Source organism: Hermetia illucens, chromosome 6 (assembly GCF_905115235.1).
Source record: "Hermetia illucens chromosome 6, iHerIll2.2.curated.20191125, whole genome shotgun sequence".
Lineage (NCBI taxonomy): Eukaryota > Metazoa > Arthropoda > Insecta > Diptera > Stratiomyidae > Hermetia > Hermetia illucens.
The window spans coordinates 7,052,065-7,628,780 of record NC_051854.1 but is presented as its reverse complement, the minus strand read 5'-3'; the positions used below and the strand labels follow the sequence as shown (position 1 = coordinate 7,628,780).

The 576,716-nt window shown below is 43.9% G+C and overlaps 3 protein-coding genes across 9 annotated transcripts; 2 read left to right on the top strand and 1 right to left on the bottom strand.

The window, feature by feature from the left end:
• The first annotated feature begins 3,478 nt into the window (after positions 1–3,478).
• Positions 3,479–119,251, top strand: LOC119658696 (ABC transporter G family member 23). 2 transcript variants are annotated; one of them, XM_038066284.1, is made up of 9 exons: positions 3,479–3,766; positions 45,418–45,658; positions 88,814–88,973; positions 89,450–89,712; positions 93,364–93,457; positions 107,084–107,508; positions 107,572–107,788; positions 108,160–108,337; positions 118,261–119,015. In XM_038066284.1, exons 2-9 carry the CDS (start codon positions 45,441–45,443, stop codon positions 119,013–119,015), a joined length of 2,310 nt encoding a protein of 769 aa, XP_037922212.1. In that variant the 5' UTR covers positions 3,479–3,766; positions 45,418–45,440. The 2 variants fall into 2 exon arrangements, with proteins under 2 accessions (XP_037922212.1, XP_037922213.1); XM_038066285.1 differs by lacking the exon at positions 3,479–3,766 and having other exon boundaries at positions 45,441–45,658; positions 118,261–119,251.
• Positions 119,252–136,942: 17,691 nt separating this feature from the next.
• Positions 136,943–258,984, top strand: LOC119659923. 2 transcript variants are annotated; one of them, XM_038068259.1, is made up of 4 exons: positions 137,208–137,817; positions 199,267–199,347; positions 199,422–200,076; positions 258,180–258,984. In XM_038068259.1, exons 3-4 carry the CDS (start codon positions 199,923–199,925, stop codon positions 258,512–258,514), a joined length of 489 nt encoding a protein of 162 aa, XP_037924187.1. In that variant the 5' UTR covers positions 137,208–137,817; positions 199,267–199,347; positions 199,422–199,922; the 3' UTR covers positions 258,515–258,984. The 2 variants fall into 2 exon arrangements, with proteins under 2 accessions (XP_037924188.1, XP_037924187.1); XM_038068260.1 differs by lacking the exons at positions 199,267–199,347; positions 199,422–200,076 and adding an exon at positions 136,943–137,190 and having other exon boundaries at positions 137,265–137,817.
• LOC119659922 (dipeptidase 1) lies at positions 168,691–563,439 on the bottom strand. Of its 5 annotated transcripts, none has more exons than XM_038068255.1 (15): positions 562,473–563,439; positions 520,307–520,653; positions 372,716–372,750; positions 326,553–326,578; positions 288,455–288,579; positions 236,702–236,889; positions 221,000–221,156; positions 208,450–208,582; positions 203,698–203,848; positions 191,076–191,145; positions 190,487–190,663; positions 190,011–190,095; positions 189,736–189,811; positions 183,195–183,333; positions 168,691–169,280 (listed from the first exon to the last, which is right to left on the bottom strand). In XM_038068255.1, exons 6-15 carry the CDS (start codon positions 236,854–236,856, stop codon positions 169,173–169,175), a joined length of 1,251 nt encoding a protein of 416 aa, XP_037924183.1. In that variant the 5' UTR covers positions 236,857–236,889; positions 288,455–288,579; positions 326,553–326,578; positions 372,716–372,750; positions 520,307–520,653; positions 562,473–563,439; the 3' UTR covers positions 168,691–169,172. The 5 variants fall into 5 exon arrangements, with proteins under 5 accessions (XP_037924183.1, XP_037924182.1, XP_037924184.1 ...); XM_038068254.1 differs by lacking the exon at positions 562,473–563,439 and adding an exon at positions 552,101–552,117; XM_038068256.1 differs by lacking the exons at positions 520,307–520,653; positions 562,473–563,439 and adding an exon at positions 453,119–454,078.
• Positions 563,440–576,716: the final 13,277 nt, after the last annotated feature.

Below are 576,716 nucleotides of genomic sequence, written 5' to 3'. Positions count from 1 at the left end.
TTAACTATAATCTTACTCAGTTTCTCACGGGGCATGAAGACTATCGCCATTACCTGACCTGGTTTAAAGTGGATATTTCACCCGATTGTCCAAACTCTAATGGAGTCCCAAAGGACCCAGAGCGCGTATTTTTCCACTGTCCAGTGTTTGTGGATGAAAGGAAGAATCTAGATGAGACTCTAGGGTAGATGCTGTTACCAGAAAATCTGGCACGAAGAATGCTAGCAGCTCAGGAAGACTGGGATACGATCAACTCCATGGTAGCATCTATCCAGAATAAACTGCGAACGGCAGAGGAGACGAGAACAGCGCGATTACGTACGCTGCCTAGAGAAGGAGCTAAAGTGAGCTAACTCGGGCCCGTGATATGATACCTTATGGTGGTTCCACCGAGCATGGGTGGAGTCGTCAAGGGGGGGAGGGGGTTAGTGGGTAAAAATTCTACAAACTGGCGTGTCCAGTGAAGTATCTTCTGAAGATTACCACTCCCTCAACAAAAAAAAGGATGGACACACAAACATTGAATCGATATTAATAGGGTTTTGTATGAAAGAAACAAAACAATGGAGGAACTGCGGGTATCCATTCAAGGCCTCTAGATTTTCCGGTTTTGCGCCGAGGTTCACCAATTCGATACCCCTAGAAGCTGTCAAACGTTCTGGCCTTCGCCATCACACCATCTGAGGTAGAGTCTTCCAAGTCTTCTTTTCTACCATAGATATTGCCTTTATAGACTTTCCGGGCTGGCTTATTCTCACCCCTACGGATTACGCATTGCAATTTATTAAGATGGATTTTATCCACAACCAGACCATCGTCGTATTGCTAAAAATTTCATCGTATAGGCTACGGGTGAATTTCAGGAACTGTCACAGGTAATAGTTTGTTAAGTTACGTGGTTGATATTTCCAGTACGAGTGTGGAACTTCAGGACAGATTAGTAGTACAAGCGGCTATTCCTCTCCATTGAAAAATATTTCGAGCAGATTTCAACAGAAGAATTCGCTCATCCTCCACTTCCACAATCATTTCCGACATTTGGAACAGTTCCAACTAGGAACCAGGATGGTCCTCTGAGAGCATATGCTCCAGGAGAATTCCTGGAGGGTGTGCTCGCAGTCCAGTTATTTGCGGTTGGCTTCCTTGTGGGAGTTCATGGTGGTTGTGGTTATGCTTACATCGCGGGCAGAGCTCCTTGGAGCTCAAGCTTGTACAACTCGGGTGCCGTACCCCTTAGTTGCGGCAGAGGTGTTAGATAGGCCTTGCATCCAGTGGTATGAATGCTGAGCCTGCACTCAGTATAAGCCAGTACCGTTGTGCCAGTCATGGCGGGGCTCTGATTGTGGTCTCAAAATCAATCTAAAGGGGCCCGTGGGATTATGCCTACACGGCAGGTACTCACGTTAAAACCCCAGGGTCCTCATGTCAGCGCAACGGAAGTTGAGGAAGCAATAAAACGAAAAAAATGGGGGAAAGCCACCGGACTTAACGACGTGGCATCTGAGCTCTGGAAAGCGAATAGCTGGGATCCAACGCTGTGGCTCAGTGAATTCTTTAATCGAGTTATTCAGGAAGGAAGAACATCATCTGACTGGCATGAACGTGTCACAGTTTCAATATGGAAAAATAAAGGTAGTCCAGCAGAATGTTCAAATTACCATCCGATCCGGTCACTTTCCTATACCATGAAGATTTTTGAACGCATTCTTGACAACCGTATTCTCGAAATCGTTGAAATAACCGTGAATTAAGCCGGATTTGTCTAGAATTGCAGAGCTACTGACGCAATACACGCTGCGTGGTTACACATGGAGAAACACCGTGAGAAATATCACCCTCTTTACATTGCATTTCAGGATCTGGAGAAAGCGTTTGACACTTAGCGCCAGAAGAACTCGTTCACTGGGTTCAGCGGTAGTGATTAACCCAGAATTGAGGGATTTAAATATCTTGGGTCAACGCTGTCAGTCAACAGAAAACTATATGCAATTGCTTCACGCATTAACGCAACTTGGATGAAGTAGCGTTTCACAATTGGCGTTCTTTGCGATCGACGTATCAACGAACATCTCAAATCTAAAATTTACCCCAATGTCGTCCGTCCTGTCGCTCTTTATAGTTCTGAGTGTTGACTGACTATAAAAGTCAATGAACGGCGTGTTGCGGTAATGAAGACGAAGAAGTTGTGTTGGACTAGTGGCGTGACACGTTTTGATCACATCCGAAATGAGGATATCCGCGATCGATATGGGGTTGCACTGATCGTGAAAAACTGTATGGTCATGTAGTTCGCACAAAAGGGAATTCACTTGCCGAGATTGATCTGAACATCGATGGTAAGCGACCAAAAGGCCGGCCGGAGAAACGGTGGCTCGATACACTGGATGGGGATTTAAAAGCCTTGCAATTGCATCCAGATGAGGCAGTTGATAAAATGATATATTTCGAAACCGGTCACGACAAGTTAACCCGCCTTGTAAAGGCTGAAGAAAAGTAGAGTAGATTTTTTGGATAATCTTCCATAAACGCGATAGCAGAGATAAATCCGGTTCACAAATCCAACAGTTCCTGATGTGAGTATGTCAAATGGTCTGCATCGGAAGAGAATAGGATGATGTATATGGTCTTCTTTTCTTTCATAAGTGTTAGGAAAACTTGAAAGGTAGCCCTCATTTTCTATTGACAACACCCTTGGTCTTTTTGTAAGATCTTCCTCATTTTCGTTCCTTTCAAGTTGAGAATGATCCAAAGCAACATCGCATCAGGAAAAGGTAACATTCAGATAAATAATTTATAGCAGTTGGCCGTATCTGTTAATAGAAAGGAAAAATCCTTGGCATATTCGCCGTTAGTATTTCTACAATTACCTTGAAACTGGACAAATGACAAATAGTTAGAAGGGGAACAGTAGTTGACCACCGGATTCTTCTATCGATTATTTGTTTTCTTGCAGTTTCGACATCCCTGAAAGAAGAATTTTTATTCGAAGTTAAGATGTTCCATCCGAATGAACATTTAAGGGTATCAATTTTGTATTCACCTCGATTGAATGACCAGAATCAACAAGGTACCGACAAAAAACTGCTGAGTCTGCCTCGTTTCCTCATACCTCATTTGCGAGTAGATACCATATCAGTACTAGATACCTCGCCCACTATGATAGCACCAAGCAACCCAAAGAAAAACCATCAACGCAAAATATGCTAATTATCATACTTCTATAGATCTCAAGTGTTTGAGGCATGATCTTGGCTACACAACCGGGGTTTCAAATAACAACAAAGGTATGCAGTAGACTGTTCAGCGATCCAACTTGAAACCTATACCAATCAGTCGCTCAGTTTCGCCCAAATTTAATGGCGTCATCAACAGGTGGAGAAGTCTCTGTCCCCACTGTTACTGAGAGGCTTCTCATAATTCCCATTTCGTTTGTATCTTTTCTTAGCTTTAGCGATTAGTTTAAGATGAACACCTTAGCGAAGTTAGTATGGAAGTAACCGCCGTGAATTCAACGTGGTTCTGGTTTTGAATGGTGTCGTTATCGTGGGTGTTATTGTTGTAAGAAGAGTGCGTGCCGCTAGTGATCATATAAAAAGATACAATTTTTTTTAAGATAATTTGGAAGTTTTTGCTGAACGTGGCTTTGCAGAGGATCTTTGTGGTAGTGTAGTGATACCGATTTGAAAATCCTTACAAATCAAAAGGATACTCACCTGCTGATCATAGGAATTGGAATTCGGAAGCAAAACAGGAGACTTCATTCAAGGTGGACTATCTTTTTCTAATTTTCTATTATTTTTTTGGAGAAAGGACTCTTTACTGTTTCTTGGGGATGGATTCCACTACCTTATTTTGAAGCGTCGCTCTATGGAGTATTATTTCAGAATCTGAAAATTTAAGGAGATTTTAGGGTTTAAGGAGCAAAAGATATCAACAAAGCTTATATTCAGCTTAAAAATGCTGGTAGTGTCAATTTTACAAAGAATGTAATTGTGTAGCGTTTACCGCAACCATTTGTGTCGTTATGAAATGTGCAACCATGTATGCAATCTAAGAAAACCCCAGCTTAATCCTATTGCAGAAACATCCCTTCACCAGTAGTTGCAAATGCACCAATCCATTACATACCTATTACACAAACTTCAGGTCGCAATCGCTTGAATCTCCCAAGTTGGTCATACCACTACTGCTGGAATCAATCAACAACTTGTATTATGTATGGTATCTGGTCCAAGGTCGTGTGATCTTCGATTTGCTGCTGCTTTTAGCGTTGCCTCTTTTTAAATTCAACTTTTATTTTCTCTGATCTTCCCAGCGATCGCTGATCATGCATTTTGGATCTTCCAAACGTCCCCGAACGAGGCACACGCGCACGTCGATACCAACCTGTTTACTGTCAGACCCAACGCAGGTTTCTAAACGAGAAGTGAATTATTATAAAATATTATTAACAAGTTTTTTTTTCTGTTGAGGTGTGACGAAATACCTTTGTTTATGCACACTTGAAATGCACCAAAGCGTTACACATGTTGATGTGTGTAGATATGCATTCGGAGCGAGCAAGAGCGAATTAAAATTTTTATGGAGAAGTTTGGGAAATGCATTACAAGAACTTGTTGTTGAAATGCTTGTTTAATGTCGGTTAGGAAATTGTAAAATTAGTTGGGGTCGGAAGCAGGTTTTCAGTGTTAATGGTGGTAATAGTGCATAATTGAGTGTTCATAAGCTCTGATAAAGCTAGGTTTACCAAGAAGTAATTTACATACAATTAGCAATTCGAGGCTTAGGAAACTGGTTCAGCTGACCCTGACGGGATTGACTCACAATGATTCCCTCGATAAACAAATATGACTGCTTCAGATCGTATACTATTAAAGAATCAATGAACCATAAATTATTCACTAAATCTCAATATGACAACCTCTATGACAGCACCAGAATTATCCATCATCTAAGCCTACATCACCTTCCATTTGTTTTTTATTGGGAATTTCTGTGTATAATAATGAATAGGAAAAATTCTGAAAGCAACAACACATCAATTTAGTGACTAGTAGAAAAGGGTTTTTTGTCGCACCCATCTCCACAGAGAACACGCAACTTATTCTGGGGTTGATGAAATATTAGTTGAATGGAATTATACCGCATAGTTTAGAAACTACTTTGTTTTCTTCAAGTTTATCTAGCTTAGTGAATTTTCCATGGGAATTTTGAGCTTCCTTTTGGGGTACCAAAGAAATAATTGAATGACCTCTCCTCGTAATTAACTCATATCAGCCTCCAGTGTGACAGTCTTTTTCCTTTAAAGAAGAAAAGGCGATCTAGTCAGACTCACGTTCGACTCTTTGAATTTGGGAAACTCCAGGAAACCCTTGTACCCCACCATTGGTCAAATCAGCCTTTATAACCTATTGCGCCATATATCCTTATTAGGTTTGCTGCTTTTTTATTGCCAATGAGTGATCTACTAGAATTCTAGCGCTTTGAGAATTTGGAGGTTTCTCCTAAACTTGCAGAAGACAATTTGGCGTTTATGTGTGTGTGTGTTTGAGATGAGGAAGCGGGAAAGCCCCTGAGCATTCAGACCTTAGTGGTCCATTGTACTCGATTCGCCTGTCTAACGAAATATCCCGAATCCGTTGATGTATCGCAGGATTTCCGTTAGTGGATTTCGTGCTCCCCGCTCCATTTGTTCCCAGTTTTTAATAGCATCATCGTTATCATCATCAACGGCGCAACAACCGGTATCCGGTCTAGGCCTGCCTTAATAAGGAACTCCAGACATCCCGGTTTTGCGCCGAGGTCCACCAATTCGATATCCCTAAAAGCTGTCTGGCGTCCTGGCCCACGCCATCGCTCCATCTTAGGCAGGGTCTGCCTCGTCTTCTTTTCCTACCATAGATATTGCCCTTATAGACTTTCCGGGTGGGATCATCTTCATCCATACGGATTAAGTGACCCGCCCACCGTAACCTATTGAGCCGGATTTTATCCACAACCGGACGGTCATGGTATCGCTCATAGATTTCGTCATTGTGTAGGCTACGGAATCGTCCATCCTCATGTAGGGGGCCAAAAATTCTTCGGAGGATTCTTCTCTCGAACGCGGCCAAGAGTTCGCAATTTTTCTTGCTAAGAACCCAAGTTTCCGAGGAATACATGAGGACTGGCACGATCATAGTCTTGTACAGTAAGACCTTTGACCCTATGGTGAGACGTTTCGAGCGGAACAATCTTTGTAAGCTGAAGTAGGCTCTGTTGGCTGACAACAACCGTGCGCGGATTTCATCATCGTAGTTGTTATCGGTTGTGATTTTCGACCCTAGATAGGAGAAATTGTCAACGGTCTCAAAGTTGTATTCCCCTATCCTTATTCTTGTTCGTGCTTGTGTTTGACCAGTGCGGTTTGATGTTGTTGGTTGATTCGTCTTCGGTTTTTAATAGCAGTGTCAGTCAATGCTACTGATGCCCTAATTGCTGGTTCTGGTCCGCGCATGGGGGAAGTTGAAGCCTCTTTTCCTAAGGCATCCGAGATTTCATTTTCCCCTATACCACAATGATCAGATATCCAGAGTAATTCCACCGTATTGAATCTAGAAACAGAGTTCAATCGGTTTCTGCATTCCTGAACGATTTTTGAAGTGATCAAAGTACTACTCCCCGTCCTCAATGCAGCTTGACTATCGTCACAGATTGCGATACGCTTGCCCTTCAACCGCTCGCCAATCATCCAGGTTGCCGCCGTTGTGTATTGTCCCAAAGGAAAAGCTCGCTTCTCGTTTATATTCGAGAGGTAGACTCCGGCTCCAGAGCCTTGTACTGTTTTTGAGTAATCGGTGTAGAAGACGTCAATATATCCTGACACGCATTCGTCTGGTTCGTCTCTTCGTTTCAAGATGCCATCATATCCTCTACTGAACAGATGTATGGGAATCTGAGAATCAGAAGGCATTGCGAAAACTAGATTCAGTTCTCCCAATGACGCTTCCAATGCTCTGTGCCCCCACGTCCATTGTTTTCCCCTATATTTAATCGCATTAGTCTATGAGCTGCTCTCATAGCAGTGCTGTGAATAAACAAATCCAAGGGCTGCAAAATGTGTAATGCATTCAAAACTGCGCGGGATGTGATGCTCATGGTACCGGTGGTACCCAGACACATAGTTCCTCGCAGTGTGGCTAGTTTACAGCGAAAACTCTTTTGTTTCACCTTAACCCACCACACTACGGATGCATAAGCGAACATCGGGCTAATGGTAGCAATATATATCCACATTACTACCTGAGGCCTAAGTCCCCATATCGAGGCAAAGGTCCGCCTATACAGCCCATAACCTGTGAGAGCGCGTTTCATCTGTATCTCTGCATGTTTGTTCCAAAGAAACTTCTTGTTTAGAATAACTCCCAGATATTTCACTTCTTCGGAGAGTTGAAGGGTTGTACCCCTCATCTCTGGAAGGTAAAGACCATTCAGGTTCCTCCTTTTTGCAAATAATACCATTGTGGTTCTATTTAGATTTACTGAAAGTTCATGCCTGAGACACCAACTGTCAACCAAATCAACGGCGCGCTGTGTATGTCTACGCACCATTCCGAAAACTCGACCAACAACCAGCACAGCCACCTCATCCGCATAAGCTTGAACGTGTATTGGCAGATTTTGCAGTTCGCATAGTAGTTTGCAGTTTGCAGAAGTGGCGATAGCACACCCCCTTGAGGGAGTGTGCCGCTTCCGTTGTTAGATAACTATCAACACCAACTTCAGCGCACAGCTTTCTCTGCACTATCGTTGCGTAGATCCACCTTATTAGAGTTTCGTCAACACCATTGTCTCTGGCGGCATGACAGAGCTTTTGGAATGTCCACGAACATCCCCATCGTGTACTCACCCTTCAGATTTGCACCTTCTATCTTTGAAAGCAAAGAAAGAAGAGCAGACTCACAGGACTTTCCACGTTGGTATGCATGTTGGTTTTCATTTAGCGAGTGCGACCTTAGCGCCTTCTCGCGAATATGACGCAATACCAGTCTCTCCAGACATTTGATTGAAAATGATGTTAAGCTGATTTGCCTGAAGTTCTTTGGATTTGAATAGTCATCTTTCCCAAGCTTTGGTATGAAGACTACCTTCACCTTCTGCCGAGAGGAAGGCACGTAGCCCAGAGCAAGACATCTTCGAAAAATATTTCTTAGAAGTCGCTCTAAGTGCTCTATACATTCCTTTAGCATCGCTGGGTATATGTCATCCGTGCCAAGTGCTTTTGAAGTGTTCAAATGATAATGGAACCATGTTCCCACATTGCCCTCGGGAAATAGAACAAGCCTCTTCAAAGCGCTTTAAAAGTGAGATTCAGAGTTTTCAATTGGTCTTCTATCGCCAAAAGAGTCCTTAGTCGCCTAGGGAGCTCGACTTTGTCGCCAAGAACTTCACAGTTTGTCGAATCCATTTTCTTTCTTTGTATTGCAGGCTGTTCGCCTGAAATAGCCAGACTAAATTCTAAGTAACGGTGACTTCATCTAGAACTCGCCAGTTTCTAATCAACCCAAAAACTTTGAAGTGCTAACAATCTGCGCTTTAAAGTTGTTAGAGTCTTACTTCATTTCTTCTTGGCCTCACGAACGTAAGGGCGCACCCTACGTTGCTCTATCCTATAGGATTGAATTTGCTACTGGCCCAACAAATATGCTGGGCGTTCGCATCACAACCTATTAAGAGTTCAAGGTCACTTGATTCTGCATACACTTCCAGATCCTTTAGTTCGGGCGTCGCCGAAGGGCACAAAGAATGATAGGGGAAGTAAGCAGAGGCACCTATGACGTTTATCCCCTTACCATTAACTTGGTATTGTATGTTGACCGCAACAAGGTCCTGGGAACAGAATTGTCTCAGCATGGTTGCCTTTAATAATTTTGACAATTTTGCTGTGGATCACACAGGGGTTACGAGCTTGTCCGAACCTTCCGCCGAAAGTTCCGATTTCTTGCGTCCTATTTCTCTGTATATAGTCACACTTGATGGTGTAACAACGTCCATGTCTTCATTTCTAAGAAACTTCGCCTTCCTTCGCAGCGCCTTCCGTTGACGTCAGCTAGGAGCCCTCCCAGGTTCACGGTGTCTGGGCTGCATGGATCTGTTTCCACGTACCGGCGTTAGACCAGTTGTGTTCACATTACTAGCTTCCCTTTCTTCCGTTTTTCCAGATACAGTGCGGAGGAGAAGCTTCTGACTGGCAAGCTTGTAGTCCCTTCTCCTTTGCGGCTAAAGTTTTCTTCAGCCGAGCCTTCCTCTCCCGTATTTTAGAAGAGTTGGACAACACTGTCACCGACAGGTCGGCCGTAGACAGGTTTCCAGTTCCTCTCATTAAGGGAGTTGCTGTATTATCCTTTTTGACTGGCCGCGCTGTGGACACCACTGAAGGGGGAAGTTTGTCTTCGACAGATTTCTCCATGGGGGAACATGAATTAGGTGAGGCCTCCAAAATCTACTCTGACTGACGCGGAAGATCGTGTGTACGCCAAGTGATCTCTCTATTTTTTTTTTAGATTGTCGAGATACTTCTTTTTCTTCACTTCCATTTGAGTTCGCCTATGATCTGCCTTAACTCTTCGTAGAATATCAGCGTTGAAAATGCCGTTTTTTGCTGTTATAATCACCGCTTCTTGATCATCCCGTTTCGTAATTATTCTTCCTGCTTCGCCTCGTTACTTCCTTGTTTCTATTAGAATCCAACTTGGGTTCGGATCACTTTGGCAGTTGAACGCGGTATTGACCAATGTTTTGTTGGGAAATTCTTCCTTTTTTTCTTTAGCCTGTTGATGTGAGGCTGGATTTTCAACGGTTTACCTGACATGCTTTTGTATTTCGTGTCGTGGCTCAGCAAGACGGGTTTCGGTCAGATTTCTTCTATGGAACAGGGTGGGTGGGGAAGTTTGAGTTGCTCTCTCCGCCGTCGTCTCCTTGGACAGTGTTAGGCAACCCTTGCCAAGTTTCTCGCGGGCTTTTTTATAACAAGCGGTGATGGTCCGGACCTGACTTTGGCTGACTTGGTCATATAGGACTACTTGAATTCATCCATACCCAGACAACTAGTGTAACTCGACTGTCTCGTCACCGGATATTTCTGGGTTTGTCGATGCTGTAAGCTTTGATAGTACTGCAATTATATTCAATAATTTCTTCAAACATTGAATTTATCTCTCGTCTTTTTATTGCCGGAATTTCTTAAAAGGCTGCCTTCACTTTCTCTGCGAAGAGTTGGCGTGAAAAATAGTTTACACTAAGACCTTTCCTTCCAACGCGAGTTATCCCGCATCTCGTATTCCCTTCGTGCTTCAGGATGAACTGGCACTACCATCCTACCGCGTAGGTGTCCGGGTGGTATCACCCGTACCTGTTTAACCTCGGCCGATTGAATGAAGCATTTCCCATGTTGATAGCAAACCTCTCTATCATCGAGAGGCCGACAGGTTAGCTGGCTGGTTTAGAGTTCTATTATAAATCCATTGTGAAATCGTCTATGTCAGCGGCAGGTTGTCTCACTCTTTATAAGAAAACATGTGAACCTTTGTAATGCTTGAAAAGCGTATTCCTTCATAAATTATGACGAGGAAAAGTCGGAATAGTGGGGTTTAATTAAGCAGCGTAGAAAGATGATCCAGCTCGGGAAGTCTACAAGGGTAACATAAATGGTAGAAAAAGAAGACGTGACAGACCCTGCCTGAGATGTAGTGATGGCGTAGGGCAGGACTTCGGACAACTTTTAGGGATATCGAACTGGTGCACCAATTTGCTAAGCCGGGATGTCTAGGGTTCCCTACCAAGGCAGGCCTAGGTCAGATACCGGTTATTGCGCCGTTGATGGTGATCTGGTACCTAGGACCTTGATTTTGAAGACCTGCCGATATCAGTTCTCCCACTAATAAAACAGCAAAGAAATTGAATCCTGCACACTTAGGTTAACAAGTACCGCATTAGCACCGCCTAATATAATTAAACTTTTACATGAAGATTCCCAGGTCTGCTTCCAAGAACTGGTGTAGATTCATCCAAAGCAAAGTCAATGCCAAACAGTGTTAATTTTGGACACCGAACACAGTTGAAACCGCTTCTCTGACAATGGTCCCTTCTAAATTACTCTTGGAAAACTGCTTTGATATAAAAGATAGCCCATTAGCCCATCATCCAGAAAAGATTGTTAACTCCAAGATTTATCGAATAAATGCTGAATAAATTAGTTTCGATTCTATATAAAATAACCCTTGATTTATGGACGCCATTCCATAATTACTGTCGGAAACACACTGGCTATCAAGCATGAAGCCTCAAACCTGTCCGTTTAGAACGAACAGAAAAAAAAATCTGACCATATTGAATATTTCCCTGTCGTCGTTAGCGTTAACATTGATCTCCATATCGCTAATTACTTTCATGTACTTGTCGAGTGCCGGGAGCGTAGTCTAACTTGTACTTAATTGTTATTAGATACGAAGCAATTCTAGATATTAGAACGTGAGTATCTATGGCATACGCTATGCTAATTACATCTAAGCATGACACTGGGCGGACCATGGCAGGGAATCACAACTATAATTAGTGTTGGATTGCAGCTACTATGATTATTTACTGTCAAAGGTTAGCTGTTTTTTTTTCTTCCGAAGTTGGGAAGGAGGTAATAAATATCTATCTATTGAATGGAAAATATGGCTGGGTCCTCGGTTAGATTTTTTTAAATTAATTTCTTCCCATAAAATTTGCTCAAATCAAGCTGCAATTTTAAGATTTATAGCTTCTTTTTTCTTGGAAAAAGATGGATAAGTTATACAGACCCAACTGTGCCAAGTTGAGCAGCGTATGGAGTCAACAACTCTCAAGGACCCGTCCTTATTTTTACGGAATTACTCCGAAAGATTACTTTGCGGAAAGGGCATCTGTCAAACCTTTCAGTTCACATGTCCTTTCCGTTGCCATTTCCAAACCAATCGTTGGGGATCAGTAAAGTTTTCTTTCTTCCAACTCACTTTCAATGGGATTGTGCTTCAGTTTCTTTATTTTCAACATTAAATGTCATTTTATAGCAACAAGATAAGCACAGAGACAAACACAATAGTTCATGGCGCAACTGGGATTCGAACCGCGGGCAATAACACCCAGAAATCTTGACAACGAGTCCGTAACGCTCAATCAATTTGAATTGGGGTTTAGGGCGGGAGAACTTTTATCCAAGCGTATTGTCTTCTGAATTCAAGATGTCTTCTCTGCCTTTCACTATCGGTTATGAATCTTAAACAGTGGAACATAATTTGGACTTGAGGGGCTACATTGATGGCCGTGAAGACCATCAATGCGATTAAGTCAAAATTATAGGTACTACCAGGACGTAGTTGTTCATAAACGGAGGTAGAAAATCTTATAAAGGCACGTCCACTCCAGCTCCTCCGCATAAACGTTGAAGTTACAGCGGGTGTGTTTTCACCCCATCTCCCGGGGGACCACTATTTAGGTATTACCTCGCGAAGTGCGTTTGCCTGTGGACACTCATCCACCTGCTAATTTTTGTTCTTCCCATTCTTTCTTTATTCAGCAACTTGTGCTATATTTTTAAGATTGCCGATGACGCCGTAAGACAGTTCTCCGTTTGGTTCAGATTTCTGCTTTTCATTGCGAACCTTGGGCAGTTAAACATCGCATTCTTTGGATCCTCCAGGTTGCCACCGCATCTAGGACAATTTGGTAAATCATCCAACCGAAAGTGATGCCTTTAGCTTCCACCGCGTCTCGTAGGGAGCTGGGTAATGTAGTAGTTGGTCTCCCCATGTTTCCGCTTAAGCCACCCTCTAATATTGAGTTTGTTGACCGATCCTTCGAAGACTGGTCCCATTTCCGTTGCCAGAAATCATTCGACCCTGACCTTGCCATGTGCCTGTGTTCAGTGTGCTCAAACGTTTTGCATGGTACAGTACACTTATTCCTTTCGCTAGAATGTCCCCACCACCAACGCCACCACCGATACTGCCTCATTTGATTTGGTTTTGAAAATCCGACAGACTCCAAAACCAAATTCATCCGCTTTCGTCTCTGAGAGTTTTCAAGCGCCTCTTCCCAAACAAGTGACAAGGAAAGCAGATTGGATCGCAGCATTCCGGCTAGAAGCAACCTCCGAGAGTATTACGGCCGTCAATATTCAGTATTTTTTTTCCACTGCGCGGTGGCACTGGTTGCCTTTTGGCATATTTTAGGTACTTCCTAAAGCTCAATTGGGCCACAATTATCAATTCCAAGTGATAGCCGGCTTTGAGACGACTGTATATCCACCGATTTCGTCTTTCACCGTGTTCTTTCTACTGTTTGTTATTAGGGCCACTTCCGTTTTTTTGTCCGTCAGGGTCAGCCCCACATTTTCTATCCAGGAGTTTACTGCTGTAATTTTTTCCGTTGCGTAGAGTTCCACATCTTCTGCGTGCTTTGCTGTAAAAACCACAGCTAGATCATTCGCAAAGCCAACAATCGTATACATGACATTCCACAATAGAAGACCTAGTGCCAAGCCCTGTGGTATCCCCGCGATGATAGTGAACTCTTCGGGACGAGGTAATTTTCAATCAATTCGCTGAATACATTTGTTTACCTATGTTAGCCAACCCTCCTTTAATTTTGTCCCAATTGGTCGAGTTAAGTGCGTTTTTGACATCCAATGCCAACACGGCATAGCAGTCATCAGAAACTAGTACGCCTTTTGCCAAACTCACAACCATGCTTATTGCATCCACCATAGAGTAGGCATGCTAAAACCAAAAGTGGAAATTTTTCCATTGAGCAGGGAATGTTCCACCTTTAGGCACGCCTCGAACACGTTAGCGGACCTTGCCTTCACTCTCGGCTTCAAGGCTCTATTAGGGATGCCATCCAAACCTAGGGCTTTGTTGTCGCCGAACCTACCACGTACTTCCCGCAGCTCCTCCGCAGTTACCGGGGATATAATGCCCTCGTTGAGCTGGAGAATTATTGGCCTTCTACTGTTTTGGTGGTCAGGAAACACAGCGGTACCAATATCTTTCAGGAGGTACGGGCAGATCACCCGAGGTGGCCTTCGCAGCGTTTTCATTACCACCCTGCAATTCTAACCACAAGGGTTTATATCGTCATGGTCGCCCAGCTATGATATTTGAAGCAATTCCTTTCACTCCTCTCGGCTGTCACTACCGGGCTTTCCCCTGAGTCTCTGGTAAAGACTTCTTGCCCGGAAACATACGGCTCACAAACCACCAGCAAGTTAGTTGCCTACTGGGGAGCAATTGTCTTCTTGGTATAGTAGCGTTGCACGCTTCCGTCACCCATCGAGTGATTTGGATGGCTTTTCCCCTGATCGTATCATTCACAGATATGTTGGGCTTGAGCGCCGCGGAAAACGTGTTGCTTTCAAAAACTTTCGCGTCCAGCCGGCAACCCACCTGGTATTCTGTGAGAACTCTTTTTCGAACTCTATTCGCCCTTGATTTCCATTTACATTGTCTGGTGGTCACTGTGAGTATATTCCTTACTGACTTCCCCAGGGACTTTATTGGCTAAAGCAGTGCTCACATATGTTAGCTCTACTTTAGGCTCCAGGGACCTTTCCTCGAAAGCCTATATGGTCCAAAAATTGGCGAGTACTTGTCTAGCTTCGTAAGAGCTTCGTGCAGAACACGTCCTCTCATCAGTATTAGGGTTCTGATGTCATTTGAGGACAGTGAGTTACAGATCTTCCGTGAGTGTTGTAGAACCCGTCTTTTATGATTTCGCCTTTTTCTTTGGCAGAGGTATGACTATTAATCAGCCAAATGAGAAAAATTTCATTTTCAAATGGATTCCAATGGATTATTGAATAATTTCAAGGAAGGAAACTCTACACATGTTGTTTTTTCTTGTTCGTCTTCGTCCAATGAATGCGCCTTCATATATCATCTCGCAAACAAAGTGTTAACTCGCTAAGATGTGTTGTACTTGGAAATTCTCGTGAAGAGAGTTCCACATCGTTCTCATTTCATTCAGGCTGTTCCAAGTTTCAAGAAGGAATTTTGGCGGAAGTTCCAACACGGATTATCTGAGTTCACCCTATTTTGACCCCATCTCTGCCAAGGATATTATCATCCACTATTCGATGTGGATTGACAGCATCACAGAAGCTAGAGGTGAAATGCTTAATTCCAGTAGATCTGCATCACAACCTGGAGTAACGTCTTGTTGGTCCTTAAAGAGTCATCTCGGAAGCCATTCGGCCAATATTCATGGCTTCGCCGACAGTATGAGATTTCCCATCGGTGCAGCACGTGCCATTTTACATCATAATCATAATAGCTAGCCGTATGGTGTTAATATGGTCTGTGCAGCAGGATCCATAGTGGAAACCAACCTGCTCTCTGTCGGTAAAGCTTTTGAGATGTTCTATGATGCGTTCCGGGATTATTTTAGCCATTATCTTCCAGACGGCAGGGAGCACGCGGATACCCCTCCAAATGTGATCCTCAAAACGGGCGCCTTTCTTTGGAATCTTCGATCACCCCCTATTCCGCTTTTTGGAAAAGGACTCGGATTCCCAGGATTTCAGTACGAGTGGAAACAGCGAATCTGCAGTAACTGCAGGTGCAGCTATAAATAACTTCGCGGGGAGACCGTCAAGCCCAGCGGCTTTATTTCTTTTGAATGCATTCAAGTCTGACTCACAGTAGTCGTGAGAACCCGGCGTTATGTTAGTAAAATAATCTTATCAAGTTAGCTGTTAAGTTCTGAAAACTCGATTCGTAACAGCTACATGATGTTCACCGAAAATGCTGAAAAATGGTACGCCATTTTGAGAAATGATCCTGTATTTCAAAAAGTGAACTTCTGGTTGGCCGAAGCTAGCTCTGAAAATCTTTTGAAGCTTTCTGCAGACGCTGGACTTCGGTCAGGACCTCCTTAGAAGCTTCTTCTGAACTTCAATTGTTCTATACTGTGTAGCCTGAGATCAATTTACTTGGTCATCCTTTGAGGTTGTCTGGGGCCAAAATACTTAAATAAACCAATAACGAATGCTTCCGGCTGATGAATGTCAGATTTTGATTTGCTTGCACGGTTTAACCGGGTTTTTATTGGCTTTAAGTTTTGGTTACTGGTTACTTGTGCTCAGGGAAAGGCACGCATGGACGGTTGCTCCCGTGTATCCTCTGGGGTACCAGGGGCTACTAAGTGACATTTTCAAGATAGAAGATACTTGCGTCTTCCCGGCTCGAATTTGTGGTCATAGTAGTAACCTCTTTGGTACAATCTCTGTTGACATATAGTTATGGTAGCAAGGTTCTCTGTCATTGGGAGTCTTTGATCAACCACTTCGCTGTACGATTTCTTTCCTAGGTTCCTCTACTTCTGTTTCTAGGGCGAGGGCGCGAATTTTCCTGACTAAAGGCTCCCAACCCTTCTAAGTCAAGTCTGTTTTGTTGAATGGGTTGACATTTTGGTTTTTATGGAAACCCTGCCGAATCCTGCGCGTATCCTCGAATTTACTGTGAGAGTAGCCTTCACGAAATTACTGAATCATGACCCTTACCATAGAAGTGCATGGTTACACTTAATACAATCAACTTAACACTCCCTCTTGGGAGGACGCACATTTTCAAGGCTGACCAACACCTTGTTCAATTTCATGAAACCCTCAACCCGAAAATTTCTCAACTTCTAATTAATTTGTTGCTCCTTTCTGGCTTCTCTCAAAACTGCATACTGTAAGCATACTAAGCTCGGCAATCTCATCATATCCCCATTATTCTAAGTCCTAATTGAAAAAAGGAGCTTGAATATTAAATCCCCGAATTCAATCCATTACTTGCTAATAAATTATTTGTTGTTCATTTCTATTTTAAATCCCCATTCCCATGTTCTGTATCCCAACTGGCCATGGTGACTTATCGAGTTTTAATCTTCCAATCCTCTTACAGTTTGGCCGTTTTGCTTTCGTGTCGTCGAACTACGAAAATCGAAAGTAATTTCAAACTTAATCCCGTAAATTGTCAGAGAGAGAATTCTAATTCCGTGTAGTTAGTAATTTCGCTATAGAATTAATAACAGGGAGTATAGCTTGGTGAGGATGGCCAAGAATCGTACAGTCCCTTGGAATCGAATTGAATCGTAGCCAGGTTGGCGGAAGGCTGAAGTAGCCTTTCCGGAGGAATGTCAGGATGAAAATGCTGAAGCGCCTATTGGAATAATAATTTAGAACGAATTTAAATTTCTGCCGGAGGATTCTAGTTCCAAGTTTGAAGTTTGTGTTGCCGTGTTTTGGAAGTAGCTCCAGAGTTTTCTTTAATGCTTTTGGTGAGCATTTGGAAGCCTTTTATATCTATATATGCTCTCGGGAATCCATATCTAAGCAACATATGAGCATCCTGACTATAACAGCAGAGAATATTCGTAAACACTCAACCTTTGAGATACTCCCAACTCGCAAATCCTTGGGGGCTAGAGAGTCAAAAATAACTACGTGCGGGGCTCATTTTTGAGTGATGAGAAAATTTCACGTCCAAAAATTCCTATGAGGATATGCTGATGACTATGCCAGTCTATGACTAAATAACTCTAAGGTCTGCATTTCTAACATATAATAAGGACCCCGATTCTGAAATTCAAGTGATAAATTTCGGTTACAAAACATCCTATGATAACCCTGTCTAAGATGTGATAAGAATAAGTGAACCGCTTTCACTCATGATTGCCGTCGGGTTCGAAAATGAAATAGGAAATCGACTCGAAACTCGGAGTCAGGACGAACTCAAGCAATTACAGAACTCGCAAAACCAATTAAGAATTTTAATAAGATGTGTAAATTAATGAAGTAGAATCGATCTGAAAATCAAACTGAACAGTCACTTTGGGGAGTTGAAATTTCCCATATCACATTGCATATAGAAGTTGGGAATTTTAGCGGTTGATAATTGAGAAATTTAATGAGTTAGCTCTCGTTTCTTGTCGTTCTTTATTCATACATCATTAGATGAGACTCTAGTTAGTTTAGATTTTCAAAATGGGAAGAGGGAGGGGGGTTGATAAATAGGTAGTCGCTTGGCCTAGTGATAGTTTGAATCGATCGATAGAATACCATTAAATTGTCTACTAAAAGTGTGGGCCGATTACGTGACTACACGGGCTCGAGCCATTCTACGAAGTTGGAAATATTTTCATGGCTACTACCCTGGAAAATTAAGCAGAACGGCTGAAGAAACTGTGCTGAGCGAACTTGCCAGGAATGAAATAAGCAAAGGTACGCACGGGGGATACGAACCTAAGCGCTCGAAAACCTGCTTAAACCTCGCCAACAAGAGCCTCCGGATCATAGTTCCAACACCCATTGATCACCGCAGTCTAACTTACAAGTATTACCAGGGAAAGCTAGGGATATCTACGGACATTGTCTGTAGATTCTATAAGAACGAAGGGACGAAACCTCAATACAAATCCTGGGACAGTGTCTGCCCTTTGTGCACCTTAGAGGATACATCACAATAGATGTTGGAAGGGAAAGTAACATAATATAGTTCCTGTCGGTTATAGGTTTCAATGACATATTATAGTTAATAGGTATACCATAGCCAATAAAAGGGCACAATAGATCTTGCAGGACATAGTGCGACTTCCTTCCTTTATAATGAGGTGGACTAAATACGGCGGCTTCTTTGGAGAAAAACTCCGAGATTGTATTATCATGTCTAAGGAGAGGCAATGAGCTCTTTTGGACGGACCACGTTCGTAACATGCCCCCCCCCCCCCCCTACACTCTATTTTCAGCCCAGGATATACACCTACTAAATCACAGTTCATGACACTCATTAAAATGGGTTTCCAGGTTCCAGGCAGCAGAGCCAAGTATCCTTCCACCAACTTGGCTGGTTTCTCTTATAAGTATAGAGTTTATCTGCATTCAAAAAATTATCTCATTACTAAAAATCACCCCATATAATTTGGCTCTCAAAAACCTTCACTTGGATGATACTCCAAGGAATAATGTTTCATAGTTTTCTCTTTATTACACTGTCATTAGCTTTTCCTTTCGGAACTCTAATCCTGGTCTCATAAGATCCAGTAGTGTGAACATTTACCGTTAGTGGGATGTGACAGAGAAAAGTGGCATTCCAAACTCTTCCATTTTTATAGTTCAAAAGGGTTTGACATGAATCCTTGCCTTGCAGGCATAATTCTGCGATCTTCCTAGCGCAAAAACTGAACTCCCACCAAAGATCCACAATGATACTTTATGAGTACTCAATATTTGTACTGGTGGATACCAGATCATCCAATACCCTTGCTGCAATTGGCTTCGAAAACTTGCAAACGGCAAACATCTAGATGTGGTGAAATGATTGAAAGTTTGCCAGTTCGAGATTGGAGGTGACTGATATTATTCCTGCCAGTTTTCCCACCACTACTACGATCGGTTTCTGCCAAGTTCTTGGCAAAGTAACTCTTGTTTTAGATCTTGGAGGCACGACAGTTTATCATATTTGTGAGTTTGGTGGATAACATGTTCAAGGCTATTTCTTCAGTCGCACATATTAAAAGGGGAAACCAATAATAGCCTGAGAAGAAGACTTTTGAAAGAATTCGGGAGGAAGAGTAAAGAGCAAAGCTATGTTAAGTTTATACCCGAAGTTAGTACCTTTGGGGTTTTTTCAAATGGCGCCCAACGTGGGGTCCAAAAAGATGGACCCCATCTATTCAAACTAGGGTGAAAAATAATGTATTCCACGTAAATATTGACTGATATTTCGAAGAGGTAGGGTAGGTAGGTATCAGTGGCCGCTCCGAGGAGCCCAATTAGCGCTTTGGTGCGCCATTTTGATGCCACAAACTCCTAAGACCGTGACTGTTGTTATGGGAGCAGGGAGGCAGAGTCCAGCCGGCTCGGATCTTCAGAGCCAGTCCGTAGCATTCACGAAGGAAAACAGCTCTCCCATCCTGGAGCTAGAAATCTCTTTGAGGTCTCCAATGAATGGTTTACCCAGTGTCTGCAGCCTGACTCTAGTCAGAGCTGGGCAATCGCAGAGAAAGTGTATGAGGGAAGAGGTAACTTCACAAAATGCCTTGATGAGAATGAAAAGGACCTCTGCACTCCTTTAGAAATTGATAAATGCGCGATCTGAAAGATGAAATACGATCCAATTGCAGGACTAATTGAAGCCTGGATCATGAAATAGTTTCTGCATTATTTTTGAATCTCCCTGAACAAGTACAGTATCACGGCATCTTATCATCTGTCTTAAATCGCACTCAAGTGTAACGAAGAATTTTTACACTGATGCTCCTAAGTTAGCCGCAAATCCTTTGCTCCAAAAGCGACAATCCAGTTTAACCGCTTCAATTGGGAACCCATCGTTGAAAAATCTTCTTGTCACCATCTGACGTATCGAGGCAACGTTTGTTCGGCTGGCTTTCCACTTCGACGCTCAGACCAATCCTGGTAAGTGATAAACGAGAGTGACATGTCCATTCCATCTCCTCTCTCACAAGTTCTCTACAATCGAAGCAACCCCCTTACCGATGACGGATGTCTTCTTTTCTGATGTAGTCGTAGCAGTGTGGTGTGTGCTTTCCTTAGCTGAAATTATTAGCTCCTTGTTCATTGAGGAAAAAGAAGTCACAGTGACAGTGAATTCGGATCGGTATGTAAACATGTTACAGGGATTTTTTTCTACGGCTGGATGAGCTGGACTAAGGAGATCTTTGATTCCAACAAAACAGCGCAATCGCACACTTCGATGGTTGTTTTGAGGAAACGCCTCACGTCAATTAAGGGCGATTTGGAGTGGTCGGCCAGATGTCCCGATTAGGCCCTTTGTGATTTCCTAGCGCGATTTTTGAAATCTCGTGCTTATGTTAACACATCACCCTTCAGAATTTGAAAATCAATATTGAGGAAGAGCTTGTGAACCAAACCGCGTTTGCTGCGTTTGTTGTCCCCCTCTTGAGAGCTCACGCCAGCAATCACCTTTCAATTTCATCCCTGGAAGCAACGTTACAAACTTGTCCATCAAGTTTTGATCAATCTTACATTGGGGGGTAAAGAGGACATACCCATACGTTCTGCATCGATTGGGTCTATAAATGGCTCTGGTGCACGTCTTCGTTAAGTCTCCAAACATGGGGCATATGCAGCCTCCCGGAAGTGAGGTATCTTCTTCTAAACGGACACATCTAATACGAACTTTTAAGGCGGCCAAAAACTTCTGGACTGGCGTCACTGTTGGCCTGCAGATTGTGACTTTATTCAGGTCCTTGTGCTGTATATAAACACCATGTTTTTAGGTATGTATTGCCTCATTCGCCCCAAAGGAGTTTTCTAGCTGGGTTGCGACATTACTTTTCTTCTAGGCGTGCCAGCAATCGCACTTGGAAGGCTTCTTTTATCCATTGCGAACATTAGTCCCGTCTCTTCCAACTATTGCCATGCCTCAGGGGTTAGTCTTCAGTTGAGTCATCTGTGATATTGTTAGGTTTCAACTCGTACTTTCCTTCCTCCTGAGACCTGTTATTGTTATTGTGCCATTCACCATGCTGGGGTACATTGTGCTTGTGTTGATAAACTTAGCCACCTCAACTGTTTTGCTTCAAGCTGTTTGACGCATAATTTTCCTGCATACGAGATCTATTCTTCATACGTCTTGGTAAGATTTTTTTTTTGGTAGGATTATTCTTTTTGACTGCTTCCTCACCCTTAAAGGCATTTAATGTGTCTTTATCTTCTGACGCTTTTGGCATTCCAGAATCCTCTGTCGCTTTTCCTGAATAAATGTGGTGGGTTTTGTAAACTTCTTCGTCGGCCAGCGATAGGTTTGGTAGGGTTGTAGTTGGGTTTAACCCCTGCATCTCCAAATAGATTTGAGCATTTAGGGTCGTAGGGTTGAACATACTGCGGAAAAATGTGGCCCTCAGCTAAAAATTACGCGTGTTCCCCTAAAACGCTCCTTTCCATAGAAATGTCCAAACCGAGCTCCCAAAAAAGTCTGGGCCCGGGGGAATTGCCCCTTTCCACTCCTCTCTGGACAGGCTTGTTAGCATTAAACGGTAAGGTTGGTCACCACGTCAGAAACGAGGAGCTGCGATCTTGGATCTTGAGGTTTTCTGCTCCTGTACACTAAGATTTACTCTTCTTTCGTCTTTTGTTTTAATTTTGTACTCTATACATCCCTGTGATAGCTATCAGAGGCATGGGAACACAAACCTGACTATATATACGAATACACGCTACTAGGTATGCCCCTCTCATCCAGCCGGGAACGTTTGATGTGAGTTATGGCTACCCCTCATACGGATAAGTATGGTTATGGAAAAAATGATTAAAGAGGTAGAATATAGTTTCCAACTTCTCAAAAGCAAATGTTTTTTAGGAAGGTAAGGAGTTTTTTTGTCAGATATAAAAACAAAACTTCGGCTTACATCCAAAGATGTACTTTTCAACAGACAGGTACAATGACCTAATGGAATGGGCGATGCTCAAAGATCAGGTTGACCGGACTCGGCTGAGAGGGAAGAACTATCCCAAACACTTGAAAAGTTGGTGAAATTGGCCGTGAAGGTCCACCCGCAAACACTGAAGCTCAACTGAAATGTTCTGACAACACACGATGGCACGTCATACTGGTGGGGGTGTCATTTTGGACACTTCAGTCCTTCAAGTATCATTACACGAAACTTTACGCTTTTTTAAGCCGATGTGTGGGTCAGTAGAAGAACTTAAGAAACAAACAAAAAGCAGAGTATCGCACGCGTGGAGCCGTGGAGACCCGAGTGCCGCGATCGAGAAGGAATTACCATAATGGTCTACATCCTAAATCGATGTTTTTCCTTAAAAATTTTTATAAAAATGAAGAACGCCCCTTTCAGATCGCATTTTCATGATATTTTTCAGCGAAGTAACCAACTACTCTACTCCAAGTTCTGATTTTCAAACTTAAAAACTACAAAAGATCATGTTACTCCAGCAACAGCCATGAACCAAAATCCTCTCTATCAGCTGACTTGCTGGTTCACCCTCGCTCAGCTGCCCAATGCTCCGCTAGTTTTTTGGCTCAGGCAATGAACCCATAATTCGTCATCAACTGGGACAACGACAAAGGCTACTTTGAATTTTTCTTCATTTTTCATCGAGCTGTCCTTCACTGAACTAGCCTTTTTCCACCAATAAAATCCCTGCAATTTCCCAACATTTGCACTTGCATGCATAGGATTTCGCCTGGACCTGAAATATATGGTATTATCAAGTCCATTGTGAATACAACAACAAAAAAGGTTAATGATCATTTTCGGAAAATTAGAATACTTCTATATTAAAATTGGAAAGGAGGAGTAAATAAGAAAAAGAGAAACTCCTGCATACTAGCAAATAAATCCCTTGTCAGTTCGTCAGGAGGCAAAACGAACAAAATGACGCACCGCTCCGCCCCTTTCTCTACGCCACTATTTTAACACCTAACAGGGTGACGCTTTTAAGCCCCCCTTTGATAACTACCAACAGTGAGCGGTTACGCAACAAATTTCTTTCTGCTGAATCACTCAATTTTTCAACCAAAATTTTAGCGATCAAATCAAGTTATTCCAACTAGTTTGCTATCTCAGGCATATCTGATACATCTAAAGTGACTCATTTATTCCAACTTAAGATGATTATGATCGTTTGAAATGAAAACGACTTCTGACCATTTGAAGTCGTTACTCTACTAAATTGGCAAATCTGCAACAAAGACTGGATTTATTTTATTTTCCTAAACCAGGGTCAAACCAAACTACGATGACCTCAAAACTGCAAATGAAGCGTGGAGTAATCGCAGTACACCAAAGACCATTCTAGATATTAAGATACAACCAACCGCAGTAGCATCCATCTCTCCGTAAGTGGTTGCACCGGTGAAGATAAAATGAAAGTGAAATGACCCCACAGCGGCTTGTAAGTGGGTTATTGGCGCTCCATGGTGATTTTGTAATGAAAGATTATCTGAAAGTTTGAATTCAAGGTCGATTTTTTGATTGATTCGAGTTGGGTTTTTTTTTTTTGGTGGAATCTATTGTGTTAAGATAGATACAGAGTGCATATGTGATATTGGATGGCTGAATAGCTGAATCTTATTTCGGAAGATACGAATTGGTACCAAAATTTTATGTAGTTTTTCTACAGGGAATGAGATTTGGGACCATGAAGAGCAGATCAGATCAAGTAACCTTGGGAATATGTAAGTTGGAGGTCGTTGTGGTAAGACCGGTTGGGGTACCTATCTGGGTAGGAATTGAGATGAAATGCGCTTAACTCTGTTAGGTTGTTAGGTCCTACCATAGCTGGCGTCCGTAGCAACTGCATAATTTTTCATACAAGACTGAAACCAGAAAAAGAACTTTCTATTTCTCGTTTAAAGATTTTCTACGCCAGAGATGCTCTGAAGAGTAGAAAACTGGTTAATTCAACCAGTTTTGTTTTTTAGTAAGAAAAGAAGAAAAACTGGTTCCTGAACTATATTATTTTAATTTTGTTTTTTCCTGGGAAAACGCTTTGTCACAATCTCTCTTCGACCTTAGATTGATACTTCTTCGGTCAAGATACCAAAAAATGTAAGGGACCTTGACAATCCAAGCAACACCCTTGATCACATTTACTTTATTACAAAATACCAGTTTAGTCCAAACAAAAATTTTCACAAATTTGACTGCGCAACAGTCTAGATATTTTCGTTGAAACACATACTAAAGTGATACTAGTAAATCAGCAAAAATATATTTTCGTTGTTTGTCGCTTGCTGTGAAGAAAAACAATAACAAATGGTCGTCGTCAACCACTACCTGTTTTAAACAAGTCTCTGGCGGATATTGTTTGTTGTCATTGTCCATTATACCGGTAGTAATGACCAAAAGTTCCAGAAGACCTTAAAAATTTGTCAGGGCATATAAACTCTGAGGCAAACACTATTGGACTGACCACAGTTGCAAACAATCTTATTTATGTTGTATCTGGGGATGCAAATGGAAAGCATCTTATTTTATAGTTTCAGTATCTTTTTATAGATTTTTTTGCAGTCAGAACAAGTATGCAAATTTGCAACCATTTAAGCTTAGATATGCAAATTTCCACGCACAAAGCATGGGCAGTCAACATCTAAACTTATTTTGGTATAGAAGCCTTATTTACATTTATAGACGAAAATCTTTTTTTTTTAATTAGAAGAAGAATAACAATCTATTGAGTTAGTATTTAAGCTACGTATTCAGATGGGGCCATACTATTCTCTGACATCATTTGATTGGTAATTTTAAGAGAAAATGGTGGGGTTGTCGGAACAGTTTTCGTGACAGATTTCGTGCTCTGGATGTAAATTTGAACCCCGATTATGGATCTTTGCATCTTTGCATTTGTTTCGCTCTAATAGATATATCACCCGCATAGCATACAATCTTAAATTGTAATGAAATTGAATCAAAATCAGAATGATTAGAAAAAGAGACCAGAAGAAAGGCCCTGACTCCTGAGACTCTGATAGTAAATTCTACCAATTCGATTTGTGTTTCATCTCCGGCATCAAAAGATAAGTTGAGGACATTGGGCTTTGTTTCATGCCCCCTGTTTTCTGCTCGGGAAAAAACGAACCCCTGAAAAATATCTTAATACACCATTCAACTAAATGAACAATGAATTACCAAGTTAAGCATTTCTTTTGTGTCCCCAAGCAATTGTTAGTTACTTTCGGTAACACCCAATAGGTTCAAGGTCACTATGGTAAAATTATCTTCATGAAAACTTGATTATTTCGCTATGTCTTGACCATATTTGCTTTTATAATTCAGAACTTTTTAGAAAACCAGTTTACTTTCATCAAGATCAAATCAGAATCAAAGACCTTCCATAAAACTTCAAAGATTTTGGCATGATATGTGGCTTTTAGTTAGTAACCTTCAGTGCGTGGAAGGTCGCTGCCAAAAGTTGATTTTTGAGGTATTACTTTTTATGAAATTAGCTCCGCCAATTCTGTGTCTGAAGTACATATCAAAAAACACATATGAAATTAGATAAAGAATTATCAAATCTAAATTAAATTTATGATGTTTAACCTCATCCATAACCGGACATTTGATGAAGGTTTTACTCATTTGAACGAAATTTTCAAGTATTTTACGTAAACAAGCGAAGATACTTAGTTGTAACAATGTATTTTGCTGGTCGCGAATTTGAAAATTAGAACGGAAGAGTCTACCTCAAAACTCCTGCTTGTACATTTACACTTATTCTCGGCGACTCCCTCAGTGATTTAAAAAAAAGGACCTGACCGCGGTTACCTGAACTCCTCAGTTCCTCCCACGACTTCCTGAGATCCCTGTACTTTTTCTCTACTGTTCGGCGTCAAGTGCCCTTGGGGCGACTCACTCGTAGCGTATCCAGCAATTCAATTGTCGCCCCTCTTTTATGTGCTACATATACACTGCCAATTTTGCTTTCCGATCCCATTGCCTACCGGTGCTAGGCCTGCACACTGACGAAGTCCTTCGTTTCTAATAGTACAAGGCCAATATACTCTGATGATATGACGTCGACAGGTGTTGACGAAGGGTTGGAGCCTTTGATTGACACTGAGGGTCACTTTCAATATGCTACTCACGACAGCAGCACAAAAAGGACATTAGCATAGAACTGTCTCAATTTGATTTTGGTGTTCAGATAACTGCATTTCCCGATTTTAGATAACATCCAGTTCGATTCTACCGTCGGTTGAAACCCCGCTTCCGAGGTGTACAAATTGAACATAGATGGAGAGAGTGCAATGTCCCGTCAGAATGAGAACCATGGTTGTGTTGGTATTTATCTTCATTCCAGCTCTACTTGCCACTCTTTCCAAATCCGGGGTGAGGGAGCAGATGTCGTCAGCGCAGACAAGGTGTTTAAGTAAAGATGGTATAGTCCGCTGGACAAAGAACCATGAAAAATGTCATCAATGACAAGAAATAATATCGGTGACAAGAAGCAACCCTGGCAAACACTGCTTTGGACCTCAAAATCCTTCGAGGGAAATTTTACCTCGGTGCAGGACGTGACATTTTGTGCCATCATATGCCACTTTGGTAAGCAATTAGTTTTTGCTCCTCCTGCATACAGCAAAGCAGATACACTTCCTGTTCATAATATCGAAAACTTCCTCGAAATCGATGAAGATCCGTCCCAAAATGATCCGTAGTTTGTTGAAGTGATAACTGCTTGAGGACCCGGAATCCGTCGACTAGACTTTCGAATTGTTCTTTAATGTATTCCAGGATTATTTGAGCTATTATCTTTGCAATGGCGGGGAACACAGAGATACGCCTCCAATTGTCCAACTCTAAATGGCTGTCCTCTTTTGGAATCTAAATAATCACTACTTTCTTCTCCTTTCTTCCACGTACTTGTCTCTGATAAGCGCAGTAGCAAATTCTCTTTTGCCACGACGTACACTGTGCTGAATTTCTCGCTCTGTATCAGCATTCGAGCACGACATACCCACTATCGCTCGCAGCCGTCAATAAAGCTTTCAACCCTTTCCGTTCATCGATTGGCTTCCACGATTCCACAATCAGTCAGGCCTTATGACGCCCCTCCGGGACATGGCCAACGACTTGTGTAGTATGGTTGCCTAATGCTCATCGATATTCTCAGGCAGGTTACTCAGTGTATTTGCTCTCTGATCAGCAAGGTAGCTTTCCCACTCTCGACTGACAGTTGGATCATATAAACGGCCGATGTTGAACTTAGGGGGACCCAGTTCTCCAACCCAGCGAGAAGGGCAAGCGACGCCGATCTCAGCACATCTCTTGTTGTGCACATCCAGTAGACAACTACTAAATCTACTGCTGATCGCGAAGTGGTCGATCTAATTGCTCGTATGGCGTCGGTCAGTTGAAACCCAACTGATCTTATGGAAGGCTCTTTGCTCGAACAATGTGCCACCAATGACGAAGTAGTGAAAGTTCCAGGAACCCACGAACCTCCTACCATTATTGTTACAGCCACCAAGACCGTGTTTCTCCATCGCATGTCTTAGCAAGATGTTCTCAGAGCCCACCTTGATCTTCAGATCACTCATCACAATCACAATGTCACCTTTAGGAGGGCTCCCCTCACTGGGTGTAGTTGCTTGGGAAAAGCATCCTTTTCCTCTATATCCGAATTCTTTGATGCATAGCACTTCACAATTGTGGTGCTCCTTAGCCTCGACGAAAATCTTGTTGTCAGAGGTCTGGCAGAAACCGACTCCTAAGCTAAGAGAACGCATCTTCCGGTAGCCGTCATAAACAACACAATACCGGATGTGCGTATGCTACTATTTGGCTTTCTAAAGCACAAAAGGACATTGCCCTAAGTGTAGCAAGAGGAAGATGAGTACTTTCCAAAGCCCGGATACCTTACTTCGGTTTGACCCAGAGCTGGAGAAAGTGGATATTCTCCCTCCCTCCTTCTCCCTCGCTACCGCTATTGAGGACTGTGCACTTATTCCAGAAACCAATCGTTGTCCGTTTTCGATAATCAAAGGCCGTCGCCGTGAAGTCAATCCTTATTCGAGGCGTGGCTTATGTTTCGGTAGTAATTGAGTTTGCAAGTTTGCAGGTTACGACTCCACAAACTTCTATCTCTTTTAGACGCATCTTACGACAAGCAACGAAGACTTTGAGTGTATTCTTATGCCTCAACTCACAGGGCAGGAGATAATAATAATATTCAAGGGATGTTGTACTGTGTCCTAGATGAGTTATTGTGCCCCTTTACTGGTTATAGTATAGTTATAAACTATAGTATGCCTTTTAAACCTATAACCAACATGAATTTTATTGTGTTCCTATTTCCAAGTGTTTCAACCTGGCATCTGGTGTTAAGTATTTCTATTTTACGCAATTGCCGAACACTGTCCTAGACCATGTGTGGAGATTTCATCACTCTCCTCAGAGAATTTACAGACAGTGTCCGTAGATATCACTAGCTTCCCCAGGTAAAAGTTTCGCCTGGAGTGACCCCCTATGATTAGGAGGGTCTTCTTCGTGAGGTTTACAAAATCTTTCAGCGCTTGGGTTCGTATCCCCCCATGAGCACTCTGGACTGTTTCATTCGTGATAAGTTGGCCTAGCAAAGTTCCCCTTCATTTTTCAATGCCGTAGCCATGAACCCATTTCCGACTCCACACAATGGCTCTGGGCTCTCGGAGCATCCAGACCTTAATGAACGAGCTGAGTCTGTTAAGGCGTTCCCATACCAGTTTTGAATTTACCTGGTAGGACCTAAGTGCCTTAATAGCCGCTTGGCTGCCGGTTGAATAGCAATGTAATTACCCCTATGAGTCCTTTTGAAGTTGAAGGAGGCAAATCTGTCTATGGCATATATTTCTTGCTTGGAATATGCTGGTATGCCTACCCATTGATTCAAAGTCCATTTTCTTTGGACCAATGACCTGCGCGCCTCCTCCCTCTGTCGTAAGGGATCCGCCAGTGTACTAGGTAATCAGCTACGTGCTTAAGCCCTATGTGAATGTTAGGCTCCCCGAGTTTGTCCTGTTGCTCCAAAGTGTCGCAAACTTCTTATCGAAGTGGAAACTCGTTGTCATGTTATCCCTTGGTATCAGTAATTCCAGATGCCGCCTAGAAAGAATAACAATTTTCCCTCGATTTAGGCATCACTGGTACTTTCCGACATTCTTAAGGCCACCCTTCTTGCCTGCATTTGTATGTGCAGACGGAGAGAAGTTACTCCCAGAAGGAACACTAGCGATCTCGTCGAGCAGGTTCTCAGTGCCGCACTGATACACACGCAAGTCAGGCTTTGAAGTTTGTGTAACTCCCTGTCTATTGTATTATGTTCCTTTCTTTCTGCCAATATTACCGCTTCATAGGTAACCGTTGGCATAATTATCGAAGTGTATATCCAGTGCAGCATTTCCGGGGTGCATCCTCTTTTTTTTGCTTGCTGTAGACCTTCACATCATCAGAGCCTTTGTGGCTTTCCGACATATGTTTTCAATACGTCTTTTCTAGAGTAGTCTTTGGGCTAGTGTGATTCCCAAATCCAATGTTTGATCGGATTTCATCGTCGTAGCTGTTATCGATTGTGATTTTGGACCCTAGATAGGAAAAGTTCTTTCGCCCTGGGGCCTATACTACCCTTTGACCACTTTCATATCTCATATGTATCTCATAGTTTTCCTATTTCATTTTCAATGGGACTGTGTTTTAATTTCATTATTACCACATGTAATATATTGTGGATGGTCCTATATCAGTGGGGCAAGCATAAATTTCGATAACTCAGCTTGGATTCGAACCGCATGTACGAGATCGAAGCGCTTCCGCTCAACTAACTCGACCCTGGCACAGCCATTGGCGTCATTTAAAAAGAAGATACGAATTTATTATTTATTTTCTATTGTTATTTTTTCAATTCAGTATTCCATGGAGGCTACAATTAAAATAATGGCTCAGTCATCCAATGCACAGCACATATTCTTTCTGTCAACTTTCCGCATTTGAATGATTTTATGGAGACATGTGTTCCTTTGATTTAAACCGCGGATATTCAACTTATCTTGGAAATCCCCTTCTAAATATAGTCGAATCATATAAGATTAATATCTGTCTGGCTTGTAAAGTTCAACAAACTTAAAAGACTTTCGATGAATAGTTTAATTAATGCAAAGTTTCAGGTTCTAAACTCTTAGATTTTTTGCTTTATGTAATGGGTTTGCAAAATTTATGGGTAGACTCGCAGAGGAAAGCGTAAGCATTGGATAAATTTGCCCATATTTTTTTACTTTTTAGTCATATTACTTAGAGCAGATGGTCGATAACGTATCATCAAGTAAGGAACCGGAATCGTTTTTTTGCGCCTATTAGATTCTGAATTATCCTTGATATGTTTCTCGCTAGGTAGCCTTTCTTGGGTGTTCCAGTGTTTTGGCTGAACTAAGCTTGAGTAGTTGTTAGAAGCATCCAATCTTTCGCTCGAGGCAAAATATCTCGTGCTACGTCATCCAATCGTGAAATTATTGATGACGGACTTGCACATTAAAAATATGCACGTAGGACCTCAGGAGCTATCAGGAATTACAAGGCAACGATTTTAGCCTATTAAAGGGAAGAATATAGGACAGTCGACCTTACAACAGTGCATCCATTGCACAAGAGCAAAGTCAAAGATGAATGCGCAGATGATGGCTAATTTACCACCATATCGAGTACAACCATCATGGCCATTGATCAACTGCGGGTCTATCTGAGAGGACGATTGACTGAGCTAAGCTTGAGTTGGTGTTTCACCAAATTTAGCATATTACTCATGAGTGTTTCACCAGGGGGGAGGGGGGGGGGGGGGGGACTAACATAACAGATACTATGCCGATACGCTCTCGCGTGGGTTGATGCGTGGTTAAGAGCCGTTGCCAGTTAATTCGACTCCAGGGTGGAAATTATGTGGAAGAATATCTGATACAAAAAATTAATAAAGACGAGGATATTCTTTTATTTGGTCTAAGAGCTGCTACAACGTATAGAGTAAGCCCAGATGAAGCTGAGGACTTTCCGTACAAACATATAAGTTAGAGAAGCTAGCAAGAAACAATAAATGTACTCCTGCACTTTCTTAAAGAGGTCCCAAAGAAGTGCATGGTGTCAGTACATAACAGAGGAATCCTCCTTTTCCACCCTTCTCGCGTTAGGTCTGGTCATTACAAAAAGTGGGAGTCGATAGGCAATCAGATTCAGGAAGACAGGTTAAGTTTTCTTAGATAGGCTTTAACTAGTGTAGGCAATTTTTCAGAAGAACTTAACTGACTTGTTGGATTTAACCTTCGTCGAATCTTTTCTTAATTTTGGTTTCATCTTTATTACAGAAGTTTTCCAAGCGGAAGTAACCAATATTAATGTTGAGGATCTTGTACCTACAGTTGGTTGGCAATACCATCTTGTTCGGGAGGCTTTTTAGTCTCTATGTGGTGCCTTCTGCACTAGGTTTTATCCTTCACTTTCTCGCAGTAGGGCTGGAGGCATGTAACTCCACCGGTCTCTAAAATGTGTACCAGCCATGTGATCACTAATTCTAATGTTGTTCATCTGCAAGTTGGATTTTGGGCGCAAGGGCATCTAAACTATTATTTAGAGCTCTGTAGGTTTAGTTTGTGTTGGTCTGTGGTTGCAGTTCAACTTGAAATGCAAGTAGTTCCCATTGATCTGCTCGTTTTCTTCTCTTACAAGAGCGCCTGTATTACTCTGCTTTAAGTCTGTGGATTCTGGTTGGTATTAAATTTAATTGAGTAGTTATGCGGTTTCAGGTTAAGATTAGCTTAATTGTGGGAGACATACTCCAACCATCCCAGTTCATCCATCCATCTTTAATTTCTTTTAGGACTAAGTAGTTTCGATGATTGGCTTTATGGTGTCCATCGTAGTTATTGCAGTTTTTCGACAAAGAATTCTCGTTCTTCTTTAGTCTTTGTCCGGTTCAATACAGGGACTGGTTCATCTAGACTGAAATCCAAATTTTTCTCGCTCATAGGGTTGGTCCGGGTGATGTTGAGAGACTGTCAAATCATCATTTAGCGCATTATGCCATCACTGGCTTTGTCGACATTTTAGTCGTTTGGGCGTCTAAGCCTATCTTAGCTAGTAAGTTCTAGCGAAGATGGAGTCCTTGACATTTTTTAAAAATAGTTTGCACCCTATATTATCATGACGAGTATGCCACTGATCTATTATAACATTCGATTCTGTTACCGCGAGGCGGCGTTCAATGTCATTGTTGGTCGGTCAATATGCGGAACTATAAAGGATAATAGGTCGAACAACAATGCGTTAGATTTTGGATTCGAACATTTTTAAGTGAGGAGAACTCTTGAGACAACGCTTTCTTCATTTCATGCGAGATATGTAGGGTAGGTAGATATCAGTGGCTGTTCCGAGGAGCCCAATGAGCGCTGTGGTGCGCGTTTTGATGCCAAAAACTCCTGAGACCGTGACTGCTATTATGAGAGCAGGTAGGCACCCTGCAGCTAGAAACCTCTCTAAGGCCCCCAAAGAATGGTTTACCCAGAATCGCAGAAAAAATGCATGAGGGTTTCCCTTCCTTCTCCGCAGCTCCCGCAATGCGAAATACAGGTTATGCCGAGCCTAAGCCTCTAAGACCCGCGGCTAAGTAGTGCGGGATAACTATCAGTCTTTTTATGGATTGGTGTATATGGTCGTTAAAAAGCTTTCTAACTTTCCAATTGTAATTATAATTCATACAATTACAAAATTCACAAATTATTGCCGCCTTTCTCTTCTTCATGAACAGCAGAAAAACTATTATTTCTTTCGTGCATTGGAATAAATTTCTTGTAGAGCCACTCCTTGATTCTCAATTGCGATCAACACGTTGTTCCTTGGGACTGAGATGCTTTATCATAGTTTCCAAAAAGCCATCCTAGGTGCTCCGAGTCAACCAAGAGGGAATAATTATCCTGAAAACCTTACAAGTTGGCGAAATTACCCGTAAAGATCCGTCCGCCAATACTGAAGCTCAATTGAATTGTTCCATCGGCACACGCTAGTACCTTCTTTGATAGTCAGGCTTGAGAATGTGGGTGGGTCCTTTGAATACTCAAAAACCAAAATAAACATCGGAATAACCCGCGTAACTCCCATTCATACTGGGTATCCTCCAATGTTATGACCGGAGGATGCCAAGGCAGTGTAGGAACCTTTAGGGCCGCGCTTAAGAATATCTGAGGCAGGAGAAACATAGAAGCATCGATTGAGGATTGCTCTCTCGTGGGCACTCGGGTTCAGAATATTACGGCTCCGTGATCGCTTTTGAGCCGGTACTGTTTCTCTGTTTTATTTCAGTTTTAGCTAGCGTGTTTGCCTCCGATAGGTTCGCGCGATATCCTGATGTTTGTTTTGGTTTTCCAATTTCCGATACGCACCCACGAGGATCTATGGAGCAATATTTGTGAACGGATCCACATTGTGGATTTCCCCAAATTTTTAGGTTTTTGGGATAAATCTTTCCTGTTCTCTAGGTCGGCTCTGGTCGGCCAGAATGGGTTTTTTTTAAGATCCCTAAACCCACTTAATTATCACGTATGCTCCTGCTCTTAAATATTTATTTTGCTCATTGATTGGTCTTTGATTCGGCTTTAGATTGGCTCCCTTTTTTACTGTCGGTGATTTTATAATCCTAGATGGAAGAATCGTTCATATTTATATCTATATGTCATTGGTAACCCACCAGCATGCTTGTAAGTGAATAGCCTGCAGGAAGATACGATGTCTTTCACATTGGGGACAACTATCGCTTTCGCAAGTTGTCTTTTGATAGCTTGAATCTTTTTCATTATTTGAATTTTTTTTTTAAGTCTATTTCCACCTCCGATCTTTCTCAGCCCATTTGTCAACCCCTCGGTCGATCAATAAGCTTTTTTCAAAAAGATAGAGTGAGGATCTGACAGGAAAATTCCAGGTATTACTTGTAGTGGGTGTCTCTTGGGATTTGCTGCGAAATGCATCCCATTGTTAAGTCACCATTTGGAAACCCAAGTTGGAGGATCATAGACTTTGTCTATAGACACGAGTCTGCCGGTATGCACTAGGTTATTGTTTTCGAGACTCATCTGCGGATGATGTTCCTGGGAAGAGAAGGTTTCTTTTATCTTCGCTTTTTATTACAATTGTGATTTTAAGTGCCAAATTTCTAAGTTCTGACTTATAGAGCCTCCGTTGAAGCTTTGTAGTTTGATCCGGAAAGCAAAAGTAGGCTTAAATTACATTGGTTATACTTGGTTTGACAGGTCAGACAATTAAATAAAATTTGACTCTGACTAAATGCTTTTTGATGACGCAGATTACTCCACACTTTTAATTCATTTACTTCGAACTTTATCTATTCTGAGAAGAGGCAAAAGTTATGGTAGGACAAGGTCCGAAATTGACCTGAAGGGCTTTAGAAGAATAAATTGTTTCCAGTGGTATAATGAGGAAAATTACATAAATTTGCTTTCCGGGTAGTACTTAATGAGTAGAGCTCCTCGTGCGTGTAGAGACCTCATATTTGAATTAAACATAAATTCCTCAGATTTCAAGTTCATATAAGGAGCTAGCTACCTGCATGACGAACACACGCAGAATTTAAACACCATCCGATACATATGTGGAGTGTATTATGCATGACTTCTTTATGAACCGCAGAAAGTACCAAGTTCAAACTGTACAGCAATTCATAGCGAACATGCTAAGTGCTTCACGTAGCCGCAGCACTTTAGATACTCAAACGTTAACTACCTGATATGACATCAAACAAGATACGTATCATCTCAGCGTACTTTAATATCTAATACGCGAATGGATATCCATAAACATTCTTTACGACTCATACTATTTGATTTTGCACGCAATAAGTCTGTGAATTCCACTTACAGCAGATTTTCGCCTTAAAATATTACCATATTAAGTTTCATAAAAGCAAAAAAGATTTAAAGACTCCCCTCTTGGCCACAAATATGCTTGTTTCGACCTTTAGACCATGACTTTACCGAGAAACGTTCAACAAGATACGTCAAGTGCTCTCCAGGTTGATTGCAGATTGATATGCAATTCAATAAGATTGCGGGCGGGTGTTATCCGATAGTTATGCCTGTGCCAGTGATATTGGCACTGAGCCTAGTCATGATCCAGTCGGGAAAAAACGCTACGTAATCGTTGCGTTGTAATTAATGAAATTAGATAGTGCAGAGTATCGGTTGTTGGAGAGATATTCATTGCACTTTGAATGCGGTTGAGAAATTAATTCGGAAGCTACGTGGTTTTATTTACATAATTTCTAAAGTCTCATTGATTTGGAGGGGGTGGGGGGTCAGGAAATAATTGCGGAGCTAATAAAGAAAATTTATATACACACCTAACATTAATTCCGTAAAAACTATATAATTAGCATTACTTGTAATGGATAGGGGTATTATGACAGAATTTAATTAGAACCTTTGAAGTAAACGAGGAATAATTATGCTTTTCTCACATTTGGTTACATGTGTTACATACGTGGGGCCTGAATAGAGTTTAGACTTATGTAAAAATGCTGTCTTATGTGATACGTCGCTCGTACCTCTTCTAGACTTCTTTTAATTAAAGTTTTTAGTGAGGTAATATTCTCTTGAGGGTATGTACTGCAAGGACCGACGACGGAGGCACCTGTAAGCGACAATATAGGTATTTGATATCGTAACTTACCGATCCCTTATATCTACATATGTGTATCAACGAAGTTAATGGTAATTACTATGCTAGCATGAATGTAACCTTTGAGATATCTGGCTCAGACATGGGGATACATCTAGCGAGCTCTCCAATGTGGCCTATTTTCAAACAGGAGCATAGCACTTGTCTCTTATGATAACTCAGAACCCACAATCAGGAGATCCCGCCTTCCCAATCCTGTGCAGGTAAGACTGAAAACTTCCATGCCCACTTAAAAGTTGGGTAAGGAAGTAATCAATCTCACCGTGCGTTCTGTTCAACCATGGGTCTAATTTGTCGATGAGCCGCGCATTCCACTTGCCACGTTCTTCACGGGCAACCACTTCTCTTAAGTGTTCGTCCTTACGGCGATAGATAGCTGTGCGCTCCTTGGCAAGGAGGGCAGCAGGGATTACTCCCGCAATCACCATCACAGCCGGTTCGGAGACGGTGCGATAAGCAGACGCCACTCGCAAAGCACCTTTTTACCCCCATGTCCTGACAGAAGTTGGATCAGGTGGTAGTTAATCTCCACATGTTGTCGCTGTTAGCTTCGTCTTTTTCTTTAGCCTTTGTCCCCTTCACAAGCAGGGTCGGTTAGTCGTGGTCGGTTGCGCCATTTTATTTTATCATAGGCCTGATCGACATTTTTTGCTATTAGAGGGTGCTTCCCTGACGAACACCGACAGACACAAAGCAGTTTTGATACATCGGCCACACTTTCAACTTTACTTTTCGGATCGTGGTAGAGCAATTTAACCCAGTTCCTCTGGTAGTAGATGTTGTCGTAGAGCATACACGCTCAACAATTTCTCCAGATCCAGAAATGGAATGTAAAGAGGACGATGTTTCTCACGGTGTTTCTCCATGAATAACTACGCAGCGTGTATTGCGTCTGAAGTTCCGCAGTTCTTGACACACCCGGCTTGATTATCGTTAACGACACGCTGGTATTTGCAATCTTCTCACAGGCATAGTCCAGGTATTCCTCGAAATTGATCTTGTCGTCAATCATCCCCCCAGGTATTTCATAACCAACTTTGAAGTGATGATATAACCACCAACACGAATACTAATCGTATTACTTTTTCTACGGTTGGTAATGAAGATCGCTTTCGTCTTTTCTTCCGGAAGATGAACCATATCCAGCCACGCATATATGACGCCAATAATTCCTTGAAGTGCACCAATGTCTTCAGGTTGTTTCGCGACGGCAACCATGGCTCGATCATCTTCGAAATCGATTGTCGTAGCCTGCTTTCGACGGAAAAGACAATGATCCCATTATACATGACGTTACACAGGATAGGATCCTGAACCCTATGATACTCCTGCTGTGGTGAAGGTCCTTCATCCGTATCATACCAAAGTGTCCTTTCCGAGAGGTGATTTTCGATGAGCTTAGTGAAATGAGCACGGTATAGCATTTACTAAAGGACATCGCGTCTTGAGTCAGCTTCACCTCTTCCGCGTTGATTGTTTAGTGGGCTTGATGAAATTCAAATTGTCGCTCTGACAAACCATCCAAATATCCTACGACAAGGAGAAGTCTATTGTACATAGATGACCCCTTCGAGCACTTTTCCTACTTTACCGATGTGGAAATCAGGCGGTGTGATAACGGTTGTCCCGGTTCCTTATTAGGCTTTGGTAGCAAAATTAGCTTTTGCTTCTTACACCGAGCGAGGAAAACTCTCTCTACCATGGTATGCTTCAAATACGCTGATAAATGAGTTTTAGGGTTCTATTAGGAACAGCATCCCAATTGGGAGCTTTCTTATTATCGGTTCTCCGGAAAATTTGCACGCGTTCCTTCTTAGTTACCGTAGTAACAGTACCGTAGTACTGTGAAGCGGTCCAACACCTGCTTATATTTTTGCGCTTTGTCATTTATTTGCGCCACCGCTACATCGAGTAGAAAATGCGAACGAGCTAGGTGGTGGTGTTCTCCCTCTCATCTTGTTCATAATAATCAGCGTATACGATTCCCTGCTTAAGCATACCTCGAAAATTTGAATATACTTCCTGTTTCTCGTCGTATGGTCTTCCTCTAATTCGTTATCACATTGTTCTTGCTCGAAAACATAGAACCTACAACTCCGCGATTTCTTCATTCCATCAATAGTTTGACAGCTTATTTGCGCGGTCCCGCCGCCTCGGCATAGCAACCTCGCATGCTTTCATTATGTGTCTTATCATGCGCGTTACCTTTTCTAAAGCCGCACCACCGGGATCATGGCCTTGCCATAGAATTTCATTGAATGCATCCCCTTCTTTTTCAAGTACCAGCCCAGATTGCCACCTTCGCAAGAACGCACATCGTTGCATGGCCTGGAGGCAAATTGCCCGATACTTGCTTTCTTCGAAGCAATTTTTTCGTCCCTGGCACTGTATACGAATGGCTTTGCCCATATTTTCGATGGCCTGGTGTATATTGTGTTTGTCTTCTATGAATTCGTATAACTCTATTATGATATTTTCCCTTCCAGTTGAGCGAATGATGATTCGTCCGTTTTCTGACATTGTTCCACTGCATGGTCCTTCCACTGTTCACTTCCGTATTTATTAGCCTACCGAGAGATCTCCTAATTACTACCTTTCTTCCTTGACCAACGTTGACTCTGCGAGAGATCGCAGCATTGTCGAGCTTCTTTTAAATGGATTACTAGTTTCTGCGACATCTACCGACGTACTGTAGTCAGCCCACTGTGACCGATCAAATGACTAATCTGTGAAGTAGCTTTCCGTGTTTCTGCAACAGTCGAGGGATATCGACAACCGGGAGGCTGCTCTCTTCCAAAACCCATCAGCACTAGCTGCTATGAGACCCTGCAAGGCAAATATTTCTCTCCTTTTTTCCATCATATTGGTTTTTTGTTCTGGGTGTCTTTCCCATAGCGATTTTTGCCCTCCCACCTACCCAACCTGCGCATAAACATACTCATAGACGCACACCTCAAAATAGGTACAAATGCATGTTCATACGCATCCGCCGAGCATCCCCTTATCCACACGAAGGGACGCGTCTGAAGGGAGAACTAGCAATTCCCCGCTGGTTATTTGGTCTGCTTGGATATCAGTCAGGACGAGAAAGACTCCAACCCCAATAACCATTTTATCACTGAGTCTTTTGCATACCCTGAAGGATGTTGCCTCGAAAACTGGTAAGTGATCGTTTATTAACTCTGCTAAATGAGTAGGTTTTCTAGACTGTCAGCATCAAAGATGTTGGCATTTAGGATCCAAATTACCACCTTATTGGTTTTGACCATTTCGTTGGCTCCGTCGACCCCGGGCGACACCATTTAACGGTCTGCGGTCTTGTGATTTACAAAAGCGACAATCAAATAATTGTTGGTGAGAACAGTGGAGGGTTTTCATCTCCACGTCTCGAACAGAATAACCCTTTGAACGGTCTTACTTTGTTCGATATTCAGTTTTCCTTCTGAGTGCTTTCTAGGGTCGTGGCAATCTTCAGAGGTTCTTCTGTAGACTTCACCATGCACTGCTGAGTTACCTAGTTTTACTTCCGTGATGTCCTCGTCGTTCCCTTGTCCAAGGGAATATAGGGATCTGAAAATCACTCCCGGTGTTGTCTTTGATTCCGAGAGTCCACTTTTTGCTTGAATTGGAGTTCCATTATAAAGTCTAGTTTTGGACATGGGCTGAAGTCACCTACATGATTGGATAGTTTCTCTTCTTTTTTGTGCTCGTTCTATGGCTCTTTTTCACCTTTGGGTTCCAAATAGCCTTTTCCGGATTTGCTAAGCCTCCCTCTGAAAGTGGTATAACCCATGGTTTTGTGTGTAGAGTTGTTATTTTTACTTCCCTATTTAGTTGGCGGGAGCTGGAATTGCGTCTCATCTGAAGTCGCGCCTCGGTTTGTGGGTACTTCATTTCCTTTCATCGTTTGTCGGTTGACTTGGTCTCTCCCTTAAACTATTTTTCCATGTTGGTGTACTGTGAGTGAAAAAATTCTCTTTCAATAATCCAAGGAAAAATTTAGTCTAATATGGAACAAAGCAAAGTAAGTTCCCAAAAAATGAAAATCAATAAAGATAAGCATCGAATGAGTTCCCCTTCATTCTGCAGCAGAAGATAAAATACTTCACAATACGACCTTTTTCATTTTAAAGTTCAGGAAAAAAAAATGACGTCTAACCAAAAACAGGTGATTAGGTACTGGACGGGCCAACTGTCTTCGTGTTTCCATTAAAAGCTTAAGATTGTTTGTCCCTTTTATTTGATAAGGAAGAAGTGTAGATGTTTTTCAAATAATTTAAAGAAAGGTTTCTTCTTCTATATAAAGTTCGGTAGGAGAGCTCTTTCTCCTGGAATATTGGATCGCAGCACGTTTCCACCCTTCGCCACTAGGGCCTAAAAGTCTGGAAGTCTGAAGACAAATAAAAAACGACAACTCTTCTTGGCCTTTTGTCGTAGAAAAGGATTGGTGTGTAACTAGCGAATTTTGAGGATATGTATATGGGCCTTAGTCCGAAGCAAAGTTGAGAGACTGATGCCGTCTTTATTTGGCAAACTAGAATACGGAATTTGGAGCCATAATAGGCTGTTTTTCAAATTTTAGTTTTGTGAAACGTGATGGTTTTACTTTCCTACGTTAACGCGAAAAGTCAACTCGGTTACGCCAGCTATCATTGTCATTACAGACTTCTAGACCCCTAGCCTTGTGCATAAGTAGACCTCGTTAATAGACACTTTTATTAACTTTCTGGCCGCTTCAAAGTTGTCCAATGGAGATTGTTCGAAAAAATAATGCAGTCGCGCCTACTATCTGCCGGCCTTCCGATGTTGAACCCAGTTTAGCCACCTCAATATCCTTTCTAATGTTATTCACAGCTAAAGTGTTAACAGTGCTCTTCAATCTGAGAATCCAAAATAGCATCCATGTGGAGAAACCAGTGCGTTAAAGCCCAGTAGTTTGGTTCCTAACCGTGAACCGGTTTTGAAATCTTTCTTTCCTATTTCTCATTAGTCAGAACTCGACGTTAGTATTTAACAATTCTCCATTTTTGCCCGTAGGTACTTTCTCTTTGCTCAGCGGACTATTCAAATCGGTAGAGACTGATTATGACAGTGGAAGCATTTGTGAATTTCTGGAACATGTTGATCAGCTTTGATGCTAGTGGAGATGTTCCCATATGTTGACTGTAATAATTAGATATTTTCATGTCTCGTATAAAACCCCACTATTTTATTTCAATCTATCATATTTTTCTGAAATCAGTTCTGTGGACCAGAAACTGTAGCTTATGCAGTCTATTTGCCACAAAAGCCCTCTAAAATTCCATCTGACACACATTCAACTCTCACTGATAATACCTTTCATTAATGATTGCAAAATATGTAATTTTCGCTGAAATTCGAAAACTATCTGTTGCCTAATCTTAATTAGATTATTAAAACCACACAAATCAACCCTTAGCTAAGCCTCTTTCGATTAAACCCTAATTCCTATTTTAGCCGATTGCTAATTAAACATTGTCAATTGAATGCGCTTTGTCAATTCCTAAATCAAACCCAATCCGTAATTACGCAAATATATCATCATTTGTTTTGAATGAATAGCAACCATACCCCGATTCGTGGGGACGAAGCTGGCATACTAATTGTATGTAGGACACCCACTGGCCGAGCGGTTCTATTGATTCCTGATCAAAACCGTTTTAGACCTCACACAATGGAACTGCTCCTACCCCGGCCGCGGTTTGACCGATTGGAAAATTGTCCATGGTAACAACGTATCCTGGGTGACATAATGGAACGTAATCGTATTCATTCTATCTCTCCCAACATTTCAGGATCCTTTCAGGAAATGAATCCAAATTATAATAAAATGCACGTAATCGACAATCAAATAAAAGCGAATATGCAGAATGGGGAGTTTAGTGAAATTTGGTCCTTGCAATATATTGGTACATGGGTATGTTGGTGGGTCAGAATGGAGGCTGCATCCTGGGGTTGGGATTAACAGTGAATGCGCTGCGGTGGTTAAGTGGTGCGTGGTTGAATATGGCTCCGAGCGTAGGTTGAATATGAAGTCAAAATTTCAACCCTAATTGATGCAGTAGTTACGAGTATGTTGCTGGAGCGGCGCCAATGCAGGGATCTTTTTCGGGAGATACCTACCTTCGTAGTTGCTGCGGCAGAGTACATGAAAAATAATTTCGACCCATTTTAGTATGGATTCGATTTCCACAATTCACTTCATACTAACAAGCAGAGTCTCGGCTGTTTTCCATCGTTCGTCTATTATTCTCGTTACTGCTATTGTTTTCGCATAAACCTTTCAGCCTTTATCATTTCTTTCCTTGGAAATTATGGGATTCACATATCAATTAAGCGAAATTGATCGAATGCACGCAGAAAACTGATGTAAACTCATCGTTATTGCTGCGCTTAGACCACGAATCCCGGAATATTTAGTCCGTGGCTGAACAAACAGACCCAATCAAGTTTCGCTACTAATGAAATATGGGACGAAAACCTTTTCCAGAAAATTCTCCCATTTTCGTTCACTATCCTGCATTCGGTGTATGATTTTGGAATTTGTAGATAGAAAGGTATCAGCGTTACTTTGCTAATGATGGATCAAATTTCTAACAGTTTACCTGCATTCAGGGTAAGTCTACACAATTGAATAGGGCACTCTCAAAAATTTGGATGAGAGGCAGATTATGATTTTTTGGAATGATAGCGTTCCCTTTGGGGAGATCCGGGTTCTAGTGAAATTAAAAATTGGAAAGGTTATTTCCTGGGAGTGAAGGGGTTCTTGTTTTTCGTATCGGAATGCCAGTGCCCAGGGCAGCTTAGCTTTTCCCTTTTGCTTCTGAATCTCGGCTATTCACAAGGCGAGCTCGGAACGCTTTCAAGCATGAATTCCACGCTTTGCAAGATGGACTGTTGCTACATTTGATACGATGTAAATGGCTTCTACAACCGTGCCATGCTTGGTGATTCATTGGCTGGAAGTTTAGAGAACATTTTCCAGAGACAGAGAATAAGCAGATTTTTCCTTGAAGAAAACCTTACCAAGGTATCTTCCGTCTGAGGTCTGAAGAGGGCGGGCAACTGCATACAAAGTGCGCGACCAACTCTTCCTCCTACTCACATTCACTGGCAACAGATCAACACTTCAATTTTTTCCATGGAGTAGTTTAAGGAGCACTATCATGTTAAAAGGCCTACTAGGATTTTCACGTCCCCCTCCTTATGGGACAACGAAAATGCTGCTCTAGTGGCCTTGGTTTTCTTCACGAAAATTTTCGTCTGCTGCAGTTCAGATTTCGCAATTCCCTCTTCAGAGTGGACTTTAGAAAGACTCTTCAGAGTGGACTTTAGAGAGACTCTTCAGAGTGGACTTGGTCTGGCCCCACCATTATGGATCCAGCATCTTGGCGAGGCAGTTTGTCAGCTTCCCCATTACCATCGATGTTTGAGTGCCCTGGCATCCACACCAGGAATGATTCATTCAGTCGGCCAGCACCTGAGGACAGCTCCACACCAATTGGCTTAATATGTCCTTCCTGTTTAGTGCTGATAATGTTGTTCTGCTGTTGAAACAGATTCAAATGGTACGACAACATAATTTTTGTCGCAAACATTCCTCTGCTACCAATGAAATCGCATATATCTCTGCCTGGAATATGGTCGCAATTTTTCCGAGAGGTCGGGCCAGTTCCATAATCGGAATTCCCGACAACGCTCCTGCGTCCAATCTGTTTTCCATGACTGACCTGTCGGTGAAGATTAGTAAGCCTGTAATACGAAAAAGCTTCTTTATCGACCATTATACTCTTTTGGTGATTATGACGGAGTACGTTTCTAAAGATGCATCTGGAAACCATAAGATCGGTGGGCATCACAGTCGTCTGATGTTTGCCTAGGAATTTCCTAACGAATTCCTGGCATTCCTAGTGAACATAACTAGTCCAGTCGTCCAGTAACGTTTACCGTCCATTATGGAGGCACCAAGTGCGGACTACATGCGCAATTGCTTCGGTCATGTACTGTGCCTGCAAACTCCCAGATAATTATTATGGCTAGATCGTCCGCATAAGTCTGTGCGAAGACCCTTGTGACCTCCAGGAGCCATAGCAAGGTGTCCATAACAAGGGGCCCTAACAGGGGAGAGATCCCCCCCCCCCCCTGAGAAATGAACTTCATGTAAATGTAATTGTTTTCATCGCTTTCTGAGTACCTGCCGCTCTTAAGGAAGGAGTTGGTCCCTTCGAAGAAACGTCTTCATGATGGTCGTTTACCCGACCTTATGCTCTTCTTTAGAGTTTTTGTGCCTCGTTGTACTGATTGCAGCCACCAGCTGAATCCGACTTTAGAGGTCGGTTGAGGAGCACCAAATACACAAAACCTTTCGTAACTGGAGCGTCCAGCTTCCGGTTTCCTGACTTGTTTACTACTTTTGGCGATTTTGAAGTGTGAAATCTAGTCGCACTACTTAACAGTTGTGATCTCGAAGACTCATTACCTGCCCAAGTCAAGGAGGAGGTCCTTGTATAACAAATCCAAATGTCGACCATTTTTGGACCAGACGCATGCAAATGGGTACAGGATTCCGACGGTTTTGGAGTTTGGGGAGAGCTAGAGTTGGCATACCCTGTAATTCACATCGCCGAAATAGCGAAGAGGGTGAAAAACCCTCAGGCACTTTCTATGCGATTTCCTGAGTCTACCTGCGAGAGAGAGCTGCGAACTCTAGTAGACAATTCTTTGGATACCCCAAAGGGAACTCTGGTCGGGAAGCTGCTTTCCTTCGTAAACGCCACGAGCTGGCTCTGAAGATCTGAGCTAGCTGGATTTTGGTTCCCTTGCCCTTTCTTCAGCAATCACGCTCTTAAGAGTTTGTGGTATCAAAGCGGTGGATAGCCGCGCTAATTGGGCTCCTCAGAGCGGCCACTGGTACTTACCTACCTAACTGTTGCTTGAAGTTCTGTTTGCAGCTTGTGAGTATTGGGGACTAGATTGGTTTTCCCGATTACTGCTTGTCTTTTAGGAATTGATCTTTACTCTGTGGGGGGGAGGGGGTCTGAACAAATGTTCTATCGAGTTTCCGGGGCAGATTTTCCATTAAATTAACTAAACTGTACGCGTTTCGAATGAAATAATGAAATTCTTCATTTTATTTTTCAGAAAGGACCTAACCCATTTGCAGAATGGATGCTGAGTCAGAAGGAATACCACCAGCAGAGCCAGTTGCTCAAGGACTGGACTTAGCTACACGAAGACGACTATTCACATCCCAACCCTCTACATTGGCTACAAGGAAACAACAGGCGGTTTGTGTTCGACGTGCCTACAAAAGCTATGGAAGTAAAAAGAACCCAAATATTGTTCTGGATGGGCTGAACATGACAGTCCCGAAAGGTGCCATGTGAGTTTCGCTTTTTTTCTGTAAATTAGTACGTTAGCGCTAGATACTTTGGGTTGGCTTTGGATATATACCTTAGTTCTAAGTTCCATCATATGCCAGGTAGGCGTAACCAAATAGCATTTGAATACATACTTTGCGCTGTCGGGGCATGTGTAGTTCTAGATAAAACGCAGCCACGCGTCGCAGTAAACAGGATCTAAGTTCTATTTCTAGACGCAAATGGGCGAAAAGTCTAACACCTAGCATATGACTAAGTTACCTAAACGAACACACCTCACCGCAAATAGGTTGTTAACACATCTTTCACGTTCTGCTGCGTCACTCAAACCACAGCGCCCCTCGCCACCCCCTGTCTTCCCTCGTTTCAGAATTACCCATTCTACGAGATTTTTGTTTGTTTGTCATTTACATTTCACTTAAAATTCTATTTACCTATACCCATCTTGGCGGATGTTAACGTCTTAACAAGAAGACACGCGGCGAAGTAAACCTTTCGGCACCTTTGCGACACATTTCTTTCTTCGTCTGCTAAATTTCCCGCGGGCAAATTTTATATCTTTTTATATGAAATTGCAATTTACCAACAAAGACGTAAGAGGATCACTTGAGGGAGTTTCATGCAGTTTCAATTCAATATGGAACGAGGTATTTATGTTAATTTGCATTTGTAAGTTTTATAGAATGTAGACGAATGGCATTGCATATTTTACGATGCCGTGGAGCAAGTGCAAATGATGCTAATTGAATTTCAGATTTTACAGTTTTTGTGTTGCGTCAGAATGATATGAGTAATGTCGGTATCAGCTTGTGATGAACGCTGAATTCTATGGAAATGTTTTCAGTTTTTCAGGGACAAACATTTAATTTGTTAGAAATACTGGGAATTAGCCATGGTTTGAACAAGGTTTCGCTATCTTCGATCCTATCAAGCTAGTATAGTGGCTATCTTTTTATATATCGGAGGCCACCACCAGCTAAAATAATTGAACTTTACACGAGGATTTTTTTATGTGTATAGGGCCTGGTTAAAGCACTTCTCCATCCATATCCCCGGGGGAGCACGATCAAGTATTCTGTCGTAGAGAGGTCTCTGGTCTACATATATCACCAGTTTCAAATCAGGCGTCCGTCGGGCTTTCCAGGCTCCATCCAGCTATTGGAGCTCGTCTTTCATCGCTATCCAATTTGCTTTTGAATTCAACGTCTCCTCAGCGAAATTATCCGGCCCGATATATTCATTGAGGACAACGTTCAACCTCCTCCAACCCTCCCCTAGGGCTAGGCTAGACTCGACCTACTCGGTTTTTTCGGAAGAAAAAAGAGCGGCAACTCAAGTTGAAATTATCTGAAAGACAGTCACAGCTACCCTGAATATTTGGTTATCCATGGGTAGCCTTGTGTTAACTGCCTTGACTAATGAGTTCGAATTTTAGAATTTACCAATCAAGCACATTGACGTCCTCAATTACGCATATTTTATACAAGAAGGAGCCGGACATTTTTAAAAGTCATTGAATCCCCTATGGTGATATCAGCGCAACCATTCGTTTAAAAAAAAAGCGAAATTGGAAAACATCAAGCTGACTCTATAGGTAATGGCGTAGAGCGCTCCCTTCGGCATCAAGTAGTACCCTTAAAGAGAGCGACTTCTAGAAAATCAGTGCAGGAAGTGTTAGCGAACCAAATATATGAATCCGAAATGCGACCATAATATTGTTGCATCCAATGGGTTACATAGTACGAGTTCAAGGAACCAGTAAAAATTCAAAGAACGACGATTGATAGGCAAGTAACTAGCCTACCATTTTTGGAAAAAGTTCCAACTGATCAGACAAAGTGATGAAACCTAGCACCCAGTCAAAAATTATCTATTAAGTATAAAATCCACCAGTTCACCATATGGCTGACTAAAGGAGGAATCTGATGTACAGTTTCCTCCCGTGATGTATAAAACAGGATTAGACTTTCACAATATCCTCTCTTGTCAACTAGATTCATTGAAAATATTTTTTTGAGAACTGTGGGGTCCGAAGTCCGCATCAACTTAATGCCAAACCGGACCAAATGAGGAGCAACTTACTTCCTCTTTTTTGGTCCACGGACCCTTCGTTTAGGGTTTAGCACTCAAACTTTCAAAATATTACGGTTTCTTACCAGAGCAGAGGCAAATCGTCAGACGTTGCCTTAGACGGTTAGAAGTCATCAATTAAGGTAATCCAAGGCCAACTGTGGAGGGATCTGAATGCCAAAAAGTGGTACAGGATTTGTGAGGCGATTGTTAGAACCAAACTTCTACACAATAATACTTAAGAGTGCTCTCATGGGATGAAGGTAGAAGAACGGAAGGCGAGTTTTGAATTCACCACCAAGAAGGTGGCATACCACACTAATTGGAGAGAATCTTTTTTCCACTTTTTCCGGTCCACAGACTCGGGATAGAAACTCATCCGACGCTGCTTTCTCTCTGCCCTGGGAGCAGCGTGTGCGCAAGTGGCTTCCAGGAGTTAGTCGCTAATATATACAGAACCGTCAATTCGGCATAGTTGGGAACCACATTGAAGACAACAGCTGCCTAGTTCAGACTTAAGTCGCCTGAAGCTGAATTCACTTTTTGTTTTAGGATTGCCAGAGACCTGAATGCGTCATTCACTTTACGGATCGGACTAACTGTAGAGAAACTTTTTCCTAGGGACTTTTTGAGTTAAGCATCGAATTTTAACGAAAATGTTCTCATTGCTTTTGGGATTAAAAATGGTGAAAAAAATGGGAGGACTTTCAGAAATTCAGAAACTCAGACAGAAAACATTTGACGTCACACCACGTCCTAATCGTTGGTCTTGGAATAAGCATAAAAGGTCAGTTAGTCGCCAGTATGTCGATAACGATCCCAGAAAAATCGTAACGTAAAGATTCAAATCTGCATACTCCCGCATCCTATTGAGGATATTAATGTTACAATTTTCGAGTCGTAGTCGTTCCGAACGCGGTCATTTCGCAAATTGTTCGCTCCATCACAGCACTCCACCCCCATCTGAAACAAAAGGGCTTCAACGCATGGCTCCCTCAGCTTGGCTGCCGGATCTCAAAACGAACGCGTTGCGCGTCCTTTCTTCCTGTCTGCATTTTCTTTCGGATCAGGGAGGCTCTCTTGAGTCCACTTCCGACGTCGAGGCTAAAGTGAGTCTTAGGTTCCTTCTGTACACCAGTTCCGTGGGACTTGCAGCGAATTCCTCGCTATTCGCTAACCGGAGGCTAAGCAGGACAAGCAGGGCTTGTGACCAAGAAGGGTCGTCTTGGGCCATTACAGTGGCTTTTAGGGTCCTACGCCATGTTTTCAGCATCCTATTGAACTGTGGAAGGAGGACTCGAACTGGAAAGTGGAATGCACTTTTAACAGAGTGCCTCAATACAAGATTGTGTAGTAATATCTTCCAGACATATTGTCTCAGACCACCCTGAAGAACCTATGGATGATTGTGGCACAATACCTGAAACCGTGCGAATTTCACAAAAGCCCGATTTTGTTCAGGTGAATTGTGTGGAAGTGCTTGGTAGACCGAGGGAATATGCCTACCTCTTCACCCACGTATTTCGCAGTTTTGCACATCTCGCCCAAGAATTAATGTCCTTGTTCATGGACGGCTAGAAATATTTTGTAGTAGTCTACTGATTCCGGACGACTGGATGTGCTAAATCGTGAACGTGGTGATATATTTCATTGCGGAAATTGACCGGAATATATGGCCTTGGCCCATTTCTGAGGTAGATAGAAGAAGATAGGAAACTCCCTAAATGTATTCTTGAAGTTGGTCATGAGGCTCTGAAGAACTCCGTCATCCTTCTGAGTCATCGCAATTGCCGGAAAATAGACAGTGGCGGGGATCGTGACCTTTGCAACACGTAACAAAGCGTCGGTAGCTACGTTACCTTTTCGACACGTATTAAATGTCGGAAGTGGCTAATAAATCTCAAGTGCGGAGGGGAGACTTTGTTCAAAGCAAAGATGAGTGGTTTATGGCCCATAAATACCGTACCGGCTTGCCTTCAAGGGAATATCGAAAGTATTTTATTGTGATTTAAGCAGCTAATAAATGACAATCTTGGGTACTATACCATAGTTCAGCTCAATATCTGCCATATTTGGTTAACTTTTTGGTGGTGGGCAATACCTATGGCGATGTCTGGGTCCTCGATGAATACAACTAGGGATGCATCTTGCTGAGGAAATACCAGGAATGTAGATCCGACTAGCTGTTGTTTGGTAGTCTCAAACGTCTGGACAGCCTCTAGGGACCACGCAATTTGACGGGAAATGTTGGCGAAGAAAACGTTCGTAGGCTGCCGAATACTAATATCTACTTGCCTATAGCCAAAAGTGCGGACCAACGAGGGATTTACTACCACGAGTTTCAATGCAAAGGGTGTTGGCTTGTTCTGCTCCGCTATGCTCTGGCAAGCCAACGGTGCAAAGATAAACACAGTGGTCCGGCTTACGATGCTTCCCGACGAGATTTTGCGCAATCCTCCTTTAGAGAGGTTCCGCTTGCTGGAGAAGAGCGATCGGAAGACTCAGTTTCTCTTTGTTGTTCTAATGTATATTAATGTGTGAATTTGGTGTACAATTGGTATATATAAAGGCCAGCGAAAAAGAGGAAGCAAACGAAAAGGAAAGAAGAAACACAAAGGACACGCTGATGCTGGCGGAGATCATGGCCAGCCAGCATGCTAAGAAAAGACTGTACTCCTACAAACGGAAGGAAAAGGAAAGTGGAGATCGAAACTAGAGTCTGATTCCAGCTGCTCTTATAAAACTGACCATGCCTATCCATAGAGACCAGATGCTGCCGTGAGGAGGTCTAATAAAGGCTTCTGCGTTTTAGTCCAGTTGAGAGCAGTCTTGTGCTTCGAATTGTTGTTACACTGAAAGATCATATGACAAATTAGTTTCTGTAAACTCCACAGCAATCACAGTCCGGCGAAAACCCCAATCGTGGTGACGAAAGCTTTGCTACAGGAAAAGTTGGTGCAAAATTTATTCAGAATCTTCACATCCTCCGCACTGAGGGATATTTCCTAGGAAAAAGAAGAAGAACTAACCTTTATTCAAGCAAGTTAGTTTGTCTTCCTTGTTCTATTAAGCGTGAATTATGTTGCGCATCGTACGCCATATATCTGAGAAAGCGGAGAGCGGTTGATGAGGGAGCCCAGCCACCCTGTCTCAGCCTCATTTGCCTTTTAATTACAAAAATTACCGCAATGTTCAGGACAGCAAAAGATAAAGATCTCTTTAAGCCGAGCTGGCGGCCAGGTAGATCGCGTTTTTCTGGTGAAGGCTTTAATTGCCTTGGAGGAAATCCGTGATGATGATGATTTTGTCGGTCTTTGGGCCATCTGATAACCAAAAAGGCTTATCAGAGAGTGAGCAGCTCGACCGAGAGCTTCGATTAAACTTTCCATCCGGAATTCATGAGATCGGAAGCATCTATTGCCAAAATCGTGTAACCTAAGGCTTCCCATTTGTGGGCTTCATTTTCACAGCAGGAAGCAAGGTCGATCCTGTCATATTAGACTTCCTCCCTAAAAGAATTTAAAACGGTGAAAAAGAAAAAGAGTTTCCATCCGCAACAGTGTGTTTTATGATTGTATGGAGTTTATTAAAAACTACAGCTAATACGTTACAGACGAAATAGTTGCTTCTGATGAGAGAGTAGAGAGGAGAGTTGAGGACTCTAGCATTCAGGATTTCTTTTTCCACCAACAGGGTTCTTCTGGAGGAGGAACTAGAGCCCCGGGTTGGGGGTGGGTTTGGTGTGGCGGCCCGGGAGGCGGCCGTGAGGGATTCTATCTTCTTCTCGAGGTATTTAGGCATAAAGATTGTTGGCGGGGCGTAGTTTTGGGCGGGCCTTACCACCCTTCCATATTGTTTGAGGGTCTGTCTCGAGTGGAGACCCTAGCTGGCTCCCGTTGGGAAATTACAGCTTTTGACTTTTTTGATGGTCAACATGGTCTTTGACTACTAGTGAGGTAGCGATTGTTCTCCTCAAGAAGGTGATGATGATGATCCAGGAGGCGATAGGTGTGCCTCCTATAGGCAAAGCAATTGTTGGGTAGAATGTAGTAGTCTTTCAGGTACTGATTGATCCCGGCTTTTGCTATGGAGTTCATCAGCTAAGAAAACACACTTAGAAGCGAGATCGCTCTGAGGTTGTTTGAATCGTTTTGAATACTTCTTTTCTTTAGAATCCAGACCAGTTTGACCTCAGACCAGTGTGCCCCCAAATATGTCCCAACGACCGAATAATATTCATAATCGAAGCTTAATGAAGGAAAGTCTTGCCTTGCATTATTGTAAGCTTACCATTAACACGACTTTCCTTCATTTCTATCCCCCTAGATTCCGCCTATTATTATCCAGTGAAAAATATCACTATCAAGCCACATATGTCAACGTTATTACTTGTTAAAAGTTCCTGTCATCCTCCATAAATTTGCATTAATCACGACCGCTAACTTATGTATGATATATGTTACATTATCACGACACGACTCACTCGTAATAGTAATTTGTACTCATTTGAAGGGAATGAAAGTATAACGTCTCCAGGACGAATCCAGTGGGGACTTTTTCTGTTTCAGATTAACGTCATTTATAGGCATACAATGTAGCATAGAGTAATCAAGGCAGAGAGTGCAATGATTTAATCCTGATGTATTTGCATTGTGGCGTACCCTTAGAATGCCTGATCCTACGGTGGACTATTTGTTGTGAATTGTTAGCGAGGATTCGTATGTGGTGCGTTCATAGGGGGGAGTTTTAAGCGTTAATGTATGTGGTTTGATTCACCAGTTGGAAACTGTCATACTTTGGGGTGCTATCTTATCTAGTCGTCAGATTTGTTACCTCAAGGACCTTCAGGAGTCAGCTCCTACTTCTGAATTTCTATTTTAACGACAAGTCCGCAATTATCTCAGTAAGTAAGATGGTTATGTTTAATTCCAGGTGAGAAGTTATAATACTAATCGTAAAAGTAACATCCTTGTTGGGTCTTGTCGATGAGTATGGCTACTACTTAAATACTTGGAAGTTTTGGATTTTCTTGCGGTATTGGTTTTTATCTGCAGCTTCTAAAGATAAAAACCGCTTTATGTAGTCACAAGGATTAGTTGGGCAACGACATAGTCTGAGTTTCATTTTCACAAACTATGAATCCGTTCTTCTAAAAACTCCGGTCTTCCAACTTTTATGGGAACCGGAACAATTTAGGATCACCGGGGGGCTAATTCGTCCTGAAAATTATATCCACAGAAGAACTTCTCCTTAATTTTGTTTTTCACGATATTTCCGAATTGCCATAAGCCAGGCACTACTGATTTGGTGTCATTTGAGCAGGCACTTTATGTTTCCCTTTTCCACATATTTTCCGTAGAAACTTTCCTTGATTTCCAGCTAGAATGGAAAATGAGGACAATTAATTCAACATAAAAAACAAAATGAAATAATTTTAACGGCACCGTAATTAACTGAGTCTGATGTCATGCGGTTTTGCATGAGTTCCATTTCGTTTCATTTATTCACATTCCCGGCGACAAATAATGTATTGTAGTGGCCAATATTTTTAATGGGTACATGTCATGCAAATAGCCAAGCGCAAATCCACACTAGCGAAAGGGATTTCCCTGGTCGAGATCCGTTTGTTTTTCAACATTTTCTTTGTTGGGTTTGTTGGGTTGACTCTTATTTTTATGTTAAATTGTTTACAAACGAAGTTATATTGTAAATAATGATTATTTTATGTGACCTCGTTGAATGAGCTCATGTATCCTTTCTTCGTTTTAAATGCCGTAAATTATAGTGGTGAAAGTGTGACGAAATCTGAGCGGAAGGACTTTTCCCAGAAAACTGCCTGGTTGCCTTTTGGCGACTAGTTACTCTTCAATGTTATGAATATTAATCACGAGCAGGGGAGCCAAAAATTTATATCAATTTTAGTCCCTAGGTCAGGTCTCCATTTTAGCGGTTTCAATCCTGCGATTCTGCCAGTCCTTCAGCTAAAGAATCTCAATCTAGCTTTGAAAAAAATCTTTCTTCAATCATATAATCTTTTTCGTCCCGACTTTCTATTTCTTGTGTCCTTCATACGTTAATACTTAGCTTACGATAAGGACTTTTTGGCTGGAGTTGATACTGATTAGTATTCGACCCTGCGGATCGAAAGGAAGGTCAGGGAGACATTTTAAAGAGACGGGTGAATATAGAAGAAGTTATCTCTTCACGTTCAATCTACTTAACTCCAGCAGCCAGGAACATGAGGGTACGATTGGCATTCGACAAGGAAGTTCAGTGCATGTTTAGCCAAAAATACACAGATACGCGATGTTCGATGGAAGGATTTGTGTAGAAATGTATTTGAAAGGATCTGTGTTTGCAAAGCGGTAGGTGCAGGGTGCACGCTCCTCAGAGACAACAGACAGTATTCTTAGCTTCCCCACGAGATAGTTTAGCCTGCAGTAGCTAGTGCGTATTCGCACTATGATTAGGAGGCTCTTCTGCATGAGGTTTAAACAATCTTTCGTGCGCTTCTGTTCGCATGAGCGCATGAGATCCCGCATGAGCAGCCTGGACTTTTTCTTCCTGGTAAGTTCGCCCAGTACAGTTCACTCAGTCATTCTTCGTTCTTTAACGTCTTAGCCATAAATTCATTTCCGTATGCATAGAATGACTTGGGTCGTATAGTGACAACGCTGCTTCTTTCGTGGACAGCATGACCGCTGCGTCATTGCCCTTTAACTTAATGTGACCCAGAGCATCCAGACCTTATGGAACGATTGGGGTGTGTTCAGTCTGTTAAGGTATTCGCAAACCAGTTTGGAATTCACCTGGTAGTGCCTTAGAGTCTTTGTATTCACTTGGTTCTCGGTTAGAATAGCAATATTGTTCTTTTCGAAGACACATCTATCTATGGCGTATATTTCCACCTGGAATATGCTGGTTTTGTTTACAAATTGATACAAAGTGTGTTTTCTTTGGACCAATGACCTTTGCACCTGCTCCCTCTACTGTACCGTAAAGGATCAGTGAGGGGTTGCTGATTCAATCGTATGTCAATGCCACGATCTCTCAGTTTGTTTTGTTGCTTTCACGTGTTTCAAACTTCTTATCGAAGTGAAATCTCGGCGTCATATTACCCCTTGGTTTCACTGATTCGGGATATCAATCTTTCTTCGATTCGGGCAGCTTCTCGCCTTAATGGTAAGATAAGCTATTTATTTGACAGTGTGGTTTTGGCTGTGCTTCGGATTTTCTGGGGAAAGTGGTCCTCATTCTTTATTTAGGATGATTCCGTAATAGTTACCGAGCTCCACCGCTGCAATTATTTTCATTGGTGGTGCAGAGGATAAGGTCATCTACCCACAAGAGAATTTTAATAAGCTTGCGATTGATAGGGGGAATTCTACTTGTGAGAGACTTTATCTAATCTAGAACAGTCAATGTTTTCATTTGTTATAGACGATGTTCCCGTGTTGTCTTGCCTAACAGCACCGATATATGAAGAACTTTTTAGAGAGTGGGAAGCCTAGTCGATTCTCGGAATGTAGATGTAGTGAATATATTGAGACAGGTGGGTTCATTGACCTCGACTGTTTTTTGCCAAAGTAGAAGGAGAAATCAAAGCTTTACGGGTAATGTTTTGACAGAATGCATAGCTTACCTTAAAGAGGATATTTTGTCGATGAAGCATATTTTTTTTTGTAGGCGGGTTAAAGGAAAATAAGCTTTCCTGAATTTCAGTTATATATTATGATGGATTAGCGGATACGGGAGCGGTCCGATGGGAGGACACTATTGTGAATTGATCTACCCACACTGTAGATTTTATTCCTAACTTCGTCATCATTAACGGCGCAATTACCAGTGTTCGGTCTAGGTCTGACTTAATAAGGAACTGCTAACGCCCCAGTTCTGTGCCCAGGTTCACCAATTCGAAATCCCTTAACGATTGCTTCATCTAAGGCAGGATTTGCTCCGTCTTCGTTTTCAACCACTGATATTGTCCCTTTAGTATTTCAGAGATGGATTGCCTCCATCCGTACGGATTGGGTGACCGACCCACTGCAGCCTATTGACCAGAGCGAGACATTTCAGCAGAATAGTTTTAATAACCTTATATAGGGTTTGTTGGCTACCAATACGTGTGTGCATATTTCGTCCAGGACAAATTTTCAAGTCGTTCTCACCTATCTTCATTGTTTTCCATTGACCCATGCTGTTGATGTTGTTGCTTTTATTTTTGGTGCTGACGTGCATTAATGTGCATCCCAAGAATTCGATTCCTCAATATGTCAGTGTCATCAACACAGTCCAGCAATTTTCGGACCTTAGCGTAATACTTGGGGATCACTTTTTCTGGGGGCCAGAATAAGAGGAATACATTCTAGAGAATTCTTTTGTCTTAGGCTGTAATTGACGACGCCGCCTTTATCTGGTCGCGTACTGCTCAAGGTCGGACTAGTCACTATTACTCCACTTTGTCGCGATACCAAATTCTATCATGGCCGCGTAACATTTTAGTCAGGTTATACTATCATATACGGCTTTGAAATCCTGGTCTATTTTTTCCGGTCAGGATGAACATCGTAGCCTTCATTTAGCTGACTTCATGATACCTACTCCGGTTTCTCTTGCATTTCCTAACCTAACTTGTTGACTATTGTTTCACACGCTTTTTCTGTCTGTGCAGTGGCTTCTCTGCTAGATGGCGTTCGTGGAAATTTTTGCACGTGTTCGCGTTCTTTAATATGGTTTCGTTACCCTCTATGCGGCTTTCTTCCGTTCCGTACTACTTTCTGTATTAATGCTAACGTTCGTCAGGTAGTTCATTTTTCGATTCTTCATCTTCAGGGCATCCGAGAACTTCTTGAAATTGGAGGACAATCTGGCTTTTTCTTAAGATTTGCTGCTTTGGATTGTCCATATCTCCATCGTGGAGGAGAGAGTAGGATTTGCTAGTGGAGCCGTAGGTGTTTTTTTTTCTTTTTTTTGGAGTAGGGTAGGTGAATGCATTTATGTACAGAGTGTTGGGCTCTCGCAACGGTATGTCATCGGACTACCAAGTAAACACGTCCCCATTATCAGAAAGCTAGCCGGGAACCGTGTCTTCCTTTACTTCGGGCTAGCCCTCAAGCTCTCCCGCCTTGCGGAGCCTTCAAATCAGGAAATTCCTTTCACGAACAGGAGGGGAGAGGAGGAAGGGAACTGTTAGTTCAATGAACTCCCTGCCATCTGGCCACTCGACCGGTTGAGTTCTATATTCTTTTCAGCGAGAAGAACCTGAACATAATGGACAACGCTACTCGACCTGTTAGTGCTTCTCAGCATCTTCTCGACAATGTATTATATATGCCCAACACGACTTCACCTGTAAGTGCTTCTCAGCACCTCCGCGACAATTTTGTCTGGAGCTGCCGACGAATCTAATCCTGCCTTTCTTTGGCGTCTTTCATAACTCCATTGCAAAACACACAATCAGGAGATCGTGCATTTCCGATCTTATTTAAGCAAGACTGGAAACCTCCATGCCCATTTAGGAACTAGTTGAAATAGTCAGTCTCACCATGCTCCCGATTCAGCCACGCTCCTAAGTTGCTGCTGAGTCGCACAGTCAGTCCATCTGCTTCTAGTCTCATTTTGCCAAGAGAGTTGCCACTCATCTAGTGTACATTGCCGTTCTGTACGAGCAACTACCTCCCTTGATTCTTCTCCTTTGCGCTTGTATATGGTTTTACGCTCCTTAGCAAGAAAGACAACGGGGATCATTCCCGAGATTAGGCAGATGCCACTCGCAAAGTTCCTCGTCTCTCTACTTGTGTAAGACCTTTACTATATATCTCCTTGCCAAGAGCGTAAAGCAGAATAGACGGCGATGAATTCATCAGGAGGCATTGCTGCAGAATAGACTGCGATGAACTCATCAGGAGGCTGCTAAACGTAGGACCCCCAATATTTGCCAATATTTGATAATATAGTTGGAATAGTACCGCGTAATATTACCGGGGGTTTTACTGAATAATAAAGATTTCTAGGGGTTAAGTGAAATAGCTATAAATGCCAACAGGGTTCCCATGAAGGAGAACACATCTCAAGTAGTCATCTAGGGTGATCTCCGAATGGGAATCGGACATCTTTCTAGGTGAACTGTAGCTTTACTCGCTCGGCTGTGGTTAGGTGCAACTGACACTTTAATCGACCAAAGTTTACGTCCTTCGAAACCAGGATGGATACCTAACCGGCAAAGATCACAACTCCCCTGCAGGCAAAGACTGGACGTCGTCCACGGGCAATCATCACTTTAGGTTAGTACCGGGTCTGCCATCCCATATTCGGATGAACCTCATCGGTCAGTGGGAAGAAGGTTGAGGCGAATGCTATAATTGCTCCGGGAGAATGCGTCGAACCGAAACGATAAGCTCTGGAGATCAATCGCTGAAGCAGTGACAGAGGCGGAACATAGAGGCGAGGTGTGTGGTTCCTGAATCCCGAGGCTATCCGGGAATTAGACGTGTCAATCAGAGCCACGCTGAAGTAAGGAATAAATGAACATAGAAATGTACACTTGTTTTGTTATTCGGTCTAAGAGCAAAGGTGGGCACTACTCGTATCAACGTTTAAGCTAAAGATCTTGCATCCATAGGTGTACTGCTACACTTTGGGAAATATGTAGGTAGCGAAACGCATGGTTGCAGAACATAACTGTTGGAACCCAATTAGTCATTCGCATTTTTTCCTATTCGCTTCCAGGTTTGCACGTTCAGCTCAATACGCATGACTGCAGTCTTAATTTCAGGGTTTCAGATTTGCTAGTTCAGTTTTACCATACGTATTCGGGGAATCCCACTTCAGTGTTGATTCCATTTTACTATAATTGAATGTTAAATTAGAATGTGTCGCGACCTTGCTGAGCTTTGTTATGGCTCCATGTGGTCATGTCAGTTCAGTTTGGTATTTCTTCACAATATGATTCATAGCATTTGCATTTCCATTACTCTTATGCTGAAGTCTTACAGAATGAATTTTTGACGCAATATAGAGTGATCAAGATAACTTCAACGCTACAAAGTAGCGTAGGGTTTACCACCATATCTAGAGCTAGATTTTTGGACGCTCTTCTAGGATGCGTTAACAGACAATTAACTTCCTAGACATTCTCTGGGGGGTTTTGCGAAATTCCCTCCTTTCAAGCAGTCATTGGTGAACAACAGATAGCTACCTAAATTAATCCATCTAGTATTACGTGGGTCCTTTTTGGTAACTAATGGAACGCCTTAAGATTTCTTCGCTTTTCAGGGAGTGAATTTTTAAACTTAGTTGCTATAAGGGAAATGCTCTTTTGCTGTTGAATGTTTTTCCTCTACCAAAGTATCTTCCAGACTATAGAGATTTTTCCGTTTTTACATTCCACAGTGAATTTGAAACCATTCAGAGTTTCTCCCTTCCACTATGTCAACTAGTATTGAATCCATTTTTGATTCACTTTTTACCTTTCAAATTTTCCCATTATTCTGAAAAGCAAACTGAAAATAATCCCGATCTGCATAATTATGCAACGGAAGCACATGAAACCTGGAATTTCGATTTTCAATTCTTTGTTCAACAACCAACGCCGGAAGGTATCGTCATTCATAATATTTATAAATTAAAATGACCGTTTACCGGACATGTATAACATTTACCCAAAAAAGACAATGATAATAATGAACATTTTCGAAATGAAACTTTAATCTCTTAATGAAATTGTGTAATTATCCGGTTGAGATGAGCAATCATGTAATTGCCGGACAGTTGATTATTGCACGCGATACCGTTGTAATGGTCACTTCCCAGTTGCTGGTCTGTTTAATTTATTTAAATTATATTTAGATATTATGAAAATTAAAATGAGAATGTGTTTAAAAACCTCCCGTCGAAGAGATGAACATTGTGATAGTCTCTGGAATGGTACTTTATGGACTTTATGGCATTGTCAACAACTCAGCAGGTCTGAAAGGCAAGCAGGACTTTAGGCACGCGTGCAACGGATATATATACATATGTTAGTGTTAACAGGCATTAATAGTGCGAAGCGAAATGATAGCACAAGAGATAAAAGCGTTTCTGATGGTTGCTTAGTTGAAGCTACTCTAATTAGCCCCTTGTGGAGAACAGGACATCTAAACAGGTGTTTCTGATTGTTATATAATTTTTTCCTCTGTGTTAGTTCCCATAAGGTTGTACTTTACAGCCAGAAAGACCAACGAGAACCAAAAGGCATAACAGGTTCTTCCACTTATCGGATTCACTCACAGCTCTAGGCTCCCGTGAGAACCTGTTACTCACCAGGAATAAGATTTCTGAAACTGGGACTGGGATTGTGAACTAGTTTAAATACGATGAGCACAATGACTAGAATCTTTGATCTACTGGGAATCAAATCTTCCAGAAAAGAAAGATTCGGCCTTGTTTGTTTGTACTTTCTCTAGATCATCTATTGACAGAAACTCAATCCTATTATCCTATATACATATTATGGTTTCAATGATGATGAATGGTCCGGCACATCCACTTCAGCTTGTACGAAAATAGGTCCAATGGAGGCGCTCATACAGAGTCACAATTTGGCTGACAGAGCTTGGCTTAAACTCAAATTACGTGAATTTTTAAGTCGTTGGATTCTGTGTAGCTCCTTGGTTGTTATGATAACTTCAGTTCTTTCTGACCAGATTCCCCGTCCTCCCATCGGTAATCATAGACCTTACTATTGCAGTGCGTATTCAAAGTAATATCTTTGGGATGCAACCCAATTTCTTTCCTCCTGTGGGTCTACAAGTCATCAGAGTCCTTTTAGCTTTCTGGCAAGAGCTTCCAACAAGGGTCTTCCTGTGCAATTTTTGGTTTTGTCTAATACGAAAATATTTGACCTCTGTTTTTGGTTTCACCTTCATGCCATTTAACCTTATGGCTCTTAGATGATCAAGCTTACGCTTTCTAGTGAGTGGTTCTATGGTTGTTTTGACTAGATAGATGCATAGTCTCGCCTACCAGCACCAGGCACTAGTAACTCTAACTCTAAGCCTAGTTGGGATTGTATCGCATAGGGTATCGCTGTATTTGCTCTTACGGATTAAAGCAACGTAACCCTGGACTTGCATGCAATATTTGTTAGCTCTTGCAAGAGTTCACCTACTACCATACTCCACATAAGCAATGATAGTACCTCGCCCTATGGACAACCGTTAATGGTTTGCATGAGAGTAGAATTTGTACCTACTCTCTAACATTCTGCCATCCAGACAGTGCTTTTTCTATTGTATTTATAGCATCCCTTAATAGATCCGTCATTTTATACAAGGCGGTTTCGGTTGACCGTCTGCCCAGTGAGTGTGTTGGCACCAATAATTATCATATGCGTAAATGCTGACTTTGTTGTTGTTCCAGTTCGCCCCTGATATCACCGCTCCTTTGTAGGTGAGCTATGTTATTGCTCACAAGAGTCCCAATCCGTTCTTCTGGTATTCCTTATTATTCTTTTATTTAGAAGTTGCCATCAATGTCGAATTTGATTATCGCCTCCTATTTTTTACCAGCGTGTTCATCAGAGTATTTTCTAGAGTTATGTCTACTATATCTTGTCTAGTGCTGGTCACGAACGTTGGCAACCTGATGATGGCGTTGGCATCGTAGCCAAGGAGAAGTGGTAGTGTCCTCCTCTTACAATACTTCATCAGTCTAACGGCTAGCTCCAGTTGGATCTGGATGCAGCCTCTTGGGAAGTATCCCGATGCGACGACTGCCTATCGAGTTCGCCGCCCCCCCTCCTACTCGGGATTTCCGCCCCCTTGGGGTCCGGTTTGGGAGTATTCCCCTCATGTGGGCTAATCTCTGTTGCTCTCCGGTTTCTTGGTTCAGATAATGGTGGCTTGGGTCTGTCCTGAGGCTTCTTAAGGGCCTCTTCTGGTTTTATGCTTTTCAGGTCCTTGCGCAAAATGTGGCTATCACCACTCACTACTGGTATTTGGTAGATGAAAGGTTTGACTCCTCGAAGAGAGACATATCACCCTAAGAAAAAAAAACATATTGTAGAGCCCCTCTCACAGTACTTCATCAGTCTAACGACTAGCTCCGGTGGAATCCGGATGTCGCCTCTTGGGAAGTAGCCCGATGCCACGACTGCTTTTCGAGGCCCCTCCCGGCTTCCAGTAAGTTTTGAACAGCTACAAAGTCTCCACTCAGGAAATCAGACATGTATATTTTAGATTACATTTAACAGTGCTGCAAGATCCTGGTTTTTTACAACAGGAGTCCCAAGTGACCTTCATGCACATTTTATGAGGGGACTTTACCTGGGCTATCCTAATGCTGATCATTGGCTTCGTTCGTGTTTGGAGCTGTCACCCTGCACCTCTGACTTGGCACTTTCTTGCAAGTCGCAGTTCACGCTAAGCCCTGGAAAATCTAGGTCTAAGTCGTCCAGTGTCTCTTCTTCAGTGGGCAGCAGGCCTACTTTTTCTTGTGCACCTGCATAGGCATATTGTTAAAACTATAGTTTATATTTCAATGTTAACGTTTGATTGCCTCCAAGGATTAGTTATCTACTTCGATCGTGAGTAGTTCACCTTTGCCCTCGACCTTGCTTCTCAAGACTCTCCTTAGTCGCGTATAGAGATCGTCATGCTGAGCAATAAGAAGTTCCATAAGATCCTATGTTTCAAACGCTGGAGCTTTAGGAAGAAATACTATCACCATATGATCCCCAGCACATGTCGACAATTCTGCTCCTTCCCAGCTTGAAAATTTAGGGACTATGGTCCTTAGTCATCCCGCGGTGTCCTCCGTTGCGCAGTCCACCAGCATATAACCTGGTCGAAAGCACCTCCAGGTTAATACAAACTTCGCAAACTTCTCTTGCACATCTGCCTGTCGACAAGGTCTTTGGAAGTTTCCTGCTTCTCACGAGTGAGTATTTGTTCTGGAAACGAGTGAGTATTTGTTCCGGAAGGGCCTCTTCTGCTTTCAGACCTTCTTTCTGATAAAAGAGGCACCATTAAGAACCTGCACCCCTGAGATCTGTCTCCTCCGTGACGTCTGATGTATTGTTCTCAGACGTGCAGTAGCCTTTGCTGCTTGTAGTCCTCACAGTAGGCCAATGTTGAAATTGGTTCTCAGTATTTTGGAGATGTGCCTCCGCCTGGTGGGCCAGTTTGTGTGCGGTACGGGTCCCGCTTGTTTGTTATTATTTTTCTTTTGTTTGCCTTTTCTGAATTGCTCGTTCATTTGATTCCCCAGAGTATGGGAGTTCGGAGGTTGAACTTACTCACAAAGGGGACCGGGTATCGGTGAAGTTCCGTTTGTATATGGCTGCAAACTATCCAGTGAGCACGGTTTGCATGACACCCTTGCATGGGGAGATGTTTTTCGACTCCTCAGCCTAGATTCGTAGCCTTTTGTAAATAGTATGCTCACCTCGTACAGGGTTTGATTATCACCATTGACTAACAATTTTGGCAGATGAGGAGCTTGGCTCCTGGAGAGTCACATATCACTTTTGAAAGGAGACATCACAATTTAGAATAATGCCCCAAAACTTAATCTGAACGTTCTGAATTTAAGGGCAATCCTTGAAGTTATCTGGTGTTAATTTGGCTCCAATAGCGCATGTTATGCATATAGGGAGGATGAAAATGATCCTTGCCAATACGCAAACCGCGGGTGTCATGAAGCAAAAAGGGCCTCATGTAAATTTTTTGAACGTCAAAATCGATTGAATCAAGTTGCTGCACTGCAACCAATTTATACAGGTGAACTTTCATAAAGAATTTCCTTTATGCAACAGATAGCGTAACAGTAGCACGCAGGAAAATTACTGAGGGAATTATTTGATTCAGTCAGTATTTTGTGTATCACATTTTTCTTTTTCATATCAACACTTGCCATGAAGCTATATATCACTGGAATCAACAACGTGCCCAAAGGCATGCAATTGAAATTGGCCAAGAATGCATGTTGTCTGGTAATAATTAAGTGATCGTGACGAATATGGCGGGCTCTAACTTGGTTCACTCGATGATGACGGTTTGACGTGAGTACTTGACATGTACACATAATCGCACGGTCCTCTTCCCGACTAGCACTGCGATAATGGTTTACACTGAGTGAAGGCTCTCTATTTATTCCAGGCTTATCTAACACCTCTGCCCCCACTCGTACATTCGATTTGTGCGCAACCATACCCAACGTGAAAATCCCATAGAGAGGGCAACCGCAAATAATCGGTCGGACAGCACATGCTTCAGGAATTCGTCTGGAGTTTATGCTTTCTGAAGGCTACTTAGATAACCTCCGTTGAGGCTTCATGGCAAAAGTTACTTCAGATGAGTGCCTTCCAGATTCATTTATGATTGCTCTCCTTGAGTGCATAGGGCGGCACTCCTCAATGGGTTGACATAATAGAGACTAGAGAATATGTGACAAAGACTTTATCCATCGTACTCTACAATCTGCCCATCGTCAACATCTTCAGAGCAAGCTTCATTTTGTAGCACACAATTCACTTCAGCAGGTTTCTTTGCTCCTCCTTGAATTAATAGTAGAGAGCTTTAAAGGCCAAATATTGTATCATCCTCTATTCATTAAAGGCCGCGAATGCTTCAGGCAGTAGCGCAACTTGAATGAACTCGCTCTCCACAACTGGTGTTCTTTGTAATCATATCACGAACGAGTCAAATCTCAAATTTACCGCAGGGTCGTTCCAGGGTTCTGAGTGTTCGCCGACTATTAAAAATAATGAACGCCTCCTGGCGGTAATGGAGATGAAGATGTTGCGTAGGATCAGTCGCGTAACATGCTATGATCCAATCTGAAATGAGGACCTCTGAGATGGTTTTTCGATGCTATAGAGACGTAATTCGCGCTTATCAGAACTGATTAGCGAAAATTCATCTGAGCATGGAAGATGATGGCAAACAGCGAAAAGACGGACATGCTAAATGACAGTTTGAAAGCCTCTCGACTCCATTTGGATCAAGGCTATGACCGAGAGAAATGGTGAACTCGATCCATACGAGCGGATCCTGCTACCGAACAGGGAATATGAAACATTGGATACTTACCAACAAAGGGGAATCCAAGGACTTTTGAGAAATACGAAGGGCTGGTACAGACAATTCAGTATTCCTTATGTTTCTCATGATAAGTCATTATTTCAGTTACATTGCCTCCCATGATAGATGACACCGTATTATGTAAGGAACACAATTTTTATGAATCCTAATCGTTTGCCCAACTGATTCTACTGTCCCTATAGGCATGGCAGACATGGCCAAACTTAATTTATACACTCTCCGCTGTATATTTTCTGCGATTCTCCGTTGAGTACTAATTAGAAAGCTACCCTCTCTCTCCATTTGCGCTTTCATCCCTGCTTCCTCTTCATGTTCAATGTCAGGTCAGCACCGCATTTTCGCTCCCATCTCCGTCCAAAGAAAACCCAAGGATCTGTAATGAGATAGACTCTATTTGTTATGAGGGATCTTGGCCAATGTGAAATTGTAGTGTTGAATCGATAGGTCGATCCTTATTGCTGAAACAGACTCTGTAATCTCTCGGCACTCAAATGTGCTGCAATCTTCTGGGAACTTTAAACCGTTTTAACTCCATGAGAAGATAAAGTGGTTTGTAAGACAGGTGCTACTCCAACCACGTACTTAATAGCACTTATTTCAGTCTGGGATGTAATCCAACCGTGAAGCGCTTATTGGCAAATAAAAATGATTTAATAAAAGTATCGAATTCACTAAAAACATTGAACTGAACAATTAAAAATTGAGCGAACAATGCTGCAATTTTTCTGTAATTAAAAATCATGTTTTTTTCCGATGGTGCAACAGTCGTGAAAATTATTTTACGTTTACTTTGTTCTCATAAAATTTCGTTACGCTTTCATAGTTTGAAACTGAAAGTATATCTAGATACATACGTGCATGTGACTGCATATATCGTACTCATATTACACGAGTATAATCCTATGTAGCAGCTCCCGTTCCACAGAGTATCTTTTATGGCGGCGTTTTCATTAACGCGAACGACCTTAATTTTTTTTTCTAAGTTGCTAAGTGTACTTGAATTTGAAGTGTTATTGTCGGGCTATTCGCAATTCCATCTATAATTACAGTTTTTTTGTGCTTAGATGGTGAAATGTTGAATATTATACTGAGCGCTTCAAAGTTATGTTTTTTAGGTGTAAAAATTCACGCAGTCGGATTTTTAGGTGTTTATTAAAGTAATTTGCATGAGAATCGTAGAAAAAGTTGTATCATGTTCGTTGCCAAGAGTAATAATTAAAATTATTTAATATGGATTTTATTTTAATTATGCAGAGGACTACTATCATTTGATGGATTTAATTTTAATAATGAATGAGATGGGGGTCAGAAACACGATGTATATGACAATGTTAAATGATGGTACACGGTACACAGCTCGATGATAGTGTTAAGATCATTCCGGCGTCTACTTTCAAACAACGGATGGGCATAGGCGGCCTAAAAATTGACACCGACTGTCGCCCTTTACCCTCCTCCTTCCCAGTGACAACATAATTTCAACCTTTCACTTGCGTAGTTGTATGTTTTTGGAAGGTCTGTCAAATTTGACGGTTTACTCGGTGAGCACACCATAGGCTCCATTTTCTGGGCGATTTAGTAGTATTTAAAGGGAGAATCAATTTGTTGAACAGGAAATTTATCTTTTCGTCCAGAACCAGGCGCCTGTGGTCGAACCCTGCATTTGAATTATAGGGCAACCTCCTCTCATTTCTCAAAATGTCAAATAATTTCAGGCAGGGTCTGCATCGTCTTCTTTTTCTACCATAGATATTGCCCTTATAGACTTTCCGGAGGAAGAGAAATTATCAACTGTCTCAAAGTTGTATTCTCCTATCCTTATTTTTCCTGTTTGACCAGTGCGTTTTGATGTTGTTGGTTGGTTGGTTTTCGGTGCTGACGTTGCCACCATATACTTTGTCTTGCCTTCATTGATGTGCAGCCCAAGATCTCACCCCGATTGCCGCCTGCTCGATCTGGATGAAGGCAGTTTGTACGTCTCGAGTGGTTCTTCCCATGATGTCGATATCGTCAACATAGGCCAGTAGTTGGGTGAACTTAAAGAGGATCGTACCTCCTGCATTTACCTCAGCATCACGGATCACTTTCTCGAGGGCCAGGTTAAAGAGGACGCATGATAGGGTATCCCCTTGTCGTAGACCGTTGTTGATGTTGAATGGTCTTGAGAGTGATCCTGCTGCTTTTATCTGGCCTCACACATTGGTCAGGATCAGCCTAGTCAGTCTTGTCAATTTCGTGGGGATACCGAATGTTCTTATGGCCGCGTATAGTTTTACCCTGGCTATGCTATCATAGGCGGCTTTAAAGTCGATGAAGAGATGGTGCAACTGATTTCCATATTTCAACAGTTTCTCCATCGCTTCCCGCACAGAGAAAATCTGATCTATTGCTGATATACCTGGTGTGAACCTTCTTTGGTATGGGCTAATGATGTTCTGAGCGTATGGGGCTATCCGGCCTAGCAAGATAGAGGAGAATATCGTATAGATGGTGCTCAGCAACGTGATACCTCTATGATTGTTGCGCTGTGTATGTATGAGACAGATAATGCCTCTTTGCCAGTCGTCAGGCATTGATTCGCTGTACCAAATCTTGAGCATAAGTTGATGAACCACTTGGTGTAATTGGTCGCCTCCATATTTAACCAATTTGGCTGTAATTCCATCGGTTCCTGGCGACTTATGATTTTTAAGCCGATGAATTGCACGGACTGTTTCTTCTATACTTGGTGGTTGCAGTATTTGTCCGTCGTCTTCAGTCGGCGGGACCTCCAACTCGCCGACGTTCTGGTTGTTAAGTAGTTCATCAAAGTTCTCAACCCATCGCTCCAATATGCCCATTCTGTCGGAAATCAGATTTCCCTCTTTGTCTCGGCAGGATGAACATCGACGTGTATAAGGTTTCGTCCTGCTGACTTGTTGGTAAAACTTCCGCGTCTGGTGCAGTTACCCCCTGTAATTTTCGAGTTCACGGATTTGTTGGTTCTCCCAGGCTTCCTATTTCCGTCTGTGAAGTCGCTTCTCCGCTCGATGGAGTTCATGATAAGTCTCTGCGCATGCTCGCGTTTTTTGAGAATGCAACATTACTCGGTATTTGGCATTCTTGTCATTCTTCCGTTCCGTTGCTAGCTTACATTCATCGTTAAACCAGCCGTTCCGACTTTTTTTGCGGCTGGGGCCAAGTATTTTTGTGGCCGTATCAATGATAACGTTCTTTAAGTGGTTGTGAAGATCATTTGTTGATGCTTCATCTCCAGTATATCTGTTAACTGCAGTTATTGCGGCATCAATTTCCCTCTTATAGGTGTTGCGCAGGGCTGTGTTGTGGATGGCTTCGGTATTCACTCTCACCTGATTGTCAGAGGGGATTGTAGGTGCTGTTGTTATTCGAACTCCGAGCATTATGCCAACGAGATAGTGGTCCGAGTCTGTATTGGCGCCCCTTCATCAAGGCTGAGAGGTGGCGGCGTTTAATCAGCACATGGTCAATTTGGTTGAAAGTGGTCCCGTATGTAGAGACCCACGTATGTCTGTGGATCGCTTTCTGCACAAACCAGGTACTTTCAGCAACCATTTGGTGCAATACCGCTAACTGAATAATCTGCAGTCCGTTATCATTGGCATCCCTATGTAAGCTATGGGAGCCGACGTATCGCCTGAACACGGGCTCCATTCCTACTGGTATGATTTTGATATCATATTTGGGGCAGCCTTCGAGGGTCCGCTCAACTGCCTCATAATCCTCTCTTTAGGGGCGTGAACGTTAATGAGGCTTATATTTCTAAATCTGCCTCGGAAGCGCATAGTGCATAGCCTTTCGCTTGTATTTTCAAAGCCGATAACAACAGCTTTCATTTTTTTGGCTGACTAAGAAATCTACTCCGAGCACATGATTGACTGAATGACCACTATAATATATGGTGTAGTGGTCCTTGTCCAGCGCATCTCTTGCAATGCTGTTACATCAGCCTTATATTGAGACAGGGTATCACCTAGCTGCTCAGCAGCATTCGATCTGTACAGGGAGCGCACGTTCCATGAGAAAATGCGCAAATCGTTATTCCGTTGTCGTTGCCGGGTCCGTCGTTTTAAATTCCATCTGTGGCTTTGTAACCTGGGTTTTCCTGCAGGACCAGGCGATATAATTTGTCCCGTTTTTAGGCGCAGGAGACTTGCCTTCATTCTTCCCCGTCTGCAGATTTTCATTAGGAAAGAACTCCCGGCGATCATTACGTGGAGGTGGAGATAGGGTTTGGTAGTAGAGCTGTTGGTGTTGGTTCATCATGCGTTTCCCAGGTTTTATGCTTTTGTGCTGGGGGCTATACTATCTTTTGACCGTTCTAAAAGATAGCAACTAATATCTGCTCTTTATTGCGTTGTAGATTATGTAGCCTGGGTCATTGCTCTGCCGCTTGGAAGTATTTTCGTTCGTTGCAAATGAGTTCTTCAACGTAGGCGGATAAATATGAGCCTACTATAAGAAGTTTTACTATCAGCTAGGTGAGGATACTAGTTCCTCTATTGATTGCAACAAATAGGGGTCCTTCGGGTCTTAACTTCAGTACGGTGCGGAGTTGCGACGCAGTATTCCTTACCGGATCAAGGATGATCTAAGGCATTCACAAGAGCATTCTCGGATACGTACAGTATATCCGAGTTATATATTTTTCCAGGATACATTATTGTATTCTAAGTAGACGTAGTGCGATACTAGAGGCCTGTCGATCACAGAGGTATGATTGGAGCCCCAAGCGTGGCAGTTCTTTTGACCAAAGTGAAACCGTCATTTGGGCCTTGTTTGAAGATTCACTGAACACCCAGGGCTACACGCTCTACTCTGGGTCCTCGGTCACACTAACATAGAGAAAAATGAAAAATGGCCAGGCGGGATACATCTTTGACGGTCGATGGGCGCAATCGGTGTCCCATGCAATCCACTTGTACTCTTAAAGTTGGCGAAGGCTCACCACTTGCTGTAAGTTGAGGAGAATCTGGTACTCCTACAACAAAGCTCGATTGGGAGAGCTTTTGGCCGAGATGCACGCAAATGTATATGGGGTTATCGCAATTTGGACGGGGTAATAGGAGTCCATGTCGTCAGTCTTGTCACATTGTTGAAGTTTTAGAAAAGAGGAAGAGGTTCTCAGGTGCTTCCTTCCTTTGTGATTGCTCAACTTTAGATAGAGCCACGCTACGGACACTAGGTTAACAATTCTTTGAAACCTCAAAGAGATTTTTTGCTGTAGAGTGGAATGAGCCGGATGGAGCCTTTCCTTCCTCCAGCCAGGAGTTTGTAGCATCTGAGCGGCCCACCATAGCATCAAATGATTTCCTTTTGGTAGCTGTTTATCATTGAAAGCATATTCATTATTCTAGGTATCAATCTAATGAAAATGAAGAGGCTGTACCGACTATTATTTGACAGTATGAAACGATGTTTAAAAAAGTAAGATTTCCAAAGCTCATGTTGGGCGTCCTTTGTATTGTGAGACAGCAAATTTCTTTTGGAGGATTTGCATGAAAACTGGACTGGGAAATTGGGGTTTGTTCAGGTGTTGTTACTTTGTGCGGATGTGGGCCTTGAAGCGTGTTAGAGCGCTTCATTGAAGTCCTTAATGGTACACTATAGGATTATGGAAGGCTGTAAGGAGCAGTCACCATTGCGCTCGCGCCTGATTTGAGTGAGGTGCTCATTCGTAGCAGAGTTAACTGGTTTCTGCTATTCAATCACGATACGAATCCCTCTGCCACCAGTAAGATTTGAACTACGACCTTCCGTTGCTAATAAGAAATCTGGACACGCGCTGAATGGGTTTGACAAACTTACAGGTAAGATTAGTGTTATGTTAACGAAGGAGGTCAGCAGTATATTATGGGCTATTTCTGGGTGTGTGTAACAAGAGGAGCCCCGAGATCAACACTTTATGAGTGCTGGTCTTCACTTGCGTATTGTGTTCACATTATTCGAAAGAGACAGATAGAATCGCTTCCGCGGCTGTCGTTCGGTAGTGAATGATGAGCATTAGGCCATCATCAAAAGTTCCCTCCTCTACCCTCCCTCCGAGCTGTTGGCTAAGGGCTGAAAAGGTTGCATAAGATTTTGTTCACTGTCATAACTTGGAAACGGATCAACGAACTTACGGAACTTAGGACTGAATTTGAAGTGCCTAAGATTCAGCACCGCAGAAAATATCCAAATATCGCAATGTGCAACGTATCACAAGGCTTTCGATATTCCGGTGGAGGACGTCAACGGCAGCACTCCATCTACGATGATAAGCAGCCCGAAAGATGGAAGGAGTACGGGATTCAACCTATAGTGAAATTAGCTAATGGCTAGTCATTGCAGCATGGTTTGCTTCTCTTAGTAGAAGTCAAATCATTTCTGGCATCAAGGGGAAGGAAGAAGGCAAGGAATAAATGAAAAATAAAATTATCCTGCAAGGCAGGCTGCTTTCCGCTTCGGATTCTCCTGCACTGACCATATTACCTCTGTTCGGATCATTGTGAAACTATGCTCGCGATTCAGATCTCCCTTTCATTTGATCTTCAGTGACTTCGAGAAGGTTTTCAATAGCGTAGTCAGGAAATACATTTGAAATACTTTATGCAGGAGGAACATTCCAGAGAATCAATATTTATCATACCAGGGCTTTGGCGTAGTTTGGAAGGGTGGAGCTACGATAATAAGGCAACCTGATTTCAGAAAGAGGCAGCTTTCAGGAACTGTTCACTGAAGAACAGTTGGGACGTACGCATTCGACCGGCTAGGCAATTTGTGTTATTCTTGGGGGTCTCGAAATCTTTGATTGAAAGTTCATGTATTGGGTTGAATATTTTCATAAATGGTTAGAATTGTTCAGCACTTTAGATTTATTGGAACCTAAGTGGAGAGATCTTCGCTGCAAGGGCTTTGGAGAACAATGAAAACTGCTCAGCGACTAATTATGCATTGGCCGTATGGTTGATGTATATTGTCACGGTGCTTCTATGTCTCCTGACTGTATCCATACTTCAGTACACTTACTTAACCCGTGAACGTTCTTCCATTTGTTGCGACGAAAACGGAGTGCTCAAGACCTTATAATAGACTTGATGACAGTTGTTGCACCAAAAGCGAGTAGTCACTTAAGATGTAAGAAGAAGGAAAAGAAATTCTCTTAAAAACTAGCCCAGTAAAAGTAAATAAGTGGGGATCACTGAAGGAAGAACCATCAGGAAAGGTCGAGCATACCAAACCCAGAAAAGCTCTCGGATTGTAGATATATATACTGTTCAATTGACATCATGCTAGTCTATCTTTGTAGACGGAATACGAAATACATTTTTCTTGAGCTAGCTCAAAGTCACTGAAAGTTGATAAGATGCGTGGGTTGATTGTCGAAGACGTTACGATGGCTATGGGAATTAAAGTGCCAAGAGTTAAAGGACTAATCATTTGATAAGACATTGATAATATCTGACAACTGTGATGCAGGAGATGAATAATTCAAAAGGTAATACATTGCGGTCGAAGTGTTACAAGTTAGTGTCTCCTCACAGATAATCATTTTGCAGCCACCTAAAGAACATCTATTTTTAAATTACAAGCAACCAATTACTTACCAATCCAAGAAAACTTTAAATTGGATCAATTCTTCTTAATTCCATTTTGAATGCAACTTGTACCACTTTTGTCGAAACTACTATGCATTTATCTAAATCTTTACCTTCTGATTATGCGAATATTAAACTGCAAAACTGAAATAAATTGGATAAATAAATTTGCTGAGTCAGCTGCATGGGATATTATGCAAGCACAGTTGAATCTTGAGCAACAGAAATCTTATTGTTGGCTTAGCAAAATTGCTAAGCGAAAAAGACTGAGTGCACTGTAACGAGTTGCTAATCTTGCGACGGAGTTCGCTATTGGGAAATAAGCACAGAAATCTTGTCGAGAGATGCTGTTGAATAATGGAAGCAAAGCAATTTGAACACCATCCAGTGTCTGGTCTGTTTCGGTGAAAGGAGGTGGCATTTGTATTCGATTGGCAAGGCTTGGAGAGGTGGTGTCTTTCCACAATTCCCATTGTTGCAATCGATCCTGCCTAGGGACTGTCGTAGTTTTTCCAAAGATTGCTTTTAATTTGGGACATTATTTTCCCGATTAAAATTCAACCCTCTGTTCTAAACAAATTCTTCGGCAGTGTACCCAAGTCCATGGGTGGAATTCCAACGTAAACTTCCGCCCAACCCTGGGACTATGTATATCAGTTCAGATTTGTGTTTCCCGGATTGCGTGCAATCGGCTTATTAGCTTAAAGTACTTCCATACTAATCCCAAGTTGTTCAGCTCCCAGTGCTCGCAACGACGGTATAAATTTCGTTAAATGTTGTTTACTCGTACTTTGCCAAAGTAACACTTTACAAGTCTTAAGTAATTACCTTGTACTGCAATTACTGGTGCCGTACCTTGTAATGAGGTAATGATGTAATGGTCACCTCCTTGGAAATGACCGCAATCAAGGTCTCGTAGGAAATCATACCTAATTCCATCGTCGCCCAATTTTCAGGGCGGTTACGTGGTCACTCATATGATGGTTTGCCGTTGCCGATAATGTAATTTTGTTGTTCACATTAGTGTGACGTCTATGACTCCAAAGAAATTGGACTCTAATTGGTGATAGTTTTCTTGGATAGTTGAATTGTCAATAGGCATTCGTTAGGTTTTGTAATATTTATAATGGCGTCATCGTAGGTGTCGGACATTTGTTATATAATGTCCTTTTCTGGGTTGAGTCTGATACGGTATGCAAACCAATGTGTCATAATGGAAAACAGCTGGCACTGGAATACTTCAATGGAGTAGGTATTGCTGAAATATTTATTTGGCCTAGCAGACAAGCGGATCCATTTCTGCCCATACTAGGTCATAAAAACTTTGCAGCTATGATAAAATTATAACAGTAGCCTATAATCTAGAATGGAATATGGTGACCAAAATCTCCTCATCCTTTTTTGCATTGGTTGCAAATTCGTCAGTAATCAAGTAACCCATTGAAGTCAAAAGTCTATTATAGTAAAAGGATTCCAGTAAACCTTAAAAGAGTACACATATGAGAAAGAACGATCCTCTCCAGTGGATATTGATCCCTCAGACTCCGAAAGTTCAGCTAAGATGTATGTTTTGTAAATTTCTTGCCTTGAAAGACCAAATTTCAGTCTCTTCCAATCCACGCGAAATTCGCATCCATTTCGCTTATTCCATTCGCACTTGGGTATTAGCCTCCACTTGACAGCAATTAGAATCATCTACAGACAAAACTCCGTGTAAACCTCGCCGGATACCAATATCTAGTAATCCTGGACTTCGATGGCAACTGTAGCATCCATGATCAGCCGACTTTACCTCAGGTGCCGTACACGCTTTTCGCATTTACACCTTCGAATGCTGCACAGCCAGGAGTACCACCAGTCCAGGCTATTGTGCAGCAAGCCACTGGCGCCTTTCCGAAAAAGTCCCCGATCCAATCTCGCTCCTGTGAAGCTTCAACAGGACAATATTTGCAGCGAACAAGGTATTGGAGTTTACACAATGAGCCAATTTTGTTTACTTTCACCACCTTGTACTGAGCTTACGAAAAACAGCAACCCCGACCAAGGGGTAACTTTTTTCAAAATTACTTATCCCCACGAATTTGCCTCAATGGCCAATCCTCCTGAAGGCATGTTTATCAACCCATACGAGCGCATGATTTAGCGAATTTGAGGACAACCCATTTGTATCGCGATCATTGTAATTGATTCCGTCTTCACTATCCACTTATTCTACTGGAGTCTTAGGGGTTTAACTCGTCTTCTCCTTCAGTGGCTCATGGTTCTGTTGTTTTATGTATTTTCCCGATAACCCCATCCGAGCCAATGTATCTTATGCATATTCTCCCTTCCCTTTCCCTTCATGTGTATGAAAAATTGTTATACTGTTTGTCTGAACTCCTTACTAGGTTTCGTCCCTCATTTTCTTCTCCTACAGGGATGTTAACCTCCCCATGCTCAGCTGGCATAATCATCCTAACTTGCTTCCTTCCAACATGCCCTCCCACTCTTCTCTTCTACTTTCCTCTTTTATGGATATTTATTTTGCCTAACAATTCAACACCAGCAAAAACTCTTTTGACCGTACTCTTGGCCTCTTCCTTTCTTTCCGTTCATTGAAGTTAAGAACCAATCCCATAATTACTGATTCCTACTGTGTTTTTACTTCCTCCACCACTGCGCCTTCTATGCCTCTCCTAGGTTGAGACTGTTCCCAATTTCTCGCCATTCAGCTTCTTACCCCTTCCTTGGTTGAATTTTAATCTTCACGCAGATGCCGCATCTGGTCCTGATGAGCTTACTAACCTTTTCCTTGTTAACTGTATAAAATACATTTGTTTAAAAGTCTCGAAAAATTTCCCTATCCTCAAAAGCGAACGCCCGAATCTCTCCTCACCTCTTGCTCCAAAATACATAAGAGATACATCAACAACTAGCTGACTGCGCGTTTCCCTCATCTCAGAACCTTTGATGCCGTTAACCCCAAATTCTACTCTCGAAACTCTGCGTGCAACCCTCCCTCCCTTATTTATTTTATGGCTCTACTCCTATCTATGAAACGACTCCTGGAGCCTTTTTTTGCCGCAGCGGCTCATCCTATTTCTTCTCTCCTTCCTGTAGTGTTCTCCGCGGCTCAATATATGTTTCCTACTTTTTGTGTTTTTTATTAATGGACTTCTCTCCATCCTCACCTACCTGTGTTTGCTATACGCAAACGACCTTAAATTATTAGCCTCTGTTTCACTTACGCTGGACTGTATTGTGCTGAAGTCGAACACCAGATAGCTTTTAGGGATATCGAATTGGTGGACCTCGACGCAAAACCGGGATGTCTGGAGTTCCTTATTAAGGCAGGCCTAGACCGGATACCGATTGTTGCGCCGTTGGTGATGATGATGATGAATCCCTGTACTGTTTTCAAGACCTGGGCGTATTCTTCTATGACAAACCTCGCTTAAATTCCCACTTCGTTGGCATCATCACTTGCGCTTCGAAAGGATTGATAGTCTCAATATTTTAACCCAGTTCGTCTTTGGTGCGAATGCTGCTGATACGAGTTCCGGCAAACTCAGCTGTATTCATCTAATCAAATGTCTTTCAGTTGGTTTTCCTAGGATCTTTGAATGACTTGGGAGTCCAACCTCCAGTTCTCCATCCCAAAGTCTCGTTGTTGGTAGGTAAGAACCTTCTCCAAGCCACCACAATTTCTTAAACTAGGAAAATGGAAGATTGGGGCATTGCCCCATTTATGACCCAATTGGTAACGGTTAAAAATAAAAGGCGAAAGAAGCTTACTTCGTTCGTTGATTTTGTGCTACCTCAAGGTATGTGCCTTGGGTTGGCATTGCAACGCACCAATAAAGTGGCCTTCTTCTCTGTATTAATAGACGCTAAAAGTAATAGCTCCCTCAATAATGGCGATTGATTTTGGGCCATGTTAGCCAAGGAGACATACAAGTCTTGACTCTAGTTTAACCGCTGAAACCTAAGTCAAAACACAAAAAGTATTCAACCTCTCTTATGCACGAAAAGAGGCCTCCTCCGATCGTCTTGGACTTGGCTCCTGTTTTAAACTGATATCGAAATCCTTTTCTCTGAGGAAAACCAACCGATTAGCCGAGGGACACTTTGAGTGCTTCTACCTTTAACTGATCTACATATGCTAGCCAATTTTCTATCTCTTAGTAGACCTTAGTCCTTTTGCATGATCAACCTTTTACTGTTGCATTCGCTAACCACTGGTGTTTGGCCTCATTTTTCCCTGCCGTTTATCGATGGTACCACACTTTTTTGGTATCAACTCTTGGTCCTGCTACCGTCAATTATTTAGGTGTAGGTGTGCTGGAGGTACTCGCTGCTCCTTCTTTGAGGAACTTCCTCTGACAGACACATTTCTGACGTACTCATATGTGACCCGACCTTTTCCGCATTGCCACTTAAATGGTACACTATCATCTAACACCCTTTTGACCACAAGCGGTCCTAGACCCTCTACCTGATCCACACTTACTTAGTCTGTTTGCAGCAAAGGTACGCCCCTACTGATCCTGTAGGCTTTGGCACGCCGGACTATCTCCAGATCAAGAGGAGGAACACCCAACAAGACCTACATGGCGTCGGTCGAGACCGTACGACATACAGGATGACGCACTAAAAACACCATTCGCTGACAAGCGTAGAACAGTTTTCTGCCCTGTGCCGCCATCGCAAAAGCCATACAACATACGTACGTGGAATAAGGAAGAGCCCCATATATCTTGTTTTTCTTTTTTTCTTCAGCCTTTGTCCCGTTCACAAGCGGGGTCGGCTGAAGAGCCCCATATATATGGATTCACATCTCAACATACACACCAATTTAGTCAACCGTAGCTTGAGCTCGCGCAGGTGCGGACCCAAGCACATACGTTCCGCGATGGTGACTCCCAAGTATGTCACTTTCTGTTGGTATTTCAAAGAAACTCCATTCAATTTGCGCCAGGGCGGAGGATATAGGCAGCTTTCAGCATCATCGCTGACACCGCGACACCGACTTTTAGAGACCATGCATTAACCATGTGCATGTGCTCAGTACCCCGCTGCTCGAGCTCAAGTCGACAGTTCCCCTTAACAAGAATGAGGAGAAATTTCATCGAACAGTTCGTCCGTCCTGTGATAGATCCCTGTGGGAAGCCGCGTTCTATGCTCACCCAAACACGCTTGTTGACACCTTGGACGAATGCTTTCCTACCATGGAAGTAGCTATTCCCCGGAGCTAATTGCTGGCGGTAATATTCACAAAGATTCGACAACACGAAAGACCAACTTATGTAATCAAATGCGCCTTTAAAATTTACAAAGATTCCAAGGAGGTACTTGTTATGACAACAGACAACAAAGTTGTTCACATACAATAAAGCATCGTCTGTAGACCTGGTGACTTTAAGAGCACAACTACTTGGCTGTATTCCGGAATGCAGGGAAATAACCCTCCCACAAGCAACATTCAAACAAACACTGAACATGAGCTGTGATGGACTGCCAGATGGCTTTGCACATCTCGCCAATCATCCTATCCCAGCCAGGTGACTTTCAAGACCTGAGCCTTGCCATGCTCTCTTCGATCTCACAATACTTCAGAGGAGGAATTTTTTCTCCTCCTTCAGCGCGAGCGTCAGGAAACACACTCGGATCTTGGAAGTAGTTCACCCAGTAAAGCATAAACACTATCACGCCAAGTCAGCATATGTTCACCATTCACCTCGATGCCAGTTATGTCATAACTGCGTTTCCCTCTGCAAGGGTCATCACTACGCTCACCAACGAATCTTTAGGCTGCCTCAACAGATCTTTATAAGATGAGATACCTCTCCTATAAGCGAGCCTAGGTTGTTTAACATCAACATCAAGATTGACCATACTTAGACGGCGCGCCCTTTGGAATTTTTTCCTCAGGCGACGGACTTCCCTCCCCTTAATACGAAGAGCATTCGTCCACCACGTGACGTGCTTACGAGCCCTTCGTTCGGGCTTCGTAAGCATGTCATCATTGACGCTATACATCCACTCATCCAACAGTTCACCCTTTTCGTCCATAGACAAGAGCATAAACTCTGAGAGGAGAAAACCAGTGATGTACATGGCATAACTTCTCCTGCAGGCAACGCCTTTTTGTTATGGTAGGGTTCATATCTTACCCTACGAGTATTCCGGGAAAAAAGTCCCCGCCAGCTTCTAGTCTGGTCATAATCGTACGAGTCTCAAATGAAATCGAATGTGTCTAGGGAATGCGCATACTAGGGTCTAACTTTCCCTTTGTTGCAAGGAGGAGAGTCCATGAGTTGTAGCTTAAGGTCATCCATCCGTCAGTCTCAATGATCCTAAAACATAACCAACAGCCAAGTTAACCCTCGTCAAATAGATGAGCCTACCTCCAGCCTAGTCTCGTATACTCCTGGTAATTTGTAGGTAGTTTCCAGCAGTCACATGGAGACGTTGTGAAAAATTGAGGCTCCAACAAAAAAGCTTTAAAATTTCCTAGCAATCCAGCGTTGTAGGGCTCCAAGGAGTTATAATTTTAACTAAGTATGCTCTCTTTTTTATTGAGTTCCTCCTGGTTTTCTTCAGCAAACCAGGATCCGAACTATGTTGAGCTATTATCCAGAAGGTTGCCAGGTACTTGAGCATGATCTCTTAGTAAGTTAGTGTCTGAAGTATGAAGAATGAGAAAAAATCTGCATGTGGGTCGCTACGATATGTTGCCATTAGTTCTAGGCAAATGGTCATTGGTGTCCTGGAGATTATTTTCGTGATGGAACCGTTCAGCTTTGCTTCCTCTAAAAATCATCCGCATGTGTACACAACCTTTTAATTAGCCTCTATAACTTAAGGGTCGAAAAATTAGTTCAAAACTCAACGACTCTTAAACGAGCCTCATTACCCGCCAACTACCCAGCATTTTGACCCTCATATATATCCTCCCCCATATCTCTTACATCCAACTATGTAGAACTTACACTAGATCAAATAAATGACCTGTAATTATACGCTTCTTATTGGATTTGCCTAAATATATGGTTGGCCATTAGTTGCCTCCTTTTTTCCTACAAAACTTTCCACAGAGCAGGCGAAGGGCGATGAAATTTTAGATAGTGTAGCCCCAGATAAATGAAATTTTCATAAAAAAAGTCACATTAATATATGACATAATAATTACAGCAATATTTCAACACAATTTGTTGGCGAGATGATGTAGTGATTTCTATTTGTTACTTTTTTCCTTTCATAAATGGAAATGATAATGTGGGAAGTGGACGATAACTAATTCGATCATTATTTAGATTTAATTGAACAGCAGAGTGAGTGCTGTGATAATATCGTCACTATTTGGGTGCTTGAATGAAGGAACATAGTCGACACTGTTTGGAGGCAAACAATGTAGAACAAGTGGTGAGCCGGAAGGTCCTGCAGGGTATTAACCAATGAATTAACACAATACCCATGTGACTGCCTGTCATTGCCCTTTCCTTAACCTTCGTCCTCTGGGCAGAAATTAGAACATCATCACCGGCACTGTAGGGAGCCAGTTGGTCACAATGCAATTATCGAAAACCCAACTCTATGATGTTTGGTGTAGTTCTGGTAGATACCGACTGTGGTTTCCAGTGAATCCTTACGTTGCACAGATTTCCTAGTCTTTAACATTTTTATTCAGCCCCAGACGGATCTGAGAGGCAATCGGAGGTGGGATGGGTGGAGTGGGTTTTCCTTTGAAAATAATTATTGTAAACTCTCGTGTATGTGCCAACAACCCATTTCTGCTTTGCTTGTCGTGCACCAATTTCGTCCTTTTGAACCATGTCACCGGATATCTACCGTCAGACTAGGATGCGACTCTTTAATTATTTTTAAGACTCCAAGCTTTCAAGAAAATTAAATTGTCTTTGACCAAAGATTAGAAGCAGCAGACAGCGACCTATTTAACTCCTTCCTCCAATTTCTCCTCCCCCCCCCCAAACACCTCCCGCTTGGCTAAGCTGTATCCAGGACTATACTGCAAACAGCAAGAAGCCAGCAGGCAAGTCAATTGCTAGTCGGATAATTATTGTAAAAGCACCAGCAGAGAAGAAGACACTATCAAGCAGGGATGCCTCGTGCCTGGTCCTTTTATCCGTAAAATATAGTGCAGTCATATGGCTGAAGGTAACAAGGACAGGGAATATACCAGCAACTTACAAAAATAGTTATTTCTGGAACAGCAAAGGAAAGATGCATTGAAGCAAGTGTAGGAGCTAATTATTCGAGCTGGGCAATTTAGGGGAGGGGATGCGAAAGGAACATGAAAGGATATTCTGAAAGAGACAAGTTAAAGGAACTATATAAACATCGCCATGAATTTTAGGTGCTCAGAGACAACTGCAGTCAAAGAACTTTGTAAGCAGTTTCTTTATATCCTTCCCTTTTGTGGTCCTTATTTTGTGATCGTTGAGATATAAAGGATCATGGTTGGAGGCCGGTTTGAATGGGCTAAGAATCTAGTATGAATACCGATTTGTGTGCTGAGGTAGTTAGCTTTGAATTTCGTTCATACGTAAAGGACTAACTCCTAGGACCACTTGACAATCTCAATTAAGACATAATCCGGTGTCGAATGTTTAAAACTCATGTCCAAATATGCTCCTCTGATTAATTTCTTCCTATCCATAACGTAGTCTGCCGCCTCTGACTTTCCATAATCCTTCCCCATAAAGTTGGCAACCTTCAGTAAAATTTTTTAATTCAATTATACCGAAAATCAGCAATCAGGTCAACTGCAATAAATAAATTACGTACCGTTCAGTAAGCCTGAATCCTGCTTGCATGGAAAAGTTTTTCACAGTCTTTTCTGATTTACCACCGATAAAAAAAAGGACCTCACATTCTGCTTAATTAAAGTATGAGCTCGTTAATTATTCCATCGAGAATTTATCGTATAACTCCAAAAAAAAAAGGACTCAACACATACATCCCACCGAGGTTCAAAAATACGACGGTCCATTGAACAATATTTGGTGGTACATGCACGGTTAATCGTTATACTTGGTTCGATTCCCCCCTGGAATTGTTAATTATAATAATTTTCTGCAGGACGTGGTGGCTACCGGGATTCGACGGCATTGGTCTAGTTCCGTTAAAGAGTTGAGTGGCGTCCGGCCAGACGATTGACCAGCTACGCTTTCGAAGTAAAACACACAAGAGAGCATAAACGAAGGATTGAAATATGCTAATGCGACCTAATCTGGGGGAAATTACCATGAAAACATGGTCATGAGGTAATCCTTGGCAGATATAATGGAGACGGGGGATGGCAATTAGTGTTGAACGATTTCGCATAGCAGCATGGCTCGTATATACACGTTAACTAGATTATCCTCTGTGCATAGTGGCTGCTATTGCCAGGACGAATTCTACAGGCGATGTTCAGCGTTCAATTAACAGATAGTTTGCATATATGCTAGGTTTTTATGGCTATGAAAGCAAATATTCAGGGACAGGAGTCAGGATTATATTTCAATATTAACGACGAACATATTTCAAACTTTGTGAGTAATCGAGTTATTGAATGTGAGGTAGGTCAAGCTTTTTGGGACTGTGCGTTTGTGAGTGCGATATTTGTGAGGGATAAGCTTATAGGTTATTGGGTTGATAAAATACCAAGAATCGTGAGCTGGTTGTGCCTAGACTATATCGGGATGGACACATTCCCAGGAGCCCTCTCAGCAATTCCTCTTTTTGATGGCTCAGTTCAAATTCTTCGTAGGCATCGCACTACTCTCACAAGACGATTAAACTCAGCAGTACCAACATCAAAAAACCCAGTAAAGTCCTACTGACTAAACTGGGGGAATGCTTACGGCAATACACTTTTAAGTTGTGTTCCGATCGGAAAATTTTGGAAGTCTCCTTAGCAATGCCGCTATTTTTAAATTCGGCTGCATTGGGATGATGAGAGCTGTTACTCAATTTCTTTTTAGGGATTGATGAGTACTAAGTCCGCATCCGGACCGGACCAAATGAAGAGCAACTTGCTCCCACTCTTTATGGTCCACGGACTCCTCTTTTTAGGTTAACACCCAAAGTTCAAAAATGAGAAAAGAAGACTCAAGTCCTCAGACACTGCCTCACTTCTGCCCTGGGAGCAGCGTGACCGAAGCGGCTGGCAGGTGTTATACGCATCCTTTTTCAATTCGTAAAATACAACAAGGGTACGAATTATATTCAGCGTAAATCCGTCCATAGTTTGGACCAAAACTTGGCCGGAGTTAGACAATTTCTTTTTATGGATTGAGGAGTCCTAAGTCCGCAGAATTGTTAGTTCTCCGTAAAATACTAGATTCCAATTCCGACGCACAAGTCGTGCTCACAGCAGAAACTTTCACAAAAGCAGCAGCTCCAAACAGGCATCACAAGCTCGTGCTAAACCAACTATAAGCCAAGCTAGGACAATCAAGTAGCCAATGACGCAATTGCAAGCAACACAAGCGGCGACGACTAAAAACCGGAAGATTCCCCCGAATGGTTTCAAACAAATTAAGCAAAACATTTCTTCCACTCTTCCCGATAATTATTTAACTAAAATCTGGTAATTCCATTCACCAAATCATTACCAAAACCCCCAAAGACTACTCGACCGGCAAGAAAATTCCGGTGGAGAACAATAATAAGTACTTTACCTAAATCCTTCCCTCTAAAAAGGCAACCAGTCTTATCCTCCAAGCGCTTGATTCCACTTTCTCAGCTCCTGAAATCGTTGGACAACTGAAGGCGCAGGGAGCGTCCAGTTGGACCGCTGGCTGGTCATATTTGACTCGACGTTTCCTGAAAAACATATCAAAAATATTAAAGCCATTGAGCATGCCATAATTCGCTCTGAAGAAATTAAGAACAAACACATATTGATAATGGGGCAACCAACTGCCACTTAGCCTACCGCTACGTCAAGTGTGACCAGGTCCAAAGTCCGGGTATGCGTTAGTTGTAGAAGCAACGACCCTGCAAACTACCCAAGCTGCCCAAGCTCCGTTAGGGACGTGGTGAGGAGAAATGCTCAAAACCGAGTACTACCTTCCCGTCTCCCAACCATTCAAACCACTCGAGCGTCTTGCCATCCTATTACCAACCTGGCTTTGACACGTCCGCCCATGTCCTTCGCAGACGTCGTACGAAGTGGTACCACACCACCCGCCCAGTCCTATCCAGGAGGCTCCCATTATTGCATCCAATCCAGATTTCCTTGAGTTCTCCAGGACCTCGCAACAACTCCTGCAGATGTTTAACGCGATGGTTGGGTCTTTCACTTTCATTAACCGACGTTAGGATTATTGATTTGAAGATCAACTTCATCATCAACCGAGCCTGCAGACGCAAGTTCGAGCTACTCCTCGACGAATACAAGCCGTTCCTATGGGAATTCAGGTTGCACTATAAGTACAAACCTAGCTTTCCCAATCGCACTTAGCGCCCACAATACAATTCTCGCTACATCGGCAGTGGCACAGCCATCCTTACCGCCGATAAATTCCTGTCTTCACAATACTTTCCAACCGCCAATAGCTTCAAATCACTCGAAGTTACTCGCATTTCCTTTGAAACCCAATCGTCCTCGGTCTTTGGTGCTGCCGTCCACTGCTCGGACCAGTTCGTCGATACCCATGATTTCCAACGGATTCAATCCTCTTGCGCTTCCCAAACAATAGCACAAGGTAAAGCCTGGTACCTGATAATGGGTGGGGACCTCAACGCTAGGCATCAGTTTTAGTTTGAAATCGGGCTCGTGCAAGATCGTCACTAGATACTGACTTGCATTCACTTGCTTATGGCCCACCCATTTACTGACAAGGTTTCTAACCTCAACCCGCGAAATTCTACGGGGTTCGTTTTTCGTTTGGTACTGCAAAGAACCTAGGAAAGGGAGGCGGAGCTCTCGCTTTGATAAAAGAGAATTTATTATTGCGCTGCCCAGGGAAGCAGAAGCTGTCGCAAATAACAATCATTCCGTTTCGGTGTAATGGAACACCAAAGGACTTGCAAGAAAGTAAATCGTCGGCTGCCCATCAACAATGAAGAGAAGCTTAAGACGGTTTAAGAAGCATTTCATGAGGGTCCTCATCTGCTTCACGGCTAATCGTTGTGATATGTGGATGCGGACTCCCTCGTCGAGCTGGATATCGGTCATACCAAGGATAACTCCGTATTCCTGGACAAGTGCATTACCCAACCTAACTATTCTAATGCTACCCTTCGGAATAATATTTGCATGGACATGGACACTGCAGGCTGGACTATATGTGAAGGACAAGGAAAAATCAAGAGGATTTTGTGGAAACCTTAGGGAAATGATCAAAGATCACCAAGATATTATGGCCGTGTTAGATCAGGTGATTAAAGATTGCGTCAAACACCTACTGCGATGCTCTGTTCAGACGTCTACTATTCTAATATGAAGAAATCGTCCAGGAGTACGAGAAAGCGCTCAAGGTTCTTACAACCCTCTTCAGTGTAATCAACGAGTTGTGCAATGACATCGACGAACTCCGGCGCGATCAACTCGGAAGGCTCCAGACTACGGCCCGACAGAATGTCCTACTGAACGCTTGGGTAGAGGCATATCATTCAACAATCTCTGATCGGCAGAAAAATGTGAAGGGTGACTAAACTCCGTCATCAGAACAGTCAACGAAATGAGTAGTTGCTTTAGGCGAGTCTAAGTGTCCAGCAGATGTCCACATACTTAGCAGGATTGGATTATTACGACGAGCTGAATACGAAGTACACCAGGATTCTAGCTACGATCTTTCGCCGCGCGAATCTTTTAGATCTGGTAACTAAATATGCACTTATCAAAGCAGTGAATGATGTTCGGAATGAAGTAGGACTTTCGTTTGAAATCCTAAAATGTCCACTGGAGCGCATGTTGCTCTGTAGAGAGGGCGAACAGATGAGAATCTTCAGCTTTCTCTACATAGTTGTGAGTATCGGCCAGTTTACGTTACTGCAGTTCCCCGGGCAGAAGGAAAAGGACGATATTTGGTTCCTCAAAGGAACGTTCCCACGATCGCCACTGATAACGACCCCGAAAGCAATTTCGAACGGAGTGAGGACGAGTTCGCATCGTGTAATCGGCTTAGAGAAGTCTTTTTATGTTCACCCAAAGTCATTAAGGCCATCGATAAGGTACCTAAACACGCGATTGGTACAATATTCGAATGTCTATTTGAGACGATTTGCCTCTGGTACCCTGCTTCGAGTAATTGGGTAACTTGGAAGGAATTAATGGTGACCAACAGCTGTATGTTGCCAACGGAGCTGTAAAGGTCTCCCTGGCTTGTAATGAGCTTGTTTTCGCATTATTCACACGGACGATAGTTGTAGAATCCTGACTGTTGACATCTCTTTGCGATCAACGTTTTCGGAGGTGAGAACGGTGGTTTCGGCCTTCAAGATGGCAATGTCGCCAGGGAAATTGGATTGAAAAAGGATGGTGGAATCCCGCACCATCTCATCGCCAATTGCGGAAGTAAGACTTCAGGTGCTTCGCCCGATAGAGATCGTAGTTACCCTTGATGCTCTACTCATCATGCATTGATACGTCATTGCTATTGGTTTGAGTTGTGGGTCTGTTGCTTTCGGGGGAGTAGTAACGCTCTTATTAGTTTTTTGTCGGCATCAAATACTTAGCGAGTGTGGTTCAGATGGTCCAAACAAAACGCCACAGATTGAACTTTCGTTGTTATCAATTGTGTAACTTGACCAACCGGCTGCCTTAAATGGTCGCGGTTCGCGATCGAGGCGCCTTTCCAACTGCTTAAAGCAAGCGAACGGAATTTCGTGAAGGTATAATTGCAGGGTCGTCCTTATACGGTAGCGTTACAACTTCGCGGACGACTGAACTCTGGTAGTTTCCTTCGCATTCATTCATTGAGGACGCTTCATCGATTTTATCGTCATAGTCGAAGAAACGTTGGGGGGTTTTTTCGGAATTTTGTAGTAGAGATATTAGATATGACTGCACTGATTGCAGTTTTGCAAAGTGGCACTTTGTCAGACAGGATCCCCTCTAGTTTCGTTTCTTGACCTAACGATGCGTCCTGCTCTTCCTCAAACCTCCGCCAATTATTTCGTCGAAGACCTGCTTCCCTAGGATCGTGTCATGGCATTCGCCAACTGCGGGCTAGAAGTCCACTGCGGCTAATGGATGATCGGCCCATAGTTTGGAAGTAACGTCGTGAATGAGTCCATTACGTAGGCCTTCGTAAGATTGTAATTGGACTAGAAGATTGACGAAATACTTACGAATACAACCTACCAAATGGTTACTGCCTGTACACTATCAATTCCGCCAATTGAGGCAAAGATTTGATTTTTCTCTAGCCCCTACTTGTTAGTGGCTTTTAAACGAAATTAAGGATGTTTGAGATCTTGGATCAACCAGAGCACGCAGCGCTATGGATTTTCCGTAAACGCCAGATGCTTTTACGAGAGTTCTAGCCAACGGAACCCGGAAACTATACGATCCTCAGCCACGATCGCACTCACTTCCTCTTTCTTGAAGTGTAATAGTGTATGAGGACTTTCATTGTACTCGAGGCAATGTGTTCTGCAGCTGCATTTACTGATATCGGCTTGTGCTAGGCATTATCGGCTTAATTTCTTTTGGTTAGGGACCTGACACCTTTCCTCTATTGTAAGCTGCTTGACGAATTGTTAATTCATCCGTTTTGGAGCAGTGGGCGGAATCCAGTCAACGACAGCGTCAACAGGAAGTGTATTCGGGGTGCTCTATGCAGAAGTGGTATTCCTCAGAAGCATTATTTTTGGTAGTCACAACTGACAGACATTCTGCCTTGTTCGGACGACGTGAAAATAAGGTTCTTAGTCTCAGTCTTCATATTTACGTAAGTGGGGAGAATGTCGAAGGAGAATGTCAATTTTTTTACCTTGGTAGCGTTGCTGTGTTGCTGATGTCGGCCCCGAACCTGATGTCACCCTATGTTTCAACAGAGGTAAATCCAACTATGCTGGAAGTGCAAATACCTCAACATGAACATTAAGTTGAGGTTATTCCTTTGTCGTATTCACTCTCTGGCCCGAATGCAATTGACTTGTCGTGGTAAGAAGCAATTGCTCCTCGGTTGGCGTATCATTCAATGTACAAAGAAGGACATCTCAAATTCTAAATTGACATTGTCTTCCCAAGAAAAGTCTTGAAGGTGGCAGGCAGAAAACTGCTTAGAACTTAAAATATGGCTAACAACCCCAATTTATAGTGTTCCTGAAGTAGAGTTGGTGCTATCAGAAACTATCAAAGGCCCTATAATCGACGTCATTTTCACCACTCATTATCAGGGGATTATTTAAGAGTAATTACATTTCGATAAACTCTAATAGATCCTCCGCATTCATAGCCTATGTGCTGATACTCAAATAGCGGTCATTAAAACTACCTTGGATGCAAACAGGGAAAACCCAATCTTTCCCAATTAGACCAACTCATCATTACCGACAAAACGCACACACTATACAGTGCGAGGTCACGTCCATTGCTGAGGTTGGCTTGACGGTGGATTTACTGCATATACAGATGCTGACTCCTCTCCGCTGTATGGTGTTTGGTCAATGGTAGCACCCAACCTGAAAATATGAGATAATTTATCTGCTTACCTTGTCTTTACCTTTCCGCATCCACACTAGATGCGCTCATTACCTGCAACAGCACCTACTCGTCTTGTATCTTGTTTATCTCGTGTGTGTGCATCAATGGAAAGATTTTCCGTTTCAAACTAGTTCCACAGCATTCGTGCAGTTTGATGGCCGCCCTTGATGGAGCATCATAGCGGCCAACAGCCACATTACGTCACGATGTTGGGGGTCGGCTGGTCAGAGCCTATTACTATTCAATGGCTATACAGTGCTAGCGAAATGACCGTATCTCTGGACATAAAGCTTAGACCGTCTATAAAATTTTACGGCCTGTGTTGTAAATTGAACGAAATTGGATTAAAAGTCGGTTGCACGCAACAATGAAATAAAAAAATTATATCTTTTTGGCAAACGGGGCGTGACGTGGGGCTATGCAAATTAGAGCTGATGTCTATCAGCAATTTTTCCGGTTTCACTTTCAAGGTGAGGAGTCAGCGAACTTTTGTATCTTGAACACGTTTTGCTATCTGTGGTTTCTTAGTTCATCTTTCTGAGAGAACAGATACAAGGGCAACATGTTTCACTAGTAGCCCTTAGGGCCTTCATGCATTTCCTGAGATAGAATGTTAGATTTACTGAACATGTTGGGTGGCAACTCAGTAAGAACAATTCGCTTGTTATGCCACTCAACATCCTTGCAACCTGCAGCATCATATGGACCATTTAATGGACCTACAGGTGACTTATTCGATATTTGTTCTATTCCGAATTTCAGATATGGTCTACTGGGAGCTTCCGGCTGTGGGAAAACAACCCTGCTCGCATGCATTGTGGGACGACGTCGTTTGAATTCAGGCGAATTGTGGGTACTGGGCGGTCATCCGGGTACGAGAGGTTCCGGTGTACCTGGACCACGAATTGGATATATGCCCCAAGTAAGTACAATATGAGGATAGGGCTGAGCTGTTAAGGGAAATTTCACAAAAATTCAATGCTTCAAAATCCATTCATTGACTTGAATTTCAGGTAAATGGGATTTTGTAGGTTTTTGTGAAGTTTCCAGGGTGGATGTAGTTTTAAACTGTTGATTTCGAGTGTGTTAGTTTTGAATGGAGTTCAGGTGCTTTAAAGTTCTCAATTGCTGAGATAATGGAATGAATTCCTGAATTGAAAGGAACATCTTTTGCTCGTTGGTAACTTGTTGCTGATTTTGTAATTTGAATGTTAAAACTTGAAAGCTTTATGGCATTTACCATTTATATTAAGTGGTTTATAAATAAATCACTGCAAACAAGATATTCTTGAATTTGCTGCACTATCCTGAACCATGCAACAGCACCCCCAAAATTGCATCACCCAATCAATGTCTTAACTGAATTTTCATTCTTTTCTTTTCTTCCCACCACTATAGGAGGTTGCTCTCTACGGTGAATTCACAATGCGGGAGACGCTTGCATATTTTGGAATGATTGCCGGAGTTGATTCGAAAAAGATAGAAGAACGAACTGACTTCCTATTGAAACTTCTGCAACTACCCACCGGTTCGAAATTCGTAAAAAATTTAAGTGGCGGCCAACAAAGAAGAATGAGCTTGGCAGCAGCTCTTGTTCATGAGCCGGAACTTTTAATTTTGGATGAACCGACAGTAGGTGTGGATCCAGTTCTACGTCAAAGGTAGGTGTCTAGTTTCAGATTGGAAGCTAATATATAAGTAAAGCTAGGTTTCACACGAATAAGTGGGACTTTGTTATTGATGAGGCTCAATTCTACATAGGGTGGTATATTTAGGGAAACAAAATGGGCAAGATGCAATCGACCGAAAGTCAATAATGTGAAGTCAATTATTTGGGGAGAAGCTTTCACATGGTTCGAAAATCCGACTCCCAATTTCAGTTTTGGAAAGGAAACTAACTGAAAATTGTCTTTTTCACATTTTTGGATGAGCTGGTTTTTTCTAACCATGATGGGTTCCTGAAGGTGACTTCTTCCTGTAAGCATCCTTGCAATATATTATAGATAAAGTTGATAAAGACAAATTGCTGGAATATGCCCATCTATCGCAGCATATTTTCATTGATTTCCAGACCCCTTGTGATAGTATTTTTTCTGGTAGGGTAAGTGGATGCGTTTACGGACAGAGCGTTAGACTCCCGCAATGATACTCTGTCGGACTACCAACTAAACACCTCCCATATAATTAGAAAATCAGCCCGTTTGACACACTACTTTGGCAACCCCTTCTCCATTTCCATCTTAGGGAGCGTTCAAGTCGGGGAATCTTTCACCAACGGGAGAAGGGAAGAGAAAGAGAATTCCTAGTTCCTGCCATCCAGTCCCTCCAATGATAGAGCCCCAATTTCTTCGCAACAAGGCGAATCCGCGTAACATGGCTGCATCTGTCAACGCTCCTAAGCTTCTCTGTGACAAGGTCGTCTGGAGAGAGCTACCTTGTGTCTACATAAAGTTGTTGACGAATCCCATCCCACCTTCCACAAACAAAAATGCTATTGACGTCGTCCGCGGCCATATTGCAGAAGACACAGTTAGGGGATCGTGCGTTCCCCATCTTGTGCAGGTAAGATTGAAAACCTCCACACCCACTTAAAAGCTGTGGAAGGAAACCGTCATTCTCATAATGCTTTCGATTAAGCCACGTACCTAAGTTGCCAACCCACAATGTTTGTCATTAGTCGACGTAAGGCTTTAACTCCAGCTGCAATCCTGTCCGCGACGGTTTTAATTTGCTGTTTCGAGGATTCCGTTTTTGATGCTATAAACTTCTAAGATCATGATTGCTGTCATAAGAGCGAAAAGACAGACTCTATTCCGCTCAGATCGACACAGACGGGGCACAGACTGTGTCCATCCAAGGACTGCCAAGAGCAAAACCCCGCCTAACCAGTCCCGTTTTTCTCCTCTGTCATCCTATGACCGGACACTCAGAAGAAGCTGAACTTGAGCGCGCTGCCCAGACTGTTTCACAAGTCTGGAGTATGTCGCCGGTAAGTGTATGGCTTTAATGGCCGTTTGATGGTCAGTCAATGGTTATATTACGCTTGGGGCTCAGATCATCCCATCGACAAACTTCCAGTATAGTCCGTATCATCCCTTGGAATTCACTGAGGAATCTTGGGAGATTATACGACCAATATACAATCATCTTCGCTCAGAGACCCAATTTCCTTACAAAAGTCCTCTTGCAGGCTATAAGGCTGACCCTCGGCTCCATACTCAATCTCCAATTTAGCTTTGGATCCAGGTCGAACCAATTGTTTATTTCATTTAGACGCGGTAGGTGGAATTCGAGTACCCTTTATTGGTGGTTAATAGCCATGATGTCACTCATAACGGAGGAAAACATACCTGACACCGATATTTTCAAGCTGTCGGCATTTGCCAAAACCGTCACTCCACTCCTGTCCAATAAACGTAGAATTTTCTCCATCACTATAAACCGAAGCACGGAAGAGATTCCGCCAACGGCATACCCCTATCTACAGCTGCCTCCCTGACCATACTGAATTATAGTTCTTAGTTTGGATATTATCCAATGCGTAACATACACCGTCAGTCCAATACTAGTTAAGGCTTCCTTGATACCGTTGGTATTAATGTTGTTGAATGATCTTTCTATATCCAGGAAGGCAGGTAGAGTCCGCCGCTTGCACTGAACTGAAGTGCGTTTGAACCAGCAGCTGCAGGGTTTTAGCAGAAGATTCCGTTCAGTAGCTTTCAGGCTTTTTAAGAGAGGATGGGCTCCCATGTTCCGTAGACGGAATGTTCAAGGTTCAATGTTCTGATAGCAGTCCAAACAAGACCGCGTCTTGGCAGTCTTGATGAACGATTTGTACTTCTTCAGGCTGTCAATATCTGTGACTGTACCCTGTACCTAATACGAAAGCTTTCCGCACCCAGTTTAACAGCACCCTCATTTTTGGCTTTGCGCCTGCTGTACCTAACAATGAGCTATTTGTTCATATTGCAGCTCCAACAGTTTAATCTGTGATCCTCAAAGATTCATGTAGGTTTCACTTTGGAAGTGGTCTGAAAATGCAAATCCTGATCGACTTTTCCAAAACTGGTCAAATTCTGTTTCTTGTTCTTTTCGAGTTGATGTCTATCTCAGTATTAGGTATTTGGCGCTAGCATCTGTAAACGTCTGGTTTGAACGAACCAATACGAGCAATATATGAGCAGGACCGTTGGGAGAAATTCAGTGCTAAGCCTTAATCTAATTTCATGAATGTCTCGCGCCCCGAGACCACTGCGGTACCGGCAAAATCGATGATGAACATGACCGTCCTGGTGTAAATCAAATTCGGCTCAGTAGGTGCGGAGGGCGGGTCAACCAATCCCTATGTGTGAGGACCATTGAGTCCGAAAAGTCTGTGAGGGCAACTATGACAGAAAAAGGTATTAGGGATATACCATTGGGAGATGTCGGCGCAAAACTGAGATATCTGGAGTTCCTTACTGAGGTCGCCTGAACGTGGGTTGTTTCGTCGTTGATTATTATATAATCACATTGAAAAATGGATAATCGAAAAACTAAAACTGAATTTTCTCTGAGAAAGGAGCACAACCGGGGGTTAAACACTGGTGACTTTACGGGAGTACCCGTCTTGTTGACCTAATTCTACGATCCATTTCGGATACGGATTGATTTGGAGACCACAATTATAACCCCGGTGTGATTGGCAGAACGGTACCAGTTTATGCCGAGTGCGGTCCCAGCATTCATTACCTGAAGTCTTTACCGCAAGTGACCCGCGTTGTTTACCACGGCTTCACGCTTGAGCCCACAACGGGGTCTGGCCGCGGTGTGAGTATAATCGCAGCCTCCATGAAACTCCCACAAGTGGGCCAACCGCAAATAACTGGGCCGAGAGCACATTTCTCAGGAATTCTCCTAAAATATATGGACTCGGAGGACTATCCCGGTTCCCATGATACCAGATAACCTCTGCTGAGGCTTCGCGGCCGGAGGCGCTTCAGATGAATCCCATGGATACTCTGGTCTTATCGCCCAAGGTCTTGGAACATTCGCTTACAGCATCGCAACCAGTAAGACAATGTTAATACTGCGCCGGTGCTACCACTTAGAGACTTTCCTTGGCCACTTGATTCACCCGACAGGGTTGCTGCCTCGTCTACGTCCTCACCACCTTTGAGTACCGGGACAATTAGGGGTGTCTAATATTTCTGGAAAACAAAAAGAAAAGTTGCTAAAATCAGGACTTCTTTCAGTTCATCTATCATATTTGATCCTTTTTTTTCGAAAAGCAATTTACAATTTTTAACACGAGATTTACTTCCTTTTCGCAGCATTTGGGATCATCTTGTCGACATTGTAAAAAATCGGAACCAGACTGTGATAATAACGACACATTACATTGACGAAACACGCCAAGCGAACGTGGTAAGTACTTTTTCAAAATCCTCATATACTCTCCCTTGTTCCCATAAAAACCTGCAGAATGTTGTGTGCCCCTTCACCCCCTCAACAAACAGAAAGTGTCACTCTAAAATAATGAAGCAAACTAAATCAAATCAAACCATTTTACACTTGTTTGCTGCCATGTTTTCTTTTCATTAGTTCATCTTGCGAAAGCTGGGAAAGAAAAGTTTTCATGAATTTCCAATTCATTGAGGTGAACTCAAGTGAAACATCTCCATTAAGATTCCTTACACTTTCGACACATATCGACATCATTCGCAGGATTTATGTGTGGCCCTTTTTTCAGGGTCAAAAAATAGAGTAAGTCTCGATTCCCTGTACTGTCCTTGAGGAAGAGCATTGAATATGTGTGAAGACCTTTTCATTTTGATTTTCTTCTTTTTCCTTGTTGTTTTTTTTCTCTCCAATTTCGATCCTTTAAAAAGATAAATTGGCGACCGCCGACAAAAGGACACATACAAAATACTGCACGTCAATCAGTCAGTGTCTTTCAATTGTATAGAAAAAAAGGATACGCAAGGAATCGCTCCAGTGGCCAGGCGTGAATTCAGTGGTTATTGTTGTGGGTTATAAGGAGAAATAAGTGGCCGTTGTCGATTTGCGGAGAAAGGCAAAGGACTTGTTAAAAATGAGCCCAATTTCACTTGAATTGAATCAGATAATTTTTCCAGATTGTTGTTTTTGTGAGGGCATTTCACTCTCATATGAAAGAAGGAACAATTTTGTTTCCTTATTTTTTTTAATAGGAAAATGGTGGAAATTCAGTGATTAATGAATAATGGAATCCGGTGGTCTTGTCAGATTTGGGAATTCAAGTTGTCACTCTTGTCTTCACGTGGAAGAAATCACTCACCATGCAGCCAGTATAAAGAAGAAGGCACCGCCTTCTCATGCAACTTCTCGAATCTCTTGACTTTAAAGGAAGAAAAATATTCTTTAGCAGGAAATCTGCGTGTTATCTGCATTTTGAAAATGTTTTTGGATCTGGAAAATCTGCAATTCTGCGAGGCAGAAGGCAGCAGTGTGAATACACATATCAGGGGATAATAGATAGTAGTGCTTGCTAATACTGGAAATCTGAGGAGATTACAAGAAAAGACCTTCGTCGGCGGAAATGTCTGACATTCGTACTCAGTGTGATCAGACGGCGGAAGTGGTGGTGGATAGGTCACACATTAAGGAAGGGTAACGCTTCTAAGATGGAGGACGAGTAGGTCAGCCCAAGGGAATTTGGCACAGAACAGTAGAGAATTAATGTGGACATTTCGGGAAGTCGTGAGGGAGCTGAAGCGCAGTTCAGTTAAGGGGTAAATGATAACCATATATAGGGAGAGTAGCTGTAAAGAAAATTGTCGCTTAACACTCCTGTCTAAATAGGAGCCATGTATATCATAATGGATTTCATCGCCTCTGGCCCTTTAATATCGGGTATTCTTCTCACTCGTGATTGCCAACCCGAATGTTGACAATATTGCTTTTTCTGCGATTGACAATAAGAGCTGCTTCCGTCGTTTCCTCCGATAGGTTCAGTTTGATCATTCGTAACCATGATTTGATGGCATGAATGGCCATACTTCCGTATAGTTCTTCTTCCTTGGGGTGCTTTGCAACAACAGCCACAGGTAGTTCGTCTGCAAAACTAATCTGCGTCGCCTCCTGTTTCATGCAAGGCAAAGAACTCCGTCATATATAACGTTCAACGACATGCGTCCCAACATGAAATCCTTGGCAAGATAATTTTGGAGTAGGGTAGGTGGACGTGTTTATGCACAGAGTGTTCGACTGTTGGCCCGTTGGACTGCCCATCGGGCTAGGCCCCCCTAACTCGGTTTTGGGAGCCTTCATATCAGGGAGTTTCTTTCCCCAACGAGAGGTAGGAAAAGCAAATGGAGTTGTTAGTTCAAGGAACACCCTTGTCATCCGGTCAGTCTACAGGTCGAGCTCAATCTTCTTCGCATCAAAAAGAACCTGAAAGTAATGCGCAATACAACTTCATCTGCCAGTGTTCGGCAGTATCTCTTTAACAACACTATCTGGAGGGAGCTCATCCGTGTTTGCATAAAGTTGCTGATGAAATTCATCCCAGTTTTCCCAAGAGAAAAGGTGTGTTCATCGTCGACCGCCATTCCATTTAGCGGACATACAATCAGAAGATCGTGACATTCCAATTTTGTGGAGATAAGACTGAAAACCACCTGAAAATCACCATGAAGTTTGGTAAGGAGATAGTCAAACTCACCGTGCTTTCGGCTAAACCACGAACCTATATTGCCGATGAGCTGCGCAGCCCGTATGGCTCTTGGCTCATTTCGCCTAGAGAGTTGCTTTAGGATAAGTGCGCCTCGACGCTCTCTTATATCTTCACTCAAGCGGCTGTAGATAGCTTTACGTTCCTTAGCAAGGGAGGCAACGGGAATCACTCCCGCGATCATCTTCACGGCCGGTTCTGAGATATTGCGGTAGGGAGACGCCAGTTGCAGAGCTCCACATTTCTGAACTTGGTCTAGGCGGTTATGATACACCTCCGCGCTATAGACAAGAACGAACTGCGTTGCTCCCATAAGAAGACGTTTCCTGGTAGATACAGGGACCCCAAGATTCGCCATTAGCCGACTCAAGGCCAAGGCTTTGATATGCTCGAAAAAGCTCATCTTCCAGGCGAGCATTCAACCAAGATATTTAACTCTATTTTGACTCTATAGATAACTCGCCGATCGATATGGGACGTAGGTTCGAAGTTCTCTTTCTGGTGAAGGTTACCACTTCGGTTATTTTCAACGCTTATCAGTTCCATTAATGTACCAAGTCTGCTTTGCGCCTGTTTAACAGTGCATAACATAAGGGCATAAGGGCTGCAATGTCGTCAGCATAGCTGACCATGCGTGACTCTTTTGGCATGTTCAGCCTTAGGAGGCTATAGTAGGAAGTGTTCCGCCCATAGGGTGGATCCCAGTGCTACTCATAATGCGATCCCATCCTTCTCTGGCCTTTTAGTGTCTCATAGAGGGAACGGCCTTTCAGCCCTCAATATCCGTAAGAGATAGCTCGGTAGTTGGAACGAGTTTTCTAATCTACCTCGCATATCTGTTCGCCTTACGGAATCTATCCGTCGTGATCAACCCAGTCCAGTGTGCACCGCGGATCTCCCTGGTACGAACCCAAATTGACTTGGGGCCCCGATTTTGGGAGTGATAAGTTAATAGCGAAGTCCATACGGATCCCCATATACCTCGTTGACTAGGTCCTGGCAACCACGAGCTTTGCTTTCATTTATTGCGTTTCGGAGTCTCCTTTTTGCTGATCTGTACTCTGCTTTTGTGGCGGGTAAGTAAACGTTGTGCCAAACGGCAGAGCTTATGATTTGCGCCATCAACCAGTACATCTACGGCATGATGTCCTCTGGTCGGGTCCTTGGCAATTTGTAGACGAGTGACTAGGTACCCTTAGCACTCGGTGGAGGTTATCCGTATTCGTACTCTACATACTACAAATTCAATATCGATTTTCCCGCTGTTAAGGAGTTCCATTGCGTGTTGCTCGGCGACTGCCATTACAGCAGTTTTTGCCCTCGAGCATTCATACAAATGATACTTATCTGGTCATTGGTTACCTCAGGACATATACGCTTTATGCTTTCCTCCATTTCGACCTTCTCTGTGCGGCAGAGAAGATTTCAAATTTCACAGAACAGAGGCTCCAGATTAAAAACGAGAACCTCATTCCTCAGTAGTGCCTTGACCGCTTCGTAGTATGTATTCTTGCCAGTTGCCTTCGGGCCTAATTCAACGTGGACTCCGCCACCCTTCGTTTTCCTTTTGTTCCACTAGCTTTGTGGTTTATCTTATAGCGGATTTGACTGAGAACTTCCGCGAATGTCTCAGTTTCTGTCGGCTAAATAAGCAGAGCAGACTTTATGGTCCTTTGCGTATTTTCTCTTCGTGATTTACTATTCGTAGCCTCCTTGTCATTTGCCAGACGGGTTTTTGATGGAGTAGCGTGTTGTTATCTTTTCTCCTTCTTTGCTTTTTTGGACCCTGGCGACTACTTGGATAAATTCTCTTTCAGACGCGTCTTCCTTTTTTCTCTTTTCCTCAACCAACTTTGCAGTGCAGTGTCTGCTATACGTTTGACACGGACACGGCTGCTTCTGTTTTTTTTACACCTCTTTCGCGGCTGTCCATGGTCGCCAGCAGAAAGAAATGTGGTAATCCAGTTGCATCAACCCGTAGTGCGATTGATTGCCTGCAAGCTAAATAAACGGTCTGCAACATCTTCCCTGTTATCTATAAAACTTAATAATAATGATCGTTGGCGCAACAATCCAATTGAATCAGGGCCTTGAAGTGTCTAAGAGCACTTCATTCACGACCTTAACGGTGCACTACATGCTTGCAGTATCCTATAGGAGGCAATGTGGTCAACATTATGCTCGCCCGAGATTATTAACCTGATTTGACTCAGATACTCATTCACAGCTCAATCGACTGGTATCCAACGTCAAATCACGATACAAACCTACAAAACAATATGAAAAAGGCATGCCAGGTGATCTTTGGGAGTTCGATAGCAGAACTAACTTCTGACTCTAGCACTGTTCATTACAATCCTACAGGCGAGACCCCACGGGCTGGTATTAGCATCAAAACATAGCTGTCTGTAGCAATCCCACCTTCCCCCTCAGTGTTGTCGTATAGTCTTCTCAAGGTTATTTTGTAGATCCCCCTCCTCCGGAGCCCCATGTTGCTACTTTTCTCTGCTATTTGCCAAAGTGTTATCGCTGGCCAACACGATGATTTCAATGTTTAGATTTCCTGATTACATTAATAGTTCGGTTTTCTGTTGCGATGGAAACGGAGCTCAAAACATTGTATCGTCTCAAGCCTCAGTTATACGCTGCACCTGATCGGCGATTTCCTTCCTTGTTCCTTTTGGATTATGACTTCCTTCTAAAGCCGCGAGGAGCGTCGTTGTCCACCCTAAGTCCTAGGAAACCGAGGTCTAGGTCGCCCAGCTTCTGCACTTCACTTGATAGCAGGCCTACTTCCCCGGTGGATCTAGTCCTTTCCGCCTCTATGGCTTTCGAGACTTCTTCGGAAACCTCGGTATGCTTTTCACCCGGTGTTTCCTGCGAGGTGTCTTTCTTCGGCTTTTCCCTGTGCACATGCACATGTATGTTGCCAAATCAATAGTTGATATGGCAAGGATCGGTTATCTACTCCGATCGGAAAGAGTATTGCCTCGCCCTTCAGTTTGCCTATAAAGACTCTCGATAACCGCGTATGAAGATCTTCACTCTGAGCGATTAGAAAGTCCATCAGATCTTCCGTTTCTATTGTTGCGACTTTCGCGAGAAACACTATCGCCATGAATGATCCTGGCATATCATCCCCAGCACATACTCACAGTTGTGTTCCTTATCAGCCTGGCAATTTAGGAACTATGGTTCTAAGCCACTCTGCCGTGTCTTCCGTCGCGCAGTCCACCAATATATGATAGTTTCCTGCTCCTCACGAGTGAGTATTTGCTCGGAAAACATTTTTGGCTATATGGGCAGTCGAATGCCCTTGATCGAACTAGCATAGCTTCTTCCTGTTTTCTGCCTTCGCCCCTGACATGCCCGGGCTTTCTCCCTCTCTTGGGGGTTAATTTCCGTTTCCCTCCCTTAGGTCTGTCTTGAGTCTTCTCATAGGCCTCTTCTGGTTTCAGGCCTTCCTTCAGATAACGCAGGTACTGTTTAGCACCTGCGCCTGTGAGACCAAACTCCTTCCTGCGGTCGCCCTGCTTTTGGGCAGTGTTCGTTCTTTGTTGGTTGTTGTCCTTACAGTATATCAATGTTGGATCTATTGCTTGACATCCCAACCTCTCCTATCTCTCAGTTTAGTTTCATTATCATCACATTTAATGCTGCCTTTAGTGTCAGCTCCTCCCTCCTTCAAACCAATATGCCTAATTATTTATCGATTAAATTCCAATAACCATAAATAATAAAGCAAAACTATCCGAAAGTTTTGTTTTCCAACACGAAATCTTTCCATCATGAATTATTTGTTTCCACAAAAACCAAATGCCAAATATCTCATCCAATCTGACAGATACACATTTTTAGTGCTTTTAGGTACACGTGTTGTCACTTGACAATTATTTCCCATTTATGCTCACACCATCCATCAAAATTCGACCGAAATCATTTATATCCCCAATAATTCGGAGAGCCCTCGATGCTCAATAATAATCAGAAAAAGTGAAATCAGAGATTGATAGCGCATCGAACCGAATCAAAGTCAATTGGATTTCACTATGCGGACATTCTATCATGACATTTCCGAGAATCTTCCTGGGAAAAAGATCCTTGCGACACGGCAATCTCGAAGATACCGAGTAGAGGATTTATCCCAGCCAACATTCAAATTTATTCCACCGAAGGATCCTATAAATTATTATAAGTAGACTAGCGAGGAAATTCGATAAAAAGATGAGAACGTCAGGAGACATTGCACAACAGAAGCGATAAAAAACCCAAGAAAACGGATGTGGAACTTCTTTCAGTAGTGTGAAGTAGACTCATCCCTTTTCCCTATTTTTCCTGCTTTTTTGCATCTTATGCGGTGCGTTGTGTCTCCGTTTAACGGAAAGGACCTGGAACGAAGGAGAAATATTACAACGGTTATGGGGATGATTTATAGCAACGCCCGATCTAGGTATCCTCGCAAAGTGAGTCCGTGTTGCATCCTGGGCTGCTGCTGGTGGTGATTGAACGGTGGAAGTTAATGAAAATATCAAGAGTTTGGATGACTTTGAGTGGCAGCAATATGGTAGGGATGAATGTTTAATATACCTTTGACGTGGATCACGCGAGGTGAAGCTTTGATAGTTTGACAGGTCAAGGAAAAAGACCAGCAAATTAATTTCTCTCGCCGATAGACGTGGAAGGCTAAGCCTTACCGATCGGTTAGGGATACCTGATTATGACCGACAATTACACCTGAATGCTTCCATCAGTTTGGCTGCGAGTACCTGCCATTTCCACTGACGTTGCCGAATAAAAATAACAAATTCCAAGTCATAAAGTTTATGTTATCCTAATTCATTTCGTTCAGCCTGAACGGCCTTCGGTGAACATTTCATCACCTCTAGTTGGAGATATGATAGACTGTGCCACATTTATCCACTGTTGGAGCATTTTTCCTGCTAACGAACTGCCATTCAACTTACCACACTCCTGGGACAACAGAAAAGTAATAATGCAACTGTTTCATATACATAGTCCACGGGGGAGTGCTTTCCGTGTGCCAAACCGATATACTACATTTTTATATATTTTCCTTTATCCTTATCGATTTTCCTGGCGAAAAGAAAGATTCTGGAAAAGTTTTGGTTTTATTTGGCTTTTCGCACTTCTCGTCATCTGCACGTTTTGTGATGGTATCATGGACATCACTGTGGAAAGTTTTCGTCCCTTACGAACAATTAAAGTAGAAGACAACGAGAATTGGTTTCATTATGCGTGGCTTTAATGGACATAATTGGGAGGAGATTTTCTTATTGGTTCAGCTCTAAATCTAGTTAATAGGGGAAGGGCGGCGTTATTGGGAATATTGTGATCTGTCCTAGATACTGAAAACGCCTTGGAATGGAGTCCGTGGTTGGTTATGGCTGTTGTTAAGGAGTGAATTATATTATCTTGAAATCCCACATATATTCAAATATATTTTCCAAACCGACAGAGGGACATAGAGAAAGCAGGTACAGATTTAGGAGCAGCCTTAAACTACTGTTAAGATTTCATTCGTTATCAACTTCTCTATCAAGATATTATGTGATAAAGTAGGTGCGAGTTGTGCCGAAGAGATTGATAAGTAACTGGATTTCGTGGCACCATACTGCAACCGGTTGTCTTGTAGTATGTCCTTCTAAAGCTCCTTTAGTCCAATGCTATTCACTAAACTGAGCAGATACAAATACAGCAGATACATCAAGCTCCCGTTTCGAGTTTGTTATTTCACAGGTAGTAAACTTATACCGCACAAAAGTGGGACACTCTGGTATGATATGAGAAGCCGTTTGTCCTTCTCAGTATAATCACACAGCATGGAAAATGTTTCCGTAGAGGAATCCTATCCGAATTCGACCGTTTTTCTGTAGCATAAATTTGTTGCTCCTGAGGTAATTGGGATCTTTTTGCAAGGACAACCGCCTTTTCATATTTGTCAAAACCTTTATGCTTACCTCCTCACTGCTGGGTTCGGGACGATGCTCGACTTCGTATTCTCGCCGAAGGCCGGGGAAATGGGTTTGTCTGTATCCGTTGTTTCGGGACAACGTTTTTTAGCGTTTACCTGACGCCGAACGAGACGATGCCGGACTTTCGGCACCGGCTTAATGGTCTGGAGGATTGATTTTAATGCCAGGGCTCTTGAATGGGGCATGCCTCAGCCAGACTCCAGAGGGAAACGGATTCTGGAAATGGCGGGGAGAACCGGGCTTGTGGTTTTAAACACCGGATCCACGCCAACGTTTCTGCGCCCAGGGTACCAACCAGATGGACCGCATTGTGCGGGCATTGTTCCCCAGATACCCTGTGCGGGTTCATGAAAGTAGCGCGGAAAGCGTCGAGGATTGCCTGCTTTTCACAAAGAGAGATCTCGAAGAAGCAGTTCTCACTATGACAAACAAGAAGGCGTCAGGCCCTGATGACATCCCGGCGGAAGTTTACAAACTGGTGTTCCGCCAACGGCCAGAATTGCTGCTTGAAGTGTTCAACGCACGCTTGAAGGAGAACATTTTTCCTTGTCGCTGGAAAGTGACCAGACTCGCGTGGATCAGTAAGGGTAAAGGAGACCTGGAGCTCCTGTCTGCATACCGACCGCTGTGTATGCTTGACATGGCCGGGAAAGTGCTCGAGAAGCTCATCAGGAGTAGACTCGTTGAAGCGATGCGCGCTGCCTGGGATTTATCCGCAAGGCAGTTCGGGTTCAGAACAGGGTGCTGTTATGGAGGTCGGAGATGCGGTTCATCGAGCCGAGGCACACAGCCCTGTGACCATTTAACCCTCAGCACGACAGTCACATCGTGGGTTGGTGTTTTAATTACCGCTTGGTTTTAGGTGTTACCTTTTGTTCCCTAGAGTATCGTCCGTACTGAGCTCCTTCATCACGACAAGGTAAATAGTCGTTGAGGGGGATCTATATACAATATTACATACCTCATTGCTCACACGACGATCCTTACAGAGATTTTTATCTTCGGTAATTATTCAAACTTCAATTTTAGAATTTGGACAGAATTTTGATATGGATGGATTGGATTCGCAGAGCTAGGTTTGTGGCCCTGTATCGTACTTGGCTACATGTCATTTACAATTCATTATAAAATCTAACAGCAGCGGTTTCAATAACGCAAGGGTAGACGTACTCTTAGCAGCACTCACAATTCAGTGAGTGACGAATATTCAGAGACTGGATAAGACTTCTATGACGTACCTAGACCTCTAATCGCCACACTAGAGACCCATATATCTTAACATGACTTGATATTTCCAGTGTACCATATGTGGCTTGATTCGCTATGCTTTGCGAATTCTGTCTTTCATGATTACAAGCTTAGTTATCACTATTATTTGGCAGCTGGAATCGTTCTTCAAAAAGATCTAGCTCGGATTTATCAAGTTGCCTTTTTCTGTTATGGGCGAGTAGTCTTGCTTTGTTAGGGTTTATCTTGAGGTTTTCTTGATCACCCCAGTCTCCTACCAAGTGTAGTGTCCGCTGAACCTGCTCTGAAAAAATAACAGGAATAATAATATCAATATATCGGCGGGTAGTCTCTTATATGGTTGCCATTTACCTCTTTTCGGGGTATAGCGCAATAACCCTACCCACGCGCTATCACTTGCGGTTACCTGAAATGCGCTTCAGCTATTTCCATGCCTTTCTCAGACGTTCACACTCCTTCGCCATTGTTCTGCACCAAGTGCCTTTGGAGTGACCCACTCGTCTACCATCCTGAGAGAGTGGGAGTGTCCTGTTCTGTTTAACAAGAACAGCAGTTCGGGCATCACAAAGTCCCGTAGTAGTTGCGACAGAACTCCCCAGCGGACACCCAGTCTTCCAGCAACACACTCCGACATTATGGTCTCTTTGTTGTGAAAAGCAGTTTCCATTCGTGACATCAGACAACACAAAGCTATTTCACAGGATTTGTTTAGCATGCTTGCTGGGGCACAGACGGCGTATATTAGCCTCTCTCTCATCTGTTCTTTATTCAATTTATCTAAAGTTTTAACGAGAGCGACTGCCGAGTTTGCTCCCTACCTTTCCTAGGAAAGGCATTCGAACCTGCCTCCATATCTTAGATATACAGCTGAGATAAGTTCTGGTGTTTTCACGGGAGTGGCCGCTATGTCGGCTTAACACCACGGTCCTCTTCGGACGTCAACTGATTTGCAGACCACAATCAGAGCCTCGCTAGTCATCCTAGCATGCGAATACTGACTGTTCCTCCAAGCAGAAGAGAAATTATTTCTGTCATCAATGCACTTACATGGAGTAAAGCTGCCTGGCTTGATGGTCTTCCCGCAGAGTTATTTATCGCTCCACCTATAGTTACTGCAAATCTGCTACTCCCACTTGTACGGAAATGTTGGGAATCCGAGATCTTTTCCAGAGAGGAGAGTGAAAGAAGGCGATGATCGTCAAGATCCCAAAGACGGGAACTCGTTTTGAGTGTAACAATTAGAGTGGTATCTGCGTGCTCCCTGTCGTAGCGAAAATAATAATTAAAATGGTCTCGGAACGCATTAAAGAACATCTCCAAAGGTTGATAGACACAGATCAGGCTGGTTTCCGCAGCGGATCCTCCTACACTGAACCGATCAACATCTTACGGATCATTTTGGAACAGTGCGCGGAGTTGAGACCTTCGCTGAACGTGCTCCTCGTTGATTTCGACAAAGCTTTCTATATCGTGAACAGGGAATATATCTGGAGTGCTCTACGCAAGCCCCGCATTACGGAGAAATTAATTACTATTATCAGAGTGACATGTGATGGCGCAAAAGATCACGTGCTGCATCGAGGCAAAATCTCGGAAGACTTCGAGGGCCAAATCGGTATCCGCCAGGGTTGCATCCTGTCACCGGTATTACTTTTTCTTGTCATTGGTGGCGTTCTTCAGATTGCCATGTCTGGAGGACATGAAGGAATTCAATGGGCTATGATATCTTTCCTCAAACACTTCGACTATGTTGGTTGGATCTGTTTGCTTTCTTATTGTTTTTACCAGGTCATGGACTTTGGCCAAATGACCCTGGATTTTGAAAGAAGGGCAAATAGGTTTGGACTGAAGACAGCCACCAACGAAGCTTCTCTGCGTTTGTCGAGACCTGCCTGCGTCGCGTCATCGGAGTGCACTGGCCTGACACTATCTCAAACGCGTTGTTATTGGAAGGTGAAAGTGGCACTGGATAGGTCGCGCATTAAGGAGAGATGACAATTGCTTTGCGGGCTACGCCATGCAGCGGAATCCACTCTTCCAAGATAGCCGACAAGTGGGTCGCCCCAAAGATACTTGGTCCAGGACAATAGAGGGGGAGTGCAGTCGTCTTGGGAAGTAACTGCGAATGATGAGGTGTAGATGTGGTTGACCCACTATACTCCACTAAGGGGTGATTGGTAACCATGTGTATATTTCAAGCATACATTTAATGACTCATAGTCCACTCGAATTTTTGATTTCGGAGTCTACTACTCAGTGTAGATCGGTGCCACTAGGTCACTTACAATGTCAATCTGTGTCTGAATGGAATCCTGAAATTATGAGTTTATAGGTGGGATGCTCTGGTGGTCTGATGGGAGATGGGGTTACCTCAAAGTGAGTATAAATTATTGTGTTTTTTAAACGGCTTAGGGGAGTTGCATTGTCCTTAATGATGGATAGGCTTGGGTTCAAATAATGACACTGCAGAACATACATGTTATTTTGATATCGTTTAGTTTAGCTTCTGCGGTGATTTCCCTTCCTGTAGGATAGACCAAGTGCTCAGTTGTCATTGTCAAGCTCAAGTTGGGATCGTCCTTCCTTACTAGTGCTGCTGATGGGCCACCTCGTTTCGAATGCTAAGATTAATTGGAGGCTACGTGCATAGTTGAATCATGATATGTATTTCGGATTCACTTTCGTGAAAGGGTGGGTGACAAAATACAGGCTATTTTATAGTCTACAGCTCCTGATTCGTTTAATTCCGCGCCAGTAGTTTTGAAATTGTCGAAAGGATTAAGTCCTTTCATGCCCACAGTGATTAAGGCCAAGTAGGTCTGGGAGAAAAGCAAGGCTGGGACCATTTAGCTACCCAGAACTGCATGGTCTAATTTTGATCGGCGTGTCCTGTGCATACCTTACAGCACGTAGTTGACAGCTTTCTAGATTGGATTATAAAATAAGAGAGACTTTGTGCATTCAACTTGGGAAATAGTCCTTGATATTTTTTGAAAATTTGCTTGATTTTTTCCAATCCAATGACCGTATCTTCCTTCAGGAAAAAGTTAATGTAAAACCATATCATCCTGGCGAATCCTTTCCATCTACTCCTTCATCATCACTATCACTCGCAAGGCTACAATGTTAATTTACCGTCCTGCAACATGGTCAGCTACTTTTTCCATATATTCCCGCCACAACTACCGTATCATTGTCTTGTCCTTTATCCTATGTTCCAGGACAACATTTTACACAGCGCAAAAATTTATTTCCTCAATCTAATCCTAGTGTGAAAAACATTTCCTTGCATCAAGTGCCCTTAGTCTAGTGTACATCCTAGGACAGGTCCTAGGACACTATTCAGACTAAAACAAGGAGAGTCTGCCTCCACGTTCCAGTAATTTCTCTTATCGTGTCGCATGTGGGCAAGTTGTTTCGCATTATCATGATTAATTACTTTTGCCGAAAATTCACCAACACCAATGTGACCATATCAAGCGGTCCACGGAGATATCAGCCCAGTCAGCAGCCGAGGGAGGGAATAGGAAGCACCAAGGAAGGTGCAGAGGTAAAGGAAAAGGACCAACTATTGCCACGGTGTGATATCTTTTGCTGAAATTGCCGAAACTCGGGGGCCGAGAATGAGCGGGTCCTGGTCTGCTCGTAGTTACCATATTTCCTTATGTTTTGTCGTTTATTTTAAAACTTTCAACGAGATAGGTGTCCCGGACACTTTTTAGGAAAATTTATAGAGAGAGTTGCTGCTTTCTCCGCATGGCTTTCATAATGAGATCATAGAGGAATTTTATGGTCCGGTGAACTTTTGAGGCAATGAACAGGATTATGTGCTGTGAATATTTGAAAATTTCAAAGGTGGATTTATAGTGAGGCGGTGGAGATTTAATGAGTGGCCGGAATTAGATGATACTAGGATAGAAACAGAAGAGCAAATAGAATGTTCAGCTGGAGTCAAGTGGAGCTCGTGAAATCCTCTTAGTAAATTTGGTTTTGTGTGATTTATTATGCCCAGTGGAATCAGATATGGTTTCCTCTGTGGATTTGCATATCTTAAGATTTAAACAGTTTGAATCATGTGTTGCTTCATCCTTTTTCTAGATTGGCCTGCTACGTGGTGGTCGCATGTTAGCTGAGGAATCTCCAGAATATCTTCTGAACAAATATAGTTGTGAATCCCTCGAGGAGGTATTCCTGAAGTTGGCCATCTTCCAGAACATGGGAAAGCGACGGAGATCATCGATCGCACAGGAAGTTACTGAACAAGTGAATGTGCCTGCGATATCGAATCCCGCCTTGGACCTTAGCGATGAAGATCACACCGAAATTTCTGGGGAGTTTGGAGACAATGTTTCAATGTCCTCAAAACATTTGGAAACTGTCGAAACAGATGTTGCAAATCCACCTCTTCCGCCTGACGAAGGGACTCCTCCAATGAAATTCTGGGAACGAATGAGCATCATGAAAATGCATCGAGTTAAGGCGCTGGTTTGGAAAAATATGCTTTGGATGTGGAGAAATTTTGGGTGAGTTTAGTGCGAGCAGGACTAAGTGATTCAAGCTAAAAATTTTCTTTAATTATTTTTTAGTGTCATGGCTTTCATTGTTGGCTTACCTGTTGTACAAATTATACTGTTTTGTTATGCCATTGGTCATGACCCAACAGGACTTCCCGTCGCCGTTGCCAACTACGAATTAGACAGTAGTCATGTTGCCGCACAGAAATGCCCGACCGTAATGGGATGCAACTACACATATATGAGCTGTCGGTATCTGAATATGTTACAGGAGAAAACGATAACTTTGGTAAGTGTATCAAAGGAGCAACTAACTTTGTTCCCCGATAATATTTCATACTTTAAGTCAACTCCAAAATAGTTATAGAGCCACACTAAATAAACAAAAAAATTCCCATCTAAATCCTGAAGAAAACTAGAGAAATTGTGAAGACCTGTTAACGTTTCCATCTCAAGGATTCTTCCTGCTCCTACTTAAGCCCTAAAAATACATCAAAACTGTCCAAACAACTTTCCAAGTCTGTCATATTTTAGCATATTTATTATGTACATACATAAAATCATACATCCTAGAAGCTTTCAGAAAGGATTTCATGTTGGACAACTGTAAATCCCCTCTAATACTCACACTCTCATGCCATACATTTATTCTCCTTACAGAGATACTACGAGACGGAACAGGATGCATTCGAGGAGGTACGAAAAGGAAAAGCCTGGGGAGCATTGGTATTTGCATCAAACTATTCGGAATCACTGGTGGAGCGAACGGAAGCTGGTCGATCTGCTGAGAATGCAACAATCGATGCATCTGAAGTCGAAGTTCGATTGGATATGTCCAGTAAGTACAGAAAAGGATTAAGTTAGATAATGCTTTATTTTGCCGGAATGAAGATGGGTATTTTGTGATAGACGGTGTTTGCGTGGGAAACTTCATTGGTAGTGATTCGTAAGGATTTGGTAACAAACGAAATTCATGTCATGTATGGGCTACGTAATCCTTTATGTTATTATCATGGAACATGCACGTATATATAGATTTTGAGGATTTGTCTAAAGATAAAAGTATTCCCAAATGCATATATTTTTTTTCGCAAGGTTTTACAAACAAATGATATCCTTTGAATCGATGGGGGTTGTGTTGTTGATGGTATCATGAATTTTGTAAAAAATAAATCAGAAGGCAATGTGGTGTGTTCAATGACTAGTAAAGGAATGGTAGCAAAAATATTGTAACTACCTCTTTGTCAGGTAGTTTTTGCGAAATGTTTCCAAAGGATTTCAGTTATTTTTTGAATACTGTTTTGGCGCCCAATGTGGGTAAGAGTTATGCATTTTCTCAATCAACTTTAGTAGCTTTTGTTTTGTGAATCTTTACTCATTGGAGATTCTTTTTGACCTCCAGCGAAAGATTAGAGTGAGGAAAGCCGTCTTAGAAGATACATATCGAGTGTCCTTCTGGACCACAGCACGTAACTTAGGAGCTTTTTCTCCGAATTTCGTTCCAACAATAAAAATTCCAGGGCAGGAATGAGGCAGTGTCTGATGTGTTGGTCTCTGCCCTGCTATCGAAACCGTTAGCCAGCAGAAAGATAGTTTTAGATTAGTATCATTGACTATTTTATATAGTCTGAGTGCGGCTTCATCTTTACAACAATTCAGTTTATGTTACGATAAACACAGATTTCTCTATCGGTTATGTACCTTATAGATATGCTGAGGTGGAAATGACATCTTTTTCGTGATCATATGTTGAATTACAATCCGCGTTAATTATGAATGCCTCACCATTAAACTCGCTTCGGGAGTCGGTGTCCACTTTCATGTCAAGGTTGTCATTATTTACTTAGAATGAAATTTCTTCTTGTGTGCTAGTGCAATAAGGCTCTTTATGTCTCTACTTTTATAAATTATGTAGTTGTAATGTTTCCTCTTGCAGCTATTGCTATCATATAGATCAGCTGAATGTACTGTTTCAACATTAGAAATGAAATTATTTTCATTTGCTGCCACATTTGCTATCTTTAGCCACCGATTGGTTAGCTCGCAACCAAGTAAGATTTTTCTGTGAGCATGAATTATGAGATCACAATCAGAATCCCGTCATGAGTAGCGCAGCGATAATGGTTTATACTGAGTGCAGGCTCAGCAGCGGAAGGCACTGCGAAAGAGGGCGAAGTTTCTTGGAAATGAGAACACGGGCGTTGCTACACTACCAAGTGTGGTGACATCTAGAAAAATCGGAAGTGAGTAAGTAGAACTTTCGACTTAAGGTGAGGACAAGCTGGTAACTCCGGTGAGGTCCACGCTGAATGCAGCAGGCTTTTCAGTGAATGACGGTTTTCATATTAGAATGCACTTATATCTACAAACATAAAGATTAGTCAAATTTACCTGCAGCATCCCAAGTCTCTAATGGCTGAAAGGCTGGCTAAATTGTAAGACGTCTCTTATATACATATATCTGTATATCTGGTCCAGGAGCCATGAGTTCGTTTTAACAAAATCTATGGTACTGAATCAGTAGTGGGAACTAGTAAATTCTTCGATGAAAAATCCTCGAGACCGGGGGCCTGCGTCCTGATGTTAAAATTGTTAGAGGTAATCATCCTGAGACAATTCTGTTCACAGGATCTAGTTGCGGTCAACTTACAATAGCAGGTTAATGGCAAGAGGGAAAACGTCATAGTTGCCTCTGATTACTTACCCTATGACCCATTGTGTCCACTGCCGTCGCTAGAGCTAAGGGATCTGGTAATGTATGCAGAATCAAGTGGCCTTGAACTCTTAATAGGTTGTGGTCCAACTACTCAGCATATTTACGGGGCAGTGGCAAATTCAATCCTAGAAGGGAGAAGTTGTTTGATTTTATCATTTCAGCTGGTCTGAGCACCCAAGTGCCAAGTAGAAATGAAGTAGTGGACCTAACAAACTGCATTTCAAAGTTGTTAGAGTTGATTAGAAATAGGCCAGTCTTAGATGAAGTGTCACTCTCAGATCATCGTTACTTAGAATATAGTCTGACTATTGTAGGCGAACAACCGATAATACAAAGACGAAATCCTAGGAAAACGGATTGAACAAAGTTTAATGAACTTTAAGCGAGGCTTACTGTCGTCTATTGCTAAGACGTTGGAAGCGCTGCTCTATCCGACACTTGAAAGGCAAATTCAATATACCCACTATTAATACAACGTTCAGAAGGTGTGCTGTACGCTGAATGTTTTGGATGCCATAACCTCTCGAATTCGCAACGGTCTCAACCAACCTTACTCAACTTCTCGATAAAATCTGTCATACGCTGCTCCATTAAAAACTGAACTGATCCCCAATGATCTTGTTGGTTTATACTCTTTCATAAGTTTAGATACAATAGTCCAAACTTCGTAGGATCAAATACATAGAATGGGACAATGGGAAGAGTTTTATCTGTAACCGTGCTCAATTTGCATCTATCTAAATTCCTTACACCACCTTCGACTTTTCGCTTTTGGTGAACGAAAACAGGACGTCTAAAAATATTTGAAAAAGATCAGTTGACAACACTTTGCAGGAAATTTTAAGAGAGGGAAAGGGTCCCTGCTGACATTTGACAAAGAAATTGGTCACATGTGATAGGCTGCCTCCTAGTACCACCACTGGACCACCTGCATTAGGCAGCCAAAACACTACAACATACAATCAAAAACCTGCACACTAAGTTGTATTTGGTAATGTGCCATTAAATAATCACTGCAAATAGCATTTAATTGGCAAAACACCACCTACGGCGACATCAGGGGCTTCGAAAATGGCTAAAAAGAGAATTTCCCGATGAAAAAGCCAAGAAATATCATGATCGGTTCATGAACTTTGTTTTGATGGATGGAGGTCGAAATTTTAAAAAGAATTTGCTCCGCCAGGTTGCAGCAATATGTGGAATTCTCACTCAGTAAAACCACCCCGACTTCTCCGTCCATATCTTCGCGGAACCATCGTGTAGATTTACTTCTTGGGGAGGCCTCTGCTTTCCACCAGTGAGAAAAAGTCACACGTTCGTCGCACTTTCCGGGCTCGATTCAGTCGTTGCACTTTTTCCTATATCCATTTACCGTATTCTAACTTTCTTCCGACCTCCCCAGTATCTCCCCAACGAGATTATAGGGTCCGATAATTATGTTCAGGGTGTAGTTTAACTTCCCTATTTCTTCTGCGAATATTGTGCATTGGAACATAACATACTCCAGAGTGTGGCGAAGCATACAAGAGACCCGTCCAACCCGAAACGATGCAAGTACTCCTGTATCCATTGTGTACCTTAAGGAACTGTGTTAAATGGTAATTCCATTCTCCGTGCTTTTGCTCGACCCATCTCTCAATGCACTGGGTCAGTGTATGGATTCTGGAATTTTCTGAAATTATGTCCCTGTTGCTGTCACCTCTTGTTAACCTTCGCTTTACCCGATTCGTCGATACGTTGCCTAGTGGTCCGGCCCATAACAGAACCGTGTATAGCAGGATGGATTTTTTGCCCTCCAATATTGGCATCAGCATTGCTATAAATGAATTCGTCAGGTATCTAATGATTAATTTTGCCTCTGTATTTTCGTCGGTCAGATTCAGTTTAATCATTTGCAACCACGGATAGGATAAGATAGGATAGGATGAATGGTTTCGCTTCCACAAATTTCCATCACGCCGGGGTGCTTCGCATTTACCATCACCGGCCGTCTGCAAATCCAATCAACGTTGCTCCCTTTGACATGCGAAGACCAAGCATTTCATCTTACATTATGTTCCATAGCGGCGACTTCGATACGGAACTTTGAGGAACACCTGCTATCACAGCATATTAATTCGGCCCGTCATCCATCTCGTAACAAAGAACTCCCTCCGAGGAGTAATTCTTAATTATTCGAGCTAATTAACCACGGACATCCAGTTTAGCCAGGATGCTCTTAATACAGGCCCAGCTGACCGAATCTAAAAGCATTCATGACATTCAGCTTCACCACCACTCAACACTTACCAACGGCTGACGCCTGCTGAGCCAGATCAACGACCGTTGCTATTGCATTGACCATAGAGCCAAAACCCATACTGCTATTTCGAGAGACCATCCGTTAGATCCACGAACGGAAGCAGCTTGTTGTATATCTCCCTCTGCAACATCTTCCTAGTTGTGTCTAAAGGACAGATAGGGCGATCTGAAGAGTGTGCATAAGGCGGTTTTTGGGGTTTCGGTGGCAAAACCAACCTTTGCGTCTTCAACTGGGCCAGAAACACAGAACGCTATCATTTCCAATTTGTCCGCAGATTTTTGTTTTTATCCTCACTCATCTAACGGATCAAGAAGACATCTGGTTGGACCATTGGTTGAAATCCTCTTTCTTCCTGTAGTGCGAAAAGAGTTGTGATTATTTTGAACAAGGGTCGCAGGCACGTCATTTGGGATGATATCTGTCCACGAATTCTGTTTATATTTGCCTCAAGGCACAGCTTCCTGTAGCAATCCCACTAGGTAGTTAGTTCAGTTTAGTGGGAGAGACGCAGCTCCAAACACTCACACCTTTGTTAGGCCCATTGTACTATCTCCGGAGATCGTCTGTTCATCGTCCTCTCGCCGACGACGTTCACAGACTTTCACGAATCTGACATCATTCTCCAGAGACAGAGAATGCGCATACTCTTCATTGAAGCAAATCTTACCAACCTCTCGTCTGAGATCTGAGAAGGGCGAACAGGTGTATACAAAGTTCAGGGCCATTCCTTCTTCCTCTACCATTCCGATTTTTTTCCATGTGGTAGTTTAAGGAGCAGTATCCCATTAAAAGTTCTACTAGGGTTTTCATGTCCCACTTCTTAAGGGACAACAAAAAAGCCGCTCGGCCCCGAGTTCCTTCACAATGATTTTCGCCTGTCGGAAGGAGTTCAAATTTCTCCATTCCTTTGCATGAATTTTTGCCATTTCCCCACTCAGAGTAGCCTTGACAGTATATGGCCGGATGTGAGAAGCTGGTTCTGACCCCACCATTGAGGATTCAGAACCTTGGCGTTAAATGCCCATTTCACTCGTTTCTGTGAAATTACTGCTGGCTACGTTCTTTAACAAGAATCTGCTTTAGCTTTAAGGTTGCCTCAAAAGAGTTGGTGTCTTCGCAAAAGCGTCTCTACGATTATCGTTTCGCCGATCATATACGCTTCTTTGGAGCTTTTCGAGCCATTTTGTACCGAATCCAGCATCCTCTGCTTTGCCAAATCCAAGTTCCACCGTGCTGTTTTCCCCTTCTTTGGCTTCATGAATGGAGAGCTCTCTTCGAAAGCTCTCTTATACGACAACCCACATGTTGTTTTTGCAATTCATACGTCTCCCAGGGATCGTAACTCGGGTGCTTAATTCTGTTTTATATGTCGCCCAATCTGTTTTACGTGGAGTCCGCAATAGAGTGGGTGGAGGTGAATCCATGCCCATTACGAAATCAATGCGCCTGTGATCCGAGAGCGTAGTATCGTTTGATACTCTCCGACAAGAGCCACAATGTCGGGAGATGCCACCGTGATGTTGATGACCTCTTCCCTGACCACGTTGAAGAAAGTGGGTTCATTACCCAAATTGAGGATTTGCAATTCGGTTCTTACCAGATACTCCAGTAGTCTTAATCCTCGCGCGTTGATGTTGGAACTTCCATGGCACATATGAAGGGCGTTAACATCATATCCTCCTATCATTCTCGTGACTTTAATTTTAGCAAATTGGTTAGCTCTGATGAATGTTCCACTGAGAAGTTTGTCTACGCCATAAGGAAAAAAAAGCAGCGTATCATAGGAGCTCCTTTTTTCCCTGTTTTCTTTTTATGGTCAATTTGATCGTTGTGGTATCGCCATTACAAAGATCGTTAACCAAGATTGCTTGGAGGTGTTTTGAAACCACCATGCAGCAGTGGAGTCTATTACTTCCATTGGCATACAACAAATCTGCATGTCGGAAGTTAAAGCCCCTAATTTCTCCACCAACAATCCATGGTTTTTTTATGAGGTATATAAATGTCTTGCAGCTATTGATCCGGGGACTGATAACTTCAGTCGCCGCTTTAAAATGCTGCTAATTTATCTGAGAGACATGGCACCTTATCTGTCTTTCAGATGAAGATGCCGTGGGCTGTACGTCCCCTTCGATGGTTTTAGGAGCTGACACTGGTAATGTGACTGTCTCAAAGCCGTAGTAGAGCTGGTAGCTCGTTTGATGCCGAATCTTCTTAATATCCGGTTCAGGAAAGTCGATAGTGAGGAAAGTTTCCGGCCTATCAGTTTCTGCCTTCTGTTTTGCTACCTAATAGCATTCAGGTGTGTTCAGGAGATGTTGAGGTTATTCTGGACTCCAAGTTATCCCAGGTACAGTACCATTATGCTCCTATTCTGCAAGCCAGAGAAAGCACTTTTTAAACGATGGTGGCTCGGAAACTTTCTTCAGGGTCAGTCGCGCACCCTCCCACACATCGTTGAATGAGGAGCAGTACTGTCTGAGCCACTCATTCGTGTTTTCGTCGGCAAAGTTTATCCGTGACGTTTTACGGTATACACCTAACGACTTAAAACGTAGTGTAATCCTTTGCAAGGGTGCAGTCCTTACAGCTGGGGGAGTTTCCTCTTAAGCTGTTCACACTGCTCAGACAATACCCATTCATCGAATTCGATTGCCTTGGCGGCAAATGAAGACTTATCCTTTGCTGGCCGAGCCTTCTTTGCATCCATTTGAGCCGAAGAGTTGAGATCGTCAGAAGACCGCTGTCGCTTTGGTTTCCCCTTAGCCGCAGATGCCCCAGACGATCTTAATTAAAAGAGGGACAAAGGCGGCTACGGTTTCTTACCAGGGCAGAGGCAACTCTTCAGACGCTGCCTCATCTCTGCCCTGGGAGCAGCGTTTATAATTCACAAAACACGACAAGGTTGCGAATTATCTTCTATGTAAATCTGCCTACATACCAAAAGCTTGGCCGGAGCTAAACAATTTCTTTTTTTTAGGGATCTGTGGAGTCGTAAGTCCGCATCGGCTTGATGCCGGACCGGACCAAATGGAGAGCAACTTGTTTGATGGTCCACGGACTCCTCTTTTTAGATTTAACACCCAAGTTTCTAAAATGAAAAGGGGGATGAAGACGGCTACGGTTTCTTACCAGGGCAGAGGCAACTCTTCAAACACTGCCTCACTTCTGCCCTGGGAGCAGCGTGACCGAAGCCAGACGATCCTTTCCTTTCAACATTGGCACAACCCGGGGGTTGTGTTTTGCCCCGAGGCAGTTTGCCCGGAGGCGGTTTGTCTGAAGGCGATTTGCCCGGAGGCAGCTTGCTGCCCGAAGACAGACATTTACCCGTAGGTAAGACTTTAGCCTCAGCAGGTGGTGCCGATTGGAACCCGGGGTCAGAAGTGCTGACAGACGGGGAATGCATCAGATCGCCCGTTAAGGAATAGGGTTTGGTTGGTTCCCATTTGAATAAGTGGCAAAACTGAGTCTGGATTCAGGCTCTCTATAGAAGAGCTTAGAGTTGGCTGTTAGGGCCTTTGTTTTACCGGGGAAGATAAGTCGATGTTGGTAGAGCCTTTTTTTTCTGAGATAAGGCTAGTTGAAACTGGGTACCCAGAGTTCACTGTTCATTTCCACATCTTAATCCTCGTGACCATTCAGCCTTCGGCACGGTAGTCACACCTTTGCGTGGGATTTTTATTGCCACTTAACTTTAGGGGTCACCTCTGAGGATCCTCCTTACTGATCTCCCTCACCACAATAAAGTAGGTAATCGTCGAGGAAACGCAATTTCACTAACTTTCGTGTATGACCTTCATAAGACTACATTGAAGATCGCAGTATTCTTTCTCCATCTCTCGGTGTTCTGCCATCTCTCTCGTCTTTTGGCAAATTCTCCTCGCTCGCAGACACGATTATTATTATTGTGTTAAGGGAGGGTCGCACCGCGTTCTTAAAGAACTATTGTGCCCCTTTTACTGGTTATAGTGTACCTATTGATCATCCCAAACAGGCCTATAACCGTTAGGAACTTTAGTATGTTCCCTACTTCCAGATCTTTCAGCTTTGCATCTGATATTAAGTGTTCTCCCAGATGCCTCGACCTACTTTGCACAAGTGCCGGACACTGTCCCAGGACATTTGTAGAGGTTTTGTCATACACCTTACAAAACCTGCAGGGAGTATCCGTAGACATCCCTAGCTTCCCTAGATGATGGTTTAGCCGACAATGAGCAGTGAGAATTGATTCGGAGGTTCTTTTTGGTGAGGTTTAAGCAACCCTTTGTGCACATGGGTTGGTATTTCCCAATAAGCACCCTGCACTGCTCCATACCTGGTAGGTCCGCCCAGTATAGTTCCTTCAACCTTTCTTCTTCATTTCTTAGAGTCATAGCCATGAAACCGTTTCCGATTCCACAAAAGGGTTATGGCTCGTGTAAAGGCGTCCCTGCTCCCTTCTTGGCTAGTTCGTCCGCTTCCAACCCAGCAAAGCCTGAAACCCAAAGTATCCAGACCTTGTTGGACGAACCGAGTGTATTCAGTCTCTCAAGGCTTTCGCATACCAGTTTAGAGTTCACCTGGTTGGACCTAAGTGCCTTGATCGCTGCTTGGCTATCGGTGAGAATAGCTATGTTCTGCCCCCTGTAGTTCCTTTGCAGATCAAAGGAGGCGTACTTGTCTATAGCATATATTTCCGCCTGGAATATGCTAGTATACCTGCCCATGTGCTCAAAGTACATTTTCCTTGGACCAACGACACCGGCACCCGCTCCCTCTGGTGTGAGGGAGCCGTCAGTGTACCAAGTAGTCAGTTGCTGGTTTAAGCCGTATGTCGCAGCCACGCTCTCCCAGTTTGCCTTGTTACTCCAACGTGTTTCAAACTTCTTATCGAAGTGAAGCCTCGTTGCCATGTTATCCCTTGGTATGAGTAACTCGGGACACCGCCTAGAAAGAATATCAATCTTCCTTTGATTTAGGCAACTGCCCGCCTCACTCATATTAGCGGCCATCCTGAATATTGCCCTTTTTGCCTGCATCTGTATGTGCAGATGGAGAGGGTTTAATCCCAGGAGGACCTCGAGGGATGCCGTTGCTAATCTTCTCTGTATCGTTCCAATTATAGTATATGTTCTGCCGAAGCAAGGACCGCAGACACGATGATTTTAATAGCAAGATTTTCAGGCTCCACTTGTAGTTTGGTTGCCTACTGTGGTGGAAACGCCGTCAAGTCATGTAGAATAACATGCCTCAGTTTTTCGCTAACATAGCTGGCTCACAGCTTCGCAGTACAGCTTCGATCAGGGTGGTGTTCCCGATTAAGTTTATATTTACCATCCCATTGAGAAGGGCTACTTTTCTTGGTCTTGATGTAGATCTATGCATGTGGGAACAGACAGTTGCCAAGTTGATTTACATTGGTCCAGGGAAGCCCTTTGGAAGTGAAATGCCCTTCTGTCTCAGTTATTGTGGGCGGTCGAATTATAGGTGTTGTGTTAGGGTGACGGTTGGCACCAAAAATCTTTTAGCTCTTCTGGAAGTGTTCTTCCTTCTAAATAGATTGGTGGAAACCATTCTGTGGCCAGCGGGATTTTGGTAGGACCTCTTTCGCTCGAGATTCAACCTTGGCCTGACGAAGATTCATATTCTCCTGTCTATCTGTTCCCAACTTAAAGTTAATAGATATAACGTTTTCGCAGATACTTTTGATATTAAGGATAATAAGGAAACTTCTTTTCATAATGAATTCCCATCTTTTTTATAGATCAACAAATCAGCACCATGCTCTACCGCGACATCCAGCTTACATATTTCGAATTTATCGAAAACATCCTGGACGATTGTGATATTGATCCGAAAGCTGGACGCATCCCGATAAATTGGCACAAGCCAGTCTACGGTGACCGGATACCAAACTTCACGGACTTTGCTGCACCAGGCGTAATCCTCACGGTGATATTCTTCTTATCTGTCGCTATGACAACAGGTGCATTGCTCATCGAACGCAACGAGGGGATGCTGGAGCGTTGCTTGGTATCGGGAATAACAGGCTCGGAAATCCTCTTCTCTCAGGTTACAACGCAATTCGCTTTGATGTTCTGCCAAACGCTTTCAGTGCTCGTGTTCAGCTTTTACATGTTCGGCTTGACCAACCACGGCAACATGGGATTAATAATCCTTTTGTGTACCATCAACGGTCTTTGTGGAATGTGCTTTGGATTCGTTATTGCGTGCGCGGTTGATACAGAACGGACGGCCACGTATGTGGCCATGGGAAGCTTCCTGCCCATTGTTATGCTTTGCGGAATCATTTGGCCAATTGAGGGAATGTATCCGATTTTGAGAATTGTCTCGTTCTTCTTGCCACTAACGTATTCCACGGAATCGCTCCGGTCGATCCTGCAAAGGGGCTGGGGTTTGGAGGAGCCAAATGTGTATAATGGTTACATCTCGATTCTTCTGTGGACTCTGCTCTTCCTGATTGGAAGTATTTTGCTGCTCAAGTTTAAGAAGGGCTAGTGTCTTAGGGATTTCTTTAGATAGTAGTGACAGCTAGTTTAGATACTATAGGGCTAGGAAACTTTTTGTACTTAATCCGGTTTTGTTCAAGTGTTTAATTCTAATGGTATTTATACGATTTGTTGCGTAGTTGGTAGCTTTAAGTCGAACTTAAGGTGATGATGTGCAAGATTTATGTGTACTAAGTCATAGCTTTTGTGTGGAGTAAATGAGATTAATTTTTAATATCTTTCTAAGGACGAGTTTTTTTTTTCAATTTTAGATTCTCTAGGACAGTCTAACTATGAAAATGGTAGATAAATTTTTCAGTAGATATTTCAACCATCAGACAAGGGAGTTCTAGAAGGGACTGCTCAGTTTCATTAATGTCAAGGACATTGCAGGACGCTTTCCTTTGAAGCAACAGGACATCTATAGGTGGCAGATGGTAGGGAGTATTCCGTAATTAGCTAAAATTAGTTAGTCTCTTGATAGGACATTATTCCAGGACACAAATGAAAATTAAGGAAAACAACCACATCCTTTGAGTTCAAGTTAAAATAAGGACCCTATTATCCGCATCGCAAGGTTGCCTACTGCTAAGTTTGGATCTATTCTAATTGTTACCGGGGCAACACCGATTCCCCGATCGGTCCCACAAGCTCTGACTCTGATTGCTACTAACTCTGTTGCTCATTGCTAGCGTGTTTACTAAGTAAATACCGGTTTTCAGTAGCTATAGATCCGCCGTTGTGTCAAGTGTCGTGTTTAGTGCGGTGTGAAATATTAATTATTGTGCAAGTGATTTTGTGAAAAGTGTCCTGGATTTGGGATCCTCGTCGAACTGTCGAAAGGTCCTTATTTGATAAAATATTTTATAGCAATTGGATTGACTTTTATATATTTTTTCAGGTAAGTCCTGTGTTTTTCCAGTTGCATGCTGAAATGTTCGCGCGTCCGAAGAAGGCTGATCAAGCTGTTTCTTGTACGTCCTCCGCTGCAGAGATGATTAAGGTATTGTGGTTTAATTTGATTTCAAAATTTTTTGGCGAGTCTTGGTTAGGGATATTGGGGCTATCTAGATTGTCGCCAATATTTGGTAGATTTTATTCCCCTTGATTTGTCCTTTGACTAGTGGCTGATTATTACGGACGCGTTATGAGAAGTTACGACTTCTTGCTTAAGGTAAGACTTCATCTACGCTGCATGGCGGGGCCACCACATGTCAAAATATTGTCCACATGATTTGGACGGGAGTAATATTCATTTGAGCATGTGATGTGATGTGCCAGGCGAGGTTCACCTGAGCGATGCGACTCCTCTAAGTGTTTTTTTGTTGAGGATGGTGGAAGTCCGGGAGTTGGTGACGGACCGGACCACTAAGTCTAAGTTGTCTCCACTTGGCAAAACAAAGCATGCAGATTCTTGTAATTGGCTGCCGCGCCTGTGAGGCATGGACATGCTGCATCGCGACAGTTGTGCTGAATACAGTTCCGTACAGCGCAGATGCGGTCATATCTTTAGACCGAGTATTTTTGTTGGTTGGAAAGTATTCTGCTACTTTTCTTATACAAGATTTTATCAGATATAAACAGGATTTTTTTTTAATTTTCCTTTATTTAGAAAAAGTAATACATAATATCCCGCGTTGAAAATATTTTTTTTTCCCAACGAAATGGAAACTTTTCGAAGCCCTTCTCAAATATTTTTCGGATGTTTTTTCAGCCATCGACGAACAAACGTGATGAAACACCGTTCACTTAGCGCTCCCTTCAGTAGCCTAAAAACTCCCCGGTCCCCGTGGTCGGGATTCAAGCCCATACCTCATGAAAAATTGTATGATGGTTCACTTCTCTACGGAAACTTGCACATGTTACCCAGTCTTGGTTTCAGTTGATACTAATGCCATTTAACAGGATTGGGGTTGGCTTCATCCTCTTTCTCTTTGCTCACCCACGCTTAGCTTTTCCATTAGAATAAACTTTGAAGATGTTAATTGTGTTAAGGGTCCCACTGCGAAGAACATGAATAGATATTAGCTGTCAACTGCAAGGAGTTTAAGACCTATGGATATCCATGAACCGCTTCAATATTTGGTACGTAAGTGTTTAGGTTACCGAACAAGATGAAGAAGTAATTTTCGAATCTATAAGGTGAAAGTTGACGGCAAAGATATGCTGTTAATAGTTTATTTAGGAGATGTTGGAAGTTTTTGTTTTCATTAGTATATTGGTAGCACCACATGCTTTTTCATCGTGGAGCTTTATATGGTGAAATGTCCTAAACACCGAAGGATACCAATGCGGCGTAGTTTGAATTTATGGATTTGATAAAGGCGTAATAAAGCATGAACTGATGTCAACTAACGTTCTTTTGGCATATTCTTAGATTAAGGACAAGCTCGAAGTTTGGGCTAATACAGTTTTTCTTATTCCTATGTAGCACGAAAGAGGGCTACTACTCTACTCTGTGATAGACGCGGTGTACAGTGTAGATTGTTTGCCTCCCTTACCTTTGTTTGCAGTTCCAGATGGAAGTGCGATTATTCGTTTGATCGTAAAGTTTATTGAATTGTAGAAGAAAAGAGGTGGAGCAATAACTTGTTTTTGCATTAACATCTATGTAGTGTCCGGGGATTTGTAAGGTTTTTTTGCATTAACATTGGTTCATTGTCAGTATGTCATTTTTAAGATTTTGTGTCAAACAAAACCTTATTAGAATCGAGTCGATGTCTGTCTGTCCGTCTGTCTTTCTGTCTTTTTTTGCCGAAGGAAGGTGGAAAGCTTCAGAAACTATCGCAGGCTCCTGCCACACAATTATGTGGGGCTCTTACCCGCTAAAAGCACCTCTTTCTCCTTCTCCTCTTTTCGCGGGGCTGTATCAGAATTTATTCTGCGCTCGTGTTAACATTCGTGTTTCTCTCGCGTTCATTCTTTCGGGTGACTACTTCCTTCCTAAGCTGGCTGGCTGCAATCACTTTTTCGACTTCGGTCCAAAACCCCTTTTCTTTGACCATATCTTTTTCCGGGTGTAAAGTACTCCCCGGTTGTAGCTTCTAATGTAGCCCTTTGACCTGCGAATCTCGGGCAATGGGAAAAAACGTGTGCTGCGTCCTTTGCAATATTTGGCCACTTTGGGCAATATGGCGAATCATCACGCCCAAATCAATACAGAGATGCTCGATAGCCTCCGCTTCCGCTCAAGAATTGAGTTAGGTCGAAACCTATCTCGCCGTGGGGTCGCTCGATCCATTTCCGGATATCTTATATGATTCTGTAGGTCCAGCGGACTTTTCTGACTCGACCCACTTCTCCTGCCATTCCGCAACAATTTCAGTTCGTGCGAACTGTCCCCGACTGGGAGGAGATTTTCCGGTAAGATACACCTGATCGTATAGTCGTTGTCTTTCTTTCGCCAGAATCTCAATCGGGGCCATTCCTACTATCACGCAAGCTTCTTCATTGGATATTCTTCTGTAAGTGCAACATATTCAGAGTACACTTGCGCGATACGCAGCTTCAATCTTTCTCTTATTTGGTGTAATTTTCAATCATTATCAACGGCGCAACATCCGTTATCCGATCTAGGCCTGCCTTAATAAGGAATTCCAGACATCCCGATTTTGCGCCGAGGTCCACCAATTCGATATCCCTAAAAGCTGTCTGGCGTCCTGACCTACGCCAACGCTCCATTTCAGGCAGGGTCTGCCTCGCCTTCTTTTTCTACCATAGATATTACCCTTATAGACTTTCCGGGCTTTCCTCATCCACACGGATTAAGTGACCGCCCACCGTAAGCAGTTGACCCGGATTTTATCCACAACCTGATGGTCATGGTATCGCGCATCGTTATGTAGACTACAGAATCGTCCATCCTGTAGGGGGCCGAAAATTCTTCAGAGGATTCTTCTCTCGAACGCGGCCAAGAATTCGCAATTTTACTTGCTAAGAACCCAAGTCTCCGAGGAATACATGAGGACTGACAAAATCATTGTCCTGTACTTTGACAACTTTGAACAGATTTTCTAAACTGAAATAGGCTCTGTTGGCTGCCAACAACCGTGTGCGGATTTCATCATCGTAGCTGTCATCGGTTCTGATTTTCGACCCTTGATAGGAGAAATTATCAACGGTCTCAAATTCGTAGTCTCCTTTCTTTATTCTTCCCGTTTGACCAGTGCGATTTGATGTTGTTAGCTGACTGGTTTTTGGTGCTGACATTGCCGCCATATATTTTGTCTTGCCTTCATTAATGTGCAGCCCAAGATCTCGCCCTGATAGCCGCCTGCTCGATCTGGATGAAGGCAGTTTGTACGGCTCGGGTCGTTCGTCCCATGATGTCGATATCGTCAGGGGTGGGGTGTATTTAAAAAGGATTGTACCTCTTGCATTTACCTCAGCATCACGGATTACATTCTCGAGGGCCAGGTTAAAGAGGACGCATGATAGGGCATCCCCTTGTCGTAGACCGTTGTTGATGTCGAATGGTCTTGTGAGTGATCCTGCTGCTTTTGTCTGTTCTCGCACATTGGTCAGGGTTAGCCTAGACAGTCTTATTAATTTCGTCGGGATACCGAATTCTCTGATGGCCGTGTAGTTTTACCCTGGCTATGCTATCATAGGCGGCTTTAAAGTTTATGAATAGATGGTGCAACTGTTGTTCATATGAAAACAGTTTTTCCATCGCGTGCCGCAGAGAGAAAATCTGATCTGTTGCTGATTTGCCTGGAGTGAAGCCTCTTTGGTATGAGCCAATAGTGTTCTGAGCATATGGAGCTATCCGGCCTAACAAGATAGTGGAGAATATCTTATAGATGGTACTCAGCAACGTGATACCTCTATAATCGCTGCACTGTGTGATATCTCCCTTTTTATGAGGCAGATAATGCCTCGTTGGCAATCGTCAGGCATTGATTCGCTATCCCATACCTTGAGCACAAGTTGATGAACCATTTGGTGTAACTGGTCGCCTCCATATTAAACCAATTCGGCTGTAATTCCATCAGCTCCTGGCGACTTATTATTTTTTAGCCGAAGAATTGCACGCACTGTTTCTCCTATACTTGGTGGTGGCAGTATTTGTCCGTAGTCTTTAGTTGGCGGGACCTCCAATTCGCCGCTGTTCTGGTTGTTCAGTAACTCATCAAAGTTCTCAACCCATCGCTCCAATATGCCCATTCTGTCGGAAATCAGATTTCCCTCTTTGTCTCGGCAGGATGAGCATCGAGTTGTATAAGGCTTCATCCTGCTGACTTATTGGTAAAACTTGCGCGCCTGGTGCGGTTGCTCCCTGTACTTTTCTAGTTCACAGACTTGTTGGTTCTCCCAGGCTTCCTTTTTCCGTCTGTGAAGTCGCTTCTCCGCTCGACGGAGTTCGTGCTAAGTCTCTGCGCGTGTCCGCGTTCTTTGAGAATGCAACATTATTCGGTATGCGGCATTCTTGCGTTCCGTTGCTAGCTTACATTGCTGTTTTTCTTATGCAAGATTGAATTAGATACAAAAAAGATTTTTTTTTTATTTTCCTGTATTTATGAAAAAGTAATACATAATCTTTCGCTTTGGAAATATATTTTTCCTCCAACGAAATGAAAACTTGTTGATGCCCTCTTCAAACATTTTTCGGAAGTTTTTTCAGTTACTGATGAACAAATTTTATCGTCGCAACACCGATCCATTAGTGCGCCTTTCAGTGGTCTAAAAACGCTCCGGTCCTCGGGGTCGGGATTCAACCAACCATTCAAAATTGATACTAATGCCATTTGAGACGGTTGGGTGCATCCTTTTTCTATTTACTCACCAATGGTTAGCTTTTCCATTAGAATACTGGCCCCACTTCGAAGAATATGAGTAGATATTAGCTGTCAACTACAAGAAGAGAAGTTGAAGGTCTATGGATATCCATGAACTGCTTCAATATTTGGTACGTTATGAACTTACCGAATAAGATGCAGAAGTAATATGCGAATCAATGAAGGTAGAAGTTGATGCAACGATATGATGTTAATAGTTTCTTTAGAAGATGTTGGAAGTTTCGGTTTTCGTTAGCATATTGGCAGCACTGCTTTTTCACCGTGGACCTATATATGGTAAAAAGTACTGTAAATCCAAGGATACTAATGCTGCGCCTTTGCATTTATGGATTTCATAGAAACTCAATAAAGCACAAACTGATGTCAACTAGCGTTCTTCTGACAAGTTCGAATATTAAGGACAAGTTCGAAGTGTGAAATTAGCCATTTTCAAGGTTTTGTTTGCAAAACAAAACCTTTTTAAATTCTGTTTAATATCTGTCTGTCTGTCTTTTCTTTCTTTTTTTTTGAGGAGGTGGAAATCTTGAAAAGGCACTGGCCTGGACACGCCAGCGTGTGGGATTCTTACCCACTACCTCCGGCGTACGTAACCGCGCTTTTTTGGTCTCCTCTGCCTTTCGCAGTTTGCTCTGGATAGATACGACCATGGAGTTGATCGCATCCCAGTTTTCCTGACATGACAGCATTTTTCGCACCAGATTCTCTGGTACGAGCACCTCTCCCAGAGTCTCCTCTAGGTTCTTCCTTTCCTCCACAAACCTTGAACAGTGGAAGAATACATGCTCTGGCTCCTCTGGGATTCCATCGCAGTTTGGACAATCGGGTGAGGTATCTAGTTTAAACTTGAACAGGTACTGGCGATATCCTCCATGCCCCGTGAGAAACTGAGTAAGATTATAATTAGTGTCACCGTGCCGTCTCTCCAACCACTCTTTGATGGCAGGGATGAGCCTGTGTGTCCACCGACCCTTTCCCGAGCGTTCCCAACGATCTTGCCATCTATTTAGCGATCTCTCCCTTGCGGCGTTCTTCGTCTGCGATAAAGGAGAGATAGACTTTGCATTACATATATTCGTCATCTCATCTGCCAAGATGTCAATGGGCATCATTCCAGAAATAACGAATGCTGCATCATCTGAGACAGTCCTGAATGCCGAGCACACCCTTAGGGCTGTTCTTCTGTAGACTGAACTCAGTTTATTAGCGTTAAATGTAACCTGCACCTCACTACCCTAGCAACCTGGAAGCATACCGTGGCCCTCCCACGTTCGGCATCATTCTTGCCAGGGCCACACTCGCAGTGGATGCTTTGTCATAGACATACTGCACGTGTGGCTTATAGCTAAGCTTCCCATCTATCATCACTCCCAAGTATTTGATCGCAGGCTTAGAAGTGATGATATGATTCCCAATTCTGAGTGAAATCTGAAATCTGAGTGAAGCCTCTTTGGTATGGGCCAATGATGGGCGCATGGGGCTATCCGGCCTAGCAAGATAGCGGAGAATATCTTATAGATGGTACTCAGCAACGTGATACCTCTATAATTGCTGCACTGTGTGGTATCTCCCTTTTTATGTATGAGACAGATAATGCCTCGTTGCCAATCGTCAGGCATTGATTCGCTGTCCCATACCTTGATTGTGGTTGATGAACCACTTGGTGTAACTGGTAGCCTTCATATTTAACCAATTCGGCTGTAATTCCATCGGCTCCTGGCTACTTATGATTTTTTAGCCGATGAATTGCACGCACTGTTTCGCCTATACTTGGTGGTGGCAGTATTTGTCCGTCGTCTTCAGTTGGTGGGACCCCCAACTCGCCGATGTTCTGGCTGTTCAGTAGCTCATCAAAGTACTCAATCCATCGCTCCAATATGCCCATTCTGTCGGAAATCAGATTTCCCTCTTTGTCTCGGCAGGATGAGCATCGAGGTGTATAAGGCTTCATTCTGCTGACTTGTTGGTAAAACTTACGCGCCTGGTGCGATTGCTCCCTGTGCTTTTTTAGTTCACAGACTTGCTAGTTCTCCCAGGCTTTCTTTTTCCGTCTGTGAAGTATCTTCTCCGCTCGACGGAGTTCGTGATAAGTCTCTGCGCGTGCCCGCGTTCTTTGAGAATGCAACATTACGTGGTATGCAGCATTCTTGCGTTCCGTTGCTAGCTTACATTCGTTGTCAAACCAGCCGTTTCAACTTCTTTTGCGACTGGGGCCAAGTATTTTTGTGGCCGTATCAATGATAACGTTCTTGAGGTGGTTGTGTAGATCATTTGTTGATGCTTCATCTCTAGTATCTCTGTTGACTGCGGTTATTGCGGCATCCATTTCCCTCTTATAGCTGTCGCAGAGGGCTGTGTTGTGGATGGCTTTAGTGTTAACTCTCACCTGATTGTCAGAGGGAATTGTGGGTGGTGGTGTTATTCGAGCTCGGAGTACCATGCCAACGAGATATATTGACCCCCTATTTGTTCTAACATTCATCAAGGCTGAGAGGTGGCGGCGTTCGATGAACACGTGGTCAATTTGGTTGAAAGTGATCCCGTCAGGAGAGGCCCAAGTATGTCTATGGACCGCTTTCCGCGCAAATCAGGTACTTCCAACAACCATTTCGTGTGACGCTGCTAATTGAATAATCTGCAGTCCGTTATCATTTGTATTTTGGTGGAAGATAGGGGAACCAACGAATCGTCTGAATACGGACTCCTTCCCTACTTGGCTGTTAAAATCCCCAAGTCTGATTTCGATATCATACCTGGGACAGACTCCGAGGGTTCTTTCTATTCCCTTGTAGAAGGTATCCTTCTCCGACTCTGCAGTCTCTTCTGTAGGGGCGTGAACGTTAATGAGGCTTATATTTCTAAACTTGCCTCGCAAGCGCTGAGTGCATAGCCATTCGCTTATGTTTTCAAAGCCGATGACAGGAGGTTTAATTTTTTTTCTGACTAAGAAACCTACTCCGGGCACATGGTTTTCGGGATGGCCACTATAATATATGGTGTAGCGACTCTTCTACAGGAAATCGGTCCCTGTCCCACGCATCTCCTGTAACGCTGTTACATCAGCCCTATATTGGGACAGGGTATCGGCTAGCTGCTCATCAGCTTCATCTCTGTACAGGGAGCACACGTTCCATGAGAAAATGCGCAAATCATTATTGCGTTGTCGTTGCGGGGTTCGTCGTTGTGTAATCCGGCCAGTCCGAGGCTCCTGTTGTGGCTTCGTAACAAGTTGTTTTCCGTGTAGGGTTGTCAGCCCTACCCAACCCCCAACCTGGAGGACCAGTTGGTACAATTTGTCCCGTTTTTAGGCGGAGGAGACTCGTCTTGATCCTTCTCCGTCTGCAGCTTTTCGTTAAGAAAGACCTGGAGGTGGCGATAGGGTTTGGTAGTAGAGCTGTTGGTGTTGGTTCAGTAGGCATTTCCCAGGTTTTATGCTCCATCGTGGGTACCAATCCACGTTTCGCCCTGGGACTTATACTACCGTTTGACCACTTTCTATGCTATTTTGGTTAGAAGACAGTTCATGCCTGCCTCGTCATCATTTTTCTTCATTGTATATATATGGTAACATCTCTGATGGAAGTTTTTCCACAATATTTCCTTGGAATCAGACAGGATAATTTTTATGTACCCATTGATACCGGTTCGCCAGAGCTAGATAGGGACCATCATGATAAGGCAAGATAGTGGGAGCATAAGGGCGCAAGCGATTCTACCTGAAATATATACAATTAACAGGTATAAAATCAATAGCTCTTTATTGAAAGGATGATCTAGCCCTCACGCCTCTCCGTGTCTTCGGATCATTGAAATTTTAGTCATTAAAATATCTTAACAAAGGAGCTGTTCGAAAAGGGCCCTCCATCAATTGAAGGCGAAGTTATATTAAAAAGTTGCAGTTCAGAACTTTACATGTTTCTAAACCCTTCCCACATCATCCTCCATTTAAAAGAAATTTTCCTTCTAACAGGATAATCTAAAAACATTAAAAACAAACCCAAAACGACCCTTCCCGTCTCATGAAGTCACAAAACTGTCTAAACTCCTTCAAAACAAAATCTCACCTTCGCGGAAGACAATGGCAACGGCAAGATGAATGGTTTATTCATTTTCATAACCAACGTTGTCATCGTCCTCACCATCATCAACACCTACTTTGCGTGATTCATCAGGGAGCGGCCCTGGAAGAAGGACGTCGAGAAAATAATGGTTGCTTCGATGAATTAAAGAAAACTTGAACGGCGCTCAGTATCCCTCAGGACATTTTCTATTCTTGATGTCTCACCTAAGCGCAATAGTGTTGAGGTAATTAAGGATGAACAATTATTGTTGGTGAGATAATGTAATATGTATTTGTTGGAAGGGTTCATTGTTTACAGGACCGAGCCAGTCGGGGTTGTTAATTAAATTTTAGCTTGCCGTGATTATGGAGATCCTATCTTGCTCCGAACATGACGGCATGAGATGCACAAATTCAGCTGAATCATTAGTAAATAAACAATTTGGGGATGACTAATTACTCGAGGGTGTTCTAAGCTCCGTATTCCATGGAAGAATAGAACTTTTAGGACGCAATGAATTGAAGCTTAAATAAATCTGCGTGGAAGGGATCAAAGTCTGGGAATCAATATATAATGCGTTTAAGAAAGCGATCAAAGGAACAGATATTTACAGGTGCACATTCCCTTTCTTAATTGAAAGCTTGGTAACTGCTTAATGGTTCTCACCTTCCAACCCTAATATTTATCCCTTGCGAGGACAATTTTTCTTCTACCCCAAAATGGTGTCTTGATTATATCTGACTTCAACAACTCAATCAAAATCAAATGATACCACTGTTTGCAATGTTTGTTTAAACACTTCCCGGCATTCTCATTCGACCGGAAATGAAATTTCGTTTAGTCCTTTACGAGGGTACGGGGGAGGGGACGAACTTTTGTATTGTTTACAGAATCATGTCACATTCAGTAGGACTGATTTTATTTGACTTCTCTTCACTTTATTCAACTTTATATTTACTTCATCTGCAGCTTAACCATATCCTCTGAATCAAGGATACATGGTCTATTCGCTCGTACATCACGTACACACTTACATACACAGAATTCGAGGGGGAAAATGAACGAAATAAAGGAAAATGGAAGTGAAATTTTAAAGAAGAATGTGAAAGCTAACTGAAGTGTCAACAATCTAGTCCTGGCAGGGACGTGCTTAGCTGAGTGGTCTTAAAACTGCTTCATCAGTTGAACGAGACATGAAATACATACACAGGACTTTTTTCGCCTTGTTTCTAAGGACACTCGAATATTGATAAACAGTAATTACGCCAAGAAAATTTTGGGAAAAAAATTGTCCTCTCCTGATTTATCTGTGTTATTTAGTCCAGCAAATATTTGCCCCAAGTGGCACGGAATTCAATCAAGTTTATGTCCTTACCAAGTGATGGTTGTTTTTACTGTACGTTTCAGCATAGTAGCTGTCTTGGTGTAGCTAGAAAGAAGAAATGAATCTTACAAGGATCTTGCTCATGTATCTTTTGGAAATGCTTTTAAACTTTCAAGTTGGGTATTCTCCTGGAGGAAGTATATTTTTCTGCTAAATACTACCTACACGAAGTAGGCATGCCTTCATCAGAACTAGTCAGGTTCGATTCTCCTTGGGTTAAGGGTGGCTTTCGAAACTGAAGAAGGAACAAGTAGGTAGGTATCAGTGGCCGCTCCGAGGAGCCCCCACAAGCTCCTAAGACCGTGACTGTTATTACGGTAGCAAGGAGCCAGAATCCAGCCAGCTTGGATTTTCAGAGTCAGCCCATAGCATTCAGGAAAAAAAGCAGCTCTCCCACCCTGCAGCTAGAAATCTCTCTGAGGTCCCCAAAGAATGGTTTACCCAGTGTCCGCAACCTGACTCTAGCTAGAGCTGGGCACTCGCAGAGGAAGTGCATGACGGTTTCCCTTTCTTCTCCCCAGCTTCGGCAATGCGAATTGTAGGGTATGCCGAGCCTAGCGGCATGGTCCCCTATGGGCCAGTGCCCCGTGCTGACCGCCGTAATCTTGAATGTATTTGCAGGCGTCTGGCACAGGAGCTCTCGTGACCGGGCTATGTTATAAGCGAACCAAATTCTCCTTGACTTGGCACAGCTCGTAAGCCTTCGCCATCTTAGGCTCGCGGCTGCTAGGTAGTGCGAGTAGACTCGACCCCCGACAGCCGACAGCAGGTCTTGTCTCTTAAAGCTAACTTTTACCTAAACCTGACAGGTTGTCAATCTATTGGATTGTTTAACTGCGTGACGAATGCTGGTAGGAAGTTAAAGAGGGATATTGGCTGTACATAAGGAGGTTAACAACATACGAAATAAATTTCGAATGTTGTTAACCTCGCTGCGCCACACCACTCCGCCCCCAGATGAAACCTAGGGGTTTCAGCGACCGACTTCAGAACTGTGTTCCCCATCATACGGCGAAGCGGACGTGACGTTGATTTGGAGCGCAAAGGGGCTTCAGCCTGGATAAGGAGACCGCCTTTTTATGTCCCCCGATCTCGAGCTGGAAGAAATGCTCTCCCCGCTCGAGAACAGAGTACGGTCTTCGTATGTAGCGGCTTCCGGACGGCATCCGTCTTAACCAGGACGCGCTTGCACGTATCCAGCTCCACGGGGCGCGCAGGCAGGTGCGCGCGAGTGTCGTGTGGGAGGTGTGGCTTTCATGTGGCGAATGTTGTCTTTTAGCAGGCACAGCAATCCCGAATCTGTGAGACCCGATCTCTTGTCGAAGACCGGATCACTTGGGAGCCTTGGGTTCTCTCTGTATACCAGCTCCCCTCGGCGGGTTGTTCGTAGGCCGAGTAGCACGAGAGGCAAGACTTGAGTCCGAGACGGATCGTCGCGAGCCATAATGGCGGCTTTCAGCGTCCGGTGTCAACGTTCTAGCATCCCATTGGATTGCGGGTGGTATGCCGTAGTTCGCTGGCGTTTGAGTCCCAGGAGTTTGTCTAACACAGAGAAAAGGGTGGACTCAAATTGCGTTCCCTGGTCAGTGATGACCACTGCAGGGACGCCAAAGCGAGGTATCCACTCTCAACAGAGGGCTACAATTCTGGCTTGCGATGCACTCTCTGGCCCAGGAGTTGACATCCTTGTTCATGGAGGGCGAGAAGTATTTCTCGGTGACTAGCCGATTTATCGTCCTGATGCCTGGATGCGCTAAGTCGCGAACCGCGTGGAACACTTCCTTGCGATAGGTGGCCCGAATGTATGGCCGGGGTCCCTTTTCCGAGTATCCGCAGCAGAGAGAGAGGTTCGAGCCGAAGATGGGCAACTCCTGAAATTTGTATTTGGGGTTGGATTTGAGGCTCTGAAGCACTGCGTCATCTTCCTGCGCCTTGGCAATAGCCGAGAAGTCGACTGCGGCGGGGATGTTAATCTCGGAGACACGTGACAAAGTGTCAGCAACTATGCTGTCCTTGCCAGACACGTGCTGGATGTCTGACGTAAACTGGCTTATAAAGCTCAAGTGTCGAAGCTGACGCGGGGACGCTTTGTCGGCCTTCTGTTTCAAAGCATACGTTAGAGGTTTATGGTCCGTGAACACTGTGAACGACCTGCCTTCAAGGGAGAAGCGGAAGTACTTAATGCTCAAATACGCGGCGAGCAGTTCTCGATCATAAGTGCTGCAGTTCCGCTGAGCGGGGTTTAACTGTCTGGAGAAGAAGCTCAACGGCTGCCAGACTTGGTTCACCTTTTGGTGAAGAGCAGCACCTACTGCGATGTCAGAGGCATTAACAAAAACGGCTAGGGGTGCATCTTGTCCAGAAAATGCCAAGAGTGCAGCATCAGCCAGTTGCTGTCAGGATTTATCGAACGCGCGGACAGTCTCTTCAGACCACACAATCTCTCGTGTGTCCTTTGTTTTGGGGCCAGACAAGTACGCGTTCAAAATGGACTGGGGTTGGGCGGCCTTGGGCAGCAAACGACGATTGAAGTTTAACATGCTCATGAACCTCCGCAAATCCTCCACGGTTTTCGGACCCGGGAAGCTTGAGATCGCTTGTACCTTGTCTGGGTCAGGTTGTATTCCATTAGGGGAATTGAAGTGGCCTAGGAATCTCACCTGTGTCTGTAGGAGCTTGCATTTTTCAACGTTTAGAACCAAACCGGCATCAAGGAGACGTTGAAAAATGCACTCGAAATGGGCTAAGTGCTCAGACTGTATGGAAGAAGCGACCAAAGCATCATCCAAATATACGAAACAGAAGTCGAGGTTTCGCAGGACCGAGTGGATGAACCTTTGAAAGGCTTGCGCCGCATTACACAACCCGAAAGTCATCCGTGTGAACGCGAAGAGTCTAAAGGGTGTACATATTGTCGTCTTTGGAATGTCTTCTGGAGCTACAGGGATTTGGTGATATGCCTTGGTTAAATCCAAAATCGAAAAGATGCGGTAGTTTGCGAGATGATGCGCAAAGTTATGGATGAGAGGAATGGGATATCAGTCTTTAACCGTCTGTGCGGTTAGCCTTCTGTAATCCCCACAGGGGCGCCATTCGCCGTTTGGCTTAGGGACCATATGGAGTGGGGAAGACCAACAGCTGTCCGAAGGTCTGCAGATACCGTATTGCATAAGTTGTTCAAACTCTTTCCATGCAATAGCCAGCTTCTGGGGTGGTAGGGGACGCACCTTCGAGAAGATAGGGGAACCAGTAGTGTTATTGTGATGCTGCACATTGTGCTTCACTGGTTTAGAGAGACTACATTCAGTAATAATCTGGCTGTTTTGGAGGGGTGCCCGAACACGAGAGTTAGTAATGTCCTCCAAAAGTACGGAACGATTGTTACTTGGATGAGATGCCATTTTGTCCGACGAATTAACGTTGGTCGTGGGAGACTTGTTTTGCAAGTCCACCAGCAACTCATTGTGACACAAGAAGTCTGCGCCTAGTATGGGGAAGCTGACATCCACCAGAATGAGTCACCACGAAGACGTCCTACGCAAGCCTATACCCGTAGGTGTTAATTCGAGAGGAATTTGCTGCCGCCAGTTTCAATGGTTGGGGAAATAGTCGATGGTACTGGGGTACGGGAAGAACCGAAACCTCGGCATCAGTATCTACGAGATAGCTGCGCCCGCTGAGAGGGTCATAAATTGTTAGGCGCTGCGTTCGGGGTGGTCGTCGCCAAGGCCCGCACGGGGCTAGTTTTTGGAGGTAGGCGCGAATTTACACGGGATCGTACATTTGGTGGCTTTCTCGCTGAATCTGCGATGGTATTAACAAATACTTCGGTCCGTAGATTGTCCTGACGACCTGCTACCCAATCGCCCTTTTCGAGCAGAAGACCGCGACCTGGCGCCCGAACGCTGATAGTCCAGGGTCGTCCTCATTTCAGCCACACTGGCCACTAGCAGGGTTATTTCATGCTTCAGCTCGCAAACTTCGTCAGAAAGCTGCGCGCGTGCACTTCGTGCACCTTATCGGCCGCAGCCGCCAGCGCCCCCAAAGAACCGGAGACGCACGCGAAGACCGCCTGGGTGCCCTTCAGGAGTCGTCGCGATTTTAACAAGTCGTCGTCGATCTTGCTCCCACCCAATTGCTTCATTTCGCGAAGCAATTGGCTGGGAGTTCGATCGCCCAACGACAAACCTGCCAGCAAGTGCTCCAGGTTAGCTGACTCACTAGCCGACAGGCGTTTGATTAACTCGCTCTTCAACAGTGTATAGGAAGCCGATTTGACAATGTCGGCTACCAGGAGGATGGAGTCCTCATCCAGACCTACAATCGCGTGGTTAAATTTGGTTGCGTCCGCTGTTATTCCGGACATGTGAAACTGCGCCTCCACAGCTCCGGATTCCGTCGTCAAAATGGAGGGACGCGGACAGCGGGGGCATGAGGGTCTGATGGGCCTGCCGCGTCTTGATGGTCAAACCACATAACTGAAGCTTAGTTAACGACGCGAGTGGGGTAGGGTAGGTGAATGTATTTACGCACAGAGTGTTGGACTCGCGCAACGGTACGCCGTCAGACTACCAACTAATTACCTGAATGTAATGCACAGCACGACTCCACCTGCAAGCAGTCGTCAGCATATCCTCGACAATTCTGTCAGGAGAGACATCTCCTGTATTTAAATAGAGCTGTCGACGACTCCCATCCTACCTTCCACAGAAAAGATGTGATGGGCGTCGTACAAAACTCCATTGCAAAACATACAATCGGAGATTGTGCATTCCCAATCTCATACAGGTAAGACTGAAAACCTTCATGCCCATTTAAGAACTGGGTAAGGAAATAGTCAGTCTTACCAGGCTTCCGATTAAGCCACGCAACTAAGTTGTTAATGAGTCGCGCAGTCTATCTGCCTCTAGTCCCATTTTGCTAAGAGAGTTGCAATTCCTCTAGTGTACGTTGCCGTCATGAACAGCCACCTCCCTTGACTCTCCTTCCTTGTGCTTGTATATGGCTTCACGCTCCTTAGCAAGAAAGGCAACGGAAATCGCTGCCGCTCCCGACGATTACGATTACGATATACCTCATTGCCAGGAACGTCAGCCAGACTGCATTGATCTCATCTGGAAACGCCGCCTGCTAGACGTAGGACCCCCAATATTTGCCATTAGCCAACTTAAGGCCGAAACTCCAGATGCAACCTTGTTGGATGCTGCCTTGATTTGCTCAAAAAAGCTCATCTTTGAGTCAAGAGTCAGCCCGAGGTAGTTTACCGCTGGTTTTGGCTCGATTATCGACTAGCCGAATGATAAGAGACGCAGGGCTGGGATTCTCTTTTTAGTTAGGATGACTACATCGGTGCCGGTCGTGTTTAAGTAGACTATCATAGGTAGCGTTCCAAAAGTCCCCGACGTGACCTCCATCCTCCTTTGACCCTCTAGTGTTTCATAGAGCAGGGAGCGATTCCTCAGATAGTCCCTCAATATCCGTAAGAGATAGTTCGGCATGTGGAAAGTATTGTCTAGTGTGTCTAGAATGTCTTTTCTTCTTACGGAATTAAAGGCGTTTCTGACGTCAAGCGTTACGAGGAGCATCACTCGTCGAGTTCGGCGGCTACGTGCCTCCGCTCGTGGAACGGCGTCCACGACTTGCATGACAGCATCAACTGTGGATCTCCCTGCTCTAAAACCAAACTGCCGGGGAGATAAATCTCTTCAGCGAGTCTACTTCTGATGAGCTTTTCGAGCACTTTCCCAGCAGTATCGAGCATACATAGCGGGCGGTATGAAGACGACAACTCGGGGTCGCCTTTCCCTTTATGGATCAGCGGAAGCCTCGCTACCTTCCAACGAGCAGGGAAAGTGCCCTCTTTCAGGCAAGCGTTGAATGCGCCGAACAGTAAGTCTGGCCGGTGTTGGAATACCAGTCTGTATACCGCTGCTGGAATACTATCGGGTCCTGGAAAAGTGGACAGTTCTCTGCGCTCTCCGCGCCGACGTCATCATCCCATAAGGGGTGCGCAGAAAATAGTGCCCTTACAATACGGTCCATCTGCTCTCAGACTTCCGTGTTTAGTGCTTAGATCCAGCTCTGGTATAGCCTAAGGGTTATGGTGGTGAAGATGGCTTGTGCGAGGGTAGGTGCTTTCCGTAAATAAGAGATTGGCTCCATGCCTTTGAGGTTCCATTTCAAGTTTATGTCCCCTTTTACATGCTCCTTTTAGATCCTCCTGTCTTCTCAGAGTCCTGTCCATCTTTGGAACTTGGACAGGTTTTTAATCATTCGAAAATTTAACTCTGGCATTCAAAGGAGACAATGCTTCCTGTTGACTCTACTAATCAGTGGAATTCGCTTCTTCGTCAAGAAGACTCATTTGCGGTTTGTACATTGCATCCTTTCCTGGCAAAAGACCACGACAGGTTCAGTTACAGAATTCAAGTAGCCGCGGAGTTCCCTGAACGAGATGTAGTTCAACCTTAGTTAACGGCTACCACGTTTATTACAGGGGCGGCTGGGTTACAACTTCTTATTGAAAACTAATCAAGTTTTAGATTAACGAGGTTATTGATATTACTATCCTTTTTTCTTAAAATGTTGGCATATCTTTTGTAGTTTGTTGTAGTGAATTATGCTATGAAGGTTTGCAATCATTGATACCACTAATGATTCTTGGAAAGAGGGTTCTGACTCTACATGTTCTCAGTTCTATTCAGAGCCTCAGTTTTAGCCTTCATCAGATGCAGATAGGAAGTCTTTTGATCATTAGATTCCGTAGTTAGAGTCCGTAGTTTGTCATTATACAAATAGTGGATATTCGATTTCTAAATGGATGTAAATAGTGAAGGGATAACGGTGATCTACCCTCATTTTCAAAGATTGTTATTTTCCAAAAACGCAGAACAAGTTTTTTGCAGTAAACAAGTTCTACTGTCCCAGCATGTACCGGAATTGCAGGTAGGTGCATGCCCTGATCACTTAGCCAGTGAGCAAGTGCTAGATAGAACCTCTAACTGAAAGTATTCTTTCAGTGAATTCCGGAGCGTGCAGTCGAGTTAAATTTTGCTCTATCTTAAATTCCGTTTAGTTACCGTCGGTATCCTATCTGTTCCTAGTGGACAATGTGTTCGGGTTTCGTTAAGTATTTGGTGTTTGAATAAAATCCCGGAGTGCTTCTGAATAGTGTAAAATATAATATTTCGTGTCCTCTTGATAAGATTCCCTCGATTCCTAAGTAAATGTGGCATTTGAAGAACTCCGTTATGGCCGCCCGACATGATTGTACGGTTTGTTTCCCGTGCTCGATCATTCTTTTTACTACAATCATGGTTGGGCGCCTAAGCTCGCGATTGCCATTTCGTCCTTCGTCTTTAACTAAATTAGGATTTCCTTCTGAATTTGAGTGCTATAAGTGTCCTATTGACTGATGTTAATATTACTTCGGCAAGATGGTCTCCAAAGTGCGGAAAACCTCGATCGTGATAAATATGAAAACTTTCTGTTCTGTGCTTAAAATAGAGTGTGGTGTGGACTCAGTATGTTATATAGTATGCCCGTCACTAAGGAATAATGTTCGAAAAAGGGGTGAGTACCTACTTTCATAGTTTACTTTGAACATTCGTTTTTGTGTGCCCAATTTTAAGCGAGGAGTCACTCAAATGGAAGGAGGAAGCATATACAGACAAAAAAGACCTTTTTTGATGCATCGTCAAAGTCATGCAAACTTCACTGGGTAGAGGAGACAGAACATATCCATCTTGGTAGTTTAATTACTTCCAACCCCTTCATCTGAGTTCTAGTGACTTCAGGTACTTCAACCCTCTTATCGTAATGAGTAATATAATTTGAATGGCAAATGCTTGCTCAGCAGTATCTGTACCGCCAAAGAAGTCGCATGAGACAATTTTTAGTACAGTTCAATCAAACTTTTATTATTAGAACTCATGTACAGGATCAGCTTAGGACTAATAACTTAACTTCTTCAATAGGTCAACGTGTTGCTTAATAATAGATTTAATTGAAAGGAATTTTTGCTTGCCGCAAGGGTAGGTAGGTATCAGTGGCCGCTTCGAGGAGCCCAATTAGTGTTGTGGTGCGCCGTTCTGATGCCACAAACTCCTAAGATCGTGACTACTGTTATTATTATTCTGTTAAGTAAAAGTCGCATCGCGTCCTTAAAGAACTATTGTGCCCCTTTTACTGGTTATAGGGTACCTATTGATCATAGTATCTCAAGCAGGCCTATAACCATTAGGAACTTGAGTATGTTCCCTACTTCCAGATCTTTCAGCTTTGCATCTGATATTAAGTGTTCTCCCAGATGCCTCGACCTACTTTGCACAAGTACGGGACACTATCCCAGGACGTGTATAGAGGTTTCGTCCTCCTCCTCACAAAACCTGCAGGCAGTGTCCGTAGTTCAGCCGACATTGACCAGTGAGAATTTCCACTATGATTCGGAAGTTCTTTTTGGTTAGGTTTAAGCAATCCTTTGTACGCATGGGTTCCTATCCCCCAATAAGCACCCTGGACTGCTCCATCCCTGGTAGGCCCGCCCAATATAGTTCCCTCAACCGTTTCTCTTCGTTTCTTAGATTGAAACCGTTTCCGATTCCACAGAAGGGTTCTGGCCCGTGTAAAGGCATCCCTGCTCCCTTCTCGGCTAGTTCATCCGCTGCCTCATTGCCTTCCAACCCAGCATGGCCTGGAACCCAAAGTATCCAGACCTTGTTGGACGAGCCGAGTGTATTCAGTCTCTCAAGGCATTCCCATACCAGTTTAGAGTTCACTTGGTTGGACCTAAGTGCTTTGATCGCTGCTTGGCTATCGGTGGAAATAGCTATGTTCTGCCTCCTATACTTCCTTTGCAGATTAAAGGAGGCACATTTGTCTATGGCGTAAATTTCCGCCTGGAATATGCTAGTGTACCTGCCCATTGGCTCAAAGTACATTTTCCTTGTACCAATGATACCGGCACCCGCTCCCTCTGCTGTGAGGGATCCTTCAGTGTACCAAGTAGTCAGTTGCTGGTTTAAGCTGATCGTTTCCCCAAAGGTTTGGCTAACTTTTGGTGAGGTGAGGTCAGTGTCATGCATCGCTCATGAGTTTTATTATGGATACTATTCGTCCTGGAGCTAACCTTTCGAGGACGAAACAAAGCATCTCTCTGGTGAAAGTGAGGGTTTTGACTTCCATCGCCGCCTTTGTTACAAAGATGAATACCAAGTTAGAATTTAGTTGTTCTGATTAGTACCTGCAGCCAATAAAACGGACAGACTATGTCATGAATGTACTTCAGCACAATTTGGCTGAAGTTGCGCTCCGCAATTGGTGCTCTTCTCGGTCGTCCATGTTAAATTCAGAATCTATTGCAATAACATTTTTCCTGTCTCAAAACCAAAGAACCGCTCATGATTATAGAGAGATAGTGGTCGTCCTGAATTGGCGGCGACTTTCTACCATTCTGTCCGAAAGATTATCCGGGACCGACATGACTTCGCATCGATCGCCTAGGTCCTGCATAAAAAATGCCTTCGATGGTATACATCTGCCACTAGCTCAAATGGCAACTAAAATTGGTCTCAATATCCTAATCAATGGAGAGATACTATAATTTATTAAAAACGGCTTTGATGGAGCAGAATCGACAAGAGCCTCTTTACTTTTTTCGAGCTAATTGGTATAGCTAGCGGATTTCACAGAGTGTTAAACTCATGAGTGGAAGTCTCAAGCATTCATCTCTCCTTCTCTGGATCCTATAGATTTTTCCTATCGCTTGAACGATTCTAATATTTTCAATATAAAACTCCGAAAACTCCGAAGCTCCCACTATCTTTCAATCTCTGCTATCCATTACACTAAATCGGATTGGAAGAATAATTCATTGAAGATTCCTCTTTTGGTTTTCACCGATGGATATCTGGCACATGAACACAAAAGGATCCATTACAATTTCATTAAATCTCGCATTTGTTCGTCGAGCGCAAAAAACTAGCAACAGTAAATTACGTACCTCAGATAGAGCATGAGAACATGAAGGAAAACCTTCGTTTCTATCTGATCCCTGCACACTCCCCAACGGTTGTACAGACAAAGGAAAAAGGATATGAAATATGTTGTGCCGGCATATTGCAGTTTTTACGGTTCTTAGAAAAATTACATCACTCCTGGAGTTTTGAGTATCCTTTTTTCCCGACTTGCTCTTATGTTGTTACAAAGGACAGTGACAAAGAGGAGCAAAGAATCTGAAGAGGTTCCAGACAGGAGCTGGATAACAAGCGTGATGATAAATAGACACCTCATTTGGAGTGTTTTAAGTCTAAGCAACAGAGATGGTGATGAATTCATTACTAAACTGCTTCTGGCTTTTTTCCCAGCCATGAAGTAAGGGTTGATGTCGTAAAAAAATGTCCTTACATTTGTTTCCCTTAGGCATTGCATTAGCGGTGCCAGGATGTGACGAATCGAGTATAAATTTCTCATGCAAATACGACGCTATATGTACAACTGCCAAGAATAGATTCAAATATTCAATGGAATTGTGAATTTAATAAGCAGGATCAAGCGCAACACTTTCATTCAATTAACTTTGCCCGAAATACAACTCCAAAGGATAACAACTTGTTTTTAATAAATAATTGTGCACAAAGTGAAAAATTTTGCTTGACTAAATCGTACACGAATAATAAACGCAAAGTCATTCCTGCCCGACAAAGTCCAAAGTTTACTTCAAGTTTCAAGTATACAAATAACGGGCACAATGAGAAAACTTTTTCAACAATGTCACCATCGGTCCCTATTCAACCGTTACCTCCTGGTTCCTCTTACTTAACTCGGAAAAGACAACAACAGGAACAAAGCACCAACAGCATTTCGCTTATGAACTTCGCTTTGTTCCCGGCGCCTCGTCCAGATTTCGTGCTCCTTCTCCAGAATAAGCGATAATCCCTTAAACCAAAGTGGCGGTTGGTGGCGGAGGGCACGTCCTTTTTTCTTAGATTTCACTTCGTCCTTTCACTTTCACTTTTTGACACGACAGCTGGTTTCAAATGTAAATCAATTGAAACTTTATTTCACAATCGATATTGGAAAATCAGAAAGTTTTTGTAGTTTTCGTTGGAAATCGGAAGCTGGGAAGTGTTTGTGTTTCCTTTTTCTCTTTTGACATTGACGTTGGTTTTTGAAACAGTTGAGGAGGGTTTAGTTGAAGCGCCAGTGGGTTCAGCTGATTGAGTTTATCCGAGCGTCATGACAAAATTGATTTTTCTTCCTTGGAATGTTTCTTTGTTTCTTCTTTGAATTGCTCTTAAGAGGATTTCATTAAACGATGAAAGTAAGCAGGACGAAGGGCTCCAGTTAGCCATATTTGCTTTGAATTCGATAAACCTACAAAAAAATTAAAAATAGGGCCACAAATAGACTTTGCAATTTCAGCGCCCAATGTGGGCAAACGGAGGAATTTGGTCTTTGGTATCCACGTTGAAAACGCTTCCAACATGTACAAATAATTGTGAGACATTTTCTTGCCTACCCCTCGCCTATTTTCTCCGCTTATTAAAATATCTGATGTTGGTCAGTCCTATCTAGTGTTCTTTGAACGATTTGTCTAACACGGTGACTTGCCGATTGAAGACAATCTTCCATACTACTGGGAAAGTGGAGGAATTTTCAGGAGTTTGTATCCTTTCGGCATTGATGAGTCACATGCCATCGATGTGTCCACTCTTCTAGTCAAACCTCTATGAATGTTTTTCTGGTCTATTAATTGTACATAATAAGCTGACGGCTTCCTCATTTCTCGGTGCACAGACCACATTCGCTTATAGATTGAGACCAATTACCTAGTGACTGCTAGGGGTGAAGATTTCACTGACGTTCCAGGACATGTCGCGAGCTAGCGAAGGACAAACGAATGTAAAGCCACAGCTTGTCATCGTTCCTGTAGGCCCTTCACCTTCGTTACATATACCTGATTGTATGAGGGCCGTCACCAATGACTTGTGGTCTCCGTCCTCCTGCCTCGGAAATCAATCTTCAGCATGTTTTTAAATTTTGTCTATCAAAAGATTGCAGATGTGGAGAAATTGTTTTATACATTTTCATGAGTGGCTTGGCGGCTACACACTCGCAAGGTCAAGTCACTCCAGCCGTCAAATCAGCCTCAATACATTTTATTCATGACCTCTAAGTGCCTTCGTTTATTATGGTAGTTTGTACTTTTAATCCGTAGGTGGTCTGCCAGAGCTAATTCTGGATGAGTTTCTTTATTTTAAATAACCGCTCCGATGTTCCGTCCCTTCTCTTTTTTTTCTCCGCTCTTCCCGCATTTACCGGAATATGTCGCGCGAGGGGGAAATCGCGGAAGACGCGATACCACTGCTAGCGGCAGTCCTAGTGAGGGTGCCTCCCTCTTATCGGCGCAATCCGGCTGCGTGGTTCCGACATTTGGAAGTGGAACTTGTGCTGGCACGACGGACGCCACCAGGATCAACCACGCTTTCATCGGTCTCGACAAGGAGAACCCCGGGCTTGTTTCGGACGACCTTGAGGAGTGCTCATACGTCCGTCAGAAGGAGCACTTAATTCGGTGCCTTTCAGTAAGTGAGGAAGCAAAGCTTAATCACTTGCTGAATGAGCTGACGTTAGACGAACGTGCTCCCAATTGCTGCTTGAAATGAGGCAGTTGGGTGGGAATAAGTTGGGCTCAGAGCTGTTGAAGTCACTTTGGCTGCAACGACTCCTGGAGAGCACCTGCACCATCTTGGCCTGTGCGGACTCGGGATCGCTGGTGGCGTTGTTCGCCACGTCCGACAAAGTACACGAGGTATACGCGCGCACCGTGGTCGTAGAAGTGGAGGAGCTTAAGTTTATGGTGACAATACTGGCCGACGCGGTCACAAAGTTCGCCGAGACGCTTGGTACTTTGCGTTGGGAAGGGAGATCTCGATCGCAATCACGGCTGAGTTTGCTTCGCGGAAGGGGCATTCGGATATTCGCATGCCAGGGCCCTCATCAGCCTTCAACGATGTGCTGGTACCATCGGAAATATGGAGATCAAGCGACTAAATGTACCACCGGATGCACGTTTAGCGCAACAAAAAACTGGGCTCACTGGGTGCCTTCGCGACGGCTACCCGAATCGCAGTACCACGTCACACTCTAATTCTGCAAAACCTACGGCACTTATGAACTGCCGTGTTTTCACGACCATGGATCTAGCCAAGGCGTACCACTAAATCCCTGTTACTTCTGAAGACATTTCGAAAACGGCTATCTGCCAATCTTTCGGACTCTTCGAATTCACCAGGATGACTTTCAGCTTCTACAACGCTGTGCAGACTTTCCAGAAGTTGATCCATTCTGTTTTGCGAAACTTTAACTTTTGTTTCGTTTAGGTGGATGATGTTCTCGCTTGGTTGCTTCCCCTTCAGAATCTGAGCACTTGGAACATCTCGAGTGTATTTTTAAGCGTCTGCTTGAGGCCGGAATTGTCCTGAATTGAAGGCCGCTTATCATCAAGCGATCGTGAACGTCTACTCGTCTGGGACCAAAAGTAAAGACCCCCGCGAGGTTGCGTGGTTTGTTGAACTCGTCTATGCATTTGAGTCGGCCAAACAACAGTTTGTTGACGCAACACTGCTGACATTTTCTGTGTCCGTCGTTCGTAGGCGCCGCTCTTCACCAACAGAGGAACCAAATCTGGCACCAGTTGAGTATCCTTTCAAAACAGGTGAACCCAATGTAACGCAACTACAGCGCCTACGATCGCGAGCTACTCGCCGCGTACCTGTTCACGGATCACAAGCCCCTTGCTTTTGCGCTTAGACAAAAGCCCGATAAAGTGTCGCCTCGTCTACTTCGACACTTGATACTGAATACCATCCGCAGCGCAATGGTATGCTGGATGATCCGTTGTGATCGCGGTCCTTGCCTTTTGTCTTCCTTGCCCTCCGTACAGCCGAATCAGAGCAGTTTACGGCCAGCAGAGATGGTGCACGGGGAGAATCTGCGCCTCCCCGCCGACCCTGTGCTGGACATCAGAGTAGGGTTAAGCGACTCTGGCATGCTGCGTGTGCTTACAGACGCGGTTTCGAAGATGCGGCCAACTTCACTCTCCCGACACCCAAAGGGACCTCGAGAAACGCAAATTTCTTTATCTGGAGCCACAAGACAATTGAGCTTGTAATCGATGTCCTCGAGGACTGCGCTTAAAAGAGGTTAAGAAGAGCCAGCCTATTAGGTGCATGCCAATGAGTGAGACGGCCAAACTTAATCATTTGTTGACAGAGCTAATGTTTGGTGTCTGTGCGCCAAGCCAGTGTTGCAGTGGTGCTACAGAGACTTTAGGAGCAGAGCACACAGGCTATCCTCGAATGTATGAATTTGGGGCCACTGAGACGTTGGCTGCTACCGCACGCAAATTCACGTGGTTCACCCGTAAGCTGTGGTTGGCGAGGTGTCTCGTAGGATATCAAACAAGGTGGCACCAGCAGAGAGTGCTGCACTAATAGGTACTGTCTTTATAGAGAGACAGTCGGTGGTATGCATTTGGGAAATAGGACTAGATTACGCTCTAGAACCGCCTGTTAAAAAGGACTATCGGGCATTAGATCGGCGAGACCCTCGACAGGAGTGTGTTGATACTACCGAAGATTTGCGAAAAAGGCCACGAAATGTAAGGGCCCCTGGACTACTCCGACGAGTACTCGAAATGCGGCGCCACAACCTTTTCGATATAGGCACGGAAATCTCGATTTTCTCTCGCATCCCAGAATCACGAATTAACACGGCAATCGTTAAAACTCGAGGCAGAAAATTTCTCGTCGATCGGTCCGTATGCCTACAGGCAGGTGGACTTGAGTCTGGAACTTCGACGAGCATTTCCTAGGCGATTCATTATCGCGAATATTATCACTCCAATCTTAGAGGAATCTTTTCTGTACCGGAACATTACCACCAGGCATAGTTTTTCTGAGCCCATTATGATTGTTTGATGTTCAGCATCACATCAACAATGCTGGCTCTCCTGTCTTTTCTAATTCGCGTCCATTAACATCACAGAAGTTCGCAATTGCACAAAAAGAGTTCGAAGAACTTCTTAAGTAGGGCATTTGCAGACCCCCTGATAGCTGGTCCGCTTAAGATGGGCTCCAAACCCAGATTATTTCAGACTGGCATCCCTTCCACTCGTTCGTGGTTTTGCGCACTTTATTGCAAACTGTCGTATTTTTTCGAACTTGGTCTTAGTCAAGATATGTATCAAATCCCTGTAACTCTTAAGGACATTCTGAAAACGGTAATAGGTGCACCTTTCGGGCTCTTCGCATTTACTAGGGTGACTTTTGGCGCAAACCTTTCAGAGATTTCTCCACTCGAAATTCGAAACCTTGACTTTCGTTTCGTTTATTTGGATGATGTTCTGGACCCGTCTTTCTCTGAATCAGAGCATTTCGAGCACCTCAAGGTCATCTACAACGGTCTAATACTCAACGTTTAGAAATACAAATTCTTTCAGTTATAGATGAGATCCCTCGGCTATCTGATTACCTCTGAAAGCATAAACCCGGTCCGAGTCAAAGTACGAGCGATTTCGAGTCCCAGGCTTCCTTTTTTGGGCGTGTTAAACTTCTAGCATCGTTTCTTGCCCAAGGTCACCCACCTTTAATCGATCCTTAACGCCTACTTGTCTGGGCCGTAGAGCAATGACTCCTGCCTGATTTTGCAGTCCCCAGAGGCTGTCTAAGCGTTTGTGATCACCAAGCAACAGTTGGTGCAGGCTGCTCTTCTGGTATTTCCTCAGCAAGATGCTCCCATAGTCGTATTCGTAGATGCCATAGACATTATCGTAGGCGTTGCCTTTCACCAAAAGGTGAAAAGGTCCCCTTCAAAGTCAGGCATGAACGTATTGTTTTAGAACAAAGATTTTTATTATTTAGTCATGTCTTTAGATATCCATCGTAGCCATCCTTTCTACTCAAAACCTGACCCAGAAATATTATATTTCTTCCTATCTCTTCTATATCTTCCACACCAATCCCATGCTTTTAATCAGATTTATGTGTGAATCAGATAAATTTGTTGTTATCACGTCCCCAATACAAATCACAGTTTATTACGATACTTTGCCACTACTATACGCTGCACATACTCGACGGTACGCTTTCCAGCGAAAACAGGTTAGAACCCACTCTCTTTTGTCTAGAGTATTTTAGGGTAGTCAATGTGTTAAACGATATCCTTGATCATATTTCGTGATAGCTTTTATAGAGTGACGTGGCAAGAGTTTACGTTGGAGAGAATTTATTGGTCATTTATTGCTATCAATAACGTACGAGTCACATAATTTGTTATTATGGGGGATGTTCACAGAAGATGTTACAACTTCCTTTGGTTACTCGGAATGTATCGGGGACGCTAAGCGCGGATCGTCGAAAAGGACTTCAGAGGAGCTAATACAGACTGAAGTATTGCCTTCGGCGGATATAAATGATGGGAATGGATTTAGTCCTGAAGGAGGGATCAGGCGTACATGCAGCGTAAATAGGAATGAATTATTACAAAAGTATAAAATAGGATGCGACTTGAGCATTCTTAGATGTGTTGAGAAGGAAATCGGAGACGAAAATCCAAACGGAGCGAATTTACATAGATTTCACAATTGTCCGGATGGCTTGCACTTGACTGAACTTCCAGACATTGTGACTAAGCAACTTCTTGACAATTTAATTGCAAAATACCGAGAATCCTTCAATTTAATCCCTTCCTTCTGCTTCTAAGATATTAATCATTGTCCCAATAGCTTAAGGTATTAAATCTCATAATCGGCCCTTTGTAACAATAGTGGCTGCAGGACGCCAGGATGAGACGAAATCAGCACTATTCAGACATAAATAGAACAGAAACAGAAAAACAAAATTTTACATCGACATTTCTGCTGAAACACTCTTCGTCAAGTAATTTTCTGTAGGGCTTAGACGAAATCCGCTTAATATGTGTCATCCCAAAAGATTGATGTATCTTGTTTCAAACCATTCGTAAGTTAAGGCTGTGAAGCTTTCCATGTGTCCTTATGTCACTAAGCCAGCCGTCTTAACGTATCTAAGTGGAGAAATGTTCATTATCCTTTGCTCAGGCCTATGCCAGTTGTAACAGATATCATCCTGGAAAATTCTCTCATTCGAATTTTCATATAGAGTTCGTCGTCCTTGTTGGTTTGCTTTCGTCTATCCTAATATAAGTACTTCCCTAATTAACTGTTATTTACGGATTATTCGGAGAATAGCTTCCAATAATCACCGGGAAAATGATTTATTTCGATATTTATGATAGAGTAATTATGTAGTCCTTTGGGGACTATATTCAACTGTCCTCTTATGATGAAGTCATTATATACGTTATAAAAGTTGAAGACTTTCTCTTCGGAAGTTCCAGTATGGTCACCCACTGAGTTGACAGAATTTACGCAGGAACTAGCAAGGACATATTTTCGTGAAATATTTCTGTACTATGTACAAAAAGTTGGGGCTTGAGATGAAGGACAATCAGGGACAGCATACATACTTTACTTTTATTGCATAGTCCTCGGAATTCAGAATATTGGACAGGAAATTCTGAAGTAACAATTGTTATATCAATATTTTGTCAATGTAGTAATGCATATTGGCCTCTAAAGAATTCCAAAAATGTCCTTATGAATATTGATGCTCAAAACTTTCTGTATCACTTGATTTGATTGTTAAAATTCCATCCGGACAGATTTATTGGGTTGCAACTTCGACAGCCTTGAGTATGTTAATGATAACCTTTATCCTCCTTTTCGTCCTTTAATCGAAATCTATTTACTTCGTAGAGTTGATCCTTCTAATATGAATTTGATGGGTCTCATGGTATAACAATTTCAATGAATATTCAAGAATGTTTGAATATTTTTATGACCCCCACAGGATATAAATTCATTATGCTTGACATGAAATTTTACAAGGACACCGGGAGTTCTTATAGAGGCGATATTCCCCACTCTGAAAATCTGAATTGTTGAAGAGGTTGTTATTTGCCTGAGAGCGAATTGGTTACTTCGGTCACATGGATGCCATTAATCTTAGGTTACGCCCCATTGATGACCATTACTGGAATGTGTTTTAGCTTATTCCAAGATTTCCTAAAAAGTTTAAACTCCAATGTTATTCGACGATATATATTTTTAGGATAATTCACCCGTCATTCATCTTGGGGTAGTGAATTCCACTGTATCCTCTCGAGTTTGTTTCAGACCAGAGTTTCTTGATGGAACAACGAAGATATGAGTTGATCTGCTGGAATAGGTCATATCATATCAAATGTATAATTTTGGAAGCCAGTCGTCACTAAGCACAGGAAGTCTTCATAGGCCACAACTCCATATAAGCTGAGCCTGTCAAAGGACGCGTATCATTACTTCAAATACCGTCAACAAAGATTTTTGGCTCTAGAAATCAGAAAGGTCTAATCGCGAAGTAGTCCCTAAATCAGAAAGAGCCTATAACAGCCACTAAAGGATGTCCTAAGTGCAGGCTAAGTTTTCTGGGTGTATCCTTCTTTCGAACATTTCGTGCTTTCGATCACACCTACCTTGCACAGGAAATCACTAAAGACTCCACGGGCCAAGGCATCTCCAAAGTACTGCCCGTCAAACCCTTCATTACATCGAGAGTCAACTTTTTGGTATCTGACGGTGTATCGCATTCAAACCGATTACGAACAACCAGACATTACGGTGCAAAATTTGCTAGCGGATCGAATATCACTGCTACTTCCGACATCGGGACGTATGAGACAAATGATTGTACGAAGACGACGAATGATATTCCCAGCTACGTGAACTGCGGGACAAGTAGACACACTACTAGAAATGAATAAATTCACTAAAATTATGACGAGAGAAATGTTCCAAAATACTGCCCTCTCCATGTCGGACTAAATTGGATCATTTCAACTAGTCTCCGCTCAAACATTCCTGCCTTTCCAAGATAGACTTCATAGGGCCAACTAAAGCCCCTTGGCATCTACATACTCCATCCCGGATTTCTATCAGTTCACCGAGGGATCCATCCGAATCTCTGTCAGTACACCAAACAATCTTGTCAGTTCGTATTCGGATTCAATATGATGATGACCACCATCATCCCTGTTCACAGGGAGACATCTTTCACATTCTTTTCGCGCACGCCAATTCCATCATCAACTTTTCGAACTTCTTCACCAGTTGTTCATCTGATCACTGAAAATCAAGTTCTACCTCGGCATGACAGCATTGTGTACTTAAGTTACTATTTGGTTTCCCTGCCTCCTCTTTTACAGTTTCTTTCAAATTATGCCTTCCAATCAGATCTACAAGAAACGAGTCATTTGCAAAACCCATTGGCTCTCTTGATTCCTGGTCATTACGGTTCCTGTTGCCTTTGACACTAATAGTAAGGAATTTGACCCTAGTGGTCATTGTGCAGATCTCACTGATTCATCAGACCAGTCCACACGCTATTGAGACATGGCCATGTATTATTTCAACTCTTTAATTCAGAGGATTCATTCGCTTCACATAGTGGCAAGTCCTTTATGCTTTTATCTCTCTTTATCGGATTCTGAATCTTTAAAAATGATATCACAGTTCGACGAATTATCCTGTCAAAGGGTAAAAATAACTGGCTGCAGTAACGTCCGTGTTCAATGGTGAACTCCGTAATGTGGTATGATGATTCCTCCGGGACCCTGCTCAACTCATTCCGTAATATTAAAAATGAGTTGAAATGAGTCCACCAAGCCCTCCGAGACTCATCCCAATTATAATTCTTTTTGCCTGTCAGAAATTGTCGTTGTCGATAAGTTCATCCGCAATGTAATGTACAATTGGTGCAAATCTCACGTAAGCAAATCAGGATCATCCCTGCTAGAACTAACGCTGCCTCATCTGATGCTGTCCTATTAGCCTATTTTAGTGCTGCAAGTTATCAAATCCATGAGGCGAATATGATTAGAGCCATGGAATTTCTGCAGACTAGTTGTCTACCTATTTTTCATATAATGGACTCCTTCATATGGGGATGAATATAGAGTACCATGGTTTGCTAAGTAGTTCACCCAGTCTGTACAAGGCCTGACTACTTAAGCAGGACTATCGGTGAGTTGTGCTTAATCTTCAACGGGTCATCCTATTGCATCATTATGTACATACGCGGTAGATGTTCAGTTAGGTTTCCATTTGAACAGCAATATTGGGCACCCGTGTCTTGTTATAAACTATTCGCTTAACAGGTCGTATTTTGTTTCGACCTAGCATCCTCAAGGTGTCTCTATATAACATGTATTTGTGAAGCTCAGAATTATAGCTGCTTCTGGTATTAAAAGCACGAAAACTCTACTGACCTTGAGGCCTCAAAGCAGAGAGCCCAATATTCAGCCTTGTTGACACCATCTTAATGTGGTGACGTACTCGCTGTCGGCCCCCTAGAAGGACATTACCGAAATGGAATTATCAACCCCAGTCGTAAAGTACTCAGGGCATCTATTTCAAACAACGCATCTATAGTTGCTGTCAATTGGTCCAGTTGAAGACTGTTGTTGTTTCCAATGTCAACATAGGACTGCACCATCAAATTTAAAACCATGTTTAATTCATTTGCTAGGAAGTCACCGTTATGAATCCGATACAGTTACTCGAATAGGTCGGTGCGTTTTCTGCGGTGAGCGAAGTCTTCTGTGGATATCATTTTCAGTAGCAGAGAGGACGAAATTATTCTGCATCATTTGGTCGCTCATAAGGTTCAGGTAGTAGCACCGATTTCTGATTTTTCTTATGAGTTCGCATTGCCCCCATCGCGCAGCTGTTTTTTTCTTGCTCAATCATATGGGCTATCCTAGTTTCATTTCCAACTGTAGGTCCTGTTATTCAGCTGCGGTAGGTCTCCCTTTGAACCACTGATAGAGTCACTTGACACAAAACTATGAAGCCAGCAGCGCTGAATCATCATCATCAACAGCGCAACAGCCGGTATCCGGTTGAGGCCTGCCTTAGTAAGGAACTGCAAACATCCTGGTTTTGTGCTGACGTCCACTAATTCAAAATCCCTAAAATCTGTCTGGCATCCTGGCCTACGCCATCGTTCCATCTCAGGCAGGGTCTGCCTCGTCTTTTTTTTTCCTACCAAAGCTATTGCCAGCTGCAGCGCTGAATGCTTACTATATAACCAACAGGTGTGTTATTTACTTGGGGGAACTCACCTTCAGGACATGGTGAGACCACATACTTCGATGATTGCCGCAAAGGTCCATCTCATGGACCATTTGGTTTATGCTCGGTAAATATTAGTCTATCGACAGTACGGTTGATACTTACCAGGTCCGAGACACAGCTCCGGATTACTTATGGTCGAAATGATTCGTTCCGCAAAACAATACGCAGCACCGGCATGTGAGAAAGCACTAGAATGATACAGCAGTAGGGAGGAGGGTAAATGTGCCGTCCGCACGTATGCGAGAAGGGCGATTAGACCCAAGTCAGATTTTAGGCCCATCCTTTGGAACACTTTTATGCTTCCGGCGTTAAGAATACCATGTCCAACTCTGTAAATGCTCAGGGCAAAATCCAGCTGTCTGGTTGCCCATTCAAGACCCCACGTATAAAATTTCGAACTAAGATTTTCAAGCTATGCCTTCTAATGTTTTTGTTCGCCTACTCTCGACATATCCTTAACGCAGAGTGACTTATTCAGCGTACCACCGAAATGTCACCTATGCTGCATTGGATGTCATGATCGCGTAGTTATTTTCCACACGACCTGCAATGGTAATTCGTGGCCCACCTTGCAATGATCAAGATTAATTTGTATAAATGTCAGCTCCTTTTGGTGCCAAGTGTTCTTCTATCTTCACGACATCTACCACTGTTGGCAGGATGCTGATGGTGCTCATTTTATCTCTCTGCCAGCATAATCAGCTGTAAAATTCCTGTTGATTTCATTCTCAGGTAAGCATTTTCGTGTGATAGTCTACAATCTGCCGGACCCTATGTCCGCCTTCTGTTTTACACTTTTCTCTTTGGCCTAAGACTTTATTCGCGGTTATACCCCCGTATTTTCTTCTCTGAAAATTTTCAAGACGGCTGAAATTTTCTCTCGGGTGCACGCGCTCTGACTCTGGATTAACATTTTTTGAGAATCATTATCACCATAATCCACGGCGTACATCCCAGTCTTGTTCCGACGTCCATTAATTCGATATCCCTAGCTGTTGTTGGGTCTTGTGGCTTACGTTATTACTCCACCTAATGCAGGAATTCCCACATCTTCTTTTTCTACCATAGTAAGTTCTATAGACTTGCAGGACTTTTCTGTTGATCATTGCTGGTTGTACCCTCTTTCTGCCTTTCTATCTCTTGAATGCTATCTTTTTCTAAGCTTGCCTGTTTTTATTTTACTACTTCCTCTTTTTGAGGGATGATAAGCCTTTGGTTCGTGGCGAACTTCTTCTGACCACTTTCCTGTCTTTTAGGAGTTTGTTATTTGTTTGGTATAAACAACTGTTCATGCAATTTTTCCAGCTTCGATCTTATGGTTTGAAGAGGAACCATCCGCGCTTCCACGGTCATCTTCCCAGTCAGTACCTACATTCAAGTCCTTCCCATTCATCAGCCTGACGACCCATAATAGCCCATACGTTCTGATGCATGCTTTTCCTCTTTTTGAATTCAGAGTGGCCTCTCTTGTTTCATCATTCATAATAGAAACAGCAGCAGCCAAGTAATTGAGAGTCGATATCATGTTCCTCAAATTTACTTCAACTAGCCCCTCGCCACTCTAAAGGGCGCATTGGATGGTGTTTTTGATTTTTGTTACTGTAAAAGTCTACACTCCTCTACAGTCCTGTTGGCTTTAGTGAGAACTCGCATGACGGCATAATCCTACGGTCCTCTTTGGACACGTTTAGATTTGGAGACCATAAGCAAAGCCCCGCTAGGACCAGCAACAATGGTACTGTTTTATAATAAGTGCAGGCTCAGCATTTATGCCAGTGGATGCAAGGCCAACCTAAAGCCTCTACTGCAAATTAGTAGTACGGCGCCCGAGTTATACAGCGGAATTCCATGCTTACGCCAACAAGGAGCTCTGCCCGTGATGTAGGCACCACCACAGCCACTATGGAACTCTGGGAACACATCCGCCAGAGATTCTCCTGAGACATATGCCCTTGGGAGGGTATCCGAGCTCCCACGGTAACAGATAAACTCTGGTGAGGTTTCGTAACAAAAGCCACTTCAAGCGAGTCCCGTGCACATTCGGGTCTGTTTGCTTTATCATCACAAGCAGCAAGTCCTTGTGGCTTCAACGTTTCATGGTGTCCCCACTTGGTTCTCCTTGGGCAATTGATATTGTCTCAGCCTTACTGACCTACAGGGGATCATTCTACATGAAGCTGTCACTCACGCCAGCATGCCTGCAATATAGTGGATTTCGATGGCAATCTGGCATAGCCAGTTTTAGCGCTTGGACCATAAAAGGCTCCTATCTTCATTATCAGTTTCTGTGTATCCTTCCGTTACACTTTGGTACGCGTAATTCTACTTCGAAGCAAATTTCCTTACCTCAATGAAGGAACTACCCTGATGGGATTGTTCCAAGATACTGTAGTGACTATTTATAGATATCCTCCTGAACTAGCGGACCTGCTAGGAACCAGAAAAGTAGCTACAATTCGGTAGTTATTTTCGATGTCATTAGCAGGAAAACTCTTTTGAAATCCTTACAGAAAGTTTGTGGTGTTGCCCTTATGCCTAGAAACTTTATACTAGGCCAAGACTGTCACCCCCAACCAAACAATAAGTCAAAACATGTGAACCTACTTGCGTATGTGATATTGAATTTAGCCCCAGCGTTTACCATTTTTAATTTTATTTTCCGTGCCATATCACGATTGCTTCCACATCACCAATTCATTTTAGTCCATAAAGCGACATATCCGGGATACATTGTGCCAAGAAACTGTTTACAAGGTACACGCCATTGTCCCTGGATAACATTCGCCGTCATCAGGATGACAAAATACATCCCTTCATCACCCACCACTCTGACAACACACCGGTCCTGGTTACATGGTTTGGTTTTTAAAAATTGAAGTGCCAACATCCACAAAGCATCACCAAATTGAATGGAAACGTAGCGCTATGTCAACGCGCTTCATGGCTTAGTGGTAGTAAACCAAACGACAACAACAACAAGGACTACACCCAGGGTAGCAACCACCGCAGCCACCGTAGCCCCGACTCTGTCGCAATTTCGTCCTGTACATTACCAGTAAATTGAATATCGTTTATTACAGGTACGTGCTCAACAACAATTGGTCGGGCTCCATTTTTCCAGAAACGATCATTCAATTCACATAAAATAAATATTCGGTTCGTTATATTCTCTTACCCTGCGCGAAGTAAATGCTAACTCTATTCCTGTTTTTCTGAATTCAGGACGACATGTTGCCCCACCGTCTCTGGGGGGAGGTGGTCCGAGGAGGGTTGTATTTGCCTTCGAAATAATTTTTTGATTTTTTGATTTTGCATGGGGGGCGAAAGGGTACTCAGGGGCTTTGTGAAGTGAACCACACATTCTGATGGTGTTATTTCCTCTCCTATTTGACAAACGTGGATGTTTATTTTATTTTATTCTATTTAATATTCAGGCGCCATTCGAACTATTGAATATGAAATGCAATCAAAATCCAATTTCCGGTCAGAAGTTCAGGTGGTTACGCCATTGAACACGATAAATTATTTTGGAAATTGTGGTTTATGGAATTTTTCGTTAACGTGCAGGGAGAGGGGGTAGTGGGGATGAGAGCTGGTGGAGATCCTTCCTAGCTGAAAGAGGTAACTGAAAGGAACTGCAATATTCAGGACCAGAAATTTAAAAATTCTGTGGAAACATGGGCAAGATGTCCAAATGCAATTTTTAACCATCGAGAAAGGACTTAGATTAGTTTTTGGAAGCTCGGTCTCTTTCGATAGCCGAAAGAGCTGATTGGAAAATCGGTACTAGGAGTTGAAAGTATGTACCATTCAATGATTAGCAATTTACTGACCATAATTGCACTTCCAAGCTAATTTAGGGCCTTTTCCTTTTCCTTTTTCGCAGCTAAACTTCTGGCTGAAGATACTTCCCTTCTATGATTCAATCACCTGGAGATTGCTATCTGTTTTTCGACTGTGTGGTATTGCTACGTGAGGACATGTGTAAGGCCGACTGTGGGCTGACTTTACTTAACCTGAAGGATCAATCTTTCAATCCCCTGAGTGGGGTGAAGTCAGAGCAAGAGCGGATGGATCAATGGTAAACACGTAAATTGTCGTTGGCAGCCATTTGGCGATTTGCGTTTGTCGAACAGATGGCTGTGTTCTCGGGAGCTCTTTGCTTAGGTGGAGGGATTTATGTGTGCCATTCGGGATGGCGCCGTCGCCACCGAGCTTATAGGAAGCTTTTAATGAAAGAGCGGGTGGAGAACGACCAGTGCGTATTGTGTGGTCCAGAGTTAGAAACGTTGGACCATTTCATTTTTGGCTGCACCAATGTAGTACACCAACAGGCATAATCCTGCTTGTAAAGTGATCCGTCAAAACCCTCCGTATAAGCCGGGGCAGATCATAGGAACATTTCCGATTTACCGATATGATCCGCAGGTAGTACTTAATAGTTCTGCTGCCAGCATATATTGGGACCGGCAAGTTCTAAATGATCGTCACATGCCACACAACAAGCCTGACGTGCCGTTAGTTGACAAGGTGGGTTACATCGTGTATCTTACTGATGTTGATATCCCCGATAGTAGCCACATTGGACGGAAATACGTGGGGAAGACGGTGAACTACAGGTCACTGGCTCGGGAAATCAAAAAAAATTTGGCGTCTCGAGAAAGTGGTTGTAGTTTTCATAATATTGTCAGCTACAGGTATTATACCTTACCCTTCCTGGGACTGTCACATAGTCTGGTTCAAACCATGCACAAGAACACTATTGTGCATACTTGCTTAATGTTGCGGGAAGTTCAAGGAGAATTCCCCCATTATCGTACCACTTGCCGCCACCACCGGAGCTTCTTTATCTTTTAAATAGGTAGGATCGTCCGAGACTAAATGCTTGGCACTAGTATTAGGTAAAATTCGGCATCTGCAAGATTGTGACAATTCAGAAAAAATGAAAAAGAAAATTGTAAATCCTGAAAGGAAGCATAAAAATAGGAAGAAACAAACGAAAACGAAAATCCGCCGGACCTCCAAGGGTTGATTTACATGAAAGGAGACTTCATATATGTATTTTCTCTCCGACAATAAGTTAATCCATTGTGAAACCTTATAGCATTCATAAAATAATATTTTCCTTAAATATTCTGTTTGCTTGAAATCAATGTTAGAGAATCCGGAATAAACCAAGTTCTACTAAAAACCATGAATGTTTTTCCATTTGAAATCTCAAATCTCGGCACAGCATTCGCTTAAATAATTCTCCTGCATAAGAGACAACCAAAACTCCCCCCAAACTCGACTCTTTCTGCTGTCGTATGATTTGCCGGTCTGTTCTTCATCAACTTCAGAATGTTTCGTTAATTTGGGTTCAGGCAATGCAGGCCCGCAATTCATCTTCAGCTAGGACTTCATGGCGTGCCCAAGCAACATTTTTCCAATGTTTTTGTGTGCTCAATAACTAAAATCCCAGCAATATCCCAGCATTTGCGTTGCGTGTTCACATGCAGTCTTCATAACGACGAAATCTATGAGCGATACCATGACCGTCAGGTTGTGGTAAAACTACGGCTTAATAGGTTGCGGTGAGCGAGGCACTTAATCCGTATGGATGAGGATGATCTAGCCCGAGAAGTCTGTAAGGGTAAGGGTCTGTAAGGGGGTAAAAAAAGGACGAGGCAGACCCTGCCAGAGATAGAATGATGGCGTAGGCCAGGACGCCAGACAGCTTTTATGAATATCGAATTTGTGGACCTCGATGCAAAGCCGGGGTGTCTAGAGTTGATTACTAAGGCATGGAGGTGTTGAAGGAAGTCATGTCAGACCCTGGTCGCCAAGTTCATTGTCCTTCAATTATCTCGGTCACATCATCGAATCTTGAGAACCTGGTAGTTGCTCGACGTCTGTATATGTTGTGCTTTCTAACCGTGCTCTTGGTCTTCCTCGCATTCGGTTCATAACCTTTTCAAGTATGCGAATGTCGTTCATTCGGTGGACATACCCTGCCCACTGAAGGCGTTGTAGTTTAGCGTACATCATCGTACAGTTCATACAGCTCATAGTTTTACCCGATGCGTCATCAATCCTGCTCTGCAAATTCGACAAGGACTTTCCTTTCGAATGTGTTTAGCAAATCTTCGGAGGCTTAGGTTAGGGTCCAGGTTTCGCACACTTAGGATAGCATTGGTTGTATGATAGTTTCGTATACGCGGAGCTTCGTGTTTCTGTGCCACTTGCTTCAATTTCATTGTTGGAAGGATCAAGAAGAATGTCTTATTCGCTAGCTATATCCACCGTTTGACTCCGTTAGTCTCATTGACGTCCTTTAAACGGTTGCTACCCAGGTACATAAAGCTGTCTACGAATTGGATGTTGAGGTCCCCTACGTTGACGCTCGTTATGTCGTCTTACTTCTTGATTGCATCATTATTTTCCTTTTGTCCTCATTTATGCGTGCTTCAAATTCTTTCACAGCAGTGTCAAGAGTATGCAGAAGTTCCTCTTCGTTGATGAGTTTCGAGCATAAGCTAGCAATTGTGTCGACTTAATGAGTTGTATCCCCGAGTTTTCGTAAAGGCTAGTTTCTTAACGGAAATTCAATCCTCTGCCTCTCTTCCTTCCTCCCTTTTAAGGCAGCTCTTTGGAGAATACACGATGAAAACTCAAAATGTCCTTGTTACTACTATGATGTTACGACGACCTCATTATATCCTTGAAAGATAGTGGGATAGCAATAGTCGAGACCCCTTATTCTTTTCATAGAACTTTCATGGTATTATTCCACTGGAAGTTTAAACTTCTTTCTCTCCTCTGCTTTGCCTTATCATATCCTTTTTTATCCACATACTATTTAAGGATAAACCTACCATAATTCTGTGCAGCCGCTAGTTTCCATTCATCGAGTTACACATTCTGCTACAGCGGGCACTGGCTCCTGGACCAGTTCCGCGGCATAAAACGCAAGGTAGAGAGCATATCCCATTTCTCCATTTCCCCATTTTGCTGAATTCATTGGATGTTCTTCAAGGATATAGAAATGGGAACGAAAAACCATTTTCAAACCATTTCAAACCATTCAAACCAACTTGAGCGAATAAATCCCCATAAAATTTGTTTAACTCAAAATACAGCTTTGCACAAAACATGTACGGCTACTGCTAATGTATCACTCGGGTGTATATATATATGGTTGCCATTCACCCCTTGGTGGGGTATAGTGTGTCAACCACACCTGCGCGCCATCGCTCGCGGTTACCTGAGATGCGCTTCAGCACCCCAACGACTTCCCGAGATGCTTGGATTCCTCTATTATTCTGTGCCAAGTGCTGTTGGGGAGACCCAGACACAGAAAGAATGCTAGCACAGAACAGTTTCAACTTAGATTTCAGATAGGGCAGTCAAAGCAGATCGGTGCTACCGTTCGCAGAAACCACGCTTCTTAGTTATCCAAATTGATCGACGCTTTTCATGCTCTGCCCATTGATGCGTATAGGGAGAGTGCGTTGACTCGTTAGACTGAGAACCTTGGTTTTGGTAGTGTTTATCTTCAGTCCAACAGATATCATCAGTTTAGTCGAGGTACCTGAGAAGGATGTCACAGTCCACTGAACTCCTCCTCGTCCTCCGGAGAAGACAGTATGAAAAACGTCGCCAATAACAAGTAGAAATCATATCGGTGACAGGATGAAACCTTGACGGACTCTGCTTTGGACCCCAAAATCCTCCGAGATTTTGATGATGCGACATGTGACATTTTGCGCCTTCATATGTTGCTGTGATAATAGCTATTAGTTTCTCTGGAATGTCCCTCGCGCGTAGAACACTCCAGATACATGTTCACCCTATCGAAAGCTTTCTCGAAGTAGATGAAGAGGAGGTGAAGCTAAAATCTAAACTCCGTGCACTGCTCTAAGATTAGCGGTAGAATGTTGATGTGGTCAATGCAGGAAAATCCGTAGTGGAATTCACCCTGCTCTCTGTCGACTAAACTTTCGAGATGCATTCAAGCCATGATCAACGTCAGTGAGCACGCCGATACCCCTCCAATTGACACACTCAAAACGGATCCATTTCTTTGGGATCTTGACGATCATTTCCTTCTTCTCTAGAAAAGGTCTCGGAGTAAAAAAAATCCGTACGAGTGGAAGCCATGGCTTCATTAAAAAGGACCCACGGTTTTCATTAAAAAGGACATTCTCACTACTTATATTGATTCGTTGCTTTAAGTTTTACTACGGAGTCACAAAAGGGCCCTTTCAAATCTTAGTCCACTGTCGAGGAAACCTAAAGTCGGCCCAATACAGAACAGCTACGCAAACCCTTGAAACCTCTTTGTTTTTCCGTTTCGTGCATCACCATAAACCCACTCCCATCCCCTCCCTCCACTCGCAAGGACATATTCTCATAATAACTACTAAAATATTGCTTATCTATCAAACCACATTAACTTCACGGGAAATTTTACATCACAACAACATAAACTCGTTTAACGTGCCTAATCCGAATTGCCATAAATTACAAATGGAAACTATCCTTTTTACTGTTTCCAATAAATCCTGAATTACCTCACTGTATCCTCCACCATCAATATGTTTTTATGATCAATTAAATTAAACAGCCCCCTGACTACGCAGGATGAAAACATTCCATTTCCATCCAACCTTCACCCCCATCTCAGAGATATCGAGGACCGCGTCCTTAAATCCGCCACAACCCAACCAAGAAAAAGGAAGAACTATTCTATTCAAAGTTGAAAAACTAATAAAAGTCACAATCCGGCCGAGAACAGACTTTCCCATTGTGCGTTTCCTTTTAGTCGAGAAAATCGCCAAGAGTGTATGGTAAATCAAATTGTGGGCATAAAAAGGACAAAACAGTTTGGAACCTACATGGAAATATTATATTTCGGGCAAATAAAGAAGTTTTTTCGTTGTAATATATGAAAACATAAATCCGCAAGAAAGGAATGTCCCTTTCATGGGATTACTCAATGTAGTGTTCATAAACCAGACGCAAGGACTATAAAATATCGAGTGGAACTCTTGGACATGTTTTAGTGGTTTCGTTGTTTTAGTGCCACATCAGACCGAGCAGGATGTCTTGTGTGGAATGTAATAATTGCGTAATGGGTGCGTAAGGAGCCAGGCTCGAGATATTAACATTATGGTGAGAAATTTCCAAGGGTCCTTAATCCTTGGTTACTGCTAACGTTCACGCGCAATGACCGGAGAAAGGGGTGAGTCTCATTTCAGGACGAAACGGCCTTGTCCGACGAACTAGAATGTGCCTCCGAATCAGATTTTATTTGAATATAATTCGCACATAAATTCTAATAATAAATTCTGGCCACCTTTTCGTAGGAGTATGCTTCGTGCCTACTAGAACCCTTCGTCCTATTTAGTTAGAAGTAATGAAGGGTTCGCCGTGAAACAACTTGTCTGAGGCTAATATTTCATTCATAGCCCATCGGTGCATGAATCTCCCGAAATAATGGTCAGATAAAAGTAATAAACAAAAACTTGTTTACTACCATCGCTTATATTCGAATGAGGTCAGCCGCAATGTACCGCAGCATCCACTACCTACCACTGACCAAAGTTTCTTGGTCCTCTCCAGGACTACCCTTCATATCCCGGCAAGACATCCCGCAGTATATCCGAAGCCTTTAACAGCTGTTTGATGTCACCTTTTCCCAAATCGTTACAGCTGAAAAATATATCCTGCTCGTGTCATAAATCCTTGACAGTGTACTTCGAGGATTACTTGGGATTCCGGGCAGGGTCGATGAAATACGGAGGATGTTATTTCGGCAGCCCCTGTCTATTTTTCTAAACATTACACAGATTACAGCTTATTGTTAAAACGATAAACATTGGAGTAAGATGGAGTGAGGAGACAGAATCTGCAGGATCATGGGGGGCATGCAGCGAAACGAGTTGCCATCTAGACGTTTGTCTCGGGGAATTTAACGACAGCAGGTGTTCCAGGGTGTGACATAGACAGCGATGACTAGAACTAGGCGCCTACAATGAAAGGCACAATCAACTCGTAAGTGTGCCACGGCAAAATGAGAAGAGATAACATTTTATCGATATTGTCTACGGAAGTCGTAACTCACTCCTGCTTCGGACGGTGATGAAACGGGGAGCTTACCAGGATACTTCGGGGCTGGGGACATGGTGATGATGATGATAAAGGTGATATTAAATGAAATGTGAATATATTCGGATGCGAAAGTGTCATAAATGCTACCGGAAAAGGGATGGGAATTGATATGAAGAAACAATTAGTCTTGGCAGTCTTAGGAGATGATAAATTTTATGGCATGAGGCAATAACCATGCTATGCGCAAGGATTCATTGTGCTTTAAGCAATTTGTAGTGAATGTTTTGACTGCGTATTATCCTGAGAATTGATTGATGTGTTGTAGAATATGATGGCGATAAGGAGACATTTCTCGGCTTTATTAAAAATGTTGTTCAGTAGAGTAAGCGCTTGTTTCAAAATGGCGGAAATATTAACATATTCGGGACTGCAGAGTATTAATTGTATAGCTGTGCGTCGCAGCAGGCTGTTGGCACCTAACACCTAAACTGATGACGACTGACGGTAGTTTCGTATGTGCAGCTGCAATGACGTGAATTGCAAAAGTCGCGAGTAATCCTATACCCTTGGGCTTCGCAAGAGTGAGCGACCTCACTATCATCTTCTTGAAGGACGGTAGTGAGTTCGGAAATAATAAGATATCACTTGGTGAAAGTCCTGGGGGCTAATGTAAGTACCCACCATGAAGGCGTAATCTCGTGGTGCTTTTCCGATACGGATTGGTTTGGGGGCCACAATCAATGCCCTGTCATGACTAGCACCGCAGTAATAGTTTATACTGACTGCAGGCTCAGCATTCCTACCAGTAAATGCGAGGCTTAACTAACACATCTGCCGCAACTAAGAGGTATGGCGCCCAAATTGTACAGCGCTATTTCTCGCTTGAGCCCACAAGGAGATCTGTGTGCAATATGGGCGCAACCATCATATGACTCCCACAAGAGGAACCATAAACAATCGGGTCAAAACCACATCCCCTAGGAATTCCCCTGGAACATATATTCTCAGAGGGCCTTCTCGATTCCCATAGTACCGAACAACTTTCGGTGAGGCTTCGCGGCAAGAGCCACTTCGGATGAATCCCTTTCAGTCTTGAGTCTAATCCCCTTCCTCGAGTACGTGGGGTCGATACTCCTCAACTGGGAGATATCACTTGATGGAAGGAAGGGAGACTATTTATTGAATACGTGGATGTTTGAAGCACGTTTATCATTGAGGCCTCTCTGCTGTCCGTCGCGCAACATCATCCTTTGGAAGTGACACGATACAAGCCATAAAGGGAGAGTTGCTCAGGGTGAGCTGGGGGTTTGCTTTCGACGCAAACCTACCTTGAGTTGTGGGAGTGACACGTTCATTTCTCCTCCGGTTCTGCTCGTAAGTTCCCAGCAGAACGTTATTCACTTGCTCTGTTTTGATAGCTGCTTACACCTACTGGGCGCTAGATTCGCGAATGATTTTGTGTAAGGGTAGGTTTGCCCCAGCGGTTTCCAAGTTAAGTTGAAAGGCGTTAATAAATGTGAGCGGGGTTTCTACAAAGAAACATATCTGGAAACTGGAATTGGCTTCCAATGATCGAACGTCTTCTATAAACGACAGAGAACAGGGGCCTAACGTCCAATGAAGAAAAGTATCGCTTGAGAATCGAAGCGTCGTGCCGTAATATTTCCACCAAAGGAGCTTGAAGTGCTTTTTCGAAGGCTATTTCGAGTGGGAAGATGATTATTGGCCCTCTGGTCGGGTTTAACGATATGCTGTTTGTGTAAGGGCGAACATTGGGTGTTCGATGGATAGTTGTACAGATTGGTCAGTTTGGGGAAAAATGCTGAGTGGAATTGTGCACCTTGGTCAGATATAAAGATGAACCGCAAGGAGAAGACACTGGTCCATTGTGGATAAAAAACAGTGGTGACCGTCAAAGCCCGCTTATCAAGACATAGAATGTAACGGTCACTTGGAGTCAATTCGGAGTTTTCGAGTAGATTCTTGATCACTTTTGCTCTTCCTTATCCCATTGCGGATTATGCAGCATAGCTCACTTGACTCATAATTGTGAAGAAAGACTGCATGCCCCCGGCAATGGCGGCGATTAGTCTGGTTGTCGCACATTGTCCAAGCAGTAGGTTTATGGCATCCATAGTCAAAGTACATTGACGTGAAAAAGTAATTGCTACCCAATTTTCCCATCCCCTTCCATATACTTTGGGATTTAATCCAGTTGGCAAGATTGTTTAAGTGAGTTCTTAGTCAATTCTTGCAAGGCTGTTTAGACCGTCCAATGATTGGCAAAACTGTAAACGTATGCTCATCCGGAAGGTGCTAGAACTGCTTGATGATAGCAAAAATAATGAATAATTTGCCGTTAAAAGTTTTGTGTCTTTCTCTCCTTTGTAGAATTTTCAGGAGAAAATTTTACTTTGCGTGTGCTTCAGAAAAATGCCTGCAGGCAGAAATATAGTCGTCGGTTGTTTTCAAGGTTAGCGTAATATTTGGCTTTTGGAATGAACTTTTAGCATCGTCAGCAAGCGCCGCCTTAAAGTTTCAGAGAGAAGCTTCTACCTCGTGTGTCCGCACTAGACATAACTCGACATACTTTTGACAAGTTTGTTCAACGGAACCAAAGTACTGGTTTGGAAAGTACTGTATATGTGTGGCTATGCGTGCTCGAGGTTTGGTACCTCCTGCGGACATGATGTAGTCAAGGTTTTTTTCCTTTTCCTACTGTTTAAGACGCATTTGTCTGAGATGACACGAGATTTGATTGGAACGGCGGGGTGGGATGCAGATTTTGTATCGTAGAGGCACCCTTCATGATTGTGTAAGCTCAGGGCGATCGGAAAATCAAGTAGGGATCAGTCTACGATATGGTGGAGTAATTGGGCAATGTTACATAGAGTGTATTCGAAACGGCGAAATGGTCATCAATGGCTAGCTTCAAAATATATTTTTCCGATATATGGCCAGAACCTAATGGTATTTCTCATTGGTTATAATAAGCACTACAATCTGCCTTTGTAGGCCCTTGCTTCCTTTGGTAGCCCTTTTTTGAAAGTGACCTTCCCAAGTGAGCACTTCTTCATTTCGAGATAAACCTATCAATTTCCTTCGGACAATGGAACAATGTCTTTGATTAAACTAGATGCTAGGTCAACTCATCCCCTTTGCATCTCTTGTGTGGGTAGCTGACGTAGGATGACAGGTTCGTCCCGGTAATACCAAGAGTATGTCTTTCCATATCATTTTTTGCAACAAAGTGCTATTATTAAGTCCGATCAGAGAGAAAACAGAGTGCGGATTTCAGGGCCGTTCACCTTCTTTATTCACCTGAATTGAACTTTTTCTTAACTTAAGACTTTTCGGCAAAAATGTCAAAAGTCTAAAAACTATGTTGTTGCACTTCAATTCGTCTGCTCCAGGTTTCTGACTCCACATTATCTGCATTATTCAAACCTGCCTGGATGGGAAGATTTTTAACTTTCAACTCCACGGCGGACTTTCGTTCGTTGTCCAAAGGGGTAGAGAAGTGTAATCAAGTCCACTATATCTTTTACACCATCATATCTGACCCGCTCTTTAACTGCATTCCTTCCTTACCTATATCCCTGAACTCTTACTCAAGCTAGTTCACCAGTGCGATCCGTAAAATGATTAGCCAGAAACTCGTTGTAAGGAGAAAGTTTCAAATTTAAAGTCTAATCCGATCTGACTTCGTATATTTTAAATTTCCATTTCTGCATAACATCCTTGATAATTAAATTCCAAAACGAATATCTAGCTTGAATCGAAGGAGAATTGGTGCGCGAAAACTTGAAGCTCTTTTGACCACATACTACAGTCCCGCAACTACGCCCAGTTTTTCCAGATTTCATCAAAGTTGCTAGATCCTCTGGTATCTTGTTGCAAGTCATGATTTACTTGGCAATTTTTTATTCATGGTGTACACCTTCACATCCTCTTCTTTTTTTCTCTCCCGCCAGCTCAATCGGCAGCTTCGTACTTCATACCGTATCCATTCTCAACTTTCGAGCTAGGTTCTTCCTTGATGAAGTTTATATCAATTTTAGACCCGGTCTCGTAAACCTGATTTTGTAAAATACTAAAGAGCACATTCCTCTCCTCTTAACATATTTTTTAGCAAGGGTCCCGAAGGAAATCATTTGCTTGAATTTCGAAAGAAGGTACTCATTATTTCTACACGTTAAGATGATAATCACGTCTTCGATGAGAATTAGCGTTTCCCGTCCACTCCGTAGTGGAGTATAGGGCATTCACACTGTCACACTTCACTATCATCACACTTAACGCAAGATTCCAACCCAGAGCAGAGAAATCAAAATGCCGACGCTCTACCTCCTCAACCATCGCGCCGTCGTCCGACGAGAACTACCTTCCTATATTGCTCTCCATTTCTTGTTCCAAAGACAGCTAACTGCCATATTTACTACAGCTGAAGAGAACACGACTTGACTTCATCAACTGCCAAACCAGAAAATCCATGTCATCTACACCAATTTTTCTGAGTCCTTCCACGTACTAAATCGCAAGATATCCGTTTCTAAACTTGCTTGGTTGGTTGTTTAGACGTTGTGTTAAGCGGCGAAGACACTCCTTCTAGAGCTCTACAATTTCCACCGCCCACCAATACATAGAAGGTTTGCCACGTCCTGATGCCCTCCTGGACATGGGGGCTCCGCAGACCGTCGTTATCAGGTTCATAACTGAATTTACGAGAGTGTCAGCTGCAATGCCACCACCCCTAGGAGTACTCTCCAGTGCGGCCCCACCTGCACCAAGAGTTTCGACTAACCTCCCACTGTTTACTTTCCAACGTTCCATGTACAGAAAGAGCGCTGAGGTGGTGCACACCAAAAGTTTGTGTCCACCACTTCGAAGGCAATGTATTGGTGGTCGCTTGCCGAGAAGTCTTCCAGAACTCGCCACTCGTCCACCAGCGACACCAGTGACTCCGACGCGGTCACCTTCGACCAGGATCTGGGCACGGATGCCCAAAATAGCGCCCTCCAAAGCATCAAACCTGCGTCGAAAGTACGGCAGCGTCTCATTCGGCGTAAGGTAGAGACTGAAAAACGTTATCCCTGAACACTGAATCGAGGCAAAGCCGTTCCCTTGGCTTTGGGTAAGAACCCTAAGGGGGTATCGTCCCGAATTCATTTGGCAGCGGTACCTGATATTTCAGGGTGCCATGAAACTGGGTCCATTATTGCTTCGTGATGAGCACTAAATCAGCTTTGATCTCCGCAGCGAACGCGCTTGCAACTCATGAGCGGTTGCACTCCGATGCGTATTGATTTGTAGGATGCGAATCATGTTGACCGCGTCCAAGCTCTTTCCAGTTCTGCTCTGCTCTAGTTATTCCTTAGAAAATCAGAGATTCGGAGTTCTCAATCCATTTTCTTTCGCGAAAGGAGTCCTTAGTCGCCTAAGGCGTTCCACTTGGCAGCCAAGAAGTTCACTAAACTATGTCCAACGAGTTTTCCTAGTTATTCGCCTTTATGGTATAGTCTATATGTAGATTTTTATGTCGATTACTTCATTTCTTCTTGTACCCCGCGGTCATTAGACTAGCTGAAGTAATAAAATCAAATAGCTCCTCTACTCTAAGACTGAATTTGCTACAAATATGTCGGGCATTTGCATCACAATCTATTAAGTTCTCAACAGAGTCTTCAAGCTTCGATGCTTTGTGGGTACTACTGGGGACGGTCAAAGGTGTTTTGGGCTTATGTTTATTACCTGTTGCTCTACGGTTCCTTTATTGACGTTAGGTTAACCTGAGGGTTTATTGTCACCGATTGTTCCACATATTTCCCATTCATTGACATGACCCACCGTTTTTAACACCAGCCTGTAAGCTCCACCCAAAGGGTTCATATCGGTATATTCGCACATCTATTTGAAACAGTTCCTTTTCCCAATCGCTCCTTTTAGGCGGTTCTGCAGTTGGCTATGTTACCAAGATTCAGGTAAAGTCTTTTTGCCCGGAACCTAATGGAGAGCCGTCTAGTTTTGGGTATGGTAGCATCACATGCCACCAAAGCGGTATCATTCAGGGATATATCGGTCTCAAGCACCATGGAGAATATGTCCAATTCGCCGAACACCTGGGCACCCATCTTGGTTATTAATGTAAGTGACGTCCTCACTAACTTTCCAAGCAACTGTTCAGCCTAAACCTCTGAAAATGTACGTGGTCCCAGCACTGATGTCGAGTCCCCCGAATGCTTCCAGCAGAACACGTTCTCTGACATTCGCTGTCCGGCTGCCCTTTCAGGAGCCCACGCGTTCCCTTTTATGTTTTTTGGTCTTCGCCCTCTCGGCTGGTTTGCGAGAATATGTATATCCTGTGCCGCCTGTGGTTGGGGTTGGTTTGTATCAACTTCATCTGCGATTTGTGTTGAAGCCTGTTCTGTATTTCGAGTACCTGCTGATGCCTACAATGTGGGTATACTCCACACCCTCCTTCCTTTTACACAGCGGCAATTTGTGTCAGCTCTAAACTCCTTTCTGATATGGCCAACCACGCATCTCTTGAATTGCTGTTATATTCGATGCCTTTTATCTTTGACGGACCTCTTTTATCTGGTTTTTTGTACATTTTTTTCAGAATGATAAACTTACAAAAACTTCACCACCAGAAGTGCTACTTTCCGAGCAAGTCCCTATGTAGTAATAAAATAATAAAAATTCAGATACTCACCTTCAATTGGAAACAATTAAGAAAAATAAATTTTATTCATAAATTCATTTTTTTATTTAAATTTTCATTTGTTCATAAATCCTCCATTGTTCTCTTAATTCCTCCAATTATTCACCTTTTCCCTAAATTTAGATATCGACAATATAAAACCGTCAATTTTACCACACTCAAATGTGTTATTACATTGTGCAGTTTTTCTATTTAATTTTCCAAAAGTTTTTCCAATTTCTGAAATCTCCTCAAGGAAATTTCTTCGTAGTCTAATTCATTTTTATCAATTTTTTTTTATTTTGTAATTTCGTCGCAAATTTCATTGAGTACAAAAGCCTCTCGTAAATGTGTTAGAATTTCTTACTTAGTTTTCTTTATTTATTTCCATTTCTTAAGCTAAAGATGATTCGTTTTCTTCGCTTGTCAATTAGATTCAATATTTTCTTGATTTACATTATCTAAATTTACACTTTTCCTTTTTCGCTTTACTGTTTCGAACGAAAGTGGGTCGAGAATGAACGTAAAAAATAAAATTATTGTAATTTACAAAGTTTGATATCATTTTCGTCCTAGTTAGTTTTGTTAGGGTTTCTCTTGTTTTATGAACAGTATTTACAATAGAAGATGCAGTTGTGTATCTCGATTAAGTTATATTTCATTAAATCTTGTTATTTTGTACAGAGTTCAATTCATACCCCTTTTGTGATCACGACCGTCACTTTTTGGGGTTTCGTTTCTTGGTTTCAATCTCTTATTTCATAAATAAGTAGTTATCGATTCTTTCCTAGTGATTTTTAGCTAAATATATTACATCAGATACATCTGCACGATTATCGCAAACGGTGGTTAGTTTAAGTTCACGATTTAGGGTTAGTATCATGTTCTTGGTCCAGAGTAACGACAATACGATCTGCCTAGGATGTCTTCGGGTGGAATTGATTGATCCACTGGTGGAACGCCTTGGGTCTCCATTTGATCTCGCACCTTTAAAAGAAAATTAAGAAAAGATTAATGTTGTTACTGGAACTAGATACAATGGGGGTTGTTTTTTTGGTGGAACCATCAATTTCAAGCAGATGACACAAAGGTGGCAAGTATCTTAACACTCAACGTCAGGGGTACACTATCTATGCCACTTTATTTTCTAGTTAGAAGTATTCTATATGAAAATCTTCGGGGAAAATCCCAAAGAAAAACCCACGGGCACTTAACCTAACATTATACCCCATAATGCATATTAACCTTGCAAGCGCAAAAGTTGACTTAATTCATAAAATAAGGTTATATTTTCCGGAAAACTAAAAGGCTCTGCTGTTCGTTTCAAACTTTATTAATATACTTTCATCCTGTCGAAGCAAAGAAACCGCTTCATTTCAGTTAACTGAACTTCAAACTTTCAGCAAACCTTTTATAGTGCTTTATTATCTAAAAGTTATTCTTGAAATAGTATCAGCTTTCATTAATTAAAGCAGCCACTTCTTTATCGTCCTCACCCATTACATTATGCTTCCGGATCAAATCCTCCAACCGCATTATATTCACTCTATATTCACACTTGGCTCCCTCCATATCCTTCTTATTTAGTTTGTTGTCTTCCAATCAACTTTTCCGGTCGAGAACTTGCCGAAAACAATATCATACATGCGGCAACGAAAAGGAAGAATATTAGGTTATCCTCTTGTGTTGGAAGTCATCAAATCAAATCATCATTAGATCCAGCGTCACAGGACGTTTCTTTCCCATTATATTCAGGTCAACTGTTGACAGAGCAACTTTACTTAAGTTTACCAACGTTATTAATTAAGGATTACAACGGAACAATAACTTAAGTTCGGAGATGGTCTTTTTGCCTAGACCACGACCACCATATTTCCCAGGAGGAAGAAGTCAAAGAATCGAGCACAAGCTGCTCTTATGTGGAAGAATGAGGTGGAGATTTATCTTGGATTAGTCCTGAAATCAATATTGCTCTTGGGATGATAGAAATCGATTGGAAGTTCCTTTATTCAGAGCCTCGACTCAGGAAAGGGGCTTTTGTTGAAGTTTTCAATGCGAGTTCATTCATCGTGAAGAATTCTTGGGAAGTTAATTGATAGTGAAGCTTTGAATGAATAGAAATTTAGAAAGAAAATTATAGAAAAGAAAAAGGATTAGAGAAATTGATGAATAAAGTGGCCTGGTTTCAAGTGCCAATTCAAATGGTCCTTATTATTTTGTAAAGGAGTTTTCCAATAAGATTCCTCCTGAATTCTAGGAGTCTGTAAACTCGATATTCACGCCCAATGCGCCCTTATAGTGGTATGAATGAATCAATCTAAAATGCCAAATTTCCAATTTAAGTAGTCAAAGTAAGTGGCTTTGTCAACTATCGTGAAGAGTCAACTTCATGGAAAACAAGTCGGGAAACCAGAAACTGGATGCTTTAGGGCTGAGAGGTTTTGTGTACTTCTTATATAAAAAAATTCAGTGAATATTTGTCCCATTAGTACCTAGCGTGTAATGTACATATTATGTTAGAATGTTAAAATATTCACTTTCGCGTGCAACTGGTATTCAAAGGCTTAAAATTTGCTCTAAACCGACAAATTTGTCGTCTTATAGCTTAATAAGTTAGTAACAGTGCGATTCCCACCAAACTCCCTCCCTCCTTGTGAGTTAGATGTCAGAATTGAGACAGTTTGAAAAACCACTACTCGGCACCTTTCATTTGATACCCAACATGACTATATTTGGTAAAAAAAAATTTTGAATCCGCCGTTTAAGGAAACCCTTAAAGGGACCGATGCAGCTTACTACGTTCTTGGGCGTTCCCGGTTCCCATCTTTCCACCAAATTTGGTGTTAATCTGTTTAACAGTTTCTGAATGTTCCAAAATGCATGCGACAGACAGAGAAACAGGCCACCAGGCAGACAGACAGATGAGTCTAGAGGACACTCTAGGAGAGGTGCTGGTACCAGAAAATCTGGTGCCGAAAATGGGAGCACATCAAGAAAATTGGCATGTGGTCAACTCCATGGTCGCATTTATCCAAACCAGACTGCGAAAGGCAGAGGAGAGGAGAAAAGCGCCGCGTATGGAAGAAATCGGGTTAAGCTAGAATGAGCTGGCTCCGCCCCGTGATGTAATACCTTATGGTGGTTCCGCGGGGCAGGGAGGGAGTCGAGGGTGGTGTTAGTGGATAACCCCCCGGTGTGTCCAGACCAGTGTCTTTTCAAGATTTCCACCTCCTGAAAAAAAGACAGACAGATGAGACAACATTGGGTTCATATCTCCTCCATCGCAAATGAAGAATTTCGAAAGGGTGATATCTGTAAATAGAGAGCAAGAGTGTTGGAAACGCTTGGGAAAGGGTAAATGAACACACAAGCTCATCCCTTTAATCAAGGAGGGGTGCGAGAGACGCCATGGTGAAATTAATTCTAATCTCCCAGTTTCTCACGGGATATGGAGGAGATCGCTCGTACCTGCACAGGTTTAAACTAGCTACCTCATCCGATTGTCCAAACTGCGATGGGGTCCCATAGGACCCGAAATACGAGGATTACGTATACACTTACGTCCTGTCCAATATTTGTGGAAGAAAGGAAGAAGGAGACCTTAGGAGAGGTGCTGAAATCGCAAAATTTGGTACGAACAATGTTAACATGTCAGAAGCACTGGGATGCGATCAACTTCATGGGGACTTCATTGGGACAAAGTCGGACACAATAGTTGAAATGAAATATGTAACCGCCACTTTGGCGAGGAGAATGGTCTGGTTTGTCAGTGAGCATTATACGCATAGCGATCACCAGGTAATTTTCCTTCAGATCAATTATGCGCCATGCGGCGATGTTCGGTCGCTAAGGAACTGGAAATCAGGTTTGGTCCATAAAAAAGTTTGAAGTGGATGCAATCGTAGAGATGCTATTGGGAGGCCATAATCCCGACGGTACGGCTGCAGAAAAGGTAGAACAAATAATAAAACGCGTAATGAGAACATGCGACACTGCCTTGACAACCCGGTAAGTCATCACAAATAAATGATATGGAAGCGAAAGTTGCAGTAGATATAATAGATTACTAATTCCGGAACGCTTGTAATCCCTTTGCTGACTATACCTTGCAATAAAGTCTAGCATCCCAGGATTGCCGACATGTGCGTCGCCATAGGCAACTAATTGAAAGGGGACATGGGAGAAGTGCAGACCCCTCGGAAAATTGTGGAAGTTATCGAAATATTTTTTGATGGGGTGAAGTTGACGCGGCTATACCCTATTTGAAGATCAAAGGGAATTTTATAAAAGGCGCTGTCTACTTGCACTTTGTCTTTTCCTTTCTAGGAATGGTGATCACTTTTCGATGAGTGGACCATCACATTCGTTGAACTGACATATGTAACTACTATCGTCGAACTATTCAAGGGAAACATTTGCATTCTATAGCAAAGTTTCCACCAGGAATACGTGTTTCTGTTAATTCATCTTGAATTCAGCTTCAGCAGGTGAAGCCGGACGCATTTTTGACATTTAATTCTGCCTTTTGGCACGGTATGGCACAACAACCGCCAGAATTTATTACATGTTTTGCAAGGTACACTATAATGCTTACTGTATCAATAATTGAGTAGGCCCGACGGAATTTTTACTGATCTTCCGACGGACAGTTGCCACTTGCGGCGATGGCTAGTAGTCTATTTCACCTTCATTTTTCTCATTAAGTCGAGCAAATTTATTTTCGACAAAAGTAGGTGTGGCCTAATAGTGGTATTGAACCACAGCCCTCTTTAGGCTGTGGGGTGAGAGAAACAGAGTCTTTGTGACTACCGTGTGAAGTCCCCTCCCCTCTATGTGGCGCAGAGCTGTTTGAGCCAGTTTCTTCTGTTTTCCTGGATGACCCTTTTCAGTCTACATCATTATTTCCAACGAGCTTCCTGGCAATGGTTGCGAATGGAATCAATTTCGAGCCGCTGGTGTCACGGTTTCATTTTTCCAGTAGTTGTTGGATTGCTACGGTGAGCAGTTTACTTTTGGACACAGTGGCATTGCATGCCATTCATCCGGCCAGCTTATCCGGTATTCTGCGAGAGCTTCTTTTGGAGTTTGATTCCTCTCAAATCGTCATACAGAATGCCTAATGGTCAATGGAATTATGATCCTTCATAATATGACAAGCATCTCTCTGGTTAATGAGGTGTTTACGAATGTCAGGTCTATTGTGGATTCCACCTGTCATATTTAAATTTATGACGACCGTTTTTCAGCTGCCGTACTCGACGGTCTGGACTTTAGAACCCCCACCCCTTCCTCGCCCCATGATTTTTGAGCATTCCTTCTCGCGACTAACGCCAGAGGTTTCAACATTCCCCCATTATCCGGTAAACGTAATCCAAGGAGAAGCACAATAACTGAATGTAAGGATTCCTTTGTCCTTGCAATTTTGAATCTCCTATCTGGGTATGACATTACTTGCTGGAAGACCTGCTCTCTGCCTATTTCTCCTTCCTCCTGATGATCTCACCTATATGTTTAGACTCTATAGTAAAATTCCGTATGCCCTTTATCCGTCTGCTGTTGAAAAAACGAATGCCCCTCCTCCCAACTAACCGCTTCCAGGCAGCCAACTTTCTACAGATTCCGCATCTTTCCCTCTATTAGGTGTTGTGGAGGGTTGCGTTGTGGGTGGCTTTAGTGTTAACTCTCACTTGATTGTCAGAGGGGATTTTGGGTGGTGTTGTTATTTGAACACGGAGCACCATGCAACGAGATAGTAATCCGAGTCTATATTGGCCCCCCCATATGTTCTGACGTTCATGAAGGCTGAGGGTTGTCAACCCTACCCAACCCCCAACCTGGAGGAGTTGGTGCAATTTGTCCCGTTTTTAGACGCGGCCGTCTGCAGCTTTTCATTAAGAAAGAGCTCCCAGCGGTCACCACGTGGAGGTGAAGATAGGGTTTTGGTAGTAGAGCTGTTGATGTTAGTTCAGAAAGCGTTTCCCAGGTTTTATGCTCCATCGTGGGCACCAATCCACGTTTCGCCCTGGGACGTATACTACCCTTTGACCCTTCTTAATATGGTCACACATTGTGTAAAATGTTTCCGTTGAGGAATTCTATCCGAATTCAACCATTTTTAGGTACCATGAACTTGCTGCTCCTGAGGTAACCGGTGCCGGCCGAGCCCTCTTTGCTGCCTGTCGAAGAGTTGTGATCATCCTAGGACCGTTGCCACTACGGTTTACCCTTAGCCGCAGGTGCCCCGGGTGCTCCTTTCCCTTCAAACTTTTCACAGCCCCCTCGCTTACAAATGGGCAAGACTTAAGCCGCAGCAGGTGGTGCCCGGAGTTAGGAGTGCTGACAGAGAGGGCCTGCTTCGGCTGATCCGTTAAGAAGTGGCTTCCAATCAGATTGGTTCCCACTTAGTAAGTAAGTGGAGATCTGAGTCTAGACTCAGGTTCTCCATCGACGAGCTTAGCGTTGCCCCTTCACTTGAAGTTAGATCGTCAGGATCGAGATTTAATTTTATTTTTTTTTAGCTTTTTTAATTACCTGCCATGACCTCAATTTTACCGGAGAAAGTGAAACAATCTCGGCAGAGTAACTTTTTGCCGAAACACTCAGCCCTCAGTAAGGTAGTAACAGCTTGACTTCAGGATTTGATTACCGTTTGGCTTGAGGTGTCACCTCTTGCTCCCCAGAGGATTTTCCTTACTGAGCTCCCTCACCATGGCAAAGTCGGTAACCGTTGCGGAGATGAATATACCGTAGAACGTATCTCATTTCTCGGATGACTGTCTTTTCAGAAATTCTTATCCTTGGTATTTGTTGAAGTTTCAATTTTGAAATTTCGACAACCAATCACTATCCAGAGATGGTTCTTATAACGCAATGGTGGACGTACTCCTAGTATTACTCGCAATTCCGTGACTGACTAGTGTTTGAGGACTGGATAAGTCTTCTGTAAATTGAGTCAGTTCGACCTTTATCCGCCACACTAGAGACCTATAGATCTTAACATGACTTGATATTTTTAGTATGCTATATTTAGTGTGAATCCCTTCCTCTCTCCCTCCTTTCTCTCATCTGCTCTTCATTCAATTTATATAAAATTTTAACGAGAGCGACTGCTTATTTCGGGTTTTTCCCCTACCTTTGCTGGGAAAGTCATTTGAACCTGCCTCCATGGCTTAGATATACAGCTGAGATAAGTTCTCGTGTTTCACGGGAGTGGCCGCCATGTCAGCCTAACAATACGACCCTTTTCGAACGTGGACTGATTTGCAGACCACACAAAGGAACTCTGCCCGTGATGTGACGCAACTACCGTGAAACTCCCATTTGCTTGATCATTTCAAAAAGTCCTTATCGAAATGATCAGGTTGTTGTTTTGCCGGGAAGACTGCGTAAACTTTCCTTGCACTATATGAGCTGAAGAACGTGATTAGAAAGGAACCTGCCTTCACCACCTCATATCTGTTACGTTTAGGCGCTTGTTGATTTATAAGGTCCTTTCTGGTCTGGTTAATTCCAAAACTCAGCTCCGGATGCTTCTTTTCATTGTCCACAAATTCCAAGAATGTACAAAGGAACATCGCAGAATCCATTCTACGTTCAACTAGATTCATTTTGTCCTTCTGCAGGACTTTACAACTGAAAAGTGTTGAAATTAATATAACAGCGAATCTTTCAAAATGCAAGTGAATGTTTGGAATGCTTATCCCATTCGTCATTCGTGAGACAATCAAACCTTCACATTCCAACACATGATAATATGTATACACTCTGACAGTGCTATTTATAATTAAGCAATTCTACGTTCCGCACCCCCAGCCGCAATCCTGCACCAGTTCTGCGCTCATATATTTGAAACTATAAAGCACTGAAAACACAACCCCCGTACGATATTATGAACAACCCCCGCTACCACGTATGGGAGAGATAAACACTATAGAGTCGGGAAAATTGGAATATGTGCGCATAGAGTGTATTTAGTGTCCCGCTGGGCTATGTTCTGGTGACCAAGATGGATTCTCCTGCCAGGCAACAAAAGCAGATATCACCGCCAGTAACTGTCAGATTAATGGGCTGAAAAACTTCCATGATTGATGATGACATTCAGTTATTTCGAAACGAAAAGCCAACCGCCACGCATTCATAGTGTGCTGTCAGTGGCTTTTATGAACGTTCCTTTTAAGGGTAAAATGAATGCTGTGTTGGCGGAGCCTGCATTAGAGGGTTCTCCAGTTTTTGTATTAGTTCTGGCCAATGTTAAGAAGGGGGTATGATGTACGAGTGACTTTGTTGAAAGTAGAACTTGAGTAAGTAATGATTCGTGGTCAGCAGGTCAAGCTTTGGATATAGAGAACTTAGATCAATGGATTTCAATAAAGTTTCGGAGATGGATTAGAAGCTACTTAATCTACATCATTTACTAGAAAATGTTTATAAGACGAGTCCTTTCAATTTAACTTTATAGCCATGCTGTCTCTGCACGGACGGAGCTGATAAGGAAGTTGGATATTCAGGCTGCCACTCAGCTAGGGTCTCATGTTACAACGCAACCTCCTTTAACTTCTTTTACCAAAACCAAAATTTAGTGTTATTTTTGTCACCCCCAAATCATACCACAGACCTCTCCCGCAATATAAAGTGCCATCATCGTTTAGCAGTAACAACTTCCTTCCTTACAACCCTTAACTCGTAATCGATTACCACAACCGAAATTAGGAAAAAATTGTCAACTTTGGAATTTCAATGTATCAGATAAATCAGCCCCCGAAAATCGTTGAACCCCTTTTTTCTCGGATCCGTCCCTAATTGCTAACTAAGTGGAAACGTTCCTGAACGTAATCCCACAAAATGGAGTTTTTATTGTATCATTCTGGCAAAGTAAGGAGAAAAAAACTCTTCCAAGGAATTGTAAAGGAACTCAATACGTATGTAATGGCAACAATCGGAAGGGATAATGGAAACCTTTTCAGACCTGAAAGCGGAACTGAATATAAAACGGCAAAGGGGAGGCATAATTTTCAACTCTATCGATTAGGGTTTCAATTCTTAAGCTACAATAAATTGCCCGACAGGTATCCCTTCCTGGGCTTGTCCGCCTCATATCCTGCGAGTACTAATGTCCTGCTACCTTTTCTGTGAGCACGTACACCCGGTTCCCGGCTCCAATATTTATCATAAGCAAAATGTCGGTCAAACGGTCTAGAAAGTATTAAATGATCTGAACGACTAATAGTAAATAGAATGAGGTTTTGTCACCATTCCAGAAGGGTAGTTCACCCTCAATTAGTTGTGGTTGTCGGTGCCTGTGTTTACTTCGTTCTGGGGAATTATGCGAGGAAATTGATTCATATTGTAAATCTGATTGTCCTTCATCGGCGTTAATTGCTCCTTTGCACGCGACGTGATGTGAAGGATTGTAATGAAGTGCTCGATGAAGGCAAATTAGCTATCTGGGAATTAGTGTTTGTAGCGCAAGGGTTCAGAGCCTATATTCATGAAAGGTGAATAAAATAATAATTATTACGGCCTGGTTGATCTGAATAGTTATTAAAGAGACACTAGGGGCTTTAGAGAAACGGTAGAAGCAAAGTTTTTGTGGAAACATTTTCTAGCCTTTTCTTCAATCTGGGGTGTCGCAACTACTACCGCATGTGAAAAGAGGGGTATCACCTAATCGAACCAAGAGCCATAGTATTACAGAAACTTTCTGGTCATTTTGGAAGTATTTACAGTTCATTTGGGAGACACAAAATAAGTAACTCCTTTGGGTGGAATCACTTACCAAAACGCAACAAGGACATGAACAGGAACAGCTTCAAAGAAAAAATATTTCAGTGCCCACACGTCAAAGAAATATTTACTATTTTGTGCTGAGAGGTTGGAAGTATAGTGGAGAGAACAGTGGAACCAACCTTTCTTCATCTAAGCTCAGTATTTCTGGCACCCAAACCTGATGAAAGCGAGTCTTTTGGGAACGCTCTTCAGCTTCAGGACTTTCGAAGAAGCTTGTCCTCCTCCTCCAGTATCCTACGCTATGTTGTTCTAGAGCAACCGCAATGGAGTTGTCATGTTAATTTCCATTTTAGCTAATATCTTTACAACAATAGAAAGCACGCAACTATCCATCAGTGAAATCTTCTCAATCATCCCTTTCCTCAAGCCAGTGGGGTAAACCTTATATTACCAGGATGTATAAAATAGCAATTTCGCAAAGACAGCAAAGAACAGTTCCGCTGGGAGAACATGAAGATTGGTGTCTTTACTGGTCTGATTATGCTTTAGATTAAGTGGGTATAATTCAACAAGTTCCCACACGACCTGCGGAGGATGTGGCGAAGCAACAGCTCGAAGATCATATTCTCTGCACTGGTGAAGGTGCTAACAGTACCTTAAACGAAGATTGAGTACCATACGCCAAGGGGTGCGAGGCCAATGGAAAGCTTCCTCATTGGTATGCGAATTTACAATAAATTAATCACCTTCAGTTTCCAACAAGACGCTTACTCCGGTGGCTGGGCTAGCCAGGGTGGGAACAAGATATGGCCTCAACAAACAAATACATATAACGGACGATGAAAGAAGACGATTGCAGGACGAGCCGCTGGCAATCAGGCAGGAGGCAGACATTGGCAGTACCAGATTCCACCACAGTGTTGAAACCAACTGCAGGGACCTCCGTCAGCGGGGCGGCAGACGGACTAGTGGTTTCTCCCTTGGAATACATTAGCATTAAGCTGCGTGTGGCGAGTACTAGCCAGTACCAGCAGGCCATACATATTCTGAGCATGTAGGATAAGGAGGCCAGTACTGTTGATTAGCGGGATGAACAGGACCTTATTAAATACTAGGCGATTGTTGAAAGATATAATAGCAAACGCCTTGGAAGTAAGCAGAAGACAGAAGACGTGGGTCGCCTTCAAACATATACCTGCAACCAGGTAAGCAGCAAGAACCGACCGACAAGCCACGAACTTCGAAACCCTTCAGTAACGTGGCCAAGGGTAACTTACATGTGGCGTTGGTGGAGGGCAATTCCGCTAGCGGCATACTAGAGCTAGAGGTGTGAACTAGTGTTAAGGTTAGGCTGCCGAAAATGCTCATCGAGCATTTCCTGTACCACAAAAACGAACATACACGTCTCATCCCCTGGTTCGGTTCCTTTCAGGTGGTTCTTGAGATCTACGTTTTAGCATGCGAGAACCAATTTGCCAGAGACTTTGTCAGCTGTCAAAGATTCGCATCGATAAGGACAAGCTCGGCCAATCTTTGCGTTCTCAAAACCCCAAGATTCCCATGAATGATTGGGTGGTTATCAAGGAGAAGGAACCCCACGCGAAAAGCCAAATTATTCTGCTCCGCATGAATGTAGAGTTTCTGAAGGCATTGGAAAGGGAGATTACAAAGTGTGGTTCCCAGTCAAAAACGAAAAGATGGAAGTGTTCCGCTTGACGAAACTGGACGACAACCTGAATCCCGGCAGCGCAGTAAACGAGCTGTTGCAGATGATGAAGCTTGTGGGGAATGACGAACCTCCTATACAAGCAAATCATGATGAGGGTAGTGCAGATAAATCTGCAGCACTCAAAGTGCGCCTCAGCTAATCTGCTAGTTTTTCCTCTGGAGGAAGACATCGAAGACGCACCAATGAAGGCGTCCTAGATCGGAGGGAACCAAACCACCAAAGAGCTCCAAAGCTTATATTATAATTTATTCCATGGAATAAGGGATGTATATCAGAATAGACCTTTAGCATATATTCTCGATAGAACGAGTCTGAACGATTTTCTTTATCCGGACCTGAAGTCCGGTGGCCTAGTCATGGTCAAACTGAAGCAGGCAGTAATGGAGGACCTTAATATTTCCTCGACTTACATGGTTCACGCCCAATCAGCTCAGCCAAAAAAATCTGCAACAATTGACATCCACTATCTCAGCAAAGCAAGGCAACTTGTTGATAGTCTGTGATGCGGAAATCAACGAAAGAGGACAGAAACTTTTGACTCTATTATTAACACAAATCTATCGCTGTGTAATAAGAGCGGTACACCAACCTTTCGTTTTCCAAGGTCGGAGAAATATGACGGTTGGGAAGAGATCCTTGAGGAGAACTGGAGAGTGTTTGCCCAGAGATCCTTCTCAGATTACAGTTGGATACTTTTCAGTCTAGATCTCGAGGTCTCCAGTCCTTTTAGAAACCCGAGGAGAATCAACTGAAGAAAGACTGATCAAGTTATCAAGAACAAATGCTTCGGTGCGCAAGTTCGTAAGATTCGCACGACGGACGCACTGAAATCGAAGGTTGTGGCTCTGAAAATCGCCATTAAAGCCTCGTGTGCCGCTAAATACCGTAAGAAGACATTGCTACCGTGGTGGAATGAAGATCTATCCAGCCTCATGGTGCTAACAAGGGAGATCGTCAACCTCCGCTACAGGGGCAAATATTGGCAGCCATACAAAGAAACCAAGTTAGCCATCAAGAAAGACAAGAGGCGGTCCTGGTTGCACTACTGTCAGAGATTTGAAAGCACTAATGAATTTGTGTAGCTCAGTAACAATCAGTCCAAGGAGCATAGGAACCCAACCATTCCTAGAAAGTTGGAAGACTCCTGGACGGAATCTTCTGGAAAAACTTTGGAGTTCACACACACTTCTCCTTCACCGAATCAGAGCCTTGCTTCGAAGGTATGTAACCCCAGTCGTGCGAGACTATTAAATCGGTATCTACCGACGATCAAGATGGTTGAGCTGTAAATAGCTTCTCTGCATATAAATCTCCGGGCACAGATTATAAAGGGGGAAAGGGCATCCATTCAAGGAAGATTATGGAGGAAACATTCTTCTCTAAGTCTCAGCGCGTCTACCTCAAAGGCGAATTCATAGAAACCGCTCTTTGTGGATAGAGGGAGAGCATTCAATAGCGTTAATAGTAACGCGATCAAGGAAGTCTTGAGCAGTCTTGGATTGGAGGGATATCTAACGCATTGGTTAGTATCTATGCTAAGAACTAGGATAATCTAGACTGACCAAAGATGTGAGCAGTGGTACGCCTCAGGATGGCGCCATCTCTCCGGTCCATTTACGCATATTGGACAGTGTCGGGGTGAAGGTGATGGCGTATGTCGATGGCTTGGTGTGAGGAATGTTTCCTCCATTATGAGTGACATCATCGAAGAATCGCTGGGAAAGGTGCGAGCGGTTATACAGCTAAAGCGGAGCTGATGCTTTTCACTACCAAGGCAAAGTTAGTAAAATTGCACCTCCCGCGGTTAAATTGAACAAAGATTCATTCTTCCCTCCAATGTTAAGTATCTGGGTGTAATTTAGAATTAGAACCTAAATTGAAGATTGAACACGAACTGCGGCTTAAGAAGGCCTGTATAGTTTTATGCGCCTGAAAGAGAACCTTTGTAAGGAAATGTGGCCTCCACCCGGGGATGGTTCTCGGAATATGTGTATGCAGCCGTGGAACGTCTCATGCTGACGTACGGTTCTATTGCATGGTGGCAGGCGCTGGACAGGAAGTACAATAAACGGAAGCTTGTGCAAGAGTGAATGATGCTCCGCAGTCCTGCCCCGCGGATGCTCTCAATGTACTCCAACACCTTCTCCTCCTAGAAAACCACTGTAGTGTGCAGTGCTGTTATTCTACGTTAGTCCGGATACTGGATAGCGAAATACTAGGGTCATAGTAACATCCTAGACCAAGTACCTCGTAAGCTCTAGGTATTCCCCACGGACTACGCCACACGTAAGTCAAACTTCACGAGAAACTTTGCTGTGTACTTTCCAACCAGGGCAGAGCGGAAGACCGGCAGCGTGCTGCAGGGCTACGACACAGTATTCTTCACCGACGGATCAAAGATGAACTGTGAAGTCGATGCGGAAGCTTTTTCGGATACACAATGCATCCAGTGTATCCGAGTTGTAGGTCTCTCTGGATTCGTGGATTGCAAGCGAAAATACTGTGATACTGGAAACCTGTCGATGGCTGGGGTATGATCTGAGCCCCAAACGTAATATAGCCATTCTGACCGACAACGGTACGGTACTTAGCAACGACATTCTCCAACCTGGTGGGGCAGTGCAAGAACTGAAAGTCACCCTCCTTTAAGATCCCGAACATAGAGGCGGATGTGAAGGGCTGGCCAGATGGTAAAGACTCGCCACCTGTGTCAAGCCAAGGAGGATTTGAACCGCCAATAACAAAGCTTGTTGTATTAGACGTCACGCTAGCTATCCTATTCGGGACCGGTGCGTTGGAAATTAGCAATACGTTTGGCTACTAATTTGTTTCATAGCGTACCGTCCAACCACTCACCCTTATTTCGAGTATAAACAACTCTGAATTCAGCTCTGTGAACTGACAGCAATAGCTTAAGCAAGGATTCCCTATTTTCTTTGGTGTTCTTGGTAACCAAAATCTTCTCAAAGTCATTCGATTTCTATTGCGGTTCCAAAGCATCCCCATATCCTAGTTGAAATCACTATGTGGCTTGCTAAAAACCTTGCATAGTGGAATCTAGCCGAAATTAAATTAAATTTGGGACAATTGAAATTCTTCTCATTGGGAAGCAACATTATCATTAAAGAACTCCCCAATCGGACCCTTTCAAATGCCATATCAAAGCCACTTCGGGTGAATTCAAACTGGAATCCTTTCTGCCGCATTGTGTGCTCACATTGCTGATGCCATTCTTTCTTTTTGAAGAAACACATAACACGATGTTTGCCTCTCGATAGTCCTACCCAAAACGGGAAAATCAGGAAGTATGTGTACATATCCTGTTCTCGTATCAATATATTCCTTTAAGGTATGTTACCAGCTCCATTTGAACCCATTCAATTCGATTTAGAACTACAGCATAATCTAGTTTTGTATATCTAGGTAGACATGATGGGAACATTTACCGCTTCGACTTCCTCGAATACCCTTATAAGGTTTTTGCCCGCCAGCTTCGCAATATCTTCATCCGACCATCGGTCCGACTTCATGAGCTCAGCAAATAGGTACGGATATTTGGAGACGTCCTCTAATCCCTCTGGCACTCTGAAAAGAAACGAAGAGAACCATGTATTATATGGAATGACAAGCATCGTATGTAGCATTGTGAGTCAAGAGTCCAGAGTCCAGAGTCCAGTCAGATCTTAAAGTTTAAAGTTGTCCTTCCTGTTATGTCATTGTATCCTTTCTTTATTATGTAAATTTATGGTCACTAAAATCTACACACTTTTGGAGAGAAATGCCATGGCTGAAATGTACTCCATTACTTATTTTTGAATCACTTAGAGTGTATTAAACCAACTTTAAAGACAATTGGACCAATAAAAAGGATGTTTCCTATAACTTTCCATATCCTTCTTCCGAAGTAGATTTCGGAATACACCAAGCAACCAATGATATCATACAAGTCAACAATTTCAAAAAGAAACTCAAACCCTACCCAAGAAGGACTAAGACATTCAAATTAATGTAAACAGAAAAATTAAGGATCCAATCCGACCTCCAGAAATGCTGGGAGGTCTATCTGTGTCCCACTTTATGTTCGAATTTGCGCCACATATATTGTTTTAAATAGCCCTTTTCCGGAAATTTTTCCGGTTTTCTGAAAGCCTTCAAGCAAGGTCGTCCTTTTTTCATCTTTTTTATTAAATTTGTCAAATATACGCATATTTTTTGATCCATTTTGTTTACGCTTTTTTCACAAAAAAGCTGAGAATGGGATAGTCCTTCAGTTTTGTTACCATGGACAGTCCCTTTGGCCGAAGGATGTATTTATTCAAAACATATTAAGATGTTTACTTCATGCAAAAGACTGAACTCAATAAGTTGTTGGAGGAAGGGATAATAGAATATTTCAATAAAAGGATGACCTCATTGATGCCATCCCCCAGCTTCTTCTTTCAAGCGAAATTGTGTGTAATTTGGTGTGTATTGTAGTAGGAACAAGGGAAGGCTAAATACTGAAAGCAGGATCTATCCACAAAGGATAGTTCAGCGCTTGGGGTAGTAAACAAAAAGTGTACGTTTTAATGGTAACTAAAAGTATATCCATAAGCTTTCGTAGTAACAACAATGGTACCTAAAAATATCCCAGCCCTTTTCTCCCGGTGTAGCGGTCTCGAAGGATATTTACGTTGTCCGCAATCGTACAATTCGAACGGAGTATGGTTGAAATATGGGAAGAAAGTGACATACTTGGGAGGCATAATCGTGGTGTACGTGTTCCTGGATCCACACCTGATCAAGCTTAAGGCGCGTTTTGCTAAATTCAAGCATATGATGAGGCATGTGATGAGGTGTGAATGGGGTCTAAGCTCTTAGATCCAAATAGGTGGGACTCTTTGTTCCATGTTGTAGAAATGGGTCCCGAGTGTTGTATGACTTTGTGTTGACGGTACAGGGCGCTTTAGACGTCTCAGCAAGTGACATTTTATCTTTCTGTATGTCAAACAGTTTCGACCGACGCTTTACAAATATTGTTGGGTGTTGTTCTTCTTGGTCTGGACGTAGTCCGGCGTGCCAGGGCCAGTGGAGGGTCGGGGACCTTGCGGTCAAAAAGCAGACCACCAGCGCAACATCTACTTGGCATTTTAGATGGAAGGAAAGTGGAAAAAGGCGGGTCACATATGACTACATGTCTGCCTGAAAGAGGTCTATCGAGGACTTTGGTCTTTTGGCTCCATCTTGATGGGGCAAGGAAGCTTGAAAGAGAATTTCTTCTCGCGGAACCTTGTGCCCAATCAGGGTTGTGTTCTGTGTGTGGGCAAACTCAAAGGGCTGGTTTCACCCTCTCAGCGTACTACAGGTAGTGGACGGTATTTAAAATTTTAGTCAGTACCTTGCTAGCAGTAATACGCTTCGATGTGCTAATGTATACATGCATACTGCCTTCTGTAGACGGAAGGAGTTCTTTGGCACTGTTCCATCTGTGATGTCTTAAGTGTTGTATTGTATGCAGAACGATAGTTGATTGGTAGAAAGGCTTTGTTGCAGTTTTCTGCATTAAGCTGCTTTGAGCTGGTGACTGCCATTCCCACATACTTGAAGAGAACGACCAGACCCAATTCTGCAAGGAACTCATCCGAAGTGACTCCTGCCACGAGGCCTCACCGGAGGTTATACCATATATTCCAGAACAATTCCTGAAGGATATGTTCTTGACCGGGTTATTTGCGAGTGGCTCCCCCCCTTTTGTTGGAATTTCATGCCGGTTGCCATTGGACTCATTACTATGAATGCTGAGTCTGCACTAAGTACAAACTGATACCGTGGTGCAGTCACAGCAAAGCTGTGATTGTGGTCTCCCAATCAATCCGTATGCGAAGAGGGCGCGGCACTTACTTTAGTTCCCCAGAACTTTCAGCTCCTTTTTCCCTTTTCCGCTAATCTACTGCAGAATATTATATCGTTAGTCAGAAGTACTGGCAATGCTATCTAATCTTTCTTTTTGCAGTTGACAGTTTGTATACCACCCCGGTTTTCTCGACTATCTTGCATTGGAAGTATTTTATTATATTCTCTAGTTCTTATATCATATGAGTATCTTAGTTTGGTTGAATGGGAGAAGGACGCTTATTGTTAGGTCCATGGTACTATCTCCTTAAATGATCTGTTCAGAGAACCTCTGAGCCTGGTCCATCTTCCATGACTGTCTGTGAAGATTATTAAGTTTGCAGTTCCAAAAAACCGTGTGGGCATTAGTAAACCATTCTTCCCTTTTGGTGATTTCGACGGAGCATTTTTGTTCATAAATAAATCTGGAAATCATATGATCGGCAGATACCAGAGCTTTCTAATGTTTGCCAAGAAATTCCCAGATGGTCGTATGATTTCTTTGATTTCCCGAGTCAGTGGCTCATAGTTTCCGTTCAATGTTGCTATTATGGGGGATAGCAACATCAATAATCATCAAGCAGAACTATCAAGTACTGCTTGCAACTCATATCGGTAAAACGAACATGTTCCTGTGATCAGCCCATGCTTGTATGCAAGGTTTTGATGGACCATTTTACATATAGTATTATGCCTATTCATTTATTGCACCGGTTCGATAACAGTGCAGCAGAAATGAGATGGTCCAATGTCTGTAACGCCGAACCACATATTCTGCACGTTCCCCACCCACCCTTTCACTATGAGCTTTTTATAAGCTCGGGTGGCGACCACGCCATCTTGAATGGCACGCATGAGTCCCTCCGTCTCAGCATACAGCTCCCCAACCCACAGCTATCTGTTCGACAAATGCAAATCGACAAATGGCTACCAAAGACAATTCACGTGTTTACCGTGCATTGCCTTCGACTTCCACTCATTGATTCGCTCTTGGTGCGACTTCATTCCAGAGGATTGAAAGATCGATCCTTCAAGTTAAGTGGAGTCAGTCCACAGTTTGCCTTACAGACAGCCGCATGCAAGGGATTCGCGTGCTCTTTGCTGTAAAAATAAGCGCTCAGCGACTCAACTTGGCGATGATGTTGTGCCGCCACGTCAACCACGCCCCTACCTCCGATGTCACGAGGCAGGTTCATCAGCTCCACCGCAGACTTTGGATCAAGCATTCGGAATTCGGACATAGTTGTCCATATCCGCCGCTGTACGTTTTCCAGATCGGTCTTCGCCCACGACAATATCCCAAATGCATAAGCCAGGGAAGGGATAGCGAATACATTCAATGCGCTTATTTTATTCTTTCCCAAGAGATGCGATTTCGGCACCAGCTTTACACGTCACAGAAATTCGGAGAGCAGAGCATCCTTCAGATCACCAACTCGAGCATGGGTTCCTTGCAGAATTCCTAGGTACTTATAGAAGTCTGTCTCGGTCATAGCTTGGATGTGGAAGTCACCAATGCTATGTCCGGCATGCGGCTTGTAATGACCTTTGTGGATGGCTTGGATTCGACACTTGTCTAATCTAAACTCCATCCGAATATCACGGCCGAACATGTCCACTATTCGCAACAGACTTCTAACGTGGTTGTCAGTACCAGCTTATCTCATGTAACTACATCAAGTGTGTCACTCTTAGCACGTAGGCCATATTTTATTGCAAAGCCACGCCCTCTAGCATCATTCAGTAGCGATGAAAATGGGTTCATTACCATGCAAAACTCAACGAATAGTCCATGAAGACGCCTCTCCGTATATGGATAAGCTCTGAGGTATTGGCACCCTCAGATGTACGCACTGAGAAGGTAGTGTCCCACCCTTTCATGACTGTCGCCAAAAACTTTATTAGTTTCGGATCAATGCGATGCAAATGACGCTGTCAAATGCCTTGGCATAATCGATACAGCAACTAATAAGGTTTCTTAGGGCTCTAGTTGCATGTGCTACAACTACCGAGTTGATAATGAGTTGCTCTTTGCAACCCCTTGACTAAATCGTGCCTTTCTTAGGAATAGGGTAGGTAACCCCCGCAGTAAAGAAGGGTGGACTCATGACCTGATTTATGCTGTGTGCCAACTGACTGTGTACGCTGGTAAATTTCTTATACCAGAAATTCTGCACCCGATCCCGACCTGGTCCCTCCAGTTCTTCGAGTTGTTTATGGCTCATTGAATCTGGCAGCGGCAACTGTAGTAGAATACACAAGTGATTGCAGTTACAGCAGTGACATATCAGCACACAGCCGAGATGCAATCTCATCATTAATTTGAGATAAAATTCTCGTAGTTGCTGGAAATGCATAGAGCCTGGGAATTCCTGGTCTTTGCGGAGGATCTATTTCCGAGAATTCTATACACCCTCTTTTGAATTCGTCTTAAATCTCAGCGGAGGGTGAACGAGAGTGCTTAGGAGAGTATTAAAACTGTTGCCTGCAGTGTGGTATGATTTTGTTGATGCCGCTACCTCTGCCCCTATCGATTCTTGGTCACCAGTTTCCGTGACTAGCTCAAGTCGAACACGTTCGCTGATAGCGGCCGAGATTGTGTCGCTGCGAGTAATAATGTCTGCGAACCGTTGCACATTCACGTGTGCAAATCACGGGAGACGCTCGGCGAATCTCTGGTCTAACAAGGGGCGGAAGGATGCTGTACCCGCCCCCACCGTTATTTCCTCAGTCCACTTCTGATATGGTCGCCACAGATTGTAGCGAAGCAACCGCAGCAGGCAGAGCAATGCTTCTGGTCGTCCTGGCGCCTAGACGTCAAAGCGCCCAGACGTCAAAGCGCCCTACGTCTAGCGGTTTCGATGCCATGCTGTCCATTACGGGAGCCCGACACAGTCACCAAGTGGGACGCTTTCCGGCGATTATCCGTACCAGACCATGAAGTCCTCTTTTTCCTCATTTTTGGTAGTGCATTTTATCCCTAACCGCCAGGTGTGGTGGTAGCCTCCTCAGTGAGTAATCTTCAAGACTGCAAAATTCCTGCACTTTCCTCACCCCCTGAGACGTTTCTCGATTTTTTTTTGAATTGATTCTTATCATGGTTAATGTTAGTTATATTTATTTCATTTCACATATCCTTTGAAGATATCTCGTTTAACCTTCTTTGATTGAGGATTCCGTTCCTCTCTCCTCCTCCTTAGTCCTTGCAAAGCTCACTCCAACATAATGGCCTCAGGATGTTAAAGAAGGGAGGAGACCTCAGGGGCCGCGCCTCAATAACCATCTGAGGAAGAAGAAGCTGGGATCGAGACTGAAATCCGTCGTAGATCTTCCCCTCGATTACAGCAATCGGGTCCGGAGTTTGACGGCTCCACGCGCGGTCGGATCGTTGTCCTCTTCACATTCCCAAGCCTGCTAGCATAGAGGCGTGCAAGGACGTCAATTTCGACAAATTTTTAGGTTTTTGGGATAGCTCTTCCCTCTAGGTCGTCTACGGCACTCAGAATGGTCTTTTGACCATTGTAATCCCCCTTTAACTTCATTGCACTATTTCTAAGGTCCCATAAGTTAGTCAACTTTCGTGAAACTCTTCAGGAGGCACTTCTAGCTATGACACGGAGGGGTATATTCACAAGTTTTCTTTGCAGGTTCCTCACCGTATTCTACGAAACTAGCACTTGCTATCTAATATTTTTGGGTCCACTGGCAAGAAGACGAGGGATAGGCAAAGTTTTTGGTTACAAAGTTCTGAATTGGTGAACTGACATGGTTGCTCTATTTTGGTAAGCAAAACTCATGGAGGATAGTCACTGTATCTTTGGAAAAAGTTTGGGTATCTTCATGAATAGCGCAGAATTATCCGACTTGTCATCATATCATATCATATTATATCAATCTGAACATTTTTAATGGTCCTTTTCAAGTCTTGTAAAAGGATATCATGAATAGGTCTGTCAGTGCTACTATGAACAGTTAAAACAATGCAATCAAATGAAGGGCAAGAACATCAATGAAGTCCAAATGGCCATTTCAATCCCATATCTTTTGAAAATTCACTGGATAAAAACAAAATATCGTAAAAAATCCATCATGAAATGCCAATAATTGATAACTTACAAATTAACTCCATCATATCCTGCTCCAATGCCTACGTGATCAATCCCCGCCACATCCCTTATGTGATTTATGTGCGCTGTGAAAAGAGATAAAAATTCAGATAAAGTTTTTTTCGCAAGGACAAGAACAACACTTTATCGAGGATACATGTTCAATAGCCATGACAAATCCATCATGGATATGTCACGGATGATTGCTACATGGACTGAAATGGAAGGATAAAAGGAGCATCCATGGACTTATATACGACTGCATACGGTCACCTATATACATACCTACTACGTCGCTCAGACTTGCTCTCTCCGAACATTTGATAAAGTGTGGAAAAAACGCGACCATCACAAGTCCTCGATTGACAGCCTGCGAAAGTATAGAACAAAGTGAAGATGACTTTAATGGGGTGTCAGTGAAGGGCTTTGATAAGAAGGGGTGAATATTGAAGGATACATGCATATGCACATTTTGGAATATCTTTTTAGAGATGATTATTGTCTGTGTCAAAAGGACATGCTTATTCTAATAAAGAAGCTGTCGGAAATCCTATGATTAATAGATATCAGTCCCCGACAGCTCAGCAAGAGATTATCCCTGAAATGCTTCCAAAAATCTTTCTTCTCTTGACAATAGACAAAAACTGTGCTGAAAGCATCTAAAAGCTAATCTTCTTCAAATACTATGCTGAAAAGATAACAAATTGTCCCTTCAAAGGAAGCAGCTACAAAATGCAATAAAAGAATACGACATCACGTACGATTCGTTTCAGGACATGATCCGGTACGTTCCTAGAACTATTGCAGATTGCATGGGCCGAGGAATGGGAGAAGATGACGGGCGCTTTTGACGTTGCCAGCGCATCCAACATTGTTGGCACGGATACATGTGATAAATCCACAATCATCCCAAGGCGATTCATCTCCGCTACAACAAGCTGAAACGATATAGTAAGATAATGTAAAGGAACAGAATTTAGGTGGTGAATGTAGAGGTGTCTTAGACGAGGGGCTAAAAATTGGAGTTGAGTATCGAGAAGTTGTTGAATATGGGAGGATTTGTTAGAAGGTTTTTTACTCCGGTTTGCAGGGGATGTGCGGGTGGTACTCAGTGAGAAGTCGTCAAGCATATTCAAGAAAGGGACGACAAAAAGATGGATTATTGGATCCTGTTGGGAAAGTGATTAGTTGTTCCTTCTCCATACCGCATCCAGCCCTACTACCAAACTTGTCCTTCCATCAATTGACATCTCGATACTCCACCCCTTACACTCCATCATTAAATTCTACCCAAACCAGCTGCAATTCAACATTGAACCCTATTTTAAGTATAAACTTTAACCCACTTACCGTTCCGAAATTCGATAGCCCCCCAATATGGGGGACTTTGCCAGGCTCATCTACTTTGCAGCAATCCGCCCTGAAACGAGATACAAATAGAGTGGAAATAAGAACAAAATACCAAGAAAGACATTAGTCACGGCGACAAGTCTAGTGGAGAGAACAGACAATCGGATGGAAATGGAATCTTGGAAATCCCGGAATAATGTTTTTTTTCCTCGTAGCTTCGCGACATGATCTCATAAATCGTCTTAGGAACCTAATGTCTGTTGCTTTCGCGCTGGAAAAACAAGTTTCATTGGAGCAAAGGTGAAAAAGATGTTGTCGGAGCACTAGTTGAAACAAACGAATCTTGCTCTTGTAATGGAGAAAAGAAATTTCGCTTTTTTACTTTGAATGGGATTAGCTAGAATGGAGCTCCCAATGAGACAGGGAGACAGCAGTGGATTGGGATTCAATGGAATTAATGACTGGAGATGGGAAGTACGACAGCTTAGTAGCTGTACTGGGTAGTTTCTGTAAGTCTATGTGACTTGATAATGTAACTCCATGCATTGAACTTCCGTTCATTTTTCATCCTTTCCGATAAATATATAATACAAAAGTCCCCGGATGGCAACATACAATCCTTTAGCATTGACTTTAATTTGTGGAGCTTAGAGTCTTTCTGTCTTTTGTTTGCAAAGCAGCTTTTGCTGATCCGATTTTCTTCGCCGATCCCTTTTGAACTTGTAATGAACATTTAGTAGCAGAGGCTTCCAAGAGCTACTCCAAAGCTCACTGCTTTCAGCATGAAAATTGCATTTCAAAAAGAAGTGGAAGCCTGAACCAAACGACAGTGTCAGTTAAGTTATATTGAAATGCAACCCCACAGGATTGGTAATCAACATGAGCCGGCCTGATATTTTCAGAACTCAGCTGAAGGAATGGATGAGTCCATTATACGCATCCCCTCCCTCTCACAATTCTTAGTACAAGGCTTCACTTATCTATTCATGCCTGAACCGAATGCGATGTCATTAGTCACCACTGTAGTCGTCCTTTCCCAGTAATCCTTACAACTGCCATAACAAATAAGTGCCTGCAAAGTCATATCCCTCCTATTGAATATATCGCTGGGAAAACTTACTTTCGGTGGCGCTCTGGGGGTTTCTTCAAGATGTGCCAGTTTATCGGGACATTTTGTTAACCCCACCCAATCTTTCCCGTTTTTCGTCAATTTGGCTGACTCCATTGTCAATGCGACCTCCTCTTCTTACTTCTCTTCCGTGTTTACTTCCTCGACCATTACGTCTCTCTTTGAGGTACAGACTTCTCAGAATCTCTCGTCGTTCCTCTTCTTACCCCTTCCTTGGTTGAGTTCCTCGTTGGTAATCTTAACCCCAATGTCGGACCTGTCCCCAATTGGCTAGTTTATAACATTCCGGTGGTCAGCGATCTCTGTAGAACTAGCTCTAGTTTTCCATGCAGATTTCTCATTGTCTACTAGTATTGACGTTCCCAATAAAATAAAACGTATCTTTCCACATCCTCTTTATTCGACGAAGGTTTTGAAACAGATGAGGAGTGTCATAAGCTCCGCCCTTTGGTATTACGTTTAAACGGTTGGGAGGAGGCATGCATCAAAATGGCCGAGGCAGGCACTTCGCAGCGCGATAAACCAAAGCAAAGTGGACTGCTGGCAGGATCTAGTCGATGGTGCAAACGGGATCCATGAGATCTCAGTTGTAAACTCGTCACTCGAAAAGCAGGGCTATGTGGAAGCCCTATTCACTTAATGGCAGGCAGATGGACTACACTTTACGGGCATTATTCTCTAAACATACCGTACAGGTTGACAAATACAGGGTGTAAGGCACCAAGGGCTGCCAGCTGCCATGAAAGAAAGAAGAAGAGACAGTCCAGTATGGAAAACAAGCTTGCTGGCGCCTTTAACGTCATCATCATCATCAACGGCGCAACAACCGGTATTCGGTCTAGGCCTGCCTTAATAAGGAACTCCAGACACCCCGGTTTCGCGCCGTAGGTACATCAATTTGATATCCCTAAAAGTTGTCTAGCGTCCTGACCTACGCCATTGCTCCATCTCAGGCAGGGTCTGCCTCGTCTTCTTTTTCTACCATAGATATTCTCCTTATAGACTTTCCAGGCTGGGTCATCCTCATCTATACGGATTAAGTGACCCGTCCATTGTAACCTATTGAGCCGGATTTTATCCACAACCTGACGGTCACGGTATCACTCATGGATTTCGTCATTATGTAGGCCACGGAATCGTCCATCCTCATGTAGGGGGCCAAAAATTCTCCGGAGGATTCCTCTCTCGAACGCGGCCTAGAGTTCGCAATTTTCTTTGCTAAGAACCCAAGTCTCCAAGGAATACATGGGGACTGGCAAGATCATAGTATTGTACAGTAAGAGCTTTGACCCTATGGTGAGACGTTTCGAGCGGAACAGTTTTTGTAAGCTGAAATAGGCTCTGTTGGCTGCCAACAACCGTTTGCAAATTTCATCATCGTAGCTGTTATCGGTTGTGATTTTCGGCCCTAGATAGGACAAATTATCAACTGTCTCAAAGCATAGGCCAGTAGTTGGGTGGACTTAAAGACGATCGTACCTCTTGCATTTACCTCAGCATCATGGATCACTTTCTCCAGTGTCATGGTAAAGAGGACCCTTGTCTTAGACCGTTGTTGATGTCGAATGGTCTTGAGAGTTATGCGGCTGCTTTTATATGGCTTGGCACATTGGTCAGGGTCTGCCTAGTCAGTCTTATCAATTTCGTCGGGATACCGACTTATCTCATGGCCGTGTACAGTTTTACCCTCGCTATGCTATCATAGGCGGCTTTAAAGTCGATGAAAAGATGGTGTAACTGATGTTCATATTCCAACAATTTTTCCATCGCTTGCCGCAGAGACAAAATCTGAACTGTTGCATATTTGCCTGGAGTGAAGCCTCTTTGGAATGGGCCAATGATGTTCTGGGCGTGTGGGGCTATCCAGCCTGGCAAGATAGCGGAAAATATCTTATAGATGGTACTCAGCAACGTGATACCTCTATAATTGCTGCACTGTGTGATATTTCCCTTTTTATGTATGAGACAGATAATGCCTCGTTGCCAATCGTCAGGCATTGATTCGCTGTCCCACATTCTGTCGGAAATCAGACTTCCCTTTTTGTCTCGGCAAGATGAACATCGAATTGTGTAAGGATTCATCCTGCTGACTTGTTGGTAAAACTTGGGCGCCTGGTGCGGTTGCTCCCTGTACTTTTCGAGTTCACAGACCTGTTGGTTCTCCCAGGCTTCCGTTTTCCGTCTGTGAAGTCGTTTCTCCGCTATCCGGAATTCGTGGTAAGTCTCTACGCGTGCCCACCTCCTTTGAGCATCCAACATTATTCGGTATGCGGCATTCTTCCGTTCCGTTGCTAGCTTACATTCATCGTCAAACCAGCCGTTCAAAATCTTTTTGTAGCTGGGCGAACTATCTTAGTGGCCGTATTTATGATAACGTTCTTCAGGTGATTGTGAAGATCATTTGTTGATGCTTCATCTCCAGGATCTCTGTTGACTGCGGTTGTTGCGGCATCTATTTCCCTCTTATAGGTGTTGCGAAGGGCTATGTTGTGGATGGCTTCAGTGTCAACTCTCACCTGATTGTCAGAGGGGATTCTGGGTGGTGCTGTTATTCGAGCTGGGAGCACCATGCCAACGAGATAGTGATCCGAGTCTATATGTTCTGACATTCATCACGGCTGAGAGGTGACGCGTTTGATCAACACTTGGTCAATTTGGTTGAAAGTGGTCCCGTCAGGAGAGGCCAACGGTTGTTTGTGGACCGCTTTCTTCGCAAACCAGGTGCTTCCAACAACCATTTCGTGTAACACTGCTAATTGAGTAATCCGCAGGGTGTTATCATTTGTTTTTTATGTAATCGATGGGAGCCAACGTATCGCCTGAATACGGGCTCCTTCCCTACTTGGCTGTTAAAATCCCCAAGTATGATTTTGATATCATATCTGGGACAGGCTTCGAGGGTTCGTTCTACTGCCTCGTAGAAGGGATCCTTCTCCGACTCTGTAGTCTCCTCTGTAGGGGCGTGAACTTTAATGAGGCTTATATTTCTAAATTTGCCTCACAAGCCTAGAGTGCATAGCCGTTCGCTTATGTTTTCAAAGCCATGTTTCACTTTCTGGATGACTAAGAAACCTACTTTGAGCACACGGTTTACTGGATGGCCGCTATAACATATGGTGTAGTGACTCTTCCCCAGGAAACCGGTCCCTGTCCAACGCATCTCCTGTGACGCTGTTACATCAGCCCTATATTGGGACAGGGTATCGACTAGCTGCTCATCAGCTTCATCTCTGTACAGAGAGCGCATGGTCCATGAGAAAATGCGCAAATCGTTATTCCGTTGTCGTTGCCGCGTTCGTCGTTGTGTAATTTCGCGTAAATCAATGCCCCCAAATAGCCAGCTTTAAAAAGAGTGGCAACCAACACGAATCTGATTGTATTCCCTTTTCCCTTTTCTATCAAAACTGTCTTCATCGTTTTTTTTAGTAAGCTAAGCTGAACCACCTCCATCCATGTTCTTACAGCGTTGATGATTTCATTGGGGCACACTTCAACATCTTCAGTTCGTTTCACGACGATAACCACGGTTAGATCATCCGTAAAACCGATCATCATAGTCTCCTTTGGCACGAGAAGGACATTGTATATCACGTTCACAGGAGAGTATCCAACATCGAGCCCTGCTATGAAGTATCCATTCCAAGAGGTAGCTTCGTTAACTAGGGACACCTGTTTTAGTCAGCGAGCTTGATGATGATAGATGCCTCCGTTGCTTATTGGGCTTCGGTAGCGAGGCTAATTTATGCTTCTTTCACTGAAAGGTCTACCATGCATACCTCATATATGGTGATAAAGCAGTTGGGTTTGGTCTTTAACAGCCAAATTAAGGACTCGACTCAGAACGACAGTTAAATTGGGTGCTCAATTATCGTAGATTGGCAAATCTTCCTCCTTAGTCAACGTTGGTTTGAAGAAGGCATCCAACACTTTTTATATTTCTACAGACCCCTTTATACGGGGGGAAGAGTGCCGTCGCTGTATCGAAAAGAAAATGCTGGCAGGTTAGTTGCGGTTGCCCCTTTTGTCTTCTTCATAACAGACCTGTGTATTAGTCCCTACGAGTTTTCATCTGCCTCAGCGCAAAGTTCTTGAACACATTCCCGCGTATAGTTTTCCGTTGAAAATCATTGGCAACTTCGCGCCTCATGCGTCTCATCAGTTATTCTGCTTTTTGCATAAGCAAAGTTTTATGTTTCTAAGTACAAAGTTTTTTGGCACACTTTGTACAGGCCTTAACCATATTGCCGGGTTGCAGGCAATTGACAGATGTAGAATACTTTTTGATTATTCTGATTCGATTTCCTGGTATCAGTTTGACGTGCATGAGAAAATTGGATGTGTGACATGGCAGGTTATGCAAACTAAACTAAACTAAAACTGATGTTGGGAAAATTACTGCGGATGGTCGCTTTTCGTTTGTGTCCCTTGATTTGGTGCCTGGTGTCTCTAATGCCTGTTTTGCAAAAACGCCAAAAATTCCGTCAAAGATCTGAGTGGGCTTGTCAGCGATTGCTTGTATAATGCGGGTATAGCATTATAGAGCTTTCATACTGGCAGGTGCAGTAAAAGAGGGTCCCAAGTATCCGTAGGTACTCCAACATTTTCTAACCCCTTTAATGCTTGCTACAGTTCTCATGCTATGAAATGGCAGTGAAAGCAGCCTTGAAGTTAGCGCTGTCACTAGCAACTTTGAATTTTCATACCGTTCCTTCAACAGCTGGCATGCGCAAGGTAATTTTCCTCGAATAGCGGTGGATGTTTTATGAGTTTCTCAATTTCATTGGCCAGATTTTCTCCTAAGTACCACAATTTATTTAATTTCTTGTGGATAATATTAGAAAATAGATGGTGAAACTGACACCAGGCTGAGTAGTTCTCATCGGATTTTGGAATTTTAATTCGAATACCTTCATTCTGTTGCTCTGGTGGTGATTGCTGCTTGCCCCAGTAGTAGTAAACCGTGTGCTCGGCATCGTTCTAGTTGATCAGACAAGGTACCTGTGTCTACTGCACTCGCCTAAAGAATTCCTAGGCCTTTTGGCCAAACTTCCCCTCTGCAGAGACGTCGTTTTTCTGACAAGCCAGATGCTTGGAATGTTGCTCAACCACGAGGTATGCGTTTGCTAAAGATTTTTCCTAAGCCGATGCAATTGTCCGTTGGATCCCTTAGGAATCTGCTTGATTCGAAACGTACCCCGAGCTCCAACAGCTTATTCCGTCCCCCGATAAATCAGGGAACTGTTCTCGAATAAATTGGAGGTCGTTTTGACGACTTTATCAGCAGCCTTGTGCCAGACTGTTGTCAGTCGAGATGCCAGACCTCTTAGATTCGTCTACTGTGTGATGGCCAGCAAACCATTGTGATTACAGCGTTTCATGGTGCCACGTCATGGAGGTTTCCATTTGACCATTTTGATATTAAGCACCAGTTGATCAGCCTCGGTAAGCAGACCCGTTTGGACCCGCCCCGAATGTGTAGCTTAAAGGAGTGCTTTCATCGCTCTAGGATTTTAAAGGGGCTTTCGTATGGCGGGTGCAGCGGCCTCCGAGGAGCGCCCACCCTAAAGACGATCTGCGAGCAAGTTTCATGGTCTCTGGGGGTGTCGACTTCCTGCGTCGTACGCCGTGAAGAAGGATTCAGCCGCGGTTTCGAAAGGAAGCTCAACGGTTGCCAGGTTTAGTTGACCCGTTGGTGAAGAGCGGCGCCTACGACTGTGCCTGAGGCATTGAAAAACACAGCTGAAGGTGCATCTGGCCGAGGAAATGCCAGTAGTGTAGCATCAATAAGTTGTTCCTTAGGTTATCAGGAAACATCTCCAAGTTCGCCCATAAATCCAATCCTCAAGGGGCTGTGACCATCTGGCTACATTTCCCAATTATATGATTATACAGTTTGGCTCCCCAAAAACGAAGCTGGAAACTATGTTGCCCGTGGCCTTCAAAACCATGTCATGTCTACTATGGTATTTCCAAATGGCTGGCTGAACGAGTAGTTGCTTATCTACGCACTGGGGGTATTTAGTCTATGTCCGTAGTTCGCTGTTTTCAGTTTCACCTTGGGGGGAAGAGTAAGCAGATTTGTGTGCCGCAACGGTTTAGAGTCAAAATCTTTTCATAAATGTTGGTCTGTTTGGATTTGGATTGGTAGTCCTTAGCAGGGTTAGCACGAGTCTTCCACATATTAATTTTAGGAGAGCAGCGGGTGGAAATATCATGCAATTACGAACTAACTGCTGCACTGTCTAAGGCTTGGAAAATATTTTCCCCTTAGCTCTGGTATAGCCCAAGAGCTATGGTTTCCCCAGATGCAAGTTACCTAGAGGTGGTTTGTCTAAGGGCAGGTACTTCCCGTGGATAAGATTTTGGCTCGAGTGTTTGAGGTTTTGTTACAGGTTTATGTTTACTCCTGCATCCCTGTCGAAAGGGATCCTCTCTACTTCTTGGGGTCCGAATCATCTTTGGAACTTGGATGGGTTTGTATGTAGTTATTCGAAGATTTAACTCTTGCATTCAAAAGGGACAATGTTTTTGTTTGACTCTATTATTCAATGAAATTCACTCCTTCACCAAGAAGACTAACTTGTGGTTTGTGCATTGTATCCTTCCCCCGAAAAAAAAAAAATTGTAACCACGACAGATTCAGTTACAGAATTCAAGTAGCCACGAAACCCCTTGAATGAGATATAGTTCAACCTAAATTATGGCTACCATATTTACTGTATTATAAGGCCTTCGAGGAAGGGTAGGTTACATCTTCTTAAAAACACTTATCCTGTTTTAGATTAATGATGATTTTGCTATGCTTTTTTCCTTTAAATGTCGCCATAGCTTTGGTAGTTTGTTGTAGTGAATTATCCTATGAAAGGAGGGTTCTGACTCTACACGTTCTCAGTTCTACCCAAAGTATCAGTTTTAGCGTTCATCAGATGCAGATAGGAAGTCTTTTGATCATTAGATTCCGTAGTTAGAGTCCGTAGTTTGTCATTATACAAATAGTGAATATTCGATTTCTAAATGGATGTAAATAGTGCAGGAATAACAGTGATCTACTCTCATTTTCAGAGATTGTTATTTTCCTAAAACGCAGAACAAGTTTTTTGCAGTAAACAAGTTCTACTGTCCCAGCATTTGTCGGAATTACAGGTAGGTGCATGCCCTGATCACTTAGCCAGTAAGCAAGTGCTAGATAGAATCTCTAACTGAAAGTATTCTTTCAGTGAATTCCGGAGCGTGCAGTCGAGTTAAATTTTGCTGTATCTTAAATTCCGTTTAGTTACCGTCGGTATTCTATCTGTTCCTAGTGGACAACGTGTTCGAGTTTCGTTAAGTATTTGGTGTATAAATAAAATCGCGGAGTGCTTTTGGATAGTGTAAAATATAATATTTCGTGTCCTCTTGATAAGATTCCCTCGATTCCTAAGTAAATGTGGCATTTGAAGAACTCCGTTATGGCCGCCCGGCATGATTGTACGGTTTGCTTCCCGTGCTCGATCGTCCTTTTTACTACAATTATCGTTCGGCGCATAAGCTCGCGATTGCCATTTCGTCCTTCGTCTTTAACTAAATTAGGACTTCCTTCCGAATTTGAGTGCTATAAGTGTCCTATTGGCTGATGTTAATATTACTTCGGCAAGATGGTCTCCAAAGTGCGGCAAACCTCGATCGTGATAAATATGAAAACTTTCGGTGCTTAAAATAGAGTGTGGTGTGGACTCAGTATGTTATATAGTATCATCATCATCAACGGCGCAACAACTGGTATCCGGTCTAGGCCTGCCTTAATAAGGAACTCCAGACATCCCAGTTTTTGCCGAGGTCCACCAATTCGATATATAGTGCGCCCGTCACTAAGGAACAATGTTCGAAAAACCGGTGAGTACCTACTTTCATAGTTTACTTTGAACATTCCTTTTTGTGTGCCCAATTTTAAGATAGGACTCACCCAAATGGGGGGAGGAAGTATATACAGACAAAAAAGACCCTGGTTTGATGCATCGTCAAAGCCATGCAAACTTCACCGGGTAGAGGAGACAGAACAAATCCATCTTGGTATTTTAATTGCTTCCAACCCCTTCATCTGAGTTCTAGTGACTTCAGGTACTTCAACCCTCTTATCGTAATGAGCAACATCATTTGAATGGCAAGTGCTTCTTCAGCAGTATCTGTACCGCCAAAGAAGTCACATTAGACAATTTTTAGTACAGTTCAATCAAACTTTATTATTTGAATTCATGTACAGGATCAGCTTAGAACTAATATCTTAACTTCTCCAAAAGGTGAACGTGTTGCTTAATAATAGATTTAATTGAAAGGAATTTTTGCTTCCCGTGAGGGTAGGGAGGTCAGTGGCCGCTTCGAGGAGCCCAATTAGTGCTGTGGTGCGCCGTTCTGATGCCACAAACTCCCAAGACCGTGACTACTGTTATTATTATTCTGTTAAGGGAAAGTCGCACCGCGTCCTTGAAGAATTATTGTACCCCTTTTACTGGTTATAGTGTACCTATTGATCATAGTATCTGCAGCAGGCCTATAACCGTTAGGAACTTTAGTATGTTCCCTACTTCCAGATCTTTCAGCTTTGCATCTGGTATTAAGTGTTCTCCCAAATGCCTCGACCTAGTTTGCACAAGTGCGGGACACTATCCCAGGATGTGTATAGAGGTTTCGTCCTCCTCCTCACAAAACCTGCAGGCAGTGTCTGTAGTTCAGCCGACAATGACACTGTAGGGGTGTGAACTTTAATGAGGCTTATATTTTTAAATTTGCCTCGCAAGCCCAGAGCGCATAACCGTTCGCTTATGTTTTCAAAGCCAGGTTTGACTTTTTGGCTGACTAAAAAACCTACTTCGAGCACATGGTTTACTGGATGGCCGCTATAACATATGGTGTAGTAACCCTTCTCCCGGAAACATCAGCCCTATATTGGGGGGTATCGGCTAGCTGCTTGTCAGCTTTATCTCTGTACAGGGAGCACACGTTCCATGAGAAAATGCGCAAATCTTTATTCCGTTGTCGTTGCCGGGTTCGTCGTTGTATTACCCGTCCAGTCCGGGGCTCCTTTCGTGGCTTCGTAACAAGTTGTTTTCCATGTAGGGTTGTCAGCCCTACCCAACTCCCAACCTGGAGGACCAGTTGGTACAATTTGTTCCGTTTTTAGGCGCGGGAGACTTGCCTTCATTCTTCTCCGTTTGCAGCTTTTCGTTAAGAAAGAGCTCCCAGCGGTCACCACGTGGAGGTGGAGTTAGGGTTTGGTAGTTGAGCTGTTGATGTTGGTTCAGCAGGCGTTTCCCAGGTTTATGAGACCTATACTACCCTTTGACCAGTGTTAATCTTTAGTTCGACTCAATTTGCTTATCTTGCCAAAGCTAGCCCCTCCTGTTCAAGGTTCATGAACCGGTTGGATAGCAGTGGACGTCATTGACGTGGTCGAGGGGTTTGAGAAAAGATGTCAAGGTCCAAAGAGAACGTCTCCCGTTATTAGTGAAGGAATATTATCAGCGACAGAATGTCGAATTCTGCTTTGAATTTCATATTCCTCAGAAATTTTACACATTTGACATTTTGCGCTATCATATTTTCGTTTTTGTCGTGATCGATTGCGCCATATTGTTCTGTCAAAGGGCTAATCTGGAAGCAATCGCAAGGCCTTCAAACCCCATCCAGATGTTATTTTATAGGGGATGCTCCTATTTGATGAAGTATTCCAAAAACACTCCCTGTTAAAAGCTTCTAGGAATCGATAAAGAGCAGGAGAAGTGGAGAGCTGAACTGCGTACACTCCTGCAAAATTATCTGCAGGGCTTCGACGTGGTCAATGGATGAGGATCCAGGACGGAAACCGCAGATACCCTTCCAATTATCGCACTCAAGACCGGTACCCTTCTTTAAAAGAAGCAACCCCTTTTTTCAATCTTTGGAAAAGGTCTTGGATTTCCGACATTTCTTTATAAGAGGGAGTACCTGATCTGCAGTAGTCGTACAAGCAGCGAGAACTCTGCGGGGACACCGCCAAGGCCAGTGGCTTTACTCCGTTTGAGTGCACTGTGATTGCCTAGATGACCTCCCTTCTGTTTGGAGGAGCAGCCCTTATCGCATATAACGGTGACTAGCCATTTTATTCATCCGCTGTAAGGATAATAACTTTTTCGGCCCCACCAAAAGCGCTTTGAAGTTCGGTTGGAAAAGATACTGGAGGAATTGAAATGACCAGGAAATGGGAAAGCATCTCTGGAATTAAGGGGATGAAGCTGTTAGCACGATTAATTTTGAACTTTCGATTTGGATTTTATATTCACCAAACTATATACAATCGGGATGAAAAATTAGTTGATAGTTTTTGCCATTAAAGCCAATTTAAGGTAATGATAGATACTTGTAAGCTAACGACTGAAAAATCCGGAAGTCTGCAATACTTAAATTCTTGATGGAGCTCATCCTTTAATGGCTTCAGGGTTAGACTCACCCTGACTTCTAGTTCCAAGTTTCAGATTCAGATATTTTCCTAAACGTAATTGATATCACTTCTTGTGATGGATACCGTCGGTCATCCTATCCGTAGGAGTGTAGTGTGTCATTACACATCATTAGCCCTCATATGGATCACATTACGTTACTTTATTGAATTCGAGATTTGTCGGATTTAAACAATTCAATTCAACCTATTCAGATTAATCCTGATCGTATGTCAAACCAGATTTAGGTATCACTCCAATAGCTCACCCTTATGTTCCTGTTTAATGTATTCAGCAATTGCACCAAGATTTAATCGCCTGCTTTAATCATTCCCATTGAAATTACGTGGGAGTGATTTATGTGGTTCATTTGGCAAATAGCGAGCATTCTTGGGGTTGATGAAGAGATACGACTGCCTGAAATTGATTTTGTAGAACCAATAAAGCGTGCACGAGTATCGCAGTCGATTAGGTGGGCATTAAAGCCGATAGAAGCGGGTTCGATAGAAATTAATTAATTCATTATCGCTTGTAAAGTGGAATTACATATTTATCTCTGATTTGCTGGCTTTTGATTGTATTTTTAAAATAAGCGGATTTCATTTGCAATGAAACATGAAAGGCAAATCTGGGGGCCATTTTTTCGGCAGGTTTTATTATTTATTTGCCTGCGTTCTAACCATCTTCGTGGCATGTTTTCTATCCTAGATACTTAACTTTATATCCATATCTAAATTGAAACACATTTTTGAGTTAATATTCTCAAAACGAAGGCTTGGAGTTATGTTTGCGCTTTTAATATTATGTGTTCAAGAAAAATAAAACGTCCCGGAACATACTTATTTCGTACTTCAAGCGTTGGTTATAGTTACGCCATACCTTTTATAACTCTCTTTTATGACCACAACACGGAGCCGGATATACATAAGCTACGTGAATAGTAAAAGGAACTGCCATAAAATTCAAACAGTTCCAATGTAAAGTTGCATTCTGAAGTATGAAAACATGTTTTCGTGTTACTTTATTTGCATGAAAGACTCACCAGGGTGTGTTGCAGGTGTGCGTTAACGTTAGATATCGTGCTCCTAGCTGATAGAACATCCTTAAGACACTTAAACTTGTTCCGATCGAATGCCCACCTTCGACACCTATTAAACTTGCCAATTTTCCGGCTCGGTGGCTTGCCTCGATACCTGTAAGGATGAAATGAAATTGAGGGTCATTGCAAGGAGTATCTAAATTTACAGGAATATTCTAGGATATGTGAATGTCATCTTGGCCATAGCAATAAAATTAAGGTTTTATATTATTGGGTGAACTTAGTTGATGTGAAAATTGAATAATCTAATCTACTTGATCCGCCTATATAACTCTAATTCAGATACATTAAGTAAAAAAGTGCTTCTACTTATCTTGACCCTTAATTTTATCAATAAATTTGATGATCATACACCTGGAATACTCGATTGGGGTTCACTGACAGATACCGTTAAGAATATCCCGCCATTTTACCTTGAAGGGTGGGGGGCATAAGTAATTTTTCCAGAAGAATGAGGCTCATCCGCCTTTTCTTTACCTTAACAATGTTAACCTTTAGTCCACACACCGATCATTTCAACCCATCCTGGAAAGGATTTCTTATATTGACATGGACCTCGGTAGACGTTACTTATATTGAATTTTGCCCTATCTTTTTCTGCTATCAGAATTAGTGTATGATTGATTGTCCATTATAGGAGACTAATCAGTCTATAAAAAACCTTGTCTAAGAGATCTTTCAGCTATTAATGGGGATTTGAGAGAGTCTAGTTTGAAACATTATCCTGGCTCAGTCAATGGGGTTGTTAATGGAACTTTTTTACAGCATCTAGAATTTCTTCTTCTTCTTTTTCTTCAGCCTTTGTCCCGTTCACAAGCGGGGTCGGCTCGTCGTGATCGGTTTCGCTATTTAGCTCTATCGAATACCTGATCTGGGTGCAATCTCAAGGCTTTTAAATCCCCATCCATCGTACCAAGCCACCGTTGTTTCGGCCGGCCTTTTGGTCGTTTAATATCTACTTCGATGTTCAGACCAATCTTGGCAAGTGAATTCTCCTTTGCACAAATTGCGTGAACATACCATCGAAGACGCCTCTCTCGCAATTTTTCCACGAATAACCCCATAACGATCGCGGATATCTTCATTTCGGATGTGATCAAAACGTGTGACGTCACTAGTCCAACGCAACATCTTCGTCTTCATTATCGCAAGACTCCGTTCATTGTCTTTTATAGTCGGCCAACACTCAGAACCATGAGTGGGACAGGACGGACGACACTGCGATAAATTTTAGATTTGAGACATTCGTTGATACGTCGATCGCAAAGACACCAGTTGTGGAGCGCTACTTCATCCAGGTTGCGTTAATGCGTGAAGCAATTTCACAGTGCAGTTCTCCATTATCTGATAGCGTTGACCCGAGGTATTTAAATCGCTCAGTTCTGGGCAGATCATCGCCGCTGACAGTGATTGTGCCTGTTTCATGAGAATCGGTCGTCAAAAATTCAGTTTTGTTTAGATTCAATCTGAGACCGTGTTGCATGAGGCGATCATTCCATTTTTGAACACATTGCTCGAGATCATTTTTGCTATCAGATGCTAGGAAAACATCATCTGCATAAAGCAGTGTGTAGGGCGCTAGACGTTGGATATCCTGTGTGACGGTGTCCATGACAAGAACTACTCCCCGGTAACGTCAGGAGTCTACTTGCCTTCAACCACGCCCATGAGCCATCGTTTTAGTTTGAAGAAAGGCACTTGCTTCCTCTAGGACCTTTAGGGACGCTTGCACTCTTCCGCACTTCTCCGCCGCTATGCACCATATGTTGTTGCAGCGACTGCATGGCGTGGTCAGCAGGGTCTCCTTAATATGATTGGTTAAAGCTTTCGTAACAACGAAGTTTTATGTAGTATTAGTTCTTGAAACCGTTGGTTGAGGATCTGCACCCTCTCGCGTTGACCCTGGAACTTCCCCAGGATATATGGTGGGCGTTAGCACCATATTCTGCTATTATTTCCATGCCTTTACTTTTGACATATTGGTTAGTTCTGATGGATGTTCCGCTGGGAATTTCGCCTACATCATCAGGGAAATAAGCAGAGCACCATGGAATCTCCTTGTCTCCCTGCTGACTTTCCATGGTTAATTTAATCGTTGTGGTGTCGCCATTGCATAGGTCGTTAACCAAGATAGCTTGCAGGTCTTTTCAAACCACCATACAGGAACCGCGACTATCACTTCCATTGGTATACAGTAAGTCAGCATATCGGAAGTTCAAGCCCCTAACTTCCCCATGGTTCTTGTGTGAGGTATATATATGTCTTTCAGCTATTGATCTGATGACTGATAAGCGCAGTCGCCGCTTTATAATGCTGGAAATTTATCTGAGACATAAGGCACCCATCTACAGGGCAGATGAAGATGCCGTGGGGTCGGTTCGTCGTGATCGATTTCGCCATCTATCAGATGCCTGATCGGGATGTAATCACGAGGCTTTTAACTCCTCATCTAGGGTGTCAAGCCACCGTTGTTTTGGCGGGGCTTTTGGTCGCTTACCATCTACTTCGATGTTTAGACCAATCTTGGTAAATGAATTTTCGTTACCGCGAATGGTACATAACAACATTAACATTTTAGGCAACCGCGAAAAGATGTGTTGGTTCCGTAGGCACGGCTGGCGCACTATAACCCATCAATGCGTGAATAGCAAACATATATATATATAGTTCAAAAGCCCACGGACCCTCTTCCCGCCCAACCGGACCGAGGGGCGACCAACCTAAGGATGGGCTGAAGGCAACTTCCAAAGGCCCGCATCACAGCGATGATGCGTTTTAACGCAAAGTGTGTGCGACCATGCAAAAATGTATTACTACATCCCGATTGTCGCAAACACTTCAGCCAATGACGCGGAGGTTCTACACTACAGAGACAAGTATCTTATATCGAAGACAGTGTGGATCAAGACTGAAACCCATTAGGTCAGATTGTTACCGGACAGGACTCTTCGGACTATAGCACAGGTTGCGAGGATAACCGCTTTTTGCATCTCCATGTATAGTCCAGCCCTAAGATCGAGCGTTCTGAGCGCTTTATGTAAGTTCTGCGGGACTAATCCCGTCGCTGAAATTACTACTGGGACTACTTCGATCTTTTGTAGTCTCCAAGTCTGCTTCATATCGTCTGCCAAGGGGCCGTAGTTCCGGTTTTTTTCGTACTGTTTTTCAACAGTATTCCGGTCCAACGGTACGGCTACATCGATTATAAAGCACGCTCGTTCTTCCTTCAGAAGCAGAACTAGGTCGGGACTGTTATGATTAACACTGTGGTCAGTGGCAATAGTGTGATCCCACAGTAGTTTGACCCGATCATTTTCCAAGATTCTCTGCGGAGTATACTTATAGTGAGGATGGTAGGTTGCCCACTAAGTTATACTTCAACACAAGGTTTTGATGAAGAATCTTGCAGACGGAGTTATGACGATTGGTGTACTCGGTACTGCTCAACATCCTGCACGCAGATGTTATGTGCTGGATGGTCTCCTCTTCACAGTTGCATAACCTACAACTGGAGTTGGTGATTGAGGAGTCGTGAAAAATGTACCGTTTATAATTTTTTGTTGGGAGCGAAGCATCCTGAATTGAAGTTAGGAATGCTTCGGTCTCATAGAAAAGTACACCATTTGTCAACCATTTGTTGGAGGCTTCGATGTCAATGCCTGACAACAATAAATTTTTGATATGACCTCTGTGAATGGGTTTCTCTTTCCACATGTCGATCTTCTGTTGGACTGAAGTAACATTCGACATGGGATCCCATTCTCTGCTTCTCAATTTTGAAGGAGATAATTTATTATCTGCCATGACGGTAGCCTGATGTATTTGGCTAGAGGATTGTTTCTCATAGAAAAACTCACGAAGAGAATGCACTTGATTGTAGTGCAACGTTTTTAAATCAAGTACCCCCCTTCCTCCCTGATAACGTGGGATAGTGATCCTCAATTTTTCGGCAGCTCTATTGTGCATGTTGTTGTTTGCAAGAACTACCCTTACCCGTCTATTGACAGATTCTAAATCAGTATTACTCCACTGTATCACACCGAAAGTGTATAGAAGGACGGGAATGGCGAAGGTGTTGATTGCCATGATCTTATTTTTCCCGTACAGCTCAATTTTAAGGACAAGATCCAGGTATATATATATATATACGGCGATTTAAAGAATTCCTCATTGGTGGGCAGTTTGCCAATGCTAGTATAATATCTTGTATGTCCGTTATTGTTTACAAAGCAGTACAGGTGCAGTATCGTGGAATTAGGTAGTTTAGTTCTAAATGCTCAACCAGCCTGGCATTTCTTGGGATTTAAATTTTGTTATTATGATCGGGGAAATTATTGTAGTGCGCTAGACATTCTGGCCCAAAGCTGGGCCACTGGGATTTTCAGAAGCGGCAGACTAGGTAATATGAATGGAAGGCCTCCCTTCCGCAGAGGAATACGACTCTCTATCTTACCTCTGCCTACTAGCAATCCGTGGTCAGCATTGCGCTCGCCCGAAATTATTACCCTGATTTGACTCAGGTACTCATTCACAGCTGAGTCGACTGGTATCCGATGTTAAATCACGATACAAATCCCACTGTGTCCAGTGAGATTTGAACCACGACTTTCCGTACGCCAGCTTTGTGCTCTAAGCACTCAGCTATCCGGGGAGGAGGAGGATGTATTAGAATTCATTAAAAGTGATATTACTTACCCGACGCTGTTGTCACAAGGGTCATATTCCGTGAATATATGCTTACAAGACGTCGAATTAAATCTATTTGTTCTAAAGTAAGTTGTACGGCGTCGAGATGCTGCGATGAACACGGTGCATATGCAGACCAAAACTGAAAGAGAAGAAAACAAAAATTAACAAAATTTATTCATTATCAACTATCATAAAATCTTGAAGGTTTTACTCAAGAACCTTTCCAGGAAACATTTATCTTCAAACCCACGTTGGGCGCGAAAGTGAAAAGGATACATACTATTTGAATTGTTAATCTTTAGTGCACTATTATAAATTCTGTCTGTCTGTCTGGCCATCTTTCTTCTTTTTTATGCGTTGCAAGGGGGAAAGGTTGAAAATCTACCGCTGGCTCCTGCCATACGGTTATGTGAGACTTTTACTCACTAAGACCACCTCCTTCTCTTTCGCTTACCCCACGGGACTGGTATTACAGAGCAGGGTACGATCAGTTGCGAACTGCGTCTCGTGTCGTTATTTGTAACTTTCCTCCGCAGCTCCTCCTTTCTCAGCAGATTGTGAACCGCCATCATTAATTTTTCCCCCGTCCTCCAAAATGTTTCATAGGCTGGCATATGGTCCACGATATTCTCAGGTGTTAACCGTGCCCCGGCGTCAATTTCCGCCTCTGCTCTCTCTGTGGCCAACCATGGGCAATCAAAAACAAGATGTTTCGCATCCTCAGGAATCATCACACATGTCGGGCAATATGAGGAGTCGTGCACAGTACCATCTGCGTCCGCTTTGGGATTGAGTTAGGTGGAAACTAACCTCACCGTTTCGTTTGATCCATTTTGAAACATCTTTTTTGCCATTCCAAATCAGATTCACTTCATGCTAATTGCCGATGATAGGTATAGGACTCGCCGATTGCATATGATGGGTCATAGAGGCGTCGACCCTCGTTCGCAAAAATGTCCATGGGGGCCATGCTTACTATCACACAGACTGCTTCGTCTGATGTTGCACGGTAAGCGCACGTCATTTGCAATGCACTCAATCAATATGGAGCTGCGATTTTCCTTCTATTTGCTTCCAACTTCAAAGATGGTGCACAGACTAGAGCAAGATGGAACTGATAACTCTCGAGATAAGGAGCCGATGGGTTTGTTTAGGTGCACCTATATTTGGCGACATCCTTGCTAACAATGTAGCCACCCCGGAAGCTTTGGTTGCTGAATTTTCAAAATGGGACTTGAATTTCAGTCGACCATCACTCCCAGGTATTTAAGCGTTGGCTGCGACTGTATGATGTGTTCACCAGTCTTGACCTTTATTGCCGTTTGCTTCCTTCGCTTAGTGATTAAAACTAGCTCGGTTTCATGCTCTGTGAGCGTCAGACCAGCTTCCTCTAGCCAAGGCCTGATTTTAAAAATTGTCTCGCTTGTGAGTACCTCGATCTCATCAATATCTTGTGCCACGATAGTTACTCCGATGTCGTCTGCGAAGCCTATAATTGTCACTCGTTTGGGTAGTTGCAACTTTAAAATTCTGCCATCCATTATTATCCACAGGAGAGGACCGAGGACTGATCCTTGTGGAACCCCCCCCCCCCCTGGTCCGAATCGTAACACAATATCCTCTCCCCGAGAAATTCTGTGACCATGTGCACCAGGTATTTAGGAGCGCCCAATTTGGCTAAAGCCACAACTATTTTGCCCCATTTTGCCGTGTTCAAGGCATTCTTCAAAGTGTCTATTTCGTCTGAATTTCCTGTACCCTAGACCAGCAGAGGATAAACTTGCCCATGGGCGGCAAACTCCCACTCCCTGTAAATCGAAGGTCGCAGTCATTCATATTCAGCATGCAATAATCGAATGGCCATGTTGGAAGACTGCAAATTATTCAAAAAATCTGCGCAGTTACGTTGAATTGCTCCTATATCGCAGGCACTCTTAAGGTTTTCGAACCCAAGTAGGAGTTTTTATCAATGTGAAAACCTACTGCTCATCCTCAGGCTCATCCATTACCAAGGACCATGACTTAAACATCGGACGGACGGACGAACCTTCAAGAATGAATGAATGGTCCCCCTATGGAATCTCAGCCTTTGCTCGACAAGTAACTTGCGGTAAGATACCGTGTATACTCGATTGGACGAAATCTTCTATCAATTCCCTCTTTCCCTACGGTTCTGGCCTGGCTCGAAGGGATCTCTACTGTCGTAAAGACAAATTCTCTTTAATCCTCCGTTACCCCTCTTTGCAAGATTTCTTTCGGCAATGACAACCCAGAAAAACTCAATGAAACGAAAAACTAGAGAATAGACGGATATAAATGCAATTTGCAACTGGGAATACAGAATCCCATAGTTTTCAGTAGAGTAGATGATGTAGTGCAACATGCTATTAGACTACGACAGTCTGGATGTTGTACAGAGAGGCTCTGCAGGTACAGTAACATCCCAGACAACCTACCTTGGGAACTCTGGACATTCCCCACATGAAAGCCGAACTTCACTTGGAACTTCGGTATGGACTTTCTAACCAGGGCAGAGCGGAAATCCCGCGACATTCTAACCAGGGTAGAGCGGAAATCCCGCGACATGTTGCAAAGTTATGGCACTGACTGACAGATCAAAGATGGTCTATACAGTCGGTTTGGGAGTCTTCCAGGATACACACAGTGTAGCTGAGTCGTACCATCTCTCAGGATTTACCAGTGTATTTCAAGCGGAAGTACTGGAAGTTTTGGAAGCCTGTCGATGGTTAGGTCATGATCCGAGCCCCAAGCGTAAAACACCTATTCTTAACCAAGGGGCCATTAAATCTATGTATTCATCGAGGTTGGTGGGGTAGTGCAGGAGTTCGCTGAAGATGCCGGGCGGAACGCTCAAGATCACCTTCCTCTGGGTTCCCGATGATAGGAACGAGGCCAACGAGATAACAGGAGAACTCTGTTATTGGCAGTTCCTCGGTGCCCCATTGGTGACTGTCAGGACCAGAATTTACTCGCACTACTGCTCAGTCGCGAACTTTAGATGGGGAATGCTAATCAACTGCGCTAAGTGAACGTAGATTTGATCCGCCCCTAACAAGACCTGATCGCAAGAACTCCTGAACCAGACGCGTACAAACGCATACGGGGGTCTGCACGGGGCACTGGTCTGGGCAATCATGCCACCTCCTTTCCGATTACGCAGCAGTAGCTAAATCCAGGCTACGGCAATAGGTAAAACTTTCTTGGGGAACCTCGAGAAGTCCTCAAGTTGTAGAATGGGAGAGCTGCTTTCGTTCGTGAATACTATGGGCTGACTATGAAGATCTGAGCTCACTGAACTCTGTCCACCTTGCTCTTACCACAGCCGGCATAGTCTTCAGGAATTCGTGGTATTAAACCGGCGCAGCATAGCGCTAATCGGGCTCCTCGGGGCGGCCACTGATACCTACCTACCTACTTTCTCCCTTTAATTCGTTTGGTTTCTATAATAGCAAACTGCAGTGTAGGATAAAATTCGAAAAGTAATGGTGGTATAAAGAGGAAAAGAAGGCTCTAAAGAGCATAAAATCGGCTAAACGATCATCATGGAGACGCTTTTGCGAAGAGACTAACTCTCTTGAGGCAACCCCAAAGCTGAAGCGGATTCTGGTCAAAGAACGTAGTCAAAAACAGGGTTATTTACGTTTACAGAACGGGAAGTACACAGAAAGCGATGAAGAAACAGCAAAACATTTCCTTGAAGTACACTTCCCATGCAGTATCCAAAATCTAATCTCGGGGCCAACAGGCGCATACAGCCCTCAACCGAGAGACTGGAATCTGGCATGCAAAGTAATATCACTGGAGCAAGTGAAATGGCATTTAACTCGTTCCATAGAGAGACTTGGTTGCCTAAGTATTACTGGAGCAATGAGTGCTACGTCGACTGCGGCACTTGAAGCTATCCTAAATTTACCCTCCATTCACTTGGAAGTGAAACGGAAAGCAGCCAACGGCGCATATAGGTTCGATACCATTAAGGCGTGGAAAGGCGGCCAATCACACGGTCATACGTCTATTTGGAAATTCCTTGAAAAACATCCGGTAGTCCTGATGCCGACCGATCATATGGTTTCCAGATTCGTCTTTGAAAAGACATACACTGTCCTCATCACCGAAACAGAAATGGCCATGTGTCGACAAATGGCCATCCTTTCAGATTACAGACTTAATAATCTTCACCGACGGGTCAGTCATGGAGGGCGGATCGGGAGCCGGGGTGTGCTCGAAGAATCCGATTATAGAACTGGCCTGACCCCTCAGAAAAATGACGACCATATCCCAGGCGGAGATATATGCCATTTCATTGGCAGCAGAAGAATGTCTGGGACAAAAGTGGAGGGGTCGGAACAGATTCGAATGGTGAATCTGTTCCGACAGTCGGGCGGCATTATCAGTACTAAATGGCAACGACTTATCAAGCCAGTTGGTGTGGAGTTGTCATCAGGTGCTGCTGAAACTTGGCCGACTGAATGAAACATTTCTGATGTGGGTGCCTGGGCACACTAACATCGCCGGCAATGAGGAGGCTGATAGACTGGCTCGCCGAGGGTCAGGATCCACAATGGTGGGGCCAAAACCAGCTCTTGGAATCCGACCATCTACTGTCAAGTCTACTCTGAAGGGTGAAATTGCAAGAATTCACGCAGCCGAGTGGAGAAATTTGGACTCTTGCCGGCAAGCGAAAATCCTTGTGAAGGAGCCTAGGGGCACTAGAGCGCCATTCTTGTTGTCCCTTAAGAAGTGGGACATAAAAACCCTAGTAGTGCTTTTAAAGGGACACTGCTCCTTAAACTACCATATGGAAAAGATTGGGGTAGTGGTTTCGGCTATTTGCAGCCAATGTGAGCAGGAGGAGGAGACAGCCCTGCACTTTTTATGCAGCTGCCCGGCATCCTCAGATCTCAGACGAAGACACCTTGGCAAGGTTTTCTTCAATGAAGAATCGCACACTTGCTGCCCCTGGAGAATGTTCTAAGATTCGCTCAAGCCTGCGAACATCGTAGGCGGGAAGCCTTTGAATGGACAATTTATGGGGATAGAATAATGGGCCTAACAATGGCCTGAGTGCTCGGAGCTGAACTAATGGTGAAAGCCTAATATTTTTTGTTTGAAATCAGTAAACCAGATGAGAGTGTAATAAGTTATCTGTCATCCTTCCAAAGTGCATGCATACGACTTGCTTTTGAATGGTCCCCCTATTCATGACAAACGAATATCGCCATTAAACATAAATGTCAACGGCATCAGCATCCTAGCTAGTCAGCTACTGGTGGGCAGGCGAGGCATGCCTCATTGATAAGCACAATGATTTGCAAACTCCATGGAAATTCAATAGAAAAACACTGGGTCATTTAAAACCATGATTATCCCTATAGCAAACTTGGAGCAAAATATAATTATAACTACCCACTTCCATCCAGTCAGCCTATAAGGAAGGAACATCAAACAAGCCATGACTTCCTAGCGTTTATCCTAGCGTCAATAACAAGGACTCCTAATTTTGTTTGCTGGAGTATCTCCAGCCATCTCGCGCCTTGCTTCCAACTCCTCAATAGATTGTTACCACAACAGAAATTCAGATGTAGTGGCACTACCCCCATTTCTTTCCTAATTCATTTTCTTGCCGCCAAAAAGCAATTTGAATGTGTCTATCAATGCCATTTTTTCCGCCAGGCACATCCTCCCCCTTTTTTGCAATTTAATATATAATGTATCAGTCAATAGAAATTTCCTCGGAAAATTCGACAGACATTTAACTTAAAGTGTGTGAGTGTATCTGAAATTTGAGTGGCAACCAGACACTTTTCCGGGATGTGCTGGGTCAGATGGAGACGGGGGATGCGCCGGGAAGAGAGGGCTCGAAAGGAAAATGTCGTTATGCTGTTTGAGTACATGTTGTACATGAGATGAGATGACAACGATAAGTTGAATTGCTTCTTCGTTTCATTTCTATTAATGTTTCACGGATTTTATTTGATTTTACATCTATTTTCGGGGACTATTGAGCTGGCGATATTTGCCCGGATTGAAGATGGATGACGCACTTGAAGTGATATCAACCTGTTGCCGGGTGGTTTTCTTTTGGGGAACATATTAAAGAATTATATGGTATTTCTAAGGGTGGAGTATCCTGTCAACACCAGTGAGGTTCGATGCTGATGTTTGTTACTTTGGTCATGTCGACCATAAGCTTGAAACTGTGCGAATCTATATGACGCTATAGAATGGGCGAATTCATCCCCTGTGCAGATAAAGAAACCTCTTATTAGATCTTTGCCTTCATAGCTGTTATCTAGGCTGGATACTATAGTACAAGAAGGTGTCAGGATATGTGACATTTCTGACACATATCTGGCTTCGCATATCCTATGAAAAGGAACTTGGATCAAATTATGATTTAAAAGCGCCTTATTAATTTGGTCATCTTGCATTCGACCCTAGCTGCGTTTATAGACCACAAGTATTAGCATTTCCTTCATCCATCCTCCATGCTCCCCAATGTGGCTGCGAAATCCAAGCGTAGTGACGCATGCTGCCAACAATATTCATCGATTCAAAGCAATACTCCTGAGCAAGCTTGCCCACACTTCTCATAAAACTATCCCCTCCTGCCTTTTGTTTGCTCGTTTGGATAGAAAGCCACTTCTGTATGTGCTGCTCCGGCTTAGTCCTTTTCTGAACTCCCGTATCTATTCCAATATTTTCTCATGCAAAAATGTCCTTTGTGCACGCCACGAAGCCTTTCTCATGGAAAAACAAATAAGGATGACAACGTCAACAATGACTATGGTACGAGCATGATGCAGGCCCCATACTATCCTTTCATGCACCGTCATACAACAATGCTGGGTTTAGTGATGTTCAGAGGTTGCAATGTCATCTCCATAATCAAATAATGGGTTTGTATCTGCACATCTTTGGGAAAGGATAATAGTTGTAAACATGTCCAATAGAGAAATCTTAGTGCATATGAAGGAAGAGATCCGGCGAAAAAGGACGAACGCTTTTAGTCTCATGACAATGCGCTTTGTGGGGGACTAATGTCAAGCGGTAAATCCAATTAAGCTGAATTTGGAATTGTTAAGCTAAGAAACTCAATTTAAATAAAATGTCTCAGGGTGGAACTCCAGTAAATTGAAGTATATCCATGATGAAGACATACGGGCGGGAGTCAACGTAGAAGACGGAGCTGAAATAACTTTATGTGACACAGATCTAAACAGTTTACGTAGGAAACTGTTATGTTTATTATGTTGCGGTGTTTGACATCAGTTTGCCCCAATTGTCTTCATGTCTTTGTTTATGGATGCCATACGCCAGGACATGCAACTCAAGTGGGGCTTGCTTTAAGCATTTGTCCGAGCGTCATAGCGCTGTCGTCGGAATCGGAATGCATTCATCTTACTGAAAATATTTGGAACAGCTTCACTGACGTGTGTTACCTGGGGTATCGTTTTGGAATTAATCAAACTGGACTAAAATGCTCATAAGATACCCTCTTTCAATCACGGCTGAGTAAAGAAATTAGGGGCTGATGGATGGAATTGAAATGTTGCTAGACGGAGCAGCCATCGACTATCTCCCTGAATTTGTCAACCCTAAGGTTTACATATGTCTTAATTAAACGTGAAATCCGTAAGAACATTATGTATGTATCAAATATTGTGAACGATAGTGTTGGATCAATATTGCCGATTGCCGATAAGCCCATTTGCGAAGGAATATGAACATCTTTTCCATTCAATGTTAGCTCCACTATCTACATGGTGTCCTTTGGGAGCTCTCACGGGCTGCAGACAACGGAGAATGACGCCAAGCCTTCCACGCCTAAAAACTGTCAATTTCGAAGTCCTAACCCATAGCAAATTAAGGTCACCTTCACGGTGGATTAGGAATTCAAACTAAGCATAATTCAGCTAGGAGCAGTCAGCCAGGTAGGTCGTCTATATAGTTTGAGAAGTAAAACTCTGACCGTCATGAACTTTTTGCGGCTCTTGTAGAAGGAACTTGGTCAAACCCAGTAATTATCAGAATCAATTCTCAAACTTTTACTGCTTCTAGATACTAGCCTTTTAGAGCACCTTACGCACCATGTAGCCCCTGACGCAACAAAGCCAACAAGGCCTCATAAGCATAAGCAACCACATATCCTTAGCAATCAGAGCCATTACTGAAGTAAGTTTCCTCTATTGATATCCAGGGAACCAGGGAATTTCGGAACTACAATAAGGCACTCTTAAGCTTAAGAATATATGCAAAGGTTTCCCTGTTTGTTGCAAGAGACAAGAGGATAGATATTTGCGGGCAAGCAACTAGCAAATTTTGAGACTGTACTGTTACTGAAACGTTCACAACGTCTCGGATAGGCATACGAACCTTGGCTATTGAAGACGGATTGTTTTCCCGAATAAGTGCACACTCCTCGGCAACGGTATTGACGCTCCTCATAATGCTCACATTCTCCAGTTTGAGCGGGAATTTCAACGATGTAAGGTAGACATTTTGAGCCCTCAGCTTTTGTACCCTGGAAAGCCAAGTGGTAGCAGACGCGAATCTGGTATCACGCTATTTCTGTCGGATGCCAAAAGACGCGCTCTCTTGGTCCGGGGGACGATTTCCGACAGACATCAGACCGCAAGATTCCGGTCCAGCTTAAGGAGCATCGCTATTGTGCAGTAATGTACACCAAAGGAGACTTCCAATATAGTGGAGAAGGATGCTTTCAACGAGCAGTTACACGCAGTTCAGGGCCGGCTTTTTAAGTTAATGTGGAAGGAGCGCTCGGACATATGACTGAGAAGAACAGTTTTGGTGACCGTAACGATAAGGGTGGAGGCTTGTGGAATTGTACAGATTCTACTGCCTTTGCTGGCATATCGCTCTAGCATAGAGATTGCCATAGGGTCAGTTGGATTTGAACTGACCAACACCGTACCAGCAATCAAATCAACCACTTTTCGTTCAGCGGTAGGTTTAAAAATTGTCTCTTGGATGTCAAAATGGATTACCATCTCTGACGGTCGTTTACGTTCGGTTACGTATTGGGTCGGCACTTCTCGCAGGATTGAAGAGCTTGCACCCCTAGTTCAAAACCGAATGATATAATCCAGCTATCGCTCGACAGTGGGAGCGGCTCATCAAGAGAGTTTTTGTAACTTTTATTTGATGTTATTAAACTTATCTGAAGCTTCTTGGAGTGGAAGTCCCTATTTTTCTTTAAAAGTTGTCGGAGTTCCGTTGCCAACATCCCAGGAAAATCATGGTTCAATAATTGGATGGAGCCTATGGTTTGATCCTTAGGGAACCCCTTGTTTATGCCCTTTAAGAAGAGCACACATTCTTGGTGATCATGAATCCATAGAAGCCAGGATCTTTTACTTTTGTCATTCTGAAAAGTTCCCGTTGCAGATAAGAGAGCTCTTAAGCTCTGTTCCGAAATAAATTTGGAAGCTTACTTTCAAGAATAACTCACAATGATAATATTGAGATTTTTCTTCGAGACCCTGACTAGTGTGCGAAGGATAAACGAGGTAGAATCTAGCCGGCTCCAGTATACGTCACCACTCTAAAGATTGTTCGCAAGTAGATATCCAAGATCCGTTCAAGGTTATTCGTTATGAAAAATTTAGGCTGTCTGGATATGAAAACTACGCGTTTTTCTAGTGCATTATATCTATGAATGAAATACACCTCCGATAAATTTGTGAAAACTGTGGAACTACCCTTTCTTGCTACTTCTAGGGCATAACTAGCATTATCCTCGATCAATACATCAATGTGACCTTCTCAAACGCATGACACTGCGTAACCTCCAAGCGGGGTTCCAACTCACTGTACTTTTTACTGGTGGTCACGCGTATCTGGACTAGGAGATGCAGGAACCGTTCAGAGGATTCTGCCTAGGAGTCCCCTGACTTTCTAAGAGAGGATGGACTCCTATGTCCCTTTGGTCGGGATCTTACCAAGTCTCGCAAAATTGGTGATACTTTTAATGTTCTGAAACAATTCCTGGCAGTCTTGGTGGACAATTTGTACTTCTTGAAGTAATCCTTATATAGCATATGGTAGATATGCCTGTAAAAGATGTTGAAAACCTCCATGGTCAACCTCTTGAGATTGAGCGGGTCTTCGTTCCGCCACAGCGACTATGATCTTTTACTGTATTTCACATGGCACAAAACTTTCAATACGATATGAAATGACTGCTTCAGAGACCTAACCTTCGACAACAGCTAGTCGCTGTCGTCGACCTTGGGAGCACCGAGAAATTTACTCTTTATAAGGGTACAGCGATGTTCAAATTGACTAGTATCTAGCTGTGATACAAGAACGATCTACTAAACAACCCTACCAGCAATGGACTATCAGGGTCTTGAAATGTATTAGAGACTACAGCGGTATGCTTTTGGAAGCATATGAACCAAAGGGCTCACAGGATTTTTGCACGGCAAGCTTACCTCTCACCTTGGGATACTGGGGATACCCGAAACCATTTGGAGATTCTGTGCGGCTTAAGAGTTTTTCAATACAGTATAGTCTCCAGCTTCGAGATTATTGCAGTTTAATATTTTATTCTGGAAATGGTGCTGAAATCCCCTGAATGTTTGCTAGTTCACATAGTGAGAGCCGTTGCAGGAGGCTCTAAAGTCTAATTCACTTGGGAGAAGTTTGAGCTCCCACCTCTTCAATCCTAACTATCAGGACCACAATTTAAAAATGTCTTCCTCATGGGGTGGGCTTGCAGTTAAGTCTTCATATCATACCTTCAGCTTATTCAGCTCAGGAGGCAAAAATAAGCCTCCTTCAATAACTCGTCTTGAATTTTTATAATTACAGGCTAGTTTTTCGCTAAGTCCCGCCCTTCTCAATTATATATTCCAGGCGTACATCCGCTTTCAATGTTTCGTTCAATCTCTTTCTCAAGGCCAGAAATCAAGGGCAATGAAACAGCACGCATTCTATGGCATATAGTATGATGTTGCACCTTCGACAATTGGGGGAGCTGATCAGTCTAAGATACTACATATACTGACAGTTTCCTTGTCTTGTCAAACTCCACCTCTACCTGATATCTTCCCTTTGCAATGTGTTTACATTTTCCCCTCGTTACTGGCAAGCTTTTCCTTTTGTCCTGTACTATTAACGCCGCGTCGTCTGATATTGCCCTAAAGGAGCTGCAAATGTTCAGAGTCATTAGGCAGTAAGTTAAATTCACGAGAACCTCCTTTTGATGCTGTGAGCTTTGCTCATCGCCGAGTGATGCATATGCATATCTAACCTTCCGTTGCATATTCGGCGACATATTTGCAAGCGACACTGTAATAATGGCGGTCGTTTCAAAAATGCATTTTAGATGAAGTTGAAGCTTTACTTAGTGGTAATTATATCCCCAAGATTTTCCTGCGGTTTATTTTGCCTGGTTTTATCCTTTCTTCTCCTAGAGAACAATTTGCAGTCCTTACAGTTCCCGTTGATGCAATCTTTATATCGTGCCGGCGTTACGTGGTCAAATTTTTTAGAAAGCAACATTACTGGCCTTTTCTGAGGCAGGAAGGACGGGAATTAAACAGTAGACCTAGTACCAAACTTTGTGGTGCTTCAATTGTGACGATTAACTCGAAGAATCGCTGCTGACCAAATTGACACCCAAGCAACCTACGAGATCCTCTGCAAAATTTGTACAGTGCAGTTTTCAGTACACATTAGAGAGGAGCTTATTGATGATTCTGAGAAATGAGTATATTAAGGATATCAGGTCCTTAAGAATAATTTATAGAAATATCTTTGCCAATTTGTAAACCATGATAGCATTAAGGTAGGACCAGTGCTATAATGGGGTTCTGGAGGGAGAAACGGTAAGCTACATCGGTTGCCACTAGGTCATCATTGAGTATCTGGAAAACCTATAGGAAAAACAGTCATAATCAATCGGGATTTGGAACTGTAAGAGATAACAGAGCAGAAATCTATTTGAGTCACTCAGTTCTTGAACGCTCCATTGTGGAGCTGACAATATTTTTAGGTCCCAACAAAAGTTTTCATGGGATTGAAAATTGAAAATGGTTTCAATTGTTTACTCGTTGCCATCAAGCTTTTGCGAGTAGTTTTTTCCTATCCACACATTTAGCCTTTTGCAAGTGGTCTTTTTTGCAAAAGGATAAGGGAAAGATTGGATAAATTTTTAAAGGAATGCTGTAGAACAAAATCAAAATGTAACCAAGAAAAAACAAAGTACTTGCACGGCAACAACATTCTTCTTGAGTTGAAATTTTAAATAAAATCGCTTGATATAATCCCCACCCTGCCGACCTTCCATTATTCCGTCCTCGGTCTTCAATTTGTATTCGAAAAGTTTCAATTCATATAAATTTCAAATTAAAAGATCCTGCGGCATTACAAAGTGTTCTTTTGATCAAGCACTTAATACCATCAAAGGATTTCAATTAGCTTTCGATAAGGTAGACCCATTTGTACAATGGAAAATTCTTGGGAGGCATAACAGATGCTGTAATTCCAGACAAAAAAAACTACCCACCTGTGCTGACACCATTCCCTCCTTGAGTCGTTTGAGATCCGTGTGACTCCAAGCGCTCGTGGACCAAGGTGCAATCTCTCTTAGATCCGCACCAAATCGAAAGTCCTTCAGTTGATTCTTCAGAAATTTTCTGATATTCCATGGTAAGTCGTTGTGTCTGAAAGAAAGAAAGGATAATGCAAGGAGTAAAATAATAGCAATTAAAAGTTGTTTTCAATATTTTATCAAAGTAATTACCGCAGGACCAATGTAATTAATTTTGACCTTAAGAATCAAATTAACGAAATTTTCAGTGAATGGAGGGAGGAAATTGGTGATTTTGCATTTCAGAGGCAGCAGGCTAGTCCCACATGAGGAAATATGAAAAGAAAAAGGACATGTTACTAATTCTAACAATACAGGGCCTTAGTGTACTTATATTCCGAAAAGTTTATTGATGAAGATACCTGTAACCAACCAGGTTCATCAAGGTAAAAGAAAAAATCTTGACTGGCAGTTTCGTCCAGGGCAGAGGCAACTCTGCAGACGCTGCCTCCTAGGGCAGAGGTGAGGCAGCGTCTGATGAGTTGCCTCTGGCCTGGACGCTGCCTCACCTTTGCCCTAGGAGGCAGCGTCTGCTGACGAAATCGTCAGTCAAGATTTTTTCTTTTCTTTTTGAACCTGGCTGTGTTGAAGCCTGACGCCGGTTGGAGCTTCACAATTGTAAGCAAACTCCCTGAGAATCTCTCCTTCACCTTGGGGAGTCGATATACTAATTCTGCCAGCATGGTCCACTTACACTTTATTCCAGATCGTAACAGTACACTACAGGATTACAGCATCCTAGAGGGCTGAATCTGGTCAGCATTGCGCTTACCCGAGATTATTACCCTCGTTTGACTTAGGTATTCATTTACAGCTGAGTCGACTGGTATCCGACGTCAAATCACGGTTCAAATCCGACTGCCATTAAGAGAAGAAGATGCCAGTAAGATTTGAATCACAGTCTTGTGCTCTAACCACTGAGTTATCCGGAAAAGAAGCTGAAGTGATCAGGTTTTATTCAAAGGGAGCTAAATCCTCCTTAACTCGTCTCTATGTCTGATCGAGTCACCGATATTGTTCACCACATCTCCGTACTATTATAATAGATTGGGGGATGTCGCCACTCAGTATAAAGCTTTGATAGTGGCTTGGCTGTTGGCTGTAAGGAAAATGTTACTCTTAAGGCTCTGACCATCTCCTTGACATCAACAGACGCAATCCGGACGAAGCGCTATATTTATCTGAGAATAGTTTCGCTTCGTCGAGAAAGAATGTTGTATCTTAACCTCCCACACCTTGTTTTCTACTCTGCCCTGGTAAGAAAACCCACAACCAAGTTCCTGCTTCTCTTCTTAAGTGTGTCGTAGTCCGGTGGTATTACTCTGGTCGACGCTAGGGTTCCATAATCTCATTGATAACGGAGGGGAACATCCTTGTAACCAATATCACGAAGATGTCAGTACAGGTCACCAACCGGAAGGACGAAAGACAAACCGCGTTTATGCGCGTCTGTTATAAGCATGAATGAAATTCAGCTACCATAAATCATTGTAAAATACGGAACAACCCTTTCATGCTATTTTCGGGTCATAGTTGGCATTATGCTGTATGGCTCCGAAGATTTATAGACAGTGAAGTTGTTAGTATACCAGCTCGTTTCATATGCGGTCAATACTGATACGAATGGGGTCGTGGAATCCCCAAGCGGCGGGACTCACAGCCATTTGGGGATCCGGTTCGTTTCCCCACTAACACACGGGCAATAAAACGCGTTCCACTTTTTGCATAACATGACTGTATTCCAAATATTTTGTGAAAAGGGACCTACTAAGCAGTTGATCTTCGGACCGGTTCTCGGTGACCCTGTCCGTGCGCCCCGTTTGGGGGGGTGTCGATATTCGGGGCGGTTCTCTGTAGTCGTCTCCTTCTGATTTGCCCGTAAAGGTCGTTGTCGATGGTAGTCGCATGGCCGTTCTCGTTGGCTGTTCTTCCAAGAATAAGAAAGCGCAGTCCACTCGAAGGACGTGTCGAGCTCGATGGCGGTGCAAAGGCCGCTGGAGGTGGGAGCGTTCCGAAACTTTGAAGAAGGCTCTAGATTCCACAGTGTTATGCCAGCAGCTGGCGCCAACTACCACGGGCTCTTTCACTGGCAAGGAAATACGCTTGGACTAAACTTCAACCTTTTAAGAAAGAACGATCATGGTGTGTGCTTTGTACCTCTTCATGCAATACTTATTTGGCTGCCAATATTTATTATTTGAGTAAGGAATTGAGGGGGATTGAGGCATGCTGTTTAATATCTTCGCAAATCAGGTATGTGAATATTAATAGCTGCGTTAGAAGGTGGCTCTGCACCGGATGATCCGATGTTCCAGAAAAAACGACTCTTGAAGAGGCACGCAGCAAAGAGTGTATGCTTAGTGACAAGCAAACGCCCGGATATAATGCTTTGACGCACGTACCTTTGGGGATTATAGAGGGTGGCCGCCGGACTTTAGGTACAAAAATATATGAATAATCATCAGTTGTAGTTCGGATTAAAAACATTCGGTCAGTATTTATCCTTGCAGAGGATGTTGAAGAACTCCATGGTCCTCTTCCTAAGATTGAGCGAATCTCCGTTCTGCTACGGGGGCAACATTTTTTTTGCAGTATTTCGCATTGCACAATGCTTTGAAAGCGATTCGACTTCGCTTTCTCTAGAGCTCCAGCCTTTGACTACAGTTCGTCGTTGTCCTGGGATCACCGGAGAATTTAGTCTCGATCAAAATTCCTTCAATTGGGTCTCCCAGGGTACAGCAGGATTCAGACTGAAAAGTATACAGCTCTGATCCAAGAAGGATATCTGATCTCTCTCCAATTCTCCCCCTGGAAGTCAGGGTGTCAACTAACGGGGTGATATCAAGAACTTCACGGCATACGTTACAATTCCCCGAACTGGGCAAATGGGAAGTTGGGGTACAGGTACGCTAAAGTATGGTAGATTTGTATTAATTATAAAGTCGAAGACAGTCTCACCGCTTCCGTTGTGTTTTCGAGCAGACCTAGAATATATACTCCGTATTGGAATCATACCTTATCAATAGGTTGGCTTTGCTCGATGCGATGGTGGGGGCAAAATATTGTTATTTTGTCGGTGGTCCTGGTAAGCCGTGAACCAGGTGAGTCGATTAGTGTCCCCTGTGCTGTTGAATAAAATGTAATATCTGCTCTAGAGCATTTTGATGATTCGGCTTCCTTCGACCTACCCTCAGCATGGTCTACTTGGGTAGGATCTTCATCTACTCCAGCAGTTCATTGGCGACATAGACTGGGTTCAAGTTGTCGTACATATTTGCGAGGTAAAGCATTTTGATCCATCCGTTCCTGAATTTTTTTACCGGAAAGCGGAACAAGATTAACTTGTCGTCTGGAGTTCTTCTTCCATAGTCACTACGCACTTATCCATTGGTGTCCTGGTGTTCAGAAAGCTCAGGAATTGGAAGAGCTTGCGACTGTTCGTGCGTACCTTCGACAACCAATTTCGAACAGAAAGTCTCTTAGCCACATTGCTTAAGGGCTTGACAGCTCGTGCTCAGCCGACCCATCGATGCTGGTTCGCTGTCCACAGGTTGTACTTAGCGTCCGAGGTCTTGCACGTTCTGCTCCTTTTGATATAGACTTTATCATAGGATCAATTGTGGTTGAAGATGGTAGGTTCCACTTTCTGCTAGTCTTTCAATCGTTGATTTTTATATTCCCTGACAATCGCTTTGTTTTTGACAAGACTCCTTTTTGTCCAGATCGTCGACAATGCCAGCCTTTTGATTAAATTTGTGTTAAGAATATGGATGCATTCTGATACCAGCTCTTGGGCATTGACTTCCGGCAGCTAGCATTCTTGTCAGTCCTTGCTTCCTGGGGAAACCTCGACATTGATAGTTTGGGACAGGGATAATATAGCTAGTACTCGTTACATTCAGTTCAAGGACGGCTGAAAATTTCTAGTCTGTCTGCTTCCTCGTTCCCGGTGATCCCTCATGTTAATCCTAGCAACAGGCTCCCACTGAGCTATTTGTAACAGTCAGTCTCTCTTGGCTGGTTACCAGCTACTCGTCTTCCGATGATGCCTGTGTGTCTATTGCTTGGTTTCACAAGTAATCAGGTAAAAATGCTCACTCTAGCTAAACCGGCTATCACGGTAGGGATCTAAATTGAAACCAAAGTTGTCAAAGGAGATAGGAGCCCACAGAGACCACTTTGTCCACGCAATAGGAACAGGTTGTGGTTGTCAGCATATTTTTCTAGCCATATCGAAAAATTTAAGGAATGAGCCTAGACATTTAAGCCAATTGTTCAACTCAAGCTTATTTATTCTAATTAAGGCGCATCCTAAAACGCTTCTATTTTCCTTGATTCAAACAACACCCCAGGAGCTATGAAACCTCCCTTACAGCAAAAGAAGACTTAACAGAAAACACCAAACAATAATATCCATTAGTCTAATACCATTCTCAATTAAGTTGCCCCATTGTACTCTTAGACAGTCCCCCTGTATCTTGCAAAACATCCACTTTGGCTTGCTATGCTATCAGGACCGAAATTTTACCAGAAAAGAGGGCAACACAATACAATGGCAATTAAGGGATTGTTTTCCAAATATTTCTGTAAACGCTCCATAACTGATTCTGTTATCTATTTTGTTTCTTGTTTCGGTGAAAAAGGAACAAAAAACCGAGAAAATAGGTAAAAGGCACGTTTTGTCAGGAATACCTTGAAAACAAGCTGAAAGGGTGATGTTTGTCGGTTTTTCGGTAATTGCTGTTTTGTTTTCAAAAAATGGGGTAGGAGATGGAGTTTCAATTGAAATGAAAATATGTCTTTCTTGATTTTGAAAGATGTTTTTTCCTTATTTTGAATATCTCTTTTAACATTTGTGGCATCGTTTCCCCCGGTAGGCATGTTACCGAAATAAGAAAATGGTTGGAAAATGAGGAAAATGTTTTCAATACTTTCCGTGCTCTTCCCTGAAAAAAGTAGCTCAGATGGAATGGATTGAATAATACATTAACCGACATCGGAAATTTGATTATATCTTGGAGGATATAAAAATCTATTTACAGAATGTTAATAATAAGCAGTCGGCCAGTCCTTAACGGCAAAGTGGGCCAGATGCTTCAGGAATAAAATTATTAAGAGGGAGAAGGGGGTTCTTTGAACCATCAAGTACTCGTTGGGCGCCTTTTCTTCAACATTTTTGCTTCGAAACAAATGACACTGCACCAACTAATTCAAGATGTGGTCCTCATCCTCCTGATAATGTATCTCCAATATAGTGTTCGTTACCGTTGGAAAAATCTTCAAAATAGTTTAGCTACCCGAGCTAGATGTGAGATGTGCGAAATGCTCCCTCATAGTGTCCCCAAATCTGCCTTTGTGGGAATACTACTGAGATATTACTTTATCAGATGTGCTCGTCGTTAAGCCCCCGCGGTCTAAGCGTTTTGAGCCCTTGAGAGACCTTATTTTCATCATCCTGTATTTTAGTAATTACAGACAACTGGAAGCGGGTCTTCTTCTGAGTTCCATTCAAATCTGTCATGTGAAAATATTTTCGATTTTCTTGGTGATTTCAATGGATACCCCTAATCGAAGAGCGGCCCTTTGTTGACCTGCTCAACCCTGGCATGGTATTCAGTATGACCAGAAGTGTGCTTGGCATAGACCAGTATTTTGAAAGGAGTACCAATAAACTTCTCTCCTTTTCTCCCTGACATTATCATGGATGATGGAGTTGGTCCGTTCGGATAAGTATTCACCAGAAACATGACGTCCTCGAACTTAAAAAATTCAATTTCCTCGTTAAGAGTTGTTTTTTTTTTGGTGAAAAGGCAGACTTCAACTACCAGTTATACATCAATTGATGCAGTGCCTACCCTAATAATAACACAGCTAGGATGATGATCATTGCGTACGTTATCTAGGCATTACTAGAAACTCCTCTCTAAAAGATAATTGACCAGTCCAGGATAGTTTTCTATGTGTCGCTTTGAATGACAGGAATGATGGAGGTTTGTTGGCTGCAATTTTCGATACTAAGATAAATAGCTTATTTCGTGAATCAGTTTTCCCTTTCTCAAAGTTTGGTCAAACACGCAACAAAGCACTGAAGAAGGGGAAACTGATTCCCGGAGTAGAAACACACAGTAAAATACATGAGGTAGGGGAGACTGATTCCGGAAATACGGTAATCTTTCTAAGGATTTGTGTAAAACAGAAGCTAGCCTGTCTGTCTATCTATCTTTTTCTGACTGGGAAAAATCCATCATCGATGCCCAACTGGATGGCATTGACAGTAGATCTTGCCTTTCGGAATTCGAACTGCCTGTATGAGCGGAGTTTGCCGATGTCATTTAGCAGGCATATAGACCTATAGGACCAAGGATCACCCAAAGGTTTATTTGGCTTTGGAATTAGTATAAGCTTCTGTTTCCTCCACTTTCCCGAGAAAATCCCATCTTTGAGTCACGTCCTAAATGTTTCAGCGAACCACCATGGAAATGTTTTGACGCCCACTGTCAGTGCTTTATTCGGAATGCCGTCTAAACCAGGGGCTTTATTTTTGGCAATCTTCTTCGGGGCTTCCAGGACTTCTGCAGTGGTTACCTCGGGAATTCCATCGGGATCTATCTGGACAGTGGGTAAGTTCAATTCACTTGAAACTTGTGGGAAGAGAGTACAAATGATATCCATCAGCAAGTCAGGGTTAGTGATGGTAGCGAGCGTTCACCCTTTATTGATGCCATGACTGTCTTGTATACACCTCTCATGATTAAACTTGAACTTACACACTGGGGATCTACTAATACTCGCAATACATCGATAATGATAATAATCGTTGGCGCAACAATCTATATTGGATCAGGGCCTTGAAGCGTGTTAGAGCACTTCATTCAAGATCGTAACGATCGATAGTCTATGCTATTTGTGCCGTCTGCAATTTACAGGTCAGGCATGATTGACATTTCTCCTAAGGATTTAAAGCAGCTTGAATTCGCGACTTTGATTCTTGTATGGCTGCAAATTATGATAGCTTGAATGACACATAGCACGTCAACCAAGAATACACGCCGTCCATGTGGGTTTGCTGAAATCTGTTTTAGCTCTGCAAGACTTTTGGGAACCTTTGCAGTCCTCGTACTCTGTTCTGCACTATATGTTTATTGGACGACCTTCTCGGCAGTTATGTGGACACCTTTGCTCAATGTAGAACTATACACTGCCCGCCCCAGCAATTTAATTTTTCATACCCTCAATTCGGATGTTAGTTTGGCTACATCCTTCGTTGTCGGTGTGTTTCCCCCGAACAATTGTTTTTATGCGACATTTCTCCGAACCCAACTACACGCCGATATATCTGCTGAACTGGATGGTGATGTCCAGCAAGGAGCAAAGTTGGTTCTCGTCTTTGGCATACAATTTGATATCGTCAATATACATTAAATGGCTTTATGTACATTTCGACAATATGCCATGTTTGACTTGGAACCCATATTTGCTTTCATGCAAAAGATGGGATAGTGGATTCAAAGCCAAACAAAACCACAGTGGGCTTAGAGAGTGGCCTTGGAAAATGCCACGCCTGATTGGTATCTCTCCTGATGTTTGTGAGGATACCGATAGCTTCGTGCTCCAATCCTTCATTACTGTTCTCAAGAGAAGAACGAAGTTCGGGTTGATTTTGTACCAGCGTAGCACTTCTAACAATCACGAATGTGATATGGAGTCGAGGGCTGATTTATAATCGATGTGGGCTGTCGAGATATTTCGTTTTAGGTGGACAGCCTGCTTTACAGCGAGTATCGATTATGTTCTTTACAGCCTCGGGAGCCTTTTGCGCATCCTTTTTGCTCCTCAGCTATCAATTTATGAACATTAAGATGTTTTGAGATGTTTGCGCACAGAACTGAAGTGAATACCTTGTAGATGGTAGGAAGACAAGTAATTAATTGGTCGACATTTTAAAGGGCAAGAGACAACCTCTTCCTTGGGGATGAGGAGAGTTATCCCCTTGGTGAAAAATTCTGGAACTAAATCAGGATCGGCAATCATCTGATGAAATTGATTTGCCAATATCCTGTGAGTGTGAATCGCTTCAGCCAGAAATTGTGAATCTTGTCAATTCCTGGCTGTTTCTACGTCGACTTCAGTTACGTCAGGCATGGTCATTTCGGGGAGGGCGTCGTATGAACGCAGAAGGTGTGGGAGCACGCTGCTTCTAAATTGCAACATCTGGATTTGCTTCAAACACTTCTCCAGAAGTTTTCTGCCTGATCCAGATCGAGGTTACTTTACCTATCTGAGCTGGTGAGATTTTTGTAAAATCCCCGTTGGTTCTGGAAGAACAAGGTATTGTCTGTCCCTCGCTGAAAGCTTTTTTGGTACCTAGGGATGCAGTTGGAGTATACCGCAAGTCTTTGCTTCAGCGCCTTGAGGATTTCTTCGATTGGCATATCATTGGAGATAGTTTCCAATGATGTTCGCAACGCATCTGTGCACCGTTGGTGATTTCCAAGAAGTACTTGCGTGACATGGCCAATTTCCTTTCTCAATTTTTCGACTCTACCCAGAACGGTAACGTCCTGCTGCGCATACGATATTGATTATGGAGACGAATAACCGTGGCAGCTGCAACGTAAATCAGGCTGTGAACCTCTGTAGCAGTAATCTCGCTAGCCAAACGACCAGTGAAAATTCTGTCAACGGCAGCAATGATGTTAGTAGTTACCGAAGTAAACTTCAGTTTTGGGATTTTTCGCCTAGCGTCTGGGAGAATCTCAGCATACTCTGTGAATGCCACATGGAATGCGGTCAAAGCCTCATTATAAATTGGGTCGACATCCCCAGTTACTAAGCTTCTCCTGATTACTGGGTTCAGGGAGTGCCTTATAGGCTGAGTATTCGTATTGCTCCTTTATCCAGTCCGGTAAGTTGGTGACTCCAGACCGAGCTCAAGTGAAACTTCGTGGAAAATTTGTTGCCTGGTTATTATTTTCCACTATCACCCGGTATTGATTGACAACGCTCTGCTCCGGAACATGACCTAGTTCCGCGAAGCGGGTTATGAACGCGTCATGGAGTCTGTACCGTGATGGATTTCGTTCTAAATCCGTGACATGGTAATAGGCGCGGACGATAAATTCGTTAAGTTGGTTCGTCCAAACCATACAACGCCTAGGTCTCCCATCTCTGGTGGTTGACGTCATAACCTCCAAAACATCCAAGGGCTAAGAGCCGCTCTAATGTTGTTGAGCGACCCTTAACCGTGTTGGGTACTGTCTTCGTGTCCCTGGAGTCCCATTTAAAGAATTTAAACAAAATTCCCCAATTTTATTCTCACGAATAATTGGGAACCAGTCAGCGCTGCAACAGAGTTTCAATGTTGCAATGCCCCATGGTTACCTCCAAAAGTAGGGAAGGTAGCCGCTGAAATACAGTGCAATTCATCCGATAGGCGCGTCGATTTCTTTACTCCGGATTACGGATTTGTTAAGGAGGTTTACTCACCTAGAAAGGGATAATAGGTTAGGGAAGACGAACACTAATAGAAACGTTCTACTTGGCCGCGGCTACTTATTTACAAGATCATCTTGCGATATTCATCGCTGACCCGGTCGGTCGTGTCATTATCTGGAACCCACGACACGCGACTGATCGCAAGCAGCTTTGCGTTTGCAACTCAGGCGTCATTTTTTGCTTCCCTGATCAGTGCAGAAGCGAATTCCCTTTTATCACGTCGGACACTATGCTGAACTTCCCGGGATTTCCCTCACTATCAAAGTTCGAGTGCGTCACGCCCGCTATCACTCGCAGTGGTCAATGCAGTTTCCAACCCTTTCTTTTCATGGATCCTCTTTCAGGATTCCGCAATCGACTAGACTTTATGTCGCCACTTCGGGACATTGACGACGACTTGCGTGGCTCCAGGGGAAAGAGTATCTTTGTGAGGGGCTCAATGCTAATCCATTTTTCAGAGAAAGGGGGCTGGGGGAGAGTACTCAGTGTATATGCCGTCCAATCAAAAAGATAGCTCTCCCACTCTCGAACGATAACCGGATCATACAAGCGGTCGGTGTTTACTTAGAGGCTCGCAGCTTCCCAGCCTTGCGAGAAACGGTGGACGGAACACGCAGGCGAACGTAAGTGGCAGATGGTGACCCCTTTCGAGATGGCTGTCATGGTCTTCTTGTAATGCACATCCAGGAGACAACACTTAAATTTGTTGCTGATCGCAAACTGCGATATGCTCGTGAGGTGTCGGTCAATTAAAATCCAACTGACCTTACGGCAAGCTTTGTGCCCGAACATTCTGTCAGCAATGACGAGGCGGTTGAAGCTGAAGTAATCTACAAACCTCTCACTATTATCATTACGATCGCCAAGATCGTGCCTTCAATTCACATGTTCGACTAAGGTTGTAAGAGCCTACCTTGGCATTCCGATCGCCCATCACGATCACAATGTCGCCTTTAGGAAGCCTCCCTTGAACTGCATTGTTCGTAGAAATCATCCTTCTGCACTATATCAGTAGTCTGCGTCGTTGCATAGCGTTGTCCAGTTCTGATGCTCTGTAACCAGGAGTGTAATCTTGCCGTAATAAGTCGGCTTTCAGCTCATAGGAGCGCCCCTTATGGTAGCCGTCAGAAACAACTCGACATCGAACTCATATCTCAAATTTCAAAATTTGCGGATTTCTGACCCACAAATTTCTATCCCTTTAAGTCGGCTTTTATGAAAGGCAGGGAACATTTTGAGTGTGATCTGAAACCCTAGGTCTCAGGGAAAATTCCCAAGTTTGGTTGGTTTAATTTCTGAAGACTAGCGCTTCACCACAGCATGATGAGGTTACCAATAGTATCGGAACCTCTCTAAAAAAATGTGCTCGGTTGCAGCGTAATAGGTTAGTCGATAGTGAATGACATCAGAGCGATAAACGTCGTTTAGTTATTGTAAAACCGAAATTGAAGGAAAAGGTTCTTTTGTGAGCCGCCAAGTTAGGAGGTTTTCGCAAGACGGAGGCATTCTTTGTTCATCGTTCACATATGTGCAAACAAATAAACCCTGTCTTTCTAGAGGAAAGAGGTTAAAAGTAGGTTCAGAGTCATAGGCATGTCGAATAACCCAGGATATGCGTTTTTCACATCCAACGCCACCACAGCGCAGCACCCGACAGAAATCAGTGCACCTTTTGCCAGGTTTACCACCATGTTAATTGCGTCCACCGTAGAGTGGGCGCGTCGGAAACCAAACTGGCGTTCTGACAAATCATTGCTGGCTTCGACGATGGGCAGGAGTCTGTTGTAGATGACTCTCTCCATCATCCTCCCCATTGTATCCAACAGGCAGATAGGACGATACGACGCTGGGTTTCCAGGTGGCTTGCCAGGCTTCGGAAGCAACACCAACTTTTGCTTTTTCCACTGGGCAGGGAATATTCCTTCTTTTAGGCACGTTCGAAGGTGTTGGCGAATAGGTCGGGCCTAGTCTTCACTGCCAGTTTCAAAGCTCGGTTGGGGATGTCATCCAAACCTGGGGCCTTGTTGTCACCGAACCTACCACATATTTCCCTGCAGCTCCTCCACAGTTACAGGCGGTATTATGCCGTCATTTAGCTGGACAAAAATTTGCCTTCCCCTATTTTCGTGGTAAGGGAACAGAGCGGTAACAATCTGTTTCAGGAGGCGCGGACAGGTCACCTGGGGTGATTTCCGCAGCCTTTTCATCACCACTCTGTAAGCCTCGCCCCAAGGGCTTATGTCGGCATGGTCGCACAGCTGTTTGAAGCACTTATTTTTGCTCCTCCGAATGGCTTCCTTTAGGCGGCCACGCAATTGCTTGTGTGTTTCCTCTCGACCGTCCCCACCGGGTTTTCCCCTGAGCCTCTGGTAAAGCCTCCTTGCCCGAAAATATGCGGCTCGCAAACTTGCGATTTCGTTGTTGCACCAGTAGTTGGGTTGCCTACTGGGGAGCAATCGCCTTCTGGGCATAGTAGCATCGCATACTTCCGTCACCCATCGAGTGATGTGGGTGGCTTTCTCTCCAGCCGTACCATTCAGGGATATGTCGGATTTGAGCACCGCGGAGCACCCGAAAGCTTTCACTGTCCAGCCAAGCATAACACCCGGCATTCTGCGAAAACTCTTTTTCGAGCTCGATCCGCCCTTGATCTCTATGCAGATTGCCTGGTGGTCGCTGTGAGTATAGTCCTCACTGACATGCCAAGCGATTCTACTGGCTAAAGTGGCACTCACGTATGTCAGGTCCACTATAGACCCCAGGCACCTTCCCCGGAAAGTGTACGAAGACACAACATTCGCCAGTACCACGTCCAGCTCCGGGAATGCTTCGAGGAGAACACGTCCCCTGGCATTAGTTATCCGACTGCCCCATTCAAGAGCCCACGCATTGAAATCGCCTCCTATTATGATTGCCCAACGTCCTCTTGCATCCAAAACAAGAGCGACAAGCATCTGCTCATACTCGACGGGTGTAGCGCTGGGTGGAGCACAGCAGCTGTAGATGTGGATGCCCTTCACCTCCGCTCTGATGAAGCCCTCCTCCGAGTGCTCCATTATTTCTTCGAAGGCTTGTTCTCCACAAGTCCATAGCGCTGCTTGGCCCGTTTGGTATTTGACCCAAACGCTGCCATCGTGGTTTCGGTATGGTTCATTTAGTATGGCCACATCGATGTTTTTCTCTCGGATGGTTTGGACGATTCCGTAGCCTACACAATGACGAAATCTATGAGCGATTCCATGACCGTCCGGTTGTGGATAAAATCCGGCTCAATAGGTTACGGTGGGCGGGTCACTTAATCCGTATGGATGAAGATGATCCCACCCGGAAAGTCTATAAGGACAATATCTATGGTAGGAAAAGAAGACGAGGCAGACCCTGCCTAAGATGGAGCGATGGCGTGGGCCAGGACGCCAGACAGCTTTTAGGGATATCGAATTGGTGGACCTCGGCGCAAAACCGGGATGTCTGGATTTCCTTATTAAGGCAGGCCTAGACCGGATACCGGTTGTTGCGCCGTTGATGATGATGATGATGATGGTTTGCGCGAGTAGATCCTACGCCGCCTCGCAGTGGTTGAGGTTGATTTGTATCAACCTCCTCTGCGATTTGTGCTAAGGGCTCTCCTGTATTCCGGGCACCTGCTGCTGCCTGCAATGTGCCGATGATCCACACCCTCCTTTTCTTTGCACAGCAGACAATTGGGGTCAGTTCCGCAGTCCTTGCTGATATGGCCTTCCACTCCGCATCTCCTGCATTGCTTTGACCTGCCATTTGGACTAGTGCATGCCTTCAAAATGTGACCAAAGCCAAGGCATCTAAAGCACCGTTTTAACGCCACCTGCTCCCTAAGGCGACACATAACCCAGCCTATTCTCACTCTCCCTGCTGCTAACAGTTCGAGTGCGTTCTCCACTGGTAGGCTGATGATGGCGGTTTGTGTTCCCCCATAGGCTTTCCTTAGCGTTTTCACCACTCACTCTTGTAGTCCGGCAAGATCGAACTGTTTCTCCAACGCTTCGCGAATCTCCTCCTTCGTCGTGATTTCATCTATATCTTTGCAGATTATAGTGATCTCCGGCCTGCTAGCTCTTATGTCGGCTTCCTGCCCTAAAGTCTTTCCGATTTGGCTTAAGAATATGTCCGCGGTTACATCCTTGGATTTCTTAAGCTCCAACATAAAATCTCCCTTCTGGGACCGTCTAATGCGGCTGACGTTGTCTCCCAAATTGGTGAGTTCGGGGTCTGCCTTCACTTTCCTGAGAATGTCGGCGTATGACTCTTCGCCTCGTTTGGAAATGAAAATCACCTCTGGTCTTGTCTTCCTCAGATCATTTCTTTCCCGCGGTTCTACCTTCCTCCAAGTTTCCGCATCCGCCTTTGAAGGTTCAATCCCTTTTCTCGAGGTAGCCACTGCAATATTTTCACTGGCAGCTTCAGACGTATTTTTCATGAACTCCTCCTTTTTGGGAGTTGAGTCCTTTTTTCTTTTCGGGGTTTGCTGGCCTGTTGAGTCATTCAGCTTCTCGCGCGGCCTCTTCCCCGGTTTGTCCCCTTTTGTGTTTTGAACCGGCGTTACTTGAGTTGCCTGGTTCACTTTTCCCGTCGGCAACTTCACTACTCGTTCATCCTGGGCCTTGCCGTACGCCAAACGGATGCCTCTTATCATGGCCCTTATATTTTGGTGAATGTTCCTGTGCTCCTTTATAAACTCACACAGCTCCATGATCTTTTTACCGAGAGCAATAAAGGCAGCTCCACACTGATCATTGCCCAAAACATCGCTCGGGTGAATCGGCGTCAGTGATTCTTCCTCATCGAAGACTCCCGCTATACGCTTCCCACTGGGGGTAGCGATCGTGAGGGCTTGTGCTCGTATGGGAGGAGATTTGCGAAAAATCGAGCTCCTTCTGAACGGGTCCATCACTGGAGCCAGTTCAAGTTCCTCCCGTACGCCTGTAACATTAGATGCCACAGTAGCCAAGGTTCCCACAACTGAGACACTGCGGTCGTTGGATATCGACGGCCGGGAGCCCGCTTGCTCATTCCCAAAAACCACCGGTACTGGGTTTCCGAAGCCCTGCACCGTAACTTCTTTCTTCTTCTACTCCTCCATGTTTGGTTTTATTTCTGGGTATCCTTCCCATAGCCAATTTTTATACACGGGTAGGCGTTTACTTCCCACCTACCCGGCCTGCGCATAAACATGCCCATACACATCTCCGGATGCGTGCATGTGCATGGTCATGACACATTCGCCGAGCATTCCCTTAACCGCACGAAGGGACGCGCCTGATGGGAGATTTGGCAACTCCACACAAGCAACTATCTTAAATTGTTATCTCAGAGAACTACACCGGATTTCAATGAGGTCGCAAACCCCCATTATGAGAAGCCAAACAACTCTGAAATAATAACTTTGCGATCCATATGGGGGGAACCAATGATGAATTTCCCATTTGGTTCAGCGCCAGTTACAGACGTTATCGGGCAATAAATTGATATGTATTCCTTTCCGCTAGGTAGTTTAAAGGTATGCCCTTATTACGCCTCCATTTTGTGAGTTTAAATGGAGGAGATATAATTTGGCATAATGATTACTACGAAATTCTACCCATCCACACAATTGTTTTGTATAAGATGGACATTGGCTACAGCTTATATGATGGTCATATATAACTGCTAACATATCCTTCCCCATATCGAAATGATAAATATGCATGGATTAGAATTTCAGTTCGCTGAGGAGCGAATAATTTACTGAAAGCCACGGCTCAAATTTCCAGGCGTGGTTTCGATTTTATTTCCAATTAATCATTCAAATTTGCATAAAACCAAATTAGAAATAGCTTCTGCACTGTCAAAAGCTGTCCTTCCACATCAGAATCTAACAAGCTCTTATCAATTTAACAAGCTCTAATCGATACCAACTCCATTAATTAGGTTTTGATGAAGCTCTCATTATATTATCAAAATATTTTCGGTTAATTTGAATAAAATGATAATGAGTTAGTAGCAGGGACTGATAAATATGTTAGAGTTCGCCTGGAAAAGTCAGGATGTCAGTTTCGCGGGGTAATTATAAAAATAGATAGTTTTGCTGGTTTATTATTAGGTACTTACCCGTCTATTAAAGGCACTTCTTTTAAAATTTTCCTAACGCGTTGCAAGCGATCTTCGAAGTTTTTAGCTAGACATACAGGAGCTAAGAAATTTACTATTGTTAACCAGCATAGACCACAAAGCACGAAGCCTTTGTGATACTTGCGCGATTTCATTGCCTTATTGAAAGTCGTGTGGTTACATTACATCTGAAAAAGGAGAGAAAAAAAGATATTTGAAAAAATCTGTTTATTGATTATTAAGATTGAAAGTTAAGTCCTCGAAGGAAGCTTGATTACACAAATAACCAGAAAATATTCAATAAACTTCAAAACTTCTGGATCTCTTTACAACTCCCACTCCCCAATCATCCGAAAACCAAATCACAACCCCCACACAATCCAAGTAACTTCACTGTTGTCCTCCTTACGGCAATTTTCCGTTGAAACTCTGTTGATATTGTCCTAAACAAGCTCATCACAATCAGTAATGGTATTCCAGTCACCTCCGCACTTTTGTTGTTCCCTGTTTCAGGCGCTGGGAAGGTACTTTCGACGCCACAAAGTAGCTTCCCAGCTCGGCCACATTGTTTACACTAAGTTAACAGCAACCATTACGTGACAATATCGACTTGCACCCCTCCCGGTTTCCGATATGTGTGAAAATTAAATTTACTTTTGGTTCAATAAATAATTCCGGTGCAGCGGAGACGTGTGGTCTGTGGAGTCAAAAGCTATTTGAATTTTACATGGGGGTTGTGTTGCCAATTTTTCCGGAACTTGATGTATTGAAGGAATTGAAGATAGTTCGTGATAGCCTAGTTGATAGCTCCTCCATTCCATCACAAGAAACGCCTACACTCCTACCTCTCAGAAAAAATGGGAAGGGATCCTCAAACTACCCAAGATACTGGGAGAAGTCAGGGACATCTGTTTCCTGTCCCACTCCAATTACCCTTATCAATATCAAAGCATCTGTAAATGTTTACAAACTACAAGCCATAAGATAGCAACACTTGTCGGTCCTCTGAAACTTTAATGAAATCGATACTATCAGCAAAATGAGGTTTATCGAACAGGTGAGGCAATTACGCTCATCCCCCGATACTTGAGCGGAAGTAGCACACGAAATGCTTACCAAGCGTACATAGTGCGGAAAACAAAACCAACATTGAAGTTTGCTGAATATTGAATGAGTCAGGAGTTGGTAAAAACCGGGGGAATGTACATATTCCGCTTGCATTATTTACTGTTGTCTGGGATTACTAATGAATGTCGTGCTAGAGATCCTCAGAAAGAAGTTTCGTGGAAGTTTTGATTCCTGCGGTTACTGATATTGAGTGATTAATGCATGTGAGCAAATGGCACGATGGCGGAGGGTTGAGGGAGGATAATGATGGGAAAGGGCGCTTGCAGTTGAAGTTTGTGCAGCACTCGAGTGAAAAGTAAGTGCTTCAAACTATAAAATTCTTGAATAGTTGATATTAACTGCAAGAATATGCGCGTTGGCAACCATCTTGATAAAAATTGAAATTGGCGCCCAATGTGGGATAACTCCAGATACAATTCACACTGAAAATGTTGGTTTGCGTTTTAGGCATCTTTTGGCAGACGGCATTTAGTATGTCGAGATATGGAAAAACAAGAAAATCGTATCTTTAAAAATTTCACATTAGTGCTGTCCCTTAGAAGCAATGAACTGCGCCTCGTGGTAATGGACATAAAGATGTTAGTTGAATCAAAGCGACATAATGCATCATGATCACAGCGCTAAAGAAGGAAGAGTCTTCAATGGTATGATCATGTAATTCGCGTTGATGAGAGCTTACTTGCTAACATTGTTCTGATGTTTTCTAGAAATGTCAAAACTGACACCGGCTTTAGAAAGTACTAACCGAGACCTTTCATTTGATAGCCCACATGACTGCATTTGATGAAAAAAATTCACACCCCCTTTTGCATATATGGGGATCCCCCCCCCCCCCCCCCTCCTAAATTCGATATAGAATGATGTAACTCACGGTATGCACGGGCGTTCACAGTTGCCACGTTTCGACCAAATTTGGAGTGAATCGGTGCAACCATCTGCAACCATCTCCGAGAAAAATTCGTGTGACGGACAGACGGATAGCAAAAGTACGAACTCGTCCAGATGCTATTGTCATCTCTAGTAGGGGTAACCTGTCCTACGCGGAGATACTCAGAAAGGTCAAAGCTGATCTCGACCTAAAAGATCTGAGCGGAAATGTCAACAGAATCCGAAGAACCCAGAAAGGGGGTCTAATGTCCGAGCTGAAAAGATAAAACGTAGGCAAAACCAATGACTTTCGCGCTCAAGTGAAGTGAAAAACTTGTTTGGAGAGAATGTCGCAGTGCACGCCCAAAAATATGAGATCTACATACAATATAGGATCTCGATGAAGTAACATCGAAAGGAGAATTCAAGTTGGAAGACCTTACCGAGGAGTCTATTGTGGATTTACAAAAAATTTATGGTGGTTTAGTGTTAGTTTAGTTTAGTTAACTGGGGGGAGTCGCAGCTCTGAGCACTCAGGCCATTATTAGGTCCATTGTACTATCCTCGTAAGTTGCCTATTCAATGGCTTCCCACCTACAGTGCTCGCAGGCTTTAGCGAATCTGAGAACATTCTCAAGAGGCAGAGAGTGTACAGATTCTTCATTGAAGAAAACCATGCCAAGGTGTCTTCGTCTGAGATCTGAGGATGCCGGGCAGCTGCATAAAAAGTGCAGGGCTGTCTCCTCCTCCTCCTCACATTGGCTGCACACAGCCGAAACCACTACTCCAATCTTCTCCATATAGTAGTTTAAGGAGCAGTGTCCTGTCAAAAGCCCTACTAGGGTTTTCATGTCCCACTTCTTAAGGGACAACAAAAATGGCGCTCTAGTGGCCCTAGGCTCCTTCACAACGATTTTTGTTTGCCGGCAAGGGTCCAAATTTCTCCACTCGGCTGCGTGAATTCTTGCAATTTCACCCTTCAGAGTAGACTTGACAGTAGATGGTCGGATTCCAAGAGCTGGTTCTGGCCCCACCATTGTGGATCCTGACCCTCGGCGAGCCAGTCTATCAGCCTCCTCATTACCGGCGATGTTAGAGTGCCCAGGCACCCACATCAGGAATGTTTCGTTCAGTCGGCCAAGTTTCAGCAGCACCTGATGACAACTTCACACCAACTGGCTTGATATGTTGTTGCCATTTACATAGTGCCGATAATGCCGTCCGACTGTCGGAACAGATTCCAATGGTGCGACCCCTCCATTTTTGTCGCAGACATTCTTCTGCTGCCAATGAAATGGCATATATCTCCGCCTGGAATATAGTCGTCATTTTTCTGGATTTATGGTGGTACTCAAAGCAGAGGTAGCGTAGAAGTTATTGGCGACCGGAATAGTTCGAATTGGATGGGTTGTCTGCCGCTTAAGAGATCAAACTTCACTAAAGAGGTGCTTTAAATGCCCCATGTTGGACCCTTCACAAAGGTATGCACCAGCAGCATTGATCGATCCGTTTGATGCAGAAGATAGAAAGATAGAAAGACCATATTGCCAGGGAGTGCAATAGGGACCCCAAATGTTTATTATGCGAAGTAAAAGAGGGACAGGATAACCGGCATATTGCCGGAAATGGCTAATATCCGGAGTTTGGGAAGGCTCCAGCTTAGTGCAATGAGAAAATGAGGTTTATCCAAATAAACCTCAATCATTGCAGGGTCGCTCAGGATTTACTTAAGTAGACCACATTCGAATCTGAGATGGAAATTGCCATCATAATTGAACCGTATTGAAACCGTCACGGTGGCGTATAGGTTACAGTTTCGACTGGTGGAGCGGTGATATGGGCTTGCGGTTGACAGGCCATACAATGTACTGCAAGTCAGGCAGCCGTTGGCTTTGTGTGGACGAAAATAAGTAATTGCATTTTTCTCCTCTTCTCTGCCTTTTACAGTTAATTGTGTATAGGTGCAATCATTCTCAACACCAGATTTTCTGATACCAGCACTTTTCCTGGAGTCTCCTCTAGGTTCCTAGTTTCTTCCACAAATCTTGGACAATAGAAGAATGCATACTCTGGGTCCTCTGGGACTCTATCGCAGTTTGAACAATCGGGTGAGGAATCCAGTTTTAACCTGGGCAGGTACTGGCGATATCCTCCAGACCCCATGAGAAACTGGATAAGATTATAGTTGATCTCACCGTGTCGTCTATCCAACCACTTGATGGCAAGGATGAGCCCGTAAGTCCACCGACTCTTTTCCGCACGTTTCCAAAGTTCTAACTATCTATTTACTCTCTCCTTCCCAGGGTTCTTCGTCTGAGATATGTTAGAGATTGGCTCCCCATTGTATATGTTGGCTATCTCATTGTCAAAAGTCAATTGGCATTATTCCCGAAATGACGAATGCTGCATCATCTGAGACAATTCTGAAGACAGAGCATACCTTAGGACTGTCCTCCTGTAGACTGCACTTAGTTTATTGGCTTTAATTGACATCTCTAACGCTTCTCTCCGAACTGCTGTCGCATAGAATACGATCGATCTCAGCACCCCGGCTATAAGCTACCTAGAGGTATCGCGCGGCCCTCCCACGTTCGGCATCATCCTTGACGGCCTTACTTGTAGTTTTGTCGCACACATACTGCGTGTGTTACCAACAACTGAGCTTCACATGTATCGCCACTCTTCAGTATTTGATGATCGGCTTTGAAGTGATGATATGGTTTCCAATTCTAATACAGGCGTAATTTCTCTTTCGGCGCTTAATGATGAGGATCGCTTCCATCTTTTTCTCCGCAAGTGTCAGCTGAGAGCTCTCTAGCCAACACTTAACAGCACTAATTGCTTCGCCTGAGTACCATTACCAGTGCTATGCCGTCGGCGTAACTCATCGCTGTGGCTTACTCCAACGTTGCACATAATGTCCGCAGCAGTGCGCCCAATGCCCTGCGGGATAGCCGCAGAAACAACGTATTCCTACGCTCTGCCTTCGGAACAATACCCGGACTTCCTTTCAGCTAAATAACAATCGACGATAGCAGTGGGATAGACGGGACTACTAATGTTTATCAGGGACCTTTTATCAGATTTCCAACTGGCCGAATTGAATGCATTTTTCACGTTCAGGATTACTGCTTTGCAATATTTACGGCTACCACCTTTTCCGTGAATTGCGTCTTCGACCAAGCCAGTAACCAATTTAGTGGTTGACCTGGCCTAACGGATGCCGATCTGAAGGGCCTCCTTGACTATCAACAACCGGGAGTAATCTATTATAAACTACCCACTCTAACGTTTTCCCCACTGTGTCCAGAAGCCATATGGGTCTGTATGAGGATGGTTTACCTGGAAGTTGACCAGATTTACCAACTTCTGCCGCTTTCTTGTGCAAAATTGTTTTTCATCAAATATAGTCATGTGGGGTATCAAATGAAAGGTCTCGATTAGTACTTTTCAAAACTTAGTTGCTGCAGCCAAGCTTAGGTCAGAATATTGAACTTTTTGAGTTAAATATTGGTCACAATCATATCATATTGTGTGTAAAAGAGCAAATAACATCTTCAGTCATGCTATTCCCAGCGTAGAGGTGGGACACCGATTTGGTGCCTCTGCGAATATGAGACTCCCACTCGTCCTTTCCTTGAACGGAAATATTTTGGAAAGACAACAGCTTTTGTCTGCAAGTAGATGCTAAATGTTAGAAGATGTGCAATACCGATGAAGAAGTGAATTGAGATGGCAGAGAACGAGTGCCAACATGACTTCACAGACCGAGGGTCTATGCGGTATGGCCAGCAAGCCTCGCCTGTTCGAAGGACTGCAGGAGATCGTGCTTTTGTTGTTACTCTCTAAGCACTCTAGAGACTACATCGCATCTCTGTCCTCATTACCTATAACCACTTGAAGGAGTTGGACATCTTAAACAAATGCTAGACATTATTGGGCTCATATAAGCGTCGAAAACTGTGCTAGCTCGTGCTTGGATCATTGTGAACGCAGAATTTTTAGTAAACTTGAATGCCCCAAAGAATTCACCACAAATCTTCTGTTGCGAAGGAAATTTTGTGAGCCGAACGTTACAGAAGGATTATTATAATGAACTTCTTTTGTGGAACGTGCTTCCTGGAAAACGCAATGGTGGTGGTCCTTTTTCGGAGGTTACAGCTGCGAACTGCACCACATAAGTAAATTTATATTTCAAAACATGTAGTAATAGTAGTAGCATTGAAGACTTGGATATCTAAACGGCGTATGTGTATGGGGTAGGTAGATAGGTATCACTGGCCGCTCCGAGGAGCCCAATTAGCGCCTTGGTGAGTCGTTTTGATGCCACAAACTCTTAGGACCGTGACTGTTGTTATGGGAGCAGGGAGGGAGAGTCCATCCAGTTCGGATCTTCAGAGCCAGGCCGTAGCATTCACGAAAGAAAGCAGCTCTCTCACCTTGCAGCTAGAAATCTCACTGAGGTCCCCAAAGAATGGTTTACCCAGTGTCCACAGCGTGACTCTAGCCAGAGCTGGGCAATCGCAGAGAAAGTGCATGAGGGTTTCCCTTCCTTCTCTACAGCTTCGGCAATGCGAATTTGAGGGTATGCCGAGCCTAGGGGCATGGTCCCCTATGGGCCAGTGCCCCGTGCGTAATCTTGAATGCATTTGCACGCGTCTGACATAGGAGCTCTCGTGATCGGGCTATGTTATAAGCGGGCCAAATTCTCCTTGACTTGGCACAGCTCGCACGCCTTCACCATCTTAGGCCCGTGGCTGCTAGGTAGTGCGAGTAGACTCGGCCCCCGACAGCCACCACCGGAACACGGACTGTATTCGCCGAGGGACTACCAAGAGCAGAGCCTTGTCTGATCAATCCGTCAGCCTGCTTATTCTCCTCTATGTTCCTATGCCCGGGAACCCAGAGAAGAGTGATCTTGAGCGTGCCGCCCGGATGGTTCAGCGTCTCTGCACTGCTCCACCAGCCTGGAAGCTGTCGTTGCTGAGTACAAGGCCTTGATGGCCGCTTTGCTGTCGGTCAGAATGGCTTTGTTACACTTGGGGCTCGAATTTCGCTCCAGCTATCGACAGACTTCCAATATCGCCAGGAGTGGTGTATAAGAAGATAAAATCGCTGAGAAAGCGCCGAAAAAGGCCATTCAATTCATACATGCATTGAAAGGTGTGACAAAGTGAAAAAGTTACTGTGCATAAGAGGCTCCAAGGACCAGATTATCAATTGTTAAGGCAATACCGATTCAGAATATATACAAAGTGATTTAAAACAGAATCATGCTTTCATCAAATACATTTTAGCGTTTAATTATTGTCCTCAACTTCTGAGTTCCTGAACAAGTTGCCTTTTACAAAGCAGGGCTAAAAGGCAGTTAAAAGGTGACCATGCAAGTCTGCTGACACTTCAATGCGGGTTCACAAAAGGGACTGTTGATACACGCTCGATATATAACCTCAAATGTGGAGGTAGCATCTGGGTTGGCATTCTCACCCACCCAAAATCACGCACTTGAGTTAGTCTTGCATTGACTTCGGGAACTGTTTTTGAATATTTGTTGGAAAAAAATTAGGATAGAACTTTTGTCTTCACCTAATATTCCGCAATTTGGTACCCACACCTGTCAGAAAAATACGTCCCTAATTTCTTGGTAACATTTTTGATCCTATTATGAATTTGTGAGCGGCATCTTTATGAAAATATTTTGCTCATTTAATTAATTTTTGGTACATTCAACCCTGCGATAGCGAACACAGTCTACCAATAATTTCAAATTAATTTTGTCCGATAACAACTATCCTTTCATATCTCAATAAATAATTAACGAAACTCCACCATATCTTTCTGAATATTTTTGAAAGTGTTAAATTCCAAGGAGAAATCCCATTAACATCACTGACTCGTTGCGAGTTTCAGTTTTCATTTACTTCCCTGGAATCTTTCAACCCAAACCTTGTAGTCAACCTGCAGCCCTTAGCATCGACGAGCCAGTTTTTACCATCATAACGATACCCTTAAAGTCACAAGAGGTTTTTGTGTTCACCAACAAAGTCATTAGTGCTACCTAATGTCTTGTAAAGAGATATTGAAGGAAAACCATTTTCTGGCTTTTCATTACCTATAAAAGTGAGGCGGGCGAAATCTATGACCGAAAAAAACGGGAGCAGTCTAAAGCCATAACAACCCCGAGAAGGAAACGGATCGTAAGAACATGGATGAGAATATATTGAGGAACGTTGCCGGGAATGTTTCGGATGGGACGGGAAATATGTTGTGCTTTGTTTCGGGAAAAGATGTCGGGTCACAGCAATTAAATGGATTTATGTCGATTGATATGTATACCCCAAGTCAGGTGATTTGTTATCCAACTACTAATTACTGGTGCTGGCAAATGAGTGAGCTTTCATGGCTAATTCAAAGCGGTTTCCTTGCGTGTAAAGTTCTGCTCGTATGGCATTAATGCGTCTTTATTACATGCAGGCTCGCTTCAGTCCTGGCAATAAAAGTTGAGGGCTTATGGCAAATTGAATGGGCACTAAAAGTTTCAATGGTGTAGGACGTCATCATTGAGGACGCACTATGAAGTGGCTACGCTATCATACCATAGCGAATCACAGGGTCGTTGAAACTGTTTCTGTGTTCGCTCGCACTTGAGGTAAGACACTGTGTAACGTGGCTTATCTTCAGATCAAAAACTTTCACTATACAATTCCTGAAGATTTTCCAATAATCTGCTTATAGGACACCTATTTTTGTATTTGATTATTTTTCCTTTTGATCCTTCACCTCTGGGTATCGGGGAAGAGAATGTCCTTGAGGAGCTGAAATAAATCCTTCGAACCTAACCTTTGATGCACAGAAGCTTATAGTGTGGCATCGAAATCTGAAAACTCGTTAAATAAGGCTTTGACTGAAGTACTAATAACATTCGAAGTTATCAAATATTTGGTAGATATTGAATTTCTTCTTGGTATTTAGCGGAAGTCCTCAGACAATCGAATGACTCCGCTCATGTTGCCATATATGAAGGAATCATTCTGAATATTCTAACAGCAGCGATATCACAAATTAAATTCGACACAAAACTCTTCCCTCATAAAGTATTCAACAAAATCACGATATCTTCTGATTGCTGATTGAGCACTTCCATATTCAATCCCAAGGCTCTTTCCAATCGAGTACCTCCAATGAAGAATAATATCATCCGTAAAGACGACATTGGCGGGCAGGACTATCATGTTCTGAACATGTCTCAACTTCCCCATTAATAATTGATATGAAGAATGGAAACGTACGTTCCGCAAAAGTGATAATCATTCGCAACGGAAATATCAAGATTTATGACTGTTTGAAGAGCGCGAAAAACGTATAAATTTTGGGGAAAGATGTAACCTGCGCCGCCTAACACCTATACCTAAGATAGCAGGAGGCATTCATGATTTATCGGCTGAAATATGTATAACGTATCTATAATATCCCTAAGGGTTCGCTCGTTAAAATCATGAGTGGCGATTAGGTTACTCATTCGTATTGGTATAGGCTGGAGTCAGTAATAATATATCAGCATAAGATATTTCACCTTTAGAAAGAAAATACTTTTTGATTCATATCAGTGGAAGGGCCGTCCAATTCTGTAGCTTTAACAGTCGATGGTGTAGGGGATATTTGTACCCAATGGGAACAATCATAGGTTTGACAGTTGACGTTTTAATTTTATGAATTGAAAAAAAAAATCAAATGATAGGAATGGTAATATCTTTCCACCCTTTCTTTGGTGCAAAACTAAATATTTCTGTCAATTGAACTTTCCTCCATATGGCCAAAGAAATAGATCGAGACCATAAACTAATTTCAATCTACACCTGTTGTTTGTAGCTCTATGATTGCAGTGACCAAAACTTTTGTAGTCCTTTTAATGATCTACTTAGCCTATCTTCTTAATTACTTTTCAAATCTTGGACCACCCTTTGGACCCCTAACTATGGTTTATTTCAAGAAGACCACATACAATAAATTCATTTCTGGTATCGTATATGTGATGCGTGGGATGGGACACGCGCCAGTTAGGTGCCTCATACCCAAGAAGACTACATTGAAAAGCAGGAAATCGAGTTTCTGAGCGGCACGACATGTCATTTCAAATATACGGCTTAAGTACGAGATAGTTAACTGGCGCGTGTGTCGATGATGCCTATATATGTAGTTTTCTTGTGTGCTTCCCCATCTCATGCATCATATACATGACTCCAATCCAAGAGTATATGCGCATGTGTTGAAGAACGTCGAACTTGTGCAATGCTTTTTTTCAACCATATAAATTCATCCAATGCGCACTTTCTCTGATCGTGGCAAATACAATCCTTTTACTTCTGGTGAATTATCTGACCTAGAGTGACCCCTACAATAAGTGGACGAAACCTTCTGCTTAATTACACAATTATCAAAAAGCTACGTCCACCTGCCTCCGTTTCTAACTAAAGAAGAAGGGGAGATTGCCCAAAGACTTTAAAGATACGCAACAGTAATTCTTAATAAGGAGGATTAACTACAACACTTTCTTTGGTCTGTAGTGCAAGGTCACTCCATGGTTGACAAGTGCATATTCGGAATTGTTGGAGCAATCCGTTCAGACTGCAACATCGAGCACACATGCAGACTGACATATTTTTGTATGGTTTGAATCAAACTGGGTGACCGTTCCAGAATATCAAGGGAAACCGTGATCCCATGATCAGCCCATGCTTGTATGCAAGGTTTTGATGAATTTTGTATTTTCCTTGTTCCTTTATTGCACACGTGCTAAAGCAGTGCAGCCGGAAATGAGCTCGATCAACGTCTCTAACGCCGAATCAAATATTCTGCACTGGTCGTCCTTCACCTATTCTTTCACTATAAGCTATTTATGAGTTCGGTTGGCGACCATGCCGTCTTGAATGGGAGTACACAGCCATGCGTTCGACAAATGTAAATTGATATTTTCTTCGGCACCCATTCATCAATTCGTTTTTGGTCTGCAACTTAGCGGACTGGAAGCTCGATCCTTTAAATTAAGTGGTAAGCTGTGATGCTGATCCACACCGTCAGTCATTCCCCTCTCCCCGATGTCACGAGGCAGGTTCATCTACTCCATAACAGGGTTTGGATGATGCATTCGGAATTTTGACGTTGGCGACTGAGTGGGGCCACAATACACCTGTCACCCTTATTTGAAATGTCCCCACTTTTAAACCCATCTGTCTATGGCGCTTCACCTTATATGTCATGCCGCCATCAACAAGTCAGTCACTACTGCTCTGATGATGTCAGCCGTAACCCAGGTAAAGTTTACGAACTCGACTTCGGCTATCATCATTTTATCAGAGCAATATATGTTAGATCGCTGTAGATTACCGACCAAGCCAGTTTAGACTCTCCCTTAGGATCACGGTCAAAGTTATTTTCCTTGGCCCGACCTCCATCCTCGTCTCCGAGTCTCCTCGAGCTAAAGAAAAACTCCCAAAGTAATAGTTTTACCCGATTATTTTTCTCTCTCGACGTACCACATAGCATGAGACAGAAAGGGAAAACAACGACTCCATTTTCAAGTCCAGTGCTAACCAGTGTGCTTAATTATGTGGAAAAAAGAGGACGTCTTAAATTAAAAGTCTTCCACTAATGGAAGAAAAGCCTACAACCGAGATCATGACGCTTTTGCAAAGGCAATAGGCTGACGCTATTAGGATTAAGAGTTTACTTTCTTCTCTCGAACTATCACCAGCACCTTCAAAATCATCAAATCAATCCTCCTCGATCAGCTGGTTGCACTGCCTGACAAACTGGCATATCATTCTCATTACCACAACTGGAGTCCAGTTTCCCAATATTGAATCTCTTGCTACACGTATTTCAGTTCAACTCACTTTCCCCACCTGAAAACAGCGTTGAGGAGACGCAACTTCGCGGAGTCTTTCAGCACAGAGGACGACAAATTTTGCATCATGAAATTACTGCCAAAGTTCTATCTTTTAGAAATAAACCTAGGAAACTAGCAGCATGATATACTCGGGCTGTGGAGGTCGACTAGTTGACCATCAGATCCACAGATCTGGTTCATCAAAGAAGAGCTTAAACAATTCTCAGCCCTGGGAATTATTTTGCTTTTGCCCAACCAGTTAGTGGCCCGCCGCAGTTTACCACAGAAATTCCGAGATATGACAAAATATAGTACCAAAATTCGTGGATCTGGCTTGTCATGCGATTTCAACAAATGATGCACTATTTGGCATTGGACGTTAACTATTCTTTCATTTCCACCAGCTGGAGTTAACTAAAGGACACTTCGGCTAAAATCGGTTTCCCTAGGTACTTTAAAGTAATCCTTCCCAATCAAAACATGACTAATACTCCTCGGTCCCACACCTCGATATTCTTCCCAATGGTAGAAACGTCATCCCTTCAGCCCTTGCAGTCAAAAACTGACTTCCCTTCCAGGACTCTTTTATTTCGTTTTGAGAATGATGGGGTCCTAAGTCCGCATCAACTTATTGCTGGACCGGACCAAATGGGAAGCAACTTACTCCCTCTATCCTGGTCCACGGACCCCTCGTTTAGGGCTTGCACCCGAACGTTTATTTGTTCATTTCTACTTTACTTAATTTCGTTGCAGCTGAATATTACTCTTTCTCATTGGCGCCCTCTTGTTGTTAATTTTGAACCTTCCTTTGTTACTTAGTAACGTATAACCTAGTGGTAATGCAACATTCTTGTGACACAGCTTGATAGTAATGTAGATGTAGTCCGGAGTTGTACGTGCATATCGAGTGGTCTAGAGTTTTCGGAGTTTATTTGTTGCTTGTTTGAGACAACAGTGCGGTATACCATACTGCCAAACACACAGCCTTCAGCATTCGATCATCCCGAACTGAACTCCCTTTCCTCATTTTGTTGCAAGCTTTCCATGGGTTCACTAATGGCAGTTGGAGGTTGTATGCCGGTTAAGCAGGGTTCATGGTTAGCCTTACAAGTTTAATTGGAATTTTCAATCATAACACCATGTGTAATTTAAGTCATACTAATGTGTCAGGCGATGACGGCTTTACAGTTTCTTGCCAGGGCAGAGGCAAATCGTTGCCTCACCTCTGCCCTGGGAGCAGCGTGATCGAAGCGGCTCGCAGATACTAATGTTTTCATGTTGTCTCTGCTCAAACTTAAGAAGACTAAACATAGGAGATTCATCCCTCGGCGCATTGGTTGAAATTGTATGATGGAAAAATATCATTGCGCATCTTCCAACATTGCCGTACGTGCACGGGTAAAATTCCGCGCATAAGGTTTGGTGTTTCTGTCGTGTGTGTGAACCACAAGGCCACGGGTCAGTTAGCTATGTTGTCCCAACCCCGCGAATATGCCTTGACATTTCGCTCGACCAAGACACTTGATTTGCTGCTCCTATACGCAGTGTTCTTATAGAAAGCCATGTAGCGCCCCTTCCCGGACCGGGAATCACACTAGGGTTGGACTACAGCAAAACTATAAAAAATGATTCCTTCCCCCGTTTTGGGCGACTCCCTTGTTACGTTTGTACCGAAAAATAGTTTAATCACAAAACTTGTCGTGAAAAGGACCCTTTCCATTGCTCTAAGGAAATCGGCACGCCTTGAAAAGTGAGGTACCAGACGAGTGAAATTACTATCTAATCCCCTATGATAGATATACCGACAAAGAATAAGTAAACTACCGACGACGATGTGGGTTAAAAGGTACTTGGCCTACTTTCTCTCTTGGTATTGAGTATAAAGTCCTTTAAGTAAAATGATTGAGATATCGTCTCATGCAAAACACACTTTTCTCACTTTTCATTGAAAAATTCATATTGTAATTTAAGAAAAACTCCAGGAGGTATCACAATTTTCCATTACCATTTCCTTCTCCTCAAACCGAATGAAAGTACAACCAGCTATCCTCTGCAATTACCCCATATTACCTTATCCCTGCACAAGGTCGTCGCATTTACCGCACTTTCTCAGTATCCTTTACAAAACAAACCTCTGAAAATCGTGGAGCATAAAGAAGGGAATTTTCTGGTTTTTTGTATTATTTTGTGTAAGTGTCGAGTCCCCGGGTCGATGTAAGCCCCTTAATAGGGTCGACTTGTTACGAATTATTTATGACAGACAAGACGTTTTTCGGGGAGCATACATTTTACATGAGGGCTCGTCGTGATTGTTCTCCAGTTTCGGCTGCCTTAACGATACAACACCGACACGACAGTAGGGAAATATTAGCATAATCCTGGCATTGTTACAGCGTTTTCCAGTGCCAAGGTTTTGCGGCGGTGTACATCCTGGAAGCCTCGCACTAATACGAATGTAATCAATATAAAACGCTTATTAGTTATTAAGACTGTCATGTTCTTATCTTAGCATTTAAGCCCACCGCGGAGAGGGTGCACTTTCCCAGGAAACCTGCCTGGAAGGATGACGAATTTGAAGGCGTTATTAGGGCCGGAGGGTGTTTCAGGAAATGGCTTATTTGGAATGCGTAATCGCACGCTGGATGATGTTTGGAAATTAAATGGCAAGTGATTAAGTTGACGAGAGTAGGACCGAGACGTAGTAGTTAATTAATGTATGCAATGTAATGTTTCCTGAGAATTACACGCCTGATTTATTATGTATCGTTTGCATAAGACAGAATTAAAAGGAGTTGATTGTCTGGCTAATGTATTCAAGCCTCGCTAATAGCTTCCTTGAGCTGGAAAATGCCAATCAATTTATTATTGAGTAAGCCAAACTAAGGCACAAATTGCTGTTGTCTTCTAGGATCGTTGTGGAGTTTGTTGAAATATTTGTAAAATTGACTTTGATTGATTATACCGAGGTGCAGACATAACTGCCATTTGTAATAATTGCGGGGGTGGGACTTAGCAGGACTATTGTGGCAAACCGTAGAAAGGAATTTCAGGAGGGACCGCGGGCTCGAGCTCCTTTTCCATAGTGGAGTCGAAATTTGGAAAGAGTCGGTTTTATTTTTCGCAAAAAATGTCCTGTCTTACCAGAATAGGACATTGAACCAGAAGGGTGCTGGGCAATCGCAGAGGAAGTGCATGAGGGTTTCCCTTCCTTCTCCGCAGCTTCGGCAATGCGAATTGTAGGGGTATGCCGAGCCTAGCGGCATGGTCCCTTATGGGCCAGTGCCCCGTGCAGACCACCGTAGCACTGATACTTAGGGTATGTATTTATTTGTCCTATTGTTGATAGATCTGCTTCAGTTTGTGCGCCATCATCCTGAAGAAAAATTTAATCTTGGCTGCCTGGTTCGAACTGTGAAGCATCCTACAAAGGTTATGATCGGGACAGTCATCAGCGGCAAAGGTGCTGGGCGTTTGTACGTGGTAAAAGGCATAATGAGGCAAAATCAGAATAAAGAAGTCTTGCAAACTCGGTTGGTTCCCCAGCTTAGAGAATGGTTTCCGAGTGAGGAGCCATTCATTTCAAGCAGGATGGGGCTCCCGGGTCAAACGGCGCAATCTGTGAAAAGTTATCTGCGAGAGCGAAATATGGCCGGGTAATAGCCCCGATATGAACCCAGTTGAAAATTTGTGGGAGCTGAGCTGAGTGGCTAAGGAAGTGATCACGACCAAAACTCAGCTCCTAGAAAAAATTAACCATGTGTAGAACCATCACCGCAGGAGTGCAGGATAGAGTACAATCTTGCATTGATAGCATGCCGCGCAGAATGGAAGCTATCATAGCGGCAAACGGTGGCTCAACCGAATATTAATATTTCCTGGCATACATTTCAGCATTCTTTAGCAGTTAATAAATAGATATTTTTTCCAAAAAGATGATGTTTTATTTTGTCGTTAACAATTAGGTAACTAAGTACATTTACATACACATTAAATAAATGTGCCTATTAATAAATTCTAAAAGCTCCAAAATACCCGATTTAAAATACACGGTGCGTCTAATATTAATCTAATAACGATCATCTTTTTTTTTTTTTTGTGCGTACACGGAGATGGAAAATCTTAGAAAGATACGTCCGCCGCCCGAACGGCGGAACTACAGCGGGCGCGTGTAGGATTCACACCCACTAAAAACCACCCCCGGTCTCTCCAGCCCCAGCCCCGCGGGACCACCATTGAGGTATTACTTCGCGGGGTAGGTTTGCTCTTAGGCACTCATCCTTCTCCTATTTGCAGCTTTCCTCCTTCTTTGTTCCTTCAGCAACTCCTCCTGCATTGGGATGATTGCGGAGCCAACCGCAAGCCACTTCTCCTCGGACTCCAGCATCTCAGTAACCAAGCTCTCCGGGGTCCCGCTCCTGCCCAGCACCTGGTTTAAGCTCCTTCTCTCCATCGCAAATCGTGGGCAGTGAAACATCACATGCTCTGGATCCTCCGGTATGCCATCGCATCTGGGACAATTCGGAAAATCATCCAACCCAAAGCGGTGAAGATACTGCCTGTAGCAACCACCGTGTCTCGTGAGGAACTGGGTAATGTGGTAGTTGGTCTCCCCATGTTTTCGCTAAGCCACACCCTAATGTTGGGAATGAGCCTGTGCGCCCACCGACCTTTCGCAGACTCGTCCCATCTGCGTTGCCAGAGATCAAGCGACTCTGACCTTGCCGCACTTCTACGCTGTGCATGCCCCTCCATATGTCTTGCATTGTACAGGACACTCATTTCTTTGGCCAGAATGTCAACCGGGATCATGCCTGCCACCACCAATACTGCCTCATCTGATGTGGTTCTAAAAGCACTGCAAACCCTCAAAGCCATCCGCCGGTAAACCGAGTTCACCTGCTTCCGTCGCTGAGAGTTTGCAAGCGCCTCTGCCCACACAGGCGACGAGTAGAGCAGGATGGAGCGCACCACTCCTGCTAGCACCAACCTCCGGCAATGTTTCGGCCCACCAATATTTGGCAACTTTTTTGCAAGTGCCGTGGTGGCACTGGCTGCCTTTTGGCATGCATACTCTAGGTGTTCCCTAAAACTCAATTTGGTATCATTTATTACCCCCAGGTATTTGATAGCCGGCTTTGATACGATCGTATGTCCACCGACCTCCACTTTTACAGTGTTATTTTTCCTGCGTTTCGTTATTAAGACCGCTTCCGTTTTCGCGTCCGCCAAGGTCAGCCCGGCCTTTTCTAGCCAGGACTTTACCGCTCTCACTGTTTCTGTTGCGTAAACCTCCACATCTTCTGGGTGTTTTGCTGCAATAACCACAGCTAGGTCATCAGCAAAGCCGACAATCGTAGTCCCCTTTGGGACGGGAAGAGCAAGCACCCCATTATGCATGATATTCCACAACAGGGGACCAAGTACCGATCCCTGTGGTACCCCGGCTGTGATAATGTACTCTTTGGGGCCCTCATCCGTCCCGTACCAGACAGTCCTCTCTGAGAGGTACTTTTCCACCAAATAGTATCCGGGGACACCTATGTCAGCGAACGCCCGTTTAATTCTATTCCAGTTGGCCGAGTTGAATGCGTTTTTGACATCCAACGCCCCCACGGCACAGCAGCCGCCAGAAATCAGTGCACCTTTTGCCAGGTTTACCACCATGCCAATTGCGTCCACCGTAGAGTGGGCGCGTCGGAAACCAAACTGGCGTTCCGACAAAGCATTGCTGGCTTCGACGATGGGCAGGAGTCTGTTGTAGATGACTCTCTCCATCATCTTTCCCATTGTATCCAACAGGCAGATAGGACGGTACGACGCTGGGTTTCCAGGTGGCTTGCCAGGCTTCGGAAGCAACACCAACTTTTGCTTTTTCCACTGGGCAGGGAATATTCCTTCTTTTAGGCACGCCTCGAAGGTGTTGGCGAAAAGGTCGGGCCTAGTCTTCACTGCCAGTTTCAAAGCTCGGTTGGGGATGCCATCCAACCCTGGGGCCTTGTTGTCACCGAACCTACCACATATTTCCCGCAGCTCCTCCACAGTTACAGGCGGTATTATGCCGTCATTTAGCTGGAGAAAACTTTGCCTTCCTCTATTTTCGTGGTGAGGGAACAGAGTGGTAACAATCTGTTTCAGGAGGCGCGGACAGGTCACCTGGGGTGATTTTCGCAGCCTTTTCATCATCACTCTGTAAGCCTCGCCCCAAGGGTTTATGTCGGCATGGTCGCACAGCTGTTTGAAGCAGTTCTTTTTGCTGCTCCGAATGGCTTCCTTTAGGCGGCCACGCAATTGCTTGTGTGCCTCCTCTCGACCGTCGCCACCGGGTTTTCCCCTGAGCCTCTGGCAAAGCCTCCTTGCCCGAAAACATGCGGCTTGCAAACTTGCGATTTCGTTGTTCCACCAGTAGTTGGGTTGCCTACTGGGGAGCAATCGCCTTCTGGGCATAGTAGCATCGCATGCTTCCGTCACCCATCGAGTGATCTGGGTGGCTTTCTCTCCAGCCGTACGATTCAGGGATATGTCGGATTTGAGCACCGCGGAAAACGTGTCCCCCTCGAAAGCTTTCACTGTCCAGCCAAGCATACCACCCGGCATTCTGCGAAAACCCTTTTTCGAGCTCGATCCGCCCTTGATCTCTATGCAGATTGCCTGGTGGTCGTTGTGAGTATAGTCCTCACTGACATGCCAAGCGATTCTACTGGCTAAAGTGGCACTCACGTATGTCAGGTCCACTATAGACCCCAGGCCCCTTCCCCGGAAAGTGTACGAAAACCCAACATTCGCCAGTACCACATCCAGCTCCGCGAATGCTTCGAGGAGAACACGTCCCCTGACATTAGTTACCCGGCTGCCCCATTCAAGAGCCCACGCATTGAAATCGCCTCCTATTATGATCGGCCAACGTCCTCTTGCATCCAAAGCAAGAGCGGCAAGCATCCGCTCATACTCGACGAGTGTAGCGCTGGGTGGAGCATAGCAGCTGTAGATGTGGATGCCGTTCACCTTCGCTCTGCTGAAGCCCTCCTCCGGGTGCTCCATTATTTCCTGGAAGGCTTGTTCTCCACAAGTCCACAGCGCTGCTTGGCCTGTTTGGTCTTTGACCCAAACGCTACCACCGCGCTTTCGGTATGGTTCACTTAGGATGGCCACATCGATGTTTTGCTCACGGATGGTTTGCGCGCGCCGCCTCGCAGTGGTTGAGATTGATTTATATCAACCTCATCTGCAATTTGTGCTAAGGGCTCTCCTGTATTCCGGGCACCTGCTGCTGCCCGCAATGTGCCGATGGTCCACACCCTCCTTTCCTTTGCACAGTAGACAATTTGGGTCAGCTCCGCAGTCCTTGCGGATGTGGCCTTCCACTCCGCATCTCCTGCATTGCTTTGACCTGTCATTTGGGTGACTTCGCAATGTGACCAAAGCCAAGACATCTAAAGCACCGTTTTAACGCCACCTGTTCCCTAAGGCGACACATAACCCAGCCTATTCTCACTCTCCCTGCTGCTAACAGTTTGAGTGCGTTCTCCACTGGTAAGCTGATGATGGCGGTTTGTGTTCCCCCATAGGCTTTCCTTAGCGTTTTCACCACTGACTCTTGTAGTCCGGCAAGATCGAACTGTTTCTCCAACGCTTCGCGAACCTCCTCCTTCGTCGTGCTTTCATCTATATCTTTGCAGATTATAGTGATCTCCGGCCTGCTAGCTCTTATGTCGGCTTCCTGCCCTAAAGTCTTCCCGATTTGGCTTAAGAATTTGTCCGCGGTTACATCCTTGGATTTCTTAAGTTCCAACATAAGATCTCCCTTCTGGGACCGTCTAATGCGGCTGACGTTGTCTCCCAAATTGGTGAGTTCGGGGTCAGCCTTCACTTTCCTGAGAATGTCGGCGTATGACCCTTCGCCTCCGGTCTAATCTTCCTCCGATAATTTCTTTTCCGTGGTTCTACCTTCCTCCAAGCTTCCGCATCCGCCTTTGAAGGTTCGATCCCTTTTCTCGAGGTAGCCACTGCAGTATTTTCACTGGTAGCTTCAGACGTACTTTTCATGAACTCCGCCTTTTTGGGAGTTGAGTCCTTTTTTCTTTTCGGGGTTTGCTGGCCTGTTGAGTCATTCAGCTTCTCGCGCAGCCTCTTTTCCGGTTTCTCCCCTTTTGTGTTTTGAACCGGCGTTACTTGAGTTGCCTGGTTCACTTTTCCAATCGGCGACTTCCCTACTCGTTCATTCTGGGCCTTGCCGTACGTCAAACGGATGCCTCTTATCATGGCCCTTTTATTTTGGTGAATGTTCCTGCGCTCCTTTATAAACTCACACAGCTCCATGATCTTTTTACCGAGGGCAGTAAAGGCAGCTCCAGACTGATCATTACCCAAAACATCGCTCGGGTGAATCGGCGTCAGTGATTCTTCCTCATCGAAGACTCCCGCTATACGCTTCCCACTGGGGGTAGCGATCGGGGGGCTTGTGCCCGTGTGGGAGAGGATCTGCGAAAAATCGAGCTCCTTCTGAACGGGTCCATCACTGGAGCCAGTTCAAGTTCCTTCCGTACGCTTGTAACATTAGATGCCACAGTAGCCAAGGTTCCCACTACTGAGGCACTGCGGTCGTTGGATATCGACGGCCGGGAGCCCACTTGCTCACTCCCAAAAACCGCCGGCACTGGATTTCCGAAGCCCTGCACCGTAACTTCATTCTTCTTCTGCTCCTCCATGTTTGGTTTTATTTCTGGGTATCCTTCCCATAGCCAATTTTTATCCACGGGTGGGCGTTTACTTCCCACCTACCCGGCCTGCGCATAAACATGCCCATACACGCACATCTCCGGATGCGTGCATGTGCATGGCCATGACACATTCGCCGAGCATTCCCTTATCCGCACGAAGGGACGCGCCTGATGGGAGATTTGGCAACTCCACACAGGAATAATATCATCTAATAACAATCCTAATAATATGGCCAGGGACTGTATGCTACCATCAACGGCATTCCGTTCCCCGCTTCCTTGTTGAATCCAAAAATCTCAGAAATTCAATATCAAAAAGCATTTCAAAATAACTACGAATAGCCACCCCCCGCCAGCATCGTGTTAAATTCCTCAAAAAATCGTCTCTAGCAAAATTTCAATTTATTCGAGCAAAATACTCGGCCCCCAGAATTTGCAGGCAGGTCGCAAACAGGTCAACTGAAATGCTCTGGCTTTGTTTACATCGATATTGTTTACTTTGGTTTTGTTTACATTGAATTTGTTTACATTAAGTTTGTTTACTTTGACGAAGAAGAAGACTTTGTTTACTTTTGAGGAACAAGACTTTGTTTACATTTACGTTGCCCATCCAAGGTACCTGAGCCAAGCCCTGAATGTCCAATTGCGGTAAACCGAAGCAGAACTGGGTAGACTGCTACCTTCCGATTGTTTACGTGTTTTTGCAATGAGACCATTCAAACATGTCTCCCTCGCCATTCGAAGATACCGGGCAGACCGACGGATTCGGTTCTCTGAAGTGTTAAACAGGACGTGCTTCACGTGGTCTCATTGCAAACATGTCTCCCTCCATTTGCCTATTCAATCCTTCTAACCATTTCCTTTCTTTATTTATTTACAGGACCAAAACCGTGCCTCATGCGGACGTCGACTGCAGCTCTAAAAGACGAGATCAATTCCGAAGCGTGTCCAGATCTAGATCAACAAAATTGTCGGACAATCTGTGCTGCCAGAGGATATAAGGAGAGCTTGCAGGACCTTCGAGATCGTGTTGCTGAAGGCGCACCTGCTGCTGAGTTGGAACATCACCACCCGCGAATGGCTAAGCGTTTGCACCTACGTAAATCCTTCATTTTGGGACCACTCACAGTTTCTTCGCTGGACTCTGCTGCGGATCTGTCGGCAAATGTCCTTGGTAGCCCTCGAAACTGCCCAGGGAGACAGTGCGTCCTATGATTGTGTTTTTTGTTAATATAAACAACCACTTTGCATTTGAAATGTTCATAAATATATGTGTCGATATCCTTGATCAATTCCTGTCAATAAAGTTTCATCCACACGTAATCTGATATCTTTTTATTTAAATTGGAATAAAAACGCTTGAAATGCGTGGATCCGTCGTCAGGAAGGTAAGCATTCCGCCATCACATCCCTACATCATCCCTTTCTCGTCTCCGCACGATGACTTTTCCAAAATGGCCAGAAAAATCTTTCAAATCCAACAAACAACGTCCCCATCTGACCGGCCCGAGCAATTTTGCTTGCGATCGAAATTTACGAAAATTCTGCCCAGAGTACTAGGCGACCAGAACCCGCAGCAGGTAAAATAGTTCGGCTCAAGTTGGGCCGAGGCGCTTTGTTTTGTAAACAAAATCTGTTTTGTTTACATTGTTGGCTATTGAATTGTGAATTATATGGAGGGTAATGTTTACTCAATTTTTCCAAGATGGCGAAGCATCGCCCAATGAAATAAGATCAATTGGGGAAGGACTTCAAATGAAAAATTTCTTTGTAAAACGCAATGTTCATAGATGAGACCAGTTCACTTTGTACATTCGAAAAAAGTAATTGGATGAAGTTGAAAAAAAAAGGACACGCCACACTTACGAAAAAAGTAAAAGAAAAACTAAGGAAAACTGTAATTCAAAAAATGTTTGTCCAAAAATCTCCTTTGAAAATTCAAAGGAATTTACCATGGTAACAGGCCAATTAGTGGCCATCCGGGAAAAGACGAGGACAGGCTTGGGGACAGAATGTCCGCCAGAGAGGTGACAGAAGCCTTATTTTCACGATGGGTGTTGGAGACCATGCAATGACCTTCGCCTTCATCAGAGAGAAAGGATTACACGCTACAATCAGCACCCCTCTGAGGACTAGGTTCGCGGTCTCCACATAGAGAGAGAGAGATTAAGGGTTTTTTTTTTTGAGAGGAAGGTAGATGAATGCGTTTACGGACAGAGTATTGGAGTCTCGCAACAGTACACTGTCGAACTACCAACTAAATACCTCCCTGTCATCAGAGAATTAGCCTGGAACCGTTTAACACAATACTTCGGGATAGCCCTCTCGCTCTCCCAGCTTTGGGAGCCGTCAAGTCAGGGAATCCCTGTCACCAACGGGAGGGAAGGAAGAGAGTTGTTAGTTCAGGGAACCCCTTGCCATCCGGTCACTTCAATCTTCTTCATAATAAGAAGAGCCCGAACATAAAGCGCAATACGATTTCAGTTACCAGCGCTCTTCAATATCTCTGACAATGTTGTCTGGAGAGAGCTCCCCTGTGCCGGCATAAAGCTGCTGACGAAAGCCGTCCCACCTCTCGTCGACGAGTCGCGCAGTCCATCTGGCTCTAGTTTCACTTTGCCAAATTAGTTGCTACTCGTCTAGGGTGCGTTGTCGTTCTTCACGAGTAACCTCCTCCCTTGGCTCTTTTCCCTTGCGCTTGTATATGGCATGACGCTCCTTAGCAAGAATGGCAACGGGGATCACTCCCGCGATTACCATCATAGCCGGTTCAGAGACAATGCAATACGCAGACGCCACTCGTATAGCCTCCCGTCTCTGCACTTGAGCAAGGCGTTTACGATGCACCTGGTGGTCAAGGACATCAGCCCATACCTCCGCGCCATAGAGCACAACCGACTGAGTTGCTCCCATAAGAAGACGTCTCCTAGTAGAAATAGGGCCCCAAACATTCGCCATTAGCCGACTCAAGGTCGAGACTGCAGTTGCAGCCCTGTCCGCTGCTGATTTGATTTGCTCGAAGAAGGTATTTAACCGATGATTTTGACTGTATAGTCAACTCGCCGATCGATATGGGACGCAGAGTCTGGTCAAGATAACTACTTCGGCTTTTTTCCAGCGCAAGGATGAAACCATGAGCAGTCATCCGTCACCCGTTTACCCGTCGCATCAATATGCCAAGTCGGCTTTGCGTCAGGCAACAAGTACTGCAACGTCGACGTCGCAAAGGAGTTGTCTCCGGCTCAGGGGAGTCCCAGTGTGTCTCGGCATGTATTGCTCATTAGCAGTTCGCTCCTCACCGAGAAGTTTAGTTTAGTTTAGTTAAATGGGGGGAGCTGCAGCTCCGAGCACTCAGGCCATTATTAGGCCCATTGTACTATCCCCGTAAGTTGCCTATTCAATGGCTTCCCGCCTACGGTATTCGCAGGCTTTAGCGAATCTGAGAACATTCTCAAGAGGCAGAGAGTGTGCAGATTCTTCATTGAAGAAAACCTTGCCAAGGTATCTTCGTCTGAGATCTGAGGATGCCGGGCAGCTGCATAAAAAGTGCAGGGCAGTTTCCTCCTCCTCCTCACATTGGCTGCACACAGCCGAAACTACTACCCCAATCTTTTCCATATGGTAGTTTAAGGGGCAGTGTCCCGTCAAAAGCCCTACTAGGGTTTTCATGTCCCACTTCTTAAGGGACAACAAAAATGCCGCTCTAGTGGCCCTAGGCTGCTTCACAAGGATTTTCGCTTGCCGGCAAGAGTCCAAATTTCTCCACTCGGTTGCGTGAATCCTTGCAATTTCACCCTTCAGAGTAGACTTGACAGTAGATGGTCGGATTCCAAGAGCTGGTTCTGGGCCCACCATTGTGGATCCAGACCCTCGGCGAGCCAGTCTATCAGCCCCCTCATTACCGGCGATGCTAGAGTGCCCCGGCACCCACATCAGGAATGTTTCGTTCAGTCGGCCAAGTTTCAGCAGCACCTGATGACAACTCCACACCAACTGGCTTGATATGTTGTTGCCATCTAGTGCTGATAATGCCGCCCGACTGTCGGAACAGATTCGAATGGTGCGACCCCTCCATTTCTGTCGCAGACATTCTTCTGCTGCCAATGAAATGGCATATATCTCCGCCTGGAATATGGTCGTCATTTTTCCGAGGGGTCGGGCCTGTTCTATAATCAGATTCTCCGAGAACACGCCTGCACCCGATCCATCCTCCGTGACTGACCCGTCGGTGGAGATTATTAGGTCTGTAATCTGAAAAGACTCATGGCCACTTGTCGACCATTCTTCTCTTTCGGTGATTACGACAGTGTATGTCTTTTCAAAGACGAATCTGGAAACCATATGATCGGTCGGCATCAGGGCTACCGGATGTTTTTCAAGGAATTTCCATATAGACGCATGCCCGTTGGATTGGCCGCCTTTCCACGCCCCAATGGTATCGAGCTTATATGCGTCGTTGGCTGCTTTCCGTTTCACCTCCAAGTGGATGGGGGGTAAATTTAGGATGGCTTCAAGTGCCGCAGTCGGCGTAGTACTCATTGCTCCAGTAATACTTAGGCAACCAAGTCTCTGAATCTGCGTCAGCAGCTTCCTGCTGTTAGCAAAGTTCAGTCTTGGCCACCAGACGATGCATGCATACATCAAAATGGGTTTTATTATGGATGTATACATCCAATATATCCGTTTAGGTGAAAGTCCCCAGGTCTTACCTATCGCATTCCTACAGCACCAGAGCAATCTGCAGGATTTCTGGTATTGTTCCTGGATATGATGCTTCCACGTTAACTTGGAGTCGAAATGTACTCCTAAGTACTTGACTGTTTGTGCCAGCTGGATTTCCGCCCCTGCTAAGGTGGGTAACGTATAGCTGCCCCACCTGACGTTCCTAGTGAACATAACTAGTCCAGTCTTTCTAGCGTTCACCGTGAGTCCATTGCGGAGCCACCAGCTGTGGATTACATCCTCACCGAGAAACTTTCTCGAGGCTGCTACCTAGGTTGCAGGTCGGGCACACCGGGGACACCACTCCCCGTATCGTAAGCGACCCGTTAAGGATTGTTCACGACCCCTGCAGGTACTACTAGCGTATTGCTAGCATCAATGGTGCCCAAAATCGGCGGCCCGAGATACAGCTACAGATATATTGTAGCGGGAGTGGCTTGCTCTACCCTATTGTATGTGGTACAGACAATCTGAAGTAGGTAATAATGAACAGTGCTTCCTGGATAGGATAGCCTCAGGCGAAGGGACGTTTTTCGTTTCTGACGTGATCCCAATGGGTTTGCCTGAAGGCATGAAAGAGCAGCAAGAGAAGAAACACCGAAAAAGCGACATCAGAGGTAGGCTGATTCCCAATAAGGTCGTTGCTCTCATACCCTAATTATCCATATTGAGAAATAGATTCAGCGACACACCGGACGGAATTAATTACATCTGGCAGGGCATAGTGGTAATAGCAAGTACTTGTATGTACTCGGCTTTTTCTACTTTGCTTAACGTGGACCCCGCGCGGAGCTCCTTTCAGTGTGAGAATTGTTGGTACAAAAGATGGGCTTGTCCAGAGCAGCTACTATACTCTCCGGTTCAGATAATGGTATTGGGTCAGTAATATGTGAGTCGTCTTATGGATGACGGCAGTGGGCTTTTAGAAACAGATTTCGATCATGTCTAAAGGGACGCTCCAATAGGCTTTTAAATCAACGAGCGCGTTGGAAGATTGCAGACTATCATTTGGGAAAAAATTGAATATGGAAGAGTTCACATAAAAGGACTAATATCCATAGTTAATCGAGCAATTTTCTAGAAATTATGAAAAAGCCAAGAATTGTTTATGGACATACCATTTTCTAAAACTTTTGAATGTTTTGAACCTTATCTCTTATCTCCAGTAGCTTGGCAGGAGTCCATCACTTGTTGAATAAAAAAAAATTTACTAAACGAGTTCTTCACTTCAACTGCCAAAAAGGATTCGGAAAAATCCATCCTTTTCCATTACTTCAAAAATATTTCATGAACACAAGACCCTCAAAGATCTTTGAGTACTACCTTCAATCTACTTAGTATCGTAAATACTTAGAAATGGAGTCATATTTCCTCAATATTTCATGATCAAATAAGTGCACTTTTGTCTACAATGCACCGTGCACTCCCGGAAATAAAAAATGCACTGAAATTGATTAAACTACCCCAGATTGCAACTGGTATACGTTTACCATCACAGGCAACCGAAAGTATATAATATCGAAAACCTCAACAACAAAACTAGGAAAATGGAACCCGAAAAAAACAAAAGTGCAACCTGCATGACTCAAATCTCGGTACCATCCTGTGCAAAGTGAGTTTTGAATGCACTTCTGTCGGTCGTTCGACAGGATATAAGCGGAAAACCCGTTCGTGCGCTGAACTACTTACCAAATTTTCAAGTCTTCTCGGCAATTTCAGTTTATTTTTGTCTCGGGACTCGTTTAAAGGACTTCTTCCGTTTTAATGATATTGTGCCATGGCAAGTCTGACTTTAATTTAGAATGAAGACAGTAAAGGATTATGTGCTCGAGTAAGACGCCGTTCAAGGATGTGCGTGTTCTTATAAATAATTTCCAGAATTTTTCCAAGAGGATTGAAGCCAAGCGGGAGAAACAAGGAAGCTTGAATTGCTTCCTGGAATCCCAAGTCTGCATGAATAAATACTGAGGTCGCCACAAATATTACTTTAGCCAATTGAAAGTTCGGTTCTTCTAAGAGGTACAAAGCGGGTTGAACATTTTCAATGATAAGTTCTTGAAATAAACAAAAGTCCCAGGAAAGTTACAGTATCTTTGTGGGAAACTCTCAAAAGTTCCTTTTACCAATAATTAAAGGGAAATACTTGTTGAAAGGAACTTTGTGGACTTCTGTTTGTATTACTTACAGGTTAGAGAAGTTGTTCTTGAAAAGAAGGAAGATACTCAAAGTTCCAAGAATATAAAGACGTAGGAAGAGGAAAATCTCCTTTTACTCGTAATTCATAACCGATTGGAAGTCAAAGGTTTGATTTGTACTGTGAGAAGTGGGTAGAAATGTCCTGAAATGCTACAGAGATATACCAAACTGAGGGAACTTATTCACAATGCTGAGTAAAGGAATATTGTTGATGTACCTTTGTCAATTTCTGGTATACTTAGCATCTCTGCTTTGCTTGTTCGTTAGTATAATGAGTAACAATTCCAAGGATCTTTATTGCTGAAACCACAGACTCTTAAATAAATCCTTCTCAGAGAAGCAATGAATATTATAATGCGGTCTGATTCTACCAATTACTTCCACAATTCTAAGAAACAGCAGTAGCTGAAAGAGCTTCTATTTTGTTGGGAAGCTATCTAGTGATAAAACACTTCCGTTTAAACGGATAAACTATAGGAGGGAAGAGAGACCTTTATTAACCTCTCTATTTTAAGATTGAAGAAGCAACGGCGACATTCATACAAGTAGATGGTCGGTCTGCCCAAAGCAACCGCGGCCTCTGGGTTGTCAACATCCAGAATACCTCCATTTGCAGTCTGCTTGAATAAATCCCTGTCAAATAATGGCCGGGTCCTGCTCGGCTGGGCCACGATCCCGTTCAATAAATAAAGAACCCCAAATACAAGTAGGCGTAACTGATCCAAAACTCAAGACACAAACTATGACCTAACGAAGCTAATGGACGTTTCGTTGGATGTCAGCTAAAGGACAACATCAGCAAAGACCCTTAGGTTCATAAGAGTGGAACTCAATAGGGTTGGACTGAAACAAGGGCCTATTTCCAATCTTCACTGGAATCATAATAGGACAACATTTCCGCATGATTGGTACTTACTATGTGAGTAAATGTTGGGACTGTTTTCCAGGAACTCCAGATGAAGTTTGCTAAAATTCATCAAAAACAACTATTTAAAGATATTCCATTGTGCCCATTACGGCCCCATGGCCTTGGTCGTAAGAAGCTTGAAAAACATAGTGGTTAGCGGTTTGATGAGAAAGAAGAGAGTTGTCTTCAACAAAATAATGCATACGCGATCCACTGGGGTGAATCTTGCCCTATTTCAATACAAAAGTTCATTGAAACAGTCCCGGTTTCATCGTTTTCGTTATTTGGTCTTACTGTTTTCTAGACTTAGCAGTGATTAATCAAGTTATTTCTACGCCAACAGTTGGAGCCAATCCAATCCATGGCCATGGCACAGCTCCATCCTTTCTCCTGCATATATCCAGTAAAATAATAAGATAACTATCTTTATAAAGGAGATGGAAATCCTTCATAAATGTTGATAAATGAGATCACTTGTGAGAGCGTTTATGGTGGGGGAGAAGCTAGAGCCTCTGAGAACCAGCCCGTGGTAGCCCATTGTACGCGACTCACAGAATCCCGGAATCGTTAATGTATCGCAGGGTTTCCGTTAGTGGAAGTGATGCCACCCATCGCAACTGGAGAACATTATCACCGAAGATCTAATGTCTGATGCACCCATAGACCTGGCATTCACATGGGAAATGGTCCGTGGATTCCGCTTTCTCATTACAGGAGGGATACGTATTATTTTGAATGATTCCCCTCCTGAATATATGTTCTGCTAGTGTATTATGGCCTGTCAGAATGCCCACAATACTCCTGCAAGTCTTCCTGCTTTTAGATGTGATAAACCTTGCGGTATGCATATTTGGTTCTCACAGGAAAAGTGTGGTGTGTCTAACAGCATTTAGGTCCTGCAACCTGTGATTATGAGAAGCTTGTTCTTAGTTTATGCAGACAGGCTTAGCCAATGGTACTGATACTCCAATTTCTGGTCGAGGTGATCAAAGAGCTACTCAAAGCTTTCAATGCAGCCTGGCTTTCACTGTTGATTGCCTGCCCTTCAATCGCTCGCCAATCACCCAGTTTGCCTGTTCTGTTTTTGAACAATCGGCGTGGAAACTTCCGTATATCCATTCGTATATGTATTCTACAAAAATGGCGATAGAACACCTCCTTGGGGGCGGCATCTGCGTTGCATCTGTTGTTAGGTAGCAATCACACCCACTTCGGTACACAGTAATTTATGCGTCAGCGTAGCATAGATCCACTTAATTAAAGTATCATCTGGCGGCATCACTGAAATGCCCCTTCAATATCCGCGAAATCCCCATCGCATAGTCACACTTCAGAGTTGCATCCTCTATCTCTGAAACCAAAGAATGAAGAGCAGACCCGCATGACCAGACTGGTAAGGATATTGGTTTTCATTGAGTGAGTGTAACCTAACCGTTTTTTCCGTTACTCAGCCTGTCTCCCCAAACCTTTCAATGAGAATGGTGTCCGTCTGACCTGTCTGAAGTTTTTTGGATTAGAATAGTTACCTTTTGCAAGCTTAACCTTTTGCCAAGAGGTAGACACAGCCACAAGAGAGGAAGTAAGTTGCTTCCCAAGTGGTACGGTCCGTCATCAAGTGGGCGCGGACTCAGGACTCCCAGTATCCTCAACAAAACAATTATGATGTTTTTCCTCTCGGCATTAATCTGGTAGCGCACGATGATCGTAACTAGCAGCATGGTTTCCTCTAACCGTCTTGACATCATGCCACGAGCTCTCGGTCTTACGGATTTTTCACTGTTGAAGATCTTAGCCCCCTTTACTGATTCAATGCCACAGAGTCTATTAAATCGAACCTATGGTTCTTGTGGCAGAAAAATGTGAGGGGCTGGAGCCACTTTAAGACAACCCCATTAGTGCACTCTAAATGGACGAGTTAATTGTTAAATCTTGGCTTCGTTCCAGGCTCCCCATTTTTCGCGTTCCTAGAAGATGGTGAATTGGTCCTCTGACATTTGGCCAACTTTTGAGGAAACTCCCACGGCAGCAATCAGAAATGAGGGTGCAGTTCGCGCATACGCCCCTTCTTTCGCGCTTCGTGTCCGTATTCCTATGAGAGGGACCGCCTTCGTTGAGATCTCTCTCACTGATTTGATCACCTCCCGGCACACCGGACCTAATCTCTGCGGGGCCCTGGTGCAGAACACAATAAAGCGTTGCCCACCACAGTTGTGTGTGCTGACAAAGAAGTCTGGTGCCTCTAGTGTTGGTCTCATCGGGGTTACCAGTTTATGCCCGCCTTACACCAAAGATTCTGCATTCTTGCATCTGGTTTCTCTGGTCATTACCGCACCTAGCAGTGCAACCACGTCCATGTCTTTATTCCTAAGCTGCTTCACCTTCCTTTGCAGTGCCTTTTTCTACCTTCGGCTTGGTGTCCTCCCAGGTTTACGGTGTCCGGGCTGCTTGGATCTATTTCTACATACCGGCGTTAAACTAATAGCGTTCATGTCATCAGCTTTCCTTTCTTATACTTGAAGCTCTGGTAAATGGAGCAAATGGTCTCGAAATGCCGGTATTTACAAGGCTAATAAATAATACTAGCGAAAAGAAAAGATAAGTCTTGTTTATTTGAAAGGACATTCAAGGCTATTCTGTCCGTTGTTGTAAATGTTGCCCCCTGGAAATTTTCACAGAAGCTCTCAACGAGAGCCAGAAAATTTATTCTAAATAACGGCAACCTATATGTTCTTATGGTTGAAACTGACATGAATGAAAATTCCTGGTACCGTTTCAGGACTCCTTACTATTTCTAGGTCGACAACTGCATCAAGTGTTGACACAGTAATTATAAAGCGATATCATGACTCTTTCTGAAAGCCCGATTTGGATATTCCTACCGTGGTTTGAAAACTGCGTCGGGCTAGAAATACCCAAATGGTTGAGGCCAGGCGAGATTTTCATCCAATTTGAGACTAGAATGGATGAAGAGTTTTCAATCCTCCTGTTAACTGTTAACCCTAGATGTATCTAAATCGTCCTTTGACTAATAAATGCACCACAAAATTAAGCCAGTAGGCGGAACAATTTGAACAGAATTACAGGATCTGTAAGAGAAGAAGTGGCCAAAGGTCCGCACCAGTATCTATGAGGGTTTACAATCATCGCCCTCAAGGCCATTTGGCGGGTAGGAATGCAGTTCTGACATCATCTCAGCATTAAATCTTTTTCTAAATTTCGAACAGTGAATACCAAATAAGTAGCACTGTAGGGAACCAATATGAAAGGACAGTGTAAGGAACCAGAAGGACTTGGTGGCGACTTGATCTACCACAAACCATTGGTGCCACAAGTGAAACTCGGCAATTTATTCATGCTGTTCCTATTTCTCAGGCTCCTAGCGTATGTTATTCACTATAATAATGAACGTTACTATATCTCAGCTTCGCTAGTTTAGCCTATCAAATGTGGTAGCCATGAGCCGTTCCATACAAGGAATATACTAGGGGGCCTTGGGATAAACGAATTCAAAAGATATGGACATCTTCCTTAGTCCTAATTTGTGAGGATGGCCATTATCCGATTTAAGAGTATAATTTTATGAATATTATTGCGGTGTCGGAGTTAGTTACTTCCTTTAAAGTAAATACGTGTATTCCTCCCCAAAAACAGCTCCGCAGAATATATCACTCGCTTACCATAGTTGTGGTTTTGGGCTGGTCACTTCCCACACATGTTGGGCTGCATTTGAAGTATGGCCAATTTTTGACCACTTTTTTGGACGCATGTGTTGACCAAGCTCTTTAGTGGTACCAAGTGACCTCGAAACGTTTTTTGAGCCACCCCTTCCAAATTGCAATACATCACTTCACTACCATCAAAACCATATCCTCGTCCTGCCTTTGTGTTACACTAACGATAACAGCCCTATTATATCTTTCTATGAGGCTATTCAAACTACCATAAATGTTGTTTACTTCCATTTCAAAAAGGATTCGATAAACAACACGAGCTATTTCCATATTTCAATTCAACAGAAACAACTCGTAATGGAAGCCAATTACGGAAGAGAATGACACGTTATCAAACCATTTTTCTGCTGGCAACCTATTGTCGATATGGTTATTGTGTTAATGAAAACATTTTGGCTTTAGTTTGGGGATGCGGTAAAATGGGGAAGGGCTGCTACCACCTTGCGGCATGCTAGCAGAGGACGCACATGTTGGTGTCGAATTAGCACCAAGTGATGTTTCATAGTTTTGGGGATTAGGAATCCTCGAAACACTCACAAGCAATCGGAAGCATACGTTAATTGAAAAATCAATAAAATTGTTATTGGAATATATAGAATCCTTTGCGATCCTTGGTCCTTCAGTAGACTAATTCCATGTCAGGTTATATCGCCTAATGAAGCTGAGATTCTATTAAGCTTTGGTTCGAAGGAAATTTCAACAAACTATTAAGACGCATATGTGTGTGGGGTAGTTAAGGATAATGTCCTTTCCTTAAACTTCGAAACCTGCTCACGTCATTCAATAAATCAGCATATATGTTTGTACATCCTAAAAATTTTCAGGCATGTTTGACCATCAACTACTTTTGGCTGGGTTTTAAAGTTACAATAGATTTCTTCAACAGGATTTTTTCCGCGGTTTCACTTTCTACCTGGTTTCTGCATACGCCGGTCCGTTCCGTTTTCTCGAGGTCGCCGCTGCAACAGTTTCGCTGGCAGCTTCAGTCATAGTCCTCCGCTCCACCTCTTTGTGAGTTGAATCCTTTTTTTCGGGGTTTGCTGGCCTGTTGAGCCATTCAGGTTTTCGCGTAGCCTCTTCCCCGGTTTCTTTCCTTAGGTATTTTGAACAGGCGTTACTTAAGTCGCCTGGTTTCCTTTTTCATTCGGCGGCTTCCCGCCTCTTTCGTCATGGGTCTTGCCGTAGGCCAAACGGACGCCTCTTATCACGACCCTTATATTCCGGTGAATGTTCTTGCGTTCCTTTATGAGTTCACATAGTGCCATGATCTTTTTATCCAGGGCAATAAAGGCATCTCCAAACAGATCATACCTAAAACATCGCTCGGGTGATTTGATGTCAAAGGTTCTTCCTCATGGAATACTCCCGCTAGACATTATACACAAAAGGTAAACAGGACATGTAGGAGAAAGAAAAAAGTCTCGCATTTCTACTTGCGGTAAAAACCTAGAGCGGCCACTATTCCTTACAAAGTTATGCACCCCGAAAAGAGGCTATTTTCCGACAGTCATCATCGCGATATGCGAGAGTTACGGAGGAAGACCGCCCTTGCTTTTCCACTAACTTCCATACTGACATTGTTGAGAAGGGGTGGAGAGCTAAGAAGACAGCTCCTCGTGTAACCTAACTTCATGAGCCACGTAAGTACTGCAAATTTATGAAAAAACGCTGCGATATTCACCAGAATGTGATAGAGGCATGAGGTTAGCGTAAGGCAAAACTTACGATGAAAGAACAGTGAAGGCTCCAGGTGAAGAAGCAATCCAAGCAAAACAAGTGACTCTCATTCAAAACATGGCAAAGGAGAAACCGGAGCAGCAGCTACGTGAAAGTGAAGTAGATGAGAAGGATGGTTGAAGCTACTGGCATTCTCGTCCAGGAGCCCAGAAGGAGGATGTGGAAGCCAGGAAATGGTGGCACTTTGGAAAGGGAGAAATTGGGAGACGACCGAAACTATTGAAAGGTTCATATGGTGATATTCTCACAGAAATCAAAGCAAACCCAGAATCCGCTGATTTGGGAGGTAATGTTAGTGGGATTACACGGTCCCTGAAAGAATACTTTATATTAGAGCTCACAAGATCCAAAAATGTAACCGCGCACAATAGAGTATATATTCTTGTGCCAAACTAGAAAGTCCTTAGGACAAGGAGTCGATATAAGGGCCAGCATGCAAGAGATTTCTGTAGTCTGTGAGGATATGGTAAAATTGTGCAGTTTCGCCGAGAAACGCTGCCTAACGTCTACTCTGGGAGCAGCGTGATCGAAGAGGCTACAAGGTCTGCTGACTAAACAGAATCTAATATAGACAATGTCAACATGAAAAAAGGAGTTCGCGAGGAGTTGGAAAAGGAAATCGACTTTAGCGATTTCAAGAGTTAGTAGTAAAAGCGATTCGGAAGACATACAACGCGCCATCACCAGCCTACCAACTGAAATAGGTACTCAAACTGTTGACACAAGGGAGAGTAACAATAGGCTGGGAGATGTGACGTCTTAGAGAGCAGGGGGTAGTAAAACGGTGCCTTAGATGCTTTGACTCACGAAGGCATGTACCATTGTGGATGACAAAGCAAAGCAATGGAGAAGATGTGGAGCGGACGGCCACATAAGTAAGGACTGTAGAAGAACAGTGACTTCTGACTTGTGACTTGACAAAAAAAGGAGTCAATTATCGGCACATTGCAGACTGCAACAGGTGCCCGGAATAGAGAAGAGCTCTCAGCGCAAATAGCAGACGATGTTGATACTAATTAGTGAGCACTCTGGTGGCGTACGCGTTCACTGCAGGGAATTTTAATGCGTAAACTTCGCAGAGTGCATGTTACTTTGCTTGAGGGGGCGGCGGAATGTTTTTTGCGTGGCTCAACCCTGACATATCCGTGACTGGTGCGGCCATAGACAAAGTTATCTAGACCATCCAATGGGTAATGGAAGCACACAGCGCTTCAATGCTCATAATGAGACTGATCCCAAATTAGCAACCCAACTACTAGTGGAGCGACAAAATTGCAGCTTCGCGAGTCGCACGTTTCCGAGCAAGGAGGCTTTAGCAGAGATTTGGGAACACCTCGATAGTCACGGTTGACTGGAGGAACACAGATAGCTGTGAGACGGTGAGACGTCTTAAGAGAGGCGATTTTCAAAATCAAAATGAACTGCTTCAATCAGTTGTGTGAGGATGCCAAAATATACCCTTGGGGTGAAGTTTAGAGGGTGGTAATTGGAAGGTCAGGTCAACAAGTACGCATCACGCACTCCAGTTACCGATCGATGACAATATGGGTCCAGTCTTGGATAGAATATCACATAGAACTTTGGAGCTGGTAGTGGAGACTAGGCATGACTTTTTTGCCAAGTTTTGGAGTCTTGCCTAAGAAAGGGAGTATTTTTTGTTAACCGTGGAATAAACAAAAGTTACTTTTGCTTCCCAAACTCAATAAACCACCCGGAGATCCTGCATAATAGCACCCGATCTACCTGTTTCATTCAATATGAAAATCGAAAGCGCAATGGTCCGGTCGAAGTGCCAATTTGAGCTTCGGCACGCTCGCTCTACGGTGAGTTCAGTAAGCACGGTGGCAAAATAGCGGAAGACAAATTGAATTTTGATGCTACATTCAACTTCACCAACTGACACCGATTTACAGGCGCATTCTCTAACGTAGGTATTCCTGGATCTTCGGCGCGTCTGGTTAATAATTACCCCTCCAAGAGCACACACAATTGCTAACGACCTCATTATGGTTGTTAAAGCAAAGCACCCAGACTTGTATACGGCGAAGATAGTGAGAAAGTCCTGGCAAGAAAGACGTGGGCTGACCCTAATGGATAAGAAAACGGAAGCGGTCTTAGTAATGAAACTCAGAAAGCACAGTGGAAGTCGATGGGAAAAGGATTGTTTTGAAGCGGACTAGCCCTGGGGTTGATGAATAATGCCAAATTGAGCTTTGGAGGCATCTAAAGTATGAATGCCCAAAGGTAGCTAGTGCCACCCCGGCATTTGCAAAAACATTGCCGACGAGCCTCTAGTCGGGGTGGTGCGATTGATTCTGCTTTATACGTCATCTGTGTGAGTGGAAGCGCTTGCAAACTCTTAGAGGAAGAAATAGGTGGATTCGGTTTACCGATTGATGGCTATGAGGGTTTGCGTCGCTTTAAGAATCTCATCAAATTAGGCAATCTACATTCTAGCGAGGAAAACGAGTCTGCTGTGGCATAATAGGTATATGGAAGGGCACGCAGAACGCAAGAGTGTCGCAAAGTCATAGTTGTATGATTTCCGGCAAAGCAAATAGAAAGAGTCCTCGAAGGGTCGCTGCACGCATAGCCTCAATCCCAAGACTAGGATGAGGCTTGAGCTGTGGTGGCATACCGAAGGTATGTGTTTCGCGTTGGAGAACAGGAACCTGAACAAAGCATTAGCCCGGAAAGTATAGTTGCGGAGATGCTGATGCCAACGGAGAATTGGCTTACGGTTTCCTGCGCAATTGTAAAAATTCAGAACGATCTGCTAAAGGAACGCACGGCTAAGCTGTAGCGGACCTGTCTTTTTAGGATTTTTGCACTTGGACAGAGACGGGAGATTTTGTGGATTTTTCATGTAAGGACATTTGGATCTATCACAGCTCGATTTGTACGCAGCACATGATATATAAGAATTAAATATGTCAGCGTATTCACTGTAATGCAGAACTAGGTACTGCTGCATCTCAGGATACAGTAAATTTAGGCAAAAGTCCCATTTCGACCTACTATAACTTCGTTAATAATAATACGATTCCCAATAAATTTTCCAGTATCGTACCCCATATCATGTTTTATATTTTTGGGGAAGGTGGCCTACAGGAAAAGTTTCCAAATAGGGTTATATACTATAATTAACTTTCTTCGAGTACTGTAAGATGTTCAGAAATTTAATTTGAGATTACAATTATTTTTCTGTTTGCACATCAACAAAAGGAAACATCAAATATCGGAATGAAAGCATGCACCATCCACTTCTTGGTTGAGGATATGTTGTTTTAGAGTGCCTCAATGAGCACGAGGTCTGTTAAATTTTCTCAAAAAGCCTTGAATATATGTAAATGAAAACTTACTTACTACTTAACCGTTTGGTGCCCAGTGAACAAGACCGTTTAAATCTCAAGGACTCGATGAAATGGTGTCCAATGTCAGAGATCAAAGGTAGATGCATAAAAGGTCTACTTTGTTATGCCTTTAGACAATATCCGGTCTGTTTCAATCGAGATCTCCTATCCTTGTTCCGGGCAAACATTAACACAAACAGCAATTCTTAGTTTCTTCTACCTTTCATCGTTCAACCCCAACAATTTCTATTTTAACGTAAGAGAGCATTCCTACAGCTACTAAAGGCGATATACCCCTCTTTCTATAGAAATAGTTAACTCGGTTTATTAGTTTCCTTATTAACAATACGACTAGATAATTCTCTCCTTGAAAAGGTCGCATTCATTGCAAATGTATCCACGAACCGGATCCTGCATTTGCGGATGTCATTTCTAATTAGTCCCATCAATTGCCACTTTATATCCGCTACCCTTGACACAATTCCGTCTTCAGGTCTCAAAGGCTCTATTACCGGCGCACGTAGCAGCAGCCCTTCATTGAATCTGGATTCTCTTGTGCTACAAATCCTCTACATCCGAAGCAGCACATGATGTTGATGTGATGCATTTCTAGATCACCAGGATGTATTGCAATTAAGGGAAGCTCAACAATTGCCTGCAGGATGCATCCCAGAAATTTCTCTGCGTGTACATGCCTATATATCTCTCTCTGTCCAAATGTCCCACTTAAATTACTACCCTCCGCTTAACGTGCAATATATCTTCCAGCTAAAGCCATCTCTTGTTTATAATAAATAGTGTATCAGATTGTGGAATGGAGCTAGGGGGCGGATCGGGGTAGCCGCATCTGGAACAACAAAGATGTAACACTAGCGAGGAAATGAGAGGCAGCGGGATCCATAAGTCACAGTACAAAGCGTGTTGTTAATCCTGCCATTGCCTCCCTGTTCCTGTTGTTTCAGCGCTAAATGGATCCTAGTGGATGTTGTCGCTATATTGCTCCTCGATATAAAAGGCACCAGGCAGAGTTAGGTTGACTGTATTTAATTGCCTGGGGCAAATTTGTCAAAATACTCGGAAAGCATCTGCTCTATGGATACTGAAGGTACTGAACGATAAAGTGTAGTATGCGTTCAAATATATTCTCCCATCTATTAGGAATCTTTCAAAGGAGGGTGAGTTCAAGTTTCTCGAACAATCCACCTACTTGAAAGGAATATTTGAGATGGAAATTCCTTCTGTCTTCCACTTAATTTGATATGATGCTGCAATGATTGCATCATTTTAGAGATAGCCCTTCGACATAAAAACCCTCAAGCTATGGAAAAGTTGAATACATTTTTTTCCAGCACATACTTTCCATAGACCCACCCTGACTATAGGAAGAGGCTCCTTTCAGCTGGCGAATATTATATTACCACTGAATCCCTACCCTCGAGCGTAACTAATAATCGCGTCGCCAATTGGAAACGTGACGTATTTAAGAGCCGCAATATGAATAATTAGCTTCATTCCAGGCTGTAACTGATTCCATTAGCCCTCATGGCGTATTCTCCATGCAACCATGATAATTTTTATCTCTCGCCCTTATTTCTGAATAGCCTTAGGAATATTCATTTGCAAGGGCTGGAGGGAAATTCACTTCAACAAAGGGATATATTTTAATAATAGACTTGAAGCAATATATTTACTGGAACTGCTTATTAAACAATGGTTCTGACTTTAAATTGTTCAATATTGGCTAGAAAAATTTAGAAAAATCTACTTTTCTTCAGTCCAATATAGATAAGTATTTAGTCCCAAAAAGTTAATGATAATCTTACTGTAATTCCAAAATAACTGGCGGTCTACTCACGCTAATGCTCGTCCAGGCGAACTAGATTAGTACCTCCTGTATTCTGCATTGTCCGCTCCTTGGCAATTAGGTGAGCAACTGGATATCATTGACCACACCCAGGAGCCCAACTGGCGCGCCATTTTGATGTCTCAAGACCATGACTCTAAGTTTCTCCTTTCCTCAAGGAAGTTTGGACATTGGAAGAGTATGTGATTTGGGTCCTCCGAAATCCCATCGCAAACAACTCCAATTAATCTGATCTCCTCATGCTCTCTTTCTAACCCCTCCCCAACGGCGGGGATCAACTGCGATCCCTTTTGAATGATCCCGTTAATATAGTCATTTAGTTATAGACCTTTCCCTTTTGGCTTTCACACTATATACGTCTTCCATCTTGTCCGCTAAGATGGCAATGTCAGCGTTCCTAAGATGATAGACGCCGCATCGTCTTTGACCCTCCTGAATGCAGAAAACATCTTTAGAGCTGCTTTTCTCTAGACTGAACACAGTTCATGTGCGTTACATAAAATATGCAAGTTTCTAGCCTTTCTACATTCGGCATCATTCTTGCTAGGGTTATACTAATGGTGGATGCCTGTTCCCAAGTATACTCTATGTGCTGTTTAAAATTGAGCTTTGCATCTATCATCACCTCTACATATTTGATGGTCAGCTTGGATTTGGTGATAAGGATCGCTTTCGTCTTTTCCTCCGCAAGTGCCAGCCCAACACTCGCTAATTAGGTGGTAGCGGCGCTGATTGCATCACATGCGTGCAACTCAGCATCTTCGCTTCGCAACCACAGCTACTGCTAAGTCTTCGGCGTAACCCACCACCGGAGCCTCCTCCGGAATCGGAAGATCAAGGGCATCATTGCACATGATACAGTACGGAGCCCTAAAGGGCACTCACGAGACAATGTACTCCTTGGGTTCATCATCGGTGTCATTCCAGAGTGTTTGTTTTTGCAGGTAGCTATCGACAATAGTAGTGAACACCAATCGCTACCAGGGACTTCCACATATGGCTTCGATTGGCCGAGTTCGACAAATTCTTCGCATCCTGAGTCACCACTATTATTCACTAGTATTACCCTTTCAGTGAATTTCTTTTTCGCCCAAGCCAGTAACTAATTTGATGACATCACTGGCTGATTTGGTTTTACGGCACCCATTATTATTATTCTGTTAAGGGAAAGTCGCACCACGTCCTTGAAGAACTATTGTGCCCCTTTTTCTGGTTATAGTGTACCTGTTGATCATAGTATCTCAAGCAGGCCTGTAACCGTTAGGAACTTTAGTATGTTCCCCACTTCTATCATAGATGTTTCAGCTTTGCATCTGGTATTAAGTGTTCTCCCAGATGTATCGACCTACTTTGCACAAGTGCCGGAAACTGTCCCAGGACATGCATAGAGGTTTCGTCCTCCTCCTCACAAAACCTGCAGGCAGTGTCCGTAGATATCTCTAGCTTCCCTAGGTGATAGTTCAGCCGACAGTGACCAGTGAAAATTCCCACTATGATTCGGAGGTTCTTTTTGGTGAGGTTTAAGCAATCCTTTGTACGCATAGGTTCGTATCCCCCAATAAGCACCCTGGACTGCTCCATCCCGGGTAGGCCCGCGCAATATAGTTCCCACAACCGTTTCTCTTCGTTTCTAAGATCCATAGCCATGAAACCGTTTCCAGTTCCACAGAAGGGTTCTGGCCCGTGTAAAGGCACCCATACTGCTGGTCTAAAAACCGAAAGAAATCTATTATAGATTACTCGCTCTAACATTTTACCGACAATGTCTAGAAGCTATGTGGGTATATAGGGGGAGGATGGCTAGTTGGAGGTTTGCCACCTTTAGCTACCACTGCCAACTCCAAGATGTCATCTGCGGGTAATTGAATATTTCCCGCCACATTCAAAGTTATCAGTGCCCCTCTCTTCCTGAGGAGATAACCCCAGAATGATTTTCAATAAAAGGGTAGGGCACGTAATCTGTGGAGGTGATCGGGCTCCGAGTTGTCCCACAATAATTCTATAGGCGCCCTCTCATGGGTTTACGTCCCCCTCCGAGCAGAAGTCCTTGAAATATTCCTTCTTGCAACGCTGGATGGCAAGCTTGAAATTTTTGTGGGCTCCCTTACACACATGCTCTTTTTGCACTTCATGGAGACTACCTACAACCCTCTGAGTCGTTCGCTTGAGGCAGGCTTACCACTGGACTGTTCCACTAGTAGTTAGGTCTTCTACTGAGGAATGTGCGCCTCCTTGGCACGGAAGCGTTACCTGCCATAGCGATGCATTGTGTCAAATGAATAACTTTTTCCTTGGTGACAAGAGCCTTAGTAGGTTAGTTTAGCTAACTTTCAATGCAGGTTTGCTCATCCAATGCTTTTTTAGACCAGACTGATGTCCTTCTCGGCTTTGGGTATGCTCCTTCCTTACCGTTTGAACATAATCGCCTGGTGATCGTTATAGGTAGTCTCTGTACGATTCACTTATGAAGGTAATTTTCATTTCAGATTGGTCTGCTCAAGCGAATTCTGAGGAACCCTTCAATGATTGAGGTTTATTTGAATAAATTTCTCCTTTTCATTACACTCAATGGGCATTTACCACTTCCAGCCTGTTATTTCCCCTTTCTTTCGCAGAATATACATTTGGCGTTTTCATTGCACTCCTCGACCATATTGCCTTTTCCCTACATCTTCTAAATTCATCGGATCGATCTGTTCAACTGACCCTACCTCTCAAGAAATGTCCAAATATGAGGGACTTGAAGCACCTTTTCAATGTAGCCTGCTCTATCAGACCGCAGACAAACCATTCGATTTGATTTTTCCGGCCGACAAAAATGTCTACGCTACCTTCACTGTTAGTCAGTACTGCCGTAAACTTTTCACAAACTAACTGCGATCTGAAAAGAATCTTTGGTCAGAAACTTTCCAGTTTCTAGCATAAAAGTCCCATTAATGGTTAGTAACAGTTCTCCGAGCTGGGGAAATGGGAGGCTGGTGTTGCTCATCTTACAAATCGATAGATTTTCATTAATAATAAAGTCAGAGAGAGTGGCTCACTTCTTCCGTTTATTTCCAAGCTGACATAACCTGCCGTATACCTCGCATAGGCGTCGAAGCTTATCAAAAGGATAGCCTTCCTCGTTACGATGATGGGCATCTAATGTTGTATTTCTTCTAGTAGAGCTAACCGATCGTGAGCCCTGTAAGCCAAAGAGGTATTTCTGTGTTTCGTTCTCACCTGCCCCAGTTTGACCACGGCTAGGTCGCTGGAACTAAGGTCGGGACACAAAAAGGCCTACGGGTTGGGGAGGGAACATACCTTATGTCTGTTCCGATCGGAGTTCTTTGTGCTGTAGAGTAAATTGAAATATTTTTTTGGAAGCCTTTAATGGTTCGGCCTCCTTCGTTCAACCGTCCCTACATTAAGGTGACGTCCTAGTATTCTGCTTGAGAAGGGGCAATAGATTAGGTGAGGGGCACTTCAAGTGCTGCAGATTCATCTGCATTACTCTTAATATGGTGACCGGATGATGATATGATATGATCCTTTGGTAGGGGGATCATCAGCCCCCATCGATACCTCCTCCAACAGTAATGTTGACGGCACCGGGTTTCAGGTCATTGCCAAGTTTTACCTTCGCATTTCTAGAACCACACCTCGCAGGCCGCCCTTCCCAAAACCTCCAGGTACGAAGTACAAGAAGCTGGCTGGCACCTGGGCTTCCTCCTTCTTGATCATCGCCCATTGGTCCACGTTAATCCTAGGATTTTGGAGAGGCAATGATTGAGTGTCCGAATAGCTCAGTGGTTAGAGCACTAGGCTGTCATACGGAAGGTCGCGGTTCAAATCTCACTGGTGGCAGTGGAATTTGCATCGTGATTTGACGTCGGATACCAGTCGACTCAGTTGTGTCAAATCAGGGTAATAATCTCGGGCGAGCGCAATGCTGACCACATTGCCTCCTACAGGCTATCCTGTAGTGTACCATTACGGTCTTGAATGAAGTGCTCTAACACACTTCAAGGCCCTGATCCAAAATGGATTGTTGCGCTAACGATTATTAGTATTATTATTAATGATTGAACAAGCTTGTCCTTATCCATGTGGATCTTGGACAGGCAGGTATGAGTTACCAGGAGGATCAGAGTAGGGAATACATTCCTTTTGTTCCCCCTTGGTGCCCAGGAGATGCTTTATGGCCATCTCGGCCAACCTATTTTCAACGTTAGCTCACCTCTTCAGCGCTAGGTTGCCATTACCAGAATTTCGTGATTCCTGTGTCCGCTTAGTTCGCTCTAGTGCTCCATAGAAACATCAGGACTACTGTGCTCGTGCGCTCCTGTGCTATTTAATTCTAAGGATCCTGACTTGTATTGGCGGCATTATTGGCCCATAGGCAACTTTGATTTGAAATCTGCATTGTAAATGCGGTTCGAGGTGAATTGAGTATGACCCCGGGCATATCAAGAAGCAAGAAGAATTGTAAAGATAGTTGGCTACTCTATGGAGGAAAATATCTGACGATAGGTTAATTATTCAGTCAAGAAATATGTTTAGGACAAAAAATCCCGAGGAAGGGTAGCGACACCAAAATCGTCCGTCAGGCCATCTAAAGCTACGGAGGATACTAATTCTCGTTTTCGCCTGCTGCAAGAGGCAAGAGGTCGTCTTCCACCTAATATTAAAGTTTTGGTTATTTTTGGGTTTTATAAGTCCATCCTTTTTCGAATCTAGATGTCACATATTTGACGCGCGGAGTTCTTTTGTAGAAAAGGCGAGTGCCGACTGACACCGATAACGTATGAGTGTCATCTGGGAGAACAGGGTCAAACGTTCAGGCAGTTTTGCCATTGCCGAGCTGTATCTAGAGCCCGACTGCGGATAGTTGGTAAAGACCTCCGAGAGAGCTCTAGCTGCGGGGTGGCAGAGCTGGTTTCCTTCGTGAATACTACAAGCTGGCTCTGAAGATCTAAGTCGCCTGGACCCTGCTCCCTTTCTCTTATCACAGCGGTCATAGCATTCTGAATTTGTGTCATGAAAAAAAAACACCGCATCACAAATTGGGCTCCTACCCGCCTACCATCATCTGGGAAAGCATAAACACAACTGAGTTCACTGGATTATTCTTTTCTGCCCTAATCCAGTTCTAAGCCCTGATCATCCAAATTGAACGTTACAAACCGACAAAAAAATGGGACGGGAAATTGGTAGCGCTGCGCTAGTATGAATTCTGATGAAACAGAATATTACCTGGAAAATTTGCTAATTGTTCTGCCGGAAAATCAACTTTAACATCTCTTGCGATCCTGGAAAACTAATTTAGTTTCAGAGCAAATAGTTCATTCAATTTTCAAAGTCATATCTATTCACATCACTTTCAATATGATATTTGCAACCTCCTCCTCATTCCTGAATGAAATAAAGTTCAAAGTACACTTTCTTCTCCCTTTTCCACACCATGAAAAGCACTTATCCTTGAACGATATAATCTACCTACACGTACCCTACATTCAACTCTTTCAAGGACCACAATCTGATGAATAGAACTCATCTTGCAGCACTAAGAGATCCATGCAATTATTTATGCCTTAGTTTATAATAGCTACGTCAGCGTAATCGTTGCGGCCAGGACTCCGAATAACAGACTGCTTCACTCAAGATGTGAACAAGTGTTTGTACATTTGTAGTAATATCTCAGCATCTTTCATGAGCTTCCTCTGAAGGACAAGATGTAGCACTTGCATATAAAAAAGTGGAGAGATGGAGCCTGTTTAAGGGCATTTCGCTCCTGGTGTTCTTCTCACCTGGTATTGTGCAAACGAACGAAGAGTCCTAGCATTTGGAGAAAGTCAAGTACATGCTATTTGTCCTGTTATCTCATCCTTCACGAGGTAGGATCTGTTTTAATGAATAAATGAAAAGCTTTCCGTTGTGTGAGCATTTTAATTTTGCATATGAATTACGACTCCAGTGTGAAGAGGCAATTCGTCAGTGTTGGATGTATGAGAAGGGGATGACGATGCCCTGCTATTGCAGTAGCTATTTTTCGTAGTAAATTGTTACTCGGTTAGAGGAAATGAGAGAGTTACAGCACACCCGAGACCTCGACACTGGCCTCTCATAAAAAAACCAAGCGATAAGGGCTGTTGGAAGGATTTATCTGGAACATCCATTAGAACGTTTGCAAAAGGGACATAGTTCAACAAATTTTTGTAATATTTGCATATGAATATTTGATTTGGATAGTCGGCGTAAGTTATGACCTAAAAATGTCCCTTCTACGCCCTGGAAACAGCTCGATGAAAGTCTCACTCTCATTTTCAGTTTTATTTCAATCACGTGAAGGAAGCTCTCAAAGGATTCATTCCAAAGAGGCTGCTTAAAGGCTTCCATGCACAACACTCCTGCGGAAACAACAACGCGGCAATCCAAAGTTGCGTCACTTTCACCTACTTCGCTCCTTTCACCTACATTCAACCCGAACACCGTCCTCTGCAACCTACTATACTATGTACGTGAAAAGAAAGTCCATTGCGATATATCTTAAGCTCAAAAGAAGATTAATCTTATGCTCCAAATATCTTTTGTTTTGTTAGTGTCGAAACGTTATTATTTTCATCCAGGCAGGATTAAATCCCCTATGGAAGTAACTGTAACTTGAGGAGAAAGCAAAAGAAAGTGCTTGTGCTCTTATGCATGAACTTAAAATGTGGAACAATGCACACGTTACACTTCTTCGCCTTGCTGAAAGCGCTCCGGTGAAAGTCAATCATTTCAGTCAAGATGGGAAATGTATGTTGAGAATAAGATTGGATTTTCGCTTCAGTGCTGAATGTAAAGGGGATGGCGAGGGAGTAAGGCAGAACGTACTATTTTCGCAAAGGAATGCTTCTTACGTTGGACTAGTTTCGAATTTTGTCATTAGCACTGATGTGTGTTGTTGGAATGAATGCGCCAAGGAATTGTGTCACAAGGAGTGAGGATGGAACATTAGAAGGCAAACTGGATTATATAAACAAGTCGAGAAGGGCAAGCTAGCTGGAGAAATTGCAGATTACTAAAATACCCAACGCTTTTTTCACGTGTTGATACCATACTGAGATGCATCCTGGATCTTTTTATGTCATCAGAAATTATTCACGTGCAAGCATATATTAAGACACTCCTGGTGAGGAAACGTAGAGCAAATATGCAAACGCAATCCAGAAAAGGCTAAGATAAAATTTCGGCAGAGATACTGCAAAATATAAGATATAAGTAGAAGGCATTGTCACATGGTAATGCCTGAAGAAGGAGAAATCAGAAGGCGTCTGGTATACACCAGGAAGTTTAGGTCACTTGGTCGATGCGCGTTCTGTGCTTTCCTTCAGGAACCTCCGACAATGGAACATAATGTGGTCCAGGTTCTCGGAACAGTCGGGAGACTTGTCTAACGTCCTTTGGTTGTTTCGTAGCCAGAAACTACCGCAGATCATCTGCAAAGCCAATCAACGTTGCTCACACAAAAGGAGTCCCAATACGAAACTCTGACAAGCACGTAATCTGGCAACCCGTTGTCAAGAGATAACCTCCTATGAACCGGACTAAGTAGATAGGACACTAAAATTAGCTAACGTACCCTTAACCCAATCCCTGTTAGCTGAATAGTTCAAAGCGGTTGCCAACGGCCATCGTATCTTGATCTAGATCCATGATCGTTACTGTCATATCGACCATAGAACAGTCCGCAATGCCGATAAACAGGAGCAACCTCTTGTATACCACCTCTTCTAACTACCCCTCTATGTAGTCAAGTAGGACGATATGAAAAAGGAAAGCCGTTCGCTTTTCGGGGTTTCGGTAAGAAGACAAACTTCCGCTTCTTTTATTAGGCCATGACTGATGGAAATCTGTTTAAAAACCACTCAGGCCTGGTCTTGGTGGACAATTTGAGTACTTTATTTGGAATTTCGTCCATAGCCTCTAATGACCTAGTGAGAGCTGTTCCTCACCGCAGAGTATTCAGTCTCCAGAATTCAGATTCCTTCGGTTGAAATGCGAGAACGAAGCGAGGCTGAAAAATTGACCACGAACGGCACAGAATTGGTCAACTACCTCCGTATTCCGGGTGGGATGGGAAACTTGCTTTTGGGGAAAAGGCCTGTAACCTAAAACTTGAAAGGTAAAGTCTAATGCACGTGGAGTCTAGCCAGTAACAAAATTGAAAGACTATTGTTTTTCTATCCAACACACTAAGATGAAGTTGGGAGTTAAAATAGGCTATATTCTATTGATTCGCTTATCAAAACCAAACGAATGTTGGACCTTGAACCTAGGAAAGACCCCACGCTGGGCGCCATTTGTAACAAAAAAAAATGTGATTTGCCTGTAGACTATCATTCAACCCTCGAGCAAGGATCGAAGTGTTCCAAGCACCCCCGTCCTCACATTCCTGAGCCTGGCTAGGACAGAGGCAAGCAAGCGCATGTCGACAGGACACTCCGGTGGAGCTTCAATATTGGCGGCCGGGCCGTCACGGCCAATTTAACCAACTTATTTAGCGTTTTGGGATAGTTCTCCCCTCTTGGTCATTTCTGGCCAACTGCAGGGATCGATGGAATTGAAAAAGAAAAAAACCTAACACAATACACCCGCACGGCAGTATCCTCCTTTATTCTGAAATCGTTACTATTCGCTCTTTGTTATAAAAAGGGAACCACACCATCGGTGCGAATTTCTACCACCCTGAGCTTATATGGATGCCATTTACCACTTAGTGGGAGTATAGTACGTCAATCACACCGCCATGTTCGTGGTTACCTCGAATGCTCTTCAGCTCCCCCCACGACTTCATAAGACACCCACGCTTCTCCCCTACTGTGCTGCGTCATTGTCGCCCCTTCTTATTGTGTGACCTGTGCACTATTACTTCCGTCTTCCCATCACATTGCGCACGAGAGAGGACGCCGACTAAGTCCTTCGGTTCAATGCAGGCTTGGAGCCTTCCAGAGACAATGTTGGTTACCTTCCATGTGCTTCTCGTATACATATAGCAACACAGAAGGAACATTAGCATAAGTTGATCTTGGTGTTTTAGACAGGGCATAACATCCAGTTCGGTGCGATAGTTGGCCGAAACCACGCTTCCTAGTTATATAAATTGATCATCGCCTTCGATGCTCCTCCCACTAACACAGATAGTGAGAGTACGACAACCCGTCGAACTGATAACCTTGGCTTTGTTTGTGTTTATCTTCAGTTGAACTCTACTTGCCTCTCTTCCCAAACTCAGAGCCTCCTGGCCAAAGTCCATGACCTGTGGGAGCGAACGGTGAGTGAGCAAACATGCGTCATTAGCGTAACTAAGGTGTTTGAAGAAAGATGTCATAGTCCATGGAATTTCCCTACGTCCTCCGGACAAGGCAGCATGCAGAACGTTACCGACACCAAAAATAAATAATATTGGTGACAAGACGGAACCTGACGGACTCCGCTTTGAAATTCAAACTTCTCTGGGATTTTATCTAGATATAGCACATGATATTTTGTGCCATCATATATCGCTTTGACAACAGCTATTAGTTTCTCTGGAGTGCGTATCCAACGTATGGAAAGATCTAAACTTCGCGCACTGTTCCAAAGTGATCGGTGTAATGTTGATGCGGTCAATGCAGGAGGATCGAGAGCGAGGGTGTTGCTGCCGGAATCGGTCTTAGCAGTCGATACTGCCTAGAACCCCTTCCGTTCATCGATCCACTTCCACGATTCCGGAGTTAGTCCGATTTTGGGACACTTCCTCGGGGCGCGACCAACAACCTGTATTGCACGTAAAATAAGGCGTTTTTGATGGCAGCCTAATGTTCATCGATATTTCCAGGCGGGTTACCTGTATCTACCGTCTGATTAGCAAGATAGCCCTCCCGCTGTCGAGCGATAGCGCGCAACTTGAAAGTGAACGGAGCGACTATCCGATGGTAATCCCTTTCGAGCCCGACATCCGCGCCTATTGAACTCCGACTGACCTTATGGGAAGTTCCGTGCTGGAGTATTGTGCCACCAATGATGAGAGGAGCTGTAGAAATCCTCAAACCTGTACTCCCATCATATGTCAGAACCCACCGTGGCATTCAAGTGACCCATAAGATTCTTAATGCTACCTTTAAGGAGCCTCTCTTAAGCTACGTGTAGTGGCTCGTACAGAGCATCCTTCTGCACTAAATCGGAAGTCAGTGTTGATGCATTGCACTTTACAAGTGTGATTCTCCTTAACCTGAACCGAAATCTTGTGACTAGGAGTCTGTCAGAAATTGGCTGACAGGTCAGGGACACGCGCCTTATGGTAAAAGTCAGAAGCAGCTCGACACCGAATTTATGTCTGCCATCACTTGGTCTTTAAGAGTACAAATGTACATTGTCGCAAGGGAGATAGGAGGATAGAAGGATCCCATCATCTTACTTCACTTCGGTCCAGCTTATATCAACGGCTTTCTCGCTCGAAATGTTAGTAGTAGAATAGTATTTGAAAATATTTTGGCGTTATCAAAAGGGAAGGAGGGAGATGAAAAACTCGTTGAGAGCCCTTTTGTATCTAGTATGCGTCTGACATATTAGGACATCTCTCTTAAAGCATGCTACTGGCAGTGAAGATAGGGTTTAAGGTAAAAATAAAGAATAAGCAGTGTACGATGATAACAAATCGACCTTGCACATTCCTTTACTAGTTTTACAAGATCGACCAAAGATCGGGACGTCCTTACTTCATGTACTTTATAAGAACTTTTAACTGGAGGTAAAAATTGTGAATTCCCAATGAAAAGGATGTGGTTCCTCTCATCTTCAAACGCTAAGCACGCGCTCGTTATTACGTTCCCAAAGAAACAAATGTGTGCATGCTCGGAATATCATCAGAGGCTACTCCAATGTTTGAGAATGGTTTCCTCTTAAATTTTCGCTTGAGTATTTGACCCAAAAATAGAATTTAAATAAAAATTTGTTCCCAAGAAAAGATTTACTCCAGATTGATTAATTGCAGAGGAAAATAGAAGATTAGTGATGTACAGTATGGACTTTTCGAGTTATTTCTCCTTCACATCCTTCGCGCTATTAAAAGTTGAAAAAAAAACCCGTCCCTCCCTATCCTGCAAATCCATCGAACCTTTTCATTATTTTTATTTAACGAAGAAAATATTTGAAATTATAGTTTGAGATCGGAAAAAATGACTGTTTTCCAGTCGTCTCCGCTCCTGTTTCACTTGTCTTTCGGCAAGGTGATTCGCCTGTGTTTCAAGACGGAGGCGGTTTTTTGGCAAAATTTCGAGCAAAAAGTTTAAACTGATTCAGGCGACGCTGTATTGTTCGAACGCTCATCTTGCATGAGCTCACTTCCTCTAGCTCCCTTTTAATTCTGGAACCATTTTAAATTTATTTGAGAGATTGATCTGACTAATTTCCCTGTTATCACAATCTTTTTCGATTTTCCCTCTTTCATTTTCTTATTTCCTGTCTATTCATACAGTTTAAGGAAACCCTGCATATCGGACTAATTTCTCTCTCATCAGAAAGCTCTCCCTCGTACCGGTAAAAGTTTCCCTTGCAAAACCGAATTTTCGCCTGTTCTTCTGAACTTGATTTTACTTTCCGGTTTAGTCAAGGCATTGTAGGGTTCAATTTTACGAAAACTCATTCAGGACTTATTTCTAAGCAGGCGAGTTACTCGAATTCTCGGCATAAACCAAACATCAGATATCCTTTAAGTAATGGTTTGGCTGGTCAGGTTTACCTGAATTGGGCAAACGAACTGAATGAAAGACCGATTTATAAGAAGTGTGCGAAGTGTTTTGCCGGTGGGTGTAACTCAGAATTCCACACGAGGAAAACTAACGGTTTACCTCGAGACTTCCCTCACTCTCTGCTAGGGGACTTTCTAAACTTGGATCCAATCTTTTTCCTTTTTTTACTAATGAGCTAAACAAATCGTGAACCCCACAGAAATTCAACCAGAGCTATCAAATGCAAAGAATTTTTGGGAAAATTTTTTTATTTCATAATGTACTAAGGCTCTTACTTTCAACTAAATTGCCTCCAATTTCCAGCACAACTCCCAAAAACGGAATATTCTATTTCTTTGGTAAAATTTCTATTCACGTTGATTAGATGCACATATTACACTGCACACCAGGCAATTTCATAAAGGTCCATATATTCATAATTCTGCATTGCCTGAGCCGCTCCGCTAAGGAAAGAGCATTTAATTGTGCACTAGCAAGAAAATGTGCACAACATTTCAGTGCTAAAATATAAAAGTGCGAATGATCATTTCTGTTTGGAAAGGTGTAGAATTCTTCAATTATTAAATAGGATTTAGGGTCGTTGGTGATTTGAAGATTGAGGGTTCTGGGTAAATATTTTGAAGTAAAGTTAACATTGTGGAGTCGGGAGAGATATTGGAAATTGTTGCCCGTCACAAGAACAGAACAGATTCTCTGGTCATGAAATCATTAACAGCAACCAAAAATTGTCCCCATCGGCACAAGAAACTTGACGACCAGCGACAAAAAGTGATTGATTCCCAGGGAAAAATTATAACAAAATTATTTTAGGTGCACAATGGGGTATATGTACCCCGTGACATTCCCAAACTATAAATCTTTAAATATATAAATATATAAATAAGCCTCTTACCTCAATGATTATCTACAGTAGTTGATATAAGATTATGAGGAATGTCCGAATTGATATCACAACATCGCCATTTGTAGTAAAAATTCCATGTACTCATGCTGTTCATTGTCTCCGCTGCAAGTTATCTGCAAATATAATAAGAAAATGTCGTCAATATAGAAAATTAAAGGAAAAAAGTTGACGTACATGACAGCTAACAAGGTTTTTAGGGTGAGACCTGGATGGCAAAAGCCAAATCAATAAACATCCTTATCGGTTCCAACCCAGTGCCCCAGAGCAAGAGAAGGACCGAGACCTGATAACTGTTATTAATTCATATCTCGACTTTCCACAAATGTTTACGGATTGTTCAACAATTCTCTACAAGGGTATATTAGCGGGAACTTCCCCCATTATTAACACATTATCCCTAAAAATAAACATGAGAAATATACGATCGCCCTCCCCACACTCTCCCAACAAAGCAACTTTCTCCGAATACTTTTGTTTGTATCTCCTCAATCAAATATGATTCCTCGATGAAAGTTCTCCTCGCAGGACGAGGACTTTTGACTTTGAATTTGCACACCGTCTGCTGCCGAAACACCAGTCATATGGCCGTACTTCCACCCTTCATTAATAATAATAAATCACCAAAAGAGTGAGAATTTTCTGAAATCAAATAAAAAAATTAATTTCCTTGCCTAATTGAATTCGGGGAAAAGACGGTAAAGAGGACGTTCTGCCAATGAACTTGGTGGAGTTCGTTTGTTTTGTCAAAGGAGGCTTTCAATTGGTTTTATTTTTCGCTTTTTGCACATTGAAATTCAGGAAAAACAAGTTAGGAAAGTTTCCGTTTTCCGCGAAACACCAAGTTCGCTGCTCATACATATTTGATATTTGTATTTTTCATTTCGTTCATTACGGATACTGGCTAGGGGCATCGTTCAGAGGTTAGAGGTGAATGAATTTATTTGGCTTGGAAAGTTTGTTGAATATATGGAAATCCATCTGGAGGAAATCTTTCTTGCTTGCTCAACGCTCTGAGTATTCTTCTTTTGGAAGTTCGCTAAATTCCTAGAAGCTGATTTTCAATTGCCTACCATACATGTGATCCTCTGGTAAAGGTTGTAATAAATTAAAAGTCTCCTACGCTCTCAAAAGACTTTGCGGTCGACTAATCTTAAAATAGAAGTTTGGTGAAAGCAGTAATCCAGGGCGGAAGACGTTTGAGGGTAGTGCTTTTTCAAAGCGGTTATTTTCCAAACATGAACTTCTATTTAGTATGTTTTCATTTCCGCCTTTCATTAGAATTTTACTTGGTTAGTTTATACGCGTTTATGGAATTCGCTCTTCAACCCCTTTTTTGGGTTAGGGAGGTGAAATGCATTTACGCACACAGTGCCGAACTTTTGTCTCAGACAGACTACTAGTTGAAACACCCCCTAGAGCATCTAGGACTCGCCGGAACCATGTGATGATTTACCTGAGGCCAATCCCATTCAGCATAAGCGCAAACTGCCTTGTATTCAGGGAGCCCCAGCTACCCTGGCATCTTTCCTATCTATCTCCCTATTTTTTACCTTAAGAATGCCTTGAGTATAACGTACCACCTGGCTCCACGTGTCTTCGCTCTGCAGCATGACCTTAATTATTTTGTCCGGGGACGCAAGACACCCTTCCATCGCAAGGTGATGGCGATGGCGCGCCAATAATCTGCAGATACAAAGAAGTGTGGCAGGCATCATTCACTACATTCTTGCAATAAATGCAGTCGGGGGTCTTCATTTCCCAATTATGCGCAGGTAAGATTGAAAATGCCCGTGTCCGCTGAGCAGCTGGGTTAGGTAATAGTCACCCTAGCTGTACTTCTGATTGAACCATGGCTGGACATCTTTTATGAGTACCCCGGTCTATCTAACCTCTCTATTCTGTTTGATTGCTCCCGTGTGCAGAGAGAACAGGTTCTCTCTTCATAAACGATGGCTTCCTTATTTCTCTCGCCTTTTCTGAGGTATATAAGCCTTCGCTAAGCAGCATGCGGTCGAAATAAGTCCCGCTATCGCCGCCACTAAAGGAGGACTGACTGAATCACCTGCTAAATAAGGGTTCTCTGACGTTGGACACCAGCCGAAAAATCGCAAATATTCTAGCCGCAGCCTTATCTGCGCTGTTGGGAATCTGCTCAAAGAAGCTCATCGTCGTGTCCATCATGATGCGGAGGTATTTCACCGTCCGTTTCGATAAGACCATGGTTTCACCAACTTGATTTGGGAGGACTGTGGGTCAGTACAGAGCTAGGGAGAATCCATGCTCGTAAACCATCTACTTACTCGCCGGATCACCATTCCCAATATGCATTGAGCTTACTCAACTGTGCGTGCGTTAACCAGTGCCGTAACATCGTCCTCGTATCCGACCAGATGCGATTCATCAGGCATCTTCAGTTGTTGAAGACTATTGTATAAGGTGTTCCAAAAGTCCGGACAAATGATAAATCCTTAAGCTGCCTCCGATTACACCTTCATTGGGCGCTGTCCTTCCCGCGTAGGGCACGGACCTTTAAATAGTCCCTCAACATCCGCAATATGGAATATGGAAACGATTCTCCAGCGCCTCAAGCATGTGGCACCACATCGCAGAAAGGCGTGTCTTGAGATAACTTCGACAAATTTTGTAGGTCAATTTTCCGGATGTTGCATCCGGTAGGTGGAAGAACATTGGGAAGAGCCGTTTGTCATTTCGATGGAGATGTACTGATAATCACTAATATTTCACGAAACTTCCATTACTTTTCGTCGTTTGACCTCCGACACTAAAGACTCCGTAGTAAAAGTTACGTCAGGGATGGTGGCCTCGCAAACAGGGAATCAGAATGTCGGAGTGCTACCGGTATTTAGAGACAAAAATCCTGTCGTGGCGGCCATCTCCAAAGTCTGTGTACCTCGAGAATTTGATTCAGGTATGCCCCATTCGAGGGCTCTGGCATTCAAGTCTCCTTCGACAAGAATTGTCTCTTCTGTCTTTCCAATGTCGTCCTCCATACATTCGGTGTGAGGGGAATACTGAAAGACGTCACTTCCGCACAACGAACCCAAACGTGGGACAAAACCATGGTCCCGCAGAAACAAGTTAATCGTATCTCTCACCCAGATGGCAACAGCGCCAAATAAATCAGCACGATGGTGGTACTGTTCGCTGAGAAGCAACAAGTCAGCTCTTCTTTCTTGCACCATCTGTCCCATAATACCGTGAGACACTTCTATACACGTTTGCTTGTAGGACGTGGATTATGGCGCTTGATTTTTTGCTTTCTGTAAATGTTTTTTGAAGACCTGGCAATGCCCAGAACCGAAGGACTTTGCCGAATCATAACCTTTCCCTTTGTGCCCGGGTTCTTCCCCTTGCAAGCCAATGCTATATACCGATATACTCAAGATTTAAAGCAACGGGTTGAAACTCCCCTTCACCTTATTCTGCAAATAATCCACTCGATCTTTATTTTCACGCAATGGAAAATTTGGTTTACTGTCTTCTTAGGGACAGTGGCAATGGCCAATTTTGTCCTCTAGAGTTGACAGATGTAACTCCCACCTTAAGGTTGTCCTGATCTGGGTCATCCTTTTATATTGTTTCCTCCACCTTTTCGGTAATAGTGAGACAATCTAGATCCCATATCTCAGCTGTCGTGCCAGAATGCTCTTCGACTGTCTGTGACTTCTGGTTTGGCGTTGTTGCGGACTTCTTGAAGAATTTCCACGAAAGATCTCCCTTCGATCGGCTTAATGAAAATAGCCTCTGACCCTGGGTTGCCCTTCTCTTTTTCTTTGACGCTGATGTTGACGTCGCAGTAGACTTCGACTTTGCTACAGTGGTGCACTGTTGTCGCTTTCAAACCATCATTATTCAACTTTGATTGTTGTTGCTAAATTTTCTTCTTTTTCGACGCTGCTTGATCCGCTTGGTTACCATCCCGCGAAATTCTTCCTGCTGAGTCCTCGTCAGCAAATCTCCGCTGTTTTACCCTCGCCTGCCGGTACCTCAAGACGGTACAGGTATTCAATAGATCTCGCGTTCACTGGCATGAGTGTCGGCTGGAACCATGGTCTTAAGAGCTCAATGCACTTCCTTGACTAGTATTGTGACCCTGTCCTCATAAGGGGGACATTATGAACCGAAACAAAAGACAATATTCTATGACATAACATGTCACTGCGGAGATCATTTGGTGGTAGTAGTATTAATCAAACAACGAGCTTCAAGGAGAAATACCGTAATTGACAGAGGGAAGACCTCTACGGAGCTGTAAATTCTTCCCTTTAAGCTAACCCCAATGGAAACTTCACCTGCAAATTGGTTACCAACCGGAACTATTTCCAGATATTCTGTATTTACTGAACGATATTTATAAGTATCTCAAGAGGCTAATATTTAAAAACTCTTATTCAATTTGCGAAACTCATTTTGGCTTCATGCCATATAATCATTCCTTACATCAATTCCACTCACCCCTTGCCAATGGGGAGTTCATCCACGGGACTTCCAATAAATTACTTCAGAGTCTATGAAACCGAAAGCTCCGCAAACAATATGAATTACCCCCATCGCGAACATTCTCAGCAGTAAAACTGCAGTAATTCAAGGGAATCATCGTATTTATCGAAATCCGCAGTGAACTTGCTACGCTCCGTAAACATACTTAATAGTGTGTACGCGCCAATTACACGAACGATTAATCCATTCCACATTTTCCAATCGAATCCATCCCCTCGATGATCCAAAGTGCAATTTATTTGCGGTCAGTTACGTGTCGGCAAAACTTTATGTCCTATCCAGGAATATCCTGACGGAAGCAGTTTCCCTCTTCCGGATCGTGAGGGTGGTGAGTGTGTATCGACATTGAGCGTAAGAAGTGCGGCGGACTTCGATAAATTAATTTGTTATCGGAAACTATAATTGATAACTCTCCGTTGGAAACTGAAACTTCATGAACAGCATGCGGCCAGCTGGCATGCTGAAGTTATCCCTTCACTTGCGATAAGTTGAAAGAGCTGTGGCGAGAGATTTGATGGTGGCATCTGGGCAGGACTCATATGAGATAATCCGGGAAAATTGGAAATTTATAGTAGAGCACGTAAGATTGGGTTAATGTAATGGCACTAATTTTATATCTGATAAGTTCTGAGGTTGGAATCTGAGGTGGAATAGTTAGCATCACGTAATGCTAGGTAACTGGATTGAGTATCGGAGAGATGACGAAGGATTACGTAAGTTAGGATTTTAGATTGTGATCGAACTTTTTATAGTTCACGTTCATTTGATTTCGTAGAATTTGGTTAGGTAGGTAGGTAGGTATAAGTGGCCGCTCCGAGGAGCCCAATTGCGAGGTTTGGATGCCACACATTCCTAAAGCCGTGACTGCTGTTATGACAGCAGGAAGGCAGAGTCCAGCCGGTTCTGATCTTCAGAGCCTGCACGTAGCATTTATGAAGGAAAGCAGGTCTTCCGCTCTCTGAAGCACCAAGACAATAGTTTACCCATTGTCCGCAGCTGACTCTAGCTAGAGCTGGGCAATCGCAGAGGAAATGCCTGCGGATTTCCCACCTTTCTCCCCAGCTTCGGCAATGGGTATGTTATGCTTGGGACTCGGATTATGCTATAGCCATCGACAGACTTCCAGTAACGCCAGTACCCCCGCTTGGAATACACTGGCGAAACCTGGGAGACCATACGACTCGGATACATTGTGTGTATTCGACAAAACGCCCGTGCCCATTCCAAAGATCATCTTTGATCCACTGTGTTATCGCCTCGCAACACACCGCCGGTCTTCCGCTTTGCCCTGGTTGGAAAGTTTCTCGTGAACTTCGGCTTGCATGTGGCATAGTCCGTGGGAAATTTCCAGATTTTCTGAGGTACTTCTTCTAGGATGTTAATGTGGCCATAGGGATTCGCTGTCCAGCATCTGAACTCGCATATCCTGATGGCACTGCACGCTACAACGTATTTAACTTGGAGGTCAAGGGAAAGGAGATGCAGGAGTATATTGAGAGCATCCGCCGGATAGGACTGCAGAGCCCCAGTAGCACCTGCACACGCGGTTCTTTGAATCCTATTAGAGTTCGTTCTATTGTACTTTTGTACCACAGGCTCACTTTTCGTAATGTTCCTTTCATGATGTCCCTCATAATGGACGAAACCATCCCTGGCACTAATATCACCAAGTCGTCCACATACGCCACTACTTTCGCCCTGCTGCTGCCAATATTTGTAAAATTTCGTCCATCACTATTAACTACAGAACCGGAGAGATGGCGTAACCCTGGGGCGTACTCTGTTCACAGCTCCGGTAAAGTGGTTGCCTTCCAGATCCGACTGGATTATCCTGGTACTTAGCATCTATATAATTCAACGCGTAAGATCCGGCTCCCATTCAGTACTGGTCAAGGCTTCCTTGATGTATGCACCCCCTATATCCAAGAAGGCAGTTAGAGCATACTGCTCAACCGTGCCAATTGCTTCGTGGAGAGTGGTTTCTGTGGATATGACTTTTAGATATGCATGCTGGGACTTAGAAGAAGGTGTTCTCTCCATAATCGCCCTTAAGTGGATGTCCAGAACGCGCTCTAGGGTCTTCAACACAAAAGAGCGGAGGGTAATTGGCCGAAAGTCCCTCATGGGCTCATGGCCGCGCCTGCCGGCTTTCGATCTAAAAGCCACTCGTGTGCGTCTCTAGGACTGTGGTACATATTCTAAAGAGATATAGCTGCGGTAAATCTCAAGAAGCCGTGGCACAACCCTTTCCTGCTGCTTCTATAGCATAACTGGCATTATGCCATCTGGTCCCGGGGATTTATATGCGAAGAAGTTGTTTAAAGTCCTGCCGATCTTATCCACGATAATTAACAAGCTGGGGTGGCCGAAAACTCTCCAAGCAAAGTGCGGGAAGTGCGTCTGAATCAGCAGCTCCAAGGTTTCACAACAAGATCCCGTCCAGGAGCCTTCCGACTTTTTAAGAATGGAAGAAATTTTAGAATACGCAAAGCTTTCGCAACTACAGGTACTTGGTTTTTCATTGGTCTCTTCATCTTCAGTTTTCTCCCTTTGAGGATGGACTTTTATTTGCCATTTTGTGGTTGGATTAAGTTGTAATAATTCAGATTCTTTGAATCGGCTTTCTACCGGTGGCGATGATTTGCTTAACTCATGATAACTATTTCGTCACGATTGAAGGAAAGCGTCCTCTATTATCAAGTTCAACCTTTGACTTGATTTTCTTTTTGGACCTCCTTGACGGGAGGAATTTTACATACTGCTCCTTCGCTTAACTTAACGTTAGATATTTCAAATTTGGTATCCCATCTGTTCTTTGCTATAGTCTTGTATTGTTGTTTCCTCAACCCCTTAAGATGTTCACCAAACCTACCTACCTCGATGGTTCGACTATTCTTATGCGACCATTGCTATTGTGCTTCCTGATTCATTATGTATATTCACTGCACCTGCATTCAGTTTGGCAGGACCTCTGCTGCTAAGTGGTTTGTAGGTAATAAGCCTACAGCGGTGTGACAAGCACAACGATAAAACAAGCATACATAACACAACCAAGATTCTCACTAGAAACCCGGGATCATCTATTAACCAGTTCAAATGTCGCACCATCCACTGTACAAGGACAATATGTCTCAAATACAGTTTACCGCTCTAGAACATTCAAAGGTACTCCCTCGAGCTCGTAACAGTAAGTTCCTAAGTAAGTATAAACTGCGAACGTGTCTAAAATTCAACTTCATTTGAGACTAAAAATTCAATCAAACAATAAATGCGAAATCGCCATCCTCCACCTTAAACGTGGATTGCCAACCGTCATATCCTTTCAAAACTGAACCAACCCCAACCATATCCTTCTCACCCCCATCTTACATCCAAAGAAATACACCTCCCTCTACATGAGTGTCATGCATTATAAAGAAAATTTCAAGGAGTTATTCCCGAGCGCACGTACCGCATAAAATCGGACAAGTTTATTACCACCATGGCCACTACGGCAAAAGGGATAAGCCCGCAGCCCATGTCCTTCCCCCAAAGCTAGTTTATTACAATGCCGATGGAGAACACGCTGCAGATGAACGCTCGTATATTTCCTTTCCGGCGGAATGGCCGAGAGTCGTATTGAAGGAAATTACATTACACTTCCTAAGTAATCAGGCGTTAAGTTTTACGGTTTGAGCTCCTCCTGTCCGACCAACCAGCTGGAAAGTGAAACGCCGGTACTTGCACGTCCTCCTCCGTAGTGCAGTAAAACTATGTCTTATTGCCTGTATTTTCACCTGTGCGCCGAGTGAAGATAATGCTCAGCACTAACTAGTGTGTATTGAAAGTAGTTTCGTTTTTAATGGGTTTACGTGATGGGTAATCCGAGTGGTGGGGAGGACATTAATTAGGAGTAGTGAAGTAGGTGCAAACTTAAACTTATATTGATTACGGGAGTCCTTCGCCCCTGGATGAGCTGCGTGTTATCAAATAAACATTTCTATGGGTCCTGTAATGGCAGCTCGTTGAGATTTTATGGGGTAACTCGTGAAATCTAGCAAAATGTTGAGGTAATGAGGTGTAAGTGGAGAAAAAGATAAGATTCTTTTTCATAAAGCGTTCTGGATTGAATGTGTCTAGTGCAAAATAGTTAAATGATCCTTTATTTCCAAATGCCTTGAATGCGAAGATACCGTTTGTGATGGTCTACGGTGAAGAAGAATTAACCTCCCTCTTGCACTCAGTAACTCGAGATTCGCTCCGTTTGACGGTTCTTCGGGTTCTTTGACCACTGATCCGGCAGGTAAACGAATCAGTGGACGAAATAGACGGATCTAATAAGCTTGCACACGACACTTGCACACAAATAGTTCGTTGATTATGCTTCCTGATATTTATTGTAGTCGTTACCTGTGCATTATTTTCCCATCTCTTACCCGCTTCTCTGACAATTAAGGGTCTTTTTTTATGCATACACGGAGGGGAGAGGATCCTAGAAAGACACTTCCATTCGGGACTCGTATCCACTAAAAACTAGCGTCGATCTATCCGGCCCTAGCCCCGTGGGACCAGGCATTACTTTGCGGGATAGGTTTACCTTTAGACAACCGTGCATCTCGTCCTTTGAACTTTCTTCCTCCTTACTTCACCAGCGCGTTCTATATTTTTGCAATTTCTCAGGAAAACGAAAGCCTTTCCTTTGATCCCAGCATCACCGGACTTATGCTCCTTACCCGGTGATTGGTTCGTTTTGCCTCACTCTATTAGGCAGTGACAAGTAATGTGGTAATTGGTTTCTAGAAGTCATACCCCGTACCCTCGATATGTCATGCATGGTATAGCACGGACGACGCGTAAATGGATAGTACCACTCCGGCTAGAACCATTTTTTCCATTGATACAGCATGCCAATATTCGGCAGTATTCTTCCAAGTATCGCGTCCTTTGAACACTTCGGTCCTTCACGGTCAATTTAGTCATTTAGGATAGCTCTTCCCTCTAGGTCGCCTCCGGCCACTCATAATGGTCTTTTGACCATCGCAGTCACATTTTTGTCATTACAAATGGCGCCCAATGTGGGCCTCTACATTTCCCAGGCGCTATTAACTTGAATCCGTTGAAGATAGCCTATTCCGGCTCACTATGTCGGATAGAGAATCAATAGATTCTCAACATTGTTCCCGGCTAGGCTGCACTTACACTAGACCTAATCTTTCTATTTTAAGATTTCACGCTTTTTCCCTCAGAAGCAAGTATTCCTAAGCCTCAATTTTTTCCTTCCCACCTTGTAAAGTACTACCCGGAATAGGGCAGGAAACTCTTGCACGTAGAATGCGGCGCAAACATTCCAAAGATTCATTCACTGTTTCATCTGCTTGGATGACGTTCTGCTTGCATCTTCCCTAGATGCTGGATATTTGGCACATCTCGAGTGCATTTTTCAATGCTTCTTTCTCAGCGTTGACGAATGCAAATTCCTCTTGCTCCAGGTGAAATTTCTAGGCCATTCTATCTTCCTTGGCGGTACGCAGCCCCAACCTAGACAAAGTGCAAGCGACCGCATGCTTTCGGCTGCCAAAGACCGTCGAAGAGAGGGTTCTCTGGTATGTAGACGTCTATCGTCGTTTCCTGCCCAAAGCCATTCACCACTAAATATTAGTTAGCGGCTTGTTGTCTGGCCCTAAGAGTGGTCTCTAGAAATCGTTCAAGCGTTTGACACCACCAAACAATAGCTGGTAGACGGTACACTTTTGCCATTTCCTCAATAGGATGTACCCCTAGCCGTCACATCATGGTGAATCGAAGCCACCAACTATTGGGTTTCTTCACAAAACCGTTGAATTTGGCTCAAGGGAATTGCAGCGCCTACAATTGTGACTTACTAATTGCATGTCAGAGCATCAAGTACTTCCGTTTTTACCTTGGAGACAGTTTTACCTGGTCACTGACGATTTGCCCAGGATCTTCGGGGTCAACATCCCAGCCGCAGTCACTTTTTCAGCAATCGCTATGCGCCGAAGAGTCTGCAGTCGGATTTCAAATACAAGTTCAGGAAGTTCCCCTCCTTCGGCTCAAATTCCTGTATCTACTGCGAGATCTACGAATAGGGACCTAAGCCATATATTCCGGTCACATTTCGCAAAGAAGTGTTTCACTCATTGCATGATTTTGCGCACCCTGGCGGTTCATGAACAAGAACGTGAATTCTCGCGCCAGAAAATGGATTGAATGCCAAAAGTGGAAGGCATGCTGGGAATGAAGTAGGTGTATTCTCTACATCGATAAAGTGCTTCCACACTATACATTTCAACATTATAGGCCCTTTGCGAGATTCACTCAGCTACAAGTATTGCTTCACGTTCATTGGACGGTTTACGCGGTGGTCAGAGGCAATACTTCTGCAGCACATAACAGCACATTCCTGTGCTAAGGTCCTCTGTCGCGAGTAGATTCCGCGGATTGATGTTTCCGTCGCAATCATCGCAGACGAGGGAGTGCAATTCGAATCTACTCCCTTCTCGGAGCTCGGAAAGCTCCTGGGATTCAAACGCCAGGGTACAACCATATGACATCCGCAATTCAAAGTGATGCTAGAATGTTAGCGTCGGACCCTGAAGGTAGCCATTATGCGCATAATGAGCCATCCTGGTCGTAGGTCTTGCCTTTCGCTCTATTTGCCCCGCAGAGTCGGTGCACAGGGTCTTGTTCTCAGCGTTGAAAAGTGCAAATTCCTCCAACCGTAGGCGAGATTTCCCGGCCACAATATTTCCTCTGATGGCATCCAACCAGACCCGAACTTTCCGGTTCCCAAAACTGTTAAGGATCTGAGAAGGTTATTGGGTATGTTAAACTTCTTTCGTCGTTTCTTGTTTAGGGCCGCCCACCATCAATCGATCCTTAACAACTATCTGTCCGGGCTGAAAACCAAAGACACTGACGACTGATTAAGTGGTCCACAGCCGCTATCCAGGAATTTGAGTTAACCAATCAATAGCTCGCCGACGCCACGTTTCTGGCATTTCCTCAATAAGATGCCGTTTTCGTCGACGCCTCAGATATTGTTATAGGTGCTGCTCTACACCAAATCTGGCAGCCGTTGAGCTTCTTCTCAAAATAGTTGAACCACTCCCAACGGAACTACAGTATCTACGATCGTGAGTTATTAGTAGCGCATCTTGCAATAAAATACTTCTGTTATTCCCTAGAAAGCAGGCCTTTCACAGTGCATAAGGGACACAAGCCTCCTATATTTTTCTTGAAGCAGAAATTCGACGAAGTGTTTCCTCGTTAACTCAGCCACCTCAACTTCATAAGCCAGTTCACCTCTGACATTCAACACGTGTTTGGAATAGACAGCGTAGTTGCTGACGCTTTGTCACGCATTGAGGAAGTCAAAATCCGCAGCACAATCGCTTTTCCGGCAATCGTGGAGGCTGAGAAGGACGGCTCATTTTTTCACAGCCTGAAGATTAACTCCAAATACACTTTCAGGAAGTTCTTCATTTTCTTTTCGACCTTCGCATTATACTACGAGACCTTAGAAAAGGGACCAAGGCCATACATTCAGGCAATGGCAGGCGGTTCTTCCAAAAGACATTTCCGCACTATCATGCGCCGAGGCTCTCTGCCGAGAGTGGATTCCAGAACCAGGAAATACAGTTTGAGTCCTCCTTTTTCTCGGAGTCAGGTAAACTCCTACGCTTTAAACTCCACCGAACAGCTGTCTATCAGGCACAGTCCAACGGGACGGTTAAGGCCACTATGATGGTGGAAGATGATCCTTCCTGATTGCAAGTCCTGCCTCTCGTCCTACTTACGGACGGCGCGAAGAGTTTGCTGCAAGCCCCGCGGGACTTGTTCACATATGTCTTAATATCCCGCCTAAATCCTTTTTTCCGGGAGAGAAATACTCCCAGGGGAAAACGCGAGCAGCCCATCCGGTTTGACTTGCCGAGTTGAGTGAGTTACGCCTCGGACTTTCGCTAAAGCCCCCTGAGCTGAGGGTGGGGTGCTGTGGAGATCGCTGTAATAGAATCTGCCGCTGCGTAAAATTTGCCTGCAGCAGATTGCTAAGGCGGCGCTTGATATTCTTATTAATAAAAACACTACAAAAGAATGGCAAAGGAATTGAAAGTCGATGAGGACTGTCAAGGCGACTTCTCAAATTGTTTTCTGCTCCCCCCCTTCTACATAACTATTTTACTATCTCCTAACCACGGATATCCGCCTTATAGACATTCAGGGCTGGATCATCCTCATCCATATGAATTAAGTACCCCGTTATGGCCTATTCCAAAAAGCAATAATATGAGACCCTTCCATGGTTTTCAAATTTGGTAAATGAGTAGGGTAGACGTGATACTTTAATTTAATATAACTCCGTAAACGCAACATTAACCAATTTACTTTCCTCTGGAACATGAAATTCCATCTAATCTGTTCTGATCTATTGAAACTACCCCGATTTTTTTTTTTGAAAAAAAAGGACAAGAAAATTGCTTCCATTGTTTACACGCATCTTCAAAGTTTCAATCAGCTTCCTTCACATCTCCTTTCCAGTCTCAGAATAAGCAGGAAAGTAATCATCCAAAACTTGCGAAAGCTGCTACTTCTGACCACGAGAAGATACTAATACCTACTTCGCCCTAACAAATTGGTTAGTTATTCAACCACAGGAAAATTGAGAACATAAAGTTCGCCACTTTATTTAATTCCTCGTCCCATCTTGTTTCACCCATCTACCTCCGGTCCTGAACCCAGCTTCTATCCCGAAACTCCTATATCCTTCAGCCATAGCGTGCATTCTCCAGCTCCAGGAGTTTTCTGCTTCCTTACCGCCGCCACTATAGTTTTCTCCAATTCGATATCTAGTGATTTTCCTTTAGAAAATTTGCGAAGAAAAAAAAGTCCTTTTATAACAAGAAAAGGACACAAAAAGCAAAAAAAAGCGGATACTCTTCCCGGTAGTAGACACTTCATTTTAGTTCTCCCAATATCTTGCGCAACTAGCAAATTTCAGTAATGTTACCCTGCGAGGGTAAACAAGGTTAGCTGGTTGGCCGGGGGCAGGGTTGGGAGCGCGGTTGAGCAATTTATTCCAATTGAGAAGAGACAGTTGACTCTGAACGGCGAGTTCTTAGTTTGCTTTTCATTTCAAGTAAATTGAAAAATTGTTTAGACAAAACGGATACCAACGAGCGAACTAGATTGGCAGCGGCAGCTAGGACTCGTTTGCTCTCAGCAATAGATAGTTTTATGTTAGTTTAGATTGAAGTTTTTCTCATTTCGGTTGACCTCGTGAATGTCGAGCTTAATTTGATTCTATTGCTTTCCACTGAAATAGCATTTTCGGTGGAGGGAAAATGTAAATTTGAATTCAGGATGTTTGTGAAATTTCGAGCGAGTGAATGTTTATGATTTGCTTTGAACGAGTAAATATTTCACTTTCATCTTAATTAGTTTTCGCACACAACGTTTTGGTTTGCTGAGGTAGGAAAGGTACTGTCAGTTGACTGACAGACGAATTTACTCCCTTTTATGTAGATTGAATTTTTGATAGTTACATACGCGTATGTGTATAATAGCAAACGAGTTTATAAATCAGAGTGCTTGCAAAGGAGAGGATCGTTTTTTGTAGGTTATTGCCTCTACCAGGGACACCAATTTATGATCCTTGTAAGTTGGTATAGCGAGTGAACCAGTGGATGAGAGGTTTAGCACACAATGTGGAACGTCAATACGCCTTGTTGTTCCTATCCATGTACTGCTAACCATGTGGTCATTTCCTCAAATTTCACGAAAAGCCATCACCCGTTTTGGACCAGAATGAGCGTAATTTGTGGTCAAATGGCAGTAAGGATCATAGAGCGATACAGTAATTTGGTGGACAGTTAGGATGGGTTAGGATTCGTCTACGAAACATCAACTATATAGAATTTCAACGCTTGCAGGTGTGCTATCAAATCTTTCTTGAACTTCCACACGGAGGAGAGTGAAGTCAAGTCTTCCACACTACCATTATAAACATTACCTGGCTCTCCCGGAAGAGTGTTAGGCGGGGGTCTGACAAAACTTCCTTGAAAAACATCAATAGCAATCCAGTTTACTGTCTCGGATAGAAGGAATCAGACAGTATTGACCGCGGTAGCCGATTTCAGACTTGCGGGAACTTTTTCGCGGAAGCACTGTGAAACAATATTATCAGAAATGAAATGACCCGGAAGCAATTTTTGCCCCCAGTATCGTTCCGCCACAGCACTCCGCCCCCAGTTGAAATCTAGGGGTTTCTGCAAGAAAACCTGCGGCGAGGCTACTCAGCTGCGATCGACTAGAGGACGTCAAAACGAACGCGGTGCTCTCGTCCGCTGCCTGGAAGAAAGGCTTTAGCCAAAGAGATCCTCTTGCCACCAACGTCCAGGCTGAACGAGTGCTCCTATGTTCGAGTACCTTATAGGAGCCATCGTATCGGGACTGTAGCTCACCAGAGCTGCAAACTTCAATTTCGCCAGGGGTGTGGGGCGCTGGCTGCGTGTGACGAGATGGCGGAGGTAGCTTTGATTTAGGTATGGCCTCTCGTAGTAGACGCAGCAATCCGGTCTCTCCAGAACCGTCTTTCCTGTCGAGGGCCAGGTGGCCAGAGAGTCCAATGTTTTTGCTGATACACCAGCACAGCAAGGTTGGCAGCAAACTCTTCGCAGACCGCCTTACTGAAGCCAAGCAGAAAGAAAGGCAGAACCTGCGACCAGGACGACCCGCGATATAATGGCAGCCTTCAACGTGCACTGCCAATGTTCTAGCATGCCATTGGACTGAGGATTGTATTTCGTTTTCTACTAGCGTTTGCATCCCAGTTCGAAAAACTAGCTCCGAGAGGAGAGGAGATTCAAATTGCATTTCCTGATAATGACGGCGGGAACAGAGGGCAGAGGGCTTCAGTACATGATTGTGCTGTTATATCCTTCAGAGGTATTACCTCAAGCTATCACGTAAACCGATCAATGATCGTGAAGTAATGCTTGCAGCCGTGTGAATTTCGCGAAATTCCTGCAATGTCGAAGTATATAGTGTGAAAGTGCATTGTCGACCTAGGGAATACACTTACTTCCTTCCTAGCATGTCTAGTGGCTTTACACCTTTAGCATGCAATGCACTCTCTGGCCCTGCTGTTCGTCGACAGTCAGAAACACTTGCGGGAGACTAACCGATTCATTTTCCGAATGCCAGAATGCTCAAGATCGTAAACCGAGTGGAACACTTCTTTACGAAAAGGGGTCGGAATATATGGCCTAGTTCCCTTTTCAAAAATGGAGAAATGTGAGCTCGAGATAGGGAACTCCTTCAACTTGTATTTGGATTCCAATTGCAGGTAGTGAAGAACTGCGTCACCCTTCTGAGCCATAGCAATTGCCGAAAAATCGACTGTGGCTGGGATGTTGATCTCGGAGATTCGGGACAAAGTATCAGCGACTAAGTTACCTTTATCGGACCCATGATTAATACTCAATGTGAACTCGCTGATGTAAGCAAAGTGCCGAAGTTGGCGAGGAGACCCTTTGGCAGACTTTTGCCGGAAGGCTTGATGTTTTCAAACGCTTGAATGCACTCGGAAATCCCTGGTCTTAGGACCAGGCAGGAAGGCATTGAGTTATGTTCGGTGGTAAGCATTTTTGGGTAGGAAAAGACGGTAGAAGTTTATCATATCCAAGGACCTTGTGAGGCCTTTGGCCGTCTTTGGCAGCGGAAAGCTCGCGATCGTTTGCACTTGGATTGGGTCGGATTGAAAGCCGTTAGGGGTGATAGAATGGCCTAGAAACTTCACTTGCTGCTGGAGAAACTTGCGTTTGTCAAATTTGAGACGTTTTCAAGGAGGTGTTGGAAAATGCACTCGAGATGTGCCAAATACTCAAATTCTTTGGATGAAGCGACCAGAACGTCATCCAAGTAGATGAAACAGAAAATCCCAAGTTTCGTAGTAGAGAATGGATGAATCTCTGGAAGGTTCACGATGCATTGCACAGGAAAAAAGTCATCCGTGTGAAGTTGAAGAGCCTGAAAGGTATGCAAATTGCTGTCTTCGGAATATCTTCGGGAGCCGCAGGAATTTGATGGTAGGCCTGGGCGAGATCCAAGGTCGAGAAAACACGACAGTTTGCCAAATAATACATAAAGCCTTGGATGAGTGGAATGGGGTACCAGTCTTGAATCATTTGAGGATTCAGACGTCTATAATATCTACAAGGTCGCCATTCGCCATTGGGCTTGGGGACCAAATGGAATCGAAATGACCAATTACTGTTGGAAGGTTTGCATATAGCCTGCTTAAGAAGTTGTTTAAAGTTTTCCGCGCCACGGCGATCTTCTGGGGTGGTTGAAGACGCACCTTCGAGAAGATTGGAGAACCAGTAGTTTTGATGTGGTGCTGAACATTATGCTTAACTGGCTGAGACAGGATCGGCAATATCCTCAAAAATGACGAAAAGAATATTGTAGTTCGAGCAGCTTGAAATTTTCCCTCCCGATCGAAAAGAGGTTACGAGGTCTATCAGGGACCTACGCTGCGTATTTGACCCAGGAATTCTGAGCCTAATATGAAGACACTGATGTCAGCCATAATGAAGCGCCATGGAAACGTCCTAGGCAAGCCAAGGCTCTTATCTATAAGACACCACCGCGACCACGGAGCGCCGTGGATCAAATCCGCAGTCGCGGCTTACACCTCAAGAGAACCGCGCCTGCACACACTAGGATGATCTGCGTGCCTCCTGACAGTCGTTGAAGCCAGAAGGATTTTAACAGTTCCACATCGATCTTGTCTCTACCCAGTTGCTTCACTTCCCGAGGCAGTTTGCCGGGGGTGCGGACATCGCATTAAATTTGTCAGCAAGTGAGTCAGCTTAGCTGTCTCATTCACCGAGAGACGTCTGATGGGCTGGTCCTTCAGCTGGGCGTAGCAGTACTCGCTCAGCACGTAGGCGATGAGGTATAGTTGAATTTAATGGGGTCTGACGTGACGCTCGCCAGCGCTAATTGCGCCCCGAATTGGAGAAAACACGCTTCTGTGCTTCATTACCCTAATCGCTAGAGCGGTTAGGAGGGCAAAAGGCCCCGCGACCCACATCTTGAGCATCAGTTGACGAACCATTTGGTGTAATTGGTCGCCTCCGTATTTAACCAATTCGGTTGTAATTCCATCGGCTCCTGGCGACTTATGATTTTGAAGCCGATGAATTGCACATACTGTTTCTTATACTTAGTGGTGGCCGCATTTTCCCATCGTCTTCAGTTGGTGGGACCGCCAACTCGCCGATGGTCTGGTTGTTCAGTAGTTCATCAAAGTATCGCTCCTATATGCTCATTCCGTTGGAAATCAGATTTTCCTTTTGGTCTCGGCAGGCTAAGCATTGAGGTGTGTTAAACTTCACGCTGCTGATTTGTTCTTAAAACTTTCTCGCCCGGAGCGATTGAACCCTGTACTTTTCGAGTTTACAGACCTGTTGGTTTTCCCAGGCTTCCTTTTTCTATGTGTGTAGTCGCTTCTCCGCTCGACGGAGCACTATGCCAAAGGGATAGTGATTCGAGCCTATATTGGCCCCCTATATGTTCTGACATTCATCAAAGCTGAGAGGTTGCGGCGTTCAATCAGCACGTGGTCAGTTTGACTGAAAGTGGTCCCATCTGGAGGGGCCCACGTATATTTGTGGACCGATTTCCTCGCAAACTAGGTACTTCCAACCACCATTTCGTGCGATACTGCTAATTGAATAATCCTGAGTCCGTTTTCATTGGTATCCTAATGCAAGCTACAAGAGCCAATGTATCGCCTGAATATGGGCTCCGTCCCTACTTGGGTGTTCAAATCCCCAAATATGATTTTGATATCATATCTGGGACAGGCTTCGAGGGTTCGTTCTACTGCCTCGTAGAAGGTATCCTTCTCCGGCTCTGCTGTCTCCTCTGTAGGAGTGTGATCATTAATGTGGCTTATATTTCTAAATTTGCCTCAAAGCCGATAATTGTAGTTTTCACTGTTTGGCTGACAAAAAACCTACTCCGAGCACATGGTTTACTGAATGGCCACTTATATAAGGTGTAGTGGCTCTTCTCCAGCAAACCGGTGTCTGTCCAGTGCATCTCTTGCTACGCTGTTACATCTGCCTTATATTGAGAAAATGCACAAATCGTGATTCCGTTGTCGTTGCTGGGTTCGTCGTTGTAAAGGTCATCCTGTTCGATGCTCCTTCTGTCGCTTCGTAGCTTGGGTTTTCCGTGTCGGGCTGCCAACCCTGTAGGACCAGTTGATTCATTTTGTCCGTTTTTGGGTGTGCGAGACTCCCCCTCTTGTCCGTCTACAATTTTTCATTAACAAAGAACTCCCAGCGATCTCCACGTGGAGGTGGAGGTAGGGTTTGCTAGTAAAGTTGTTGGTGTTGGTTCAGCAGGCATTTCCCAGGTTTTATTCTCCATTCTGGGTACCAATCCACCTATACTACCCTTTGTTATCCCTTGGCATGGGTGGGATGCCGCCAAGAATGAATATCGATTTTCCTCCGATTTAGGTAGCTCCACCTTACTGGTACTCCCGGAAATTATGGAGATCACCCTCCTTACCTGCATCTATACGTGCAGATAGAGAGGAGGAGGATAGGGAGGATTTCACCAAGCAAAACAACTAGACTTCAATAGATGGGCTGCAGAAGCAACAGACTTGACAGCTTTTAATCCCAGAGGAGACGTGCCCACGATCATCCTTTAAGTGCAGATGGGAGAGCGATAAACCACCCCCCTCCACCCCCTCCCCATTGCCAGCGCCTGTGATTCTATTGGATTTACTAGTCAGGGACATACTCTCAAACTGAAAGACATGCAAAACGTCGAAAGTTCAAAACCAAACACAAGGACCTCCTATGGAGAAAGAGATGAACTCCAACAGAGTGTTCCAGCGCTTGCATATAGCGCGTCAGAAATATTGAAGTGCAGTTTGATCCTGACGGAATGACATCGTCAACTTTTGGAGGCTACACTTTTTATTTCAAAAGTGTATACCGCCTTCCGGGAACCACTTGACCCATTTTCAGCGCAATATCAAAAGTTCAAAGTAAATCTAGAACGCAAAAGTATTAGTTAATTAGTTTGCCCATTTTTCTGGAACCATAAATTCAAAGGATATTTTTCAACCCTAACCGAATCCAATCTATTATAAATAACTAAAACATGTTTTCCCTTGTCCAACGGCAAGATTCCTTTTTTTAACCCATTTTAAAGTTTTCCTAAAACGAAGCCATCTCCTAAATATATACTTTAACAATCAGAATAAATCTCAAATTCCTTCTCATCCAATTTCCCCTCGTATTAAAACATTCACTTGGAAAAGGAAACCGATCCCGTTCGCAATATCGCAGGCATGTAGAGGGAAAAATCGTAATAATCTGCTATTTATTTTCATTTTATCAGTTCCTAACATTGCATGGATGAAAAACTCCACCAGCCATCGATTGATAATGCAAGGAAAATTGATATTGATTTCAAGTGCTTTCCTTGGGCGGCGAGAATACAGAATAAAAAAAAAACACTTTTCCGAATGCCCAAAATAATCTTTTAGGTCTGCATTTGTTTCCTTCCCTGCCTGTCCTCGATGGAAATGTTTTTTTTTTTATTTCCGTTTCTTTTTTCCATCTGCTTAAGGTCTCTAGATTCCTCCTCAAGGAATTCCAGCATTTCGCATTCGCATCGGAACGAGCACAGGATATACTCGTACGTACGCTAACCTAGTTGTAAGGAATATGTTGGAGCGGAATGGATTCCATGTAAGTGGAATTTTCGTCTCTCTCCTGATTCAATTCAATTGTATTGCTTCATTGCTTACTGTCAATAAAAACGACCCAAGCTAAAGGATCCAGTCATATCGGGATATCCATTGGTCGTAAGAAAATGAAACCATACAAGGATCCTTTTTAAATAATAACTACTGGCGCGTCTGTACACTGAGAGGGTGAGAAAGGAATCGAACGGGGGCAGTTATTGTCACCTGGAAGGACTCGGAATTCAACCCGAAGTGGTTAGGAATCACACAGGAGTCTGTCTGCAGACTGAATGCGAATACATACATATTGATGAGATGGAATGGAGTCTGATATTGCGGATAAAATATTCAATCGAGTACACAATACTTTTTCTCGGAAATTATTTACATTTAAAGAGAATTTCGGGAGCAATGTAACACCTTCATTCCAGGCTGCATGTAAGGATTCTTCTATTTGTCTGGAATGAGGTTACACTTTTCCGCTTCCTAAGCAAGTCTTTTACAAAGGCGGAATAACGAGTCGTTCTGAATTCCTAATTAGGCAACTCAGGTGACATTTACTTCGGGATTACTTCGCAGAATTGACTCACCTCGTCAGAAATTGGCTTTTTTGGTTCCTCTTGACTCCGGGTTGTTCTGAATATAGTCGCAGCTGGGACACGTTGGGGTCCTGTTTAAATCTATATAGATATTTACGGTATCCGCCATGCACTGTGCGAAACGTGAAATCATAGTTTATCTCACCGTGCGTTCTGATTTGTGGGTCCATCGATCCTCTTCCGCCCACTCCCACCATTCTTGCCACCTACGATTACCCGTCCAGAACCAGGCCCATCGTAGGCGTGCGTCATCTCTTCGGGCAAAATGTCGATCAGCATTATCCTGGTTGACATTGATTGCCTTAATGCTGCTTGAAGTTCAACCTCGCACCTATCATCACTCCATGACATTTGATTGCTGGGTTTGAAGTGGTTATGTTGCTCCCCATGCTGATACTGCGCTACTCAAAAAGAGCGACGTGGACCTACGTGAAATGAAGGCCGTTACCATCGTCCAGTGAAACATCTCCATGGATGTTGAAAATGGCATAATGAACATGGAAGAACTACTGAACCTTATTTCACACCAGCGAAACTCCTGGAAGAGAGCCGAAGAGGAATTGAGTAAAAAACACATCGCTAGCGCACCCCCTCATTGCATAAAATGCAATGCCCTCAGCCCGCCAGACGGGTGACAAACAACTGATCATAGGAGGCGAGAGGAAAATAGCGTAGAACTCCGACAGGCACGCACCCAGAAGAATCCCGCCAGGTGTTAACTAAACGGACCAAGCAACGTCGATAAAAGGAGAAAATTCGAAAATAGCAATCTAAGTTGGGTAACGACCCGAAGAGAAGAGAAGAAGAGAAAGAATCCACAGTCAGAGGCCACTCTCGTCAAGCCGAACAAAGGCAAATTGTTCGCGAAAGTTCTTCGAGGTGGCCGCAACAACGCTAAACCAGAAGACGCAGGGGTAGTGATAAATCTATTGGGCGGGCTCGATATTCTTGACGAACTTGGATCGAAGATCGTTAAGGGGAGCACGTTCTCCAAATTCAGAGAATTCTAGCCTCGAAGACAGTGGTTTCAAGGCCAAAACTCATGTGCTCCCTTGAAATTAGGCATCTGGATCGTCTCATTAACACGGAAGAGGTGGAGAAAGGGATAGAAGGGGATTTCTCAGACGTGAGAAACCTCAAGGTGGGAGTTACGTCTGTAAACTTCAGAGGGAAAAATTCGCCATTGTCACTGTTCCTGAGAAGACAGCGAGCCAACTTTTCCGGGAAAAAAGATCATTTGGATCGTTTCTAGGGTAAGACTAAGGGGAGTTCCAACCCGGTGTTTTAGGTGCTGGGCCTATGGACATATAGCAAGGGTTTGTGAAGAGCAGGACAGAAGCACTTTGTGCTACAAGTATGGCGAACCTTGGCACAAGGAGTCGGCAAAATGCTGTGTCCTGTGCAAGGACCACCTGAAAAGCCAAGCGCTCACGACCCGATGGGACAAATGGTGCAAAAAAAGGCGATTTGTTGCTTCCAAGTTATCAGTACCATTGGGAGCTGCTGACATATCTGGCGCTGCTGCCATCCAGGTGAGAAGTACCTTTAACTTATGAGTCGAGGAGATGGTTTCATTTGAGTTTGCTGTGTGAAAGTGACTCTTTTCGGCGTTCACCGAATCCATGTTCGCTTTTCAGGATAGGTTCGTCCCCACTAAGATTCTCGAGGCATACAGGTTTTGGATATAGTCGCCAAGACAGGACTTATTGTCCTAAATATCGGTAGCACACCGATATTCCAACAGAATAGTTGCGAGCACATTACCCTGACGTAACGTTTGTTGCGGAATTCTTAAGTCAGCGGTCTATCAATAGAAGGTGCTGGAAGATTTCACGGCAACGATCATCAGTGCATTTTCTTGAAAATAACAAATGGTTCCTCTCAATAGTCTGACGTTCGGCAAACACCTACCCGCCGGAAGATTGGGAAAATCAAAAAAATTTGCCGCTGTGGAAACAGGTGAAGTCTTTGAAGGGAACTTCAAATATGTTTGCGCTATATGTGCTACGGGGTTCATTGTGGAAGGTAATATCTAAAGAGGCAGAGCTGTGCACAATTGTTCTTCTGCTTCCTTCCTCTTTCAAAAACTTCTCTGCTATTTTCACCATTGCGGAGGAAACCGTAAGCCAGTCCTCCTGCGCAGCTAAGTTCTTTGGGCTCATGCTCTTGGCCAACGTTTAGTTCAGATTCCCCGTCTCCATTGCGCTGTGAAATATTTCATTCTCTGGAGCCTCCAGTATGCTACCACATCTAGCGCATTTCGGTGAATCAAGCATCCCCAAGCAATACAGCAACCACCGTGCCCTGTTAGGAACTGGGTTATGTGATACTTGGTCTCTCCATGTTTCCGCTCAAGCCACACCTTAATGTTGAAAATGAGCCTGTGCCTCCACTAACCCTTCCTAGAATAGTCCCATCTACGTTGCCAGAGACTATTCGGCTCTGACCTTGCCAGTGCTAGTGCCACGGTGGCACCGGCTGCCTTTTGTTCTGCTCCAGTCGGTCGAGTCGAATGCGTTTTTGACATCCAATACCAGCACTGCAGCCTTCACAAAACTAGTGAGCCTTCTACCAAATTTGCCCCCATGCTTAGTGCATCCACCATAAAGTAGACACACCGGAAACTGAACTGGTGTTCCGATAAGCCATTGCTGTTTTGTGGGTAAGAACCAGTTGTAGATGACTCTCTCCATCATCCTCCCCATTGAATCCACCAGGCAGATCAGGCGATATGATACTGTATTTCCAGGCGGCTTGTTGGGTTAAGGAAACAACACCAACTTTGGCTTTTTTCACTGAGCAAGAAGTATTCCTGCTTTTAGGCACGCCTCAAAAGTGTTATCGAAAAGTTCGGGCCTAGTTTTCACTGCGAATTTCAAAGCTGTGTTGCCGCTAATCCTACCATATATTTCCCGCAGTTCTTTCAAAATTGCTGAAGGTATGCCCTCGTTTGGTTGGGCAACCGTTTGTGTCTGGCTATTAAAGTGGTGAGGAAACAGAGTGGTATCAATCTCTCCCAGAAGGTACGGTCGGACAGCTGTTTGAAGCAGTTCTTTTTACTCCTCCGAATGGCTTCTTTTATGTGGCAATATAGGTGTATGTATGCCTCCTCTCCACCGTGGCAATAGGGGTTTCCCTTTAGCCTCTGGTAAAGCCCGTTGCGCCGAAATAAGCGGACTACAAACTTGCAATGTCGTTGTACCACCAGTAATTGGGTTGCCTACAGGGGAGCAACCGCCTTCTGCGCATAGCAGCATCGCATGCTTCAGTCACCCACCGGCCTGTATGAAGCCCGAACATTCACGAGTACAACGTCTAGCTCCGCGAAAGTTTCGAGCGGGATACGTTCTCTCACATTCGTTGCCCCTTTTGTCCTTTAACCTAAATGCCGTCACCATGGTTTCAATATGGCTCACTAATTATGGCCACATTGATGCACCGTCTGGCAGTGGTTGAGGTTGATTTGTACAAACCACATTGCGATTTGTGTTGAGGGCTCTTCTGTATTCCGGGCACCTGTTGCTGCCTGCAATGTGCCGACGGTCCACACCCTCCTTCCCTTCGCACTGTGGGCAATGTGGGTCAGCTTCACAGTTCTTGCTGATATAGCCACCCATTCCGCATCTCCTCCTTTGGTTCGATCTGCCAGTTGGACTGGTGCATGCGTTAGCGATGTGACCAAAGTCAAGGCATCTAAAGCATCGCTTCAATGCCACCTGCTCCCTAAGCTGACACAAAACCCAGCCTATTCTTACTCTCCCTGCTAGCCCTGATTTCAGCGTCCTGTCCCAAGGATTCTCCAAATTGACTCAAGAATGTTTCTGCGGTTACATCCTTGGATTGCAATCTAGGGAGAAGTGACACCACAGACTAATATCAAATCAGCCACGCAGCGGACGCATTTTGATCCAACCAAGAATATAGAGGAGGAGGGGGGTCGATTGATCAGAGGTAAGTCAATGTCTTTATGGGATGGGTCACTTATCAGAGGGAGGGTCAATAAACTCAGTCTATTAGAATTTAAAATCCAATTAGCTGTGCTCAACTACGATCAACTCACAGTAAAACTACCAACAATTGCTGAACAAAGGACGTGCTCCTATTTGCATATCCGTTCCGACTTCTGCTTGCAACGTAGCAATTCAATAATTTTCCAGCTCTTTAACTCAAACAAATTGTTCAACCGTTTTACAAATTCATCACTCACCCCCTTCAGATATCATTGCGTCATTCACTAACTTCCGTTCATTATATAAATCATTCAAATTTCAAATACACCAAAACCATTTTGCTCGAAACGAAACTGCACTCCGCCATTCTATTCATTACAAGGACGAAATTTTCAAGTTTTCCAACCTGAGGGGAAGTTACCAAACAGTTTCGAGTAGCGCAGACTAAGGCAGACGAAGTGCAGTTTAATTAATGCTGATGAGAATTTTTGGCATTAACAGATACATAGGACTGAGCTGTAGCGAAAACTTGGTACCCACGTACGAAATATGCATGGGTTGAATTTAAATCGAGGATGCCGGGAGCGATGACAATGGCGCATAAGAACAAGCATCTTCCGTTTGTGCTGCTTCCCCCTTGCGGTTTCCCGAGAACGTTGAATTATCATTAAGTTTTGTAAATAATCTCATGCGGAATCTGTGATGTTTTTGTTGGTCCTGCGAACTCCGGGGTGCACAAGGACCGAGGAAGATTGTAACCAGGGGAATCGCAGGGAGCTGTGTAGATCAAAAAACTTCGCGAAACTCAAAGAATTTTCCTTGGATTCCTTTTTCTAGTACGAGTAACAACAAACTTATTACAATATATCCACCCACATGGAAAAAAGCACCAACAACAATCAGGACATGTGAATCGTTGTGGCGGTGTATCCTTTGTTCAGGATAACTTTTGGGTTGTTTTTGATCTTGTTATTTGTATTTTTGCATGGTATTGATGTCAGCGAAAAGTTTTGTATTTGTGATGATGCTTCCTTCGGGAAATTGATTAATTGGCTCAGAAAGTTTTTACTGAATGGGATTATGGATGAGGTGGCATGGATAGATGTTCTGCTCCGCGTAAAAAGTGTTTGTTGCGTCAATTCTATGATTAAGTAAAAATCGGTGACCTAGTTTTGGAAAAAGGATTTGCAACAGGTCTGAGATTGGCGACAGCAGACAATTTGGCTATGTCTCAGAGCAATGGATATCATTCTATATCCAGATGAAGTCAAAAGGGCGGACCTAATTGCTTCACAGCTATATGGTAGCAGCACCTGAAAACGTGACCACCGCAGTTACTCTGAGGATCCAGGCCTTCCTTGATGTCTGCCTCCGTCGTGCGGTAGGTGCTGGTGCTCTGATGCGACGCAATCTCGCCCTAAAAGCTAGGTCGACCTAGGCATCAGACGCATATTGAGGTGACGATTCAAATGCGGTAATGGCAGTTGATAGGTCATAAATTAAATTACTACATAGAGTGGAATCTACTTTATCAAGAAGGAGGTGCTGAGATGTCCCATTCCAACTGAGAGACATTCATATATTTCGTCGATCCACTTTGCGACGCCAATTTATTCCAAGATCTACCAAAGGCACTGCCAAGGCGAACAATGTTTTTAAATGTTTCTCTCCCGTTTCTCATCCAAACTTTTGCCGAGTTGCCTTCATCTTGAGCAATCGATACCGGTAAATGGAAAGTAAGCCTAAATTCGGCTCCGTCAATCCAACTAGTGGGTTTATTGTTTTTGCAGGTTAACGTAGAAAAGATTTGAACTTCGGGAAGTAGCTGTGAGGTCCTTGCTTAACCGTGCCTAACATCAGCTGTCAGTAACCGCTGCCGAAGGAACTTCTTTTTTTGTTGTTAATAGCGTAGGTGAATGCGTTTAAACACAGAGTGTTGGAGCTCCGCAGCAGTACACCGTCGGACTACCAGCTAAACACCTCCCTGTCATTAGACTAGCCTGGAACCGTTTGACACATTACTTCGGGATAGCCTCCTCCCCTCGGCTTGGGGAGTCTTCAAGTCAGGGAGTTCCTTTCACCAACGGGAGGGGATTTGTCAGTACTCCTCAGCATCTATTTGACAATGTTGTCTGGAGGAAGCTCCCTTGGGTCTGCATAAGACTGCTGACGCAACGCGCCCCGTCTTTGATTTCATTGCAGACCACACAATAAGGGATCGTGCCTTCCCAATCTTATGCAGGTAAAACTGAAAACATCCATGTCTATTGGAAGTTGGGTATGAAAGTGGTCAATTGCGGATGAGCCGTACATTCCATCTGCTTCTCGGCTCATTTTTCCAAGTGAGTTTCCACTTGGCAAGTGTGCGTTGACGTTTTTCACGGGCAACCACCTCTCTTAATTCTTCGCTCATCCGACTGTAGATAGCTTTACGCTCCTTAGCAAGGCAGGCGACAGGGGTTACTCCCAGGATCACCATCACGGCCCAATGAGACCCTGTTATAAGCAGACGCCCCTCGTAAAGCTCCCCGTCTCTGCACTTACGCAACGCGCTTATGATGCACCTCCCTTTCCCTCTTCACCCTTACAGAGTAGCCGACATTCGCGATTAGGCCGAAAATCCAGCTACATGGCTGTCCGCTGCTACTTTGATTTGCTCGAAGAAACTCATCTTCGAATCGAGCATTAAGATACTTAACAGCTGGTTTTGAATTAATAGTCAACTGGCATGCTAAATCTTATCAGGCGTAGGAAGCGTTTCAAAGGGGATGGATCCTGGTGCTACTCCCGACGTGATATCCATTTTCCGCTGGTCCTTTAGCGTCTCATAAAAAAGGGAGCGGTCTTTCAACCCTCCAACCCTCAATATCTGCAAGAGATAGCTTGGCACTAGGAATAAGTTTTCTACTGTGCCTAGAACATCTGCTCATCTTACGGAATTCAAGGCATTTCTGACATCATTATCCGTGGCTGTGTGCCTCTGCCCGATTAACCACATCATCGACCTCCATAAAAGCATCCATTGTGGATCTCCCTGTTCTGAACCCGAACTGCCCTGCGGATAAATCTCTGGTAGCACGGATCGCTCAGCGAGTCTACTCCTGATGACCTCTTCTAGCACTTTCCCGTGCCAGGCACACAGAATGGTCGGCATGCACACGCCTGTTGAGGATCTCTTATTCATTTGCTGATAAGCACGAGCGTTGCCACTGTCTAGACAAGGAAAAATTCCCCCCTTCAAGCAAGCGTTGAACGCCCCGAGCAGCAAGTCGGCCCTTGGCGGAACACCAGGATGCTCCTGGAGTCTCCTTGTGTGTGTCAAACGGAGGAGCTAATGGCATTGCTTCTGTATACGGCAATTTGCGCCGTTTACCAGTAAGTAAAAGGCTTATCACAATTGGGGCTCCTTCAGAGCATGGAAGTGTCATACGCCATCGTTATCAGGTTCATCACTGGGTGTCAGTAGCAACACTGCCACACCCTGAAATGCCCTCTAGTACGACTCTGCTTGTTCCAAGATCTTCGATGAATTTCCCGATGCTCACCCTCGCAACCTTCCACACACAGGGGGAGCGCCGAGTTGATGCACGTCAGCAAGTAGTGTCAACCACTTCGAACGCGATGTATGGTGATCACTCACCGAAAAGTCTTCTTGAACCCTCCACCCGTCAACCGATGCTGACAGAGACTCCAATGCAAAAGTTATGTAAGGGATGCTTCCTTTGCAGCCTGGGCGTCGAAACGTTGCGTGGATCCGGTGTTTAAAACTACGAACCCAAATTTCGCCACAATTTCTAGGATCCGTTTCCCTCTGGAGTCTGGCTGAGGCATACCCCACTCAAAAGCCTTGGTATTAAAGTGACCACAACGTCCAAAACGGCGTCCTTCAGAACATCAAGTTGGTACAGCCCCCCATCCTTGGGCAAGAACAGGAAATCAAACGCCGTCCTGAACCCAGATGGCAACGGAACCTCATAAGTTAAGATGCCATGAAGCCATGTCCTCGTTCCGGTATTTCTCGCTGATTAGCACTAGATAAGCCTTTACCTCCGCAGCGAATGCGCGTACAATTATTGAGCGGCTGACTCCCGTGTATGTTAATTTGTTGGATGCGAATCAGGCTAGGCGCGTTATAGCCCTTTTTAGTTCCATCCTAAAGGTTGGACACCGTCACGAACCCGCAGTGTGTGCAACGATCTCAACAAGAACCGCTTTACGATCCTTGCAGGGATCACAATTTTCGCTTTCGATGCAGGTCCTCGGTTCGTGACCTACTTGACCGCATCTGCAGCATGCTGTGCAAGTTGCTAACGTAGGTCAATAGTCTAGACACCTGTAGCACTTGGTAGGGGTTATTCATACCTTGAATGCTACTCATCCAAATTTGATTTTCCCCCTATTACGGAGTTCCTTCACATATGGCTTGGTGACTTCCACCACAACGAGTGTTTGGCCTCGAACATTCACAGAAGTGATGCCTATTAGGACATTGGTTATGTCTGGATATTTGCGCTTTATAGCCTCCTCCACTTGCACCTTTTGTGTGAGGGAGTCAAGATATCGGATTTCTAGAAAGCACCCTTCCCCGTCAGTAGCTCCTTGACCGCTTCGCAAAACGTAACTAGTCGCCTTCGGGCCTATTTCGACGAGGCCTCTGCCATCCTTCATTTTCTATATGGTAGACACTTCTGGGCTTCATCCTGTAGAGGATTTCACTGAGGACTTTCGCAAATATCTCGCCTTCCGTCGGTTTAATGAGCAGAACCGACGGTCTAACCCCTCTTTGTTCCCTGAAGTTTTCTGTATTTGGTTTTTAGTTTGCAGCCTCCTTGCCTTTGGACAGGGGGTTTCTGGCGGCGCAGCGAATTCTTTATTTTTATCCTGCCTTGCCTTTTTTTGTGCGGTGGAAACTGCTTCTGTAAAGTCTCCTTTAGGCGTGTCTTCCTTTTTCCGGGTTTTCCTCTGTTCGATTTGCAGTGGGGGGTATCTACGATTCGTTTGACGCTTGTAGTGTTTTCAGCGGGGCGTGCTGTTGTTTCTGCTTTCTGTACGCCTTCTGCTGCTCTCCATGCCTGTAGAGGGAGATGCGGCCCAGAAGTTCTTCCAGCCTGTTTTTGACGTCTTTGCTGACGTTCTTCTGGAGGAGTCAACTCTTCATCCTTCTCAGATATTTCATCGATTTTTTTTGTTTTATCATGTTTGTTCTTCGCGGGAGTTTCACCGAGGAACTCCTTGCCTTAAGCAATACTTCAAACGATTCTATGATTAAATGTGATGGTAGATCTCCGGCCTTCCTTCGAAGTATATACAAACCAGTGCCTCCTCAAAAAGGTAGTGCAAACAAATGGCCCATTAGAGGGCCTTATCCCACCCAAGGTCGTCAACTAAATGAAGAGCACAATTTAAAAAACAATCACCTGAAAAGCTTTCCTCATTTCCAGGTAATCTCGTCTTATCATGAAACTTTGATGCTCCACTTCCATGTAATCAAAAATTATCACAGCAATAATACCGTCTTATCAACTGACATTTATTCTCGGGAATGTTCCCAACTCAAGTCAAATTACAGGAGTGTCTACCATTTAAATCATTTATTATCACCTGTCTGAAAAATTCATTAGTAAAAATTTCAATCCTATTTCGCAGACCGCGCCCGAGAACATTTCCAACCCATCTATCCTGAATAAAAGGCTTCAGCCAGGACCCTCATCATGAATAAATGAAAATAAAATTATTACTGACACTGGGCCTGATATTTTTTTCGGACTCAACTTGAAAACACATTTTCCAGACAAAACCGCCATTACCGCCATTACCTTTTTTGCGAGTGGCCACATCATTTCCACATCCATCTGACGAAAGTGGATCCAACAGCGGCCGACTCGTGTCCTTCCCGGAACGTGAATAAGCTTTGTCTCTTCTCTTATCTTGATACAAAATACATAAAACAAGGGATGGCCCGCAGAAAAGCCCTAATTTAATGTACTTTACGATAATAATCTCTCATTTCTATGTCCTAAGTCACAAACGTTACTGCGGAAAAAACTGCGGAGATGAAGTCAACCATGAAACATTACAGTGGCTTTGTAGGCCAGCGGGGCTGAAACGGGGAAAAACCCTTTTTTATGAGACCTGCATGTTGAGTACAACAAGGACAACTGACGAATTATGAATCTAGGTGAGGGCGGTGCAGCTGAAATTTTTAATTAAATTTGCTAATATCATTTTGGCGAAATGGTACTCGCAATCAGGACCGTGATTACTCCTAACTTAATTATTTCCATTCAATATGGAATGGAGGCGTTTTCTTATGATTCCTCAGGGAATAAGAACTCAAGAATTTCGTTAGAATTACCCTTTCAAGCGTCAGTTTAGAGTGAGTAGAATTTGATTAAAAAATCTGAACGGAGCCGAGTTTTAAGGCCTTGGCACAGATGAAAAGTAGAATAGAAACCCAATTTCTTGAGAGTTATTACGGCCCATTAGTAGAGCCCCGGGGACTGGGTAGTAATTCATGCAATTATTTTGAGTATCTTTGTAGTTCTGTATCTTGCTTATTTTAAACAAGAACTACGTGAGTAGGTACGTATAAACTGGGCCCTCAATTAGTATGAAATCAAGCCAGCTCAATATCGAATCAACAAGTTACCCTCACCAAAGGGTAAGCATTTTCAGCCCCCATGCTTGAAAAATCCGTGACCATTTTGCGATAAATCCTTACCCGGATCAAAAACCAAAATATTAACTTTTTTCTACCCCATCCCTGCACAAATAGCCCCAAATGGAAAAAAAGATTTAAGCCCTCACACTCCTCCCAAAACTTTGTTCTAATTTAAACAATTTTTAATTTATTCACGGCTTCCTTCCCCCTCCCTCCATTTTGCATGTTTTCCATTTTTTTGTTACATTTCCCTCACTAATTCGTGTCTGCATTACATCTAAATGCCCAAGAAATTAGAAATAAAAGCGGCTTTATTTGGATAATAGCCACCCCCGATTAAAAGGCGGATGGATGAGCAGTGGCCAGAGTGAAAGTCGGTAAAAGGATGAAACCTAACGAAATGGAAATTCTGGAGAATGCTCCATTCATAAAGGGAATACTGATGTGGGCTAAGCTAAACGAAGGATTAAAAATTTCCATATTTTTATTAATTTTTTTCGGTGCTGGCTTGTTTGTTTCTCATTCATTCAGGAGCGTTTTTTTATGAAGAAAGGACACTGTATAATAGTTTGGAAGGATTCATTAAGTGAAATGAAACGGTACGCGTCCTGGCGTTTTGAAAATGTTTGTTGTACGCTTGTTGAACAGTTCCTAGGCGGAAAACTAAATTGCAATAATTCATTTGAATAAAAGTGAAAAAAGGATGAGGAAGGATAGGCAGCTTGGTTCCAAGGAGCTTTATGGATTCTCATTGTGACAATCACTCTGTCTTGATGAATGAAATGGTTCGTTACTTTCAAATGTATTCAGCAGACAAAATTCTTCGCATTTTGTCCTCGAAAGCAATGACAATTGAAAGTTGTCCTTTTCACTTTGATGATGTGATGATTAAAGGATCAGGCAGTTACCACGGGCCAAAATAATGAAACTTCAAACAACGTTAGAAGTGAAATTAAGTAAACAAAGTCGATCAGTTTATCAAATGAATCTATTGATGAACCGCATAAAAACAGGCAAATGGAAAGCTCTACCAAAAATGAGGGCTTTGTTCATGGAAAGTTGAATTATCTGCTTCCTTTGTTCGAAAACTTTGCCTTCTACACAATTCACTTGGGGTAGAACCACTATTTTAAGTCCATTAAATTACAATAAAAGTTGTTTTCCATTTCTTAAATAAAATATGGATGACCATAAGCTATAGTGATCCGTCTCAGCTCCTCGACCATTCAACGCTTTCCCAACTATTATTATCTTACGTTGTCCTTCGTTACTCCGGTGGCTACCCACAGACACAAAGACTGGCTTACATGTATATCAGTGGCGCAGTGAGAAGATACTTAACGGCATCTCTGGAGGCCCTTCTGGGATTAACCCCTCTTCATCTGCACATACAGATGCAGGCAAGGAGGATGGCCGAGAATATCAGTAAGGCGGGAAGCTGCCTAAATCGAAGGAAGATTCACATTCTTTCTAGGCAGTATCCCGAATTGTTGATACCAAGGGATACCATGACAACGATGTTTCACTTCGATAAGAAGTTGGAAATACGTTATAGTAACAGCGCAAATTGGGAGAGCGGCGGAAATATACGCCATAAACAGATGTGCCTCTTTCAATCTCCAAAGGAACTACAGAAGGCAGAACATTGCTATTCTCATCGGCAGCCGAGTCTGAATGCCGTGTTCTTCGCAGAGTCGAAGAGCGTCGTCAACCCTCCCTTCCCTTCACCTTCAACATCGACTGCTGATATCATCGAACTGTCATTGACAGTCAGGGAGCATCTTTGCTGATCGGATGGCAGATGCCTTCAATATTCCTTAGAGATTAGATATTGTCTGCTGTTTGTTTTCTTGGGCACTACTTAGTTCACGACTCCAAGGTACGCTACATGGTCTGGTTGATTGCAAATCGATGAACGCCGTTCGTTTGTCCGCTCATCCGTCGGCCCATTTGTCTTCTTGTCCGCCGGGCCCGTACATTCGAGTGTCTGTCCACCCGTCCGGTTTTCCTTTCGACTACATGTTCACCGATTGCCTGCCTGTCCACTCGCCCATGCCCTCCTTTCCGCTCAAGCATTTGTGCGGCCATCCGCAGGGCTGTGAGTCCATTCCTCTTTCCGTCAGTTTATTTATCAGTCCGTTCGTCTGTCTACTCATTCGTCCCTCCGTGTGTCCGTCCACGTGTCAGTCCCTCTATTCACCCCGTCTGCAAGTTGACACATCCATTCGTCTGTCCACCTCGCTAGTGCATTCATCTGTCCAACCGCCCATCTATCCCTCCATTCATTCATCCCTCCATTTGCTCGTCTATCTCACCTACTGTATGTCCTTCTATCTGCCCCGATCGTCCGTCCGCTCTTCCCCGTCCGACCGTTCACCCTTACATCCGCCGATCGTCCATCCATCCATCCATTCGTCTCCCCGTTCGTCAGCTCGTCCATCCCCGCCTGTTCGTTCGGTCGTTCGCTCAACCGCCAGTCCCCTGTTGAGCAGTTGTTCATTGCGCCTGTTATCCATCTTTCTTTCAGTTCACTCATCCGTCCGTCCGCCTATCCGTCCTATCCCCCCCCCCCCCCGTTTTCGAGTCCATCTTTGTCTGTCCGTCCCGTCGTCGATTATCCGTCTGCTTGCCCTTTCGCCCGCCTGTCCTTCCATTCATCTGTCCCTCCGTCCCCCATCCATTGTTCATCCGCCCGCTCGTCTACCTGTCAGTCCGGGACGGAGAAGACGTGCTGCCGGACGCATGGAACGATGAACCAGCGGGTGGTCTGGCGATAGGGGAATGGCTAGAGAAAGGATGGAGGGACAGGCGAGCGAACGGATGGGTGGGTGCACGAACGGTCAGAGGCGGACGGAAGGGCGAATAGGCAGGGGCATGGTCGGATGGACGAATGGACGTGTGGGCGGGAGTGGACGGCCGGGTTGACGGGGGAAAAGTGGATAGCAGACGCATGGACGGAGGAGTGGACGGCGGCTAGGAACGGAGGGATGAGCAGCCGGAAAGGCGCGCATGAGGACGATTGGGCGGGTGGAGGGTCGATTGGACGGGTGGCCCACAGTGGAACGGGAGTGGAATGAATGGAAGGCAGACGGAGATATGGGCAGACAAGTCGACGGATGGCCGAGGGACGTGAAGATAGACAGACGGGGGATGGACGGATGGCGGATGGATCAAGGGGCGACCAGACGGTTGGCGAGAAGAACGGGCGGACGCCTGGATAGATGGCCGGATGGAAGGGGGAATGTAGACGTGGATGGAACGAGTGAACGGAGGTCGCATGGTCTGATGGACGGGGAGAGGAGAATATAGGATAGATAGGATAGATGAACGGGGTTAGTACGGCAGAGAAAAGCGGATGAACGGGCGGATGGATGATTGGACGGACGGGTGGATGAATGGTCGCAGGAAGGTGGATGGCGGACAGTACATGCATGGATCATCGGACGGACGGACAATCGGAAGACCGGCTTGGAGCTGAGCGAGCAGTCGGATCAGGTTTCCCGGACGAACGGATGAGTAAATGGAACGACAAGTAGACAGAATGATAAACGGATGGGAAGACGAATGGCCGGACAGATACGGCCGGAAGGTGGACGGATGGGCGGGCGTGCAGGCAAAAATAGACGAACAGAAGAATGGACGGACGGCAGAAAGATATACGGATGGACGGGCAATGGAAGCTCGGGCGGGTGCACAGGCAGGCGTACGAGCCAATGGACAATTGGATGGACGATTGGTCAGACAAACACGTTGTTAGGCGGCTTGTCAAACGGACACATAGACGGCCGGACGGACAGAAACTTCAACGGGTGAAAGGAGGGGGGGGGGGGGGGCGGATGCACAGACGGACGGGCTGATGGATGGACGGACGGATGGGCAGACAGACGGGTGAACGGACGGACCGGTGTATGGCAGTCAGACGGATGTAATTATAAGTTTACAGTAGTATTTTGCATAGGCGTGAAGTGAGGTCTATAACAACTTTCTTAGTACTTAGACTTCACAAATTCTAGGAATATGTATAATACATCCACAACGTCGTTTCCTTTTGTCGCGCTAAATATAGAGACTCGAAAGGAGGCCTGTATTTGCCGTCAACAGCGCTCTTCCAGCGAACTCTTGAAGTTTCCTTTTACAGTGGTTAAGAGTAATTTTGAGCGACCCCTCCCCAGTAGCAATACACGGTTAAAACCAACAAGTCGTATGTGATCTCTCTCATTCCCTCTTGAATCCTATTTAGAGATCCGATTTGCTCCGAGGCTTTAAGCTTAAATACACTGGTGATCCTGACAAATGTGCCTTGATACACGTGGATGAGGAGTTGATCACCATTTTCTTTAATCTGGACTCGGCGCCAGTGATTCCAATGGAAATGAAAACCTAGGAACATTGACGAAGGTATCAAGATGATCGTCAAAGAGCCCCAGAGCGTAGACAAGGACCACGAGTTCCCGACTCGAAATGAGGTGGAAAATCATTAAGTGAGCATTGAAATTGTGTATGAAGTGGGTGGAGTTTCGACGAGCGGTCGATATTCACCGATGAGCTCGTTTCGTCGGACCCTTTTTTCTTCGCCATTAGTACGTGGCAACTGTCCCCCTCATCTGCTTTCCAGCAGATAACGACTTTTTGTCAAAGAAATTCACGGCGATTTGACTCAATATGACCCAATTGGCTTTACTTACTATCCAGTCCCAGCTCTCCCGCAGTCAACCGTCCCTGGTACTGGTGTCACCAATTGTATCAATCGCGCGCTGTTACTCTGGCAACATATTCGTAGCTTTGGATGACCTCGATCATCATTCCAGATTCTTGCGACGGCGGGCTGTTGACATATTAGCATTAAACGGCCTTCTCAAAAGATTTCTCACTAAAAATAAGAAGTCTCACATTGTCTCGATGCCCGAAGCAACATAGTGAAGCTGACGGCACGGCAACCTGGTCCCGAGGACGGAAGCATTGAATACCACCATCGGCGCCTTTTTCGAGTTATCTGCCGTTCTCTAGGTTCTCCCCAGGGAACTGTTAAACAGCGAAGGTTGTTACAACTCCTACTATTGAGGGCTCTTCTGGGTTCTTACCGCTTTCTCCAACATCACGTAACCTTCAAGTTTGTGAAGAGAATGGACAAGGAGGTAGCAGACGCCTTTTCGAGCACACGTGTCGTTGCTATGCCTTTTATACTCAATCTGAAATCCATGAGGGAACTGAAAGCGAGCGACGAGGAAATTCTTCAGCTGGCTCTCCAACGATTGGACATCAATGGCCACTACATCCTGTGCGAAACTTCGCCTGGAAGCCACATGCCCTATCTACCAGCCGCCTTACGCAGGAAAGTTTTTGACATGTTTCACAACCTGGTGTGTCCCACTGGGTTCGCCTATTTTCACAGAATGGGATCAACAATGTCAGCCTTGCCAACGTTCCAAGGTGCATTGTGACAACACAGTGCTTTGGAGTCCTTCGATGTGCCTAACAACCGGTTTGACCTTATTCACAACGATGGAAATGGAATATTGCAAAACCAGTTGATGACGGCTATCAACCGGCTTTGTATCCCTCTTCCAGATCAATTGGACCGTCGGTCCTGATTTAATTAATTGATTTTTATAGTTAAACTACACCCTTCAAGACGGTCAACCCTTCCCCACCAAAATCTAATTATATTTTATTTTCTCTTGCTTCTGAAGCCAAAGGATATTTTTCTTGATGTCAATGGAAATTTATCTTACACAAAAGCTCTACTTTTACTGCAGCGATAGGTCTACTTAAGGAAGTTAGCTCTGAAACTGTACAGAAAGTCCAATTAAATACCACAATTAAAATGATATAGGAAGGGATGTCTAATCGGCTTAGATGTCTGTATTGACTTTGTAGTATCTTGTACGCAGCCCCACAGAACTTATAAACCACTTACGCTGGTAAACACTGAAGCCATCCCTTCTAATGGATGCAACGAGGCAACTTAAAAGGAGACAGAATTTCGGAAGTTTAATATAAAAGATAAATAATGTATCCAGAAGTACCACCCTAGGATTGTTGCTCTAAACAAGTGCTCATTATTTCCTTTCCATTTAATGCCTGGAAATATTATACTTGGCGTATTCATTTGAAGGCACGGAATGCAGAGCGTTAAATTTGAATTTTTTTAGTCCTCCCCCCATCCCTTTTTGCCTGCAGCCACAGGAATTCTAATTTAATTTATTCCTACCTACGAAATTGTCAAAATTCCTGTACAATAGAATAAACAATGGTAAATATGGTATTCAAAAGGGAGAGATTTGAATTATTAAAATCAAGCTCAAACTACATACTTGGCATTCTGCATGTGTGTTCTTAGGCAAATAGACATTGTCGAGTTCACAATGAAGCACTTTTGGCTTTTGTTATTCCTCATTAAATAGGAACACATTCCCTAGTTTCCCCGCATTGTATGTATGAATGTATAAACATTCAGAAACAATGGGGGACCTCGTTTTGTGGGATCAGTTGTAGCTTTTATTTGCAGAGATGCCTTCAATACTTACTGAGGTGGCTTAGGTTACTTTAAGATAAAGCAATCTTAAACAGAACTTACCTTTAATGAAGATATATTCTAATCATCTGGAACGAGAGAAAAAGGGGTTGTTATTAGGTCTTCAGATTGTTAGGAAAGATAGCAAGGAAAATCATTGCAAACAAAGCTTCTTACTAATCGAAAATATAACTCTGCCAGCAGGGAACAATGCGTGTTGCTCAGCAAAAAATGTAAAGCAATTACGTTGCTTTTCGCACCCCCTATCGCTCCATTTAGTACTCCTTCGCACAGAACAGAGCTTAATGTTCTCCCCACCTTATAATTATCGGACGTAATTATCAGGACTTTGTGTCACGATAGCGTCTTTCACCCCTTTTTTAACCCATGTGTTTATAAATAAACCCTGACAACATGATGTCTTCGTTTTCCAGCCAACCCCCCTGCTCATACCCCCTCTCCGGGACAGTGCGTCCATGCTAACGCAAGTCGGCCGCGAATGAAGTCAGCAAAAAGTACACCCACTGCAATATTATCCGTTCCGGGGCAAATATGGTGTTTTCAGGATATCATCAGTCATCAGCGTAAACACCACATACTTAGCATATATGGCCAATAGATGTGCCAGCATGCAGGAGGTGTGTGGAGACTTCATACGAGCATATACATATATGCAAACATTATAAATGATTTTATCCGACTGACATTTGTAGGGGTTGATAAAACTTTTGCGAGCGTGCAGCGCTAGGCCGTGTTTTATGGGTGCAGTAATGTAGCGTTTTCTTATAAAAATGTTCACGCGATTTGATATATGATTGGTTTTCTTAACGCTCGATAACGTTATTGTTTTATGGCAAGTTTTCATTATGCGTGGTTTAATTACTCCTGGAAATGCGTGTAGTTTGTAGAGAATATGACATTAAGATAATTATCTTCAATTGTGGTAGCAGGTCTACAAGGAATCCCAGCGAAACCAAGGCGGAGATATTGTAAAAGTGAAGAAGTGGGCTCGCGGACGTCGATATCCAACGACCACAGGGCCTTACTAGTGGGATCCTTGGCTACAGTGGCATCAAATGTTACGAGCGCACGGGAGGGACTAGAACTGGTTCCTTTGACAGATTCGTCCAGAAGGAGGTCGATTTTTTCCGCAGAACCACACCCTTACAAACACAAGCCTCGCGAATGAAAATGCTACCCCTAGGGGGAGAGAGTAGTGGGATACAGAAAGGAAAAAACAATGACACCTAGCTGCTCAAGCGACTAAGTGAGGGCTACCTTTATTACACCGGGTAATAAAATATGAGAATATAAGGGCATGATTAGAGGCATCAGGTTGGTGTAAGGTAAGGAGCAGAATGAAGGAGGCAGGGAATACAAGTGACGCCTACTTAAAACTTCAGAGATTAGAAACCGAGGAAGAAGCTGCGCGGCGGTGGAAGGAATCAACAGGGCAACAGACCCCTAAGAGTGGTTTGGGAGTTCATCGTTCATCCTAAAAAAGTTGAGCAAGTAAGGCTGAAGCTATTGGCGTATTTCAAGCAGTGACAGTTCCGGAGAAAGAGTTTGGACTCCCAAAATGGTGTGAAAGCATGGAGAAAGGTGCCACCTCGGAAAAAGAGAACTAGGAGAAAGATACGACCCGAAGTTATTATCATTTCCAAACAAGGCAAAATGCTATACGCAGAGATTCTCAGGAGAGTGAAGGCAGACCGAAAACTCACCAATTTAGCCAGATTATACGGTCCCAGTTATAAAACCTTATGTCGGAGCTCAAGAAATCAAATATAACGGCAGACAAATTCTTGAGTAAAATTGGATAGTTCCTAGAAGAGGAAGCCCAAATCAAGGCTAGCAATCTACATGAGATGAGCTCATTACAAACTAGGAGGTCCGCAAGGCCCTGGAAAAGGAGTTCCACCTCATTGGATTTCAAGAGCCGGCGATAAAAATGTTACGAAAAGCCTACGGTGGATGATAAACCGCCATCATCTGCCTACCACTGGAGGCAGCACTCAAACTGTTGGCAGCAGTAAGGCAAGAACAGGCTGAGTTATGTATCGTCTTAGGCAGCAAATGCCTTAGCCCCGGTCACATTACACAGACCAGTTCAAATGACAAGTCAAAGCAATGCAGGAGATGCGGAGCGAAGGGCCACATCAGCAAGGACCTTGAAGCGGACCAGAATTGCTAACTTGCGGAGAATAAGCACTCCAGGAAATAATGGAGCACTTGCAGGAGAACTTTATTAGAGTGAAGGTGAGAAGAGTTGACATATACAGCTGCTATGTTCCACCCGGCGCTATACTTGACGAATAAAAGCAAATGTTGAGCTCCCTAGTTTTGGATGCAAGAGACCGTTGGCCGATAATCATTGCAGGTGGTTTCAAACATGGGGTCTTCAATGAGGCAGCCTGGCAACGAATTTGAGAGGACTTGTTCTGCTCAAAGTATTCGCGAAGCTAGACGTAGTACTCATGAATACCTATATACTATATACTTTAAGGAGAGGGGGCATGGCATCTATATCTATAGTCAACCTGACACACGTAAGCGCCGCTTTACTGGGAAGCTAGTCAAGGTTACAGAGGGATTACCCTGCAATCTGCATGGTGATCAAAAGCTAATCGAGTTCCAAAAGAACTCTCACAGAGCGCCGGGTTGGTCGCCGAAAGCTTTCAAGGGTGACACATTTATTCGTTCAGTTCATAGAAAAGTCAATCAGATCGTCCAATGGGTTCCGGAAATATGTGATACTACCGTTGCCTAGAAGGCAAGGCAACCTAACTATCGGCGAAACAAAAAAAGGCAAGTTTGCGGGTCGTTTGATTCTGGACTAAGAGCATTTACCAGAGGTTCGAGGGAAAACTCAATAGCAGCGATTGAGAGAAGGCGCATAGACATCTGCAGGGCCGCTTAAAAGGAGACGAGTCTCGAAAGTAAAAGGAAATACTTCCAACAGTCGTGTGAAGATGCCGATATAAACCCCTGGGGCAGGGCTTATAGGTTATAATAAAAAAGCTGCGAAGTTGTCCCCAAGTGACCCGTCCGCGCCTTCTAAAAGAAATTGTTGTCATTTTATTTCCTCACCACCAAAATTGCGCACGGGAAACAATGGTCCAGGACAACAAGTTCGTGATAGATCTAGTTACCGAGGTGGAGCTATGTGAAAGGATTGGCGACATTAAGGCCCCAGATTTGAATGGCATCCCTAACGGAGTTTTGAAGCTGGCAAGGCCTTTTCGCCAACACCTTCGAGGCTTGCCTAAAAGAAGGAATATTCCCTGCCCAGTGGAAAAATCGAAAGCTTTTGTTGCTTTTCGAACCCAATAAGCCCAAGGTACAGATCCAGCATCATATCGTCCGATCTGCCTGCTGGATACAATGGCGAAGATCGTGCAGAGAGTCATCTAAGGCAGACTGCTACCTATCATCGAAAGCGGCAATGGCCTGTGGCAGCGCCAGTATGGATTTCGACGCGGCTACTCTACGATGGATGTAATAAACACGGTGAAGACTCACGACCAAAAGATGCACTGAATTTAGGTGTTAAAGGCGCATTGGATGAGATATGTGTTTTTGGATATTTACTTGAGAATTAACTCTCAGAGGGCACTCTCTGGTGGGCTGTGGTCTCAAACAGTGTATTGTCACAGTGGGGGTGCCACTGGTACTGCGCCTCTTGCTATAGAATGTCATGTAAAATGGAGTGTTTGTGCTTTCCGTTCCAGGAGAGGCAGATTGTAGACTTTGCCGATGAGCTTACTGTAATTGTTGCAGAAAAGCGCTCAGAGGGTGTTCACGGTGAGATCGACAAAGACCTGGCTGGAAAACGCCGGGTTAATCTTGGTGGATGGGAAAACGAAAGCGGGCTTAATAATAAAAAGTACGCGAAGGTGAAAGTCGGTGGACATTTGGTCTCCCCTAAGCTGGCTATCAAGTACCTTGTGGCGATAATTGACGCCAAACTGACCTTTAGGGAACACATGGAATATGTGTGTCAAAAGGCAGCTAGTACCGTCGCGACATTTGCAAGATTGTTGCCGAACATCAAGGAAGCGAAACACTCGAAAAGATTGTTTTTATCTACAGTGGTTCAATTCATCCAAATTTGGTTTACCGACTTGCGGCTCTGAAAGTTAGCGGCGCTTTAAGGACCACGTCAGAAAAAGCAAGAATGGTGGTAACAGGCATAATCCCAGTCGACATTCTGGCAAATAATGTGGGTATGCCATATCTTGAGAAAAAAGGAAGGAGGTTATGGAGAGGGCGAAGGAGACCTGGCTTACGGCTTTCTCCACAATTGTGAAAATACAGGATCAAATGGTGAAGAAAGTAAAAAGTAGGGGAACTCCAAGGATGAGTAGGATCAGTGCGTAAAGACAAACCCACCGCGAAGTAATATTTAAATAGTGGTTTCGTTGGGCTGGGGCTGGACAGAGCGGAGGTGGTTTTTATTGGGTGCAAACCACACAGTGTTGTAGCTAAGTGGTGGTCTTGTGGCGCTGAGACTGGGGCCGGATAGACCGGCGTTACTTTTAGTGGGTGCAAATCCTATAGGGGAGGTACAGAGTCGAAGAAGGATACCTACTGAAGGGCAGTTCACTAAACCCTTGAAACTTGTCCCTGGAATCATGTCAATCAGTATTCTGTTTTTTAAGTGACAAAGGCCGTATCCAGGCGATACATCGGTTTCCAAAGCTGGCATAAAATTACCAACGGCAACGAACTACGGATTATCAACTGGCAGTGTCACATGAAATGGTCATTGGCAGTATCTAGTTTACGCGGAAAAATGTCCAAAAACAAATATGGGCCTCTCCAAATGGTACCGCTTTTAACCACATGTAATCAGGTCGGCCAACTAGGTAGGTAGGTAGGTATCGGTGGCCTCCCCGGGGAGCCCAACTACCACTCTGCAACGCCATTTTGATCCCACGAACTCCTAAGCAGAGTTCAGCCGACTCAGATCTACAAAGATAGCTCGTAACATTCCCAAAGGAAAGTAGCTCTCCCACCATGCGGCTAGAGATCTCTGTGAGGTTCTCAAAAAATGTTTTATCCAAAGTTCATAGCCTGGCTCTAGATAGCTCTGTGTAGCTGTTAAGGAGGTGCCTGAAAGTTCTTCCTTCTTTTCCGTAGCTTCGGCAATGCTGATTGTAGAGTAAGTCGAGTACGGCGGCAAGTACCCTATAAGCTAGTGCCCCGTGTAGACTGCCGTAATCTTATCTGCAGTTGCACTCATCTGACACAAAAGCTCTTGGGATCGGGTCTTGTTGCGGGTGGGCTAAATCCACCTTGGGCAGATGGTGAGCCTACGTCATCTGAAGTCGTTTTCGCTGTCACCAGTGGGACACAGACTGTTGCCACCGAAAGGCTGTTTAGAGCAGAGCCCCGACTGACCAGTCCGTCAGCCCGCTTATTACCTACCTGCTATGCCCGAATGTCCGGAAACTTAGAGCAGGGTGGCCTTGAGCGTGGCCTTGACTGTTCACCGCGTCACCAATCTAGATGATGCTGCTCCTGGATGCAAGGTTATAATGGCAGCTTGGCTGTCGGCCAGAATGACTATATCACACTGGTAGGCGTAGTAATAAATTAACATCGAGAGCTGATGGTCACCACCGACTCTTGTTTCATGATGTAATATTGAACGTCGAAAACGTGTTCAATTCGCCTGTACCTCGATGATTAGCCAAAATATAACTGGTATCTGTAGCTATTTAACTCACCTGGCAAAAGCACCTCCACTTTAAAAGAACCGTTTGGTAAAATACGTAAGCTGGCCGAAGCTGAAGTATTTATTGTTCGGAGTTGGGGGTAAGTCCTAAAGGAGAACTAAACGACCAGGAAAGTGAAAAGCAATGGTCCGGTCCGCGGGTGGAAGGCGGATTCAGGGCTCCCATTCCAAACAAGAAAAACTTTTGTAGTATTTTGTCCCGGCATCTCGGTGCCATATCTCTGGGTGTTTCATCGTCTGGTGTGTAGGATGATATGGGTGAGGGGAGGGGGTTCCTTGCGGCAAAGAAGAGTACTGTTAACTGTTGAAGTGGTTATATCATAGTTGTCATAGCTCTCACCATAGAAGCCATAACAATATTGCAGAAGAATGTTTAACTTTGCTTAGTGGAAGAGAACACCCATACGATTTGGATCAAAGCCAACTTGGAGGTTCAAAATATAGCCGCAGATTATTTGTTATCCGAGAAGTTGACTCCACCCCTTTCCACATTGCAAACGCGGGTGAACTTGTCTAATGTGGCATTCGCTACCGCGCGAATAACGCCGACAATCTTTTACCAGACGCAGTGATGCCTAGATACTAGCGTCCAACGAGCAGGTACAAAAGAAAGATGGGGATGAGTAACTATAATCGCATCTAGCTTTTCACAACACAAAAGGATATCATTATTACCTGTGAAGATTTAACTTAGTTCACCTGTTTGTCCTGGCTGCGTTGGAATCGGAAGTTACGACAGTAGCTCTGATGTCTGAAGAACGACTGTTTTTGGTATATTTGGACGACCAGTTCCTTGAATACTTTTGGCCAATTAAAAGGAAATCAAAGGCACATAGAGGCCTTTTTGTGTGGCTTTTATTTTGTCGATATCTTAGATTCATAAGACAGGGAATGTATGTAAACCTGGTGGAAAAAGCGGACCGAGTCCTTTCAAATGCCATAATTTTCAATCCTGAACTAAGTAGTTTAAAAATTACATCAACTTTTTTATCCGGTTCCTTCAATTAATTTTATAAGAAGTTTACAGATATAGTCTCTATGGATAAGATCCACAAGATGATGCCCCGAGATATTCTATGTGTGAGCGATTCTTTCCTGGGGTTTCGGATGAAGTAGGCCTTTTTCCAGTTTCAGTTAACAGAAGGGAAAAAACTACTGGGCAAAGGAGCGAACCACAATAATTAATTTGACATTATCCTGGCAGCAACATGACGAGTATGCCAATCCCAATTTCAATGGTTTTCCTATGAAACATAAGCGATGGGCTTTATAAAAGTCATAGAATCCGTTTGAAAAGTTGTGGGAAGCAGTAGAAAGAATGGCTTCCTTACGCCTTCTCAAAATAGAGCAGTCGCTTTGCTAAAGAGGAGCTGGTTTCCGCGCACGAGAAAGGTCATGCTGTAAGTGAAATCCAGTTTCCCTGCCAAGTAGTTTACAAAAGGATGCAATTAGCAATAGTTTTTGGGAGCATAGTTGCCTCCAAGGTCAAAATGAGTAGCTTTTTAGGATTTTATTAGAAATCGAACCGAATTCGAACAATATTGACAATCTCGAAGGGAATGCACCTTTAATTATCTAAGTTGAAGGTAAAAGACACACATCCCCCAGAGTAGATATATTCCATTAAACGATTCTGTACCATTACGAAATTGACAGTACAAGTTTGGATACCTAAAACTGTCACGTACACGACAACAATTTGAGCCAGTTCCTTGCAACTTATCTTCCCAACAACTTACCGTCTATCGTTTCCATCCTTTCGTCCCTTCTCACTGTCCCACACTTCCGCCCAACCTTTCCTTCGATCAATGTCGGAAATAGCATACTCGAAATGTCCTTGTCAGCATTTGTATCACGATTTACTTTTCCCAACCGCCAATGTCTATCACACACACAAAGATCCATCGAATGCAATAGTTGCTTGGAAAATTCACATTTTCGTCCTGGAATATTTTCAACATCATTCCCGACATTTCATTTCTACTTGGAGTAACGGACAAGTTTCGGTCGTTTGGTTGCTATTGCATTTAGCATTTGACACGCGTTCTGCTATCTGTGAAGGACATGGAATTATCAAAACGAGACACATGTACGCCCCTTTTCGGCACATTGACAGGATATGTGTATGTGGATTTAATGCAAAAAGATGGGATCAGAGAAACGAGGCGAACGTGCTGTATGCATTTCACACGGGCGACAGGTCATCATGCACTTTCGTGGTATCTGAACATGGTATTTTCGAAATTTTCGCTGAGAGATTGTGTTTTTTGGTCCCGATTGATACGATCAGACAAATGGAGTTTCTTTTTCCAGCTCTGATGATGGTTTGCAATAGAAATGAGGGTAGAAGTTGATGGCGACCAATTTTTGGAAGAAGAATTTTCTTTCCATTACGCCGAATAGGTTGTCTGGGCAAAAGCAATTTCAGGACTGCGATTAGGTGTGTGATTCCTAGGTGGGCGATGAAACATTCCCAAAGTGCTGGTATTATCGGGACCCTCTTTCATTTGCTTCTGAACCTGTACGTTGGCAAATCATTTCGCATTAATAGAGCCAATAGCTTTATTTCTGCTCAGAGCGTGAATGGTGAATGTCTAGACGTGCAAATACCATGAATGGGCTGTCCACATAATAACCTGGCTCTGAGGCACTGAGAATCAGCATGTAGCTCTCCATAAATCTTGAAATGGAATTAAGCGACCCTTTACAGGCTAAGCGGGATATACCAGACGAAGGAGATTTACTGTTTATCCCTTAGGGATTTTCAGCCCCCAAATAAGCCCGAAAGCAATTCAATGAAATCCCTTTGTTGTCAAAAAACTAACCTAGGAAATTTGGAGTAAACAAAAATATCTTTCCTTTTTTCGAGATTCAGACAAAATTTGAAAATTTCCTATAGTTGGTTCCATGGGGACGGTTTTAAATGTAAAAGGGATGCTTTGTTATAAAACTTTTGGAACATCACACTGTTCCATTCCTCTGTCTATCGCCCTTCCCTCTGCAACTAGAACTTAGATTGCAGGACATCCCCAGACAAGAAAAGCTTCGTGAAAGAGAACTAGTTCATCTTGAAAATATCTTCCAAGAAAGAACTCAGGAAAATTCTATGCCACCCCATCTTTCCATGAGACCTATAAAAACCAAAATATCTCACAGCAGAAATATTTCGCTCTTTGCAAAATTGCTCTTTGAACAAAGTTATGTGCTTCATTTAGCTTTAAAAAGGATTCTCTCGAATATATGATTTCCAGCGTTTCTTATTTTCCGCAATGTCGTGGTATGCCCGTGAAAAGGAACGACGGTACCGGAAAGAAAGGTTTCCCAAGGCAGAGGAAGATAGAAAGGCATTTCAATGGCCATTATATTAAGCGGATCTTTCGCATTCTTTACTTGTAGGTGAACCTTCGTTCTCGTCACCATCTATCTGATATGTGTAGATACGTAAGCTCCTGTAGGTGTAGTTAAGTCCTGTTCTCTCATTGTGGGATGAAGTTACGTTGAAAATTTTTGAATTCTGTTTCCGTAAAACGGATTACATTTATCTTCACTTGGTACCTTGATAATAGTCTCTCTAAGTTCGTTAAGTGAAACATTGCGGAAATGATCAATAAGACAATTTTCCGGCTTGAATTCAAGCCCCGGGGTTGGATGTAATGATTTAGAAAGGGGTTTATGCTTGGTAGTCGAAAATCTTAAGGTGGTTCAGGAGTGAAAAATACTGGCGTTTGTATAGTAATTTAAAAAAGGGAATAAGCCGGAAAAGTTGCATCAGAGAGACAATCTCTAAGGTCTTGCTTATCCTTAGTAATATCTGTGCGTCTGATCCCTTCCATCGGCAGTCTAACCTTTAAGGAAACAGTTTTCAAGCAACATTTGCTGATTCATTTGAATCATTTGGAAACCTGCCATTCTCCACCACCAGCTTCCTGGATGCTGGATAACCCGATGTCGAGACCAGGACCATTTATGCATTGCAACAATCTCTACAATCATGTGGACTGGCCGTACTGGCTGAATAGCTTGAATATAAGGAAACCGTCATACCAATTTTGAAAATATTGAAAAGATTAGATGTACCAAAAAATGGGTTTAATTTTTTGGCGTCATCACGCCCTCCTCAGGGGTCATTAGCGATCCTCAACGCTCGCTCACGATACGGGGAGTGACGTCTCCGAGTTGGCCGAGTAAGTAGTTCTGACTCCCTAGCTGGCAGTATACCTGCGTTTTTGGTAGCAGTTTTGAGAAAATCTTTCGGTGGAGAGTCAACCGCGAATGATCGTTAAAACTCGGGGACCTTTAAGAATCTATTAATTTATTTACGATATCCGACACACCCAGTGTAATGAACCTGAATCGGCGCACTCTAAGTTTCTCGATTGAGAGGGTTACTACGGGAAACCTTACCACATCAAATGCCTAAATGTTCCTGCAGTGTTTTTGGATATTCGAACCAAATTTTCCAAGAACATTATCGCTGCAGCACCTGCCATGGTTCCACACTGTCGGATGCGATATAGCTGCTTAATAATCAATCTACGACCTTGGCAGACATTCGGCGCGCCGTTGAGGCTTCTACTTTGGTACCGCAGTCGAATGGAGTCCCTCTACCGGTCAACTATATCTTCAGTTATTTCTACTTCTCTTTCTGCCAAGAATGATTCAACCACGCCCAACGATTTAGTACAGTCACTGGTGCAGTACAAAAAACGCCATTATCTACTAAGTCGTCGCTATATATGTGTCCCCGGTGGCTTAGGAATTCGTTTAACGAGACTTTGACTTCTGAAAAGGCGCTTCCTAGTGTGTGTGTGCACCAGGCCTCTCAATCTGAGTTGATTTCATCTGCAATGTCTTCCTACATAAGGGTTGCTTCAGTTTGTAGCGGCCCCTATGCGATACGATCCACCGAGCCGCCGATGCTGTCTCGCTCCATCGCCCCTTCAACGGGACAATATCTGCATATCCTCAGCAGGTCACGAATCGGGACACAGCCGCTCCACTTTTTGACATCATTCCCCTCGCCAAGGAAGTCCTACTTCCCGTCACTGCTATATACCTTGGAACTTCATCCACCCATACTAGCGGCCCAGGCCTAAAGGTGGCGTTCTCACCTAAACACCTATTTATCTCCAAGCTACGGTCGATGTACTATACTACATAAAGAGAAAAGTTGGTTTACTTTCTCCTCTGTCCTGTATGAAACTGACAAAAGACAATAGCACCGACCGGGTGATTGCGTCTTGGAAGATCACTTAACCTTACGAATCGGACGTCCTCGGCAACCCTTCTTTCTGAACTGAAGGTGTATTCATGTCTGCATGCCGTCTGTATATCCGAAAGCTGGCCAGACGATGCCATATTAAACTTCCAGCTCCCCGAAGGGTACTCCACTTTCCGCTGTGACAGGGACCGGGATGCATCTCGTAAGTCCACCGGCGGTCGGGTCCTAATTGCAATAAAAGATACACTCCCCGCCGAACTCGTCTTCTCTTCCTCTGGCTTTTCTTTTGACTTGCTCTTCGTGTCTCCCAGCCTAGCTTCCCCCGGTTCATTGTATCTTGTGTATACGTCTCCTGTGTTTGCTCTTCTCACTTGTATGAAGAATTGTTTGACAGTTTGTCTGAACTCCTTACTGTCCTCCCTTTTCCTCCTTTGCGGAGATTTTAATCTTCGCGTGTACCATTCCAATGATTAAAAAAGCGCATAAAGGATACTTATTGAGCGTCGAAGCTGCCCTTGTCCGCGGTAACCCGAAACCTTTTTGGTCTCTCTCTTCCTATTCTCGTAATTCCATTCAATTTCTCCCTTCTTCTATCAGTTTTGTTGACTCTACTTCCAAGTCCCCATAACAATCCGGCGAACCTTTTCTGCACCAACTTCTCTTCCGTATTTTCTCCTTAAACCAATGCACCCTCTACGTCCCTTCTAATTGCAGACTACTCTGAATCTCTGGCCATTCCGCTCCTTATGCTTTCCTTGGTTGGTTCCTCATTGGTAGTCTTGTCGGACGTGGCCCCGATGGGCTTCTTAACATCTTCCTTCTTAACTGTAGAAAACACATTTCCCTCCTCCTGTGGATAATCTACAATAAAAGTCTAGAAGAATGCTACTTTCCCCATTTCTGGAAGGAGGCCGTTATCATTCCTATCCTCATTAGAGGAGACCCTTTTCTTGCTGTGAACTGCCGCCCCACCTCTTTTATCTCCTCTTGCTCCAAAATCCTCGAAAGATATGTCAATCACTGGTTGACAGCGCACTTCGGTTACCTCATTATCAAAGAGCAAATACGGACAGCAGGCAGAAGACTTGAAAGAAACTTTATTGAAGTAGTTTTCAGGGCCTAAAAAAGAAGGGAAAGAAGGACAAGAGGAAAGAACACGCTTCGCTGCCAGAAACTCGTCTATCCAAAGACAAGAAGGCGGCAAACAGAAAATCAGTAACATGAAAGACGACGACTAGACTGTCAGCTTTGCTCATTAAGCCGTCGGATAACAAGTGAAATCCGGTACAAGATGGAACAATGGAGTAGAAGTGCATTCCATACAAAAAATGAAGGGTCGCAGAATCCTCGTTAAATTAGGCCCGAAAACGACTAGCGAGAGTATGTTTTAGGAAGCGGTCAGGGGTGATTTCGTTTGTAGTATAAAGCGTATGTGCTCTCTAGAAATTTGTGACCTTGACTATAATGTCTAGAGGTAACCAAGATAGGGATTACCTCTGTGAATGCTCCAGGCCAAAAATTCGCTCTGGTAAAAGTCTGGTAATATGCGAAGAAATTCCTTAATAGCGGAAAAATCAAAATTGGATTGGTAATTTGCTGGGTACAAATGCGGATACCAAGTGCTACAGGTGTCTGCACTATGGACACACGTCAGCAGCTTATAAGCGATGGCATTCGACTTCATGTTCTTGCCCAAGGCCGAGGGAATTGTAGTGGGTGGATTCAGTATTTAATGCTAGACCCCTTGAGTAGATCATTCCTTAGTCAGACTTTAGAGGGAAACGGCGCCGATAGCTGGGGTCGTAGTTTTAAGCACCGGATCCACGCCAACGTGGTATGGCCTTTGCGTAGGAATTTCTGGTATCATCGGTGGACGGGTGGCAAATTCTAGAAGAGTTCTCGGCAAAAGGCCATCCATGACGCTACTTACCGCGTGCACCAACCCGACACTTGAAACAGACAGAGTCGCGCTAGAGTACGCTTCGGGGATTGGTAGCGTTACTGCCGACACTATTGTATATTCAGTGATGAACCTGAGAACGACGTCTGTGAGGCTTTTAAGCCCCGGAGTAGCCTAGGCCTTGAGAAGCCTTTTACGTACAGGTGTACGGGAGAAATTTTCTATCTACGGAAGACGCTCCGCCGTTTGGCAGAAGATTTACACGCTCGGGAGGAGTCATGCTCCGTAAAAGCAGAGTGTAGATCAACAAAAAGGAGATTTCGCCGTACGATAAATAAAAGCAAATTTAATGCGGTAGATGAAGTCTCGTGGGGACTTGCCTATAAACTTGTCACCCTGTAAATCGCTATGCGGAAACTCTGCATACTAATAACCGACCAGAAGGGCAGCATCGTACCGGCATTTTCCCAAGACATCCCTTACGGGTGGATGTTAACAGTGTGAAATGTGCCGATAACTGCCATCTTTTCACGAAGAAAGAGCTCAAAGAAGCAGTTTTGAGGATGAAAAACAAGAAAGCGCCACGTTTAGCTGGTGTCTCGGCAGAAATTTACAAACTGATGTTTCGCAAACGGCCAGCTCGGCGCGTTAAACGCTAGCCTAATAGAGGGCATTTTTCCTTGTCGTTGTAAGGTGGCGATGTTTGCATTAATCAGCAAAGGGATAGGAGACCCTCAGCTTCCGTCTGCATACCAGTCGCTGTTTATGCTTGACACGGCCGAGAAAGATCTTGAAGAACTCATTAAGAGTAGACTCGCTTAAGCGATCCGATACCCCCAAGGTAGTCGAGGTTCAGAGGAAGGAAATCCATGGTGGATGCTGTTATAGAGGTACTGAATGTGGTTCACCCAGCCGAGGCATACAGCCATCGATTTCGGCGGATAGTGCCCCTCATGACGCTTGTTGTCAGAAATACCTTCAATTTCGTTACCAGGCATACTAGGCACATTAGAAAACTCGTTCCACATGCCGAGCTATATCTTGCAGATATTGAGGGATTATCTGAGAGACCGCTACCTGCTCTATGAGATGCTACAGTATCAGAGGAGGATGGAGATCACGTCGGGAGTAGCACAAGGATCCATCCCAAGGCGGAGCCTTCTGCGATAATCTACTAATACTCGACGTGCCCGAAGAGTCACGCTTGGTAGGCTATGCAGGTGATGGGGCAAAGTAAACATGCTATATTGATGGGACGGGTAAGCAGATTGATGACTGCTCATGATTTCAGCCTTGCACTGAAAAAAAACCCAAGTAATGATCTTGACCAGAAAGAGTATTTCGACCCAGTTGACTATAACGTCAGAACTAGCTGTTAAATACCTTGGTTTAATGCTTGACTCGAAGATGAAATTCTTCGAACAAATCATAGCAGTGGTGGGCAAGACAGTGGCTGGACTCTAGGCCTTAAGTCGGCCAATTGCGAATGTTGGGGGGCCCTATATCTACCTGAAGTTGTCTTCTTATGGGAGCTCGCAGTCCGTTCAGCTCTACGGCGCGGAAGTAAAGGCCGATGCTTATGACAGTGAGGTGCATCATAAGTGCTTTGTCCAAGTGCAAGGGCGGGGAGCTTTGTGAGTGGAATGTGTTTATTGAACTGTCTCAGAAGCATTTGTGATGGCGATCACTGGAGTTATCCCCGTTGCCCTCGTTGCTAAGGAACGTAAAGTCAACTACAACCACAAGAGGGAAACATTTAAGTGAGATGGTTGCCCGTGAAGAGCGCCATCGTACACTAAATGAGTGGCAACTCTCTTGGCAAAATGAGCCAACAGGCAGATGGACTGCGGGGCTCATCGACAACTATATTTGATGAAAAAAAAATCCCCCCTCCCCGGCCTGAAATCTTCTCGGCGGCCCAGGATAGAAATGTCCATGAAAAAAGAATGATAAGAGAGTTCCTACAATCTTCAATTCGGGGCCGATTTTTTAAAACGATTTTCATCTCGAGCCCGGATTTTACAAGGGCCGTTCCTTACACAATATTATGGAAGGGGATAGTGGAGTGAATGGAGTAATGACATATTAAAACTCATAATAAAATTACAAAAAGAAAATCAGTAAAATATCAGTTAGCCAATCAGTATGTAGATATGATTAACCTTCAAACGCTGTAGACGGCAGCAATGAATACCATCGTGAAGGTCCCAGGACGTATGCTTACCGATTTTGCTATCGCGAACCACTATCATAAGATCAATCTTTTCCCGACATTATATTACATTCCCCTACAAACATCTTAACAACTCAATCTCAAGTTATACTTTTACAACGAAATTTCACGTGCGACCGCGCAATTACTCTCCCTTAAAAGGGCCTCATTTTCATATAAATTTATAGCCGTCTCACACGTTATGTTCAAAGTGTTGAACTATTTATCGAAATTAAAATGTCAGCCCAACGAAAGAAATTCATATTTACGAGCCTAGAATTCAGAATAATTGCAAAGAAAACGACACACGGAAAGGACTCTCAGGTTCTACAAGTAAGTAGTAAAAACCTTTAGTATGTACGCTTTGATTGTAACAAAACTCCTGTAAGTCCTGAATAGGCGCAGGTGGTGCCTAATTAAAAATAACATTTTTATCCTGGCGAATAAATCAAAATACTAGAAGGCTTTTGGTAATAAAATTAGGGGAGGGTCATTAATTTTACCGTCTGGCAGCTTGAAAGCGGTTATTTTCTTACTATTTCACATTAGTTCCAAATTCATGGTAATCGCGGATGAGAAGGAGAAGAACAGATCAATAGTAGCTTTGAAGATTCAGTTTTTTATAGGTAGTATATTAGGTAAAATTCATTGATTCAAAAACTAAAAGCAAAGGAATCTCCTGAACAAGCTAAGCCGTCTTAATATGTTGTAAGTTTTCCGTTCTTAGCAGAAATTTATTTTATTACGAAAATGCCATATGTCGGGAACCAGTTTAGAGGGACCTACGTTCTATTAATCACGGTGTCCTTTTGACTATAGTCCAAAATACTGGAATATCAATCAATGCTTGATTAGATAGCTATAGTTCGCTGGGGGACTTCTCCTTCTTTTCCTTTAACCATTGGCCCGTTCACAAGTGTGGTCAGTTCGTCCTAATCGGTTTCGCCATTTTGCTTCGTCAAGGGGCTAATCTGGATGCGATCGTAAGGATTTCAAATTAACACCCAGTGTATCAAACCACCGTTGTCCCGCACCACGTTTTGGGTCTTTTGCTCGACTTCAATGTTCATACTAATCTTGGCGAGTGAATTCTTGTTAGCACGAATTAGGTGACCATACCATCGAAGCCGCCTCTTTTGCAATTTTTCCACGATCGACGCAGCCCCATATCTATCGCAGATATCTTAATCCTAATATTGGCTTCGGCAAGTACTTCGAGACCTTTCTTTTGATACCCCACACGACTATACTCGGTGGAAATGTTACACCCCTCTTGTACTTGTATGGGGATCCGCTCCCCCTCCCTTCAACTCAACCTGGAACTATGCTACTGCCTGCATGCAGTAGGATTTATAGGTCCCACTATTGTACCAAATTTCGCATCAAAAGGAGTAGCCATTTCTGAGATATAACGTGTGAGTTACCAGATCTCCCATCAGGTGCGGCCCCACGGGTACATGCACTTTTCTTTTCTGACTGTGCGTGGGCTAGTGTTTGCTCATCTCTGGTTCGTGAACCCAAATGGCTATGGACAATTTGGCCACCGGGGCATCTAGTGCTACAAGTCGTTCTAAAGTTGGAAAAGGAGGTGTTCAAGCGAAGCAAGACCTTGACAAGAGTGGCGACCATAGAAGGTACTCCGAGGCCAAAGATTTGTCCCATTCAGGAAAAGCTCTTCAATCTGATTTTCAGCAATATTAAAGACGACAAAAAATAAAACGCAGGAAATGTTAATAGTGACGGTTCGTTTAAAGGAAGTAATGTAGTCAAGACTCCAAGGGAACAGAGCCTGCCATTCCAACAATGCCACAGGCAACCCAAGTGACATCGAACAGTAGTGTTAGTGACCTGCGAGCATAGAAAAGAGTCCGGGAGAAGGAAGGTGATCTTCTAGGGAATTAGCAGGTGCCTAAGAGGAAAAAAAGTACGTCAGCTGTTCCAAAGAACAGAACTAAAAGCGCGGAAGGTAAAAAACCTGTGCGAGCGTCAACAACCGGAGGGCAACCTAAGAGGAACGAAAATGGTGTATGAATGAAGTTCGTTAATGAAAAAGTGAAAAAGAAAGTGAAACTGCGAATTCGTCCAGAGGCAATTGTTATCAACACTAAGGGCAATCTGTCGTACGAGGAGATTTTACAAAAGTCTGACCCCAACCTAAGGGATCCGGGTGAAAGTGTGAACAAAACCCGAAGGACCCAGAAAGGCGATTTCATCTTCCGAAGACTTCTGCACCGAAGCGAAGAACTCACTTGAGGAGAATGTCACCGTTCGTTCCCAAAAGCATGAGGTCTACATACAGTGCAAGGATCTTGACGAAGTGAAATCCAGAGAAGAAATGTACACTGCGTTGAAAGAACAATTTGAGTTGGAGGAACTGGAAGAGGAATCTTAGGAAATGCCTATGGTAGTATTCAAACTGCATAATACGAGGCAGCCCAGAAATTATTGTCGGCCGGAAAGGTTTGAATTGAATGGGTTGTCTGCCGCCTGAGAGGGCAGTTCGCTAGGGCATGTACCAACAGCATTGATCGATCCGATCGATACGCAAGGTGTAGGGAAAATGGACATATTGCCAAGGAGTGCAATAAGAATCCACAAATACCTATTGTGCAAAGGAAAGGAAGTAAGGGATAATTGGCGTATTGCTGGAAGTGGTAAATACCCGGAGTTCAGAAAGGCGTTAATTGCAATGAAAAATGAGGTTTATTCAAATTGAAATAAACCTCAATCATTGAAGGGTCATTCAGGACTTACTTGGGCAGACCACTCATGAATCCCAGACGCCATCATAAGTGAACCCTACAGAAACCGTGACGGTGGTGCATGGGTCCTGACTCGACTGGCAGAACGGAGATGTCGGCGAGTGGTTTAGTGAGGGCGAAAATAAACAGTGTGTACGTGTACAGCTGCTACGCCTCACGCAGTCTCACATTGTCTGAATTTGAAGACATGCTAGACAACCTTGTTCTCGATGCAAGCGGACGAAGTTCAAAGGTGGTTGCCGGTGACTTCAACGCTTGGGTCATCGAGTGAGGAAACAAGGAGAGTATGCCGAAGTCTATTAGAGGCTTTTGCCCAGCTGGGTTTTGTTTTAGCCAATCAAGGTGATGTAAGCATCTTTCGCGAAGGAAGGTCTTCTTTAATCGTAGACCTAATCTTTGTCAGTCCTCCATTAGAACATGGTATGTCCTGGCACTTTTGCGACGACTACACCGGTAGCGATCACTACGTAGTCATCTTTGAATGGAGGAGGGAACTACCAGCCAGGGAAAAAGGATACCTAAAGCCAAGAATGGCATCAGTATGGTCTGCAAAACCTTTGCGCGAAGGAAGCTTCTTGGAAGTCTGGATAGGCCAATCTGCTAAGGTCAGGGGTTCCACTGAGAGTGCTTTGACACAATGTCACACAATCGATCGCCAATGCATAAACGCACCCACATCTAGGAGGTGCTTTTTCTTCCAGCAAGAGAGGGACACTTGTACATTTCAGAGGTCTCTGATTGTGAAGACAATTCCTGCAGTAACCACGGACGAGCTGTTAATGATCTGCAGCAGAATAGCACAAATCCCTTAAGCTCGCCGTCAAATCCAGACCGGATATGCTCTCGGAACTGTTCGAAACGTACATTTTCGAGGGAAGATTCCCAAGGCTAGCAAACCTCCAGTGGAACCATTCGTTTATAGACCCATATGTCTTCTAAACACTCTGGAGAAAATGTGAGGTAATTTACAACAGACTACTCCCGATCATCGAGAGCCAAGGAGGCCTTTCAGATAGGTAGTATGGGTTCCATAAAGCCAGAACAACCTTTGACGCCATCAAAATGGTGACTGGCTTGGCCGAAAATGCAATTCAAGGAAGGAGTTGTATCAGCAAATATTGTGTGGTGGTGATCCTGGATGTGAGGAATGCATTCAACTCGGCCAATTGGAACCTTATACGAAAGTCTCAGGCGACGATTGGTGTTCTCACCTACCTCGCCGCTATTATCGATAGCTACTTGCAAGTGCGGACACCCTGGTATAACGGCCATCAAATAGTTGGGGGTTATGATAGACGAACAACTGAATTTTAAGCAGCACATAGAGCATATTTGCGGAAAAGCAAGTATGGCTCAGATAAGTATGTGACAAGTATGAACGTAGGTGGACCGCGACATACTTGCAGACTGCCAACAGCTAGGGTGGTGAGTTCTATCTTGTTGTATGCAATCCCAGTTTATGGGAAAGCACTGCATGTTTTAGTCAATGTACATAAACTGAGTACGGTCTACAGAAGAACATCCTGATGGGTGTGTTCTACCTTCAGGGCCGTCTCAGATGATGCAGCATTCGTCATCTCGGGAATGATGCCGATTGACATCCTGGCAAGCGAGAACATGAACATTTATAGCAGCAGATCCATCTCTCCATTATCGCAGGTGAAAAAAGACGAGAGGGAGAGGCTGATGGCAATAGCTATGGGACCAGTCAGAAAAGGACTTACAGGTTGATCCCTTCCATCGGTGAGTGGCTGGAGAGAAAGCATGGCGAGATTAGTAATAATGTCACTCAGGATACCGTGAATACCTGTACAGGTTTAAACCTCGACACTTCACCTAATTGCCCAAACTGTGACTTATTCTTCTAATGTCCTAGGATCGTGGAAGAAAGGAGGAACCTATAGGAAATTCTAGGTGAAGTGTTATCACTGGAAAATTTTGCCTGGAGAAAAGTAGCTTGCCAGGAGGATTGGGATTCGATCAATTCCATGATCGCAATAATCCAGGATAAACTGCGAAAAGCAGAAAAAGTGAGGAAGGCGCGGTAACGAACGCGCTGGTAGACTAAAGGAAATCTAGCTAATGTAAGATAACATCGCCCCATGATGTAATACCTAAAGGTGGTTCCAAGGAGTAGGGGGAAGTAGGCAAAAATCCCGCACTCTGGCGTGGCCAGGTGAGAGTCTTTTCAAGATTTCTACCTCCTTAAAAAAACAGGCAGACAGACCGACAGAAAAGAATATAATATTTTTCAAGGAGTTCTCGAAATGGAAACCCTTGGAAGATCCATATTTTTAATCTGTCAATTGCTTCTGCTAATTCCTGCGCGAACTGAACTCATAACGTACTGAGTTTTGGAGCAATTTACCCCTTTGTTTGTAAAGGGTTTGATGATTAAGCCTTCCCCAAATATAGTTCCTGTAGTTCAAATAGGGGCATGAAGAGGAGATCGGTTTGGCCCTCAGTTATCCCTAGAAAAGCATTTACCGCATCTAAAGTACGTTTTTATTACATGTTAGATAGCAATTAGCAAAGGCCCGTTTATATTTGAATTCTGTACTGAATACAGTTCTACAATGGGGTTAAAATTTGCATAACTGGCAACCGCTGGGGAAACATTAGTATATTAATTAGAAAACATCAATTTTCAAATTCCCCCGTTTCCACGGAGAATCAATCTAATTAAAAACTTCATTTGCAAATTAATATAATAGCAAAAACTGTGAATCTCCATTTGGCGCCCAATGTGGGTGAATCGAAGTCCCCTATTGTGTCCTTAATTAAAATGCAATTAATTATAAACGTCAGCCGCAACGAAACCAAAAAGCCAATAAAATATTGAAATACTGGAATAATAAAATGGGAATATTTAGTCCTAATTGTTTCCATTTTATTGCAACCTCCCATCGACGGTGATTTTACTCCCATTAGTGTAATTGCGCGTTTCCATGCCACCTAGTCATCCATGCCCCATCGAGAGCAACCATTTGATTGGCATAAAAGCCTAGGCTCAATAGGCACTCCTTTAATTTCGTTAAAATCATATAATTAATGATCCCGAAAAAATCAAATGTCACTGAAGCCTCATTACTTAGCGATATCAAATGCCTCTGATCATGGGGGACCGACAAATTAGGAATTTTCTATTTTTTCGCTACATTCCGCAGTCACCTGCTGGCAAACGTAGCGGGCACATGTACCATACATATTCGCCTGAAATTAATTCCGTTCATTTGACTGATTTATGTTCCTTTCCCGGCAACTTTCTTTTTCCCTTGTTTCCGGGCATAGTTTACAAAATATATATCACCGCTTCATCAATCAATTAACCACGTAGCTGTAACATGGTTTCCGCATCGGTAATTTTCGAACTTCAATAAGTGATGGGGGTGATTGGAGAGCAGAGGGCGGTGGAGCCTTAGGAATGAAATTCCTATTGACTTTCACCTTAGCCTGGTTTCAGAAAGCGAGAAAATGCCCTGATTTTTACTTACAAGGTGCTGGCGACAGTGTTGATTTAGAGTGATGAAACGGTCCCTGGAAATGAAGTCCGTCACATGTACCAATTTTTCATCCGATTGCCTCTGCCACTTACCTCTCAATGCGGGTTTCCGGGAAAATAAAATGAAAATTTTGAAACCTACTACATCAAAGTTTAGCGTAACATTCCTTAATTTGCTGAAATTGTAGCCCTTTCAACCCCATCACGGAAAATTAACGTGTTGACGTGAATTCATCAGAAACCGGCCACCCGTTCAGTCCACCTGACTCAGTTTAAAAGTCCAAATTAAAGCAAAACCAAACCAACCCCTCATTAAGTCCCTCTGAACAATATATTTCCGATTCAACTGTATCCTCCCTTCTAATTTTCCAGCCCATTTCAAGTTGACTGGTTCGAGGTTAACAGAAACACATATATTACAGGATCGAGAGTGCTATTGTTGCGGTCTGTCACATGTGCGGGCGAACCTAGAAAATGGCAATTCATCACAGGCAAAAACAGGAAAGCCATTCAAAACACTACCCCTTCCATAGGTCCTGCCATTTTTTCATTCTTCTCGGTATTTACCGAGAAAAGTTACACTTTCCCTTACAAATAAACTTTGCCCTGGAGTAATGGCGAAACATGCTAATGGGCGACGACAAAAAGCCACCCCCGAAATAACACGAGTCAACCCACCTTCAAAACAACATTTGATTAGCATAAATTGATGCTTAGATGTGCACATATTTACGAGTATATGTGCCGAAGTATATGTGGAAGCATTAAATTCGTGTTGTTGGTAAAAGGAAAGAAGTTTCCAGGAAAGAAAAGTCTGAATGAGAGAGAAATGCTCAGTATGGCAACCGGGAAAGTGTGGAAATGCTTCTGGTTTTTCCCTTTGAATTTCTAACTTTGCAGGCATTGCATGTGGTACTTTTTGCACGAACACCAGCCCAGACGAGAGCTTCATTGTAAATCGCTTTCAGGAGACGTTTACGATCAAACACAACGCCAAGCCTATTAGCCTCTTTTCCATACTTTTTTTCTCTGTTCCGTTTCTGGACAGTCGCCAACTTGGAAAGGATGGTTGGCCTAGAAATGCAAGAGTAGAAGATGTGAGAAATTGTTCCTTGTTGGAATGGTTTAATGGATGTTCAAAGGATTAAAGAGAGATTTCAAGAGTGAATGGTGTTTCGAAGCGATGACGATGGTTAAAGCAGCAAAGCTATTGATATACGGGTTATCGGTCACAATCGCAATACAGAACTTGGAATTAGGAGGAAAGTTGATGGGTCCTTCGTATTTTACAGTTGTCACTTGCACAGGATCAACTGTCATGATAATGAAACTAAAGCACAGTTTCACTGCGTGCAGGCCATATATTCCACAAAAGGAGGCAAACAAATGATGAGAAGATTAGTGCGCCCAAACGTCAATCCTCATAACAACAATTTATAGAAGCGACAACATTTTAAAAACAAGGGAGAACTGGACCTCTGCTCTGGATCAGACTATCGGCAAACCAACCTCTATTTCTTCTAAGACCTCACGGACCTTGTACAAACTCCAAGGCACCAGAATTATTAGCTTCACAGAACGATTCATGCGCAACTTTATATTCCATCATCCAGAACTCCTTTTAACGACAATCAATCCTCTTCCTATCCCCTGCTTTAATTGTTTCACATAATTTTGCCCTTAACACTGTTTTGTCTTTGTTAATAACCTTCCATTACTTCTCGCTTCTCCATGACTACTTCTTCACATTCCGAGCCCTTGTTTATAACTCCAAATGCAAATGAGGATGAGTCTCTGTAAATTATTGTTAAACTAAACTAACTAAAAGTAACTAGACTTCCCCGTTTCTATGTCACCTATATAACTCCTCCTCTTCCACCTTCTGGAGTCCAGTTTCCTATTTTTTCCTTGAACTAACACAACTAACATATTTGACAGATTGCTTCGGTCTAGAACTATTTAGGTTAGGTAGGCTTAGGTTACCCTCATGCCGCACCGATACCCATTTGCCTTTTATGCCTTAAAAATGGCTTGAGTGGATTGTGACACCTGCCCTCCGTACCTTTACTTCAAAGCAAGGCCCCGAGCCCTGTAAGTTGGGGCTTAAAAATACACTCAAAGTCTTCCGTGCTTGTCATAAGAGGTGACCAAAAGAGATAGAAAATTGTTGGCTAGCAACCTGTAAGTTTTGGAACTTAATCGAACTGAAACGTCAAACACGCCTCGGATGGAGTCTGACCTCAGGGCAGCGACCTTTGGCAATCGAAAACTGATTGGTTTCTGGAATTCTGCATATGGTCCTCGATAACCTAGCAAGGATTCCCAGAATGCTCGCATTCTCCAACTTGAGCGGGAATTCCAGCAATATAAACTAAACATCCTAACAGCCTAAGCGAAGTCAAATGGTGGAACTTTGGAGAGCACTCCTCTCCCTTTTGCCGTGAATGGCAATGTGCTCTTGAATTTTGGATAGCCAAGTGGTAGTTCACGCGAATCCGGTGTCGACTGGCCTCTGATTTCTACCGTAAGACACGCATTCGTAACTTGGGAACCGGTTTCAAACAGATTTTTAACTGCAAGATTTCGGTCCAGGTTAAGGAGCATCACATTGTACAATGCTACACACCAATCAAAACTTTCGATGTAGTGGAGAAGATGCTTTCTACGAACAACTAAATGTAGTTCAGGGTAGGCTTCCTAAAGTGACAAAACCTTGCTCGGACATGTGATAGGAAAACATGATCCTGGTGACCACAACGATAGTAGTGGGAGGTTCGCCAATTTCTTTAACTAGCTAACTAACTAACCGCCTCAGCATTGGTGGAACATTGTTCGCTCACCGAACCTGCCATAACGTCGATTGGGTTTCAACTGACTCTTCCTTACGATAGCGATCATAACGCTATTCTTATTGAAGTTCTGTTTGATGGACGAAGAGTTCGCCTTCTGCCGATGGACAGTGGTGTCCACAGGCTGAACTTTAAACAAACAAATTGGAAGAAATTCCAAGAGAGGTTTATTCGGGGATATCGAGAGGAATGCCCACCTCTTGATGGGGAAAACGATAGTACAATTGCACCAGGTGACAGGAACTTGAGCAACAAGGAAATACTTCAGTATCTTCTCAAGCTGGAGAACTTGACGCTGGAAACAATTGAACAAGTCGTCCCTAAAATTAAACCTCGCAATAATATGGAAGGATATGAAACTGCAGCCATAAAACGGTTGAAAAAAGTGAAAAGCCTTCTGCTCACTCGCGTCAACAAAATCTATCGGAGATATGGGGACTATCATCATCCCATATTGGTTGAGTTCAAATCACTTCTAAAGATCGCGCGGGATCTTATCCGTCAACATTACGTAAATGAAGTGAACTCCCAGTGGCGGGAGAAGTTAAAGGGTATTTCACCAAGCGATCCAGATTCCATGTTTACTAAGATAAATACGTTATTCCGGAAGAAGTCACGAATAACTGTGCCGAGAATTAAAGTCGGTGGCAGCGAGATACAACACCTTGTTGACTCAGGTATAGACACCAATAGTGTAACTGCTGATGCGCAAGGCAATTACATCGTGATGGATGATGCTCTGAAACTCGAACTTATAGGGGAGCACTTTGAATCGGTGCATCGGCCCAGAACGGACTTAGAGCCAACGCGACTTTCGGAAATTGTAGAACGAGATGTCCGCAATTTCAAATGTAGCCTGAACGGCACCACAGTTCTCCAATTTAGCTCTGCGTTGCAGGCTGATCTCATACCGAGTGATAATCTGCTTGATTACTTTGTCTCATGTGTTGAGTTAACTTCCATATTCAGAGGAGTAAACAATAAGAGATCATCCGGTATGGATGGCATTCCCAACGTGGTCCTCAGGCATTTACCAGACATTGCCATTCGTAATTATTGCATTTTGTTCAATAATTTATTGAACAATTCCTTCTTTCCAGGACAATGGAAGAAAGCCCGAGTATTCCCGATTTTAAAGAGAGGGAAGGATTCATCCAGCCCTCAAAGCTACCGCCCAATCAGTTTGCTGCCTAACATCAGCAAGGTGTTTGAGGTTTTGGTATTGAAAGCCTTGAACGGGCATATCAAGAAGAAGGAATTATTGCCGAACGCGCAATTCGGATTTCGATCTGGACATTCGACAATACATGCAATAACGAAGGTAACGTCTGATATTTGCTGGCGGATCAACAATGGTGAGTGCGTAGGCGCTTGCCTTATAGACATGGAGAAAGCCTTTGATACCGTCTGGTTGGATGGACTGATTTTCAGGCTCCTGAAGAATGAGTTTCCCAGTCACCTCGTAGCGATGATGTGTAGTATGCTGTATGGCAAGTGCTTTGTTATTACGGACGGAAATCTCACTACTAACAGAGAATTTCATGTTCTGAATGGATTACAGCAAGGGACAGTGACTGCGCCTACACTTTTTGCGGTATTTGCCGGCGAATTGCTCAATTCTTTCGATTTTAATAAATCTCCTAAAAGGTCGTTGGTTGCCTTTGCTGACGATCTGATAGCCTACACGGCGCACAAGAAGGTAACTGAGGTGCAAGTTGAACTTCAGAAGATGTTCAATGATATTAAGTTCTTCACGAACAGTTGGCGGATGAAAATCAATGCGCAAAAGTGTGAAACGATTCTGTTTCGAAATTCCTTGGCGTATGCCAGTAGGAACTTGAAAAGGAATTGGAGAGATTTCCAAATTGTCGCGAACGAGGATAGTTCAGAGCGCATTCCTCATAAGAAGTGCGTTAGATACCTGGGTGTGCGTCTTGACGAGCGTCTCCAATTTAACGAGCACGTTAAAGTCGCGCTAGAAAGCGCTCGCAAGGCATTCATGTCTCTTCGAAGACTCTTTTATGCTCCACATCTTAGCCGGAAGGTTAAGATTATTTGCTATCTTACTCTGGTTAGACCGGTGCTTACCTACGGGTGTGCTATCTGGTTTAATTTGAGTGCTAGCCAAATGGAGAAAATAAGGATCTTTGAAAGGAAATGTCTGCGTGCTTGCACGGGGCTTAATAGGACTGCTTCGTCAAACTATGAGCACTATGTAACTAATGAAGTGATGTATGCAGCTGCTGCTGTGCCAAGAATCGATACAGTTATCGTCAGATTGATTCGGAATCATATAGTGCGATCTGCTTCGCATGGTGAAAACCCTTGGGTTTCGCAGCCGTTCTACCCAAATGATGGGTATTTCGAGAAAACTCTCACGACAGGCTTCATTCCTCCCGAAGCGTTCGTGTATCTTGACAGGAATGGTCTAATTCTTGATTCTGCCGGTGATCCGGTTATGTATCATATACATAGGCGGGCCACGGACAAAAGGATAGAATACCCCCCGAATTTGACAGTGGGGGCTCCGGGATTCGACTGGAGATACTCCAGAGCGAGAGCAATTGACATTAAGCGGGATGAAAAAGAGAAATCTTGGTACTGGTGGCTGCGGGATGCCGGTTAGCGGTGGCCGTGCTCAGTCCTGCCATTTGTTTCTTGGTGGGGCTTTGTAAATATGTATACATTGAACGGGTGCTGATTTTGTCTCCAGTTGTAACTTATAAATACATACGTTATTATTCTTTGTTTTTTTTTGTATGGATGTTATTTTAAAAAAAAAGAAAAAATGTGTAATATAAAATCTATAATTATGATAGTTTTAAGAACAATAATTTAAGTTAAAAGTGTCTTTTGAAGCGATTAAATATTTATTATTACTTTTTATATTTCTTTATTTGCCACTAAGGCCAAGTGAATTCTGTCGGGTTTTTGACCATTTCCCGACAACTTATTGTAAAATTAGATTTTCATTTCTTACTGTTTCTCTTCTCTGTCTGTAAATCGTTATTCAAAAATTTTGAGAGCCCACAGTGGCCATTAGATTTAAGTTATTTTTCGTTATTTTAAAAGATTGTTTTTTATTGTTCATTTTTCCAATCCATATACTATTGTTACCTATTTCTTAAAAATAAAAAATGATTTTAAAAACAAAAAAAACAGATTGACCACTTTGCGATCAGTAGCAGATTTAGAAGTTGTCTGCTTGGTGTGTCGAAAAAGAGAGGCGATGACATCGACCTCGAAAGAGGTCCCTATTTGACGGTCGTTTCCGATCGCTTCCGAGTATTGTCTGGAACTTTTCGCAGGGTTGGAAAGCTGCGACCCCCAAGGCCAACATCGACCGTTTGTATGATCCTGCTGTCGCTCGATAATGGGGGAGCAATCTTGTTGATCGGACTGCATGTATGCAGAGTCAACCGACTGAAAATATCGATAAGCATTGCACAGCCATCTAAATGCTATTTTCTCGGGTGTTACACAGGTCGTCCACCACGTCATAAAGTGGCGCCGTAAGGTCTGGCTGCTTGCGGAAACGTGAAAGTGTAATAATGAATGGAAGGAGTTGTAAGCTCTGTTGACGAGCTCGAACTCTGATTCCAAACAAAATCCCCAGAAGTATGCTACGCGTGGCAAGGGGAAATTGGCTTGCCCCTGGTCAGGGAAGCGAAAGATGCCGCAGGACGCAATGACTTCAGAAGTGTACACCGCATTAAGAAAGATCGTACATGCGGTTGTAAATGTTTGGATGGTCCAGTGATGGACGTTAATGCTCGACTTCTCAACCACGATAACGTGCAATTAAATAGATTGAAAGAACACTTCATCTCGGTTCTTAACCGTTGCAGATCCGGTGAAGTTCCTCCTTTTGTGAATGAAATGGTTAGTCGCCGTATAATGCGGATATGGAGTGTTCCTCCAAGCAGAAGGCGTAAGTTAATTATCGCTGGTCTTGAAGTTACAACAGATCTGCTGCTTCCACTTATACGAAAAATCTTGGGAATCCGAAACCTTTCCCAGAGAGTGGAACGAAGGAATGATGTTTATGACTGCAAAGAAGGACACCCGTTTTGAGGGCGACTATTGAAGGGGTATCTGCGTGCTCCTTGCAGTCGCAAAAATAATACCTCAAATAACCCTGGAATGCATGCAAGTATATCTCATAAGCTTGACCGACAGAGAGTAGGTTGGTTTTCGCTTATGATCCCCCTGTGTTGACAACATCAACACTTTACGGATCATTTTGGAATAGCACACAGCTTCACCTGCGCTCCATCAATTTTCAGAAAGCCTTCGACAGCGCGAACAGGGAGTTTACCTGGAATGCTCTACGCAGGAGGGGTATTCTAGAGAAAATAATAGCTATTATCAGAGCAACATATGATGACGCAAAATGTCACATGCTTGTCATCAGCGATCTTCCTCATGCTGCCCTGTCTGGACGACCTGGAGGAATTCAATAGACTATGACATCTTCCCAAAAACATCGCGACTAGGCCGATGATATATGTTGGGTCTGTCACCGGGTCATGGACCTTGAGCAAATGGCTCTGAATTTGGAAAAAGATGCAAATAGAGTTCGACTGAAGATAAACACGAACAAAACCAAGGCACTTTCTCCATTCGCATTAATGGGCAAAGCATCGAAATCGCCATTCAATTTGTATATCTAGCAGTACTGTTTCTACCAACGGTTGCATCGAACTGAATGTTGTCCCACGCATTAACAGCATTCAATTCACTTTCTCCGCCTTGTCCAGAATCTAGAAATGTAGTTATCTCAACCCCAACATCAAGTTGAGTCTTTTTTGTGTTAGCGTTCCATCTGTGTTTCTATATGGTAGTAGGATATGGAAAATGATCCCACTTTTACTCAAAAGCTCCAAGCTTTTGTGAACATCTGTCTTCATCGAATCATAGGAGTACGCGTACCTAACACCATCTAAAACATGGAACCTGGTCGGCGCACAGGCCTGGCACCCGTACGCACTGTGATCGGAGTGCGGAAGTGGCAGCGGATAGGCCATACATTAAAGGGCAATTGTATTGCCGGCTACGACAAGCGGTGGAATCCAGACTTCTAAGATGGGCAACGAGTGGACACTTGAGTAGAGACTTGATAAATTGCTGTAAGGTTTGCACATCACCTTACAGCAATTTATCAACTCTCTACTAAGAAATTTCGATCCTGTTTCCACTCCTTGGTTGTCATTTTGGTCACCTCTTTCACCGAGTTCGAGCATTTGCCATATGGGGTGCATTTTCGGCGCCCCTTTGAAAATGGCTTTAATCTTAAAAGGTATAGATCCCTCTAGCATCAAGTAAAATTTCTTGACCATTCCATCACCCCTGATAGCATACAAGCTGGCAGCCTGACAAGGTTCATGCCATCGTGAGCTTTCCATGGCCTTGGAATGTTCTTGGGTATGGTAAACTTTTGTCGTCGTTTCCGGGGCAAAGCGGGCCACTCTCATCCTGGAGGTAGCCACTTGATCAGAGATGTGAGTGAAGGTACAGCCCAGGGTGATTCAAACTGTCTGGCGCTCTGGTTGATGGTGATAGATGAAATTCTATGCATATTGGACACGAGAGGGGTGGTGTATGCCGACAATTTGGTGATATTGGCTTCAGGGCTTCAGGGATGTTTCCCTCCATTATGAGAGCGACATAATGGGGGAGGTGTGTTTGTGGGCCGCAAGACGCGAACTCGGAATAAATTTGAACAAAGAGGAACTGATGCTTTTTTCGAATGAAACAAAGAAAACTGAATTCACTACCCCGCGGCTGAACGAGCAGAGATTGGTTTTTTCCTCCAATGTAAAGTATCTGGGTTTAATCCTAGATTTGGAACTAAACTGCCGATTGAACATAGAACTGAGGATTAAGAAGGTCTGTATAGCTTTCTATGCCTACTGGGAGACCTTAACGAGGCAATGGGGCCTCTGGCCGAGAGTGGTTCTCTAAATGTACACAACCATGGTGTGTCCCACCCTAATGGTTCTATTGTGTAGTGGCAGGTGCTGACGAAAGAGTACAGTGGAATAAAGCTTAATAGGATTCAAAGCATCGCATGCGCAAGTACTAGCGAGGCTCTACCGTTCCACCCGGCAGATGCTCTGAATATACTTCTAGACCTCCACATTAAATATACTGAAACGTGCTGTGTTTTCTGACTACGTGACTCCGGATGCTGGAAGGCGAAACTCTAGGGCCATAGTAGCATCCTAGATGAAGTAATTCTGATACTCTTAGCAGTAGACTTCCGATGTAGTGCAGAATGGAAACCGGCTGCGTGTTGCAAGGCTACGAAACAGTATTTCACCAATGAATCAGAGCAGGTCTGTGGAGCTGGCGCGGGAGTTTTCCCACGATTCGTCAGTGTATTCCCAGAGGAAGTGCTGTCGATTATGGAAGCCTGCCAATGGCTGGGGTGTAATTTGATCCCCAGATGTAACATAGCCATTCTGACTAACAGCCAAGTGACCATTAAGACCTTCTACTTAACGACGACCTCCTTCAGGCTGGTGGGGCAGTGCAGAAATGTGCTGATTAGTGCGGGCGGTCACGATCCTTTGGGGTTTCGGTCATAAAAGCAGAAAGGGGAACGAGCGAGCTGACAGACTTGCAAGGCGGGGCTCCGTTATGGGCAGTATTTCGATGAGCGCAGTTTCTGTCCCGCTGACGACTGTTAAGGTGGTATCTACTTAGCAACCATGGATTCTACCTACAGTAAAATGCAATCTTGAAAGGTCTTGTGTTATTTAAGCGCAAACCCATACAAAACTACAGTACTCTGCATGGGAGGCTAGCCTATAGGGAATCATATCGCCAGACTGAGAATACTCTACAATTCGTATTATCGAAATTATGGCGAAGATGGAGAAACCTTCAAGTACTTCCTTTGCGATTATCCAGCTCTAGCTAGAGCCAGGCTACGGACACTAGGTAAAACATTCTTTCCGTACCTTAGAAAGATCTCTAGCTGCAGGGTGGATGAGCCGCTTTCTTTCGTGAATGCTATGGGCTGGCTCTGAAGATCTAACCCGGCTGGAGTTTGCCTTTTTGCCATTACCACAGTAGTCATGATTTGTGCAGTTTGTACCATCCAAACGGACCGCAGTGCTAATTGGGTTCTTTGGAGCAGCCGCTGATGCCTAACAACCAACCCTGAATTCAGAAATCGTGGCCTAAAGCCAATTCATATAGAATACTTTAGGTGAAGGAAGTTTCTATTGTGTCGAAGTATGAATCCTTCCATGGGAGTATAATTTTTATTCAAAATTTGAGTAGAAATATCCCGATTGACAGTTTTTCGAACACCTTAAGTACATAGTGAATAGCACGAACGCAGTCGACCGCCAGGAATTTTCCCCTCGGCTTATGGAGGTATTCAATTCCTCCCACTTATATTGGTGGCCAACCTTTACTTTTAAGTGGCTAGCTTCATGCCCTGAGCGTAAAATTGGTCGAAAAGGTGTATCAAAATATATGAAAATTAGAAACCATCTATCTAAATAGGTGGCTTGATCCAAATACAGTAACTGCAACAGTTTCATCCCTGCTACCAGACCCAGAGGCGATTTATAATTATGCATACCAAGTAACTAAACTCTAGTTGTTTGGGGTGATAATCTCAGTCTAAAATCGAGCAATCGGTACTCAAGTATCTTTGAGTTTCAAATCTCAATCTTTATTTTTCTTTTTCTTTATTAGGTGATAGGGTTTTCTCTCTATGACTTCATAAGAGTTTTGCCCTTTCCTTCAGCTTCTTATTTTAATGCCTGCATTTTGATGCCAGACTTGTACACTAAGGAAGCTATTCATTCCAAGAAAGAAGAGCCTTTAAAGGATGGTTTCTAGATGAAATTTTGAGCTACCTACGGGTGGGGATACTATGTTAATTGCTTGCTAAACAAGGGGTTCTCGTTATACACTACATTCTCCGAAATGTTACATAACAGAAGCATATTTCCACTGAAGAATGTACTACCAAATGGAAAGTATATCCAGCGGAAAACAACTATATTATTTTAGCGCCCAATGTGGGTATATTGTCTATTAAGTCGTACTAAATTAATGTGGGAAAAATAGGGTCCCAAGGCGATAAACTTCAATTCAAACTATCCCAATTCTTCAAGATGCTGCTCCTCAACTGATAACAAGTAATTTTTTTATCTCCTGCCTCCTAACCAAAAATATCCTGAATCATAAGTGTGCTCGCTTCTCCTTCCCACCAAAAAATGTCCCAGTTGAATGGATTAAATTAACTGGAAAGCTGCAAAGTATTGTTTATTCCGAAAGCGTATTTTCACCTTAGCACTTTCCGACCATTCCTCACTTTCAGTCCTGTTTACTCCACACTCACAATATTTGCATAAATTCCCAATTTTTCGTGCTTTTTTCAACTTCCTCCCTCTCTGGCTATCTCACCCCCATGTATGTAATAATTTCTGTTTCAACATCGTTCATCATGTTATTTTAAAAAATTAAATCGGTCAAACGTTTATTTTTTGGGGACAACTTGGGGCTGAGAGATTCCCCGAAGCTGCTAGCTACCCCCGGATTTCACTCATGTGGGGGCAGAACGGGGATTTCGAATGTAAAAGGACACAAGCAAAATTTATTATTCGCTAAGCTCTGTGACATCTGTAAGCAGATTATGTGTACGTAACATTTTATGCTGCCAGTCCCCAGGACCCTTAATTCACACGAACCCGACCAGAAACAGAGGGAAAAAAACTTGCCAAACGGTTGTGGTGGGTGCCATGAAAATTCAGTGACCGTTGATAATCAACAACGACACAACCATTAGCAGCAAACCCGACCCGGGGAATTTTAATTTAATTCAATGTAGCGAGGGCTAATTATTTTTTGGTGGGATGAGGGTCGAAAAGTGCGGAATTTTATTTACATTTCGACAGATGTAGGAAAGTGGAGTAGCTCTGGTATTCAGATTTTGGCGAATTTGTTGCTGATGGATCTTGTTAATATTTTATATTCGGAGCTGACAAGGGTTTCTTTGTTTTCATTTTTATATGGTGTCATGACCCTTGTTTTCCGCGTCTAAAAGGGATTTTCAGGAATATTTTTCAAGAGCTAAATAATCACTTCAAAATAGTTAAAAGGGTTAGTATATGTAAACAGCCGGGAAACCAGTAGCGAACCTGTTGACACACCACAGGGTTGGGGTAGTCAGGAGTGCAATCCAAGTGTTATGTCAAAAGGTGAAGGCTTACTGGGACAACAATCAGTCATGGTCTGCATAGACAGTTAGGAAGCAGGTCATTGGGGCACGAACAGTACATCTAATATAACCAAATGTAAATAATATGGCCAGGATGTTGATTGAGATCTGACTGTCAAGATAAAACTGACTACACGACTAGGTAGAATACATATTTATCCCTTCGCCGTAATTAAACGCGTAATTACTACATAGATTTGGAGAAAATATGCTTAATTGTAACAGAAAAATATTGATATGGAATAATAGATAAACTAACTATGGCCAGCCTTCATTTTCATGCTTGTAAACCGGACTAAAAACAAGTAGATGAGGCAGAAACCCATATGGGTACTGAGGTGTTTGTTGGGAAGGGGAAAGGTTATAGGATTGAAGTGTTGGAGTTGGGAAAAGATTATTATTTATTGAAAGAGTTGCACGACGAGAAACTTATATTGAAAAAACGGCAAGTCAGCTTAACAACTGAAACAAAATGGAAGTCACGATTTCTGTTCCTTGGAGCTACAAAGCGGCTCAAGTTTGAAGGAGCATTGCTGGTAGCTTTGAGAAGGACATGAGGATGGACGATTCCGTAGTCTACATAATGACGAAATCTATGAGCGATACCATGACCGTCAGGTTGTGGATAAAATCCGACTAAATAGGTTGCGGTGGACGGGTCACTTAATCAGTATGGATGAAGATGATCCAGCCCGAATATTCTACAAGAGCAATATCTATGGTAGAAAAAGAAGACGAGGCAGACCCTGCCTGAGGTGGAACTATGGCCTAGGCCAGGGCGCCAGACAATTTTTAGGGATATCGAATTGGTGGACCTTGGTGAAAAACCAGTATGTCTGGAGTTTCGTATTAAGGTAGGCCCAGACCGGATACCGGTTGCTGCGCCGTTAATTATGACGATTGCTTCCTTCGGGGTTTTTGGCGTTAAACTTTTTGGTTGCGATTAAGTTGTAAAAACTGAGAAAGGGAGCAACTGGCGCCCGAAATATTGATATCTGATATCTCAATACAATAGAGCTGTATCTAATCAAAAAGCAATCTTTTCGTTTCATTCGCTATGATCTCAAGCTCCTAGCCAGCTACATCGTAGCCAGACACTACTACTCAAGAGTTGTCTATGTGTGGAGTCTATGCTTGTAGAGCCCTGAGTTACATTAGCTTGTAGAAAAGTAAATTTAATAATTTCTAGGTAACTCAAAGGTCAAAGGGGCTGCGGGAATGGTTTCAAGAAACATCCAGGAACAAACTCCCGAAATGGGAAAAGCTTCACTCGCAAAACAACAGAACAAAGGGAACAAGTTATTTGCCAGCACCAGATGGACCCAGCACTTGTAAAAGGTAATGGATCCAAAAAATACAAAAATATGAAAATATGCAAGAATCGAAATGCGGAAGAGGAAGCTAGACAACAGGAGCATACAACCTTATGTGGTCTCCAACCGTAGACACAAATCCGAAGGAAATTTCGGCATATCTCCAATTTAAAGTAGCCTTAAGGCCTGGCGACTTGGGAAGAGTCTATGTCATATTAGTGGATCTCTAACTGGAACTTCAAATCTCTAATTGGAGTTTCAAATGATATAACCCTCGAAAAGTTCTTAGGTCATAGCTTTCTGACCACCAAAAGACAGGAAGCCATTCTAATGTCAAGAACATTGATAAAATAACTACATTCGGTCGCGGTTCAATTCTCACTGGGGGCAGAGGGATTTGTTATCGTTATTGGATGTCGAATACCAGTCGCCTCACCTATGAATGAGTACCTCAGCCAAATCAGGGTCATAATTTCGGGCGAGCACAATGCTGACCACACTGCCTCCTACAGGGTACTGTGATCGTGTAGTGTACCGTTAAGGTCTTGAATGAAATGCTTGAATGAAATGCTTTAACACATTTCAAGGTCCTAATTGGATTGTTGCGTCAATGATTATTATAATCAATTACCCTTTGGTGGGGTATAGTGTGTCAACCACGCCTAGGTGTCAACGTTCGTGGTTAGCTGAAATGTACTTCAACTCCCCCACGACTCGCCGAGACGCCCATACTCCACATTTCCTGTTCTGCGCCAAGTGCCCTTGAGGCGGCCCATTCTTTGACTATCTTTGAAAATAGGATTGCATCACAGAGCGTAGCTCGCAATGCAATTGTGGCCCCTCCTTAATATGTGACCTATCCACTGCCACTACCGTCTTCCGATCACAGTGCGTATTGATGCCACACCTGGGCGCCGATCAAATTCTTCGTTTGAAATAGTATCAGCCCATCGTACTCTGATGATACGACGCAAACAGGTGTTGACCAACGCTTGGAAGTTTTTGTTAACAGTGGGGTTCGCTTTCCACGTGGCACTCCTATATAACAAGGGAAAGGCACTTGCACGAAACAGTGTCAGTTTGATGTGGGTGCTGACATTACTCCGGAATGCCCCTCCTGCTTAGTGCGTGCCTCCTTGTTCGCACTATCGAATTTTTCGAAATCGATGAAGAGCAGGTGCAGCGAAGATCTAAACTCCCCGTACTGTTCTAAAACTATTCTTAAGATGTTGATGTGGTGAATGCAGGAAGATCTCGAGCGAGAACCACCCTGCTCTCACGTACCTTTACACCTTTACCTTAAAACGAATAGCTTTTTTGGAGTCTCAACGACGCCAGAGGTGAGGCAGCACCTGAAGAGTTGCCTCTGCCCTGGTAAGAAACCGTAGCCGTCCTTGCCCCTCTTTTAACTACACAGTTCTTCTCGCAATCTGGATACGTCACTTTATAGCATGCAGAATTCGTGGTTTAACTTCTGGGCCTTGTGGGGATCCTAGCCGGTCTTTGAGTTAGTGAATCCTACTCGATGGCACCGTTTCGATGTTCTACCACCGATTATTTAAGCTTCGATGAAGCTGCAGAATATGTGACTTCTATTCTTCTTTTCCCTTTCAAGTTGTTAATGAGGGACGTCAGTGTCCAGATTACTAGCCACTTCGCCTTTTCCTCATAAAACTTTTAATAATCGACTGTGAAAAGCCCCTCTTCACTCTGGTGTCGATGTCTCATAAAAAAAGACGAAACGGCAAGAAACACAGGCACATCCTTCTTTTACAAACTGGAAGGAGGAAAAAGAATAGGACTCGCAACCCAGCACTAATCTCTAACACTTCAGCCCAGCCCGTTCCAACTTCAATCATGCTCGACGATAATTTCCTTCCTTTAGCCCAGCCCTCCCCAGCTTCAATAAAAGGTTCCCCGCTTCTGCTTCGACCATTTCCTTATCAACAGTAATATTACCGCCATCCCTAACCAACTGCCGGAGAGAGCCATACCTTCAGCCCCTGACTTCCTAAAAGCCAATTGGAAACGTATAAATGCACGCCTCAATTCAAAATTTCAGTTTCTCCTCCTCCCCTCCAAAAACTAAGTCTCTAACGATATCATCAACCTGATAGTTCGTCTAACACGTCTAACAACGATTCAGCAAGTATGCAATGAACTGATCCCAATCCATTTCCTCAATTACAGCAATTTGATCTACCTTGCCAACGATATCCTGGAAGATATAAAATATAAGAAGGCCCTCCGACAGAAATTATATAGAAACAGGTACTTTCCGTAATCCCCACACATCTTGCATAAAACCTGATCCCCAGGCAGGTGGATCCGCAAGAGAGTTCTCACTCCTAACACCAACTAGCTCTACAATTACCTCAGCACCGAACTGAACCCTGCCACAAACCAAGAGCTCAGATAAACCATACCCGCCATCCTATCCTTAATTATTGACGATTACTTCTACAGCCCCGATCTTCCCCATCTTCTTCTGCCAAAACCTTCGAGCGGATAATAAAACCTCAGATATACGAACAAGGTGATGCCAACAACGTTATCCCCAGTTTCCGATTCGCCAACCAACCCAAATACTCGGTAGAACACGCCGCCTCCATTCTGAAATAGGACGCTCTTTTAGGACCAAACCGGAAAACCTCGAACCTGTCTCCTCGATCTAAGGAAAGATTTCCCCTCTGTATGAGAGTTCTGACTCGCTTTTAAGTTTTCGGGGATTTTAAATTTCCTTCGGCATCACTACAAGCTAATTCTTAGCTTCCTAAATGGGCGAAAATCCCAAGCCCACTTATAATTATGTCTCTACGGTTTTACCGTTTTGTGACCACAATCAGAGCCCTGCTGAGACAAACACAATGGTGCCAGTATATATTGAGTGCATGGCTAAATTTATTTATATTGGTGGATGCGAGACCTAGCTAAATTTCTACCGAACTAAGGAGTGGGTAACACGCCGAGGTCGCTTGAACGTAACCACCATCCCCATGAAACTCCCACTAGGGGGCCAACCGCTATAATCGAGCTGAATGCAAATGAGATAGGAATTCTCTTGAAACATGTGAATTCAGGGGCTATCCCGGCTCCCACGGTACCTCTGGTAAGGTTTCGTGATCAACTGCCACTTCATATGAGTCCCCATACAAATTCGGGTCTGTTCGCCCTAATAGGCTTTTGGAGCATTAGCCTACTGGATCCCGGCCAGCAAACAAAAGTGAATACAGCGTTTCCCAGTGCCATCAACATGGAAGTTCTCCTCGGCTACTTGGTTTTGTTATGGCGGACAGGGTTACTGCCTCGTCTTCCTCATCACCTCCTCAGATCACCAAGCCAACATAGATTCACACCTCTCGACACCTTACTCATGCTCTGCTGTTATCAGTCCTTTATACCACCCTCTTCTTCTTGCTCACCACCGACCTCCCTAAACCACCTTCGCACCTGGACGCCATCTGAGCCCACCGACATCCGGCGGCTTGATCCTTTATATCTCCAGCAAAGGCATCCCGGTAGGTGAAGTGTTCCTGAATTCTTTCCTGATCCCTAAATCCCCAGAAATGTGAAACTTGTTTCAAGGAAACATCTGCTTGACGCCGGAAATGTAGAGGGACACATCTGTCCTGCGCCTCAAAAACCGCAACACTCCGCAACAACCCCAACTGTCAAAAATGTCATATATCTCGGGGTGTACATCATCCAGTGCCATGGTGACACTGGATCGCGCAACTGGTGCTTTCATATTTCTATGCCTATCCCAGGGCCACAGAAGTTAAGTTTTTTTCCAAAAACAGCTTATCCGTCGTTTTATCTTCTCGTTCGACTCTACTTCATCCCAAATAGAACGACACAGGCGCCAAGTGGGCAAAGTTCTCCGCCATTGCTCCAACACCAAATGGCGACCGTTCCCAATACATCTCCAATCAGGTCCTGTATGAAGGCAACCTTCTGCAAGCTCATTTGTTCCCTAAATTGCTCGTTACACTCCAACCCCAAAACCGACATTTTGATCTCCGGGGTAGAGTAGTCTTCTACACGGGCAACTACTCCTAATCCCAATTTTGCAAACCCTTCCATCACTAGCACCCATCGAAGCTTCTAGTCCCATATTGTTCCTGTAGCCACTTTAGTCATGCAGCTCCCAAGGCAGAGGGGATTCCGCTGATTTAAAACAGAAGAGACCCAGAATGTAAAAAGCACAACTTAGAAAAGTCCCGTCTCATTACCCCAGGTAGTGCCCATACCTGAAACTCCTGAAATCCCTGAAAAGGGCAAACTTTCCAACCAACATAACCCAGCACATTTTACATCCAGAGAGTCTGGTTACATCGTTACTTTGTAGTACTATTACAAGGGTGTGCTTTTCCGGTATCCAATTGGCATTAATATTCAACATAAGAGGATCTACCAATCGTTTTCTGATCAGACAAGGAGACAAAAATTGAAATCAGCTCCCATAAACGACGTTATTTCTGCCTTCCGCTATGGGGTATAAAGGCTATGACAAGGGTCATAAGAGCATAAATGAGATTAAAAACAAATTCAGGAAAGCCAAATTTTTAGGCCCAAAGTCCCATCCCCTCATAAATTTGCCTAATTGAAATAAGATGGTCGTACATATGCAAATCTGATCAAATAATCAGCAGAAAAGTTTTCAAGTCTCTTATCGAAAGTATCAATTTTCCGGAAAATCCAGCATCCTGACAAGCATCGGCGAGAGAAAGAAAAAAACCACTTGAAAAATTTATTTCCACAAAATTGTCCTCCAAACATCTAAAATATGATTTCACTTTCTTCAGTTTCTGGTCATGATATCATGCAGGAAATTTATGGTCAAACGATTGCAAAATATGCAAATGGCCAAAAGTCCTGTCCTTTGAGCATAAGCAATTCGGCTGGGAAGGAAAACTTCACAGCACGATTTTCATAGCCTCAAAATTGTCACGACTTCGGTTTGTAATGACGATAGGGCGGTATGTCCCGGGCATAAAACAGAGTTTTCCTTGTGCTGGGAGAAAAGGAAATCACATTCTTCGTGGTCTTGAAACATTGCCTTTGATTCCGAGGACTTTCTTGTCCTGGGAGCGTGGACGATGGCGTTTGGAGCAGGCAAGGGATGGAAAGATAGAAAGCCATGTCCATGAATTTGAATGACCATCACCATGGGGTCCCGCTGTTATGCTTGACGAAATTCGGTTCATGTGGTTCTTTTGCTTTTGTTTCTGGGCTATATCACGTTTTTGTTCAATTATATGACTTTCTGGATCTTCTTTCGATGAAAAACGGGCAGGGGAGGGAAGTTTAGAGGAAAAAACAATGTCAAAGTTGTTGGAAGCTTATCCGTTTGTCGCAGCTTTGTAGCTAATTCCAGTCGAAAACCATTGAATTATACAAATGCCTGCAATAACCTTCAGTTTGAAAATCACAACTCGGACTGGACAACTTCCGCACTCGGGCAGAATTCAAAAATCCTTATTTAATCCACTTACAGCCCCGCTTCACACAGAAGCACCCATGATTTTTTTAAGTAGTCCACTATCGTTTACGCCACCCTCATTCGGCCATTATCAGGCCATCCTGGTTCCAGCTTAACGTTGTGTTGTGCGTACCAAAATTGCTTTCGCAAATGGTCTTGTTTGCGGAACATCGCAGTCCGTGCTAATTTATGTTTGCAATCCTTGAATATTGAATAAATTGATCCTCACACCTTATTTTCGACCCTGTCCCATCATCGCTTGGCAATTTTTTTTGTTTGTCCTTTAAAAACCAGAACGACTGCAATTATCGGGCATGTCCTTTTTCTCAATGTGATGTACGTAACGAGTAAAGGCGAAAAAGGACTCGCCCAAAAAAACCCACGCACCTTCCGCCGTGATTATGATGGTCGGTGCCCGGCGATTGAAAACGAAATTCGAAAGCTTTGGGGACGATCTTTTTCTGCGTTCTTCGTTTGGAAAATTGAGATAAACCCCTTTCAAAGTAAATGGACCAATATTGCATGGATTGTGAATATTTAGAGGGATTGATTAGGAAGGGCTACTGAGCAATTTATTGAAGGGGTTTTCTCGCAAGTAAGTGTAAAATGCTTTGAATGGCCACTTGGTTTTTACGATCCTTTTATTGACGTAAGTTATGCGGGATTATTCCATTCGGAAACCAAATTCTAATTGAGGAGCCTTTGGACAACGGTGAGTAGAAATAAAAGCTCTTTGTGTTTGAAAAATGTGATACTTAGTTAAAAATATTTATTGCATTTCGTCCTGAACTCGGTTGGATACATTTTTATCTTTTTGGCTATCGGCAGTGATTTTCTTGAACATACTCAATCAGCTTTCAGAAAGTGATAGATAGAACACACGAAAATTAACGGAAGGAAATCTATTGCCTTTTGAAGCAGAATTCCTTCAGACACAAAGGAGGTTGGGGGGAAAATTCAGGACTTTTTAACTTCTGAATGCACCTTATAGTAAATGTCGAAGATATATGTCTGTTTAGGAACAAGCAGTTGGGAAGGAAAAGAAAGGCTGAGTGCTTAGATAGAAGCGGGATAAATTTTCCGACCAGATATTTGGCGTTCCTTCTACCTCAAACTTCGGCAGATTCCTCAGCGTGTAAGGACCCAAGATGAGGTAACCCTTAGATCCGCTCAATGTAACAGTGCGAAAAAGGAACTCCGGTGCAACATGCTGTTGGCAGGAACTAATCAATGACGTTAGCAGGAAGCCATGGGGGTTTGGGCATAAGCTGGTTACCATAAAACTCGATACTCGTCGAGCACCCTCTTCCATGAAAGCAGTGAAGATTGAAGAAATCGCCCAGCCACTTTTCCTGTCCCCCAGCTGACGCTGCCGATAAGAGGGTGAGACTCACTCTTCACTGTAAAGCAACTAGAGAAGACGCTCCTTTTCATGAATGACAGGAAAGCACCAGGACCCGATGGTATTCCCAGCGAAATGCTGAAAGTTGTATGTAAGTATCAGCCGGACTTTCTACTCAGCGCATTCAACTCGTGTTTAACAGTGGTGGTTTTTCCCTATCGCTGGGAGGTTACCAGGTTTGTGCTGATAAGCAACTGCAAAGATGACCCCGATGGGCGGTCGCCGTCCCATTCTCCCAGTTTATCGGACACAGCAGGGAAGTTGCTTGCGAAACTCATCAAGCCAAGACTGACTGGCTGTGTGTTGGGCGGAATATCCTTGCAAAAACTTGCACCAACACAACTCATTTAAAGCAAATCGCCTATGCGCAAGTTTCGCCAGGTTGCACACTAAGAAGTTTGGGAACTGAGATGTTTCTTCAGTCGTCCGCTCCAAGAAAAATGTCGATGCCTGCAGATGCTCAGAAAATTGGATACACTAATTAAAGCTCTTGTGAAACCATTTAATTCCGTCGTCCCGCACTGCCGGGGACACGACAGTCGAGTGAACCATTGCGTTTCATATCTAGATCAGACTTAGTGGGGAAAGAGCGTTAAGGGCAAGCAAGAAAATTGACTGTTCCATCTAATGCCTACGATGACCAAATCAATTAAAATTCTCCTTAGTTTAGCTCGCTGGACCCATGCTAAGGTAATGACGGAGCTCTCTTGGAACCCTGCGGAGTCGAGTAAAATATTGCCTATCAAAGCTGTCATGAGTGGAGTTCCGCCACTAACGTGCTTCTCCGGTGCTTCTAGCAAAAACCGATAATAATTTCAATTGTAGACGCTATCTTGGTGGCCAGCAAAGTTTTTTATTTCACAAATACTAATATTTCGCAAGGAGCTTGTTACCTCCCTCAGTTCCAGGTATTCGGTAGCACCGTGGCAACGACCTGAAGAACATTCTTCGAAGGTATTTTTTCGACGGGGAGATTCGTCGCAAAGATTTGAACTTTTGAGGACCTATCTGGCTCGTATTCATTGCGTTAATCTTGCTAATAACCAATTAAATGCAAAATTTGGCAAAATGGGCACCAGAAAGGATTCATTGTGGTCAATGCGCATTGAGCGTTCCCTTGGAAGCAACGGGATTCGATGGTCTGCCACCCTACACACTGCTGCTGGGAGCGCTACTTGTCCCGCGCGCTTAATCGCGTCCAAGGACAGGCAATGGGCACGCTTTTTCAAGAACTTCAGCAACTACTACAACTTCGCGCTCCCCGAGGGAGAAGAGTTGCGTTCAACTTGGTGGCGTTGTCAATACAATTGAGACAAGCGTTACGTCAAACGAACTAACTAAGTTAGATTCTAGAGTGTGCTCGGTATAACCACATGAAAGCAAGCGTTAACCGGTAAAATACGCCTTCGTCACCTTAGAACCGATTTCAGAGAGAATATTGGCTACAGCTACGGCCCATTATACTGCATCTTAATAGCTGAATGCTAGCACTGTCTTAGCGGTGAAAAAGGCTGAGGCGCACAGTCGCCACTCTGGGCGAGTGGAGCTCCTTGTGACGCTTGGTGTAACAGATATTGAAGGACTATTTACAGCACCGTGCCCTGCTCTATGAGATTGGTGAAGGACAGCGTAAAATTAAGGTCATATCGGGGGCAGTCCAAGGATCCATCCTTGGTCGGAGCCTTTTGAAGGCGTTAGATAGTAGTTCTCTATGACTCGAGATGCCTGATGAATCGCATCTGGTCGGATGATATTGCGACACTGGTTACTAGAAGTACGATTGAACAAGCTACTGGGAATGATCTGCAACGAGTTAACAGATGGATGGCTGAACATCTTTTCTTCCTAGATCTGGTGAAGTCATTGTCGAAGCCATGTTGAAGCTGGCGAGATCATGATAGACACGAAGATAAGCTACCTCGAACAGATTTGAAACACCACAGACAAGGATTCCTATGAAAAAGCCACGGAAATAAGGGAGTCCCGCTTGTGTAGAGAGAGACCGCATTTTCTGTGAATGACATTAATCGTGGAAATGAGAATCGAGGGGTAATTGGACCACCCATCTCATCAAAAACGCACGGCCGTAGTTCAATCGAAACCCCGGTGACATTGACTATTAGCTGAGCCAGCTGTTCAGCGGTCACGGGTATTTGTAGTCTTACCTGCACACAATCGGAAAATCATGGTCATCCCACTGCGTTTATTGGAAGGATGTGGAGGATGATGCCTCCCACTCCTTTTTCCTCTGCGAAAGGTCGGAGTGCCATAACCAGAAAGGCTGTCATGTGTCCCCGACAACATAGCTCAGGTCATGCTATAGAGCGAGGACACGTGGAGCAAAGTAACACCTTACACTCAAGGCATTCTTAAAGCGAAAAATATGTATGTAGATATGAGAGATACCAAGGTAGCTGAGGTCCAGTAAACCACGGGTTTGTGCCCGTACAGTAATTATTTTGATTATTTTGGCCGGTAATCGGTCTGAGGCAGGAGTCTGACCATCAGTTTGTAAAAGCATTTCCCCTTCCCATTTCTAAAAACAACTATCAAATCTTCAATGAATTACACTTCGGTTATGCAGTTACGTAGTGTTAGTTTTTGAAGACACTTCAATATGAATAGTCAGACAGAAATAGTCCAGTCAGATTACTGTTCTACGATCAGCTAGGAGCTGACATATAGAACAATCCAGACTGACTATCATTGATCAATAAAAAAAGGAAAAATTTTATTTTTTAATGGGCTATAGTGAGTTTTCTGTTCCTCCGGCATTTCGAGTGCCAATTGGTCCAACTGGCAGAATTGGACCGATGAGGGCCACTAACACTTAAGCCCAGACAAACTAAAGCGTTCCGTATACATTTGCTTACCCCTAGGCTTCTCTCGGTAATTTCTGTGTGGTCCCCAGGTTACGTTAGCTCCTACGACATATATGAAAGTGACAATGAATGTGGCATTCCTTTAAGTCAGAGAAAACTATGGAACCGTATGATCAAATTTGAAAATAAACACGGCGCACGTGGAGCCAAACATTAACAATACCGCGATAGAAGAAGGCACCATGGATTGCATTCTCAACCTCAATCTCACGGTATTTGGAGAGAAATTTACGGACAGAAATCAAAAACGCACGGTTGAGTATCATCGTTACCCACTCGCCCCCTGGTTTTATCGCGATATCCCCTGGAGCTAAAGTAGATTTGCCTGTGGTTGTTGCAGGTGTTCTAAGGTGGCTGGGTGGGGGGCGGGGCAGGAATCCTGCCGGCGAACCAAAACCAAGTACCCAAGGAGAACTTTCACAGTAGGAAACGCTATACTCAATTTGATATGTTAGGGCTGATGCAGTAAGCAAATGTTCTAAGATCTGATCAGAGTGACGAAACCCAAGTTTGCAAGAGGACTCATCCTAAGTTGCTTCTGCCACGAAACCCTACCAGAGGAGTGTTGCGCGTTGCGCCCGCCGTGTTTGCATTGGCAGAATTCATGTCAGTGTCATCGCGGATACCTCAGGGCACAAAATCATCGGTTAGGATCCTGATATGAGAAAGATTTGTGCCAAGCTCGCCCCGATAGTGTTGAAGAATGAACAGAAACAATTATATTAATATTTTGGGATGGATTGAAGTAAACCCTGAACTTTTAGGCAACGTCATTCTAAGGGATGGAACCTGGATTTTCGAGTACGGCCCTAAAATAAAACTGGGTAGCAACAAGTGGTTCATTCCACAGACACCACGTTAAAAGAAGACTCGCATGTAAAAGCTCAAAGTCAAAGCAATGCTGCTCTCTTTGACCAGAAGGGTGTTGCCCATTCGGAATTGGTGTCGGAAGGACAGGCCGTTAATAGTGCCTTCTACGTGAAATTATTAAGAAGATTAAGGCGCCCAGAAAATGTCGTCAATTGAAAGCTACACCTCAACAATGCGCCATCTCACACGCTGGTGATGGGAATGCCACCAATTTGCTGGGTAAATTGAATGGTCCTAATTTCGCCAGGTCCTGGGATCAATTCAGCAGCAGGAAATCCCTTAATTAGTTTTCTAGTAAATTGGTTGACGAAACCATCAGTCAACTGTTTTGAAAACCAACTTCGGCATCCACGGGACGTTTGACGCTGCTAAAACAGCTTGCACGCAAACGTTGAAGGATGGTTCGGTTGCTGACTTTCAGGCAGGTAATGGACAAACCAAGTACCCTTTTCGGGGGCTTGCAAACAGGAGAGTTTACCAGTAGGGTTTCCAGATATCACATGGTTAAACTTGAGAAAGGGTTCGACTGTCAGACTTTGAAGAATAACATGTCTCCAGCGCAATATGGGACATGGGAGAGTGAGAAAGGCAGAAAGTTAAATATCGATACGTAAGATTTCCCAAAAAAGAAGAAAGGAAGGCTATTTCGACAAGGATGTGAAATATGCGGTTGTACATTTTTCTATAATAACAATAAATAAAATCCCTCTCCCAAAATTGAGAGGGACAGAAATGTTCTATATTTACCAGAAATATATGTTTCCACAATTTTGCAATGAGAGCCATAAAAGATTTGAATCTTCCTATACAAAAGATATAAAGAGAGACTTAAAAGTTCGTTACTTACATTTCAAGTAAAACGCATGCGAAAATCGGCTGCATCTGGAAAGAAAAAATATAGTTTTATGACTATTTCAAACTTTAGAGATTCCAAATATTAAAACAAATATTCTTCACATCCTGTTTTTGTGAAAAGCTTGTAGGAGTTTTGAAGAAAAATGTGAAAGAAGAGCAGAACCACAAAAATTATAATTTTTTGGGTGGTTTAATCTGGAAAAATCAATTGAAAATGGTTTTCGATACATATTAGATAAGCAGACATACTAAATCTCACATTCGTTAACGGAAACACTATCTCGAATTAAGGCGGCCTGGTCTGATTATGCTTCAGGTTAAAGTTGCATAATTCGGCAAGTCCTCACACGACCTCCTCTGGTGGCCGCTGGAAACCGTCTTCGGATGGACCAAGAGTGTGTAGGGCCGGGCTGGGAGTAGGCTCATCCAACTGATGAGGATCTGCTTGTCTGCTGATCAAGTGTTAGGGGCAAGTAGATCTGGCGGTGGGATAGACCAAAGCAACAACCCAGGGATCGTCCTCCCTGAACTGGAGAAGGTGCTAATAGGACCCCAAGCCAATGTGGAACAGCACAGTAGAAGAAGTCGGGGTGATGACATGTGCATCATCGGAGGACAAGCTGCTGGCATCCAGGCAGAAGACAGTAGTTGTCGAGAGTAGTGCACTCGGTGCCAGCCGTAGCATCGCTGCGCAGAAACCAACAGCAGGAACCTGCCGTAGCAAGGCGCAGATGGACTGGTGGTTTCCAGCCTGCCATCGAACTAGGTGTAGCGAGTATCAGACATAGTACTCCTGACCCGAAACCCTTGACATTGGGGGATCCCTCAAAAGTAAAAACTGACAAGAACGTTGGTCGCCGTAAACTGACTAAGAAACGAAGGTCCATTTGACTCCTGCTCAAGAGCCAGTATCAGAAGGCCACGCATATTCTCAGTGAGATTGCTAAGAATAAGGAGGCCGGTACTGTCGATGAGCGGGATGAAAAAGACTTCGCTAAATAATAGGCGATTGTTGAGGAATACAATAGCAAACGCCTGGCAGACGAGCAAATGGCGAAGCCCATCGCTCTGAAACGTAATCGATTTCAGGAAGAGGTCGAGCAAAATCACAAGCGGAGCAAAGTGCTCAAAAGCTTAGGCGCTAAGCAACATCTGAAGAAAAGTACGCAGCAACAGTCAGGCAACGGGCCACGAACTGCGAAACCCTTCAGCGACGTGGCCAGGAGAAGCTTACGTGTGGTGGTGGTGAATGGTAATTGCGACTAGGAAAACTAGTGCCGGAGGTGTGGACCAGGGGATTGAGGCCAGACTACCGAAGGTTATTGAGCATCTCCTGGACACCGAAGGTAAACACACGGGATTCATCCCCTGCTTTGATTCCTCTCACGTTGTCGTGTATTCCAAATTATAGTTTGCGAGGACCAATTCTCTAGCAACTTTCTCGGTTTGTGCATCGCTGAGATCAGCGACGCCTGAGAGGGCGTAAAGCACAATGTCATCCCTTACGACGGGATTCCCAGGAGATCGGTAGCTCGCACCTGGTTGCCAAATATCCGCATGGATAAGAACAAGTTCATCCAATCCCTGCGCCTTCAAAACCCCTGAATTCCCCACCTTTTCTACTCCGTAAAAATGGAGAGTGCCTGCAGGCATTGGAAGAGGTCGACTATAAAGTGCGGTTCGGAGTCAGAAACGCCAACGAGCTGTTGAGGAGATGAGGATCGGCGGTCCGATGGGGACTGACAAACCCCCCATCCAGCAGATCATGCTGAGAATAACACAGATAAATCTGCAGCACTCGAAGTGCGCCTCGGCTAATCTGCTTGTCTTCCTCTTAGAGGAAAACATCGACAACGCACTAATACAGGAGCCCTTGGTCGGAGGCGACCGAACCAAAGCAAATATTTTAATTTATTCCACCACACGGGCGACGCTGATCAGGACAGACCTAGAGCATGTATCCTCGCGAGGAAGAGTCCGCACGCATTTCTGTGTCCGGATCTGAATTCCAACGACCTAGTCGTGGTCAACCTGTTGGTAGGCAATGCAAGACATACGCTTTGCGGCAGCTTGGAAATAAACGAGAGAGATGAGTCATTCTTTGATTTTATTTTTAGGTCAAACCTATCAGTCTGTAACAGGGGCAGTACACCAACATTTCATTTCCTCAGCACGGAGAACTGCGACAGTTGGGAGGAGATCTTCGATATCACCCTAATAACCGATAATGAGATTCTTAGGATAGAGGACTGGAGAGTGTCTTACCAGAGATCCTTCTCGAATCACAGTTGGATACTTTTCAGTCTACATCTCGTCGCAGAGATCTCCAAACCCTTCACAGACTCCAGAAGGATCGACTAGAAAAAGTTTGGTCAGGTAATTAAGAACAAACTCTCCGGTGCGCAAATTGGTAAGATTGGTACGACAGATGAACTGGAGTCAAAGGTCGGAGCTCTGGAAAAGGCATTCGTTACTGCCTTTAAAGTCTCATGCCCTACTAAGTACAGCAAAAAGACACTGGCATCGTGGTGGAATGAAGATCTCTCCAGCCTCAGGAAACTGATCAGAGAAATCTTCAACATCTGCTGCAGGCATACATTTTGGCAGCCATACAAGGAATGCCTGAAGAAACACAAGTCGGCCATCAAGTCCGCTAGAAGGCGGGGTGAGCCCCAAGCGTGGGATAGCCACTCTGATGACATCTTCCGGGCTGGTGGGGCAATGCTGAGACGCAGTGAACCGTCTGGGATTTCTAGCTGCCGAGCGGGAGAGCTGCCGAGCGGGAGAGCTGCTTTCCTTCCTGAATGCTACGGGCTTTCTCTGAAGATCCGAGCTGGCTAGACTCTGCCTCCCTGCTCTCATAACAGCAGTCACGGTCTCAGGGACTTTGTTGCATCAAAATGGCGCACCACAGAGCTAATTGAGCTCCTCGGAGTGGCCACCTTGAATTAAAATAAAGTATGTTAAAAGGGAATGTAATTTTGGGGCCCAATGTGGTTCTTTTAAATTTCAAAAAACCGTGGAATTAGCTGGTGAATTCTAGGATTTCACAATGACTAAATAAACTAGGGCCACATTTTCGATAGAGTATACAAAAATGTTTGCACTTAGTTGGAAAAGTGGTTAATGTTAGATCTATTTGCGGCTTGGGTATCATTCATATGAGTTTAAAGATTGATGCTGGAAACCAATACCACCCTTTTCCAAATCAGAAAGATCAAGTAGGTACTAGAGAGATAAATGGCTATCTGGTACCAGTAGAAAGTTCAGGAGTGAAAGTCATTGCGTCACATTTTAAGGTTCCGAAACCCAACTCCGAGTAGGCTCTCCACAATTGTATAAGTGCTATGGAACCAACATATGTGAACTTCCTTAGCATCAAGCACGTGGAAGAACTCTCCGAACTGTCTAGCATAGACGAACGGCTGTGCCTCTTATATGCATTTATTAATGGGAAGTTGCTATTTTATTTGAGACTAGCCTCGATGGGAATCCTTTCCAACCACTTGCTCTCCTACGTAGATTCAAACAGTAAACAAAAGAACATAATTCAACTTCAACTGACTAACCTCTGAGCAATAATCCCCAACAATTCTTCAAAAAATACTTTTGAAAATTTCCCCATAAATTCCAATCTCCCACACGTGGCATTCGTCCTTTTACATCAATCTCGAAATTTCATCGAAAGCTTACGTCATTTCGTTAAACACAGTTTGATAGGCCGCCATTTGTTGAAAACTTTTTGTTTGGCAGTACCTCCTTCCAGTCGGAGTCACATTGCCCATTGAATTTCAACGAATTAATATTCAAGCAGAATACTTCAAGCCTCCGGATTGTATTGAGCATAAATCATTACATCAATAAAATCCTGGAACAGATGGATATTATGTCCTTCGTTATTTACTTGGTCGAAGCGATAAAATCTCTTGATGCATATTTAACTGTTGGATAAGTTAATAGACTTTGGGATTTTTAGGGCCGAATGAAAAGGACCTTTTTGCTGGAACGACTTGAAAGTACTCCTAATTACTGAATAAATACATGTAACTGGTTGAAACATCTGCTCTCAACAATCTTCTCCTTTTTCTCCATTTGTCACTACATGACTAATTTAAAGGGGTTCAATTTTTCCTAGTCCTTATGGTAAACGAAAATCTGCTTATTTCAATATTCAATCACCGGATAGGGGCTGAAAGTCGAGAAGAACAGATTTTGGAAAAAAAACTTTTTTCTGTAAACTTCTCCGTGTTTATTGACGCCAGATGTTGGGCACAGATAGATGGACAGGTGATATATAGATATATTTAGGATACCAGCATAGATCAAAGCCTAAATAAGTTAGTAGGGTGGGTAGGTATGAGTGATTGATTTGGAGAGCCCAATTAACACTGTTCAGCGCCGTTTTGATGCTACAAACTCCTAAGACCTTAACTGCTGTGCAAATAGTGAGGGGAGGGGCTCAAATCTTCTGGGCAAACTCCCAGCATTTACAAAGTATAGGAACTTTCGTACTCTTCAACTAAAGTTCTCACCCGGGAACCTAATTAATTGGTAACCTAGTGCCCGCAGCCAGACTCTAGCTAAATCGGGGTAATCGTCTCTGCAGTTTCGACAATGCGGATTGTAGGGTGTGCTGAGTGTAACGGCATTATCCCATATAGGCTGGTTTGGTGATGAACGCTTGCCATTTGAAACCAGCGGCTATTATATAGTGGATGTGTATTCCACCCATCGCAGTTACCAGCGGGATGCCAACTACGCCTATCGAGGGATTGAGGGATTGTCGCGCATGCAGTTCCTCCCAGAGGAGATTGAGTTCGAGGCTTGTCTGTTCAGTGCATTCCTGCACTGCCGCAGCAGTCTGGAGAATATCGCGACTGAATACAAAGCGTTAATAACCGCGTAGTTGTCGGTCAAAGTAACTATATTACATTTGGTGCTGGCACCATACCCCAGTCGCCCAGAGGTCTTTAATATCATCGGTACTTCCGCTTGGAATACACTGAGGAATTCCTGAAGGTCGTATGGCACAGCTATAGTGTGTGTCCAATAATCTTTGGTCTGTCAATGAAGAATACTGTGCTCTATAGTGGTCTGCACCAGATGAGAAAGATCAAATTATTTGCGACTGGTCTGTTATAAGTGAGGTTATGCCGGTATCATGCTGGTATCACACCTTTCAAATGGATAAGAATCCCATCGGGGTAAGTACAACTCTGATTGTTGCAACGAATTCAGTTTATGTCTGTAAAGGTGCTTCAGATTCTGTCTCCATGTCGATCAGCCTTGGCGGTGCCCCTCTTTTCTTCTTTGCGTCACTCCCTTTGTGGGTTCCTGCATCGCTTCGCCTATCTTTTTGCCCTCAATCCAACCCTTTTCTCTGTTTTATCTGCCATTTGTTCCCAGTAGTAGCGGAAAAGATAAACTATTTCATGGATAATTCTAGTCAGTTTTAAAAAATGGAACAGTGCGTGGTGTTTAGATCACCGATTCATCCGCTCTTCATCGATTTCGAAGAATTTTACGATAATGTAACGGTAGCATATCTCTAGCCAAGATAATAGCCATTATTAGAACAACATATGGTGTCACGTGCTCTGCCGAGCGAAAATCTCGAAGGATTTTGAGGTGCAAAACGGAGTCCACCAGGGTAGCCTCCTGTCACCGATATTATTCTTCTTCTTCTCAGTGACGTTATTCATGCTTCTTTCCCCGGAGAATGGGAGAAATTCAATGGACAATAACATCTTTCCTTAAACACATCGACTACGCTGATGACGTCTGCTTGCTCTCCCATCGGGTCGTGGACCTTGGTAAAATGGATTTAAATTTGGGAAAAAGAGGCAAGTAGAGTCGAAGTGGGGATAGACGCCAACAAAACCAAGTTTCTCAATCTGACAGGTCATCGCACTCTCCTTATTTTCATTAGTGGACAAGGCATTAAAGCGTCGATCAATTTCAAAGTCTAGGAAGCGTGGTTTCTTCCAAAGGTGGCGCCAAACTGAATATTGCCCGACGCATGAATAGCGCTGGATTCGCTTCCCTGTCTAAAATTTGGAAATGCATATATATCTCAACTCTAAGCTTAAATTGAGACTGTTTTGTGTTAGTGTTCTTTCTGTGTTGCTATATTCCCCATAGAAGGTGAACCTAACTGTTACTCAAAAGCTCCAAGTCTTCGGGAAAAGCTGTCTGGGGCAATCATTGGAATGCGCTGGCCTGATACCCTCTCAAACGAAGAACTTGTCCAGTGCACATGCCTGACACTCGTATACGCTGTGATCGGAAGGCGGAAGTGGTAGTGGGTAGGTCACATATTACGGAGGGACCGCAATTGTATTGCCAGATGTGCCAGGACATCTCCGGGAACCGCAAGCGGCCGTCTTCATGTAGAGGGCCAAAAATTCTTCGGAGGATTCTTCTCTCGAACGTCGCCAAGAGCTAGCATTTTTTTTTTTGCTAAGAACTCACGTCTCCGCGAAATATATAGCTTTGACCCTATGATGAGACGTTTCGAACGAAACAGTTTTTGTAAGTTGAAATAGGCTCAATTGGTTGCCAGTAACCGCATGCGGATTTCATCATAACAGCTATTATCGGTTGTGATTTACAAATCTCGATAGGCGAAATTTTCAACGGTCTGAAAGTTGTAATTTTCTATCTTTATTGTTTTCGTTAGACCAGTGCGATTGGATGCTGTTCGCTCTTTAGTTTTTGGCGCTAATGTTGCCACCATGTACTTCGTCTTGCCTTTATTAATGTGGAACCCGAGATCTCACGCCGCCAGTAGCTAAATGGACTTGAATAAGATGGTGCCTCTCGCAGTCATATCTGCATCGCGAATCAGTTTCTCCAGGGCCAGGTTAAAGAGGACGCATGATAGACCATCCCCTTGTCTTAGACCTTTGTTGATGTTGAATGGTTTCGAGAGTGAGCTTCCTGCTTTTATCTGGCCTCACACATCGGTCAGGGTCAGCCTAGTCAGTCTTATCAATTTCGTGTATAGCTTTACCCTGGCTAAAGTCGATGAAAAGATGGTGCAACTGGTAGCCATATTCAAGCAGTTTTTCTATCGCTTGCCGCAGAGAGAAACTCTGATCTGTTGTTAATTTGCCTGGAGTGAAGCCTCTTTGGTATTTGGCAATGCTGTTCTGAGCCTATGGGGCTCTCCGGCCTCACAAGATAGCGCAGAATATCTTACAACTGGTACTCACCAACGCGATACCTCTGTAATTGCTGCACTGCGTGATATTCCCCTTGTTATGTATGGGACAGTCGTCATCCATTGACACCTTAAACATCAGTTGATGAACCGCTTGGTGTAGTTGGTCAATTTACTTGAAAGTGATCCCATCTGGAGAGGCTCACGTATATTTATGGACTTTTCACGCAAACCAGGTACTTCCAACAACCTTTTCAAAATAATCAAGACTTGTTGTTCCTATTCGCTAGTGTTAATTTATTGGCCTTGCAAATACCGATATTTCAGAAACTACTTGTTCCTCCTTCAATGCTAATAAGTCTGAGACTTGTCAAGCCTGGAGACTTGTTAGCACTGATACCCAACCCCAACCTGAAGGACCAGTTGGTACAATTTGTCCCATTTTTAGGCGTGAAAGACTCGCCTTCATCCTTCTCCGTCTGCAGTAGTTTTTCATTAAAAAAGAATTCCCAGGGATCACCACGTGGAGGTGTAGACAGGGTTTGGCAGTAGAGCAGTTGGTTCAGCAAGCGTTTCTCAGGTTTTATGCTCGCTCGTGAGCACCAATCCACGTTTCAGCCTGGAACCCTTTAACCGCCAAAGGTTTAAATATCGGCCGTATTCCAGGCGGAGATATATGTCATTTCATTGACAGTAGAAGAATGCATGCAGCATTATCAGCACTAAACAGCTACAACATATCAAGACAGCTGATGTAGAATTGCCACCAGTTGCTTCCGAAACTTATCCGACCATGCCAGGGCACTGGAATATCGTCAGTAATGAGGGAACTGACAGACTAGCTTGCAAAGGGTCTAGATCCACAATGGTGGACCCAGCACTAGCTTTTAGCATTCTACCATTTACTATCAAGTCTTGTCTGAAGGGTGAAGTTGCAAGGATTCACGCAGTTGAATGGAGAAATTTGAACTTCTCTAGGCAGGCGAGAACGTTTTTGAAAGAACCTGCCTGACTTCTTCAGACCTCAGACGTAGATACTTCGGTAAGGTTTTCTTCAACGAAGAGTCTGCATATTTTTTGTCTAAGAAGAATGTACACAGATACGCGGAAGCCATTAAATAGGCGATTTCAGGGGATAGTAAAGAGGGCCTGAAAAAAAAAGGCCAGAGTGCATGGAGTTATAGTTTCTCCCAGTAAACTATACTGAATTAAAACCTAGAATACATTCGCGACTGGAAAAGTTTCAATTCTCTGTGTATGTTTACGAAACACAGGTGTAAGACAAAATATTTCAGGGCCCAAGGAAATGCTTTCCAATCCTCCATGACAACCTGATATAGGACAATCGAATCTTATTGACTTCGTACGAATTAGTGTGAACTCTCGTTTTGCTTTGATGCTAGCCATTGAGTATCACTTCGCTTTTTCCTTTGATTAACCACATCATGGCGGGAAGAAAGGACAGTAGAAGTGAACCCTAAAGGACCCCTACCTAGACTTCTATTTTTTTGGAATTTCATCTTAAAATTATCCGTATAGTATTATCTTAGTTATTCGAGATAGAATTCTATCCAGCGTAATATAGTATTTCGAATTGCAAAGAAATACCTTTCCCACCACGTCGTCAATATCTTCCTCTATGACGCAATATACGAAACAAAATCATCCTCGTTTCCCATATCCTTTGCTTTTCAAGTGCATGCGATTATATATTCTGTTTGGCAGGATATAAAACTATTCACTTTTCCCACTTCGTACCATCCTTCCTTCTAGGGAATTATATCAGCCGCAGAAGCATTTGTTGGAAAAATTGTACATCCTTTGTGCATTTTCAATTCAAGTTTGCCTGGAAAATAACTCCTTTCGTTCCGCGCATAATGGGGTTACATGATGAGCAAACAAAGCGTTTACATTCAGTTTCTCTTACGAAATGAAAACAGATAAAAGTCCTATTTAAGGGCCTTTAAGGACGAGGATTTGGATACACCTGAGGAAAATGGGTTGATATGAAGCTAATTCAAAAAAAAAATAGCTCCAGGTAAAAAAATAGGCTTCAATCCTTTTTTTTTATCCCTTCAGATCCTTCCGCCTATGTCCTTTTTAACCCAGCATTTCTGAGCAACTATGTATTCAATTCGTTCCTAGCAAGGAAATATTCAATTCCAATCTCATAAACTAAAAGTGGTAGTATGAAGTTTCTGTAATACTACCAAATCCTGGGAACAAATAGTCCTGATTCTCCTGCATACTCTCGCTTTCTGTCAGTATTCGTACATCACAGGCTTGGTAACTAGTCAGACTGTGTTAATAAGGCGAGAATACATTGCATTCAACCAAGGCCATTCCCGCACCCTTAAGAAGGATGAAGCTGTTCCGCATCTTATGTAGTCCGCCCCTTCCCCCTCCCTGTAAGAGGACTTAACCTGGCGAAAAGTGTTGGCATGCAGTATTTTGGAGCGTGGACAGAAATACCACTCCCGGAAACATAACATAGATTGGTCAAGGCTGGCAATGAAAATATACCCTCTAAAATTGAATAGCTAACAAATGAGGTTACAGTGAGATTCAACAACCCCGATTGAATAACCCGTCACCAAAACAAACCTCCCTAGAAAACAGCTAACAATCGGGGTGAGTCACGAATGAAATTAGTATTTTCTCACATCGTCCTAGCAATGCTGCCTACATGTTTTTATGAAACAAGCATCCAGCCCCTTCTGCATGTCCCTTAACTCCATGGTCAATCTCGAATTCCAATGAGCTCTTTATAGCCCCATGAATACACTCGAGTCTTGCTGGTCTTTTTGTCTCCGAGAATATTTTTAACACCCCCAACTTGACCTACTTTCGAGTCCCTTTTCGCTGATAATTGCCTGTAAATTGAGTATGTTTATCGTTAGCAATCTAAGATAATGTACATCGTAATGATACTTATTATCTTCATTGTGATTTCGCTGGAGTGCCTATGCGACATGAATTTCATTAACTTTCCATTTAGACATTTTTGGGAAATTATTAAACAGATCACGAAAAGATAAATACAGACATGGAATACGCGTCTTGAAGTTGGTCTTTCGGAGAGCTCGGAGCTAAGTGGATATACTCAATTTCCTCGAGACCGCTTTGTTGGATTATGGCAGATATTACTTGAATTTAAATGGGCATAGATATGCATGTAAAATAAGTTGAACTTCCACTTCAGTTGGTCTTCAAAATGAGTTCCAGATTGACAACTTTGCTAGGAAATAACCATTACCCCAGTCCCTCAAATCACAGCAATGAATTAATCGGAACGATCCAGCAGATGAAGGCCATAAATCAAAAGAGCACACTTGGAGATTGCCAGGATAAATTATCGTCCATGAAGGCAATCAAATATTATACAAAGGTGTATTCGATTTCAAAGCTCCACTAACTGTATAATTGAATAAATTGGCAGGTATACACCTACGAAGCGCCTACCAGCCAGCCAGGCCCAACTTAATGCCTCTCAATTACATGGAATTATTGGTCCTGACTGAACAATGAGGAAGTTCATGCACGTGTGAAGACCATGAATTATGCACACACAGACAAATGAGGATAATAAAATATAAATGTTTCGGAACTGAATGTGATTCGTTTCCACTTGATCGGGCCCCATAAGACCATAACTTTTGTTGTCAAATTTAATCCTGGTCGATAGAATATTCAGATGGAGATAGGCAATCTATCTGATTTTGTACCTGGCCTATGATGAGTGATTTATTGGCTAAATTGGTTTGATTCTGTATTGGGAAAGTGCATTCGTAAATTGAATCTACCTGGACCTGGTTTATGGGGGGGATGGACAATTTGGTTTGGAGACCAAGTCTACACTGTTCTTGCTATGAGAATCGAAGGCTCTCATCCTTCTCCTTAAAAGCTTTCAGCTTCTGTAAATTTCAATTATATCAGGGACTTTGTGGAAGATTAAATTAATTATTGCTTAATTGTTTCTAGTTAAGTAGAGCTGATGGAAGGGGCTATTTTTTGAAGTCGACAGATCTACGTTGCAAGAGTTCAGGACTGAAGGATCATCCGTATTGGTTGTAGTTATTCGCAAAGGCTAAGTTACCCCAAAGTCGGAAAATCTGGCAAAAATTGAGCGTGGAATCCTAGCCGGGCTCAGGAAAGTGGGAGGGATCTTTTGAATAAATTTGGACCCGTCTTTTTCTTCACGTAGAAAAATTATACCTTATGATAAACTTAAGGGTGGTACCCAGTCAATTTCTACAAAATATGATAGGATATTATCATTAACTTCATTTGAAGCTCCTCAGACCATACATTGTCAGGTTCGTGATTTTTTTTCGCTTCCTTAGTTTCTAAGAAAAGTCCTTGAAGGAGACTATCACATTTCAGCCACCGAATTTTCCTCTTTTACATCGATCGTCAGAACTGGGGCTAGCTTGGGAAAGTACTAATGGATGCCTTCCATTTTATATCCCAGATGGCTGCATTCGGTGAAAAAAAATACACATCCCCTTTTTCCATATATGGGGGCTCTAAAATCAACGTAGAACAATATTACCCGCTGCATGCATGGCGATTCGCAGTTCCCATCTATCCTCCTCGCATCCAAAGCAATAACTATTTTTTGGAAAAGTGCTGCGACAGACAGACAAACCTGCGAGGAGTTGCCAAATCTCCCATCAGCCCTTGTCCCGTTCACGAGTGGAGTCGGCTCGTCGTGATCGATTTTGCCATTTGGTTCTATGAAATGCCTGATCTGAATGCAATCGCGAGGCTTTCAAATCCCCATCGAGCGTATCAGGCTACCGTTCTTTCGGCCGGCCTTCTGGTCGCTTACCATTGATTTCGATGTTCAAACCAATCTTGGCAAATAAGTTCTCTTTAAGGCGAATAACGTGACCATACCATCGAAGGCGCCTCTCTCCCACACAACATCTTAATTACTGCAAGACAATACTCAGAATCATAGAGGGCAGGACAGGACGGACGACATTGCGGTGAATTTTAGTTTTGAGTCGATCACAAAGAACACCAATTGTGGAATGCCACTTCATTCAGGTTGCGGTAATGAGTGAAGCAATTTCATAACGCAGTTCTCCCTTGGCTGAAAACATAAACCCGAGACATTTGAAGTTCCGGCCAGATAACTGCCGCTGATAATGATTGTGCCTGTTTTATGGGGATCGGCCCAATTTACAAAAGGAAGCGCGAAGCAAAGTCGTATCTTACTAAAAACACCAATATTAAAAGCAAAAAACTATGGGCGGAAAGGAAAGCACTGTCTAAATAACACGATAGCCGCTGAATACTTTCAAAAAACATGGCCGCAGAAGATGCTCCAAGATGAAGGAACTACCCCATTCAGGATTCCCGATTCCCCCATTCTCCAGCAATGCCAAAGGCGGTAAACTGTGAAAGCCAGGAAGGCGTGTTAAATGCTAGGGGCGAAGGTGTGTTTAAACGAAGTAATCCAGCCAGAGGTCACACAGAAGGAAGCTTTGACCTGCAACAACTACCTTTCGTTAAACTAGTTGAGCTATCCGAGTTGGTCAAGGATAATCACAACGTGCTTAAGTTATCAAAACTATGGGAAGAGTCATTTGGATCTTCTAGGATAAGTCCCAGGAGGAGGAAGAGAGAGGCCTTAAAGAATGTCAAAGCTTGCTGTCTCAACCGTGTTAGTGGCAACCCAAATTACCCTAACAATGGCGTTATCAACCTGCCACCAAACTAAAGAGCACGGAAGAAAGATGACGATATAATAGGGAATCAGCAGATAACTAAGAGCAAAATGGCGCACAAGCAGTTCCGAGGGATGGAAGAAAAAGTATAGAAAGTAGGAAACCTGTGCTCCAAGTGCGAGCACCAATCGAAGGAAAACCCAAAGAGGAGCAAAAGTAATGGATGGACCAAAAACATTATCAAAAAGGCAGAGAAGGAAGAGCGAGTGCGAATATGACCCAGAGATAATTGCTATTTTCAGTAAAGACAATTTGTCATACGGGGAGATTCTAGAAAAGGTCAAAACTGGGCGTAAATATCAGCAAGATCCAAACGTCCTAGAAACCTGATTAAATCCAAGTGGGCAAAACTAATGACCTTCGCACCCAAGTTAAGAACTCACTTGGGGAGAATGTCACAGTACGCGCCGAAAAGCATGAGATTTGTATGCAGTCCAAGGATTTCAAAGAAGAGACATCTCCAGAGAACAGATATCCACTGCTTTAAAAGAAGTATTTCAGCAGTATTTAACAGACTTCATTAACGAGGCCGTTCATATGCATCAAGGACTCAGTGAAGCCGTGCACCAGCAACAATGATCTATTCGATCGATGCAGAATGTATGCTGAGAAAAGCCATATTGCTAAGGAGTGCGAAAGTAACCCCAAATGCCTGTCGGAAGTGGCAAATACCCGAAATTTAAACAGGCATTGACTACAATAGAAAAATGGGGTTTATTCAAATCAACCTCAATCTTTTAAGGTCTTCTCAGGATTTACTTGAGTAAGCCACGATGTGAATTGGATGTTATCATCATAACTGAACCATATATAAACCGCCACGCTGGGCTTGTGGTCGGCAAGCTATGCACCATGGGCCGGTTTTGGGCGAAAATAAACGGTTTTAACATGTATAGCTGCTTCGCCAAACTGAGTGTGCCTGATATGCTAGACAACCTGGTTCACGACGCAAGGAGCCAAATTCTAAAGGTGATTGCTAGCAGGCCCTGGAATGGGGAAGCAATGAGAACAGCGCACACGATCGAAGTCTTTCGGAGGCCTTTGCCTAGTTAGGCACAGTAATATAAAAGGTAATATAAACACTTCTTTTGTCTCAGTTGTAGGACTAGTTAGTTTAGATTACTGTGGGGAGCCGCAACTCCGAGCACTCAGGCCATTGTTAGGCCCATTGTACTATCCCCGTAAATCGCCTATTCAATTGCTTCCCGACTACGGCGTTCGCAGGCGTTAGCGAATCTGAGACCATTCTGCAGAGGTAGAGAGTGTGCAGATTTTTCATTGAAGAAAACCTTGCCAAGGTGTCTTCGTCTGAGATCTGAGTAGGCCTGGAACTGCATAAAAAGTGCAGAGCCCTCTCCTCCTACTCTTCACATAGCCGAAACCACCACCCCAATCTTTTCAGTATGGTAGTTTAAGGAGCAGTGTCAGCAGCAGTTTAAGGGTCAGTGTTACAAGCCCTACTAGGGTTTCCATGCCCATTACTTAAAGGACAACAGTGACCCCAGATTCTTTCACAAGGATTTTCGCCTGCCGGCAAGAGTCCAAATTTCTCCACTCGGCTGCATAAATCCTTGCAATTTCACCCTTCACCCCTTGTATAACTAACATTTGGTAGTCCTGCGCCGGCGTATGGTATGCCCTGGCACGTAAGCGAGTACTGTACCCACAGTGATCACCACACAATTATCTACGAACTATAAAAAGAGGTACAGAGCTGGAAAACAGCATACCAAAAGCTGGCAAGAACATCAAGCTGGCCTACAAGAGCAATAGGTGAAGAAACCTGTCCGAAGTGTGTTTCAATCAACCTACTCAAGCTTGCCCCCTTATGGAAAGAGTTGTCCATATGACACAATGCATCGTCAAACCATGTGAAACATCCATGCCTAGGAGATGCACATTACCCAATAGAAGTATCCATTGCTGACGAAATTGTGAACTGGCCAGCCTTCGACCTACCATGAGGAGATCAGCTATAATCTCAACCAGTTTCTCGTCGGCATTGAGAACACCGTCAACACTCATACAGGTTTAAACACTTCACCTGATTCTCCAAATTACGATGGGGTCCCGAAGAACCCAACGCACATATTTTTCCTATGCCCAAGGTTCGTGTAAGGAAACTCTAGGCGAAAGGCTATCATTAGAAAATGTTGTCCGAGGAATGCTAGTATGTTAGGAGGATTGAGGTGCGATCAACTCCTGGGTGAATCGAGAAAAAACTGGAGAGGTGAGAAAGACGCCGTTAAAAACGCTAAGCATAGAAGAAAAGAGATTTAGCTCAAGTAAGCTAACTCCCCCCAGTGATGTAATACACAATAGTGGCCCCACAGTGCAGGCCGCAGACAGCGGCAACGTTTACAGTTTCCGTTTGAGCTTTGGGTTTAGATCCGCGTCCCGGAAAGGATAATGTGGTGGTAGCTCGTCAGTGTGTTAGAATAACAGCAAGTTGATCGAAAAGTCCACGAAATATACCAGCCCCTGCAATCTCTCTTGACCCCGCGCCACTAGTTGGTCAGTACAGGTGTTGAAGACTCGGTTCTTCCTATATCCCGAAATCATTAGTTAAAACCGCTATCATTAAAACTTGCGGTAGCAGATTCGTCATCGGTCCGCACATGCGGCTTGAGACGAGTGAAAATGAGTCTAAGACTTTGACGAGTGATTCCTTGATTCATCATCATAATGGACATCAGCATCCTCATCGTAAGATGAGCCACTATGAGTTGCCAGTGAATCTATAGGGGAGCCACTCTTCCTTTATTTCCGAAGACGTTGCCAACTCATGTATTCGCAGGCTTCTCAAAAAATACCGCAACACTGAGTTAAGGCACATCGTCAAATTTCTGGAGATCCGGAAGGCCTTCCAAAAACAGTAATATGTACATCCCTCGGAATATTTCGAGTGCACTAGCATGACTTTCGGACTTTTGCGGTGCAAATCTTTCAGTGATTTATCCATTCTGTCCTGCGAAACTTCCATGAAACAAAGGTTCGTTCGCCACGTAATTATCCCTAAGCATCGATTCAGTCAAAGTGCATGCGAATTCTATCTTTGTATCTTCGACTTAACTTTCAGTACATCATTTAAAACCTCAGACAAGGGCCGAGGCCATATATTCCGGCCGATTTGTGGAAGGAAGTATTTCCCACTGTTCACGATCCAGCGCACCTAGTCATCACGAACAATGACATTAATTCTTGGGTCAGACAGTGGATCGCATTCCAAAAATACAAAACTAAAAAACTTGTGCGTAAAAAGGTAGGCGTGTTCCGTCCAACAAGCGCTACTACACATCGAAGATTTCAGGCAGTAGCCTGAGACGATACTTCTGGATGATATTTCTGTACAATTTTGTGCTGAAGTCCTTTTTCGAGAGTAGATTCCACTCCTTGGTGTGTAGGAAGCTCAAAGTTAGGCAAACTCCTTGGCTTCAAATACCAGTAGATAATATCGTACAATGGGACGCTTGAAAGATGGTGCTGGATACTAAAGGACGCTATAACCACCCAAGATGACCTTTCTTGGTCACGAATCCTGCCGCTCGTTCTATTTGATTTACAAACAGTAAATTTTCTCCTGCCCCGAGGTATACGGAGCAAACCTGAGACCTTGTATTCGAGATTAGGTTGGCCGTCAACATCACCGATTTACTTCGTGTGCTCAAGGACGCAGTACAGAAGCGGGTTCCGCCAACCACGCGGAAAACGTGGTCGACGTCCTCAGGGATCTCTAATTCTGCACGTATGTCCTAACATAATTAGAATGGACGCCTCATGGAGACCGTTGTAACCATCTTATGAGGGCTCTTAAAAGGTCCTCGAACGGGGACCACGTCATTTTAGCACGACGTTGGAAGCACACAGAAAAGGATCTCCCGGGCCTGGCTAAAACCTTTTTTCCCGGAACAAAGCATAGCCATTACGAGAGCTGCGGTCGCCAAACTGAGGAAGCCATACGCATTGTTTCTCACTGAAAGCCTTCGTTTCAGGTGTGGGTGACGCACGTAATTGTAAACGCTCTGGTCGCCATGACTTCAGAAAATCACTTTTTTGGTAGTCAGTAACATTTTTTTGTTACAACAAAAGTAGAAAAAGAAAGACAGTGACTGTACGTCTATTCACTTTTCGTAGTCAAAATGTGTCGTACCACAGAAACGCCGTTCCTAGACGATCTTACGGGGGACCAATCTTTGGCTCCATGAAATATGTTTGAGTTGGTGAAGATTACATATTTTACTTTGACTCGGTCGTGATTAATTATATAAAGGGAAGGGACATTCAACCCTCAGACATTCAAGTACAACACCCACATTGGGCGCTGTTTTGAACATCTGATTACAAGCCAGATTCTATTCCAATCATCCTTATTAGAGTAGTGAAAAACATAATTAACGATGACAACAATTTTACACCTCAAAAACGACAAAAATAATGACTGTGCAGCTGAAACTTTCCGCGACAAACAGAAGTGAGCACCACCATGAAGCGCAGCTTTCATAATTTTGCTTCCGGCATTCACTCCATTCATTATACACCTCATAATGAATGTGTCACACGTCAGTCTCGTCAACAGCTCCGAATGAAGACATTCGAGACTCCAGGCTCCACAGGCAAGATACATCACTGCTGTAAAGGCGGAGACAACAAAATTCGTAGAAAATCTTAAAGCTCTCTGAAAGGAAGAAAAATCAATGGCGGCGTCTTTTACAGAAAACAATTTTTTTCACCCCTCATCCACTAGAGATTTATTTTTTCGTCTCCTTCTCAATTTCGTCTGACGTTGGTGCTAATGAATCTTAATGAGCATCCAACAAACCACAACTGCTACCTGGCATTGAAGGGAGAGCTTAAAAAACAAGAACATGATGAAAATCTACAGAGACGGCGTTCATTAGATACGAAAACTGGACTAAAAATGAAGGAAATTATGAGCGCTATCAGCTTTCAAGAAAATAAACATCACAAGGAGCACAAGCTGCTAGCGGACTGCTAACTGCCTCGAAGGACGCAGACTTCTTTGAAAATTCATTAACAACTGAAAATAAAGCATGCTTTGAAAGGTATCCATTATGGATGAGGATCACAGCATGGTGTTTGGGATTTGGACCGATGGTGTTGGTCCAATTACTGAATTTTTAGTCAAAGGAAGGATGTGAAAGAAAAGAGCAACCTGTTGATGAGGGACTTTGGAGGTAACAGTATAGATTTCGGTAAATTTTCCAATTTATTTCGATACTTTTCATCAATTATTAAAATAAGATTCTTTTCACTTAGTTTCGGCTAAGGGAGCTTGGGCTACCTAGAGAAGTCTGACCTAAATTATACAATTTGACAAAAGCTTACCCTAAAGTCTTGGCGAATTCATGATAACTTATCGAGATTATAACTTCCGACCCTCCGTTCTCAGCTTTGAATGACGTATCCAAAAATTATACTATGAATGAAAGGAAAAGGGACCCATGGAAGAAAGGATACATCGAAGGGAGAAGCGCACTTTTCTAGCCCTTAAAAACTGCTCTAGCAAACGCTACTATCATCCGCTTTTGAGTCATACAGCAATGAATAGAAATAAATTATATTCAACCTCCATTGGAATCTGATAAATCTAGGACAGAATTCTACCCCCAATTTAGATAGCAAGGATTTTTTGCATCATCTGTTACCAGCCACAAACAAGGATCGACGCCACAAAAAAAAAAGCTCTTTTGACCCGGAATTCGACCAAACGTTACCTTAAATGAAGGATTAAATAACAAAATATCAAAGTAGGAAAGGATAAAATTTGAAAGAGCTCCTTTTAATGAATACCTTTTACAAATTAAAAAACAAAAAAGAAACTTTCCTGAATCAGGATGAATTAAATGATTTTCCCGTGGCATTACGACTAAGCAAAAAAAGGCGTTGATCTTTTTCCTTCTCAAAATATAACCGCTGGGATGACCTACAAAATGTTGAATAGGAGCTTTTAAATTGATAAAGTTGGTTTAATTGAGATTCAACAATAAGAGAGACGTGAGGGGTAGATTAATTGGTTTTATTATGAAGTTTATGGAAATGAGGTTTATTGACGAGGCATAATTGATGCTACCGCAAATGGTAAATAGAATCATTTAGGTCCAGAGATATGGAGCAGATAAAAGCCTCGTAAAAGCGGTCGTATAATGCGTTCATTAGTTCCTTCTTAAGAATGTCGGATATGTATATCCTCGAAGGATAAATATTTGGGTAGTGCACTTCCAAATAAGTGGCATAACTTTTAAGATCACTCACTTAGGCTCATCGCAATATAACTACTAAGTAGGCTTTTGATGGGTCTGTGCAGTCTATCTTCTCTCCCTCTACTTCCCACTTCAGCCCATTTCTACCCTGGAGTTCCTGTAACAAACACCTTCTTACAATGTAAACACCTTAGATAAGGATCCGAGTGGCTGACGACACTCGCGGGCTATAGTAGCTATAATCCTTCTTCTTTTATTTTCCCACAGAGAGACCTAAAAGCTTTCCGGCGTCCGGATGCAGAGACGCTAGCCAACCATTCCCCCGCCGGTTACCACGAGACTAGTCGAAGTCCTCAGAAGCAGTGGATTAATCCCACCAGACACCAGACACCAGATGGAGGGCAACTACTCTGAAGGAGTACCGAGTCCGTCTCCAAGCACGGTTCCCAGCAACGGAGATACTACCATCTCTCGACGGCCAAGCGAAGGACGGAAGGTTACACTCTTTCTAGTTCATGAGTACGACAGTAGCGAGGAGACCCGACCTATAAGGAAATCGACCTGAAGGCATTGAAGGAGCTGCACAGGATCAAGAAAGCGGAGCATCGGCATCAAAAGAAGAACGGAACAGCGTGATCCCCTTCTCCCCCACAGTTGGGCTGATATCATTTATGAAAATGTTGTTAAATAAAGGGAATCCTTATTAAGACTAAATATCGATGTTTAAATTCTTCCACGTACAGAAGAAACTGAAAAAGATGAAGAGATCTGGGCCAACATAGTAAAAAAATGAAGCATATCACCAGCTTAACCATCAGCTATTTAGGACGAAGCCTTTAGCTAGATTCCCAACTTTTTTTCAGGTCCACACATTTTATAATACTAATCGCTGGTGCAACAATCCATATTGGATCAGGGCCTTGAAGGATGTTACAGCATTTCAGTCAATACCGTAATAGTACACCACAATGCAGTGTGAGAGGCAATGTGGTCAGCATTGCAACAACCAAGCGGGACCCCATATCACCGACAAGCTGGCCTATCCAGCGGAGTGGCATCTTCTCAATACTGACAATCAGGTGACTACATCCAAGAAGAGAGATGCAGGAAAGCAGAACATCGGAGCCAAGATCAATATTGGTTTACTGCGGAGGCAGTAAGTCAATGAATATCCTAATTTGAAACTTAGAGGCTAGCAAAATTACATCTGAGGTCAGCGTATCAGACGTTGGGAAGGAGACAAGCGTCAGTGAAGTGGGTACTAAATGGTATCGGCACAATCTGAACGAAGGCCTGAAACCAAAAGGGCCCTTAAAAAAGCTCAGGATAGATCTAAGCCTTAACCAGGAACCAAAGAAGAGGGGAGAAGAAGACATCAGCCCTTAAGAGGGAAATGCTCTCAAAAAACGCAAAATCTGAACCCAAGAGGATTGTAATCATATACCAGGGCATAAATGGCGACATTAATTACTCAAAATGACAATCTCTATTTGCGATTATGGAGAGTCTTCAGAAGCAAGCAAACTCTTCACGATAGATGTAGATGACCGATCCCCAATCAAAAGAGGCAACGGGTTATAGATTTGATAACATGCCTGTGCATGTGGATAGGGGAAGCCGATGGAAAGATATTTCGGAGAATATATTGAGTGAAAAGCCTACCGAGGCCCCCAAAGGAATCGCGAAAACCATAGAAGCTGGAAGCACAGGACCAATTAGGGAAGTGGACTGGTTGCCCAAGGGGGGCAAAAGCTGAACCAGCTAGACCAGGATGTTCTGGGGCTCAAAGCAGATAGCGGCACGCAGGAGAATGATACAGTAGAGAAGAGCTCTAAACACTGGCATTGACCACGGGCAGCACTAACATAGCCCTGGTAAACCCTCGCCGTGTAAAAGCTGCGTCTACAAGGAAAACATTGGCATAGTGCTGGCCCATAAACCCTGAGTTTTCCAGCACAAACTCGAGATTTACAAGGAGGAAACATGCAGGCAATTTCGGATTCCTCTTGCAAAAAACCAAGAGTTTGCACCACTCTTAAACGCCAGTCAAAATATACATATATATATAGATTACAGAGTACCTGATTGGAGACCATGTCCTTGTTAAAGTTTCATTGGAAGTCAGGGGGGGGGGGGGGAGAAACGCCGGAGCTACTCCTCAAGAAATGACACAAGGATCCCACTGGAATTAGTCGTCCGACTGAAGACATTCTGCGAGAGGAAAGCGCCACCACTTCTCCTGGACTGCAGTGGCAACGCTCACCGTAAGATTTGGAGAATCGGCAACGCCAATCAACAAAATAATGAATATATCCTCAGGGATAAGCTAACATTCGCAACTAGCTCTAAGCAAGAGGTACCAGACATAATTCCAGAGACCACCCTGATAAACAGACTGGTCAATAACTGGAGGGTATTGGATGAATTTTCTATTTCGGACCACGGAATAATCAGATTCGGCACTGAGGGCAACTATGGAGCAAAAATAATCCTAAGGAATCCTAAGGATCTTGCCAGTCTTCGAACTCTTCGGCGCATTTAAGAAAAGAATCCTTTGAAGAATTTTTGGCTCCCTACATAAGGATGGACGATTCTGTAGCCTACATAACGACGAAATCTATGAGCGATAGCTTGACCGTCAGGTTGTGGATAAAATCCGGCTCAATAGGTTGCGGTAGGTGGGTCACTTAATCCGTATGGATGAGGATGATCCAGCCCGAAAAGTCTATACGGGCAATATCTATGGTAGAAAAAGAAGACGAGGCAGATCATGCTTGAGATAGGGCGATAGCGTTAGGAAGGACGCCAGGCAGCTTTTAGGGATATCGAATTGGTGAACCTCGGCGCAAAACCGGGATGTCTGGAGTTCCTTATTAAAGCAGGCCTAGACCGTATACCGTTGATGATGATGAAAAGCTGCTTGGCGTCCATCAAGTACTCTCTGCTTTTCGTGTAAGGTAACTAAAAAGAATAGAAACTTGGTGGAAAGCAGGGCTGCTAATTTCAAAGAAACAGCACCACGACTATGACTTTGAGTGTCGAAAACGGTTTTTGATTGGTTTCTGGAGTGTTTGCAGACGCTTCGAAAGCGGTCTCAGGGCTCCCAGGATGATTTCTCCAATTTATGCGAAAATTCGGAAGTGAGACGGTGGGACTCTGGAGGATACTTCCTTCCGTCTTAAGGCACCGTAGTAGTAAGACATAGATCCTGTGTCGGGCTATTGCTGAAGACTATCGCAAGATCCACTCCCTGGAAGGGGGAGCCAGTTTCTGGAAGGGCCTTGAGTGCGAGATCCCAATCCATGTTAAAAAGCATCACTATTGTGGGGTGCTACACTCTAGTGGCACTTCCCGATATAGAGAAGAGGGATGCTTTCTATGAACAACTACAAAGGTTTAGGAGAGACTTACTAAAGGAGCCATTGGGATAGTGATAGATGATGGGAAAGCTAAAGTGAATTCTGGCAGCACCTTGCTCGGGCATCTTATGGGGAGGCACAGTCTTGGTGACCGTAATAGCAGCAGTAGAAGGTTTGTAAATTTCTGTAACTTTGACAATTTTTAAGACCATTTTGAGCCAGTGTGTGTAATTTAGATCTATACTTCAGTTTCTAGAAAACTTATAATTTCAACAGAACGAAGATATAGTGAGGATTACACAGCCACCTTACAATCATGAAACCCAATAAAATTTTTAATAAACTGAATTCAAATGAAATTAAGGTAAAAATGATATTTTATTGGATGAGAGTCCGATAGATGACATTGTACCAATTTTTTGAAAGGCTTGGGACCTACTCCATCGCTCCAATATTGCTGTGGACCTACAACCCACTTTTAATATTAATTTTTATCAAATTATATTGAATTCGCTCATTGTTAGGGCTCTGTTTGCTTCTGGTTTTGAATCAGGGAATGCCATAATAACATAGTAAATATCAGACAAAGAAGATAATAGGATTCAAATTGAAATATTAATTTAAACTTATTGGGAATTCCATTCAAAACTGCATTACCATTTCCTATGGCTCCAAAAGACCACGAAAACAATAAAGGCAATAAAATTCCATGAAATCCCACTAACAATATTTCATTAATAAACCTATTTGGGTTAAAAAAAAATTAAATTATCGAAAAACGAATTTACTTTCACGTTGGCTCCCTCCATGCAGAAATGCAACCGAAATTAATTTGATAAAGTTAATATAAAAGTTTGTTGGGAAATATCACGAGGCTGAATGGTCAATTGTTTCCTGTGTTAATAAAATGTTAAAAAGTTTCATTCCAAAAGTTATTTCCCGGAAAAGTATGGACCGAACGAAACCATGGATAGATATTTTTAGTAATTAGGTTTCGAAACTTTCAATAAGTGCAACGTGTGTATGCACACGTTTGGTCTCGCTCTGTATTGGATAACGTGAAAATTAATTTATCATAACAAGAGAGAATAAAAGTAAACTAAAGTTAATACAACTTCAGGACGGAAATAGCAGCAAGTGGCTTTATTATAGATTAATATGGGCGGTATCCTGGCATAACCATGAAGTGGCCAAGTTGAATGAGAGAATCTGAATTGGGAATATCTACAAGCGCTTCCTAGTTGAAGATACTTTCAACTTCTCTGGGAAATTGGGTCAATTCAATTACCATTACTTAATTTTGAAATATATTCCAGTTTTTCAGTGATTCGTTCTGTACTCTTTTTACTTTAGAGTGTGTAATATGATTGGGTGGGAATTATAATAATAAAATACAGAAGAAAAGTCAATTGAAGCTCAGTGGATAGTTCAAATAGTAACATCACAAATCTGTTTAAATCTTTGATAAATCCTAAACCTTTTTGGTTATTAATGTAGAAAGCTGCTACTGATAACTGTCCTAGAGTACCAGCCGAAATGTCTTCGAAATAATTTACTATGGTTTCAGGAACCTGTGACGGATCCTGATATGGTAAATAACCAAGAAATGACCCAAGAATATTATCGAGAGGCATACCGCAATAAATCCAATAGAATGTCGGAAAAATATCTAGATATTTTTCTGACATTATATTATATATGAATGATTGCCAATCATATGCCATATTTCCGTCGGTTCCTGGTAATGTGCTTTCTCTTCTGTTCTGCGCTATTTAGGGCAACCTTCCCTTCGGCCATTGCATGGCATAGCGCGCAATAGTGTTTACGTTTTCCCGAAAGTGTGACCTATCCACTGTCACTTGTGTAGTTCAAGAGTTCTCTGCTACGTTGATGACCTAACTTCACACTCGGTGAAGAGCGAGCCGCGAATGACTGGTACATGTCGGGAAACACTGGGAGTCCCCGGAGCTGTCGACGTTGATGGGGTGATGTGAACATCGCTCTACCAAGATGATAGTTGTGACATGTATTGTGTGTGTTGTGACGGGTACAGTGCATTGAATCAATGTTAGTAGATTGCGTTGCCCCGAGCGAGCGCTGATCCGTCCGTGAGGTCCGGGATCAACTAAGCGTAGGTCAGACCTCAGGGAACAAACTAGCGTAGGAATTGTGTACGCTCGTTCCTTACTATTTCACCAATGGTGAAATTTCCATAGAAAATAAATCTAACTTCACAAAAATATCGACAAAACAGCAGGAAAGGAGGAAGAGCTGACTGAGTTTGGACACACACAAAAATGCGTTGCTCACCGCAGCGGCCAGCGAAAGACACAGCGACGACAGAAATACTGACGGTGCAGAGACGGCAACTCCAATGCCTCATAGTGTCCCTGCTCCGGAAAAACATCGGGCCAGAATCGCTAGTCCTGAGCAGGTGGATTGGGACAGAACCAAGTAGAGATACATCCGACCGCCCTAGCTATAGCGGAAGAGGAAAGGAAAGGAAAGGCGCGGCAGTGGTGAAGCGTTTGCAGTCGGCAACGTTCCTCCAGAGAAACGTCAGTAGAAGCATCAAAATTGGGTTAATGGAACTGGAGCTATTAGGTATCTCCTTCTACAGGCGGTCGTAGAGAGCAGCGGAATATGCTTGGAAAACAGAAACAGCCGCACTTTCCGCTAAGAAAGCTGCTAGCGCCAAACGGAAAGAGGATGACGTGCTTGAAGGAGACTTTACATTTTACAGTTTCCAGCGCCCAAAAAAGAAGGCGAAGAAGAATAAAAAAACAACCGGCTACGTCGCCAAAGACTCGTCTGTCCAAAGAGAAGGAGGCTACAAACCAAAAGCCCGAAAAGAAGAGGAAACAAAGAAGGACTAAACCGTCTGTTCCGAATGGAAGACAAGACATTTGCGGAAGTCCTTTGCAGGATGAAACCTGAAGATAATGGAGCAGGAGTGTTTTCCGTATGAAAAATAAAGGGTGGCGGAGTGCTCGTCGAACCAGGTCCGAAGACGACTAGCAAAACTACGCTTCACGGAGCGATCAAGCTGTTACTGGGGGAGAGGGCTCTCGTTTCTAGTTTATAGCCTATGTACTCTCTAAAAATCCGAGATCTTGACAACCTCACAGAAACGGTTGAAGTGGAGAAGGCCAGAGCTTGAATGTCCAGAGGTAACCAATGCCAAGATAAGTAACACTCCTGTAAATGTCCGAGGCTAAAAACTCGCTGTGGATGAAGTTCCTAAGCAATATGTGTGCAAACTCTTTAACAACAGGAAAGTCAAAATTGAATGGGTTGGATGAAGGGTACGAATGCGGATAACCCACATCAAGTGCTACAGGTGTCTGGACCATGGATACAGGTCAGCAACTTGCAAGGGACCCGACAGGATGACAGAATGCCTGAGATGAGTTCACAAGGATCACCAAGCAAAGACCTGCGATGAAGGCGAAAATTGCGTTTTCGCACACACTGCGGTTTCGGGGCAGTGTCCAGTCTCTAGGGCGAAACTAGAAAGGACTAGAGAGCGAATAGCATGATCCACATTCTACAAATTAATATGCACCGGAGTGCAACCGCTCACCAGCTGCTAGCGGAGCAGTAAAGGCGGGAGGTAAAGGCTGGTCTAGTGCTAATCAACAAGCAACACCGAAAAAGAGAGCCGGCTTCATGGCATCTCAATTCAGTTTCAGGCATCTCAGTCAGTTTCGGCCACCAGACGATGCACGCATACATTAAAATGGATTTTGTTATGGATGTCTACATTCAATCAATCAGTTTCGGTGAAAGTCCCCTAATTTTACCTACCTCGGTCCTACAGCACCAGAGCAATCTGCATTATTTCTGATATTGCTCCTGGATATGGTGCCCCCAAGTTAGTTTGGATTGGAAATATACTTCTTTGACTGTTTTTGCCAACTGGATTTCTGCCCCTGCCATTTGACATTTCTAGTGAATATCACTAGTCGAGTTCTCCTAGTCCTAGTCCGTTACGAGGCACCAATTGAGGATTACATGCAGAATTGCACTAAAACGGTCACATTACTGTGCTCGCAAACTTGCCGATGATTATTACGGCTAAATTGTCAGCAAATGCTTGTGCAAAGACTTTTGCGTCCTGCAGAAGCCATAGCAGTAACGTAAGCGGGATCTAACAATGAGAGCGAGAACGGAGAACATAGTTATGCAAACAAATGTTGAAGACCAGAACCACGTAGACGTAAAGAAGGGGTATGGATAAAAGTGGCCGAAAAACAAAGGACAAAGAAAACAAAAAAAGCCAAGATTGGCCGTTATTTTGAAAAAAAAAACCAAAAGGCGAAAGAGAGAGGAGGAGATGTGGAATTAAAGAGAACCTTAAATATTGTGAAATTATCATGAAGATAATGCAACCTCAGTCACTGTGAGGCGGTCCAGGATGTTTTGGCACAAAATGTACTGGAGGACAGGGTGGGTGTTGTTCTAATTAATAGTAAACAAGCTGCAATGTGGATTGCGGGAAGCAGGCGTTCCAAAAAGTAGAAAAGCGAATCGAGGGTTTCGTCCGGGATAAAATAGATGGTAACAACTTTTATAGCTACTACGCAAGGGGCAGTTTGACAATGAATGAATTCTAGAGAACGTTAGACAACGTCGCTTCAGACACACATGCTAAATATCAAATAATTGCTGCCGGTGACTTCACAGCATGGGCGATGAAGGAAGCTATCAGGATTACCAACATCAGAAGTCGCAGGCTATTCGAAAAGTTTGTATCTCTGAGAATAGAAGTTGCGAATAACGATGAGCCAAAGTTATATCATAACGCAGGTATGGGTTCTACCATTGACCTCACCTTCGTTAGCTGCTCCCTGCCTAAGACGGGATGATGAGTTGGCAATGTATTTACATACAGTGATCATGCGGCATTAAGGTCCGAGCACAGAAAGCTCAGAATCCCAAATTGCAGGGCCAACAAATGAGGCATAGCTTCTTCGGTGAACATGCGTTTGACTTGATGATGAATCCGTCAATTCCAAAAATTGTAAACGCCTGCAATTCAACAAAATCCAAGAAGAGTTCCCAAAAGTAGATGCTCGCCTTGGTATAACGAAGAAACAAAGAAACTCAGTGAACAATGCCTGCCTTGAAGATTCGATTTTCTAGAACAGTTTTCTATGTTTAACAAATGAAGCAAGACCTGCAGCAGAGAATATAAAAGCAGAAGTTGACGTAAACCCTTGGTACACAAGATATCGCGGGTGACCACGCTGAAATAAATAGTGAAGCCACCGTTTCGCAAGGATCACACTCCATGATGGTAGCAACTAGAACAACCAATTCAAAGATCATACCTTGTATCAACGAAGATGGACTGTTCAAAGTATGCTAGAAAATAAGACGCAAGAAAACGCCGTAATGGTGTTTCGAACAAACCAGAAACCGAAAGCTGCCGTCTGCACGAGACCAGACATGCTTTTAGAAACCATGCAAAAATACCTCGGCGAAGGGATGTTCCTAAAAAATGGAAACAGCCAGCCGAAAGGAAACAAACGACCAAGGGATTCCTTCTCGTATGGTCCGATATGCCTTCTAGATAAGATGGGATAAATTCTAGAGGGAATAATTGCCAACAGATAACTGGAGACGACTGGAAACAAAAGAACTCCATCTGATATACAGCTTGGATTCAGGAAAAGTTGTTCTACCATGGAAGTAAAGTGGTGGAGGACATCCAATGGCACTGGGAACCACAAGAGCACTATGCGGCGGTCCCACTGCATGTGAAGAATGCGTTTAATCCGGTACAATGGTTGTTGATCAAAAGGGTGATTATCAGGATGAATACTCCTCACTATGTGAGAAACATAGTGGCAGACTACTAAGATAGGGTACTAACGAAGGTATAAATTACTATCGTGTGTTAGTAGGCATCCACCGTTGGACTAGTACTTGTGAATAAGAAAAAGGGATCAGCCCTAACAGTAAGCCAAAATATATCGAAATACGTCTTGGAAAGCAGATCATAAGAAGCAAGGAGGCCGTCAGACAGCTGGTAGCAACGCTGGATAATCGATTAGGATTTAAGATACATGTGGACCATGCAGAAAGAGAAAGGCATCATTGTTGCAGTCAGCTCTGTTGAAACCAGTCGAACTAAATATGTCAGGAAAGCATTCCTCTACCGAGTCATTAGCTCGGTCTTGTTCTATGGCGGTCTTGTATGGACTGCAGCGTTATCAACCAAGCAAATCAGAAAAAAAGTCTGTCGCGGTCGTACAGTATATGCGCCCTTAGGATGGTTAGTGGCTTCCAAACGATCTGCGACGAAACGGCGTTAGTCATAGCCGATGTGTAGGCATCCTGCGAAGAGATCGTCAGCCAAAGACGACTCGCAAATTGTTAAGACTGACGAAAAAACAAAAACTAAATCTAATTATCGGTAGTTGGGTTAATCGCCACCATGGATGCTGTAATTACCAGTCAACGTAGTTACTATTTGGCCACGGTGACTACTGCATATACCTATACAGGTTTTACCACGACGAGTTTTCAGCATGTCCAGCTAGCTCAAACCAAAACGAAAATGCAGAGCATGTAATGTCCTTTTACAGAAATTTCCTGGCATGGAGGACCAACATTTCGATCATACTTTTCCTAGTGGATCACATGATACATACAGTTGCAGGATGAATGGTAGGAAGTCGACCAAACTTGTAGGTTCAGGGCGACTTTTATCTTCTTCAAGTTCAAAATGGGAACATAACTGACAGCAACAATATAAGTTTCTCATCTTTTCTAACCAACAATAACCCAGGACCACAGAACCCTTTCTGAAAAGAGGTCCCCCGACCTGTATGCAATTGAAAGATTATTTGAAACCAATTACGGAGATGATTTTAAATCGGTGATTGCACAAAAAGCTCAATTTTGAATAATATCGAATCGAGTACCATCCGAAAGGTCCTCCTTAACCCAACAAGATTTCCTTAACTTTCTCCAATCAATTTAAGTTTCCGACATTACACTGGAAACTTTCAAACGCCGTATCCATGAATTTACAATATAATCACCCGGCCGGGGTTCATCGTCCGTAAATCTTCTATACCCAATAAAACTATTGAGTTGGGTGGCACTGTACTACCCTTGCTGCGTACTGTTGTCGTTGAAATTCACTCAAATCCCCTTTATCAGCATCTTCACAACGTCCTAGTCCGAGTAACTATGTATGTTCGTACTTTAATCCTATTATCTGTTCGACAAAGTCAAACAATTCAAAAGCTTTGCATTGCGATGATCCGGAAAAGCCATAAAAAGTTTCGAAGGACTCTCAACATCGTCATGTTTTCGTTATGTATATTGATCCCGAGGAGATGCTACGGGTCGAGTTCAGCATGTAAGTACGTATCTGTACAGATAGCCCGATAATGATTTAACCTCAGATCGATGTGGGTTTCAGGGAAAGTGATTACTACGAAAAATATAATATGCGGTTGCAGGGACTTATTGGATTATTCGGTGTTGATTACTCAGCGGAATCGTATGTGGTAGCCTTGGTGCCTTTTGGGGTCCAAGGATCCATCATAAATCCTTAATAAAACGATTTATCTACTCCTGTTAAGTACGAAAATCCAGCCATTAAGTATTGCGTAATCCTCCTTAAAGCTCTGCCATTTACTGCGGAAATCCAATCTAATTTCGATAATATTTTTTTTCATTAAAAACTCGTTGATTGCATGATTCCGCTGCAATGAAAGAATTTATCAAATCCGACCGGAGATTACGGATCATATTTCCGGATACACATCCCTAGCCAAAATGGTTCACTAGCTCCGGCCCAAGATGATAATTTCAATCGTATCCTATCTCGGGGATTTAAAATGGAGCCAGCAAATAGGTTTGGGAGTTGCAAGTAAATCAGGCATAACGCTGTATGTGGGCACGAGATTATCTATCGTCATGTAAATAATCACACACAGATAAATTTATCTGGCATGTCATGTATTTATATGAAATGTACGTTCAGTATTAGATATGAAAGTAATACCCAGCACAACATGCCAGGATGTGTATCCTCTTATAGGAACCAGTACAAATTACATGATGAGATGTCGGAATAAATGAGGTCGTACACGGATGAACGATTATCCTGACAGCTATCATTTTTTTACAACCATGCCCTAATGTGGGTTTACACGTATGTAGCATATGGAGTTCATTCACACAATTTTGATCGAGGATAGAAAAGAGATTTTGGGGAAAATGTTGTTGTTTAAAAGATAGTTTTACAGAGTCATTCGCGAAAATATCTATGATACGTAGGGCATTTTCCGCTTCTGATTATGATTGATTGAAGATTGGAAAAGTTATTTCAAAATCGTTTTCGGAAAGTCGGCCTATTTTTGTCACATGTCCATCAGAGGTATCGAATTTTGGTTCAGATAAAGATCTAGAGGAGTTAGCCTTTACTTCAGTCGAGCCTTCATTGCAAAAGAGAGACCTAGCGCTCTTATGTCTAGTTCTTTTCTCATACCCAATTCAAAATTTAACATTGAAAATTGACCCACCAGGTACCTAAGTGCAACCTTGAAGAACATCACACCATCTCCAAGTGGCTAATCTTCCAGCATTCGAGCAATTCTGCGGAGCTGTACTGAAGTGTGTAGGTGCGGAAAAATTTTTGCTCTGACATTGTAGTTGACAGAAGCTAACATCAAAATGGTACATATTTTCAGTACCTTCAATTGTCCAGGGTTCCTAGTGGCAGTGTTCAAAATACAGGGTGCGGCAGCATAACTTCCTTTTTTAAAATGCGCGCCACTCAGTTAGTTGATGTCATAGCGGAGCGCTAGTGGTCTCGTTCAAGAGGGGATACTGTAAAGTTTTGTCCCGACATGGTTCAGTCGCCATCATGCGTTGGAATAGTTAGGAGCGTGCCTTTGCCGTTGAGGTTTACTTTTCAAGCAGATGTTCGGTTACTGCAGCACAGCGTGCATTTCGGAATCGCCTTAATTTAGCCCCGTTGGCTCCCGTCCCAGACCGCAAATCAATTGTTACATGGGTCACTACATTCAGACAAACTGCAAGTGCGACAAAAGGAAGAACTGGAGTCCCTCGGCCCGTTAGATCACCTGAGAACATTGAAGCAGTGAGAGCGTCAATGTTGCGATCGCCACGGCGTTCTGCGCGCAAACACGCATCTGCCCTTGGACTATCCGATCGTTCTGTGAGAAGAATTCTTCGTGATGATCTTCATTTTCATCCCTATAAGATGGCGATAGTGCAGGAACTTTCAGAACGTGACGTGTGAGCTTCTTCTTGATGTCGTTCCCGAGGGTGCTATTGTTTTTTTTAGCGATGAAGCCCATTTTCATTTGTGTGGGTCGGTTAACAAACAAAACATGCGCTACTGGGCTGACACCAACTCTCGAGAATTGCATCAAAAGCCTTTGCATTCACCCAAAGCCACAGTGTGGTGTGTAATTTCCTCAGCTGAAATTATTGGTCCCTGGTTTTTTGAGGAAAACGAGGTTACAGTGACAGTGAATTCGGACCGGTATGTACCCATGCTACAGAATTTTTTTTCCCACGGCTAGAAAATTTGGATTTGGGGGACACTTGGTTCCAACAAGACGGTGCAACAGCACACACTTCAAGAGCATCGATGGCTGTTTTGAGGGAACACTTTCCAGAGCGCCTTATCTCAATTAGAGGCGATTTGGAATGGCCGACACGCTCTCCCGATCTGTCCACTTGTGATTTTTTTCTATGGGGTTTTTTGAGATCCCGTGTTTATGTGAACCGTCCAAGAACCCTACAAGATTTGAAGACCAACATCCAAGAAGAAATTGCCAACATAACACCTGCTATGCTAACAAGAGTCATGACAAACGCCTGAAATCGGTTTACGCAATGTATGGAGAATGGGGGACGTCACCTAACAGATTTGATCTTCAAAACAATGTAAATAAAAACTTTAGACATGTACCTACATTATAAAAAATAAAAATAAAAAATAAATAGGCCTCAAAATACTAGATATCTGCCCAAATAAAGTCAATAATGGTATATAATTGTATTTTGGAAACTTACTTCGAACACCCCTTAAGTTCATCCTAGACCCATCAAATTCAGGTGCAGTAAGATAGGCTCTGATAATCATGTGGAAGGGACATCTAAAGGAGACTTCACTTGGATACTCTTCATGGTTCAAAAGAGGCACGAGGAACAAGAGAAAACCAGCCATCAGAAAAACATCTGGCTGAAATTAAGGCGAACACGAAGGATGGAGTACCAAAGGAATGGTGGAGAGACGAGGGAGGACTAGACCGCCAGCTCTACTTATTAAACCAATGGAAGGCAAAACTTTTGGGAATGTCCTCAGTGAAATCCGTTATAAGATTAAACCCGAAGATAACGGAGCAGAAGTGTCTTCCATTCGTAAAACAAAGGGTGGTGGAGTCCTAGTCGAACTAGGCCAGAAGACAATAAAAAAAGTTACGTTCTGTGAAGCAGTCAAATTGACTATATTCTCATAAAACGCCCACATTTTACCACCGCCACTGGTTGCAAAGCCGTTCCCTATAAGACCATCGCACCTCAACATCGGTCGTTGATTGCTGTCCTGCAAATCAAACCACCGATAAAACAACGTGAGGAACGCACTGGCATGAGAGAGATCTGTACCGACTTGCCAAAAGCCGAAACGAACGCGCATAGGATATCGAACATTTCTATTGTGTAAATAACAATAACGGTACTTTGTTTATAGACCGTCGAGGCGCGACGGATAGATGGCGAGGATATTTCGAGCAGATTTCAAATGTAGAATTTGCTTATCCTCCACTTCCACAATCATTGCCGACATTTGGAGCAGTTCCATCTGTCAGCGCTCAGAGGTGGCGGCGAGGAAGATGGGGCGTCAACCCTATCGACCAAACCAAAACCAAGTGGTCGAGGAGAACCTCCATAGTGGTGGCACCGGGAGACGCTGTATCGCATTGGCTTGCCGGCCGTGGTGCAGTAGGCGAATGCTCCAAAATCCTAATTAGGACGATCAGACCCGAGTCTGCACGTTGACTCATCTGAAGTGGCAATAACCACGAAACCTTATCAGGAGTATACTGGTATCATGGGAGCCAGGATAGCCCCTGAATTCATATATTTTAGGTGAACTCCTGTTGTGCGTTCAGCTCGGTTGTTTGCGGTTGGCCCCTTAATGGGAGCTTCTAGGGGTTGTGGTTGGGTTCAAATGAACGGAGACCTGCGGGTCCCAGCGTAGTATGGCGTTTCAACTCCTTAGTTCGGTAGAGATTTTGATAGGTATTGCATCCACCAGTATGAATGCTGAGCCATGCACTCGGTATAAACTGGTATTGTCGTAGCTTCCTACGGCGGGGCTCTGATTGTGGTCACAAAGTTAATCCGTGTCTTAAGAAGACCGTGGGAATAAGTCCACGAGACAGGTACGCACGTTGCCGGTGACGTAGCTGTCAGTGGAACTGAAGTCGAAGAGGCAATAGAAGGAATGAAATCAGGGAAAAAAACAGCGCCTGATGACATCGCATCTGAACTCTGTATAACGAAGAGCTGAGACCCAACACTGTGGCTCAGGAAGGTCGAACACCATCTGACTGACTACCACAGTTCCAATATGGAAAAAGAGAGGGAGTTCAGTAGAATGTCCAAATTACCGTCCGAGTCCGTTACTTTCCATACCACGAAGAACTGATCGTAGACAAATTACGAGGGAGGCGTCTTCGATGATCATGGTCACATAATTCGCGCTAACGAGAATTTACTCGCCAAGATTAGTCAGAACATCGAAGTCGATGGTAAGCGACCAAAAGGCCGGCCGAAACCATGGTGACTTGATACCCTGGATGGGGAATTGAGAGCCTGGCGATTGTATTCAGATCTTGTATTTGATAGAACCAAATGATGAAACCGATCACGTCTGTGAACGGGACAAAGGCTGAAGAAAAAGACCAAAGAATTTGCATCTCTTATTCAGCAAAGTGCCAGTAGGATAAACGCAGAACAAATGTGAGAACTCAGTGGACAATGCCAGCAATGTACTCGCTTCACCAAATAAAGGAAGACAAGAAGCCGGACTATAGCGCCTTGAAGAAGGGGAAGTATAGGCTTAATACCTTGATTTAAGGGTCGAGGCCTACTCTCATCCCCAAATCTCAAAAAGGGTAACAGGAGGCACCGCGCAATTTTAATCTCGGGCACGGTCTGCCTACATAATTTTCACACCAGACCCGAATTTTCTCACTACGGGCCTGTCTCTTACTTTACATTACCATCGACAAAGCGCTTCCATTGTACACTTTGCACTCAACTATGTGCCCAATAGGGAAAGAGATGCTAATCTTATGTGGCTACAGATATGACTCAAAGCCCATATTTGGGATTGCATTTAGTTACCAACTGGACATTGCCTTCTATGCCGTCCAACAAAAAAAAATTCACTGAGGCGCTGACGGACCTGCTTGAAAGCAATCTGCTTCAGCAATGTCATCGCTCTAGGCCAACTCCTGAATAGAAACGACATCGCTCAATTCCCTCTCGGAATATTCCTATAGTTGATGAATATCCCGATGCGTGATATCCAAACATTGCTTTCTTTTGTTAGAGACTGAACAATGAACAAAATATTTCGTTTCATATCACGAATATTTCTTGCACGTCACACGGTTGGGCCCGTGTAATTAAACGAAGCCATGACCTGATCATATCTCTTCTATTCTAATAAACCCTATCTCATCAAAAACATATCTCAAAGCATTCCATTATCGCACTTCACGTTAACAAGAATTTTATCTTCAACATTGTCACCTTATTGAAAATCAAGTCACAAGTCCATACTTCCCTATTACACCCACATTAAATGTCATCCTCTCTCCATTAAATGGGCCAAAATAAAAAAGAAAGATGTCTTTCACAGGAAGGTATAGCCAAAAAAAGAGCACATAATACAAAAGATGGACGAGATAATAATTTCATGAATGCTAAACATTTTTGCCTAAAGCCAAGATGGCCAGTCAAGAAACCAAAACCGACCAAAAAAAATTTTCTACTCTGAATTCTCAGCATCACAGGACCGCCATTAGCATTGTCACACTGAGCCACCATTAAAAGCAATTCATTGAAGAATGGTGGGGGCATACTATATAGTCCTTTAATACGACAGCTACCATACGCAACAACAACGCAAAATTCCGGAAGTGCCTGAATCTATTGGAGGGAAAATTTTCAGCCTAATCCTTGAGAATATGAAAGAGCAATGGATGTCATTCTCTACTTTTCTCTGGTTTTTTTTTTTGTCATCCGTTTTTGTCTTAGACAACTTGGAGCTTACATAACAAGATCTCGTCACCATCACTTTAACTAATTGAATTCATGACAGTACGAGGAACCTACCACGTCATGGCCTATAACGAGTCTGGCTCTTGGCTATTTGAAAATCCACTCACATGTTGAGAAAGCAAAAAAGATTTGTTCATCTCTTGAACCGTTTTAGGGGATGCTGGCTTTTAGATTGGAATTCATGCGATTGTTGAAACGCACATTGTTTGGACGAAATAACTTTGGAAATGAAAAGTTGTCTCGAATCAGCAGAACCGATCCTTTGTCTTAAGGGTTTCTATTTCAAGGGGATGAAAACGTGTTGAATGAGCTATTGTGAAGGATAACCCACGTTGGGCGCCAAAAAGACGAACCTATTTCTTTGTTCGTGGATAGAGTTTTGACACTATATTGCTTCGATTTGAGTAAAAACCTCTAATCTACGTCCAGATGCAGGAGGGGAGACATGTGTAAGTGGGAAGAATACGACTAAGTAATGGGAAAGTTTAGACCCATTTTGAATCCTTGCGTGTAGCTTGTTGGACCCATGAAAGTCCCTGAGTTAATTGGGTTAAGGATGATATGTGTAACCTTAATATCCACGAATGATCACATTCATCTTCCTTCATGTGATAAGACTCCCCAAAGGCAGAACATATATCAAATACAGTCTTTTCCCTGGCATCCTTCATGAAATACGACAAAATGCTTGAGGATTAAATCAAAAGATCCCACAACCGTGCAGCAACAACTTATATCTCTGCAAGACTATCACAGATCGCCCAGCAACAAAAATATACATGACTAAATCCACCTCGCAAAAAAACATAAATTACACACACCAGACATAATACGTTAAGCTTTCCGGGGACCTACCTTGTCTCTGTTTTACGAAACACCGCTCAGCTCACTACTCCCAATCCACATGATTAACTATAATTTATGATTCACACACGACACAACAACGAAGAGATTATGCACGGGAAAACTCTATTAAGAAGCCGCCCTTTCCCTGCGGGGGTTCAATTGCAGCGAGTTCACTACGTTTTTTTGCCAACCGGAGGTCGAGGATTTCATCCAACAATATCCTGTGAGCTTTTCAAAACCCCGTCGTGAGACTCCTATTGTGATGAATGTTCATATGAGGGGTTGAACTGTTTCCCTGCTTGATGTGACCGCATGGAACCCACAGCACTCAGAATAAATTCACCGCCTCTCACCTGGTCACTACTTCACAAATCACAAATCACACCACACCTACTACCACTAGTCGCCGCAGGAGACAACCTCTGCTCGTTAAACACTACACTGCACAATTCGAACCGGGTAAGCACTGATAATTACGAAAATGTGGCGATTGAGATATACTGCATCCCCGGCTACAGTCCGTCGATTCATCCACCCCAGAACACTGAAAGGTCTGAATCTAAAGTTTTGAGAGTGCAGACTCACGTGCGATTCTAAAGGTGTAGAATTCCATTCAGCATCAAATTCTATTCACACCTTTCCCACGAATCGCGAATAAATCACAATACCAGTCCGTGCAAGGACTACCTTCCTACAGTACTTTGTACGGCTCCTTTCAGCCACTATCCTCCCGCCCGCTGTCATCCATACAGAAAGGAACGTGCTTTTTTAATTGCGCTTTTCCGCTACCCGCTAGCGTGAGACGGTCAACCTGAAGACGTGTCTTCCTTACACGAGGCTCTCATAATGCACGAACATTTTCGAAAGGACTTTAATCATATTCGAGACAAGACCACGAAATCCTCAATTAAACGCGACTAAGTCCAAGCGTCCCGAACGTTGAAAGGAAACTATCTATGATGGAATTTGGGACCGAAAATGTCCTTTCAAGTTCTGGTCTTTGATTCAATTCAGGGGAAGAATCTTGGTCATGCGCAAGGATTTTACTCCGAAATTATGGGAAGGAGGAGTTGTGCCGGTTAAAAAAATGTGGTAGAAGAATTCATGTGATTATGGCCTGGAATATGTCCAGAAGTGGAGCTGGAACTGAGGTACTAGGTCAAGATTATTGTCTGGGCATGGATGTGTTTGTGGGGAAAAAATTATTCTAGATTACAGTGGGTTATGAAATTGGGGAGGAAGGGTTATTTCCTAAACAAAACAACTCGTGAAATCCCGAATTTGGTAGCCGGTCCCAAGCCTGGTAGGATAACTTCAGGAGGGATGGATAGCTTCAGTCTAAATGGCAGTAAACCACCACAAGGTCTCAGCGGGTAGAGGAGGAAAGTGCAAGAACTTTGCAGTCTTGTAGATTACTCACTGAGGAAGCTATCACCACACCTGACAGTTAAGTATAGAAAGTAAATCCTTCGAATGATAAAAAGGAGAAACCAGAGGTCTGTCGAGCGTTGCGCCTCTGCAGCGAGTCGCAGACAAGTACCGCTTTATAACTATAATAGTAGCGGCACAATTCCGGCCTTCATCAAGAAGCGTGTTCGGCCTGAGGTCATCAGAGAAACGGGTGACCAAAAATCGATGTGGGGAGAGGCGGCGGGATCCACAACACCACGTTGCGCTGCAGGCAACAGTTTCAGTAGTCGTTGGCGCACTCTTCCTCGCCGTATAGAATTCTCGGAAATGGACCCTTTCCCTATGCATGTCATGGAAATCTGAGAATTCCATTTCAAATAAATGATGAAACAGCATCTCAACTGTATAATGTGGTTCAGCTCTGGCTGTCAGATTGCATGGTCAGAAGATTCGCTTTCGCATTGTTGGTCTGATTGACCGAAGAGATCCACCATGGATTACAGCGGGACATTGCTAGGCTGACTCGAATCGGCACTGGCAATACCAAGAGACATCTAAGCCATTTCCAAGGAGACATCCGTAATCGAAATTCCGGACACACTAAAATAGAAACTTTCTATCATATACAGTCGATTACAACGGTGTAGCGAAAATCACTCCAGACGTGTTCAGAATGCAACGGATCCAAGGAACTAGCGGATCTTGGTCAGATCAGTCAAAGAATCCGAACAGAGCCAGCAGACAGTGCAGTTATCAGTAATGAAAGCAAAAGGATATTTGGGTAGAATTTGGGGGTTTTCCGTTGAAGGTACCCGCCAGGCGACTATGCCGGACATGAATTTTGTGGATGTTTTGAAAGAGGAAGTTCCCCAAACCATTAACAGCTCGAAGACTTGGGGGGGGCTCTGTTCTGGATCGGGTGCAGAATTTCTTGGACAAAAATTTACCACCACGGTTGGCACACCGCATAAACCAGGCTACTGGTTGGCCGAAGGAATTTCTACCCTTCCTCACCCCGGGATTACGTACTTCACCCCTAATAAATAAATATTTTTGCTTGATTACCAACCATCTATGACGTTATAAGTCCATTATCACCGGAGGGCTCTAAGCGAACGAGCCCGAGGAGCAGAAGAACTGTCAGGTTGGCTCAAGGACTCGCTAGTTGTAAGGCAGCCAACTAGAGGCCAAAGGAACCTCTTTGGTTACTATATTGATTGTGCCAAGGTTTTTGACATCGTCCCATATACCAATCAATATCCTTCATCTGTACCGCATTTAACCCAAACTAATAAAGTTTTTGGCGATAATCGTGAAAGAGTGGCACACCACCTTATCAGTGCTTTCATATGAGGGTGCCAAAACCTCAAAGTCAATCGGTATACGGAGAGGCATCTTCAAGAGGGATTCATTGAGGCCCCTTTAGTTTTGAATGACACTAAAACCCCTTTTCATGACTAATAAATGATACTGTGGGGAATGATTTTGCAATCAAACTGACGCAATTAAAGTACTTAGATGATATTAAGTTGTATGCTGGTACTGATGACCACCTTAGAAGTCAATTGCGAATAGCAGACATGTTTATTCGAACGGAATTTGGATTAGACAACTGTCAAACGTCATCACGAGTCGCATGCCGAACATAGCATTGGTGACCTCCATTTCCAAGCCAGACCGAGACCTGGGGACTCTGCAAGAAACCCCTGCTCGGGTTGGTGATTTGAAGGATGCTCTGCTGCCCGAATTTCTGTGAGGTGTGAAGTTGCCGCTGTCATCACATATTCTTTTGCCATACTTTTTTGCCGTTGAAGTTGACCATTGAGGTCAAAAGAAATCGCAAAATGCCTAGACATAATTGGACTGCCGACTATAAAGAAAGCGCCTTAATAGCTGTGAATGAACACGGGGAAGTAGCGAATAACCTCTTCCCAGAGGAACGTTGGGATACAGGTAGAATGCAGTCAGTAGGGTATCGAGGAGAAGGAACAAAAAAATTGGGAGCTACATCGATCAAAAGTTTTCAAATGCTTTCAATACAGGCTAACTTTAAAGAGGAGGAGGAAGGGACAGGAGGCAATTTCCAATGCCATCCATTTGGTTAACCGCAGGCTCATTGTTGTGTCTCAGTTTGCACCTTTGCAGAGGGGTGTTTACATGCACTCATTGAAAACCTCTTTAAATCCAAAGAAAGCAACGAGGTGTTGATTATCTATTGAAGAAAATTCTACCAGAATATTTCCGTCGTAAACCTGAACCGGCCGAACGCCTAGCTACCCCTTTCGAAACTATGTAAAGATTTCCTTAAATAAGCTGGTCTCTTGATAAAAATTTGCCCAAGGATGGTTGGTTAATCAACGTCATATTCGTCTTCTGGTTCTCTTTATAGTGATACCAAATTTTGATGGAGTTCCTCTACCTCGATAATGGGTATGGCTGCATCAATGCGACCAGCCGCAAAAGTCATCAATGCTACTGAAACATCATATCGAGAACCTGCCTCGTCGCATCAAAATCATTGCCATTTACCCCTTGATGAGGTATAGCGCATAACCACATTTAGGCGTCATCGTTTTCGATGACGTGACATGCGCTTCAGCTAACCCCGAGGAGCCCGCACTCCTTCTCTACTGTTCTGTGCTAACTGCCCTTGGGGGCCATTTTGGGAGAGTGGATTTCACTGCATGGCCTAGCCAACATGCAATTATCGCCCCTTTTTAATGTCGTCGGGCAATATCCAGTTCAGTACTACTGTCGGGAGAAACCACACTTCCTAAATGTATCAATTGATCGACGTTTTCGATGCTGATGTCACGAGTGTGTCAAAATTATTGCCTCTGAATACTCAGAGAGTGGTGGCCCGTTGTACTCGACTTCTCCGTCTAACGGAATATTCCGGATTCGTTTATTCATTGCGTCATTTTTGTTAGGGGACAAGGGGGGGGTTACAATTGGAACACATCACATCACATCACCAAAAATCTGATATCTGATCCGCCCATAGGTGGAGAATTCGCATAGAAAATGCACCATGGATTTCGCTTCCTCATTACAGGAAGACATTTATTATTTTGTACAATTCTTATTATAGATTATGCCCTGACAGAATGCCTACAATACTCCTGCAAGCTTTCCCGCTTTTCGATAAGATAAACTTTGCGGTATGCATCTTAGGTTCTGACCGGAAAAGTTTGGTGTGCAACAGCATTTAGGCTCTACCACCTGTCATTATGGGAAGCTTGTTCCCAGTTTATAACGACAGTTTTAGCCGACGCTATTGACACACCAATTGCTGGTTTAGGTCTCCACATGGGGGGATTGAACCCTTTTTTTGCAAAGGCATCCGAAATTTCATTTCCCTCTAGACCACAGTGATCAGGTAGCCGTATTGAATGTAAAGAGTTCAAGCGGTTTCTGCATTCCTGGATGATTTTCAAGGTGATCAAAGAACTACTGAACGCCATCAATACACCATGGCTATCGCTACATATTGCGATGCGCCTGCTTTTCAACCACACGTCAATAGCCCAGTTTGTCGCCCTTAAGATCATATTTACTTCAACTTGAAAGACCGTTGCATATTGGCCCAAACGAAAAGCCAACTTCTTGTTTTTATTCTGTTTTTGAGCCATCTCTCATGATCATGTGTTAGGGGCAAGTGGATCAGGCGGGGGATGAGCGGAAGCAACAGCCCGGGGAGCAGAAGGTGGAATCTGCCGCTCTCAGATGCAATCGATCTCAAGACGAGGTCGAAGAAGATCACAAGCGGAGCAGAATGAGCAAGAGCTCGGACGCTAAGCAACAGCCAGCCGAAGACTCACGAACTATGAAACTGTTCAGCGACGTGGACAGGAACCACTTACGTGTAGCGCTGGCGGATGGTAACCCCGCCAGCGGCAAAGTAGCGCCGGAGATGTGGACCAGTTTTGAGGCCAGACTGTCGAAAATGGTCATTGAACACCTCCAGGACGCAAATGGCAAACACACGGGGTCCATCTCCTGCTTTGATTCCTCTCATGTGGTCCGTGGTTTTCCCGTTATAGTTTGCGAGGACCAATTCTTCAGGCGCTTTCTTAGTTCGTGCGCTGCTAACATCAGCGGCACCTGTGAGGGCGTAAAGCTCAAAGTCATCCCCTACGATGAGATCCCAGGAGGCCGGTCCCCGGGACAAGCTCGTCAAATCCCAACGCTTTCAAAACCAGATGATTACCATGACTGGGTTGTTATCAAGGACAGACAAATAGCCAACCTTTTCTGTTCTGTATAAATGAAGAGTTCCTGAAGGCACTGGAAAAGACCGACGAAAGTGCGCTTCGGAGTGTTCTTCTCTGCAAAACCGGACGACGACCTGGATCCAATTGACGCCGTCAACGAGCTGTTGGAGGAGATGAGAATCGCCGGTCGGACTGAGGAACACAAGGAGATGATGCTGAGGGTAACGCAGATAAATCTGCAGCACTCAAAGTGCGCATCGGCTAATCTCCTTGTCTTCTTTCTAGAGAAAGACATCGACATCCCACTAATACCCTGCGTCGGAAGCAACCGAACCATCAAAGAGCTCCAAAGCAAATATTTTAATTTATTCCATAGCACAGGTGACACTGATCAGGACAGACCAAGAGCATCCATCCTGGCGTAGAAGAGTCTGCACGACTTGTTCCAGCGACCTAGTGTTGGTCAAACTGGAGCAGGCAGAACAAGAGAGCGTGTATATTTCCTTGGCTTACATCGCTGACGACCGATAAGCTACGCCAGAAGAACAACAACATTTGACGGGCACCATAGCAACAAAGAAGGCCAACCTGTTGATAAGCTGTGACGGCAATGCAAGGCATACGCTTGGAAATCAACAAAAGAGGTGAGTTATTCTTTGATTTCATTATTACTTCAAACCTGTCGGTGTGTAACAGGAGCAGTACACCAGCCTTTCATTTCTCCAGCTTCGAGAGCTGTAACGGTTGGGAGGAGGTACTTGATATCACCCTACTAACCGACAATAGTATTCTTAGGGTGGAGAACTGGAGAGTGTCTGATCAGAGATCCTTCTCAAATCATTTTCAATCAATTTTCAGTGTAAATCTCGCCGTAAAGGTCTCCAAACCCTTCAGAGGCCCCAGGAGGATCGACTGGGGAAAGTTTGGTCAAGCAATTAATAGCAAACTCTCCGTTGCGCAAATTGGCAAGATTGGCACGAAAGACGAACTGAAATTAAAGGTCAGGGCTCTGAAAAGGCATTCGATACCGCCTTTCAAGTCTCGTGCCCTACTAAGTACAGCAAGAAGACACTGCTACCGTGCTGGAATGAAAATCTCCATAGCCTCAGGAGGCCAGAGAAATCTTCAACATCTGCTAAAGGCATAAATATTGCAGCATTTGCTACTGCCCCAACAAATACGTTGAGTGTTCGCATCGCAACTTTTCAAGAGTTCGAGACCACTTAATTCTGCACACGCTACCAGATCCCTTAGCTCTTGCTTCAGTGGAGGACACAAATGCAAGGTAAGGTAAATAAGCAGAAGTAACAATGATGTTTTTCCTCTAACTATTAATCTGGCATTGTATGGTGACCGTAACTAGGTCCTGGGAGCGGAACTGTCTCAGCAACTGCCTCAAAATGTCTTGATATCAGGAAACAATTTCTCGGTCTTATGGATCCTTCATGGTGAAAGATCCTAGCCCCTTTTACTGATCCAATGCCACAGATTCTATTAAAGCGAATCCATTGTTTTTGCACCAGAAAAATGTGGGGAGAGCTCTGCAGCCTCTCTTCCAGAAGATAAGAGGAGGCTTTGGCATGCTGCAGGTTAATTTGACCAATCTTTAGGTTTTTCGACATAAACTTAGCCTAATATATAATGGAACACAGTTGGAAGCGTATGTCATAGTCGGCGTTACCCACCACAGATGTGTTAGTCTTGCGCTTCTTGTGCGCATTACCACGGACAGAGGAGTCTGGTGCGTCAAGTGTGAGCCTCACCGGATTTACCAGTTTTTCCGCATTTTCCGCCGTAGATTTGCGTTTCCTTGCAGACGGAGACGGGCGGCCATAGTCGGATTTTCAGTTTCCAGTTTCTTCCAAGCTGTGAGTTGCCCTAGTTTCCTTTCTGGCTAGCTTCACCGTAGGCACTAAATGCAAGCTTTCCATTGAGTCGGAAAGTATATCTTCTACAGATTTCATCGTAGTCTGGCATGAATTTTATGAGGCCTCCAAAATACGACGATCATTACTCATGATCGCGAGTGGATTCGGCGTCTGTGACTCCTTACCACTTGGAGAGTTAAAATGCCGAGCTTCCATATTCATGCCCAAACCATCAGTGACCCGTACACGTTGCGAAACACCGAGAGTCCTCGAAGCCGTCCATAGTTCTCTGCCGAAGCCGATAGGGCTATGCAAGCCAGGCTCTACCAAGAGAGTAGTTGTTGCGTGTATCAAGGGCCATGCCCTTCGTTACCCTGGTCAATAAGGATGTATTGAATCGGTATTGGTAGATTGCATTCCCCGGACCGAGCATTGATTTGTCTGTGAGTTTTTGTATCAGCTAGACCTAGGTTAGACCTCAGAGAACTGGGGTAAGGGATTTGTCTCGAGGGTACAACTGTGCGTGGCTATTGCGTCCCTCTTTCAGGTGTACAATACAATATATCATTTCTATGGAATATACAAATAAAATTTAGGAGACTGTAAGCAAGGAATAGAAGTTAGTTGCATTTAGCACGAAAATGCATCGCTCATGGCAGCTGGACCCGGGAAGGTGAATTTGGACATAAGCCGAATGGGAGCGAATTTCTGTTAGAGTTAAGAAGCCCAAAAGAAGCAAAGGGTTTTATCATGATATGCATGACTGCATTTCCTTCTACAAGCAGATATGACCAGACGCGCGAAGAGCAGAGAAAAGAATGCAAAGAACGATAAGAAGGACCAACCCGTTATGCCGTAAGAAAACCGTCTGCCCAAAGTCAAGACGGATACAGATAATGAAGCATCAAAGAAAAAAGCGAAAAAACAAAGGAGGACTTGACGTCAAGACATCTGTGGAAGCTCTCAGCAAGATTTAGTGCAAAATCCAGTCAGCAGAGAGTGAGGCAGAAGTGTCTTCTACATGGAAAACGAAGAGTGCTTGAGTTTTTATAGAATTAGGTCCCAAGACTACAAACAAAACTATCTTTTGCGAGGGAGTCAAGCGACTACTAGGAGAGATGGCTCCGGTTGCTAGTCTAGAGCCTACCTCCTTTCCGCAAGAGGTAGAAGTGGAGGAGGGTAACCAATGCCTCTTGAACAATATATGATGAAACTCCTTAACAAAGGGAAAATCAGAATTGGTAGCGTGGCATGTAGGGTACGAGTGCAGGGAACCCCAACAAGCGTCACAGGTGCTCTGACTATCGGCACACGTACTGGGAATCTGACAGGGGACAGTATGCCATAAACGGCAAGGTAGGTCGCAGCACAAAAATTTGCAACGGGTTTCGGTTCTGCTGAGAGTATACCCCGCATTGTGGGTTTGATGCGGTGTCCAGTCTTCAAGACACAATTGAAAGGGCCTAAGGCAGAGATAACACGATCCGCATTCCACAAATTAAAATGCACCGAGGCGCCACCGCTCACGAGGCTGTTAGCGTGGTTCACTGTGGAGATAAGAACTGTTCTATTGCCGATCAGTAAACAAGCCTGGGGCAAGGAGCCAACTCGGTTTATCTGTTACCAATGCTGTCCGGAGTGGGAACGGCACCTGACTTATGGTTCTTATCAAAATACAAGGGGATGGGTTTGCGTGGATTTGGTGTTTAATAGTAACGTTTTTTAGGGTTTATCTAACTTCTCTTCAGTCAAATAATTATTAAGTCAATGATGTAGAAATGTTGAATTTTCTACTGTTTCCTATGCTTCCTGGAAGCAAAAGATGTCCAGCACGAAACCGTGTTGTCTCTTCTAAAGATGAGACTCAAGCCCAAAATAGAGGGGTCCATAAACCATAACCAGTGGAAGTAGGTTACCCCCGAATTGGTCTAGTCTGACATGAAGTTGTTGCGGGCTCAGGACTCCCTCAATTCCCAAGCGAAAATTATGTTACAACTTTTGGCACCCAATGTGGGATCATCAGGATTTTCTAATTTATTTATTCATATTTCCGGACCAAAGCTTTTACTTATAGTGAGCAATATTAGCATAGCTGAATTAAAATTCCAAGGACTATTTAACTCATCCCCTTGTGCATTAAAATTTAAATTTATCAACTAAAATTTCACTAAAAACTAAATTCCATTATGCAGTCCTTGTACCAATATTTAATTAACCCAAATATTCCGACCCCAGTTTTAATTTTTCCCCCTCCCAATTCCACCTTATATAAATGTCGACGCTATTTTATATTCTGCAAAGCATATTCTCTCGTCCTAATTTTCATGTTTACTCACTTATCTCATTTCATTAAAAAGTTTAAAATGTTTTTGCTTGAAATTAACATTTTTTTCGTCCCTGGCTTGGCTTTCTTTTTACTTTCTTTTTCTGTGGCGTCTGTCGCTCAGGATAATTCTCATTATCTCATTAAAATGAACAGAAAGAACGTCAAAGAGCATGAACACGGCAAACACCAGACGAAGACATTTTAAGAGGCAAAGGCCAAAAGTCTGAGTGTGGAGAGATTGAAGGAAAAGGGATTTGTTACAACTACCTAAGTGGAGACCACCCACAGGAGGTCGGATGTGTGCACACTCGTACTAGGGCATTTGCAAAAGACGATGGGGAAGTAAAGAAATCTTTGTTTTACCTGCGACAAAGAAAATGGGTTAATGGTGTTTGAACGCATTAAAATGCAAATTAAAAGTGTTCCCCTTTCTTCGTTTTGACTTTCAGCGCACAACCTGTTAAGCAAACGAAAACGGAAACATTAACGTATACTACGTGGCATTCACTTTCCGCATTCAAGGAGCGGAGGATGTTCAATGGAATTATTACGTTTTGGAGAGACCTCTCAGTGATTATGCCCTTTGAGGGATTAAGCGTATTGAATGCATGATGGCTTTTTCTTCCCTGGTGATTATGACTTGTTAGTAGTTTCTAAACACTTTCAATAGCACGTATTCAAATGAGAGCATAATCAAGTGTAGTACAAAAGAGAAATCACTCAGCTTATCCTGTCGCCTTCGTATTTCAAAGGAAATTATGAAGTGGGGTAGAAAAAGTGTACCGCAAAGCTCTTGATGGTACGGATAAAATTCGTGAGTTTCTAGCCTTCTCTCCTAGGTGAAATGTCCTTCAGCTCCCCCACGACTTCTCGAGATGCTCGCACGCCTCCTCTACTGCTCTCGACCCGCTTCCACGATACCACACTTAGCCAGATCTTATGACGCCCCTTCGGAACGTGGCCGACGAACTGTGTGGCACTCGAGGAAAGAGCATTGATTCATTCATTGATATTCTCAGACAGGTTACTAATAGCAAGATAGCTCTCCCACTGTCGAGCGACAGTAATGATGATGATCCCTTTCGAGGCCGATGCCAGCGCCTCTTTTATTGCGCACATCCAGGAGACAACTTCTAAATCCTACAAAAGCACATTGTCATTAGTGTGGCAAGGGGGGGAGGAGTACTCTTCAGAGTCCCACCATCTTACTTCGCTTAGCCCCAGAATGCCCAGCTTATATCACTGGAGTTTCAGCTCAAATTGGCGAGGAGCGTGCGCACATTCCAGAAAACATTCATAGTTCGTTCTCGGTAGCGCAAGGTCGTAACCATGAGGTTACTTCCTCTCTGAGGCTTTGTCGCCTTTCCGGTAGCAATGAACTTTCAAAATTTGCAGGTTGCTAGCCGACAAACTTCTACCAAATTTAAAATAAGCCAATAATTTCAATGTAACTCGAAGGCCACATCAATCACTTATTATACTAGGTGACACAGGCTCCAGTTAGCGTCTAAGCAAAGGCTTTATCTGGTGACACCGGTACCTTGGGAACATTTCCGCTGTCGCTGTTTCCAAAAAAAAAAACCTCGGAATTTTAAGAAAAGAAACCTAATTCAAACCCTTGAACCTGAATGCAGTTTTCAAATATCAAGAATCCTCGATATTGTCCTTCATTTTTCACATTAAAGGGACTTCCCAATACGTCGTGTGAATCGTGCTTTCAACACTTTTCTCTACAAACGTGACAACCCCAGGAAAAACTTACCGGCGATTGTCATGTCACTGATGAGAAGTGTATGGTTGAGACGTCTTAACGCCAGTTTAACGCAGATAGTCCAGCAATTATCAAGTCAGCTTGCAGAGCTGCGAATGGAGCTACACACGGCCAAACAGGAGCCCCAACCTGAGAATTCTTCCGGACGTAAACATCGGCGCTCTCGCAAATCTTCGTCCCCAGAGGTACTTGCTGGTATCACTGGAGATTTAATTTGGTAGCCATCAAATGGGTGAAATCGTGTAACTGGACTTCGGGAAACGCCTTGGCTCGAAATTCCAAGGAACAAGTAGAAAGGCACGGTTCGAGCTTGCGGTTGCCAACGAAACACCAATTGCCACATACGGAATCGCTAACTTCACACTCAATCTCGGCCCCCAACGGGATTTTCCACAGAGATTCGTTATAGTGGACGGTTCTAAATCAATATTTGGAGCATCACGGACTGCTTCCAGATCTTCAGCACGGTTGCCTTCGCGATTCCACAACTTACCTTACTTGCCAAGGAAGGTTGACGGAATGTAGAAGCCCGACATGTAATGGTCTGGTCTGGTCTGGAGGAAACCTTTATAATGATTTGCTCCGTGAGTTTCCGGGAATGATTCGTCCGGGCGAAACTGAAAAAGTGGCATGTCACAGAATTAAAGATCATGTAGTCACAATGCCAGGACCACCAGCTGCTTTAAAACTCAGATGAACATTGCGAAAAAGGAATTCAATAGCATGATCTAGCCAGAATTTGCGCATGATCTAGCCAGAATTTGCGCATGATCTAGCCAGAATAGTCCGCGGGCTGCACACTTGTATATGGTGCCTAAAAAGGATAACGAAAGGAGACCGTGCAGAAACTATCGGACACTTAACGCCTGGACTTTCGCCTACAAGTACCCAGTTCGGCACATCCAAGATTTCGCCCAAACTCTCTATGGTAAAAGTGTCTCTTCAACAATGACCCCGATAACAAAAGTTTTTCCCAAGATTCCTCCAAATTTCAGAAATTTTCCTGGCACCCAGACCCCCAACCTATACACCATTTTGAAGTTTGGACGCTCTACCAATTGTAGTGATCACAAATTGAGCTCCTTTTTGCGAAATTCTCAGTATTAACGGAGATATAAGTGTTTAAAATTTTCCCCAAGACTCCTCCAAATTTCAGAAATTTTCCTGGCACCGAGACCCAGCAACCTATATACCATTTTGAAGCTCAGACGCTCTACCGATAGTAGTGATCACAAGTTAGGCTCCTCTTTGCGAAATTCTCAATATTAAGGGAGATATAAGCGTTTAGAGTTTTCCCAAGATTCCCCCAAATTTCAGAAATTTTCCTGGCAGCCAGGCCCCCCAACCTATACACGATTTTGAAGCTCAGACGCTCTACCAATAGTAGTGATCACAAATTAAGCTCCTTTTTGCGAAAATCTCAATATTAACGGAGATATAAGCGTTTAGAGTTTTCCCAAGATTCCTCCAAATTTCAGAAATTTTCCTGGCACCCAGACCCCCCAACCTATATACCATTTTGATGCTCAGATCCTCTACCAAAAGTAGTGATCACAAATTAAGCTCCGTTTTGCGAAATTCTCAATATTAAGGGAGATAAAAGCATTTAAAGTTTTTCCCAAGATTCATCGAAGTTGCAGAAATTTTCCTGGCACCCAGGCCCCCCCAACTTATATAACATTTTGAAGCTCAGACCCTCTACCAAAAGTAGTGATCACAAATTAAGCTCCCTTTTGCGAATTTCTCAATTTTAACGATGATATAAGCGTTTAAAGTTTTTCCCAAGGTTCCTTCAAATTTCAGCAATTTCCCTAGCACTCAGTGCGGCCTCGGTTACCCTCTTTAAGCGATGATCCCGAAAATTAAAAGAACGAATTTAAAATTGAATTTTGATTTGATGATTCACAACTTTGATATCGTTTATGGAATATTACCTGGAACCAAATAAAAAACCACCACCAAGCGCACCAAGGATGCTGCCATTAATATTACACCCACCCTTAAATTTACCACCTAAAACATTTGCAGAAATGTGCAATACGATTGTGGCCCCTTGTGACTGCTTGCCTTGAAAGCTCCTTTCCCCGCCAGGTTCTCATCGTGAATTTTAATCAGAAATTAAATTTGTTATTCAAATTTAATAACTTCCTTGCATCGTTACCTCTTCTGCCTCTTCAACTTCACAACAAGATGCCATTTAAACGTTTTTGTTAGATGGTCCGACCACAACGACACAACCATGTTGAAAGCGGTAAACCTTGCGAAAACCTAATGTTTTTCCGTAAGTACCGTGGGAAGGTAAATGCAAAGCAGCTTGTTAAATTCAAAAGGACCTTTCAGTGACTGCAGTGAGGATCTCTAGCAAGTGCTTCAGTTCAGGAATTATTACTCGTAATGTAATGTAAATACTCAGGTCGGGAAAGCAACGGTTATAATATGAAGAGGGAGGTATTAGGGCATGTTGGCATGACTAAGTAACATTCTTAGTTATGTTTATTGTATGCAATTCGACTTGAGTTTTTTACGTTCCTTAAATGAAGTCATTGCGCTCTGCCGAGAAATGTTATAAGCGGCATGGAGAAAGGGGGAACAATCATCAGGGACATCTAAGAAGGCTAAGGGGGGGGGGGGGGGGGACGAAATTTAAATTGGTTCGAATAGAAGCCCCGGCTTCCCTCGAAGGATCCTCCCAGCGTTCTGCGGAGCTGTAATGATGCAGTACCTTTCTTTCAAAATTCTGCCAATAAATTTCAAACCATACGCACACAGTTTCCCTCCCTCCCTCGCCCGTTCACTTCACAATACCAATAATGCGTGGAGCTTAAAACAACGCTGCAACAAATTGAAGTTACAGCGTCCAATACAAAATTTATTCATTTACCCAAAACCGCAACCATAACAACCTCCAATTTGCATTCATCATATTCAATTGAAAATCTATCCAAACCCACCCCCTGGTACTTCTGACCGGTTTACCTTTCATTCTCTCTCGACTTCAACCTAGTGAAACACCACTAATACGCCACGAAATAGTTTTTTGAACGTTGGAAATTATTCATTCGCCGATGATAAATGAGCTCTAGAAATTCCACAAATATTTGCTAACTAACCACGGCCACGTCTATTCGGTGTTCGAAAGTTCGAAAGCTGGAGCTTCATTCGGTCTGATTATAAGGATAATGATTTACACACAAACAGTTTCAGGAATTTATTTTTGAGCGTGGTTCGTTTTAATTTATTGATCCAGGGGATTGAGGGTACATTCAGAAGTGTTATTCCTTCCATTGGATGTAATAACTGGGGTCAGAGAGAACCAATATGCCTAGTGTGGGTAGGGAGTCTGAGGGATCAAAGCAGGGACACCCAAACCACTTCGGAAACATTTTGAACTTTTTCCCAGTTTTGGCTTTCAATTTTCTAATAGTAGTCTCTCTGCGAGGTGGAAATCTTCAAAAGACACTGGTCTGGACACACCAGTGTATGGGATTCTCACCCAGTAAAACCACCCCCGACCCCCTCCCTGCCCCGCGGAACCACCATAAGCTATTACATCACGCAATTTGCAGAGACGGGTGAGGTCTCCAATTTAAACCTGGCGATATCCTCCGTGCTCCGTGAAAAACTGAGATTATAATTAATGTCACCGTGTCGTCTCTCCAAGCACTCCTTGATAGCAGAAATGGGCTTGTGAGTCTACCGACCCTTTCCCGAGCGTTCCCACTGCTCTTGCCATATATATTTCTACATCTCACCCTCTCATCGTTCTCCGTCTGCGATAAGGGAGAGATTGGCTTCGCATTGTATATCTTCACCATCTCATCTGTCAAGATATCACTCGGCATCATTCTAAAGATGATGAATGGTGCACCATCTGAGATAGTACTAAAGGCAAAGCATACCCTCAGGGCTGTCCTCCTGTAGACTGCACTCAGTTTGTTCGCTTTATCTGACATCCGGAACGCCTCCTTCCAAACTGGGGTCGCATTGAGCATTATTGAGGTTACCACCCTGGCTATCTGTATTTTAGACACTATGGGAAAGATGTTGGAGAGGGTGATATACAACAGGCTGCTTCCGTTCATCGAGCTAGCGGATGGTCTATTGGATAACCGAGAGTTACCTTTCGAAGAGACTTCTTTGGTACGAGATGGACGACGGAACGAAGGAATATATTGTGACAGCCGGTGTTCCTCAAGGCTCCGTACTGGGGCCACTACTGTGGAACATAATGTCTGACGGAGTGCTCGGCCTTCGCGTGCCACGGGAGGCAACATTGATTGGTTTTGCAGAAGACGTGGCAATGATAGTAGTTGCGAAAGACCACCAGAACTTGGAACTGTATGCAAGTGAAACCATTCATGCTATCAAAGCATGGCTCCAAATGGTGAAATTGGACCTGGCGGAAAATAAGACGGAGGCGGCCCTTCTTACCAATCGAAAGAAAAACAAGAAAGAACAACAAAATCCGCGTTAGTCATCTCGAGGTCGTTTCAAAATCGATCATTAAATACCTGGGGGTAATGATCGATGCCGAGTTGAGCTTTAAGGGGCACTTGGACTATTGTCGCGAAAAGACAGCAAAGGCTGGTTGATCTCAAGCAAGGATGATGCCAAATATTGGAGAGCCAAAATCTAATCGCCGGCTGCTTATCGCAGGGATGGTAAAATCCATCCTGCTACACGCGGCTCCTCTCTGGGCGTACGCACTGGATAACACAGTGAACCAGAAAAGGGTAAGTTCGGCATACCAGCCAATCGCGCTGAGGATGTGCAATGCATATAGAACGGTATCCGGTGAGGCAGTGTGTGTCATCACGGGAATGGTTCCCTTGGATCTTCTGGCGAATGAAGGACACTGTCTCCGCCGGAGAAGGAGGGTGAATCCGGCGAGGTGACCGCGGGCTTCCCAAAAGCCACTAGGAAGAAGCTGTACAGGAGATGGCAGCTACGGTGGGATAATTCCAAAAAAAGCCGCTGGACCAATACACTGATCCCGTGTGTTGAGAGATGGATCGAGCGCAATCATGGAGAATTAAATTACCATCCAACGCAGTTCCTTAGGGGACACAGTGGATACAGGAAGTACTTGCGTCACTTCGGATTAGATGAGTCTCCAGACTGTCCCGAATGCGCTGCTACACCCGAGAACCCGGAGCATGTTATGTTCCACTGTCCGAAATTCGCAAATAAAATAAAGACCCCATAATTTCGTGGAGGAAATGCTAAGGTCAGCAGCAAACTGGAGTTCGATAAACGGAACAGTAACTACTATACAGGAGAAGCTGAAGGAATTGGAACGAGCTCGGAAAGCGCGCCGGACGCGTGACTTAGTTGCGCTGGTGTAAATTAGAGCCCTCCTCCCGAAGTAATACTTCGCGGTAGTCCCTCGAAGATATGGGCGGTGAAGTGGGGGTGGTTTTAGTGGGTGAGGATCCCACATACTGCAACCTGGCGCAGCAGCGTTTTTTAAGATTTTCACCTCCACTCATAAAAAAAACCCTGGCTATAAACAACCTAGACGTATACCATTGCCCTCCCACGTACTGCATTATCCTTGCCAGGGCTATACCCGCAGTGGATGATTTGTCGCAAACATTTTGCACGTGTTGTCTATAACTGAGCTTCCTGCCTATCACAACCCTCGAGCATTTGATGGTCGGCTTGGAAGTGATGATATGATTTTCTATCCTAATATAGGCGTAATTTCTTTTCCGATGAGGACCGCTTCCGCTTTTTCCTTTGTCAGACCAGAGTTCTCTAACCAACTTTTAACAGAACTGATTGCGTTGCCTGAGGATAACTCAGCGTCTTCGAGATGCTTTGCGACACCAACCAGCGCTATGTCGTCTACGTTACCCACCACTGTGGCTTGACCGGAAGGGGAAGATTAAGTACATCGTTGTACATGATCTTCCACAGTAGTGGGAGCCTTGTGATACACCCGCGGAAACAACCTTCGCTAGGGATTTGCGTGTTAGATTCCAATTGGCCGAATTGAATGCATTTTTCACGACCAGGGTTACTACCATGCAATATTTGCTGGTACTACCGTTTCCGTGAATTGCATTTTCGGCCACGCCAGTAACCAATTTAGTGGCATCAATAATTGATCCGCCTTTATGGAACCCATACTGCCGATCTGAAAGGCCGGCTTGGCTCTCAACAACAGGGAGTAATCTATTATAGATAACCCACTCTAAAATTTTCCCCACGGTGTCCAAAAGACATATAGGTCTGTATGATGATTGTTTACCTGGAGGTTTACCAAGCTTAGGCAGAAGTACCAAACTGTCGCTTCCATACCGCTGAAAATATTCCCCCGGATATGCACGCTTCGAACAACTCAGCGAACATGTCAGGTCTGGATGTTACGGCAAGCTTAAGGGTCTTATTCGGTACCCCATCCAGCCCCGGGACTTTATTGTCTCCTATTCTACCGCAGATCTCCAGGAGCTCGTCTCTGGTGGTCTCTGGCGGAATTGCCGTCACATTCAGAGTTGGTTGGAATGTGTCGGTGACCTCCTCTTGCTGGAGGAATAACCGCTGGATGATTTTCAATAGGGGAGGACACGTGATCTATGGAGATGAACGGCCTCTGAATCGTCCCATCACGATTCTATAAACAATCCCCCATGAGTTTACGTCCGCTTCTGAGCAGAACTCCTTAAAGCGTTTCCTCTTGGTTCGGTGGATGGCGAGCTTGAGGGTTTTGCAGGCTGCCTTATAGATTCACACCTTTTGCCCCTGATCGACTCTACCAGCCGCCAGCTACTCTTCTCAGTGGCAGACTGATCTAAAGCTGGCCAGTTCACGATTCCACCAGTAGTTTGGTTTTCTATTGGAGAATGAGCAACTCCTAGGCATGAACGCGTCACATGCTCTGGCGATGCATTGGACCACATGCACGCTCTTTCCATAGAGGCGCTTGCTTTATCAGGTTGATCTAACCACACCTCTATGAAGATCTGCTCATTCAAAGCTGTTGCAGATTAGCCTGAAATCTTTCTCGGTTTCGGGCATGATGGATCTTTGCTCTGTGCTCGACCCATGTTGCAAGGAAGAATGCCTGGTCATCGCTGTGGGTGTAGCGTTCGCTAACGCACCAGGACATACCACGCGGCAGGGCTGACAAAGGTAAAGGAAAAGTACCTCCAGGATGTCATACGAACTGTATGTCCTATCTAGGATGTCATACGAACCGTGCCCATTGGATAGTTTGCAGTCGTACACGTATAAAAACAAAAAGAACTAGAACCAAACAAGCAGGACCCCATATCGTACACAAACTGGCCAACCAGACGGAGGGCATATCTCCGCAATACAGAGTGCCAGGTGATTGCACCTAAAAAGGGAGAAGGGGTATCCAAGGTCAACATTGGCCTACTGGGAGCGCAACAATAAAGATCATTACTGGAGATAACCATATGACCGTTGAGGTTTCTTTAAGTGGGTTTCACATAGATTTAAGTTTTTTCCCGTCACATTATAATCCTTGAGGCATATTGGCATTCGCTTTAACTAATTTCATACATGTATTTTTACATTGAACGGCGCTGATGGAGGACTCTGTTTTCTTTTTTCAACCCTCCCAGGAGCGGTAGAATTAGGTCCCTGGGTAAAAATAGGGCAGTCAGTCAAACCCACTTCTCTCTCTTTCTCATGCCCAGAATGGAGGGTTTGCTCGCAGGGTGTAAAATTAATTGATGAGCAGCTGACCATTCGGCTCCTTGGCCAAGTGTACAAAGCTCTCATTCCGACAAAACACCCGCATTTCTTTCTTAATAAATAGCCACACGTCCTTCCACTCAAGGCTATCATCCCAATAAACTCCCAAGATATGGTTGATTGAATTAATACGATTCCATCTGTTATCTTGTTATAAAAATTACAATTCTGTCTAGGCAAATTGACCTCACGCATGACACATTGGAACAAACAGGCCCAAGATATTATCCTCGATGAAAAGTCGGGTCAGATATCATCTAACTTCTTTCAGGACCTATAGGAAGGTGACAAAGAAAAGGCAAATTGATTTCGGCATATAAGTCTTGTCCCAAACTAAAACAGAAGAAAAAGGAATTCGTGCATGGTCAAATGGATCGAATAAAAAATGTTGAAAACATTTGTCTCATGACCATCCTTATTGCTAGACGCCATCAGATGAAAGATACTTTGGAGATGGAAGAATTTTGTTTTGTTTTTTAGTCACGTCTCAAATCTTATTTAGTGTCTTCTAGGATTCTTGTTGGGATTGGAGTGCGTTGGAGCGTACGTTCGCCAGAAAATGGACAACATTTTGCCTCTTATCTCATGTACTCGTATGTATATATCTATTAGGTAGTGTTTTTGTGTTTATTGCATCTACATGCGAAAGATCTGCCACTTAAATGTTGGCCTTCACCGTAGAAGTTCAGGTGATTGTTAAGAAGAGCAGTGGATCCTTAACATAATCTTGATATGAGTGGATAAGTGCACCTGGCAGAAGGCCACAACTAAGGTAATCTGGGGAGGCCTTGGAGTAAAAGCTCTATCTTAGATAGTAAAGAGAACTTTAAGATACAGGGGCTGAAAAATCTAATACAAAATATCTTATGTTGAAGATGTTCAGCAGATTTTGAATTACCAGTTATTCGCTTCCTTAATGGGAATGGGTAATCGCTTGTGACCAAACAGCATCAGAAACTGGCTTAAACACAGGGCCTCCACTAGCAGCAGTAGAAGTCAGCCCACATCAATGAAAAGCTGTCTGTCATCACTAGACACATTAAAGTGGCCAGAATGCCCAAATTCATCTAGCTTTTCAAGGAATATAAAAGCTTTTGGATTAAGCCACTCAAGTTGGCGTTTTGGAACAACGGGATAATGACAAAATAGACCAGGCTCAAGTGCATGGGTCAGCCTTGCCGACCCTGTACCTTGTAAGGATCCCAACGCCCATACTAAGACTACCGGAAATTGTAATTTTAGATCTACCACAGCAAGACTCCCTCTCGGACACCACCTTGTCGTGGTGAGGGAACCTTTCGTAGTTTACTACTAAACTAAGAGTATCCAGAAAAACTTGAAGATGGAAGCAAAAGATTGTGACTGAGTCACAGACTTCGATTCCAATCACAACTTTGAGAAATCAGGTCTTAGCCGAGGCACGGTTTTCGGAGGTGACAAAAACTGTCGAAGACAGGCTTCTCCACTTCAATGGACAACCTGTACTTTGTCTGTTGTCAATGGCACCGTCAGCCAGAAAGAATAGTTCAGCAACTCTCTTAAGGAAGGGAACTGGAAACCTAACTACGGCCGGCCTATCCTTGACTTATTGCCTAACTCCTCCAAAAAACGGGAGAGGATGGCTAGGCAGAAAGAAACTTCAGCCGCTAAGGAGAAGAGATTGCCTGCCGAAACCTTCTCCTCCGCCACTACCAGTAAAAGCGGAAGAAAAGGATGCTGGTGACGTGAACGCAGCTGGTTTAATTCCGCTATGTGGAAACAAATCTATGCCACCTGCACACTGTCAACAAACCTGCCAGCCGACGACAACGAAAAAAGCAAAGTTTCTTGAGAATAAGGACATGAGCTGAGCTAACGTTGGAGAGATTTAGGGTTATATGGACGTCTGTTAGGAAACGGTAGAGTCTTTACCCATGCTGGTTGCACCGTGCAAAAAAGTGCAAATCGAGAGGCCGGTCAGGACATTAGACGACGGCAACAATGACCGGAAACGATCGGGTTTCCAAGTAAATAAAGGTAACTTCGAGTGATTTGAAGCTGTTGGCTGGTGAAAAGCATTGCTAAGATAGAAATTTCTCGGCGATATCGAATGGCTGTACAACCACCGATGGAGCGACGATTGTATTGTGGACCGCAGTTTGGAAAAGATTGAAGTTGGCAAAGCTGGGTTTATACTTATAGTGCAACCTGGTTTCGTACAGGTGGACTATATGGGGCTTGTGTATGTCAAGGAATAACTTAAACTCCTGTCTGCTAGCTCGGCTGATTATGGAGAGAGGCCCCTAATGTCCATTGGCGGAATTCAGAATACCATCGTCGCGGTGAACATCTTCAAAAATTCTTGCGATTTCCTGGCAAAATCTGGATTGTGAACGTTAATGGAGTTTGCTAGGAGGGACTGATGTAGTGTCGATGTGCACGGCTTCTGTGAATAACACGCAAGGACATATTAAAGCCGGTTTAGTAATAGAATGGCTCAATGCTCGAATGGTTTTAATGGGTGTAGAAAGTGGTGGTCAAATTATTGTAAGGATCACAGGACCACACGGTAATCTGATACACGGCTGGAACAAATCCTGGGAAACGTCTTCCGTATTTTAACATCGACAGCTCTGCTATGGAATCCTACGTCCATCTCCACGCGGGGACCACTGGGTATTTTGCCATCAAAATAGCAGATAGAGAAAGGTCAAGCCGAGTTTTCTGCGCCTTAACATGGCGAAAACTATCCAGACCGGCCCGCCAGATAGTGGTTGAGCGAAGCGATAACAAAGGTTTCCTCAGAAAATATCAACAGATACAGCCTAGATTGGAAGAATCAAACGACAACGACTTCGGCAACATAAAATGAACTCTTTTTTTTTTGGGCGGGAGGTACGATCCCTTTTTCGAATGCAGGAGTTTCTCCAGGAAGAACTACATAACAACACTAGCATCCTCGCTCTCCAAGAAACGAAATGGCTCGAGAGTGAAGTAAATGATTGCGGACCTTACACAATATTTACCAGCGGCAAAGGGCGATGTTGAAAAGAATTCGATATCACTTTTGTCATAAACAACACATTTGATTTCAAACCGATGAATGAAGGAATATGCTTTATGCGCTTGAAGATGAAGTTTCTTAATGTACCCTATATCAGCTGCCATACACCAATGGATGACAAAGACGATGTCATTAAAGACATCTACACCTGACTGGACAGAATTTTTGACCGGCTTACCCTTCAATGACACCAAAGTATTATTAGGAGACTTCAACGCTAAAATTGGCAACGAACTCATCCATATAGGCATACAATGAGGGCAAAGCAACCATAATAAAACAAACGACAACGGCGAATGAAGCCGAAGTTTGCTTCCCTCATATGAACATACATAAAATGAAGTGGGCATCCCTAGACGGGCAAACGTTCAACGAAATCAACCAGGTTGTCGTCCAATCAAGAGCTGCCTCAAACATGTTGGACGTGAGTAGGATACGAGGTGCTGGTTTCCTGGTTAAAGGGAAATACCGCTGTCGATTAGCCAAGAGCAGCCGTAGGAGCTGGACTCCTAAAATCAACGTGGAAGCAAAAACACGGCACGGTCAATGTGGTTTACATGTTCATAATCAAAGCACATTTCAACGCACTACCTCATGCTGTCCTGAGAAAATTAGTGACGAAATGTGGCGAAAAATTAGTGATGGTATCCAGAGTGCAGCTGAAAACACTCTTGGGCAAGTAGAATGGAGGAACCGTAACGAATGGCTCAATGATGCTTGCCTGGAAACGATTAGCAAGAAAAACTTAGCTTATCAACTGCAATCGCAAGGGAAGTGCCTGATGGTTTACCTCCTTCTCCGCAGCTTCGGCAATGCGAATTGTAGGGTATGCCGAGTCTGGCGACCTGGTCTCCTATGGGCCAGTACCCCGTTATCTTGTATGCATTTGCACGCGTCTGGTACAGAAGTGGACAAGTTTTGTTATAAGCGGGCCAAATCCTCCCTGAATTGGCACATTTGGTGAGCCTTCGCCATCTGAGGTCGTCATCGACTGGTTTGCAGTATCGCCAGTATTTCCGCTTGGAATATACTGTCGAAACCTGTGAGACCATGAGACTCGGATACACTGTGTATATTCAAGAAAACCCCCGCATCGGCTCCACAGACCATCTTTAATCCGTCGGCGAAGAATAATGTGTCACGGCCTTACAGCACGCCGCCGATCTTTCAATCTGCCTTGGTTAGAAAGTCCACAGCAAAACTTCTCGTGCGTAGTCTGCAGAGAATGCCCAGCGTTTCCGAGGTACTTCGTCTAAGAAGTTACATGGTCTTAGGGTTTCGCTGTCTAGCATCTGGACTCATGTAATCTGACGCCACTAAACGCTATCTAATGTGAAGGTTTAGGGGAAGGAGATGCAAGAGAACATTGAGAGCATCTGCCGGCAGTATTGTAGAGCCCTGGTGGCATCTACATATCCGATCCCTTGAATCCTATTAAGCTTCGCTCTATTATACTTTTTGTTCAAAGCCTGCCAAAGAATCACGTCAAGGTCACCACTTTAATCAACGTTTCTTAACTAGAGGCATATAAAAGAAAACACCTTTCTTCCATGATGCCCCTCATAATAGAGGAAAACATCCCTGACACTGATATAACCACTGCGTTGACATACGTCACTACTTTCACCCCGCTCCTATCCAATCTTTGCAAAATTTCGACCTATTAACCAGAGCACCGGAGCATTCGCACTTGACGTAGCAATAGGTTAAGTGGCAACTGGTTACCGCATAATCCAAAAGCTGACAGTTCTTGTATGGCAATACCTTTCGAAACAAGCAATGGTATGTTCAATAGCTTCGTTTTTGATTTGTTCTTCTGAGAACGTCGAGTCCAGTGTGACTAACCGAAGGTTCAATTGGATATTCATTGTTTTTGGTCACATCGCGCACCCCGTTCCTCCCATTCTTCGGCGATTTCGAGCCAAGAAAGTGGAATTAAGGCCCTTGGAGAATAAGCCTTGCCTTGCCTTTTTGGAGGGAAGGGTGTGGTTTCAAGTGAAATTTCATCCACACGTGCTCATTACTCAACGTCCCCTCTCGCCAGGGCACTTACTGTAGTTGGTTCAAATTATTTAAAATCTGTATTCCCCCTTACCCAGCATCTCCTTTTGTTGTGCTTTCGCCACAGTAGAAGGAAGGAAGCATTTTCGCCGGCTCAACTGTCTTCGGTAAAGCAATTTCTGCCTTCTTGGTAACTTATTGGGACCATAAACATACCGTCCCTTCTTCGATTCTCCTTTCCTCGCTTACCCTATCTCGAGGTAGTATTACTTGCGTTTTCCGTGCCATTTTGAGATTTGTCTCTTGGAGATTTTTCTGCTCCAAGGGAGTTCGATGCCTCTTACCAGCATTAACATCCACCATATCTCCTCTCCCATTGATGAACTCACGCATTTATGCTTTTCTTCAGGTGGAAGAAACGCTATTCCGGTCCACATCCTTCCATATTCGCTGTCAATGTTTTTTTGCGAGTATTGTGGCGAACCTCGAGTACCGACAGGCAACGATCACCTCCCACGCTTGAAACTTTTTCTAAAGGATCCTGCCTACGAAAGTGCCGAAAAAAGGATATCGGAGTGTCAGCAGCTGTGCTGCCTGGATTTGCTCTTCGAATCACTGGTGAATTTCTCGCAACGGAGACATAACGCCAAATCCAAAATTCTTGGAAAAGAAATCCAGGAGCACTTATTCGAAGCTCGGCCGATGACGATAGATGATTTCGAGAAGCGCAGCCTTTTCAAGGACGGGACCTTATGGAAGTCGTTATATGTAGAGTACATACGAAAATATATGATAAGGACCTCATGGATGTCGACTTCAATCATAATTTCTAGAACTCCACAAATAATAGAGCTAACCCACAACGAGCCATCGCATCGAACAAACAACAAAGGATCATGCAGTTCATACCATGCAGAAAATTATTAGACCGGGAAATAACTTCTCTTGGAGAACAAGGAGCAATTTTCCAACTTCACTCCACCCATTGACCCATAGAAAATCACGTCTTTGATAATTCAGAGCCAAGGTTTAAGGTACCGTCAAAGCGCATTCTGTCAAGCCCCCCGTCACCATGACGACAAAGGCACCAATAACGGAAGCTGGAGCTGTGGTTGGAAGTCACCCTTTTTCAGAAAGAGATCAGGTTGTATTACCTTCAGGCGTCCCTGGAAGGCGCAATGTTTCAACCTAGTTCCAGGTAATGATTTAAGCCATAAACAGTCTAAACTATTCGCTCGTTAACAACAAAATCTTGATCTGCGATATCCTTTCAAGGTTGCCAAGGTCGACGTAATAATTGTACTTGATTGGTCCTTGGATGTACATACAATACAGCTATGTCTTCAAGGTTCAAATAATAATCGAATCACGCAATACAAGGATAAAGTTCAATTCTTGACCCTCCAAAAAATGCATGATATCAAAAGTTAGGACCTTCATCTGGAAATATGTATTCTCTCGATAAAGTTCATCTTATACATCCAACCCCCTTTCCCGCTCCTCCCTATCCGTCTAATATACTATTCACAGTTATAAACCTTTCATACGCATATACACAAGATTACTATAACATGTTATATATATGGCTGTCGTCCTTTTGATTTTTCTTGCCGAATTTCTCCCAAACGTAGTATTCTCTTCATTTTTCCTCCTTTCCTTCCCTTCCTTTAGGGGTGTCTTACCGATTCATTTACTTTATCGTCACACACAAACACAGGATATATGTAGGGCATGGGGAGCAAGGTCGAAACCTGAATATTTCTCATTCAAAAGGGAAAAGTGCGCGATGAGAATCCTGAATTTTCTTACATTCGTGAGTATCTAAGTTGTTCCGCAGCACAGGATGTATGGAATCCGACTCTACACATAAATATACTCAGATATCTGTAAGGACACCTCGTATGAACAGAAATATTGCGGTAGGCATTCTGGAGGATCTGGAAGAATTAGGTGGGGGGTGCATTGGATATAATGTGAAAAATCCGGAGTGCGTGAAAGATGCTTTTAAGGAATTATCTTTGCTGGTGTAGTCTGGATGTTGGTGATTCCGATCTGATATCCGGTAATTTATTTTTGACTGGCTTTTATCTTTTAGTTTATTTCGGAAGGACCGGGAATTTGGTTGTAAATAAAATAAGCAGTGCAGGTAATGGAAAATGGGTAATTGATTGTAGTTGGCTTTATTCTTTGTGCTCTCGGAATTTGTGAGTAGGTGTTGCAGAGATAATGGGAGTAGTTACGAGACTTGAATGGTTTATTACGTGCTCCAGATTTTCATCAGGATAAGAAAGCTTCCCAGTATGAAGAGTCCTTGCAAAATGCTGGAATCAAACACGAGTTTCTGACTCGATATGTTGATTAGATAGAACTCTTGTCTAACAGATTAATTCAGTCAACAGTCTGTCTCCTGGGGGTATACTCCATTTTTCTGTTGTTTGATACCAAATTAAGTTTGAAGCTCTGTCTGTCTGGAAGTGATATATGTATGTACACAACTTAAGCCTTAATAAGCAGTTCGTCTCTATATCCTAACATGTTCAGATCTTAGCCAGACGGATCCTTATGGTGTCCAGATAGCTCAGTGGTTAGAGTGGAGCGGAGCGAGCAAACTTGGATTTTGCACATGAGGTCCAGGTACGACCCATGGTTGTTGAGGTGTCTTGCGACAACTTAGGCCAGGTGGTTCAGCTGTAACAGATGGTGCGTTAAAAGTCACCGTCTCAGAGTTGGCAGAGCGTTCGGGGAGTAGGACTAGATCAAGGTCTAGATTCGCCTCCCACAATGGGTGAATCGGTTAGTAGGTCGTCGGGAGCTACCGGGACATGCTGGTAGTATCGCAGGTTAGCTGACAAAAAACTAAGAAATGTACCAGCCCCTGCAATTTCTCACCAAATAAATCATACTTGGCGGCAGCTCTGACGACTGCTACTCGAAATGCAGCACTACGTCGCCCCGCAATCTGCGACGCCTTGAGGTGACGCAACTACCTGGTCCATACAGGCGCTGAAGTTTCAGTTCTTCCTGTATCTCGGCATCATAATTTAACACCGCAATCATCAAAACTCGCGGCAACAAATTCTTCGTTAATTCGCACGTATGGCGACAAGGACGACAATTCCTAGTGGACATGCATAACAGATTCCTCATTGACTCCATAACTTCTCTTAAGTTATCAGGAAAAAGCTCATCCTGCTCACCCATCGTTTCTGAAAACGTTGCCGATGCATGTATTCCCGCCCTTCTTCAACAATACCGCAACATCACTACCGAGCCCGTTAAGCAGCTCCCCAGTTTTCTCTAAGGTGCGTTCATCACCACCGCAGAAGCTCGCAGTGGCGCGGCAAGAGTTCGAATAACTTCTTAGGCAGAGTATTTGCAGACCTTCAGACAATTGTTGTTCTTAGCCACTTCAAATGGTCCCTAAATCCAACCCTGAGTCCGAGCATTCAGAAAACCTCAAATGCATTTTTCAACGTCTCCTTGAGGCCGGTCTGGAAAAGTTAACTTGATTAATGATGCTTTGTCACGTGTTGCAGAGGTCAAGATCCCGACACCGTACATTTTCCGACAATCGCTGAGGCGCAGAAGGAAGTCACAGTTTTTCAGAGCTTGAGGACCAAATTCGAAATACACATTTAGAGAGTTTCCTATCTTTTATTCAATATACAGTATAATCTGCGAAACCTCAATCCTGTACGCATATCCAAATTCGTAAGGACGCTCCTCGGAAGCCACTGCAGCCACCTTACAAGGTTCTCTTCGAAGTCCTCGAGCGAGGCCTACATCATTATAGCCTCAACGTGGGGAGCACAATCAAATATGTCTCCTTCACTCGTTTAAAGCCCTTCATCCAGCAAGAAAACGCATATCAAGACCATCACAGTTACGGGAAGGTGACCAAATCATGAAACAGCACTCGTATGGTCACAGAGTCGTATGTGAAGGAGGAGGTGGAAAACATGATTTCGGCACGGAGAAGGGACTTAACAACTATTGGGGCACCTGCGCCGGTTGCCTTGCCAAGCGCATCGCAGTAGCTGTCACAACAAAGGGCAGAGTAACATTCGAGGAGCTTGGAATCTAAAACCCTGTCATCCAACTCGGTTCGAGAAATGCTGATGACGTGATTTTGGAATCCTAAAGCAGACAGTTTGAAACCAGACAGCTTGGTCCTCAGACCTATAATATTCATAAAACAGTGTAAAGTTGAGAGAATCATTTAAGTTCGACAAGGCAACCGGCGGGCCAGAAATTTTCTTTCGTATCAAAAGGAAAATTGGACGATAACATCTAACTCGTGGGGATACGTCACTTTAAAGGAAGCTATCACTCGGTCAGGAGGGCAACCCTTCGTCATCTTCACACATGAGAGAGTTGACAAAATTCAGTTGGCTTTCCTTCTGACATATGCCTGAATTTCCTCTGAAGTGGTGGAGTACCTTAGCTTCGACACGAATAGCCGTTTCGGTGGAGAGCCCACATGCAGTAGGGGGCTGCTCGGACGACATAAGATCGGAAAGATCCGGTTCAGAGGTGGCGGCGTCGATGATGTACTGCAGAAAGCGTCCGGTAGCGCCAATACAGCGATAGTAGGACAATGGTCAGAACTGCGTAGCGCAGCCGATGCTAAGTAGGGAGCATGTCCCTCGAATGGAGTGCGATTTTAAGTTGGCTTGTGGGAAACAGTGGATGGCAGATAGAGGCGGAGAATTAGTCGACCGAGGCGACTTAGGTATGCCGCCAGTATTGTTGGCCGCAGTTACGGAAGGGTATAAACAGAGCCAGTCAGCGGCGTCTCAGAAGCAGAGGCTACGCTTGCACTCGATGAAGCAGCAGCCTCACAGTGCCCTCTGCTGCCACCGGCTTGGGGCCTTTCCAGGTTCACGGTATGAATGTGGTGGGGCCTCCAAAATCCGCGTCTCGACCGCGACATGATTGCCCATGGTCGCTGGTGGATTCGAAGTCTGTGACTTCTTACCACTTGGACAGTTGAAATCCCTCCTAGACCACTACAGGCTCTCCCACCATGGCAACATGGTGTCCAAGGGGGAGAGGGCTAGAAGCACTAAGCCTAAAGGCAGGTGGTTTAACCTGACCTTTTCTTTATCGTACTTAAGGATTTTAATGGAAGCTGATATTTCCAGCCAAGTTAAGTGGAACATTTTTAAAGTTTTCCATGAGAGAAGCAGAAAGTACGCTTTCTAGTTTGCACTGACCCCTCCATTCATGTTAACTTTGAAGTCTTTTGAATGAGGGTGTGAAAATATCACCTACTTGATAACTTTCCACCATAAAAGATCCATCTGGGTTGAGTTGCAAGCAAAGCACTTCTATACATCCTTGTCAGAAACTCACTAGGATACTTTCCAAGCACGAAAGTGTGATTTAAAAACTTTTCCTGCAACATCTGTATGATTTCAGTCAAGTTTTCCTTCCACTCTTTCATTTTCCCTTCACAATATTTTCCAACTTGCAAAATCTTCAAGATACCCTGGAATGGGAAAAATGCACGGTTTATGAGGATAATCGTGAATGCATAAAAACAAAAACCAAAAATAAAGAAAAAAACGCAATTTTATATGCAAAAGTTTTATTTTTCTTTGTCTCCCCCCTCCCCACTCACTTTGACTTGCCAGGGAAAAAATTGCGGAAATTTTCACTCCAACTTGGACGTCGACGATAGTAGACCATTTTTGTTCAAATTGTTTTCGGTATTTAGAAGAAGGTTTGCCGAGGAAAAACCCGGTCAGGATGAGATGAGAAAGTTGCCTCCAAAACACAAAAAAAAAAACGAGGACGAACACAGAAGACAAGGAAGCAGGGGAATTGCTGATGAGCTCGGACTTTCAATGAGATAGAAATTTCAAGGAAGAAAATGGAAAATGCAGATCGACTTTAAAACGTCGCCCGTAAATTTCTCCTTCGTTAGAGGTTTTCCGATGTAAATTTCTCTGTTTAGACAAGATGAAGGTGTGAGAGGCTCTTCGACTTGAAACGACGCCGGGACCGGGGAAGTACCACGGAATGAGATGAGTGAACTTCACTCAAAAGATGCTGAATTATTCTGAACTTGAATGTCGAAATTATCCTGTAGAGGATGTAATCTGCTATGAAATTCAAAGTCTGTTCACGTTATCGATGATTATTCCTACTGTGTCCTATGAATAAGGATTATGAGCAGTAGATTGCCCGACCATTACTCTGTTAACTCCGAAAACACGAGAGATGCTCCCGTGATTTTGGCCTAGGGCTCCTTGATCGGCTTTTATTCTGTAAATTTCAAATTCAACGGATTTTTATTTCAGCGGACAAGATGTTGATTAGATGCTTGATGAAGCATGTAAATAAGAACGAGAGGAGCAGGATGAGTTTGAAAGTCAGTTTCAGGGTTTTTAACTCGGACAAAGAGCGAGAGGGATGGGCAAGTTTAGGGATTTCTAACTCCGGACTCCGTCAGATGCAACAGTTAAGTGGAGGATTTTCAAAGTAAAAGATCCTTTGAATATTTGAAAGCTTTATTTTAAGAATAGATATCGGGGATCAAGCCTGAGAAAAGGGTTAGTGACTTCTTGGCGGAGTTCAAGTTGAAAGTGACTATCATGCTCCTGTTTGAGAGTGCTGGACTCACCTTAACAGACATATACTAGTGGATTGGAACTCACCTCGTTTTCAAGGATTATTTGTTCTCTAGATTAAACAACGATTAGGAAGGACCATATTCCTCAATTGCTTATTTATCCTTGACGGAAATAACTGATTCCCAAGAGGAAATATCCGGAACCTAATTAGATTCTCCTTCAAAGACGAATCAAGTTTTCTGAAATATATATAAAGGAAACTTTCCTTCGTCTTTTTTGTTATTCTCAAACTATGCACAACTCAGCGAAGAACTGCTCCTGCAACTTCCCCGGCTACTAGTTTCCAACATTTACACAATCAAGCGCAGTTGATGCAAATAGCATGACTTAGAACACTAAAACATTAAACCTTCTCTTCCGTCCTGGGGAGATAGTGACAAACTTTCAAAGTCTTAATTACATTTGAATGAAGAATGGCGTGCTAAGGGTTTTTGTGGTTCTTCCACCCTCATATCCTCAGCCTGCTCTCGTCCTCACCGTTCAGTGTTGAACAGAATCGAATAGGAAGTAACGAAATAGCGATGGGTCCACTTGGTGCGCTTTTCTTCCAGATGGAGATACGACCGGTAAGCCACATTGAATCAAACCAGAAATGAGATTTATCTAAGGACGGCCAATTTTATCTAAGGATGGCCAATTTCACTGAATGTCTTCTTGGAAATAAGCAAAAATAAAATCCTGTTCAGCTAACTGTGATTTATTTCATTTCATAGCTGTTGAAAGGGCGGACAATGAATGATAGTGGCATGAAATTGAGGGAAGGGGTATTGGGTCACAGAAAAGTTTTTTTGGTTGAGCAACTTTGAAAGAGAAAAGAGATAGAGATACTAAGCATCCAGGAGGATATAAGGAAACTTTATTTTATTTCTGTTTCGGAAACTTTCCTGTTAATTTAGGTTTTCTTTGGCTACTTAATTGGGGGGCAATTGTTTGAATGGTTCCGCCTTGCAACTAGAGTAATAAAGATTTTGAAGTTGGTCGGTTTTTGTGATGTAAGCAAGGCTAATAATAGTAAACAGATGCGTATGAAAGATAAAGCAATGAATAGCAGAATAGAAGGATATCGGCGTTTAATATTTTGTAAGAAATTTTCTTGATTTTTTCAATTTTTTAGCCCCAACCAGCATACTATTGGCAAGCACTTTCTCTTCTCAAAAGTAGATACCCGCTCCTAGGTGCCCCCCCCCCTACGGTGCGTCATTTTGATGCCACAAACTTCTAAGCTCTTATCAGAGCAGGGAGGCAGAGTCCAGCCAGCTCAAATCCTCAGACCCAACCCGTACCAAGGAAAGCAGCTCTCCTACCCTGCAGCGAAAAATCTCTCTGGCGTCCCCAAAAAATGGTTTACCCAGTGTGTGTAGTCTGACTCTAGCAAGAGCTGGACACTCGCAGAGGAAGTGCCTGAGGGTCCTCCCCCCAGTGCGGCAATGCGAATTTTAAAGTATGCTAGTCTGGTCTCTTATGGGCCATTGCCCCGTCTGACACAGGAGCTATTGTGATCGGATTTTGGAATAAGTGGGACTTGGTACAGGTGAAAAGCCTTCCCCATCTAAGGCGCGACTAGTAAGTAGTGCGACTATATTCCGCCCTTGACAGTCGCCAGCGATACACCAACTGCACCCACCAAAGGACTGTCAAGAACAAAGCCCCGCCAGGCTAATCCGCCAGCACTGCCCCACCAGCCTGAAGGATGACGTCATCATCATCATCATCAACGGCGCAACAACCGGTATCCGGTCTAGGCCTGCCTTAATAAAGAACTCCAGACATCCCGGTTTTGCGCCGAGGTCCACCAATTCGATATCCCTAAAAGCTGTCTGGCGTCCTGACCCACGCCATCGCTCCATCTTAGGCAGGGTCTGCCTCGTCTTCTTTTTCTACCATAGATATTGCCCTTATAGGCTTTCCGGGTGGGATCATCCTCATCCTCATCCACCGTAACCTATTGAGCCTGATTTTATACACAACCGGACGGTCATGGTATCGCTCATAGATTTCGTCATTGTGTAGGCTACGGAAGGATGACGTCGCTCGATACAAAATCAGAATGACTATATTATTCTTAGGACCCGGATCATACTCCAGCTATCGACAGACTTCCAATATCGCCAGGTCTTCCGCTTGGAATACACTGACAAAACCTGGGAGACCATACAACTCGGATACACTGTGTGTCTTCGAGAAAACCCCCGCACCGACTCCACAGACCATCTTTGATCCATCGGTGAATAATACTGGGTCATAACCTTGCAATATGCCGCCGGTCTTCCACTCTACCCTGGTTGGAAATTCCACAGTAAAGTTTTTCGTCAAGTTTGGCTTGCGTGTAGCATAATCCGTGGGGAGTGCGTGAATTTCCCGGGGTACTTCGTCTAGGATGTTACTATGACCGCAGGGCTGTTCAGCATTAGCGCTCACGTAGTCTGACGGCACTGCATGCTACAACGTATTTAATGTGGAGGTCTATAGGAAGGAGATACAGGAGTACATTGAGCGCAACTGCCGGGCAAGACTGCAAAGCCCCAGTAGCACCTGCACACGCGGTTCTTTGAATCCTATCAAACTTCGTTCTATTCTACTTGTCTCAATACGTTTCGCAGCCATCAGCCCACAAGTAGCCGGATGAACTGTGCACTGTTCAGGGATAGGTTATAGACTGGGATTGTACATGACTGGCTTAGAAAATAATTACGCCTCTCTTAATTCCTGTTGATTAGGGCTTCAGAAAATACACAACCCGAGGTCAATATATATTCAATTAAAAATCGTAACCCGTCAGGGGAAAGGAGTTCCACAGTTGACCATAACCACACCTAATGCGTCACTCTATCTCAGATAGTTTTACAAACCAGCCATGCGCCCACCGTTCTTCGGCATCTTAAGACCTAAAATGTAAATGATCCAGTTCAACGTTGTAATCTTTTATCAGATTGCATTCATTGAAACGTCATTGAAACACCAAATCGTCGATCCCAAATTAGCGTACTCGACGCGTCCCTGCATAATTCGCTGTGAAGAGACGGTTTCTGACAGATTTCTAAATGCAAGATTCTGGTCCAGGTTAAGGAACATCATAATTGTACAATGCAATGCACCAACGGAGACGCCCGATATAAAAGAGAAGGATGCTTTCTAAGATCAAGTGCATGTATTTGTTCAGGAGAAACTTTCAAAAAGTGACATTGTCATCGTGATAAGGGATGTGCATGCAAAAGGGGTCTGAAGGCATCTTGCTGGGAAATGTAATGGGGAAGCACTTATAGTGCTATGCGATGTAGTGGAATCCACTTTGCGAGAATGGTAGATGTTTGGCCCCCCCCAAGGGCTCCTGGCGGGAACAGCAGAGGAGTTCAGAAAATCATTCGGGAGCAGAAACGCGTTTCAGGTAACCGTGAACGGAGGCTTGAGGGTGCCTTTAGAACGCTATACCCTACCAAAGGGTAAATGAAGCCCTCAGGGGTCGTCAGGGACCTTTAACGGGTCGCTTGCGATACAGAGTGCAACGTCCCCGAGGTGCCTGAGTAAGTAGTTCTGACCCCCTAGCTGGCAGTATACATGCGTCTTAGGTAGTAGCCTCGAGAAAGCTTCTCGGTGAAGAGCGAACTGCGAATGACCTGTATACGTCGGGACACACTGAGAGTCTCCGGATCATTCGACAACTCCCTGCCGAAGTCGACGAGGTGATGTGAGCGTAACTCTGCCAAGGTGGTAGTTCTGACGTTTATTAAGAGCCAGCCCCTTCCGGACCCTGGTCGGGTAATGTGCATTGAACCCGTGCTACGAGCGGGCGCTGATTCGTCCGTAAATTCCGGAATCAGCTAAACGTAGGTCACGCCTCAGGGAACTGAGGTAGGGGCTGTGTCTTCGAGGGTACACCTGTTCCTGACTATTACGGCCCACTCCCTCGCACAAAATGTGCTGGCTAGTTTTCAACGGAGAATACACATAAATTAATAAAAAAAAATCCACGAAACAACAGGAAAGAAAGAAAAGCTGAGTGCCTTTGGGCGCAACACAAAAATGCTTCAGCGACTGGCGGAATCTTGTCAATGAGATGAATGAGAACCCGTGGGGACTTGACTACAACCCTGTCACCCGGAAAGTCGGGGCTCTACGGAGGCCCTGCATACTAAGCACCGACCAGATGAACAGCATTGTGCGAACATGGTTCCCTAGACATCCTGTACGATTTGATGTCGCCCCCTTTTCATAATGAAAGAGCTCGAAGAAGCGGTTCTGACTATGGAAAATAAGAAAACGCCAGATGGCATCCCGGTGGAAGTATACAAACTGGTGTACCACCAACAAATTGCTGCTTAAGGAGTTCAACGCCTGCTTGAAGGAGGAGACCCAGAGTTCCAGTCTGCATACCGACCGCTGTGTATGCTTGACATGGCCGGGAAAGTGCTCGAGAAGGTCATCAGGAGTGGACTCGCTGAAGCGATCCGCGCTGCCGGGGACTTACACCCCCAAGGCAGTTCGGGTTCAGAACAGGGAGATCCACAGTAGATGCTATTATGGAGGTGGTAGATGCGGTTCATCGAGCCGAGGCAAACAGCCACAGATAGTGCTCCTCATAACGGTTGACGTCAGAAATGCTTGCAATTCCATAAGATGGACTGATATGCTAGGTACATTAGAAAACTCATGCCATGTGCCAAGTTATCTCTTGTGGTTATTGGGGGATTATCTGAAAAACCCTGCTCTATGAGACGCTAGAAGGCCAGAGGAGGATGGCAATCACGTCTCGAGTACCACAGGGATCCATCCTAGGGCTGGACCTATGGATCGCATCCTACGATAGTTTGATGAGACACGGTATGGCCGAAGAGTCGCGCCTGGTCGGTTATGCAGACGACCTTGCGGCATTTGCGCAAAGCAGACTTGATATATTGATGCGACAGGTAAACGGATGAATGACTCCGGCCTTGTGCTGGAAAAAACTGAAGTAGTCACCTTGACCAGAAGGAGAATCGGAGAAAGCACCTTGGTTTAATGTTCGACTCGAAGTTGAGCTTCTTGGAGCAAACCAAAGCAGCAGCGGACAGCCCGTGAAGAATGTGAACGCACTCTTACCTAGTGGCAACTCTCCTGGCAAAATGAGCCAAGGGACAGATGGACTGCGCGGCTCATCGACAATTTACACCCGTGGCTGAACCGAAAGCACGGTGAGATTGATTACTTCCTTACCCAACTTCCAAGCGGGCATGGTGGTTTTCAGTCTAATCTTCACAGGATTGGGAAGGCGCAATCTCCTGATTGTGTGCTGCAATGGAGTGCTGGACGACGCTGAAAATACCTTTCTCTCTTGTGAGAGGTGGGATGGCTTTTATCAGCAGCTTTATTCAGACACAAGGGAGCTCTCTTCGGTTAATATTGTCAGAGAGATGCTGAAGAATGCTGGCTGCTGAAATCGTGTTGCGCATTATGTTCGGGCTCTTCTTATTGCGAAGAAAAAGATACTCCCAATGATGATATTCAGCTGCCTTGCCGACTTATAGCTTTCAAAAATCATTACCTCGTGACCGTTTGGATTTGTCTCTCCCCAAAATAAAATATATCGCTTTAAGATCTTTTTTCAGTATCCAAACTTGGGCTGACGAAAAAGTTAGGAAGCAAAATTCAGACGGAAGTTCTCCTTTATATTTCCTATAGGAATTCATATTGATCTAGTTCCACTTATATTTCGCCGAAAGCAACAGAATAACACACAACACAAATAGTATCCTTCATTAACCAATCGAACTCAACTGTTATTTCCTTTTTTTCGTAAATAAATTTTCCTGCTATTTGTTGCTACCATACAAGAGCAAATTCCCCAAAAATATCGATAACTTGTACCGCCTGCAAGAAACCTCTCTTCGACAATTACACATTTCATCGGAACCTTTTTTCCTTTTCCACTTTTTCCTAGCCCCCCAGGGGGACTAGAATAGTACGGAATGTACGCTATCGTACTATGTACATTCCTTGTGAGAACATGTATCTAAGTACAACGGGTAGATAGAGATAAAAACAAACGACTTCAACACAACAAGCAACACATTCGCCATCTAGGACTCTCCTCGATAGTGGAATAGTGTTGTATTTGTAGTTATCGCAAACTACATGAACCTTTCAGTCATAAAACTGCCATCGAAATCCGAAAAAGAAATCGAAGATTGTAGCAAAGCAACATTGAAACGATCCACTTGTGCCAGAGCGTCATCGGTCGTTGGCATCATCTTGGGGAGCGATAGCACGTGTGCAGTAGAAGTATCTATTGATAAAGGATATAGAGGATGTTGAGGGTCTTGGAAACTATGAGATTCAAACAGTGCAGGGCAGGGTTTCTTAATATTTTTCAGCAATTATTAAATTAAAAATTGGGAGTCAGGTGTGACAATGCTGAAGTTGAGATAGAATTAATATTCAGAGCTAACTTGTTGCTGAAGTGCACCAAAACTCTCGAAATTATATAGGTCAATACAATAATCTTAAAGTGGCTTAGGTTGTGTTGAGGATTATAAGGAAGATTATAATAGATAACTCGAAGTGAAAACGTCCACTTAATATCTAATATTCGTTTACCCGTAAGGGCATCCTTAACCGGAATCCATAATTTCTGTTTGGTCAATTTCCAAACACGAACAAGGATCCAAATACGACTTCGATTATGAACCCAACAAACTACTCCTTAAAGGCGCTGAAAAGTTCCTTTTCATGTTGTAAATGGACAGTTGCTTCTATCTTCAGATGGAAGTATGAAAAACTTCCCTTCTCGCGATCTTAAATCCCATTTGCGCTCGTATAGCAGCAAAGTGAGTTTAGTGCATCAAAAGGAAGTGTTCTGCTGAGGACGATGAAAGTCCTTTATTTCACAACTTACAATGTAGTTTATGAGGTTTATGCAATCCTATGCACCGGAGTACGGAAAAAGGATCCCATATCGCTACATTTAATGGAAGTTATGCGAGTATCAAAGAAGAGCTTTGGATCAAATAAAGTGGAATGAGTCCTGAAAGAGGTGTGAGCATGTTATTGGGAAACTTTGCTCCTAAACCAAGAGCTTGTCGCTGGAGAGAAACTTGAAGACAGTTCTGATAAGGGTCTCAGACGAAAAAAAACTGAAATATAATTAATTTCGATTGATGTCATGCCGGAGGCAATTGCGGATTTCCAAGAAGTGGCCGGTCCAGTGTCAAATAAATTTGGAAACTTTTTAATTTCTCCCCCAAGGTTAACTTCCCAACTTTCTACTTTAATTCCATCAAATCGGACACTCAACCCTCATCTACAGAACATCTAAATGCATTTCCCCCTAACGAAATACAAAAACAAAATTACTCCTCAATGCCATAACGAAAGGACGAACTTTTCACATAATTGGCCATTTTCATATTTATATCATCTAAAAACTTTTCCAATGAGTATTCAAATTTTTGTCTGCCATTACATCAATTTCAAATGGAATCTGCTCCCAGTCGTCGCACTCGGATGAGGTGATCCAATAGACGCAGGTAGAACTCAGGAAAAAGACGATTCCCATCATGTCGGGATGTTTAGAAGGTTCATTGGCATGGCTCAGGATGTATTCACGAAATATCACTGACACGTACTTGTGTCATAGAAAAATGAGGAGCTATCCATTAGTGGATGGATAATGACATCTTTACATGTTCATGTCACGTAATTAATCAAATTACATGCTCCATAAAACGGAAGGAGAGCATAGAATGTCGAGCGATTGTTCATGAAATCGATGGAGAGAGAAATGCGTCCTTGGGTGAGCTATGACCCCTCAGGTTTATGGGCAACTATGAATAGGATATTTGCCAGTCTTCAAGACTTCATTATTGGGGCAAGCTGTACATATAAGTATACCCAAATTGTATGGGAGAGATTATCATATGTGAGCTGTTAACACCCACATTGGGCGCCATGGAGTAATTGATAAAACTTCCACTTCAGAATTCATTTTGCTCACATTGGACGCTATTCAATCAATGGTTTCCTTTACTCGCAAATGATGAATTTCGCCGAATGTTGTCATGACTAGGATTAAGGCAATAGAGCTCTTAAACGATACATACATAGGTAAGTGTGTCGAAAAATTGGAAAAACTGACGAAAAATTATGAAGTCTTTTGGAAAGCCACGACGTCGCATACATAAAAACGCTAAGAACATCATTGACCCGTGCCAAAGACGCTTCACTCCAGGTAAATCAGCATCAGATCTGATTTTCTTTCTATGGCAAGGGATGCAAAAACTGTTGGAGGACATCAGTTCCACCATTTTTTATCAACTTTAAAGCCGCCTATGATAGCATAACCAGGGTAAAACTGCACACGGCCATGAGAAAATTCGGTATCCTGACGAAATTGGTAAATTGGCTGACCCTGACCAATGTGCAAGGCCAGATAAAGCAACAGGATCACTCTCAAGACCATTCGACATCAACAACGGTCTACGACAAAGGGATGCCCTATCATGCGTCCTCTTTAACCTGGCCCTTGAGATAATGATCCGTGATGCCAAGGTAAATGCAAGAGGTACGATCATCTTTAAGTCCACCCAACTGCTGGCCTATGCTGACGATATGGACATCATGGGAAGAACCACCCGAGACGTACAAACTGCCTTCATCCAGATCGAGCAGGCGGCTCCCAGGGCGAGATCTTGAGCTGCACATCAATGAAGGCAAGACAAAGTATATGGTGGTAACGTCAGCACCGAAAATGAACCAGCCAACAACATCAAACCGCACTGGTCAAATAGCAAGAATAAGGATAGGAGAATACAACTTTGAGACAGTTGATAATCTCTCCTATCTAGGGTCGAAAATCACAACCGATAACAGCTACCATGAGGAAATCCGCGCACGGTTGTTGTCAGCCAACGGAGCCTAGTTCAGCTTACAAAAACTGTTCCGCTCGAAACGTCTCACCATAGTGTCAAAGCTCTTACTGTACAAGACTATGATCTTGCCAGTTCTCATGTATTCCTCGGTAACTTGGGTTCTTAGCAGGAAGAATTGCGAACTCTTGGCCGCGTTTGGGAGAAGAATCCTCCGAAGAATTGTTGGCCCCCTACATGAGGATGGACGATTCCGTAGCCTACACAATGACGAAATCTATGAGCGATACCATGACCGTCCGGTTGTGGATAAAATCCGGCTGAATAAGTTACAGTGGGCGGGTCACTTAATCCGTATGGATGAGGATGATCCCACCCGGAAAGTCTAGAAGGGCAATATCTATGGTAGAAAAAGAAGACGAGGCAGGCTCTGCATAAGATGGAGCGATGGCGTAGGTCAGGACGCCAAACAGCTTTTAAGGATATCGAATTGATGGACCTCAGCGCAAAACCGGGATGTCTGGAGTTCCTTATTAAGGCAGGCCTAGACCGGATACCGGCTGTTGCGCCGTTGATGATGATGATGATTTACGCGAAAATCAATTTCATTGGACACCTATGAGAAAGCGGCAAATACCAGCGTATTGGCAAGGATGATGTCTAGCATTAGAGACCCAAGATACAGTTGCAGATTACTTGGGGCCGGAGTAGTACATTCATCACTATTATATGTCGTACTGGTTTGAAAGGAAGCAGTAACATGTAAGGTGGGGAGTAAAGATAACTTGGAAGAGAGTAAACATGACATACCGCTATACACAAATTTGCCGTATTAAGGAGTAGATTCAGCAACGAGCAAGGAAATGCTGAACTAAAAAGCGAACTAGTGTGCGATGAACTCCGAAATCACTGCAGACCTTCTTACGAAGTAATGCTTCACAGTAGTTCCGTGGAAAACAGAGAAAGTCGGGGGTAGTTTTACTAGGCGAGAATCTCGCACTCTGCTGTAACCGCGGCAGTATTCTTCTAAGGTTTCCACTTCCAACGATAAAAGGAAGACAGACAAATGCAACATATTGAAATTCTTCAAATCAGGTAACACGCAAGTGCTTTGATGGTTGGTACTATCACCATCATATCGACCTCCTGTTCCAACAAAACTTAGTATTTCTCTTTCGGTAGAAATCCTGACACTGGCCCTGTAAGAGTCAGCAAAGTGAAAGCTGGCCGCTGGCGGGATTGAGCTACTATAATCGGTTCTGCACAACAACCAGCCGATGCAAAGTCGCATATAGGTTTATCAGTCACTGACAAAATCAATAGCAACAAAATTGAAACAGATAGAATAACTACCTGACCAAGCACGAAACAATAGCCTCGCCAGGATGCAAAAACTGCCTGGAGAGAAAACTAGCTCCACATCTGCATTTTATCTTCCAGGGTGCGCTTCCTGATCGACAAAGGATAAAGATAAAGGCAATAAAGGATATAACTAAATCCAATGCTAGTTGCCCGAAGAGTATGCATGTTAACCTGGAAACTCGCCACTCATTCGAATGGTCCTCTGTCGATAGAAAATGCGACCCTTTTCATTTTCTAGAATTGTTTCGCTCACAGAGCAGAAATGCAGTCCTAATGACCGAAAGCTTAGGTGGGGAAAATCATAAGTCTCTGGCCCAGGCGTTGTAACTGCGTTCAGAGAAAACACTTCCATGCCGGTATTTATAACTTTGGGTGTTAGCCCAAAAAGAGCTGCCCATGGACCAGAAAAGTCGGAGAAAGTTTTTCTTCATTTGATTCTATTCAGGACTGACTAAATTCCAAAACAAAAACTACTTTAGCTTAGGCCAGAACTTCTATTCAGTTTTTAAGTTGTACACAATTCGCACCCCCCACCAACCGCTTCCTATCTCAATCGCATAATCGATGACGAAAACAGCCCTTTTTCGTAGGCTATCGAAAAACTCACATATCATCTCGACTCGACGAGATAATTTCCATTCAACTTTCCATTTTATGAACAAATAAAGCCAAAGCATTGCCCAAACCTTGACAACAACACTCCGACAATCTCCTGTGCAGACCTATCATTTCTACCTCGACTCATCCTAAATTAAATATGTCACTTACAATCGGACAATTACACCTCCAACCCTTACAGTCCTTCAGTAGGCATTCCACACTGACAGTTCTGTAAGCAACTCTTTCCTCCTTATGCACAGCCAATATTCCTCTTTAACTCTCTACCAGCATTCGTCACATCGTCAAACAATCCAATAGATTGACAACCTAAAAAGTTAGCTTCAAGACACAAGACCTAGTGTTGCTATAAAAACATGAGAAAACGCTGGTGCATTGCTAAAGAAGCACTGGTTGTTCGGAACTTTCACATGGTAAAGTCGAATTACGCAAATGATCAGTCAAAGTCAAAGTCAAAACTCTTTACTGATCTAACTAATGTTAGTCATCACAATAAATGGATCGAAATACCTGGAGTCACCAGCGCTTTAGGGTTGAAGTGATCGCCATTACGTGATATCCTCTGATTCCAATTCCATTACTTCGTCAAGCCTGACCTTAAACAAATCGCCAAGAGGACAGTATTGTTTGCTTCTTTGAAGTTTCCGTACCCATTGGATTGACTGGCGCCACAGTATCTAGGCTCAGTAGGGTTAGATTGGAATACCCCCTCGACTGACACCTGACAAACTGTTGTTATCTTGGAAATCTCTCAACGATTAGGTAATAGGGTTAGAAGCAATTAAAACGCCCAGTCAGTGTACACATGTAACACTGAGAACGCATGCGCCGAGCACCAAAGAACTTTCAAAGACTTGAAAAGGGAGTCAGAAGCAAGGGCATATATTTTGCCCACTGGGAGAAGTGATGGCGTAATTTGTTTGAATAACTTACAAGCGTGGAGATAGTCTGTAATAATAGCAACCTTCTCCTTACCCATCCTCAAAGGCACCTTGATAGTCGGAAGCACGGCAAAAAAGTTCAATCGCCAAAACCGAGCTGACATCCAAGGAAAAACCTGGGACTTTCGTTCCATCCAGTCCAACCACCGCATTGACAGACCCACCGCGCATGAACGCAGCTTCAGACCCCAGGACCAGAAAACTTCTTGATTTGAGGCCCTCCGCCGCAATGCCACACGCAGCCGCAGCCTGGGCTCTGCCACAGGTGCCCCCAAATCATACGACACGATAACCTGAGTCTTATTAGAGATTGCGGGAATAACATTGGAAATTACAGTGTCAAACAAGCTCCGGAACGACTTATAGATCTAGAAGAGACCATTTTCAACATTCGGTTTTGGAATTTCTTTCCTTTAATTCAAGGAGTTCTATGGCTGCCAGGAGGGGCCTTTTGAAAAGGTGAGGCGGCTTATTGGCCAAAGCAAACATCTGGTGCAATAAGGTGGTTCGGGTCAGCCCCAGGATACAAGTAGAAATTGAGTTGAGCTTGTTTTCAAAGTATTTTAAGAGATTCATAGTGGGCCTTACCATAGATCTATAGAGATTGATTGCCCTACGGGGTGTGAGACCAGTTGAAAAATTAATCAACCTGTCTGCCTTTACGATTTTAGGAATAATGGATGTTGTATAGACATTAAACAACATTGGGCTTAAAACGCACCCTTGGGGAATGCCATTTCCAACTTTAACGCTGTTCAGCCCTAGTTTTGAGCGTCGATTGGACATTATCCTTGACACCCATAAAACAATTTCAGCAAGAAAGCGGAAATGTGACACTATGTCGCTAAGGGTAGCGAAATCAATCTTGGCACAGGCGCTCTTCATACACTGGCCCATGGAAAAGGAGTCACTCATAAATTTGGCTGACAAAATCAAATGTTCAAACTATGAAAGTAGGTACTTACCACCTTTTTCAGCGTTGCTCCTTCGTAACCAGGGTGTTTAATAACATACTGAGTCCTCATCACACTCACTAAGTCCAGAATAGAAAGTACGCAGGTTTATCACGATCAATATTTCTCGCACTTAGAAAACCATATTGCCGAAGTAACACTCGCGTCAGTTAAGGCATTGCTTCATATTATAACACTTAAATTTGGAAGAAGGTCCTAATCTCATGGGAGACGTAGGACGAGGCCGTAATTGGAAGCTTATGTGCCGAACTAGGATTGTAGTAAACAAACTATCGAAAACGGGAGGGAAACCGTATAATCATTCCAGAGGAGCATACCATAGTTTTTAGGGAACGGGAGAATCTTATCAAAAGGACATGCCCAATTTTACGCAATCTAAAAACACTCCGGGATTCTATGATAATACACCAAACACTGAACGAGACACGTGCACATTGTCCACTAGGAACAGATAGTATACCGACGGGTAACTAAACGGAATTTAAGATACAGCAAAATTAACTCGGTTCCACGCTCTAGAATTCACTGAACGAATCCTTTGAGATACAGATTCAATTTAGCACAGAATCCTCCCGAAAAAATAGTTAACTTGCTCACTGGCTAAGTGATGAGCGCATGCTCCTAATTTAGTTAAACACGAAGGACGAAATAGCAATCGCGAGCTTATGCGCCGAACCATGGTTGTAGTAAAAAGGATGATCGCGCACGGGAAGCAAACCGTACAATCACGCCGGGCGGCCATAACGGAGTTCTTCAAATGCCACATTTACTTAGGAATCGAGGGAATCTTATCAAGAGGACACGAATTTTATATTTTACACAATTCAAAAGCACTCCGGGATTTTATTTCGACACCAAATACTTAACGAAACACGAACACGTCCACTAGGATCAGATAGGATACCGACGGTAACTAAACGGAATTTAAGATAAAGCAAAATTTAACTCGACTGCACGCTCCGGAATTCACTGAAAGAATACTTTCAGTTAGAGGTTCTATCTAGCACTTGCTTACTGGCTAAGTGATCAGGGCATGCACCTACCTGCAATTCCGGTACATGCTGGGACAGTAGAACTTGTTTACTGCGAAAAACTTGTTTTGTGGTTTTCGAAAATAACAATCTTTGAAAATGAGAGTAGATCACCGTTATCCCTTCACTATTTACATCCATTTAGAAAGCGAATATCCACTATTTGTATAATGACAAACTACGGAGTCAAACTACGGAATCTAATGATCAAAAGACTTCCTATCTGCATCTGATGTAGGCTAAAACTGAGGCTCTGAATAGAACTGAGAACATGTAGAATCAGAGCCCTCTTTCCAAGAATCATTAGTGGTATCAATGATTGCAAACTTTCATAGCATAATTCACTACAACAAACTACAAAAGATATGCCGACATTTTAAGAAAAAAGGATATTAATATCAATAACCGCATTAATCTAAAACTTGATTAGTTTTCAATAAGAAGTTGTGACCCAACCGCCCCTGTAATAAACGTGGTAGCCGTTAACTAAGGTTGAGCTACATCTCGTTCAGGGAACTCCGCGGCTACTTGAATTCTGTAACTGAACCTGTCGTGGTCACAAAAAGTCCCAGCGAAGGATAGAATGTACAAACCGTAAATGAGTCTTCTTGACGAAGGAGCCAATTCCACTGATTAGTAGAGTCAACAGGAAACATTGTCCCCTTTGAATGCCAGAGTTAAATCTTCGAATAATTACAAACCTATCCAAGTTTCAAAGATGGTCAGGACTCTGACAAGACAGGAGGATCTAAAAGGAGCATTTAAAAGGGAACATAAACTTGAAATAGAACCTCAAAGCCATGCACCCAATCTCTTATCTACGGAAAGCACCTACCCTCGCACAAACCATCTTCACCACCATAACCCTTAGGCTATACCAGAGCTGGATCTAAGCGCTAAACACGGAAGTCTGAAGTTTCTTATTAAGGCAAGCCTATACCGGATTCACTTAAGGCCGAGCACGGAGAGCGCAGAGAACTGCCCACTTTTCTCTATAAAAGAGTTGGAGCAAGAAGGCCGACCCGATAGTATTCCAGCAGAGGTATACAAACTGATATTCCAACACCGGCCAAACCTACTGCTCGGCGCATTCAATGCTGGCCTGAAAGAGGGCACTTTCCCTGCTCGTTGGAAGGTGGCGAGGCTTGCGCTGATCCATAAAGGGAAAGGCGACCCCGAGTTGCCGTCTCCATACCGCCCATTATGTATGCTCGACGGTACTGGTTCAACACCAGTATCTGGAAATGGATCCAAGCGGTCCGGACACCGTAAACCTGGAAAGACACTAAGCCGACGGCAGAAGAGAGCACTGCGAAGGAAGATGAAGCACCTTGGGAATGAGAACATGGATGTGACTATACCACTAGGCGCGGAAACGCCCAGAGAAATCGGATGCAAGGAAGCGGAATCTCCGGCGGAAGGTGCAGATAAACTGGAAACCCCGGTAAGATCCACACTGGACGCACCAGACTCTTCTGTCAGCGGTAATGCGCGCAAGAAGCGTAACACCAACACATCTGCTGTGGCCAACGCTTTATTGTGCTCCGCACCAGGGCTTATATCCACGCGTCTCGCGGGGATTAGGATCGGTATGCCGGGAGGCGATCAAATCAGCGAGAGAGATCTCAAGGAAGCTGGTCTCTCCCACAGGAATACGAAGACGAAGGCGGGAAGGAAGAGGACGTATGCCCAAGCTGCTGCCTCTGTTCTGACTGCTACCGTGGGAGTTTCCTACAAGGATGACAAAATGTCAGAGGGACAATTTCCCATCATCCGGGAATGCCTGTGGAAAAAAATGCTGGAGTCTGGAACGAAGCCACGATTTAACAATCAAGGTTTTCGTGATGGGCTTCTCCATTTGGAGTGCACTGACGAGGCTTCCTTAAAGTGGCTCCAGCAGTTAATCCCAACTTTGAGTTGCGGTGGTCGGCCCAAGTTCACTATTGTGAACACTGAGCTACGCAGGACAGAACATGTCGGGTGTTGGCTCCCGGGCCCTCGAATGAAGGCAGAGGACATCATCCACATGCTGGGTGAACAGAACCCGGGCATGGACTTTGGACACTGGAGGGTAAAGTTCATAAATGCCAGGAAGGACAAATCTACAAACGTGGAGGGTTTCAACTTGGTATTCGAACTGGACCAACAGAGCCTGAATGTGCTCAGGGGAAGTCACCATATGGTGGTGTACATAGTCTGAAATTCAGTCATATCAGGAAACTGTAGGGCATCATTTCCATTTTGAGACCGAAGAACAATGATGGTCTTCGACTCACACAACATAGAGAAAATTGCAGCGCATCTTCGGTGCGCTCTCCCACAATGGAACCGCGCGCGGAGTATAGCGCATACAGGGGCGGAACCCTCGTAAGGGGACTCACACTGGGGAAGGGACTACAGAGTGAGTCCTACCTGCTAGTAACTTCTCCTACACCTTTCAAGCAACAGGCGGAAGGAAGGGAAGCCAGAGATGTGAACGGAACTGACTTGATACCAGTTCGAGTGATCGAATCTATGCAACCCGGACACCGCAAACCAATTAAGGTGCTAAATGGAAAGCAGACGAATGCTTTGCGGGATGAGATGAAATCTTTCATGGATGAGAACATGGGAACTGCGGTACTTCCAAGTACGGCTTTTCTCAGAGAAATCAATCACGAGGGGATCGAGTCTCTGGCGGTACGGTGTGAGGGAAACTGTTTTTCATAAGACAATAGACTAAGTTTACGTCGAAAAAAATAAAGACTGGTCAAATCAACTTGCAGCATGGCAAAGCTCCCTCCTACCTGTTGGCAGCGAGAATGACAAAGCTACAGGATTTCCCATATATCTTTCTGGTGCAAGAACCGTGGGTTCGATTTAACAGAATCTGTGGCATTGGATCAGTAAAGGGGGCTAGGATCTTCGACGACGAAAGATCCATAAGACCGAGAGCTTGCGTCCTGATGTCAAGACGGCTAGAGGCAACTATGCTGAGACAATGTTGTTCCCAGGACTTAGCTACGGTCATCATACTATACCAGATAAATGGCGAGAGGAAAAACATCATAGTTGCCTCTGCTTATTTACCCTATGATTCTTTGTATCCTCCACCGACGCAAAAGCTTAGGGATCTGGTGGCGTATGCAGAATCAAGTGGTGTCGAACTCTTAATAGGTTGCGATGCGAATGCTCAACATATTTGTTGGGGCAGTAGCAAATGCAATCCAAGAGGAGAGAAGCTATTTGATTTCATCACTTCAGCTGGTCTTATGACTGCAAACGTAGGGTGCGCCCCTACGTTCGTGGGACCGAGAAGAAGCGAAGTAATTGACCTAACACTCTGTACCCCAAAATTATTAGAGTTGATTACACACTGGCGACTGCTAGACGAGGTCTCACTGTCAGATCACCGATATCTAGAATGCAATCTGACTATTGCAGGCGCACAGTCTGCAGTACAAAGACGGAACCCTAGGAAAACGGATTGGGGAAAGTTCAATGAACTTCTTGGCAATAAAGTACAGTTCCCTAAGCGAGTAAGGCCTCCTTTGGTGCTGGAAGATGAATTGAAAACTCTGAACTGCACACTTTTAGAGTGCTATGAAGACGGTTATCCAATTTCTCGAGGCCAAAGCGGTAAAATGGTTCCTTGGTGGAACCGAGAACTGCAAAAACTCAGGAAATCAACCAGGCGACTTCTAAACCGTGCTTGCAAAAGTAACAAGAACGAAGACTGGTTAAATTTCAGAAACTCACAACGTGAATATAAGAGGCTCGTTAGGTGTTCGAAACGAGACTCCCTAAGAGCGTACTGTGAGGAACTGGAAGGCGAAAAAGAGACTTCAAGGCTGTGCAGAGTCCTCAAAAGGGATGAGCCAGCCAAGTTGGATTCTCTTAGAAAACCCGACGGTACTTTCACGAGCTCCAGACTGGATTCAGTACAGACCCTCCTGGAAGTACACCACCCGGGAGAACGGGTGAGAGAAGTGGTAAGGGGAGAGTTGACGGTTCTTGCAACCCCTTCAACACGCAAGTGTTGCAAGGGGAACTGGAACACTGCGAAAGCGTTTGTTACCCATGAAAAGGTGAGAGCTGCCATACTGTCCTTTGAATATTTCAAAGCACCTGGCATGGATGGTATCTATCCGGCAATGCTAAAGGAGGGTATGGAGCATTTAGAGCGACCTCTAAGAAATATTTTTCGAGAATGTCTTGCTCTGGGCTACGTGCCTTCTTCTTGGCAACAGATTAAGGTAGTTTTCATTCCGAAACCTGGGAAAGATGACTATTCTAATCCAAAGAACTTCAGACAGATCAGCTTGACTTCATTCTTGCTGAAAGGTTTGGAGAGACTGGTGGAGCGTCACATTCGTGGAAACGTACTTAGGTCACACCCACTTAGTGAAAACCAACATGCTTACCAACGTGGAAAGTCCTGTGAGTCTGCTCTTCATTCTTTGGTCACAAAGATAGAGGATGCAACTTTGAATGGTGAGTACGCGATGGGGGTGTTCGTGGACATTGAAGGGGCTTTTGACTGTGCGCCTTTTCAAAAACTTTGTGATGCCGCCAGAGCGCATGGTGTTGATGATGCTTTAATTAAGTGGATCCATGCTATGCTTACGCAAAGATTGCTGTGCGCTGAGGTAGGGGTCGATCGCTACCTGACTACAGAAGCAACGAAGGGCTGCCCCGAAGGAGGTGTGCTTTCGCCACTTCTGTGGAGTATGCTGATCGACTCACTGCTATGCGAACTGCAAAATTTGCCAATACACGTTCATGCTTATGCTGATGACGTGGCTATACTTGCTGTTGATCGGGACCTTGGAACGGTGTGTAGGAATATACAACGTGCCGTTTATTTGATAGACAGCTGGTGCCTTAGACATGGTCTGTCAGTTAATCCAAATAAAACCACAATGGTTTTATTTACAAAAAGGAGAAAGCTGAATGGACTTTGCCTCCCTGCGATGAGGGGTACTACCCTTCAAGTCTCCGAAGAAGTGAAATATCTGGGAGTCACTCTAGATAAAAAACTTCTTTGGAACAAACATGTAGAGGTAAAGATGAAACAAGCTCTCACAGCTTATGGGCTGTGCAGACGGACTTTTGCCTCGACATGGGGACTCAGGCCTCATGTGGTAATGTGGATATACGTTGCCATCATTAGGCCGATGTTCGTATATGCATCCGTAGTGTGGTGGATTAAGGTGAGACAAAAAGGTTTTCACCGTAAACTAGCCGCACTGCAAAGAACTGTGTGTCTGGGTACCACCAGTGCCATGAGCACGATATCCGGCGCAGCTCTGAATGCACTACTCAATTTGCAGCCACTGGATATATTTATTCAAAGCACTGCAATGAGAGCAGCTCATAGATTAATTCGATTAGATCTATGGGGGCACAGAGCATTGGAAGAGTTACTGGGAGGACTGAATCCAGTTCTTACAATGCCTTCCGATTCTCGCGTCCCCATACATCTGTTTGGTAGAAGATATGAAGTTACCCTGAAGCGTAGAGAGGACTGGGAAGACCCAAAGGAATCCATGGCGGGATATACGGAAGTCTTCTATACCGATGGCTCAAAAACAGAAGAGGGTTCTGGAGCCGGAGTCTACCTCTCGAATAAAAACGAGAAGTGGGCTTTTCCTTTGGGACAATATGCAACGGTTTTCCAAGCCGAAATTTATGCAATCCTAAGGGTGGCAAACTGGGTAATTGACGAGCGGTTGAAGAGCAGGCGCATCGCAATCTGCAGTGACAGTCAAGCTACATTGGGGGCATCGAGCAGTCCTTTGATCACCTCGAAAATCGTTCAGGAATGCAGAAACCGTTTGAACTCTATGTCTAGATTCAATACGGTGGAACTACTCTGGGTACCTGGTCACTGTGGCATAGAGGAAAATGAAATCTCGGACGCTTTAGCGAAAGAGGGGTCAATATCTCCTATGCCGGGACCGGAGCCAGCAATTGGAGTATCAGTAGCATTGACTAAATCTGTTTTCAAAAAAGTTTTCCATAATGACAGGTGGTAGAGCCTAAATGCTGCTCGACACACCAAACTTTTCCTTCCAGAACCGAACATACGTACCGCAAAGTTCATCCTGTCGAAAAGCAGGAGGACTTGCAGGTATATTGTGGGCATTCTGACAGGCCATAATTCACTAGCTGGCCATATGTTCAGGAACTACCGAAGATGATACGTGTCGCTCCTGTAATGAGGAAGTGGAATCCACGGAGCATTTGCTATGTGAATGCCCCGCCTATGGACATGGACTTGGCATGAGGTATCAGATCTTTGGTGCCGATGTTCTCCAATTGCGACGAGTAGCATCACATCCACTAACGGAAATCCTGCGATACGTTAACGAATCCGGAATATTCCGTTAGACGGGAGAGGCGAGTATAATGGGCCAACACGGTCTGAGTGCTCAGAAGCTGTAGTTTCTCCCCCACCATACACACACGCCCACACTAGGTAAATCAGCAAGAGATCTGATTTTCTTTATGTGGCAAGCGATGGAAAAACTGTTGGAATATGGACATCAGTTGCACCGCCTCTTCATCGACTTTAAAGCCGCCTATAATAGCATAGCCAGGATAAAACTGTACATGGCCATGAGAAAATTCGGTATCCCAACGAAGAACTGGATCTAGTTCTTCTAATATCTCCTACAATGGTCTATGCCCCAAAGCGATGTCCGAGGCGAGTGACATAGGCATAGTCATATATGTGATGAAAACCTCCGTTGACCGAAGAATCTGCTGTGTCCAGTGTGGGTCTCAGGTAATCCACACCTTCGACCGAAGGCATTCGATTTCTCTCGATATTGCCGTATCTGATAGTGACGTAACACATGTAAATTATCAATTCTAAAAATCTTCCCCTTTTTGCACTGCCTTCGTCGGTTGGGGCCCTTCCCAGGTCCATCGTCTAGAGGGGCTAGAAAACAAGCGGCTTCAGGTTATGTTCAGGATAGACACAATTCATCGAATACCGCTTCATCTCTAGCCTAGGAGAGGCTCGGCAAACAGTGAAACAGAGGGGTCAGGAAACCAAAAATAGTGCGGGAAACTACTGTCAAATTGGTCCGCCATCGAGTGAGTGACAGACTCAGCACTCCTTCAGTCCCATAACATATTCCTCAAACTAGCAATGATTCTGTCTTCTGTATACTTTGCCGAGTTATCATAGTATATAAGGTCCTGTAGTGTCTTATAATGTTTGCGTCCAATCCGTCCTTTTATGCTTTAAAGTCCCCTAAAACACCCACCCCATCCACTTCACGCTCTGTATCCTTTTCTTTTCGAGGCATTAGCATCAACCATGCTTCGGAGTTTTTTGACGATACAGTTTAATAGAGCGAAAGCTCAAATGTTTTTTGAGCGACTATACCAGGATACGTCCTTGTTCGCATGAAATTTCAAACAATGTTAATGACTACCAGATCCAATTGAAATAATCGTTATGGATATCCTAAAAAGTCCAAATGATTGTTTTTCGATTCAGTTTATTGACGACATCCTTGACAAATGGCAATTTTTCATCTAAATCTTTGAATATTATCCTTAAATTCAAAAATACTTCCTAACAGCCATTCAAATCCACCAACTTGCCCGTTTAGAAAACTGAGTCCACCAACGTCCTTCAGCTTTGCAGGCATAAACCCAATAGAGACAACATGAACTCGGAAAAATCTATCCCAACAATCTGAACTTTTTCTCTGTGTATTTTATATTTAATCCTAACCAAATATTCACGAAATAAATAAATCATTCAGCATTTTCCCCAGAAATCCCATTCGCAGATATTGAATGTCCTTTACCGAATCATAGATAGATCAGATAGAACAGTCACACACAAGTTTGTTAGCAATATGATACCCCGGAATCCAGGACAGAGGAAGACCAACAAATAGGCCAGAAAGAAAAATGGCAAGGAATCGTTTCTTTTGCGGATTTTCCGTATGTGGTCAGATGTAGATTAAATTTCCTGGGAGAAGAAAAGTAAAGCTTGGGAAGAAATAATCTTGAAGGCGACAATATCCAGGGATTAGAGGATATCAGGGATACTCTGAAGTTGAACTGCGAGACGATTTTTGTTTGGGGGATGATATTTAGGTCATTATGGTTCGTTGAGACATTTCCGTGGTTACTTAGATTCAAATTATATTGACAATATTTAATATAGATTAAAAGATATATTCTGCACTGTGAAAAGTGAAAGTAGGTGCGTAGCTGTAGTCCTGTCAGTAGTGGAGGCTCGTCCGTAAGATCGCGTAAGTGACTGAACCTCAGGCTTCCTGTTTTCATCATCCTCTTTATTAACAGTACAGCAATAATTTTGGGAATCTTTACGTTCAAGTAGAACCTAATCAATATTGGAACAAAAAATAAATGAACCGATTTAAAAAAAAAGGATACATGGATGTCCTTTACTCCACAATAGACCAGGAGTATTTAAATACCGACAATACCACATTTTTGAAATTTAACCTTCTTTTGCACAATTTCTTTGGCCTAAGGACATATCTACATAAAAACGGATTTCCATAACTTAACCACATTCAGTCCTTGCCTCTGGTATTGTCTACATATCCATATAGAATTAAAACCTAACCCTTTTGCTATTATCATATCCTTTACATGAAGTAATACACAAATTGCTCAAAGGACTGCTCCATGCGACTTGCTACGATTATGCTTTTTATACATATCCTGACAATAATGAAACCAAAGGAACATCAAGGACCGGAGATAATGGAATATATTTTTTTGAGAGACAATGGGTAGGTGCAAAAAGGACTACCCGGGTACCGGTAGTAATTTGGTTCTTGCTTTTTTTGCTGACGGAATATCTAAAGGATTATGGGTCCTTTGTTAATAATCTACCGGAATTGGGTTGAATTACGGTGAATGGGGCTCAAATTTTTATTTTAATTTATTACAGATAAGCTGGAGATGAGTTGAGTTGGAATTCATCAAAGGAAATGTTTTTTTTTTCGGTTGATTGCAGGAATCCAGGAATCCCACAAAGAGATGTTATCAGGAAAAAACCCACTCTCATTAACTTTTTTCATTTTCATTTCCGATTAAATATGCTTAATTTAGCACGTTTTTAATGTTGAGGTATTACCGACCGAAACCTTTAGCGGTAAAGGATCGACACCATTTGATTATATGTCATAATCGAAAGTAAATGGGGTTTGGAACTAAAAGATTAAAGATTTAAATATTTTACCAATTTCCCTCAATAATAAAGGCTATCTGTCAATGTTTTAAGCGATTAAGATCAAAAGGTATAAAACACTGACGTCCTTTCCGTCACTAGAATGATATTTCTGGAGCAACTTGTTCCAGTGCTTAATGCGAGGCAGCCCCGTCAATTGAGGTTCGATGGGTGTTAGCCTGCTTTTATAGGCTTGTGGAAAACGGCTATGTCAGGCTTTCACTCAGTCCAAACCTTATCATTCGCTTAGCCCGTCGCGGGGTTAATTGCGGCTCGCGGTGTTATCTATTCTCTCTGTAAAGACAATGAGAAAGGGGCGATGATCTAAAGACAATCCTAAGTAGCCGGCGATGACCAAGAAGTGAGATCTATCCTAAAAACCTAAAATAATGGTCAAGAATGGTGAGGAATTAGGCGATGACGGCGTTACGGTTTCTTATCAGGGCAGAGGCAAATCGTCAAATGTTGCCTTACCTCTGCCTCGGCCATGTTGCTCCCAGGACAGAGGTGAGGCAGCGTCTGACGATTTGCCTCTGCCCTGGTAAGGAACCGTAAAGCCGTCATCGCCTAATTTTTTAAAGTTTGGGTGCTTAGTCCTAAACAATGGTCTGTGGGCCAAAAAAAGAGGGAGTAAGTTGCTCCACATTTGGTTCGGTCCGGCGGATGCGAACTTGGGACCCCGCAATTTCATCATCATTCATCATGGTCCGCCCGTAAATGTAGAAGCATCCGCGATCAATATTGGTCCTGCTTTAGATATATGGTGAAGCGCGGCCTGCGAGGTTCCCACCCAGGTATCCTCTGGTTATTTTATTCGAGGATGTTCTTTATCAGTGAGATTTTTACAGTGCTAGATAGGAGGCAAAAAGAGAGTCATCCAATTAAAAGAAATTTTTCTGAAATTCATGTTCTTAGGATAGCATATTCAGAGAAAGAAAAATACAAGGACAAAAAAGTAATAAAAGATAAAAGGACTCCTTCCCAAGCAGGCACTCGAGGCAAAGAGTGTGTATTGAATTCTCGGAAATGTATCTTTTGCATAGACCAGGTACTCCCAGGCTTTATGCATCTCCAGCAACTCCAAGAATTCCATCTCAAATCAATGACGAGATTGCATTTCAGCTGTGCTTTGAAACGTCACTGTAGCCACTGCAATCACTTGTGTATTGTGGTGCAGTTGCGGCTATAAGATGATATCGTCAGAGATTACATGGTTTGAGTAACCACCACCAAATTCGTCTGGAACATCAGCGGAACTCACTAAGGCAGGACATCACTAGGCTGATTCAAATCAGCACTGGCAATGCCAGCAGACGGTGCAAAATAAAGTGTAGAGGGTTTACAGGAACTATGCCATTCCCAGTGAGACACTCGTAATTGAAATTCTGGACACACTAAAGCAGAATCGGTGACAATGCCATAGAGAAAGCCACTCCAGATGTGTTTAGAATGCAATGTACGGGAGGAACCAGCAGAGTTTTTTCAGATCACTCTACGAATCCCAACAGAGCGCCCAAACAGTACAAGGAAGCAAACAAATATTGGGGTGGACTTTGGGGGTAACCCGCCCAGCAGACACCCGCCCTGGTACTACGCCTGGTATAAATTTTACGGATGTTTCCGAAGAGGAAGTTCGGCAACCGATAAACAGCTCGAAGAACTGTAAGGGTCCAGGTGTGCATCGAGTGCAGAACTTCTGGATATGAAAAGTTCACCAGTGTACATGTTCGGTTAACACACAGCATAAATCGGATTATAAATCGGCCGGAGGAATTCCCACCCTTCCTCACTGCGGAGATTACCTACCTTATCCTTAATAAAGATACGGTATAAGGCCCCACAGACACAAACCCGACTACTCACTTACCAACCCTCTACAAATTCATAAGGTCAACGCGCAGAAGGGCTGCCGAGTTGGGTCAAGGGGTTCCAAGAAGATAAGATGCTTCTTGCATTGAATGCATTCGCTATCCCTTCACTGGCTTATGCATTCGGAATATTACCGTGGACGAAAACCGATCTGGAAAACGTCCAACGGCGGATACGGATAACCATGTCCAAATTCCGAATGCATCATCCAAATTCTGCCGTGGGACGGATGAACCTGCCTCGTGGCATCAGAGGTAGGGGCGTGGTTGACGTGGCGGCACAACATTATCGCCAAGTCGGTGCGCGCTTATTTTTACAGCAAAGAACAGGTGAATCCCTCGCACGGCACGTGATCCCGCTTTTTTAGAGCATCCTCCGGTTCGGCGAAGGCGTTCAACCTTGACAAGAAATGACCCATTTGAGCTCCTCAGTCGTCATATGTCGGGAGGGTGAAATCGGTCGCAGTTTCGAAACCACGTCCCTGAGCAGACGTAACATGCTGGAATCGCTTAACCCTGATATACAGCACACGGCCGGCAGGTCCTCCCGCTTAACTGTGCGGAGGCCGAAGAGGACGAAAGTCAAGGACCGTGACCACGACGGATCGTCGCGAGCCATTGAGGCGGCCTTCAACAACCGATCCCAACGTTTCAGCATACCATTGCACTGTGAATGGTATGCAGTAGTCCTGCCAAGGAGCTTCTCTAACTCCACGAAAAGAGTAGATTCGAATTGCTTTCTGTGGTCCCTGATGATTACGGCTGGAACTCCAAAGCGCGGAATCCATTCTCAACGGAGGGTCCCGACACATGACTGTGCCGTAATATCAGACAGAGGTATTGCTTCAGACCACCGTGTAAACCTATACATGATTGTGAGGCAGTAGTTGAATCTAATTGCAAAATCGGCCGGAATAACTGACCTAGGTCCATTGTCTGAAATCTCGAAAAGTAAGTAGGAGTTTAAACCTTGCACTTGTAAGTGGAGTTTGCTCTGCGTCGTCCTTCTGCGCCTCGGCGATTGCCGTATAATCGGCCGCGGCGAGGAATGTGACCTGCAAGATTCTTGGCAAAGTGTTCGCAACCACGTTGTCTTTTCCAGACACGTATTGAATGTCGAAAGTAAACTGGCTGATGAAGCTCAGTTACCGAAGTTTGCGAGGAGACGCCTTTTCGGCCTTTTGTTTAAGCGCAAAAGGCATTTTTATTGTATTGAAATTGCATATTTAGTGGCTTGAACTACGAATTTACGAGGGTACCAGCAAATTGTCGGGGCCGATGAGACAAGTGCAGGATTAAAACGCGTGGCCTTCGTTGTCATGCCTGCCAACACGAATTGCGCCTTCAGTTGGCGGTTCAATACGTCGGCAGAAGTGTTCTCACCACCATCAATGCAGCCCGTTGTCCTTGCCTCCGATATGCCGCCACAATAGCACTAAGGTCGTGAAAACAATAATAATAGCTAGAGAGTACAACTCCAGTCGACTCTGATTTAAATTTCGAATTCCTCTGTTGGGTTATCGCTATAGAGCACACGAGTCACACACTGAGCCGGCTTACATCGCTCCGATTATAGGTCTCTTCCGAACGTCCCCCTTGCACAGAGCACTCCAGATGCATCCCCTACTGACGGTACTGCCAGTTCTCTTCGAAAATATTGAAGGACAGGGGAAGCTGAAATGTTAACTTCCGCACTGTTCCAAAATAATCCGTTGGGTGTTGATATAGTCAGTCTGTGAGGATCCAGAACGGAAATCAGCCCGTTATCTGTTGCTCAAACTGTTCATCAACTCCTAGATGTTCTTTGATGCATTCTAGGATAATTTTGCTATTAACTTGACCACGGCAGGGAACAGGCAAATACCACTTCAATTATCGCACTCTAGACGGGTTTCCCTTTTTCGGAATTTTGACAATCATTCTCTTCGCCCACTCACTAGGAAACGCCCCATACTCCCAAGATTTATGGATCAGTAGAAGAAAGAGCTCTGCAGAAGCAGCACGAGCCGCGGTGAATAGTTCCGCAAACTCTCGACCCTTGAGAGGAGCTGTGTTCACACATGCGCTGTACAATTGTTATGTTCTTTACTGCGGGCCGGAGAGTCAATATCCTTCCCGAAACCGGCTCCCAAAAGTCTGACATCGTCCTAAAGAAGAATCCGCCCTCCACTTCCTACTCACCCTACCTGCTCTATCGATAATATTATTGCTGAAGACACGAACTTCTTGCATATCTCCTGTGGGTCATTAAGATCCTTACGTATCTTCGAGCTTCACCACTTTCTCCCATTTATCATTTATCCGCATATCAAAATGTTTATTTCCAATTTGTTCGATACATTTGAGACCACGATATTCTAGGGGAAGTGCAAATCGAACCTGAATACCACATAAACGGTGAATTTCTATAAAGTCCTTCCAGCACTCCCTTCTATAATGCATTAGTTTTACTCCTTCCATTCGTCTCCAAGGACTAATTTGGTTCTTATTGAATTTTGCATGGAGTGTGGTATTCTTATCTATGCAGAGTGCAATGAAGTGTTTGCTAAGAAAGGAGCGATGGTTCCACAGAGAAACAGGAGCAAGGCCAATTTTCACCGCAAAGTGGTAATGATAGTTTCTCAGGTGAATATTAGAAGAAATTGATACGAGTCGAGGTGAAGCTCTCCTCGTCAAGTATATTTGATGTCAAAGAAAAAGTAGCAAAATTTCAGTCCATGTTCCCCAGACTATGGTGGAAGTTTTGATTTTCTTTAGAATTATTTAAAGGATTTTTACTTTGAAGGATTATCATATCCACCTGCCACTCCGTTCAGGGTCTAACACTTTGAAGGATGTCTACAAGCCTTGATTTTGACTGATATGCGGACCTAGCTAAGGAGCCCCCGGGTGTCTGCATCTCTGTTCGGTAAATTTAAAATTCACGTATGCCTGCAAAATATCATATTTCAACTGACGTGAACCTAAAGTCGCTCCTTTTGGAAGCTCGAAAGGTGCCTGTTCGAATGCCTTGATATCAGCCAAAAACCGCAACTCAAAGTAAACTTGTTGTGATTTAAACCCCAAGGAATGAGGACAAGTTTCAAGTTTCCCAGATTCCACAGTAACAGCCTTCAAAACCGCAACCCCCTTTATTGTTTCTTAAATATCCCAACACCGATTTAAGATGTTTTTCTTCTCTCTCTTTGCAACTCAACGTGGATTCAGAATCCCTACGAGGGCACTGAAAACCATATGCTGAAGCCCTCCCTCCCTGTGGGAGCACTGGCATAGGGTGATTTCCTTCGTAAATCGTTCTTTTGCATAATTGACGAAAAGTGGAAATCGATCCGTTTCGGAAAATTGCCGACGTAATTTGTTGCTTTCTCTTGGAGAGGAAAATGGAAAATTGTTCGCATCATGTGTGTGTGAAAGCTTAAATAATTCTTGGACCAAGTGAGCATGTTTATGTGATTTTCGGTGTGATGTTCTCGCCGTAATTAGGGAGTTTATTCCTAAAATGTTGCGGGTTTGCCATTGTTTTGGCCAGGTGAATGTAGGACTCGGAGTTACGTTTGATTTTTATGGGATCCACTTAAAATGCAAGGAAAATTGCCAAACTACTAACACGCCACAACTCTTCTTCAGGTTTATGGAGACAAATTGCTCCGAATTGGGAATTATAAATGAAATTATGTCGTTGAGCAAACGCTTAGGGGTGGAAGCTTCAATTTATGTTCTACGGCATACATTTTGGATCAGGCTTAATGTTAGTAAAAGTGTATGCAGAACGTAGAACTAATTATTGATTTGAAATTTGGATTAAAAAAATTGTTCCAAATGAATTTTACTTTTTCATGTCCCCTGATTCCTCTTTGTTTACCGTGGTAGGAGCTCTAGCACGGCATATCTCCTGGCAAACCACGAAATAGCCCGGAACCAAACGGAAGAAAAAAAACTAACTCAGGTTTAAATAGCGTCATGGATGGAATCCCCAGAATACCGGATGACCTTCCGAATATCTGGCAACTTAGTCAACCTTTGGGCCCCGAGGGAACCGCAGCTTCCGTAAGCCACTCCAGTGATACAAACTTTTTGCACCTACTAACTGAACATGAAAATTGTAGCACCAACTTTGCAGACTTTACAGAAACAATCACATAGATGACCTTATCCCTTGATAAATCAGTACCGACAAACTCTGAACCAAGCAAAGGGGGGTAGCATGGAATAGAAAACATCACTAAAAATCACTGTCAGATCAAAAATATTCTTTAAACTGTCGAATATCTCAGAACTGAGACCGTATAAGGATAACCGTTTTGCTAAACAAGTATCCTAAAGAAAAGCTGGCAGCGGAGTAAAGCAAAATGACACAAAGGACTACTCTACAGATATGAACCCTTGCCTGGACTTATTTCACGATTAGCTATTTGGACAGAGACATGATTGATTGAAACCTCCCGGAATCAGCAGGCTAAGGTCTGGCTGTAGAATGTTGCCATTCTGCACGTTAGGAAGAGAGGTAGGTAAGTAAAGGGAGCTCAGTAAGGGGACCTACTTCCCGTGGTCCTGATAAGTCTTCTTCTTTCAGCATCTCTGATCTTCGAAGCCGTAAATTCTTTGATAACGACATACAATCAATGGTTGCCACCCGGTCCGAACGACATTTCACCACAGAGTTTAAAGTCACATTCATAACCATGAAGAATGAACTCAAAATCCTCAAACTTGAAATAGCTCTGTCAATAACCCTCCCTTTGGGTTATCAATGCGAGGAATCAAATATTGGCCGATCCCAATAGAAGAGATATGGTAATAATGTGTAGCAGATCATACATGTGCCTGCCGTTAATATAGAAACAAAAGAGCTATAAACTGCTCCTTCCTCCATGGTAGGGATGTGTGATCTTGCAGAATCTAAGGTATGTCGGAAAAGGGTCCAACCTTTATTAATACGTCGTTGATAGTACTGACCAATACCTCCATTTTCATGAGATGAATAAAAAATCCTATACTTCGCATCTACTTCGTCATAAAAGTTGGCAACCATCAAATACTTGACTTGATCCCCTAGACTACCATGATCGGCTTTTCTGAACTATTTACCCATGCCGTTCTCCGATCTGATCATCTCTCCCAGTTTTTCTGCAAACTTCGTGAAATTGTGAACTATAGCGTCATTAACCTCGTCATTTACTACGGATGCAATAGCCAGTACCCTCCCTAACAATATTCCTGTGAACCTAGTTGGAATGTTCAGAAGCTCGTCGATCTTGTGTAGAGGGTCTTTTTGCCTAAAGACAAGATGCTTCACTAAATATCGGTGCACATCTTCCTTTTTATGGTAAGCACCGAAATTATGTCCTGACGGTTCTTTTACGTTGCCTCAATTGAGTTTTCTCCCAACTACCTCGTGCCACTTGACTAGCATGCAGAAGCTACTTCGTATGACTCTAGCTTTCCAATGTGATTTTCGTAATTCATATTCTGTTGTGGTTATGCTCGCGTGCAGTTGCACGACCCGTGCCGGCCTCCCCTCTCCTCCTCAGGAGTCGTCTGCTACCTTTAACTGGTCGCTCACGGTGTGGAGAGTAACATCCCCGGGGTGCTCGAGTAACCAATTCTGCCCCGCTAGCACATAGTATACCTTGACCTAAGTAGTACTCTTGGTCAGTACTGGGAGACCTCGGAGGCGTTGGCAGCTCTCAGCCGACGTCAGTGGGGTGATGAGGGCCTTAGGGAACTGAGGGTGTTCCTGAGAGTAGACTCGGTCCTGACTATTGCGCCGCTCCCTTGCACACAATGTAGTAAAATTCCCAGGAATTACGAAACAAAACAACTTTCCGTTTTCGTGCCTCGCAAGATCAGCCCGGCTCTTTCTAGCCAGAACTTTACCGCTCCCACTGTTTCCGTCGCATAAACCTCCACATCTTCTATGTGTTTCTGTCACAACCACAGCTAGGTCATCTGCAAAGCCGATAATCGTAGTCCCCTCTGGGACAGGAAGAGCAATCAACCCATCATACATGATATTCCGCAACAAAGCACCTAATACCGATCCTTGTGATACCCCAACTGTGACACTGTACTCTTTAGTGCCCTTATCCGTCCCATACCAGAGAGTCCTCTCTGAGAGGTAATATTCCACCAGATTGGCTGAGTTGAATGCATTTATGACATCCAGGGCCAACTCGGCACAGCAGCCACTAGAAATCAGTGCGCCTTTTGCCAAGTTCACTACTCATCGTAGAGAGGGCCGGCCGGAAACCAAAGCAGCACTCCGAACGATTACTGTTTTCGATGATGGGTAAGAAAGAAGCTGCTGTAGATGACTCTCTCCATCATCCTCCGCGTTGTATGCAGCAGACTGATAGGACGATATGACGCCGGATCTCCAAGTGGTCTGTTAGGTTTGGGAAACAACACCAACTTTTACTTTTTCCACTGGACAGGAAATATTCCTTCTTTTAGGCACGCCTCGAAGCAGTTGGCGAAAAGGTCGGACCTTCACCATTTTCGTGGTGAGGGAACATAGTGGTAACAATCTGTTCCATAAGGTGCGAACAGGTCACCTGGGGTAATCTCCCCAGCCATTTAGTTACCATCCTGTAGGTCTCGCCCCAAGGGTTTATATCGGCTTGGTCACACAACTGTTTGAAGCAGCTCTCTCGAATAGGTCCCTTTAGGCAGCTTTCCCTTGAGCCTCTGATAGATCCTCCTTGTCCAGAAATATGCGTTGTTCCACCAGTAGTTGGGTTGCCTACTGGGAAGCAATCGCCACCTGGGATAGTAACATCGCATGCGTCCGTCACCCATCGGGTGATTTAGGAGCTTTTTATTTAGCCGTGCCATTTAAGGATTCAGATTTGAACGCCGCGGAAAACGTGTCCAGCCGAGCAAATCACCCGGCATTCTGTGAGAACTAATTTTCGAGTTCGATCAGCCCTTGATTTCCATACTGGTCACTGTGAGTATAGTCCTCACTGACATGCCAAGCGACTCTTTTGGCTAAAGCGACACTCACTATTCACTCCAAGCCACTTTCCCTGAAAGTGTATGAGGTCCAATATTCGTAAGTACCACGTCTAACTCCGTGGAAGCAGAATACGTCCTCGCTTATTCGTTGTCCGGTTACCCTATTCAAGAGCCCACGCATTAAAATCGCTTGATATTATGGTTGGCGAGCGTCCTCTGTAGCGCTGAGTGGAGCAGAGCAGCTTAGATAAGGACTGCTTTCACCTTCACTCTGCTGAAGCCTTCCTTCAGATGCTCCATTAGTTCCTCGAAGACTTTTTCTCTACAAGTCTATAGCGCTGCCTGGCCCGTTTGATTTTTGACCCACACGGCACCAACATGGTTTCGACATAGCTCACTAATTATGGCCATATCGATGCATTTCTCGCAGGTGGTTTGCGAGCGTAAGTCCCGCACCACAGGGCAGTGGTTGAGGTTGATTTCTATCAACCTCATTGGCGATTTATGTTAAGGGCTCTTCTGTATTTTGGGTACCTGCTGCTGCTTGCGATTTTCTGATCATCCACACCCTCCTTCCCTTTGCACGTTGAGCAATTTGAGGCAGCCCCGCAGTCCTTGCTGCATCTCCTGGGTTGTTTGGACCTGTTGTTCAGACTGGTGCATGCCTTCGTAATGTGACCGAAGGCAAGGAGTCTAAAGCATCGCCTCAGTGCCGTCTATGCTAGCCTATTGTTACTCTCCCGGCTAGTAACAGTCCATCGTTTTTTTTTGTCGGAGTTTGTGGACCTGTTGAATCGTTCAACTTTTCGCGCAGCCTCTTTCCTAGTTTCTCCCTTTTCGTATTTTCTTCTTCTTATCATCGCCCTTATATGTTCCTGCACTCCTTTATGAATTCACATAGCTCCATGATCTTTTTACCTACGATAGTAAAGGCAGCTCCTGACTAGAACATTGTTCGGGCAGTTCGGCGCCAAGTATTCATCCTCATCGAAGACTCCCGCTACACACTTCCCACTGGGGTAGCGATCGCGGCTGCTTGTTTCCATTTGGGAGGGGAATCTGGGAAGAATCGAGCTCCTTCTGAATAGGTTCGTCAATGGAACCAGTTCCAGTCCCTCCCGTACGTTTGCAACATTAGATGCCACAATAGCCAAGCCCACTACTGAGGCACTGCAGTTGTTGGATGTCGACGGCCAGCAGCCCGTTTGCCCACTCCAAAAATCGCCGGTACTGGGTTTCCTCCCTGTTTGGTCTCATCTTGTTTTAATTGTGGGCTTCCGATAACTAATTTTCATCGACAGGCAGGATTTTCGTTCCCACCTACCCGGCGCGCATAAACATGCCAATATACGCACATCTCCGGATGCGTGCTTGTGTATTCCCATGACATATCCGCCGAGGGTTCCCTTATCGGCATGAAGGAATGCGCCTGATGGGAAATTTGGCAACTCCATACAGGACTAGAAGTCATTGTAGGAGGTACCATGGAAACCCCGATAACCCTCTGAGTTTATAGGTCTCAGGAGAATTCGTCCAGAGTGTGTTCTCGGCACAGTCATTTGCGGTTGGCCTCCTAGTGGAAGTTTCATGAGGGTTGAGGTTATGTCAATATCTTGGACAGAGCCCTTCGGATTTGAAGCATGGAATTATGCTGTACAGCTCGGGTATCGCACCCCTTAATCCAGTAGAGACTTGCATCCACCAGTATGATTCTTGAGCCTGCACTTTGCGTAAATTGATACCGTTCAGGACTCTGGTCACAAAATCAGTCTAAGGAATACCGCGGGGCCGTTAGGCTTGACATGGTGGGTGCTCACGTTAAACCATCAGGACGTCATTTGACCTCCCGTGGCTTCAAATCTAGGAATATCCACCAAAATTATATAAAATCCATGCCTTTAAACTACAGCCAAAATGCCCAATTAGCCATGAGTTTACGAAAGATCTTAGCTGAGTATGTCTTCAACCCCTTAAGCAGCAAACATAAGGAGCGTATTCATCGATTACTCTTCATCTTGGTACATATGCAAACACCCCAGATGCTTTAATCACTTGAAGCGTTTGTTTGCCCCCATTTACACCTATTCATGAAGTTCAGACCTTCAAGACTATCATAACATACAAATATCCCTCCCCCTTCCACATTTCAATCGAATTCATATCTCGAGTCGAATACCAGAGTCATCGTGGTCATCGCAGAGTAGATCCTCATTTCTGGTCCTTGACTAAAGTCCTTGAAGTGGCATATTCCCAATTCAATTGGCAACGAATGATATTAGCAAATGGCAATAACACCAACAATAGTAACAACGCCAGCGCAAACATCTGTAGTAACAACAACACATCCAGAACTGGGGCGAGAATGGGCTTCGGGTACGCTCCTATTAAGGACCGACCATTTGGTCGGCAGACATTTTTAGTCCTGCCAAGTGAACTTGCATTCAGAAAGGGGATCATGGCATTGGGCTTCATATGGGTAAATGGAAATAAGCATATTCCGGCATAAATTTGGCTAGTTTCGAGATTATATGCTAATGGGTAGGGGGTGGTTGGCACTCCACTATTCGCTGTTATCGGTCTCCATTCTTGGACTGCTTTCAATGTGAACCTATTTGAATGGTTATGGGGCTGAGAATTATGCATCTTTCAATATCGCATGAAGTGATTATGAAGTCTTTCATTGAAGGATGGAGTAGACAGGCTAGAAAGCATGACACTGACATAGTTCGCGATTCCTCCACTAAAATTGAGTGGCATAAGCTCACGAAACCGGTGCACTGTCATCATGCTTCCAAGTCTTCCAAGACTTCCTCTTTTCCGAGTTTCCATGGTAAAGTTGAACTGAAATTCCTTAATGCAATTATAAGGTTATCAACCCACGAACTTTCCAAGACAGCCTCAGCATGTGAGCCCCAAGTCCCCGAAAAGATTCACTACCTCAAGCTGAATTCACTCCCGACCTCCATTGTGGTTTTTATCAATTTACAATAACTTTTCGCCTGAGAATTTCCGTACTCTTGACAACAAAATACTATGCAAAGTATTCATCCCCCGCTCGGACTAAATTTCAGACTTGACTCCAGGACACAGAGGCAGATACTTAACCATCGCTTATGGCTTTCGCTCTCCATAACGTCATAGCATCAGCCGCATACAACGAATGGTATCCTTATTTACCGTTGTATGATGCTATTTACATACTTTACTCGTAACTACGGAAAATAGCCAGACCGCAGGATGTTGATGCTGTTACCTTGCCAAAAAGATTAGAAATTCCTGGATGAAACTTGAGCATAAGTTTCGGCTTCAATGTGGGGAGAATAAGTTTTACTCGGGCATTTTCCACCACTTTAAAATGTTGGTCAGCCGCCCATAAGTAACTGAGGCCACAGTACAACATGCAGAATAGTTAGGTCCTTATACAATACTTGGCGATGTATGCGAGGGTGTTTTGAGGGACAATTCAAACAGGGGATGGTGCGCGCTGCGGAGGAAAATTAGTTGCTGGTGTTTTGAATTTTCTTTAGAGTTTATGCTGTTTTAGGTGCACGGAAATGTGATTTGGGTATTTCTTTTTTTCAGGGAAAACAAGCGACTATTTTTGACGTTGCTTTTGATCATGTGTCGCATTCTTGCAAGGAACTAACCCTTCAGTACAGCTGGAAAGACTGTAAAGCCCATGCATTTGCTAATTTAAATGGTATAGAAAAGCCGCATTTCCTCCCTCATCGCATGACCTGGGTTCGAAGTCAGGGTGCGTCATGGATGCTTATGTTTATTTTTGTGTTCGAAGTGGGATAAAAAAATAAAAATAAGTGAGAAGGCCATCCATATTTCCATCTCATCAGAATACCAACCCCCAAATATTTCTCTATTGTCATTAGTCCCGATAGTACCTAAAAAGGATATCATGCTTTCTTGCCCTCAGGCGACCCAGTTAGGCCACCCATTGTCAGAAAGCTTGTCTGGAATCGTTTCTCACACTACTTCGGGTTAGCCGGCAAACTCTCCCACCTTGGGAAGCTTTCAAATCAGGGAATTCTTTTTACCGACGAGAGAGGAGCGGAGACATGTAGGGAAACCGGAAGCTGGACGCTTCACTTGCTGTCACTCATGTATTCGTGAGCGTTTATATTTCCTTCCTGTTCCGAGAAAAAAGGAACCCCATAACGATCGCAGATATCCTAATTTCGGATGTGATCACAACGTGTCACGCCACATTCTGGTGATATTGACATTCAAAGTCTTGAATTTGCAAAGAAGCGACAACTTTGACTTCTTATAACTTTTTTAGTAATAATGCGATTTCTACAAAACTTGGTAGGATCAAGCTTTATGCTATACCCTACATTGCTGCAAAATGCTGGTCGTGGTGCTAGAATGAACTTAAGGGGGGTTTTGCAGGAAAATACTAAAAATTACAGTAATATTCACTCCCCACTTTTGCAATAAATGTCAAAACTAAGACCGGCTTTGGAAAGTACTATTCGAGATCTTTTATTTGACATCCCACATGACTATATTTGGTGAAAAAAATTACACCCCCCTTTTACATATATGGAGACCCCCACCCCTTAAATTCAACGTAGAATTATGTAACTCAATGTATGCGTGAGCATTCACAGTTCCCATCTTTCCACCAAATTTGGTATGAATCACTACAACCGTTTCCGAGAAAAGTTGCCAAATCTTCCATCAAGCTTGACCCCAAGTGACGGATAGGGGCATACCTATCGATGTGAAGATATGTGTTCATGCACTTAGGCTAGTGTTTGTTCATCTCTGGTGCGTGGACCAAAATGGCTATGGGGAGGATACCCAGAAAATAAAACCAACATGGACGAATTGAGAAGGAGTAAAATTGCGGTGCAAGGGCTCGGACCACCGTAACCAATGGAGCCGGATTTTATCCACAACCGGACGGTCATGGTATCGCTCATAGATTTCGTCATTGTGTAGGCTACGGAATCGTCCATCCTCATGTAGGGGGCCAAAAATTCTTTGGAGGATTCTTCTCTCGAATGCGGCCAAGAGTTCGCAATTTTTCTTGCTAAGAACCCAAGTTTCCGAGGAATACATGAGGACTGGCAAGATCATTGTCTTGTACAGTAAGAGCTTTGACCCAATAGTGAGACGTTGATGATTGGCTAGAAGGAAATGGCTGCCCAAAAAAGGCGATTTCGACACCCATCGGATGTGATCAAGAGGTATTCCAGCAGCAGCAAACAAATCCATTCTGGAGAGGCTTATCAATTTTACCATCTCCTCCAATATCAAAGCTGGCAAAAGAGAAAGCGCATGGGAGTTTAGCAATTGAAAATAATCAAGGAGTCTGTAAAAGGAGTAATCTGGCCAAGACTCGCCGAGAACAGGGCTGGACCCAGAAGAACTACCTTGGGGCTAAAATAGTTGAGTTATCTGAATTCATCAAGGACAAGCACAACGTGCACCAAGTCGACGACAGTATCACAGGCGACCCAAGTGACACTAAAGCACAAGGTCATCGACCTTCGATCAAGTAAAAGAGTGCTAGGTGAAGAGGAGGAAGCTTCATGGAATCAACAGGCGCCACCAGGAAAAAAGCGCCTTGACAAGTACAACAAATGAAACTAAAAGTTCAGAAGGGCCCAAGGTGCCCAAAGTAGGAATGTCGGCTAGCGAAGCGAAACCGAAGGAAAACAAAAACGCTGATTGGGCTAAGGTCGTGAATAAAAAAAGCAACAAGAAACCAAGAATTCGCCCGGAGACAATTGTAATCTGCAGCAAAGGAAATCTAACGTATGCAGAGATACTGAAAAAGGTGAAATCTGACCCCGACCTAAAAACCCTAGGCGGGAATGTCAGCAAAATCCGGAGGACCAACAAAGAGGATCTCATGTTTGAACTGGAAAATTTCTGCATGGGAAAAACTAACGATTATTGTAAATAAATTATAAACTCACTTGGGGAGAATGTCGCGTTTCGTTCCGAAAAACATGAGATCTATATACAGTACAAGGATCTCGATGCGCCAACATCCAGAGAAGAGATCTGCACTGACTTGAAACAACAATTCAAGTTAGAGGAATCTATCGTGAGCCAAAGAAAAGGTTATGGCGGTACTTAAACGACCACAATGCGACTGCCAGTGGAGGCAGCGCAGAAATTATTGGCCGTGCGGAAGGTTCGGATTGGATAGATTGTTTGCCAACTAAGGGAACAGATCTAGGGAGGTGCTTCAAATGTCTAATGTTTGGAAACTTCGCGAAGGCATGTACTAGCGGCATCGAGTGTGGGGAGAAAGGACATATTGCCATGGAGTGCAATAGAGACTCCAAATGTATTTTGTGCGAAGGACAGGAGGGACGGGATAACCGGCATATAATCGGAAGTGGTAGATGCCCGGAGTTTCGGAAGGCGATAATTGCAGTGAAAACCTCAATCATTGCAGAGTCGCAAGTACGGAAGGAAGAATTCTGGTCGGAGGACACTTTAACGCCAGGGTCCTCGAATGGGGTATGGCTCAACCAAATTCTCGAGGCACATAGATTTTCGAGATGGCCACCAGGATGGGACTCAGTGTCGTAAATGCCGGTAGCGCTCTGACATTCCGACACCCTGGTTGCGAGGGCACTATCTCTGACGTTACTTTCGCTACCTTTCCTTTTCCTTAGTGTCAGTGGTCTAACGATGGAAGCTACTGAAAGCTTTCACGACCAGTGATAATCAGCACAATTCTTTCGAAGTGAGAAACTGCTCTTCACAATGTTCTGCCGTCTTACCGGGAAAATCGACAAAGCAAAAATTTTGTCGAAGCTCTCTCAAGAGGGGTAAATCACCGATAAGACCCAGGCGCAAACAGAAGAACTGCATCTGAATTGCTAGTTCATTCAACAATAGGCTTTATCACTGCAGCTTGTAATATATCGTCTCCCAAAAGGGAATTACGTCCGATAAAATTGCCTGTGTACTGACGGACGGCTGTAATTACACGCCTCAGACGGCGGCGGATTGCTTAGGGCACAAGAGGCCAAGACGAGGTAATGCTTAGAACCGCAGAGAATAAAAGTCGGAACTCCGCCATTAAACCAACAGGCAACAGGCATGCTGTTGGCAGGAGATAATCAATGACGTAAACAGAGAGTCATGGGGCCTCGGGTATAAGCTGATTTCCAGAAAAGTCCCTGTCCATCGGTCACCGTATTCTATGAAAGCAGCGAAGATGGAAGAAATCGTACAGGCACTTTTTCCTCTCCACCCCATCCAAACTGACTCTGTCGACGAAGGAGTGAGCACTGAGGAATGCCCACTCTCCCCTGCAAAGGAATTAGAAAAGGCGGTTTCGTCCATGAAGGATAAAGAAGCACCAAGACCGAACGATATTCCCAGCGAAATGGTGAAACTCGCATGTAAATACAAACCGAACCTGCTATTTGGCGCTGTCAACGCATGTTAGACAGCGGGTGTTTTTCCCTCCCGCTGGAAGGTTGCGAGACTTGTACTGATAATCAAGGGCAAGGCGACCCCAAGGCAACTGCCTGCGCAGCCCATCAAACTACGACTAACTGACGCAATATGTGCTGCAGGAGACTACTCACCAACACAATATGATTTCAAAGCGGGGCGATCCACAATCGACCCCATTGAGAAGGTCGTCCAAGCAATAAAACTGGCTGAGGCCGAGTTGTGCTTCTTGTGACAGTCGACGTGAAAAACGTCTTTATTTCCCAAAACCTACGAGGCGGTACCACATGCTTGAGGCACTGGAAAATCATTTCCATACCCCAGGCTACCTATTACGGATGTTAACGGACTGTTTAAAGGACCGTGCCCTACTTTACGACACCCAGGAAGGACAGTGCAGAATGAAGGTAACATCGAGGAACGCGATAGCATTCTATGACTCAAGATGCCTGATGAATCGTATCTAGTAGGATACGTGGACGATGTTGCGACACAGGTTACCGCACGCACACTTGAGCGTGCTCAGCGCACACTGGAAATGGTGGTGCGGCGAGTAAGCAGATGGTTGGCTGAACATGGATTCTCCCTAACTCTGGAGGAAACTGAAATCGTTGTGCTGACCTAGGAGAGGGTTTCCGCAGTTCACCGTGTTCAGGCTGATGAAACCATGGTTTCATGGCCAACGGTGGAATTCCTGGGCATGATGATAGCTACGACGATGAGCAGATTCTCAACACCGTAGACAAGACTCCGACTAGAATGTTTGCAATTTGCCGGCTGATGCCCAACTTCGGAGGTACCTTACCCAGCGCGGTTCAGTCCGCTCTCTTTACGATTCCGGTATATGGGCTGACTTCCTCAGTAAGGAAATGTACCGTGTGTGCAAGTGTAAAGACAAGGGGTTCTGCGAGTCCGCCTATCGTATCGTCTCCAGGCCAACTGTAATGGTCATAGCGGGAGTTATTCCGATCGCTTCCCTTGCTGCAGAGCAGAGGCTTATATACCTCAGGAAAGGCGAGGGAGATAAGGAAACTGTCGACTACGAAGAGAGAGCCCGTACTCTCCGCGCATGCAAACAATCTTGGGAGGCAGAATCGAGAAGTAGATGGACCGCGCATCTTTTAAATGCGGCCGTGGTTCAATCGAAAGCACGGCGTGGTTGACTATTACTTAACTCAAATGCTCAACAGACACGGGTATTTTTAGCCTTACCTGCACACTAACGGAAAATCACAGTCGCCCAACTGTATTTATTGCAAGGACGTGGTAGGTGATGCCTGCCAGAAGGTAGAAGCGAAGTCGCCATTACCTTTCGATGGAAGCGTGTCTTGGGTCCCCGGACACCATAATTAAGGCCATGCTGCAGAGCGAAGACAAATGGAGTCGAGTGGCACGTTACACTCAAGACATTCTTAAAACGAAAAGAGGAAGATGGATAGGAAAGATGCCAGGGTAGCTGAGACTCCCTGAATCCACCGGGTTTTGCTGTTATACTGAATAGGCCTGGCCTGAAGTAGTGTGTCAAACTGGGTTGGGGGATGTTTTAACCGGTAGTCTGTCTGTCATCTCCCTAAACCAAAGTCCAGCCTTCTACTATTCTCATTATACTCAAGTCCATTTTTAACCACCATCACCCTCCCCCCTTTTCCGCCCTTCACATCATCATCATCCCTCAAGCGTGAAATTAGTAATAATTTTAATTAAGACTGCAAATATTAATTAACTGTTAAATAGTCCTCAACTTCCCTTGCGTAAATGTTAGATTTAAGATTTTTAATGAACTGGTTTGTCTCACTCCTATGACCTTCACTTGATACCAAGAAACCAAGCTAGATGATTTTCTAATTACTCTAATACCTCGCCATCAACGCCATTTACAAGGCAGGTGGTAAAATCTCACTCAATCTTGACTCCAACAAAAGATATCAATTTGTAACTGCATTAATTTCACCCAAGTCCATGGCAACTTAGTGAAAATCATGATAATTTCTTGTAGCTCAATTATTCCGGAGACAAAAGCTGAACTCACCCTTTCCTTCCCCAAACACAACGCGAACTGACAACAATTTGCTGCGTTAATTAAGATACTTATTTAGACTAATGAAAGACAGACAGTTTCTAGTCTTCAAAAATCTTGGCTGACTGGGACAGCATTTCAGTTTACTCAGCACTAATGGCAGACCGCTGAGTCGCCACCTCGTCCACGTTTTGATATTCTTAGCATCCTTTTCATAAAGCGAAACAATTGAACATTAACTCGCCTATTAAGATACCTCTAATTCCTCTCAGCAGCAGCGCAATTTTGAAGAAAAATGCTCTTGTCAGGAGCAGTTGTGAATTACCTGAGTCGCTCCTTTGTTTCTCCTCAGCACCACAAGACTATTTACTCACCACCTCAAGACTATTTACTCACCACAGGGCGGTTGTGCGGAGGTAATCCTCCCGCGTCGGGTGGGGGTGCGAAGGACAATGCGTAAATTTCAATGCTTTTAAAAAGGATTTTGTTGTATCGGATTGCGCTCATTTATTAAAGTGTCAGTCATTGTGTCCTTAGAGTTTCCAAGGCTTCGAAGCGAGAAGGGAGAAACGTGGAATACTTGAGTGAAAGTTGGGAGATATCAAGAAAGTTTGCGGTAAGATGAATCGATGCGAAAAAGCTAACTCCGCTTTCATGGAATGGTCTCTCGGACGAATCTCCAAGGACGGGATTAAAATTTAGACCCGGCAATTGAAAAGCAGATTTGTATCTGTGGCCCGAAACAATCTTCTAGACTTTGCTCGGTCACTTCAGTACGGTCCTTGTGGACACATCCGATTGTAGGTGGAAACCGACGGCAAAGTCATTACCCTCATCCTAGCCTACAAACCGCATGCATTACCAGGACAAACCTCCGGTTCCGATATCTAGGCCACCCTCTCAAATCACTTTAAAGGGACGATAATGATTTAAATGATGACAAATAAAGATATCCTACGAAGATTGGAAATCAGCAGAGTGATTGTGCGTTAATGGAGCGTTTTAAATAAAACAATTGTGTTTGCATTAAGCTGAATCTGAAAAGCAATTTGTTATGTCTCTCTGTGTCTTTCCGCATCCCTTTCTCGCTTGTGAGAATTTCTCTCCCAGAAAAATATTAGACACCAAAGGGGGAGGAAGGTGATTTTGTTAACCCCCCGAAAAAAAAGCTGAAAACGAACGAAGGGAAGTGAAAGTTGTTGTGGGTCGAGCTAGCGCAGTTGATAAAGCGTGAAAATGTTCTCCCTTTTATCGTGGCTGTAATGTTTCGCCATATACTGGAAATTTACGGAACATTAACCATTGTAATAGGTCTATTTGGGGATGGTACTAAATATTATAATGTTTATGGAATAACAATAAGATAACGGATGGCTGGTGATGGGGATGATAGTTTAATTTTTTGTTCTGTATTCAAATATTAAGAAATCCCCTTTTGTCAAATGGGAAAGAAAGGGTGGCGGAATAAATTTGCAACGAGTAGAAATTGAATATTTAGCGAAGGGAAGGCTTTGTTAGAAGAAAAGCCGACTTCATTTTGTGGCGCCATAAAAAGGGAGACACTGGGCTATGGATTTTCTGAGCTTACCTAGACAGAGCATAATTAAATTCGCAAGCCACATCATAACCAAGGAGAGCCTCAAAAAGAAAGACCTGATCATAATAGAAGCATAACTTGCGGCGGTGACAAACCGAATAATAACGACAGGGACGAGCAGTGTGGCGAGGAAGCCGAGGAATGTCGACGGAAGCCACCAAACCATGCAACACTTCGCCCTCCATTCCTTGTTCCTCACTTAAGTATCGGTGACCAAGACAAGGTACTCAAATGCTTCTAGATCTCACCTGACATATCCGACATGAACATCGTCACTAATGATAATCAGAGATTTCTTCCTGTTATCAACGCACTTGACGGCTATGGCGAACAACTACAAAACGCTGAAAGATAACATTCTATAACCCTTGAGTCTAAAGCAAAACTACTCAGGGATATCCTAGACTTCATGATGCCTTGAGTCTCCAGCAAAAATTGAAAAATTTCACAGGCATGAGAATTGCGACTGTCATTTTGGGGGAAATTGAAGGCCCTCATTTTTCAATTCTTCAAGCCACAGTACATCATGTGAACCGCAAGTCAAGCGACAAAGACGACCTCTGAAAGAGACCTAGCGCCACCGAAGGAGACCAATCAGATAGCCTGCAAGAGCACACTCGCTAAAGAGCAAAATCAGTTCCCAAATTACCCCAAACCAGAACCTGAAGTCCAGAATTGTTACTGATGGCACGAAAAAGTCGACGCTGGTAGGCACTACCACGGCCAATCATACTGATAGCCTTAGGAAACTAGTTTGACCCACTTCGATTCAAGTGAGGGAACTTAGGTCATGAGCCGAGCTTGGATGAACCTATACGACTGATGCACCACAACTAACTTCTTAGTTCTCACAAGCTTACCCGTTTCTTTTCTAGCTCTCTCTAGTAAAATCTACCCCATAAAGACCTCACACTACTAATGCGACACCCATTATTACCTTCGCCCCAAAACACCTCTACTAAACCTCCTGGATCTGCAATGAAAATATGATTGTGGGATCAAATTTCCTGGTTGATGTCAAAACCAAATATTTGATCTATGATGATCACCGAGCTGCAGGCAGGGGGCACGATAAATACAGCAGCGCTTCACTCATTTCCCACCACCATGACTTAATTCGAGAGTATGGATCATGATTCTACGAAATTCATTTATATAAAAATTCCCTCTTTCAATCGACCCTTTCTTCGAGGTCTGTTGCCAACCACATTGTATATTTCATAGTCAGAATACACGCAGTTCAGTAAGAGTTCTGCAGTAACGAGGTAACTACATTTGCCCTATCTAGGTAACTAGACTATCGGTTGAACTCGCCTGAGAAGTAGGCATTCGCTCTCCAAGAGAAGCATATAAGTTGGTTATATAACAGTTAGTGGACAAGCTCGCTACCCATTCCTCGCTTCAAAAACCCACAAAAAAAAGCTATAACATCTCAACGGCCGACCTACACACACCTTTTTATAATATTCCAATCGTTGAAGAGGACATCAAAAGGGAAACTTTGACAACGCCTCTTTACCTCTATTGGCACGTCATGGGACTAAGCAGCGACCATCAATGAAATACTATGCAAACCGCGCTTCATTAAAGTGAACATGATAAACATCTTGGCTTTCAGCGGCAGTTCCTAGACGCCCTTGGAGAGGCCAACCTACACACACACGCCAATAAATATATCATCGATCAACCGCAGGCTACCTACTTACAAAAAATTGCGATTTCATCCACCTCCAATGAAGTTTGATACCACCAAGGACTTTTCCAAGGCACCACAACAGAGTTAAATCGATTCGTTGGCATCATAAATAGCCAAACACGATACCCACGGGTTATTATCAGCTCAAATTTTTGGCTGCTAAACAAAGAATCGGTTTGATCAAACCCCTTGCGGGGCCAAACCACACAGGCTCCGCCCTGATATCACAATTTCAAACTCAGTAAAAACCAGTTGGTTGTCAAACACTCTGGAGGAAGAAATCTCAAACAGTCACCACCGACCTACCCTCATTTAAAACAACAGGATATCCCAAAACTGTGTGTCCAAAATTTGGCACACACATCCTCATCTCAAAATTTCAAATATCAACCTTCCCTCTAATATCAAAAAAATAGCTGAAATTATCTCAAATCAAGTCACTCTTTCCACTTTCAAGTCTAACGGTAGAAGATCAGTTCAAACCCCACCTGAAACCTCTTTTCAGGGCAAACTTCAAAACCTTTATCGAGGCAATAACTGATTCCGCGCTGTGATGGAGGCCAAGAGGAAATCCTCGCATAACATGTGGATGAACATCTCAGTCTTCAAAGATATCTGGAGTCAGATCAACGGGCTTAAAATCCTTCAAGATCCATAGGAGCACCTCGATGCTTGGGATGACACTAAGTGCGCTGATTTTCTAAACCTTATAAAAGGACACTATACTAATGGCTCCGTATCCTTCCTTTCAGTGCAGGCAATCCCCTTCACCTCCCAACTTTTTTCCCTGCCAGAGTTCTAGGAGGTTTTTGACAGAAATAAAAAGTGCCTACGCCAGACACGGATTGGATCATCTACCCCTATGTCCAGCCAATCAGCAGGAAAAGTTCTTCTGGAAGCGTTAAATGATGTATGGCTATCCCAGAATACACCAGATTATTGGCATAAGGTGAAACTCATCCCGATCCCCCGAAGGTTAAATTTCAAAAGGATCGTAACAATTTTAGGCCGATCTCCCTCCTCAACATTTTCGCTAAATTAACAAATGCAGGCTTGTCGTAGCCCCTGAGGATCACCATCTGCTCTTAGAAAAAAGGTCCACCTTCTCTTGTCTCAGTCAGTTGTTACTTCATATCGCCATTGAGAAGAGCCACAAAAACGTGTTTTTGACTTATCCCTGGACATCAATAAAGCCTACGAGAGGGTGGACCTGTCATGAATCATGACTGATATGAATCTTCCCACTGACATCATGGGAGTATGGGTATGCGCAATAGGAAGTTAACCATGCAGGCCATCCTGTCCCGATAAACAATGGCATTCCCAAAGGGTGTGTCCTTAGCCCAATATTCTTCAACGTTTACACAACCCCCGTTCACACGAAATGCTCCAGTACAGTGGAAATATTTCAATACGCTGATGACTTCCTCTGGTGACTCCCGGAAGGATGCAGAAAACACTTTTCGACTGTCTTTTCATAAATCAGTGTAATTTCCTGTCAACCTAGAGAAGTCATGTACAATTGCGTTTGATCGTTCTCTGCTCGATGAATTCAGGATCAACATCATTAACCTCTATTTTGAGTATGAAAAGTCAATCACCTTCCAGGAAAGAGTGATCACCGCGGCTCTGATAGTCAAGGAGCACATTGAATAATTCTCGGACAAGGTCAAGAAGGCGACCAGGGAGTCAGCCCACATTTCCGAATTAACTAACACAGTAGGGTTCAAGCACGTGTCGACGGCATTTCGTTAGGTCTAACAGGTTAACAGGTGGGCGTGTTATCCTGCTTTCATCCTCTTGTAGAATTCAATCCGAAAAAAGATATTTTGTGGTTTGGTCATAGACCGCATATCATCCCTCCACTTATAAATGGGCTAACAATTCAATATATCTCCTTTAGAAGTGACACCAAAAGAATGTTGAGTTATCGTACTTGAGCGCCAACCATACCGGCACATTCGCTCCATATTCTTCCAACTTTCCTTTTCTCCTTTAAAGAGCTAAATTGATTTTTCCTCAAAATTTCCCTTTAATTTGTTTTAATGAAATAAAGGAAGTCTGGAGGACTCCTATTTCTACTATATTTCGTTGTTTGCCGATTGTGTTTTCGTTGTGGTCTTCAACCACAAGTTGTTTGGTTGGTTTAGTTTGAGGACAAAAATAAAAGTCAGGATAAGGGAAGACCATTAAACTGGAAGAGTTCGGATCCGTCTTTGCAATTTTGCATGGGGTTTTTAATGGAAACATTTTTAAAATAAATTCGAAGTGATATTAGGTGCGATGAGTATTGTAACACCGGCACTATAAGGAACAGAAGTATGAGAGCATCAGGTGAACTTGGAGAAGATTAGAGGAAGACAGAGGAGAAAGGTAAAGGTACTCCTGAATCGAATCCGAAAAAACAAGTTGACTTTATACTAAATAAAGATTACGGCGATATACACCGGTCACAGGCCCACTGGTGACCATGGCGTCACGCTCCGCATACCACTACGCACTGCTGAAGCTGCGGAGAAGAGAGGGAAACCCTCAGTTACTTCCTTTGTGATCACCCGGCTCTAGTTTGAGTCAGGCTACGAACACTAAATAAACCGTTCTTTGGGGACCAACAGAGATTCCTAGCTGCAGAATGGGAGAACTGCTTTTTTCGTGAATGCTACGGGCTGGCACTGAAGACCTGAGCCAGCTGGGCTCTACCTTCTTGTTCCCATAACAGCAGTCACGGTCTTAGGAGTTTGTGGATCAAAACGGCGCACCATATCACAAATTGGGTCACTGATACCTACCTACCATTACCTTCAGATAAGTACAATGAATCTCAGAAAACTGTGAAAAAAAACTATTAGACTTACTGAGCACAACAATCATCCTGAATATACCTGTCTGTAGAAGAGAACGCTTGGCAACTGCGTCGCAATTAGACCGAACCCTGCATAAAGAGCGTAACCAGCAACTTATCAAACAAACAATGATTGCAGAAAAAAAGGTACAATGCAACAATGAGAAAACCAAGGACCACCTACTTGGAGTGCAATTCAAAGTCAGTGTTCAAACGCGTGCCACTGGGACGCCATCTCACATGATACTCCATTTCGTTTCTCATAAGAGAACAGGAGAGATTATGGCAGCCTTGCTTTTTTAAATTAGAGCCAAAATAAGAGAGCGGTGCACAAAAAACGGAGGAACAGAGGATGGGTGATCCTTCTTCAAGTGGATGCAATTTCAGACAAGAGTACTTTGAAATTGCTGATTACTATCTTCATAACCGAGTCAATCATGGGGCCAAAAGGGACACACAAGGGAAAGTCGGGGGTTGGCAATGAGTCTTGCCTATTTCCAAACCAAAACGAGTACCACATCGTAGTTAGTAGCCTGTAAAGGAATAACAGAAGGAACACGTTCTGCATGACAGTAAAGACCATCTGGAGTAGAAGTCAATTGTCTCCCTCCTACTCTTGAAATAAGGGACTTAGATGAAGAAGACAGGGCGATCAAATTTCCAGGATATGGCCAATTCTAGATAGCTGGCATATCCTAACTTCAGTAGACAGTCAAGAAACTCTTCGATAGCAGCAAAATAAAAATCGGACAAATTATCTGCATGATGCGCACAAGCGCGGTCCTATAGAGAAGGGTTACTGCAACCGAAAATTATCATCAGGCTGACAGGGGGCTCACCTCTGATCCATCCAGCACTGTTACTATCACGATTTGAGATGCCGTCAACTTACGGCGGAACATAACTGAAAAAATCACGAACGAGCCTATACCAGCTTTTTAAAGAAAGTTCACGCCCTGAAAGGAGAGATACAAAATACTGAAGGAGAAATCCTTGTTAAAAGAGACCTTCATATTAGAACATGCCTCAGCCATAATCTCGCGACCCGCAGATTTTAGAAAACAACGCTGGAGTGCAACCAATTATCTATCCTATCATCCATTCCGAAGAAATTGGAGCAGGGGGAGCCGTGCTAGAGGACGCTCCGGAGGGTGGTGGTGCTGCAGCTGATACTGTCGTAGATTCCTTTATGAATGTGATAACGGTAACCTTCGAAGCTCCCAGGAGCCGAGGAGAACATCGAAATAAAGTGAACTTTTTTATGTATTGGTGGTGGTGGCAGTATCACAAACTCCGTCGCTTGACACAGTGTCTAAATGACCAGGAGCACGCATGTATAATAGCACAATGACAGAAAACAAGTCAGCCAAAAGGAGACTCCACAATGCCAAAAAGATAGAGCTCGCTACTGGCAGAATCAAGTCGACGAGGTGAACGAGGACTAATGGCACTAGGTTATAAACTGGTAGCCCGAAAAATCGGGACTTTTTATTAGGTATAAACCGGACTTGCTACTTAACGCGTGTAACACATGTTGGACAGCGAGTGCTTTCCTTTTAATTAAAAGATTGAGGTACTGGTGCTCATAAACAAACCCAAAGCAAACCCTAAGTTGCCGATAAGGTACCGTTTCCTCAATATGTGAGACATTGTACGAAAACTGCCAATGCTGCCGGACGCAAATTATAACAAATCTTTCCTAAGCATGTTAGTGAAGTTACGGTTGAGTCCTAGGCGGAGATGAAATACCTCGACATTATGATACCCTCGGAGAAGAACCCCTTCGATCAAATTTTGAGTACCGTAGGCTGCTGCTGGAATTGTTGTAATTAGTTAGCTAATGGACTTCAGTATTAGTTCAATTCTTCCTTCTGTACGATTCCCACAATTCCAGTTAACCCGTCAGAGAGTGCCATTCCCACATACTCAAGGAGGGTGAGACCAGAGTCTGCACGGGAACCATCTGAAGTGCTTCATACCACGAAGAATCATACGAGATTGTCTGGTACCATGGGAATCGAGATGGCCCTCGGGTAACATAAATTCCAGGAGAACTTAAGGGTAATATGTTCTTTGCTCGGTTATTTCCGGTTAGCCCTCTAGTAGGAGTTTCATGATGATTGTGGTTATGCCCATATCGCGGGTGAAGTCCCTTATTATCTCAAGCGTGGAGTTGCGGTAAAGACTCTAAGTATGCCTTGCACCCACCAGTATGAAAGCTGAGGCTGCACTCAGAATGTTGCCATTGTATCAGCGGGGCTTGGATTTTGGTCTACAAATCAATTCGTATACCAAGAGGACCTAGGGATTATGCTTACAAGCGGATACCAGAGCCTTCATGTACTCCCAATAAGAGATTTTGATGGTTTTATTCGCTACTGCGCGGAACTTCAGAAAAAGTCACTCGGAAAAACAAGCATCGTGCTGCTATCAGAACATGAAAGTAATTCTAGGTGTGCAAATCGTGGGGTATATGAATCGCAGAGCCTAAGAAAGACATACGTTTACGTCAGACTGTTTTTACTGCAAGTTGATATTGATAGCTAGCATTCTTCTTCTGTAATTTCACTGGAGGAGGTGAAGTGTTTACCGACACGGTGATCGAACCATGCCAGTCTGCTTTCAATCCAAAGGAGAAGGTATTCTAAAACTAATATGAGGGTCTGGCACCTTCGCCTAATCCTTCCCAAAAAAGGTGGAATGGAAGTTGTCTGAAGGGGTGAAAACACAATTTTGGTACTAGTCCATCCTGTCAAAAGAATTAAGAGCATTTTCTAAGCGGATATAATTCCCATTCTACTAGCAGCTGAAAAATCTCTGCAGCAAATTAGGTGCGAGGAATGCCCCATTCACATCTGTCTGTAAAACAAGCCTGGGAGCTGTTTGAACTCAGTTAATAGAACGAACCCACCGATCTATCTACAAAGGTGATTTTTAGCGTCGGCCGTCCGCTGTTTAGTCTTTCGTGATGCGGAAAGCGGGAAAAATGAACCAGAAAAGGTAAGAATCTTTGGGAAGTAACTTGAATCCACTGCAGATGCAAGTCTTTAACTGGGCGGAGATGAGGTATTTGACTGGGCACTGCTACCTAAACTATCAATTATAGATTTATGGTTGACCAAGCGTTTTATGAGCAACGTGAAAGAGAAGAGGAGACAGCCTTACAATTCATACCAGCCGTCTTTCTTTAGACTTAAAATGAAGATACCTCAGGAATACGTCCTTTAATGAAGAAGGAGCAAACCACATGGGCTGACTTACCACGGGAAAGCTTCTTCTTTTTCTTCAGCCTTTGTCCCGTTCACAAGCAAGGTCGGCTCGTCGTGAACGGTTTCGTCATTTTCGGCCAAAATCCTGATCTGGATACGGTGGCTAGGCTTTCAAATCTCCATCCAGCATATCAAGCCACCATAGTTTCGGCCCACCTTTTGGTTGACTACCATAGACTTCGATGTTCAGATCAATCTTGGCGAGTGAATTCCCGTTAGGGCGCATTACGTGACCATAGTATCGAAGACGCCTCCCTTGCTATTTTTTCAGGATCGATGCAACCCCATATCAATCGTGGATATCCTCATTTCGGGTATGATCAAGACGTGTCACTCCACTAGTAAAACGCAACATCTTCGTCTCCATCACCGCAAGGCGTCATTTATTGTCTTTTATAGTCGACCAACACTCAGAACTATTGACGGCGACAGGATGGACGACTTTGCGATACATTTTAGATTTGAGTCATTCGTTGATGCATCGACCACAAAGAACACTAATTATGGGCCGCCGCTTCATCCAGGTTGCGCTAATGCGTGAATCAATGTCATAAGGCAGTTCTCCATTGATCGAGAGCATTGATCCGAGATAGTATCACAGACTTAACTTATGCCCTGAAAAAAAGGAGCTACGGTACCCCCTTCTTTGCCGTAACTAACGTCTGATCTATATAGGAGCATAACTGCTGGTCCGGAAAATTCGGCCGACCATCGCTACTTCTATGTTCTCCTCTTTTCTCTTTTCCCGAAAACGTCCTTTGTTCCCAGATCCAAAACCAACTGTTGCCGAACTTTCACAATCCACTGTCCTTTCTTCTGGAATTCCCTCAACATAGGGAATGCCTTTTTGTTGAATTGTTTTAGACTTTGCATAGGAGAAGATGCATACGTAAAATGTGTTTTATTTGCACAATATCCTGCTTGAGTTCCCAACAAATTCTGGTCATTCAACTCTAGTTCTCTGAATGCAAACCGATTTCGAAACAAACATAGGATACTCTCTACGTACACCAATGTAAGTTTATGCACGAGTTCGAAGGTATACTAGATTTTCGGTCCAAGTCAACCACTGGATAAAAGGATGCAAGCTGAATAAGGAGACCAGTGGTCGGACCATCATTAAAGTTTGGTATCTTCTTGGTCATTTGATGAATCCAATTTACAACTAATGAATGAAATTCTTTGGTGAGGTAAACTCATATGAAAAAGTTTCATTCTGAGGTTTTTACCCATTTCAGGATGTTTGCGGTGACAATGGTATTAATTTATGAAGGAGTTAAAGGATTTTATTGGACATTTGAAGTGGGACTTTGAAACAGTTTTGGGGTGTTAAATGTTCTATGTCAAAACTCTCACTTGTTGAGGCCACTTACATTGACTTTTGACAGATCGAGAGTTGTTGTAAAGGTTTATCTGAGATTGGAAAAGGAGGTCCTTGTACGATTTCTTGGGAGTGTGAGAGTAAAATCTGAGGGGACTTTTTATACTCAAATTTAGAATTATAATTTTTGACCAAGGAAGTTGACTAGTATTTAGTGCATGCATTAGTAGGACTACTTACTTAACCTGGATAGATGTTGCCTTGAAAAATGTCCTTTTTATGGGAACGTACCTAATTTCAAAAGAAACGTACGAGTGAGATCATGCACGCTCCAAACATCAGAGCAATATTGATGGTTGAACTCATCATGACCTTTTCAACTGTACAGCTATTGAAAATCTCTCCATAAATGGTATCACCTCTTGAAATATGGTCCCATAACTGCTGACCCCTTAATTATATTCAAATCGAATTTTGAACTTATCAACACTTTCCCATTTCATAATTCCAACTCATTAAACTGTGCCAAATACGCAATAATCGGGTGAAATCACTAAACAGCCGCAAAGGACATAATTCCCAGCACTAAACCATGGCAAGAGTATCAAATTAAATTTAAATTCCTTTCGAACAATCAAATGGATATTTGTAATAACTTTACAAGCCATAATTTAATTCCTGTGTCCTTTGTATACTTAGGCCAACAGCAATATGTTTCCATTGGAAAAAAATTAAATCCCATTTATTAGTGGTCACGCATGATATGCACTCGTGTGTCCTCTAATGAAATCACGTGTAAATCTGCAACCACACGATATGCGTCGTCATTAAATTTGAATTTGGATATTTATCATAAATTTCAGTGTGTCCTCAAATATTTTAAATGTTTTTCCAGGGATTGCGATAGTATTGTTCAAATTTCACTGTGGTATGTTGGGTAGTTTATGAGGACTGAGTCCTGTTTGTCGGTTTAGTTGGGGGAGTCCTGATAGGATTATGGCTACGAGGTGGACTCAGTGGTTATGTATTTATAACAGGAAGTTGAGCCAAATCGTTTGCATGAATAAAAATTTATCTCATTTTAATGATGGAACAGTTAAACAAACAGGGAATTTGGATAGCTCTCTATTTGCAGGCCTAACTGTTACACAGCATATAGTACGAACTCAAGAAAGGAACATCCACAAACGACCTTTCTTACTGAGGTATTCGTTTGGTATTCTTAACAGTGCATAATAAAGCTATCTTATTTCGCTGAGTAACCGGCGCCTAGATCAATGGAGCAACAACTTTAAGCCATGACTGAAAAATTCTTTCCGGGATTCAAATGTCAACCCTAGCTGCTCTCAAGGAACCAATTGAAAAGACTGTGGTCTCCCTATTCATCAGTCTGATCACACTAATCCACTATCAACTTCATTTTCATTTCAACGGCCAGGCCAGGCCTGATACTATTTCCAACAAGCAAGTTGGTCCGCGCACAGGCCTGCCACCCGTACTCGATACCATAGGAAGGCGGAAGCGACGGTGGATAGGCCACACATTAAGGAGAGTTGAGGGCAATGCAATGACACCCACTCTCCCAAGATGACCGACGAGTGAGTCGCCCCAAGAGTAGTACAGAACAGTAGAGGAGGAACATGGGCATCTCGGAAAGTCCTGATGGGAGCTTCCTAGTCGCGTCCCCCAGACCAACCACCGCAAAGGCCGAACCATCACGCCTGAAGGCAGAGTCCGACGCCAAGGCCAGAAAACGTCTAGATTAAGTGCCATCGGCCAGCCTACCACAAGCAGCCACTACGTGAGCCCTGCTGCAGGTTCCTCCCAAATCATACGGCAAGCTGACCTAAACCTTATTTGAAATCAACGAAACTTCATTGGGAAATACAGTGTCAAACAGGCTCCGGAACGTCCTATAGATCAAGGGCAGACCATTGTTACCACCCTGGTTTCGTACCAACAAATTATACGCTGTAGGGCTTCTTTCCTTTAATTTAAGAAGTTCATTGGCACCAAGAGGAGCCTTCTGAAACGAGAAAGACAAGCCCTCATGGCATTCCACAGCAAGGCACCCAGTACCGAACCAAGTGGTACCTCTGCTATGACGATATACTCTTTGGGATCCTCATCCGTCCCGTACCAGAGTGTTCTCTTTGAAGGGTAATTCTCCATCAAACCGCCAAATATCCAGGAACCCCTATGTCAGCCAACGGGCTTCTAAATCAACCCCAGTTGACCGCATTGAATACGTTTTTGACATCCGGCGCCACCACGGCACAACAACCACCTGAATTCAATGCGTCTTTTTCCAGGCTCACCACCATGCTTATTGCAACCTTCGTAGAGTGGGCGCGACGAAACCTGTACTGGTAGGAGTCTCTCCATCATCTTCTCCATTGCATCCAACAGACAAATTGGATGATATAATGCTGAATCTCGAGGTCGTTTACCGGGTGTGGGAAGCAACACCAAATTTTTGCTTCTTCCATTGGGCAGGGAATATCTCTTCTTTTAGGCATCAATCGAACGAGTTGACGAAAAGTCGGGCCTGGTCTTCATTGCCAGCTTCAAAGCTGAGTTAAGGATGCCATCCAAAACTGGGACCTTATTGTCACCGATGCTACCATGCAACGTGAGTTTGAGAAATCAGGTCATAGCCGAAGCACGGATTTTGAAGGCCTCACCAAATTCATGTTCCCCCACAAGACAGGCTCTCCACTTCAGTGGAAAACCTGCAGTCCGTGTCTGCGGCGCCATCAGCCAGAAAGAATAGTACAGCAATTGCCTTAATGAGAGGAACTGAAAACCTGCCCACGGCCGACTTGTCGGTAACACTGTTGCCTAACTATTCTAAAATACGGAAGGGAAAGGCACGGCAGAAGGAAACTTTAGCCAGAAAGGAGACGGAACTACAGGCTTGCCTGTCAAAACCTTCTCCTCCACATGTACTAGGAAAAACGGAAGAAAGGGAAGCTAAGTAAATTGCTCAACATCAAACAAATGTGGACTTAGGATCCCTCAAATTCTAAACAATAATCTCAAGCTATATATATAATTCGCACCCTTGTCTTGTTTTTACGATTTGCACAAGTTACCACTTTCGGTCACGCTTCTCCCAAGGCAGAGGTGAGGCAGCGTCTGATGAGTTGCCTCTGCCCTGGATGAAACTGTTAATCCCCCTCTTCTTTCAAACGAGTCGACTACGGTGATGACATCTACTTACTCTCTCAGCGAATGATGAACCCCGAAAAAGTGGTTTGAGATTTAGAAGAAAACGAAGCTAAAACTAACAAAACCAAGGCTCTCAATATTCTTTATGTGTGGCTACATGGAAGTAGTACCAGAAAAGTTATCGCCATTCTTACTCAAGTCACTAGAAATGAAGATCTACGTAGGCGCACGGGTCAGATACTCATACACGTGCTGATCAGAAGGTAAACGGGGCACAAATTAAGAAAGAACGACAACTCTATTCATGACTATGCCACTACTGTTAGAAATTTGATGTCTTAGTCGCTCCAGAAACATACGGCGCAGAACAGATGAAGAAGGGTGCAAGCTTCTCGGGAAGTCGTGGAGGAAAATGAATCACATTTCGGCAACGATGGTACGTAGACATAATTGTCACACTACGCCCCATTTAAGGGTAAGTTGCAACCATGTAAGTGGGTCAACACTTTCAACAACTTCCATTGGTAAAAGCTACTGTCTCAGCGAGTTTAATTCTAATCGCAACCACGTTAATCAAAATGTTTTCATCAGCTTGAATCGCGTTTGGAAGACCTTCGCTTACGAACCGACACATATTCATATGGGTCATTACCTCAAAAAAAAAGTGAATTCATGGCATCTTGGTATTATAGGGTTAGTTTTGGTTCAGCTTCGTGCTATACGCAGCAGTCGAGGGCAGATCAGTCTAGCGAGCGCTGACCATAAATTTGGGTCTTCCTCGCCATATGGACGGAAGCTTTCCTCCTGCTGCCACGCTGTGCATCAAAGGCATCGCCACCACCTCTAAAATCTAAATAAACCCGTCGATGCAAATTTTTTACCCTTGGTCAAAGAATTGGGATCGAATCACATTTCCTCAGCTGCATGCGATTCCCAGTACAAAAACTGAGGCAAGAACTTAGACTTCCCCGCCCTGTTCCAATGCTCTCAATATACTCTTGCATCTCCTCCCCTAGACATCCAGATTAAACAGGTTGTAGCATGCAGTGGCATCAGACTACGTGAGTCCGGATGCTGGACAGCGAAGGCCTACGGTCATAGTACCATCCCACACAAAATATCTAGGGAAATCTGGACATTCCCCACACACTATGCCATACGCAAGCTGGACTTCACGGTAAAGTTTTCTGTGGACTTTGCGACCAGGGCAGAATGGAATGACGACGGTATTCTTCCCCGAAGGATCAAAGATGGTCTGTGGAGTCGGTGCGGGGGTTTTCTCGAATACACATAATGTATCCGAGTCGTATGGTCTCCCAGGTTTCGCCAGTGTATTTCAAGCGGAAGTACTGGCGATACTAGAAGCCTGTCGATGGCTGCCCGACAGCCAAGCGGCCATGAAGGCCTTGCACTCAGCAGCGACATCTTCCAGACTGGTGGGGCAGTGTAGAAAGGCGCTGACCAGTTTGGGCTCATGGTTACCTCCCTCTGGGTTTCCGGTCATAGGAACATAGATGGGAATAAGCGGGCTAACGGATTGGACATTCAAGGGTCTGATATTGGCATTCCTTCGGCGGGTGCAGTCTGTGTCCCGCTGTCAACTGTCAAAGGCGGAATCTATTCGCAATACTTAGCAGCCACGGACTTCAGATGGTGAAGGCTCACTGTCTGTGCCAAGTCAAGAAAGATTTGACCTGCTTATAATAAAACCCCACCGCGAGAACTCCCGTCCCACTGGCCTATAGGGCACCATGCCGCCAGGCTTGGCATGTCCTACAATTCGCATTGCCGAAGCTACAAAAGAGAGGGGAAACCCTCAGGCACTCCCTTTGCGAATGCCCAACTCTAGCTAGAATAAGACTACGAACACTAAGTCAACCATTCTTTGAGGACCTCATAGAAAATTTCTCGCTGTAAGGCAGGAGAGCTACTTTCCTCCGTGAATGCTACACACTGGCTCTGAAGATCTAAACCGGCTGGACTCTGCCTCCTTGCTCTCATAACAGCAGTCACACCCTTAGAAACCATGGAAATGGCGCACCCCAGCGCTAATTGGGCACTGATACCTACCTATCTGTGTTAAAGAATTTCTGTTGGTTGTATCGTCAATAACTAGCTCAGTAGTCAGTTTCTCCTTCGCTCTGTCTCTGTTTCTTCTTATCTGGAGGGTTAGTTCTATTGCCTCTGCGACAATATTGCTTTCTTTTGTTGCGCGGATAACTAAGCCAATATTAATGACGCTTTTGTCCATTGAAAAGCTAACCTGTATCTAATTCAGTCACTACGACTTCTTTCATCTCATTTTAAAAATGACTCAGGCAAAATTCTACATATTTCATCTTCACAGTACACAAAATTGCCTCCCAATGATAGATAGCCCTAACAGTCTAGACAACGTGGTACAATTTACAGTTCCTGTTTCCTTCACTGTTGATTGTGGACACTATTACTTACTTTTTAAATTTCGCGCCCAATGTGGGCAAGGAAAGTCAACTCCAGATTGCCTAAGCCCATTATAGTCTAGGTTTTCCAAACAAGATTCTCGTACTGCTCGCCCTTTTCTTCCTGCTTAAATCAAATATAATCCGCAACCAACGAATCTTAAATAGGAAGATTATAACAAGGATTGATTCAGTCCTGAAGATTCTCTGAGGCCGCTTAGACAAAAAGGGAAGAAATCAAAAGATATCCCAACTCTTCCAATCTCATTCCAAAACCTAAGATGCTACTATCCCATGCATCAACTCCACCCCAATCACGACACTCACGTCATCATATCTTACACGCTCACACGCTCTTCTCTTAGCCAATATCCATCTAAGAAATTTGACTCCGATTTCCTTCCAATCCGCAGGCATTGTTTCAACACAGAACGGGAATTTTATCATTTCTTATTATCGACCATAAAAAGAATTACATTCGGAGATGAAATGGAAAGAAAAAGCAATTTTGTCACACTCCAGCAACGAACAGGGTATGACGGAAAAGCGTGTGATGACTGGAAGACTAATACCATCAAGTTCCGATCTGCTTGAAAATCATCCTGACAAATGGCTCCCGGGGTAAACGTGGCCGGGGTTGAGTTTGCATCATCACCAGGTTATAGAATCAGCGGAGGAGTTGTGCTGGAAGTGTTGGGAAAAATCTGTTAGCGGATGCTGGAATGATTGGTCCAGTACGAAGCTAAGGAGATGTTTGTATCCCTGGGTCTTGGTTTCCTTTTGGTTTGGTTAAACGGAGATGAAAATCGAAGAAGAATCGATTAAAAAGTCTCGGATAACAATCTTATGGGCCATGTTAAAGGATAAGTGAAAGTCTCCTAGTGTCACTCATCACCTACTCACTTCACATCACTTCCTTTTTCCTTCGCGTTAAGGTTTTAATCTTATTCGCTGACGGTCCTTCCAAGAAATTATTTTTATAGTTGAAGAAAGTTGAATCCCAGAAAACGTCCAAAACGAGACAAGTAAAAAGCATGGCTCGATGAAATCGTACAAAGCCTAAAACACGCGAATAAAACTGTCATCATTATGACATCGCTCTTTCCATTTCTCTCCCCCCATAAAGCATAACAAAATCCTCGTCTCCTACAGAATTTAAACATAGCAACTTCCACCAAGCAGAAAAAAGGACTAAGACTATTTTTGTTGGTTCGTTGGTGCCGCAACGATTTCATGATTCGTTTGTCATTGCCGCTGTTCTCCCAACTTTATCCGCTGCTTCCCACGTGGCGAAAAATGAAGGGAGCGAGAATGTCCTGGGAATAGTCTAATACCCATGTATATCCGCAATTCCGTCTTGACGAAACAAGATGAGTTGGCGAGGTCAAGATGTCTCTAGTGGTCGACAGCTAAGGGCTCGTCAAATGAGATTTTATGGCAGGAAGACAATTCATGGGAGTAATCATTCTATTTTCCTATTTCTATCTCTGTATTTATGGTGTTGGGGATGAATGATTTGGAATTTGCGTTTTAAAATGGACGGGATAATGAAAGGGAGCTCTTGAAGAAGTTCGACGATCAGGTTATGGCCCCACTGGGATTGGCCTTACCGAAATCGCGAAGGGCTTTGAACTAGAAAATAGTTTTTGATTTGTTTGCTTCCAAGTTATATTCAAAGGATTTAAGGTTCCATTTTATGATTTTCCGAAGGACAATGGGTCCTTCAATACTGCAAAATTTTAAAGCCACTCTTATCAACTCAGCACCCACAAACGCTGACATCTCTATTAACGTCAAACTCCAAAGAATAGAGCATCCTTAAAACTACATCTCCTTCAACTCTATTAGCCTCTGAAAAGAATGATTTATGGTCCGAAAGCAGACAGATAACCTCCATTCCCGGCAAGGATGACATTCCAATCTCAACAGCGACCGAAGCAATTTGCATGAAATGAATAATAATAGTATGCCCCCCCACCCCGCACCCGGAACTCGGAATTCCGTAAAAAAACGCTCTAATGTTGGCGTTCGCAACTCATGAAGAATAAGGACTGCAAGAGCCTGGCAAACAAGGCAGTCTGGTGTCCGATTACGATACGATCTCGGTCCATTAGATGACGCAGATGAAGTGGCATATGTGGACTGAAATCTTATAAAACCATTACCAACCCCCATCCTTCATCCCGGTCGCCCTCTCCAGTTTTAATACTTAAACTATGCAGAACCTATTATATGCCGGTCATAAAGTTATCAAGGCATCGGGGCAATAAATTTGCGTTATCTTTGGACAGCTTTAAAATATGAATAAATATTAATACTAGAAAAAGGAAGAGACGAGAGGGAAGTTGGCCTTAAAAGCTTACAAAAAGGAGAAAAACTAATTTCGACTGTCCCTAAGGCTGTCTACTCCAGCTGGATGGATGGATGGGCAAAGGAAACGAAAGTCCAAAAACGAACGGAGATAGGAAGCCAAAGCCCATTCGAAGTTAATGGCATAGACGTCGCGTAGGACTTTATTTCAACAAGATTCCATGAAAAATGAACAGAACGAAGCTGGTAACCGGTTGCTGGCGTGAAGAAAGGATGTCGCTCAAACGATACTTTCGAGCGCCAGAACGGCATAGTAGCATCCTTCTACAAGGACTCGAACAGAGAAACCTTTCATTTTAATTGACCAGGATACATAAAAGTCGTCCCCGCCTGGGAATTTGATGATGACTTGACAAATTGTAATTAAATGAATTGAAATAAATTCAGTCAGAAAGTTACTAACGAACGCGACGTTGACGATTTTGGGATTGTTTAGCAGAGAAAGGGATGGCGGTTTACTCGCTAATTATTCTCATGAAAATAAACACACAGTTTATTGGATATCTTGAATTGCTAATGTTTGCAGGAGTATCTTAGATCTATGGTAATAGATGGTTAGACTAGTTGGATGGTAGGAGGTGGGTGAGTGAGAGCAAATTTGAATTCAACGAGCTCAAATAGTTATTTGGAAGTAAACAGCTTCAATGGGAGTTTAGATACGAATGCATAAACAGTGTGTATCTTGCCTAATCAAATGTATATTTTTGCATATGAATATCGCCAACCGATGGGGAAAACGGGCTGATCTAACTTGATGAACTATGGGAAAGCATTTCCCTCTGCAGGGGAACATGGGCAGCAACAGAAGACACATGAAAGGGTAAAAACAACCACACTTCCCGCAGGGAATACTGTAAGCACCAAACGGATCGTAGAAATCCCACTGCAAATCTGTGGGGAAAAACTGGGAAAAGGGAAACGCGTCTGAAGGGGACTTTATCCAAGTAGTCTGCAGGGTCCAAAAATAGAAGGCAAATAAGGACTAAAGGAACAACATGCTACGTCATCAGAAAACCGTCTGGCCAAAGCGGCGGAGGTTTCCAATGGTAAATCACTAATGGAAAGGACGAGGAAGCGAAGAAGGACTAGACCATCGGCTCTGTTCATTGAACCTACGAGGGCATACCTATTAAAGGAGACGTGCAAAATAAAACCAACATGGACGAATTGAGAAAGAGTTAAGTTACTGTGCAAAGGCTCGGAACCCCAGTACCAAAGGCTTTTGGGAGTGGGCAAGTGGGATCCCGGCCGTCGATATCCCTCGACCGCAGTGCCTCAGTGGTGGACAAGTTGGCCACCTTGGCATCTTATGCCACAAATGATGGAGAAGGAGGTGTTCAAATGAAGCACAACTCTGCCAAGAACACTAATTGCAAAGGCAAAGAATGGGCTAAAAGGAGATAGCTAACCAAAAAGGATGATTTCGACACCCATCGGATCTGACAGATCTGATTCAGGAGAAGCTCACCAATTTCACGATCTCCTCCAATACCAATGACGACAAAAGAGATAGCTCATGGGAGCTTAGCAATTGAAAAGGGCGAAGAAGTCTATAAAAGAAGTAATCTGGCAAAAGCTCACCAAAGTGGGAATGTCGGCTAATGAAGCGAAACCGAAGAAAAATAAAAACGATGGTTGGACTAAGGTCGTAAACAAAAAAAAGGAACAAGAAACCAAAGGTGCGAATTCGCGCGGAAGTAAAGGATTCGGAAGTACTGAAAAACGTGAAATCTGATCCCGACCTAAAAGACCTGGGCGGAAATCTCAGCAACATTCGGAGGATCCAGAAAGGAAATCTCATCTTTGAGCTGAAAAAATCGAGCATAGGAAAAACTGACAACTTTCGTAACTAAGTTATAAACTCACTTGAGGAGAATCTCTAAAGTATGTGACGCATTGATGCTCAGGAAATGCTCATTACTCACTAGAAGACCCAATTATTGATGGAATAGTGATCTTGCCAGCCCACGATCGATTTGCCACCGAACCAGACAAACGGCTCAGAGAGCAATAGGTAGGATCGATCAAAGGTAAAAGGAACATGCCGCCATCCAGTGGAGTAAGAGGGAATGTTTTAATCAGCTCTGTTCGTAAGCGAACATAAATCCGTGGGGTAGCGCCTGTAAAATCGGGGCAGAATGATTAAGAGGTCGTTTATCTCCGCAGATCACGTGCCCTATGGTCCTGTTGAAAATAATCCAGAGGTTATTTCCCCAACAAGAGCGGCGTACTGATACCTTTCAGCGCTTCTTGTGACGCCGATTCTACCAGTCACTAGGGATAAGCTGCTGGAGATCTGCAGTCAAATAGACGACAGCAAAGCCCCGAGTCTGGACGGAATACCGAACAAGGCCCTCAAACTTGCCGTCAAATGTAGACCGGATATGTTTGCGGAACTGTTCGAAGCCTGCATGTCCGAGAGTATCTTTCCTGCACCATGGAAACGGGAGAATCTGGTGCTAATACCTAAGGCTGGAAAAGCTCCACGGGAAACATCCTCATATAGACCCATATGTCTTCTAGACACTATGGGGAAAATGTTGGAGCGGGTAACAATAGATTACTCCCGGTCGTCGAAAACCAAGGGGGCTTTTCTGATCGGCAATATGGAGGCGAGGATGCTGAGTTGTACTCAAAAGAAGCAATCAGTGTTGTTAAGATGATGAACATATATAATACCGGGTCCATTTCTCTTTTGTCGCAGATGAAAAAAACCGAAATGGAGAGGCTCATAAGCAGATCATAACAACGGTAGGACCAGTCATAAAAGGCTCGTTGGACTTTCAGGTTGATCTCTGTCATCGGGAAGCATGGCAAGATCAATAATAATCTCACTCAGTTTTTCACCTGCCATGAAGAATACCGTCAATTCTCGTACAGGTTTAAATTGGATACCTAGCCTAATTGTCCAAATTGCGACGGGGTCCCAGAGGACCGTGGAAGAAAGGGGAAAGGGGAGAATGGTAACTTGCCAGGAGGATTGGGATGCGATCAATTCCATGATCACAGCAATCCTTGAAAAACTTCAAATATTTGAAGAAGTGATGCAGACGCGGGGCAGACGGAAAGAGACCTAGCTGAAGTAAGCTAACTCCGCCCCGTGATGTAATACCTAAAGGTGGTTCCACGGGGTAGAGGGGAGTCGAAGGTGGTTTTAGTGGCTAAAAATCCCGCACTTTGGCGTGCTCAAGCGAGAGTCTTTCGAAGATTTTCAACTCTTTTAAAAAAATGAAAGATAGGATATCCGGGCCTTTGAGGAGTTGCCAGATCTCCCACCGGACGCGTTCCTTCGGGCGGATAGGGCATTCCTGATGGAGTACGAACATGCACTTGCACATGAACTTGCTCAAAATGCAGAAACAAGCAAAAGCATTTCTGAGATCAGGAACTACACAGGCCTCAGTCGCGCAGGTGCTAAATGGTACCTGCGTTATCTGAAAGAAGGCCTGAAAGGAGACTCATGAAGGATCCAAGCATTCATTATAGAAGCCATGAAAGCTGGTAGCAGCGGTGGTTAGCCCACACGAGGGCAATGTACCCTAAAACCCCAAACCAGTACCCAAGAAGGGGAAAATCCTGGGTAACAAGTCCGGCTTGTTGTTAGGTATATGGCGATCAGTTAGAACTTGCCAATTCCAATACATGCTATAAACGGAACTATCAAGTACTACCTGCGACTCATATCGGTAAGCCGGATAGGTTCCCGTGATCCGCTCATGCTTGTATGCAAGGTTTCGATGAATTAACTTACAAACTTCATTATGCCTATTCATGTATTGCACCGGCGTCATAACAGTGCAGTCAGAAATGAAATGGTCCAACGCTTGTAACGCTGTTCTGCCCCTGCACTTTCATTATGAGCTTTTTATAAGCTCGGATGGCCACCACGCCATCCTGAATGGCACACATAAATCCCTCCATCTCAGCAGAGAGCTCTCCAGCTATTCGACAAATACAAATCGATAAATGGTTTCTAAAGAGAACTCAGATTTCACCCGGACGATGAAGAAGAGTACTTCGGCGAGTACTGAAACTGTTGCCTGCAGTGCGGCATGGTGTTGTTGATACCGCCACTTCCACTCCCATTGCCTCTTGGTCACCAGTTTCCGCGATGACCTCAAGTCGAACACCTTCCCGGATAACGGCCGGGATTGTGTCGCTGCGAATAATAAAGCAGTACGGGTCTGCGAGAGATAAGATGTTGTACCTTCCTCGGCAGTTATTTTTTTTATAGTCGGAGCGTATGATAAAGGGGCTCATTTCCAGATGAAATAGACTCATCTGCTGCCTACGTGAACCAGCTGAAGTGGTCGCGACAGATTATTACCAAACAGTTGCAACAGGCGGAGCAATACAAGGCGTCGAACCGCCCTACGATTAGCAGTTTCCACATCGTCACATCGTTCAAGTCAGACGACTCCCGCCGGTTATTCGTACCGGACATCAAGCTTCTCCTTTTTGAGATGAATTTACATTTTATACCTAACTGCCAGATGTCGTAATCTGCAAGACTGTAAAGTTCCTGCACTTTCCTCACCTACCCCTGACACGTTGTGGTGGCGTACAGCCATTGAGGCTGAAGCTATCCATCCCTCCTCCTTTCACAACCGGGCTTGGGACGAGGGGCACTCGATAAACTTTGCCATTTAGTCCTTAGCAGATTCAAAAAAAGAGGCCACGAGAAATTCATGGAATTTAACCGATATCCGGAAGATAATTGCAGCATTGGCCATGTGTCCGTTTTCGGCATTTCGGCGCTAAAATTTCATCCCAATCCCGAACATCATCATCATCATCAACGGCGCAACAACCGGTATCCGGTCTAGGCATGCCTTAATGAGAAACTCCATTTTTGCCGGTTTTCGGTGAGGGCCACCAATTCGATATTCCTAAAAGTTGCCTGACGTCCTGACCTATGCCTTCGCTCCATTTCAGGCAGGGTCTGCAACGTCTTCTTTTTCTACCATAAAGATTGACCTTACAGTCTGAAAGTTGTAGTTTCCTATCTGCGTTCTCGTTTGACCAGTTCCATTTGATGTTGATGGTTGCTTGGTTTTTGGTGCTGACGTTATTGCCATGTACTTCGCCTTGCCTTCATTAATGTGAAGCCCAAGATCTCGCGCAGCGCGCTTGATCAGGATAAAGGTAGACTGTACATCTCCGGTTGTTCTTCCCACAATGTCAAAATCTTCAGCGTAGAATAGAACATCAGGTCCTGAATATCCAGCTGATTGCCTTCGGGGGTGAGTTGTTAGCGAATTTCCCCCTTCCGCAAACCGTGAACCAAGCCGGATTTGTCAGGAACTGCGGAACTACCGACGCAATACACGCTGCCCGGTTACTCATAGAGAAACACCGTGAGAAGCATCGCCCTCTTTACATTGTATTTCTAGACCTAGAGCAAGCGTTTGACCGTGTACCACCGAACTCATCTGGTATGCTTTACGATAACACTTGCCAGAAGAACTCATGCACTGGGTTTAATTGCTCTACCACAATCTGAAAAGTTCGGAATATGGCGGGTGTATCAAAACGGCTCCGTGTCTCTGTTGGTGTTCATCAAGGAAGCCCCCTCTCACCACTTCTCTTTGTTCTTCTTATGGATATAGCAAAAATGATCGCGAGCAACTTGTCCAAAAATGGAATGATCGCCTCATGCAACACGGTCTCATATTAAATCTAAACCAAACTGAATTTTTGACGACCGATCCCCATGACACGGGCACAATCACTGTCAGCGGCAGTGATCTGCCAAGAACTGAGCGATTTAAATTCCTCGGGTCAACACTATCAGCCAATGGAGAACTCCGTTATGAAATTGCTTCACGCATTAACGCGTGGATGAAGTGGCGTTCCACAACTGGTGTTCTTTGTGATCGACATATCAACGAACGTCTCAAATCTAAAATTTACTGCATTGTCGTACGTACTGTCGCTCTCTATGGTTTTGAGTGTTGGCCGACTATAAAAGACAATGAACGGCGTCTTGCAGTAATGGAGATGAAGATGTTGCGTTGGACTAGTGGTGTGACACGTTTTGATCACATCCGAAATGAGGATATCCATGATCATTATGGGGTTGCATCGGTACCTGCCTTTATTTGGAGGATAATGCCTCACTGCTTGCATTATTGAAACGTATCTTCTTTCCATAAATTATGACCACAAAGGACCGACATGTTGGTCACATCAATCACCCAGCTTAACACTATGAAATATCAAAAAACTTGATGAGCTCTCCGGATAGGGTATTGCATTTCCAAACCACACATAGAGAAATGTCGCATTCCAACCACTGAGCACTTCATTGCTCCGAACATCTCTCCCCCAGCTCCCCATCCCATATCGATCAACTTTACTAGAAAAACTTTTCCTATACCGAACGGAACTTTTATTTGAATTTTACACATGGTTTAGAGTTGTCACTGCAGAATAAACTACTTTGGAGTCATACAATGATTCCAAGTTTGCCACTTCGTTAACCTGAAATGTTTCCTTCAATTCTATTTGCATAAATTCGTTGGTATTGGCCAAGAAAATTGGTAAACTTGATGTCGAAGTTTATGAGAAATACTTTGATATGCATTTGTGGATATCTAAAGATACGAAAATATCTTGAAGAAATGAACCTGGAGGATTGTTATTACTATGCAGCAGAGCTTGCCAAATAGTCATATAAAATTTAAGCATTTACTTTGCAGTCTATCGAAAGGGCTAGGAGGTGGGCGGTGATAGGGACCCAAAATGGACCAGGAATGCACATTCCCAAATTTAATTCCTATCTGGATTTGCATCAGCACAGCTGCACTGCTCAATTTCCTGATGGAATCTGCTATGGCATCATGTGTGTCCTCCGAAAGTAAATTGAAAAGTTCAATTAGTCACATTTCCTGCGATAATCTCATCTCCCTGAATAACCAATTTCATCTGATATGTACACACATCTGCACATATTCCCGTCTATACGTAACGCTCTCCATTCGGTTGTCATTTCAATTTGTTCAACAATCCTTTCCTAATTTAATGGCTAGTCTATTAGAAATCCCTTTGAACCCCAGGCCGTATCCTTCCCTAGTCCGCAGCCATATTGACTCTATCACTCACGACCGGCCAACGGCCGAGCAAGAATCATACGCTCTTAACTATCCTTTCTAATCTTATACGGAAACTCTTCATTTCCTGGATCTGGAACCAACTGACGGTTGAGCTCGACCCGGCTAAATTCAAAGTGAAAGCACTGAACGCCCTGTCGGGCTTAACTGAATGTACTGCGAACGTGTTCACCACGTTTGAACCTTTCCGAAAGGTTAGTGAGCTGTAAAAGACCAAAGTTCATTTCACTCGGAATAGCCTTCGAGCCACGGCTAGGAAGCGTCGCTCGTTCACTCTTTTTCACTGTCACATTGTATCCTTAGATCCTGGGTGCCCTTTAAAATATTGTTGAACTGTGTAATTTACATTTGGTCTCTTGTCCTTAGTGCGGCGTGCGGAAGCACTTCCTGAAGGATGTCAGACTATTTTCACATTTTCATAGAGAGAGATATGATGATGTCTAGCCGAAGGCTTTAGGGTTAAGGTCTTGTGTGTAATGCAGACGTGTTTTCTAATCGGGACTCGGAGATGACTTCCTTTACTGGGGAGTTTCGGAAAACAGATGCGAAAAGGTTGGAAGTATTAAATCTGATGGAATCATATTTACATTAAATGAAATTTGACCTCGATTCTTGCAAAATGGTTGTGTCCTTTGAATGAGGTTAGAGTAACATTTGGAACCTAATTTAATTTATCTTATTCGTTTTCAATTGCCCGACAGACCAAATCGGTCCTTGGTATCTTATCTTGTAAAACATTGTATGTCTAATCTGAGAGATACTTTTTTATAGAGTATAAATAGCTACTATACTGGTGCGCTAAGTCGGAATGATGTGCGAAATTTATGCCAACTAAAATCATCCCCAATCTCCTTCTGGTTTCTATCTCTTTGGTGTAGGCAGCATGATCACGTTTGGTCGTTGCAGATTATTTTGTCAGCCTATGGCGTATTCTTCTTCTTTTCCTTCAGTCTTTATCTCGTTCACAAGCGGGGTCAGCTCATCGTGATTGGAATCACCATTTGGTTCTATTAACTGCCTGATCTGGATGCAGTCGCGAGGCTTTCAAAACCCCATCCAGCTTATCAAGCCACCATTGTTTTGACCGGCCTTTTGGTCGCCTACCATCCACTTCGATGTTCAGACCAATCTTGGCAAAGTGAATTTTCGTTGGCACGAACTACGTTACCATACCATCGAAGACACCTCTATTGCAATTTCCACGATCGGTCCAACTACTTATCGATCGCGGATATCCTGATTTCAGATGTAATCAAAATGTGTCACACCACTAGTCCAACGCAACATCTTCGTCTCCATTACTACAAGACGCCGTTCATTGCCTTTTATAGTCGGCTAACACTCAGAACTATAAAGAGCGACAGGACGGATGGTATTGCCGCAAATTTTAGATTTGAGACGTTCGTTGATACGTTGATCACAAAGTTGTGGAACGCCTCTTCTTTCAAATTGCGTTAATGCATGAAGCAATTTCATAACGCAGTTCTCCATGAGGCTCAGTTCTTAGCAGGTCACTCCCGGTGACAGTGATTGTGGCTGTTTCATTGGGATCGGTTTTCAGAAACTCAGTTTTATTCAGATTCAATCTGAAACCATATTGCATGGGGCGTTCATTCCATTTTTGGACAAGTTGTTCAAGATCATTTTTGCTATTAGACGCTAGAAAAACATCATCTGCATAAAGCAGTGTATGCAGTGCTGGACGTTGGATGTCCCTTGTGACGGTGGCTATAATAGGAACAAGGAAGAATGATGAGAGGGCGCTTCCTTGATGAACACCAACAAAGGCACGAAGCGGTTTTGATACACGCACCACCCTTCGAACTTTACTTTTCGGATCATGGTAGAGCAATTGAACCCAGCGCATGAGTTCTTACACAACTAGGTGTTGTTGTAGAACGGGCGATGCTTCTCACGGTGTTTCTCCATGGGTAGCCGGGCAGCGTGTAGTTGTGCAGGCTCAGCATACATACCATTGAATGCAAGACCTAACACCTCTGCCGCAACTAAAGAGTACGGCCCCGAGTTGTACAGCGCAACTCCACGCTTGAGCCCCAAGGAGGACTCCGCGATGTAGGCATACCCACAACCACCACGAAACTCCCACAAGTGGGCCAAGCACAGATAACAGGACCAAGAGCACGTCTTTCAAGAATTATCCCAGAGCACATGCTCTCAGAAGGCCTTCCCGGTTCGCATGGCACCAAATGACCTCCGGTGAGGCTTTGTGGCAAGAACCACTTCAGATGAGTCCCTTGCAGACTCGGGTCTAATCACGCTCCTTGAGTACGTACCTGTCTCGCGAACATCATCCCACGGTCTTCTTGAGCCATGCTTGCCATTGATTTTGTGACCAGAATCAGAGCTGCAGCAAGCTACAACGGCATGTCTCAGCATTCATACAGGTGGCTGCAAGACCTACCTAAATCTCTACCGAACTAAGGAGTACGACACCCGTGTTGAAGCGCAACACCACGCTGATGTCCGAAGGTCTCTAAGCGCTTGAACGTAACCACAACCCCTATGAAGCTCCCACTAGGGGGCCAACCGCTACAACGCAGGAATTCTCCTGGAGTATGTGAATTCAGGGGCTATCCCGGTTCCCATACTACCAGTATAGCCCTGGTAAGGTTTCGTGACTGCCCCCGTGCAGACTCTGGTCTGATCGCCCTAATTAGGCATTGAAGCATTCGCCTACTGCATCACGGTCGTCAAGCCAATGTGACACTGCGTCTCCCGGTGCCACCATTATGGAGGTTCTCCTCGGCCACTTGGTTTTTGTTCGGCCGACAGGGGTGCCGCCCCGTCTTCTTCCCCACCACCTTTGAGCACCAATTACGCGGACAGAAGCAACCTCTTCAAATGTCGGCAATGATTGTGGAAATGGAGGATAAACAAATTCTTCAGTTGAAATCTGCTCGAAATATTCTCGCAATCTATCCGCCGCAACTCGAAGGTCGGTAAGCAGAGTACCATTCTTGTCATTAACGCAACAGAAGTGTTCGATATCCTGTGAGCGCTCGTTACGGCTTTTGGTCCATACAGATCTCTCTCGCCATGCCGAGTGTCCAGTTTATCGTAAAGATTTTTGTAAGGTCCGCTCGGGTGACAGCGACTGCTTTCTTTGCTTCCCGGTTGGCATTCTTATAAATTTGCCAATTGGCCAGTGTTCTACCGTCGAGAAGTTTGTGGTAGAAGCGTTTCTTTTCACGGACCTTCATTTCAACGCCGTCATTCCAAAGCCAAGTATCTCGGTTGATGTACCGCTTACTTGGTTTGGTGACCCCGAGGGTTGCAAAGGCCGTTTTGTGGATCGTGTCTTCCATTTGGTTCTACGATTCTTCCACATTCGTAATGGTTGGTAATCGCATAAGTAAGATCATTTCTTCTTCGCAATCCACGGTCGATGTTGAGATGCGATGGACTCATAGGGGACGGCTTTGCAATCAGTGACAGTAGTAAAATGTCGGCGTCTTATGATAATATAGTCGATTTGCGTTTTACTGTTCCCACCATAAAATGTAGGAAGATAAGACAACCGATTGATGAACCAGGTATTCATAAGTACAAAGTCATGGGTGTCCGCAAACTCGAGTATACGCTCATTGCGCACTCCGAACATCTTTCCCCCATGCCACCTGTTACCATTTGCCTTTTCACCCACATGATCATTAAGGTCGCCGGCAATGATGATATAGTCATCAGCAGGCACGTGACAAGTCTTTTCATCGAGAAGTTACCAGAAGACATCTTTCTCGGCATCAGGTCGACCTGTCTGTGGTACATAAGTGGTGAAGAAGTGAATAGTGCGATCAGCTGATATAATGGTGAGCTTCATCAGCCGATCATCAAATTGTTCAACTTCTTTAATAACATTACGCAAACCCTCTGAGATGGCAATGCCAACACCATATTGAGTGTGTGGGCTACCAAAATTGAGAAATTTACAGCCATTTTTACCGCGTTCGCGTTCAATGCCGCAGCTTTTGGCAGATATCAATGTGCCTTTTCCGAAGGGCTCTTGTGAGTTTCTCGGTCTTTCCAGTTAGGGTGCCAACATTTAACGTGCAGACACATATTTGTTTTGTTCGGACTAACTTCCTTGCATCCTGACGCCGTCCATACTTCAAGAACCCTTGCTCATTTCTCGACAGGACCGGTCCTGCCGCGTCGACTGAGGTGGATGCCCTAACATTTATCCGAGGCTTGTGACTCAATCCGATCATGCCGTGAAAGAGGTATCTGTGAATAACAAATTCATCCAAATTCATGGCGACCAGAGATGGCGAGTCCTATCCCTCTGGAGTCGTTTTAAGTCGTTTCACTAGCTATTGATCATCAACGCTGATCACATATTGAAGTCGGAAATCAGCCAAGTTACCATATCGATCTCGATTATGAAATGGAAGAGGCTCAAAGTTAAGGGGTCAGAGTCAGCTCTAGAAATGTGGTTCATAGAAACTCCTTCGTCAGCTACGCTATTCAAATTTTCTCCCACTGTAAAGATTTTAGGCTTGAATTGGTTAATGCATCAGGTGGGAGTTATTGGAACTTAACGAAGTAAGAGATGATCCCAATCAGTTGCTCAGATCGCAAAGGTATGAGGTAGGCTTCGCAGCGACTGTGATGGATATCAGCCATTCACCATTCGCCTTAAGGTAAAAGGACGTCGATGGACATCTCCCCTTTCCCATTTTCAACCCCTTTAAGAGCGGTGGAATTAGGTCCGGAGATAACAATTCTCCAAAATCCCATCTCTGATTTGAGGCCTCCGGAGTCCTAGCATTCACTACAGGTAAATAAATCTCCGAGTGATGCTGAAGGACAAAACATTTTGTGCATGTTCGCATGGTCTCTTACAAGGAATGCTTTTAACGCAAACATATTCAATGCAAATTGCCATCATTCCTTGCCCCCCCCCCCCTCTCTCCTCCCCCGCCTCCTTCTCAATCACTTTATTCTATTGCTACATCTCAAAATCCGCTCCGAAACGATTAGCTCGCAAATCACTTTGAAATTCCTTATTTCCATTCACTCATGTTAATCTCTTCAGCTGAATTTCAGCATTTTTCCATCTCCCCTACAATCCAGTACATTAGCTCCATTTAAGCCCTCATATATCCCCAATGGGGATGAATGAATGAATGACTTGAAGAAGAGATGAAGATGGACAACTGCGAAGTATTCGTATGCAAGTGCGTTCATTTCCAACACAAGAGTATCCCTGCAAAGCGGATTAGAACGGGGCTAAAAGTGTGCTTTTAGCATCCCCATAATCTTCATCATCATCAACATCATTATCGGCTTCACCGTAGCAAGGACTCGTCAGCAACAATATGAGACTCGTAAAATTGAAATTTCCATTGGACAAGATGAGAATGGCTGAGAAAGGATGATGGACTCCGTAACGATTGAATCGTTCATTAAAAAATATCAGCACGAAAGCAAACAGAATTACGAATGAGGATAGGAGAAAATGCGTTAATCCTTCCGAAGATGTCGTGCTTTGGTGATTAGAAATTTGGAACCCCTTTTCTGATAGCTTCCTTCAATAGCCCTCATGACTGTGTGCTGAGTTGCATGTTGTGAACTCGATTCACCTGAAAATTTGAATGGTATAAAAGGACCCGACCAAATGAACCAATCGTAATTCAAGTATTGCTTCCTCTTAGCCTTCTCGTCCCTAACCATCATATTCGCAGCGCATTAAATTTCTGATTGGAGTAACCACGGCTTCTCCCTCAAACTCCATAGCTATCAACTCCACTTAACAGAACTTGGTGGCGGAAAATAAAAACTTCCATTATTGCTTGTCTTTTATTATAGTGGAGGAGCGCCCACCTAACCTCCTCCATCGAATATCGATGAATTACCAGTTTTGTAGTGGCTGCAAGGTACTTTGCATTGTCTGGAGCCCCACTCATCACAACTTGCGGGCGCTCCATGTTTTCCAAGCAAACCTCAAGGACTCAATGTTGTTCAACTTAAGTAGTGCAGATTTTTTCAGGATTCCGTAATTATTACCGACTCAGTGGTGGATTTTGGAGGGGCTGCTTTTCTGGAACTGTTTTTTTTTAATGGCAAGGAAAGTAATGCTCTCCCAGTTATTTTCGAAAATCTCCAGCATCCATGGAAACATTTATGTAAACTTGAATGCCATTGTTTACTTCCCATTCATGATCGCCGAAGTATCCATTTTTGAATCCAAAGCATCCACACTTTAAAGGGCTTCTTTTTCAATCGTCATTGGTTTCATACTTGTCTCTGATTTAATATTTCAACTCAGCAAACAGCCTTTCCATGTCAACACATCAAATCAACATCTCATGTGTACAAACCAATGGGAAATGACAATGCCTCGAGAGTCATATGAGCTCCTTTCTCGTCAAGGATACGTTCAATTTATGCCTCGAGATACTTTCTCTGAAATTAATTTACCGTCACTCTAAACTCATGTTATGCAATATGTACAGATGAAATTCACTTTTCTATTGACAGGCATTCGTAATGAGATGTTATTTGCAGTTTATGACGAGGGGGATATCTCGTTTTCAATTAGATACTGTCACCGCCATAGATACCAGGAGATGATATTTTAGCCCTTTGTGACTCTCTCCATCTCTCAGGTGGTATGTCAATTAAGGCCGATTAGAGTTTCATATCATATCTAATATCTTCTATTGAGTATCTATTGTTACCTTTGCTACGGTGTGGAATATTGCCAGAGGCTGAAGATGGAGGAGGGGCTATGACGCAAGAGTGGTATGTTTCAATGAAAGGCTAGAGGCTGCTAAGGCTCTCTCATCAAGAAATCATCTCTTTTTTTTTGTGACTTCCAATAAGCTGGGCAATAGTTAATATGTCAGTAATCACCACTTCCTAACTTTCACCCCCTTAAATTGTCGTAGGCTCCAAGTTCAGGAACTTTTTCATAATAATACAAAACCCACATTGGGCGCCAAAATGAATATCTTGAATCAAGGTTATATTTTTTGTTAAAATTTTGACTTTTCTCCGTTTGGGTCATAGCCACTCCCTGAGGATTATCATTGATAATTTCAATAGAAATAGAAGCAAGCAGTCACCCGTTAACACCCCAAAAAAAGTAAAAGAAAACAACGTATGAAACGAACGAACCCACTATTCAAACTGTAGGGAATTGGAAGATATATATGTATATGGTTGCTATTCTCCCCTTGGTGAGGCATATCGTGTCAACCACACCTATGCGCCATCGTTCACGGCTACCATAAAAGCCCTTCAGCTCCCCCACGACTTTCCGATGCGCTCGGACTCCTCCTTTATTCTTCTGCGTCAAGTTCCTTCAGGACGACCCACCCGTCAGCCATTTGGGGAGAGTCGATCCCACTGTATGGCGTAGCCAGCAATGCAATTGTCGCCCCTCTTAAATGTGTCACCTATCCACTGCCACTTTTGCCTTCCGATAACAAAGCGTATGATTTTCAGGCCTGTGCTCTGACCAAGTTCTTCGTTTGAGATAGTGTCAAGCCAGCGTATTCCGCTAATACGACACAGACGTTTGTTCACGAAGGCTTAGAGCTTTTAAGTAACAGCGGAGTTCACCTTCGATGTACTACTCCTATAAACCAACACGGAAAAACGACATTTTAAGCCATCATATGTCGCTCTGATAAATGCTATTAGTTTCTCCGGAATGTCCCTCCTGCATAGAGCACCCCAGATATACTCCCTGTTCACGTTATCGAAAGCTTTCTCGAAATCGATGAAGAGCAGGTGAAGTGAAAATTTCAAATGTCGCAAAATGATCCGCAAGGTGCTGATATGGTCAATACAGGAGGATCCAGAGCGGATGCCAGCCTTCTCAAGTTTTCGAAATGTTCTTTGATGCGTTCCAGGGTTATTTTAGCTATTATCTTTGCAAAATGAGGGTACACGCAAATACGCCTATAATTGTCCCATTCTTCAGAAGCTTAAAGATAATACCCCCACTTTCTGAGGAAGGTCTCAAATTCCCAAAATTTTTGTACGAGCGGAGGTAAGGTCTGCAGTAACTGCAGGTGCAATGATAAATAATTCTGCGGGGAGGCCGTCAAGCCCAGTGACTTTACATAATTTGAGTGCGTTGATAATCGCAATAATTTCTTTTCTGGTTGGAGGATCAGTCCATATCTACATGCATGACTGATCAATTCATCCACAAGAGGAAGGACCTCACCGATGTGATACTGTTAAGGACCGTGGTGAAATAACCCTTCCACTGTTTTAGTCGCTCATCATCGTTGGTAAGAAGTCGACCGTTAACATCCTTCACAGGACCAACAAACGATTTGCGACTACATGCGAGTTCTTCCGTGTTGGGGAATATGCGCAATAGCAAACTCTCTTTTGTCATGGCCCTCATTACGCCGAACTTCTCGGGATTTTGCACGATATCGGAGTTCAAGCGAGTCACGCCCACCATCACTTGCAGCGGTCAATAGAACCTTCAACCCCTTCCGTTCATCGATCGCTTTCACAAATATGCAGTCTGCCAGACCTTATCAACCCCTCCGAGACGTAGCCAATGATGGTAGCCCAAAGCTCATCGATATTCTCAGGCGGGGTACTAGGTGTATCTGCCGTCCAATCAGCATTTCAAATGTCGAGCTGGATCATAAAAGCGGTCGATGTTGAACTTGATGGCTCTCAGCTCTCCAACCCTGCATGAATTGGTGGATACAACACGCAAGCTTACTTAAGCGACTATCAAATGGTGGTCCCTTTGGATGCAGACGTCTGCACCTTCGTGAAGGACAAAAAACCACCAGGATGGAACGATATTTCCTGCAAAGTGTTGAAATTCGCATGTAAATACAAGCCGGACTTGCTACTCGGTGCATTCAATGCATGTTTGGCAACGAGTGTTTTTCTGGATGGTTGCGAGACTTGTGCGGATAAGCAAGGGTAAAGGCGGCCCAGTGGCACCGTCAGCGTATCATCTGCTCAGTATACTGGAGAAATGGGCAAAGTTCTTGACGCACGGACAACGTCAAAGCGTAAGTAAGTTAGAGCGACTCCCCCTCGGACACCACCTTGTCGTGGGAGCTTCTGATAGTTTACTACTACACTAAGGGTATCCAAAAACACAGGAAGATAGAAACAAAGGATCGTAACTCTCCAGTCACAGACTTCGAATCCACCCGCGACTCTGAGAAATCAGGATGTGGTCGAGGCACGTATTTTGGAGGCCTCACCTAATTCATGCTCCCCCACGGAGAAATCTGTAGAAGACAGGCTCTCCACTACAGTGGTAAACCTCTACCCGGTATCTACAGCGCGGTCAGCCAAAAAGGATAGTAAAGCAACCCGTTTAATGAAAGGAACTGGAAATATGACTATGACCGGCCTGTCGGTGACACTGTTGCCTAACTCTTATAAAATACGGGAGAGGAAGACTCGGCAGAAGGAAACTTTAGCCGCAAAGGGGAAGGGACTACATACTTGCCTGTCAGAACCTTCTCCCCCGCCTGTACCCGGAAAAACGAAAGAAACGCCGGTATGTAAAAACAGATCCATGCAACCCAGACTCCGTGAAGCTGGGAGGGCTTCTAGCCGACGACAACGGAAGGCACTACGAAAGAAGCCAAAATTTCTTGGGAATGAGGACATGAACGATGCTATCCCACCAAGTGTGGCGATATCCAGAGAAATCGAACGCAAGAAAGCGGAACTTTTGGCGGAAGGTGTAGACAAACCGGTAAACCCGGGGAGATCCACACTGAACGCAGCAGACTTTTCAGTTAGCGGCGGTTTTCATATTAGACTGCACTTATGTAAGTTGAAGGAATGTCCTTATATATTTGTGGTTCAAGAACCATGGGTTCGTTGTAACAGAATCTGTGATATTGAATCAGTCAAGGGAACTAGGATCTTCTTCGATGGAAGATCCTCGAGACCAAGGGCCTGCCTTCTGATGTCAAAATTGTTAGAAACAACCATACTGAGACCTTGTTACAGTCAACTTACAATAATAGGCTAATGGTAAGAGCAAAATCTTCATAGTTGCCTCCATTTAATTACCCTAACAATCTGCACTTCAAAGTTGTTAGAGTTGATTAGAAACTGAGGAGTGCTAGATGAGGTCTCACTCTCAGATCACCGTTACTTAGAATTTAGTATGACTATTGCAGGCCTTCAGCCTGTAATACAAAGACGGAATACTAGGAAAACAGATTGACAAAGTTGAGCCCCATAGACGACTAAGGACTCCTTTGACGATGGGAGATCAATTGAATCGCACACATTTAGAGTGCTTTAAAGAGGCTTGTCGTATTTCCAACGTGTTATCCAACGTGGCAAAACGGTTCCATGATGGAACCGCGAACTACAAAGACTCAGGAAATCGACCAAACGACTTCTAAATCGTACTTGCCAAACCAATAAATGTGAAAACTGGGTAAACTTACGGAACTCACAGCATGAATATAAGAGGCTCGTAAAACGTTCGAAACGAATCTCTTTTAGAGCATACTGTGAGGTACTGGAAGGTGAAAGAGGGACTTCCAAGCTGTGCAGAGTCCATAATAAGGATGAGTCAGCCAAGTTGGACTCTCTTAGAAAACTGGATGGTACTTGCACGAACTCCAGAGTTGAGTCTACACAGACTCTCTTGGAAGTACACCATCCGTGAGAACAAGTCTCAGAAGAGGGAAGAAGTGGATTGGCGGTTTCTTCAAATTCTTCAGGTTTTGACAGGGAAATTGGGACACTGCGAAAGCGGTTGTTACCAATGGAAAGGCGAGAGCTGCTATTTGAACACTTCAAAGTACCTGGCATGGATGGCATCTACCCAGCGATGCTCAAGGAGGGTATAGAGCACTTAGAGCAACTTCTGAGAAATATTTTTCGAGGATGTCTTGCTCTGGGCTACGTACCTTCCTCTTCACAGAAGGTCTTCATACCAACCCCTGGGGAAAGATAATTATTCGTCGAAAGAACTTCAGACAAATCAGCTTAACATCATTTTCGCTGAAATGTCTGGCGAGACTGGTTAAACGTCACATTCGAGAGAAAGCGCTAAGGTCGCACCGACAAAATGAAAGCCAACATGCTTACCAACGTGGAAAGTCCTGTGAGTCTGCTCTTCATTCTTTGGTTTCAAAGATAGAGGATGCAACTCTGAAGGGTGAGTACGCGATGAAGGTGTTCGCCGACATTGAAGCTGCTTTTGACTATACGCCCTTCCAAAAGCTCTGTGATACCACCAGAGAGCATGGCGTTGACGAAAAGGAGGAAACTGAATGGACTTTGCCTTCCAGAGATGAGCGGTACAACCCTTCAACTCTCCGAAGAGGTAAAATATCTGGGAGCCATTCTATACAAGAAGTTTCTTTGGAACAAACATGTGGCGATAAATATGAAACGAGGTCTCACAGCTTATAGGCTGTGTAGGCGGACCTTTGCCTCGGCATAGGGACTTAAGCCCCAAGTAGTAAAGTGGATATATTTTGCTATCATTAAGCCGATGTTCGCTTATGCATCCGCAGTGTGGTGAGTTAAGGTGAAACAAAAGAGTTTTCGCTGTAAACTTGCCATACTGCAAAGAACTGTGTGTTTATCGTGTTATCTTGAGAAAGCTGGGACGGACCAGAAGAATGCGTGTCAGTATTACTCAAAATCAGAAAATGGTTCAGGGGCCGGAGTCTACTTCTCGAATAAAAACGAGCAGTGGTCTTTTCCTTTGGGACAATACACAACGATCTTTCAGGCTGAAGTATATGCGATCCTAAAGGGCGGCAACCTGGCTGATTGACGAACGGTTGAAGGGCAGGCGCATCGCAATCTGTAGCCACAGTCAAGCTGCATTGAAGGCGTAGTACTTTGATCACATCAGATTCAATAGTGTGGATTTACTCTGGGCGCCTGGTCATTGTGATGTAGAGGCAAATGAAATTTCGGATGCCTTAGCAAAAGAGGCTTCAACTTTCCCCATGCACGGAGCGGAGCCAGCAATTGGGGTGCCGGTAGCATTGGCTACTATCAAAAACTGGGAACAAGCTTCCCATAATGACAGGTGGCGAAGCTTTAATACTGCTAGACAGACCAAACTCTTCCTGTCAGAGCCAAACAATGATCATAATTCACTTGCTGGGCACATGTTCAGAATAGGAATTATCCAAGATGATACGTGTCCATCCTGTAATAAGGAAGCGGAATCCACGGAACATTTTCTATGTAAGTGCCCCGCCTATAGACGCATTAGACATCAGATTTTTGGTGCTGATATGCTCCAACTGCAGCGGATAGACTCACATCCACTAAGGGAAAACCTGCGATACATAAACGAATCCGTTTGACGCGGAAATCGAGTACAATGGACCACTAAGGTCTGAGTGCTCAGAGGCTTTGCCACTCCCCCACCTCAAACACACACAAATTCTGATTCAGCCCCGCGGCGTAATACCCTATATGAATCCTGCAATGAGAATGGAGGAAAAAGTTGGTTTTAGTGGATAAGAGTCCCACATAACCGCAACCGCAACCGCAGGAGGCAACAACAGCTTTTGAAACTTTCCATCTTCCAGTCGGGAGGGAAGGAAGAAAGACAAACAGTGAACCGATTTTAATAAAGTTTTGTTTTCCACAAAACCTTTCTTTCTACCCTGAATCGAGGCAACTTTATGGGCTGATGTTCTTTAGCAATGTTGATTAACAGTTGGAATTTAGGGCCCATCGATGTTATCTTTACGTCAAGCCTAAAGCATGCGAGTTCCACAATAATAAATAAGGAAAGAAAGTAGCGCAACTTTTTCAGTTTCTTTGAAATTTGTCACCGTCTTTACTATCGTAAATGGAAGCTTTTCTGTACTCACCCCATAAGCTGCTGTTTCGGTTGCTGCTCATCTCGTCCAAGCAGGCAATCGTCATTATTTATAATTCACTTTCACTATTTTGAGTTAATCACTATCACTTTCACCACTTCCCGGTTGGCAACGCGAATAGTTCTTTTACACCCTTACTTTGGGAGCAAAACCGTCCGATGCATGTTGGCTACAATGTTAATGCCTCACTTGTTTGCCACTTTCTTGTTACACTTTCACTACTTATCCCTCAAAAAGAAGCAGCTAATTGCACTTGGCCTCTTTTGGTAGTACCTTTATGTGATGTTAGTGCTGAGCTCACTGCATCCCCAGTTACGCTTTTGTAGAGGGCTGATTCCCTGCAAGAATATTAGAAATTACAATTAGCAACACAATTATTTCACATTATCCCATTAAGAGACGATTTTTGAAAGAAGGCCCAGTCAGCAGAGATTTTCCATTAGGAACAGGTGTGTGCTTCAAAAGGGTTGCTAGATATTCCCCACAATCATGGGGTTCGCTAATGGAGGTTTTTAAAATTAAAATTAAATACATTTTCCGGTCATTATGCATACCTCTCCTTTGGATTACTTTCTTGAAAGTAATGATAAGCAACCAATCACTCCTTCTCTAAAAAAGCAAAGCTTATTTCCTGCACCTCCCTAACATTTTCCTGACCCGCCCTATATCCCCATTCCACTACAAAAAAGGCTTCAGAATAAAATATAATTATTGATCACTTAAGAAACCACAACAAGCTTCCAAGTCTGATAGTCTCGCAACCTCATCACGTCTCCACTATAAATTTAGATCAATAAGTAACGACAACTAATTTTTTGTGCTTCCTCCCCACCATCCCCAAGTGGATAAAAGATACTCGTAATTGAATTGGGTCCATTCCACATCTACTTCGGGGCCTAGCGAAGGGAGTGGGCATCCTGATGGAAGTGATAAGTCCACTATATAAGGGTTATTTAAAAGATGAAGCGGTGGCAAGTCTGGGATTTGTGTCAGAAAACCGCATTGTGACACGAACTAAACCAGCAAATCAGGAGCCGGTCAAGGGCTACATGAAAAAAAATCCTGGAAAGGAGGAAAGGAAGAAGAGGGAGCACATGCCAACATTTTGATTTCATCACGTAAAGATTTGATTTGAACGACCTTCAATCAGACGTTGAAACATTTTCGAAGCGCCTGGAAAGGATGGGTCAGTGGGATTACGTGATAAATCTGCTTAAGTGTTCCGAGTCCTTTTTCCTGCATGTGCTTTGTGTGTTGAGCTGAACGAATGTCAACCCTATTCACAGTTTTGTGGCATTTTAAGTGGCTGTTCTGGTAGGCGACCGATAATATTTGAGAGAAAGGATAAGCTTTTAAGCGAAAATGGAAGCTGCTCGGTTTTGTCGTCAGCTGAACGGAGAAACCGAGGTAATTTTAGTTGCAATGTCACCAGTTGTAATTGATGTAATGAAATGTCGTGCTAGGATGAACTTAATGCTGGCCAGGTTGAGTCGTCGATTAAGGTAGGTTCAGACAAATGGATAGAGTAGAGTAGACAAAAAACGGTTTTCTTAGGCTGACAAAGGATAATAGGCGAAAACGCTTTTATGGTTTTTTTACCAGGGCAGAGATAAATCGTCAGATGCTGTCTCACCTCTGCCCCTCGCAGATGTTAAATGTTCCAAATTCGCAGAACAGGATATAACTTCGAATTATATTGAGCTTAAATCCGCCCATAAATTGAGCCAAAGCTTAGCCAAAGCTGAAAATATTTTATTCAAGGGTTGGGAGGTCCTTACTCCGCACCCACTTGATGTTAGAATGGACCCAATGACGATCCCTCGTTTAGGGCTTAGCAACCAAACTTCAAAAAAGATTAGCCCTAAACAAGGTGTCCGTTGACCAAAAAAGAGGGAGTAACTTGCTCCTCATTTAGCCCGGGCTAACTCCAGTGGATGCGGTCTTGGGACCCCTCAATCCTTAAACAAAATGAACTAACAAAGGGTTGAAGATATTCCACCACAACCCAATCTCGGTATATTTTATTCTTCATCAATTGTCTTCGTTCCATTGCGACGTTATGGGGAAGACCAGTTAAGCTGTGCAAAGGAATGGAATCGCCAGTTTGCGAGTCACATGTTCCGGTGCAAGAAGCCTTTAACTGAGGCTCAAGGGGAAGCCCGGTGGTGACGGTGGAAAGGAGGCACACAAGCAACTGGCGGCTTAAAAAAGCAACTCGGAGAAAAAAAAAACTACTTCAGACAGCTATGGGGTCTTGCGGATTGGCCTACAAGGTGCTAATGAAAAGACTCCAAAGCTCACTCCAGATGACCTGTCCGCGCCTCCTGAAAGAGACTGTTACCACTCTGTTTCCTCATCAGGAAAATAACGAAAGGCAAACAGTTGTCCAGCTCAACGAGGGCATAATATATCTGGCAACTGCGAAGGTGCTATGGGAAATATCTGGTAGGATCGGCGACATTAAGACCCCAAGATTGGGTGGCATCCCTAACCGAGTTTTTAAACTGGTAGTGAAGACAAGGCGAGACGTGCCTAAAAGAAGGAATATTCTCTTCGCAGTGAAAGAAGCAGAAGTTGATGTTGCTTTGCAAACAAAATAAGCCTCTAGGAGACCCGGCATCAAAACGCCCGATATGCCTACTGAATACAATGAGAAATATGATGGGGAGAGTCATCTACAACAGACTTCTATCCATCGTTGAAAACAGCAAAGGTTTGTCGGAGCGCCAGTTTGATTTCCAGTATGCCCACTTTACGGTAGATGCGCTAACTGTGGCCATGAATCTGGCAAAATGCGCACTAGTTTCTGGCGACTGCTGTGCCCTGTTGGCATTGGATATCATAAACGTATTCAGCTCGGCTAATTGGAACAGAATGAAATGGGCATTGGCTGACGTAGGTATTCCCAGGTATTTAGCGAATCTGGTTGAAAATTTCCGCTTAAATAGTACAAAAAAAATATATTGTCACAACGAGAGTACAACAGGGCAGTAAGCAAACCTGTTGTGAAATATCATGGATAGTCACATGCTTGCTCTTCCCGTCTCAGAAGGGACTACGATTGTCGGCTTGCAGATAATCTATCAGTGCCCGCTACAGCAAAGTCTTCAGCGGATTTGAACGTCTACGTGGCGTAAACTGTGAGACCGGTGAACTTCTGGCTAGAAAAAGCCTTTGTGGAAGCGAAAACAGAAGCGGTTTTAATAAAGAACCGTAGGAAAAATAAATCTGCCCAGGTGTCTAGGGGGTGCTTCTAGCTTCTAGTCATTGATTGCACATTATTCGAGCACAGAATCTGCCATAAAATCATCTGGGTTTCAACTGGCCGACGCCGTACAAGTAATCAGATCAATCAGTTCGCGATCAGTAGGAGATTTAGGAGTTGTCTCCTAGATGTGCGTAACAAAAGAGGCGCTAAGGTTGGCCTTGAAAGCGATCACCAACTGATGGTCTTTTACCGCCACTTCTCGCACGGTTGAAGAGCTGCGACCCTCCAAGTTCAACATCGACTCCTTAAATGACCCGGCTGCCACTCGACAGTGGGAGCTATCTCGTTGATCCAACGACAGATATACTGAGTAGCCCGCCAGAGAATATCGATAAGCATTGGGTCGATATCAAAAGTGCTCTTTCCTCGGGTGCTACACAGGTCTCGCCGCAGAGTTATTTATCGCTGCACCTAACGTTACTGCTGTTACCACTCGTGCGGAAATGTTAGGAGTCGGAGACCTCCCCCAGAGAGTGGAAAAAGGAGATGATCGTCAAGATCCCAAAGAAGGGGACTCGTTTTGAGTGTGACAATTGGAGGGGTATCTGCATGCGAGAATAATAAAAATAGGAAACTACAACTTCGTTGATAACTTCTTCGATCTCGGGTCGAAAATCACAACTAATAACAACTACGACAATGAAATCCGTGCACGATTGTTGGCAGCCAACAGAACCTATTTCAGCTTGCAAAACCTGTTCCGCTCGAAACGTTCCTCGGTGACTTGGATTCTTAGCGCGAAAGAGAGAAGCATCCGTCTGATTGGGAATAAACTCCGGCTCAATAGATTGCGGTGGGCGGGCCACACATCCATATGGATGAGGATGATCCAGCCCGAAAAGTCTATAATGGCAATATCTATCGTTGGAAAAGACGAGCAGACCCTGCCTGAATTGATGGACTTCGGCGAAAAGCCGGGATGTCTGGAGTTCCTTATTAAGGCAGGCCTAGACCGGATACCGGTTGTTGTACCGCTGATGATGATCTGCGAACGTCCTACTGTTGCGAACATAATAATAAATTCTAGAAAGCATCAAAGAACATCTCGAAGGCATGATCAACAGAGAGTAGACTGGTTCCCGCTCCGGATCCTCCTGCATCGACCACATCAACCCTCTAAGAATCACTTCTTATTATAGGTAACGTTCTTCATGCTGCCTTGTTCGGAGGACGTGGAGGAGTTCAATGGACGATGACATCTTTCCTCAAACACATCGACTATAAGATGTGTTTGCTCTCTTACTACCTCACCGGATCAAGGACCTTGGTCAAATGACTCTGGATTTGGAAAGAGAGGGTAGTAGAGTTGGTCTGAAGGTAAACAAAATCAAGATTCTCAGTTTGGTGGGTCATCGCACAATGCCTGTCTGTATTAATGGGCAGAGTATTAAACGCGACGATCAACTTATATATACAGGAAAAGTGATTTCTGCCGACGGTGGCACCGAAGTGGACGTTGCCCAACGCATAAACAGCGCTAGATCCCCTTTCGCTGGCTTACCTAAAGTCTGGAAATGCCGTTATCTCAACACCAAGATCAAACTGAGACAGTTCTGTCCAAGTGTTCTTTCTATGTTGATATATGGGAGTAACACATTGAAAGCGAACTCCACTGTTACTCAAAAGCTCCCCGACCCCGTAGACAGTTGTTTACGTCATATCATCAGAGAAACGGAGAACTTGATCGGCCCATAGGGCTGCCACTTGCGCGCACTGTGATCGGAAGACAATTGACCTATCCGTGGTAGTGGAGGAGCGCCAAATGCATTGCAGCTACGATCTGCAGTGTGCACTTGGTGTAGAACAGTAAACGCGGTGTGCGACCGTCTCGGGAAGTCGTGAAGGGAGTTGAAGGACATTTCAAGTAACCGCAAGCGATGGCGAGCAGCTGCGGTTGACGCGCTATACCCCACCAAAGGGTGAATGAATACATCTTTTATAACATAGTCCCCGCAATTCGTGGTTTTCATCACTGAAGGATTTGGCCGCTGGAAAGGAAAGGGTTGACAAAAAATAGTACTGGCCACAGTATTGAGGTGAAGTATTGAGGACCCAAGAATGCGTGAAATGTCCTGCAATAAGTACGGGGCACGTAAATCCAATCAAAGCCTTATTTTCGCTACGGGAGTCCTCCCAAAAGGATAATGGTTTAATAGAACGGCTGTATTGCTTCAGGGATGACAATCAACCAAAGGGTTTAGTGTAATCTCTAGAAAACAACAAACAAATGCAGAAAGCTACTGATATTGACCTTCCAATTTTCCATTCACTCAGTCCCAAAGTAATACCAAAACTGCACTCCATCTACGCGTACCTTTAAACAAACATCCCCAAGCATGTCAATACCTCGCCTGGAAATAATTACCCACTCCGAAACGATACAGTGCGACAGTTAATGCGGCGAAGTGGTCCAAATTAGCATATATCATTCGGCACGTTCCAGCCATAGAATATCAAATAGTGTTCAAAAGGATCGACTATGCAACAATTATGGTAGCAACCGAGCGACCGCATGTATCGCTCAGATGGCAAACGATAGTACGTTCAGGACTATTTGGAATCCTGTTCGAGGACAAGCAGAAGCACGAGCAGCCGCCCTGAACCGCAAAACCTCATGAATGCCATCATTTCCCTGAAACTTTGCTTCAACGACAACGTGACGGTATCGTCAATTTCTTTACCATATCCGGTATCGTCGCCATCCGGCAATCATATCACGTACGTGCAATTGCATTCTGGCCGTATGGCATTTAATTTCTGCGAAATTTCTAAAAACTCAAAGGATTCCGTGTCGTGATCAGGACTAATGTGCGGATTGAGACGGTACATATGAAGTGAGTTGCTGGCAGGACGATTGGTAAAATTGAATTTTCGGGAACAGATGGATGCGGCTGACTTGAAAGGGTGAAGGTAATTAAGACTAGCCAGGAAGAATTTTCTTGGGGGTTGGATGTCCTGTGAATCAGGGAATCATTTCATATGAAAAGAGAGTGTGGTTACCACTTGGCATTGAGGATTTTTTGGAATTTAGAGAGCAATTAGACGAGGAAACCACAACCTGAGTGGAGGTTCGAATTTTATCAAGAAGATAAACTTTCAACAACGAAAGGAAAAAAATAATTGGCGTCAACTGCGGGAGGGTGGGGGTAAGTACCACTTAAAGATGCTCCTTTCATAAAACATTCTCACTACCGACCCATTTCCAAATTTCATCCCTCGTCACGGGTTTGAATCCAACAAAAATCATTTTAAGCAAAATTCATCCCTACATAGTCACAACAACTCATTTGCAAGACACTTCTTTGGCTCCAACATCATCCTTACGCCCTCTTTATGTTAATTTCCATAAATTGCATCATACTTCATCGTAAACATAATAAACTTGTTTTGAATTCACCCCAACAAGCACTTCTTGCTTACTTTGCGCTAAATCTTAACAACCATCTTGAACTCCATTAGCATCTTAAGTCGTCTATCTTCATATCTTTGTGCTCTGCGTCTTTTCGTTTGCCTCAAAAGCCAAGCACAGAAAAAAAATGTGAGAAATTCAGTTAGACGAGTCCATTATACATAAATCTGACTGCAACAGGAAAATGAAGCGAGTCCTTGAAATATCAAACGGAGAACTAAGTGAATAACCGACAGCCGAGCCGACAGCTATGGAGCAACACAATGGACAATGGCAGCAGGAGGAAGCAATGTGTACCATCTAATTTTCGGAATATGCCGAAAAAATGCCTCCAGGTTTTTTGTCGTTCAGTTGGCTAGAAGTCCTACCTCTTGAAATGTTAATGGTGGAAAGGAAGAAATGCGGCTGGGATTTTTCGAACCCTCTCCTTTCCTATGCTGTCAAGCATCTTAGCTCCCCCAATTAGAATATTTTGTTGGCAGTTTTTGTATCTACTGCAAAGCCAAAAGATGTCTTATCTATTCAAAATACACTATCCAAGACGTCATCTTAACCTTTCTTTGCTACCTCTTAGAACAAAATCACTTCCTACCGGATCTGAGAAAGGACTCAAACTAAATAAATCAAACGGAAACTTTCCAATGCCCTTTGGTTATAAACTGTCGTTACTTCCTTCAAACAATCTCAAAAAGCAAACCGAATATTAAAACTAAAAAAAATCAAAACTCCATTCCCAGGATAACGCAAAAAGCGGTCTGTATCTTATCTCGTTTTATTCCTTAGTTAGGGCAGATTCATTTCAAGTATACTGAACAGGCTGCGCTTGACCTGAGCACTACTTTCTATCCTTTCAGAAATATTCAGAGCACTTCATCCTGGTCCTTTTGTGCTAAAGTTGCAGGTGCAGTATCTCTACTCAAAGTTCATGTTTTTAGTAAGCATCTGTAGGTATTCATTTAAGATATCAAAAGATGACAAGTAGCCGCAAAACAAATTTAATTAAGGATAAAATAATACAAATGTTTTAATCAGGAGAGTTGCCTGAACTTAAGGGTTTTAAGGCTGCTTAAAACGCTCATTATGCTCAAGAAGTTCATAATACTTAGCCCTCGGTTAGCCAATTTGAAAAGAACCTTTGGAATCGTCCTCTGGCTCTTATCGTCGTCGTCCTTTCAAGTGGTCTTTCAAAACATTAGGAGCTATAAAGCTCAAAGAAAGCTTCACTCTGACTCCAATATAGCTCTCGTTTGATTACAAGAAGTTGCATCATCTAGAATTAGATAAACCTTTAGAGGAACCATCAACCTGGTAAAAATAAAAGCCCTAAAAAGGCATGAAACTAAGGTGGAATGCGTAACCAATGGGAAGCTTGGTCTACAGTATTCGGACCCTGAATACCTTTTCAGCTTCAACTAGAACCCTTACCCAGGTGATCGAGCCAGCCAAGGTGGACCTTTTTCCCGGATTACTCCTGGGACCAAGATGTGGACTCAACAAACGTCAACAAGAAACGGACAACGATAGAGGAAGAAGAGGGAGTGATACCAGGTGATACCGCTTTGCAAAAACCAAAAGCAGGGAGTTCCAGGAGCTAGTCCGCACATGAACCAGCAGTTTCAAGCCTGGAAACCACTGCCATCGAACTGTACGTAGCAATTACCAGCCACAGCACTTCTACCCCAAAACCGTCGACAGCGGAAGCTCACAGGAAACAAGAGCCGGAGCCAGAAATGTAGACCACCGGGAGTCGGCAAAGAAGCGGCGGTCCACTCGAGTCTTGCTAAAGAGCCAATACCATAAGGCCATGCGAAGAAAAAGGAAGGCGATGCAACAACAAACGCCTGGATTCATTCAAATCAAGTTGCGATAGCAACCAATGAGCTGGTGGAGGAGTTGAAAATCGACAGTTAGATGGCATCTGACGATCCCCCAAAGCAAGCATGCTAAGGATAGCACTCGAAGTGTACCTTATTTGATCTGCAAGTCTTTGTGCTAGAGGAGAACATTGACATCTCATTACTACTGGAGTCCTGCATGAGAGGAGCCTGAACGATCAAAGTAAATATTACAATTTACTTCACAGAATAAGAGAACTGATCGGTAGAGACCTGGAGGATGTATCCTGGTCAAAAATAGCCTGCACGCTTTTCTGTATTTGAACGCAAGTTCAAACAACCTAACCGTTACATTCGAACAGGCGGGCACGGAAAACGTACATATCTCCTTGGATTGCGTGGCGCACGACCAGCTCCACTGGAAGAACTGTAACACGATCGCAGCAGAAAAGGCCACCCTGTTGATAAGCTGCAACGCCTTTGGGCCACCTCGAAAATCAACAAATCAACGATAAGTCATTCTTTGATTTCACAATTAACAGAAATCTATTATTGTAGAACAGGGACAGCACACCAGCCTCCAATTTTCCCAGCTCGGAAAACTGTGAAGGTTGAGAGGAGGAGATTCTTGATATCACGTTACTAATCGGAAATAGGATTATTAGGATAAAGAGTGTCTGAGCTGAGATCCTTCCCTGATCATAGTTGGATAGTTTTCAGTCTAGATCTCGCTGTAAAAATCTCCAACCTTTTCAGAGACCCCAGGAGGATCGACTAAAGGAAATTTGATCAAGTTATCAGGAGCAAACTCTCCAGTGCGCAAATTGGTATGGTTGACACGTCAAATTAATTGGAGTCAAAGGTCGGGGTTCTGCAAAACCATTCGAAACCGCTTTCAAAGTCTCATTCCCCGCTCAATACAGCAACAAGGCGGTTCTGGTTGAACTACCGTCAGAACATTGAGAACACCACTACATCTGCAAGGCCATGTAAGATTCTATCCAAGAAATATAGAACCGAAACCTTTCTTAAAAAGTCGAAAGGCTCCTGGATGGAATCTTTTGGTGAAGACCTGGGGCTACTGGTTCTGACGAACTTCCCGGCTAAACCTTGCTTGGAGGATATGCAGGCCCAACTGTGTGAGACTATCAAATCGGTAATTACCAAAGATAAAATCAGCAGAGTTACAAGCAGTTTCTCCGCATGTAAATCCTGAGAGCTAGACAGCATAATGCCAGTCGTACCACAAAAGGTATGTCGTCGCTTGTCGAGATTTACCGGAGCTGGATCTCTTTAAGATACGTACCCACATTCTTTGAGACACACGCGTGGTTTTCGTACCAAAAGCGGGCAGGTACAATTTCAAAGAATCAGCCTGACCTCTTCCATGTTGAACACCATAGACGCGTTCTGGACATCCACCTAAGGAAGGCTATGTAGGGAATGCCCAGCGCACCTACCTCAAAGGTAAATCCACAATAATCGCTCGCGAGGTAATTAGCACGATTCAGCGGTCACTACAGTACAAGTATTATACTCTAGCTGCCTTCCTGAATATAGAGGGAGAATTCAATAACGTTTGCGCCAACGCCTTCAAGGAAGGCGTGACCAGTATAGGATTGAAGGCATGCCACCATCTGCAACGTGCCGGTCATCTACTCCCGTTCTCCCTTTGCACAACATGCATCGTGGGTCTCAAGTGCAGTCTTTCATAAGGTGGCCCTCTTCACCACACTTCCTGTACCTTCTCGACCTATCGTACTCGCTAGTACATGCTGCTGCAAAGTGACCGAAATCGAGACATCTGAAGCATCTCTTCAAACATATTTGCTCCTTGAGTCGACACACCACCCAACCTATTCTTACCTTGCCCGCGGTAATCAGTTTAATCCCCGATTTCACCGGCAAGCAAGTAATAGCGGTTGGTGTACTTCCATATGCCTTCTTCATCCTTTTAAGGACACCGTCTTCTAGGTCGCTAAGGTTGAGTTGTTCCCTTAGCGCAGCGCAGATATCCTCTTTGCACTCGACCACTATTTGTTGCTTCCGAGCTTTGACGTCTGCTTGCTCACCTAGCATCTTCTCCACCTGGCCGCGAAAGCTGTTCATTACCTTCTAGCTAGAACCGTTTAGTTCCAGTAACAAATCCCCCTTCCCGCTTTTTCCCGCTCACCTTTGTCCATTCTTCGGATGTATGAGCTGTAGCCTGTTCTCCTTTTGTCACAGTTAGACCCGTAATCAAAGAACTACCTGGGAATTTCTTTTACGATAGGGGTTGTTTCTTCGTGGCCGTTTGTTGGACACCAAGGAATTCACTTATTCCATCCCTACTCTGTTTACCCGCGTTCTCACCTATCTTACGTTGAGGTGGCGTCACCTGCGTCTCCCGTGTGACTTTGCCACATAAGGCTTGGGCGCGTATCAGAGCCCTGATATTCCGCCTCTCTTTAATGAACTCACAGAGTCCATTTATGCGTTCCCCCAATGAAATAAACGCTGTTGCAGTTTGCTGCCTTCTACGATCGCATTTTACAGCATCCGAAGACTCTCCAAGTTCCTTTCCGAGTCCCTCGACGAATCTTCACTGCCGAACTAGGGTAAAGTTGCCTTCATTGATGACCTTCCAAGTTTTGAGCTTTTTCAAAAAGGATCCGGTGTAGATCTCATTTCCACTCCACTAAGATCTGTTGTAGCATTGGATGCCAAAGTAGCCAAATTTCCCACTACTGAGGCACTGCGATCGCTGGATATCGACGGCCGGGAGCCCGCCTGCCCACTGCCGCCGAAAACCGCCGGTACTAGGTTTCCGAAGCCATGCACCATAAAAAACTACCCTTCTCGTCCTTCATATTTGGTTTGATTGCTGAGTGTCCTTTCCATAGCCAATTTTTATCCACGGGTGGGCGTTTATTTCCCTTATTCGCAAAGGGCGCGCCTGAGGGGAGGCTTTGCAACTCCGCGCCGGCTACCTATTGCGGATATTGAGGGGCTATTTAAAGGATTGTACGATGCTCTACGAGAAACAGGAAGAAAAGTGCAGAATGAAAATCCATCGAGGGAAGCTCAGGAATCTAACCTTGGCGCGGTAGTTTCTCTGAGGTAAGAGTCCGCCAGGTAAATGCATTTTACCTCTCTACCCGAAAAAATCCAACCAAATGAAGCACCCGCTAAGGAAACGGACATATCGAATGCTTGTTAGAAATTCAAAAAAATTCAGTCCCCAATAGCCCCGAGAGGATCAGGGAGGGAAAGGGGCTGAGTCTATGAGCTATTATGAGGCCTGCAAGCTTCTTGAGAAACCTTCTGACGGACTTAAACTAGTTTTCCCCGCAATGGTCGTCTTATTCGTTGCGCAATTGATGAGCCCTCTTTGATGACCTAGTGTTCTATGTTGCCCATTTTCAGCTGCGGATTAGAAGGCTTAACGATGTCGTTAGATTCTTCCCGGAGTAGAACATAATGTACGACGGATTGCTTGGCCTTCGCATGCCGGAGGAGACAACGCTGATTGGTTTTGCGGACGACTTGGCGGTAGTTGCAATTGCAAAGCATCCCGAGGACGTGGAGCTTTATGCAAATGAAGCCATTCATACCATCAAGTCATGGTTACGAATGGCCAAGCTGGACCTGGCGGACGAAAAGACGGAGGCGGTCCTCATTACCAACCATAGGAAGAACAACACGGTTACCATCCAGGTTGGTAATCGTGAGGTCGTCTCAAAATCGGTTGTCAAATACCTGGGGGTGATGATCGATGCCAAGCTGAGTTTCAAGGGACACTTGGATTATGCGCGAGAGAGGGCAGCAAATGCCAGCTCATCCCTTGCAAGGATGATGCCTACCGTGAGAGGGCCGAAGTATAGTCGCAGGCTACTCATCGCGGGAGTGGTGAGGTCGATCCTGCTATACGCGGCCCCTGTCTGGGCGGGAGCGTTGAACCACGCTGTCAACCTGAGGAAGATATGTTCGGCATACCAGCCAATTGTGCTAAGGGTGTGCAGCGCATTTAGGACGGCGTCGACGGAGGAAGTGTGTGTTATCGCAGGAATGATCCCTATAGATCTTCTAGCGAGCGAGGCACACTGGCTCTACGAAAAACGGAAGGCAAATCCAGCCGAGGTGAATGCGGATTTCCGAAAAGCCATCAGGAGAGGGTTGTGTGGCAAGTGGCAACAACGATGGGATAACCCCGACAAGGGCAGGTGGACCCATACATTGATCCCGTGTATCGAGAATGGGTCAACCGAAAGCACGGAGAATTGAGTTACCACCTGACACAGTTCCTTACGGGACACGGTGGCTATAGGAAGTACTTGCATCGCTTCGAGTTGGACGAGTCTCCCAACTGTCCTGAATGCGGTGCTACACTCGAGGACCCGGAGCACGTTATGTTCCATTGTCCCAGATTTCTGCAGCAGAAAAGGAGGTTGAACAGCATCTTAGGGGTGGACATCGAGCCCTCCAACCTGGTGGAAGAGATGTTGAAGTCGGAGGAAAACTGGATGGCGGTAAATGAGGCAGTAGCCGTGGTGCAGACAAAACTCCTGGAGTTGGATCGAGCTCGGAAGGCGGCGCGACGGAGACGTGACATGGACGAGCTGGTATAGCGAACCAGAGCCTCCCCCGCGAAGCAATACTTCACGGTGGTCCCGCGGGGAGGGGCGGAAGAGTGGGGGTGGTTTTAGGGGGTGTGAATCCCACACACTGCTGCAACCTGGCGCAGCAGCGTCTTTCTAAGATTTCCACCACCATCCATAAAAAGAAAAAAAAACCCATTTATTGCTACATAGTTGCGTATATGCCTCATTTGTGTGTTTAGTTTGATTTGGTAGTTTAATTACCTACAAGTTCTGTTAATTAAACGGAGTATGTTTTTGGGGTATCGTTTTCCTTTGAAATCATACTTCTAACAGTTTACTTTCCCCAAAGGAAGCACACTCCTGAATTAATTTACGTATTTCCCCACAAGCAAGATTCAGAGTCGGAACATTCACAACCATAATCGCTCAGCTCCGGCGGCAAAAACCAGACAATGAAGCATACTTAGATGAGCTTTTCTGAAAATCCCGATACCCCAAAGCTAGATGGTACGGAACATTAGTGACTTTATAACATCAAGACTATTTATCATCTAATTAGATACTCGTATCTATCCTTGTTTTCCGCATTGCAAAATCAAATTTCCACATCCTATCCTAATGACATATTTCTGTCTCCAACCATTTCAACTAAATTCTCGTTCACCTCACATCCTGTCCTAGTTAGCTCCACCTCTAACCCTTCCACTATTTCCACATTCATCCCCCGCAAATTTGCTTTAATATCTGAATCATATTCTATGCGAGCAAACAGAAAAGAAAAATCCCTCGTTCAAAGGCAACGACAACGGATTTCAACAATTTCGCGAACCCTTTCTAACATTCCATTTGAACCACCCCCGATTCACCCTTCACCGCCTGCCTTACGTACCCCAAACGGCACAGAACTGTCGGCTCGTCCTTTTTCCTCATTGCAGATCATGTCAATTTCGCGTAATGATATGTTGATTTAGTGAATGACTTTAATCAGAGTCACATCAAAAGCTTTGAAATTATTAAAACGGAAATTAAACTCCTCGAAGGCAACCGAATCCCCGTCCAATACCCTTGTTGCCGACGCGGTGTTCGCGGACTAGGGGTTGGGGGGTAAAGTTATTTTCTGAAAGGAAAAATGAACATATCTAGGCAGTTACATTAATATTTTTTATTGGTGAAATTTCTTATTTGGCGAAAGGACATTTATAGGAGATCCCACGTGCGGAGAGATATGTATGGAATTTTTTGTATGGAATGAGATAAAAAAGGATGAAATATCGGGTCATTGCGATGTATCATATATCAGTGCGGAAAATGTAGAGACTGAAAGAAAGTCATAGGCATGAAATTGTAGCTAAAGTTGAATGGGCCCATTATGATAAGATACTGCCTTTTAGCATAGATGCCTTAACATAGGACATGCTCTCAGCTTGAATGGAATGACTCTACGCTGATTACAATTATGTTTGCCGGAGGTTCAATTTATGCTTGTCAAGTGTTTCAATGAGTTTCTGCCCATGGATAATCTCCTGTCGGTATTTGAACGGAGCCTCACTGAAACCTGGTCGCCTCAGTGAGTAAGTTCGACCTTACCGTGCTACAAGGGGCTATCGCACGACGCACCTCCTAACCCCCATACTCGTGGAAATCATATCAGATAGAATAAAACAAACCAATAAATCAAACAACAAAAAAGCGGAACCCTGTACCGCACAAAAACTGGCCCCCAGTCCTCGCTCAAAAAGCAGGGACGAGCAAAGGTACGTTTGAGGTAATCATATCAGATGAAGAAAGGAGAAGTGCTAAATGGTAACTGAAGGACGGCCTGAAACCAGAGGATGCCCCTATGTATGTTAGGACAGACCTAAGCTTTCAGCTTCAGAGCCAAGGAAGCACGAACCAGCAGAAATCAACCCGCAAGAGGGAAATGCTCCCAAGAAATTTAAACCCGAGCACAAGAGAGGGGAAATCTGGGGATGGTCAGGGATGAAGGCACGAGCCGGGAGGCCCCCCGTCAGCTATACTAAAACAGTAAAGAGCATTCGACCGGCCGCACTGCCCAAAATATTTTCGAGGCTAATTCTCATTCATTAAAAGCAAGATATAATTGAGGACTTCATCGTCTTGAAAGTATGGGCGGGATGGGATAAGAAGTTCATCTTCACCAGCATACGCTTTCAACCAGGGCTTATATTGACAGGCAAGATACGCAAACCGGCATAGGACTATAGTCCCTGAACTGCCAGGATGGAAGGGAATGAAACTGTCAAAATGTGATAGGTATGAAATACCAGGGACACACATAATGACAGTCTGCCTTCCGTGTCCGGATAGCTGAGTGGTTAGAGCGCAAAGCTATCGTACAGAAGGTCACGGTTCAAATCTCACTGGTGGCAGTGGGATTTGTATCGTAATTTGATGTCGGATACCAGTCGACTCAGCCGTGAATGAGTACCTGAGTCAAATCAGGGTAATAATCTCGGGCGAGCGCAATGCTGACCACATTGCCTTCTAGTGTACCGTTACGGTCTTGAATGAAGTGCTCTAACACACTTCAAGGCCCTGATCCAATATGGATTGTTGCACCAACGATTATTACTACCTTCCAAAAGCTGAAGCAATTGAGATGGGGAAGCTTCTGCGCCTTCCCATCACTCAAAACATGGATCTCCACACGCGGTTATGGAGAGTTTTTAGAAGCAAAGTGAATGGCAAAGGCAAACTCCGGACGATCGGGATAAATGACTGATCGCTGGAGGCAATTAAATGCCATGAGTGCAACCCAATCGCAGATTTGGTAACATAACTGTGCACGTGCCAAGGAGAAATCATTGAAGGGTTCTTCGGAAGAGTCATTGGGTGGTAAGCTTACCGAGGTTCCCGTATGAATCGCGGAGACCATAGAAGCTGAAAGGGCAGGACCGGGCACGAAAGTAGACCTGCTGCCCACAGAAGAGCAGAAGCTGGACGTCTTTCTAGAGCTCTAGTCTCTGCGGGCTTTTCCCCGTGGAATATATGATATATTAAAGGTTAGCCAGTTGACTATTCCACCTAAAGATGGATCTTCTACTAGGAAATGCATATCCTTAGTGGTTGACTGCTGGCTAGATTTCGCTACAATTCTCCATACTAGGCTGATTCCAGTCAATCCATTAAGGAGTTCCGTCTCCACGTACTCGACGAGAACGATGAGGTCCGAGTCTGCAAGGAAATTATCTGGAGTGGCTCTTGCCCGGAAGCCACACCGGAAATTATTTAGTACCATGCGAATCGGAATGCACCTCTAAGAGCATATTCTCCGGGAGAATTGCGTAGGATGTCCTCTTTCCCTGGTTATTCATGGTTGGCCTCCTTATTAGAGTTTCGTGGTTGTGCCCATATCAGTTGGGGAGCTCCTTGTGGGCTCAAACGAAGCGTTGGGAGCATATATTCCGAGAGGATTCCTGGAGGATATGCTCCTGTCCCGGTTATTCACGGTTGGCTTCCATATTAGACATTCACGCCAGTTGTGATTGTGCCCATATCCCTCCCTAATTGGGGAGCTCCTTACAGGCTCAAGCGGGAAGATGCGTTGTATAGCTCGAACGCAGTAGCCGTCAGTTACGGCAGAAGTATTAGATAGGCTTCGAATCTTGCGCCTGCACTCGATACAAACTAGCACCGAGTTGCTAATCACGTCAAAATTCTAATTGTGGTCGTGTCCGAAGAGGACCACAAAAAAGAGGCTAGAATAGTATCTCAATCCCTTTGGAATTTCATTCACTTTTGGTGATTTCAGTGGATTGAAGGTTCTCTGTACCAATCTTGTTCTAGCTCCCGAACGAGCCTTCCCCAGATTTTTCTATTTTCGCTACTCTATGTCGCTTCTAATCTGACAGCATGTTATTATCTATGACGTAGTCTGCAGGGTATCTGCAGACCATCCAATAGGTGTTGGTCCTCTCCACTTCATCTGGTCCCTAAGACAAACGGCAAATGGCGGCCATGTAGAGATTGTAGGTGCCTGAACACTCAGACAGTTCCAGACCAATATCCCATTCCACTCATCCATGAATTTGCGCAATCGCTTACTAACGACCGTGTTTTTACGACCTTGGATCTAGTCAAGGCGTACCACCAAATCCTTGTCACTCCGAAAAAAATCCCAATTCGGCTATCCCCACAGCTTTCGGACTGTTTGAGTTCATTAGAATGACTTTCGGCTAATGCAACGCTGCGCAAACCTTCCAGAAGTTTGTACGAAACTTGAACTTTTGTTTCATCTACATGCATGATGTTTTGGTCGCTTCCTCTTCACAATCTGAGCACTTGGAACATCTAGAGTGCATTATTCAACGTCTCCTTGAAGCGGAACTTGTCCTAAACGTTGAGAAATGCAGGTTCCTCCACAGGCAGGTAAAATTTTTCACCCACCTGACAACCCCTGACAGTATCCAGCCTGGCCCAGATAAGGTTGAGGCGATAAAGAGCTTTCCCTTACCAACCAGGGTAAAAGATCTGCCAAGATTATTGGGCATGTTAAACTTCTATAGTCGTTTCTAGCCTAAAGCCGATCATCACCAAGCCACCTTGAACGCCTACTTATCTGGACCCAAGCTAAAAACTCCCGCGAGATTGCATCGTCTGCTGAGGCCGTCCATGCGTTTGAGTCGGCCAAACAACAGCTTGTTGATGCAACACTGCTGGCAGTCCTTCAGTCAGATGCACCCCTAGCTGTATTCATCAATGCCTCAGATACAGCGGTAGGCACCGCTCTTCACTAACAGGTGAATCAAATCTGATAACCGTTGAGCTTTTTTTTTAAAACGACTCAACCCAGATTAACGCAACTACAGGTACTCGCCGCATAACTCACCATAAAATATTTCCGCTTATCCGTCAATGTATTCACGGCCCACAACTCCTTTACTTTCGCGCTTAGAAAAAAGCCCGACAAATTGTCCCCTCGCTAACTTCGGCACTTGAGTTATATCAGCCAATTTACTTCTGATATCCAACATGTGTCTGGAAAAGACAACGTTGTTACAGATGCTTTGTCTCGAATCTCGGAGGTAACAGTCCCCACCGCGGTCTACTATACGGCAATCGCCGAGGCACAAAAAGACAACGCGGAGCTTCAGAGCCTAAAGGCAAACTCCAAATACAAATTCAAGGAGTTTCCTATTTTCGGCTGAAACTCTTATTTACTTTTCGAGACCTCAGATAAGGGACCCAGGCCATTTTTTCTGGCCGATTTTCGGTTAGTCACTGATAAATACTTCTGGCAATCCATGAAAAAGGAGGTAAACTCTTGGGCCAGACAGTGAATCGCGTGCCAGAACTCTAAGATCAACAAGTATGTTCGAAACGAAGGAGGTGTACTCCCTCGGTCAATCAAGCGCTACACCATCCATCTCCACATCATCAACCATTTGCGAGACTCGCATGGATTCAAGTATTGCATCACAATCATCGGCATTACGGTACAATCATGTACCGAGACCGTTTGGGTGTCCTAGCCATTATCATCACGAACCAGGCAATGCAATTCGAATCTACTCTTTTCGCTGAGTTAGGAAAGCTCCTAGGTTTCAAACGGCATAGGACTACTGCATACCATCCATAGTCCAACGGTACCCTGGAACGTTGACACCGGACGCTGTAGGCTACCTTAATGGCAACAATCCGTGGTGATCGCGGTTTTTGCCTTCGGTCCTCCACGGCCCCCGTCTGCACAGGGACGTGGTTTCTAAGCTGCGATCGACTTCACCTTCCCGACACACGACAACGGAGGTCAACGCTCCCAAGAACCTCGAGACGTGTTCGCAGGTCCTCATTTGGTTGGACGCTCCTCGTAAGCCGCTGCAACCCCCGTAGGAGGACCCCTTTAAAGTTCTGGAATGATACGAGCACTCGTTCAAGCTCGGCGCCCGGGGCAGGCCCAAGTGATTGTCCTCTTCGAGCCCTAAGGCTTTCGACGAACCGGCAGCCGCTTCGAAAACGCTCGAGAAGCAACTGATTCGTCCGGTGACATTGCAATTGGGTGCGACTATTGTGCATTACGAAGGGGATATAGGAAGTACTACTGCAATCGCTCAAATTCTTACGTAATTCGCTGCAGATTCCCATTAGTGCTGTTACATCACCACGTTCTACATTGTCCCCCAAACAAAAGAGCTCCGATAAGCCAGTAGCCGGAAACAAACCGAAAAATCCTACTTTAATCACATGAAGCTCACAGAAAAGTTTCGAACAACAATACCCACACAATGGAGGATGTCCACCCCAAACTTATTTTCTTTTTTTCATGCACAATGGACCGCTGGAAACCACAAATATTGTTACACATTTATTTGAACAAAAGCGGGAAATAACAACCAAAATGCACATTTAAATCTTCTCCAAATCACAATACAAACCAGCAAACAATACAATCGTGTTGGCCCCTTCCCGGGAGGCTAAGTGGAAAAACAGTATCCGTGTAGGAGGATACGATACTTGAACCTAGAAAGCACTTAAAAACGCTTCTCGAATCCACCTGAAAAGTTAGTCAAACTTTTTAGCTGCACACACGACGAGTGCATACCTAGTTAGTTCGTCCACCATTTCACAAGCTATGTTTTACAACAATGGACCGTTCCAGCAGCAGAGAATCTATACACAACAGAAAAAAAATTAAACAGCAGATCTGCCTTCATTTGCCGCTCCTTACGCCACAGACGAGAGAAGACGAAATTTGTGCAATTCAGTCCTGAAAAGGACGAGAAAAGTAGAAAGCTTTTAAGTACTTTGAGCATGAAGCGAAAAAAGTGCATTTCATTTTACACTAAAATAATTTTTTTGTTGCACGCAAAGAAAAAATCATTCCAATTTTTTTCGTCCTTTTTTACAACTTTTCCCATCATCCTTCGCTAGCACTTGAACGTCACAGTCACAATAGAATAGGATGAAGCTCTGTCTGTGAAAGGAGAAGTTATCTGGAGAGACGGCACGCTCAAGGTAGATGACAAGGACTGAATGAACTCTGCAGCTCGCAAGGATTATACTTTGAAATTCGCAGATGCAGCCACCAACTATCCAACAAGCGAACTATGGCCGCTATAAGGCGCCAAGGATGCCGCTGTAACCCCAGACGAATATGGCGTTTGATAAGAGAAAGATGAAGGCAACAGCACTCCACGTCCTGGGGATTTATTATGGAAGGCAATTGATAAGATTCTTTTCAAATTTTAGAATAGATGCTTCCAGCTTTCGACCCGGAAAATCTGGTAAAAGGATGTATGACAACTACATATGTGGAAGAACAGTTCAAAAGTTTCTGACTATTCATATTCGACTCCTTTCAACTTATTTGTTTCAAATTCCTTTTAGTATCCATCCATGAATATTATCCCAGACAAAATGCTTTCAAAGTGAAACTTATCTCCTCAAGGACCTTAAATTCAATACGAAATATCGCATTCCAGAAAATATTAAACAAAACTCAACACAATCGTATTGACACAATCAACCCAAGACATATCAACTATGAATTGAGCCACATATCCTTTCGTATCATGAACAAGCAAAACTTTCTTCATTTCAAGCTACTGCACATATCCTTCAAGGGTGGATAACCGCAAAGAAAACACCCATTGTCAATAGACCGGGGTGGATTTTGAAAGGCACCATTCCCGCACAAGACGTAACACATCATTGACGTTAAGAAATTTTCAAATTTCCAACTACAGACACTTTCTCGGTTTGCCTCAGTTTGGCGTCGTATCCTTTCTGTTGTTCAATTCTCAAATTCGATACTTTTCAAGTTTCCCCCAAAACGAGTTTTCATTATTGTCTTAAAAAGGTAGAACGAGATGAGGAATTCGAAAGGAATAAATCGAGGTAAAACTTTCAATTTTACTCATTTTCTTGACGTGCTTCCGACTCATTCATTCTGTCCACCCTTTAGGGTGCTTTTTCTTCAGGTGGTTGTTTTGATGTGGAAATACTTTTCCGGGAAGTTATCCGCAGGATGCAAGATTTCCTTTAGGTGGTTTGAGGGATTTTGATCCTTGGTTTTTGGTCGAGGTATCCATGGCTTTGTTGGCTTATTTTTTGAGAGATATTGGTTTTGGCTTTGAATAGTTCAAAGGTAAAGGTCGTAAAGGACCTATCCACTGTAGACTCCTTTTAATTGCCAAGAATGTAAATAAAATTCAGGAGAAATTTAATTAGTAAATGAGAAATTCATATTTGATACAATTTGGTTACAGCAAATGTGACCCAATTCAGAATAATCAATAAAAGGAGATGAGATCCCAGCAAGAATGTGGGCTTCGATAGAAGTCCTGGAGGAAACTGTAAAAGGTAACATGCGTTACGTAAGGAACTGTGGCAACCATGAAAAAAAAAAAAAACAAATAGAAAATCGGAAGTTCAGGGCTTCAGGTATGAAAAGCTTTTGTATTCCCTCTCAAAAAATACAGGTCAGCTCATGCCTGTACTGCCTCACCAACCTGAAGGCCTAAAGGATACCTGGCTTTCAATCAGAATGACTATATTACACTTGAGGCTCGGATCAGGCCCTAGTCTTCGAAAGGCTTCCAGTACGGCCAGTACCTACACTGACTTTGCTTGGTTGGAGAGCCCGCAGCGAAATTCCTAGTGAAGCTCGACTGGTGTGGGGGCTGGCCCACTGGGAATGCCCAGAGTTCATGAAGTACTTCATCTTGGGTGTTACTGTGTCCTCAAAGGTCGTCAAGGATCCTAAACGGGTCACTTACAATACGGGGAGTGGTGTCCCCGAGGTTCCCGAGCAAGTAGTTCTGACCCCCTAGCCGTAGTAATAATTGCGTCCTAGGTAGTAGCCTAGCATAGCCTCGAGAAAGTTTTCCGATGAAGATCGAACTGCTAGTGACCGATACACGCCGGGACACACTAGGAGTCCCCGGAGCCGTGGATAAGGTGATGTGAGCATAGCTCTGCCACGGTAATAGTTGTGCCAGGAAATTAACTTCTTTCATTGTTCTTGAAAAATTCTTAATTTTCGGAATGAAAAACAAAGACTTTGTAGTGTCATCTAGAAAATTCTGTAAAAGATTTATCGAATAGCAGGCGGTATGAACACTACTACGTTTCCCAGCAGAGAAAACTCTTCTCAGGTGGCCATCTAGGGTGGTTCCCAAATAGGAGTCGATCACTGCAACTAGCAGGAGCAGTTGACAATATATCCGGTCCAGGTGTACATATCTGGACAGTTACCAGCCCCCTCTAGACCAAGACCAACGCCTACCCAGCCGAAGATCACAGCCGTCCAACAACCAGCAGCCGGACCTCATCTAAAGAAAGCCATTACTTTAGCCCCGTACCGAGCCCGGCATGCCACAGGCAGGCAAAATACAGTAGTAAGTAAGAAGAAGGAGTGGCGGCCCAGTGAAGGCTGAAAAGTGCGGCAGCGGCTGGAGAGGCGCACGCTACTTCTACTCCGAGAGAATACGATGAACCCGGAAATCAAACAGCAGATACGCCGGGACCTTCAAGAACTGAATTGGAAGCAGAAATTGGAAAAAGCGGGACTACCAGCTGAACGAGCAGCCAATCTGTCGGAGCATCAAGAACCAACTGGTGCAGAGGGTGCAGAGGAGCCGTACGTGATGCTCTGGATCCCGAGATCTTACACGAAATAGATATAGCCATCAGAGCCCTGCTGAATTAAAAAATAATAAAGAAAGAAAAAGAATGCTTCATATACTCTTCTTTTAATTTGGTCTAGGAACAGTGACAGAACGGGGTAAAACCCAGATTAGACTGGGGGCTACCGGTACGAGTATACAAGCTATAGAAGCCAGCATGAAACCATAAAAGTACTGCTGCACTTTGGGAAAGAGGTCTCAAGATGCATGGTGGCAGTACATCAACATAACAGGGGCTTTGTCCTCGATGGTAAATCCGTTCCAGACTATTGCACACGACGCGCTGGTAAAAACTTAAATGACGAATACAAACAATACGGACGAGGAAATAGTGGGAATGAGCTGGCTGCGTTTATACCCCCACCACCCAGCGAAGGACGCAACAAGGGCTGAAATACCCGACGAGACATCGGGATGCGCAAACAGAAAAGAAGAACCGCAAAGTTATCCGGCACCTGCAACAAAGACGGCCCAGACAGTACCAAGCAGTCCTAGAGTTGCGGAAAAAGGTACAGAGGAAACTGCTGAAACTCGACAGATAATTTCGAATATAAACCGAGTGGGAGCATTGTCGACTACCCTGGTGAAAGTTGAAGAGGAAAGGCTCATTAAGAAATGCCTGGTAGTTGTGAAGCGCATGCGATCTGCGACGTTCCTCCAGAAAAACGTCAGCAAAGGGATGAGAAACGGGCTGATGGAGCTGGAGGAACGCCTGAACAGAATTTCGTACTATAGGCGGACATGGAGAGTAAGAGAAAGCAGAAACAACGGCGCCTCCCGATGGGAACACCGCGAGCGCTAAACGGATTGCAAACAGCCCGTTACCGAGCGAACTGGGGAAAACAAAGAAAGGAGGAAGGAGCATCTAGGAGAGACTTCACTCAGGTACTCTCCAGGGCTTAAAAGAAGCAGGCGAAGACGGATCACAGGCAACAACAAGCCGCGTCATTAGAAAAACCTCTGCTTAAAATTAATGTGGACACGAAGCATGGAACGCCAAAAGAAATGGTAGAGAGTTGAAGGAGGACTAGACCGCAAGCTCTACTTATTATGCCGACGGCAGGCAAGACTTTTGCCGAAGTGCTCAGTGAAATCGATTAAAAGGTCAAGCCCGAAGATGGCGGAGCAGAAGTGTCTTCCATTCGAAAAACGAAGGGTGGTGGAGTGCTAGTCGAATTAGGCCCGAAGAAAATAAATAAAGTTACGTTCTGTCAAGCAATCAAGGGGCTTCTGATAGAGAAAGCTTTGGTTTCCAGCCTAGAACCCACGTGTTCTCTAGAATTCCTCAGAGAAAAGAACGAGGTAAAAGAGCCCAGTTAACGAGAATGTCTGGAGGTAACCAACATCCGGATTGGTGTTGTCTCTGCGAACTCCCGAGGCCAGAAACTCACTGTGGTGAAAGCTGCGGAACAATACGCGAGGAAGCTGCTAAAGGGGGGAAATCAGAATTGGTTGGGTAGTGTGTAGGATATGAATCTGGGCCGGCCAAATCATACATTACAGATGTTTGGATTATGGGCACACGTCTGCAACCTGTCGGGGACCTGATAGAAGGGTAACATGCCGCAAATGCGATCAGGCGGACCATAAAGCGAACACCTACAATGAAAAGGAGAGTTGCGTCCTATGCAGGGATCGTGACGCGTCTATTGAGAACGGTGCTCACTCGGCTGAATCCAGTCTTCAGAGCAGAACTGGAAAGAGCTAGGAACATGTCAACATGATTCGCATCCTACAGATCAATATGCGCCGGAATGCTTACGAGTTGCTAGCGCAGTTCGCTACGAAGACCAAAGTTCATTTAGTGCCTATCAGTGAGCAGTACCGAAACAAGAACCGAGTTTCGTGGCACCCTGACAAATCAAGTAGCGTTACCATCTGGGTTCGGGACGGCGCCTTGCTTAGGTCTCTTACCCACACCCGAGGGGATAGCATAGTCTGGATTCGGTGTTTCTGTCTAACACCGAATGAGATAATGCCAGACTTTTGAAGGAGGACATTATCTTGGACACGGAGGGGCGGAGCCTGATGGTGGGTAACTTGAATACCAGGGCACTTGAAGGGGGCATGTCTCACCCAGACTCCAGAGGGAAACGAATTCTCGAAATAGCGATGAGAACAGGACTGGTAGTTTTAAACAAGGGATTGTTCCGATGGAAGCATTCTACACGTAGCCCCCGCATCACAATCACGGATGTCACTGGTGGACGAATGGCAAGCGATCATCAATATATTGCCTTCGACGTGGTTGACACAAACTCACGGTGTTCGCCACCCTGGCGCTCTTTCCGTGCATAAAAAGTTTGCGAAGGTAAACACTGGGAGGTTCGTCGAAGCAGGTGGGGCCCGCGCTGGCGCTGCAGCTGACACTGTCGTTAATTCAGTTACGAACCTGATAATGACGGTCTACGGAGCTTCCATTCTCAGGAGGGCATCGAGAGTGGCAAACCCTCTATGTATTAGTGGACGGTGGAAATTGCAGAGCTCCAGAAAGAATGTCACAAACTTCGCCGGTTGACATAACGTCTAAACGGCCAGGAGGAGGCATAAACCATAATGACAGAGTACAGATCAGCCAAAAGGAGACTCAGCAACACAATAAACAAGTGCAAAGATCGCTGCTGGCAGGACTTGGTTGGCGAAGTGAATGGAGACCCGTAGGGATTCGACTACAAACTGGTAACCCGAAAAATCGGGGCGTTTATTTAAAGCCGAACAGATGGACCCCATTGAATGAGTACTATTCCCTGCACACCCTGTATAGGATTATGACGGCAGTGCAGAAAGCGCCGAGGACTGCCTTTATAAAAGAGTCGGAGCAAAAAGGAGGATGAAAAAAAGGCGCCAGGACCCGATAGCCTCCCAACAGAGGTATACAAACCAATGCCGCTACATCAACCAGAGCTACTGCTCGGCGCATTTAACGCTTTCCTGAAACAGGGCATTTTCCCTTCTCGTCGAAAGCTGACGAAGGTTTCGCTGATCAGCAAAAGGATTGCTTGACATTGTTGGGAATGTGCTCGAAAAGCTCATCAAAGTAGACTCGCAGTGGTGATACGCGCTGCCCGAGACTCATCTGCACAGCACTTTGGCTTTGGAGCAGAGAGATCCACAGTTGAGTCTGTCATACAAGTCGCGGATACCGTTCGTTGAACGGAGGCACACAGCCGCCGATCTCGGCGGGTGGTGCTCCTTGTAACGCTTAACGTCATAAACGACTTTAATTCCACAAGATGGAAAGACATTCAAGGCACACTAGGCAATACTTTCCAAGTTCTGAACTATCTCTTACGGTATTAAGGGATAATCCGAGGTATCGCTCATCGCCCTATGAGACGCTAGAGGGTCAGACGAGGATGGAGGCCACATTGGGGGTAGCACAGGGATCCATCCATAGTCTGCTTAGACTCGACATACCAGAAGAGTCGAGCCTGGTCGGTTATGTAGACGATGTCCTGACATTTGTTGCTAGACGCACTGTCTAACAGGCGCAAAGCAGACTTGGCATATTGATCCGACGGGTAAGCGGATGGATGACTGCTCATGATTACAACTCTGCGCTGGGAAAAAGCCGAAGTAATCAGCGGTTAAATACCTTGGTTTAATGCACGACTGGTGAAAAATGAGCTTCTTCGAACAAATCAAGTCAGAGGCGGACAGGACTGCAGCTGGAGTCTTGGACTTGAGTCGGCTGTTGGCGAATGTCGGGGGCCTTATATCTATTAGGAAATGTCTTTCTAGTGGAGCAACGTAGTCAGTTCTGCTCTTCGGCGCGGAGGTATTGTCTGACGCTCTTGGCAAGGAGGTATATCGTAATCGTCTTGCACAAGTAGAGAGACGGGGAGCTTTGCGAGCTCATCTGCCTACCGCACTGTCTCTGAACGGGCCATGATGGTGGTCGCGAGGGTGATCTTCCTTGCCTTTTTTGCTAAGGAGTGTAAAGCCATATACGAGTGCAAGGGGGAAGAGTGAAGGGAGGTGGTTGCTCGTGAAAAAGGGCAATGTACACTAGACGAGTAGCAACTCTCTTGGCAAAATGAGACCCGAGGCGCGGCTCATTAACAACTTAGTTGCGTGGTACTGACTATTTTCTGAGCCAGTTCTTAAGTGAATACGGAGGTTTTCAGTTCTATATGCACGAGATTGGAAAGGCACAATCTCCAGATTGTGTGTTTTGCAATGGAGTTATGGACGACGCCCATCACACTTTTTTCTCTTGTTGAAGATGGAGTGGGATTCGTCAGCAGCTCTATTTAAACACAAGGGATTTCACTCCACCGACGACGAAATCCGCACACGGTTGCTGGCAGCCAGCAGAGCCTATTTCAGCTTACCAAAATGGTTTCGCTCCTCCGAAGAACTGTTGGCTCTCTACATAATGAAGGATTCCGTAGCCTACATAACGACGTATGGATGAGGAGGATCCAGCCCGGAAAGTCTGTAAGGGCAACATCTATGGCAGAAAAAGAAGACGAGGTAGAGACCCTGCCTAAGATGAAGCAATGGCGTAGGTCAAGACGGCGCAAAACAGAATTGTCTGGAGGCAGAAATAGATCGGATACCGATTGTTGATCTGTTAATGATGATGATAATGTTCCCGGAAGGAGCGTTGCGAATGATGTATCTGTGGGCCGCCAGATGCGGACTCGGCATAAACCCAACCAAAACAGAACTGATGCTTTTTACCACCAAAACAAGGGTACCTGGATTTTATCTGCCACGGCTGAATGAACAAAAATTGGTTCTTTCCACCAATGTAAAGTATATGGGTGTAATCCTGGATCCAAAACTAAATTGGAGATTGAACACAGAACTGATCGTTAATAAGGCTACAATAACCTTCTATACCTGCAAGAGAACGTTTGCAAAGAAATGGGGTCGCTGACCGAAGATGGTTCTCTGTCGTGTGTCCAATCCTATCGTACGGTTCTATTGTATGGTGGCCAGCTTTGAGCAAAACGCACAATAGAACGAAGTTTAATAGGATTCAAAGATGTTACTGGGGCTCTGCAGTCCGACAGATGCTCTCAATATACTCCTACATCTCCCCCCCTGGACAGCGAAACTCTACGACCACAGTAATATCCTAGACGAAATACCTCGTGAAATCTAAGCGTTCCCCACCGATTATGCCACACACTAGCTGAACTTCATGAGAAGCTTTTCTGTGAACTTTCCAACCAGACGGGCGACGTGTTGCAAGGTTATGACACAGTATTCTTCACCGATTGATCAAAGATGGTCTGTGGTATCAGTACGGGGGTTTTCTCGAATACACACACACATTGTGTATCCGAATCGTATGGTCTCCCAGGTTTCGGCAGCGCATTCCAAGCGGAAGTGCTGGCGATACTGGAAATTTGTCGATGGTTGGAGCATGATCCGAGCCCCAAGACTAACATAGCCATTCGGACTGACAGCCAAGCGGCCATTAAGGCCTTGTATTCAACGACGACACCCTCCAGGCTGGAGAAGCAGAGATTTGGCCCACTTATACCAAAATCCGATCATGAGAGCTCTTGTGCCAGACGCTTTCAAATGCATATAAGATTACGGAAGTCAGCACGGAGCACTGGCCCATAGCGAACCATGAAGCCGCGGAGAAGAGGGGGAAAGCCTCAGGCACTTCCTCTGCGATTACCCATTTCTAGCTAAAGTCAGGCTAAGGCGACTGGTTCAACCATTCTTTGGAGACCTCAGAGAAATTTCTAGCCGCCGGGTGGGAGAGCTGCTTTCCTTCGTGAATCCCACGGGCTGGTTCTAAAGATCTGAGCCGACTGCACTCTGCCTCCCTACTCTCATAACAATAGTCACCACAGGATAATCAGATTCGACATTGAGGGTAACTCCGAAATAGAAAAAATAATAAGGAATCCCAGGAGAACGGATTGGGAATCCTACGCAACGCACTTGAGCAACAACATTGTCCACCTTCAAGGGGGAGGTGGCATCAGGAGCGAACTGGAATTAGAAACGGTGGTGGAAAACCTCAACACAATCGTCATTGACGCATATGAGGCCAGCTGTCCGGCTAAGATAGTTAAGTCATCAAGGAATGTACCATGGTGGAACAAGAACCTGCCAGAATGAGAACAGAGACACGAAAACTTTTTAACCGGGCAAAACAAACCGTAGACTGGCAGAGGTATAAAAATGCACTGACTGTGTATAGCAACGCGATCAGGGAAGCGAAATGGAACAGCTTCAGGGAATTCTGTGAAAGGATCGATCACAGAAGCAACCAAGCTGTACAAAGCTATAGCCAAAGACAGGGGAATATCCTCTGTCTGCTTGAAAAAGGAAGATGGGACATTTACCGAGAATGAGGAGGACAAGGTACACTTGCTCCTCAGAAGTCATTTCCCGGGGTCCTACCCCACGGTGGCAGGCGACAACATTCTGCGTGACACCCCAACAACGAATAAAAGGGGAAGGAAGGAGAGCTGGAAACTAGCAAATGAGGTATGCTCAGAAGCTAGGCTAAGATGGGCAGTGGGAAGTTTTAAACCACTGAAATCTCCCGGAGTAGATGGCATTTTCCCAGCACTTGTGCAGAGAGGCTTAGGAATTATCTTAGAGTCTCTTCTGAGAGTGGTAAGGGGGAGCATAGCACTTGGATACATACCAAAGGCATGGAGACGGACAAAAGTGGTCTTTATTCCGAAAGCGGGTAAAAATGATCCTTTTCAACCTAAATTTTCCAAACCAATTTGCCTAATATCGTTCGTACTCAAAACGATGGAGAAGTTCATAACAACTATATTAGAGCTAACGTTCTAAAGCGTAATCCCCTACATCACTGTCAGCACGCTTACCGGGCCAGAAAGTCGACTGAACCTGCTCTGTATCAGCTGACAGAGGTACTACGAGATGTCATAGAAACAAAAGAAATTGCACTGTGCGCGTTTTTGGATATCGAAGGAGCATTCGACAACACATCACACGCAGAGATACAAGATGCCCTGAGCCGCAAAGGAGTGGGAAACACCCTGGCATTCTGGATGGGCAAAATGCTAGAAAGCAGGCAAATAGAGGTACCGACAAGTACAAATTCTATTATCATGAACACCACTCAAGGCTGTCCACAGGGTGGAGTACCATCGCCGCTGATGTGGAGTATGGTAGTGGATGAACTCCTGGACGTGTTAACAAATACTGGAATACAAGTCCAGGGTTACGCGGAAGACATTGTTTTAATCTGTAGCGGCAATTATAAAGATACCTTATGTGATAGAATCCAAACTGGACTAAGGGTTACTAGCGCCTGGTGCAGGAAGGTGGGACTGCGAATCAACCCAGCCAAAACCACCATAGTACCATTCACTAGGAGGCGTAAACTTGATCACCTGAGAGCCATAACATTACATGATATGGAGATGAAACGAGAAACAGAAGTCAAATATTTGGGAATTACGCTAGACCAAAAATTACTCTGGAAGACACATGTCGGAAAGCCACAAGAGCTCTGTTGGCTTGCAGATCCATAGCAGGAAAAAAATGGGGTTGCAGCCCGAAGATACTACTTTGGATATATACTGCAATAGTAAGACCAATGATTACCTATGGAGCGGTGATCTGGGCAGAAAGAACCGAACTCAGCACACAAGCCAGGGAATTACGAGTACATAAGCTCCAAAGGCTGGCTTGCGTGTGTATTAGTGGGGCAATGAGGACATGCCCAACGGCATCCCTGGAGGTCCTTCTGGGATTAACCCCTCTCCATCTGCACATACAGATGCAGGCAAGGAGGGCAATATTCAGGATGGCCGGTAGTATGAGTGAGGCGGGGAGCTGCCTGAATCGAAGGAAGATTGATATTCTTTCTAGGCGGTATCCCGAATTACTGATACCAAGGGATAATATGACAACGACGTTTCATTTCGATAAGAAGTTTGAAACACGTTGGAGTAACAAGGCAAACTGGGAGAACGTGGCTGCGACATACGGCTTAAACCAGCAACTGATTACTTAGTACACTGAAGGATCCCTCACAGCAGAGGGAGCGGGTGCCGGTGTCATTGGTCCAAGGAAAATGTACTTTGAGCCAATGGGCAGGTACACTAGCGTAGCCGGAAATATATGCCATAGACAAATGTGCCTCCTTTAATCTGCAAAGGAACTATAGGAGGGTCCAGGGGAATACGCACAAAGGATTGCTTAAACCTCACCAACAAAAACCTCCGAATCATAGTAGGAATTCTCACTGGTCATTGTCGGCTGAACTACGGACACTGCCTGCAGGTTTTGTGAGGAGGAGGACGAAATCTAGATAGTGTCCCGCACTTGTGCAAAGTATAATAGGTCGAGGCATCTGGGAGAACACTTAATACCAGATGCAAAGCTGAAAGATCTGGAAGTAGGGAACATACTAAAGTTCCTAACGGTTATAGGCCTGCTTGAGATACTATGATCAATAGGTACACTATAACCAGTAAAAGAGGCACAATAATTCTTCAAGGACGCGGTGCGACTTTCCCTTAACAGAATAATAATAACAGTAGTCACGATCTTGGGAGTTCGTGGCATCAGAACGGCGCACCACAGCACTAATTGGGCTCATCGAAGCGGCCACTGATACCTACCTACCCTTGCGGCAAGCAAAAATTGCTTTTAATTAAATCAATTATTAAGCAACATGTTGACGTTTTGGAGAAGTTAAGTTATTAGAAATAAAATAAGTTTGTAGTCCTAAGCTGATCCTGTACATGAATTTAAATAAAAAAGTTTGATTGAACTGTACTAAAAATTGTCTCATGCGACTTCTTTGGCGGTACAGATACTGCTGAAGAAGCACTTGCCATTCAAATTATGTTACTCAATACGATAAGAAGGTTGAAGTACCTGAAGTGACTAGAACTCAGATGAAGGGATTGGAAGCAATTAAAATACCAACACGGATTTGTTCTGTCTCCTCTACCCAGTGAAGTTTGCATGGCTTTGACGAAGCATCAAAAAAGGTCTTTTTTGTCTGAATATACTTCCTCCCTCCATCCGAGTGAGTCCTACCTTAAACGAATGTTCAAAGTAAACTATGAAAGTAGGTACTCACCGCCTTTTCGAACATTATTCCGTAGTGACGGGCATACTATATAACATACTGAGTCCACACCACACTCTATTTTGAGCACAGAACAGAAAGGTTTCATATTTATCACGACCGAGGTTTTTCGCACTTTGGAGACCATCTTGCCGAAGTAATATTAACATCAGTCAATAGGACACTTGTAGCACTCAAATTCGGAAGGAAGTCCTAATTTAGTTAAAGACGAAGGACGAAATGGCAATCGCGAGCTTATGCAGAACCATGATTGTAGTAAAAAGGATGATCGAGCACGGGAAGCAAACCGTACAATCATGTCGGGCGGCCATAACGGAGTTCTTCAAATGCCACATTTACTTAGGAATCGAGGGAATATTATCAAGAGGACACGAAATATTATATTTTACACTATTCGAAAGCACTCCGAGATTTTATTTAGACACCAAATACTTAACGAAACCCGAACACGTTGTCCACTAGGAACAGATAGGATACCGACGGTAACTAAACGGAATTTAAGATACAGCAAAATTTAACTCGACTGCACGCTCCGGAATTCACTGAAAGAATACTTTCAGTTAGAGATTCTATCTAGCACTTGCTTACTGGCTAAGTGATCAGCGCATGCACCTACCTGCAATTCCGGCAAATGCTGGGACAGTAGAACTTGTTTACTGCAAAAAACTTGTTCTGTGTTTTTGGAAAATAACAATCTTTGAAAATGAGAGTAGATCACTGTTATCCCTTCACTATTTACATCCATTTAGAAGTCGAATATTCACTATTTGTATAATGACAAACTACGGACTCTAACTACGGAATCTAATGATCAAAAGACTTCCTATCTGCCACTGATGAAGGCTAAAACTGAGGCTCTGAATAGAACTGAGAACATGTAGAGTCAGAACCCTCTTTCCAAGAATCATCATTAGTGGTATCAATGATTGCAAACTTTCATAGCATAATCCACTACAACAAACTACACAAGATACCTCATTAATCCTCATTAATCTAAAACTTGATTAGTTTTCAATAAGAAGTTGTAACCCAGCCGCCCCTGTAATAAACGTGGTAGCCGTTAACTAAGGTTGAACTGCATCTCGTTCAGTTAACTCCGCGGCTACTTGAATTCTGTAACTGAACCTGTCGTGGTCACAAAAACTTTTGCCAGGGAAGGATACAATGTACAAACCGTAAATGAGTCTTCTTGACGAAGAAGCCCATTCCACTGATTAGTAGAGTCATCAGGAAACATTGTCTTCTTTGAATGCCAGAGTTAAATCTTCGAATAATTACAAACCTATCCAAGTTCCAAAGATGGTCAGGACTCTGACAAGCCAGGAGGATCTAAAAGGAGCATTTAAAATGGAACATAAACTTGAAATAGAACCTCAAAGCCATGCACCCAATCTCTCATCTACGGAAAGCACCTACCCTCGCACAAACCACCTTTACCACCATAACCCTTGGGCTATACCAGAGCTGGATCTAAGCGCTAAACACGGAACTCTGAAGTTTCTTATTAAGGCGAGCCTATACCGGATTCACTTAAGGTCGAGCAGATGGACCGTATTGTAAGGGCACTATTCCCTGCGCACGCCGTATGGGATGATGACGTCGGCGCGGGGAACGCAGAGGACTGTCCACTTTTCTCTATAAAGAGTTGGAGCAAGAAGGCGCCAGGACCCGGTATTCCAGCAGAGGTTTACAAACTGATATTCCAACACCGGCCAAACCTACTGCTCGGCGCATTCAACGCTTGCCTGAAAGAGGACACTTTCCCTGCTCGTTGGAAGGTGGCTAAGCTTGCGCTGATCCATAAAGGGAGAGGCGACCCCGAGTTGCCGTCTTCATACCGCCCACTATGTACGCTCGATACTGCTGGGAAAGTGCTCGAAAAGCTCATCAGAAATAGACTCGCTGAAGCGATACGCGCTGCCGGAGATTTATCTCAGTTTGGCAGTTTGGTTTTAGAGCAGGGAGATCTATAATTGCTGCTGTCATGCAAGTCGTGGACGCCGTTCGACGAGCGGAGGCACATAGCCGCTGAACTTGACGAGTGATACTCCTCGTAACGCTTGACATCAGAAACGCCTTTAATTCCGTATGATGGAAAGACATTCTAGGCACACTAGACAATACTTTCCACGTGCCGAACTATCTCTTACTCTTGCTCTATGAAACACTAGAGGGTCAAAGGTCCTCCTTTGAGGATGGAGGTCACGTCGGGGATAGCATAAGAGTCCATCTTAGGGCCGGACCTCTGGAACGCTACCTATGATAGTCTACTTAAACACGACATGCCAGAAGAGTCGCACTTGGTCAGTTATGCAGATGATGTCGCGGCACATATTTCTGGACGCACTGTCAAACAGGCGCAAAGCAGACCTGGCATTTTGATGCGACGGGTAAGCGGATGGACGGATGGACCGATGTAGTCATCTTAACTAAAAAGAGAATTCCAATCCTACGTCTTTTATCATTCGGCAAGTCGATAATCGAGTCAAAACCAGCGGTAAAGTACCTCGGACTGACTCTTGACTCAAATATGAGTTTTTTTGAGCAATTCAAAGCATCAGCGAACAAGGCTGCAGCTGGAGTTTCGGTCTTAAGTCGACTAATGGTCCTACGTCTAGCATGCGGCGTTTCCTGATGAGATCAACGCAATCTTTTCTGCTCGACGGCGCAGACGTATAGACTGACGCTCCTACACAAGGAGGTATATGGTAATCGTAATCGTCGGGAATGGGAGTGATTTCCGTTGCCTTTCTTGCTAAGGAGCATAAAGCCATATACAAGCACAAGGGAGGTGGCTGCTCGTGATGGCAACGTACACTAGAGGAGTTGCAACTCTCTTGGTAAAATGAGACTAGAAGCAGATGGACTGCGCGACTCATTAACAACTTAGGTGCGTGGCTGAATCGGAAACATGGTAAGACTGACTATTTCCTTACCCACTTCTTAAATGGGCATGAAGGTTTTCAGTCATACCTGTATATGATTGGGAATGCACGATCTCCGATTGTGTGTTTTGCAATGGAGTTTTAGACGACGCCCATCACATCTTTTTTGTAGAAGGTAGGATGGGAGTCGTCGACAGCTCTATTTAAACACAGGGGATGTCTCTCCTCACAGAATTGTCGAGGATATGATGAAGACTGCTGGCAGGTGGAGTCGTGCTGTGCATTACATTCAGGCTAACCCGAAGTAATGTGACAAATGGTTCCAGGCTAGCTCTCTGACGATGGGCAGGTATTTAGTTGGTAGTCTGACGCATACCGTTGTGAGAGTCCAATACTCTGTGCATAAATACATTCACCTACCCTACCCCACTCGTGTCGTTAACTTAGCTTCAATTATGTCGTTTGACAAGCAAGACGCGGCAGGCCCATCAAACCCTCATGTCACCGCCCTCACTGTCCGCGTCCCTCCACTTTGGCGACAGAATCCGGAGCTGTGGTTCGTCCATTTGAAGGCGCAGTTTCACATGTCCGGAATAACAGCGGACGCAACCAAATTTAACCACGCGATTGTAGGTCTGGATGAGGACTCCATCCTCCTGGTAGCCAACATTGTAAAATCGGCCTCCAACACACTGTTGAAGAGCGAGTTAATCAAATGCATGTCGGTAAGTGAGTCAGCTAAGCTGGATCACTTGCTGGCAGGTTTGTCGCTGGGTGATCGAACTCCCAGTCAATTGCTTCCTGAAATGAGGCAATTGGGTGGGAGCAAGATCGACGACGACTTGTTAAAATCTCTCTGGCTGCGATGACTCCCGGAGGGCGCCCAGGCGGTCCTCGCGTGCGTCGCCGGTTGTTTGGAGGCGCTGGCCGATAAGATGCACGAAGTGCACGCGCGTCCAACAATAACGGCGGTTCAGCAGCCTTCTGACGAAGTTGCCGAGCTGAAGCGTGAAATAGCCGCGCTAGTGGCCAGTGTGGCTGAAATGAGGGCGATGCTGAAAGCTCAGCGTTCGAGCGCCAGGTCGCGAGTTCGCTCGCGGTATTCTGCTCGAAAAAGGCGATTGGGTAGCAGGTCGTCAGGAAAACCTACGGACCGAAGTATTTGTTAGTACCATCGCAGATTCAGCGGGAAAGCCACCAAATGTACGATCCCATGTAAATTCGCGCCTACCTCAAAAAAATAGGTCCGTGAGGAGTCCTGGCGACGGCCACCCAGAACACAACGCCACGTCGCATAACAATTTATGACCCTCTCAGCGGCGCAGCTATCTCGTAGATGCTGGTATCGGTTCTTCCCGTACCCCGGCACCATCGACTATTTCCTCAACCGTTCAAACTGGCGGCAGCAAATTCCAAGTGGACGTGAGTCTTGGCTTGCGTAGGACGTTTTCGTGGCGATTCATTCTGGCAGATGTCAGCTTCCCCATACTAGGCGCAGACTTCTTGTGTCACTACGGGTTTCTGGTGGACTTGCAAAACAAGTCTCCCACGACCAACCTTAATTCGTCGGGCCAAATGGCATCTCACCCAAGTAACAATCGTTCCGTACTTTTGAAGGACATTACTGACTCTCGTGCTCGGGCACTCCTCCAAAAATTCAGCCAGATTACTACCGAATGTAGTCTCTCAAAACAAGTGAAGCACAATGTGCAGCACCACGTTAACACTGCTGGTTCCCCTATCTTCTCGAAGGTGCGTCCCCTACCACCCCAGAAGCTGGCTATCGCACGGAGTTTGAACAACTTATGCAACAGAGTATCTGCAGACCTTCGGATAGCTATTGGTCTTCCCCACTCCATATGGTCCCTAAGCCAAACGGCGAATGGCGCCCATGTGGGGATTACAGAAGGCTAAACGCGCAGACTGTTAAAGACCGATATCCCATTCCTCTCATCCACAACTTTGCGCATCTCTCGCAAACTGCCGCATTTTTTCGACCTTGGATTAAACCAAGGCATATCACCAAATCCATATAGCTCCAGAAGACATTCCAAAGACGGCAATATGCACATCCTTTGGACTCTTCGAGTTCACACGGATGACTTTCGGGTTGTGCAATGAGGCGCAAACCTTTCAAAGGTTCATCCACTCGGTCCTGCGAAACCTCAACTTCTGTTTCGTATATTTGGATGATGTTTTGGTCGCTTCTTCCGCACGGTCTGAGCACTTAGCCCATCTCGAGTGCACTTTCAACGTCTCCTTGAGGCCGATTTAGTTCTAAATGTTGAAAAATGCAAGCTCCTACAGACACCGATGAGATTCCTCGGCCACTTCATTTCCCCTGATGGAATACAGCCTGACCCAGACAAGGTGCAAGCGATCTCAAGCTTCTTGCGTCAGAAAACCGTGAAGGATTTGCGGAGGTTCTTGAGAATGTTAAACTTCTATCGTCGTTTCCTGCCCAAGGCCAGTCCGTTTTGAACGCGTACTTGTCTGGCCCCATAACAAAGGACACACGAGAGATTGTGTGGTCTGAAGAGACTGTCCGCCCGTTCGATAAATCCCGACAGCAACTGGCTGATGCTACACTCTTGGCATTTCCTCGACAAGATGCACCCCTAGCCGTTTTTGTTGATGGCTCTGACATCGCAGTATGCTTCTGACATCGCAGTAGGTGCTGCTCTCCACCAAAAGGTGAACCAAGTCTGGCAGCCGTTGAGCTTCTTCTCCAGACAGTTAAACTCCGCTCAACCGAACTATAGCACTTACTATCCGCTTCTCCCTTGAAAGCAGGCCGTTCACAGTGTTCACGGACCACAAACCTCTCACATATGCTTTGAAACAAAAACCCGACAAAGCGTCCCCTCGTCAGCTACGACACCTGAACTTTATAAGCCAGTTTACGTCAGATATCCAGCACGTGTCCGGCAAGGACAACATAGTTGCTGACACTTTGTCACGTGCCTCCGAGGTTAACATCCCCGCCGCACTCGATTTCTCGACTATTGCCAAGGCGCAGGAAGATGACACAGTGCTTCAGAGCCTCAAATCCAACCGCAAATACAAATTTCGGGAGTTGCCCATATTCAGCTCGAACCTCTTTCTATGCTGTGAAGACTCGGAAAAGGGACTCCGGCCATACATTCCGGGCACCTTTCGCAAGGAAGTGTTTCACGCGGTTCACGACTTAGCGCATCCAGGCATCAGGACAACAAATCCGCTAGTCACCGAGAAACACTTCTGGCCCTCCATGAACAAGGATGTCAACTCCTGGGTCAGAGAGTGCATCGCATGCCAGAAGTGTAAAGTCTCCAGGCATGTAAGGAAAGAAGTGGGCTCATTCCCCCGCACCACCAAGCGGTTCCACATCATACACCTCGACACAGTAGGACCTTTGCGAAACTCGAACAGTTACAAGTATTGCCTTAAAATCATCGATAGGTTTACGCGCAATACCTCTGAAGGACATTATGGCGCAATCTTGTGCCGAAGCCCTCGGCCGAGGGTGGATCCCTCGCTTTGGCGTCCCTGCAGTGATCATCACTGACCATGGAACGCAATTTGAGTCCACCCTTTTCTCTGAGTTAGGCAAACGCCAGCGAACTACGGCATACCACCCGTAATCCAATGGGATGCTAGAACGTTGGCACCGGACGCTGAAAGCCGCCATTATGGCCCGCGACGATCCGTCCTGGACTCAAGTCTTGCCTCTCGTCCTACTCGGCCTACGAACAACCCGCCGAGGGAAATTTGCTGCCAGCCCCGCGGAGCTGGTATACGGGGAGAACTCAAGGCTCCCAAGTTATCTGGTCTTTTACAAGAGATCGGGTCTCACAGATTCGGGATTGCTGCGCCTGCTGAAAGACAACCTTCGCCACACGAAAGCCACACCTCCCACACGACACTCGTCCGCACCTGCTTGCGCGCCCAGGAAGCTGGACACGTGCACGCACGTCCTGGTCAGGACGGATGCCGTTCGGAAGCCGCTACAGCCTCCATACGAAGGCCCGTACCGTTTTCTCCAGCGGGGAGAGCATTTCTTCCAGCTCGAGATCCGGGGACAGAAAAAGGCGGTCTCTTTATCCAGGCTGAAGCCCGTTTGCGCCTCAAATGAACGTCGCGTCCGCTTCGCCGTATGCTGGGGAACACAGTTCTGAAGTCGGTCGCTGAAACCCCTAGGTTTCATCTGGGGGCGGAGTGGTGTGGCGCAGCGGAGTTAACAACATTCGAAATTTATTTCGAATGTTGTTAATTCGATTGACAGTGGACACCATCGGTGTTCTCCGTGGCGGAGCAGGCCATGATAAAAATGACAAATTGAAGAAAAAAGTGAAATGTTTCTGAATGTCAGTTTTTAAGTAATAGAGTGGAGAAAAGTCTTGTTCATCGAAATGAGTTGTATTTAAATGAAAATAAATTACATTCAACGAAAGTACTCAGAAGACGAAAGAACTCAGAAGACAAAGGAACTCAAGATTTTGCCAGAAAGAGTCAGCATTATAGTCAGGCTTTTCTAGGAAAATGTAATTTTATCAAAAGTAGGATGGGAGTCGTCGACAGCTCTATTTAAACACAGGGGATATCTCTCCGCACAGAATTGTCGAGGATATGCTGAAGACTGCTGGCAGGTGGAGTCGTGCTGTGCATTACATTCAGGCTAGCCCGAAGTAATGTGACAAACGGTTCCAGGCTAGCTCTCTGACGATGGGCAGGTACTTAGTTGGTAGTCTGACGGCGTACCGTTGCGGCAGTCCAACACTCTGTGCGTAAATACATTCACCTACCCTACCCCAAAAAGAAAAACAAAAAAAAACTCATCAAGGAGAAAAGCAAACTGCGAGACATCTACCTTCCATCCCGCATATATTTCTTGACACAACTCACATGCTCCCAATTCTGATCTCTCTATATAAAGCACTAAACCATCAAGCGTTTCAACAGTTTTTCTCAAACACCAGACTTGTAACCAACTCAAACACAAACCGAGCTAAACCGTGAGCAGCCAACATCCTAATTCAAATACATACCCTGAAACCCATGTCAATAGAATTGGAAATGCCTTTCTAAAAGACCACCATCCACGTATCTGACCTAACTACCTAATCGCACTTGCGTCAACTTGAGGTTTGTACCTCCTCCAGTAACGGTTCCCGAGGCCATGCTGTTACACTGCTCTTCCATCCAGGCAAAATTCCAAATATTATCCTCAAAAAAAGATACTAAGACCCTAAATCCCTTCTTATCTCAATTGCTTAATAGATGAGGAAAACAGCCCTTTTTCGTAGGCTATCGAAAAACTTATCTATCATTTTGACTCGGAGAGATAATTTCCATGCAACTTTCCATTTTATGAACAAGTAAAGCCAAAGCATTGCCATGCCCTTCTCATCCTTGAAACGGACCTAGAAAGAAATCTTGACAACAACACTCCGAAAATCTCCTGTCCACACATATCATTTCTACCTCGACTCATCAATCGGACAATTACCTCTCCAACCCTTAAAGTCCTTCACTAGGCATTCCACAGGACTGATAGTTCTGTAAGCAACTCTCTCTCCCTATGCACAGCCAATATGCGTCTTTAACTTCCTACCATTCGTCACGCCGTTAAACAATCCAATAGATTGACAACCTGTCAGGTTTAGGTAAAAGTTAACTTTAAGAGACAAGACCTAGTTTTGCTATAAAAAACAGGAGAGAACTATGGTGCACTGCTAAAGAAGCACTGGTTGTTCAAAACTTTCACATGGTAAACTCGAATTACACAAATGGTCAGTCAATGGTCAAAACTTTTTACTGATCTAACTGATGTTAGTCATCACAATAAATGGGTCGAAATACTTGAAGTCACTAGCGCTTTAGGGTTGAAAAGATCGCCATTACGTGATATCCTCTGATTCCAACCCCATTACTTCGTCAAGCCTGACCTTAAACAAATCGCCAAGAGGACAGTAGTGTTTGCTTGTTTGAAGTTTTCGTACCCACTGGATTGAGTGGCGCCACAGTATCTAGGCTCAGTAGGGTTAGATTGGAATACCCCCTTGACTGACACCTGACAAACTGTTGTTGTCTTGGAAATCTCTCAATGATTAGATAATAGGATTAGAAGCAATTCAAACGCCCAGGGAGATTGGTTCTATCTATTTTACCCAGACAATGCATCGAAAAGGGTCCTTTTTGTCTATATATTTATAATACTTCATCCGCCACCATCTGAGACTCCATTACTAATTTGCATCAAAACTAGGGCTACTTGTTCGAAATAATTAGATGGCTTTTGTCTTTTCGCTAGTATTTTTTTATTTCATTTGCATATACCAATATTGCAGGAACCACTTGATCTCTTCATCAGTGTTACATGTGTACACTGATGAAGAGAACGCATGCGCCGAGTACCAAAGAACTTTCAAAGACTTGAAAAGGGGGTCAGAAGCAAGGGCATATATTTTGCCCACTGGGTGATGTGATGGCGTAGTTTCTTTGAATAACTTACAAGCGTGGAGATAGTCTGTAATAACAGCAACCTTCTCCTCACACATCCTGCAAGCCACCTTCATAGTCGGAAGCACGGCAAAAAAGTTCAGTCGCTAAAACCGAACTGGCACCCAAGGAAAAACCTGGGACTTCCGTCCCATCCGGTCCAACCACCGCATTGGCAGACTCACCACGCATGAACGCAGCTTCAGACCCCAGGACCAGAAAACTTCTTGATTTGAGGCCCTCCACCGCAGTGCCACACACAGCCGCAACCTGGACTCTGCCACAGGTGCCCCCCAATCATACGACACGATAACCTGAGTCTTATTAGAGACTGCACGAATAACATTAGAAATTACAGTGTCAAACAAGCTCCGGAACGACTTATAGATCAAGGAGAGACAATTTTCAACATCCGGTTTTGGAATTTCTTTCCTTTAATTCAAGGAGTTCTTTGGCTGACAGGAGGGGCCTTTTGAAAAGGAAAGGCGGCTTGTTGGCCAAAGCAAAAATCTGGTGCAATGAGGTGGTTCTGGTCAGCCCCAGGATACAAGCAGAAATTGAGTTGAGCTTGTTTTCAAAGTATTTTGAGAGATTCATAGTGGGCCTTATCATAGATCTATAGAGATTGATTGCCCTACGGGGTGTGAGACCCCAAGAAAACCCAGTTGAAAAATGAATCAACCTGCCTGCCTTTACGATTTTAGGAATAATGGATGTTGTATAGACATTAAACAACATTGGGCTTAAAACGCACCCTTGGGGAATACCATTTCCAACTTGAACGCTGTCCAGCCCTAGTTTTAAGCATCGATTGGACATTATCCTTGACACCCATAAAAGAATTTCAGCAAGAAAGCGGAAATGTGACACTATGTCGCTAAGGGTAGCCAACTCAATCTTGGCATAGGCGCTCTTCATACACTGGTCCATGGAAAAGGAGTCACTCATAAATTTGGCTGACAAAATCAAATGTTCAAACTATGAAAGTAGGTACTTACCACTTTTTTGAGCGTTGCTCCTTCGTAACCAGGGTGTTTAATAACATACTGAGTCCTCATCACACTCACTAAGTCCAGAATAGAAAGTACGCAGGTTTATCACGATCAATATTTCTCGCACTTAGAAAACCATATTGCCGAAGTAACACTCGCGTCAGTTAAGGCAGTGCTTCATCTTATAACACTCAAATTTGGAAGAAGGTCCTAATCTCATGGGAGACGTAGGACGAGGCCGTAATTGGAAGCTTATGTGCCGAACTAGGATTGTAGTAAACAAACTATTGAAAACGGGAGGGAAACCATATAATCATTCCAGAGGAGCATACCATAGTTTTTAGGGAACGGGAGAATCTTATCAAAAGGGCATGCGCAATTTTACGCAATCTAAAAACACTCCGGGATTCTATGTTAATACACCAAACACTGAACGAGACTCGTGCACGTTGTCCACTAGGAACAGATAGGATACCGACGGGTAACTAAACGGAATTTAAGATACAGCAAAATCAACTCGGTTCCACGCTCTAGAATTCACTGAACGAATACTTTGAGATACAGATTCAATTTAGCACAGAATCCTCCCGAAAAAATAGTTAACTTGCTCACTGGCTAAGTGATGAGCGCATGCTCCTAATTTAGTTAAACACGAAGGACGAAATGGCAATCGCGAGCTTATGCGCCGAACCATGGTTGTAGTAAAAAGGATGATCGCACACGAGAAGCAAACCGTACAATCATGCCGGGCGGCCATAATGGAGTTCTTCAAATGCCACATTTACTTAGCAATCGAGGGAATCTTATCAAGAGGACACGAAATATTATATTTTACACTATTCAGAAGCACTCCAGGATTCTATTTATACACCAAATACTTAACGAAACACGAACACGTTATCCACTAGGAACAGATAGGATACCGACGGTAACTAAACGCTCCACCCGCTCTGGAATTCACTGAAAGAATACTTTCAGTTAGAGATTCTATCTAGCACTTGCTTACTGGCTAAGTGATCAGCGCATGCACCTACTTGCAATTCCGGTACATGCTGGGACAGTAGAACTTGTTTACTGCAAAAAACTTGTTCTGTGTTTTTGGAAAATAACAATTTTTGAAAATGAGAGTAGGTCACCGTTATCCCTTCACTATTTACATCCATTTAGAAATCGAATATCCACTATTTGTGTAATCACAAACTACGCATTCGAACTGAAACCGAAATCTAATGATCAAAAGACTTCCTATCTGCATCTGATGAAGGCTAAAACTGAGGCTTTGACTAGAACTGAGAACGTGTAGAGTCAGAACCCTCTTCCAAAGGATAATTCATTACAACAGACTACCAAAGCTATGGCGACATTTAAAGCAAAAAAAGGATAGTAAAATCAGTAACGACAGTTGTAACCTACCCTTCCTCGAAGTCCTTATAATATAGTAAATATGGTAGCCATAATTTAGGTTGAACTATATCCCATTCCAGGGATTTCTTGGCTACTTGAATTCTGTAACTGAACCTGTCCTGGTTACAAAAATTGTTTTTTTTTTGGTGAAGGATACAATGCACAAACCACAAGTTAGTCTTCTTGGCGAAGGAGTGAATTGCATTGAATAGTAGAGTCAAACGAGGTATATGAGGTACCTCATACAAAACCGTGAGTTGTCGTTGGGGTAGTCAGGGACCTAAATTTCCAACATGCTGACCTGTTGTATGCCAATGGGAGGAATCGAATCCGCTCCTACATGTTTGTCTCAAAAGACTTCCAGGCTTAATTGGTTAACGACCTATGTGACGGCGACACCACATCGGCTAAACTAACAATAAAGAGTCAACAGGAAGATAAAGTGATACCATGATGCTCTGCATATTTCTCCTATGACGAAACAGACGTTTCCAGTGAAACATTCATAAGAGCTATCCAATATGCCAAAAGTAAAGACATGAGGGTAATAGCAGGATGTGTGTTCCAACATCAATGCAAAAGGATCGAGACTACTGGAGTATCTAGTAGGAACCGATTTGCAAATCGTTAATTTGGGTAATGAACCCACTTTCTCCAACATGGTTAGGCGAGAGCTCATCGACACCACGGTGGCATCTCCTGACATCGCGGCTCTGATCGGAGAATAGAGAGTATCAAACGATGTCACACTCTCGGATCACAGACGCATTGATTTCGTAGGGGGCATGGATCCACCTCCACCCATTTCCATTTCGGAATCCGCGAAAGACAGATTGGGTGATGTATAAAACAGAATTGAGCGCCCGAGTCACGATCCTTGGGAAGTGCATCAAATCCATTGCTGGAATTGAGAAGACAACCCAGATGATCACAGCTAGCATGAGAGAAGCTTTCGAAGAAAGCTGCCCACTCAAGATGCCAGAGAAGGGTAACACAACATGGCGAAAGTCGGATTTGACAAAACAGAGGAGAACGTGCTCTGAAGTGTGATTCAGCCGCTAGCTGGAATCGCTATAAAAAGGCACAGAAGGCTCTAAAGAAGAGGATAAGATCGGCTAAACGATCGTCATGGAGACGCTTTTGCGAAGAGACTAACTCTCTTGAGACAACCTCAAAGCTGAAGCGGATTCTGATTAAAGAACGTAGCCAGAAACTGGGAATGGATGCCCTGGGTCTACATATTCAGAATATATATCGCGCATACCTAGCACACGCTTATATACGAAGTAAATGGCGTGATGTAAAGATATTATTCATTCTCAAACCAGGAAACCCACGTACACAGACAAACGTCCTTTCTATTAAAAGGACTAAAAAGACTAGTAGATCGGTTCATAGGGGATACCCACATTCCTAAGCGGCCACTTCACCATAGGCAACACACCTACCAGAAAGACAAATCCCCGGGGACAGCACTCCATGAACTTATGGCAAAAATTGAAAAGGAGATGTTCGAAAAAGAATACGCCTTAGGCGCATTCATGGATATCGAAGGTGCCTTCAATTATGCCTCATTCGCGGCAACTTGTAATGCGGCAGGACAGCATGGAATCGAACCGCTGAAAATAATCAAAGGTGATCTACACCTGCGCGGGGATTGACTGCCGGAATATTGGCTACGCGATTAATCTCTTTGAAAGTCCGGAGAAGAGCTTTGCTGAAAGAGGGGAGGGGGGATGAAGGGGGAAGGAGAGGCGTGATGATTGAGAGGAGAATTACTGTCCGAGAGGAGAACCAGCCCTAACACTTAGTGCCTCTGCTCGCGTAACAATGCATTGCGCTTAGCGAGATGGGACAGCCATTTTTTCAGTCTACCGCGCGACAGCTTGATCATGTGCGAATTTCTCGGGCAAATCCCAGAGAGGTCGTACAGGAGAGAATTTTTGTAAAATTTTAGGTTTGGCCTTCTGTATTTGGCCGTGCGTTTCCTGAGTATCTTCCTTTCGGAGCTTTGGAGGGCTTCTGCTACGTTAAGTGACATGGTAGCCTAGAGGAGCTAGAGATCAGAATTGGACGAATAAGAGTTTTGTATAAAAGGCCCCGTGAGAAGGTGGCAAATACCAGCATGTCGTTAACACGGATGATGTCTAACATGACAGGGCGAAGAGACAGTCGCAGAATACATGTGGCCGTAGAGGTTCCCTCTACACTATTAGGCAGAGCGCCACTTCTGGACGAAGCACTAGCATGTAAGGAGGAGGATGAACATGACTAAGAGGTGGGAAAACATAACTTACCACTCAGTGACGTTAAAAATGTGCGACTCTTTCAGGACAATCTCAAGCGAGGCAGTGTGTATTGTTACCAGAATGGTTTTGATGAGCATTCTGGCAAGTAAAGCATGCTGTTTGTATGAGAATGAATTTACCTGAAAAGGATGCAGAGTACTGAGAGACGTCAAAACCGGAGTCGTTACAAAAGGGGAATAGTGGAATGAGTCCGAGAGAGCTCGCTGGACCCACATACTGATTTTCTGTATTTATGGGTTGAGCGACGACTCGACGAGATGAACTATCTCTTGGCCCAATTCCTGTCGGCCGGGCCGGGGCGGTTACATGTATCTTACTGATTCAGGTCGGATAATTCTCCCTTTTGCACTAAATATGTTAGCGCACCTTAGGCCCCGGAGTATGTAATGATCTTCTGTTCATGATTTTGCACAGATAGGAGGAGGCTGGAATAATCTTTGAAAGCCAGCATAAATTTCAGAGCATCGTTTTGGAAATGCTGAAGTCGGAGGGAAACTTGTGTACGGTGATCTCCGTAATCAAAAGGATTCAGGCGAAACTTACTAGCAGAAAACAGAATAGAAGCTTAAAAAATTGCCAATCGGCTTTCTCTCGGAGAAAAAAGAAACAAATGCAAAAACCGTGTACGCAAAAACATGGATGGAGGGACTATCCAGTTCCATGGGGGTTTCATAGGATGTCCTGACACTTGTCAACGAAGCCAAATGCAAAAGTCGACAACACCAAAACAGATCGATATAGGAAAAGTTCAGCTTCACGAAGGGACTGTGCTATTACTACCAGTTCGGCACAACAATCAGCTGATGCAAATTCCCATACAGCTTTATCAGTCAATGGAAAAATCAACCACAGCAAAATTCAAAAAGAGAGGGAGCAACTACCTGACCACGCACCAAACAGCAGCCTTGCTAGGGCGCAAAAATCGTCTAGTAGCCTTTGGAGTGAAAAATGGCTTAACATCTGCGTCTAATATTCCGACGAGTCCTTCCCGATCGACAGCTTGGCTTTCCAGAATAATATCGCTCACAGAGCAAAAATATAATCCATATGACCCAGAGTTATCGAAATTAAGTATAGGATAGTAAGCCTCTGACCAAGGCCCTCGAAAAGCGCGTGCACCAACCCGGCGCTCCCCTTCGAGTGGAACGTGGCTAGGGTGAACGCAAGGAAATTCGTCGAAACTCTTGAAACAGGCAGAGTCGTGTTGGAAGGCGCTTCGGGGGCTGGCAGGGTTACATCTGACTCTATCGTAAATTAGTGATGAACCTGATGGCGATAGTCTATAAGGCTTCCATGCCCTGGAGGTATCCCAACCGTGGCAAGCCTTCATTGCACTGGTATACAGCAGAAATTGCCTTTTCATGGAAAGAGTGTCATGATCCTCGCCATTTGGCACAACGTTTACAAGCCCGTGAGAAGGCATGCGCCATATAGGCAGAGTATAGATCAGCAAAAAGAAGACCCCGCAGTCCGATAAGTGAAAGCAAGGTCGCGGCTGGCAAGTCCTGGTCAACGAGGACCGAACCTCTGGAATGTTTCCTACGATGGTCTGCTAAGGCTCAGAAGAATCGCGCCTGGTCGGTTATGCAGACAACGTTGCGGCACTTGGTGCCGGACGCATTGTTGAACAGGCGCAATAAACCAATTATTGCTCGACTCAAAAATGAACTTCTTCGAACAAGTCAAAGCGGCACCCTGCCCGCTGCAGCTGGAATCTCGACATTGAGTCGACTAAGGCTAATATTGTGGGCCCTATATCTACCTGGAGACGTGTTCTTATGAAAGCAGCGAAGCCCGTTCTGCTCTACGATGCCGAAGTATGAGCTTATGTACTTGGCAAGGAGGTGTATTGTAAGCGCCTTGCCTAAATGCAGAGATGGGGAATTTTACGATTGCCATCTGCTACCATGGTGATTGTGGGAATGACCTCCATTGCCCTCGTTGGCAAGGAACGCAAAACCATCTACAGTCGCAGGGGCGGATGTTTAAAAGAGGTTGTTGCCTGTGAAGAACGTCAACACACACTTACCGAACGGCACCTGCCTTGGGAAAATTAGTGAACAGGCAGATGGACTGCAAACTCATCGACAATTTAGACCCGTGGCTGAACCGAATGCATGGTGAGGTTGATTATTTCTTTACCCAACTTCTGAGTGGGGATGGAGGTTTTCAATCTTACCTGCTTAAGATTTAGAAGGCACGATCGATGATTGTGTTTGCTAGAATGAAGTGATGGACGTCGCCGGACGCACCTTTTTCTCTTGTGAAAGGTGGAATGGGTTTCATGAGCAGCTTCATGCAAACACAGAGAAACTCTCTCAAGCCAATGTTGTCAGAAGGATGCCGAAAAGTGCTGGAAAATGGAGTCGGGTTGTCCAGATAACATTATTATAGAGATGTTGAGGTCCGGGTTCTTCTTGTTGCAAAGCAAATTAAGCTCGACCGGCGAAAGGACCAAGGAGTTCCCTGAACTAACAACTCCCTTCCTCCTTGAAGACTATGTTCGTTGGAGGAGCGGGAGGGCTAGCCCGAAGTAATGTGTGAAATGGTTCCAGGCCTCCAGGTGTTCAATTAGTCGGGGACTGCCTAATCTCCTAATCACAAGAAAGGCAGCTTATCAGGACCCACGTGAAGCTCATGACTGACCTGAGAAATAGTTCACCTTAAGTCTCAGCTATCTAACTCAAAAGCATACATGCTGGTCACAAACATCCACGAAATACCCAGTCCATTGAAATAGCCAGACACTGAAAGGACAGAAATTAACACAATGTAAATGGTAAGGGCTGAAAAGTAAGTTGGAAAACTTTTTAATGCTGGGCACCTGTTGAGGTTGTTGTAAAAGCTACCAGATTGCAACGATTCCCAACGGTAGACACTTTTTCTACCTTGATGCTTCGAAGGATCAATCATTTTCTATTTATATAACTAAAAATATTATGTATCCCCTCCCCTTACCCTCTTTGATACGCTACAGTAAATATGCTCTTGAGACTACCCGAATAGGTCGTGAGAAAAAAACTTTCCAGACGATAAATTCATATCAAACACAAGAGTTACAACTTTTTTACTTCCACACACTGACCTCCTTTGTTCTGGGACTTCTCCGACAGACGCTCGATATTGTTCCAAGAGTGCATCCTCAGTAATAGTAAGGATTCAGATAGCTTTTTGCCTATATTCTACCCTGAATCCTTACCGAAAGCACCATATAATGCCTATATTTGCTCCAATTCATCTGTATGTTCGCCATATCCCTCGAGTAGCCTTGGCAATGTATGGTCACCAACGGCTACTGTCCACCAATCCACCCTTACATCCATTACATCCAGAGTTCGCCACATAAAGAACCATTCTTCGTGATATAAATTACAAGTTCCAGCTTTCAATTGAATTTTATCGTTCAGAAGCTGAAGGAGTGGGAACAGCCCTGCATGCCCGCTGGTCTGCTTGCCTGGACCAGGAGCATCTTCTGCCCAGTCCACGGAGGAGTAGGACAATGCAAAAATCTATGGAGGAACAAGCAGGATTTTGTATAGAAAAAAGATTTGTTCTGGGAATGAATGGCAGTGGAAGGAGTTATAGTTGAAAAGTATAACAATGTGACTGAGGGAAGGGACCAAGATTGGGAACAATCAATCAAAAATGAAGAATACCAGGCAAGGGAAAGGATGAAATTGGAAGCTAATAAATCAATGGTGAATTGGAGTATGAATGAGGAATTTAAGGTACTGTATGTGTTCTTGGTGTCCTTTGAATTTTTGAATGGGCTTGAACGTAATATCGACAAAGAGAAAGGACCGGAAGAGGCGGGAATTATCGATTGCTTTATTTCAAGAGGTATTACCGGTTGCATTGTCCAAGTTTAAATTAAGACCTGCAAAAAGGTTGCATAGATAAGATTGGAGCCGATTTTCTGTTGTGCAACATAAATCTCCTCCCATGTAGTCTAGCAAAAAGTCAACCCTCACATATCTCTGTATCTCCCAGTTCTCCCAATGTGAACCACTCTCTCCACCTGGCATCCCATCTATTAGTCATTCTAACGTAGTTATACCCTCTACGTGTTTGATGGCGAATCAAATGATATATGAATAATCATAGAAACGGTTTTGCCCATATTAATTGGACTTGCAATTGTAATTTCTCCGCAGAGACACTGCTGTCCGAAATAATATTATTTTGGATGTTTGGGATTAAGTTGTGAGCACGAGCGGGAAAACCTATGTTATGTTTGCATACACATGTCTCAATCCGGGGGTGGGTGGAAAAACAGATACCCTTGAAGTCATGCATACAGATCCGATGTATGGACATCGGTTGAAAAGGACGTGCAATAATGTTGCATGTTTTGTGTGTTTCAGATAAATTCAGGATGTACTCGTATATGTGGATACATTCCGAGTACGGTACGACGATGAGCTCGCCCGGATCTGGAGGGTATACCTTGGGAAAGCGTCGGCGCTACGCCGTCATCGTCTTTGTCCTCGACGTGCTCGGGATGTACAAATTAATTTAATGCAGACATCATTTCAAAAGTAGATAAATTCAATTATGCACACGATATTGGAGCAGGATTCGAATATGTTATGATACATTTCGTCCTTTTTGGAGATATACATTTGTTCAATGTTTCTGATGAAGGATAATAGGATCAAAGAACGATACAAGGACGAATTTGCGAAATTGAAATCGAATCCGACAAAGTAGAGAATATTATTTTGATGGAATCATTTGGAGTTAATGCAGCATGACGTTTCGATCGATTTAAGTCCTTATTAGACATGATGAACCAATAATGTCTTATTTTTGGGTCATATTAATTCTGTGAATGGCAAATGAAGGATTGAATTTGGAGGATGCTTGCTGGGAGCACCATGTTTTCATACTGTTGAGTGGTTGTTTAGACAAAGAAAAGTAGATATTTCGAATAGAGTCCTAACCATGTGACAGGGGAGGGTTGAAAAGTGATACATAAAATGGGAGAACTTGAGCAAATGTGATGTTTCGGAAAATAATTTGCGAACATTTGCAAGCTCATATATCCGTAACTAACCGCAACTAGGCTAAAGGAAAGGAACATATCGAAGGTTCAGAAAGATAAAGGCCCGAAAAGTAGAGTTAAAGGCCGGGGTTGAAAAATTCAGCAAAAATCGTTAAAATGGCTGTAAATTTGCCTGAGATATTTCACTCCGTAACTAAAAAAAATTCAGAGAAGAGGACTGAAATTTTTGATGGCTAGTCTCAGGAGGAAGAGGGGCCGAAAAATGTAAATGGGGGCCAAAAAAATCGAACAAAAACGAGTGGAAAACCGGGGACTTCTGGTGTAACAGTTTTTGTGACTTTCCATGTAAGAAACTTTACTTTACTCGCTCAACGATTACCTACCTTTTCACGAAGCTCAGCAAGGAAGATCCTCTAGCAAAATAGAGGCGACACCTGAAGCTAAACAGTAATCAAAACCAAAAGCCAAGATGCAACTACCGTGCCGAGCGCTGAAAGGACAAGGAGGTTAAAATATAGCCGTGAATGGTAAACTCTGGGCGACCCTTCTTTTCATCGGTAAAGGTCACCTTACTTTCTCTGATAAAACTGAAGCCATGGCAACCAATTATGAAAAACCGAAAAAAAGCAGAAACCAGAACTAAGGTTCGATTATGACGATTCCACTTTATATAGAAAAAGTTTCCGAGCTCATCGATGGAGAATCAGAGTTTACATTAATTCAAGTTGAAACCATCCAATTAATACCGAGTCCTTCAGAGCAGGCTCCTTTTAACCGCAATCCTGACCCGAGCTCCAATCAACGTCACCTACTGAGGCCCAAGTCTTGCCCACACACACATCTGTCTTCGGACAGCAAACAGCCTACGAACAAACTAAATTTTGGAAAAAGAATGCCTTTGGAAAAACCATCTTCGGACTAGCAGCCTCTGGCAAGTCAAACCCTTTCCGGGTAAAACACAACCCAGGGGTTGTGCCAAGGCTGAGGGAAAAGGAGCAGGCACTTGCGGCTAAAACCAAACCAAAGCACCCGCGGTCCTCTGATCATCAACTATTTGACCCATAAGGCAACCAGGAGGGCTAAGCCGACAATGCTAAGTCCTCATTTTCAGCGAAGGCTGCTGAAACCGATGGATGGATCTTGTATGATGACACCAATCCATCCGACTACGATATATAGTGCGAACAGCTCAGGAGGAAGCTCCTTCTAGTTGAAAGAACTGCACCCTCGGAAGGAATTCCGCTTTTAGTCGGTAGGTGAATACCTAAAAATGTCACGGCTAAATTTTGCCGACGAAAACACGAGCGAATAGCGCTGGCAGTGCTGCTCCTCTCTCTACTTAATATGTGGGAGGATACGTGACTAACCCTAAAAAGAGTCTGTAAGCTTCCATCGTTCTGGTTTCGAGGAGAGGAGCGTAATGATGCTGAGGTTTCGGATCAACTGAGTATCCAAAATAACCTCAGAACCTTCACCCAGATACTGCTATTCAGCAAAGCAGAGTAGAGAGTCGATAAGCTGAGAACTTTCCTTCCTAATCCGGATATTAAGAAAGTTCGGAAAAAAACGGGCTGCCGGTTCTACTACGAGCTTGGAACCAACACGTTACAACTCCCCGCTCCTAAAGCCAGTGAGAGGGGCGTGCAGGCTACGACATCTTCATCTTAATATCGAGATACACTATTTTCAAATACACTATTTTCAAATAAATCTACAGCATTTCAAACAAGAGAAGGGTAGATCAGGGGCCTAAACTTCGACATGCTGACCTATCGTAGGCCAACGGAAGTAATAGACCCCGGCCCTGGATGATTCTTTCAAAGGACTCCCAGGCTAACTAACCATATAAAATCAACAGGGAGATAAGGAGATTCTTTAGTGTTCTGCTCATTTCCCTTTGACATAGACGGACTTCCCAGTGGAACATTCATCACCGCTATCTAATATTTCAAAAGTAAAGGCATGGAGATAATAGCAAGATTTGATGTCAACATCCACCATACATGCTGGGGAAGTCCAACATCAACGCGTGAGTATGGACGCTAGTAGGGTATCTGGTGATAACAGATCTGCAGATCCTCAATTTGTGTAATGAACCCAATCGGTACAAAAAGGTTTGTAAAACTCTAAAGAAAAGGATAAGATCGGCTAAATGATCATCATGCAGACCCATTTGCGAAGAGACTAACTCTCCTAACGAGACCTTAAACCTCAAAATTGACAAGGCGATGTCCGACAAAGAATGGGCTTCATTCATTCATGCATTCATCGATATGGAAGGAGCGTTCCATTATGCCTCATTTGCGATTATTTGTAATGCAGCAAAATAGCATGGAATTGAGGTGACCCACTGGGAGGTGTTCTCTCTCCTATGTTTGACTCATAGTAATAAACACCTTCCTATGACTCCTAGAGGACACAAAGCAAGCATTTGCGGACGATCTAGTTGTAATAGTTACCGGCAAGTTTGGAAAACTCTTGGATATGTGTGAAGTGGTTGTGGAAGAGGAGGAGAAGACGTCCCCGCACTCGGTAAGGTTTTCTTCTGCACACTTTATGTCTCTGGAGAATGTTCTCAGATTCGCAAAAGCCTGCGAACGCCATAGGCGGGAAGCCATTGAGTAAGTGATTTACGGTAATAACAGCCTGAGTGCTTGGAGCTGCGATGTCCCATTAAACTATACTAAACTTTTTTTCGGGGTGCAGTCTGCGTGCATCTGCCGGAATACTGCTTCCCTAGTTGAACCCCTCATTGGCAACCTTGACGCCTATATTATATCCGGCCCCGATGGCCTTGCTAATTTCTTCTATCCTGGAAGACAGCCAAATGGGAGCTGAAGAAAAAGCACATCGTTGGTGCAACCCCTACTGGCGCAAAACAGCCTAATTCACGGTGGTACCCAAATGGACCAAACAACGTCGAAAAAAGGAGATAATTCAATAACAACAACCTTAGTTGAATAACGACGACAATGGCTATACTGTAGCAGAGTTGAAGTCGATTATAACGGCAGCATTAGCGCCAAAGGAAAAGAGAAGGGGAAAACAAGGGCAGAGGTCATTCTCATCAAGCTGAACGAAGGGAGATTGTTCGCGGAAGTTCTTCGAGAAGTTTGTAACAACGCCAGAAGACACCGGGGAAGATTTTAATCTATCCGGCGCACTCGAACCGGCGATATACTTGTCGAGCTTGAGTCGAAAACCGATAAGAAGAGTACATTCTGCGAGTCAGTCAATTTCTTCATTCCAGAAAACAAAGATCGGGAAGATTATTTGCAGACATATAACAGGGGCTTGTAAAAGCAGGACAGAGGCACTTTATGTTACAAGTGTGGCGAACCCAAGCACAAAGCGAAGACTTGTGAGTTGGCACAGTTTGTGTCCTTTGCAAAAACTTTGGTCTACAAAATGAAGATGTGGCTCATATTCCCGGTTCTGGCCGGTGCCAGATCTTCAAAGAAGCATTACAGAAAACGAAAAGCCAAGAACCATAAACCACTTCGTGCATGCAAACACGCATGGGAGTGCAACTGCTCACGATCTCATGGGGCAGATGGTGCCAGAAAGAAGAGCTGACTTATTGTTTCTCAGTAAGCAGTACCAAAACAGCAGCTCACGATTGTGGTACGCCGCTATATCTGACGCTGCTGCACGTTCGAGGAGATGGCTTCGTTTGGGCTCGTTATGCGGAAATGACGTTTTTCTGCGTTTTCCTTATAGGACAAGATCAAAAACACAGAAATGAGAGAACTTTAACGATAGAGCCTTCGAACAAGGCGTGCCTCAACGGAATTCTAGAAGCACACATACTTTGGACATGGCCGCCAGTACAGTCCAAAATATCGGTAGCACTGCAACATTCGGACGCGCTAGTTGGAAAATTTTTTGAAGCTATCTCAGGAGGAGTAACTCAGCGACCAGACCCAGGCGCTAACAGATGAACTGTGACTGAATCGCTAGTTCATTCAAGAATAAGCCTTATCACCGCAGCTTTGTCCCGGGAAATTACCGCGGCCGACATGCAAAAAGCCAAAACAAGAAGACCCTTAGATCCGCAGATTACAAGGGAAAGGAAAAAGAAACTCCACCACGAAATCAACAGGCACAAAAAACACGCTGCACGTGGACCAAGCGGCTAAAGCACACAGTCACTACACTCGGCGAGTGGTGCCCCTTTTGACACCAGACGTATTTTAAGAAACGCCTTCAATTCTGCAAGGTGGTGTAACATGCTCAACGCACTGGAATATCGTTTTGATACTCGAGGCTACTTTTTCGAATATTTAGGTACTCGAGAATGACAGCGTAGAATGAGGATCACATCGAGGAGCGTCTTAAGGATCTATCCTTGGTCCACACCTTTGGACTACACGGTAGTCTTCTAAGACTCGAGATATCTGATGAATCGTGATCGGAAACGCTGATGGTGTTGCGACCCTAATTACCGCACATACAGTTGAGCAAACTCAGCACACACTATGAATAATGATGCGGCAAGTAGACAGATGGGTCCCTGAGCATGGATTCGCCCTATTTCCAGAGGAAAACAAAATCGTTGCCCTGATCAAAGAGAGAGTTCACACAGTCCTCGTTATTCAATTTAGTAAAATCATGGTCTTGTCAAAGCCGGCGATGAAATACCTCGGCATCATGCTAGACACAAAATTGAGCTTCTTCGAGCAAATTCGCAGCACCGCAGATAGAGTTGCGGCTGGAATATTTGCGATTTGGCGGTTGACGTCCAATGCAGGAATTGCTTGCTGATGGGTGCGATTCCATCTGTGCTTCTTTATGGTTTCGAAGTATGGGCTATCTCCCTCAGTAAGGAGGTGTAACTTAAGCCTCTAGCGTAAGTACAAAGACGAGGGGCTCTGCGAGTTGCATCGGCCTGTCGTACGGTCCCAGAGCCAGCAGTAATAATCACAGCAGGAGTTATTCCAATCGCTCTCTATGCTACCGGGTGGAGGTTTATACACCTCAGAAAGGGCAAGGAAAATAAGGAAGCCAATCGAGGGGTAGATAGACCGCGCATCTCATCGAAGACGTGTGGTTGACTATTACCTAACTCAGCTGCTCAGCGGAGATGGGTATTTTCAATCTTACCGGAAAATCACGGTCTCCCAACTGCATTTATTGCAAGGATATGGTGAATGATGCCTGTCACGCCTTCTTCACCTTTCAGTAGAAGGGTGTCAGGCATCCCTGGAGACCATAATTGAGGCCATCCTGCAGAACGAGGACATGTGGAGCTGAGTGCTATGTTACACACAAGCATTCTTAAGACTAAGGGTAGCTGAGGCACAGGCATTTGCTTCTATACTGAATAGGCCTGGCCTGAAGTTATGTTTCAAACAGTTCCTAGTTAGCCGGTAGTCTGTGAAAGACTGCACTTGGTACGTAAATGTACTTTAAAAAAAACTACATGAAAGAGGAAGATATAAAAATGTTTATACCTGCGGCGCCGAGTTCCCAGTTTTCGTCCTGTTGACAGTTGAGCAAAAGGGGCTTGATGAAACTTGTTCTCATTATATG

Bases quoted from the DNA above. Each gene is read 5' to 3' on its own strand.
- LOC119658696 (XM_038066285.1), top strand. From the start codon at position 45,441: ATGGATGCTGAGTCAGAAGGAATACCACCAGCAGAGCCAGTTGCTCAA. The intron at 88,974-89,449 runs GTAAGTACAATA...CCACCACTATAG, and splicing joins GAATTGGATATATGCCCCAA to GAGGTTGCTCTCTACGGTGA. The intron at 108,338-118,260 runs GTAAGTACAGAA...TCTTTTTTATAG, and splicing joins AGTTCGATTGGATATGTCCA to ATCAACAAATCAGCACCATG.
- LOC119659923 (XM_038068259.1), top strand. From the start codon at position 199,923: ATGTTATATAGTATCATCATCATCAACGGCGCAACAACTGGTATCCGG. The intron at 200,077-258,179 runs GTGAGTACCTAC...ATTTATTTACAG, and splicing joins GAACAATGTTCGAAAAACCG to GACCAAAACCGTGCCTCATG.
- LOC119659922 (XM_038068255.1), bottom strand. From the start codon at position 236,856: ATGAAATCGCGCAAGTATCACAAAGGCTTCGTGCTTTGTGGTCTATGC. The intron at 221,157-236,701 runs GTAAGTACCTAA...TCTTTCTTTCAG, and splicing joins GAAGTGCCTTTAATAGACGG to ACACAACGACTTACCATGGA. The intron at 169,281-183,194 runs GTAAATGTTCCC...TTTCTTTTAAAG, and splicing joins TATTCGAGGAAGTCGAAGCG to GTGCGAGATCAAATGGAGAC.